Raw genomic sequence first — 576716 nt, forward strand, 5'->3', positions numbered from 1 at the left:
AGCCGACAAATCTGCAGCAACTGTGTGATGCTATCATGTCAATATGGACCAAAATCTCTGAGGAATGTTTCCAGCACCTTGTTGAATCTGTGCCACCAAGAATTAAGGCAGCTCTGACGGCAAAGGGAGTCCAACCTGGTACTAGCAAGGTGTACCTAATAAAGTGGCCAATGAGTGTATATTTCACATCCACATACTGATGATTATTTATCAAAAAGTTTTTATTTTCATAGAATCATATATAAAAACATGAAATGGTCCTTTAAAAACTATAAGATGGCATTTTGAAAGTCGTTTTCTAAATTGGACTGTGCTGCAGGACTCATTAACAAGATTCACACTATGTAGGTCTGAGTTACTGAATGGCACTGGCATGCTGAACAGTCACTCTTGGGTGACATCAAGTGGTGAACAGGAACAGTAACACTGTGTTGAGCTGCAGCAGAGCTCCTGCAGAACAAACAGTGGCTGCAACAACGACCGCACACATCAAAGTGATTGAGACAAAAGAGATTTTTATTATAATAGAGAATATAAAATAAATATACATGACTTTTTCTCATTTAACAGTCATTTGTACAGTGAGATTTGGACAAGTTTGCTAAAAGCAGCTAAATAAATCCTTTTTTTCTTTTTTTTCTTTTTTTGGATTTTTCTGCGCTTAGCTATTGCTGCCTTATCTATAAATGCTATGAAAAGACAATACATTTAGGCCATATGTATATTTCAAACCTGTGCGCGCACACACCCAGACTTTCACACACACACTCTCTCTCACACTCACTCACACGCGCGCGCACACACACATAATACAGAGAGCATGTAGAAGAGTGGACAGACGCCCCAACCTGCAAAGCATTCTGCTGATGCAGCTCACCGATTATTACAAAATGTTTTCTGTCAGACCACATCTTTGAATTTCTCTCACAATGAGGAACCGCTTATTAAAAGATGCTCTGATGGGAGAGAGGATTATTGCGACCACGTTTTGTGACACAAGCTCGACAGGGCTTGTTGTACGAACGGCACGACGGGCATTGAAGGCATCGCAGAAAATTTGCAGATGGAGTGTCTGTCTGTCTGTCTGTACAAACTGTTAAGAGAGGGCGACAATAAGTGCTTAACGTTCTCCATTGGAAAAAGACAGGCACATGCAATACTATCAAAAAGGAGGAAATGGGAGAGGAGAGCGGCCTAGAGGTGCACTAGATTTCATTTAGGCGTGTACTAATGTGTGTCTGTCTATATCTACACACACAGAGGAGCATTGTCTGCCCTATAACTTTCATAGCACTGCCAGAACTTTAGTGTCTAAAGCAAGACATTAAAAAAACATTAAATACTTTTATTTACCACTAAATATTTGAGCGACAACAGTGCATTAAAAGACAATTATTGTATCAATATCTCAATGAGAAATTCTTAAAATGTGTTTTTATGTACAGCATTTCAAAACATACTTATAACTGCGCTTCAATAATGTGTGAGGACAACATCTAGAAGAAGAGAAAACAATCCACCGTCGGGATCGTTTGCAGTCTTTAGAGGTGTGACAGAAATAAAACATAGATATTTAGCTGCTAGCTTCCACATTGTGTAAATAACAATATGCTACATAGTAATGAGGAAAAAATAAAAGAAGACATTGAGGACAATCGACCCAAAGAGCTGACAGAGGAGGCGTGGAAATACACACACAAAATTAAAAAAAATCCTGACAGAGTTCCCATGACATCTTCAGAAGATGAAGGACTTAAAAAAAAGGCACCATCCACACAAATAAAAACGTGGATCATTATCATTCCCGTAAAAAACAGCGACAGTGTGGAATATCCGCGCGACACGAGAAGCCGGTGAGTGATCCCAAACGACGGCGTCACCTTCATTCTACTGTACATTGAGGTGGCATTAACACATTCAGTAACTAGACTTGATTTCATGTGAGCATATAGAGAGGAAATGACTCTAAGATGACAAGAAACATGGTCTAGTGATGCCTGGTTCGACTGACAGAGGTCCCTTTCTATAGCTACTATAGTTAAGGCAGAGGAAAGTTAAAAAAAAAAAAAGTGTATTATTCATAGATGTATGGAAATAATAAATATGATTGTATACTATCCATATATATGCATTTCTTTACAATAGTTCATTTAGAGTACAATTTTTAAAATGCTGTGAAAAAAAGGACACAAGTGAGCGCCGACTACTGTACTCAATATTACACAAGGAATGAACACACATCAGCCATCGACACATAATAAAACCTGTCAACTGCAAAACCTAAGCAACCTAAGTGAAAGCTTTAGTCTGGGATTTTTTTGCATAGGAGTTGTTTGACAGTAATTTGGAGCCTCGCGCTCTGTAATACTTGTGACACCTCGCTTGTTGGAGAGAGAGAAAAAGAGATTTACAGCAAAGCGTCTGAACATATCCTCGCTGCTACTTCAAATACACACACTAAAGGGAGGAGAAAACCTTTGAATAGCTGCTGGTTTTGACCCCCATCACGTATGAGTGAACAGACTGAGTCCCCCCTGGATCTGCCTGCCTGCCTGTCAGAGTGGACAAGATGAATCAAACTACTAAAGCAACACACGCTTTACATTTTGAGTGGAAGTTCTTTACCTGAAGTTTGTCTTTAAAGCTGCACTTATCGATATTTTTAATTAACAATGGAACAAATGACAATTTCATGTGAAAGGGGTCGCTTAAAGTGATGAACCCACACAGGATTATCACTGGACTCCACAGATCCCCTCAGATCTACTGGCTGTTTTAGCCTCTTTTAGCTCTTTGTTTTGGTTTCCAAGCCCACAAACTCTGCTCCAAGCTACTCTCATACACTATCTGTATGTATACCTATGAAAGTAATGCACCAAAATTCATATATATCCCACATAATCATGAGCCAGAAATTTTTTTATAACCCAGTGATTTGGGAAGGCTGTAATAGCGTGGCCAATGCGCTAATGGGAGTAAAATAGGAAGTCGTCTGCATAAGGGGGCAGGTTGGGTGGTGGATGGCTCACAAAATACAGGACTTTCCGACACAAGACTTTCCCCCAGCAGACTGGTGTTGAGAACCGTGTGAACTTTGAGTGAATTTTTAAAGTACGTCATCACCATGTTTCTTTACCTAAACCTATGTAACTTTATGTTAAGGACGTAACTTCATTCGTGGGGTGCTAATTTGTTAGATATACAAACTGTTGTCTGTATTTTCACAAGACATCATACATTGTTTGAGAATACATTGCCTGCTCTTATCCACCTTACTTACAGCCACAGGAAGCTGCTTTCAGTGAGAAAAATAGCTGTCTAGCATAAGTCAGCAACTAGCTAGCGTAAGTAATGATATACCTAGCAGCTAAAGAGCAAGATGTTTATATTCAAAAGTTGGAGACCAAAGCAGAGCTAAAAGGGCAAAAAAGAGAGTAAATACTGGACAGAAACATGACTCTAAATTAACTGTCATGTTGCTCCATGACTACTAGTTGTGTTTTTGCTAATACATTAGTTGTATCAACCGTATAGAAAGCTGAAGTAAAACCAGAACTTGTGGGTTCTGTTACGTAGGTAGAAAAAGTTAATTTAAAATCAGACTGACATTTGTTATGATGCAAATGACTAAAAGTCTGGCCTTGAAATGTGTGTGGTTCACCAGCCTGTTCTCATCACCAGGGCATTGAATACAGCAGCTCGATCAGTGGTCATTGGCATCCGATGACACCCTTTAGCATCTGAGATGCACTGGGCTTTCAACTAACTCCAAAGCAAGCCCATCAGAGGCAGTGACACAGGATTATATGGTTATATATTAACCATAAAAATAATGCTTGATATGGTACTGTTTGGCTAGCTGTCAGATTGTGTCTGCGAATATGAATTGAGCAGCTAATTTTGCTCTGATTTACTCAAAAAATGCCACAGAGGAGCAGCATTTTCAGCTTATTTAGGACTATTCTGGCAGAATTTGGCATTATGACCAACTTAATTATTCCCCTGATATTGTTTGGTTACCATAGTCCCTAAATGTACATGGAAATGCATGAATAGGATTCAAACTAAAGTTAAGCCCTTGGGGTCACATGACATTTAACTTTAGTTATGTAAAAAATTTAGTTATTTTAACCCAACATGGTCTTTTTTTTCTAAACCTGACCAAGTAGTTTTGTTGTCTAAACCTGAAGTAGTTTTGGTGGCGAAACCTACATTTCCTGTGAACACAGAGCTAATTTTGAAAAATACATTGTGCATGTAACAATTGGAATTTGACACACCATCCCTGAGCATCCAAAAACTGATGCTACAGGGGTACCTGGAGCATCATAGTTGGAAACAGAGGACCACTTACAAAGCTGCCGTATCTGACGAGCTAGTGGTAAGAATGTGTTGGTTCATTGTATATTTTCAGTATACAGAGCTGTTATTTATGATGATGCTGTGGTGCTGGTACATTTTCAGTTGCTATTGTTTTTTTTATTATTTTTTTTTTTTTATAAAAAAATGAGTCTTTGTTTAACTTTAAGTTCACAAACAAATTTCTCTCAATATACAAGTAGTAAACAGCAGGAACACGCCACATGTTCTCAAAAAAAAAGAAATGGTGAATTAAAGACTCCATTGAGAAGCGAGTGGAAGAGAGGCGAGCCCAGTGGTAACATCAGGACTTCAGCACTTTATAAGTTGATAAAAGATAAATAATGCTTTTTCTGTCGAACACAAGTGGCCTGAACAAATCCATGAATGCAGCTTTAAATATGTGTAAAATACAGAAGATCCAGTCTGTCAACGTTTTTGTCAATCAAACAACTCCAGATCAAAGTGTCAACATTTGAAATCTTGCATGCTCTGGTGAGAATTGCTTCAACTTTTGCAACAACAAACATGTATCTACTTGTTTAACTGCAGTTTCAGGTCCAGTTCTCTTTTCAGCCACAGGGTGTCAGTGTTTCCTAAACCCACTGCAGGCCACACATCTGCCAAATACAGGCCCCCCCCATCATGCTGTCCACGTCTGTACTGGAGCAAACGCAGTTACAGTTACAGTCGAGTCATTGGGTGCGTTCTTTAATACAACCTGCACGCTGGCCAGTCATGTGACCGAGCAGGGCCAGTGAGGATGGAGCAAGTTGTGGGGAAACAAAAATGAGAAGAGGGATAGAAAGCGAGCCCCACTTTGAGGTTTGCCCTTGAAGATCTGTTTCAAGTGAGAGTGTCGTCTGTTCTATGTTCAGTAAACACATTGTTCACTAAAGTAAGAATACTACAACAATACAAAAACACTCTTTACAAGTAAAAGCTTTGCATAAAATCTTACTTAAGTATTTTCAGATTTAAATGTAAAAGTACTGAATGAATTGTTTGTAGCATTTTGCTATTTAAGGTGCAGCTTTTTTTTATATTTTTATATACTGTTGGCAGTTAATCTCTAAAAGTACAAAAGCTCCAGTCTTTAAAATACAATTCTCACTATAACTGGGTCCTAAAGACCTTGTTTTCTTAAAACAAGTTGAAAAAAATCTATGTGCAGTAAGAGTATTTCAACTGTTTTTTCATTTCACATAAACCTGTGTAAAGAACTGACCTTATCTTGAAAAAATAAGTACAAGGTGGGTCACTGCATTTAGAAAATACAGACTAATTTGCATTATAAAGAGGCTGGAATATTCTAACTCCACAAACAAAACTAATGTGTTAGGACTCAGTTATAGCCTTACACAGATTTTTGGAGGGACAAATTAATCATATTTTATGATGTTTTGTGAAAAAAAAAAATCATAATTTGTAATGTAATTAGTAACATGATCTCTTAGATAAATATAGTGGAGCGGAAGTTTTAAGTAGCATAAAATGGAAATAATTACGTAAAGCACCCGTACCTCAAATTTGTACCAGCAAACAGTCATTATAGCTTAGCTTAGCACAAAGGTAGAAAATAGGGGAAAACAGCTGGCTCTCTCTGTTTGAAGTGTTTATGCTAAGCTAAGCTAACCAGCTGAAGCTGTTTCGTTAGCATGCAGACACGAGAGTGGTGTCTCTTGGCAAAAAGGAGAATTAGCCTACTTCCCAAAACATAAAGGTATTCCTTTGAAGGGACAGTTCACCCCAAATTCAGAAATAAAAAACATATTTTTTCCTATAGTGCTATTTAACAGTCTAGATTGTTTTGGTGTGAGTTGCAGAGTGTTGGAGATATCAGCTGTAGAGATGTCATGTGGGAGCTATTTTCTTACTACAGAACTACACCTGCCAACCGTATCACTGTGCAAAAGGAAGGGTGCATGTACTCATGGACGTGAGGCTCGTGCTTGCTACAGTGCGAGATGTAAACATTAATGGCGTCCTGGCTCCTTAGCTGAGCTGTAATGTTAGCTAGCTCAGTGGTGCTAGGTGAGCTAGCAGTAGATGCACACTTCCTTCTGTGCGGTGATACAGCTGGCAAGTGGTGTTCGGGAGAAACTGCACACATGAAACTGCTCACAACAAGGTCTGTGGATTATCTTGAGTAACCAGGTCATGATTTCTGGAAAGAGACATTGCTGTTGAGATGTTCCACTGTATTTTTTGGGCAGTTTGAGCACCACAAGCTGAGTGCCATCTAGTTCCATTATATTGGAGAGAAGGCAGACATCCCTATGGCTGATATCTCTAACAGTGTGTTCACACCGGGTGCAAGGTGAATTTTTCGCGCGATAAGATTACATACAAAGTCAACGTAAAGACGCGAAGCTCACCGGAGAGAGATGGATATTTATTTTGGTGCTAATATTCAATGCAGGCTCCACTTCACCGACGGCAACTGGGATGCTTGCCCTCACTGTCAGTGTCTGGGTTATGGAGAACGCAGGTAGCCTTCACACACTTCTCTGCCACATCTGGATGGACCTCAATGGTCAACAACTGCCCCGCGTTGTTCCGAAAATGGAGGACAAGCTAATAATAGCTGTTTGAGGCCACCCTGAGCTTTATGACATTAATTTTACGTCCCCAAATTATAAGCTTCAGACCAAGAAAGACCTGGTGTGGAGGAAAGTGAGTGAGGAGGTCGGTCTGCCTGGTAAGTTTTGAAAATTGATTCCAACTATCGGCTGTACGTTTCTATCAACAAAATTAGCACTAGCATTAGCCCCAGTTAGCACAACCGATGTAGCTCGATTTCTGGCCAGCATACTTGTCTGATTTACTACTGTTACTCGCGCGAATGACTCGCGTGAATGTTGCGAGTAAAAACAAATATTCCAGCAGTCAAACTCGCACGAGTAGAGCGAGGCGAATATTTTACTCGCGCCTGGTGTGAACACACTGTAACACTGCAACTTACACCAAAACAATCTAGACTGATAAACAGCACTACAGGTAAGAGCAAAAATATGGGTTTTTGTTCTTGGGGTGGACTGTCCCTTTAAGTGCAGTACTTGAGTAAGTGTACACACCACCACTGATTGAATTGTTAATTAAAAAAATAAAACAGACACATGGGGATGTGATTATACGGTGTGTAAAATAATAGAAAAGAATACTTGTCGTGGTGGCACTGAGGATTTACGCTGCACATTAACATTAATACTTGATTACTGTTGCTCCTGTCTCCTTGGCATGTATTAGAGAACGCACCTCTTGTCTTTGAACGTGTCCCAGTCTCTACCAAATGTCTGCTCGGCGCTTGGCCACAGGGTTGACAAGCGCTCAACAAAACTCACTCCACATTTGTTCCAGCTCTTTGCAGATCGGTTCAGCGGTCAGTGCAGTTCTAGCAAGTAAAAGGATAAAACACCATGCATAAAAACATACTGTACACACACACACACACACACACACACACACACTCACAGGAAAACAATAAGATTAAAACATTAAAAAACAAAAACAATGTGACATCAGGCAGTAACAGTCTCAAAAAGCATATTGGGGGGGGGGGGGGGGCGTACTGTTAGCTGCCCTGTACGTTTATGCGCACGTTCATGTTCAGAAATCTTGAAAGTCTTGAGGGTCCTCAATAAGGTGTGTGTCAGAGCGAAGTGTCCACCGGCAGCTCCTGAGCAAGGAACCAGTCCAGAGCTGCTGGCCACAAACGAGAGGCGTCCAGCCCGCTGAAAAGGCTGTCGTCTGTCAAATGTTTCTTATGTAGGTAGTGGAGTGAATCCGAATATACAGAACTTAGAGCTGTAAAAAGACGTCTACTTTTCTTACTTTCCAAATCCAAATCTAGATAAAGAGAGGTCTAAATATAGAAACCCTATAACAAGAAGATTAAGTTAAATTGCGCATTTAATATTTCCCTGCAATTGCATCAGCTAAAGTGCTGATTCTTTCTGTGTAGAAACATGTGACTGTGGGTTTTTTTTTCTTAAAAGGACAGGGTTAGCTCAAACTTTTCTTTTGATTATCCAAGGTAAGATTACACTACAGATGACAGTAAAGGGCTTTTCCTCCTGCTTTTCATCCAATCACTCTCATATACATATATTTACAATGACATCAACTATCAAGGTAAACTTGAAAACTCTAGCAAATAAGTGAGAAAAAAAATCAAATAGAAAAAGGTGCTATATATAATGTACATATATGAACACAGCTGCAATTCTTCCTGGTGAGGACCGTTGTGTTTGTAAGTGCCATGAGTCTGTGTGTGTGACGCCTTCACATCTATCTTACATTATTCTCAGTTCACCAGCCCGACGAGGCAGAACTTCTCGTTACATCTTTTTGGTTCCTATGTTCGTTTGCCTTCATGTTACAGTGAAGGCTGTCAGGAGAGAGGTCAAAGGTGAGGGAGGGTTGAAAAGGAGGGTGAGTTGAGTTGGAATGATGTAATGCACGGAGGGAGGTCCTGACCAGGATGTGGGAGCGGCGCCCTGGAAGGAGATGGGGGAGTACGGTGACGGAGGTGGACGTGGAGGAGGAGATGACTCCTCTGCTGGTTCGGGAGGGACTGGGAGCCTCAGTAACGGTGGGTCTGGTGGGAGTACTGGGAGCTCTGCTGGGATGATGACGTGTATCCCATGGTGCTCTGGGGCTGAGTGGAACCTTGGACGTTGCTTTGGTAACCAAGGCGGGAGCTGGAGTGCTGAGGAAGAGAGGGACAGTAGTGAGCAGCAAGTTTTTTCTTTGGTGTACAGGTGCATCATAGTAAACACAGAAAAATGTTTCAAGAAATCAAGAAACATTATTAATTATTAACATTATTAAAAAAATATTAAAAATATGTACAACATATCTGCTTTCAATGAAATAGATGAACAGTTTTAAGAGAGCATGTTGTTACTAAACACGCAAACTCTGTATATGTGCAGGTATATCTTGGGTTTAACAGGACTGACACCGAGTTAAAGTAGGACTGCAATTCATTATCTGATTTCCCTCTCAATGGATCTACAGCAACTTTTAAGGTGAAACGTTCACATGTAATGTTACTCAATGCATGAGGTGACAACATGAATCCATCAACACACCTTAAATAATCCATATGACAACTTTGACCTGAAGGGTTACTTTTGGTTCCAAAGGTACCATACTTAAAGAGTCACTGTACGTTCAAACCAACAGTGACCAGAGCTTTCAAAACGGCGGAAGTCATTAATTTTCAATGAGAGCCCGGCGACTTGGGCGACCAAATCAACTGGAGCGGGTCCGGAGGGGAGTTAAAACTAGTTTTACTTTATGGTTATGAGCTCTGACGCGGTTCAGAGACAACCAGTCTGAATGCTGACGTGTTTCGATGAAGGGGGTCCCAGAGAACAAGCCATGTAACTTTGGTTCCTACAGCACACTTGCTCCGACAATGGATATCAAGAAGTTGATTACTCGGGTTCGCGCCCACTCAGTCCTTTATAATGTGTCGCTGTTTGGTTAGAGACCAAAATAAAAAGAATGAGGCCAGTAGTCCTCTTTGCGGCTCCTTTAAATTGACAAGCACGATTGAACGTTTGAATGATTCACGTGATGAGCGACTAGAGCGACCAAAGCTGCCACAAATATTTTTGTGCATCCGCGAGAGACTTTGCCTCGTTGGAAGCTTCTGGTTTGAACGTACAGTTAGAGTGTTAGGTAGAAAAGGGGCTATAAATAGCACTACAGGTGAAAAATATGAATTTTTGATTTTGGGGTGAACTGTCCCTTTACACATCAGTCATGAGAAGTGACTCAAACAGTTCCTAACAAATGAACAGAAAGTGTGTGCTTACCTGGCAGGATCTCACATAAAGAAGAGAAATGTAAGATCCACTGTTTCTGAAACTTGAGCTACACTAGGAACCAAAAGTTAGGATTTCTTGACTTCTGCTCATTAAATTTTCAGATTTTGTTGAAAGAACAAAACATGTCTTCTTACCCCTTAACTTAAGGGAGGTGAAAAACCACTGTAAATGGCTAGAATATGTATTTAAATGATAAAAACTTATCACGAGCAAAGAGAAAAAGGTGGAAAAGTAATTAAGTGAAAAGCTAGGCTTCCCAACTTGCTGCCGTAATTAGTTGAGTCAGTGGATGACATGTCAGTGAAGAGCGGGACCTCAGCTGAACTCATTACATGACTACACTACTCCGTCCAGGTCACATGTGCAACGCTGCATCTATTTAAGAGAATGAGTGGCGAGCAGTGCATGGTGGGATGTCCTGTGGTAGAGGAATCAATGAAGGGGAAAGTAGGACGATGTCACACAGCTAGCCAAACTCCTGGTATGTCAGCCCACTCCATTGGTTTATTTATACATGTGCTGAGGCCTGACAGTCACCAGCTGTCTCACATGCAGCCTCAGCCTCTGCTATATATATACATATATATATATATATATATCTGTCTGTGATATACATATACTTACGGCTGATAGCGACGCCCTCGTGTGGCCTCACCAGCACAGCACACTCACTCAGAAGCAGGAGAGGTCATAACAGTCACCTCTGTCACACTGTGTTCTGGGCAGTATACTCATCGACACATGCTCTCCCTGTCCCGGCCTCGTTTCATCACACTCTCTCCACCACTCACAAATCTCTTTCTCTTTTGCCCTATGATAAGAGCCGAAGATACAATAGACGCCAGAGTAGGAAACAGAAGCTAGCAGGCACCACAGTGATTAGCTATCAGCTCTGTCAGCAGGACAGTGTGGAGCATACGGTCCTTATCTGTTGGCCAACAGGCTGTTGTGGTCTGGGTGCATTTGTGTGTATGCCTTCTCCATAGCTGCCAAACACACATTATCACACACACATAGATTACACTGGTGGCCTTCTCCAACATCTGTACACATCTGAAGAAATGTTCACCATCTGCAGCATTGGCAGGCTACAGCGCAGCCACAGGAGATGAAAGTCTGAGCTGAAACATTAATATCTATAACCTGACTAATCAGCATTTCATTATCGGTTCATCAGTCAGTTACTTTCTGATTTATCATGTGCTGCATGTGTTTGTATCATAGACTGTGTATAAAGATGGGCAGCATAGCAACTCCCTAGAAGTGAAACCAAAACATCTCGGTCGCCCCCTGGTGGCTGGCTGTAGTATAGCTCATTAACCCCGTCCCCTACATGTTTGTGGATGGGACATGAGCCAAACTAAAAAATTAAAGCACATGTCAAATAAAATCTTTCCCAAAGATCATAGTTCTTATCAAATTGATGAATACTGGTGTTAATTTATCTGATCATTTTGTTTTTAATTAGTTATGTGATGCTATAAAAAGAGGGGTGACATCATGATTGACAGCTGTGTGCGCCAGTTGGAGTGCTCTCAGTCAATGGCACTGCTACCAATTGGTCAAAAGAGTGTATCGGTTATTGGTGTACAGTTATTGGTTTGTATGTAAACATGTATGTGTTGAGTCTATAATATGTCAGAAAATGCCATGCACAGTGCTTGTTTTGTCTGACATTTAATCTACAAGGACATGTAACAGAGTTAAGTAGGAAAGCCTCACGTGTGAGGAGCTGGAACCACAGGCTAGTGTTTTGGTGATAAATGACTAAAATCTTTTATATTCAAAATTGTTGATTATTTTTTAACCAAAACTAAAATTATGACTCTCAATGACGGTTGAATTTCTCAACAAAGGTTCCAACCCTATCCATCAATAATATTGATTGTGTCTCCATTCAATCAGTTGATAATTAGAAATACTGGGAATTTTGTTGAGCAAAAATCTAAATTCTACACATCATATTTATGATCTCACAAAGAAATTAAAATTCACACTGGGCTTTCTGTACAGGCTGAAATACTGTTTTTTACACGGCATTGAGAAAACGCTATTTCTGACTCAGACTGATTTTAATGATACTATTCACAAGTTTGCCTCAACATCCAAACTTGACCCATCTTTTCACTCTGCCCTGAGATATATTACTAATTCTAGCTCCCAAACTCATCATTGGACCTTATACAGCAAGGCAGGATGGTCATCCCTCACTTTGTATTGGTTACAACACCAGAACATTGTAGTCTGAGATCATCATCTTACCTCAACCACAAGTTTTTATCTTTGCAAAGCAGTAATAATCTATTACGTAATGTATTTTGACACACCTATTATCACTGCTCTGATTTCTTGTTTGTGTTGGATGCTGCTCTTTGAGGCTGTCTTGGCTAGGTCTCGCTCGCAAAGGAGGTTTTTAATTTCAGTGTGATTTCCTAGTTAAATAAAGGTTATGATGAACTAAAGGCCTTTTCAGACACAACAAGATTTGAGCTGCACTTGCCATTGGATACAGGACACAGGCACAAGCCATTAGAAGTAATAGGCTGGCATTATAAACAGTAGGGTGGTAATTGCAGTGAAATATATTACAGTATAGACGTACATATCATTTGATACATTACATATGATTCTATATTCTTATATTGGTACATATAATATAGTATTCTATCTGTAAATACATTTTAAACTATACTTCAGGTGGGAATGTCCAGTCGACAACATACTAGAAAAGTCAAAGTTTGTCATCACATTAACAGTTCTCTAAGTCATAAAGGGCATAAAGGGTCTCACAGTGTATCATATCATATCACCCAGCCATACTTGTTTCAAAACAAACAATGTGACAGTGACTTTGACCTGTTGGTTCCTGCTGAACACAGTGAATTTAGGGACTATTTTCAGCAGTGGATTAATCCACATTTGGTGGCCTGGTGAGTATTTGTGGCAGCAGGATGGTGTATGTCGGATTGGGTCAAAATAAACTACAGTGTGTGTGTGTTCATGGTAATAAAGGAACAAAGGAACATGTCACCCAGTTCAACAATGGAGCTTTGTGGCACAGAGGAAGAAGATACATCAGGCTTTGATACATACACAGCACTTGTTAGTAGATACATCCCACCAACCTGGTACTCTGACTGGAGCACCCCAGTGCCTGAGGAGGCCCCAGAGGGCCCGATCCGAGGTTTCTTGTTGGGGGGCCCCTGGTCTTGGCCGTGTTGTAGACCCCCGCCAGCGGTGGCCCCCGTGGCTCCGGCAGTGCCGTTGGTTTGGGCCGAGCTCTGCTGGGAGGGGGCCTGCTGGGCTGCCGTCTGCTGCTGGTTCTGGGCCTGAGTCTGGCCTGTCGTCTGCTGGTGCTGCTGAGTCTGGTTCTGCAGACGGACACACAGGGCAACCGAGACAAGCTTAGCAAAAGTGATTACGAGTCTGGCTGTAAGGAGTGGGGGAAGTGTGTGTGAAATCAGTTGGTTACTTGTTGTTCCACCTTCTGTCTGCCTCAGTTTTATGTGTTGGATTTTCTTCTCTGCTTTGTCACTTGAGATGACTGAAATGCAAACTAACTTGGCGAAACATCGTTATTTAAAGGAATATCCAAATCAACAAAAGCTTCCAAACACAAGGAATGATCTGACAAAATAAGAAGCATTTGGTAACTTGCTTGTGTATTCAGACTGGCTCATATTGTCTGTTTATGAGTGTGTTGTGATATTCAGACACCAACTATCACACAAACATTTTCAGAATTCTCAAAAGAGGCCAGCTGAGGGTTCACACTGCAGAATCTATCGCCCAGAGCTGTTTTTCAGGAATCTGTGCATCTTTCCATGTGACTGAACCAGGAGAGGACAACAGACTGTCACTCTGACTCAATCTATCTCACTTGTCTGAAATCGTGAGCTGGTTCTACTGCTGCAGTAACTAAAGCTTTAAAAGAAATGTAGTGGAGTAAAGGTATAGGCTCATATCATAAAATGGTACCTCAAAGCTGTATGTGCAGTATTTGAGTAAATGTATGTAGTTACATTCCACCACTGAAAATCAGGTTTCAATGTACAGTACTTCACTGGTTTATGTATGGTTATTGTGAAGGAAGTGCCATCTTATGGTGACACCCTGCAAGTAAATGAATGGGTGTGTTTAGAAGGAGGGGGGAGTACTCCCACTGGCTGGGAACTGACTGGTCCTCAGTTGGGAGGGGAAATTCTAGTTGGCTGTATCTGGTCTATCTTGGCAAACACAGGTGCGCTTACTGACAATCCAAAATAAGACGATATATTTTTTATCATAATAAAAGAATCCATTTAAGAGTAGGACATGTTGAATCAAAAAAATAACACTACAGTATTAGTGTTTAGTATTTAATGGCATGTTTATAAATGCCTTAACAGGCAGAAACCCTTACTTTTTTCAGGTGTACTAGAGACCAGCATAGGAACAATACTAGCCATAGACACACATCAGTTAGATTCATAGATCTGGTTGGTTTGGCCCTACAGCTTTTCAATGTGTGACGTTTGGAGCAGCTCATCAGATGTAGTGAGATACTGAAAATATATTACGGGCTTTAAAAACAGATGTAAAAATATTTTGTTCACATAGACTGTATAAAAGTAGTGGCAGTAGCCACCACTGCATCACCCACTGTTTGTGGACTGCCGATTTACAGCCACAAATTTGGCATTTTTGCCATCACCATCTTGGATTTTGGACGAGAGGGTGGAGCTGTGGTGGGGTGAGGGATGGATCTGACTCATGGACTGTAACAACACCTTGTGGACAGCCTGCCACTAAAAGGGGCCCGCCCTTGATTTTGCATAACCTTTAGCTTTAATAAAATGTAAACTAGTGAGCTATATAAAAAAATAAACCCCTGTACAGTTGTCATGAATGTTAAAATTGCTAAAAAAAAAAAAGCTGTAGACACATAAACCATTTATGTACCAGGCTGTAAACAGCTGGCTATTTTAACATGAGGGTCTATGGGGATTGACTCGCTTTTGGAACCAGCCTCAAGTGGCCATTAGAGGAACTGCAGTTTTTGGCACTTCCACCACTTTCCATATAAAATAATACTATTCCAATGATAAGTATTATTGACTGTAACGTAACAGAGGCTCAGCAGTCTATGTTGTTATCATGGTATGGGGCAGCCAGACACACAAGGAAACAAGTCCTGTTCAACTTCAGTCTTTTTATTGTGTCGAGCTTCACTTTTATGAATAATGCAAGAAATAACTAACTTCCAGGTAACACACTAAAATGTTCTCACACAGAGGGGAGTTTCAATTTTTGAGGAAAGTATAGTTTTGAAAAACACTGTGTTCGTATTACTATGAAGAGTAAATGTATTGTGATTTTTGGGGTAAATTTGTGGAATAATGTAGAACTCAATTTTGCGATGTACAACACAACATTTTTAAGAGGTATAGGGAAAAGGAAGGGTTGGTAAGATAAACATGAGGTGATTGTTAAATTGTTTAAGTTATAGCTGATTAACAAAGGGTGGATATTTGGGTTGTACATTTTTTTGCGAGATGTATATATGTTAAACAAGTAAAGTAAGTAGTAAATTTTTTGACTTATGGAAAAGGGGTACTATTATATAAGTGTATGCTTCCTCCTACTCCTGGGACGTGTTAATATTTAATATTGCTTATTTATGTTGCTGATGGGAATTTGTATATTGAGAGTTTGCTTTATGTTTTTTTTGTTTCATGTTCGAAAAACATAAATCAAATACAAAAAAACAGGATTTGTTTCATTTGTTTTTGCATGTTCATGTTTCACCTTGGACCAAATTAGTGTGAATATCATGTGTTACGTGTCAGTTGTTTATGACACAATCAATCAAACCCAAGACTCTGGTGTGAAGCAACCTGCTCAGATCAGCTGATGCTTTTGAGACAAGTTGGTAATGTGATGCAGGAGGGGAACTGGGGATTCTCAGAAACATCTCTCTCCATCTCAGTGTCACTTTATATTCAAAATGCACAACAGCTTTTGAAAACCGCAAAGCTAAAACATGTAGCTGCTTTGGGAAAAGGCTTTCTCTACCATGCAACTGCTCATCTCTCATAACGCAATGATGAGACTCAATGGGCCCAACAGCGGTGGAAGAAGTATTCAGATCCTCTACTTCAAAGTACCAGTACAACGATGTAAAAATAATCCATCACAGGTAAAAGCCCTGCACTAGAAATCCTATTAAAGTAAAAGTACATACGTATTTTAAGCTAAATTTACTATAAGTATCAAACGTAACAGGACTTAAGAAGAAGAAAATCTGCTCATGTGACTGACATATAATAAATACTGTTCATAGTGATGCATCAATGTAGGACCAACATGTTACTGTCGTAGCTGCTCGAGGTGGAGCTACTTTTATCTACTGTACAGCTAATTTGATCCAGCACTCTCCAAACTGAGGGTCACCAGATAAATCTGTGGGTTTGTCAGGTGATTAATGAGAGGGGAGAAGAAACACAGTTCTGCTACATGTCTTTCTCTGACCTTTGCTTTTTTTTGTAAAATATTGGAGAGTTTTACCAGTTTGGGCCTCAAACAGTTAATTAAACTGTAATTATTTGGACAAGTTTAGAGGGGAAATGAGTCTTTGGCAGAACTGCTAACAACTATAGACATCTGAAACATGACAAGGAGCCCAAACTCTTCAGCTATGTGATGTGTTCTAAGATACTATGTTTTTTTTTTTAATTGTAAAATTTTAATATAAAAGTAACGAGAGTCTAAAGCTGTCAAATAAATGTAGCGCAGTAAAAAGGGTACTTTTTTTAAGTGTAGAAGAGTAGAAGTATAAAGTAACATACAATGGAAATATTCAAGTAAAGGGGAAGTAACTCAAAAATGCACATTAGTACAGTACTTGTTCCAGTCCTGCTGCCCTTTGTGTCAAACAGTGATTCACTGTAATAAGAGCTGTAAGGACAGGGCAGAGACAGTGATGACTGAAATGTTACAGTAGTCTTATTGTAACATTATTTTAACAAATGTAACAACTGTTATGGGTCGAACAGAAAACATTGTACTTCTTTAAATGTTCATCCTACGCTGCTTCAAAGCTGCTAAACTGTAATTTACTCTGACAGTCCAAAAACATTCCACAATACAAGCACACACAGGCCTTTAGGGGAATATTTCAACTTTTCAGCACAGCTGCTGGGATTAAACCACCCACTCCTGGATTTTTTCAAAATGTAGAATTTTAAAACAGCTACAAATACATTGGTATGACTTTTTGCCAGAAGTGATATTCCTCATCCAAGTTTAAAAAATGATAGTGGTGACAGTTTGCCACAATGGACAACATTAAAGAATGTGTGGTGCGTTGAAAGCTTAATGACGGTTTGCCTGGATGTGTCAAAATATGTCACTGCCTGGTTGGAGTTTCTCCACTGTGATGATTTGCTGCTTTGCTCTGTTTTATAAAATTACAAACTATAAATATTTGGCTCTTCATCAAACAAAAAACTTTTGCTCTGACAAATTATTTTTCACTCAATTTTCATAGATAGAATGGATAGATAATCAATAACAAAAACAGTCATTAGTTGCAGTGCTAATAGTAACGTGAAAATAAGCCTAACATCAATAATATAATGTACATTTCATTTATCTGTTCATTCGAATACTAAATAATGTTTGTTCTTCATTGAATATTCATGACTGTGCCTGCTTTAATGAGCCTTTTACTTCTGTGTGATGACACACTTGTCACCTCACATAAAACATAAGAGGTGCTTACATAAACTCTTTTGTTTTGGAGTGCTGAGTCCTTCTGATTGTTCTTTATTAAAATGCATATTTAGGGGCGCCACGGTAGCCTCTGAGTGGATCCTTGTATGTCATTCACCCTCCCCTCTTTCCCTGTTTTCTCCCAACTGTCACTGTCCAACACAGGCATTAAGTACCCCCCAAAAATATTATTTAAACGCATTACATTATTTTAGTATCCATTGGCGTTGTAAGAAAATATCAATACACTTGATTATCGTAATATATTTCGTGATACTGTATCAATTCTCAAAAACGCTGTGACTGTTTTAGTTCTTTACAGGTTTTTAAAATTTCTTAAAAGGAAACATGCAAGCCATTTTTTGTTTTTGTTTTTAATTGATAAAGCCAAATGGTAATTCCTCTGTTCAGATTCGACAAAAAGTAGTGCTATGATGTTGGATGTTGCAGTGACTATGATAAATACAAATACACATCCAACTGTTCTGATTGCATAAAACAAGTAAACTGTCTCCTTCCTGTCAGAGCCTTTTAACATGGAAATCAGATTGCCCTCTCTCCTCGTCAAAATGGTTCTCTGAAATGAAGAAATGTATACTTTTGGAGAAAAAAAACATGTTCTGAGCAGCAGATATGATCAGTTCATCAAGCTATGGCAACCCTATATGGATTATATGGACTCTCTCAATTTGCCATTGATTGACCCAGACCTCATGCAGAATGTCCTAGCCAGAATGTCCTATGGGAATTCACCCATGTAAAGGCTCCCATGTTATGTATTGTTTTATCTGTTTGAACTTGTTAACATTATTGGCAAAGAGAATTTGTATGAGGGCTGGGAAGAATGGATCACTACCTTGTCTAGTTCTCTATTGTTATTGTGTTTAAACTTGAAAATAAAAAGAAATAATTTGAAAATCAAACTTTTTATTCATATGGTGGTGTGTTTTTTAAACTAAGACAGTTTTCCTAAAATTAGGTTTTTAAATAAATTGCACAACATCACCTTGCTTGCAGTATCCCAATACCAAAAGATAAGCTTTTATAAGTCCCACAGCAAAGAAATATGCAACATCACAATATATTGAATTGTAACCTCTGTATTGTGATTGGTATCCCATTGCCAGATTGTCTTTTAGATTGTCGTTCAGAGCAATTACTAGAATTACTGCCCCGTGGTTGTTTGCCTCTGTGTACCAGTCAAATTTCTCCAAGCACGTCTTCCCCCCGTCAGCTCAGACGATCTATACAATCACCGCAGTTTTAATTCTTGAGTTATGGCCAAAAACATGTTTTGTGTGGTCACAGTGACCTTGACCTTTGACCACCAAATTTTATTCAGTTCATTTTTGAGTCTGTCTGTGCCAAAATTAAGGAAATTCCCTCAAGGCCCTCTTAAAAAATTGTGAGAATGACATGGACGCAGGGTCATAATGACCTTGACCTTTTTATTCTAATCAGTTTATCCTTCAGCCAAAAAGCACACTTTTGCCAAACTTGAAGACATTCCCTCAGGACAAGGTATCATGTGCATGGGAATGGGACAGATGCAAGGCCACAGTGACTCTGACCTTTGACCTATGACCACCAAAATCTAATCAGTTCATCACTGAATCCAATGGGATGTTTGTGCCAAATTTATCACCAGCACGGAGGCATAAAAACATAACATTAACAATGTGTTGGCAGGCAGTCAGAAACACCAACGTGACATCATAGAGTGTTGTCCTTACAAAAACACCATATGGCTGGACATGGAGTCTCCACTCTGCTAATATTAAACACTGCAGTGAGAAATGACCAGATACTTGTAAAGCTAACCAAATGCTATGCACTACCACGAAAGCAGCAAGCCAGTAAACAGTAAATATTTTGGAGAGTGTGGATGTGTCAGTGTCACGTGACTGCCGCTCTGCTTAGAGGCCTCAATCAGCTGCTTGCATGGTGTGTTAAAGGGTAGAAAGTGTCAGTGAGTACTAGACTATTTCAGTACTGGTAGGTCATGTGTTCTATTGTTATGATGGAGGTTCCCACCAAGACCCTGACAATATTTTAAAGATAACCTACAATACGATGTGCATGTATTTAAAATAATGTTATTTTTTACTAACCAAACGGGTTGGAATTAATGAACTGTGATGTCAGAGCCGTGTGGGTATCTGAAAGTAACGCACATCCTCCAGTCATCAGAATAAAATATTCTCTATGGCCATGGTACACTTCAAACACACAAATACAGTGTGTGTCTTGGATGCCAAAGCTGAAAGTAATGAGATGGAATTGGCGGAGTGGCTATTTGACAAACTGATTTTCATGTTTGTTTTGAGCTGAGCTGGATAATTACCTTTTCTGTTTTCTCCTCTGGCTCGTCTTCATTTAGAAACTCTCGTTTTGGGTACGGGATCTGACACCCAGCAAACACACTAGAGGCATTCACAGGGAGAAATCAGTGATTTCAGTGTTTCTGCATAAGATAATGTAGCACTCTGATTCCAGAGCACCAACCAAAGCACAGAATAAAAACAACAGGAGGGCAGGTTCAAAGTTAAAGAGCAGATTCCTCATAGTAAATCACTGCGAGCCTGTTTTTCTTTTGCTGAATCAAGACAAGGGAAAGCCTCTGGCAAAATTTTACTAAGGCTCACTCAGTGGTTGGTAACGGCTCCTCCAGGAAGTACGGGTCCTGCAGTGCCTGCTCTGATGTGATTCTCTTGGTGGGGTCCATGGTGAGGAGTTTCTGGAGCTAAAGGCAGAGAACAATGACACAGTGTTAGTCATGTTTTCACAGTCCAGTGTCTGCAGGACTCTTGGATATAAAGTGTAGTCAGAAAGTATTAGGACATGTTCTGCATTGTGTTGGCTCTCCAGTACACTGGAACTCAGAGTGAGCAATGACTATGAGTTTACAGCGCTGACTTAAGTGATTTCAAGGGGTTAGCAAGACAACATGCCTCATGCAAGAGCCGCCCATACAAACACATTCATTCTTAACTGTCAAGTATGACTGACCGAAAACAATCTGTGACATTCACTAATTCTCTCATACTTCAATTTTTTTTCTTTGGTGTGAACGTGATTCACATATGGTCCAAACCTGTTGTTCCACTCATGTCAGGTCGTCTGTCTTTGTCCATGGTGAACTAAATATTCCTTTGACGTTAGAGTCACGACACCTGAAGGGATTTTAGTTTTAATATGATACAACTAAAATAAACATGTAGATAAATGACGGCAAAATGTATAGTTACATACATTAATATCAATATACTGAGCTTTACCTGATTTTATGATCTTTATTGGCATATTTTTGTACTGGATCTTGTAGTTTAGGAGTTGCTGAAAAGTTCTCACATCCTGACAGCTGCCTCAGGGCCTTTGTTGAACTTAAAGCTGCCTTCACATGATAAGACATTTGCTCTTTCCTAATCACAAGGTGGGGCGTAGGTCATGCAGGTGCAAGTTGCAGTGCAGGTATATGTCTTTTAGGCAACAACAAGAGTTGCAGTCACAGGCGGTTTTGTGTGGGTTTAACCTCTAAGAAGAAGACTGACTCATGTATGATGCATTTGAGTGTATTTTTAAAGGCAATTGCCACTTAGACCAGACAGGATTCCAACACTTTTTTAGAGACAAATTTCAAAACATTTCCATGACTTTTCAAGGACAAATAATTTTTTTTCATATCAGATTCAACCTCTATTCAAAAACAGTAGCATACATGAAGGGAGAGATGGAATGTGGGGAGAAAACACAAGACACAAAACACTAGCCCCTTTTACACTGCCAGATTTTCTGCAAATGTTGGACTGTTTCGCAGGCAAGCTGCAAGCATTTAGACACACAGAGCCGGATTGGCGAGTTGATCCGAGGTGCCCAATTTTCCGCCTCATAGAGTAGACATATTGGCGGAACCCTCTTAGTTTAAACAGAACGAGGCACCCTTCCACAACGGGAGGGGCTGTTGATGACTCGTGGGAGGAGCTGTTGATGATGCAGCCACTGGCGGTGGATAAACAGGAAACAGCTGACAGCAGGAATTAGCGAGCAGCTAGTAGCAAGAGGGAAACACAAACCTGACAGACACTGTAAAGATGAGCAACTGGGGAGACAAGGAATTGTGCGCCCTCGTAAACAAAGAGGCCATTAACCGTCAGATGACAGGAACGGTGAAGAATGGGCCGACTTACGAGAGAATCGCCAACGTGACCTCCCACGTCACTGTTTACGTCACACGCTGAGCTACACGTTTTGTTACTTGCTCACACCCCCCATTGCCCCGAAAAAGGTGCATTCTGTATGAACAAAAGTAGGCAGGCGGCATTTTGCCGCACTCCCCAATTTTGTTTTTATACTGCCAATGCCGAAAAAAGACTGATTGGGCTTTCCTGCAAATTTGCACAATTCCTGTTTAAAAAGAGCTACTGTCACACATTGACACATATTAGGGCAACGTTTCGTCAACAGCTACAGAAAATAAATTTACTGTTATGTTACATTACATAGAAGGTAATCCATGGAAGACTACTGTAACAATTTCATTACACAAAACAAAATTCCATGACTTTTCAAAAAACAGCAAGTTTTTACTAATTCAATATCTTCTCCAGGCCTGGACAATGTGATTACAAAATTCCATGACTTTTCCAGGTTTTTTCTGATTGTGGTAACCCTGACCAGATATTTGTGATAGAAAGCATAGCCCCTGTCACTATGCTGCCTGACATAGCTAACGTACATAAACAGCCAAGCTAACTTTAGCATTTGATTTAGCTAGGTTCAAAAACTATATGCCCATTCACAAACTTGGTACAGTCCTTGGTGTTTTTCCTATTTTGGTATGTTACAACCTGCAATTTAAATGCTTTTCTTCATGGACCTACACGAAATAGGCAAAATTCAAAGTTTTAAAAGAATCTGAAAAATAAAAAACTGAAAAGTGGTGCGTGCATATATATTTACCTCCTTTGCTAAGAGGTGCCTAAATAAGACCCTGATGCCACATTTAATAAAGTCCACCTGTGTAAAATCTTAGTGTCACATGCTCTCAGGATATAAACACCTGCCCTGAAAGGCCCCACAGTCTGCGGCACAACTAAGCATGGGGCATCACCAAGCTCGTGGCAATGGGAAGCTGAAAGAGCTCACCAAACAGGTCAAGTACAATGTTCTGGAGAGTCATAGATCAGGGCTGGATTCCAAAAAAATATCTGAAACTTTGAACATCCAACTGAGCACCATTAAACCCGTTACTACCAAATGGAAAAAATATGGCACATATGGCACCACAACAAACCTGCCAAGACAGAGGGCCGCCGCCAAAAACGCCATAGCTCCACAGCAGGTATTGGAGTATCTGTTCATATCTGTTTACTTTTTAGTCTTATATGACCAGAGCATGTTCTTCCATACCTTCTGTATTGGCGAGTGTCCCACATGCCTTTTGGCAAACTCCCATGAATACTTCACAGTAGCCTCATCTGACTGCTGACATTTTGCCATGCGTTACCTTCCCTCGTGGTATGTTTTTAATGTTGTGTTTCAGAGTTTAGGGGAGAGGATGAGTTTTTCTTCCATCACTCTCTACCTCCCCTACTTGCATGTGTTGCCTTCGCTTCTGGCTACGTCTCATACACTTGTTATCTCATTGGTTGAAAGGTCAGCGGCAAACAAGGTCAAGAAAAACTCTGAGTGCAGCACTCAGTGGTAATTTAGAGCAGAGTGCCATGCAAAGGGTAGCGCTTCCTCCTATTTGGGCGCCAACACTCTCTCATGGGAAAACAATGGCACAGCCAGAGCAGAGCAGTTTTACTGATAATGTGTGGGTGGTTTAACAGTGTAACATCACCTATTGTGTGTCTGTCACAGTACGGCTCTGCTATACCATTAATCATTTCTACTGTTTCGTTAAACTCATTCTATTCTTGTCTGCTGATTTCTGAGGACCTGAAGTATGAAATTCTTCTTCTATGAATTTAACACATTCTTACATGGCACTTCTAGAGGCATTGATTATGCTAATGTATAGTTGAACTGTATTATTAAAATGGAACCTTTCTTCATCATGTTCTTCATGTTTGTTGCAAAATAATAATATAATAAATTTGACGAACTAATAAAATATACTATATGCATACTTAAGGATCTGTTGTTGTAATGTTTGGACCACCCAATGAAAAAAGAGAATGTGCGACTGATCAAGGCTGCTGTGAAACTGGGTTAAAGTTTGTCCTTACACAGCAAACATTTTACCAATCAAGCCAGCGTGTCATTTAAGCAAAGTTTAACACGGTTGCCACATGTTTACTCTGTAAACTATGACATATCCCTCTCACATACACCTCAGGGTTGTTAGTCATGATGCAGGTAAACACTATTTGCAAACTTCCAAAAGACAACACAAGTTTGTGTTTCCTTTGAAAATCAAAAGAACAGATTTTGTCCATTTCAACATTTCCAGATGTGTCTGTACGTACCAAGAGAAAAACTTTGCTGTCTGGTTTGACTTTATGCTTCTCCATGTATTTGATTAAGCTGCTGTTTGCATACCTGTTAGAGGAGAAAACACAATAATACACTTAAAAAAAAGCAATTTGACTGTATCTCATATTTTGCTTATTGCTCTATGAGTTTCTGATCATGGTCAGATCATCACAGCATCCACTCACGTTGTCCTCCTGAAGTCTTTCTGCAGTGTCGGGTACTCTGGCATCTTTCTAATGTCTTCCCAGTCCTTATCTGTGGAATATAAAGGTAAACAACCAACCTCAGAGATCCACAAGCATAAAACAAGTTTTATCAAGTATATGTATAAGACTTTATACTTTAAAAGGCCATCTCCACTTTTGGTAGTGGAGATGGCCTTTTAAAGCCATTGTAGATAAAAAAAATAATTATGACCTTAGAATTCTGTGTTTTGTTTTTTTTTTAAAGATATTTTTTTGGGCATTTTTAAGCCTTTAATTGATAGGACAAACAAGTGTGAAAGGGGGAGAGAGAGAGGGAGTGACATGCAGCAAAGGGCCACAGGCTGGATTCGAACCTGGGCCGCTGCGGCAACAGCCTTGTACATGGGGCTCCTGCTCTACCACTAAGCCACCGACGCCCCAGAATTCTGTGTTTTTTGTCAGAATATTTATTGTTTAATATCATTTATTGCTTCATACTTTACTTTCGTTAAAGGTACATTGTGGAGTTTTTTACTACTATGACGCTTTGAGGGAATATTTGCAGATGCTTTGCAAGTGTTTTAAAAGTAAATGTACTCAACATGTTTGTTACAACTGTAGGATATGTGCTAATATATACACAGTGAATGTAAACAGAACTGTTTGTTTTCAAGAATCTCCACAGGGTACCTTTATGTAATCTCTTGGGGGCATTATGAAGCTTTGGCTGTAATCCACATCTTTACTTTTATGAAAATAAAATCACATTGGTTTGAAAAGTGGTGAGATGACAACACAAACCTCTGGTCATCAAGCTAACACAGGCTGTGACCTTGTCAGTGTGTAGTTGTGTGTATTGTGTGCAGACCTGCAGGAAACCCCATGACGCTGAATATCCTGTCCAACTGGTCATGATGGAAAGGGTTACTGGTCTTGATGTCTTCCTGGCGACAGTGAAAGATGGGCTCGGACGTTAGCAGCTCCGCAAAGATGCAGCCAATTGCCCAAATATCTGGTACATGAATACAAACACACACACACAGATGTCACTTAGTCTGATTGATCTTAAGGTTGCTCCAGCGCATAGTTCCTGTAATAAATGAAAGATAGATTTTCTTTTGGAAGGGTTTTATGTGAGAGGTTTATAATTACCTACGCTTTTCTACAGGTGTTAGTGTTTGTGTGTGTGTGTGTGCAAGGTGTGTGTGTCATGGTCTCAGCCATCCTAACAGAGCTGGGTAAATCTGCCACCCCCTTTCACACCCTACAAGCTTGGCATGAGCTGCAAGGCGAACTTCACTCAGAGTCTCTACTCTCTCTTCACATGTTCATTTATTTTCATTTTAAATAATGTTATTGCTTTTAACAAGAGCCATTATTTGCCATTATTCTTTTTAGCCCCGATTCCTTTATATTTTATGTCTGCTACTGTGTTTAGGTATGTTTTTTTGCAATATTATCTGTCCCTGTTTTGCTGCCCATCTCGACCAGGACACTCCCTGGCAAAAGAGGCAGACTCAAGTCACAAATTTGATGACTCGACAAATTAAATAAAGATATGCAACTCAACTTAGACTTTAATAATGACTCATGATTTGGTCTTGAGTCTTCTGACATGAAAGTACTAGATACTTTACCCCAAGCTCCAAGATTATAAAGTGATTTTTGTAAATTTTATGTATTATCATTCTGTTGTTAAAATGGCATTACATTTGGTGAGGAGCGCATTATGACTTGTTTAGGATTTAGGACTTTCAGGATTTAGGGAATTTTCAGTCTTGACTTTGGACTTGACTTGTGACTTAAATGCAATGACTTGAGAATTACCTGTGACTTGCAAAACAATGACTTGGTCCCACCTCTATCAGCTAATCACCCTGTGTTTTGTTGAATTTGTTAGGAAAACTTGCTTTTTCTCATTCGCCTCCATGGTAAACGAAGAATCCAAAAATTATAAACTTGTAAACTGATATTTTCATACAGTTTTGCCCCCCCCCCCCCCCCAACTCCTATTCATTCTCCATTTTTGGATTCTCCGCTCACTGTGGAGAAAACCCAAGTTTTTTTCATAAAGTCAGCATAACACAGGGTCAGTAACTGATATACAAATGATCATTTTGTGGGTAAAGTAATCCTTTAATCAAATGATAAATAAACAATGAAAGTGCAATAATACAAAGAGTGACATCTTATTTTCTCTATTTCATCTCCTAACATTTAAGGGAATCAGCTTGTTATAAAACAGGTAGGTTGAGATTATTTGAAATTAAATGATAAACTGGAAGTGGATTAGACATCTAGACTAATCTGAACCAGGAAAGTTAGGGAATATCTAAAGCACAAGTTAGTAATTTGAGGAAATAACCTTGTATGTTTTCTTGCAGAGAGTTAGAGAAGAGTGTGTTGAGAAGATTGGTGCCACTCTCATATAAGTGGTATTAGTCTGCTCATCTAACACAAGAGAGCGAATAATTGTGTTTCTTTCAATGTCGGACAAGTCCTTCAAACACCAGGACAGTTTTTATACCTGACCTTTCTCTATCACACCTTTAGGGATCAAAGTTCTGAGTTAGTGCAGGGTATGTTTGCACACATACGGACACATGGTGGTTTGCGTTGTACATGTGACCCCAGACTCACCAATAGCTTTGGTGTAGTGCCGGGCCCCCAGCAGCAACTCAGGGGCCCTGTACCAGAAGGTCACTACCACAGGGTCGAGGTCCGCCAGCGGCTTAAGGGGAGAGTTGAAGAGTCTGGCGAAACCCATGTCAGCTACAGGAGGCATGTAGAGAAGACAGAGGAAGAAAGTAAAACAAAGATACTATCAGAGGGACGTATGAATGGAGCGCAGGCTGGCCCTACGCTCAGGGCTGCAGATTCCTAACATTTCAGAGAGCACTTGACACATGCTAATCTGTCAAAGATCCGGACTGAAGATAATGACCGTGTCAGGGGCTGGAGTGCAAACACCACACCTAAACCTGAAAGGCAGGAAACACGTGCAGCTGTCAAAGCTGGAAAAAAAAAAAACAAAAAAAAAAACCCCAGCTCAAATCAACTGAGACGAGCATCATATCTCACTGAGATACTACAACATCCCTCTGTTTGCAAAATGACATTAAAGGCTTATCAAACTTTTACTGAGCACACTTCAGGGGCCTCTGAAGCAGTGGTTTTCAACCTTTTCATATCAAGGTCCCCTATTTAAGATCCTGGACGTCCATTCGATAACACTTTGTTTCAGGGACCTCTATCTGAAAAGATTTGGGCCGTTAGATATGATTAGGAAAAGGCTTCAAAAGCTAGTTGCCACCTACATTTGAGGAGATGAACGTGGAGGAAGTGAAACCTCTGATTAGAAGAGTCACTCTTATGACTCTTGCTCATATTGGGCTCACTTGTAACTGTAACTGTAACTAAATTGTAACAATTACTTCCTAGGCAGCGCACAAACACAATCTTTTTCACTTACGACTAAGCCAAAGGAAACGCCAGACAAATTCTGAATTCAGTGAATGCACCAATTCTTGTTAATGACACAATAATTCATTTTAATTAATTTATAAACTCCCAGGCCTGGTTGTTGAAAAAATTTGATCTGGATCAGAATGATCCAGATTTGTGACCCCTTGTTGAACTACCCAGGCTCAGCTAATCCATCTTACTTCTGTGTCAGTTTTTCAAAGCAACATTGGAAACACATACTGACATTTGATCCACATCAAAACCATGAAACGATGTAAAGACTTTGTTAAAGATACTGATCAGTGCATGCAGGGTTCTAGGTCATTTTGAGTGCGGAAATTTAGGAGAGATTTTTTTATGCTTATCATGTTTTTCTGTATTTACTTTAGATTGTATGCTTCCTTAATGTGCAAATAAACCTTTCTTGGGCCGTTCTTATTTGCCTGTTAACATTTCTTGGTGCGAGCTAGTGTGCCGAACATTTTTAACAAATTATGTTTTCTGCCATTTCAAAAAGCCCTCTCTACTTCAAATAAATAAATTAAATAGTGAAAATTAACTATTCCCCATTCTTCTGGGGATCCCCTGGAATTCCTTTTAGATGGTGGTTGAGAACCACACCTCTACACAAGCTCTCACGTAAAAGTGGAGAATCACATATTTACAGAGCGACTCACTCCTTTTTACCGTGAAGTGTAAAGCAATCATTAAGATCAGCTTTCGACTGATGTTTCCCTACATCTACCAGATTCTTTGAAACGAATAACTGCCTTTCACTCTGTGTTAATAGTCTTCAATATCAAGGCATTTAAATATAGTAATAAGAGACATTTCATAAACAGCTTTTATTCTTAAGTTTGTTAGTGTTTTACTTTGATCATTAACTTGAGTCCAGAACTTCACTTGCAGCCGTTTGGTAAATACAGGCGTTGGTTTTAAGGAATGTGCATTTCTCTGCCAGGAAGTAACAGCTCAGAACTTCAGCATGAAATCGAAAACTGAGTCATCCAGAGAAAGCTAGGCTCTTCCCTCCTTCCTTTATATGAAGTGGTCAGAACAGTTTGAATATGAGTCCTCAGATCATGAGCATGAGTATCTAAATAAAAGATAATAAAGCCAGCATTCCGGTGATAAAAATATATTAAAGATTTACTATAACAATAACAGTTTTGTTGCTTTATGGAGTGCTGTTTGATGAGCTACATATCTCTTGAACTTGAGTTGCTGGAGCACCTCTGTGTATTAAGTCACTCGGTGACAGCTGGGAAATACTCACCAGCACCAGATGAACAACTTCTTTTAATGTCATGATCAACAATCACAATGAAAATAGGTATGAAGAAAAATCACTTCGGTGGAATAAAATCTAATTGGAATATAAGACATAAAATATAGGAATAACATAAAATATAAAACAAATTATAATACTCTGTTAACCTAGTGGGTGAAAGTAGAAGATCTAGTTACACTGAAACAATAACTTAGTACTATGACTGTGTGCACAGGGTTTATAAATAGACTCAAGCATTGCAGCATTACCCTTCAACAGTCCCCTGGCCAGCTGGCTTATGCAACAGCCCTGATCAGAGCTCCCTGTCACTCCCTCAGCCAGAAGGTTAAACACTGCAGCTCCAGGACAAACAAGTCAAAGGCCCCATTGATCCATTGTCATTATGACAGTCTATAATCTGTATAATTTACAAATCTGAATCACAGAGAGATTCCTCACCGATTTTAACTCTTCCTCGTTCAGGACCTTCCCCCATCACCAGGATGTTGGCTGGTTTCTGCAGGAGACAGAGAAATGTTAGATTCTGTGATACAAGCCATTAACACTTCCAGTATAACACTGACATGGGACAATAGTTTTAAAAACAAGTCCAATAAGTAACAACAGGGAAATGTTGAGCATGTACATGTTCAGTTGCCTGTAGTTGTTGCTCTGTTCGTTACTGAACCACATGAGCATGTCAATCAGCCATTTTGTGAGACTGCCACTTAAAACTCTAATGGCATCTGGTCACAAGCCCACACAGGAATGGGGTCACACACACACAAGCACCTTGCCATGTACATATGGTTTTGGGTGGGGAATTTACAACAAACAAAAAGATGCTTGTGGAAGTAAAAGCTGAGCGAGTCCACTGACCGACATGAAAGGGAGACGGTCGTGTTAAAGAAAGGTCTGACGAAACACAGCATGTACAATCGTATATGTTCTGTTTAAAGGGACAGTTCAGCTCAAATCACAAATACATATTTTTCCTCTTACCTGTAGAGCTATCAGTTTAGATTGTTTTGGTGTGAGTTGCAGAGTGTTGGAGATATTGGTCGTAGAGATGTCTGCCTTCTCTCCAATATAATGGAACTAGATGGCACTCAGCTTGTGGTGCTCAAAGCACCAAAATAATACATTTGAAAAACTCAACAGCAATGTTTCTTTCCAAGATAATCCACAGACCTTGTGGTGAGCAATTTAATGTAACAACTATTTTCTTTCTACCCAATTACAGCAGCCAACCGCATCACTGCACAGAAGGCAAGGTGCATCTAGTTCCATTATATTGGAGAGAAGGCAGACATCTCTATGGCCGATATCTCCAACACTCTGCAACTCACATCAAAACAATTTAGACTGAACAATACAACAAGTAAGAGGAAAAATAGGTATTTTTGATTTGGGGGTGAACTTTATTAAAAAGATTAAAGTTGCAGCTACATTTTCTTCAGGTAGCAGAACAAACAGCAATATTGACATATCTTATAGAGTGCTTTTAGGAAAAGTCCTTAAACGTATTTACACATCTTAAAGCAACATTAGCACAGTTTCTGTGGATTTGACTGCAGTAAGTCCAATATTTGTTGTTGTTTGTTGTTTCTTTTAACTCCGGTTTGCTTTCCGCCAATGCCTGAGGATAATATCTGCTCTTTTACTGCTAACATAGTTCATTGTGTTCACCAGCTAGTCTCCAAGTCTGTTTGTTTGAATGCAGTTAGGTGCTAGGCAGGTAGAACACATTGGGTTTATCAAAACTTGTTGGCTTAAAACTTTGGCTGCAGGAAAAGAGGATGATGAGAGAGGGGGACAGGTGCTAGGTTGGACGAGCTTGGCAAAAAGAAACATGGCAAGGCTGGTTCCATTTGGCTGGATGCCGCAGTGTTTATGGATAGTCTGTGGACATCAGGCAATTAAACTTGAAGAAGCTGACAAACAAGAACTACAGTATGTGATGAAAGGATATTCATGATGGGATGCTAGACATTCGTGTATATACAAAAAATAAAAACAAAATTTACTCTGGGGCGACATGTAGCCTTACAGAGATAATACAAACAAAGGAACGTTAGCCTTGTTCTGGTTAACGTCATATCAAAAATATATCAGCAACCAAAATATCTGTTCTTTTCCAGTTCTCTTAAACATTACCACAGGTGAACGTTGATGATCTGACATTAGGCTACCTCCTCTTCAGTGCTGTAGTGGAGGGTGTACACAGATACATGGCGTATACCTGCTTTTTTCTGACCGTTTACAGAATATCTCCAGATCAGCCAAAAAGCCATTGGAATATATAGGAGAGTATACCCACTACCTCCTTGGTAACCTACCCATCTACCTAGTAGTACACCCACTTCATCAATTACCACTGCCATTACACCACTGGTCCTCTCGATGTAGCTAGTTAGCTGGCGCTTTGCAAACGTTAGCTAACTTAAGATGTGACTATATAAAGCATAATCTGTCTGTGAAGACGGTGACACCAACCTAATGTGTCGAGTTTTGCCTTTACAGGTCCCTAAGCCACACCTTTTAACCATCTTCAAAATTCAGTTTAATTTTCAACATAGACAAGCCTAGCATGTAGCATATCTACGGAAGCTGACCAGGGTTCTGTAGCTTACCAGTCTTACTCAGCTGTGAGAGAGTACTGCAGGAATGAGTTCTAAAACGAGTTAGCATTTTAGCACTCTTGGTTCCCTCATCTCAAGGTCAATGGGTTTTTGATTAGATGCCTGAAAATAAGTCACTGATAAACACAAGCTTAAGAGGTTTTCAGGCTTTATTCTATGTCATAAAATACGTCAGTTAATCCCCTACTTGTGAATTCTGAAGCATTTATGTGTCTTTAAAAAAAAAACGGTTGCTAACAAGTGGCTAAATGAGACAACAGAACATCATCACACTGAACACAGCTTTACAACCTCGTTATGGTGGCGATGCTGAAGTCATGTGACTTTTATATAGGCCTAGATGTTTATAGTCTAATGTTAGCTTTTTACTTCCGGTGATTGCATTTATGCTCCAAAAATTATAAATGTAGTGTTCATTTATGAAGATTATCTTGCTCACGAAAACATGTATCATAAACTTGTGTTTATCACAGATCATATTTTCTGCAACAATGCAAAATCCAATGGAAAAATCCCATAGAGTATTTGTCAAGGTAAGCAGGGGGGTGCTAACTAATACCTGCAACACTCTATTGGAGCACAGAGCAAAAAGGGGTAGGACTGAGGAAGGGTCAGTGGCTTGCATTAATCACATTAATGACCCTTCCTACGTATAACTATGGGTTGTTAGACCTGTGTTATTCACTTCTCAGATTTACCAAATAAACAGGCACACTGCTGCACATCTGAGGGAAATGTTTTTTTAACTTTACAGTTGCCTTCTCATGCAGCAGGATGCAGAATCTGCTTGTCGACAAACAGTCTGTTGATTCTCCCTGGGTATCTGTGTGAGTGTGAACCCTCTGGCTCGGCGGACTCAGATCTGCCTGGCAAACACGTCTCGTTGCTATAGAAACAGCGCTAATAATGAGGTCTATTATTCACGCCCACAACACGACACGCCGTGAACGGCAAACACAAAGACAAACGTCTCCTAAAAGGCCAGAGGAGTTCAGCCTCACCAGCTCCTCTTTCAAATTCTAAACAGGCTTAACTGAATTAATATGCCCGGTCTGAACTTATTCATATTGGCTGTTTGAAAAACAGTTATTAGCTCTTGACTGTTCTGTGAGAGACCTGAGTGAGTGTCAGTGTCTCTTCAAAGTGCTAAATGAGCATGAAACATAACAGCTGAGGAGCTGTTTGTTACAGATTAAAAGAAAATTATAAATGGGACTAAACAAGTGAAACAGCTTATCAGAGTGGAAAACAGTGACAATAAATATGTTTAAATATTGCTGATGTTATGGTGAAATACACTCAGTGTTTCAGATGTGACCTCATGTTATTTTTAAATATGCACCAAATTGGGACTTCCTTTTGAATTCATCCAGTGAAATCAATCAGTTACAGTTGGTTAGTTTCGTAAATGGATCAGGAGCCGAGGGAAAATAAACAGCCTCCATCCCACTGAGGACTGGTAAGTCAATCCTCAGGGACATGCCCCCCTTTTAAAAACCATCTACATCTTTGTCTCAAAAAAAACTGGGCCAGTTCAGGAGCCAGAGGGGCACTTATACAACCGTTTGGGCAAGTTGATAAACAGGCTGTCCTATAGCCAAAAGGCCACCACCAGCAGGGCCATTAACAACCTATGCACTTTAAAGCAGTTGTGCACTTGAAAAACTCAGTTTTGAATTGGTACAGTCAAAATTAAAAACACATCTGCTCTTATGTGCAGGTCTGCAGGCTGAGCTAGAGATTCGACTACTTGACTTTCTAAACCTTGTCTAAAAGATCGCGCTGACACGTGTTGTGGCGAAGCATCTGCACGTCTTTTCTAGAGCATTGCTTTTGTTTACATCTACTAAAGCAATCAAATCATCCGTTTACAAACTCTCACACAACACAACAGTCTTGCATGCTACTTAAATTTATGTGGAGGTGTTTTAAATTGTAAGTTTTTAGGAAAAAAAAGGTGATTTACAGGTGGTATTTTGTCGCACCTGACCTGTTAAGTTTGATTCAGACTAACTCTGGTGTTTTTGCCTCTGGTTCAGAGCCCATGTAGACCAGTGTGAAAGCTGTAGTTTGAACTGGACTGGGTTTAAAAATCAAATCCTGACCAGTTCAAATGAAGGGTCTTGGTTCAGCTCCCCCTGAACTCTGGCGCTGTTTAATGACTTAAGTTGTTCTTTTATCTCAGACATGTGTTAGGATGTTACATTCCTTGACATGATTTGGCGGAAACTTACGCCTTCCTCAGAAGTGTCACTTGGTGGTGGTTGTGATGCGTCTTTATCAGCTGATCTGTCAATCAGCCGATATTAGGGAGGCTTGACGGTCACGCCACTTGCTGTCTGTCCGCCGCCTCTCCTCGTCCCTGTTCAATGTCCCTGGGCCCCGCTTCCTTATTTCAATGGCCTCCCTGATCCAGCGTTGTCCTTGGTGTGTATGACTCTGGCCTTGAGTGGCGTGACCATCTCGTAATATGGCTGATTGACAGATCAGCTGATAAAGACGTGTCACAACCACCACCAAGTGACACTTCTGAGGAAGACCAGGTTTCTGCCGAAACATGTCAAGGTATGTAACATCCTGACACATGTTTGAGATAAAAGAACAACTAAAGTCATTATCAGAAACTAAAGACATAATGAACACCACTGAAACTTCTGGTGTTGTTTGTTCTTGGAACAATCATAGCATTGTGTGATTGTAGACGTGATTTCAGAATGAATTCAGAAGCTAAACTACTATTACATTCACACAATCCATTTGCTGATCACGAACTGTCTAAGAATAATCTGTATGAGTGACACAAGTATGTTTTGCAGATCCTCATTAAAAACTGAATAAAAAGTAACAACCACACAGTACCTCCCCTGTATTATGACAATACAACAAGCTCCTTTTCATAGTACTTCTAACTGTCTGTCATTATTTATGAAAAGTGAGATCCATCTGCCATTTGATAAATAACAAATGATATCTTAGTGAGCTCTTTGTGACACCACAGAAGATAAATACCCATTTAAGTATTAGTAAAGAGCTGCATGACCTGGTGTCAGTCATGAATTTGATTCTCCTCTATGGGTCCATGTAGCACTGATAATGCAGGAATTATCAAAACTGCCCAATAAATGAGTTACAAGCAGTCTATCTGGCTCCATTACGTTCTCTTGAACAGAACTGAAAGACATCAGAGGATACAGATAACTTCAGTTTCTTACAATAATTTCTTACAATATTACAATTACAATTACAATGCAGGTAATGTGTCACGACATACCATTACAAATGAAGCACTGTGGTGTATCAGAGATGCCCCAGCTGACAAATTTTCTGCTGACATTATCAGTCACTTCACACAAAAACATGCCTGTCTGGTACAGACTCCCGTCACCATCATTTTTTCAGTGAAAAAGAAATGCAAAGTTACCATTCCCACTAAAACTGCAATTCATATTCTGATCACACTATCATTAAAATAATCACAATATGATTGTTTTTTTTGTTTTCACTGGTCTTGATGTTAGACATAAATCCTTTGATGACCTCAGTTTTGTTACATATCTTGTCTAAGGAAGGACAAACAGGCACAAACACCCTTCTCCTTGGGATGATGTTAGGGACCACTCACATGCTGGGTTTTTTGCAACATCCAGAGCTTTACAATCTGTCCTAGGAACAATAATTTAGGCCCCAATACACACTTACAAAAACAATACTTGGAAAAAGATGAGCACCAAACTTGGGATTTCTATAGTAAACTTCATAGTAAACTATGAAACAATGCTGATTATGGACGCTTAGTAACATTAGATGCAACCTGCCTCTGCGCCCTTGAAAGTTATCACAGAATAGGCAGAAGACAAGAGTATCACCCAGTACCTGACCTTGTGCTTTCCAGGTGATAAAAGACATGTGTCGCCATAGCCTGTCATTGTTGGCATAAAATTGTGTATTCATACTAATTAAATCAAAAATAATAATAATGATGTAAAGCCCAATAATTGTTTATTATAACTGTTGTCATATTCCATGCACATAATGAGAAGGTGATGCTCATCAGCATCAGCATTTGTTCTGTGCTGCTGCAGTCTGACTATATGGGACAGCCAGGCACACTGTACTGTACACAAGCAGTACAGTACATATACGTTAGTCTGGATTTACTGCTACAACCGATCACCTTCAGTAATGCCCCCCCCCCCCGCTGAGATGCTTTTTGCTTTGGCCTGCAGAGCTGCTAAGTCAGCATCTTGACTCAGCTAGCCATGCAGGGCGGTGGGCTTGGCTCTGGCTAGAGGTTGTTACATAAGCCTTGCGGGGGCTTGGGGGTGGGAGGGAGGCACGCCAAGCACCTCTGGTGTGGGGGTGGGTAGTGGTGGGTGGGACAGGGAGAAAGGAGCAAAGGAATGGCAGGACAAGTGGGGGGATGGGAGCTATATGCAGTGGTGCAATGCAAAGCACATGCTTGGTACCTGCGGTGCTGAGACACAGAGCATGCTACACACCAGCGCAAACACACAGTTATGTAACATCATATGTAGTGGGACCATGAAAGATGTGCTGGTGGGGGCGCCTTTCAACACAGCTGAACAGACAGCTGCAGATCTGTCTACATGCTCCTCCTCTCACATGTATGAACAGCACAACATGGCTATACTCATAGCTTTCATATAAACTATGAAAGGAATAAGAGGCCTTGCAGGCGTTTTCTGCAAAGCAGCAACATGCTTACTATAAACATTATTTTGATTTATTATCACTCACATGTACAAAGACTTGACAAAGAGCCAAGCACCTGCACACAAATGATAATCTGACCAACAACAAGGACCAAAAAGGAGCAGTTATAGAGGAGAGAATTTAGGGAGCTCGTCAGCTACAATGGCAGGAAGCCCTGGCAGTGAGACAGCAAAATAACAGCACTAACTGCAATACATCAGTGCAGAGTCAGATACAGTCTGACAATGGAGAATTCCATCCGGCTGCAATGAAAATAGTTATAAAGGGCCGGAAGAGTTGGTGCGCAGATAAGCGTGGTGTGACCTTCAGGGAGCAAAACAAGCACACGGGCCCTGTGGGAGATTTTCTGTTGTTGTGAAGAAGACGGGGCTTCCCGCTCCTTTTATTTCTTTTTTTTATCCAAATGTAGAACAAATTACAATATGAACAAATTTACAAAGAGCCTGTGTTCAATAGTGCTGTACAAAGTGTAGAATGTAATCCCCTGATACAGTAAAACATAGTACAGCATTACATTACATTTATTTTGAAGGCCTTTCTCACAGGAGACATTTTGATGTAATGGCAAGAAAATGGCACTTTAATTGGAGTATGCAGGGCTGCATGTAAATGGGAATATCAGTAGAATATTTATTTTCACTTGACAAGTAAACAACTTAGTCGGAATCTTGTCTATTTTGGTGTAGGACCAAAAACGGAATATTTTGTGCGTGTAAACGTGGTCAGCGTCATGACCTGCTGGGACACTTGTAGAGAACAGATCCATCGTTGATGTCATGCACTTGATATGATACAGGTGGGTATAACTGCATCAAGCTGAGCCATGAGCAACTGTGCCCATTCAAACCACGCCAGCATGATGCAAATGTTCCACAGCACAGAGGAGCAAGGCAAAAACAAGCTGTTTAATTTGATGATGTGTCAGAGGTGTGCTGGTTCACACATAAACCACAGGAGAGCCTGTCAGCCACTGCTCTCCACTCACAGCTCACTGTGGTTAATTCTGCTATACCTCTCTGCACCATCTAAAACTGATCCGCTAATCACATAGCACCTAATTTGTCCATATCTTATAGCACAGAACCTGTTTCTATCGAAGAACAGCATCGCTAACTCTGTAACAGCTACAATGCACACATGCATTTCATGTGCCTGGTCTCATGCTGGACTCAAACCACCTGGTTGACCCCAACTGAATTTCTGGGCTTTCCCCTCTACTGGAATCATGCACCGGTGAATGATGTCAGTGGATTGTCTACAGTAAAAACAGAGACAGGAACCATGACCTGATATAAGGCCACAGAGTGTAATCCTCATAATTCATTACTGTGGCATTTAATCACTGGTAAATAGAAATGTGTTACATTCTTAACATCCAAATACTGATGCATCATCATACAGCAGTACTGTAACAAGTCTGGCATGGGCACTCATTTACAGTATTTCCCCCCGGGCCTAATCCTTATAGGTCAGCAGCTCCAACATCTGTCCTGTGTTGCTGCAGTCTGACTGTGTGGGACAGCTAGGCATACATTAATGGAGTACAGTACCAGGCCACACAGCTGAAACACCTTGTGACGTGGTTAATGTTGTGAAATGGTCGTGGCTAGGTTTAGGAAACAGAACTACTTGGTAAGGTTTTGAAAAAGGTCATGTTTTGTGTTTAAATAAGAAAGTTTGCTACCTAAGGTAACATGACGTCTTGTCTCAAAGGTGATGTCGGTGCACAAGGACCATACGTAAATTCCGTAACATTACGTTAAAACAACACTGTCTTTTGGTTTCACACTGGACACAAACTGCAGTCTCCTGAATGAAAGTCCTGTGTTTGTTTGACCTACCTACCTCACTCTTTATATTACATTGGTTGCCCTCAGTGTCAGGTATTATGATGGAAGGCTTTACATTGAAATTAGTTGAAAGCCTGGAATATATTCTGGCCTTTGAGTAAATTGTTGGTGTGACAGAACAAGCCAATAAACAAATTATTTGCAGCTGCTCAAGCAATACAAACATGAGTCTGGAAAACTGAATAAACCAGGGGAGTAATTTGAGATTAACTTGTGCAACAGGAATACAAAGTGTCTGGCTCTAGCAATGCTGGGTATACCTTTAAGGTATTGACCAAAAAACCCAGTACCAAGTATCCAAACTTCTCCAGTTATAAGATACTTGGATTCAATGTTTTTCGCACCAGGGGTCTGATCCCGGACCATCCCAGCTCCGGAGACAGCAGCAAACTTTCTGTTGCTGCCGTCACTAGAGCCACTCCTCTCCCAGTGAACAGTCAGTTTGACATCTACTGGGTTAGAATGAGCTTACACAACAGCAGCTAACATCCAACACCAAGCAGCTAAACAGTCATAACAAACTTAAACCAACACCGAAATGGCTTGACTTTGTCGTTAAATGTGTTAATAACGATTAGCTGAGTCATGCTAACAGGTAGCCCTATCACAATGTTTGTATGGGTGGACTCTCACCAACTGTTCCCACCATAGAGCTCCCACAGCAGCAGCACCTGCATCCTACATCCATCTGTTGTGCAGTGAAATGACAGAGTTGACAGTTCAATGTGCCATGATGCCACTAAAAGGTCAGTATGGCTGTACTACACAGAACTCCATTCGAGTATCGAATTAAGTACTGTATTTTAATCAGTATCATTTTAAGGGTTCTAGTACTGGTATTATATTTTTTTAAACAATACCCAGCCCCAGCCCCTCGTCATTTACTGGACTTACTTTCTGATGTCAAGTTCTCGGAATGTCTTGCTTAACTCAACATCTGAAGCTGGCTGAATCTCTCAAAGCAGAGTCAACACATTTTTAATCAACATGTTGTCATTTCAGATCAACAACAACATTCTTGCCGCTGCTACACAGCAGCTGCAAAGGAGTAAAAAAAAAGGCACAGAGATCACTGATTGATAAACTGAACATTTATTTCCTGCAGAGATGCCCCGCAGATAGCAAAAGAGGGACAGCGTGAAAGCTCGCTCCCTGATCCCTGCAGGTTTACATAATGTGATGTCCAGCCACCACATGACCGCTGAGGATTGCCAGGGGATTACATAAGCGTGGACAACTTTGTAGATGGATAGACGGCTGAACTGTGTGACTGCTCAGCCCTCTGACTTCTGAACCCGACTTATCCACTTAGAGGTGCATTTGCAGAAATCAACCGACAGCTGATCTACATTTCAGTCATACTGTATAATCTCAGCCTTTCATTCTCTCTGAGTGATATCTAGAAATAGCCTCCCCCTGGATCCTCTGTCATCAAAGCACTGATGGTGGTAATCAAATTAAAGTTTTGTCACACAATCTGATGTGTTTGGTTAATGATACTTTTTCCTCTACAAGCAAAGGCACAAATGTTCCTCACTAAGGAGTGACAGATGCAGGGAGAGATAAGAGTGAGAGAGCCACATACAGATGGGCTGTGGGAGTTTACAGCACACGCTCAGATATCAGAGAAACAAATTTGTTCCAATTCTGTTTGTTTTTTTTATCTCACATGACAAATCTGATGTTTTCCATTGCCTCATTTCCACTGCATGATTTGTCTCTACTTGACACACTTTGTGTACCAGGTCCTCTCCTCTACTTTGTTTTATGCTGCAGCTTGTACCCCCTCAGTTTAGGCAGATTCTCCACCAATTGCCTTCAACATCATCTTCAATGTGACACCTGTTGAATCGTATCATCGGCAACCAAACTAAGGAACTTCTGCACTTTGCAAATTACGCAGCGTTGTGTATGTAATGGACAGTGTAGATTTGCAGGCCGCCGTTTTTTTTAAAACCTGGGTCAACTGAATAGAAAACTTTGGTCACTATTGACGGTGGCTTAGCTATTTAAAAACAGCGTGTTTGTCCTGGCTGTCTCATGTCGTGTAAGTAATGATTTCAGTGAAAGTCCTCTCTGACCAATCGGTATTCTGCAGAGTCTTAACGGGCTCAATTTGCTTGGAGCCTCAACGGAGGTGATACCACAAAAAGTAGCAGCTGTGCCATATCATGTAGTGGAAATGAGGCACAAGAAGCTGCATTGAGTCACACTGACCCCCCTTACACTTTGCATTAAAAAGCATCTTGTATCCAGATTGTATTATTTAACCTGATTACATTTACACCTGGTCTCCAGTGGCCACACTGAGATTCAACAGAGATCCGATCCCTCTGTCCAGCTCAGACAACCTAACAGCTGCAGCCATTGCTTCATAAATCGGTAAATCCTCCAGTTGCAATATGAATTGCCAAGTTTTGCTTGTTTGTTGTACCAAAAGCAGACACTTCACCTAAGGAAGAGCTAATAGTCTCATCTTGTCTCCATCCACGAGTGTCTTTAATATCCATAAGCTATCTTTCTACTTTCTTGCTAGCAACTTGGCTCTCCAACTGGCTGAATGCAGCTAAACTGCCGGTTTGGAACAGTCCCGGACGATTACATATCTCCATACATTCAAAACACAATTTGTCTGTGCTGTAATAAAACTAAGTTCATTAAGTGGTTCAGCTAATACAGTTGTCTTTATTTTAATAAGCAAAAGCTTCACCGGGAATCACAAAACAATATAAAGTAAATAAATAGCAGTGGGTCAAAAGCTAGATGCACTGGTCCAGCTGGTCTGTGAGGGTAGGTATGAATCTACTCAAGCATTATCACATTACATTCGTGTGACTCAGATAACCTGAGCCTGATATTTCTATCAGTTCTTACAAACAGTCCAAGGGTGTGTCACTGTCTAAATCTGCCCATATGCAGTGTTAGGGAGTAGCTACGCTGCAATTAGCAATTCCACTATTTTAACTGCATTACCTAGTAGTGTTTGGGTAGTGTAGCTATTTTTAACAATGACGACACAAACATTTCTAGAAGCAAGATATTTTTCCACTTAGTGGAGGAGTAGCAATTGGTCATGCTACTTTGCCAACCAAGACTATTGTGATCAAAGATAATGCAACACTTCGTTCAGTGGTTAAACTGACTCAGTTTTCCCATGAACGTGCAACCATTCTGATTTAATTCCTGCCAATCTTCCATCTTAACCGATATTTCAAGACACACAATGAGGAGCCCTGTGTTCTGGCTCCAGCCTGACTCTCAGCTGCACAGAATGAAATGTCCCTTGAACCAAAGCACTGTGGGAAAACTAAGGTGGAGAGAATCTCACAGGAACCATCAGAGTGCTGCAGCCAGGTTAAAGGGTAGACAAGAGTCAGACAACATTCAGAGTTCAGGACGTTCTGTTCTTCAGGTTTTACAATCAAACTCCTCCAGACAATCAAACTCATAATAATAATACACCCCACTCAGACATAACAGCCCCTGCACTGAAATAACACAGCTCTGCTGTTGGGAGAGTTCACTGTGGTAGAGAGACAAGGTGCACCGTAACAGAATAATCTCTGTTTGGACTGTCAAGGTGAAAGATATCAACAGAATTCAAACACAGTGTTTTCATTTTTAATTCTGTTTAGAGAATGTGGGCTAATTATTTATTTTGTTTGCTTACCATCACTTTTTTATATAAATGCCTGATTTGCACACATACTTAAAGAAGCTAACATTAGCATAAGTAGCAGCTAGGAGAGAAGCTGACCAGCTTTGTGTTAAATTATTATAATGTTATCATTAATCAGCTTTATTTAACAACTGAACACCAAGGCAACTTAACTATGGCAGTACAAATCCTTAGAATACTTCTAAGTATGTGAAGATTCCAAAATAAAAAAATTTTTTACATCTTTTTTGCTAAATGAGCGTACTAGCTAACTTGTGAGCTAGCTCTTGAGAGCAGTTAAAGTTGATATTAGGACAAGCAAGGGACAAGTTTCTGAAGGTAGGTTTTTGTGTTTAGACACAGGTTTCATGTAGAAAAATCTACTGACAGTTTCAATTGCAGTTAAATTTACAAAAATCTTGAAACTTCTACCTTTTAAATCTTAAAGTAATACCTTACCCCCAAATGTCTATTTGTACATCAATTACTCACACTATGTTCCCTTGTATTTATGAAGAAAATTTGCCTCTGGTGAAGTAAAACTCTCAGTAAAAACTGAGAAAATTCCTGATGAATTGAAGTCATAAGGGTCCGCGTCGTTTTAAACCAGAAAAACTATATCAAAACATCTGTTTACAAACTCTGCCACAACTTTTGCAGTGTAATTCAGTCTCAATGACCCAGTCATATGCTTAGTACTTGCTCAACACATGGATTTTTGCTTTAAATATCTAAAACTAAACTGAAAGTGAAACTTATCTGTGCTCTCTTCAAAGCCAGACTCCATTAACAAAAACAGCAGTTTTACCTCTCTGAACACAGGAGCTGCTCGTCTACCGCTGCCTCAATCAGTTAGTTAGTTTGAATTATTGTCTGACTTTGGTGAATCTGAGCTGATCCTTTAGAAGATCATAGTCACACAATAACAAAAACAGTCTACCATTAGAGGCAGAGGTAGACCAGCAGCTCCCCTGTTTAGTGAGGTAAAATGACTATTTTTGTCAATGGAGTCTGGCTTTAAAGAGAGCATAGATTAGTTTCACTTTCAGTTCAGTTCCCCATCAGAAAAGGCTGTTTTAGAAGTACTGAGCATACGACTGGATAAATGAGACTTGGATTATACTGCATGAGTTTGCAAATGAATGTTTGGATATAGTTTTGCTGTTGTTACACATGGACCCCTATGACTTCAAGAATCAAGAATTTTCTCTTTTTGTAGATTCATCATTCACTCTGGACACATACAAATGAAAAAAGTCTTCTTCATGAATTCAACATAACATGGGGTGAGTAACTGATATACAAATTGTCATTGGAAGGAAGAACTATTCCTTTAAAATTGTTACACCAAAAAATGTAATTACTTCCCCAGAGCTCTGTTATTTTTTAGGTTTCCTTTTCAATGCCTGATTGTTGTATTTTTAGTTCTTTTTATCTCCATTTATCTGTCCGTTGCCTGAACATGTGTCACGACAGCGCACATGGCTGCTAGGGGGAAACTTCTGCCTCTCCTGGGTAACAGTGTTTCTGTGACGTTATTAGCGGTGTCCCTTTTGGAAACCGCTCCAGGATAAAGTGTGTGCTGAAGCTGGCAGGTCTGTAAAGGGAAACTGGAGCAGAGAAGCTAATATAGCGGCTCACCAGATCCCTGTGGAGCACCCAGTTGGCATGGAGGTAATGGATCCCATCCAGAATCTGATACAGGAGAGACTTCACCATCCCTCGGGGCAGCTGCATGGGCTTCTTGTTGGCCTTAGAGGCACGGTGGAACTTGATGATGTGCTACGAGGCAGAGAAAAGGTTTCACCTCAGCTGTGTCTTGTCAGTTCTAACCGTGTAGCTACAACATTCACTAGAAAACAGCTTCTCCACAACTTGTTGATGCCTTGTAAAGAAGGCAAACTATAATGCTGTGATTTATGCATGTTGTAAATTTATTGTGCAACCTTATTGGCAGCTAGTGGTACAGAAAAGGTTTCCTGAGTATACAGTATACCAGGGTGGAAAATCAACACTAGCAGACACTTTGGCAGGCCAACATTTTTCGATAAAACAGCATTTCCATGTCCTGGCTGGTGTGTTTGGTAAATTTGACACATTTAGTATGACAGATGGCAAAAATATAGATGATGGCTGATGTTGCCTGGCCAACATGGTATACTGTAAAGAAAATATTTCTATTATCAAGGAATACATGATAAAGTCAAACCAGCGAAAATTCATTTATCTTCATGGATATTCAATAATATGGAAAAGGTTCTAATCTTGCTCTTTTCTCATGTTACATTGAACACATTTAGAAATGTCTTTGTTTCACATTTGAGCCTGCAGTTAGGCAATTTCAGGAAGCCATCGGCTATTAGTCTGACAATGATTTAACCCTCTGGGGACAATGACCAATATTTTGGATGTTCCGACGTAGCCAGTGAGTATTTGGGCCAAGACTTCCTCTTCTGGGCACTGCTCGTTATTTACAGTTTGATTAGTAACTTGAGACAGGTCCAGACCAAATTTCGGATAATCTCAATCATCAGCTATCTGTATATGAATGCAGATAAATTAGAAAAAAAGATCATAAAAAGCTAAATTGTCATCATATGATAGGCAGTGTGCTCTGATACTGCATTTCAGCTCATGCATTCTACCTCTTTTGTTCTCCACATAGACTATTTACTTGCAGGCACCCAAAGCCCCCTCAAAAGTGATTGGTCAATAATACTTGGACTACAAATGACATCCGTTGCCTACAGATTCTGCATTCATATGCAGATATGCGTTTATAGAGATTAACAGTTAGATAGATCACCTGAAAGTACAGCACATACTATGTTTGCATGCTAAGGCCCAATCCCATTTCATATTCTTACCCATACCCCTCATTCTCAAGGGCCACCTTGCCCCTTGGAACAGAGTTACAAGAGGTAGTGGTTGAAAACTTCCTCTACGAAATGGGACAACCCTTCAAGAACCTGATACCTCACAGGTATGCTGGCATTTAGACATGACAAGTGTTACCGGACATTGCAAAATGCCGTCTTCAGCTATATATATATTAGCAGGCCACTAGTCATGCTCTGTAGGCTAATGTTAGCAACCTGTGGTCCTTCCCTGCCAGTCTGCACTTATATTACAGGAGCAGTAACAGGCACAGCAACTTGCTGCTGGACTTAAGTTCGATTTCATGTGTCATATGCCATCAAACGTGAATCAGAGCGATATGGAAATATATCAAAATATGGAACCGTCGTGCATAAATCAGCATTAAGAATGTAAAAGTCAGAAGATAGCTACTTAGCTAGCTAGCAAGACTTTGGCATACTAGCATTTTTTTGTCATGCTTGTTATAAAGGAAAGGACCATAATACATTGAAACAACTTTATGCGAAGATAATATGGAGGTTATTGTCATTTTTAAATCTTAATTAGCAAAGAAAAAACATTTCTGTCATTGCTTGTACAGTCATCTTGCTGTCGATTTTTTATTCATGTAGCCCTAACACTTCGCCCAACACCTCTATCTCAACGAGACTCAGGGTATCCTACCCCAAGATGTGAATGCGCAAAACGGAGGGGCTAAGTTGTAGGGGCAAGAGGTGTAATAGGATGGAGCCTAGGTTTAAATAAACTGCACAACCAGTGCCGACAATATACAAGTAAATAAAAGGTAAATGTGTGTCAGCCACATAAAATGATATTGCCAAATAAGTCATCTGAACATCAGGAAACCTAATCTGTGAAAGAGCCATTAAGTTTGCTGTCAGTTATAGTGAGAGAGAAACATGTGACACAGTAAATTTACACATGTATTTTGGTAATATCACGTTACATCATGTACACACGTTGTTGCATGTAGCAACAGTCCATGTGGCACATAGAGACTCACCCAGAGGTCATGTTCGGCATAGTCGAAGAGGAGCCAAACCTTTCTGTCACTGTGGGACAGGAACACTTTCTGCAGGGCAATCACATTCGGGTGTTTCAGTTCTCGTAACAGCTGAAAGACACGACAAAAATGAATAAATAATTGAAAAACAAGACATGTGACAAATTCATTTAATGCCCGCTTTGTGAGAAAGCTTAGCACAACATGTTTTCTTGAAATATGTCCTCATGTGACACTGATGTCATAAAAACCCAGACTGGCACAACATAAATAGATCAGTATTCTTTTAACTGCCAGAAAACAGGACAAAGTGCAAATTCCTTTGGTGTGGTGGCTTGTAAAAAGCAGCTCAAGTAAGGTTTAATGTCAAATTTACAGAATAATAAATGTACAAACTTTACCCCAAGGCTTTCCGATACAAACAAGTTTAAAAACTTTGCTGCACATGAGCACAAGCCATGTCTACTGTTCTCAAACACAAATGTATTCAGATTAGTCAAGCACATTCCCTCGAAAGTAATCCTGTGTTGCAGCCAGAAATGACAAAGAATAATGAGATGGTTAATGAAAAGCATGCCAATTGGAGGCTCTTCTGCAAAACCCCTTAGAGTATTCTCAAGGACTTCATTTACAGCATGGGTACATGTTACACATGAAAGACAGAGAGTAATTAATATCTAAAATGAGACATCTAACAGCTGATAAATGTCTCATTTAATATGCCAGTATTTCCGGTATGTTAGTAGCCTGGAAATCCAGACTCAAATCAAGACAGATCTGCAGAGCAAATTCGAATTTGCTAGGGGCGGGGCATCTGGATTTCCAGGTTAGGATGTTAGTACTTTGCATATATACATATATATATATGTGTGTGTGTGTGTGTGTGTGTGTGTGTGTGTGTGTGTGTATGTGCATATGTATATCACTGTAAACAATTCAAACATGTTGCTTAAGACATCCTGAATGAAAACTGATGAAACTGATTAATTTAATTTCAACAGGAACAGAGGTGTTGCTGTCCCAAGAGGGGCGTGCCTCACAGTTTGAAGACCTCCAGCATCACAAACAGAATTTAAGGCCCTGTCTTCAGAGTACACAGATATTTTTGAGAACGTATGGTTTTTCCCTACGACAAAAAAAAAAAAAAAAATCTATTATAAAAATCATTTTACAAAATATATCTTTCCACGGTAGAATGCAAAAATGATCCCAAATGACAGCTGGTTCAGTGAGTATTGTCAACAACATGTTAAATACTAGAGAAGAAGATTCGTCTGGGACTGATCCAAAACTGTCGTTTCTGGTGAACTTCAAACAGTGGACACAGAAGTGGAGCAAATAAAATTGGGTGCATCAGAAGCCTCTGTTTGTCCTTTTGAAAAATCTGCACCTCAAAAGGTGTTTTCAAAGATCTCAATGTTAGTGGCCTAAAACTCTACTTGTAGACAGGGCCCAAAAATTTGCATTCAACACAATATCTTAATGACTAACAACAGAATCCCTGTCAGCTGTACTTAATGCTTTGCCTGGGTCCAGACCTTGGGATCTACCCACTCCAAAGCACTGACGGAGGCCATGTTTACATGAAAATGATCCACTGAAAGCAGAATCATTTCTCATTTTCGTTTTGAAAAAAGTTGCGCGTTTAGACGACAATGTTTTGGTAACAATCACCGTGCACATGAATCTGCAAAAATGACCAAAAACGCTGCAGTATACATGCCAGGCCAGTAGTTGGCAGTGTGACGCTTACGCTTCCTTCTACAGAGCTGCGATGTATAAACAAACAAAATGGCAACCGCACGAACGTTTGTCTGGATGGATGACGAGGTGGAGTTGCTACAGTAAATCTACACTACGATGGGGAAGAATTGATAAATTCAGCAGGGTGAGCAGCACAAACAGAGCTCGGGAGTCCGCCATTGTTGTTGTGATGGTCGACTTTCTCGCGCATGCCTAGTGACTAGAAGCGTAATGCGCATGTGCGAAAAGTCTCTGTTTTCAGAGGAACTGCATATTGCAAGTTTACATGACAACGGAGACGGTGCCATTTCCAAAAAATTGCACTCTGGAAACCGTTTTCAAAACGCTGCGTTTTCAGGTACCCAAAACGCCGCTGTTGTGTAAACGATTGGCCAAAACGCGACTAAAGTTTACCGTTTTCAGTTGAAATCATTGTCGTATAAACGGGACCTGATTCGTCTGGCATGAAACAGCGGTTTCTTTGATGAAATTAAAAACAGGAATGAGTGCCGCAAAGGACTAATGATTAGCCAATCAGCACCACGGGCGGGATGAACACCATCGTCAAGCGCTGTCAAACCCTGCACCGGAACCAATGAGGAGGAATGACAGCAATGTCAAGTGCCGTAGACAAGACAGACTCAGCTATCAAGGCTATGCTGAATCGATAAGTCTTCTCAACATCACCCAAGATTGTTTTTTGGCCTACCAAAACAAGTAGGATGGCATGGCTATACATCACTGTGGATTTAAAATGATGTTAGCTTCAGGAAGATACATTGGTCTCTGGTAATTGGCTGGAGGAAAAAAAATATCCCCCTCCCCAACGGAAATTGGTTAGAGTGGACGCAATGTCAGACTGAAGATAGAAACAGAGTGTAATGAGTTTATATATCAGGCAGCTTAATGCTAACAAATCTAATATGGCTAATATGGTACACTAACACTAACGCTATACTATGAAATGCTAAGAAATTAAGGAATTAGATCAAATACAACACTGATTTACATTTCATATACATGTTCTTACCAACTTACTTACAATGCACACAATGCAAGACTTCAAGCTTTAATTGTAAAGTAGCATTTCATATTGATTGGTTATTATATAATGCCAATGAACACCATATGTAGGGGAAACAATACAATGTGATTCCAATGCAACTATCCCAGTCACATAAATGCAGCAAATATGTGTCCTAATTCAAAATGATTTTAATCCATTGTATCAGCTTCAAGGGAGCAGTATGGAAACTTGTACTGTTGTCTTTTCATTTATCAGTGTGTCCCTGGCTTTAGCAGCAGCTGAAGGCCAAATGGAGGTTAGCAATGAGACAGCTGCATAATGGAGGACTTTCCATCCTGGCTAATGCTGCACACTGTTCTGCATCATTCAAGCAGAGCCTCTTTCTCTGTCTTTGTAACTGGTTCATTAGTTTCACCCACTGCCATTCACACAGTGCCATTTGCTGACCCACCACAGACTATCCATAATCAATCATGCCCTTTAGACAGGCCTCCATGTCTGCAGGATGTTTCAGTCGGGAGCAACACAGAGCTGAAACAATCTACTGTGAATCCCCCCGCTGATGAATTATTTACTTATACAGGCTGTCATGACTCTTACTGTACGTCACCTACAGTGAGATGCACCATCCATTGAGACTCCCATGTGGTTGTTCCCCTTTCTGCAGTCACATTTGGTGTCTGATTTCAGTTTCTTTGTGAAACAGTAACACTGATGGAAAACTGACTGACAAAAGGGACCGCAGTGAAACACAACAACACAAGCCTGCCAGAAGTGGTTTTGGCAACAAATATCAATATGAACCTGCAGCTTGATGATGCTTATACACTCAAAGAGTAACTAAAGCTATTTAATTATCTTAAGGTCTTGAAACCAGGTCAGAAACTCAAAGCAAAAGGCTCTAATTTCAGAGAATCCACTGACACAAATCTTAAGCAACATGTGGGAGCTGCTCTCTTACTCACACACAGGGCTCTAAAGCATAATTGTTTAATCTAGTAATGTTTTATATAATTTTATCCAACTCCCGCTGAGACTTCAAAACAAATGGTTCAAGTAAATGGTGATACTAATCATAATAAAGTTCTGGGCTACATTCAGAAAGACAAAGCTAATCCGATATACCTGTATGAAGAAACTAGCCACCAGTCAGGGGATCAGTTGGATTGCCAGAACTTGGCTGAACTTCAATCTACAGTGCAGATCCACACACCCACAATGCCATGTAAGGATAAAATATGGGAATCACATGTTGTCCTAAATAATATGGTCACTAATGGCACCTTACAGAGGAGAATATGTTCAAAAGCGGACTTTTTTCCTGGTGTGGACTTGAGTGGACTCAGTGGTTTTAAGGTTTCTCAATGTTTTTGCGTCAATGTACCTACTTTACCTTTACAGCTGTCGCTGAAATGCTTTCTTTGTGCCATGACACATTTGACATTAAAATCAAAAGGTTGAGGTATCCTGAGCAAAAATTGACATCAGTCTGGAACAAATCCCCAAAGTTAATTTGTCACTTTAGTTAGTAACTTGGCTGATGATAACCCCAGACTAACTGGGAGTGACGCAAATATGCTGCAGAGAGAGGAAACATTTGTCCAGAGGAATCCTGCTTGAGCACACTAGTTGGGTTTCATCCAAATGTCACTGAAATTTTAACCAAATTTTTCAGATAACTGACAAAAGAAAATGCCAAATGACGTGGTTTCCCATCCACTACTGTTACGCAATATTGGCAGTTGGTTCATCCAGGCAAGAAGACGGTGGTGCTAATTTTTCAGTCAGCTGCCAAAATACTTTCGCAGAAGAAAATGGTGCAATGAAATAACGTAATTTTAAGTCAAACCTCAAATGAAGGAAAACAATGGATGCATAATAACAGAGATCACAATGGACAATAGAGAGTTTTGAACAACTAACATTACAGCTAGTTGCTCTTGGAAGAGAACAGCCCACTCTGCATAACTGAGTGTGTTAAAAGCCATTTAGAGACGATGAAGAGAGCTTGCAGTGGCCTATGCAATTATGGTGATGTTACAACATGATTTATACTGTTAATCTGTTTCTATTGCACTTAGTGGCATTTACCTTTTATCGATATGCCAACTTCTCCATCTCCCCCAAGCGTAAAAATTTTTTGCAATATTTTGAGTTTTTTCACATCTTTGGCATTTCCACTCAGGCTTTTTTATGCACAAATTAAAACATTAAAAAGAGGTGGATGGAAATGCACCTATTGTCTGACATCTGAAACAACAGAAAATCTTTTATTCTATCAAATTGTAGTAACTCTACTGACATGGCTCTAAGGACACAACAGTCTACTTTTTCTTGCTAGATTCGAGACTAACCTTTCACCTATCAGCAAACAGGAACCCAAATGCCTTGAGAGTTATGCCAATGACTGAGACAGTCACTGTGTATAACCCTTTTAGTTTTGCTTTCATCAAAGTTGATAGCATTTCCTGAAAGACCAAATATTGACAGTGTCTTATCAGTGCAATCAGTGAAAAACTGTGTTGGTTTTACTAACTTCTACCCAGGATGCAGAATCTTAATGTGGAAAGAACCTTTAGATTACATCATTTTAAACAGACCCAAGCGCCAAGACCCAGAGCACTCTGATGATCTAATAAAGATGAGCATAGTGCACTACATCAATTGCAATAACTGGGTCAATTGTGCAGCAAAAGCACTATAATTCTGTAATGCTGCGGCCACAAGGCAGCCTCAGCATGGGAAGTGACAGGGCGAGGGACAAACTGAGGGGAATAATGCAGGAATTGAACGTGGGCTGATTTGGCCTCTGGATGGGAAATGAGGTTTGTGTTTCATCACAACCTTAATCCACGGGCTATAATGGAGCATTGTGGTAATGAGCCCTGGGCTTAGGGCTTGTACACACCCAGCGCTATGGCACCATTTTCAACCCTGAGGGCTGTCCGCTGGATGAGACTGACCTGCTGAGACCTCATCTGACCACTAACTCTATGTGGCACTAATGCTATTTTCACAAACAAACACAGCGTTTGATACATCAACATGTGTTTAACCTTATTATACTAGTGCTTGAACTGTAATTGGTTAATTGCTAGTCTGCCACAGAGGTACCAATCACTGCTATTATTCCAAAGCTAGTTTATTTGCTTAAACAATTACCTGACTTAGTCTACAGTTCTGTTCAGTTATCTCTTACACTGAGGAGTGTCAGTCACTGTCAACTAGTAAGTAAGATCCTAAACTACCATTGTATTCTGTCAAAACTCAAAACTGAATCGTAATAATATTGTTTACAGAACAAGTCTGATGATAGTCTCTAGTTTTTATTGTCACCAATTCCAATGAAAAGACCCAAAGCCGGCAGTGTATTGTGTTTGTATCAAAGGCTGATATATCTGCTTCCTCTGTGCCACAGAGCTCCATTGTTGTTAAAATCACATTATGAGCCACACTGTTACACTGGGGAACATGTTCCTTCATTGCCATGAACAAGGGCTGCAACTAACCATTCACTTCATTATTCATTCACCTGCTGATTTTTTTCTCAATTGATTGATTAATCAATCAGTTTGTCAATAAAATGTCAGGAAACTGAAGAAAAGTCCATCACAGTTTCTCAGAGCCCAAGGTGACAACTTCAAATGTTGTGTTTTGTCAGTCAACAGTCCATAACCCAAATGTATTCAGTTTACAATCATATATGATGAAGAGAAACAGAAAATCCTCACACTGTAAAAACTGGAAGCAAAGAATATTTGGCCTTTTTACTTATAAAATGACCAAAAAAAAACGTAAAAGATTATCAGAATTGTTACTGATTACTTTTCTGTTGATCGACTAATAAATTACCTTACCTTACCTTACTTTTTCAGCTCTATCATAAATACCCACTGTATTTGTAATATTTGTGTGTCTACCATAAGAAGTTATTAGGTTAAGTAGTTACATGGTTGATTTTTTGTCTTTTTTAATGTTTTATTGTTGATATTTCCTTCTTAGTTGAGCTGTGGGGAAAAAAAAGTCCAGTCACGAATGACAAAACACATTGTGTCTCTACTTACATTTACTTATATTTATAGGGTGTTTATTTGAGAAATTGACTGGATACTGCTGCTCCACTTCCTGCCTGGCTTGATTTACTCTGTGCAACGCGGCGCAATTTTTATTTTTGGTGGAGAAGAGCACAGAGCAGCTACTGGGATACTTCTGAAATTCTGAAATGCACTGCTGCACGTCTAGTGGAATCACGAGCAATGTCTAAAGTGGCTGCCCGGTGGGGTCCAGGGGTAAGAGAAAACCTTGCTGCTCTTCCTGACCACAAGCCTCAGCCACAATAACTAGGAACAGGCAAGAATCTGCATGGTAGAATAGTTGTGAAGACACCTTTTCTATGACGAACCCAAGAAACGCAACAGCAAACTCAGAGTACAAAAAGTAAGCAAACAACACAAGCCGTGCTAACGTCTAAGAAAAACATGAAAAACCTGCTCTCAACAAGTTTGTTAGGTCTCAAGGCCATTTACTGACCAACACTAAGCGTACAAAGAAACTTTGTTTGTACACAAGAAGCTGCCACAGGGTCACCTTGAAGAAAGACCAACAAAAAGGGAAGAGGCATAGAGAGGTTTTTATTGTGTTCACACAGCCTCCAGCCTAACAGTCCAACTGAGAAAGGTCAGACATGGGCTATTATTATTGGCATGGGTACATGTGGGTGACAAATCACAATTGTTCTGCTCATCTAGGTATGTTGCTGTAAAGAGTAAGCAAGCGGCTGATAATGTAAACAATACCAGCTCAAACACCATGGCAGTGATTCAATGACAAAGCTGTTTCCCCGTGTTGTTAATACTGACACACCACTTCACTGCCTGGAGACACATAATAGCGGCCAAGCAGCATGATTATCTGAAGCCATGACGCATTACTGCGCACAAAACATATACTTATCTCAGCTGTTAATAAATACATTTTTACAGGGTCTTACATTGTTAATTTTGATGTTTGCAAGCTGCTGGTATAATAACATAAAACAATAAAACCAAGTCCTGGGAAAATGCTACTATGAGCCATAATCACACATCTGTAATCCAGCCTTAGCCACAGAAAGCCCCATGTCCTGTGGGAAAATGTTCCATGTACAGAAAATGTTCTGACTCACTTTTTGGGGGCTATTAGTTAAAGGCCATTTGGGCCATTCTTCAATATGTGCAGACTGGTGAGAGTCGTCATCATATTGGACTGTTGCAAAAAGATCATCAAAGAGGTAAAACACTGAGGATCCAAAACTGTACACCACTTACTACAGCATCAATATGTTTAAATCTGCTGTAAATGAGACAGAAGAGAGGAACACAAGCATGGCAGGAATAAAAGAAAGGGCTGTTTGTCCCTCTTCTGAGTAAAATAGGTCACGTTTTTGTAAAGGCCTCAGAGAGAAAGCACTCACTGGACAGGATCCAAATACTCACAGCTAAGCCAGATTCTGGCCAGACCAGCCAGTCCACCTTTAAAGAGCCTTCTCAAGACCCAAATGTGTTTTCAGGTCACTGACCTTCACATCACACTTGCAGGCAATTCCTGGAATTCAAACTGCGGCTGGGATCGGAAAGAAGGCATCTAGCAAAAATGGTTTTGAATCTCTGGTTAAAGTTGACTGTCGACTTAATAGCAGAGGCCACAATTCAAGCATGTCACCATTTACACAACTTCTTCACTTCACTCCCAGAATGCTTTTGTCACATTTCTTTTCCCAAAAAACAATTTTCTAATGATTATTATGACAAGAAGACTGAGACAAAATGAAAAGTAACCTTTGAAAACGAAAGCTGTAATGAAATGTAGAGTCTGGGGCGGGGCTGTTCAGCATGGAGGTAGCTGAGCCAACAGCTAGCAGCTAACGCTAGGGCCACACCGCCCGCGGAAGCGCCGCGAATAGCCTCGAAGCGCCGAGAAGAGAAGGCAGTTTCCTTTCGGTGCCCATGTTAACCGACTGTGTCGTCCACACTGGCCGTGCCGCGCCGGGAAGCTCCGCGGCAGGCTCACGATTTGCAGCGATCAGTTCGGCGTCTGGTCTATTTTCTGCGCGAGCCGCGAGCGAATCTGACAAGCCAGGCAGTGAAAAACAAGAGCTGGGAGCAGAATTGCTTGTCGACGGCGTGGAGAAATGCGCGTCTGATGTGAACGGAGGTGCTCCGGCGCGCGCAAGAATTTCGGTGCGCTGCGCTTCCGCGGGCAGTGTGGCCCTGGCGTAACGGTGATACAGTAACTCCATAAACAGCTAACAGTGTTAACCAGGAGGGAATTGGAGTTAAAACTGTATCATTGATCTGCAAAAACCTCTCTTATCTCAAAGCTGATCTAGCTGCTTGTCCTCTTGCATTCATAAGCAGCATCTTGTATTTTATGTATCTACAATAATGTGAGATTTATGAACTTAATGCAATCACAATCCACAAAAGCATAAACAAACTACAGATGTAACGTCAAGATAACTCTCGGCAGCAATGTGTCATGATTACAGGTTATCAGACGGAATAAATGAAGGTGCCCAATGGCTCTGAACTCTCTAAATCTGCCTCTAGATGTTCATTAAAGGAAGATTATTAGATAAATGTTATCCTTCATACATCCTTAGTTGCCAAAATAAAATGTCCACCAATATTTTACATTTGTATGTTTCATACATTTGACAACAAAACTGGATATTTTCAACCAGAGTTCAGGCATTTCCAGCTGTGTTTGTAGTGACAAAACCGGCTATTTTTAACAAGAGTTCAGGCATTTCCAGCTGTGTTTGTAGCGGCAAAACTGGATAATTTCAACCAGAGTTCAGGCATTTCCAGCTGTGTTTGTAGCAACAAAACTGGATAATTTCAACCAGAGTTCAGGCATTTCCAGCTGTATTTGTAGCAACAAAACTGGATATTTTCAACCGGAGTTCAGGTATTTCCAGCTGTGTTTGTAGCAACAAAACCAGTTATTTTTAACAAGAGTTCAGGCATTTCCAGCTGTGTTTGTAGCAACAAAACCGGATATTTTTAACCAGAGTTCAGGCATTTCCAGCTGTGTTTGTAGCAACAAAACCGGTTATTTTTAACAAGAGTTCAGGCATTTCCAGCTGTGTTTGTAGCAACAAAACCGGTTATTTTTAACAAGAGTTCAGGCATTTCCAGCTGTGTTTGTAGCGACAAAATTGGGAATATTTTTAACCTGAGTTCAGGCATTTCCAGCTGTGTTTGTAGCAACAAAATTGGGAATATTTTTAACCAGAGTTCAGGCATTTCCAGCTGTGTTTGTAGCAACAAAACTGGATATTTTCAACCAGAGTTCAGGCATTTCCAGCTGTGTTTGTAGCAACAAAACCGGATATTTTCAACCAGAGTTCAGGCATTTCCAGCTGTGTTTGTAGCAACAAAACTGGATATTTTCAACCAGAGTTCAGGCATTTCCAGCTGTGTTTGTAGCAACAAAACCGGATATTTTCAACCAGAGTTCAGGCATTTCCAGCTGTGTTTGTAGCAACAAAACCGGTTATTTTTAACAAGAGTTCAGGCATTTCCAGCTGTGTTTGTAGCAACAAAACCGGGTATTTTTAACCAGAGTTCAGGCATTTCCAGCTGTGTTTGTAGCAACAAAACCGGATATTTTCAACCAGAGTTCAGGCATTTCCAGCTGTGTTTGTAGTGACAAAATTAGGAATATTTTTAACCAGAGTTCAGGCATTTCCAGCTGTGTTTGTAGCAACAAAACCGGATATTTTCAACCAGAGTTCAGGCATTTCCAGCTGTGTTTGTAGCAACAAAACCGGTTATTTTTAACAAGAGTTCAGGCATTTCCAGCTGTGTTTGTAGCAACAAAACTGGATATTTTTTAACCAGAGTTCAGGCATTTCCAGCTGTGTTTGTAGCAACAAAACCGGATATTTTCAACCAGAGTTCAGGCACTTCCAGCTGTGTTTGTAGCAACAAAACCGGATATTTTCAACCAGAGTTCAGGCATTTCCAGCTGTGTTTGTAGTGACAAAATTGGGAATATTTTCAACCAGAGTTCAGGCATTTCCAGCTGTGTTTGTAGTAACAAAACCGGTTATTTTTAACCAGAGTTCAGGCATTTCCAGCTGTGTTTGTAGCAACAAAACCGGTTATTTTTAACAAGAGTTCAGGCATTTCCAGCTGTGTTTGTAGCGACAAAATTGGGAATATTTTTAACCTGAGTTCAGGCATTTCCAGCTGTGTTTGTAGCAACAAAATTGGGAATATTTTTAACCAGAGTTCAGGCATTTCCAGCTGTGTTTGTAGCAACAAAACTGGATATTTTTAACAAGAGTTCAGGCATTTCCAGCTGTGTTTGTAGCAACAAAACCGGTTATTTTTAACAAGAGTTCAGGCATTTCCAGCTGTGTTTGTAGCAACAAAACCGGGTATTTTCAACCAGAGTTCAGGCATTTCCAGCTGTGTTTGTAGCAACAAAACCAGTTATTTTTAACAAGAGTTCAGGCATTTCCAGCTGTGTCTGTAGCAACAACAACGGTTATCTTTTGACCAGAGTTCAGGACATTCCTATCCATGACTGTAGGGACCAAATTGTGCATTGTAAGCCAAGATACATTTTTTTTTTGTACCTAAACCTAACTACATATTAACCACAGCTGTCACAATATATAACTGAAAACTAAAATGTTACAACATATCTGCTACATACGCAATGAATAAATGTAACACATCCGTGGTTTGCAGAAATGTACAATGTCAACATTTATTCTGGTAATGTGGTTGTTTTAGCTACTAGTTGCTCGTCTCATCTCCAACAAAGAAGGTGAACAGTATTTTAGTGAACGAGTGGGCGAATACAGCTTCTTGATGATCACGCTATGTTGCAATGGAGAGCACAGGTAGCTGCAATGATGCCAAGTGAGCAAGAACAACAAAGAGCGAGTCACCATATTCAAACACCCAAAATCTGCAATTGACAACGGTGCCACCTTGCAACAGTTCTGAGCTGCACAGACATTCAAACATAGAGAGAAACACAGGACACAGGGTGAAGTTCAAAAAGGCAAAATCTTAACTTGAGAGCCAGGCAGTCACACAGATAGCCAACCCAACCAGAACAAACAAGACCAGACAGAGACCAGGCAAAATCAAAAAACCAAGGAACCAAGCAAAGTCCAAAAACCATAGAAACAAACACTGGGAATTGCTGGAAAGCAATAAACACACAGAATGGAACAAAGACAATCTGGCAGAGGAAAAGAAAATTTAGAAAGAATATAAATGGGATGGGACAATGGCAAACTCAGGGGTAGGTGATAAATGACGGCAGGTGGAAACACACAAGGGTAAGTACTGAAACAACAGGAGATGTTAGTGTTAAAAAGAAACGCTAATACTAAACTAAACCTAAATCAGGGACCACAAATTTGTTTGGAGGGCTCTGAAAAACAACACTGAATAACCTGTGTAGGTTACATCTCTGGGTTTAGAGTCATCTTAACAACACATCAGACTAGCAGAGGGATGAGGTTTATGGGGAAAGAAAACCCAAAAGAAAAACAGCGCTGCCCAGGATCATCCTGCTCCTCAGGACTGATTAATGGCCTCCCTCTTATGTGGCTGGCGAGCAGCAAGTCGACAAACCCACTGCAGGCTGCTCTGTGCAGGGCTCTGCCTGCCACTGTAGCTCTGTCTGCGAGGGGGAACATGCACGCCAAGCCTTATCTCTCCTGAATGCACAAAGTGACGGCCACTGGCATAGCGAGACATCAGCGCAGTAGCAGCAGCAGCCATTTGGTGTTATTTACACATAGATACAGCTGACTAGGCTGTCTTTGATGGACTGCGTGCTGCAGCTTCACGGCTGACAAGGTTTAGTGCAGTATTCATCAGAATGAATACAATGTTGCATCAGATCGAAGGCACATTGTAGTTACATTTATTTTACTGCAACAACAGCTGTAGCAGGTTCACTACTGTATCATTCCCTGGATTTATATTTTGTTAGAAGCATCTCAATCAAAAAATGGCAATGGTCACCGAGACATCAGCAATAATTTGATGCCTTGCTACCATGTTTTCAAACTGTTCAACCTACAGCCTCGACAAATGCAACTAAAACATGTTGCTGTTTGCACAGTGATCAGCACGGAGGGGAAGACAGGCAGACAGGAAACACAGGCTGCCGTATGGAGACTGAGGCAGAAAATATGAGGCAGGACTGTAATTTCATGTTTCTACCTTTGAGGTGAAAGGACCATTCAGCCAATTTATTACTGTGTAATTTTCTTGCAGCAGATCATTATTACTGAGGGAGTGATTGCACACTTCTCTTCACGAGGAAAAAGGCTATAATAACAAAATAATGCTTCATACTGTATCTGCCCACATGTGCTGCTATGGCAGAGGAGAAGAAAGGGAATATTTATGAGGTTGGAACATTTAGCTAAACAAAAGCCATTGTGACCGACGGGGAAAGCAAGACTCAGTTCATGGGAATCATAAAATTTGTAAACAATGTTTCGATTCACGAAGGTCAAACTTGATGGGGCGAACAGATGTTAAACAGGAGCAGGTGGGTGAATGGCGTTCCACAATAATAATTAAACCACTGGAGAATTTCTGGGCCCCTTGATGAAAAGGGGAGACGTGAATTAAGACAATTTCATATTTATGTCTTTCAACAGAAATGTATTGTGTAGACACAATGTTATCTAGTAATTCAATGTTGATTCCAGTTTTAAATAGGGTTTTATTTTTATAGTTTCGCCATCATTGCTACAGAGGCACGACCCAATTATAACAAACTGACATAAAACACAAACTATGGTACAGCATCTTATTTGTCAAGAGAATCACTATCTGCTGATCCTGAGATAATTCCTTAAAATGAATGTTCATGATAACAATATGCCCATATCACTAAGCCCTACCCTGAATTAATCATTTTTTACAAGTAGTTGCCAGTTTATTAGGAACACCTACCTAAAAGCTAATGCGGTTGTATACTACTAGTCTAATACTTTACTCATTACGGTTGATTGCTGAGATGTAGGAACACGTTGACATTGTTAAAAAGAGGTATGAGACAAACCCTTGAGGTTAACTTAACTTATTTGGAAGAAAAAACAAAGGCAAATGGTAAACTTATTATCCAAACCGCAAACATTCATCACAGTGTAAAGGAAACTTTTAGGAGGCCACTAAGACCTGCAAGGCCAAGGTTAAGCAACATGACGCAACACTGCTGCTAGCAAGCTAATCTGCCAGCATCTTTAGTCCCAGCTACAACTACTTTTCTTTTATACTTTTATTGTATATCACGCTGGGTTTTCATTTAGAGAAATGCACATTTAAGTTGAAAATGATCATTGAAATTGATTTGTAATGTCTTTTTACTATAGCCTAGTAGCATTTAAACAGAAATTAACTGGGTGCCAGACCTTGGCATGACATGAGCATACCAAAACCATATTTTCGCCAAGCTAGCAGCACTGCTAGCGACCTGATCTGCGAGCATGTTTATTGCTCGCTGACCACTAGGCCTGTTTGCTAAAGTCCCATTTTTTATTCTTCATTTTTTTTCTCTCATAATTTTTGTCATGTTCTCAAAAGTCACTGTGATGATGTTATCCTAACCCGTAACGATGATGGCTCAAAATATGAAGATATGGTCCAGTTGTGATGAGCTGGCATTATCCAATGAGCAAATACAAACTAAAGTTAGTATCTTATTTCTCATGAGTCAGAAGATGTCATTATCTGCCGATGCTGAAATTACTTCTTAAAACTAATGTTCATGATAATAATTTGTCCGAATCACCAGCCATAGCCTGAATCAATAATTTTTTACATATAGTTGCCACTTTATTAGGCACACCTACCTACAGCTAACACAGTCTTACATGACTAGTCTAATATTGTACTCACTAGGGTTAACTGCTGAGATCTAAGAACACATTGACACTGCTAAAAAGACGTACGAGAACTCAAACAGGTTTAAAACAAACCCCCAAAGTTAAACAAACTTATTTGGAAAAGAAAGAAAGAAAACAGTAAAATTATTATCCAAACATCCATCACAGTGTAAAGAAGACTTTCAGGAGGTCACTAAGACCTGCAAGGTAAAGGTTAGGCTACATGAAGTGGGTGGACAAATTAGCACGGCTGCTAGCAAGCTAATCTGCCAGCATGTTTAGATCCAGCAATGACTAGCCTTCTTCTCTTAAATACTTTTTTTATATAGCTGCCATGCTGGGTTTTTATTTTAAAAAAAATGTAACATAGGGTATAGTTGTACAAGATAATTAAAAACTATCTTTTTGTTTTTTTATTACAGCCTAATAGTGTCATCTGGACAGAAATTAGCATGCCGACATAAGCCTACTGGCCTACATATTATAAAAGAATTGAAGGGAAAGTTCAGTGATAATTAACCAAGAAATTGGAAAGTCAATCCTTTTGAGGGGATCCTTTAATGTGGCTTTCACAAAGCCATACATTAACAAAGTCATATTTTAGCCAAGCTAGCAGCACGGCTGCAACCTAATCTGTTAACATGTTTATTGCTAGCTGACAACTATACCCTAATGTCATTTTTTTTTTTTGAAAATTCTTTATTCTGTCTCTCTCATAACAACTGTTTTTACAGTTACTGCAGTCAATTACAAGCACAGTTGTGTTGTGTGCTTCTCTTTCGTTTCTAAGACTGCAAGCAGACAAGCTAGCAAGGCTACCTTAATGTAGCCCACTGACATCTTTGGCAAATCATATAGACCCAATCACTATGACATCGCGCTTACAACAAGTTGACAATCACTTTTGGGTAGACAATTGGCAGTTGATTATAACTGTCATGGAACAAAGTCGAAAGGTGAAAGTCTCTTAAGCTTGTGTTCACAACACCTTATTTCAGGCATCTACTCAAAAACCCATTCAAAAAGCCCATCAATTTCAAAAAGAGGGAACTGGGAGTGCTGACATGCTAACTCATTTCCAAGATTAAGGACAAGCACTCTACTGGCCCTTCGAGACTCTCACCACAGTTTGAAGACCATTTTCTGGTTCAACTTTGACCTAACATATTGACTGTAGTTGTTTCCCTGTGCAATCAGGATTATTACAGACATTAAGGTGCACTTTTAATTTTTTTGACATTGAAAACAGTGGTTAGATTATTAGATTGTTGGCTTGTTTACAACATTAGTGATCCTCTTTCCACTTGTGTTCTTTGGTTCTTTTGACTTGATTTTGGTAACGTCTCTGTGTTCCCAGATGTGACCCATAGAAGTTATGGCCCAAAATATGAAGGCATGACCCAGTTATGATGATCCAGCCTTATCCATTAAGCAAAGAATCATTGTCCCCTGATTTTGAAATAACTCAAATGTTCAAGAAAATAATTTGTCCATATCACCAGCCCTAATCTTAATCAATAATTATTCACAAATAGTTGCCAGCTTATTAGATCCACCTAGCTCAAACTAATGAAGCCTAACAGTCTTGCAGTATGTCCTCTTCATGCAGGTTTAATTGTTAATTTTGTGTAAACTGTTTCAAAGAGGTGTTGATACTGAACTTTATAACCTTCAAGGAGGCATTATTTTTGCATGGCTTCTGTATAACACTGTATTATTTTGCAGCTAGGTGGACCTAAAATCCTAAAAAGTGCTGGTGATATAATTATTGCAGCTAGGTGGACCTAAAATCCTAAAAAGTGCTGGTATAATTTTTGCAGCTAGGTGGACCTAAAATCCTAAAAAGTGCTGGTGATATAATTATTGCAGCTAGGTGGACCTAAAATCCTAAAAAGTGCTGGTGATATAATTATACGACAAAAAGTATACAGATATTGTTTTTCTATGTGTATAAACCACGGTTGCAGTAATACTGCCTCATAACACTGGTGTTCTATTTAGAAGGATTCCAAACCAAAATCCAGACCACCCTATCACTTGTTAAACTTTTGTCTTCTCATGCACACAGTCTTAACAAACACAAAGAAACTCATCACTACTGCCAGCAACCTGGAGCTCTTTTTCCGATCCCCAAAACAAACAAGTTCCTGTTTTTCACCCTACCTGGACTCCCTCCATCAATAAGCCCCAACCTGATGGACTCTACCTACACAGGCTGGCTCACCTCCTACAACCGGCTAGCAGAGGATTTACCCAAGTTGTCCAAGCATTATCTAAACAAAGAAGGCTTCTGTTGCAGAGGTTTAAAGGCTGTGAAACTTCAGTGGGCCGTGTTATGCAACCTGATGCCCGTGTTGAGAATGCAGCAGGGCTGCGACTGCCTGGATAGTTTAGAAAAGAAACTGGGCAGTGTGACGAACAGGAAAAAGAAAAAACATATTCAAGGTGCCAACACCCTGATGAGCTTCTTCTGACCTGACCTGAGCAAAAAGTTAAATATCATCAGGTGTATCAGTGAAGTGCTGCGAGGATTATCTTTTTGGTGTTCCTCAGCTCAACCTGCCTTGTTTACTCCTACTTCAGATATTGATTTCCTATTTTCTCTCTTTCTGAGACCTGAAGTTATGCCTGTTTTTGATACTCATCTGAGCTCAACACCCAAAAATAGGAACAGAAAGTACACTATCCACTCGTCTCAGAGGCTGTGGAGGCACTTGAAAGTGTGGTAACAACAAAGTACCAAATTTGGGATGTTCATTTAATGGATCCAGATAGAAAATGAACCCTTGTTTTGGTGCAGAGACAACACTGCAACCATTTCTAACACCTGTCATCATCACTTACTAGTTTTTCCCATTTCATTTAATGCTGCTCTCACTCAGCCTGCATTCACACCGCACCTCGTGTAATTTGAAAAGCATGCATGACTGCATAATACACTTCCTGATGTCTGATTAAATCAATCAGAACAACAAACCTGGTTTATAAATGTCGCCTGCCTTGATTTTCTTTATTGTTCATGCCTTCTATTTCTCCAATCTTATAAGGGGCAACATAGACATGGAAAAATCATGACAGACCCTGGTCATTTCATGCTGCAAACCAAAACCAAAAACACATGGCAGCCAAACCAACCTCTCTCCACCCTTCCCGCCTCAACTCGCCTGCATGTGGCATGCCAGTTGCTGAACTGTACAGTTTGCTAAACGAAGCGAGGTGGTGCTTTGGGAGGCACAAAGGGTCCTTTGTTCTGCTGGGCAAGTCTAGAAGATTTTTTAAGCAAAACCCATTTCTGGTGGTTGCAATGTTGAAGAGACAAGCAAAATGAGGCGTGCTCTGCTGGGAAATAATGTTGTATTCCTCAGCTTACAGGTACATGGAGTTGTAGGTCCCGTACTCAGCTTTGGTGGTATTTATAGTAAAGTCCTACTGTGTTATGACACTTTAATTGACAAAGAGGGAAAAACAATTCTCTCACAAATGAACATCTGCTGCCACTTTGCTTCTGAGACAAGGTCAGCATTCTGTCATCTTGATATACAACAAGAAAATGAGATGCCGTGTCTAAAGCAGAATTGAAAACAAATAGAACATGCTTTTATCACCACTAAGACAGACTACTGCAATTGTCCTTTTCTAAGTTTACCCAATAAAACTGACTAGTATTAGTCCTCATTCATTACATTGAGACTGTGTTGGCACAGTGTGTGTGCCAGTTCAGGGGGTTCCAGTGAAAACCTGCAGGGGTTTCAGGAAAAACTTAGACCTGGCTTAACTTTTGCTGCAATGTAATGCTACGTCATTCAGGAACACACTGTGCGGGCCAATCAAATACGTGTAAGCTCACACTCCTGGTGCTTTGTAACGTGAGCTCTGTATTTCCACAAGAGCTGCAACTGTGTAAGATTTTCACAGTATGATAACCCTCTCAGAAAATACTGTGGTTTCACAGTATTACCGTATTACAGAATTATTATTATTATTATTATTATTATTATTATTATCAGGCAGAATTACCCTCAAGGAAATGAAAACAGAAGGGTTATTTTTGGTTGAAGAAATGTTTTATTACTATAATTGAAACTTGAAACCATTTTTATTGGAAGTATGTGTATAAAGTCTCCCTTTTGAGGAAAGATTCTCCATCCAGTTGCATTACTTTTATTAATATCATAGTTAAGTAAAAGTACACAGTATGATAACCATCAATTTTCATATCACAGTATACCTTGAAACCAGTATACTGCTGCAACCCTAATTTCCATTGTTTAACTCATGATTTTGGCAACAGTGGATCAAATGTGTGATGTTATGTTCATACAGAATCAGGCAGACAGTAGACGGCAAACTGTATATCATTTTAGTTGGCACAGAATACCAGCAACGGCATTGTCGTAAAAAACCTTTTGCCGTCCTTCTAGCGTCTTTCCACAAGGAGAAAACATGGGTGATTTGGACGATTACTGGACATTACTACAATATTTACAAATCAAACACAACAATAACCTTATTCAATATATTGCAACAGATCATCAAGCATGCTTCGTTTTACCGTCCTGCAATGTCATCTGACTGTTCATTTGTTTCCCTGTGATATCCAGAAGATGTTCATCTGCTGCCTACCATCTGCCTGATCCTATGTAACGCAGCATAACGCTGGGATAACTTTCCAGGGAGTTATTCCTCCAGCTACAGTGTTTAAGCATCTAGTAAGCCTTCAGCCTCATGGATTTATATAAAGGGATGTACGGATGCAATCCTTTGGATCAGTGCCGGCACAGATCCTGACCTTATTAAGCTGACTGAGTGTCAGCTAACAGTCAACAATCTACATCAAATACAGCTTTATGTTCATTTACAGGAGTGAGATAATGTGCGGAAAGCGGCCGCTGATAGTATTGTATGCGTGTGCTTCACAATACATGAATTTTAATGTTGAAGGCAGTGACAAACCTTTACTGTGAAACCTGAAGAACTACATGTTTTTCCAAAAGGAAAATAGACCTTTTGTGCACTTTAGTAGGGAGATGGTTGTGAAACTTTGCAAAGTTGTAATACATTTTATTCTATGTAACAGTTAAAGGTGAACAGTTAAAGGTGAACAGCACAAGAAACTGGCTTAAGACTCAAGGACTGACACTGTGGTTCTGCTTTCTGAATGCCCAATGAAAAGATTCCACTGCCTCGTAGAACACTTTGTACCAGGTCATCTGTGCTTTGCCCTTGAACTGAATTTCACACAACAAAGACTACACAGCCTTTGCAAAGCACAATTCGGAATGAAACACCCACACACACACACACACACACACACACACACACACACACACACACACACACAAACGTTTTAAGTACACTAAATGGTCTTGATGCATGCAACCAAAGTCCACTCCCCTTTTCGAGCCAGTGTTCTACAAGGCTCAACCAAACAATTTCCTTATCTCATGGCAGGTTTCTCCAGTCCAACTTTCTAAAAAGCTGAAACATGACACCAGAGCTTTTCTGTCTACTTACTGTATAGGGTAACAATAGATATCAGAACATAGTGATTATCTGTTAGCATTCACTGTTTGAAAAAAAGAAGAAGCAAAAAACGCCCTAGCAATGTTTCCGCCTGCTCGCCCCTGGACAGACTGTCATGGTCTGATTTGATTATTCAGGAAAGGAATGCTACTAATGCCTTGGCAAAAAGCATCTCATCTTATTTTCTGTTTCCCTGCAGAGCATATACCAAAAACAAGCCAACTTTCCCCACCATCAGAAGCTTAAGAAAAGGCCGATTGTTCTTTCAAAGCTTAAAACACAAAGCAAAACAACAGTCTTGAGTTCTCTGCTTGTGCTAGTAACACGACACTGAGGAGCTTTGTTAATGCTGCCAGCCTTTCCTGGAGGTGAATCAAAGTCACAGCTGAATCCATGAAAAAACCTGTACTGACTTAATGTACGCAAAAATATGTGTTAGATTCTTTAGCCTGACAGGTATTACTTATTGTCTGTCAAGTAATGACAAAGTAGGGCTTTGCCACAAATATCTCCAGGAGATCCTCTAAAACCTGTTATGCTGAAACAAGAGATTATTTTGCAATGGTATCACTCCAGCTGTGATATACTGAGTCATGGCTAAAAACAAATGTGGGCAAAGGGAGTAACGTGAAAAGGCCGTTGGTCCCTTCCCTACTGCCTACCCTCATATTTCCAGCCCTCTTCTCTGCCTTTATATTTATCTCGACTATAAACCTGTAAAGTTCTATAACTGAATCTTGCAAGGTGGACAGATAGACAGACAGACATATAGAGTGCCCCAGAAATAAGTCTAGCATTTTACCACTCACAGTTCCCTCGTCTCAAAGTCAATGGATTTTTCAGATTGATTTTTGGTGAGATACCTGAAATGAGGTCTGTGGTTACCACAAGATTACGAGACTTTCAAGTTTTGTTCTACAACATAAAATACGTAAACACCCCCCCTCTGTACCTTAAAAAAGGTGGTCGCTAACAAGTTGCTAAATGAGACTACACTGAGCCATGCCGAACACAGCTTTACAGTCTTGTTACAATAGCGATGTTAGTGATGCGACTGTGGCATAGTTTGTTTATAACCTAACGTTTTCAATTCTAGCAATGGCATTTAGGCTTCAGTAATCATGAAAACGAAGCTCATTTGTTAGGATTATCTTACTGAGCAAAACGTGTAAGCATCAGTTTGCCACAGACATTATTTTCAGCAATAATCCTATATCCAATGGAAAAATATTGGCCTTTTAACAAGCGAACCAGTGCGATGCTAACTTCTGCGTTTGCCTACTGCCTTTAGCTGCAGTATGAGATGCATGGTGGGAGAAAGTGCTCATCAGGCGGGCTGGACAGGAGGTGGATGGGTCGAACAAACTCCAGACTGCCACCCAAGAGACCACTCTTTGTTTCCCATGTAAAACCAGAAGTCAATCGAGTTTTTTTAATAACAGCCTAGTATATTTTGTTGGTAACAAACTTTGGCTTATTTTAAGCCAAAGCATGTTTTCTTCACTTAAAGGGGAACACCACCTAAATTAAGAAAGTTTCTATGGCCTAGGAAAGTACAATCAATATTTGTGAACCTGAGCTACTCTCTGTCAAAGACAGAAACCAGAGAAAAAAGTCTCAAATTTGTGATGTCATAGGGAGTATAGTCTGGGGCTGCTCATTGGACAATGAAAAGGAGTTTGATTTTGTGGACCTAAATAATGTTTGTTTTCTTCTTTATACCCAGATGAGCTTTATTCTATTGTAGTGTTCTCAGTTCTGACACAGAAAATGTACCCATATACTCAGATCATACTCCTGGGTGCTCTCTGAGTCATCTAGAACATCTTTCTCAGTTCACTGTCAATGAAGTAGCTCCAGACTTGTGACATCACAAATTTAAAGTTTTAGCACTTTAGCTTTTGGATTTGGGAGAGAGTTATTTATTTTTTTACTAATATTTTTGGACCATCTCAGACCATAGGAATAACATGTATGAAATTTGACATGGGCATAGTTCCCCTTTAACCACATACTTTTGTTGCCTAAACCTAAGAACAAAGAAGTTTTTTTTTACCTAAGCTTTAAGTTTATTCTGAATAGAGACTGTATGCATTCAATGAGCCGAGAATGTGCATTTCCTGTAAAATGAAAGTTTACTTTGAAAAGACACAATGCATGTAATGAGCATAAATTAACATGCTGTCCTTGAGTGTCCAAAACTGATGCTGGAAGGTTACCGACGGCATCACAGTCTGAGATGTAATGCCACTGACCAATATCAGTATTGGTGGAAGTGAGAAAGTGTTGGTTGTGTTGTTGCTGCAGCTGATAAATATTAGGGGTGTAACGATACATCAATCCACATCAATACATCGATTCATTGATTAACGATCCAATTACATCGATGCAAAATGAAAACATCCATCCATATCGTCATCGTAAAGATACACCTTTATTTTGAAATTCACATAGGACATCTGTGTCACCATTTTAGTGAACAGGTCTATTTTTATTATTTTTTGTTACAGAAGAATACTGTTTTTCATTTAAATGCCTGATACCTGGAAGAGCTCAGAAATAAAATGGTCAAATCATATTCTAGATGTTTTTGTGAGTTGATGTAAATGATTGGCAAACATTGTATCGTCATCCAAACAAATCGATAAAATATCGTATCGTGATGAAGCTGGTGATTTACACCCCTATATCGTCACTAAAATACCACTGAAATAAAGATTATAATCTAATGTAACTCTTGACTCTTGAAGCAGTTTGAAAGTCATACCCCATTTAGACCAACACAGTGGCAGAAATCAGCCATCAGTAGTGCCAAAGTTGTACATTTTACAATCCTATACAAAGTGGATTTTTTGCTTTGCATTTTGGCAGTGAGAGAGAGACAGGAAAGTTAGGGGAGACCGAGGGTATGACATGCAGCAAAGGGCCCAGGCTGGACTCAAAGCTGCTGCAGTAAGGGCTCAGCTCTAATAGTACATGCTATAACTGGGGCAGCCCCTACAAAGTGGATTTAACCCAGTTACTTTTCACATGGAAGTGAAAACTGAAGTGAAGTAAACACACCTGATATGTCTGTGATAATGGTCCATTTTAATGTCAGAAGAGCACTGCAGCATATCTGCAGGATCTAATGGATGTTTAGGTGTGAGAAGTTGAGTTATAACTAAACGGTTGCCTTTGTCCATTAGCTGTAGACTGAGAAAACCGGTCTGGTCACTCCTGTGTGTTTGCATTGCAGATTATTAAAAAACTCCTTGAAAGCAAAATGAAAGCCCCGCGTTTCCAGTGTGCATCATTTAACTGGTGACCTTTCCAAATTCTGCGGAAGTGGTTTTTCATACACAAAATGAATAAATGACAGCAAGCAGCTTCCTGTGTGGGGGAAAAACATGAGCCCTGGAGTGTTTTTGCATGCATGCTATGTGTGTCAACACACTGCCGGCACACAAAGAGGTACAGTATGGAGAGTGAGCACTGCTGTCACTTTTTCACACATCACACCTCACCATCACCATATGAGTGACAAAACAAACCATCTGACGGCTGCTGCAAATCCAGGGGAGTCAACTTGCAGAAAGCAAAGCCTGCAAGAATGTAGACACCCGTTTCACAACAGGATTAGTCAGTCTGATGAGAACATCAAAAGATATCGGATTGTGACGACAGATTTGTGTAAATATTTCATTCAGAAAACTGTGTGCTTGGTTAGTCAACATTACAGCTCTTTAGACAGTATAGCTTCATGTTTCCTTTCTTGATCCTGAAAGTCTTTTCTAAAATGTCACTGTATCAGATCAAGTTCAGCATGGCAAAATGCAGGTTACCCATCAGCATCGGTGGCCATTTTGGATGTAGAGGCCAGCCAGAGGCAGTAACAGAGCTGTGGCAAAACCTTTTATAGGTGAAATTGGGTAGAAAATATCAGACCATAGTTACTGAATGGATTTAATCTTAAGTGTGTTTCCATCCATGTATTTCTATGTGCATTTTCAATTTGTTCACAAAAATATAATGGAAACACCAAAGAATTTTCAATATCGCAAAAGAAGCTTTTTACGCTTGGCTAAGAAAAAAGTTGACCAGTAAAAGCAAATGTGACAAGTGCAATAGAAACAGACAGAGCAATTAAATGATGCCATACATGAGCAATGTTCTCTGAAGCTTGCACTCCAATAGAGAGATGACAAATAGCGGCAGATGAAAACGATGAAGAGACTGTCACCTTCCATTAGTATAGACTTGAAATAAACAAAAACTCAGATTTTTCTACATGGGTTTCCATTCTTCGAGGTTTGACTGGGGTTCTTTTATTGACGGCAAATTCATGGCACCTTTACTGGCACCTGACCAACTGGAGAATTAACTGGCCACCAACTATTTATCTTGATAAACTTAGAGGAGGTCCTGGTATCGTGTGTGCTGGCTTGCTAGAACACCTCACTGAGACACTAACAGTGTCATTGTTAATGTTATAAATTACACCTGTGCTTCTCCTATTATGACACATCAAGTATGTCTGATGTGGAAAAGGTTTATTCTGACCTTGATTATGGTTCTCAGTATAAATCAGCTGCAGGAAACATTAAGTTGGCATTAAACCCACACCAGCAGAAGCATTTTCTGATAATGCTCCATTGTAGTGAAACAAGTTGCCATAGCTGATTAGATAGGCAGGTCAATGGTGTTTACAGAGCTATCTTTTATCACTTTACTTTAAAGGCCTTTACACACTGGGGGCGGGGTTTTTGTGTGTGTAATTAAGTCTCACATCAATATATTTTTCAAACTCTACACAGAATCAGAATGTATATGTGACAAAAAGTGACCTATTTTTTCTTCCAGAACAAGGTTGATTTTTCTGAGCTTCTACACCATGAATAAAGGCATCACCAATAAATTTGCACCAATACCTTGAGGAGTACAAACAGTAGCGCTTTTTAAACAGGAATTGTGCAAATTTGCAGGAAAGCCCAATCAGTCTTTTTTCAGCATTGGCAGTATAAAAACAAAATCGGGGAGTGCGGCAAAATGCCGCCTGCCTACTTTTGTTTATACAGAATGTGCCTTTTACGGGGCAATGGGGGGCGTGTGCAAGTAACAAAACGTGTAGCTCAGCATGTGACGTAAACAGTGACGTGGGAGGGAAGCCGTGGCTAGTCGATCCTTTGGCAATTCTCTTGTAAGTCGGTCCGTTCTTCACCATTCCTGTCATCTGACAGTTAATGGCCTCTTCGTTTGCGAGGGCAATGAGGGCGCACAATTCCTTGTTTCCCCAGTTGCTCATCTTTACAGTGTCTGTCAGGTTTGCGTTTCCCTCTTGCTACTAGCTGCTCGCTAATTCCTTCTATGAGCTGTTTCCTGTTTATCCATCATCGGTGGGTCACATGTGCGGTGTCATCAACAGCTCCTCCCGTGGCGGAAGGCCACCTCAGTCTTTTTAAACTAAAAGGGTTCCGCCAATATGACTACACTACGAGGCGGAAAATTGGGCACCCCGGATCACCTCGCCAATCCAGCTCTGTGCGTCTCAATGCTCGCAGCTTGCCAGCAAAATGGCCCAACACTTACGGAAAATCTGGCAGTGTAAAAGGGTAATGCCGAGGCTCCATAGTTTGAACCAAGACGGCAAACTTTATGACTCCTTTCAGCCTTCAGCGCATACCAGATGCACATGGAAGAAGTTTGCATGCACAAATCTATTCATTTTAACCCAAACCACCATTTTTTTCCCTCAACCAAGAAATCATTTCCTGGCAGAAAGCCCTCTATAGGCAGACTTCTCTCGAAAGCATACCACATCCACACCTTCCATTCTTATCTTTCACAGTAAAAGCCCTAGACATAAACACTGTGTAAACGTTTACCAGAGGGAACTCAAATTTACTCAGAGCATTTTACTTAAAGGAAACTATAAAATAGTTTACGGGAGTTTAAGCAATTTTACAGCAGTTTGCAGCAACTTACCTCAGACTGACCACCAGACACCACTAAGGGTCAATAATTTGCATTGCTGCCGAGGAATCTACTTGCATCAAAACCTTTGTTTGAACAGATGTCGCAAATTCGCAATGCAGCCAATATGAATAATTTCCATGAAAATGAGTTTTGGGCATTTTCATGTAATTTATTAATCACGCCCTCAGCACGTAAAGGCCTTAAGTGTGCTGTTCTCTATAAAGTGTATTGAGGCCTACGGGATGGCACGATGAATAAAGGCAAATACTTTACAAGCAGGTGTCTGCACCCTCATCTGCTCACTGATAACTCTAACTCTGCTTTGATGGACACAAAAAGACTTTTAAAACCCACCTTATTACTTTGACTTTGAGTCTGCGCCTTGCCACAAGATTCTTGTGTGACAGTACCTCTGCTTTTATCTGCTGAACTATTTTTACATTAAAAGTCTTCACAATCACATCACAAATGAACTGCGTGTGTTCATCTGATACTGTTGTCAGACAAGTAGAAAAAGGAAAGTACAAAGTACCTGATCTGTTTTGCCACTGAATCTTGAGCAGAGATGCTCGTTCTATTGAGAGAGTACTTTAAAACACAGTGAGGTGACATCTGTACTCGCTACATGTTGCCTGATGTGTGTTCAGCGCTCTCCAGTAGTTATGTTGTGACTGACCTTTGTCCCCTTTTTCCACTGGTTGGCTGTAATGCAAGTGATTCAGGAATTTGCCTTTGCATACCTAAGCCCATGCACTGCAAATGTTGTATACTTTACAAAACTACCAATCATTTCCAAGACATACCGGGGTTTTTGGGGGAATTTTGGAATGTGTTTCTCAGAGAGTGTCACTGTTTTACTCTGGAGGAAATATGCGTGCAGTCTTGGGACTTAAAACGAAACAGGCTTGAACGTGCAAACACTGGTTTGTTCTTTTAGATCATTCCACCATCACTGTGGAGCAGAAGGTTTCAATCTCTTACTGTCATTCACTTTTTCTTTTCTTATTACAGTGCTTTTCTCTGTGGAAAATATCGAGCAAAGAAACCTCCCTGCCGCTACTGCCACCCACTACATCTACACACACTTTGGTTAAATGATGACTTGAGTTAAAGAGCTGTGGCTAAAAGAGGAACTGTGAATATGTGACTTCTTGTCAGCTGTTGAATGTACAACAAATGTTAATGCACATCTCGAATTCATATAAGTATAACTGCAGAAAGTGTAACTGCAGAAAGTTTGCTCAGTAATACTGAGAGTGTTTGCACAGTGTCACTGCCAGTGTTTGCACCATATGGCCCATATTCTCTCTCCAGGTGAACATGTTACACTGGAAACCAGAGACTCTTACATAACGGCCAAGCAGCCTGTCAGAGGGGCCACATTCTTTCTTTGGCAGTCATCTCCGAGGACTGGCTGAGTGGCATGCTGACTTGCCCTCAGGCTGCACCAACCCCCACCACAAATACTATAGACCTGGACTCCACTGCTGGCTGGAAACCATGTCTTTCAGACAAGGTCATATTTACCGTAAATGTTGTCTTTTTTCAGAAATGACAGTTATGGAAAGGGCTGCAATGCTCATGCAGTATTTGACCCCAGTGCCAGCAGTATCCAGCAGTAAATTGAAAAAGTTATGATATGAAGTAAAAAGACAGTTTTCTGTTTCACGTTGGCTTATGTCCTGAATGGATTCTAAAACTTGCTTTGCCGCTGAAGCGTTAATGGCCATGGCTGTACTGAGAGACCCCTCCTCATGTAAACTCCTCTAATACAAATGTCTGAATGGGAGGCATGGAGGGAGAGATGAGAGGCAAAGATACTGTGTATGGTAAAAGAGACAGGTGTACTGCAGTATTTTCTTTACGTCAATCAAACATTATACGGACTTTGTATTACGGAGCTAGTAGGGTAAAGTCCGTTTAATGCCAGGTCCAAATGATTCGGACATTTGCATTCATGTACACCTCTTCGGGGTAATGTCAATTGACCACAGTATCACACTTAAAAACATCTGTCCTGAGATTTGCTCATCTATTTCAGCTAGGTAGACGGGGAAAAGTGCACAAGTAGAGAATGACAAAACGTTAAATTAGAGCTTGGCAATATATCAATATTATATTAATAGCATGATATGAGACTAGATAACATCTTAGATTTTGGATATCGTAACACTGCAAGTGTTGTCTTTTTCTTGGTTTTAAAGGCTTTATCACAGTAAAGTGATGTAATTTTCTGAACTTACCAGACTGTTCTATTATTCGCCTTTAACCACTTAGTCATTATATTATTAAAGATGATTATTTATCAAAAATCTCAACATAAATATTTTGTGAAAGCACCAATAGTCAACCCTACAATGTCATTTTAATGTCCATATCGAGGTATTTGGTCTAAATTTGTGTGACATTTAATTTTCTCTGTATTGCCCAACCCTTTGTTAAAGATGCCCTGTGGAGTCTTTAGTAAACTAACAAAGTTTTGTTTATATGTAGCGTTAGTCATAATGCCTTGTTTGTATCCTTGAGGCCTGACAAACATGCCATTAGTGTATTTTAACTTTAGTTGCTTCTGCAGCCTTTACATCGTGTTGACTTGTCACACGCCAACATGTGTTACCGACGTAAGACCTAGTAAGATCGCTTACTTAGATTGTGGCTTTTTACATAGAAGTGACTCAGGTGGTTAGTCAGATATGAAATTGACATGAAACAAATCATGAATCAAATTTACATCACAAGGTATATGTCTGAAAGAGGTACTCGCTGCATGAAGGCGGCAGAGGCTCTGTTCAGACTTAAGTGGCTTCCAGGTAAATCCTGATGTGTCTAAATCTGAAGAAAGATATTTTCCACCTTATACTGGCATCAGAATGCATAGATAAGTGTCCAAATATATAGCATTTCATTTTTTTTAAGCAAATCGTGCCTAAATGGGATGAAAAATCATAATGATAATGATAAAGAGTTCCTTGTCATCATGTGTTCTTCTTTTATGTACGTATGTTTTAATACTTAAAGCTGCATCTCCACATTACAAGCACGGTACTGAGAGTGGTACACTTAGAGGATAATTAAGAGTAAAGCTATAGCTGTCTCTTTCTTTATTCACCAGCATAATGCTTAATTCAATTACTGCACAGAGCATCCTGAGCTACACATCCGCCATGGGCAAACAGTCAACAGAGCGTAGAGCTCTTAAGATTCCTTAATACAAGACTGGATATTAGATCAATATAAATAAAATAAATACTAGGTCCAGGAGTCCCATTAAAAGATAATAGTCCAAGGAAGCCCAAAATTGGCTCAACTGCCAATTGAGCCAGTTTTGTTTAGTTTTATCTTAACACTTTCTGAGAGTGAGATGAAAAGATAGATAGTATATCACTCTGTACATTGAGTATGAAGCTTGCATTAGGGTGTTGTTAGCCTAGTTTAGCATACAGACTGGATGCAGGGGGAACAGGTAGCCTGGCTCTGTCCAAAGTTGTTTAACACACCTGCAAACAACTGTAAAATGGTCTTATTTGTACAGTTTCTCTTGTTAAACCCATGCACAAACAGAAATGTAAAAACAACTGACAACTTGACTAACAGACAAATAACAAAACTGCAAATTTTTTTTTACATTTCTGTAAATGAGCTTCAACATGGTAAATAGTGAGCTTTAGTCACATGTTTTTATATTGGACTGGAGCTGGCCAGCTGTTTCACTTGTTTCCAGTCTTTACACTGAGCTGGGCTGACCATGACTTGACTCGAGCTCTAGAGTCAACGCCATAGATTGTATAAAAATAATGCACGTAGCCATCATGAGGTCACCCACTGGTTGTGGACCTCCGTTGGGAAGCCTCAAGTTTGGCATTTTGGCCTCCTCCATCTTAGATTTTTGAAGCCATATTTGAACGAGAGGATGATTCTTACCCTAACACTAGATGTTAGCTTAGTTAGCATGGTGTATTTACAGTCTGCAGTTACCTGTGATAATGCTAATTTTCTTAAGCGAACAACAGGCTCAAAACCATTCATACAAAATCTACTTACTGGAAAAACTGAACATCCAACTACTCAGAGGGGCTTTTAGTACAAACAAATGCTAAACAATACTTTTTTTATGTGACCAAAATGTTACAGTTAACTTGAATGAACTGAAAGACACTGACACCTTGTTTCAGCACAGTTTAGTTTTGTGTCTGTATTTCTCTATAGCATACGGATTACGCACCTAGTGTTCAATGCAAACAAATCCATGTCTTTAAAGATCGAGATAACGCCACAGATAACGTCAAATCTTGTGGAATATACACGAGGTAGCACAGAGACAAAAACGGGACCAATAATGCATGGCAACAAATAAGTGAGGAGGTTGACCTATCAGGTGTGTAGCCAGTTTTGTGAAATATTTTGTTAAAAAGATGTATGGTTCACTATGTATGCACTCCGTAGCCAATGTCACACAGCAAGCATGCTGCCAATGTCAGTTAGCTAAACAAGCCTTTGAAATTTTCATTTAGAAAAAAATGTATAAACAGATTCATCAGTCTGTTAGCTAATTCGTTTTTATGTTAACTTCCTGTGGCACAGTTCACGTGGTCTGTCCAAAATCTGCCGCAGAAGTTCAGTTTTTCAGCGAGGCCAATTCCAGACCAATAACACATAAAATCAAAGAGGTTTTCATTGGAAAGACTTGACTTCTGATTGATTCTCATATGTGGACAGAGCTATGTAGAAAGAAGGCGTGAAATAGCGATAGCTACAGCTACGCCTTTTAATTTGTGAATCTGGGGTCACGCCATGGTTACATTACCTAACTAATGTTGCCACTGTAGTAGTGACTTGTCAACAGACAGCACCCACCTGTACCTCTAAGCAGCAATGCCCTTAATTATGCATGACTTTAAACCTTAATAACATTTGAATGGATGAGTCACATAAAAATTCACGCTCCCTACAGTTGTCATAAATGTTGAAAACCATTTTTGTACCAGGCTATTAACATGTTTATGTCTGCATTAAAGTTGGGCATTTTAACATGGGGGTATATAAGAACTGACATACTTTTGGAGCCAGCCTCACTGGCTTCATTTTTCAGCCCTGGATGTTGCCACTTGGTCAGTGCACCAACATTTAATAATTATCTATGTGCTCCTCTGAATCCCAGAAAAAAGCAGTGCAGTGTTGATCTTTTCCTTTAAATTGAACAGTGATCTAAGTGAATAGAAACAAACACACTAATAAAAAAAAAGTTGTAACTTACAGCAATCTCCCTACAGGCAGACATCGATATTCCAGTGCCTTCTATTTGTTTCAGTGCATACTCCTTCTCATCTTTCCTGTAGAGACGAAAAGAGAAAATGGGGGAAACATTACTAGATAGCACAGATATTCTTATCAGCAGCCTTTTTAACATCAACCTCAAGTGCTCTGTTGTCACAGCTCCCGCAGGGCCTGGATCACTGCCCTGCATGAATTTCACCCTTCATGCAAAGACAGATGCTCAGGATTCAATCTTAAAAAAAAAAAAACAGCTTCACTGCAGCTTTTTGCTAGGGTTGGTCTTTCTTTTTACTTTCTGGCATTTGCAGGACATGCATTTGCCCTTGTGAAGCCCATTTGTGCATGAAAACCAGTTACTAAGTGAAATATGAGATGGCAGGGTGGAGCATGTTCAGCAGACAGATATTGATTATTTGAGATAAGCAGTGTTCCGGCATATGAAATGCAACCTAAGCAGAGTGCAGTGGAGAAATGAAGGCTAAAAGGAAACAATATCTATTTAAAATAGTGCAAAGAGACATGATTAAAATATAAACACAATCTGTGGAAAGCATCCAATAACAACTTCATTCAGTGAGCAGCCCGCACAGATCAAACAGGTCCCGGTGGTGTTAAAATCAAACCCACTTCAGCCTAATTTGCACTGGAGATGGTCATGGATTAACTGGAGCTCTCAGGCACACATCTCTAATACTAATTGAGCTGCACAGATGCTCAAAAGAGCTCACAACATTCAATCCTTTGGTCTGTAAACAAAATTGCCTCATATGAATTTAGTCAGATTCACATAATGAAATAGTTTATCCATTAATCTGCTGTGCAAAAGCAGAGGAAAAAAATTGTAAGTAAACCTGCTCCTCCACATAATCCGCCAGGTATTTCAAACAGCATTTTTCAGTTTGCAACAGGTTTGAGCCTGCTCCATTAGGGCCTCACACAGGAAGCCAATTTCAAACTAGAATTCCCACCTAATAGATGTATGCCTCCACCAACCACTCAAGTTGCAGTTTACTTTCATGTCTATATGTAATCATGACAGTACACAATGCTTCAGAAATGGATGTTGTTAAAATGTGGACACTTTACACACCGTGTGTAGTGTCACCAATTCAGTATCTCACCAAATGTCTCCCCTTCTCTTCCTGAGTTATGGGGTTGAATAATGACCAGAAAAGTCTTTTTGCAGAACCATATGATGTCACAGTGAAGCTGACCTTTTGAATATTAAATGTCATCACTTCATCATTGGATCCTATTTGTGTGAAATTTTGTGTGAAGTAGTGTATGAATTCTTGAGCTGTGGCCAAAAACATATCATGTGGTAAAAATTATCTTGGCCTTTGACCACTTAAATCTAATCAGTTGACTCTTGAGTCCAAGTGGACCTGTGTGCCAAATTTGAAGACATTCTCTCAAGGTCCTCTTGAGATAGTGAGATATCACAAGAATGGAACATAATGCCTCCAGCCACAGCTGTCCCTGACTCGGAGGCATCAAAACTCTGCAAGCTGCGCCACCTTACGTCTTCTGTCAAAAGTTGATTTCAAATTAATCTGTCTTTCAACAGTCAGAAAATACTGAAAAACACCAATCATAATTTCTCAAAGCCAAAGAAAGCATCTTGAAAATTCTTCTTCTGTCAAACCAACAGTAAAAAAAATCCAAATGGAATTTTGTTTTGTATAATATAGAACACAACAAAAACAGCATATCCTCACACTATAATGTATCCTCATACAACCATTCATATGATATCTGATGAATTAGCACCCAATGAATTAGCACTCCTACCACTTAGGGTAGGTTTAGGAGAAGAACTGTGGTTGGGTGTCATCATGTAATGTATCTGAGGTGAAGATACGTAGGTTAGCTTTAGAAAAGTAAAATTAAATAAGTTGGGTTGAGGAGGGTAAACTCACGTAGGTTAGGTTTAGGAAAGTAAAATTACGTAGGTTAGATTTGGTAAAGTTATGTAGGTTAGTTTTAGGAAAGTAAAATTTTTTAGGATAGGTTTAGGAAAGTAAAATTTTGTAGGTTAGGTTTAGGAATGTAAAGTCACATAGGTTGGGTTTAGGAATGTAAAATTATGTTTAGGGTTAGGTTGGGGGTTAGGGAGGTAAAGTTATGTAGGTCAGGTTCAGGAAAGAAACGTTACGCAGGTTAGGTTTAGGAATGTAAAGTTACATAGGTTAGGTTTAGGAAAGTAAAGTTATGGACGTTGGGTTTAGGCATGTAAAGTTTTCGTTAGAGTTAGGTTGGGGTTGGGTTAGGGTTAGGAATGTAAAGTTACGCAAGCTAGGTTTAGGTTAAAAATCACGGTTGAGCGTTGTCATGTTGCAAACATAATGTTAAATGACGAACTTAACATGACAACGAACCTTTAAAATAACTCCAGGTTCACTTAGTTCACATGGGACATGAATATCGCTTTCCTGGGGGAAAGCGATATTCATGTCTTCATTCCCCTAAGCAATTTGGTCATGTGATCACAGCCTTCACAATTACATGAGTTATATATGAATCACTGGCTATGATTACATGGGTTATACAAATTCTAGTGCATTATTTTTTGTAGGTATACAACAGTGCATGAGAACAGCATGCATATTTGAGAGGCTGGAGTCAGAGAATATTTGACATTTAAGCTTGAAAAATGTTCTAAAACTGTTAATTATCAAAATAGTTGCCCATTAATTTGCTGTCAACTAATCATTCAATTAATTAATTAATTGTTCCAGCTCTTCAACACATCTGAAAGACAACATCCAACGCACAGGAGGTGACTGGTCACTAGTCTTGTACTCAATAGAACGTCATAAAGAAAGAAAACAAACCATTTTCATGTCATTGTGTATCTGATTAATCTCTTACCATATGTTCAGAATCATGCTTCATATGGCACTGTAAAGTTTTGTGTTCCCCGATTCTCAAGGCAAAACAGCCAATGAGGGAATTCTCTGCGACTGACTCCCTCTGATGCTGATTCAACATGCTGCAACAGCTTCTAAGAGATCCATAAGTGAGGGACGTGTCACAAGATCTACAGCCGATGGTCAGCCACACACAGCCAAACAACACCCGACAAGTAACTGCCGGCGTGGTTGGTCAGGGCCCTTCAATCCATACCTCTTTTGCTGGTTAGTGTGCGCCAGAAACACCGGCACAGGCCTCTGCAGTGACGTCACTGCGGTTTGTATGTGGTCCATTCATGTCTCTCTCAAAATTTGGAACCCTGTGGTCTGCGGAAGCACTGGTGACTGGCTCTTGGTGAGCACTATGCAATGCCAGCACCATAAACCTATGCTTAAAAAACCACCAGAGACAAGCAGCACTGCAAACGTCTAAACAAAGTTTACTTTGGACCTGAACAGACAACCCAACGTTTTGTGCTTTATTATAGTACAGCCGTAGTAGACCTAATATAACACATGGATAGAAAAATTCAAACTGAATTGAGAGTGACTAAATTTGAAAATACTATTAAAGCAATTAAAGTGGTCGTACCCTGTAGAGTCAGCCATTCATTCTGCAGTGTGAGCGCTGCATTTCATAATTCAGGGTTATCAGTAAAATTATTCTTAAATGCCCCTTGCTAAATTCAAATAATAACACTATGAGCAAACAGATGTGATTTGATGTATTAACCCCAAGTGTTGGTATCATCTCCAATTAATGCATTTATCAAGACCCACTGAGAGACTGCTTGGAATGCATTTGGACCATATTTGCTGTGTTTTCAACACTTACAAAAAGACGAAATAGCATTTCGCCATCTTTTTTTATTCAGATGAAGACAAGTCTCCTGATGAAGTTGTAACAAGGTAGTATACTTTACTAGTTGAATTTAGAACACTTGTGTCTGCAGCAAAGAGATACACTGGCCAGGCTGTTCTCATGCAAAACAAAAAAAGTAATGAAATGACAGTTGTAATCCAGGAGGATGTGATCACGTGACCTATGCACTGTCCTCCTTCATATGACGGAAGCAAAAGGAGAAGTAAGGTGACGTAGAGAGGGACAAAGTCGCAAACAATCACAAACACAGGACTTTGACCCAGGAGACCGGTGTTTGTTTCCCATGTGAAACGAAATGTCAACCATGAGTTATTTGAAGTCACGTACGTCAAGTTACATCTTGTTTCATTAAGCACGTAACGTGACGATGCCCAACCATGATTCTATTCCTAATCTTAAACTAAGTGCCAAATCATGTTTTTCCATGTACAGGTGCCTGCAAGGGTACCGCTTTGATCCACATGACGTAAATGTCGACATCCACCCATGTCCGCATGCAGCCCATTTTTTGTGACCACGCAGACTGTACATGTTCCAATATCTTGTTCGACACTCCAGTCCACTCCAAAACACTACGGTAAAGCCAGCCCCAGCTGCCTCATCACAGTTGTTGGATGTTTGACAGACATTCACTCCAGACCCAGCAGCATCTTCTTGGTTTCCCTTTCACCTAATGTCAGCAGCAGACCCTCAAATGTGCTATCAACAGAGCCAAGTGTGCATCTGCGTGACTACGGCTGTCTAGGGATGTTCAACACTGAAAGTATGTCCGAGCCTTACCCAGTTGGGGCCCTAATGCCAAAGATGTCATACAAACTACTGAATAAGTTGCACTGGTGCTTCGTCCTCACTTATACATATATATATATATCTATACTTGTTACTTTAAGGTGTCAAACAAAATAACTCAAAGCCAAGTTGAATCCAAACTTCTCCAGCCAAACGATACCTGTATTTGATCCTTTTTGTACACTAGTCTGTGGTCTGGTGAAATCAAGTGCAGTATATTTGATGGAACTGGCAGTTCAGCGCCACCAATATGTTCAAATGTATGACCGTACAACACGCCTATGGTATCTAGAGGTATTTTATGCAACTGAATGCTTGTCTTTACATAATGGGTATCGAATAAAGTAAGAAAAAGGTATCATATCAGTATCACTGTAAGGGAACTGGTAACAGTACTGGTATCGTGATTTTTAAACAATACCCAGCCCTACTACAGAGACACAATACCAGACTGCATGCATATGGAGAAACTCCATCTTCTTCTTCAACAAACTGACAATACATCTTCACACCTTGTCAAGGGCACACTTCTCCTTTTCCTGCCAGCTGGGACAAACTGGCAAAAGCTGCATATTCCTTCAGCCGTAGGTGTGAAGCCAGCAAACATTAAAAAACATGCATGTGTGATAATTCATTTCCATAACTTTATACACTAGGGACAGAAAGTGGTTTGCTGCCTTACAGTTTTCACTTAAATAAGCCTTACAGGTTACGTTTAGTGGGAATATGCAATGCCCTCCATCCCCAGGGCCTCGCCTACAGCTCTACAGAGAATACAATCCAGGCTGAAGCGCAGGCCGATGGCAGCAGCTCTCCATATTCCACTTATAGTTGTATAGTTTATCTTTCCAAAGACAGAAAAACCCCACAGTATTACATTTTACAAGCTGTAGTATTGTATCATGGTATTTAGGTGAAGCAATGTAGTTGTCAAGGCTACTGCTTTTCAAAACAAAAAATAAAATCTTATCCCTGCAGTCAAAGTGAGGTTTTTATTTCTGGAGTCAATCCTGTGTTCCTTTTCAAACTGCGCACAGTGCTTACTGATGAACTACAGTCACTTTAAATTGAACAAGTTGATCTCTCGATGGCTTTTATGTATAAAATATCAACTCTGTTAGTGACGACCTTTTTCACAGCAGACATTTTGACCTGTCGCGGCAGGAAAAGCACAGGTGTGGTAAATAAATTGATGGCTGCACTCCATTATCAACCTGTACTTTATCTGCTTCGATAACACATCATAAGACTCCGTATTACCATCAATGCACTGGGCTATTCCGAACAAATGAATACCTGCAGTGTCCTGCATTTAAATGCACAGAGGTTTCACAACACCTGCATGAAACAGCCATATTTCTTCTTTAATTTGTTCCATATAGTTTTAAGGAAGTGCCTCCACACACTACATGCCTGAATCCCCACAATGGAATCTCTAATACCCCTGCAGGATGTCATTACCTCACAGCATTAAACAAGCTCTCAGGTATTAGTGCCTATGACCTGCCTGTGTTCACCTCCTGACCTCACATCCAACTCTCTATTATCCGATGGTGTAGAGGCGACTACGATAAGACACCGCCTGCAGCCTTGACTCAGCTTTACAACCCGATGAGTCAATGATGAACAGAGGAAGGGCTTATCAGAGAAAGAGTCATGCTGGTTACTGTAGAACGCCAACGATATGAAATGCAAATTACAAATTTATGGCTGAACCAATCCCACGTTTTCTCTCCTGGTACAAAAAGTTAAACACAGGTTTTTGACTAATACTGAGTGCTGAATTCAGGGTTGGAAACTAGCACTAGCCACTAGCCAAAGGCTGGTGCTAGATTTTCTTTATTCACCTGCCCAAAAAACAATGGTAATCTAATGAGTGTCTGGTCGATTAAAGTTTATTCCAACCCCGGTGCTTTTCTTTTTCTCTTTTATGTTACCTTACACACTATCCTATGTATAAGGCATCATGAGGCTGTAACTATGTGTAACTTCCTTAATCACATTAGGTCAACAGTCATATCTGGCCAATACCCAGTCCCTGTCAAAATTGTATTGACAATTTTTTAACAACATTTTATAGTTACATTTTTATAACAGTGACAAAGACTGGATGTGGATTGGTCGCATCTGGCCACTACCTGATCCCTGTAAAAAGGTCACATTAGGCACCAAAACCAATCTAGAATGTGGGATCAGTGCATCACAACAGACTTCTTACTTTGTTTGACCAGCAACCAAAAAACCTTAGATATACATTTTAAAATGAGAAAGGAATAAAATTAAGCACCTCCTCATGCACGGTGGTGCCAACTTGCAGTGCTGCCATGGTGCCAGCACTGCTTGCATTCAATTTACTCCAATCAGACAGGCCAGAGTGATTAACCTTACTTTTAGGCAAATGTCAGTATTAAACACATTTCTATTATAATAAAACTTCACTGTCAAGTATTATCGTCGACTGGGAATTTGCCAGTTGGCTACTGTAGCAACAAATATTGACACTGCTGGCATAGTAGAAGAGAAATGTGAGAGCATATCTGTCCATCTTCCTGTTGCTGGTATATACATTGCATTCACACGTGCATTGCACCGTCACATGCCTGACAGTGTCAGTGTAAAGAAATAAAGCAGAATAGCAATCAGATTACATACAAGTGTGGAGTCTAAAAAAAGTTTGGCAGTGCACACACGGTGTTACAAATGGGGGGAGTAGCTTGGCCGCGAAGAGACGTTGAAATGTCACTACCGCGCTGAATGACGGTACCAGTGCGTTTAGATACATTAAGGGCAGGCTGTCTTCACCATAAAGACGACACTTGTCAAAATAAAATAAACAGCACCGCTGCTTTGCTGTGTTGTTTTGGGGGGGTGGGGAAGAGGAGGAGGAGGTGGGAGAGGGGAGGGGGGGAAGGGGGGGACCGTTGGTGAGTGAGTGAGTGCGTTACATGAAAACAAAAACACAGAGACACGGGTTATCGCTTCGGGGAGGTTCAAATCTAACGCCCCGTTTAACACACGACCAAGGTGTCTAGAGAAAATGCAGCCCACAGTCAGCTTCATGTCAGTATAAACAATAACGTTCACGGTTATCTTACCCGTCTTTGCGCTTAGCTTTATAAACGTGCCCGTAGGTGCCTCGACCCACTTTGCAACCTTCATATTCGAACAGATCTTCTACTCTCTCTCTCTCGGCCGCCAGCTTTGTTTTGAAGTCGTAATCCATTTTAACCCATAAATACGTCTTAATTTACAATAAAATAAAATATTAATTATTACATGCATTAATTAAATAATCTGGTCGTTTTATTCCCCCACCATTTCCTTGTTTGGGATTTTGGTCTGCTCCGCTTAATGTTCACTGGCTCGTTGACGTTTCTAATTGGCGCGCGGGGCTCGCTGGGTAAGGTAGTTCTTTGGAGCAGGCGCCGCGGCTCTCTGGCTCATGAGCGGAGATGTGGGAAACTACAACCCGCGTTTCTCGCTGCGGTTTGTTGCACTTTGCGTACTCATGAACGCTATGAACAGTGGTTTGTATATTTTCATAGTGCACAAGCAAGGCTGTTGGTCGGAAGTATGTGTTTGATAGTTTTTTATAGATATCTAAAAATATTTGCATGACCCCTGAACTGTTAATGACATTAATTTCATAGCATATGTACACATTATTATAAAGGTAATACAACAAATACATGTGGAAAAATATAAATAAAAGTTCCTCTGAAAATACTGTTTTGTTTTATTGTCAAATAAGGTTGAAATTAACACACGAAAATTGCTACTACCCCTTTGACTCCTTCATTTAATTATTTTTATAACAACGAATGGTAATTGCCAAAGCAAGATCTAACACAAATATTTGCCATGTCCTTTAAAAAAAAAGCTTGCTATATGGAGTAACTTTTAGAGGTATGCAGTTACAATAGCTAGTACAATGTAATGCTAAAAATATCACAAATTCACATTATAAATTTTCTCAACTGCAATCGGAATAACATGTTTAGTTTACAAATAGATATTTCCATTCCACGTGTGGTAATATTATTTATTTTGTAATTTTAATTCGGAGTCAAATTTGTGTGTTTATGTCAACACGGAGTAAAAATAAATAAATTAATACACGGTCATGCAACGATACAGACGTGACAGGAATAAATATCCTGGCGTGTAATCCATGCTTACAAGCAAACATATGTCAGAGAAGCACTTAGTATACATAGAAATCTGCCTAAGCATATTGAAGCTCTAAAATATATTTGTGCAATTAATAAGTAAAATAGTCCCACGTTTTCAAATAGGGATTTAAATGAACACCACCTACGGTCAAATATATATATAATATAAATCTTAAATGTAATTTAGGCTGCTGTGTTCTCATGTTAGTACAGAGCCAAGGCATGCTCTGTGCAGTCTGTAAAAAAAAAATATAACGTCACGTGAGGAAACCCTGTTTTTACAAAGAGTGATAAGGCTCTGAACCAATCACACAACAGAAGCCAGAGGGCTGTGATCTGATTGGCTCGACGCAAAACTGACGTAAGGGCTGCTTGCACATAAAGTCACCGCGCCATCTCCATACAGTGCTCTACACAGTATGGCCGGCGATATTAGCTAGCACTCGCTAACGGTATTCTCTGCTAAAGGGAAGACGGTAACTCAAGAAAATCAACACCAGGATTGCTTAAAGGACTGTACCTCAATAAATTATAACTGCTCGAAGAAGGATTAATTAAGTTGTAAACGTTACAACCGAAATTTAATATTTTTTTTGTTGGGAGTCTGTTGTCTCATGATGGAAGATAACGGTGCACATTTCTTCGAGGGGACCGAGAAGCTGTTGGAGGTGTGGTTCTCTCGACAGGATGAGACCAAAGGAACCGGGGACCTCCGTACCATCCCAAGGTTTGTGTCCTCTGAAATGTCTCGGGTGGCGTGTCAGTTCTCGGCAGCGTGTGGAAGCGTCGCCTCAAACGCCGGCCACATGCTTGGCTTCGTTTCCGCTATTCATTCCTGACATGTAACCAGCTTATATACGGTGAAATCTAGTTTTCCAGAGCTAATTTCCTCGCTGTTATAAACAGTTCAAACTCAGTTAGCAAGCTAGGTTGGGAAGCAAATTCTGACACAAGAGCCTACCACCAGGGAGCTAGCTAACACCGTGACTCGAAAATGACCACCTCCCCCTTTCCAACAGTGGCACTTCCAAGCTGAGTCATTCATTCTCCAGCGAGAAAATACATGGCAATTAACATTTTAGCATTATAGCTCAGGCGCTATGATAAGCGGTTGATGAATGGGTTATTATTTTAAGGCCGTCTATACAGCAAGTTGTCAGCCTGTTTGTAGCTAACAGCTTGCTAACTAGCTAGTTCACGGGACATAATTACGTTACACAAATATTCAACCGCCTTCTGTTTTCGTGCTCGTATGGCTGTATAATTCAAACGAGTCTTCAACTTACTTTCATTATTTGTCTGTTCACTTTGGGGCCGACATTAGGCGGGCTGAATCTTTTTTTCCTCCCCTATGGTGCGCACGCGTTTTATTTCCACCGCATTGGTGTTGGGACGTCGTTTGATTACATTACTTCAAAATGCTAACACATACTACGCTACTTGTTTTACATAGTTCAACGGGGTTTGACAAAAATGTGTTGTGTGTTTGTTTTGCTGCAAATGGGGAGGTTATTTCTTTCTGCGTCATTCAACAAGGATGGGGGCCTCACTGAAGATGTTAAGCATGTGGTCGCCCGTCGTCACCGCGTGTTGCAGCGACACTGGCAACCGACAGGACGCCCATAAAAGTCACTCACGCTACTTTATAGTCTACCGGGTGGCATTTGTTTTGCAATAAAACGAAAGGTAGTTGCAGGGAAGACTAGATCTCAAATGCTCCCTATCACAAATTCCAGCACTATGATTATACACTCTGAGTCACCAGGGACTATTATGGGTTATGATCCCATGACTGATGGGAATGTGATGATTTTAATGTTCAGCCCTCTCTGCAGACAGTCATTCACTTCCTGGCAGCCCCAAGACATGCTGTAGGTGCCACTGAAAATAACGTGTAGTCCAGGTTATGGTCACGTTCCCAGCCATGTAGCCACTCTCCTCCCAGCTCCTGTGATTGGTTAGAGGATCTTTCGAGTGTGATTTGCTTGGAGGCACTTGGTTGCATTCAAAGAAAAGGGTGTCTGGGCGATGGGACATTCCAAGAAATGGATGTGAATGGTTGGAAAAGGCTGTTGACCTTTTGTTGAGCACTATAAAATCCATTGTGCTTCACTGAGGAGCTTGTGCCAAGTAGAGCAAAGTCAGGATATATTAAATGGAGTTAGGTGGTTTGGCCAGGACTGGTGTTCATTCTTAAGTGTGAGCAACTGGATGTGTGTCAGTAGTGCTCACTGAATAATTTCCGATGACAACAGGTGATTAGAAATCATCACCCTAGATCCTGTTTCACCTACATTATCTGTTTAGTTCAGCAGATAAGTTTTTTTTTTTTTTTTTTTTTAGGGTTTATCCTTATTTGAAGATGCTTGACACTACATGTTATCGCAGTACTAAGTGAATGGCCCGTGGCAAGGTTCAAGGCTCAATCTGCTGGCGATATGAGTGACTTTTGTGGTCGTTAACCAGACCACAGAGGTCGGTTTAAGAAAAGTGTGTGTGGCCGGTTGGGTGAATGAGGACTGGCATTAATTTACAGCCAGAGGGCAGATTAACGGCTCAGAGGGACACTGTCAGTGGATCAGGCTCGCTGGACGTCAGCCAATGTCCAAATAAGTCCACAAGGGCATCTGATTCACAAATGTGGAGCTCGCTCACATTACCACCCCTGTCCTTCCTCAGGGCTCTACGACAGATTACAGTCTGCTTCTAGTGATTGTCAAGCAGCTACTCCTGAAGGCCAGATAAAGTTATCACTTCTGCTCACTTCAGAATGTGGCCTTCGCCATCCTCATGGCTCTGCAGCCAAGTGTTTGTCAAGGCATCTTGAATTTATCTAATGATATTTATTTTATGTTACCAGCCCTCTCTTTTGCTGTCCAATCTTTGGATTGTTTTGTTTTTGTTTATCGACCAAAGTAGCCAGTATTACAAGAATCTGTCACAGTGGTAAGACATGTCCGTCAGGTATGGATGGAAACTGTGGTAGTATCTTAATGCGGTCCATTTCCTAGAGACCGCTCTTTCTTTGAGGAAAATCTGATCCTGCTGAGCGACCAGAAATAGCCCACGGTGTACATTTCACACTGAAACGGGAGCTGACCCAGGTCTTCAGTAACGTTGTCCCCTTGGTATGAGGCTGGGAGGCCGACATGTTGGAACAGCTCTGATGTCATCAAGTCAAAACGAACTGAATCATCAAATTGTCTAACTGTCCTACCAGTGGGGTTTGTCCTTTGTTTTACCGGCTAAAAGGGCAGCCTGTTAAGTTGATTAAAACTCATAATAAACACACGATAAGGGCAAGACAAATTATACGAATTCTCTGTACTAGGTTTAAGTGTGGTACATTTTCCCTGGCAAATTTGTTCCACATAATCATAGTTTGACCCATAGAGGTCAAACACTCGAGAGGTCTGTAATTCTTCTCAGCCTGGCACAGTATTGGGCTTAATTCTACATAAGCTAATTGTAAGTTGAAAAAGCAAAGAGGCTATATGGTTTACTGTTGTCACAAACAGCAGCAGATGGTAAACATGTGCCAAGTCACAATTCACTATCAGATAACCCCTCTGGTTCTTATCCTGTACTGTAGTTTTAATGGCAGTGTGCTAAGATATCTGCACAATAATAAAAACAAGACATATCCTAATTGCACAGTGTATGGGCTGTGATGAATTGGGCAAAGTGTTGAGCAGTAGGCACACTGATCTGTCAGTGGTAGAGAAGGAAGATGGTTTAGGGCTGTGAAGTTAGCTTGTTGGCGTTTAGCCTGCTGCATGACCTGATTATTGCATCATGTTATTCTTTGTGGGGAGCAAATTAGATTTGGAGGCTCATAACATGCAGGCAGTGTAGCTGCTGGTGTTGTACAGTGTGTGGTTTATTCCTGGTATGAGACATTTTGTAGCACTGACACATTGTTTGTCTCTCAGTCATCTGTATGAACTCTTCCCAAAGCTTGGTGTGTGTGCTGCTTATCATGAGGTGTTTACGTGTCACTCAGCAGCTCAGGAGATGTCAGATGTTACAGTTGTGGTTTCATCCAAATGCTAGACAAGTTTTAAAGGTTCTGTATGCAACAATCAGAGCATTAAAATAGCATCAAACTACTGTTTGTTGTGTGAAGATAGTGGAGTAATGATGCCCTGAGTAGAGAGTGAGCCACCTCCATGTTGAGAACTGTGTGCAGACAACTCTGAATTTTGCATAGAGCCCCTTTAAGCAAGAGGCCGCTGGGTAAATGCATTTGCATGTCTGTCAGTGATTGTTATGCCGATATGCTCAAAGTGATATGGCAAGATTTTTTTAGTCTAATTTATCAAACAGCAGTAACATTTGATTTCACTGGTGCTTATATGTGTTATTCCCATGCAGTAATTGTTTTGGGTTGCTATGTGGATAAAGCAGGGCTGCCATGCAACATGGGTCACAAACCAGACTTGCAGAGGGGACTTGTAGTTATAGCGTGCTGTCCAGGTCAAAAAAAAATTACCTGGTCACTTGAATCCCCCAGAATTGTTGTATTTTTATTATTTTCTGCTAATATTTTGGTATTTCGGGTCAAGTAGAGGCTTGTAAGAGTAAGGCTTAATGTATTTGCTAAGTAGGGCTCGGCAATATATTGATGTTATGTTGATACTGTGAAATGAGACGAAATGGTGTCTTAGATTTTTGATGTCATATTATTGTAAGTGTCGCGTTTTCCTGGTTGTAAAGGCTGTATCATATTAAAGCAGGGATACTTAACTTGCTTCCTGGGTGCCACCTTTGCAAAATGACGGGAGTCTAGGGGCCAGTTTCTAGGAGCTGAGAACGCTGGGACTTAGCCTGGACCTGTGTCAGGGGTCCAGGGGATCCTGCCTTGCCACAATTCATTAACAAGCTCTTGTTTTTAAAGCTTTTTTATGCACTCTAGCTCCTTTTTATTCATTTTAAAGTACAGATAATAAATTCCAAGTGTGAGTAAACTGATTTTTATTGTGAATTCAGAAATGGGGGCACAATATCATAGCAGTAAAATAATGTACTTTTCTTAACTTGCAGACTCTTCTGGCTCTTCTATTTTTGCCGTTTACATAGTCATTATTTTACCATAACTGATGATTATTAATCAAAAACCTAACTGTCTAAGTACTTTGTGAAAGCACCAATAGTCAACACTACAATATCAACAGTGAGGTATTTGGCATAGAAAACTGTGATATTTGATTATCTCCATAGCAATGGTTGAAAACTATTTTGATATCTAGCTTTATTCCCCCCTCAGTTCTGTCATTCTGTTTTTTTAAAGGCAAGTTTAAAATGCATTAACAGCTTGATGAGAAGCTCTGTAATTTTACTAGTACTCAGCGGGTACATGACTAAATACTGTTCACACTTGCTTCCTGACCAGAGCTGTCACCACCTGTCAGAGGCTTGGTGCTGACTGTCTAGTTAGTCACTACTGAGGCACATTTCTAGTTCAGAGGTTTCCCCAGAAAAGATTCATGCAGCCCTGTCCATCTCTCAGGGGGTGAACTATGCAACATTGGCTGCTGGTAAATTCTCCATTGAGCGTTGTCGGCCTCTGTCCACCAGCCCATGCTGTGCTTTGCTTCCTACTGAAGGCTCTGAATGGGTCCAGGCCGCCCTTCCAAGGTTGTAATGAGAACGTGACGCAGCTGCATTTGCACTGCAGCTGTCTTTGAGTGGTGGTGGGAGTAGGAGGCGGTTCCTGTTGTCGTGGAGAGTGCTGGCCTGGCAGTGTCGCCTGCCACAGCCTATGATTTCAGTCTGAACTAGAGCCAACATCCGAGCAACCCAATTCCACAGTACCCTGCAGCTTTCCTGCACGTAGCCAGTGTTCTTATTCCTGTTAGTGTGAACCATTTCTTCTTTGGTGATTTCACACAGCAGGCTGTAATTGTAATAACCACCCTCCTTATGGACAGTGAATGAATCGAGTCAAATGAATAAATTTGCTGTATTTCAGTAGATAAACTACAGAGGGGTCTAGTCCAAATCTCTTTGAGATTGTTTGTTTGTTTCTTGATATTCCCCTGAATATCTGAATAAACTGACACTGAATCCCTCCCTCCCTGTTGTGACTTACCCTGCAGGGCATTGCTGTACACTGTATGCCTTCCTTTATAAAAACAGTCAAAACAACTCTGCTTCTTTTTCCCGTGTGTGGGGAAAATTCTAAATTTTCTTCACTGCCAAATTAAAAACAAATCAATTAAATATTTTTAATGTATGTCAGAGTGCTAATTGTTGCTTTTCATTCCTTTTTTTTCTAGGTTTGAGTGGGACAAACTTTTGGAGAATGTGCATTGTTTGATCGTGAGTGTGACAAAGTCTGACAAGCAGGAAGCTTATATACTCAGGTGAGTGCTGGGTCTTTATTTACAGTACGTCCTCTCTGTTTTACCACTGATTAGAAGGCAGGCAGGATTAGACAGCGGTCACCTGTAAGCCGCTTGCCATTGACAGCACAGTCTCTTGTTCAGGTGATGACATGCAGTCATGGGCACATGTATTACGTGCTGCACAGCCTTCACTGTATATGCTATAAGGACACCTTGCTTTAACACACTAAGGCTGATGGGCCTTCTGCTGTAGTAATGTTTAAGAATCAAACAAGTATAGCAAGTTAAAGAAATTGTCATGGCAACCAGGAAGTGTTTAACTCTTTGTTATCACGCTCAAAACCGCTGCAATCGTGTGATGAGATCTTGTTCCTCTCCTCCAGTTTAAACAGACTGCAATCAGTATACTACGAACTACATAAGCAGTGAAGTTGGAGTTGTGTTAATTTAAAGCAGCGTTGGAATCAGATGGGTGGGAATTCCCACATGGAGCCAAGTTATGCAACAACGCTTTTAAAATTGCTCAAGGGAACTGTGCTTGTAATTATGGGTGCCATGTGTTTCAAGTCTCTGAGACAAGTTGAAACAAACTTTACTAAGATCTTTGTTTACAAGTGATCTATCCATTTCCTGAAAATTCATGTTTTTACATGTGCATAAATGCTTAATGTTTGTAAGTGGGGATTTACCTCCTAATCTTGAAAATCTTGGCACCATGCATGACAAATTTAGCTGCACAGGAAAGGAAAAAAACAGTCCAACAACAAAACAAATGCTGGCAGTGTGTCCCTGTCTTGAATTAGGACTGTTACGTAAGCTTAGTGGTGATGAGTGCAGTATGAGTGGAAGGAGAATCACCAGTTAAAGGATGAGTTTGATATTTTCCAACTTGGACCCTATTTTATTTTTGTGTTAAGTAACTATTTTTGAAATCGGTCCAGTATTGAACAAGATGACGACAACAGCGAAACAAACTGCAATGTAAACACTTGGAGCATGCTCGCAACGTAAATGTACGACCATTAAAGTGCTTGTTTTTGCCACTGATGGGCTCAGATTATTATTACAAGTATCTGACAACAATATAGAAGGGATCTTTGTAGAGACAGACCTTTTTGTTAAAGAGCAAGATCCTTGTGTTTTGTTTTTTGTTTTTTTGTTTTTAACCAGAATCAGCCCTGAAGTCACCATCACCAAACCCACCAGACTCCATTCAAATAAAGAGTGATTTTATTATCTTAAAACGTACTTTATTGGAAGTTGATGGAAACAAACTCAAGACTCTCAAAAACCTACTTGGTTAGTCTTTTCACTGTTTCAACAATTACCAAGTCTGGTTTGGTTAGAATAAACCCTTAATTCACCCACTTGGATGCAGAAATATGCTGTCTGTATAAATGCTAAAATTAATGTTTTTTTAAATGGAGTCTGGTGGATTTGGCGATTGTGATTTCAGGGCTGTTTCAGGTTAAACAAAAAGGATATTACTCTTTAACAAAAAGGTTTATCTCTGTAGGGATCCTTTCCATGTCGTTATCTGAAACCCATAATAACAACCTGAGCCTGTCAATGGCAAAAACAAGCACTTATAGTGGCCCTATACTGACAGTGCAAACAGGCCCTGAATGGTAGTCTTGCAGCCTGTTTCGCCCCTGCCAGACCATTTTCAAAAAAATTTGTTCCCATTAGTCAGACACTCAAGCATGGGGAAATAGGTCCAGGGTGAAAAATACTAAACCTACTGTTTAATAATTACTTGCAGGGTTGGAAATTGGTACAAACCATCATCCTAATACTGCTAGATTTGTTTCACTCACCAGCTAAAAAATGTAAAAAGGCAATCTAAAAAGTTGATTTCCAACCCTGATCACTTGTATATGAAATTAAACAGCTGGAACAGATGTTTTACGCCTCTCTTGTACTTCTTTTTTCCCCTCAGTGAGAGTAGCATGTTTGTCTCCAAGAGACGTTTCATTTTGAAGACATGCGGAACCACCCTCTTACTGCAAGCACTGGTGCCTCTGCTGGAACTCGCCAGGGAGTACTGTGGTTTTGATGCCATCGAGGTAGGACACACACACAGCGTTTGAGTTCATGTAAAAACTGACATTCAGAAACTGAAAGTGAAAATTTTTGTAGCTTTTATCTGATGCCTGTGCCTCTTCATCTCTCACACTTTTTATATGCTTCTTTTTTGCAGAATTTCTTTTACTCCCGCAAGAACTTTATGAAGCCAACCCATCAAGAGTTCCCTCATCGAAACTTCCAGGAGGAAGTAGACTTTCTCAGCCAGATTTTCCCAAGTACGTAACACAGAATCTTAGCACTACCTGTCTTTGTTGTCTACCCTCTTTTTCCCACCTGAAAAAATGCTCTGAAAATAATGCGTTTTAGAGAAACCAAAATGGCACAGTGCCTCTAGCATATCTGTTGTTGTGTGACGAGGAGGGCAGAAGTTGCATCAGGCTCTAAAATTTGGGGGGGGGGGGGGGGGTGATGCATGCAATCCCATAGTTGGGATTGTGTCATGTGAATGGTAACCATAAGGGCAGCTAACAACAAAGCTCTTCCTTTTTGCTTCTTCCAGATGGTGCAGCCTACTGTATGGGACGTTTGAACTCCGACTGCTGGTAAGCATACCACTTTCCCATTCTTAACAATGTTGTTGACATCCATGGATCTTTTTGTAGTAGAAATTATTATGAATTATGCCCACTGATGTTATCCTTGAAATATGTTCTCATTTCTCTCTGCATAAAACACACCAAATAAATAATAATACTAGAAAATGAAAAGGCAGCCAAAGTCTGCAGCTGTTTGCCTTCTGTGTTGTAAAAACAGCAGGTCTGCTCTGTGGTTATTTCTGCTTGTGAGAACCTTCTCTGATGTTAAACTTAATAATGCTTTTTCCTGATTTTAATTAGAGCTTTAACAAAATGTTTGACTGCCGGTCACCCACAGGTACCTGTTTACCCTGGACTTACCAGAGTACTGGGAGAACAAGCATGCGGATCAGACGCTGGAAGTTTTGATGAGTGACCTCGATCCAGCCATTATGGACCAGTTCTACATGAAAGATGGTGTTTCTGCAAGTGAAGTCACTCGTGTAAGTCGAGGTTTCTTTATTTGTCTCAGCAGGCCTCTGCACACACACAGGCCCTCCAGTGTTGTTACAGGAACATGTTTAGACTTGTGCAGTGTTTGGTTAAGCCCGCAGTTAGACGTGTGCAGCCATGGAAGGTTAAAGCATTGTGTATGTTGATTTGCTGTTGACTGTTTCCTCTGTGTCTCGTTGCAGATGAGTGGAATTAGTGACCTGATACCAGGTTCTGTGATCGATGCCACAATGTTCAACCCTTGTGGATACTCAATGAATGGAATGAAGGCTGATGTGAGTGTCTCTTTTTTTCATCTGGGGCCTTTGTTGTGCCAGCCACTTAAAGGAATACTTTCAAAATGATAATTTGTATACCAATTACTCGCTATGTTGTCTCGTTGAATTTGAACATTCGTCGTGCATTGAGGTAATCGGGGTTCACATTTAACAGCAGCAAAACTGGATCAAACATCCATCCATTCTTCAGCCTAAAATGCCTGATTTTTATGGCAGCTTTTCTTTAAAAAAAATGCAATACACATTGATGTTTGTGTTTTGCAGTGAAATTGAGGGAGCAAAAGTGAAAATAGCAAAAATAGTTGCGATGTTCTGTGGGAAACACCGTAGGTTCTGAATCAGAGTCTATTTTTGATGGTGGTGGGGCAACAGCTGATCGCCACCAACGAGCTGTTGTTGCCGTTTGCAGCGCTGAAGGACCTTCTCTGTGAGCTGCTCTCTTACCGAGTTATTTAACAGTCCCATCAATCTCACACTGACACTGATACAGCTCCTCTCTGTCATTAAACCCATCAATAACTGTTGGGTTAGATGTGATGCTAACAGTTAGCCCTTAGCTCACACTCCTGCAGCAGTAGTGCAAACACAGCGAGAGGGCTCTACAGTGAAACAAGCTCTACAATGAAATGAGAATTTACCCACTGTTCACTGTGGAGGCATGCGAGAGAAAGTTTTGTTCATAAATGCAATGTGACACACAGCAAGTAACTGATTTTTCTGGCTGAAATCTTCCTCTAAACATTTCTGTAACGTGGCTCCACTTGTCGTCTTCTCCAGGGAACTTACTGGACCATCCACATCACCCCGGAGCCAGAGTTCTCCTACGTCAGCTTCGAAACCAACCTCTCCCAGACATCGTACGATGATCTGGTCAGTAAGGTGGTGGAGGTGTTCAAGCCAGGAAAATTTGTGACTACGCTTTTCGTCAATCAGGTGTGTTTTTAAAATCTAAGCTTGCTTTCATTCAGAAGGATTTTAATGAAGTGAAGTTGTCACTGAGTAAATTCTTTTTTTTTTTTTCTCCCTTTGTTTGCCCCCTCACAGAGCTCCAAATGTCGCAGTGTCTTTTCTCCTCCCCAGAAACTGGAGGGCTACAAGCGTCTTGACCGCCAGTTGGCTCAATTCAACGATTACAATTTTGTCTTCACAAGCTACGCCAAGAACCGCCAGCAGAACCAGCAGAGCTGAGGGTTGAGGATGAAGAAGAGGCGTAAAAAAGGCAGCCACTCGGGGCTCCCTCCCTGCAGCTGGCTTCAACCCGCAGTAGAAAGCTCATCCTTCACCTCCTCCGTCTTCCCTCCCCTCATCCTCCCCTTTTGCTGCTGTCGTTGTCCAGAATCCCCCGGTGCTGGCGCGGTTGCGAGCCCTACCTTAACCTCCAGTTTGAGTTGTTTGCATTGTTGTACCTGTGACTTAGATCTCTTGCATGAAAGCTCTTTTCTCTGTTTCGATATCCTAGCTCACTCTTGCTGTGATCTTGAAGTGCATGTAGAGGAATTAAACAAGCTCTGTTTGAGGCTGTCCACCTGTGCCCAGTACAACGGTCCCTTCCTGCAGGTCTCGCCCCTCATCCCTCACAGACAAGGCTTCCGCCCGCACTAGGCCAGGGCCCTGACATGCTCAGATCAGTCCGCCTCTTAATGATCATCATTCAGCTTGTCCGTTTTTAATTTAAACTTCAACCAAACCAGTCCATACTGAATTTGCTCTCTATTTTGATGATTGGTATTTATGAATCGCTACCAATTTTGAGTGCACTTTAAAACCCTGTGAAGTCATGGTACGAAAAGGCCAACCTTTTTGTCTAAAGTCATTGAATGTAGAAGTCGTTTTGGCCATTCTAATTGTTGTCGCAACGTCAGGACATGTTTCCTTTGAAAACAAACGCCATACTTGCTGTTTAATGTCGTGCTATCGGACAAAAGGTTTGCAGCTCATCGGTCAAGGTTAATGCACTTGAGCAAAAGGCGTCTGCTTTGCTGGGCTTCCGACTCCCACCAGCATTCATTCATCGGTCCTCCTCCACCTCGACAATCATGCAGTCCCCAAATAGACAGGCTTTTAAAGTTGTATGCCTGGAAAATATATGTGTATGAATCATTGAAGACATTGAACATGCGCACTTTGTTTCCCCCAAGCTTCTTCTTTTTTTTTTTTTTACAGCATGCTGTATCTATAGGAAGCCTCTGGGTCTTAAAATCCCCCCTAGTTATACTGAGCACTGCAGTTTCCACGTTCACCCGAAGTGGTTCAAACTGAATGTAGCACAGGCCGCGTAAAGCAGCCTCACGTCTTTCGAATGTATGCATCTCTAGAGAAAAGCCTGGACCGGGTTTGAGCTGAATGTATGACTCCAGCGGAGCACACAACGCCCCCACCCTCCTCTTCCCTCACACACACACACACACACGCAGAGAGCTCACAATGCCCTCTGCCGACCAGCCATTGTCCGGCTCGCAGCGGGTCTCCCCCTGCCAGAGTCAGACTGTCAGCTGGCCCCAGAACCGTGACATGACGAGAGGCGGCCCTCCTGGCTGCCGCGCTCTCTGAATGGGAAATAATGAATCAGACACTTTTGCTTAGTTGCCCAGCAAAGCATTTTTCTTTTTCCCGCATAATATCCATCCTCTCTCTGTCTCTTTCCGCCCCCATACAGAAATCTGTAAGCGCACAATAGAGGCCCACCAGTCTGAGCATGCCAGGGTGATCCCGGATCATTCCACATGTAACCGCTGCATAAAACTGCCATTTTATTAAATTTATTGTGCCCAGACATTTTTTGCAGTGAATTGGTCGAAAATGTGACTCCCCTAGCAGTTTTTCCCCCCTCCCTTTTTTTTTTTTTTTTTTTTTTTTTTTGTTTGGATCAATGCCCTTTGTTCATCGAGGGGCAAAATCCTGTGACACTATGGTGCATGTGACTACTAGTGCCGTGTTGCTTGACAGTGTAGTGTAGCGCCGTCTCTTCCTCCTTTTCGTTAGCGAGTCTGTGTGCTTCACTTTCCTCTTGTTTAACCAGCTGAAATTGTTTCCTGGTGTGTTTTGGATAGGTGGGGACTTTTTTTTTTTTCTTTTTAGGGGTCAGGTTAATTTGTATTAATCTCATTTCGAGTTGTGGGAAAGTGCTGAAAGCAGGTTGGGTTTCTTTATTTATTGCTTTGAGACTAATGTGGGTCTTCTCCGCCTGCCGTTCTGTTCAGTGGCGTTCACAAGCTTCTCCTGCCAGAGAATGCAGTTTCAGTTTTGAACTGGAGAAGACACAGCGGGAGTCCAACCTGCTTTCAGCCCTTTTGTGTATTTCAATTTGTTCTTTTGAAATATGTGCGGTGATTGCATCGACACCTCTAACGGCGCACTCATCACCTGAGGCTCTCTGTGAGCCATTTGGACCAGTAAATAAAGTTGGAAGAGTTAATGTAAGAACTAGTAGTGAAGTTGACACTTGGAATAGTTTCCCTCTAGTTTGTCCATCGTGGCTTTTGGAGTGGTTTAATTTTCTTTCCTGAGGACCAAACTCTGCTCTTACATGAACTGCTCCAACTCACTGTCAAATGTCCGAGGTGATCTGCCATGACTGTTACAGGTCCTTAATGCATTCACACAATTTAGGGATTTAAACTGCTCAAAAAATACTGTTGCAGTTTAACACTAACTGTTCTTGGATGAAGTACATTTTAGCCTTGTTGGTGTGGATCATTATGCTATTATTTTTTTTATACAGTGAACTCAAAATGCATTTTTGCAGTTGAATGGTGATAGGATTTTATACAAAATAACATTTTGTATTTTTGCTGCGGACCAATCTTTTTTTCTCTTCCCTTTTGTCCAAATGTTTGTTTTGTTGTGAAACCAGTTTGTTCTGAAGTTTATGGGATTACCTTTTCAAAGATGGTTTAAATTATGTTTTTGTTTTATTTTTCACTTTCCTTTCCTCTGTGAGTCTTTTCTCCAGAGGAAAGGAAAGTCTCCCCTGGGTCAGAGGGTGTGTTTGCAGGGTGTACTGAAGGAGAAACTTTGCTGTTCTAATTCTTTCTTTTGCTGTTCTTTGGATGGTCAAGATGTGCTAAATATATCTGTGCTACGAGCTTGATGCCTCAATAAAAAGATACTTATCTGTGCAGCTGCTGTGTTGTTTGTTTGTTTGAAGGCTTTGGATAAGATTGTTATCTAGAGGGAAGGATACACAATCAAAGGCCCAACTGGAAAAACATTAAAGGACCTCACATTGTAGACCATCAAAGACCATCAAACACTGTGGAAGCCATTATTGCAGTCACTCAGTAACCATTAAATAAAGGCAAAGAAAATACAGCTACTCTAAACGCCACTCTAATTTAAAGGTCGTCTCCATTCATTATCACCCTGAACAATAAGCCATTTGAGAAGACAGAGCCAGACATGCTAAGGTTTAGGAAGTTAAGAGATTATGCCAATAGTGAAGTGATCACCTCTTAAAGGGACAGTTCACCCCCAAATCAAAAATACATGTTTTCCTTTTACCTGTAGTGCTATTAATCAGTCTAGATTTTTTTCGGTGTGAGTTAACAAGCATCGAAGATATTGGTCATAAATATATCTGCCTTTTCTCTAATATAATGGAACTAGATGGTACGTGGCTTGTGGGGCTAAAAGCAGCAAAAAAAAGTGTGCATCTACTGCTAGCTCACCTAGCACCTAAGATACTAGATTACTACCGTCTTTGCTAGCACCACTGAGCTAGCTAACGTCACAGCTCAGCTGAGGAGGAGGACACTATTAGGCTAGTTTCATTACCATTCAGTTCAACTTTTTGACCTACAATAGGGAAATTTGCAGCAATCATGAGCCAAGTAGTCTACGACCACATAGCATAATAACAAAACATTCATTCATTCATTCATTCATTCATTTTCCATGACCGCTTATCCTCTTGAGGGTCGCAGGGGGGCTGGAGCCTATCCTAGCTGACATTGGGCAAGTAGCAGGGTACATCCTGGACAGGTTGCCAGACTAAAATATAACACAAGATCTCAATAAAAAATAATTTATCTTCAGTTCTAAAGTAAAGTTAAGTGCAGAAGTAACAATTATAAACCAGGTGACTGGACTCCAGTCACATGACTTGGACTCAAGTCAGACTCGAGTGAAAAATTTTGTGACTCTAGACTCAATAAAATTTTGAGACTTGCAATTCGACTTGAAGTGAAAATACTTGTTGCCTTCCCCTAAACGTAATGTAAAGTATATCCAGGTCGGTGACGTCAACACATCAGAGTGCTCTATTAATTACTTTTAGAATATCTCCACAAGGCTGCCATCCAAAAACGTACTTTATCTGCCTCTGCTTCATCACCATTGTGGCATGTTGACGAATCAGAGACTGTGTTGCACATGTGCGTAACAGAACAGATCCTAAAGGCTATGCTCAATGGAATAACATGACAGTCAGCACAACCTAGTGTAAGAAGATCTGTGCTGTTTGTGCAGCAACTGAAATAATGAGTAGAATATTGTGAGTGTGATAAATAATGTGTTGATTATTCTTTGTGCATTTGGATTGTATTGCCTTGTTTTTATGAACTTATTTTGATAAATAAATACAAATTTTTAAACTCAACTCAAAACTCAAAGTTTAGGACTTGGGACTTGAGTGCAAATACTTGAAACTTACTAGTGACTTGCAAGACAATGACTTAGTCCCACCTCTGATGATGATCTCTAGTACAGAGATCATTTGACTGAGTTCAGCAGAGCAGTGGCTATTGAAATGAAGAATGATTAAGTAGCCTAAAAGTGCAGAAGTATTCACAGCAAAATGTGCTGACAGTATCAAAAGTAAATGTACACACAGAGCCAGCAGAAAGACCCATGTCAGTGTGATAGTATATGATTGGATTATTATTACTACACTATGCACTATTGTGTACACAGCTAGCTGGTCAGAATTAAAGATGGAGTCAGCGATTTTGGAGAAACATTGTTGATATTTGATAATTGTTTTTTTGTTGCACGTAAAATATTTTATACCAAGTTGGCAAGATAATATCACCGTCTTATTTACTTTTCAGTATTATCATAGTGTAGCTCCATTCTTAGTGGATGACGGCGTGAAAGAAGGATGGTAGCCCGCATAGTGTTGTGTGTCTCTGTCTGAGCCACTTTATTTGTTTACCATTTACAAAGCCAGGGCTGTGTAAGGACACAGAGATTTTTTCAGCGTGCACACAGAATGGACAGCTAGCGTACCATGAGGAGATATTATTATAACAATTAATCCATAATGTATCATATTTTATAGCCTGGAAATGCATATATTTTGCATGTAAAGTCTTCATTTCCAAACTCGCAAGTGAGCTGTCAGATAAATGTAGAGGAGTTAAACTGCACAATATTTTCTGATGACATGTAGGGTAGTGGCAAAAGAAGTATGGAGTTACATAGAATGGAAGCAGAAGTACTTCAAATTTCAAACTTGATCAAATATACCCATTTCCTTTACACCACTGCCAACACTTACTGAAACAAATACATACACCTGTGCCTCCCCTGACCTAACTCAAAAAGAACTGGTAAAAAAAAGAAAGAAAAATAAAACACTAAAAAAATCATTAATGAATATGAAAATATCTTTGTTTTATCAATATGTGTAAAAACATTGACATTTTTGAGTAGGATGGAATTAAAATAAATAAGTTACGCTGACATAAATAAAATAATTTGACCACTAATGTTTAAGATATCGGATAAATATTAAATTGTTTCAACTTAATTACGTTTTTTAGGGTCAAAGCAAATCATGTTGGTTTTACTGAACTATTTGAGTTTGTCATATTATAAAAGACTCATGGGATTTACTCAATTATGCCAGAGTTATAAACTACTTAAAAAGATGCATGCAAATACTTGCATGCATCTTTTTCTCTTTTTTTTTTTTTTTTTTTTTTTAAGTTGAATCAGTTAGGTATTTTGTCGGAGTGGTACAAGTCAGTGCACTGTAGACTACTCTTTACATTTCTTGTACATGGAGAGAAAAATCCTTATCTACAGTGTTAGATAAGCTCCAACACTGCTGTTTTGGATCTGCCATTCAACAGTTGTCAGGTCATGACAGGTGAGGTCAGATTAGTTTGCATATACCTCACCTTCACCTTACTACTACATTGTCCCTGAGTTTCCTTCACAGCAGCTCTGTCCTAACATCCCTCCATGTACAAGCTGCCACCTGGTGGACAGAGAGTGTATTGATCTCTTGAGTCTCTAAGAGCAGCTGCTTTGAATGAAATTTGCAGCCTTGTTAAACAACACTAATGTGGCGGCCTGCAACAGTTTTCCTCAGACACACTGAAACAACAGGGGTCCAACAAAAGTGGTTTTCTTAGAAAGACAAAATAAAGCAATACAGCCTGAGAGAAATGACAAACACACAAATCCCACATGGCAACCACTGTTTCCACCTTATCCTTTCACTTAAACATTTATAAAAGAAATATCCATGATCTACTTGAGGGAACATTTTTGCTGCCCTGTTGCAAGTCCTGCTACATACATGCTTTCACTTACAGCAACCTTTCCTAACTCTGCACCAAACCTGAATAATGGGCTGATTCCAGTTCCTTATATTAATGCTATCCAAACACTACTGCTGTACGTATCCATCACTGACTGTGGACAAAGATATAATACCCTACATTCTTCTACTATATAAAGGAATACCACCTGCAAGCCTGTGACCTCTACAACCTAATATTGAATTATTATCCACAGTGCTTGTAAAGTACTACCCTTCCCAGCAGGCCACACAATATTTTAAACCAAGTTTTTCTAACATTCTGGAGGTCAGATAAGCATGAATTTGAATTAACTTTAAATTAATACAGTCAAATTCAAGTAATGACCATATTCCCCACTTAATCCTGGACCAACAGCAATGAGCTGAAACCTGCCATGTTGATGGTGCATTCTATTTCAAGTATAAAAAAAATGGGTAAATACATAAACACACACATTACAATTCTTGTGTTTTATAATTAACCTCCTTTGTTTTGTTGTGTCATACTCCAACCTACACATACCACTGTGGACATGAACAGACTGTGGCAGCATTGGCTAAAGTTCAGATCATAGACTATATAAATTATAATATTTACAATATTTACAATATTTATATATATATATATATATATATATATATATATATATATATATATATATATATATATATATATATATATATATAGGGAGAGAGAGAGAGAGAGAGAGAGAGAGAGAGAGAGAGTTTATGGTTCAGGTATATGGCAGCACTTCGAAGTCTGTGGATATTTTAGCCTGTAGCTCCCCTGGTGGACTGTTTGTACTGTGGAGCGTAGTTTTGAGGTTTTGACGATAGGTGGCGGTAATTCACTTGTAGCAGGAAGTCAACCGCTGTTGCACCAACGAAGAAGACTATCACCAATGTTGTCTTCCGCTGCTTTAATTCACGTGGAGGAACCGCAGCGTGAGTGTTCGTGTTTCTGGCAGGGACACGAAGAAAGACAGAAAAATGACGCAGTTAGACGGTGTAGTGTAAGTAAGACAATATATTTTAAAGAACTCACTGTGTTTAAACATCTCAGTGTGTCTTCTTGTCCGGTGCTCGTGAAAATAACTTTGTTAAGACCGCTAACATTATCTTAGCATGACGTTTGTCAGCTAGCATTAGCTTAATCTACTGACAGATAATCTTTTTATGTTGTTGAGTCGAATTTGACTAGGGTGTATTTTGTCACATATTGAATATTGGACAATTTTTTTTAGTCAATACTTAAATTGTTCGCTAGCCAGCAGTTGCATTCAGTTTAAACCCCCTAATGTCAAGTTAGTGTGTCAGTGTCAGTCACATCAGCATGTAACGTCCACTGGTATGAGAAACGTTAGAAAGCTCAGTTCACATGCATCGATAAGGAGAGGAAACTGATGTGTTGTTTATTTAGAGTTGGGTACTTTCACTCAAAACGATAGTTAGACTGAAGTACAAGGGGTGGATGGCTTAGGGATGGATATTATTTTGATTTATACTTAGAGTACTGTGATACTATCTTACTGTTACTGTCTACTGCTGTTTGTTTCTGCATGATGTCAGTGAAGTATTATAATCTGTGTTTAAAGTAAATTAGTAAATTAGTTACTTAATAGTAAGTACAATAGCTCACAGCAAAGTGTTCAAAGAATAATTGTTTTTAGATGATTTCCCAGAGACTACAACACAGACTATGGAAAGAGATGTCCTTACATGATATTATATCCTTATATGAAGAGTGACAGCAATCCTGCACTGTATAACCATAGACAGGCTAACCAGTGTGAGGTGGACTCTTGTGTTGGAGTGCTAGTTAACATTTTAGCATATCGTGGCAGTTTTTCCCCCTTTATTTGCTAACAAAGGGTATACATCTATTGTTATGTTAGATAAGAGAAAGAATGAACATCATGGGAATATTGTTTCCCTTTGTGATGCTCCTGTTAATCTAGATAAGTATGATATTCAAATTTAGGATGCATATTCCTCAAAATGGGCAACTTATAAGTAACCCAGTCCTTTCAAGAACAATGTCGTTTATCCTGAGCACAATAAACTCTTTTGAAGATCCAGATTATAGGATTTAGTGGCATCAAGTGGAGAAGTTTCAGAACTGAAATTTCTCCTGTGTGCCAAGCATGCAGGAAAACAACAGTGACCAGCGCAAAACTGCAAAGGGCTTTGCCTAGAGTCAGTGTTTGGTTTACCTGTTTCTGGGCACCTGTAGGAACAACATGGCAGGCTCCGTGGAAGAGGACCCGCTTCATATGTAGATAGAAATGGCCTAACAAAAACACAATCCTTATTTTCAGGTGCTCATTATAGATGAATGAAAACAGCTGTCCTTTAAACAGATTCGTGTGTGGTTTATCTGATTTAGTTTACTTAAGAAAATGATAGAAATCAATGGAGGATTAAAGGAGGATTAATGGTGTTTTTTTGCCTTTTCTTTCATCATATTAAAACTGATGAGATTGTCAATTTGTATAGTACATTGACCAGTAATCACCAGCAATATTACAGAGTAAACTTGTCATGCGTTGCTCTGTTTTTTTTTTAATTTTGTGTAGCAGTGAACAGCACTGTCAGTTTGTCATCTTCCTCCGTGCTTTTGTCTATCCGCAGAAAACCCAAGACAAAGCGCTCCAAGCGCTTCTTGGAGAGCAGAGCGCCCAAGCTGACTGAGGATGTTAAGACTGCCATGATTATGAAAGGAGGGAACACCAGTGAAACCATCACACAGGCCCTCAAGGACATCGTAAGTAACCTGATGATGTGCTCGATAAGAAAGACTTTCAAGGCATGACTTATTTCACAGAGATGCTATTGTTGTAAAGGTTAAGTTGCCCTCTTTATCAGTCACCAGATGTTAAGATAATCAACGTGACAACATCACACTGTGTTCTTTTACTTCACTGTGTGTTCTTTTAAATTCTTTTAGTGGCTCTTTTTAAACTCTTCTTTATTTAAAAAAAAATCCCTATGTGATTATGATAAGAAATTACCAAAATTACAAAAAACAATCCAAGCAAACGTGTAGATTAAAAACTCCATTCTTTATGCCTCTGCATTTTTACACGGAACCAAACAATGGTGGCATTATGCCTCTGTGGTGTGTGATTTTAGATCACATGCAGGCATCATGGAATCAAAAGAGGTGTGATGAGCGTGACATGTATTGTGATATAAAACATATGTATCTGCAGGGCTTTATAAACATTTACAATAGCATTAATATGGCAAAAACAATCATTTACCGCCCCTGTGTTGGATCTCATCCTCTGTTTGGAGGGTAAGGAGCTCCCGAATGTCATTGTTTCCCAATTTGCGGACATTTACAGCTACTGTTCTTTGTCTTTGAGTTAGCTGCTAACAGCTACTTTTTAAATCTCCCACAGTGGGTCACACACATAACACGTTGTCAAAACGTCACACCTGTGCTGCCCCTGATCCTGTCCTGTTAATACAGACAGGATTTTGGTGCTGTTACTACCTCCCGTGGCAGCCTAAAGGCCCCCTTTTCCACATGCACCTTATATACGACATGGCAAGGCAGTGCAGAAGAGGTTAAAGAGACAAGTGTAATAATTCAGCTATGTCTGTTGCAGATTATAAATACAGACACAGAGTCACATTGCATGTGACATACAAGAAATAAATGGATTATTAGGTATCAGAGAAAATGCTTTCAGAGTCTGTTTAAGTTAACAGTTGTTCATCCATATAGTTCCTCACATATGGGTTCAACGTATGCTTGTTTAAAGCAGCACCAGGCACTACCTGTCACTTCTGTCTTCTTACCAGCTGAGTGTCATTGTGTGAATATGGTTAGCAAAACCAAGAAGTCAAATATATCAAAAAGTCACAGAGACAGAAAGAACCTATTAAATACTTTCTCTGCCCCTTTTCTTGATGAAAAGACTTTTTTTGCAGCAATGACTCCTGTCCATAATATCTACAATGAAAGTGATTAATATTATGTTTGTTAAAATAGTGTCACGCTTATAAAGACTACACCAAAGAAACCCTAGTCGTGAAATAGAATTTGACTCTCCGAATGTTGATTAAGAGTCTAAGACAAGACACCTGTTCAGTTTTTCGATAGATTGTCATAGTAATTTAACCATATTTGTGATTGAGCTTTAATGAAAACAGCTGACACACGAGCAAAATTGTAAATTCAAACAAAAAATCTTTTTTTCTCCAGTATTCCCTTAAGAAGCCAAATGCTGTGCTGTACAAGAAGTAAGTGAAACTACTTTGTTTTTTTCCAAATTATTAATCAGTTGATTTGTAAACAACCATTTGAATGCTATTTTTCAGTACTAATTTTATATTTTTTGCCACTTAAGATTTAACTTCACTAGCTGAGAGTCAATATTTCATGTGCTGTTTTCCACTGAGAATGAAACACTCAGAATAGATAGACATCAAAATAAACAGTATTTATCTGAGCAAAAGGGAGAATTTCCTTAACTCCCTTCCCTTTCTGACCTCAGCAGGATGTCTGGTGTTTTCTTAAATCCTATTAAAGATGTAAACCAATAACAGTGTCTTGAATCCTGAAAAAGAATTTGATTATATTGTGACCTACAGCAGTGCACACCAATAAATCATGCATAAGCTGTAAATTAGATATCAAATCAAAGTTGGATTTGAATGGAAGTTAAATCCACTTAAGTGTCTTTAGAGTTAAGTCAAAACTGCTGAACTTAATGCAGTTAATTATCTATGAGTGTTAGATAACATGTTCAACTGACTGCTGTGTGTAACATCTGTATTTGCTTCTCAGGAAGAACATAGCGCGGCCGTTTGAGGACTCCACATCACTGGTAAGTGAACAAGAAATAGGGCACATCCCAAATGCTTTATTACAGTTACATCTCTTTAACATGTTTTATTGCTAATCATTTAAACTCTTCGTCAGGAATTTTTCTCCAAGAAGACAGACTGCTCTCTGTTTCTGTTTGGCTCCCACAACAAGAAACGTCCCAACAACCTTATATTTGGTAAATTCTCTTTTCTCTGTATCACTCACTCAGTTTTTAACTTGCATTAAGTGGTCAGTTAGTGTGTAATTTCCATACATATTCCTAATAGAATATAAAGAAGATTATTTTCAATAAAATATTTAATGTATGAAAAGGTTACATCAGGAAGAGAAAAACTCCTATCTGCTAATGAATGATGCTTTCTTTCCAAACGTACATGTTGGCGTGTGTTATTGTTTCCTTTGGTTTGTTTGCAGGTCGCCTTTTTGACTTCCATGTGCTGGATATGATTGAACTTGGAGTAGAGAAGTACGTCTCTCTGAGTGACATCAAGGTAATGGTTGCCGTTGTTTAGTTAACGTCTGTGTTTTCTGGAAAGGAAAATTCGATTTTCACTCTTTAGTCAAACTGGGGTTTAGTGTCAGCCCAAAATTTGTGTCATATATAAATTGCCATCCTTTTTTTAAAAATGTAGTCAGTTTAAGCAGCAAGAAGCATCTGTGTTGTTGCTATGGTTACCTGCAGTGTGATGTTGAGCACTGATATAAAGCGCTGGTTAAACTGTTAATTGTTGAATCATGGTTGAGGCGTCTTAGCATAAAGCTTCAGAAGATGCCTGCCAGCCAATCAGAAAGTGTTTTTCTACCCATTTTTCCCTTTGAAGGAACAGTGCGCTGTTTTGGGAAATACACTTATTTACCTGAGATTAATCATAGATATCTGCTTGTGTATGCAGAAGCTGTAGACAAGAGTTTGTTATCAGAAGCATCCTGGTTTCTGTTTGCAGTCTGATTAGTACTGACCAGTCACGTTATAGTGGCAGATAAACAGTTCAAGTGGAGAGCAAGAGAAGCAAAGAGCGTTAGCCAAAATGCAGTCTCGAAACCCATTGTCTATTGTCTTAAAGATTCAGCTTTTTATTAGCTCTTTTTCTTTTTAACTTACCTGCATTCATATGCACAGATCTGTTCATAGAAATCAGCCAAAATGAGCGACTCATAGAAGAGGAAGTCTCAGCCCAACTGTCTGCTGGCTACAGCAGAACCCCCAAAGTATTGGCTGTTGCTCCCAGAGGCTAAGCGCTGTCAGATCGATAACCTCCATGCTCACTAATTAACACAGAGCTCATTTGTTAAATCAGTACAACAAATACTATGTGGTTTTAGTGTGAGTTACGTGTTGGGACCTTGTGTGCAGTGTCTGTGGCTGTAAAGTGGATCGCTAGATGTTGACAGTGTGAATAGAGTTTGGTTTAAGGTTCTGTACAGTGGTCACACTCTGAGGCTCTGCTAAGATACTGACAAAACGTGAACTTGCAGTGTGTGTGACCGCAGGCTTCACTGTTTCTGTTCAGGCAGGAAATGCTTAAAGAAATCATCATTTTTACTCTTCAATGAGGCTGGGAAAATACATTGTGAAAAATCAAAGTCTGACTATTAAACTTTGTAAAGGGCCAACCTCCCAGTGATTTGATCTTTTTTAAAAGCATACTAGATGGATGTCAGAGGTAAGATCTGACAGAGTTGACATCTTACGAATTGACAAAATGTTATATATTTATTAATATTACACCAGTTGCTAAGAGTTCTCAATGTTAATTAACATATATTTTTTTTTTTTAACCATACTTCTTATTTAGTTTTGACTTGTAAGGGCTATGGAGCTGACCTGTTATGGTTGAGACACACCAGATAGCAATATTATTTAATGACTTCAAAAAGAAATAGAAAACTGACGAGCACTACAGCAGAAATCGTGCTTTTTGGAAACCAGGAAGTGAGACAGGACTCCTTAGGTTATAGCTGACTCCTTTTTATGCCTGATTAAATGATGTTTTTGTAGAAATCTGACAGTTGACAAAAATCTGGGCACACCAAAAAGGCCAACATTTTCAAACACACAAAAAAATTAAAACAAAGATGGTTATTAGCAGTACATTTTTACACCAACATTATCAATACAGTTAGTTTTACATTTGGAAACCTTTTACAATTTTGTAATTGTTCGGAGTTGTGAATTCTTGTCTGGGATAGGGCTGTTTTCTGCCACAGGACAAGTTTATTTATTTATTTGATTTATATTTTATAAATCATATTTATTTCATGAATATAAATCCTTTGAAAATAATGTTTCACCCCATAGAATTAGTGTGGTGATAAGTTATGGTAAAGGTTTTATTTTATTTTTTTGTAGAATATGTTTTGTTATCTTGATTTTCAAGAACGGTTATTTATTTGAATAGAATAGACCACACAAACACAGTTTATTTGAAACTAAAAACCTCAAGTTCAGATACAGTAAACAAACATGGCCAACTGAACTACAGTATTACCATGGCAACCAAACCAGTCTGACCAGATAAAACCACATTCATCCTTTGTGTAAATTTGTTTAAAATACTTTTTCACTGAGCAGTGTCTGTGGGGTGTGGCCTCAACGTACAGCTGTTTACCAGAAAACAAAGTATGACGGTGACTTTATTGATACTTTGTAAAGCAATGAACGTCAGTCTTTTCTTTTTGTTTTTGTACACTTGAGCAATATCATATTTCTGTCAGGTCTTCCAGTGATTGAGAGAAAGCTGGTTATATCACATAGGCTCCTAAAATCTAGTTTTGTGTTTTTCTGTTGCAGACCAGCAAATGTCCTGAGGGGACCAAACCAATGCTGGTGTTTGCAGGGGAGGCTTTTGATACGGACAACGAACACAAACGTCTGAAGAGTCTGCTCACAGGTATACACCAATCATACTCAGTGAATGTGTCTCGAGATTTCATTTAGGTGGAAATAGTGTATTTATTTATTTATTTATCTGTACTAATATTAGCCCTTGTCCATTTCTTTGATCCACCTTTCAGACTTCTTCAGAGGCCCCACAGTGTCTGCGGTGCGTCTGGCAGGTTTAGAACATGTTCTGCACTTCACAGCCCTGGATGGGAAAATCTACATACGCAGCTACAGGTACATGAGATTTGGTTAAGATTTGACCAGGAAAACTTTGCATCTGGTCAGAGTAACAAAGTTGTGTTTTGGGTGAAGAAGAAATCACAAATAACAGAGAATGTACCTGTCAGCTGAGCCATGACCAACTCATGTTTGATCCCTGCTTTTAGATCCTTTTGAAAGAATTCAAATTTTGCTGTACACCAACCACACATTACATCCCTCACAACACAGATATTCATGTGTCTTTGCAGGTGTCTGTTGAAGAAGTCTGGGTGCCGCACGCCACGGATAGAGCTTGAAGAGATCGGGCCGTCATTTGACTTGGTCCTAAGAAGAACACATCTGGCTTCAGATGACTTGTACAAGTTAGCTCACAGACAGCCCAAAGCTCTGAAGGTAAAAATCTCTTGGATAGAATTCCTGAACAACTTTTCTTAACTCTCCCTGCTTCTCTTTGATGGCAGGGCTCAACAATAAGGGTTGCCAAATTGTCCAGGGCAAGTAAAGTGTTATTTCATTCTAGTAAATGTAAATGTAGACATAAACTACTTCTCCAATCAGGCAAGTGGTAAAACATGTTTTTTTCTGGAGCCATCTTGCTTCCTTCTCATCTCTGTTGAGAGTTCCACATGCTCAGTACTGATCAGGCATTTGCGAGAAAATGGCAGCAGGTAAAGACAACGTTTATAAGGAGGAACACAAGCAAGTGTTTAAGTTATCCTGGAAACAGGAGTGCAGTTGGGTGGCGTTAGAGGACGTGGGCGAAACTCCAACAATGTGAGCACAGTTTGAGAGCAAGGTGGATAAAACTTTGTCTTTTTTAATGACAAATAACTTTAGTCTTTGGTGACCACTAATAGATAAAACATTGTATAGGGGTAAGTAATACATGACTTTGGATAAGGAGATCTCTGACCACTTGCCAGGTCTGAGAAATGGGAATGAAATAAAAATATGAAGTGGGAAAATGTTGCATACCTGATCTGAACAAGGGCTTTCTTTCTGCTATGGTAATTTATCTATGCATATGAACAAAGTCTTTTCTAGCTACATTATTTGCCCCATGAGACTGTGCAGCTCATTACACATAAAAAAGGACGGATGTATGAATATTGTACAGCACAATTAGCTGTTATTTGATGTTGGTCATCATTTAATGAAATTTCAAAGTTTGTCCTGAGGATGGCGCCAGAGTAAAGACCACATTGTTGCCTAAATGTAAAGGTTTTACCTCTGCAGTTACCATTTTTGAACATTTCACGCTCTGCATTGTTGGACTTGGTCCAACTGTAACCAGTATGAGCTCTATGCATTTAACCCCTTACACCCCCCTGAACCTCACTACACAGTCTGCTTTGCAGCCCAAGTGTTTAAACCACAGAACTTTTTTGTTTGTTTTCATTTTTTTTTTTTTTTTTTACTTATAGAAGATATCTGAAGCTTTACAGATATGTGCATATTTGAGTGTTGGTAAAATATTTTGGAAACAAAACCCAGAATATTTTCATTTATGTAAATATTGAATATAAGCTGTTGTTAACACCTGCACAGGAGCTGCAGTTAAAATTAGCCAGCATGGCTAAACTGGCACATTTACAGAAATTGTTCTTATTGTGCACTGTTTTACTAACTTTATACTTGATATGCTGATACAGTATATACTATCAGACAGTGTGCAATATGATAATCTGACCAACTGTTAAGCTATTTAAAAGTACACTGATGGGCCGACTGACTAATGAAATGACCATCATCGTCACTTACCGAGACACACAGCTAATATTGCTTTGGAAACATGAATCTAACAATATAAGAGAATGCCAGTCCCACACAAACCACTGCATCCAAAAACTAAAAATATGACAACCACTACCCAAAGGCTGCAATTATGTAGGGTATGATGGTGGGTGTTTTGGGGAGAGGTGCCAGTGTGGGAAAGTGTGACCTGTGGTACAGTTTGTTTATGAGTGGTACAAATTGACTGTTTCACAAACTTTTCTTTATTGCCGCTACAGCCCAAGAAGAAGAAGAACATCTCCCATGATGTCTTTGGCACCAAGTTCGGCCGTGTGCACATGCAGAAGCAGGATCTGTCCAAGCTGCAAACACGTAAGATGAAGGGCCTGAGGAAGAGGAAGGGAGAGGTGGTCGCTGAAGACCAGGACGGACAGGCACCCAAAGTGGCTAAAGTGGAGAGCTGAGGTCACTCTCACCAGCTGTACATACAGAAGAATGTCCTGTACCTGTCAGTGTCCATCACTGTGGTGCAGTCACTTTGTTTCAAAGACTGAGCATGTGCTCATCATCGCCACATTTTACTGCGAAGGCACAGATCTGTTATTCCTGCCTCTTTATTCTTGTCCACTTTTTAATGTGACTTCCGAATAGTCTTGAGCATCATGAGTGTGTTCCCTCAGTTCTCTGGTAAGAAGCATACAAGCATCTGAAACAAATGTCACCTGACGGCAGTTTGAGTGGGGGGAAGCCTGCCTGCAATTAGCTGAATTTCTTCTTCAAGTTGATGTGTGTAAAAATTGAATTTCACAAGCAGCACTCACTTTAAAGGAAATAAAACTGTCTCTGATCTATGTCTTGTGTTTGCTGTATCTGTTACCCGTCTGACTTATGGTTCGGGCTGGCCTGGTTACCATTTTACAGGCTTTGAAACTTCAGTCATATTTTTTCGTGAATATTTGAGTTTCTGTTGGATGTGACGGGGTCTAAAGGCTAATTAACCACACACACCCGAGCCAGCATTACCCCAGTGGGTAGTGGGACTTAGCACCACTGCATGTATGTGTGAGAGAGAATGAAAAAGAGGGGGAAGAGAAGGTGGAAGGTGGACTATTGCAAGCAATGTTTCTGTAAGCTATTAATTACGTTGAATGCCACAGGCCTTATCACTAGATGCAAAAGCAAGTGCTTCACTACAGTTGGCAGCGATGGATAACCGTCCACAATTTGTCTCACCTTCTCCTTTTTTTTGCCAGACTGCCAAGAATATTCTGTGCTAAGAATACTGGCCTTATTCGTGTCTGACACCTGCCACCTCCTTTCATTCAGTGGAGGTGTGGAGGTGATCAACAAAACCAAAATCAAAGTATTTGAATATGGATTTGGATCTCAATTACCACGGCAATGTTGAAGCTTCAAAGCATCCGGGTCAGGTCAGCCCTACTTTTGATTTTGCCTGTGTTCACGTCATAAAGTCAGACTTTCTTTGCCCTCATTTTTGTTTTGCCAAACAGCATGAAACCTACCAGTTTTGGTTAACAGTCACAGGTTTACTCACACATATCCAGTCAAACCAATTTTTCTCTACAATAAGCAGAATAAGACAAAAGATTCACTGTTTTGCATTAATAATGTGCAATAATTGTAGGTTGAAAAATCACTGCAAATAGTCCCTTTGATTCCACAGGGAAGAGATCAGATTACAGATAGGTGCTATTTTAGAAATAATTATTTTGTGGACTCAATCTGTTAAGAGCATTTTTGGGATTTGGGATTAGTAGAAAGGGGCCGTGCTCATCATGTCGAGGCTTAATAATTAAAAATCAGTGTAATTTCAGGAACACCACACTTGAACTTTAGGGAACTCTTAATTAAAGTCCAGTTTTGTGTCATAAAAATGATTTAAAAGAAATCATATAAATATCGCAACATGTCTGGGGACATAAAAGCTACCTACATCAAAAACAAAGTCGTCTTTTCCATCAGATCTCATTCATTACACTGTAACACCACAAGGGCTTGCTGTTTAACAGCTGAACACACAAGTAATCCTCAGTAGGGGATCTATTAGTTTATTGCTTTACCTGCAAAAAACTGCAACAACATTAGCAGCAGGATTACACAAATTTGGTAATGTCTTTTTTTTTCAGTTCAATCCAATTTACTGACTTTTATCTGAAGCAATATGAGTTGACCGTCTGGGTCATCACCTGTTCTTCATTCACAACAGAAATCCCATGCACTCCTCATTTGTACTGTCTAGGGTCAGGCTGTGTACTAGTTTGGATGTAGTGCGCTAGTTAGGACTATTTATTAAGCTATTAAAGAAAGCAACATAGTTTTACAAAATGATTTCCCCTTTAAAATCAGTTTGTGTCAATCTTTCTAGTTACTTAAAGTGATTATATTGTGATTATAAAATGTGTTTGTTTCAGGGGAGATCATACAGTTTTGTCACGTCCCTGCTCTCTTTGTCTTGTGATCTCAAACCACACCTCACTCACATCTACTTATTCTGTAATGTTCTGCTCCCTGCACACATCTTCCTGCATGTGCCCCATCTACTTGCCTTGCAGTGTGTCTATTTTTAGCAGTTGGAAAGGGGAAGCGAAAGCAGTGAGGGAGCTGCAGTGTAGGGGAAACGCCAGGCTCTCCATATATACGTTAGTTTTATGTTACAGGTCCTGCAAAACATCTGCACTGAAGCAATATTCCGTTTTGCATTTCAGTCCTTGGTCGTCATGGTTGAATGACGGTGTCCAATCAGCTGCAGGATTCCCCGGAGCCCCGCCCCTGCGCGCTGTCTATTTATAACACTGCAACAGCCGCTTTTTGACAGCTAATGTAGGAGCAGATGCTGCAGAGCCACCATCACTACAGCTTTATCAATGGATGCAACTTTACTTTAACCTGAAACACGTCACTGCACAGACACACTCTGAATTTTCATATTTCTAAGCCTAGTCTTTGAAGGCAGCACATACCCTCAGTTATTTTTAACAGCAGCTGTTTCTTTGCAACTTGACATTAAACAATGACAGAAGGGACCAACATGCCAGAGGGGGACACAGCCGGTAAGGATGAGGTGCCCACCGGGGTGCCAGCAGAGGAGAAGCGGCAGGAGGAGGCGGAGGAGGAGAAGAAGGAGAAGAACGGGGACAGCAAAGTGACCATACCGGGACAAACCGCGGAGGAGGTCGAGTTTGTGCACCCGGAGGGAGGCTGGGGCTGGCTGGTCATGCTGGCCGCCATGTGGTGTAACGGCTCCGTGTTTGGGATCCAGAACGCCTTCGGGATCCTCTTCCTCTCCCTCCTCAGGGAGTTCGGCTCCGAGCACGACGAGGACCTCCGCTTCAGGACAGGTGAGTGATGGCGGGGCTACACACCTCCACCTTAGGCCTAACATGACTGGAAGTTTCCCTTAAACTGCCTCAAAATTCAGTATGTAACGGAAATTATTTGAAATTCGTAAATGTAAACAGGTATTGTTTAAAAGAAAGGTGCGTGTCCTTCAGTGTGAGTCGGTGAATTGACGTTCGCGGTGTCTGCACATGGACACAAACAGTTGGTGGCAGGGAATTGAACTAGTGACTGGCATGTATGTGTAAAATAAATTCAGTTACCTTCTTTTATGCTGTTTATTTACAACAGAATTGCCGTTTCGCTAACTGTACTTTAACGTACGTTATGTGGACTAACGTCAGCTAGCAGTTAACATGATATGTCGTTTCCTGGTGAGAGGGGGAACCTCAAATTAAGGGACTGTTCTTTACTTGTCAGAGGAGAGGGGGGCTGGGGGTTGACTTTTTCTTTTTTGACCCTCTCTGAAGCGACAAATATTTTTTCCATGAGCTTTCCTGAGTGACTGGCAGAAAATGCATGAACCTCCCAAATAAGTCATTGGATTTTTAAAGCTTACCCTTTCGTATTTGAAAGTTAAAGACAAAATCCTGAACTTGACAAAATTCTTGCCTTTTCACTTGTTGTGCATGCTCTCTGGTGCAAATGGTTTATCTTTGGCCAAATCTGAGATGAGAAGTAAAAAAAAAAAAAAGATTTTAATTTCTCCCGATTGAAGCGTTCTTGGCACATGATGTGTCCAAGGACCATCGTAAATCTGAAAATATAACAATATTTTCTGTTTCTACAGTTTGTGGCTGCGATGATTATAAAGCAGCAGTCAATGATGTAAGAAGACGCAAAAAAAAAGAAAGAACTAAATTACAGTGCACAAGTGAAAGGAGCTAATCAAATAACATTTCACTGGAGTTGTACCTTGTATAATTTCCATGTGATGAATTTAGATTGCTTGGTAAATGGTGTAACTTTGGAGATTTTTTTAAGAAATCTGCAGTAAAATAAATACAAAATACAACCACTTAAATTTGTACCCTCTAAGCCAACGCATTCCCATGACCTTGTCACATATCGACGTTTCATCATGGATTTTCCACGTCCGGATACGACGTGCAAGGTACCCTGGGTGCATTTTACATTCTGGGACAGTGTGTTAAGTTCTGCCTGTTACATGCATTGTCTTCTTTCAAAATACACTGACGTTTTCACAGGAAAATTACCGTTAACATACAGTCTCTTTCAAAATAAATTGATGTTTTTTATCTTCAACAACAAAAGCACATGGTAAGGTTTTAGGAAAAAAAATAATAGGGTTTGGTTTTACAATTTTACGGGACACAAACACCCTCCTCCTGGGTGAAAGTCGGTATTTGTTGGACCCATCCAGTACCCCTCCCACCCACCACACTCAAACTTCAGATGGCTTAACTTTCATTCTTGTCCTGCTATGTTTCCCCCTGATGCCGCAGAGTGCCCTTTTACTATAATGGTGACTGGCCGCGTATCATGCCGTCATGGAAGGATGACTTTGTTCATCTCTGTCTGATGCTGCAAGTCACTGCCCAAGCGCTGGATTTCGATGACTTCAGAGTGAGACCGCATTGTCTAAGCCAAAATAAAAAATATAAGTCCCTCCCCAGTGCTTAAAAAAATATTTGACCTACCAATCCCCACACATAAGTAATGAACAGTCCCTGTGGTCAAAAGACACCACTGTGGGAATAGAGGTGGTATAAACCTCCTTGACAGCAGGCACCAATGTGGTGGCAATATTCTCTGTGGTTGTGCTGGTTTCTGCCCAGTGTGAAAGTTGATTTCAGTTTGCAGTTGCAGCATGCTCTCAGTAACCATAAACATGAGGAGAGAACTGTGGTGCGTCAATTATAAATGAAAGTTGCTCTGAAAAAGTAATTCATCCTTTAATTGAGCATACTGTTGAGTAAAGCATTTACAAGACATTATGTAATGCCTCTCGTGCAGTGGTGGATGAAGTATCTGAAGGCTTTACTTGAGTAAGTAATGACGATGCATACAGGGAATGAATTAGAGTAAAGATATACATTTTATTTAGGAAATGTAGTGAAGTAAAAGTGAAAGTTGGCAGGAGTATAAATACTCATGTAAAGTACGGGAATTCCCAAAAAATGCTGTAGTACTGTAATAAAGTATCACTACTTTGTTTGCTCCTGTGGCACAGTGCAGTCAATAATAGTCGTGTAGGCTGCATTCACTCCCATGGAAAGCTTTTTAAGACATGAGGAGGTTATTGACAGCACATTGGGGGATCAGAGTAAAGGAAAAGGTCACTTAGAAAAAATTCATGTGTGAGTGTGTGTTTGTGTGTGTGACCTGGTGGTGTTCTGCTGTGATTGTAACCACGTGTTGTTGGCGCCACTGTTCGGCAGTAAGACTCGGACTGTATGGAAACCGTTTTTGGTTGTCTACAATCTAAACAGTTCAAGGTCACACTGTGTGTTGCCTAAAAAGCTGCTTTCACATGCTTTCAGTGTTGGAGGTGGTTAGTGAGCAGATTCTACTTTTTCCATTGAGCTCAGATGAACATCTACATTTTCTTCATGCTGTTCTACCGGCCTGCCTGTCTGCTCGTTATGGCTGACATGAACCAGACATTCCCACTAGAACAACCAACAAACCTTTAAAGGAAACTTTAAGGGTCCGTTAGGAATCTGGTGACTACAGAAACTGCAGCAACACTGACAGAAGTTGCTCATTCATTCCCTTGATCTATGGTGGCCTGTAGTTTTAAGAGCAAAAGGTGTTGCAATTCGGAGAATATTGAAATTTCTGTTGGTGAGAACTTGAATTTCAAGACAGAGAAACTGCTGCAGGGTAAACCTCCCTGGACCTCATACTCTTACATTACACTAAATGTATGGATACTTTGTGCTATGAAGCAGTAAAAATGTATCTCATTGCCAACTTTGTTCAGTCCACATCTAACAAAACATTCCATACAAATCCACTTAAACACATTCGATGACTTTGTCTTTTAATAACTGCAACTATTTTAATATTGCTGCTGTTATAGCTCTGTGTGACAACATTATACTCTTTGCACTTCAACCCAGTGTACACACACCACCACCGCCCTCTTGCACTGACCAGAGTTCACTGGCGCTCTGTCTCGATGAGTGATGTCTTCCCCTAAGTGAGTCTGAGACAACTGGACGATGGGAATGTGAGCAGGAGGAGGGGACGACAGCTGGACTTCAGGCTCGCTTATGCAACTCCTGCCTCCCTTTTTCTGTTTCACAAGACTGATAACAGAACTCTTGAGTGAGACAAAGTTTGATATTTAGGGAATTTTATCTGGCTATTTCTTATGCAATATCAGAAGCCATCAGTTAACGGTCTGATGACCATAAGCCTCTGGAGGCAAAGGCTACCATTTTGGGCTGATTATGGGTGTATTAAGAGAGCTGGATACAACGTTGGAGGCAGACCTCTTTCATTCCTATTAAAGTTGTTCAGAGGTGCATAAATCCAAATAAGTTCAACTTCCTGGATCTAAAATTACCTGGATCTTCTGCTTCGTTGGGCCTGTAGAGCAAGCACAATATAGACTTTCACAAGCTGAGCAGTTAAATTATGGTTTAGCCCAGCGCTAACCTGTGTAGGAATAGAAGTTATTCAGTTGTGTGGCTCTTCTAGACTTTAGAAATGTTCTCGGACTAAATGGATTAAGAAACGAGTCATATTGTGGGGGTTGTGACTCTTATCCACTGTTTTAAGAATATCTCTTTCACAATGTAAGTCTATGGAGAAAAGTGTTTTGGTCCTAATGGCATCATGTGATGAACCCAGAAGTTGTAATTCCATCCTTTGGCCACTAGGAAAATTGGCTTCAAAGCCTGGTGCATTTCCTTGAGGTCTGTGATTGATCTGCTGTAGCCAGTGGATATCTAAGCCTAGATCTCCTTTTTTCATGCGCCGGTCATTTTACTGTAGATAACCTCTATAAGCAGATATGAAGCGGATACATTTTTTAAAAAGCTAATATATAGCTAACTGGTTGTCAGACGATAGTCAGTGGGTTCTGAGATTGCATCTTGGCCAATGCGTTCCACCTCTCCACACGGACTGTGTCCTTGCCGTTCAAACGCAAGTGGTCAATACTACTCCAGTCATATACAGATATTTGTTTATTGAGTATATTTCTTATGCCTTAATAGGACTGTTTTAATTGCATGAACCCAGAATGATCATAGTGATCATAATTGAAATCAACAGAAATGAGACAGACAAGAAAATTAAGCAAAAACAGTTCGTGTATTGTTTTTTTTTTTTTTTCAAACATTACACATACGAAGTGGGTACGTTGGTCTCTACAGTGTGTTGTCAGAGATGTAGAGTGGTGGTTTTACTATTAAGTAGAACACACTGTGCCTTTTGGTGTTGGTTCAAATTCAACCTGTTATGTAATTACTGAGGTCCCTCCAAACCTTTGAACCTAGTTTCTCTGGAATTGATTTGATCTCGACAAATGTGGGCTTGATGACAGCCGTTTCAAGTTTTTTTGCCAGAATTTGTCGAGACATTCTTCATGAGTGCCAGTGGGCCCAAAGATTAAGCCCAGTCGGGTTTGAGTCCAGAACAGGCTGGTTAAAAAGATGAATCCCTCATCTTAATGGTCACTTTGCGCTGTTGGTTTGCAGGTTCTGTGTTTCTTTTCCTTGAAATCTCTGACACATCACACAAATTGATGCAAGTCACTTGACTGTGAGTGGTTTCATTCTATCAAAAGTCATTATTTATGGGTGTTTTACTGGTGTGTTTTCTAGGGCTGAATTATGTATTCATGTAGTATCCCGCTGTGATGTTCCATTCGTATTGGATGATTCTGTATCGCACGATTTACACCCTGAACAATCCCAATGTTCAGTTTCAGTGCAGGAAGTAGTGTATATGTATATATGTATGTAGTGTATATAGTATATGTGGCGAGGCGAAAAGTAAGGGTGTGGAGGTTAGGGAAGTGGACGGGTATGTCGCCAGTGCAATGTTCATGTAGGAGACCAGAGTTTGTGCCCCGCCACAGACCTGCAATTCACATTTTTGATGAACTGTTACTATGACCTTTCACTAATCCTAAATTTAACCAAGGGTTTTTAGTTACTTAATTAAAAACCCAGTTGTTGTTTTTTTTCGTAACCACCATTTTTTCCCAACCTTGCTGTAGTTGCCATGCACAGATATCGTTGAAGTAAGTACATGCCTTTCAGTTTATCCAGGATTCAGCAGAATTGTCCAATATTGATGTTCTCGTCTGGTGATTGGATTGACATGTAGACCTCACCTGTATTTAACATAATTGATTTCACTACAGGAAGACTGCAAGTTTGTAAACATGGATGTAAACAATGCTGGATTTGAATTACTTCTAAAATTGGGTTTGAAAATGTTTTAGAAGGAAGGACTGAAGGACTCAAGGATACACAGTGTGTTTTGGTGAGGAACACTGAATGTAAATGTAACTTTTGTTTACAAGAAACTCCACTGAGGACTTTTAACAGTAAAAATTGAAATAACAAAGTTGAGAAAGGCTGAACTTTCAATCGAAAGTAATTTTTTATACCTCCACGTGGGGTGACAGCTGTGGCCAGTGGCATTACATTTTAGGGTCGTCTGACAATCCGTCTGTCCCATTCTTGTGAACATGATATCTCAAGAACGCCTTAAAGGAATTCCCTCAAATTTGGGACAAACATCCACTTGGACTCAGTGATTAACTGATCAGATTGTGGAGGTCAAAGGTCATTGTAACCTTGTGAAATTCCTACACTAATTATGACCAATATTCACACAAATGTCTCAAAGGATAAAACAATGACACGAAACGGTCAAAGGTCAACTTCACTGTGTCATTATTCACACATCTCTCAGGGACAGAAGGGACATTTGGTCAGCTACTCAGTTGGTGACACTAATGAAACTGTGCTGACTGTACAGATCTTCTGTGCTGCAAGATGTGGGTGAAGCATCAACATTTTAGCAACATCCATATTTCAAGCATTATCTACTGGTATGACTACAAACAAGTCTTTACTGACATGAATGTAAACTGCAGCTTGACTGGTTAACAGAGGCATACATCTGCAAGGTGGTGATTTTAGTTCTTACATATAAGGTTTTCTGCACATATATCTCATGCAAGACAAAATCTTGTTTTGTTCAAAGTCTCAATAAGTAGCAGTCCCAGTACTGATGTCATTAATTTAACCTCCACCATTTTGCTGGATTGTCTTTGCACCACACATTTAGGTTGCTTCACCTCTTATCCTGTCAGTGTGTGGAAATGTGGTTTCTCACCTCACCGACAATGTTTGAAGCAAACTTATTAGCTTTGTAAAAACAAGTCTGCTGCAGGAATACTATGTACTGCAGGTTTTCCTTTTTTTCCCTGCTCTTACTCTGTAATCCGATGTTAGATGTGCGTCATCGCCAGCTGTCATCCTGCATCCAATCCTCTCACAGCCCCACTGTCAGTGCTTCATTTAGTCACAAATGGTTTTTATCAAGTCTGACTGCCAAGGATTTCTAGTCAATGGAGTTGTAGTATCACAGTTTTCCTGATTGTTGTACTTGCTGCGTCATGGTGCATGTTACACGTACTGCATACCTTTGAAAGGTCTGTTGGGCTTTGTTTTCCTTAGACATACCAACAGAAGATAAAAAGCTTTCTGCTCTGAAGGATGAAATGGCCATTCTTGTATAAATCTTCTTCAGTTGTCAATTGTGCACTAAAATGCCGACACCTGACACTGAAGATGTAACATTAAGATTTAATGATGTAGTTTTAAATTTGGTCTATGTTCTGCTGTCTTGCTATTCTGATGACAATAACAGTGCATTTCCTGCTAAGCCCTGTTTTTCCTGCACTAGTCTACCTCCTGACGTGAGCACACATTCATTTGTGTGTTCCTCCAGAACCTGTTTGTCTGTTCCCAGAAAGAGCATGAAGTGCTGCTTCAACCAAGACGACCATGCTCTACAGCAGGTCTTCCTGTCCTGAGAGGAGTGGTGACACGCATTAATCAGTTTGTGAGTGGTTTTGGAGTTGGTCAGTGGTGTAGAGGAAGTGCAGAGGATGGCAGGAGGTGGTTGGAGGGGCCCGTCCCCTCAACAGGCAGGATGAGAGGCCAGAAAGACTTGATAAACATCACTAATCATTCAAATGTGATCTCTTTCCTCCCGGCATTTGTATTTTTGCCTCAGTACTATCAGGAGAAAAACAGATTTAAATTGACAGAACTGAATGAGATTATAAGGATCTCCACTGGATATTTGCAGCAACAGCGCCGTAATGACTGTTAGCAAACAGAGTGATTTAATTACCTTTGTGAACTCTGTTGGTGATGTTGCGGGATGACTTATAGCTGGACAAATAATTAGATCTCAGTGTTTATCATCTCTCATAATCATGTTCACATGATTGAGTTGGATTTATATTGAGCTACTGCAGTAGAAAATTCTGTTGTTTAAGTTAGTCTTGAAATAGAAAGTGGTTACTACAACTCAGCTGATGATGAACAGTTGTATAATGCTTTCTGTGGTTCCAACCCAGTTGCTAGATTAAATGTTGGCATTGTATGTTTCTGCACATGTGGTTAACATGTCGTTATATTGAGGCACCAAAACCTCTTGGTTATGGTTGGGAAAAGTTAATGTTATGCCTTAAAATACTGGTTTTGGTTGCACAATAACGGCTGGAAAAGCAGCTATCTTTCGCTAAAAAACACAGAGTTTGGGCGGTCAAGGCTGGTAAAGGCCACCGATGTCTCATTAAATAACATCTGCTTTTGTTGGAACAATCACAGCCGGTAGAGGCTCTCCTGTCTAACTAAAAACACATTTTATGGCACAATCATGGCTGGAAAAGCCGCTGATATCTAGCTACAGAATACACAATTTGGGTGGCACAACCACAGATGGAAGTGTTGCCAATGTCTCGCTAAAACACCGGTTTTTGGTGGCACAATCAAGACTGGAAAAGTGCTGATGTCTCGCTAAAAACACCCGTTTCTGGTGGCACAATCGCAGCTTGAAAAACCGCTGATGTCTTGCTGAAAGATGTCCAGTTTTGGTGGCACAATCACAGCTGGAAATGCCACTGATGTCTTGCTAAAAAACACTCACACAATATTGGTCTGCAGTGGTCTGAAGCTTGGAGGCCATCTTGCCAAGGTATCATACAATTCACCTTCCTCTGGGCTGGCGGTTCTGGAGGAGCTTTGTCAAGTCTGACAAAATAACCCCTGATGATGTCATCAAGGTTATCTCAAATTGGGGATTAAATGTTTGTGATACACTAGTGGTGTGGAGTTCAAAGACACGGGTAATTACCAGGCAGTGTCAGATGAAAGATGCTATCAGGTTACATAATGGGATCCAATGTTTTTGGAGCAGGACTTATACAAGGGACATAAAGTCTCTTTGTTTTTGTCCCCAACTTTTGGTTTCAGCTTCCTAAATGTGAGGATTTGTTTCCTTTCTCTGTTTGATATTTTTGTCAAGTAGTTGTCTCAAGGGTTTGGACTGTTGGTTGGATGAAAAAAGCTCATCGCCCTGAGCTTTGATGGATATTTTCTCTGTCTTTTGTCACTTTATAGACTAAACTTACTGAAAAAAAGAGATGGATCCATTAATAATGAAGGTATTGTTTAGCTGCAGCCCTAATGATTTTAATATTTGAATGTTAAGCATATAATAGCAGATTAACTTGAAAATTTTAGATCCACTCATCCAGTGTTTAACATGTGTCTTCCCCCCCAGTCAGTGACGTCACACACCGTTTTGAAGGAGGGACAACCCACCATATCTTGGCTGAGGACATGACCTCATCTATCTGCATGCTCACTCGCACACTTATCTTAAGACTGCAGTTTCCCCTCTGTCCCCATTTACACTGCAGCTATCTGGTGCCTGCACATATGGCTCTATAGGGTGAATATAGCATGTACTGCTTTTCATGACACATACAGTTTTTACTCAGGCAGACGTTTAAGCAAGTTTATAATTACATAGTACAAAAGTAGGGCATGACTTTGTTATGAAGTTGTTTTTGGCACACGTGGAACTTGATCTCAGACATGTAAGGGGCCACTTGCACTTGAGATATGACACAACTTTTGTCTTAACTAGTGATATATTAAAGAACAAAGTGGCTGTGATGTTGTCATGTTATGACTGAGTGTGTTTTGGAGACAGCTCTGTCTGGTTTGATTTGGCTTTATTTGAACCACATGGGTTCAGTTTGAATGGATTTTAAAAAGTGCAATGGTGGGTAATATAATAGCTGTCTTCTTTTTGGAGACTTTATGCTCACTGTAGAAACCAGTACAAGCAATACTGTATGTTCCTCAGAGTTCATGTCTGTCTGTGGGACTGTAATACAGGCAGTTAGACTATACACTGAAAACCCATCTGAGCTCCCTGTGTTGTGAGACCCAACAGAGGACATACCACTGCACATGTTGAAACACGCTTCTACTCCTTATACTCAAACTTAAATGCTGTGGAGTCAGCATATGCTCAGAAACCTCCACACGAAAACACTTTTTTCTGTTATGAAGTGTTATTTTGTACAACAGTGCATTTATTAATGCCACCAAACATTTTTAAATGATTAAATTATAGTTTATGTTTGGGGATTTGGTCTATTTTACCTACTTTTCCAGGATCAGACCAACTTTTAGATTCCTTTTTATGCCTTTTATACATTTGTGAGCAGCTATCTTAGCTCAATTGCAGGAAAACTTTGGGAAAAGTTGTATTAAAGTTATTGTATCTTATCAGTGAAGATGTTGGTTTCGTGTCCTATAAACTGAAATGTGCCACAGAATATCACTTATTTTGGTCATGGTGAGTCTTTTGGATTCAAACATAGTGTTAATTTCCTGGTGATTGGTGTCAGTGTATGTTAAAGGGATGGTTGAGATTAGGGGTTGTATGAGGTACTTATTCATAGGCAGTGTGTTACCCTCAGTAGGTGGCAGTTGGCACAACCCCAGTTTAGAGGAGCAGCCCTTTCTGCGGGGAGCTAAAGCCATTATTTCCATCTAGTCTCTCTTCAAAGCCACCAGACTTCTTTGTCAAAAACAGTCATTTTACCTTGCAGAGTATGGGGTTATTGGTCTATCACTGCCTTGAGCAGTTAGTTTGTTTGTGTTATTGAGTGACTTTGGTGTTGAAAAGGGTTAGTTTGGATTCACTAAAATAATACAATGGCATGAACAAACCAACTGACTGAGGCAGTGGTAGACCAGCAGCTCCTGTGCTCTGTAAGATAAAATTACTGTTTTTGTCAATGGAGTTTTGTGGCTTTGAAGAGAGCATAGATAACAGCTTCAGTTTCCCATCAAAAACAGCTTTCTGACAGCAAGGTACAGCAGTGAGAATGCAGCATACACTTAAGCTCATATTGATGTTTTTAGGTTGCTAAGATGAGTTTTGCTGCTGCTTCTGTCCTCAGCAGTACATTGCTTAGCCTCCATGCTGGTACTCCTGCCTACTTCTCCAAACTAGGGGTGGGCCTACTGCTGTTTACACTGACTGTGGTTAAGTACCTTATACAACGCCACTCAAGAAAATCTGAACTATCTCTTTAAGGAGAAGAATCCATCTGTTCCAGCGTGTTAGTTTGTGGTGGCTTTTGAAATTCCTTCAGAAATGAAAATCTCCCTTGAGTCCTGTTTTAATCAAATTAGTATGGCCCATGTGTGTCCTTTTATTTTGGGGGCCACAACTTAGCTGTTGTTAGAGGACTCTCACTGGAAACATGATGAAAAACTACTGATGCTTGTCCAGCTTGCCTGTCGAGGAAAAATAGTTTTATTATGACCCTGGATTACTTTATGATCTAATGCCTGTATAGCTAGGACACTGTCAGAAAGGACCTCAGTTTGTACCAGCAGTTTGATGCCTTTTAGTAAAAGGGGACCTATTATGCTAATACACAGGTTCACACTTGTATTTTTGGGTTTCTACTAGAACATGTTTATATGCTTAAATGTTCAAAAAAACTGACACATAATGTCTGTGTCGGAACATCTGTATTCACCCTCTGTCTGAAATGTCAGTTTTCTATCATAACAAATTACCAATAAAAGTTTCTAAACCAAAATCTTTACAACTGTACATGTTCCAGCAGGAATATAATCCAAAATCAGGAAGATCAAAAACATCGACAACCAAGATTACAGGTTTCCCTGACGTTAGCATGAAGCTACATGTAGCAGTGTAGGCATAACACTTACAGTAATGTGTCTGGAGCAGATGACCATATAAAGAAATCTGTCACGAGCTGAAGTTAGCTTGTCTCGAAAGAAAAAACAACGTTGGAAACAGAGTATTCAGAACAGTCTGAAGGTTTTTGCCCACAGGGATTACTTTTACATAAATTTACATCATAATTTGAAACTGTGACCACATTTAATGGCAACATCTGACACTGTAATGTTGTAGAAATGATAGTAAATAAGGTAAAGCATGATAAGTCCTCTTTAACCAACATGGCACTGACTGCATTTCAGCTCACAAGTTGCTTAACTGAGGTCACACAGACTGCTGCATTTATTGTTTTAATAATTCCCGTTAATTAGTGTCTGAAGTTTATAAGGTTTAATCTTAGTCCTCTGTTCTGATAATAAAGCAGGAAATTACTTCTTTACAGCCCCACAGAGCTCACTGTTATTTAATTAACTAACACTTAGCTGGTCGAGGCTGTAGAAGAGTTCTTTATGATTAACTTAAAGGAGATTTAAAAACAATGCATACCTGTGCTGTAAGGCACATTTTTGTCTCAGCAGGATTCTCTACAGTGTTAGCTGCACTTTCAATTGAAGTGGCTGGTCAGAACTTCTTTATCTGGGATCACATCAAAGACACACCCTGTTTTTTACAGCATCTTGGACTGTTCTGTTACATTATCAACACGAAAGAAAACAATTATTAAGCTTCTTGCAATAAAATTTAGCTTAGAAGCACAATGAACATGTTGTCTCAGAAAAGACTAAGAGACAAAATGTCAGTTGTACTTTTATGGTCTTGTGAAAACATTTGACAGGACCAACTGGGACATGACAGGCTGATTGACGTCCTCAGCTGTCACATGGCAGCTGTTGTACTTTCTAGTGCCAAAGATAATGTGGACAAAACTGGGAAATTGGAAATCGTAATCAACCAATCACAGTGCGTGATGCTGGGGCGGGGAGGTCCTGCCCATAGACAGGCTTGATGTGTGAGGTCAGTGGCCTTCACATCTGCGTTACAGGCTCTGGTTCCCTCACTATGGGAATGCCAGATGGGGTTATTGCTGGGCCTCGTGCCATAAAAGCCACTTGCCTGTCGTCTAATGTGAGAGCAGCCAAAGACCTCTGGACCAAACATAAAGTTTAGAGTCCTTGATTGTGCTGTGTTCATGAATCTTAAGTAACCTGAACTCATGTGATTGACTGACGTTCATGTCAAAAACAAGAAGTCATCTGACCGTATTTTGGCTGAATATTATTTTCACTCGGTGTGAAAGTAAAACAGAGAGGAGAAGGGCAGATGAAACTGGTATTTTGTCCCTGGATGTGAAACTGACACACTGACTGTATGGTTAAGTCGAAAATATTGTTTCACTATCACAGTGTGTGAGGGCATGTCATGCTGAGAATAAGGTAGCCGGAATACGTGTTTTCTGATCAATTACACACACAGCAACAACAGCTAGGCAGCTGATGTACCAGTAAGTGGTTGGAGTTTGACCTGCCTCTGCCAGCATTAGGTTAGATATAGTTAAGTCGGTAGCTGTAAATCTACCAACAAGAAATATGACCCTGACCCAGGTCGGTTTGTGCAACATAGATAGGAACTGGAATATATATTATCAAGAGGGAACACGTTTCCCACGGTGCAGCTGGTACTAAGGCTGGCACGATATCAGATTTTCAACTGCACTTTAACTTTTTTTATTCTGTTGGTTTTTATGGTAAATGAATTACACTCGAGTGTAGGGAAGTGGAGAGAAAGTAAGTCTGTAATCATAAATGTACAAAATCATACAAAAACAACAATTATACATAATGGATAGTACAAAAAGGACCCAGATGGCATTGGTGGAGGAAGACAACGAGAGAACTGAAAGAAACAAATTATTTAAGAGGCGCTGGATTACTCACAACATCATCATATGATTATAATTAACATAATATTATTATATTTTTTAGATATAACGGTAATTGTCAATGCTGATATAATGTGATCCCCCCTATCTGGTACACCCTTTTTCCTGCCATAGGAGGAACATAAATCACATTTTGTGATAATGCAACAACCCCATTCAGTCTTTGTCCCCAGCCTGTCTTATAGCTGTTGTCACACGTTTGAAAATAGACCTGATGTTGCGTCAGTCACGTTTGCTAGGGCTGACCATAATGCTTTGAAGCTTCAGTTGTTGCAGTGGTAATCAGTATCCAATCAATGTTGCTTCAATTATTGCTCTGTTTTTTTTTTAACCACTAAAATGGTTGAGGAAAATGAAAAGGTGGTGCTAAGTGTCAGACACGAATGAGGCCAGCGTTCTCATGGCAGTCATCGACCCCTGCTTCAAGCATTAAGTTGGCAGTCTGATGAGGAAAAGGAACAAGTGAGAGGAATTGTGGATGGTTATCTGCGGCTGCCAACTGTAGTGAAGCAATTTATTTGCATCTAGTGATGAGCCCCAACATGCAGCGTTCAGAGTCATCAATAATTTACAGTAACATTGCTTGCAATAGTCCACCTTCCACCTTCTCTTCCTTTTCTCTGTCACTCTCTCTGTCACACACACATCCAGCCATGCTAAGTCCTGTTAAAGTTACTGATTAGTTGATTAGTGGATATGAATCTGACTGATTACAATTAGCCCTCCACCCCAGGTCCTATCACGTCCTGAAGCTTTTAATATTGGTTGGTAATTGTCTCAGAAGCTTCGCAGCCTCTAAAACAGTACTGGAGACAGCCCAAGTGCTTACACACTGACTCCAAAACTTTTGTCCGTCACTTAAGTTTTTGGAGCAGGTCGATTCCTTGTGGGGGTTTTTTTCACATCCGTTTGAAGGGTTTGGAGAGTTGTTTGACCAAGAAGACGTGAAGAAAATAGGGTGTGACCTACGTACACATACATCTGCAACAAGTGAGAAAGGAATTAGACAGGGGGCCAGCAAGAAAAATAAGTGGAAATATATGGAAGCAATTCCCTTTTGAAATCTTCCACATCAAAAAGCAGAGTGAAATTTAATAGCCACGTAGTATCATTTCATATCACAGGTAGCAGCAATGCCAGTTGCAAGACACGGGTAGAAAGTGCTGACAGCCAGGGAGTTTCATTTCAACTCTTTGTTTTAAAAAAGCTTTTGAACTGTCGTCAGCCTTTAAGTAGAATCCCACCTAGGAACTGTCCCACCCTGTTTTTTAACCAGTTGTTCATGTATGTCTCTTATTAAATTATGGATACTGTCATTGGATTAAAATGTAATATGCCTGTTTCTGTTTATCCTAAAGACTTGGAATGGTTGGAGTCAGGAGCTCTAAACAGCTGGCCTGCATGGGCAATTCAAGTTTAAAAAACCCCCCAAAAAAACAGGACATGGATCGAATCGCTCTAAAAAAACCTTGGAGTTTCAAGCATACACAGGTTAATATTTGACAGGCCGTTTGATCTCAGGCATGTTTAGAGTTTAGGTGAAGGTTGTTAGGAGATAAAGCCAGGAGCAGGTAAACATGCTGGAAGCAGAGCAACACTTCAGCACTTCAGCGGCAGCACGAGGACCAATTGTTTGGTCTCCTGCACATGACATACATTATCAGGCCACAGCCTGAGGGGCTGGAGAAGACACCAGCAAATGGCTGTGAGGGCCTCAGGCACCGTGTTAGTAAGACACAGTCTGTAAACAACAGTGGGACCCATAGAAAACAATATTCCTATTATTATTGCTCTATATTAGCATTTTATTATACATCCACTTTTATTATATTATTTTTCTTGTGTTAGTGAGTATGGGTGTGCTAGTTTACTTCACTTTTATATTTAACTTCAGTTGTTGATGGTAGATGTCAGATTTTGTTAAGGTGTAATATAAAGGGGGGAAAGTGGTTCTTTGTACATGTGCAATGTTTTTTTAAGGTGCTCTAATACTTTATAGTAACACAGTATCAAATGACCATTCAATAGAAAAGATGCTATATCTCTGAAGCTCCCCTCCCATGAGAAGTGTTTTATAGTGTTTTAGGTCATTGTTTTGGTTCAACACACTAACTAAAGTGTTTTTAAAGCAAGGAATTAAGTGTCTACTTGCAGGGAATAGCATTAATGTTTGTTGATTCAGGAGATGAATTGATTCCTGGCTCACTTTTTAAATACCACACGTTTTGTGCCACCACGCTGGCAATAGCTTTGGCTGGAGGCCTTTTTTCCAAATTTGGCACAAACATCCACTTTGAGTCAAGGGTGAATTGATTAGAATTTGGTGGTCAAAGTCAAAGGTCAAGATTACCATGCCCTTGCATCCATCTCATTCTCGTGAATGTGAAATGTTAGGAACACCTTGAGGGAATATCTTCAAGTTTGTCAATTTGGAGTCAACGATGAACTGATTAGCATTTGGAGGTCAAAGGTCAAGGTCACTTTTGGTCATTGTGACATCACAAAACCTGTTTTTGGCCATAACTTAGGAATTCATATGCTTATTATGACAACATTTCACACAAATGTCTCATGGAATAAAATGATAAAATTGTGAAATTTTAAATTCAAAAGATCAAAGGTCAAGGCCAAAGTGACGTCACAATTTTTTTCTCACCATTACTCAGCATCATATCTCAGGAACAGAAGGGGAGACATTTGGTCAGATATTGAATTGCTGACATTAATCTTGGGTGTCCACCTTGAAACTTTGCTGATTAGAGATACATGTATGTTCTGTGCTGCCGGGTTGAAGTTGTGTGTAAAGTATCCATGTTTTTGCAGACATAGGTGCAAAATGTAACTGCATCGTCGAGTTTGAGGAGGCATACAACCGCAAAGTGGTAATTCTAGTTTATCTTTTGTCGTGGGGGAAGGGATCAAGTATTTTCAAGTCAAAAGGCTCAAGTCCAAGTGAAGTCAGGAGTCATTGGTGTTAAAGTCCAAGTTGAGTTGCAAGTCTTCTTTGAATTTTTCAAGTTGGGTCTTAGATGATCAAACTTGTGACTCTAGTCTGACTCAATTGAGGCAAGCAATTCTGTAGATATTACGAAAAGACAAGAGGCACATTTCCATACCGTGGCCTGGAGCCAGCTCTATACTGTGCACTTAAAAAGGGGGGTGGACGAAAAGCTCCCCCAATCAACAGCCAGCCCTGACACACCACCCCTTTTCCCTTTCCCTTTCCTTCGACACGGACCACAACTCCCATTTAACATTTTTCATATGGACCTGTTGTATCCTCTGCAGAGAGAAGTAATTCCAAAGATGCACGTGATGTGTTTTCTCTCTGTTATCCACAGCCATAAATTACTCTGTGGCTGCTCCCCGACTTTGGTGCTGTGTCATCAGGCATAGAGTTTCACTTCCTGTGCTGTGGGGCCAGAAAACACATGAAGGGCATGAGTTGGAACTCAGGATGCAAGCACACAAAAATTGGCATTTCTCACTGCCTCTCCCCCTCTCAGAGCCTCCAATGAGGTGGCCCATTATAAATGGCTTCCAGCTGCTTTAGTCAGAAAATGGAGTAATGGCTGTGATTCTATATGTTCCACTCATGTCCAGATGTGTATCTGCAGCACCCTGAGGCCCTGATTAGGGTTATGACTAGGGCCTTTGTGATCGAACAGCAGCAGCTGTAAGTTGTACTTTAAAAGTGCTATATGTAACTTTGGATAAAGATAGCTAATTGTTGAGTCGGATCAAACCAAACCACTAACCCAAATAATCTGTATTGGACAACATTCTACTGTCATTCTCCAGAGTTACATACAGCCCCTTTAACAGGACTGGTTGCTGTACAGTAAGGCCACATTGAGTCCACAGTTTGTAAAGCGGCTGAAGCTGCTTCTGAGAATAGTACCAAACATTTCCTGAAGTGCTTCCATGCTGAGAAAAAGTCAGGCTTCACCTGCAGGAATCTTAGTTGTATAACATCCACTCAGGCTGCCACCGGTTTTTCCTTCACCTACTTATTTCAGCTGAAATTATTGCAGTCAGAGATGCCTAAATCTAATCAGACCTGACAGACGTGGATGGGACTGAGACCGTGGAAGTGTGCCAGTAACGGTTATACCACCCTACACTGTAAAAATGTCTTTTGAACTTGAATCAGTCTCAAAGGGACACTCCACCAATTTTATACATGGACATAACTAAAATAGTCAAGAGGAGTCAGCCAGGGGATACTGTTACATAATGTCTTGTGTGACTCTGGGGGGCTCTTTCTTTTTTTACTATGGAGTACCTCAATGAAACATTTTGTGTTGATTTTTTCTGTGAAGAATACTTCCAGTGCAGTCTGAGAATTCCTTTAGTTCCTAAACCTTTGTCACTATCTCCAAACAAAGAAGACCATTCCTCTAACTCTAATTCTAATCTATATCTAATTCATAATAGCTTTTAGCAGCATTTAGCAGCAGAAAGCTATGGCTTCTGTTATCCATGTCATCACATCATGGCCTTACCTAACCTTACATGCCATAAAGACGTGGTATTTACGGTGATTATGTCAGTATTTCCCCGTTGTTTCCATCGATCTAAAATAAAAACCATAATAGCTGGAACATTCATTCTTTTTGTGGCAGTAAGCCGAGGCTTCCGTTGTCTGTGTCATTATGTTGTATGCTGGTAATGAAAGTTGCGTGTGTTGCAAAGCTGTGTGTTTTCACGCAGATTCGCAGCACATGCAACGTGGCACCAGAGGAACAAGGAGTTAAAAGTTAAAATAACTTATGGAGTTTTAGGAAATATTTTGTTAATGTGTCTACATTTGAAAATGTTTTGGATCAATATGTTTTATGTTTTTATTTTGTGAAAATCTAAATAAAAACATGGTCATTTTTTGTGTTTCATATATTTTTATGAAACATTTTAAATACTTTAATAATGATAATGATTGATTGACTTTATTGACATTATCTCAGGTTGTACAGATTTTAGGGACATGGAGCATTTAAAGATACTCCAAGAAATGACATTGCAATAAGCAAAAACACCAAGGTAAGCACTGGCTGACCATTTCTATTGCAGAATTCAAAGGGTTAAATGGTTTGATGTCTTTTCAGTAAAAAGAAATTTTAAGAGTCAAATCTGGATTAATTTACTTGAGTTGGATTTTTTGGCAGTGCACCTCCTGTTGAGTTAATCCCATCCAAAAAGGGATTAATTATTAATCATAATTGGTTCTTTTTCTAGATCTGTGGTAAATGAATAACTGGGGCTCTCCTACTTAAGACTTGACTGGATCAGTGTAATACCAAGGTCCACAGGCTTATATTTGCTCAGAAGTTGCTCTGTGCTTTGTCTCATAGTAGTGCTTCACATTGCTGCTTTTAATATTCACTACAAACTCTGAACATATAATGAGTCATATCGGTCAACTGCCCCTGGGACGAAAGAACATGACTGTGTCTGTCCGTTCTTTATAGAAGGCTCTGAACATGCTATGAGAAATTGCGTTTCTCTGACTCTTTTATTTCTCCAACTGTTGTCTCTTGTCTTGTCACCTGTATGTATCTCACTCAGTAGAGTCATAATGCACAGATTTGATTGGCTGAGTAGTGAGATGATTTAATGTAAGTGATTGATCTGAGGTTCCTGGTCACTAAGCCAGTGCTACAAATGGTGCACTGGTTAAAATAGAAATATATGTTCTGTCAAAATGTAATGATTCTTAATAATCTATTGATCATAATGTGGGTGTAAACAGGGTGGCATCTAGGTTCAGACCCAGGGGATGCAGAGTTTAAGTTTAAGTTTAAGTTTATTTACTTTATTAATCCCCCTGAGGGGAAATTCAATGTTTTCACTCTTGCTTGTCAATTACACACAGGTCTGAAAGACACACACATGCACAAACAGGACCTATATATGCACAAAGTGGAGAGATGTCAGAGTGAGGGGGAAGTCCCTATGGACTGAGCTACTGCCGGGATTGCGGGTTAATAAGGGGGATGCATTTTGGTCATTTTGCTAACAAGAGGAATGGCGTCCCCTCTCGTCCGCGCTCAAATCACCCACTGGTTATGTGGATATAATGGTTAAGTGGTGGTAAAGGCAAATAAAAAAACAGATATAGCAGTCTGTATCATCACTTTACGGTAATAGAGCCTTTAAAACCAGTAAAAGACCAAACCTAGGATATTACAATATTGAAAATCTAAGACTGTATCTAGTCTCATATCACAATATCAGTATACAGATTTATTGCCCATCCCTAAGTTAACCTTTAGCATGCTTTTTTCCTAAGCTTTTCCAAGGCATCCCTTTCCTTCAGAAAGCCCTACAGGCAAATTTCTTCCACTAGCCACTCTCTGACTCACCAGTCATTAATAAGAGAGTTGTTGCCCTGGCAAATCGTGCATCGACTTGCAATTTAGTGCATCAGCATTAGCGCATCTTTGGCTTTTGAAAAGATTGCCCTTTAGTGCAATTCAAATCCAAACTGTAGATTTCCAGAGAACACATCGATGATCTACTTTGGCAAGTAATGCAGATTTCAGGGCAGACAAAAGACGGTTGTGGAGACGTTACAATGTTTGTGGCAGTTCTTCTAATACTCATGGTTCCCACGGTCATGAAATTCCTATAAAAGTTTTGAAATTAGAGAAACTGTTTTCCAGGCCTGGAAATGGTTAAATTAACTGAATGCTTTTGAAAAGATATACCGGTATATTAGATATACAGTGTCTTGACTTTCGTTAAAGATATGTTTACAATACATGTTCATACCCACTAACTCAAAATCTAGTGCTGCACTGTGCGACCGTTGAAACGTCACTAGAATGACATGATTCACACAGACCAGACCGATCTGTCGCTGCATTTGATTCAAATATACGTATTTCATTGAAACACCAGATATCATGATCCAGACATCTATATGTGTTCGGATAACAGCATTATGGCCAGGACGTTGGGTCATAGATCCTCTTGGACGGCATACTATTAAAGGGGCATGACGGTGATAAACCTTAGATTTTGTAAAGTATTGTGAAGGCTCAGGTTCAGACAAGTTTGCAAAACAATTATTAGACATGACCATAAAATAAACGTTTGTTTAACAATAAATTAATACATACAAACTTGTCAAAATTATGATCTAAACGCACATCAAATTACACTGACAGCCACAGGATCTTCAGTTTTCTGTCCCCCCCAAAAAGTGCTGTGGTCTTGATGTTTTGTAAAGTACCTATGTCTGCTGGTCTGGCCTGTTGGCATATGCAGTTAGTTGGCAGTGGGGAATGTCTAACAAGCGAGAAAAGTTAGCATGTGCTAGCAGTTTGCTTATGTGGAAATGCCTGGGAAGTGGACGTTTAATAAAGTATAGATATATCGCTATAAAGGCCATCTTAAGCTTCTTAAATAAAGTTATGAAAATAGGGTAAAACATTATAAAAATGATATGGAAAAGTTTTTAAAATTCACTGGTAAAAATGTGTGGGAACCCTGAATTCTGCACCTCCCTCAGAATGGACATGTGGGCGGAAGCTCATCGTAGAGGTCACATGCTGAGTGCTCGTCACTCCACCAGTTACCTCGGGGAAGGTCTGAGACAAGAGCCAGTCGTTACCCTTGCAGGGTATCACCTGATGCGGGTGAGAGAGTGAACAGAAAACATGGGCCGCTGTGTGCAGTCGTAGCAGGAGAAACCAACTGGTGCAGCTTCTCAGCGCCATACAGTGGATGTGACGCTCACTGGCTTGGAATCGCTCGTGGCTGATGGATGAGTGCAATGCGTGAGGTGGAGCACTGCTCCAGAACCCAATTCAGACTACTCTCTCCCCACATTTTTTTGGTGGGGCGGCAGTGGCTCAGTCCATAGGGACTTGGGTTGGGAACCAGAGGGTCGCCTGTTCGAGTCCCCGTCCCGAACAAATATGGAGCGTGGACTGGTGGCTGGAGAGGTGCCAGTTCACCTCCTGGGCACTGCCGAGGTGCCCTTGAGCAAGGCACCGAACCCCCCAACCGCTCGGGGCGCCTCACCAAGGGCAGCCCCCTCACTCTGACATCTCTCCAATTTATACATGTATAGGTCCTGTTTGTGCATGTGTGTGTCTTTCAGACCTGTGTGTAATTGACAAGCAAAAGTGAAAACATTGAATTTCCCCTCAGGGGGATTAATAAAGTAAATAAACTAAACTAAACTAAACATTAGCCTAACATGGGCCACAGGCAAATTTCCCCCACTAGTCACTCTTTGACTCACCAGTTCAAGTCCAAACTGTAGATTTCCAGAGAACACATCAATGATTGGCAAGTAATGCAAATATCAGGGCAGACAAAAGACAGTTGTGGAGACGCTACAGAGCTTGTGGCTGTTCTCCTAATACTCAGAATTCCCACGGTCATGAAATTCCCAGAGACGTTTTGAAATCAGACAAACTGTTTTCCAAGCCTGGCAATGGTTTGGAATTGACAGAATGTTTTGGAAAAGTTTTAGATATTCATTGTTTTTGCTGTTTTTAGGAAAAACCCCCCACACACATTTCACAAAATAAATGTGAAGTAATAAGATAAGTAATAAGATATTCTTTGTATGACTAATTTAAAATCTAGGGCTGTGCTGTGTGACCATAAAAAGGTCACTAGAATCACGATATACACAGACCAGACCGATCTGTCGCTGCATTTGATTCTATCAGATATACCCATTTCATTGAATCTATACATTTTCGGATAACAGCCTTATGGCCAGGACGTTGGGTCATAGATCCACTTGGATAGCATAGTACTAAAGGGACATGACGGTGATAAACCTTGATTTTTAAAGGCTCAGGTTCAGTTTGCAGAACAGTGTCCATAAAACAAACATTTGCTTAACAAGAAATGAATACATACAGACTTGTCAAAATTATGATCTAAACACATCAAATTACACTGACAGCTACAGGATCTCCAGTTTAATAACTGAGTGATTAATAAAGTATGGATATGTTGCTTTATAGGCCATTTTAAACAACTTGAATAAAGTAATGAAAATAGGGTAAAATATTAAAGAAAAGTTATGGAAAAGTTTTGAAAATTTATCTGTAAAAATGTGTGGGAGCCCTGAATACTGCATCTACCTCAGAATGGACATTAGTAGTGAGTGTCGGCTATGTGCCAAACATGCTCAGCCTAATATCAGCCACAGCTTGTAAACCCATTAACCCTGCTGCTTGCTCTGCTTACTTTTTCTAGAAGGAGAGTGGGTTTCCCATTTTTTCTAATGAGGCAGGCATTTGGAAACAAAGCTCTGTAAGGATGTAATCCAAGGTCAGCCAGGAAACACACCTGACTCTAAATTAGACACTTGTACTTTTCTTTACTTACTTCTTCTTTCTTCCTTCTTTCCTTTGTCTCACTGTCTTCACCAGAAAAAAAAAATTCTCCGCCTTGTGTGAGTCAACAGTGAGTTCAGTTCAGTACAGTACGGTCCACTTCCTGACCCCAGGTCAGTGGGTCTAAAACTCTGATTGTAATGTGAGCTGGCTGGGTGAGGCTGCAAAGTGGAGGCTCTACTGTAGCAGCAGTTCCGCCCAGTGTGCTGCTCCATCCGTTACTGCCTCTGCCTGTGGAGATCCAGTGAACTTGGATCATGCCAGGGTATGAATGTGTTTCCACCCAGCACAGGACAGGCCAGAGGTGTGCATTTGCCCCTCAGGTAACACTGGATCTTGACAGGAGGCTCTTGAGATGCTGTAACACACTGAGATGTCACTGACAGCTGTGTCTTTATAGCTGCTCTCTCACAGTACATCACCATAAAAGGGTAATTCCACTGCTGTTTGGATTTATTCAAGGGATTTATAATGTTGTAGCATTTATTGCTGTTGAGGCTATTTGGAAAGTCGAGCTGGACACGTAGAGTAACTGTCCTGTCTAAATGATGTGTAGTTTATAATTGCAAAAGCTGCAGTATGAGATAAATGGAGGACCTGAATAGTTACCATTTGCAGTGTTGCAACATATAAAGAAACTCACATTGCAACAGGAAATCCCAAACTACACTACTAAAATAATGTAAAACAAAAACAAATGGTAATTTCAGTATTTTACAATTCCTCTACTTATCAAAACAGATTATTAGAAATCCTTCTTACAAGTATTTATCAGATCATTTTTATAAAAATATTTTCATGACGTGCTTAGATTTAGCTTTAATGGCCTTATATGTAATGATTGAGTCTCTCTATGTATTTGCTTTTACAATGGGTTTCGGATGAAGTCTGATAAAAATAAAAAACCTTAGGGCAAAGTAAGATCACTGTAAGGTAGTTAGAGGGAGAAACTTTCTAACTTCTAAAAGAAAAAACAAAAAAATGCTTTAGCTTAAGGTTCATATTTTCAATTTGAAAAAAAACAGAAGGAAGACGAGAAAGCGATACAGATATAGCATGCCTATTAGTGGTGTGAAAGTGGACCCACAACCTGCGGGTTCGGGTGGGTGGGTCAAGTGACAAAACAGCATTCCAAACTGGTTATTTATAACTTACAGAAACATTACTTGCAATAGTCCACGTTCGACTTGCACGCTCTTTCTCAAACACACACATGCAAGTAGCTTTATCATCAGCGCCACTGTGCTCGGTGTCTCTCTATGTCCTTGTCAGTTCTTACTCTTGACAATTGTGCTACTGTAATGCATAAAGCTGGTGGTTTGCAAGTCAGATTCTGGTGTTTGATATACACATAAGTTTGCCAGTTGGGTGCGTGTGCATAAGGGATCGGGTTGCTTTGGGTGTGAAAATAACTCTGACCTGCTTATCACTAATGCCTATGCTACTACATCTTTGTCTTCCTGTTTGGTAGTCTCTTTGTTAAGTTAACACTGGTCTCTTATGTAACTTGAATTTGCTGACATTTAAATCAATATGTCTGTGTGGTAAATGCTTAGGCAGTGAAAATTTGACATTCTAGTTACAATAAATATTATCTAGCTAAATTAAGACATCAGATAGACAGAACCACGTGTTCTTCAGGATACTTTCATGGCTGCCAACTTCTTTAGAATGTATAATTATGTATAAACAATATTTTGGGGGGAAAAAAAACGAGTTTGTTGGGTTTACATTTGTTAACTAAAACACTTGATTGTGGTTAGGCAAAGATCATCAGTATGGTTAAAAACTTTAGAAAGCACTTAATGACCACTCAATGGTTGGGACAATGGAGTATTATTTCATTGTGTGTGCTCGAACCGTTAATTGTGTGGTACTACTTGTAAAAAGAGACAAACTCTAAAACCCTCTGTGAAAATTGGCATGTCAGTGTGCTCAGTTTTTTTCATCTTTGAAGGTACTGAGATGCAATCTTATGAATATACTTTACAGTGTATGGCAAAGCATTGACATGAACTACAACAGGCTAAAGCCATATTTCACCAGTACTTACGAAGCAGACTTCATTCATTCTTCAGAGAGAAATGTTAAGCTCTGTAATGCATTATTTCATGTCCATGTGGTGATACAGTGGGGCATCTGGTCCTCTTTCTGCTTTGTTGGCAGTGAGAGCAGTTGATTTATTAACTTTGTGTTTAATCTAGTGCAACAGCATGAGACAGCCAGAGATTTAAGTGGTCTCTGGTGTTAAATGAAGCCTGTCTTCATTCTCAATGTTGGAACAAGATTTTAGCCCGTGCATCTTTAGTCAACTGATTCCTAGAATATGCGACGGGGACAAGCTGTTTATTTGACCAAGCCAGGGAAATGGGCTGTCATGCCACTGCAATATGAGCCAAGTATGCCTGTCCATTATTTGTTTCCATTAACTGTGGTTAATAGATAACTCAACCAGCTGCCTATATTCACAAATTGATCATCAGCGATCCATGAGGACCATTCTGTGCTTTACACACTTGGTCCTATTTGATGTTCTTTGCCAGAGATTGCCAACCATAGTTGGTTTAAAGCAATGGATAAACTAATAGTTTAAAGTAATGAATAGACTGATGAATTAGTTACCTCAAAGAATTCAATAGACATTTGAAACAGTTAGCTCACAGTAATAGGTTAACAGTTGAAAGGGCTGTTGGGATAAGTCAGACAAAAAAAAGTTTGAACCACTATTCTAGGCAGTACAAGAGGGTCAAACAGCATGATTACAGCTGATCAGACTTGTTTATTCACACCTTGACACCTTTAAAACCAACAAGCATTTAAGTTCAGAGTTTGCAGTTCATGAACTCTCACAGGTGTTACCTCATTTTGTCTGGTTTACAAGAGGCAGAGTTTTACGCCGTTTTCATGGCTGTAGGTTCAGTCATTATGGGGTGAGCGGGTTCAGAGCAGAGGGTTTCCAGCAAAGAGTCTTTAACAAAGCAGACAGAGGACTTAGGGCAACTCTTCCTCGTCTGTCAGTGTCCAAGCGGGGCCCGCGGCTAATGGTGGATGTCACTGGGACAGAGAGAATCCTGATATTACATTTTTCAATCTGGAATTCCTTTTTGTCTGAAGCGTAAATGCTTTTAAATCGAGAGAGCCAGCAGATGAAACCACAGCAGCAATTTCCTGTTGTCCTTGAGGGATTCTTTGCCTTTCTTGTTCACTGCCATTTATTACATTATGTAGCTTAAAGCAGGCCGATATCCCCACAAATATGAGACCAGGCAAAGTGAACCCCATTGAATTTGGGGCATTTTTTCTGTCTGCAGTGTCTGGAATAGATCCCTAAGAACCTTTGACTGTGCATTGACTCACACAGGGAAACCAGAGAAGGGCGTTGAGCAAGAGGAGGATAACTAAATATAGGTTACATGTCAGTATTTATATTTGGAAATATGAATATGTGCAGCTTTTGACTAAGGGATATTACTAATCTGTTTCCAGTCAACATCTGTCACTTCAATGCCCTTATCCAACCCCCAAGAACCGACCTGCATGATCTTTGGCTGCCTTTATACTACCATGTCTTGATGCCCAATTCCGATTTGTTGCCTATATCCGATTTTTCCTGACTGCTGTTGACATGTTCTGTTCACCTTATTTTTCACGGAGGCAAAACAGAATGCAGCCAGCTTCCGTTTTTTTGTGCAACACTTCCGGTCCAGCACTCTTGACCACTGTGTAAATGTCCCACAGTATTTGCTACAGTGACATTACTGCGCACATGGAAATGTTTACATTACTGAAAGCAATTTTAATGATTAACTTTAAATATTTAAAGTTAATCATTAAAGAATAAATCAACTGGAAAGCTGGCGCTGCTCCACATAATTTAAAAGGTAACTTAGCCTACACAGAGCGGTGGAAATGTCCGTGCAGCTGCAGACGGGTGCGGCTGGATGATTGATAGGTACATGCTGATTCGGGTGCTATCAGAGCCGATCCGCGCATCACTATGGCTTAATAATCAACTCAGTCAATAAAAACAACCTGTCCTGTGTTAGGAGTGTATGTTGCTGACAGAAAAAGATGAAAAAAAAGAAAGAAGATAAAAAAAAGATAGAAAAGCAGCGTACACCTCACATATTTATTTCTCACAGTTGCACACACGTTTGGCTGGCATGCAGAAGCACCGTCTGTGTGTCGAGGGTGCGAGCCGCAGCTTCAGCTGCTCAGGTGGAGAGGCTGTGTAGCCCGGTGTGTTTTTTCGCTGATTCGGTTCTGCAGGTTCTCTGCTGGTACACTGGAGACGGGGATCAAGCAGTTTGTCTCACTCAGGATAGATTGTGCTTTTTTTGTTTCATAGTTTTTGATTGACGTGCGATTTATTCGTCTTTCCTTCCTTTCCCTCGCTCATGAGCACGTCATCAAACTGTGCTGTCGGCACATTATTCATGACGTACGATGTGGATTGCCAGGAAATATCTGATCTGTCTGTTTAGATTACAGACCCATTGGCAGATATCTGATTCATATCCGATATATTTCCACATATGAAGGAGGCCTGAATCTGATCTGACAATATCCGATATCATGCGTTTTTTTCCTGTTTACACATTCATGTTACAGATCCGATCTGTGCCACTTGAGAGGAAAAAATCGGAATTGGGTCACTTGAATCATGTAGTGTCCACTTGAATCATGTAGTGTAAAGTAGGTCTTTGTTTTGTCACTGGTTGGTTATCCATGGGTACCTGACACGATGACGGACTCTGACGTTAGCTAATGTTAGCTATTAACTTAAATGGTGACCACGATAAAGATTTTCTTCTAAAAATCATCATGTTTATATTGCCATCGTGAGCATATTACCTAGCCTACTACTGATGCACAATGTTGGATTTTCTGCCGATATCGGATATGTCGATATATAACAACTTATTTATCCGCACTTTGGCCGATTCCGATATTTCATTTTAAAGCCAATATTGGTCGATACCAATGATGTGCCGATATTATCGTGCATCCCTAGAGCCTACATTTCTTGCATTTTCTTCACCAAGACAGCTTGGGAAAGAAAAAAACAAATTATGAGCCTCAACTTTTATCAACGTTAAAGTTTAGTTTTCCTAACAACTACCATTACAGCCCAACAGAGCTGCTGGCCTGGTTAAAGATGCTTAGCACACTAAAGTAAAGGTGTTTATCAGAGAGAAGCTGCTCACAGTACAGTTATGATTATTCCTGTAAGGGTAGCAGGGTGTTTTTATTCCATGCCTATGTACTGCTTCATAACCTTTATCTTATGGAACAACCTGAGCTTGTATGATACTGTGACAGCATGGGGTGAGATGAGGATTCAAGGAGAATAAAGACACAGCAGTGACGCAGCTAATAAACCTGAAACGTGACACAGGGGTCTCCCGTTACTCAACGTCAAAAACAGACAACAAAAACACAGTCAAACTCCTGCTGCTCTACATTTTCCCACAAGTTTCCTCTGACCTTGCGTCACAATTGAGAAAAACAACTTCTGTGTCACACGTGCTCACATTCAACCCTACCTATGCTTATACAGTATCTAGTGTAGGATGTGTTATTCTATCGGAGAACTAAAAGTGCCCCAGGCAGTCACTCCTGCCAAAACATGTCACTCACTCCTGGTTTCCCCGTCCTTTTTGTGGTCAAAAGGCACTGCACGAGGTGGTTTGCATAATTTGTGTACTCGTGTTTTGTCAGCATTGCTACTTGTTTTTCCACTTCCCATCTTCATGTTTGCTTCTTTTCCTTGGATAATGATAAAAGTCAATACAAAACAATACAATACAGTATCTCAAAGCTTGCTGTTTAAGAAGCATTTCTAGTGCAACATCTGTTTTTCCCAGCGTACCTCAGCACATACATGCTCACCCATATGTCATTAAGTAAATAAAACTTGTGATAAGACCTAAGAGATATAAGTTCTCTGAGTCTACCTATCTACAAACACTATTTTGCTCTACTATTCTTTGATAGATCCCACAATGGTCAAACCCTCCAACACCCTTTAAATTCCAGAATTGCTGATCTGCTTTGACATAAATGTGTCTACATATCTTAACATGTATTAGAGGTCTGCTGCAGCATGTGACAGTGGTATTTAACCTCAGACTCACAGAAGACTGCTGACCAAGCATTGACCAACCACTGCGGATGTTTCCTGTGGTCAGAGTTTTAGTCCTGCTGACATTTCTTGGAGACAAAAAGAATCACTTTGCTTTTTTTTGCTCTGGTAGCATTAGACTGAAAACTAGAACATACTAAAGGGAAGGAATAAGAGACAGAATTTGAAGCACAGTGCTTTGCCTAGGGTTTGGCAATATGACAACATTAAAGGGGTAGCCTAGTGATTTAGCATTAACATATTCATATATCCTGAATTTTAGTCCCTAGACTACACTACGTCAAGCTCCAGAAACACTGGATCCCACATTTCCCATAATGCAACCAACTGCATCTTTTTGTTAGGCTCTCTGTGCTAGGTAAACACACGTCTTTCAAAATCCACACCCTAATTTGTGAATTACACTTTCTGTTATAAATGTCTGATCTCCAAACTAAGGCTGAGATAACCCTAATGCCAGGGTTATTTTTTTTTAAACTTGAAAATGCATTTTCAGAGCCGCAGAAGACATAATTAACATGACATGATTAAGGACTTTGGTTTGTCACTGTTTTTGGAATTTGACCAGCAGCACTGTTGGATGTTTGCTGCCTGGAAAATTCTTAGTCATGTCTGAGTTTTCTGAGAAAGTTTAGCAATGTATCTTCATACAGCAATTCATATTATTAGTCATATTAGTCATATGACATGTAGCCTTCAAAAACACATGGCTATACACTAATAACTGGCTCATAACTACCTGGGATATGTACGAATTTTGATGCATTGCTTTTCCTAGGAAAACGTTCTAACAGTGCACGAGAACAGCCTGTGTTAAGTGAGACGTAAATGTATGTCCTACCCAAGAGGTAGATGACAGCTCTGTGGTATCTATGTACTAAGTGTTGAGATCACACCTAAGTGTTTTCCTGGTCACTCTTTCCCTTCCACTCAATGTTTATTCCTACTGTTGCTCGTCTTTGTTATTGTACGCTTTGTCTTCCTAAGGCAGTTAGTGTCTCTGTGTAGCTTTTCCCAAACATGTTTGCTTCAAGGTCACAAAGAAAAGTGGATGTAGATACAAACAAGGTACAGTATGATTAATGAACAGGATCTAAAAAAGGAAACCTGCGACTTGGAAGACATTTGGAGACTGGATGTCTGAGCAAACTGACAATACAGTGCGTGTGTTTGTGTGTGTGTGTGTGTGTGTGTGTGTGTGTGTGCGCCACTAAGTAAATGTGTACATAGATACAAGATCAACAGTGTCCTATAATAGCATCGCCAGGCTTTGTTTTGTAGTCAGCATCTGTAGCATGAGTATTAAGCAGAAGTGTCTTCCTGGAGACAGTTTTGTTTGTGTCTTAAATAGTTTTCCGTTTCGTTGTGAAACGATAATCGCTCTGACTTACAGCTTGTTGTGTGAGGATTTTCTCATACACTCATTCTGTCTTGCTTTGTCTCCCTGTGTCTCTGCAGCATGGGTGGGCTCTCTCTCCATGGGGATGATCTTCTTCTGCTCTCCCATCGTCAGCGTCTTCACCGACATCCTCGGATGCAGAGTCACCGCAGTGGGCGGCGCTGCTGTTGGCCTGGTTGGCCTACTGGCCAGCTCCTTTGTCACGTAAGGAAGAAAATAAGCTTTTCAGTTCAAAAGGACGTCATGTGATCAATGCATACAGAATACATGTCACCTACTCCTACAAGGTCGTTGTGGTAGCAAGTAGGGGTGAAAATCACAAGTTTCATCACATAACAGTATCATATACATTTTTGGGACAACATTACGATATTTGCTGATATCCTGACACAATTTTGATTTGATTCAATTCAGGGCCTTGTGATTGATATGAGACGATATTAGTAAATATCTTCATTGTCTTTTTTTTTGGCTGTTTGCCACTGTCTGTCTGGCGCTACACCGCTAGCACTGTATGAATGTTAAGGAAGGAGGTACACTTGGATGGAAGTGGTGACACAGATGCTCCATTAGAATTTTAGAATATAGACGTATCTTAAAGACAGTGACAAGTATCGTTGTAATTGTTGATAATTAAATCAATATATCGATCTGTATCAATGTACCATGAACACCCCAAGTAGTGAGTAACTTCAGTCCTCAGTTAAGAGTATCAGTAAGCCAACAGATTCATGTAACCCTTTATGGTCTCGATATATTGAATGATCAGTATAGCTTGACTTGGGGAGCTTGTTCAACACCAGATCAAAAATACATATTTTTCCTCTTCCCTGTAGTGCTCTTTATCAATCTAGAATGTTTTGGTGTGAGTTGACAAGTGCTGAAGATATCGGTCGTAGAGATGTCTGCCTCCGAACTACACCCGCAAACTGTATTTCTGCAAAGAAGAAAGCATACATCGTTACGTTAGCACCAGGTTACAGCTCAACTGATGAGGACGCCATTAATGTTTACATCTCGCGCTGTCACAAGCACAAGCCTCTCGTCCATGAGTAGATGCATACTTCCTTTATATGGTTTGGCATTTGAGAGCCACAAGCTGAGTGCCATCTAGTTCCATTATATTGAAGAGAAGGCAGACATCTCTGCGGCCAATATCTCTAACACTCTGCAACTCACACCAAAACAATCAATACTGATAAATAGCACTACAGGTAAGAGGAAAAATATGTATTTTTGATTTGGTGTGGAATCATCCCTTTAAACCTGCAATAACTATTCTTGGGCAGTGAAAACAAATTGTTAACATAATGTTAACATATAATCACCTTGGCCAGCTTGTTAGTAGTCACTTATTTAAACATCGAGCAACATGATTAGCAACTCATTTGGAGTGTGGTTTGCATCCACCTGATGAATGTAAGTCCAATTTTCACTCTGTTTTAGTTCTGTTTTGGTCTCTGCCAAATCCCAAGGGAAATACCTGTCTCTTTAGCTGCTAAATGCTCCATTATGTTCACCAGCAGTTGCTGACTGTGCCTGTCTGCTGTTTGTTGCTGAGTAGCTAGTGCACATATGCCCTTTTAGCTTTTATCAAGACTCTGTGGGCAAGAGGCTCTGCACTTAGCACTGCATTGTTAATAATTTCCTGGAACCATATACATCTACACGTGAGGAAACACTGGTACCACCACACAAACATTTTTATCCAAACAAAGCAGCAAAGGTTCAACCCTTAGTCACTTTCAAGTGCAATGAATACATAATAAAACAGCTGAATTACAGCTTATCAAGTGGCAGTCAAAAAGCATTTCACAAAAAATGGGTTGACAGCCGATTTTTGCAGCAGACAGTGCAAGGTGCAAAATATCTTGGTCATGTGATATCTGTTAAGATTTATTTACCTCAAACAGGACTTTGAAACCACTTGGAGCCACCGTCCTGTATTTATTTGGACCTTGACTGCTAGACTTAAATTATGTTACCTAGATGTATAAGCATGTGTTTGACAGAAGTCAAACACATGCCAAAATATTGTACCTGGTAAGAGTTCATTAATTCATTCTTTCACTTTTATTTATTCTGATGTCATGCCTTTGGCCCATTCCACACACCATCTTTTTTTTCCAACCATCCTCTAGTCGTTTTATAAACTAGAAAAAACTAAAACTAAACTAAAAATACAAACAAGCAACAAAATATTAGTAATAAAGATTTTTCTATTTCTCTAGAGAGCTTCAGCAGCATATGGACTGATCTGAGTGTTTTTAAAGCTGTGTTTATTTATTTATCTCACTGAGATCAAGATCTCTTACAACTAATTAATTGTGATTAATAACAAATCAACAAAACAATTTAATCATACTGGGCCGTCAGACACACTGATAAAAAACGTCCACAAATACCATTAAATATCAGTAGAATCCAATTTGAATCAATGTTTTCTGAGTGAGGCGTTCAACATGAGTTTTCTCAGACAATCTACTATCTAACCAAATTGCTCAGTACTTATAATGCTGCTCTGTATTAATAAGATTTACATTAAGACCATTTATCTGTGGAGAAAGTCTGACGTAGAACTGATGGCATGAAGGTCAGCATAAAATTGTAGTGAAGTGCTCAGCTGGGAAAAACATTTTATTTTTGCACAGTAAATAGCAGAAGACCGAATATTGATCCTTGAGGAACACCTTTATCAACCACTTTAGGACTTGAACTTTAGACCCCAAAAAGACATGGTGTTTGACTACTTTCACTAGCCCAACACCTATTAACCTTGCTGGTTTATTTTCATGAAAAAAAGCAAAATGTCGTGAAATACAAGAGGCCTTTTCTTCTAGGCCAGCACTCCATTGACTCGGTGAGCTTTAGTGCCACATTTTAAGGTGCTATCTATTTAGAGGTGGTGAAGTTTAAGTGTTTTCTCTAAATGTCTTGCCCTTTGCTTTATTTTCTGTTGGCTTTGTTGTGAGACAACCAGGTAGCCGTGTTAACATACAGAAACATAGTCTCCATCTTTTGGTCTCCACTGGTTAGCTAACGTTAGCCCTTGCCACTCTGCGCTGCTCCCACCCAACCAGGTCGTGTCCACTGTTTGGTGGGGGCGGTGTTACTAGCAGTTGTTGCCAAATGAGCAGTGCTGCTAGCAACCTCCACCAGACAGGGATGGTGCGCAGTGCAGTAAACTGAAGAGTAGCAAAATTAATAGACCAACATACATAATTGGTCAATATTCTTCGCAGTTAACCGATTAACAGTTAACCGCTGACATTCCTAATTTGAATCGGCTGTCAGCAGAATCATCAAACCTTAATAAAGCGACTAATATAACAAAATGTTGTGACCAGTGGGATTAAAAAACAGTTAGACACAATGTTAGACATTCACAAAATGCCAAGAAAACCATAATCCTCTGCAGCTGGCAACTGAACCACTTCAGTAGGTAGCATAATTATACTTTTTCACTGTTGGATTAATTATACAACTTTTGAATGTGCAGATAATAAGAAAAGCTGAGGACAACCCATAATTAAACATTTACTTGCTCAATCTTGTTGATGGATCTTCCATGGAGCAAATATTAATGTCAGCAGTGAGCCATAAGGCTGTATCCTTATGCATCTTGTTGTTTTGCCCTGTCACAGGTCCCTGGGCCCCCTGTATTTCACCTATGGCATTGTATTTGCCTGTGGCTGCTCTTTCGCCTACCAGCCCAGCTTGGTCATCTTGGGCCACTACTTCAAGAAGCGCCTGGGTCTGGTCAATGGCATTGTGACGGCCGGCAGCAGCATCTTCACCATCACCTTGCCCTTTGTGCTGTCGGGCTTGCTGGAAAAAGTGGGCCTCCAGAACACCATGCGCGTTCTGTGCATCCTTATGTTCATACTGATGCTGGCTGGCTTCACCTACAAGCCCCTGATGCCAGTCAAACCCAGCAACACCCGCACAGGAAGCAAGTGCCCGCCCTTGGGTGAGATCTTCAACATCAATATCTGGAGGTCTTTGGGATATCGCATTTGGGCTTTCGGAATCCCTGCAGCCCTCTATGGCTACTTTGTGCCTTATGTTCACCTGGTAAGTTTGTGTTTTCTGCTATTTCTCAATCAAATTTGATTTCACTGACCATCACACCTATTGTGTACTCATGTTGTTTGTGTTGCTGGACATCATCACCCCACTCTCTGAGCCAAAGGTCAGTCTGATGACGAATAACAGTATGTAAATGCCAACAGAGGGATTCCATGGTGTGATTTCCCAGTATCCTAATCTCTTGTTTTGGAGGATGTGTTTATTGGCAAGAGGCAGGAGTAAGGGTGAGGTTAACTAGAGAGCTTCAACAACACAGATATCAAAACACGTACTAGCAACGTGAGATTTATTGATGTGAAAGGTAAGGAGGGGAAGTCTGATTCCCAGCCAGGGTCTTCCAGGCATACAGCGTCGGTACAGGGTTACCATGAGATGATTTATGACTCTTAAGGTGTACTTCAGCATTTAGGAGCATAGAATATGTAAGGTTGTCTCTGTCAGTTAAGAGGGTCTATTTAAGCAAAGGCCCTCTAAAAATCAATAGATACAATAGGAGTTGTATGTTGTTTGTAGTTTTGTAATTTGGGTCAATCAAGTTTTCATTTTAAAGATGTAGCCAATGGAACATGGTCCAGCCGGAAGCAGAGACTCTGTTGCGAGTCAGGACTTCCTCTTCCATGCACCGGTCATTTCAGCTTATCTCTATAAACAGATATCTGTATATGAATGTGGATAATTAAATGTTAAAAAAGCTAGATCGTCTTGTTCCAAATAGCATTTCAGCAACTACTTTCCACCTCTGCACACAGATTGTATACCTGCTGCTCAAACATGATTGGTCAATACTACTTGGACTACAAATGAAAATCAGGATGCTTTTGATACCAAAATCTTGTCCTGTTTACTACAGCCTAACTAACTGGGCTACATCCTACAAAGTGCATGTCACAGCAGTTTCCCAATTCCCTCACAGCAGCATGTGTCCACATGTGACACTTAAGCTGTGTGGTCCTGATGAAAGTAACTAAATATGTCAGGAAGGCTCAATCTCTAGCTCTCATTTCAGTCAGGACACAGTTCTGTAAACAGGTGTCACATTCCCTGAATCTCCCTTTATTTAAACTTTATGATGGAAAAATATGATATTGGAGAAAACACCTTCTTGGGAGGGCTGGAGAGCAGAGACTGGATGTGTTGGAGTGACTCAGGAGGTGACTGTTTATTTGGACACGATGACACTGTTGTTGGAGGGAGATCAGCCTGTCCCAGGGATGTGTTTTCCCAACACTTCTCCTGTGTCTGCTACTCAGACTGCGACACTGCAGGGGCCTGGCTGCAGCCTCAGCGCCACCCCTGGCCTCAGAGCCCCAGCACTCGTCCTTTACTACACAGAGCCCCTTCCTCCCTGCATTTAAGGCCAAGTCCCGGCCTTCTGACACTGCACCGGAAGAAGGAGGGGAAAAACGGGTCAAACTGCATATTGTTCAGCTTTTCAGGAAGCAAGTCCTATCAGTCCCTTAAAACCTCTCAACACTTTTCTTTCCCTGGAGCATATGTGCATGAGTGTGTGTCCTTTTAGAGCCCCACTGCCACAGTTCCATGTGTGTTTTTCCTCAGTCCAAATCAAGCTATACATATCTGAAGACAATAAAAGTCCAATGGAGGTAATCTAACACACACACACACACACACACACACACACACACACACACACACACTTGCACACACTTGTACACACTTGCACACACTTTTCCAAGTATTACTGATTACAGATAAGATGCTGGCCTTCAGTTATGGCGATGTTTGCTCAATTCGTGGGCTGATAAAAGGCGTGGTAGCTTCTCTCTGCTGACTTTGCAAAAATAACAAATTGAAGAACAGCACATGAGAAAGTTTGGTCATGTCAGCCAGACAAGTAATACTTATCCTCTTTTTTTAACAGATTCACATTAGCAGCATACAGAATGGTATTGTTTCATAGAAAGATGTCTCTACTTAAAAAGTAAGCTTGTTTCAGTGTGTTTAATGAGGGGCACCTGCAGTGCTGCGGCGTGTGGGCTGGAAGAGGGCTAGATGTTTAATGACCATAAAACAGTCGAGGAGAGTGAGCAGAGAAAATATGGGTTGGTGCACAGTGGGGCTCTGAAAGGGAAAATTCACCCCAAAACACACTGTTAAATCAACTTTAAAGAGTGTGTAGTTGATGTGCCATTTTCTACTTTAGATTTTCTTTTTTGTGTGTTTAACTAAGTGTTGATATCATGTTGATGCCAGCAACTATAGATATTTTTCCAAGCAGACAGACTTCACAAGAGAAGCACAGGTGTTACTAATAAGTTACTGGTTGCTCCGCTCCATTTCGTCACATCTAAATGGAAGGCAGTCATCATTAATGTTATTAACTACTCCTGTGTTTGACTGCTGTGAGAAAGCTCTACTTTAGAGTTTATGAGTCTAGTCCCCAATCCCTTAAAAAATCAAATCAACATTGTATACATCTTACTGACAAAATACTGTTAGGTTAGTTCAGGTATGTTCAACAGACTGAATCACTGTGATGTCTTGCTAACAACAATAGTCACTTCAAGGTAGAAAACTGTATGTGTAGTCGGCAAACTTGCTAATTTCTGTTGTCATTTTCAGCTATAACTGTAACATTTTAAGATATGTGGTTAAACATAGTTGTCTGAACTATATGACGTATCTGCTGTGCTTATTTTATGTACTGCATTGCTTTGTTAGCATCTTTGATAAACTAGATCCCCTGGCATGGAAGCCAAACAATGCACTGCTTTGGACGAGGTCGCAGCAAAATGTATTTAGCCACCTAAGAAATCAGTATCAGTTTAAGTGTACACTATATTTTGAATATTTTCACTGCTTTACCTTACACGAAAACTGATAGAGGCAGTGATAGACCCGTAACTCTGCCGCAAGTAAAATGGTTGGTTCATCAGCCATTTTCCAAGAGAACAGCTGTCAATCATGTCAGTCGCTCCTTGTGAACTGTGCTCAAACTGTCAAACTAGGCAGCACTGATCAAACATGAATCAAGATTCTGTTACTGCATTGCCTATTTCTCACATCAAATGTTTTTAGTGTATTGTTTAGCTGTAAAATGAGAACGTTAGGGCGGCACGGTGGTGTGGTGGTTAGCACTCTCGCCTCACAGCAAGAGGGTTGCCGGTTCGATCCCGGGCGTGGGAGCCCTTCTGTGCGGAGTTTGCATGTTCTCCCCGTGTCAGCGTGGGTTCTCTCCAGGCACTCCGGCTTCCTCCCACAGTCTAAAGACATGCAGGTTGGGGACTAGGTTAATTGATAACTCTAAATTGTCCGTAGGTGTGAATGTGAGCGTGAATGGTTGTTTGTCTCTATGTGTCAGCCCTGCGATAGTCTGGCGACCTGTCCAGGGTGTACCCTGCCTCTCGCCCGATGTCAGCTGGGATAGGCTCCAGCCCCCCCGCGACCCTCAAGAGGATGAAGCGGTTAGAAGATGAATGAATGAATGAGAACGTTAGCAGTTAGCCAAAACCAAGCACCATCCACCGGCCATAGCAAGTCAGACTGTTTGGGGTTCAGGCATGTCTTTCAGTTTATTTGCCAGATTTGGTATATCTCCAACATCAAATCTAAGGTTGGGGATATACTTGCTTGTAAGTACACGTTCGCGTGCACATGATGGTAACCTCATGTTCATCTGGAGAGTTGGTTGTGGACATCCTCAGAAATGAATGATGATGATCATTGGTCATCATGGTGAATGGTGATGCTTACGCAAAGATGCAATACACATAAAAGGCGGGGTCAGTGTTTGTAGAATGAGAGGAACATACTCACCATTGTAACATGTTTGACACATATTATGTATAATGGCACCACTGTCGCTTTTTCTGCCATGATCTGCGGTGATCTCAGAATTGACAATATCGTAATCTCCCTAAGTGTTGCCCTGTTATTGTGTACATCATGCAAATCTGGAAACTGTATACGGTTTGAGTTCTCTCAGGCTCTCTCTGGTGGAATCTTCCAGTAACATGCGTTGTTCATGGGCAAGGATCTGAACAATTCTGCTCAGTTTGGTCATCTATGTGAACATGAGGTTAAAAAGCAAGTATGTCTCTGGCCTAAGAAAAAGAAGCAGAGCTAAAAAATAGTTAGAGGTTAAACCACTGTGTCTGCATTGAACGCGTGTGTGTGTTTGTGTTTCTGTATTTATTCTGTAGGGTTATGATGTTCTACACCACAAGGCCAACTGCCAGGCTCTGAGTTGCATCACATCAAAGTGAGCTTGTGTTCCTGAAAACGTGATCGAAGATACACGCGCACACACACGCACGCGCGTGCACACACACACACACACACACACACACACACACACACACACTCACTCTTAAAACAAACAGTCAAATTACATCCTGCTGAATTTTTTGGTGCACTTCTATGTTGCTCTGTTAAGCAGCAGTGCTCAATCAGTCACTCAAGTAGAATCACCTTTTTACCAGTCACTCACGGGATAAGTGGAAAAGTTGCCACATGTACTTTTTTTTCCCCAGTGTACAGTAATCTGGGAGTGCACTGGTGTTTGGAGGCCGGAAATCACTGATTGTTGTCAAGCACTGATAAGCTTATGTTTAAATGCCAAAGCTCCATGATAGATGGTAGCATGACACAGCTGTAACAGGGGTGATGTAAGATAACCTCTGCTGAATCTATGGGTCCATCTAATCTGTTTAAAGACAGAGGAAAAGCAAAGTTACACTCTGTTTTGTTCCTGCTTTTTTATCTGTAATGAGTAAACACGTGACACAGCACCATCCTGCAACCTCGCAGGAAGCCTCCAATACATAACAGACATTATTGATGCAGTGTGTGAATGAGTCACAGGGTTCAATGGGTAATATCTTCCTGTAGCGTTTAGCCGGTCACTATGTCTTCCTATGGTTCCTCATGTCTGTCCATTAATCTAACAGTGTGACGTCACAGCACAGGAACTGCTTGTCTCCATCATACGTATGACTGACCAGATAAATCTTATCAAGGTGTAGTGGGCTTTTACTTGTGTGTGTGTGTGTTTTCCTTGTTTGCTCGTTACTCAGACCTCTCTTGTGTTATCTTGCGTGATCCACCTGAGTTGATCATGGTTTGTTGTGGCTGACTGATGCAGAGTTATATTTAGGGCTTTATTATTTTCATTATAGATTAATCTGCCCATTATTTTCTCGATTGATCCATTTGTTAATTTGTTAATCAAAATGACGGACAAATTGCGGAAAACCCTGTTTAATTGTCATCTTTACATTTTATGTTTTATATTGCCAACACATGGCACCACAGTGGATTCCTACCATAGACTGTATAAACATAATGGACGTAGCCATTATGATGCTATATGTTTATGGACTCCCATTTTGAAGCCTTGAGCCTGGCATGTTTGACCATTGACATTTTAGATTTTTGAGCCAGATGACCATATTTGGACATGAGGGTTGAGCAAACCCTAACACTAGCAGCTAGTTTGGTTAGCACAGTGCATTACAGTCCATTGTTAACTGTGATTATGCCTAGGCTTAACATGTGGTTTAGAGGGATTGACTTGCACTTGGACCCAGTCTCAAGTGGCCATTTGAGGAACTGAAAAAACAAAATTCTTTATTCATCTATTATTTCCTATGACTGAAAAGATATCTGAAGACATTCATTGCTTCTGTAATAGTAACGACAAGCTAAGAGGGAGAATGCCAGTCACATCTGGCATCTCTCTTAAAAGTCTCCTCCCCGGGGTCATCCTTGAATGGGTGTGTAAATCATCAGTTTTTCTGATGATGCATGTGTGTGCATACACGCACGCTGAGCCTTTAGTTGTTTTGCCTGCAGCATTGCTTCTTGGATGCAGGAATCCCTTCTGAGCAGGACACTCTTGAACACAGAGCATGCTGTTGTGACGTATTGACAAAGATGATAAGTCATCCAGAGGTCTTTGCAGATGGATGTCTGACCTGCAGGGGGGCAGGAGGGGGGTGGGGGGTTGTAGAGGCAGCAGACAGACAGGCTTTTGAGCGGGACTGCTGCTGCTGCTGCCCCCCTAGAGGTACAAGTAGCTGGCAGGGCTCCACACAGCAAGCCCTTTTTTTCTCACTGGCTCACAACTTCTGGGCCTCACAGATTGGTGCTTTGGGGTAAGAGGGACGCATGCAGCCAGTAATCTGGAAAAAAGAACATCTGGGCTGCTTTTTTCATAGTCTGAAGTGGAAACTAACATTCAGGGACAGCAAAAATGGAAGATAAAAGAGGAATGTTGAAATATGGATGGGTTGGATAAGAATTCTGATGAGTAGGCTGTGACAGGGAAGCAACAACAAACTCCCAACTGAAAAATGCTTGATACACTACAGTACTACAGAGCAGTGGAGTCACTAAGTTGGCCCCAACACTGTGAAGCACTTTAAATCCTTACATATATACATACATATACAACCAGTTTAAGGCAAAAAGAATGCAAAACACTGAATATACCCATGCAAGTGAAGTGTCATGTCATCAGCATGGAAAAAAATTGTGATGTAATGTAAAACAGTGTGCCCCTACAGGAAATCATGTCCTGCTTATAAAACTGCTGTTGTGGATATCATCATGAACTCACTTGGTAAAAAGCAGCATTGTGCTGCACTCCTTGTAAAGCTCTTCAAGACTTTTGATTCTGTCAATTGCAACATTTTGTTAAATACGTGTCTTTCCACTGGTTTAGTGACTCTGCTTACAGCGGGTTGAAATCATGTTTGAATTTAGACTGTTGATACGGATGGTTTCAAATCAAGTGCCCAGATGACTAATGAAGGTGTCCCTCAAGGATCAATATAAGGTCCCCTGCTATTTGCTCTCGACATTATTATAAACTCTCCAACTGAGCACTGCTTTGTCCATTTTTATGCTGACAATACCATCTTGTACCCTCTGCTCTACCTCAAACCTTCCTGACCTGTGTTAAAGGCCCTGTGATTTGTGACATTGGGATTTCTCAAAAGCATGAAGCTTTGATGTTTCTATTGTGATCCATGCTCTCAGTGCACAGCTAATCAATACAGAACAGCAGTGTAAATACTGTAATTTGGTTAGATAGCATGTTATCCTACAAAACGTATTTTGAACACCTTGCTATAACACCACAAAATTTTAATTGGATTCTTTTACAGGAACAGAGCTTGTATCTTGAACATTTTGGTGGCATCTTGGCATGCTGAACTGCCAACTTCATAAACACATTGCACTCAACTTCACAACATTCCAGACTGTATGGGCTGTAGTTGGTGTGGTAATTGGCCAATCACATGTTGCATTGAACCCCTGAAAGTTCACACTTTAACGTGTGATTTGCTGTAAACAAAACCATACAAATAATCATTTTTTTATAGATGTAGGTACAAAAAAGATCAAATGCAGGTATCATTTGACTGAAGAAGTTTTAATGCTACTTCATACTGGGTTCTTTCAGTCGATACCTAAAAGGTTTTAAGTACCGATACCCAGCCCTTGATTTGTGTCTCTCTTGTAAAAGGGATCTCAATCTCAGTCAGGCTTCTTGAATATATGAAGCTGAACTTATCTTAACCCCTGCAGCTGGATTTCCTCTTCTGCATTTTTAACTTTTTTTTCCCCGGGTGTTGCAGTGGATTAAAGCCATGAGACAGCTGTGTTCATTTGTTTCTTGAATTGTCCCCAGATGAAGCATGTGGAAGAGCGTTTTGGAGAAGACACCAATAAAGAAGTTCTGCTCATGTGCATCGGCATCACGTCTGGCGTGGGCCGTCTCATCTTCGGCAGGGTGGCAGACTATGTTAATGGAGTCAACAAGGTCTACCTGCAGGTGAGTGCGGGGCCTCAAAGTTCAAAGAAACAGACTTGATGTGGTTGTTACCTCTGTACCTGGTTCAAACAGTATGGCATGACCATGCTTGTGAGGCCTTTTTTTTAATATTAAAAAAAGTCATCAAGTCATCAATGCATGCTAATGTTTAAAATCTGTCCAGTTTAAATAAATAGGATTTTCACACTGACATTATTTTACACTGCAAAAAGCAATGAATGTGCTTTCAGTTGGACTCTACTTCATCTGATTACATGAAAAATATATGAAATAGCATTTAGATGATCATATGAAGAACACGTGGTACTGAAATCCAAACTAACTTGAACTTGAAACCCTATCAAGGAAACTTAAGGGAAAAATGACTACATAAAGATTATCAAACCATCAAATGAAGGAGTCAGAATTTGAATACACCCCTCTCTCCTGTCCTTCTAGGTGGCTTCCTTCTTGGTCATCGGCCTCATGTCCATGATGATCCCTCTGTGTAACATCTTCGGAGGGCTGATCGCCGTGTGCCTGCTGATGGGGCTGTTTGATGGCTGCTTCATCTGCATTATGGCCCCTATCGCTTTTGAGCTGGTCGGAGCCAAAGATGTGTCTCAGGCCATCGGCTTCCTGCTGGGCCTGATGTCTGTGCCCATGACTGTGGGGCCCCCCATTGCAGGTAATGCAGGAACAGTCTGTGTTAATACTGTGTTAATGCTCTTGATAAGCCACTGAATATTAGGGGTATATATTACTAGTTTATCAAGATATGATATTATATCAAATCTTTGGACAACGATATTTGTCAATATATCAAAGTCTGCCGCAATACGATTTTAACTCAGATTTGAACTTTGATCGATATGAGAAGATATCATAACCCTTATTAACACAGTCGGTTACAAAAGAAGCTGCTACTCCTTTCTTTTTGCTTTTGGCCATAGAAACATAAATAATTGTAACCTGTTAAGTGAAGTAAAGTTTACTGTGAACGGACTCAACTAACACGTTTAAAACATGACTTAACAACAAGAACATTTAACAAAAGTGTAACATTTGGCTAAATAATAACTGTCAAGGTTTATAGACAAAACAGTTGTAGCTTAACACTTTTACACTGCAGGATTTAACCTAGCAAAATGCATTCCTGCAGCTTTCTATTGACCTCTTAGTCTCTGTCCTGAGATAAAGAAGAATGTCACACTGACTTTCACAGACCTTTTGCACCACCTAGTGTTTATTTTAGCACCTTATAGTTGCTGAATTTGTTGTTGCAAATCAAAGGCACATACTGTATGCTAACAGTTGGGAAATGCATGACCTCAGTGAATGCAACTAACTGAACCTGCTCTGTGTTGGTTCCCATGATATACATCAGTAACATGACTGTTTATCAGCTCATGTGAGCTTCATGTGCAAAGGGCTTGAACCGCCTGATAGACAAGGCATTCATTTTCCTGAGGTGCAGAGATGCAGTATGTGACTTTCCCTGTCAGAAAGGTCAGAGGTCAGGCTCAGCTGCAGATTCAGTGTAGCTCCAGGAAACTTTACCAACGTAAATTCTTGCAGACACAGGGCCTGAACTTCCCTCAAGCGAAACAAGTGACTCTTTCTCTCATTAACAAGAGAAACCACGTTACTGAGAGAAATTAAGTTACAGTGGAAATAAGCAACATGTCAACCTACATTGTAGTAACTTAATTACTGTTAAATCCATGTTTACAGGCAGCAGGTCAGTAATCAACTGTGTCTGCCACAGAAATTCAGTTATATGTTTGTCTTTACTCTCAGCATCAGGGTCTCCTGCTCGACATTATCATCATGACTGTAGTCCAAGAAGCCAAAAATAAGTTGAAGCATACAGACAAGTATTCCTCCAGATAATCCTGTTTATTATTGACCCTCACAGGCTCTGGTAAGGCCACTGTAGCAATTGTGGACCTTGTGCAGCATAATCCAAGTCTTATTTATCCAGTTGTATGTATGCATGACAATGTTTCTGTGAAAGTGTTAAGGTTTTGCGGAAATGCATGTATTTTGGAAGTTCTGAGCATACCACTGGATAAATGACGCTTTGATTTTGCTGCACGAGTTGTGTGAGAGTTTATAAACGGATGTTTTGATATAATTTTGGTGTTGTTAAACCTGGTCCCCCTTTACTTTACCTTAGCATAAGAATTTTCCAAACATTTTTGGATTCTTCGTTTACCAGAGGCATGCAAAAAAAAAAATTAAGTTTTCCTTGTGAATTCAACATAACAAGAGATAATTGATTTATATAAAATGTCTTCTTCTCCCTGTCCCTGCTCACAGGTTTCCTGAGAGACAGACTGGGTAGCTACGACGTGGCCTTCTACCTGGCAGGCATCCCTCCGATCTTTGGAGGAGCCGTGCTATGTCTGATACCGTGGGTGGAGGCCAGGCGCAAGAGAAGGGAGAAGGAGGAGGCCCTGAACAAAGAGCAGGACGTCACCCAGAAGATGATCGAGCACGAGAAAGCTCAGGAAGACACACGAAGCAAAACAGGGGAGTCTGTCCTCTAAGTGCCTCGCTGAACAGACTGAGAGAGACACACACAGGGTCAGACTGAGACCACCGAGGACTGAGATACAGTATCTGTGTTTTTAGCCGATTGTAATGACTGCTTTGAGTAGGAGAAAATGCCAAAGTGATGAAACATATCAGATAGAGTTATAGGTTGAAGTTGAACATGAATGTGATCCTGCAGAACTATGCATTAGATAGTTAGATGAATCTTACAACACACAAACTTGAGGTTTGGAATTGAAACTGAGAAAACAGCACATTTAATATCAGTCACAAGGGAACGAATACATGCAATGAATGCAGTGTGAAAGCTGCTGACTTACATCTTTAGCCAGTGTCTTTACCAAAAACACTTTCAGAAGGGAAAGCTGGATTTACACCATTCTTTACAATTAGTTTTCAACAGTACTGTATGGTTTTAGATGTAGAAATATGGCATAAAAAGAACACGTATTGGATTACACAAGACAGCAACCCAGTCATGTGGGGGAACATAACTTGATTTAGCTTCAGTCAGTATCATTATTATCATATCATTGATTAGCATCAGTGCAAAGCAAACTGGTCTGCTAAAGATTTCTCCTTAAACCTGCCATCTTTATCGTCTCCAGTGTCCCGTCAGACAGGATCCTTCTGTTAACAACATCTTAAAGCATGCCAAAAATTGTAAACAGGGGTAATCTGTTCATAGTATTTCAAAGAGACATACAAAAGAGTGTTCTGAGAGATTCAGAGGTCATTATTAGTGTCAGCCATGAGACTCTGGGGCTGTAAAGGTGCTTGGACACTTCAAGGGACGCTGCTTGAAGCACAAAGATTTTCCATCCCGTCTGAAACACGGACACACAGCTCTGTCCCCCAGGCTGGATCCAGGAAATCTCATCTTTAATACAACAGACTGCACTCAAGACTGGATTACCAACTGAGCAAGTCATGGCCCCAGACCCTTGGGGTCCCAAAGGCTCCATGTTCACTATGTTGCAATTAGCTTGTGGTAAGTAATTGCACTTTAGTTTGGTATGTATGCACCACTAAATCAGAGTATAATCTGCAGTGATAAGGAACGTAAAGGGACAGTTCACCGCCAAATCAAAAACACATATTTTTCCTCTTACCTGTAGCGCTGTTTATCAGTCTATACTTTTGAGATACAAGCTGCTGAGATATCAGTCAGAGATGTCTGCCTTCTTTCCAATGTAATGGAACTAGATGGCGCCTGGCTTGCTGTGTTCAAAGCGCCAAAAAAATACATTTGAAACCTCAACAGCAATGTTTCTTTCCAGAAATCATGACCTGGTTACTGAAGATAATCCACAGACCTTGTTGTGAGCAGTTTCATGTAAGAACTATTTTTTCTGTTTACCCAATTACAGCAGCCAACCATTATCACTGCACAGAAGGAAGAGTGCATCTACTCATGGACCCAGTGATATGTTTGGTGGGTGTAATTGGGTAAACAGAAAATAGTTCCTACATGAAACTGTTCACAACAAGGTCTGTGGATTATCTTCAGTAACCAGGTCATGATGTCTGGAAAGAGACATTGCTGTTGAGATTTTCAAATGTATTGTTTTTGGCACTTTGAGCACCACAAGCTGGGTGCCATCTAGTTCCATTATATTGGAGAGCAGGCAGACATCTCCATGGCTGATATCTCCAACACTCTGCAGCTCACACCAAAATAATCTAGATTGATAAACAGCACTACATGTTAGAGGAAAATATATATTTTTGACCAAGGGGTTAACTGTCACTCTAATTTTATATGGAATTACCACAAACTAATGATTCATTATTACTAATTCAGACACAATACAAAGGAATAGGGGAGTCAATCGAGGCTCTGAGGCCCCATGAAGGGTTAATCAAGCCCTGACTGTACTGTGACTGACTCGTGTTAAGGGGTTGCTTGTTATAGAACCGTGTGCCTGAGAAACCTCGTCAGTGTTTAACGTTCATATCTTTAAAAGAACGATTTAACATTTTGGGAAATACGCTTATTTGCTTTCTTTCCAACAGTTCATGAGAAATCGATACCACCTCCACCACCATATCTGTCTATTAAACATATGAAGTTTTCAGTTTATCTTAGCTTAGCTTAGCTCAGTTTAGCACCAACACTGGAAACAGACTTCCAGCACCTATAAAGCTAGCTTATTATGTTTGATCTCATTTGTATAATCTACAAGACAATGAGGTAAAAAGATGTGTCTTGATGTTATGAGAGGGTTATATGCTGGACTGTTTCTTGATGAGACTTCTTGGAGTCTCGTAAGCGTATTACCCAAAATGTCAAATTATTCCGTCAACAAAACTGTCAGCCAGCACAAGTACACCAGCTTTCAGTTGTGAACCTGAATATTGATTCATAAGGAACATAGTGACATTGTGTTTGTGTATATGTCTATTAATTGACCATAGTGTTGACATTAGGCAGTATTTCTTTAAAAAAAAAACTGTGGTGAGACTTGTTTTTAAAGTTGTTTTTTTTTCTCTGTAGTTTGGTCCAATATTTTCAGTTTACACTTTCATTGTGTGACATAATGTGACAGTGCTGTGCCTCTGGTTAAAGTGGAAAAAAAAATCTCACATAAGCTGGTATATGAAAGAAAATGAAGTTTGCCCAGTAGCTGACGCGGTCCAGGTCATAAAACAACCGTGTCAACAGCAGAGCATCTGCTTGGACCAAAGGACCAAAGGAAAAAGAAATACTGGTGCATATGTAGTTCCTCACCACTTTATTAAGAGGCTTTTACACTTTTATCCCCAGTATCTTATCATTTTAGAGACTAACTTTCCACTATTTGAAATGGAAGTGAGGACAGGAGTTTGACTTATCATGGACTACGTGACCATTAGTCAGTGAAGTCAAGTTAATCATTAACTCTGTGCCCAGATCATTAACCTTCAATAGAAAGGTGCTTGTTTTATGTTTTCATGTGGTATTTATTTTTTAAGTTGTCGTGGAGAATGTCATGCTGTAATTGACGGGCATTTGCCTTAAGCCTTGATTTCATTCACTGAAGACCAAAAATGTACTGAAATGAAAATGGGTGAAAGTGTGTTAATCCTGTTTGCTTGCCGTCATGTGTCTCCCTAAAGTCTACAGGTAGTGTTAGCGAACCATCTGAACATGTTAGGAAGTCACTCAGCGGTCAGTCACTGTTGACAGTGAGGGATTGCTTTTGGAAAACTCAGAGACCTTTTGGAAATCAGTGCAGCCAACATACAGTGGCACCCCCAAGGAGGGGGCCAGAGGGGGCGAGGGGGGGCTATGACCCCTGATACAATTCCCTTTGAAAACAATTGGAGGCGGACATTACTGTCTTTAAGAGACTGTAGCATGTTCATTTTTAAGCTAGCATGAAGGAAGTGGTATCGTGTGTAACTAGGCAACCCAAGGCATCCATTGGTACCAACCATGTCCATTAAACATATAAAGCCAGCAGCTTTTCTTGGCTTAGCTTAGCTTAGCTTACTTTAGCATAGTTTAGCTTGGCTTAGCTTTGCCCCTGAACTGGAAACAGGGAAAACAGCCATGCTAGTTTTGTCAGAAGGTAACTTCCAGCACCTCTAAATCTAACTAATTAATATGTTTGATCTCATTTGTACAGTATGTCCAAAAAATGGGAGTAAATTATAAATGTAAGGCATCCATTGGCACCAGCCACGTTGGCATAGCTTGTTGGGAAAGGGGCTAAATAATGCTCCAAATTTAGGCTCCATTTTAGGCTTTTGTTGAGGGAACAACTGGCATGGCCATTTTTAAGGGGTCCCTTGAACTCTCATCTTTTGATATCTAAATGAAAATGAGTTCAATGGGTACCCATGATTTTCCTCTAGACATGAGAAGGCTTGTTCCCAGTAAATGTTTTGTTCCATACAATCAATGTACTCCTTCAAATTAAAGCTGTATATGTGTCTTCGTAAGGAAAAGGACAACCAGCCTATATGAAGAACACTGAACTGGCTTACATGTGCGGATACATGACACATTAAAACAGGATTCCTGTGTAACTTTAAATGTTAACTGTAGCCTACTGGTATTAGTCTATGTACATTAGGTAATCAGTAATATTGACAGTCCATATTAACATAGTTTTTAGCTAGCATAGATGCTTTAACAGCATAATAGTATTCCTGAAATCCAGTTCTGGCTTTTATTTTTTGTGTGCCACCCAAATATTTTCAGCGCCCCCATCTGGCCATCTCTATATAAAGAATGTCTAGGGTTGCCACTGCCAGCACTGACTTTCTGTGGGTCGATGATGTTTCCCTGTGCAGACCTGTGACACTCTCTACCTCAGATGTTGTAAATGTGCAAAGCTCTCCTGCCATCCCTGTCGCTCCATCCGAGGCAGTCGGACAGAGCAGTGTTCATGTTTGAGTGTGAGTGGAGAAACGCAAATAAACTACACAGTCTTAGAAAAACCATCTAGCTGTCCAAAGTTTTGCTCTTTAATGCTGCTCAGAACCAGAAATGCCTTTTTTTAAAGTATGAGAAACAACAGCGTTTACATCTTTTCTCCTCTCTAGATATATATTTTTATTATGATTAAATCACATCCGTTGCCTTTAAATTCAGTCTTTTTTTAATGATGCATGACTGTTTATAGCAGACTTGTTTATTTTCAGACTGTTTTTTTTTCCGTCATAGTACTACCCAAAAGTTTATTGCATTTTGTTGTGAATTTGCTGTAATTTCTAATCAAACCACTGGCTTTATTCAGTTTATCTGTGTATGTGAATGCATTTTGTTTTTGCAGCAAGTACAGATAAAGATTCACCTCTGTAAAGCTTTGCTGCAAGAAATGCATCTTTGCTTCTTTCATTTTATTTTAGCATAGTTTTGTTTTAATTTCTGTTCACACATTGCTGACTTTTGTTTTATGCTTATCTCTCATGAGTTACCCAAAATGTTTTCTACCAAAATATTATTCTTCCTGTCTTTCCTTTCTGCCGCCAGATGTGTGGTGAACAACAGTATATGCAATGTAATGTTATGTAAACCAATCAGATTTCAGCATTTTTATGTCAGTAAAAAAAAAGCTGTTTACATTTTCTGTGACTTTCTCCTAATTTATGACTATGTCTGGTACAGTGTGTTATTAGTTCACACACAAGCACTGAAGAACATCCAATCAACTCCTGTGGCTATCTATGCAAAGCACAGCTAAACATTAACACACTTCAGTGATATTCAGGATATTGCTGTCACCGTGGTGTCAGGGAAGGCCAAGTGCAGTCAAACTGAATCTGATAAACAGATATTTTACAACCTCAAACATGTGAAACATTTAACTTCCTCCTCCTCATAGTCTCTCACCAATGAATGAACTGCTTCTTTATGATCTCTTGGCCCATATTTCTGTGATTAACAGACTTCTGTTCCCAGAGCAGGCTTGCTTAGGAATCCTCTCCATGCTGTAAACCCAGTTCTCTTTATGCTCAGTCATGGTCGCCCATACTTCTAAAGGAAGCTGGATTTGTAAGCAGTCTGACAGGAAGAACTGCCCAAGGGGCTTAACTGAGGGAACAAATATTCTCAATGTATATGGCGGCCGGGGAGGTAAAGAATGCCCCACACGTGGATAACCAAGGGTCCTTGAAGGGGGCCTCTAAAAGGATGCCACCAAAATATTAAGTTTTCATATTGTTTATTACATTACATCCATATGAATAAGAGCTCTTTATATTGCCCATTTCCTTCAATACTCATGATAGTAGTAGTAAATCAAGTGTAACAGCACAAACCAAAATTGCTGGGACACAAAAATCCCAATTTTCATCTGGAATAAACAAATAAAACGCAACTTTATGTCCACAAAATTATTTTTCTATTAATATTCTACATTTCAGAGGGAAATGTGGTACTTTGTATTCATATACTTCTAGCAGACATTAAGTGTTATGAGCTACAACAGATTTTATCTTATTTCTTATATCATTATACATAAAATATATGATGATTGTTTTTACTATGTTGCTCCATCTTAACATGCATATGCATGAATGCACCAATTCCAGTGATATAATCATAATAATCCTCTATAATGTGGCAGTGACAGGGCTCATTCTCCATAGTGAGTACATAACTAAAATCATAAATGAAGTACTTAATGTATAATAGTAGAGTATTTTTACTTTATAATATTATTATTAGCAAGCACGTAATTGTATACCTTTATTAAGTATTACATATTTAATATTAACATGTAGCCTACCAATATATGTTAAGCACTTGTTCCACAACATGGCCTCATATCTTCATGATATGAAGGTTTTTATGAGGTACAAACACGTATCCAATTGCGTGATGGCGTACAGTCTCACTGACATCTGTGGTTGTCTTGCCTCCACCTCCCTACATCAGGATATGGTAGTGACATTCCTATGCTATATTGTTTTCCCGACACAAGAGGCCGCTGTTTCTTCTTAATCCTGACCTGGTGGCTAACACTTCCTGCAGCCCGTGAACGCGTCAGCTCAATCAGAGAGGAAAACAGCAGAAGGAGGTCTTACTCTGCTCGAATTACCAGATACTAAAAACATTATCTACCATCCGAACTGGCTGTTTGTGTGGTGTGTAAGCCTGTGTGGTCTGTAGCCTCTTGTAAATAATGTTCTGCATGGTTAGGATAATACTGAATATGGTGAGTAATATTTTATTTCATTAGACAGGTTATTATGAATTATGCATGAATATGTTGTGGTTCTGTTGAGGAAACTATCTAAACAGAGAAACGAGACATTTCTATGGGTTGCCATATCATGACATTTTATTAGACTTTTTATGGAACATTGTAAAAGGATATGTTTCATAATTTTTTATGTCTATACTATTATTTTTTATGGTATTGTGTACTTGGGCCTTTTTAAAGATATTTCTATGGTATAGTATGATGATTTTATGGCATACTGTGCTATTAATTTTTTATGGGATTACTGTATTGTGACTTTTTTATGCAATACAATACTATGACTTTTCTAATGATATTTAAAATGCATACTACAATATAATTTTTATGTCACACCATGATAAAAAAAATGTAAAAAAAAAAAATAATAAAGCATGAATACAATGATATTTCTATGGCAAACTATATAATGATTTTTTGTTGTTGTTGGGTTTTTTTTGCCATGCCATGTAATGACTTATATGGCATGCTGTACTATGATATTTTCATTGCATACAATACTATAACTTTTTATGGCATACTATACAATTACTTTTTTTATGGCATAGTATGTTATGATATTTATTTGACATACTATACTATGATATTTTTATGGCATACTATACTATGAGCTTTTTATGGTATACTATACCATGATATTTCTATGACATACTATACTGTGATAATTTTATGACATACCATACTATGACCTTTTTTATAACATACTATACTATGACCATTTTTATGGCATACTAAACTATGACCTTTTTTATGACATACTATCCTATGACTTTTTTATGGCATACTATACTATGACCTTTTTTACGACATACTATACTATGTCCATTTTTATGGCATACTATACTATGACCATTTTTATGACATAATATACTATGACCTTTTTTATGACATACTATACTATGATATTTTTATGACATACTATACTATGACCATTTTTATGATATACTATACTATGACGTTTTTATGACATACTATACTATGATATTTTTATGACATACTATACTTTGACCATTTTTATTATATACTATGCTATGACCTTTTTTATGACATACTATACTATGATATTTTTATGACATAATATACTCTGACCTTTTTTATGACATAATATACTATGACCTTTTTATGATATACTATACTATGATATTTTTATGACATACTATACTATGACCATTTTTATTACACACTATACTATGACGTTTTTATGACATAATATACTATGATCTTTTTTATGACATAATATACTATGATATTTTTATGACATACTATACTGTGATCATTTTTATGACATAATATACTATGATATTTTTATGACACACTATACTATGACCTTTTTTATGACATAATATACTATGACCTTTTTATGACATAGTATACTACGATATTTTTATGACATACTATACTATGATATTTTTTTATGACATATCATGCTACGATATTTTTATGACATACTATACTATGACCATTTTTATGATATACTATACTATGATATTTTTTATGACATACTATACTATGATATTTTTATGATATAATATACTATGACCTTTTTTATGGCATACTATACTATGACCTATTTTATGGCATACTATACTATGATATTTCTATGACATACTATACTATGATGTTATGGCGTACTATACTTTGACCATTTTTATGACATAATATACTATGACCATTTTTATGGCGTACTATACTTTGACCATTTTTATGACATAATATACTATGACCATTTTTATGGCGTACTATACTTTGACCATTTTTATGACATAATATACTATGACCATTTTTATAGCATACTATACTACGATATTTTTATGACATACTATACTATGATATTTTTATGGCATACTATATTTTGTGACGTATTATACTATGATATTTTTATGACATACTATACTATGACCTTTACATGACATACAGTAGCTATCTACTCAGCCAAAGTTATTATGACCTTTTTCATGACATATCATGCTACGATATTTTTATGACATACTATAGTATGACTTTTTTATGACACAATATACTATGATATATTCATGGCATACAATACCATGATATTTCCATGGTATTTGGCATATGTCAATTGTTTTTTGCCATCGAGGACCTCGTCATACGGAAGTAGGCGTGGTTACTCCTAAAGTAGGTTGGAAAACGCTTCTGAAGGTGCGTCACTGGTACACCGATTGAGCCTCTAAATCATCAGACGATCTTTGCAAACATCCAGCAGCCATACATTAGCCGCTGGCATATGGAGGGATCCCGCGGCTGCGGCAGTGGTACCCACTGTCATTCTCTGAACCGTGAAGCGGTCTCAAAGATGACTGACTTCATTTAAAGGAATCAGCCTGGAAAAACCTACAAATAGGAAGCGCAAAACCGCAAGAAGCTAATCAGACCGCTATCAGGTGTTTATCGCTGTTTACTCGCCCTTTAACGGCGCCCTGACAGCGCAACATCACCGCCAGCAGTCGCAGTCATAAACTGACAGGTATGTCTTCGTCCGCCGCGCGAGACACCGTCGTTAAAAAGAAGCACGTTCGCTTCGCCAGCATGGAGGACGACGACGACAACGACGACCAGGAGGAGGACACTCTGTTTGACAAGCGGAAGGACACGGGGAGAGGGCTGAAGAGTGCGCTGAAGGCGGTCAAGAGGACGGCGAAACCGGTGTGCGACGACCGGGTGGAAGTGGTCGGCGGAAGGAGGAGCGGATATGGAGCGTGCGGGCGCTGGATGGTCACCCTCGCGCTCTGTGCATCTTTCCTGGGCTTGGTACAGTATGGAGGGAATGAGGGAACATTAGCTTAAACCTGTGTGATAATATACAGAAATGTTCTGTTAAATATATCTGTGAGTTTCCTCTGGCCTTTTACCAGACTGTGTTTAGGTCATGGGTGTATTATTAGATCATATCCAGTTCTAATACAGCCACGGTTTAGATATTAATATTGCAACTAGGGGTGGGAATCACCGGAGGCCCCACGATATGGTATTATGACGATACATACGTCATGATAATACATTATTGCTTTTTAAAACTTGTTGTTAATATGTATTGCTATTTATTATCTTTTTAAACTGCAAATTATGTCCTCAAAGGAAAACTTTTAACATCTGTATTATCTAATATGATAGAGGTTATAGTCTGTTCGTCTCAAGTCAGCCATTTTATTACAGAAAATGTGTCTAGTAAACTGAAGAAGCAATTGATTATACTCATCTAGTAGGCTACAATAAGTTTAATTTGTATTTGTAATATTAGTAATTTATACAATAAAAATGTATTATTGTAGCCCATGTAACAATACGATATTGCCTCACAAAAATATTGGGATACAATGCTGTTCAATGCACCAATGCATCCCTAATGGCAGCCAGATAGCTAACTTTAGCTATCTACTCAGCCAAAGTTATTCTAATTAATGCTATCAGGTAGCATAGCCAACACCTGTTAAAGGAATCAGTTTATAACCCGAGTAAATGAAGATAGTACACAGTAAATGACAAGTTATCGTCAGACATTCTTTATTGGCATAACCAGCGTCTGCAACCCTTCGTTATTTTATTGTACACCACAAGTAGGAGCGTCAAGTTAGTTCTCATGACCCATGTGGATCACCTGCATCCACTGTTTCACTCGTTGATACAAAGGCACAGCAAAAAAAAAAGACATAAATGCAAAAACTGCTCAGTGAAACATGTATGAATGACCTGAGCTTACTATTCCCTGAGAGACAAGCTATCAGTCAGCAAAAGGCCAGTTGTAATGTGCAGGAAGTGCATGCCAGAGTATCCTGCACAGACAGGATTTACATAGTTGCAAAACTTGTTCGTCAGCCACTTTTACTTGATTACTGAAATCCATCAGCATACACCTGAGTGTCTCTATTTACTCCTGTAACGTTTATCTCCTCCATTTACACAAGGAAAAGTAAAACACACAATGGCTTTGTTATTTCAGCAACACCCCGGTTCGTTTTCAACTCAGTTGTGAACCTGGAAACAAAGAAGCTGGCTTATAAGTGTGGTCTTTTAGGAAACAATAGGATAGTTGTTAGAGAAACAGTTCCACCTTAAAACACATTATCATAGATATGGAAATCTGTCACTGTAGTTCTTGTTCTGCGTACGTAGTCAAAGGTGATAACAGTGGAGTTTAACAGACATTTCCAGCAGTTTAAAACATTAATATCAAAGCTTTTTTTGTGTGTACAAGAAGACATCCATCAAAGAAGAGGCAGGGTTTTAAACATCTCTCTCAGCAGTTGCCTGAATTGACCTGAATGCACTGCGCCCAGAGGTCATGTTGCGTATAGCATGCATTTTAAGATGTGAAATCATTTCCAGGGGTAGATCTGTCTTTATCACATGCAGTAACTTTATTTTCTCGCTGTAACTCCTGCTGATCTCTTGTTTTTCCAGGGGATGAGTATCTCTGTTCTTGGCCCCACGTTCGAGGACCTGGCTGTGAATGTGAATAAGAACATCAGCAACATTTCTTACATCTTTGTCGGCCGCTCTGCGGGCTACATCGGCGGATCCCTCTTAGGAGGCATTCTCTTTGACTGCATGAACCCACATCTCCTGCTAGGTAACCTTCGTCCACATGTAGCTGTTGTAGGTGTTGCACTGTAGCTGCAAGTAGGTCCCACTTTAAAACTTTACCAACTCAGTTTTGTGACAAAGATGTCATCAAGGCTGTGGTTGGGCGGGGTAATCAAAGGATCTGTCTCTTATTGTCAGTCCACCAACACGGTGGTGTGTGTCTTGTAACTTGTGATAACTGCCCTTTTTTCTGAACATCCACTTGGTTTACATCACAGTTTATTTTGACTCATTAAACATGTTCTTCCAAGATGACACATTTTCTCTCTAATTATCTTGCCCTCCAGGGTTTTCTATGCTGGTCACATCAGTTGGAATGTGTGCTATCCCTTTCTGTACGCACGCTCTGCTCCTCACTGGGCTCATGTCCAGCATTGGGATGTCTATGGGTATTCTGGATACAGGTAAGACAACACTTAAAGGGAAACTTTGATATTTTTTAATCTGGATCCTATTTTCCCATGTTTTTGTCTCCAGCTGACTAATATGAACAACAGTTTCTGAAATTGGACCAGTACTGAGCAACAGCGCTCCAGTCGGCAGTGGCAAAGCAGGCTGCAATGTAACCACTCCGGGCAATTATGCACAGTCAGTTTATGCCCACGAAAAGTGCTTGTTTTTGCCACTGACAGGCTCAGATTATTATTATAAGTGTCTGTCAACATTATGAATAGGATCCCTACAGTGATAGACCTCTTTGTTGTTTCTTTAAAAGTATTTTTCTTACTTTATTAAAATGGACTCTGGACTTTGGTGATAGGAATTTCAGGGGCTGTGTTTTGGTTAAACAAAAAGGTCTATCTCTGTAGGGATCCTTTCCATAATGTTGTCAGACACTTGAAATAGCAATCTGATCCTGTCAGTGGCAAAAAACAAGCACTTTTAGTGGACCTGCATTGACAGTGCATAATTGCCCAGAGTGTTTACATCGCAGCCTTTTCCCACAATACTGGACCAGTTTCAAAATTTGTAGTCCCCATTAGTCACCTAGACACAAAAAAATGAAAATAGGGTCCAGGTTGGAAAATACAGAAGGTACCTTTAAAACATGAGGTTGATTAAGGTTTGATTTTGCTTTGAAAACATATAACTAGTGGTACAGAATTAGACTATTTAATAAAGATCTATGTATGGAGTCACACAGGTATCAAAGGCATTAATAATGTATTCCCTTAATCCACTTAAAGATCCTCACACACACAATACATCATCACAGGCTTTTGTTTTGACATTTGGCTGACTGGTTTTAATCAAAGTAATCTAAACTTTCCTGTTAGCTTTGCTGAACTAGTCAGGGCGGGACATCTTGTTGCTGTATGATTTTCAATAGAACATTTTCACAGACATTTTGACTTGTCATAGCAGGAAAACCACTGGTGTCACTGATAACATTCTCGCTCACTGTCATGGCTTACTGTGACACTTGATAAAACTGAGCCATTGTTAATGTTTCAAGTCCAAATATCTGCAGTGAAGAAGGTATATTAAAGGATATGGAGTTTGGTGACATCAGCAAACTTTCCTGTAACGAGGTCTAATTAGTCATAAGGAATGAAAACACATGTTCTGTCCTGCAGGGCCTTAAATTAGCTCTCTCAAATTACTGAATTATAGCCACAAATGACTTGAGTCACTTCCTCAGTTTAATAGTGTGAAGTCATTGTAGCAGTAGGAGCTGATGCAGCAGGTTATTGTGGTCGGTCTGGTTATGTAGGGAGGAGCAGCAGGCTAGCACCTCGTACCTAAGCTCAATTCACCTTTGACTTATCATACAGGAAAGGCAGGGATGTAAATGATATCACTAATGGTGGCAGCATTCTGTGTAGGAGTTCCCTGCTAATATGCACACTGCCTCACTGACATGGCGTACTGGAACACAGCCATCGTTAATGTTATTAATAACACCTGTGCATTTCCTTCTGTGGCAGTCCTAAATGCCTGCTGTTGAAAGGGTCTGTGACTATATTGATATATATTTTAGTCTTTATTTGGCTGGCTGGTAGAGGGCAGGACCTACCAAGGATTAACTCAGAGCCCAGGTGTGTTAATAGCTGATGCTTTACAGCTTTGGTGGGACATTTGTTTAGCTGCTGTTGGCCTGAGCTGGGGAGCCTGCATTGATTATCTGCTTTCTGTCTTCTCTACACTGTTGAGAATTAAAACAACCATTTTACCTCCAGATTGTTTTGAACCCAGATTAATTCATTCTTTTTGGCCACTTGGGGGCAGCACAGTATACTGTAAACTCAACACTATCATATTATTACTTTCTAAAGTTGGTGAAGTTGGTACCTGATGACTGTAAGTCCGATATGCATTACTTTTAGCTGTTTTGGTCTCCATCAACTTCCTAGGGAAAAAAAGGCCTCTTTAGCTGCTAAATGTTCCACAATGTTCACTAGCTAGTCTCTGCGTCGGTCTGCTGTTTAGTAGGTTACGTACAGGTGGTCTATCAGAGCTTTTTCGCTGAGTACAGCTGCTGCTGGAAATGAGGTTGATGGGACTTACTGATTTGTCACTACAAGTGTCACACCCTTTAAATTACAGTTATTTAACTCATTGTTAATATAAAATGTTGCTCAGAGCAGCTTCAACAACTAACCATTTAAAGGGACAGTTCACCCCAAATACAAAAACACATATTTTACCTCTTAACTGTAGTGCTGTTAATGAGTCTAGATTGTTTTGGTGTGAGTTGCACAGTGCTGGAGATATCTGCCTCCTCTCCAAAATAATGGAACTAGATGGCACTCAGCTTGTGGTGTACTGAAAAAAGTGCTAAAAAATACATCTGATAAAACTCAACAGGAATGTCTCTTTCCATAAATCATGACCTGGTTCTTCAAGATAATCCACAGACCTTGTTGTGAACATGTAGGAACTATTTTCTTTCTACCAATCTACACCCACGCTGAAGGAAGCATGCATCTACTCATTGATGAGAGGTTCATGCTGCTGACAGAGCGAGATGCAAATATTAATGGCATCTTCACTGGCTGAATTTTAAGGTTAGCTAGCTGAGTGGTGCTAGGTGAGCTAGCAGTAGATGCATGCTTCCTTATGCACAGTGATACAGGTGGTGGGTGTAGCTTGGTAGAAAGAAAATAGTCCCTACATGAAACTGCTCACAGCAAGGTCTGTGGATTATCTTGAGTAACCAAGTCATGATTTCTGGAAAGAGACATTGCTGTTGAGTTTTTCACATTTATTTTTTTGGCACTTTAAGCACCACAAGCTGAGTGCCATCTCGTTCCATTATATTGGAGAGAAGACAGATGATATCTCAACCATGTGTCAACTTACACCAAAACAATCTAGACTAATAAACAGTACTAGGGAAACAGAATCCATTCTCACCTCTAACATTTCATCCTGGTGCAACTCTCTCAGCACCAAACACAAAACAAAACTCTCCCACATATCTAATCAGGCCAACCAAATAATCAGCTCACCCCAAACTCCTCTATCTGAACTGTATAACCATTCAGTGATCAGGAAAGCCATCCTGATCTTCCTCTGTAATAACCACCCTGAACAATCTAAAATAGACACTGTACTTCAACCAAGTTTGTAAATGAGTCGTGTGTATTGTTGCGCCTTGTCAAAAGAGTTTTTCTGTCACTGTTGGGACAAAGGTTATGCATTAATCTATCAATAAGACGAAAGAGATGTAGCCGATTTTGTTGTGAACTGTCCCTTTAACTCGAGGCACAGCATTTAGGCTAGCCACCTGCTGAGACTCTGTTAACACTAACTGCCAACTTGAAGTAAGCTTAAAATAACGCAGTGCCAGCTAACATCCTCTCCTGGGTTCAGTATAGTTTGTATTAGATTTGAGACTTTGACAGAGATTTATGGCTGTAATTAGGGTTTTCTAACACTACACATTGTGTTGTCTTTGCTGCTCCTCAAACACATTTTATGAGATAACAAGTTGTGTCCACATTATTACTTTGAGGGCTTTGCTTATTAATTTACGTGCACATTATTAAAAACTTGACCTCTGATACCTGCAGAGCTTTGTGTTTTTACACTGTAGTGAATACCTGAAGAAGTTTTCCTTAGTGGATGTTTTGCACAGTGTGTGTCCATCAAAGTATGAGAAAGAAAAAGCACTTTACATGAGTAAATGTGATGTCACTGCAGAACACCATGTTGATGATGGTTTATGCTTTATTAATGTTTTTCTCCTCTGTCCGTCAGGTGGTAACGTCCTCATCCTGAACACATGGGGCGAGCAGGCGGGCCCTCACATGCAGGCTCTGCACTTCAGCTTCGCAGCCGGGGCCTTTGTGTCTCCCATCATAGCCAAGCTGCTGTTTGGGACTGACGTCATCAACAGCACATTGACCAACTCTTCACTTCCTGTCAACACAGAGCCGGTCCCCAAAGCCCCTGACGCACACACGTTCATCCGCTACATCCACAGCAGGAGCAGCACCCTTAAATCCATGTGGGCCTACATCGTCATCGGTTCCTTTGTCTTTCTCGTCTCCTTCCTCTTCTTCATCCTCTACTCCCGCAGGGGCTCTTCGCGTGACAAAGCCCGCACGTCATCGGGAAAGCCCCTGGTGGCCAAACATCACATAGCTCTCACTGTCCTGCTCTTCTTCTTCTTCTTTGCCTACGTAGGTGCGGAGGTAGCATACGGCTCCTTCATCTTCACCTTCGCCAAGGACTATGCCCACATGCCTCAGTCCCAGTCAGCTGGGCTGAACTCGTTGTTTTGGGGGACGTTTGCGGCGTGCAGGGGGCTGGCCATCTTCTTTGCGGCGTGCATATACCCAGGCACCATGATCCTGCTCAGCCTGGTGGGCTCCACGGTGTCCTCTCTGCTTCTCTGCCTCTTCAGCAAGGAGAGAGTGGCTCTGTGGCTTTGCACCGGTCTGTATGGCGCCTCCATGGCCACCACCTTCCCCAGCGGCATCTCCTGGGCGGAGCAGTACACCACAGTGACAGCCCACATGGCGGCAACCTTCGTGGTGGGGGCGGCACTGGGCGAGATGGTGCTTCCCGCTCTTGTTGGCTTCCTGCTGGGGAAGTTCCACGACCAGCCTCTGCTCATGTACCTGTCGCTCATCACTGCCACCTTCACCTCCATCCTCTTCCCGGTCATGTACAAGCTGGCCTCGGCCCCCAGCAGCCAGAGCAGGAAACCCCGCGTCAGGGGCCGGCCTGATGCCGACGACAGCGAGTACCGTCAGGCGCTGCTGGACTCAGGAGCCAACGACGAGGAGGAGGAAGAGGAGGAGCAGGACAACGAGGCTGATCAGTGGAACGACGCAGACTTTGAGGTGATTGAAATGGATGACACGGCAAGTCTCATCAGCTCACCCAGCAAGGCCTCCTCTCCTCCTGACGTCACCGGTCTGACAGGGAGCTCTGCTGCCTCTAACCACCTGGTGACAGAGCCCACGAGTGGAGCTTCTTTCTCAGACACCATCTCCCTGGTAGGAGACTCCCCTAGACGCAAACTGCTGCTCTCTCTGGACAGAGAGAAGAGAGACTGAACCCTCCACCTGTGACTCCTAAGTGCTGTTGATCTCTCACTGAACACTAGAAGAGCCATGCCTTCACACGTCTGTGCTCATTTGTCGTCCAGAAGCTTAAAAACTCAGATATTTATGAACAGCTGATTTACTGTGCAGTGAATGCAACACTACTGACTGAAACCTGTACAGCTTATAAACTATCCATAGTGTGGTGACTCAGAGACTCAGAGTTTGGGGTTTTGCACAGTCATCAGTGTCTTTGGAAGCTTTTGGACCTCTCCTGGATGATGAAGGGTACCGCCATGCTTCAAACAGTTTTAAATAGTACATCATTGGTCCCTGGGCTGGTAGGATTCAGTGCCTTGCTCGAGGACACATGAGCAGAGTAGATGAGACGAACCAGGGACGGTCACACTCTTCATCAGGCCGCCCTGCTGCCAAAAACATGTTTAAAAAATGTCTATTAATTTTGCACTATTGCAGTGACTTTATCAACGGCAGGAAATGTGTGATAAGTTATACGATTTGAATGAAGTTTTTGTTGCACTTTTGTAAAGAAGAGATTTGATTTGTTGTTTCTGTCATGTACTGTGATGTGTCGTGGCTCGTGGATCTCTCAATCACACGTGTTGTCACTGTGATTCATTTGAATCTTTTTTTTAAAACATAATCATCGACAGAAGGCATTTTAATACATTGACTTTTTATTATATCAATCTCAAACCTCCACCCACAGCAATGTCCATTAAAAAGAAACAAAAAAACACCTCCTTCATTATTATTTTATACATTTATACAAATACACAGATCCTGTGTACGGCTGGATGGGGAATTGAAGATTGGATCTTGACGTGGTTTGATGACAGAGTTTGTTTTTTTTGCACAGTACACAAAACCATATATGCACAAGGAAACAATAGACTCTTCATGACATAAATTATCAAAATACAGTATTGCAACAGTCCCAGATTTTTAGAAAAACTGAAAAGAGTTTCCAGTTGCCGCACTCTGTAGAGTGTGAAGTGTCAAATCTGTCAAAATGAACATCGATACAATCAAGGTTAAAAGAAACACGAAAAATGGCATCCTTTAACAGAATGCATAAAAACAGATTTGATTGCATTCATGGCCGGAGCTTTAGTTTTTTTTTTAATGCTAATGCACAGTGAGATTATAGATGGAGCTATACAGGAACTATTTACACAACGACTGCAGCCGATTATAAAAATGAAGAAAAGTCAATTAGTGGTTTGAATGTAGTTTGTCTTGAGTTTTTGGAAGGAGCTCCTTAAAAACCAATGACTTCAAACTGCTACAGCGCATACGTGATACAACAACTCATCCTTGATTGGACTGCTCTCAGTTCCATGACAGGCAGTCTGTCGCTGTGTCGCCAAAGACACCAGCTTCACTCGGCCCATAGCAGCTAATGGAGATGGCAGCAAACAAGCATGAGGACACACACGAGCCCCACAGGAGGCTCCAACCAGACAGTCTGCACACGCAGAGAAATACTTGGAGAACGAAGAACAGTTACAAGACAGGATGAAAACCCGACGGGGTTCAATCGAAGCACCATTTAAACTATTACAACTGAGTGGACAATCAAACACTGAGATGAGGGTGGGGGTTGAGGGGCAGCGATTAGCACCAAATCAGCGGGCGAGCTCCTTGGTTTCGGGAGCCAATCAGAACTGCTCCAGCAGCTGTCGGAGGTAGGGGGCCTTGGAGAGCTGTCTGTTGACCCGGGACAGCTTGTAGAGGACGGGACAGTCCAGAGACACACAGGGCACCTGCCGCTCTGCACAGCCGCTACAGTTCCTACAGATCTGGACACAAACACACACACATACACTCTTGAGGCAAGTCTTTTTTAAATTTAGACTGTAGAAAGGCTGTAAGACATGAAAGGTATTTGATTATCTCTGACCTTACCTGCCCTGCCAGCTCAGAGTCAGATCACAGTTGTAGCAGTGCTTTATCTATGACTATAAAAACAACCCGTGGAGACGGGGCCAAAGGCTGCTACGAACAAAGACTCGTAAAAATGTTTTGTGTGTTCCTGTTATCTCAAACGGTGACTGACTGTGTCTCACAGTGTGGCCTCTGACAGACAGGAAGAAGGTTCTCTCTCCTTCTTATAGATATGCTTGTAAGACATGGTGCTTACTGTCTGATACAAGACAGAGAGTGGAGAGTCTGATGCACCTAAATCTTGATTATATTGTGTTCACACAACTCTGTAAATGCATTAATACTTTTGTCTGATGTAATGGTAGTCTGTTAATCTGGGGTAATAGTCTGAAAAAAAAAATTCAACTTCAATTTACATGATACAAGTCATGTATTTACAAGAAAAAAACCCTGCAACTTTATGAGAAAAAACTTATTATAATAATATTCTATAATATTCTCTTAAATTCTAAATACATAAATTGATATCTGTGGGAGCCACAGTACTCTATCCAAACTGTCTCTAATCTTACATGGGAAACGTTTGCCTTCAGGGCTTTTTGCCATAAAGTCATGTGACGTAGTACAAAGAGCAACACAATCCACACAGAGTCATGCTGGAGGCTGAGGTGGGCGTGAGTCATTATTACTTTCAGTTTTAAGAATGTATATTTTGTGGCATTTTGTTGGGGCCGAACACAGCCAAGGTAACGTCTCGGACATCAGGATAGCATTTATTTTGGAACAATTTTTGAACCATAATGGGACATGTTTTTTTCCTACATTCCTACACTGGCCCTTATACACTTACTGTATGTAGAAGAAGATGCCAGTTTAAAAATGTTAAAACATGTCTGGAGCTAGAATCCAAACTATAATCTGCCGAGTGTCTCACCTTCAGCAGCTTGTCTTGCTGACTCTCCCACTGTCTCATGTCCTGGTAGAGCGTGACTGCGACTCGCTGGGGCTCGGCGCGGCACCGCGAGCACACACCCAGCTGGGTCAGGTCGTCGCACACGGGGCAGTGAAGCGTGGTGAAGTACTGGGAAATGGTTCCCTTCCTCCCCACTTCCTCTCCGCCCACCGCCGAGGAGCAGGACGCCTTCTGGATCTGTGTGCAGAGACAGGGGAGTTAAAAGAAGGATCACATTGTGAAACTGTTGCATCTAATCAGTGGCCATTCACACGACCACACACAGCGGTGTAAGGTCATTCATCACTCTGATTGGCTCTGCTCTCAGCTCCACCAGCAGATGGCATGTGTGCTCTGTCATAGAGGAAGCTGACTTTAGTATTGACACAAAGACTGAGGCAGCAGCAGCAGCGCTGCAGTTTGATGAGTCTCATTCCATCCTCAGCAGGAAGCACACGAGAGATTTTCTCTTCATCCTTTGTTCTCTCTCCACTAAACACACTGAAGGAAAAGACCTTCTCAGAGTCTGCTTTTATTGTGACAGGAGGGGACGCAACACAACAGTGCTCTAATACAATTCATTTTCTAAACTCCAACCCATTCAGGTTTTTCTGTCACGTTGAAGCGCTCCTTATGCTTTCTGCATTTACACTGAAGGTTTTCATGTGGGTTATATATGTTAATTATCACCATTCATCTGCACTGCTTCTTAATTGCAGAGTGATAAAAATCATAATGGTTGCTCATTTCCTAACTCCTCTCCATCTTACCCTGGGGAGCTCCTGGTACCAGCTGAACACGTCCACTCCGATCAGCTGGAACATGCGAGCCAGCGGCGGCAGGATCTGCTTGGTGATGTAGTAAGTGGCGTTGAGGCGGAGGCTGGGATCCTGCAGCACCTCCATTGGCCGGCGCACCAGCTGGATGAGGGGCACGCCAGGCATCCCGTACACAATCACGTAGGGCACCCGCTCGCCCACGCGGGGCTCCAGGCGACGGTCGTACGCCATCATACGCCTGAGACAAAGGAAAGCACAAAAATTGACAACTGTCATCAAAACTGTTGAACCTCAGAGATCTAACGCCGCTCTGCTGCCATCAAATATTTTCCACAATCAAACTTAATTAATTCAGCAACATCAGGAATCAAGCCGCCCGATAAATACATGAGATAAACTATACTGGTGCTCATGAATGAGGCAGAACGTTTCCCTCTCACCCATGCCTCTGAAATCAGATTTTTTTTTTTTCACCCATTAAGAGCTGGGTTGCCTAGCAACAGACTCAGGTACTGTACATGCAGGCTAGTGCAGCCAGACAATGAGCACTGTGGGGAAGGAGTAATTGGATTCACACTGACTACTGTAACTGTAGTTGACAGCAAGCTCTCCTGCTCTCTGCTGCGCGACGACCCGAGTGAAACTAAGGACTTTCTCTGTCTTTCTGTGTGGTGTTTGTCTGCATGTGGCTTTCTGCAAATGGCCACTGACACTGTACTGTACTGTCTCACACACACACACACACACACACACACACACACACACACACACACACACACACACCTGGTGAGCTCCAGGGCGGGCACGCAGGCCCCTGGTCGGTACGAGCCGCTGCCCCGATACTCCTTGGCGAAGGTAAGGTCCTGCATGCTGGCCCGGCCGTCCAGGACCTTCACGCACTGATGCTGCACAAACTGCTTCACCTGGCTGATGTCCCGAGTCTCAAACAGTAGCTTAATGGAACGCTCCAGAATCTGGACAACACACGTTAATGACAAGACAGAAGAGAGGAGAATAAAGAGTGAATGAAGAAAAAGATCTAACACAGAGATAAAGTGGTTCAAATCAAGAAAGATTCATATAAAATATAACCAAAGCACAAACACAAGCGTGACCTGCTGTGTCATCCCGTGATATTTAAATATGATTCCAGATTAACAAAGAAACAAATCATGTCTCTGAGCAGGCAGGGCTCTTTTGCCTGATTGACACATGTGAAGCAGTCCGAGTAAACGAGAGCGGGAAGAAAACTGGCATGGCTGTGATTGGTGTAGAGCAGAGTGAAATGAGGGGTTTGCCTGTTACCTTGGAAACAGCGGGGCAGCCGTCGCGCCGCACTGTCTCGATCCCTTTGGCGTCAAACACGGGCTCCTTTTGGTCAAGGCTCTCGTACATGTAGCCCACGTAGCGCTTCTTTGTCTGCAATACGCAGGGCAGATATACCTGGGAACACACACACACAAACATACACACACAGATCAATAATTACCTCTGAGTGTGTCCACATGTGCCGATTAAGAGTGAAAATCTGGACTGACAAATCAAAATCAAAGTGCAGGCAGTACAGAGAGGCTGCTGCCTGTGTGTGTGTGTGTGTGTGTGTGTGTGTGTGTGTGTGTGTGTGTGTGTGAGAGAGAGAAGCACTACCTTCTCAAACTTGAGCTTGACCGGTTTGGGGTTGGTTGCAGTCACCGCCTCGGCGATCTCGTTGCCGATCTTGAAGGCCTGCTCTTTGGTGGCTCCCTTCAGCAAAACAAACATGCTGCGAAACACACAGAGACACAAACAGCGGCTCTCAGTTCGACAGTCCATCTGTTCTGTACGTCACCATCCCTTCACTCAGTTCCAGTCAGTGCTCAAGAAGTTCAGCAGCTGGGATGACCTGCTGACCTTAAGGTTAGAGCTGACTGTGAACCATGACATCCACAGCTGGAACTGAGTTCATTCTCTGTCTCTCTGCTCCCTCATTTACTATCATCTCTGTTCTGTTGGCTGTCAAATAAAGGCATAAAAACAGTCCCAAAACATATCTCTAAATGTTAATTAGCAGAGGAAAGTCAGTTAACCTCTTGTGCAAGGTCTGTTTTTAATCAAGCACCTTATTTGGAACTGGATTGCAAGTTCAACTAAACATTCCTGCCTCAGTGCAGGACTTAAATGTCAAGCTGATTGGTGGGAAATTAATTCAAGTGCTAATTATCTGAGTTGCTGTGACAACAATCAAAAAGTGATTTGTTGCTGCCAAAACTGTAAATAGTGCCAGATCCAAATCATCACTGTGGCACAGGTGAGGACTCCTGTGGAGTTCTCCGACTGAAGATAAGAGTCAGTCCCTGAGTAATGGAAGTTGATTAAATGTTTTCACTCTTAATCCCCTGACACAAGTCGACGCCCGCCGTCAGTCCATGTTGGGCCGTCTGTGAGCATCTGTTGCTCTAGTCAGTGAGGTGTGTCCCACACCCTTGGCCCTCATCGGCCCCCATTGGCTGTTTATTGGCTGATGATCATTACAATTTTTGATGGCGGAGCCCACTGGTGAATAAAAAACACTCAGCTCAGCGCACAAGACGAGAAACAGAAGTGAGGAAGGTAAACAAACAGCTAAAGTCAAGAGGGAGTGAGACCAAAACAAACTTGTTACATGAGATGAGATTATTTTTGTTAAGACTCTAAACTCATCAGCTTGGTGGTTTGTGCTATTGTTCACTGGCACGCAATAAATATGCTCTGTTGTTTCAACATTGGATTGCGTTGTTAATGTGCTACCTGGCTAACCAGCAACAAGATGGTCTTTCGGTTTCACTTTTTGAATGTCGAATACAGCCTTTCGTGGTCTGCTGATGTGGAGAGTTATTTCCTCTCACATAAGTGCAGCATGCACATGCTGGTTGGCCATTGGTTGAAGCCTCTGCAGTGTGTTCATGTTCAACTTTTTGGCTGAGACACTTCGACGCCAGGTAACACAGCAGAGGGCTTTTGTCACTGCTAGTTCTCTGGAGTCAGTATGGTGTGTCTGCCATTTAGTAGTCTAAAACAGTAAGTGGGATTATTTAGTATGTTAATAAACTTCATATGAAACTAATAGTACAAAAAAGTGGGTGGTGTTTCCACTGAAACATCACGGAATGCCAACACTGGACACTATGCTCGCATAAATGTCCCACAATGCAATGTGGCAGACAACATATCAGACAGCAGACAGCGACAAAGACAGCTCTGTAAGAATCAATGTCAAAAAGTAAAAATTACCTCCAGAGGTGATACCTTTGGTCACGAGTCTGCTGCCTGATGTGCGATTTAGGAAACACTATATGACGTTCTGCGGTAGGGACACCACAACAGATGGATGACATATTACAAGGTTACTGAGCTTTGTTACAGGTACAACATATGAGTTTGGGCTTTTTGTTAGCCACGCTAATGACATGTCTCCAGGGATGTCAGTTGGTCACACTGCCACTTTGATCCAGACAGAAACTCAAGCCAAGGTCAACACAGGTTACAATGGTTACAGTACGCGTCTCCAACCAGCAAGCAGGCTCTCTCCAAGTGATGTGGTGATTACAGCTCAGCTCAGTGATTAGAGCTCAAGATACATACTACTGTTTATGTTCACAAAAGTATGTTGAACAATAGTACACAAACTGGGTATGTAGTTCATGGTACACAATTTTGGACGCAACATGACTTGACAGAGTGGGAGGAATTTCTGTTGTGTTTTTCATCCATACACTTTCATACCTCCTACACAGGCACTGTAAGGACGAGTGCTGCAACTGCACTTAATATGCATGGTAGCAGAGTGAAGCCTGCCAGTCTGACCAACTAAGTGTCACTGAGAATTATTGATTATTTCCTCCTGTGATGCTTGTTAAACACAGACCCAGATCTCCTTTTTGGTTTCCCAAATCAAGTAATTTAGTTTAATTAGCAAAGTGTAGAAGAGTTGAGAAGTGGATTCCTGCAGTTTAAAACTTCACAAACCCTGCAGGAACAAAAAGTCTGCAAATCACTGCTTGGAGAAGAGAACAGTTGCCTCCTTTTCGATACTTAAAATTAATTAGTGCCTTGAAGCTAGTTGTCAAAACAATAAAAAAATCTGACTGTTCAAAGTGTTGGAGCTCCATGAGAACACAGTACAGGTGCCATCAGAGAGCAGTGACACATCAGCACAGTGTTAACTCACGATGAGAGACAGCTAACAGGAACTATTACAGTGTGTCAGTTGTGGCTGTAGACTCACATCAGTTTGTATCAGTCGCCATGTTTTACTTGTATTCCTGCTGATCTGATGATGGAGCAGTGACTGGATTTGTTAAAGTGGGACGTTTACCTGTCTGTGTCTCCATACACAACACGCGCTCCCCATTTCTTGGTGTCATTGACCAGCTTGATGGCTCTCTCCAGGGTCTCTCTGGCTTTGTGGACGATACTGTCTCCAATCTAGAGAGGGCAGGTGAGACGTGAACATATACTGCAGCACAGGATTAATGAAATGTTCTGCAGAAATGTCTATTTCACACAGATTAAGTTTGCATTTTCTTCCAGGAAACCATGGTCCAGATCATTAGAGGTTTGCAAGAACAGTAGAAACGGAATTTCATGAAAATATGTCGTGTTATATCCACTCCACCTCTCCAGAGCAGCCACAGATGGCTTTAAATATGGTGATATTTGGAATATTAAAAAAAAAAAAAGCTGCTTTCCTTGTCATAACTTTTCCCACTGAAGTTTGGGAGAATTTCATAAATCCAAATTGGCAGAATTTGGTGGGACAGTGTGCACAGTGCAGACAGCTGACAGTAACCTTTGATGAGCTTACCTCCACGCTGGGCATGCGTCCAGAGTAGTTGGCGGCGGTGTAGCCAAAGGTGACGTTGGCGATGAGCTTGAGTCCGAGCTGCCGGGCGTCCAGCAGCTTCATCAGGGCCTTGTCCTGCTTGTAGGTTTTCATTGACTGCTTCACCATGATCCTCGTGTTCAGGATTTCCTCCAGCATGCTGGGCAGGACACCTTTACGCACAGACGACTGGACACAAACAACAGAGAGGGTGAACACTGGTGCAGTGATGAAGAGAGTGTCTCCACTCTAATTTGTTCCTGTCACAGATGAAACACATCTCATGTTTGGGATACAGTCTTCAATACCAACAAGACTGTTTTTGCACTGTATTAAGCAGAGTCATGGGCACTGTTGAGAATGCTGATCCATAACGTAACCAATAGGAGTGTATATACAGAACTTGATGTGACATCTATTGTCGCTGCTTCACTAAACACTCAAGAACTTTTTCAAGGCAATTTATTTTTTGTTGCTGACTGAAAATTGTAGTTGGTTTAAAGTCACATTTCTGTCTTTCTGGGTTTGATTTAGCCAGCGGAGGTCAGTCACTTTCATGATACTGTCATGGATTTTGCCGGAGAATATCTTTCTCCTGGCTGTAAAAAGTCTGATTAGAAGTAAGAACACTGAACAGAACTGTGTGTTTTAAGATGACTGCAAGTCATCTAGGCTGAGAATTTGTTACTGACTTAGCATATTTCTTTCATGTCGTATAAAAATAAATATTATGTGTATCAACACTACCTAATTATACTGACATAACTGAGGTCTGCTGCTAAATTCAGCATCATGTTTCACTCACTAGAACTCCCATTTAATAAATCAGCAGTTATAAAAAGGGTTAAACTACAGACGAGCTTAGCATAGCTGGTAAACATAATGTTTACTCACTTTATAGGGAGCTAATGTTAGTCCTGAATTATCTTAAATGTTTGTTGAATGTGTTAACGAGTTGTAAGAAATCAGAAACCATCTTTTAGAAGGAGTTTATGTTTACCATAATCTCAGCTCTGTATCTTTTGAAATGAGATGTTCTTTTCACATTCGAACCTAAACAGATCTATCTTTATCGAATAAATCAAGCACTCATAAACTCATGAACTGTGTCCCAATTTTGGAAAAATAAATGCAAAAACTGCTTTTGGACTTGAGGGTGTTGTTGTTGACAATATCCAATGACCAGCACTGCAATGCGCAAAGGAAATAGATGCTACTCACAGCTGCAAAAACATTAAAACAAATTGCAGAGGTGAAGTGAAACAACTCCAGGGAGAGTTAGAGTAACAAAATAAGTATTAAATCTTTTTAAAATCTGGCAGCAGCAGCGCTCTAAAATCAGCTTGATTAACGACCAGCGTTTTAGGTAATGTATCCAAACAGTTAAGTACGTTGATTGCTCTTACAGTGTTCTATTACAATGAATAATAATACATAGTGTGTGCAGTTAGTGTGCAGTGTAGATTTAGGACACAGCAACAGAGTAGTCCACAAACAAGTCCACTGATGGCCAGTCTAAACAACATCAGGATTGTTTTTTGCCAAATCTCCAGCGATAGAGAAACAAAATCAGATCCAGAGCAAACCTGATTTCCTTCTGTGCCTTTAAATAACCTCAGCACACATGGTCAGTGTTCACTGTACTGTGTGTGTTACGTAATAAGACTGCAGGACCAGAGCCAGGAAGTGTGGAGCACTGAGTGAATGAATGAAAACAATGAATGGAGGGACGTAGAGCATGAAGTGGGCTTTCTGTAGATGTGCTTGGCTTCCGCAGCAGCTAATGACCCTTAATAAACCTGCACTGCTGAAGGACTCAGAGATGACTCATACTCGGGCCAAGTGTTTTTCCGGGACAGCGTTAAGTGTTAGATAAAATCTTCTCCGAGTGGAGAGTAGAGGGTGCTGTACCTTGACGAAGGCGATGCCGTTGGGAGACACGGTGATGTCATTGCGGAGCTGGTAGAGGAGCTCTGGAGGAACACGCAGGGAGGTGCAGCCAAACTTAAACTCATCAGGCCTGAAACAGAGACATAGGTGGATGAATGTCATTCGAGAGAGAGAGAATTCTCATCCTGTGTCAGTAATCAGTTGTTACTGTGCTGCGGGCAGCACTGCAGCATCGACGCTATCGCTCCATCACCTGAGTACGACTAAGACTGATGTCTGGTGTGACATGGTGTTGATGAGTTTGCAGGTTTTTCCTCTTACAGGCTGCAGCCTCACTGTGGCAGAAAGGTGTGACCACTCACTACCGGTCGAAGCTCAAAGCCAAACAGTCAAACCCCTGCTACTGAAACTCTGGCTGCTGATCATTACCACTACCTGTTTATTAAGTACAAGGCTGCAACTAATGACTCCTGGGATTAGAAAGAAGGAAAAACATTGTTCTGCTACTCAAAATTATTTTCTTTTTTCTGACTTATCTTTACATTTTTGTGAATCACTAGACAGTTTTACTTTTATGAAGTCCTCTGACAGCTATTCCAAGGAAACAATGGGACACATTTTGATGGGAGTAATCTCATAATGGCATGGGTGGATAACTGAATGGGCCCACTGGGAACAGGCCCAGTCAGGAGTCCCCCTGGCCTTCACCTGTAAAATGCTACTCAAACAAACATGCACCAACCCAGAAGAGACTCAAAAAGACCAGACAGAGATGCAAAGGAACTGCAATCAGACACAAAACCCACAAGATGCAGAATGACTACAATGAGATGCAAAACAACAAAAATAAAAGCAGAACCACCAAAGTCTGCATGTCTTGCTCCTTTGTAGGAGAGGTGGTGGGGCCTTTTGTATGCCTGTGTCTAGAGGTCCATTGTCTCATAATTCCCCCATGCTATGTGGTGAATTGTTGCAGCCTCTGCCCTGCCTCCTCTCACAAGCAGACCATGTTTTATTTTACAGGGTCTATAAAATGCCTTAAGAGTCAAAGGTCTTCATCTGTCTTATTTTATCCAACTAACAATCCAAAACTTATAGATGTTCAGTTTACATGACGTAAACAAAGACGAGCATCATATTCTCACATTGCTGGAATCAGCAAATGTATGGCATTTTTGTTCTATTAACGATAAAAATATCAAGCAAAAACTTTGTTCTTGAAGAAAGAGTGCCCACTAAAAACACCCAGCAGCCCTTTGGCGTAAAATAATTTGTCATGTTTTCTTTAATTTGTTGAACATGATAGATGCAATACAAGACTTTCTGTGTTTTGTACTCTTTATGTTTGCAACTTTAAGAGATATCTGTGATCTGTTGTTGTTCATGATGTGACTGTGGTGCACTGACAATGGCAACTCCCACGCTATATGTATTTCCCTTTTGTCCTCTGCCATCTAAAACTAAAGAGTTCATTGTTAAGCCCAAGTGAACATTTGTGCCAAATCTGAAGAAACTCCTTTGAGGTGTTCTTGAGATATCATGTTCGAAAGGATGGGACAGATGGATGTACAGCCATCCAAACAGACAACCAGAAAACATAAAGCCTCTGGCCACAGCTATCGCCAGCACGAGTTGCGATATACCTGTATTGATAAAAACCGTGATATTCAAAAATAAAATACATATCATGATGATAATACACTTATAATAGTACTGTGTAAATAATACAGCACCTCTGAAATAAATGGATCAGTATCACCATGAAGTCCCTTTGAGAATTCAGTCTCAGAAATAAAAAGCTGAGATTTTCATTTAAATTCATACTCATTATATTAAGAAGACATTAGGCTGTTAGAAATATGTGTTGCTCAAGCTCCAGCATTTTTCATAAATTCACTTTGAGTAGACAATATACAAGCAAAGTGCATAGTATGATGTCACGACCTAGCTCATAGGCCATGGCAAAGATGACAGACACACACGTCACTACAGCCACAGATGCTTTCGGCCGAAGTCGCCAGTTAACGGGGTCACAGGTAAATCCGAGACAGCGGCCCTGTTAAAGCCTCTCGCTTTCAATTGTCCTGAAAACTGTAGGAAAACCTTCGTGTTTCTGAGCGTCTTGGACAGTTTCCGGTTGACGTTTTCCTCGCACCGTCTCTGGAGAAGTGAACTTATTTCGTCATCAGACCAAACGTCCACCAGTCCTGCTGTCGTTACCTGCCGATATATTGCTGTTTTGTGTGTGTATGTGTGTGTGTGTGTGTGTGTGTGTGTGTGTGTGTGTGTGTGTGTGTGTGTTTTTTAAGCGTCCCGCTGACGCAGCGTGTGGTCTGTGTACAACGAGGCTGGAGGGCTAAAATACAGTGGCAAAAGGCAAAATGGCGACATAGGGCTTTGGGTTTACAATGCGCAAGTTAAACGAACAGCACTCAGACCACCTCCGGCTCGCATAGAGGGGTTCGCACATGCGCAAAACAGACCGCTGAGTCTGAGTGGACCTTATAATTCCAAAGTGACATCATGACAAGGTAGCCAAGAGGGGGCGGGGCTAATCTACCAATTTGTTCTGTGATGTCACAAAGGCACAGCACATCAAAGGCTCAAAAGTTAGTAAACAGGACCCAATATCCAGAATATTTTGTGATCAAACTGCGTGTTAGTTCACATCTTCTCCACACCGGCGCACAGATACCCGAGCGACATTTCATCCTGACTAACTTGCTATAATAACTTTTTAGGTTAAAAGTAGCAATCAAAATGGAGAGGGCTTTAGCTGTTGCTGAAGTGGAGAAAAAACTATCCATTGAAAAGACCCTCAGAGAGCAGAAGGAGAAGGAACTGAGAAGGTTTCGAAATATTGAGTCAGTCAACAAGAAACTGACTTCGGAGGTGCAGGTGTTGCAGTGTGAGATAACAGTGTTGACAGGAAAAAACAATTCTACCTCCAAGAGACTAGAGCAGCAGAAACAACAGCTGAAAAACAAGGACGCAGAACAGGAGAAGCTGACGGAGCAGTTAAAAAAAACTAAAAACTGAATCCCAGTATTTCAAAGAGGAGGTAGAGAAACTGGTCCTCGAGAAAGACTGCGTCGTTAAAGTCAAACAAAAATCGGCGGAACTGAGGAAGAAAGTTGAAAAACAAATGAACCACAATAAAATTCACCAGGACAGTATCAGTTGCTTTAAAAGGCAAATTATAAACCTGGAAAGTGACAAAAGGGATCTTAAATTGTCACAAAGAGAAATGAGCCAGATGGATAAAATGAGAAAAGATATGGATGCACTAAAATTAGAAATTGAGATGCAAAAAGATGAAGCTTTTAAACAGAGCAGTTTAATAGCAAAGCTTTGAAGTGACATGCTCATCAAGAGAAAACTGGAAAAGAATGCTGATGACACAATGCAGCGCATTAAAGACCAGGACCGGATAATAAATGATCTCAAAACAGAGATTAAAAATAACAAGGATGAGCCGACAGAGATGAAAATCCAGACTACCGTTCTCAAGAGAGACCTCACCCTTGAGAACCTGTCCAAGGCTCAGAGGGAAATTTGTCTGCTGAATACAATGATCGAAAAACAGCAGCAGGAGATCCAAACCAGGACTTAGGATCAGAACAAAGTGGGCACAGAGCTGGACCAGGTCAAGAAGGATTATGACTCTGCGCGCAACCGGCTGATAGAGGTCAGTAAGAAACTGGAGCAAACACAGGTGTTGCAGAACAGGTATAAAGACAACGTGAAACAAGACGTAAAGCTGGAGGAGAAGAGATACATGGTGATCCTGACGGAGAGGAGGAATTAGAAAGAGAGCTGCAGCGCTCTGTGCATCAGGCATCACAGCAGCATCACAGCATTACTGTCCAGAAGGCTGCCAAAGACACATCAGAGCAGACAGTAAAAACACTCAGGCAGGAAGTCGAGTCCCTCACGCTGCAGAACAGGGAGCTTAGGACTGAGAACAACAGACTGACAGTGACATCCAAGAAGCATCTGAGGCAGAAACCTGTATTTGTCCCAGATAGTAAAAAGCGATTTGACTCCACCCATCTGCTGTATAAACACAGGCAGCATTTCCAGCTAGAGAACCATGTGCAGCGCCAAGCAGCACTCGCGGAAACGCAGCGCGAGGAGATCGACGAGCTAAAGCTCGCCGTGGCATGGCGTCCCCTTTTTCAAGGGGAAAAAACAGCGTATGAGGCGAGTTATCAGCGTGTAATGGAGGAAAACAGGAAGCTGTCAGAAGCCCTGAGTGAATGAAGGTTGAGGCTTTTCACAAATGCAAAGCAGAGTCCCAGCGTGAGCCTCAGCAGCCATTGAGGCACACACGCTTCCCACTCTCTGCTGACAGGACCCCGTCTCAGGCTGAAGACAGGTCTAGTGGCATGCCAGTCTCTGCTGACGGGACTCCGTCTCAAGCTGAAGACAAGTCTAGTGATGTGCCAGTCTTCAGCCCCCTCACCAGAAGGGCCCAGCTGGGTGTGGGGAAATTCATGCCACGTCCACCTCCACGCTCAACTCCACAGCGTACACCTAACCTGAGGTTGCCTGAGCTTGTGGTCAGAAGACCTCTGCCCTCTCGAGCAACACCTGTGCGTAAGTGATTGAATTCGGCAGAATTTATAATGAATATTTGAATATTATAATATAAAATGTGATGGCACAACAGTCTCCTTCAGTACATTATTCTATGCTTTATTTTGATTTTCACATTGGCTAGTCATCCTGTTTAATTTGTCTTCTGATTAATTCGGAACCGTTGAAACAAGTTGTAGGAAGCCTCTACAAGAAATTGGTTGCTGGCAGACACTCTGTGCTGCAATAAAATGGTTAATCAGCAGTGCCGTGCACTGTAGAGCCGAATAGAATATAAAGTCAATAGCCTTACTGTTGTGTACAGCCTCATAGACTGAGCTGAGTAGTGACGCGCGGGTCGACCCGTAACCCGCAGGACCCGCAAATGGACCTGCGGGTCGGGCAGCAGTGATCATCTGTTAAATCGGTCTGTAAATTATATTTTGACATTATTATTATAATCTATTAATCTATAATCTATTACTGTCATGGCATCCGAAGGTACTGATGCGTTGAGCAGGTGACAGTCCGCGGTCGTTTTCGAAACACACTTGTGTCATGCACTCCAAAAGAAAAGTGTTGAAACTTTAAACAATAATTTATTGTACAAAACGGGGGAAACAAACGTTGACAAAAAAGGTTCCATAATTCATATTAAATTCAAAAGATAACGAAATACAGCTACAAGTTAGAGGGAATAGTGATAAAGTGGTAAACCTTGGCATTGATCCACAGCCTCAGACGGATTAAGCTCAGTTATAGGCAATACTATATCTTCACATTTTTAACAATGCAATTTAAAAGTTTTGATTTTTATTGATGACCTACATTTATCAACAACAAAAAGACTACATTTAGCACCAAAAAAATATGTTAAAAAAAAGTAAATAAAAAAACGAATATCGAAAACCAAATTTTCATAACGAATACCAACCCATAGAAACGAATATTCGAATATCCAAATATTTGGGTACAGCCCTAGTCCTCTCTGACTCAGACCAGGACACAGTGATGTTGGAACGTCCGTCTGTAAAAAGCTTTAAATTGATCATTGTGCTCAAGTCCTTTCTTTTCTCTTGATGTTCTCTCTCCTTAAGCTGAGAGGCACTTGATTCAGCCGCATGTTGTTGGAAGATGTGCAGAGAGCCCTGTTTCAGTCCCAATGTAGCTTGTATCTGTTTTAGCATCATTTCAGGTTATCTATTTGAATGTAGGAAACAGCTGATGAAATGTATAATAATTATATGCAACACAACTAACTGTGTTGTATAAAATGGTTATGTTACTTTTAAAAAATCCAGCACATTTCCTGCTTCCACTTCCTGATTTGGATATTGTGAAATTTCCAACTACCCCTGCAGCTAATTTGCCACTTTATGTCTGCTGAGAATGAGGAGCATGAAGCCAGTTTCTGTCTGCCAGGCATGACTCTTTTTTCTTTTACCTTGGAGTAGTAGACATATGCATGTTGGAAAAAAAAGTGTTCATGGCTCCTGCTGTTGCTATGCAACTACAGTAATCCTGGTGAAAAAACTGAAATGTATCCTAACTTGCAGCGCTCTCTGCTCTGAGCTGTGAACATCATGCAGAGCTCTCAGCGTGTCTGTTCCATTAAAAATAATGAGGGAAGGAAGGCAGCACTGGAAGGAGACTTTCCTGGCAGACATGCAACCTAAGCAAGTTGGAGCGCACGCTGTGGGTGTGTGGGTCTGTCATGTTCTTACGTTCCCAGGCTGTCCACGTGGCCGAGGCAGGTGGAGAAGCAGTAGTTGTAGGCGATGACAATGGAGGGATAAAGCGACTGGAAGTCCAGTACGACCACTGAGTTGCTGTAGAAGCGTGACTCGGGCTCCATCACCAGGGGAATGCACTGTGGTGCCCTCTGCTGGGCTCGCTGCTGGATGCTGGGTGTAACAGGGATGTAGTTCAAGGGCTTGGCCACACGCAGCATCATGGACTCAACGCGGTACTGTAGGAGAGACAGGAAGAACACGACACATACATAGTTACTACTTGGATCCTTTAAACTCTCACTGATCAACATTACCAGTACATGGGCCAGGGTCACCAGTGTAACCATTAATAACCCTCTGATAGCTTTAAGGCTACAGCACAGACTGCTGTAGACCAGTCAGAGGGTGTGAAATATGTGATGTGTGTGTTGGTACCTGCGATCCTCTAGTCAGAACGTGAAAGAACTGAATCCCAAACAGTCTGGCCAGCTCGCTGGTTCTGCCTATGATGTCATTCTGCTGAAGAAGCTGCATGGTGCCGCGCACACGGCTCACGTAGTGGTCCACCATCTTCCACCTAACACACACACACACACACACACACACACACACACCATAGCATTATCATTAAAATACAATGTTTTTAATTGACCACAGCTTCACAAAGTGCTTCACAAAGAAACAGTAAAGCATACAAACTTAATGAGTTAATGCTCGGGCATCGACGGACAGCTGCGGTCATGCAGACGTGCACATGATTTTATTCAGTGTACCACTGAGGGTCTGCGTAAGCCCCCAGCAGTAAACAAGAGGGCTGTGAGGTGAGCTTACTGTCCTCCTACTGCTGACATCGGGTGAAAGTGAAACTACTAAGATGCTGCAGGGAGTGCAGTTAATGTGTGTTGAATATCTGACTAACTTCACTGTGGTGAAGCGGCTGTGGCTGACTGGACCACAGTGTTTTGGACTGGGGTGTGGAACAGGAGATCGCAGCATGCTCAGTCGGCATGATTGTTATGCATACAGTCCACGTGGGCACAAAAAATGGGCTACACGTGGATGCGGAAACTATGAATTGGCCATAGCAGGCACTCAACATTCTATTCAAAGTACTGATCAAGTCACAGGTCGTTCTTATTCAAATACAAATCGAAAGACAATGAGCTGTGTGGTTTTGCAAACATCAAAATGTCAAAATAAAACACCTTAAATTAGTCAGTGTTCACATTTCTGATGAAGTGTGTTTTGTTTCGGCACAAACCTGTAGAGGTTGGTGTTGTGGTCAAACCAGTCAGACAGTGTTCGGGGGCTGTACAGGGGGAAGCGCTGGTGCAGGACATGGAAGGCCACGTTCTCAAAAGTGTAGTTGTTCAACGCCGCCTGGAGGGAAAAATAAAAACATGATCTTAGACCACTTCTTTGACTTTTATTTATTGATCGTTATCAAGCCAGTCACACTTTAAAAACCTGATTTGCTGATTCGCTTTTTCATCATGCCAAAACAAAGGTCTAAACAAACTGGCACCCAGGTATGCTGCTGGAGGGAACGTGGAGACGTCACATTTTGATTTTGTTGATGTTTCAATCAAATTAAAAGGCTCTGAAGGGGTGAACACACTGAAAAGCCATTTAATACAATAATGTGTGACAGCAGGTGGTATAGTTGTACAAGGCGTACAAGTTACCTTGTGCAAACCGTAACACTGAATCTTTTATGACAGTGGCTCCTGTGTTTTTTTTTTTCAGCTTGCGACCCTTTACTAAAGTGTGTCCTTGTGACCACAAATCACAGGTTATGGCCTTTGTATAGACAGGAGTTGTGAACAGTTCGACCTTCTTGGACTTTCATTTGAAGAATTTTTAGACACCTGAGGGGGCCACAGTATCCAGTATTAAAAAAATAAACAAAAACTTAGTTTGGTGTAACAGAAATATGAAGTGTATTTATTTCCTCATATCCCTTATTACTTTTTAAGACTCTTTGAGGGGCCCAAAACCCCAGCTGATGACTCCTCACGGGGCCAGGAATTGATGAAAGATAATGGCTCTTAAGTTTCATGAAGAGTCTGTGAAATTAGGTGAAATTCCCCCAAATTGAACTTATAGGGGAGCTATACCCGTTTTCAAAATTCTTACATGTTACTTCTATGATCTAAGACAGTCCAAAGATATCAGTAAACATGATCAACTCTCCCAAATCCTAAAACTAGAGTCCTAAACTCAAATTTGTGATGCCATCAAGTATAAAGTCTGGAGCTGCTCCATGGACAGCGAAGTAGGAAAGATGTTCTAGATGACACACAGAGCTCCCAGGGAAATGATTTGAGCATATGGGTACATTTTCAGCCACTACAATAGCTCATCTGGGTATAAAACAGAAACGAAACATTCTGTGGGTCCACAAAATCAGGCTCCCATTCATTGTCTATAGAGCAGCACCAGACTTTATACTTGATGACATCACAAGTTTGAGACTTACTTCTGTGGTTTCTGGTTTTGGGAAAGAGGAGCTCATGTTCACAAATATAGATTAAACTTTCCAGGCCCATGGAAATAACATAGTGGAACTCTTAATTTAGGCAGTGTTCCCCTTTAACTACTGGTGCCGTAGCATGTGACCACGGGATACTTTGTGTGTTCTGAGTGAGAATAAATGGCATTTCTGATCAGAAAGCAACTGAACTCACAGCCTGCATCATGCAGACATCAGTGGAGAATGACAACCAGGGTGATCCACAGGGTAAACAAAAATACACGCAAAAAACTAACTGAATATGTGGAGGATGAGAAAACGTACAAGAAATGAAAACTAATGTTAATAATACATGTTGGGTATTCTTTTGCCAATATGTAAAATATATTTTATAGTTCATAGTTCAATAAAAGGACTAAATAAAACTCGATTTTAAAGGATCAAGTGGCACAAGTGCCCTCTGGAGCAGGAATAAATGGTGAGCGTCCTGCCTGAAAGGAAAGAGGAGAAAAAGAGAAAAAGAAGGTCACAAGCTAAAACATTAAGCGCGTGTGGGAGGGGCTGGAGGTCATGCCGGGACACCTGCCTCAGTCTTCATCACCCTCCACAAGTTGAGGGTGATGCGTCCGATGATGTTGATCTCAGTCATGGTGTCGGCTCCGTACTCATCCCTGTCTGCAGCGAAGCGGTTCTCTTTGGAGTCACCTGAGGACACGCACAGAGTCAGACAGACAGCCAATTACAGAGGAGGAGGGGAGCTGCCAGAGGCTCTCCACTCAGCTACTACTACACACACACACACACACACACACACTCTTCCTCTCTCTCACACACACAGGGAAACACCCAAACACCTCAGATTTACACACACGAACACAGGTGCTTCACCCGTACATCTGTGCTCTCGTGCACATTTACACACACACACACACAAGCCACACGTGTTTGTACTTCCAGTACCTACAGTGTGTACATGCACACACACACGCACACACACACACACACTTTCTCTTGACCTGAATTTAATGACTTCCTTCAGACTGTAATAAGGGATTGCTAAAAACAAACGCTTGCCAGAGAAGAAAATAAAAGTGCACTCACACACCTTCACTCTTAGAGGACTTCCTGACTTTCAGCAGCCACACTCAAACTGTCACATTTAATAACTGACTAATAATTACTCGTGCAAAATCCTGTGTGCCATTATCAATTTATGGATTTGCCTAGATGTGGCAAAGCCTCCTTTAAAGAGAGGAACTTAGTCAACCACCAGATGGGATGTGGTGTGGGACAGTGAGCTCATACATAACCCAGCGAAGAACTTCTTCTTTCTCAAAGAAAACTATTGGATATACATAAGTAGTCACACATATGCAGTTATCTGGTACTCTTTAACAAACATCTGTGCAATTACATTCAATCTGGAAGCTATTTGACACTCCTTTGCCACACATCCCTGCTTTCTTCAACGCCCCAGTAAGTATGGAGGTGTTTTCACAGGAGTGCTCAGTTTAATTATTCTGTTGCATGATGTTCAGAAAGAAAATAACTCAGCAGCTTGTGTTAAAACAACATAAGCTGGTGAGTTTGTGTGGGGCAAGTTGCTTCAGGTACCACAGACATGAAGTCTAGTTTGAGTAACAGATGTTCAAGGTTTACTAGGTTTTACAAGGTTATACTATCACTGAATAAAGTATTAGACATATTTACAACACTGGAGAATTATAACAGCAACAAATAATTTACCTCCTTCCTGATAATTACAAGTAAAGAGAGGTAAAAGGTAAATTGATGCTGTTTACTTTACTAATTCCATCTATCAGGAATGTGCACATGTGATTAGACCGCGCAGTGCAGTGTAGAATGGTGTTCTGTTGCTTTGTGTTGTGGCAAAAGTTAAACCAAGTTCCACCTTTTTAGGGACCAACGTGTTTTTCTGCAGAAGACGACTGTGAAGTGAAATAAATGAGGGGGCTGTGCCTTTTCATCCACTTCAATGCTCATTTACTGTCATTCTGCAACACCAGGATGCACAATGAAATGCAATTATAGCGCCTGAAAGTACCCCCAAATCCTCAACTGTCCCCACTGCTCAATATTTTTTAACTCAACACAATTCACAAATGAGTTTCTGAACATCAGAGAGTGGCATTGAAATGTCAAAATGTATCTTTAGAAAAGATTAAATTCATTTTTCAACCAAAAAACTGTCTATCCAGACGAGTCAATATCTGTCCCTACAAAAGATCTGCTTTGAACTCTGATTGCTTTCCTACACTTGCACATTAACTATTAGAGGAATAACATCTCAGCTGTGGTGACTCAGCCCTACCTGGCATTCGTGACAACTGTTGACACAAGTCCACTCCGAGCGCCGCGGCCCGTTGGAGGAGGTAGCCCCAGGAATGCATCTGCACCTCGTACCCCAGCAGGATGTCTGGGTCAAACCTGACAGAGCACAGCCATGTTGGAGCCAGGGATAGTGTTTCATACTAAAAATAATGCTTTAAAAATCAATATTGTTTTCCTTCTTTGCCTCTAGTTATGAGCATAGACTGTTTGATAAATTTAAGAAGGAAGAAAGTAAATTGAACTCAAAATTCTGCCTCAGAGAGTGACGCTCTATCACCACAACTGCATATTTGCTGTTAATAAAATAGTATATGAAGGAGCTGTGCTAAACTTCCTGCTTGGCCACACATACACACCTCCTCATGATGGTGATCAGCTCCTGAAACAGCGCCTTCTCATCAGTGGCATATGTCACCTGCAGCCCAGAGACGCCCGATCTGACCAGCAGGGGCGCTGTTCCTCTGTGACCTGCTGAAGGCATTTAAACAGATTCATCAGCCTGCACATCTTGGCACTGATCGTGTGACGATCACTTGAATAATGCTACACATGGAAACATCTTAGTACAAATATCCTCCTTTTCAGCAGCGCAATAATAAAGTGAGTTTTCACCTTGGTCACTACCTCGATGGTCTTTGTCCACCACAATGGCACCCGTCAGCTGGGTGCTGTCTACGTCCGGCATGGGAGCATCAGAATTGAGGCAGTAGAATAAGGCACATATGGGGTCGAACTCGGGGTCAGGCTCAAGGTCACGACGGGTTCTTGCATGGAGCTCCATGCCCATCAGTGTTAGGTACTGGACCTGAGGGGGAAGACAGAAAGCAATGTTGTGTCAAAATGAAAAATCAATCTGAAGCCACAATCTTTAGACATTTGACCTGTGGGAACAGTGTTAAGGCTGAAAACTCAACTCATCTTTAGAAGCACATCATGCTCACGTTTTTGTTTTTTTCCCTCTGCAGTTCTCTTTTCTGATATTTTTAGTTGCAGGAGGATTACCAGAGTACTGTAGCCTTCAATATTTCACCCTTTGCTAATGACTGCTTACTATTTTGGTGACAGACTAATTGGAGCATATTTTCCTGATGCATTCACTCCAAGTCTCTTTGGATAAGAGCATCCATTAAATGGCAGGAATAAATCCTAATAGACTGTACAGGCTCCATGGAGGACGGGATTCAGTGGTAAAACTCAGCCACTTAAATATCAGTTTGCATTTCAAGAGATACTCGAGCCCTGGATCCTGCCAAAATCTCTCTCCAGTGTTTTCCCATATTCTCTGACGAGTTCTCAGCTTTCCCTCCGATGTAAAACAAAAAAACAGGTGCAGCTTAGCACCACCACGGGTCCCACAGGTCAACACCAGACAGTTCAGCTTCACAATAATTCTAAACAGAAAGGGATGCCTGGGATTTAATTTCTCATATGGCTATGGTTTGCTGCTAATTGCCTCTAACATTTTGGATTATGTTCCCAGTTGGCACAATATTTGCTCTGAAGCTAATACATCAAACCTTTCATCTTCCCTTGTCATTGTCTTTTATCAGAAAGCATCCCTGTAGAAAACATTCAGGTAGCAGACTTTTAATATTTGGTCATCACTGGCAGTTGTGTCATGATTTAAAATGCTGAACAAAATGATTGTATCAGCTGTCGCTAGTAAATGGTAATTCTGTAACAATCACGGCCTTACACCAAGCAAGTTTTTGTGGACACAGAAAGAATTGTTCAAAGTGCCATATATTTCTTAAAGGGAGTTTGGCGTAATATTTTCCAGAGGGAGCAAGACGGGAAAATCAAGTTACAGTCTTGCAAAGAGTGACCCTGCAAGATCCCCAGTCTTTTAAAATCTTATAGCCTGTAACTTAAAACTCACGGTCTTAAGATATAAGACGGTGTCACACTTTAGTCTTTTTGTGCATGCTAAACATACAACTGAAGTTTTGACTGTTGTCAGGTTATTGTGCTCTTCAACGATCAGCCAAAGATCATTTGAATAATACTCTAAGGTATTCTGATTGAATAAGTGCATTTAATGAAATGCTATCCCACTCCAAGACTAAATATTGGACTGATATAACCTGTCTTCCACCCTAAAGGAGCAAAAACAGACAGAGTGTGAGAAAAGGCTGCGGCAGCCTCACCTCATGCAGAGCTTTGGCATCCTGCAGGTTTTGCATGCTGATTTTGAAGCCGTAAGAGTTGGCTATGCTGGGCCCTTCTATCTGAGAGTCTTCTTTCTTTGGCACATTCAAAGCAGCAAACTGGTTCTGTGGAAGACAAAGATCACATGAGAGACATCTCAATGAACAAGACAACACAGGCACATCAAATCAACAACAACAGGCATGAAGGCAAAATTCAAACAGCTGAAGTGAAAGAGGGATTGACTTGATTCAGGCCAACAAGCTGGAAGCATAATATCAGGTACATGAGACATTCTCCATGCACAGCTCTTTACTGGGATTAAAGCCCTAGTATTGAAGCTCTTTGATGTGGTGAGAGGTTTGAAAAATCAAAACTTGCGGTCTGACCTTCATCTGTGTGGTCAGTAACACTCTTCTCAGTGGGTCCGCCTGGCTTCTCCTCCTCTGCTGGAGTCTCTGAGAAATGGGATCCTCTGCAGCAGGAATAAGACCAGGAAGAGCAGAGTAACAATGAATATTTATTACAGATTTGCCCAAATTAGACTTAATTCAAAGAATTAAATCAGCCATGATCAATTCCTGGCACACATGTCAATTACAGATGACCGAAACAGATTACAGACAGAATGAAACAGCTGCTTTCTTACCCTCAGATATGGGCGTGCTGCACACTGGCTCCACATCCTCCTTGCTTCTCCGCCTTCTCCTTAAAAAGGGGGTGCTGTGAAGGAGTTTGGGACTAGTCCTCCCTTCTTCCCTGTTTCCAACATCCAGTTGCAAAGGACTAAGATTCTGCCCTAGTCTCTCCAGGGAGTTGGAGAGCCTAGGTGACAGTGGTTCTGGAGAACTTTCAATTTGTCTGTTTTCACTGAGCCGGTCGGGCCCTGAGGGGCTGGGCTGACAGGACTGCTGCCAAGGAGGCAGCTCTGGGGACTCTGGAGAGGTGGCTTCATCATCATCATCATCATGTTTTTCTCCACCCTCCTGCTCAAAATCTACACCACCTTCATCTGAAACTGGACTCACCTCTGTGGATTTACACTGAGAGGCTGTATTCTTCAGGGGAGGTATGATTAAGGACAGGTTGCATTTCTTTCTCCTTTGGGTCCTGACACTGGAGAGTCTCTCACACAGCTCAAACTTCACTGCAGGACAGCTAGAAGCAGCTGATGGCTCAGTTCTTTCTGAGTCCCCCTCTACATACTGTCCAGGCCTCCCCTTCTTCAGCAGCCCTTTTTGTAAACTTTCGTACTGTTTCCTGGCTTCTAGCCACAGCTGTACACGCTCTCTGCTTGGTGGGTTTTTGCAGGGCAGAAGGATGACCTTTTTGTCACTGGCTGAGGACGGGTCAAGCTTGGCCTGCTCTTTACTTGCCTCTGAGGCCTCAGCTCCCTCGGCTTGGGAAGATGAGGTAATAGTGTTGGCGGGGTGCGTCATGGCTGAGAAGGCCGTCTTCCAGAAATGAAGGCCCTCCAAAGACAGGTCTCCATTGAACTCTGCTAGCTCCTTAGCCAGCCTTGTATGAACAGTTAACTTGCGGCCGCCAACCTCCCTAGAGAGAAACCAGGGGAATTTGATTAAATGACTTATTAATATTTCATTAATTATTGCCATTCATTACAGTCTCATAAATGGAGCACTATGCAAAAAGTGATTTATTAAATAAAGCCCTGTGGATAGTATTAATTAGTGCCCAACTGGTACTCGATTTTTGAGGCTGACATTGATATTGATATTTGAGAGTTGTAAAAAAAATCTGATAGAGGTATCGATTTCCATTTTGACATTTTAATATTTTATACTAGATACCCCTAAATCTGGTTATTTTAGAACTGTAACCAGATATATATTGAGCAATACATGTTGCAGTATAAATATAAACTTGTCAGTACCCACTAGCGGACAAACTATGTGAAAGCAATACTACTAAAACACATGTCCAGCGTTTTCCTTATACAATTTCCTCAAAAGTTCTGTTTACATTCAGCATGTCGTGTGTTTCTCTGAGGCTTGCAGTCTTCTCCTTCACTACTTTTGTTTTTACAAGGGATGTCAATATAAATGCATGTGCATCCTTATCTACGCCAAAAGCAAAATGGAGACCCACTTGTCGAGACATAGCTCCATAACACTACAAGTGGTCTAAAATCCTCAAGGTACCTTTATGTATGATGCTATAATCGACCAATAATGTCAGCCATGCTGATGTATCGCTAAGGCTCCATTTTTTACACAAAAGGCTTTTCAGACACATTTTCATCTATGTACACTTAGTCCAAACACAGTTTGTTCATATGCAAGATAACTAAAAAGTAATTATTTCATCAGTTTGCGCCATTGGTGTATAGTCTTACATTGCTTTCCCTGGTGCATCAGAGGGGTTGCTGCAGAAGGGCTCCTGGAAGGTGGCCTCCGACATCTCCAGGTCCAGCAGAGTGCTGAGGATCTCCTCCCGGCTTGGAGGGGACATGAGGGGCTTGAGAACGTGAGCTCCGCCTCCTGCTCCCCGCAGCAGCTGGCTTGCCCTCACCTGGGATAGTGAGCTGATGGAACGTGGAGAGCTACTAGGTGTGGTGGACGTTAGTCCATCAATGCCCTCGAGAAGCTCCCCTGTCGGGGAGCCCCCATGTTCAACGAATGACGCAGAGCTTAAAGGCAAAGGTTGGACAGGGTCGAAGACTGAAAAGAGCAACTCTTTTCTCTCACAGTGAAAGTCTTGAAAGGGGCTGAGTGTATGGGCTTTACCTACAGAGAAGTCCCATTCTCTGCTCTTTATTTTCTCTGAGTCGAGGAATGTGAGGTGATTTGTTACAGACTCACCGTTCTCAGTTCTATCAAAGAGGTCAGGGCTGACAGGTCTTACTTTTTGCACCCTTTGAAGCTCTTCCCCAGAATCCAATAGCCTATCAGGTTTCTTCTCAAAGCTCAGTGCCTGAGCAGATACAGCTTCCTGGCTGACATCACTCAGAAACTTAAGTGGTAAATTCTTATCAGTCAGGACAAACTGACTGCCGCTGTATGGGCTTGAGAACTCTGTCTGATCAATGGCATTTATATCAAAGGTATAGTTGTGTGGGAGTTCAGGTGACAAGCTATCCTCTATAAAGGTGCAGCTGTCCAGGCCTGGGTCTGACAGAAAGATGGGGCAGTCATCTGACATGCAGTCCTCTTGCTTCACTGATAGATCTGGCTGAGTGCTGTTTGCCTTGCCTTTCTTGATTCTGGGCTTTTTATCCTTGGGAGTGGTAGATTTTGGGGTCCTGGGTTTTCTTTGAGTAGTGGAGGGAGCTCTTCTGGATTTAGCTGGTTTAGTTGTGGGATCTAGTAGTGCTGTGGCCTGAGTTATGGCAGTGGAGTGGCTGTCTGTACCAACCACTTGTAGAGGAAGGGCCTGTCCCTGCTGCCTCTTCTGGAGAAGCTGCTTGAGGACAGCCAAGCCAGAGGGGGTCTCAGAGAGAGTGGGGATCTCTCCGTTTTTAGGGCCTAAGTGAGGGGAGGCTGCTGCTCGCTGGGAGTCTTCTGGTAAGGGTCTACCAGCCAGAGGAGGTGGAGGAGCCATGCACTCCTCTTGTGAAGCCTCTGCCTTTACTACAGTGGTCTGGCAATCTTGCTGCTTCATCTGAGCCAGTGCTGAAAAGCTTTGGTTGACTTCCATGATGGAAGTCTCACAGTCTTCAACCTTTGGTTCAATAGACTGGGCTACTGAGTTAGAGTCTGATTTAGATGCTGGCTGGGAACTGCCCTGGCTGTTGCCATCTGTGCTCACAGGCTGCTGAAATGGAGGAACATCTTGAGAGGAACTCTCAGAAGGAGGTAGCTCATCTTCTGGAAAAAGGAGCTGAGAGCTGTTTTTACTTGAGTCATGGCTTTTGGGTTCCTCCGTCTTCTTCTTGCGAGACTTTCTAGGTCTTGTGGTGGTTGCAGAACTGCTGGTGGTGCCTTCAGCTGTATCTTTAGCTTTCTTCTTTTGCTTTGTTGCAGCATCACTCTTTTGCCTTGATTTCTGTTTCTTAGGTTCCTCTTCCCTCTGAGGGTTAGTGACAGACTTGCTTACTTTCTTTTTAGTCTCTGTGGATTTCTTAGGTTTGGCAGTTTGACACTTACTTCGTGCTCCTTTGGCTGAAGACACTGTGCGTGGCGTGTGAAAAGCGGAACTAAGACATGGGTCACTGAGTGGATTTATCAGCTGTTCTGAACTCCTGGTGTCCATAAAAGGGTCACTTGGGGACCAACAACGAGGGGGTGTGGAGTTTGTGGGGCTTGGGGATCTATCAGAAAGGTAGCCCAGCTCTACCATGACATCAGTATACTCAATGTCATGGTCATCTACTAGCTCACAGTAACATGGCCGAGGTGGTGGCAGAGAGGGTAGAATTGGGCCCCTCTGACAACCTTTAGTCCTTTTGACCCTTTCACCCTGTCTAACCCGAGGTTTGGAGGAGTTGCTGACTGTTTTCTTGTTTGTGGAGTTGACCTTCGCCTTTCTTTTGGGGTGCTTTTTGGCCTTTGGTTCAGTGACGGGAAACTTGACAGCAGTGGATTCTGGCACCTTGGGCCAGAAATCCTTAAGAGGGGCTAGTTTATTGTACTGCTCTAGCTTGTCTGGTGTCAGCAAGACCATCTGCTCCTCTGCATTCACTTTCGACATCTTCACCAGCATGTTCTTCTGTCCTTTGAACCTGTTGATAATAATGTACTTGATGATGATAGGGGGTTCTTTCTTGCGCCGTTTCTGGCACTTTACTTCCTGCCCACTGGTGACATTGGTGTCCTTGAGCCGTTCTTTGACAGAGGCTGAGTTTTTAGACCGAGTGGCACCTGAGTATTCTCCATCCTCACTATCATAGATCATCTTCCTTTTGGCCCTCAGGGTGTATTTACTACCAGGCAGTGCTGAAGATTTAGTACAGGTGACTTTAGCAGACAAGTCGTCGTGTAACGGGCTTAACCGATCCACCACTGAGTCTTTAGCTTCTTCAGAAAAACTGGAAACTGTGATGACAGAGGGCTCTAAAACTGGTTCTGTCTGTTCATTTAAAGACATCGCCTCACTTTCTGGCTCCTCCTTTGCGATTGGCTCTGTCTTAATGACTGGCTCATCTTTAATTGGCTCAGCCTCTTTTACCGACTTATCCTCCACAACTGGCATCTCTGCGTCTGAAGTAACTGGACAAGCAGGTGTGGTTGAGGTGAGGCCAGTGCTGTCCTGGCTGTCAGAGGTAGAGCTTTCAATTATGTTTAATTTGTTCCTCTGTCCTGCCATTCCCAACCTCTTTTTATACACTTTTAGCCTCGATCTGCGAGGCTGCACCTGTTCAAGCTTGCTGCAGGGATCAGCCAGCTTTTTGCTCCCAGCTTTCTTCCTACTGAGGCAGTTGGAGAGGATAACACTAGGAAAGAACTTGTAGTGTGCTTCCTGCTGGGCAACTATAGTCCTCTCAGTCTTATTTTCCTGATAGTCTTCGTACCTGATTTTGAGTTCACCAACATCTCCTTCCTCACTGTCCTGGTCCATTTCTTCCCCCTGAGGATCAAGAAACTCGTCCTCCACCAAGGGTGACTGGGCTGAGGAGATGTTTCTCAGGATGGGGCTTTTACTGTCCTTCTGGCTGAGCTCCAGCTCTGTCTTAGCCGAGCAGTTTCTCAGCTCAGAGTAACAGAGAGAGAAGGTCCTGTGGTTCTTAAGAATGGACAGACAGTTCGTTTCTACATTCTTTATGCTGCCGTACTTTTTCCCATTTTTGGTGACCTTTCCGTGACCAAATGGGAAACCGTCTAGGTCTGTCTTATCCAAAGCTCTGGAGGTTTTCTTGTCATAGGTGTACAGGGGTCGTATGTCCTGCTTGTCTACGCAGATGGGAGACACCTCAGGGTGACTGGGTAACTTACAGGGGATGGGATGTTTGACTGGTGGGATGTAGGGGATCTCTTTATTAAACTTGAACCCTGTTGAACATTCACTGCTGCTGTCCTGGCTGCTCTTGGATTGAAAGTGCTTGTCAAGTGGTTGCTCCGTGTCCAGCACATGAACTGGTCTGTGCTCAGGGTGCTTGCACTCAAGAAGGATCTTAGCTGAGGAGGGTGGCTCCAGATGAACCGTCTCCCCAGAGAAGGGATTCCTTTTCCCGAGCATCTTCTCTGTGACTATGACAGAAGACTGGGACCTGGAGCCACTGTCTGTTAACGATGAATCTAGGGACACAAAAGAAGAGGCACATGAATAGGAGTAAAAAATAGTGCAGATCTTTAATTTTCAAACGTCTACTCGTTTCTTTTCAAATAACGTTAAATACGGTCTTGTAAAAACTCTTTTAAAGGACCTGGGGCCATATTCACAAATCATCCTTACGCAAAAAGTAGTTCCACGTAGGGGTGTAACAATCTGGATCAACATATTAATTCAATGATCAACACTCCAATATCATCAGTGCCAACCGAAATATCGATAAATATCATCACCTTTATTTTGAAATTCCCATGGCACATCTGTGTCACCATTTCAGTCCAAGAACACCTCCTTCCTAAACATTCAAACAGTGCAAGCGGCCTAGCGCCAAGCAGATAATGGTAAGCAACCATGTGAAAGACAATGAGGACATTTACTGATACCATATAATATTGATCACAGACCACTGAATTGAAGATGCATCATGACAGACTTTGTGATACCAGCAAATATCGTATCGTAGTACAACAAAAGGATATAACATCGTATTGTAATGAAATTTGTGGTTTAAACCCCCAGCTCCTAACTGGCTCAGTTAGAAAATACTCATACAAATAAGGGCTGTCAGACAGTCCTTCCATTAAGCCTCCTGGGTTTTTGGTTTAAGAGCTATTAACGAAGCATTTTAGCATTAAAAGTAGCTCCTCAGTATAAATGTTTAACATATACAAGACTCCTTAGTCACTAAAACCGACCCACACTAATGTGTCGCAGATAATGTGCCACATTGCGTCAATGAATTAAACTTTTAAAACCACACTTTGACAGCAGCCATTAAATAAGGATTCAATTAGCTCACTAACAAATCAAACTAATATTCTAACACTGGAGGTGATTGCTTGCAGTTATATGCTATTTGGACACTAAAAAAAAAATACAGTTTGCAGCGCTGATGATCTCAGTCTCACAATTACTCATCAAACCAAAAATGCTCTTTAGACCCCAATTTGTTTGACAGTTCTTCGTGTGCACGTTAATTAATAATTTCTGACTACAATTAATACATAAATAAATGTGATTTTTTTATGGCCATCACGTGATTGCCCAGTAAAATCTGTGCTATATGTAGCATTACCACATCAAAGTATCATGATTTCTTTTGTTTCAGCTGGAAAAATGTCACATGCTTATGGTATTTGATGTCAGGTACAGTATAATTGACACATCAATATTTTCCTTTGTTTCATTTATGAGATCTGTAACACAATTTATAAAAAATCTCATATATATTTTATGAAAGCTCTTTATCTGTCTCATCCATGAATTTATCCACCACACTACTGTATATTGATGAATATTTTACATCACATTCACTGACACTGACCAACATAGAATGGGTTCCTCTATGAAGCATTTTGTTATCCGTAGCAACAGGGTCAACCCTTTGCTGAGGTTTTAGTGCTTTACTTTAGCTTTGAGGGGGACTCCTCATGGTGAGATAAGATCCTTTGTGAAGACAGCTTCTGAAAATCTGTTCTAATTAGAAACTGGCTCCAGTGGTTCTAATTAGACTGCAAACCTTTGTTATGACAATCCCCTCTGTCTGTTCCCAGGTCTGACATTTAAAACACAGGATATTCTTGTCCTTTATCTCTCTCACATGAAGTGTTAGGAGACAGGTTGTACCTCATTGACTGCTCTTCAAAGACAGCGCTTCTTGTATTGATGATGTGGCTGTCACACCGTCAGTTCAGGTGAGCTAATGATATCTATCATCTGACATTGGAACATGTAAAACTTGGCTACAGAACTGATAGGAAATAGAAATACTATAAGAACAGTACAACAGAAGGTCAAAATGTATGCAAATGTATACACTTACAGTGCTGCATACTAATTTGTGAATATTCCTTTATGCTCTCCAGTGTTTCCCTTATAATTGTGAGGGCCTAGCAGGCTGCAAGCCAGTGCAAATCCCCACCAGACCAAAATAAAATCTTTTTTTTTTTTAAACCAAAAATAAAGCTACATATCCGTTCTTGTGTTTCCCTATATTTATCTTGCAGCGGTGCACCGCTGTGAACTAAAAAATAGCCTTTTAAATGCTACATTGCTTGTCAGCAACTGGTCCAATGATTACTTTGGAGGCAATTTGGCCTTGTGTGGTCTGATTAATTTGGCATGCAGTTAACACACCAGTCATAATTTTGTTTTAATTAAAATTTAACTCCTGGCATCTGCTCCTGATGTTCTTCATAAGTGTTATAGAAGAAGGAAATAGCGGAAGTTGCAGGCAAACCAACTTCAAAAGTGACATATTTTCTTATCTAACAGAAGCTGTGGGGTGGATCTAATGTATGCTGATGTAAAGATCCACCAGGCCAAAGCAGTCAGCCTAGGGGAAACACTGTCTCCATATATCTGCATAACATGTCAGCTGAGGTGCATAGATGTAGTGTTCTAGCAAGAGCTACAAAGACAGCTGATCACAAAACCAGGGACTGAATGGCACGCTGGTTCCATGTGCCATGCTATGGATTTGCCGACACTGTTTGTTTCTGTATACGTAGATTGAGTTTTGAGATGCAACATGATAATCAGCTTACTCACTGCCTTTGAATGTGCAAACATTTGTACATCTGAGTGCTGAGAAGAGGTGGGGGGAAGATGTGTAGACAGATAGTGCTGCAGAAGCAGGACCACACAAAGAAACTGTTTTGAAAAGAAAGGCACACCATCCATAGATTGGATATGGTGAAGTCTATACATGTGAACAGTTGTTGCCCGAAGTGGTAACACAAGCAAACTCACATCACCCTAATATGAAACACATCTGAGTTGGAGGACTGATGGAGAATGTGCTGCTGCTCTGACACAGCAGCTCTAGCAGTATTATAAAAAGACAATCTCATTAAAAATAAAAGCCTGATGCCGTTATAAATAACTAGAGCAAATGGCATGAATACACAGGTGCACCCATGACGCCAGCTGAGTAGTAATAATAACAAACTCTGCCTTCACAGCTACTATAAAGTTTATTAAGAGTTAATTGATAATAACTTGAACTCCAGGGAATCAATTACAATCCCAGAGTCTTGCACTATATTAAATCACAGCTCCCTCATAATGAAATTAGATCGAACAGCCGAAACCTGGTGTCAACCAAGATCGTTATTGTGCAGCTGCTGTCAGATCTGTCTTTTGATATCCATGATGGAACATCAGCAGGGGGTGGAAGATAAGCGTCGAAGCAAACTGACATTTAAGTGCCGTCTCAGCGTGAGATGACTCACCGCTGCTCTCGTCTGCGGCCCCGTCGAGCTGGGGGATGGACAGGTTGGCGAACAGAGAGTTATTCCCACTCCATTCCATGTCTTCGTCAGAGGACTCCTGCTGCTCGTCACTGAGGCAGTCCTCCGGCTCCTTCACACTGGGCCTGTACACACGCAGGAATGACAGGAACACTGATTAAACAATGCACAGGCGCAGCTTGCTGTGGACGACCTTCATTTGACTGCTTATTGTCTGCTGTCTCACGCTCGTACTGAAGCAGCAGCACACAGAAAATGAGGACTTTTTTCTAATTCATCTTGCTCGTATTGCTTGTTTCTTATATTACGCTTTCTTGAGCAGGGCAGAGACTTTACAGACTGAACCCAACTTTAACCCCACATAATCACCTCAACCTATTAAGTATAAAAATCAGGCCACATGTCTACCACATCAGGAGTTGTTTGACATGGCTTTTGACATGACAGGTTGTGAAGGCTGGTTACCAGCCCTTAGGTCCATATTTTGTGTGGTTTGTGTTAAAAGTTTTGTGAAAAATGCATTATGTATGATAATGTTTTTGAAAAATCACTTTTATTTTTAAATCTACCAAAAGAAACCAAATCATACAAGAATATTATCCAAAATAAAAAAAATACTGTAGATTCCAGACATTTATTGGCAGCTTTCAGTCTTGACAAGTGTGCTACAAAAACATTTCTGTTTCTACTGTTTCTGAACCAACATGTCACTAACCTATGGGAGCAGACACGGACCTTCTCTGTTCCTAAAGGCAGCAGCCCCAAACCTTTTAATGACTTCAGGCGGCTCGCCCTTGCTTCTCTCATCATGAAAATCTTTGAAATGCCTGTGAAGACTGAGCTTGTAAAGGACCCTGAGCATGCACTCGACCCTATGCAATTTGTCTATAGGTCACACAGAGGAGTTGAGGATGCTACTTAACCTTTTGTTTAAACACCTAGAGGGGAATAAAACCCATGCTAGATTGCTATTTATTGATTTTTTGCCTTCAACCTTTAATACTGCAACCCCACATAGTAGCCGTGAAGCTGACAGAGCACTTTGAGTAAAGTCACAAGCACGTGGGTTGGATAATGTATTTTTTGAAAAGCAGAACACTAGGCATAGGATGACATACAAATTTCATGTCATGATTATGCCAGCCAAAAGTTCACAATCTTATCCTGATAATATCAAAATATGCATAAAGCTCTTAAAATGGCACTAAGACTACTGCAATTTTTTTTTTTTACTCAAATACAACAAACAAACAAACAAACAAACAAACATCAAACTTGCCTTGGTGCAGGTGAGTTCTCAGCAGGCTCGCTGTCCCACCGCTGTGACATTATCATGCTCAGCTCGGCCTCCACTTTGTCCAGCTCGGGCCCTTCCTCCTCCTCGTCACTGTTGCAGTGGTAGCTTCTGGCACCAGGAAGTGACTGGGACTGGGAATTCTGCCTGACGGGGGTCGCGCAGAAACCATCGCTCTCCAGCCCTGCCAGCAAATCAATGATGGCTTGGTCTTGGCTGCTGTCTGCACAGACAACAAAAGCAAAGCATTTAAGAGACATTACATCAGTTGGCCGTAAGCAACAACTTAAATCATGGCCCCTAATGAATCAATTAAAATCAAAGCTCTTAATTGGCTTAACCTTTTGAACCCTAGACTCTGTTTTTTTTTTTTTGGTTTTTTTTTTGCTGCGCCCTTTCTTTACAGCCACTGTTCACAACAAGGTCCGTGCATTTTCTTGAGTAATGAGGTCATGTTTTCTGTAAAGTAAGGTGTACAAGGTGCAGAACCTGAGGCTACAAAGCAAATTCTAACAATACACTGTTATTGACTGATTCTATTGCTCTTAATAACTGAAATCGCATTTGGTTCACTTCACTTTATTGCATTTACAACATGAAGGAGAAAACCTATTTAGGAGGGCTTCACATAAATGTAAGTTTTAAATATATATTTTTAAAGATGAAGAAGGAAAGGAGAGTGAGCAGACTGGAGCTGTGTGGATACCATACCTAACAGTGGTGAGTGGCTGGATGTCTGCGAGAGCGGGAGGAAGGTCTGACTGTTCTCCAGGAGACTCAAGATGGCCTCCTCATCAATGACAGCCTCCTCTGGGATTTTACCACTGCTCCTCACAGAGTCTAGAACGGGAGGGCAGTGAGACAAGAGTGCCGTGAGCCTTGGTGGAGAGAGTGCAGATTAGGCTAATGCTAATCACAAAGTGGGCCATGGCAGCTACTGAGATGCTACTTTTAATAATGCTGAGGCAATAGTCTCTTATTCAGTAGTGAGAAAAGGCGTTCACTGGTCACTGCTTTATAAAGTGAATGGCTGTAAACAAAATTACTTTTATTGCTGGTATGTTTGAGATTTTTATGGTAAATTCTCCTCCACAGAGACAGATATAACTTCATCATTTCACCATGGGATTTTATGCATCCCCTGTAGTAGGTTTCCCTCACCTGGCAGTGGGTTCCTGTGCGTCTCTACAGCATTAGCAGGGGTACACTGCAGTCCCTCAGGGGTCAGGGAGACTGGATGGAGGGTCAGTGCACCAAGAAGATCCTCTTGGTCCTCCCCATCACCAATGGATGAACTTTGTGTCCTGAAAAGAGAAAGAGAGAAATCAAAACTAATTCTGCATGATGATAATTCTTGAGTTCTTTAAGGAGGTCCAAAGATTCAAGGATTCTGGGGATAAACAAAGCAATGCAGAAAACACAAACTTTGATTCACTGATAAAAAGCCTATAAATCATACTAGTGCCTGAGCAGTGATTGAGCCAAGATGACCAGTTTAAAGGAAGACTGCACTCACAAAATGATCATTTGTGTATCAGTTACTCACCCCGTGTTACATTAAATTCATGGAGAAACTAATTTTTTTTTGGATGCCTCCACAGTGAAGAAAGAATCCAAAAACAGAGATAACTCTTGATGAATTGATGTCAATGGGGGCCGCATTCAACAACAGCAAAACTATATCAAAACAATTATTTACAAACTCTCACACAACTCCTGCAGTATAATCCAAACCTCATTAATCCAGTCGTATGCTCTGTCCTCCCCTACGCGTGCATTTTCATGACAACCTTACTATTTATAACACCCCAGTATGAACAGCCTCACGCACGGATGAGTAGTGCGCCTGAGCTAGTGTGTGCGTTTGAAATTTGTTTGTGCATTGCACTGAAATCCCACCTCCCAGCCTGCTCACTCGCCAAGAGTTCTGCTGTCAGTCACACACACCTGTTGCTTCCTGGCAGTTTTTGATTCTTTGTTTACTGTGGAGCCATATGACAAATACAAAGTGTTCTTTACGAATTAAATGTAACACGGGCGAGTAACTGATATACAAATGATCATTGTGGGGGTGAAGTATTCCTTTCAGACACATATATGCTCAAACCAAGCACACAGATTGAACACATGCAAAACATGAGCATCAGCATTGCTGTCAGCTTGGCTGTTACCTGAATCACAAAGCAGGGGACCTTCTGGGATCTGCCCCCGTGCAGTCATGTTTTATTAGCATCTCTGTACTGAGGGTCTTAATCAGGGGAAGTGCTCTGTTTACTCTGTGTGTATGTGTACACAGAGGTGGTGTAACGGCTGTGTGTGTGTGTGTGTGTGTGTGTGTGTGTGTGTGTGTGTGGGTGGGTGGCTGCAAATGTGTGTAAAGTGTCTCTTGTCTGGTAAGTGTGTGTATGTGTGTGAGCGTATAAGAGTGTGTGCAGCTAAGTGGTGTGTGTCTGTGTGCTGGAGAGGGAATATGAATGGAAAATGGGCAGGCAGCCAACTCGGGGCTCTGTATCCCTCCAGATCGCTCTCAGCTACAAGCTGCCTATCACGCTCCCTTACCCATGCTGCCCTACTGCATCGCCTAGCAACTCACCACTTAGTGACTCTGAAATATTGAAATGTAGACCAGGCAGGCGGCCGCCGCTCACAAGTGGAACAAATTTCACAGGAACAGTCATTAAAAAAAGGGAAAATGGGTTCCATTTTAGGTGCTACTTCTGAACTAATCTAAACCTTGTGTGGAAGAACTTTTTCACATCTGATTAAAACAGCAGAGTCTTAAAGATTAGAGTCTTGTGCCCAAGAGGTTACAGGTTTAAATCCCACAATGAGCAAAAGAAACTGAATATGAAATACCCTAAAATGCCCTCAAGCTACTGATTCAACACCCTGTTGCTCCAGTGACTGCAGGCGTGCACGGTCAACTTTTGCAGGATAAATTCAAGCTTTGAAACATATTCTGACAAACACACTAAGAACTGTGAGGCGAGGTGAACCTGCACAACGCAATGTCTGAGCCCAGGAGCAGCCCAGGGGAATAAAATAAAAGAGCACAGACGGAGGAAAAGCACTGAACTGCATTTACTGAGAAGTCACAGCCACATGGCCACCTTTCACTTCCTTTAAATGATGGATGAGCTCAAAACTTGGTGCTCTAAATGATAAATCCAATGTGGTAGCGAGCCTGTTGAATGATGAATAATTTACAGAAGTGATGAATGATGAAAACATGGCTGTAAACATCTGAAATCAATAATTTTTTTTTTTTTTGCATTTTTATCAGATGACATCTTGCAGCTACATGTACTCCAGAGTCTGAGGTTAGTGTGACAGCCAGAGAGATTTTACTGCAGTCTCATTGTCATTCAGAGACTTGGTTCTGCCGGGCCGTATGAGGAAAGGGCTCCAGAGAGTCAGCGCGCACGTGCCTCTGTCTGGCTGTCTCTTAATTAGTCTGCTAGCTAACGACTTTAGAGGCGACAAGGGAGGGAGCCTGGCAGGCGTCGGGAGATTACCGCAGCGATTAACACATTTCACTACTAGGCCACGCCCCCCTCAATGCCATCACTGGCTCTGCTTTGATTTGAAAGTTTGAAGGATGAATGTGAGAAGGGAGAAATACAGGAGGAAGGAAAGAAAAGAAAGGAAAAAGGGAAAGAACGTTTCTGATGAGTGAATGAGGAGCTGTAAGTGGTATAATGTTGCATCACATACGAAAGTAATGCTCTCATTTGACTATTTATAACATTTACTGTAAATTAAGACTTTCGTAATTTTCCTTTTGTTCTCTCCATTCAAGATTAACATGTCATGTCAGTTTTATTTAAGGTATATAATCCAACATCAAAATTCCCCTCAAAGGGCTCTACGTTCCACATATGACCCTTGATTCAGATATGAAAACACTCCATGAAATACCCTCTGACAGGGAAAATTAGAGGAATGTGCAGTTAGGCTTCTTTTTGGGACAATCCCATGCTGAATGATGGAGATGTACTGTCATAAAAATGATGACCCTGGTCAATGTTTTTCTTATCTACAGAAATTCACTGACGTAATGGACACAGGTACATTCAACGATCTATAGCAGCTGTCCTCAGCCTGGGGGACTAGACCTTCTCAGACTTTCACTGAAAGTTTAAATTTTTCCACTCCAAGCCCATAAAAGTAAAGAATTTTCACTGTTTTGGTTTAACTGGTCACAACTAATAGACTGCAGAGATGCAACCAGTGATGAGGGGTTGTAAGTCCACATTACTTTGTTTTAAGGGCTCACAAGTAGGAGTGCACCAATCCGACTTTTTAAGTCCAGATACTGTTACCTTTACCTGGGCTTTGGCTACTGACCGATACAGAGTACTAATCCAATACATGTTTAGATAATAAGCTGTATGCCTCACAGTGTGGAAGTGACCTCATTCTTTTCAGCTGTTAAACTTAAAAGTGACATTGGGCACGTATCTCTTAATAAGCTCATAGCTGGTACATTTTTAAACTTTTCTGGTAAGTGTTTGCAGATTGTCTTGTAAATTTCAGGTTTAGTGGTCTCAGAAATATATTTCCATGATGGCAAACTGTACTGTGGTTCAAAGTGGTCAATCAGTTGGCCAAATCCCTAATTTTCAACTGCAGTCAGGGGTTGTTCATCCAGATCAATGCATTCAAGAATGGTTTCTGTTATTTTTGTCACTTTCACACTATAATTGGGAAGTTTCTCACATCTTTACATTGCATTCAACAAAGTTATCCACTAACTTCCAATCGTCCTTTGTTTTTGATTGGTTGAACTAGTCCAATTCTTTGGCATGATGCCTATGGAGATGCTTAATTAAGGTGGTGCTGTTATATTTTGTGGTGCTACTGCCACCCCTTGAAACATTGACTTTGCAGATATTGGAAGTAATTATAGAACTTGTTGGTGCAGCATGCATGATATACCTCCAAACACTGACATGACATGATATGAGTTGTTTTTCATATCATACCGGACTAATTGTCACCGATCCAGCTACTAGAGTCCATATTGGCCCAATATCCAATATCAGTATCAGATAGGAGAATCCCTAGGCACAAGTATATCCCAACTGGAAAGATTGTGACCAAGATACTTATCAAGGACATTTTACAGTGTAAAATTCAACAAGCCAGTGCTTTCCGGTGGGCAAACAATGGAACAGTGATACTGTAATGCAATTTCTTGCTACTTATCACCAGTAATATGGCAATCTACCATTCTGGCTCACTCATTAATTGGTCTGGCTGCAGTCACAGGCCAAAATGGTAGGAAACCACTGCCATTAATCACTAATGGGTCAAAAGAAACAATTGGTTTGGGTCTTTTCCCTCTGATACAAAGGACACTGAGCTTGAGGGCAGTGACAGGGAGGGAGAATGGATCCACCAATCAGGTTTTAGAGGCAGTTCTGCCCTTCTTTAAGACCAACAGACACCACACTGTCTTGGTCTTTATAGAATAATTTTTTTTTTTTTGAAACCAAGAATGGTGCATATTTACCACAACATTTTGTGAAGGGCAGGGTGGAAGTAAGGAATATATAAAAGACCATATATGTGTGTTCAAATACAAATTTTATAGCTCATACGTTGCTTGTTGTCGCAGAATAACGTTTCTTCCAAAGTCCGATTTTTTTCTTCTGGCTCTTTTACAGCCATATGGCACATTGTTGCAACAAAAACATATCTGGGTTGGTGGTAAAGTCTGTCAATTTTAGTATTTCTTTTTTTGTTTTATATACATTATCAACACACCTCAATCTTCAAAAAACTAGGTTAAAATATTTTTCTCTCATAAACACATCATCCGTGCATGCAGTAGAGGGTTAAGAGAATAAGAGTGATTAGAAATGGCACTTAAAATGTGACAGAGGGTTGGACTGAAAACATGAAAGATGAAAAACTAAAAAAAAAATCCAGCACAGCCTGCAGTGCTAGGTGAGACCTTGAGAATAGAGCAGCAGCAACAGCCATGCATAATAGAGTAAGTATGGGAAAGCCAACAGAGAGAAGTGACAGGCTGTGTGTGTGAGTATTAACAGAGAGAGTGACTGAGACAGTCAGGCAGTGGGAGAGTCAAGAGCCGCCAGCGAGCTCTCCGTGAGTGTATGTGTGTGTGTGTGTGTTCTAATCACTCAAGCTCCGCTCTACGCTGAAATCCCACACTGCTCCCACACTGCACTGGTTTCCTCCTCTCCCCTGTTCCTGTCTGATATCAGAGGTTAGTGAATAGAAGCCATCTGGATCTGATGCAGAGGCACGCACGGTCACTGAGCCAACTGTACTTTTATTTACAACAGGAAATACTTTGCCTGTACATTGTGGGAGTGGGAGTGGGAGGGAAGGGTGTGTAACCTTGTCTACATCACTTGGCTCTCTCCTTCCCCCTTTCTAAGCGCTACAACCCCTTGGTCTCCACTCCCTTGATACATCTGTTCTGACTTCACTTTCTCCATCCCTGCCGTCACTCCCTCCCTCCCTTCCCTCCCTTCCCTCCCTTCCTTCCCGCTCTGCCCTGAGAGAAAAGGAGGCGGAGGCTGAGAGGCACAGGGAAACTGAGGACAAGCAGCAGCTTCATTACACTTCAATACAAAGAATCAAAGATGAGAGAAACTTGTGATGGATGCGGTTTTGAGACTGTGGGTCACCAATGTGACTGGAAGCATCTTGTGTTTATTTTCAAACACTGTTTCTCTCCTCCATAACTCTTGGCTCCTTGCCAGCAACTCTGGTTTTCCTCAGGAATACAGGACAACAGTCAGACAATGACTTTCACACAGAATTTGTCCTAAAACATCTGGTGAGCTCATCAGTCACCAGCCCGACTGTCAACCACCGTGACAACAGGATTGGAAAGCGGATGAGGAACTTACACATCAAAATTGTTCTCCTTCAGAATCTCCTTGAATCTCTTCATGAAGATTTTCTCGCTCTCTGTTGAAGTGACAAACCCACGATCTGGAAAACATCAGACAAACTGTTTCAATAATGCGCTCATCATTCCTGGAAACTGTCTGTAAAGAGTTTTTCCAGACCTCAAATTCTTAGCTAAAACATTGTGGTAATTGCCGTTAAGTATGCCAGTAGTGGTTGCTGTCAGTGGAGTTATATCATTTAATCAAAACAATTTAAGGGGACTGGATGTAATTCTACATACCATGACTGAAAAACAAAATCTATCCAATCTTTCTGTAGGAATTATAATCCTTGTGACACATGCACATTTCCTCTCTACACTTTTTCAGACCTGGGAGCCGCGTGTACCTGGATGCAGGACTGCACATTCATGCGTTTTGTGATTTATCGCCCTGTTTCCAGGGCAACTACATATGTGTGTGTGTGTGTGTGGGGGGCTCACAGTTTGGCAAGATTAAAGTTCTTGTTTGTGGTTCAAGGACACAGTTGTGTCACTAATCACACGCACAGTTCTAACAATGATGATACTCTGACGTGTGTGGGTAATGGAAAACTCAAACGCTGCCCTCCACTGGAAAAGGGCTCAGCAACAGAACAAAGACACACATTACTGCCCAACAGGGAGCTAAACATGATGAAACAATACAGTTAGCCACAAAAGAATTTGTATTGCCTCAAAACACTGTCATAACTCATAGAAAACAGAAAGGCTGGCACCACTGTAATGAGACCGTCTCAGTGTAGCTTTGAACATTTCGAAAAAGTTTTTTCTTCTTCAATTATTTAAGCATGTTACAGAACATCCATTCTTTTTTGGTTTTCCAACCCATAAGATAATTAGAATTTCTTACAACTTAGGTCTTATTTTCATCATCTTGACCATTATTTCTAACAGTTATGATAACATTTTGCTCACCAAAGTAATTGCTGAGATCTGAGAGCACGGAGACATTGCTTCAATCAAGTTTAGTGGGGCAAGTGGTAAGAGAGGTCAAAGTTAAGACAGGACATCACGTTGTACATTTAAGAAATTCAACAGCAATGTGTCTTAACAGACATCATGACCTGATTACTCAAGATACTCAAGATCCACAGATCTCTTTGTGTGCACTTTCATGAGGGAACTATTTTCTTTCTCCTGAACTACACCCGCTTACTGTATCAATAGGCGTAGTGATACTCTCTGCAACTCAAACCAAAACAATCCAGACTGATAAATAGCACTACAGGTAAGAGGAAAGCAATGTGTTTTTGATTTGGGGGTGAACTGTCCCTTTAAGATACTACTGTGTATACACTGTAGTGAGCCGCAGGTTAGGTGGAGTGGTGTTGCGGACGTGCTTTGTTGGCAACACCACAATTAATCTGACTCAATCCCACTTACACTGTGCTGCTTCTCTTAACACTCACTAGAGCACCAAATGTGGATTAATCCACCACTCAAAATAGTCCCCAATCACTGCACTATTTCCTCTTAAATGAATAAATCTAGTTAAACAATTCAGTAACGACCTTTCTGGGGTAACAGTGTGGCAATCAGTAAAAATGAAACTATATTTGTGACCCAAGATTTACGTCTTTATTAGGAACTGAAAGGCTTGTGGGTGAAGTCAATTGTGTAGGTTGCTGGCACCTTTACAATCTGATGACAACATGTCTGTCAGCAGCCTTTGAGAGAAGTCCAGCCCCAAATTACCAAGACACAAAGTAAAAGCTTCCCTGTGCCACAAGACATGATCAGAGAGTTTCCACTGAGGCTCTGCTCACCTTGTGACTCAGGAGTTTCTATCTGGGATGCCTGGTTCTTCTCTCTCCTCCTCTGCTTCTCGTCCTCCCAGATGGCCTGCAGACCGGGATTCCTGCCGATCTGATCTGGACAGAGAGGAGAGTCACAGCACAATGTGTCAGCTAACAATGCCATCATATTTTATTGCTGTCTATATGAGTTTTTAACCTGAGACAGGGTTTTATGTCGAGCAGAACTCACAAATCAAAGGGACGACAGACTTAACCATAAAATCCAACCCGTGCATACTGTAGCTATATTTTCATCAGCGCAGTTTTAATACACTGTTAACGGAGCAGATGGAAAAGTATGAGTCAGAACACGAGCTCTGCCTGCCCTGGAGTGGCCTCTCCTTTCCATTCCCCACTCTTAAGACAGATGCTTGTTGTGGTTTATGATTCTGTGTCCAGCCTGATGTAAATCAGAAGGGCTCGCTGCATACTTACAGCCTCCGTTCAAGTTAATGCACAAACAAAACATTCAGCAGAACTGGCTCTCCCAGGGTGACCTCGGGATTTCATCCCGTCCTTTTAAAGCTGCACAGACAAAATCTGCACTCCTGTGGTTTCAAATACCAGCGAGAATTCACCCGCTGGAGAAATGTTTGACTTTAATACCAAGAAAACATGTTTGTTTTTTTTTTATTTTAAACCATGCCAAGCTTTTAGCTTTGTTGTCATTATGTGGTGACTCCTCTTCCTCTTCTGATCCACGTGTTTTTTTTTCCACCATGGCAAGTACAAGGATGGGCTTTCTTTTTCACTCACAGTCTGAAATAAAATAAATCCAGATGTACAAAACCTTCAAATACTGAGAAATGTAACAAAAAGGCCAAAGACAAAATGACTAAACCCTGAGATTTAGGCACATTCTACATCACCAAACAGAAGCAATGGTTGCATCTATTGTGGGTGTGCATGGCTTTTTCACATAAAACCGTCTGCTTTATGGGTATTGTTCAGTTCAGTAAAAAATATCCCTCCATCCTGGATTCCCTCATCTCTGTTAATCTCTCCCCCTCTCTGCTCCCCTGTGACGTGGTGTCAGGTCAGCTCCGCGGTGTTTATGCTTAGGGCTGCTAATGGATTTGATGTGTGGAGACGGTCAGAGGGAAGCACTCTGAGCAGCTGTGCTCTCTCAGTCGTCTCAGCCAAACGTGCAGCACCTTCAGCACTGATGATGATTTAGCGAATAACCTTTCACCTCTCCGTTTTCTGTCTTATTCCTGCAACTGAGTCAGAGAGCTCTAAAATACTGGCAAGGACTGGTAGAGGGATGCAGCAGGTGTGATGTTGTTCTGAGTGAGCTTACTTTCGATTTCCAAGCGGTTGAGGACGTCTACAGCCACAGCATCAACCTCCAGCTCGCAGGTGCTCTGCTTCTCCACTTCATCCAGGACGAGTGAGCTGCAGGGAAACACAAACAACAGGACATTCATAAACAAGCACTACTAAGATGCTTCAAGAGGCCAAACAGTATATTCGGTTGTACTACTGGTTGGTAATGTATTTTGATGTATAAAGATGATAGAAAGCTTTTTGTCGGGCACTATTTTATTTTAGAGGAATTTATGGCATAAAAGGTATGGGAAGCTAAATGTTTATGGGAAAATAAAATAAAAGAAATGCTTCTCTGTTTTTAGTGTTTTTGTTTTAAATTTTGATTATTGTTATTTTTTGTGTTTTTGTGTGCACTGTTATGGCGGTTTATGATGTCTTTTCTCTCTCTTTGCACTGGAACTGAGCTACTGTGCTTTGCAAAAAAAATTACCGCTAACTATGTTGCGTGGCAATAATAATAAAGTATCAAGTATCAACTTTAAATGAGTTATGTGTGCTAGCATTCCAGTAAGACCTCAGCCGTTTGACAAAGAGAAAGATGAGTCAGAGACAAACTATGGAAGAAAACTGTCTCTTGCAGAAAGAGGGACGTTTTACTGCTTGACCACAACCAACTGAATAGAGTGTGGATCAAGAAAAGTGCGTGCTTGGAACACCAGACCGACACGAACCCTAACTTGTAGTAAGAATGTAACTGTGTGTGTGTCCATGTGACCTGCACAAGTCCTCAGCTCTCCGTGGAAAGTATGTCCAATTCTCAAAGAGCTAATGTAGCAGAGGCTGAGCAGGTGGGACTCACCAGGGTATAGCGTTCTCCTCCCAGCGCACAAACGTGCCCCCCAGGGTGCTGTCGTTGAGCTTGGAGGTGCAGGGACTCTTCCAGGGGCTGATGCTGGGGCGGCCGGGAGTTTGCCTGTCTGGGACCGCTGCTGCATCTTCTAGAAAACACACACACAGGCACACAATACAGTTCATGGTACAGCTCTGAGAGGAGCTGTCAGCCAGTCGAAACAAGATCTCTGGTCTGGTGACAAGAGGGGAGGCACGATCATCATTTGCTCATGTGGGTAAATACTGAACATATACTGTGTGTTTTTGTTGCAAATATTAGTGTAAATATAAGTGTGATTAGTTCATCATCTGCATCGATGAATGAGACCATCATATCAAAAATGAGAGTCAAAGACTACTCTTGAAAGCTCTAGAAAACTCGTACAAATGAGGACCTTAAGATTTCTCTGTCAACTACTGTTCCAAGGTCAGAATGAACCTTCATCATCAACTACTCGGAGGTTGTGGATATGTTCCCCTAAAATCAGTGAGATACCATAGAACTGTTTCGGCATTGCTTGCTGATCTAAACTGCCATCGAGAAGTAATTCAAGTTTATCACAACATGGGTCTGGGTAGTTTTGTAGACATTATTTTGTAGAGATCTGAGACCATGGTGACATAGCTTCAGTAAAGTCTGTCAGGGAGAGAAACACAACCAGACAAACAGACAGGTGGTGCACAGGACAACAGGTTAGCCAGATTATCTAAACCACTTTTATCAGTAGAAAACCCAAACCTATGGCAAGTAGAGTGGGTCAAAGCTGAACCAGAAGATTGGCCTGTAAACTGTGGTTGGAGTTTACAACTGACAGCTTGGGTTATAACTTTACTGTTTGCCTTTGTGTTTTCTTCTAAATTAGTTTGGCTAACCTGGGCTTTCGTCTAAAAATCAGCTGACTCACCTGACTGCTCATGTTTCCTGTCCAGTTGGGCTTTTAAAAAAAATCTTTTTACTTGTACAATGCTATTATTAATGGTACTATTGGCCAGTGCTACAAGAAATAAGATAATAGTCCTTAAAACTGCAGTACACTAGGCTGGTGTAAGTGTGTAGTGTGAGACACCCTTGTTACCATTGTTTAATGAGTCATTTCAAGGACACAACTGACTTGCAGTTTTGACCCTTGTCCTGTTTTGGGTGTTCAAGCTGTGTACTGGACTTCAAAACACATTAAGTCTTCTATTCATCTTAAACCTGCCCATTTTATCAGCCCAGTCCCTTTTATCATTCCTCCACTTTATCCCAGATTAAGAATTTGCTTTCAAGTTTCAGCTTGAGGGGAGCAGAAAATGTAAACAGGTGTACCTATTATTGGGGTATTTTAGTTTCTTTGTTGTACGGGGCACTGGAGCCCTCTTTCCATTGATTGCATCAGTGTAGAGGTGGATCAAACATGGGAACCCTGCTTTAGTTGGAGGGAAGTCAAGCGTGAGGATTTTTAAAAAAAGAACTTTATTAAAGTCAAGTGTGGAATTTCCTGTCCTGAATCATTAATGCGCTCACATGTGAAGGCGGCCCTGCCAGGGTGGATGCTCTCTGGGAGCGTGGGGGGAGAGGTCTGATCAGCAATGATGAGCGGGGGTACTGGTCTGAGATTAGGACTAAGCTGTGATCAAACAGAGGTGGCAATCAGGGGTTTAGTCACCATCAGGAGGAAGTAGAGTCGGGCCTGTGAAAGTCAGGTTCATACAAAATCTGAGGAGGAACCCCTCAGTCTGCCACTCCCACTATGAGACTCAGCAACTGTTGGTTTCACTGCCTGAAGAACAGACGCTGGGCCCACTTTTCAAGAAGAGTCAGTACATGCTTGAAACATATAAACACACAGACATCAAATGAGTGTGGCTCTGCTGCTGCTGGTGGTAAATGGCATTTCTGTGCAATACTAAAGCAGAGTAGCACAGAGCAGGTCAGCTCACAAAATACAGTCACTAGCCTGTTGAAGAGACATCAGGAAGAAGAGAATCTTCATTAGCCATGGCTCTGTGTTCTTTAAACTGGTGGGAATGGTGCTTACCCAACAATATCCATCTATGTATAGTTTGCTAACTTAAGCCAACATTAGCCACGATAAGCGTCACAGTGATGCAGTGTGCATGTTCTCCCGTGTCAGCATGGGATTTCTCCGGGTACTCCGGCTTCCTCCCACAGTCCAAAGACATGCAGGTTAATTTGTGACTCTAAATTGTCCGTAGGTGTGAATGTGAGTGTGAATGGTTGTCTCTATTTGGCAGCCCTGCCATAGTCTGGCAACCTGTCCAGGGTGTACCCTGCCTCTCTTGCTAGAGCTGCCCTCTAGCTGGGATAGGCTTCAGCCCCCCCGCAACCCCCAACAGGATGAGTGGTTACTGAAAATGAATGAATGAATGAATGAATGAATAGCCAGTATAAGCTTCTGGTTACACCAGATCAAGTAAGGCTGTAGCAGTAAACCCCCTGAGTGTATTAAACTGAGACACAGTGTGTTTCTTTATTTATGATTTAAACTTTTCATTTGTAGGAGAAAGATATAAGTTATATATTCTTGATTTAAAGCTACTATAATCAATATTTTTAAATGATCCAAGGATCAGTTATTATGTGTAATATATGAAAGCCCATTTCCAGCAAAGTAATGGGGAAAAAAAATCTGTAAGTTGTTATTAGAATCTTTTTTTTTTAAATAAGAAGTTAGTATTTTAAAGTTATAAGTTAGTGTCTAAAAGTAATGAAAAACTTTCTCAAAATAATGACTTCATATCTCAAAATAATGACAAAAATGAGTTAGCAAACTAACTCACCTTTTGAGAAAGCTTCTCATATTTTTTTTAAATCAATGTTTTGACATAACTCATTATTTTGAGACAGGGTATTTTTTTTTGTCATCACTCTGGCGGACATGGTCCACAATTTCTCAGGTGTCTTTGACCCCACACTCTCCTTCCTGCCTCGTGTCACCCAAATCACCAAAACAGCATCTATCACCTCCATAACATTGCAACTTCAGTACGTACAGTACTCTGCTGCTTGCCTACTTACCAGAACCTCGTCACTTGACCACATCACCCCAGTCCACCACAACCTCCACTGGATCCCAGTCAAACACAGAATATACTTCAAGATTCTACTTATCACCTACAAGGCCCTTAACAATCTATCTCCTCCATATCTCTCTGACCTCCATCAGCAGTCCCCCTCCTGTTGTCTCCACTCTGCTGATGCCAACCTCATTCAAATACTCAGCACCAAGCCTGGGGTGACAAGGTGTTTTCAGTCACTAACCCCTCACAAAAATGCCCACACAGTATCAGCATTCAAAAAGGCCCTAAAAACCCACCTTTTCAGACATGCCAACCCTACTTAGTTTTTCATTTAATTGTCTTCAATAAAGAAATTACTGTGTTTCTTTGTTTTTATCCTACTCTACGTTAAGCACCTGAGGACTCTAAAAGGCGCTATATAAGTGCGATGTGTTATTATCATTATCTAAGAGTAATGTAAAAGAGGTTGCATGTAGTGATTACACCCACAGATAATTATCACCTCACTCTGCAGTTCCCCTCAGCTCAGTGAGTATTTCAGCTTTTTGCTCACTGTTTTGGTTTAATGATTTGCAACTTTAATATTTTAGTCAACTGTCTGTGCTTTCAGTAAAGTAATTTCTAGCAACAACAAGCTGCTGTTTTTAGCGAAAAGGCTCTGATAAATAAACTGTGCACTACATGCCCACCACCAGCAAAGGGCAGGCAGACTGATCTGATGGCAAGCTAGTCCACATGGACCTTTTAGAGTCAGATATTTGCCCTAGGGGAGCTGATGGAAACCAAGACTGAGTTCACTAAGAGTGAATAACACAATTCCAAATTAATTCTAATGCTGATCTGTGTCGTCTGAACCTATAACGTCAACTGCATGCTAACTAGTAATGGAAACAGTAGCCAGGAACATACCATTACAGTTTGTTGTGATTCTACAGAGGGGATGAAAATGTAGTTCAGTACAGAGTTGCTAAAATTAGACAAAACAAAATCAGCCTGACAATCATTCCCATTACTTTGTTTACATGTCACAAAGTGGCACATGCAGCTTCTGCCCGGTATCAGCATTATGAATGGGAGTGTTTGAAGCCAAACCCTGGAGAAGACACAATTCTTATGTATCTCTGTATTGTCACTCTGCACGGCTGACAGAGCTCCAAATGACACACACAGGAGAGAGAAAGCCTTGAGACTGCAAAGTGCCTGCTACCAACACACAATATCCACTTGTTGTTCTTGTTCTGTCCTCACACCTTTTGATTCAGTTTTTCGAACAATCTCATGTTTCTGAAGAAGCTCCCTGAATGATTTTCAGGAGGCAGTGGGCTTCCACTAGACTTTACTTTTGCCTCCTTGGTGAGAACAACGAAAAGAAAGCTGCCACAAAATGGCTAAAATGGACCAGAGAGAGAGAGAGAGAGAGAGAGAGAGAGAGAGAGAGAGAGAGAGACGGGGTATCCAAAGAGGTGCAGGTAAACAGAGAGAGAGAAAAAAAAAGTAAAGACCACAAGACAAAACATGTGGAAAGAAGCGAGGGGGCAACAACAGGGATGAAAACAGAGAGGGCTCTCAAAAGACGACAGAGGCATCCTGAGGCTGAGGTGAGATCAGGAATAATTCGATATGACACGAGGCATAGCAGCCTTCCCCTGGTCTGCTCTCCATCCCCGCTGAGCCAGGGGGGAACAATGCAGTGAGTGGGACGACGCTTGGCTTTGCCCACACTGTCCAGCAGAGACAAAAAACAGCACTGTGGGTCCTGAGAGACAGAAGAAGTAGGCCACTTGCTCAGCAGTACAGAAGAAGACAATTTCCCTAAGTGCTGCCCCAAAGAGAGAGGAGGTAGGGGTGAGGGCAGATGTCACATTTAATTAATAGTTTTAACACCTGTCACAAAGGAAAAACAACAATCGTTGGGATGACTTGAGTCTTTCTTACCTTTGTTCTGGCCCCTGCGGAACTTGACAGCTGCCAAGTTAACCAGGTTCATGCCGTACAGATTGTAGTCTATGAAGAGCTGCAGCAGGTAGGGGATGTGGCCCTCGTGGGGCTGGTAACTCTTGTTCATCACTGCTCCGCTTTGTAACAGCTCACACACCCTATGACAAACAGAGGTTTTTCCATAAGAACAGATATCTGCCAAAATGACACGCTTATTTATTTATAAGAGACAATTACACAAATATCAGTCATTTTAACCTCATCTGAACATTAACAGGTTGTTTCTAGTGTAGCGGAGATGAAATCAAGGGGTCTTGACTGCAACAACTTTGGCTGCTTGTCTGTGCTACGTGCATGACAACAACCTGACGATATCCAGTCTTGCTGGGCTTTGTTCCGTTCTGATGTAATTGAGTATAAAACTTAAGTGATCAGTGCAAACATGCCCACAAGCATCTAACTCTTGGGTGGCAAGAGAAAGCCTGAGAGGGCTGCATTTATTTACACAGCACTGTTGTCTGTCTAAACACGACCTAACACTGTGTTCAGGCAACTGGTGACAAAGCAAGAGGCTACAAGTCTTTGTCAATGGAAGCTGGTAACATGACGCTATAAACTAACGCCTGACACTTGTCGCTGCTTGATGTGCGCGACACACTACAAATCAAAGTTAAGCTGGTCTCAACTTTTTTCAGCACTCCAACAGCCAATCATATGTCTTTGATTTTCATGTGCAGTTCCCTTTTCTCTCCCAGAATTCCCATCCCTGTCACGCTGTATTGTCGCTCGTAGTGTAAGCAGACCATAAGGATGCATTCAGTACGTTCATCTCTAGTGAATGGTTAGGGAAACTAAATCTGCTCCCGAATGGAAATCGCTTAAAGTGGACGCCATGTCAAAAAAAGCTCAACACAGCTGAACTTTTGCTGCAAATCAGTGTGTTGTTACTTAAGATGTTATAAAAGATGACCCTGTAAAACACATTAATCTGTTACTCCAGCTGGACTTCCTGATATTTCCTACCATGAACAACATGTCCCCACCAACACAGAGTAGCTTCCATTAAGCCTAAGCAGAGATAATCAAGAGTCACTCTCATCAGTAATGTTCTGTGGAGTGCCTCTTCAAACATATAAAGGTAATCCTTCCATTTAAATCCATGTTGAATGTCCACACAGAAAAAGGACAACTTGTTTTCCAGAAGCGTCCTTAACCAGAGAAACCCCGGCATTTACTGTTACTTGCTTGGTGAATAAAGAGCAGTGTGAATGTTTGAGCTCTGTCCTGGAGTCATGTTCCCTTTAAAGGTCAGAGCTCTGCGCTGACTGATGACGAGGGGCCTGCCACTCTCATCTCCTTCGTCATCTTTTTACTCTCTGCTTCTCCCTTGCCTCCCTCTTTTGTCGTCCTCTCTCCCGCTTTCCCTAAATCTCACCTTTCTTTCCTCTCTGTCAGGTATTCTCTGTACCCTGGTCCCTTGTTCTTTCTCTTCATCAGTCTGTATTTTAGTCTGCCCTTTCTCTTTCTCATCTCTCTCTTTCCAATCTCATCGTCACGTTACGTCCTCTCCTCAAGCCTCTTCCTGTCACTTTGCCTCTGTCTCTCTCTTTCTGTGAATCACTCGCTCGCTGCCAAGTACCAATTCAGCTGCACAGCTCCTCTCACCTTGTCACCACTAATGCTGCTCGCTCTGGCAAATAATTCACAGTCTTCCTGTGTGCTTTCACACACAGACACACACGCGCACACACACTTAGCCAATCAATTTGTACAACTGAATACACAGCGATCGATTTCAGTTTAGTGAGCTGGCGGAGTCATGCGCACACAGTCTGGCCTTCAGTAACATCAAACAAGCTCGGGATGATCCATATTCACATTAAACTGCATCGACCCGCAGTAACCTTACCTTTTGACCATCTGAGGATTGTACAGATAGATCTTCATAAAGTGCTTCTCCTTAGCGTGGTAGCCATAGAAAGGCCTGTAAGACAAGAAAAAGATCACATTAACATACTGCATATAAACCTGGATCTTTCCCCCCACTGTTATTTAATGAATGTTAAACAGTTCTGCAGTCATGTTTCACACTCAGCTCAGCTGTGTTAGGACTACAAACCATAAGTCACTCACATGCCAGAGACCAGCACCACCTTGAAGACGTGCTGGACGCTGGAGGCGGGGTTTCCCATGGCAACGTTGAGGGCCCTGTCGATGCTGAAGGCCACTTGCCGCAGGTAACGCTCTGGCTGTTGGCCGTAGCCATCGTATGGCACGTAGATGTAGGGGAACACGCCATGGAGGTGGAGACATGTTTTTTGACCTGCAACACAACAACAAAATCTGTTGAACATAAGGCCACATCATATACAGTAATATTCTCACTGGTCACACGCATTAGATAAAAATTCTTTTCTTGATAAATCCAGCCTTTAAATTGACTGAAGTGACATCATCACAAGCCCAGTACCTGACCTCAGTAAAGCCCCTTTTCCATTGGACAAAAACCCATCAACACCCGCTAACATCTGGCTTTTTTATTTAGCAGGAAAGGTTACGATCGACATTCATTTGGGAGTCAAATGACCCGGCTCCATGCTGTTTGTCGCTCTTTTTGTAGTGCTATGCAGTGATGCACTGCCACAAAATAACATCCATCTCCATTCAGGCAGCGCTCAAGCAACCTTCACAATTAGTCTGCACAAAGTTTGAAAAAGAGACTGAATCAGTAAGAGAAGTAAAAAATAAGTAACCACTGTAACAATTTCACTGACCTCAATGCTGCTTTCTGTGTTTTACTAACCCTGTTTTCCAGTGCTTACATGACTTCAAACATGTCACACCAAGAAAAAAAGAAGACTGACAATTGGAAAGCACTTTATCACCCAATTTTGCCATATATATGTGCTAATTTGGGTGGGAAAAAGGTCTAAGTGTGACCTGACAACACCAACTGAAATAAACATCTCACTTTAATGCACTGATTGACAGTATGATCTTACACTGTCCAATACAGAGATCGAACGATTTATCATCCGGCTGATATTTGTTTTTTTTAAAGGCATCGGCATCGGCCAACACCCGGGAGCATTCGCCATAAAAAAAAAATCCATATCAGTCGACCTCTAGTCCAATATGACACTGTGGTCCCTTCTTAGCTTCCCCCATATTACACTTGTACAATGCCACATTAAGGCTGTCTCCCTCTGCTTCAATTTCCTGAGACCTGGTAGCAACCAGGTGTGACTTCACAGAGTCAAAGTTCTAAAACATCTGTGTATTCTCATGCAATAATTAGTTAACACAACGGACACATATTTCTAACACAAGTGCATCTAAACAATTGAGCAAAACTGCAATAAAAGAAAGTTCTCAAAAGAAATTAGCTGATAGAGACTGAAGTAAAACACTACCAAAATCTGTCTCTAACTAGATGCTGGTTTTCGGACACATTTTGGTCCATTACAAAAATGTATTAAGTTTTAAAAAACAGCCCAAGTGACTACAAAAGTGATATTTATTTTTACCATGTCCAAACTTTGCTCTCAGAAAAGTAATTGCATAAAAAGAGAAAAATGCTTCAAAAAACCAAGGCAGTAAGTCAACCTTTTAATCCAGATGCACATCACACTACAAGCCAACACTTCAGCAACAATTTGATTTCGTTTTGTCACCAAATACGCGCCAGTATTACAGGGCGATATGAATCAACCCTTTGTACTGTTCTTTCCCCAGCATACGGTGACAGTTTTTGAACACACACATAAACTGAGCAGCTGGAGCCTTAGACGTGACTTCTTCTACAGAAACTATTAAATCTACTGACAGCGTGCAAGTGAGATGGATGGAGTGTGCTGAGGGTCCAGTAAACTGTTTTTGTCCCCCCTGTGCACTTTCTGACCAATCACTGCAAGGCAACACAGATGGATGAGTGCGACAACAAGCCTGTAATATCGTGATTCATGACAGACATGTACACTGTGTTAAAACAGGCCATTAGCTAAATAACTAAACAGAAACAGAGAGGGAGAGTGTCTCTGGGATTGTGGGTGGAGCAGAGTGGAGAGGATTGAGGTCTTGAGTGATGTGAAGTGAGGTCAGCCTGTGCCAAGAGAGGGAGATACAGTATTTATAACCAGGGCGATGTGACATCATCACTCCCAGACAGACACGCACACTGCCTGGGAGTCAACTGAGGTGAACTGTGCTGCAGACGCCACGCTCCGATTCATTCCCTTTCTGCCATCACTGGCCTGGGCCAGTGCTTTTATCTGCAGTCTGCTGCAGGAGCCTGTACTGTGTTTAATCAGGTTACATAAGGGATAATAACAGCAGGGTAAAAATGAAGACAACAAAGGATGAGGCTCACAGAAATCTGAGCTTCTGACTCTGTCCGCTTATGTTGCACCAGTGACGGCCTGGCAGCTGGACAGGGGGAGGCAGTATTGAGCAGGAGCTTGACTCTTGCCTGGACGTGTCTGCACATGCCCAGAGACATGCCTGCCTCCCCAACACTCAGCACTGGTAGCAGGGCTTCAGGAGCTGAAAGGGAAGGAGGGTCCTGGCACTGTCCCTTCACCCCAAACACACACACATATATATCCACAGCTTGCTAATTCTCCATCCTCATGTTATGGTATGACAGACGACGCCTGCGATACCGCAGTCCCCTGGGCACGATTGTTGAGATTGTTGGAACCAGAGTGGAGCTTCCAAAAGAGGAAGAAATATTCCCAGCATCTCTCTGCACAACGATACATATGACTGCCTCCAAACGGGAGGGGAGGGTGATGCAAGATGAGATGTGGTGCTGAAAGACAATGAGCTTCTCAGAAGAGGCCTGGTGCTAGAGTGAAGCAGACATCAGGCGTATAAGAGCAGGGAGCAGCGTATGCTGGAGCTCACAGGCGGAGCTCCCTGTGGAGGACTGTGGTATTGAGACAGGTTTGTGTGTGAGGCAAACACACACACCAGACCGTCATTATGAGATAAAGCGGAACATTTTCAATTGTTAGACTGTCCTTGGAGATGAAATATTATTCGCTTGAATGCCATGTTTGGCTAAATGAGGGCTGCATTATAAAATATTAAACACGTGAAAAACTGTATCTCCAAATTATGAAGCACACAATCTCTGAAGTCCAGAGTGATCAACTGACCAAAGAGGCTCTATTACATATTGATATCTGATTGACAGTTATCAACACTTGCTGTTTTCAGGTTCTCAAAGAAGGTTTGTAGTTTTCCTCCATCATAGTAAACTGAATACTGAGTATCTTTGAGTTTTGGTTCATTAAGGGCCGTCCACACCATGAGCAACGACTCAAGTGAGTGGCGGAGTCCCCTCTGCAACTAAAACGACAAAAACAGTAGCAAATGATATAATTAGGATCATTTTCAGAGCAATTTACTGATTGATAGAAACACTGACAAATAAAATCCATCTGTATTTACAGGGTGGCACAGCTACACTGTCAGCACTATTGCCTGATAAAAATGTTTGCATTGTACGTTTCTGCAGACCTGTTACATTTGCACATTTCATAGGTATCATTTGACATCAGGAGGTGGAGGGGATGGCTGATGGTGGATGGATTGACACCTATGCCAATCTGCAGACCACTGCTCCAAACCGACAAACTACCCAGGTGTTTTTGGCGACCCATCCCAGCATTTCCACCAGTGTTTGTGGCACTAAACCTGGGTGGTTTTTCTATACTGCACATGGGTGTCTTTGGCGACACATCACAGGGTTTCCTAACGGCTTCTGTGGCACCAAACCTGGGTGTTTTTTACTAAGACATCGCAGCATTTCCCACTGGCATTTGAGCAACCAAACCTGGGTGTTTTTCACCAGCCTGCCCCTGCTTTTCAAGCAGCTTTTGTGCCACCAAACACAGGGGTTTAAATCCAACTCATGATCTTGTCCTGACCATAGTCAAGTGTTTTTTGTGTCAAAACCTGACCACATCTTCACCACAGCGTTGTTGAGAAACGTTAAGTTTCAGTGTATCCACTGTAAAATAATGTACAAAATGTCACTCATCCATGGATGCAAAAACATACTATGCAAACATTTTTTTTCTGGCCATTGGGTTGGAAGCGCACAGCACTTGCTTGGTACCACCGTTTACAGAACATTTATTAGTGTCGATGCTCATATCATTATCATTAAATCTGTTGTTATAGCTATTGCTCTTGATGTGGATGACACTTGGGTTAAACAAAACGGACAATATGAATACATAACCTTGGGATATGGCAAATTTTGACCATTTTTCACCAGGTCATCATTCTTCAACCCTAGTCTGGCGTTAATGAGCAGAAAGAGCTATCATGCTTGGTTGTAACCTCCTTGCACGTTGTTATGGTGACTCAAGCCTGTAATTTGTTATTGTGCTTTTGAAATCAATTCACACTAGATGTTTTATTCAGACCCGAAGAAGCCAGGAAGGTTTGACTTTGGTGAAATCGGACGTTAAATAAATTTCAAGGTTTGATCTTTGACTTTCTACATTTTTGACATAAGTATTTATTGGTTATTGGGCTGTTATACATCCATCACTTCTGTCAGGGTCACAAAAAACCTGATGGAATTTACTGATCAGCTGGATTACTGTTCGGTATTGAGGGTGCACCTACATTTTACATACATATAATTCATTATAGATCATGAATGCAACTATTCACTTAAAATATTTCATCAATTTCAATCAGCTGTGGTTATTCTGAAGTCTATTATTATCTTTAAAAACATTTTGAGAGTATGAGTGTAGGACAAAAATGTAGTTCTAAGCCTGGAAATCAAAGGATCATGTCTTAACTACTAATTGAAAAACATCAAGAGATTATGCTGCCGGGTAGCTGCAGAGGGACAGTGGGATCAGTAGCTCTCTGTCAAGTCAGCGTTGTGTATGTGTGCGTCTTAAATGTACAAGGCCAAGGTGTGTGTAGTGACACTGCGAGCCACACAAAGGCTGGCAGCCACTCCGGCGGTGAAGGAGCTGTGGGAGAGCGGTGAGGATGGCACGCGTCTGTCTGTGTCTCTGCCGTGTCAACATGGAATCTCTCACACACACACCACAAGCAGCGAATGTCGGCTTCTGCTGCAGTTGCTAGGCAACGGCAAAGCAAAAGCCCCTGACGGACAGCGGGAGAGATAAACAAGTGATTCTTTCCACCCAGCTGGTCAGGCCACAGAAAGAGAGACGAAGGGAGAAAGTGTGCGTCTGAGAGAGCACGAGAGAGTCAAAGACAGAGAGGAAGAGCAGACAGAGAGGAAAATTATAATGAGAAAGAAAAGTGTGCGTGTCTGCACGAGAAAGGAAACAGGGAGGGGTGAAAAGACAGAATAAACAATCGCGGCATGAGAGTAAGAAAGCCAGAGTGGGTATATGATTGTATGTGTGAGAGAGGAAGATGATAGCACATATGAAAGTAAGCAAGAGAAGCAGAACCTGAAGGCGTGTGGACTGAACAGGATTTCATGTTTCAGATACAAAGAACATCTGCTGCCTCAGTCTGATGGCTCATTACTGTGATGCAGTCAAACTTAAGACTGCGCAGTTAACCAAGAACTTTCTGAAACTGGCATCATGAATCTATAAGTGATCTTACTGCTGAGTGAATTCCTCCAAACATGTTGTCATTTGCAATGTCCCTTTAATGCACCACAAAGTGAAACAAGGAATCACACCTGACCCAGACGATCCACTCAATCACTGTCAGAAAGTGTGTGCTTGCATTTTGTTTTGTGGGTTCCTAACAGTAGCTGGAATTTCTATTCGTGACCAGGGCATGTTTCAAACATAGCAGTCTGGTAACGCCACCTAAAGCAATTGTTAGTTGGGATTCACTGATCCAACTATTTCTTTCCTTCTCTTCATCAGTTCTACACATTCATATACCTTAACTCAGGGCGTGACCCAGCATGCATAAATGAAGCCATGTTGCTTACAGTACCAGAAGGAATTTACTTTGCACTCAAAATTTAGTCAACCCTTAACTGACTGGTATTGTCACACACAGTGAAAATACTGAATATCATGATGACACTGGTCATTTATTTAATATGGATCAGTCATATCTGGCCAATGCCGAACCCCCTTATTAAAATTTGTATTAGGACTGAAACCAATTCGGTGGATCTTAAAGGACACCCCTCCAGTGACCATTTATATATCAATTATTCACGCTGTGTTACGTTGGAATTGTGAAGAAACCTCCACAGTGAACGAAGAAGCCAAGAATGGAGAATATTCTTCATGAATTGGAGAAAAAGGGATCCATGTTTAACCACAGCTTAATTTTTTCAAAATTACTGTTCACAAACTCTCGGACAACTCGTGCAGTATAATCTAAGTCTCACTGATCCACTGGTATGCTTAGTTCTTCCCAAACAGACTGCCCTTTCGACAGAGAACTGAACTTAAACTGAAACTTGTCTACCCTCTCATCAAAACCAGACTCCATTTACAAAGACACTGATTTTACTTTACTGAACATGGGAGTTGCAGGTCTACCACTGTTTTGATCGGTTACTTTTCGTAACTTAGAGAGGTAAAATTGGATGGAGCCTGGCTTTTAAGAGAGAACAGGTAAGTTTCACTTTTATTTCAGTTCAGTGTCAAAGGGCTGACTGTTTGGGAGGTGCTGAGCCTATGACTGGACAAATGAGACTTGGATTTTACTGTATGAGTTCTGTAAGAGTTTGTTGAAGGGTGTTTTAATATAGTTTTGCTGTTGTTAAACACAGACCCCCGTGACTTCAATTTTTTTGTTCCAGGGAGGCATGTGAGAAAAACACATTTTTCCTTCCGAATTCAGTGTAACACAGGGTGAGTAGGTGATATACAAATGGTCATTTGACAGTGCAGTATTCCTTTAACTGAATATTGTAAGTAAATGTTAGGCAAAGATTTTCAGTTTGTTGTTCAGTTCAAAGAATTAATATGGAGGTCAACCTCGATGACAACGAATCTTTGACACAAGTGCATTTACAAAGATATGACACTGATTGTTGCAGTTTGTTCATTGTCCTCCTGATAAACACAACAGCTGGATGCCTCATATCTTCCAATAAAATATGGAAGTGTCTCTGTTAGGCTGCGTGGAGGAAGGTGCCATCTTTTCATTAAATGCCAATTTTAAATAGCACATCAGTATTTGATTGTTCAGGTGAAGAATTCTGGGAGACTAGCAAAAATAAAATTCTTGCCCTGAAGAAAAATGACAAGAAATACTGAAAAATGTCATTTCCATTTTTCTTTTTCAATTCATCAGTTGTTTAGTTGGAATAATCCTCAAATAGGAAAAGCCAGAACCTGAGAATGTTTAACAGCTCAATAAATGACTTAAAACAATGAATCTTTTGTCAAAACTGCTGCTGATAAATATTCTGTCAATGACTAATTAATGCTCGTTTTCAGCACATGTATGAGGTGGCTACTGCATGTTATGTGCTCCTGTACACTTCCATCTTATTATCCCACTATTCCCCTGCCACATGTGCAGCCCATTTCCTGTCTCCCTTCCTACTGGAGGATTTGTGAATGAGGGAGGGAGGAGCAGTGCCTGCTTCAGAGCCTTATCTCCATGGGGGAGGAGCACTGAGGTAGAGGAGGTCCAGTCTGCCAAGTGCCTCCCTCAGTGTCCTCTCCTCCCACTTCCCACTCCCTCGTAGTAATCTGTAGGGCAGCTCCATGACTCAGCACCCAGGGTAACAGCAGCCCCACACCACTACTGGGTCAGTAAGGCAGTCAGCCAGCAGCTTAGTCATACAACCAGTCAGTGAGTGAGTCTGTCAGACAGCGTTTCAGACATGTTAACCTGATGTTAGCCACACTGTAAGACTGACAGATAATGAGATCTGTCCATTTTAAATAAGACACACCTTCCTGTTTACTTCTTAATGGGTAACTTCAGTATTTTCCTATGTTTCTGTGTCTAATGGGAACATGAACATGCTTGTTTTTGCCACTGACAGGCTGGTTTTTATTTTAAGTGTATGTCAACATTATATAAAGCATCCCTACAGAGATAGACCTAGTTGTTTAAGAGTATATTTTTTCTTTAAGCAGAAACAGCCCTGAAATCGCCATAGCCAAACCCATCTGACTCCATTTAAATAGACAGTAATTATGGCATGACCTCCTCTCAGCACTTTGTGGGCATGTAGAGATTGGCCAAGATTGACAATTCCCTCTCTTGCCTGTTAGCTATGCTGCATCCAACTAAAGTACAAATTACACTTACATTATTCATGGATGTACACAGAGTTTAGTGACCTCACGTAATCTCTGCATACCTCCATCCACCTTCGACTGAAGCAGACGTCTCATTGGTAAGAGTGCCCACATTTTTACCAAAGACTTTCGATAAAGAACCTGAGCCAGTACCTATTTGTGACCCATACAGTGATCCCTCTGTTTGACGTTTCACCACAGACAGTGCTTTTAAATGGTGGGGTGTTGTTACTCACCACTCTATCCAACACTCACTGTATTTCCTCGAAACCCATGATGCAGAGGAACGTCTGGACCTTGTAGATTGTCAGCAGAATGTGGTTGCATGTCGACATTTTCAGATCAAAAAAGAACAGGCTGGAGAGTGTAGAGTATTCCAATAGATGGGATAATCAGAAATAGCATATTGAGTCCTTGTCATGCAAGATTGGAGATATCCTCTTGATCAATCAATGGACTGCCGTGTTTCTAGATCCACCTTTTAGTATCAATTCAGTGTGTTTGGTACCTCAACAGAGGGGTGACGAAAAGCAGATGGTAAAGCAACAGTTCGGTTGATACCATCCACAACTTTTGACAATGGAAATCCAAAAAACCTGTTTATGTGTAACAAACTGAACTAAACCAGACTGCTTGGTGGAGACAAGGCTTAAGTGACCTGTGTGGCTATGCAGGGCCTTTAAAGGGGTTTGAGGTGGCACACTGGAGTCATGTAGATGCGACACACTGCTCTGAGGAAGCGGGGTTTCTTCTGGATGAGAGAGATGAGTTATGCTGGTAACTTTTTCCTTGGCAGTCAAGTCTGTTTACCCTGTCAGCCACTCTGCCTGGTAACCAGCCATCCTTTAAAACTTCAATACAGTTTGAGAGTCCTGCTTATTATGGGAAAAACAGGCAAATGTCCTGGCAAATCTTAAAATCTGTCAATGATGGTGCTGAAGGACAAAAAGGTCGCTCTCTGCTTAACTTGTTGATTTTGTTGAAGCAGCAAATCCTCGTTCCTGTTACAAGCATTACTTCTCTGAGCTCAGAATACATGAATGCCTACTGGAACACAGAGGTAGAAAGAAGAGACCTTTATTTGTCCAAGGTAGGTTCGCTGAGTACAAATGCTCTTTTCCAGGAACACTCTGCTGTGCACACTCACACACCTGAAAGCTTCCAACAAAGCCACAGTCTCCTCTGACATGTACAAGCCGTAACTATGTTCAGAGTGTGGCATTTGGTGAGGCCAATTATCCTCATGCTCACACTGTACTGTGCTGAAAAGAGCAAGCACACATTTCTCACCGTGTGCTCTACATATGAGTGGAGTGCACCAAGTTCTTTTTTTTCTCCCTCCTTTACTTTCAGCAGTTTGGAGGAGCAGTCAGATTCTCTCTGTAATCAGACAGACAGCTGCCACAGGGAGGAGTGAGATAAGATGTTAATAAAACCAGTGTTGGTATTAATTAAAAAGGCCCAGGGAGAGCTGTGTGAAATCTAGGCCTAAGCACTCCCACTGGCTGGAGAGGGAACATCAGAACGGCAGAATATATGTGCTCACTATGCACATCCGTGATGATGGTGGTGAAAGTGAGAAAAAGTGTGCCTCCCAAGAACTTTCATCAGGGTGCACTCATGCAGAGATTTTAAGCTGAGCTCAAACCTGATAGGTCCTTTAACTACGTGCCAAAATATTAAAGGGGACCTATTGCTCTCATTTTTAGGTTCATATTTGTATTTTGGGCTCCGACTAAAACATGTTTACAAGATTAAATGTTCAAATCACTATTTTCCTCATGCTGTCTGTCCTGCAACACCTGTGATCACCCTCTGTCTGAGACACTGCCTGTCTCCCCAAAATGATTGTATAATTATATAAATGACAGAAAATAAGGAAAAGCATAATAGGTCACCTTTAATGCAACACTGAGTCCTTACTCTGCCACTAACATCTGACAGGTGGCTGACTCAAGACTAAATCAATGGTAATAGCATCTTTTTGTAGACACTAGTAAACACTACAGTAAATGGTTAAAACAATATTTGGTTAGAAAGATATGAGGTCAGACTTTAATTTTACACCATTAAATTAACAGAAATTTCTACACGATCATTTATATTAGTAGTTACAGAGAAAACTTGGCAGACGAGTGGCTGGGTCAGGAGACAGTGAGGTTAAATGTATAGAATGAGGGGATGTGAGGGCACAGAGGCGAGCAAAATTGAAAAATACACAACACATACTCTCAGTTTAGAGAAGTGATAGCATTAAGGCCAGTAATCTGACATTCACACAAACTGGGGCTGATGAGATGGAGCAGGAGGAGCTCTGGAGGAGGAAGAGGCAGAGGGATGCTGACAGGGATGGCAAAGTAACGTTCTGGTACAAAGTATCTCAAGCTAAATTTAAGATTATTTCATAAGGACCTGCTGAGGATCACACATAGACATTTAGGGAAAGAAGTTTGTTCGATCTCATCATAAGACAGATATTTTAAAATTTCAAGACTATATGGCCCAGTTTACACTTGTGATTTCGACTGTCTCATATCCAGGGAAAATCTGCATCACTCTCTCTGAATTAGGAGGTATTTGTGGGTTCGTGAATGCAGTGCAGGTAAAACTCTGAGCTTTACTTTTTTCCCCAGCAGCAGAATATTGAGTTTAAGACTCAAGCATTCCTTTTGATCAGTCTGTGGTCAGATGGATCAGACCTGATTAGATCAGATTGATGGATTAGAGGAGCGGCTGCTGCAGAAGCGAGTGAAAGCAAACTTTCTTTTGCTGATTAGACCCAGCACTGGACGGTGGGGTGCAGCTCCAAAAAAAATGTAAATGTGGCAGCTAATGCCTAAATTGTTGCGGTGTGCCACAAATGAATGAAATGTTCAGTAAACCTTGATCTTGGTCACAACATAAATAAAAAACAAATCTAAGGGATGCATATCAAGTTTATGTTTTGCAGGGATGTTAAAAAATATATACTATCGGAGATTATTGCAAACAAACCATTGTTTGTCAGACTATACACCTATCCATAAATTAACAGAATCACATGACAAAAGTTTTGATTGTCTTCATGGGCTCTTATCTCTCAATGGTTGCACTGATCAGGGATCAGATAAACAGTACAGTAGTATATTGGAGGCTCTCTCTCCGACAAGGAGACAGATGGTTGATTTGAGTGTCACTTTAGCTGCAGTTATCACAGAGGCAAAATGCTGGGAGTGGCTGCTTCAGAAGATCGCTTACCGATATCGTCACACTTGGAGGGAGTAAAGATTACATGTGCGTCTTCAAGAGGTTGATGTATTTACACCTTTGAAACTAACTAAACAAACTCTACAGGTGTTTTAACAATCAGATTTCAATCCATCTCTTTTTCATGGCTATCAGCACAAACACATGTTTTGCAAAATATACAACCTGTATGCATGGTTTTAAGAATGGACATGCCAGTAAGCAACTGAAAACGTGCACTAATGAATATTACTATAATGTTTAAGTAAGAACAAGGGGGAAAGGGAGAGCTGGAGGAGGATTTTACACGAAGGTCCCCCGTCCATGGTGGTAAACGTCCTACCACTGTGGGTCGGGACTGCATTCAGTGGTAGCCCCGGGGGTTAGCACAACCAAAAACACAGCGACAACCCACAAGCTAGTAGCTGTTAGGTCCTGCATGCTGTTTGGTAAGAATTTATAGTAATCATGGGTCAAAACAATTCTAGAAAGCATTTCATTTGATGTAAAATCAGTATATGCCTCAGAGTGCAGGATGAGTCATCAACTTGTTTTTCCCGTCGCCAGGAAATGAAAAACTACCATTAAGAATAGCTACAAAACAACTTTTCTGTCAATGTTGGGCCAGAAACTGGCATATGGGGGACAATCAGTGAAAGATGTATGTTATTTAAAAAACTAAAAAAAAATCTTTTTTGATTCCCCGATTTGTAAATAGAAACTGAAAATACTGGGATAAAGAAAGAATTATAGCAATAAAGGTCCACAATCAGAGTCGAAAGGAAGACACTGTGGTCACATGGTATGTGTATTAACCACTAAGTCCCAGGAAGCCCACACATCTATTATTATATCTACAGTCAGTTATTCCAAGTAAGGATGTGCCTCAATTCACTACTTCTCTTTGTGCTGGTTATTAGCGCTGCAGTGACTGATGTACCTCAGTTACATTTAGAGAAAACACACTCCTAACCCCAATATGCTCTTCTCAGAACAATTCTTTCCCAGATACTGGCCGTGGTCTAGAAAACACATGCCTACGCAGAAAAACACAAACAACCCCTTCCAACGCAAAATCCTTAGGCCTATGAGTTCTTTCAAATTGGAAGTGCTTGTGTGTTTTTGTGCGTTATTCGGCAAATATATAAATACAGTTAATTCCATGCAGAAATAGCTAACTAATCTGCATGACAAGAGCAGCCAGTCAATACCTCCTCTGCCAGGGTAGCAACACTGGCACCATCCTTCATGTTAGCTGCCACTGTTCTAATGAGTTAATTGTTGGCCGTGTGTGTGGTGATGTCCTTCCATGATGTTGGGTCATTCCAAATGTTAATGTTTGTGAAGTACAGCTCCTGTATTAAAATGCATTTTGGACTAAGCTTCTACAAAAACTCACTGAGGAACAGCAGAACAAATACTTAAAAGTCAGAAACGTAGGGACATACACATTCACACAGTGTTCTAGGGTGTGTGTGTGTGTGTGTGTGTGTGTCTGAGGGGGAGAACAAAATGACTGCAATAAGGAGGGGGAGTGAACAGAGGAGGGTGACAACCCTCTAAATCACACTCTTTCTAATGGATTCTCTCCCATCATCTTCTCCTTAAATTAACTGCTGGAGAGGAGAGAGGGGATGGAATATACAGATGAGCAGTCAGCGTATGAATAAGAGCCAAAGAGGACTTTATGCTCCCTTCTTTATAAACTAATTACACAGGGCTGCATTGTGCTCTCCTATCTTAGCGGAGGAGTCCGGCTGTGGTGGGGGAGCTGACATGTTGCCAAACTGAACCACTATTTCAAGGGGGGCCTTTTAGTGTTTTCTGGAACATGTCGGGAAAGTGAATGAAGATAACTGTCCAGAGCAAAGATGGGCACTGAAGACTTCAAGTGCTTCATTAATGGACTTTTGGAAAAGGCTGTACAATAAGGCCTGCTCCACTGTTCTTGGGCTAGGCTTCAAAATCTCACGCACACACATAAACAAACCTCTGCAGTTACATAACATCAGCTGGCGCACAGGCTCAGCACATGCCTCTAAAATCTAAAACATCACAGCCTGCTGTTGCACTGAATGCTCAGAGCATCTTGTTGATGATTAGCTAATTGGTCCGTGGTTTTCCCCGGCCAATCACTTCCTCTGCTGCCTGCTTCCAATCAGATAGCCAGGGTATTTCTAAAGAAAGGAAGGATGAGAAAAGCAAGCAGAAAACAACACACGTGCTATACAATGGCTGCTACTGTATAGGTTTTAACTATGATGATATCCTCAGTGCTCACTACAGTATGGAAGAACTATGGCAATTCAAACAAACAATTACTATTAAAAGTGCTTTAATAGTATGCACACAATAATTGCTGCAGACAGGAGATGATGCACAGGTCAGTGCACAGACCATGCTGAACCCTACATACTGTTAGATCCAAGGATACATGTACTTATTTCCCACATGCTTCATGCACTAAGAAGAGTTTAACCACAAATACATGTCTGTTGATCAGAGTTGGGTCCATATTTGGTTGTGCCAGTCCAGTCCGGTGAACAAGCTGAAACCGGTTTCATTTTTGCAAATTGGCTGAACTGGCATTTGTCATTGGGACACATTCTGGCAAATGAAAAACTAGTCTGCATCATCAACCTGGGCTGACGGCATCCAACTTGTTTTGCATTAGTTATCAACACTTTGACAACATGATGAACATAATATTATGTTCGTTTATGAACCAGTGTCTGGCAACATGAAGGAGATCAAACTTCAGTAGAGGTGGGAGGGGCAGAGCTGTGCATGTTGTGTTTGTTCACTAGAAAGTTCATGTGTTTTTTGGGGTGACGAGAGGAGACTCAAAATAACTAAAACTGCACCAATGTGGCAACATTTTAGATTTGAAGAGGGGTCCTTACTGGCTGCAGGTGACATGGTGCGCCATTTAGAGCTGGACTTTTGTTGGGCAGCCAGTTTCTATTTATAGGGTAATGTCACTCACTTTGGAAGTGAGTAGAGTTGACAAGAAACAGCTGATTCATGAAGCTGAATTGAGGAATTATCTGTATGATACCTCCGTATTCCACAGCAAAAAACAACGGAGGCAGGCTGGAGACAGATTGCCAGAGAGCTGCAGGGTTCATGACCATCGCTAATAATAAGCTAGGCCATCTTTTAAATGGTTACATATTCAGTATGAGCTCAAGCACACAACTCATAGGCCTAAGTGGCTTGTTTACATGACGTGACAGAGGTGCATATTAAAAAGGGAATTTCACCCTTTTCATAATTCATACATTTTATTCCTATGGTCCTGGACAGTCCACAATATTAGTAAAAATGAACAACTCTCTCCAAATTAAAAAAAAAAAAAACTAAAGTGCTACAACTCAAATTTGTGATGTCACAGGGTATAAACCGGGAGCTGCTCCATAGACAGTAAACTGGGAAGGATGTTCTAGATGACACTGTGAGCATTCACTTCTACTAGTACTACTTCTCTGGTTTCTGGCTTTGGAAAAGAGTAGCTCATGTTCACAAATATTGATCCTTCTTCCCGTGGCCATGGAAATACCATGTTGGAATGATTCATTTAGGTGGTGCTTCCCTTTAATGTATTCAGTGTGGACAGAGAAGTTACACGATGCAATGTGGTAATTGTCAGATGCTCGTATGTTGTTAGGACAAGGTGTCCTTATGTTCCATTTGAAGGCAGCTACTGAAGCTCATAAAATTCGGTATACTGGTCCAGTCCGGTCTGGATCTTAATACCAAACCAGTCTAAAACATTTTACGTTGGCCCAACCCTAGTTGTAGGGGGGCAATTCTGGGACTAACCAGTTGTGACACTCCCTCTCTAAAAAGACAAATTCAGGTACCCGGTGTGTGGCAAATCAAATATTTTAATTTAAGTGGTCAGGAGAACACTTTGGGTGGGCTAAAGTGGAAACCACTCTGATTTGGGTGGTAATAATGGTTGCGACATTGCTGCAGTGAGAGCGAACAGCATCATGTAGCTCAGAGGCAATTCCTGCTTAACTGTAGGGAAAAAAAAGAGGTAAATGATGCACCTTATTGTCAGGAATCTGTCAGTCTATCTGCTGCCATGGCAAATCAGTCTAGTCCAGATTGCTGCCTCTTAATTTGGCTGCTCCTTCAAGTCGTCTAATGTGCACACGATTGGTCATGTGATACATAAAAAATTAAACCTTAATAGGAAGGAGGTATTTTTTGCCTTTATTTAGAGGTTAATATTTCTCACAGGAAATGATGGGAAGGAGAGGGGGAAAGACATGCAACAAAGGTCCTCAGCCAGAACCAACCAGCGATCACATTATGCACCTCAGGTATTAGCCACATCAGTGCTGGAGGTCTGTTTCTTAATGAATGTCAGGAGAAGGCCGCTCTGCCATAAGAGACAAGGCACAGCAACCTCCTTCACTCCTCTCTACACATACAACTCTCCACCTTTACATGAAACACATGACAGAGACCATTCGCCTGTTCTCCAACACACAACATTAACTGCAAATCTGGAATCTGTCCACTCTGCTCTAAACAGCAGTCCCTCATCCTTTGCACTCCATCACTTCCATAAACAGAGCAGCTCTGGTGCATTTAAACAAGCCCTATTAATGATTCAGCTGGCCAGACTTCACATAAACCCTGATAAAACACCAGCGATTGCATCTCACATGCACTGTGCTCTCTACTCACTGGACCACAGAAATACTGCATTTTGCATAATGCATAGACATAAGAGTGTGCCAGATCACCACTCCTAACCACCACACAACAACCAATCCCCATCAGCACTTCCTGTTACTGTCCCATGTTAAAAGCTGCCCACCAGAATGCTTTATATCAGGAAGTTACAGAGGGAGCAGCCTCAGGTCGGAAATGTTAACTATGGTGCTACATCACATGAAAACAAAGAAACAGACCATTTTCAGCACCCTCAATAATCTCACCTAAAGGTTGGCTGAGTAGGTGTTCTGGAGCTTCTCACTGAGTCACACAGCATTTGCCCAATTCTCCTGGGACTGTACATGTTCACAAACTCAAGACATATTTTCAGTGTTGAATGTCTGCAAACAGTGAATGTGTACAGCTCATGCAAACACAAACAGTTCCATTCATACTTCAATTAAGGGTCCGTGTCTGTCTAGCTTTTAACACTTGCTCTTTTCCCGATCCACACTCTGTTCGAGTTGGTGGCAGTAATGCACTGTAACATTGTTTGCCAACTGATATAAAAATCAAGAAGAAGAAAAGGGGCAACACCAACCTCATAACAGCAGTAAAACTCCTGTTTTCTCAATGTCATTTGGCTGTCTGTCTATGTATTACTTTAAAGAGTAATGATACATATGTGGGTAATGAGGGATCTCCTCTTTTCGAAACAAGCATCCACTTGGTTACTTTTTTTCTTGGCAAACCAGCTCAATTTGCATACACCACCAACTGGACAGGATTGTTTCACAGTCCAGTAGAACTGGAGCATACACAGTCAATGTGCTTACTATGTGAACAGTCTGTGCGGTCACAAAAAACTGGTCGCAAGTGGACATCTACAGTGGGGTCCACGTGGACCCTTGAGGACTTGGGTGACGACATTTATGTCATGTGGAGCAAAGCGAACTCTCACAGACACAGAAAGTATAAAATGGGCTTAAATTTCCATTTTTCTTAGCACTTAAAGGATTTCTTGTCCAAGTCAGACTAAAAGTGACCTTGGAAACAGCAGTTGACAAAACAATCTCACTTCAAGGTCAATTTAGAAGTCCTGGAGCTCTCATGACAATCTTACTCAGCACAATGAGTTTGATAAGTAGTCAGAGGATGCTTTAAATATTGCAAGGAAGGCGAGGTACAGTAAGAAGCAGCCACAGTGATCTGAATAGATGAAGAGCTCCAGGCAGAAAGTGTTTATTGCAGTGTGGGCTAACCTTTGACACATCACAGTCCGTCGTTATGGCTGCTGTGTGCAGTATGCCACAGCAGGTCCAATATCTGGTGGAATGCATGAATGAAAAAGTATTCCCAACAGTTTCAAATATCTAATTGTTAACGCAAAGCAAGCAGTGTTCTGAATTCTACTTCTACCTTATAACAACAACTATTACTGACCACTAATAATTCCTTCCTCTGCCCAGGAAGGAAACTGTGAGCTCAGACATGACATGCAACATATTTCAGTTTCAGTATAAAGTCCAATTTACTCACAACACACTAACAAAGCCTGTCTCAAAAACACTTGCCAAATTCATGGTGTAGTAGGGCGAGCTGCTGGGATGGTGTCCAAGCCTGACACTGACTGGGTGAGTCTCACTCTGACTGTGTCTGGGCTTTGTTCACTGGACAAATAGGTGGGCTCTCCCTCCTGCTTCATGGCCAGGCCTGTCCTGGCTGGTTGCCTGAGCAACAAGCCAAGGGCTGAGGAGAGATGACGTCCCAGCCTGGTTATATCTACACGAGCTGGAGGACTTCCTACATTGCTGGTGTGCACAGTGCTCAAGGCCTACTTAATAACACCTGAGGCCAGGTAATGATGCATTTTCTTAAACAGTTTTGTCCCCAGTCTTGACTTCAACAAGGCATTCTGTACACCAGTAGTGATCCAGCCCACATCCGGCTCAATCTATGACAAACACATCACTATGGTTTGATCTGAGAGTGCCCAACAAACCATAGTCAAATCAGTGTAATTTTAACAATGAAGCACCAGAGCATCATTTCATCCAAATTCTGTCACCTGGGTCTAAGATAATAAGCATATAAGCAATCAGGTGAATGGTGACCAATCCATTGTCCCACTGTCCCAGTTTCATGACAGGGAACAGAATCGGCTCCCCATTTTTCCTTAATGACCACTTTGTAGCCAGCATGTCCCCGTCGCTCAAGCTGAGCCTGCTGGAGGACAGGCATGGATGTGTCTCGTTGCCAGCTATCCCTCGACGTCTCCTTGGCCGAGGAGACAGACGGCACAGTAGCGCCAGTCATCTGAGCAGACAGGATGAGGCTGACCAGATGGTGACTTGGAAGGTGCTTCGTGCCAGACCTTCGTTAAGCAGACAAAGTAAGAATACATCAATCTTCATGAATGCGAACACCGAAATCGAGGTTGGCTGCAGTGTGATGTCGGCCAGCCAAAGCTGTGATTGTGCGGGCCGGTCATCCTGTCGTTCCCCCTTGTTAAGATTCCTGTACGTCTGCCTGGCTGGTCAGAATGGAGCGCAGATGGAGATAGCAGACTCAGACAGATCTGGACTGGGTCAGGGATGAATCAAAAGCAGGATGGACACTTATGGGATGTGATTAGGACAACACAAAAGGAAAGAAAATAACAGGTAGAACATCAGCCCTTTTCTACTGGCAATAAATCGGAGTTAATCACGGGCAACTGGAAAAAAAAAAATCGCACTTTGGCAATTGGCTGAGTACGTTGTCTGTTATTTATTTTTTGGCCAATTTTTGTCATTTTATTTTGCAAATTTAATGGTCTCTCTCCAAAGAATGAGCGAGAGCTGCTGCTCAGGGGGCAGCAAGCACAGTGCTCAGACGAAGTGTGGCAATAGGTCTGGCTATGCAAGACTATTCAGCGACCGACTCTCATTCAGCAAGCTAACCCAGTAGCAGAGATGGCAGAGAGCAGCAGCCCAGTCATAAGCAGAAAATGTCAACATTGTACATTTCTGCAAACCACAAATATGTTACATTGGTACGTTTCATACATATCATATCAAAGTCTCTAAAGTGACGTAGTACATCTGCTGACATTGTCATCAGAAGATGGACAAGATGGTGGATGGTGCTTCATCTGGGTGAGACGCCTGCCAAGCTGTAGACCACTGTAAAGACCACTGTATTTAGCAAGTCATTGCTGTGTTTCCAGCAGGGATAGTGCCTCCAAAAGCAGGTACTTTAGGCCAAACATGATCTTTGTCTAACCATAACCAAGTGGTTTCGTGCCTAAACATAACAACGTTCACTACAGCCTTGTTTGAACATAAAGAAATTATAGTTTCAATGTGTTTGCCCCATTATAAAATACAAATGTAACATATCCATGGTTTGCACAAACATACAGTTTCACTGTCACATATGACATGCTTGTTCTCTCTCAAACAGTGAACACTGTTCTTGAGTCTCTTGGCAAAGGTGAAATCTCTTTAGCCGATTGCTCTCTTTTCTCTGTGCTTTTTGTCCACCCATTTCTCACCTGCTATATCTGTCACCTGAAAAAATGTGGGTGTTAATGGAGGTGGCTGGTCTAAGCCTTGCCCTGTGCAGCTGTAAGTCCACAGCTTGCCTTAGGGCCTCTGGTAAATGTCACCCCTCTCTTGGTCTTTTCCTAACGTTTCCTATCCACCCCAAACGTTCAATAAAGGAAAAATAATAATAAAATATGTACAAATAAAACATAGAAAACAATATGGGACATAGTGACACTCTCAGATATATGTGGATATCATCTATGGTTTCTGGAAATGCATCAGTATTGAAAATTTCCCAGTGAAACCTTTAACCTCAAGATCTGTTGTGTTTAATCCTCTCATTATGTCTCAGCAAAGTGAAATTAATGACTGCTGCATCTACATAGTTTCTATTTCAAAAGGGCAAATCTTTTTCACACAGGGATTGGATTTGATTCCCAGCAGCCGCGGCATTCCCACTCTCTCCCTCCCCTCATTGACAGGAAATGCATTCTTATCTGAAAGAGGCAAAAACTGCAAAATTACAACACATATTTCTTTAGGTTTTGGGGGCTGGTCCCAGATTTCTGAACCATGTCTACAATTTTTTCCAGCAATTCAAATAGGCCTGGTGTTATTCTAGCCGACACCCGTTTCCTGGTTGGACAAACAACAAAGTCAATCAGAGCTTTGTAGTTAGGACAGATGTTCTTGTGTTAGAGTCATGAAAATTGCAATTTAAAAATGGAAGCAAACGTGGATGAGACGTCAATGTCAATATAGTCTGAGTGGGCGGAAGTTCGCTGCAGAGATCAGCCTCTCATTGGGCAGAACGAGCCACCCGCTGAAGTCCCGCCCTACCACCTCCGGTTGTGTAGCAGTTTTCAACCGTTTTCAACACGTCTTTTACTAACTTTTGCGGTGTTTGATCTTGCGGGGATGTAGCCATTTTTCTGCCATGGTTCGCGTCCTGTAGGTGATATTTTTTCCTGTTTCCCCCCCCGGCAATATTTTTGCAAGTGCACCGTTGCTGTGGCACTGCCCAGAACGATTGTGATTGGTTGAAAGAAGTACAAGCAGCCGGGGCGTTTTTTTCTCCAATCTCAAAGTGAGAGTCGGCCCAGCCAGACCTTTCTTGAGAAAGGTCTGGTGAACGAGACTAATGTCCATATAACTTAACACTGTTTGGAACTGCACTGGAGACTACATTGGAAACATTCAAGCTCTGTGTTGGAATAAGTTGAATAAGTTGCTGAATGTTAAGTGTTAGTAGTAAAATGTTACTTATTTATCAAAAGTTAAAAAAAAATAATAATAATAATGGCGAGGAAGAATAGAACTTGGTTTCATTGGCAGGTAAAAGGCCCATGTCTCCAAGGATAAAAGGTGGAAGGAATTAGGATAAAAGGTAGGACTGATGGAAGGGAGAAGGAATGTGGAGAGAAAGAGTAAGTGTGTGTGTGTGTGTTTACAAGTACTAAATGGAAAAAGAAGTAAAAGCAGATCTTTCTGAGAGATCTGTCTTGCTGCATTATTAGAATTTGAACACACCTGTCTTGAAATGACAGCTTTAAAATTAAACCCTGGTGACTTGTAATTTAAGGCTAGCCACTAGGGGTGTAACGGTACACAAAAATCACAGTTCGGTACGTACCTCGGTACACAAGTCACGGTTCGGGTTTTTTTGGTACAGTAATGAAAAAAATAGACAACTATTAAATATCTTTTACTTATTGGTAACCTTATTAAAACGTACCACCACAGCAGTTAACTCTTTTTACACAATTTTTGAATGAAACAAATACATATAAAATCCTGCTTTTCACGTTGTTTGAATGAAAATAGAACTATAAAAGTGAAAAATAAAATCCTGCTGTTTTTTTAACACATTTTTTGAATGAAAAATATAAATATAAATTTCTGCTTAAACAATTTTACTCAAATAAAATAAAAAGTATAGTGCAGCTGGTCAGCTTTAAAGCCTGCTCAGATTCAGTTTTACTAGGAACTTACTTAGCTTTCCCACTTTGTTAAAGCGCAGTAAACAAAACATGCTTATATCTAAAGTGCAGCATAAACAATTTTACTCAACTCCAGTGGCGTTGGTTATTTCTTTAGCGCGATCAGAATGGTCAGGGAAACGCTCTTTCTTTTTAAACGACGACGATATCGTAGTATGCACTAGATTGCTCTTTCTAGTCGTGCCGGTTAATGTTCAAACTCGGGTGGTGTCGCTTTAGATGCGTTAGCATGTTAGACGTGTTTCCAAGTACATACCCGACCGCTGTTCTGCAGTGTCGGCACACTGCTTTTGTCTTGTCAACTTGTTTATTTCCATCTTCGTATTTCACCCTGAAACCAAAGTGTTCCCGAACGGAGGACTTAAGGTTTGCGGGTGGGTCTTCAGGTTCGTCAGGCTCACTTGCCATGTTGTCAAAATGTGAGAATGTGCTGCACAGTGAAGGCGAAGATTTACGGTCGGACTCGGTCCGTCACTCAATTATGTCCGTCAGGGAACTAGATATTTTAAATGGTTCGGCTCGCAAAAACGGAATTAAAATAAAACAAAATAAAATAAAATAATATCCTGCGCCCAGTAATTCGGTACAGGGTCGTGCCAAACCGAAAGTTGCGTACCGAACGGTTCGACACAAAAACACGTACCGTTACGGCCCTACTAGCCACCATTTTGTAGGAGAAGTCGCATCTTTTAAACCAGCTCAGAATCAAACACTTTACCTCAACACAGCAGATTTAATGTGTCATCTCTTTGGACAGACAGGCTCAGTGCTGTGCTGCTGGGGAAGATGTGAGACAAGGACTTTGGATCTAAAAGAGTTTTGTGAAACAAACGCTTGTACATTGTGTCCAATCCAACCAAGAAACTGTCATCTGTCTGAGGATTGAGAGTCTGCTAAGAGATGTGAAGCAACAGGAACATTGTCCAAGCTGAGCTGGTAGCAACCCAGATCCACTGTTACCAGGGCTACTATTCATCCTGTGTGAGTCAGATGTTCTCCACCTAAGGGAGGTCAGCTCACACACAACTGCACACTGGAGGGAGGCAGTAACAGACAAATGGAAATCTGGGAGGCTGTCAACGATCTCCCACAGAATAAAAAACCCCGTCTCCACGCACAGAACTGCATCAGTCACATTAATCACAATGCACAGAGTGAGAGTGTGTGTGTGTGTGTGTGTGTGTGTGTGTGTGGAGAGTGAGACATGACCTGCATGAGTAGCAGAGAGCTTTCTCACAAAGGAGGCACACTGATATCAGAGCACTTCAAGCTTTGCAGCTCACACTAACAATGGCTGCCAGCTAGACAAGGATGCTGGTCCAAAACTCGGGATTAGGATAAGTGAATCCGTCACTCACAGTATGGGCTTTCGCATTTTTATGTAACCTCTGTGACACTTGGGAAAAATGAAACAGCACAAAAATGGAGGATGAATAAAGAAGTTTACTTACAGTCTAAAAACATATGAAATGCCACAAAGAAGATTTTAACCAGGAGCACTGCATTACTTTCAAACAGTGCTACAAATAAACACTTGTATATAAATAGTGGTGCAATCTCAAGCTCAAAGCCCATCTTTATGATAATTGCAGTTTATTACGTCTTGGGTCTTATCTTCATCTTTTTAGCCAGCATTCATAAAGTGCAGCCTGTGTGCTAAATCAGGCGACTCAACTCTACTGCTATTTTCACTGCAATATATACAGTATCCAAGCTCACAGTGTAGGCTGTTATTAAGGTGAGCAGTGCTGCACCAACAGCAGAACAAGGTGGACAAAACACAGCAGAGTACGGTAAATAAAGGACCTGTTTCTGATTGGCTTCATTTCAGCTGGTAACAATCCATCAAAATATGCTCTGATACAATCCTTAAGATCAGGTCTTCATTGTCACCTCATAGCCCTGACACACCAAGCTGATGGTCGGCCATCGGTCATTATCAGCACATTAGTGAGCGTCTGTTGCCCTACTTTGGCAATGAGTCTTGCATTGTGGGCTCTAGTTGGCCCATGTCAGCCCTTATTAGCTGTTTTTCAGCTGATTTAGGATGTTGAATCGACATCGGTGATGGCGATGAGTGATATCACTCTGATAAGTAGTTCAGCTCAGAGCACAAGAAGAGAAGTGGTAGCGAGGAAAGTGAACAAATGACAAAAGCCAAGAAGGTGTGAGATTAAAACGAACTTGTTATATTAGGTAAGTTCATTTTTTAGCCACTGACCCCTTTAGCAGAAACAGTTCATAATTTTTTGTGTTTTTGTTAGTTAATCATCTGATGTTGAACTATGGGTTGTGTTGTTAATGTGCTAATTAGCTAACAAGCATCTTGAATCCGCCTCATCAGTCTTCTGGTTTCTCTTTGTGAATGACAGATACTGACTACCATCGCTAGCTGGAATGGAGAGTTATTTCCTCTCATGCAGGAGCAGTGCATACTAGGGCTGCTCAATTATGGAAAAAATCATAATCACGATTATTTTGGTCAAAATTGAAACGATTATTGAAACACGATTATGCAAACGATTATGCGGCGCATGTGATGAGTTATATTATTTACACGATGGCATTTCATTTCTGTCTCTACTTGGTCGCATGTTTACAATTCTCCTCTGCTCTCTGTATCGCGCATGGCAGAGTTAGGCCCCACTGCGCGCGCACACACACACACACACACACACACACACACACACGCACAGACCAAACTCTCTTGCTCTCCCTCCATTTTCACGCTGTTTTTTGAAATCTTCCGTGATCAACTGCCCCTCGCATTATTCGTAGTTCACCTATTTGACTGGCTCGTGGAGAATAGAAGAGAGCAGGGGAGGGGCGGTATTGCGCATGCACGGCTTCCATAGAAGACAAAATCACATCTCCAGGCGTCTGCATTGTTGAGCAAGCTACTTGGAAAGTGTAGTGAGCTAAGCTACTAGTTACTCTGATATTAAATGAAGCTTCACTACATCAAAGCTATCACCCTCAGAAATGCAGCAAGCTAAGCTACAGCAAAATGAAAGTAACTAGTGTAACTACATCCAAGCTTTTTACTAAATTGAACCAACTTCGTGCCAAGTCAGTGTTACCTTACTGATCAATAAAACTGTCACTCAAACAGATAGGCAGGTAAAAAAGTAAAGTCCAATTGTTTACTGAACAGTGAGCTGCACTAACTCCCAACACGACTCAGACCACAACAGCAAGAATGAAGACCTGCTTCAAACAGTCACAACATGGTCAAAAACGTACATGCGTGTATGTATGTGTATGTACACTGCAAAAACTCAAAATCTTACCAAGAATATTCATTTCTGTCAAAACAAATCTCATTACAATTGAAATAAGACTCATCACCTAAAAAGTAACTTGTTTATAGACAACTTTCACTTGTTTCAGGAAAATTTCTCATGGAGCAAGTTTTTTTTTCTTATTGCAAGCAAAAAAAACCCAACTTGCTCCATGGGCAGATTTTCAGAGAAATGTAGTTAAACTACAAACGTCCGCTACTGTAGTGACGCTACTGCCCAACACTGGGCGTCTGTGACCAAAAATCGTTTACCCTCGATTTCATTAATTTTGAAATCGTTTAACCTCAAAATCGAAATCGCGATCACCAGACGATTAATTGCATAGCCTTAGTGCATACATGCTGGTTGGCCGTTGGCTGGCGTCTTTGCGGTGTGTTCAAGTGCAACTTTTTGGCCGAGACACAGGTGATGCAACGGTTGCTTCATTGCTGCTAATTCTTTGATGACAGTTTGGTGTGTCTGGGGCCTTTAAGGCCTTTAAAAATCTTTAAAATAAAACTATCAGAGACAAAAATCACTCTCTTGGCTAAATAGTTCTGTTAAAAAATCAACAGGCTACCCAGATGACCTATAACCCTAACAGGAAAACAACAGTAGGTCAATAGCCAAAAATATAAAAAATAATAACCAGGTTGTAATAAGCTGGCATAATCTTTTATACCATGCAATGTTTTTACAGTTGTTTTTGAGTGGTTTATTCTCTCCACGACAGCATGGGAAGAATGTTTTCCATTCACAGCCCTCGAGCAAGGCACTTCAGTCTCGTTCCAGCAGAGCTGGCCGGCGGCCAACAGGACAAGCTTTTGGCTGCGCAACTCTTAGGCTTGAATGAGGGAGAGCAAAATGAGCAAAGCAGGTCAGTACTCAGACAGAGCATACATGCTAAGTCAACTTTCCTGGGATAAGAAGAAGAGGCTGGAAAAATCAGATCACGTCAAAGAGATCAAAGCCTGCAGTCACCTGAGCAGGAGTCATAGGAAGGGCAGACGAGATATGAATCATTCACAGTCAACGCAGAGCAGGAAAGAGCGGGGTGAGCAAGAGGTAAAGAGACAAATACTGTGAATCAAACTCTGAAAAACAACCCTCTGCCATCTGGAAAAGAATGAAGGTAAGGTGGCACTCAGGTAAAACCTATTCAGCCACACGTCCATCAACTCCTCCACCTGTTATTTGGCGGCCTCTCCCTCCTCCTCTCATCTCTGCTGGTGTGAAACCAGACTTAATTAGTAGACTTAGTAGAATAAGTGTGGCCGGAAAGAGAGGAGTGGAGAAAGGAAAGGGCAAAAGACAAATGTCTCTGTCCCCTATTCCATACTCTTTTTAAATGTGCACATAAAAAAATTCAGTAGAGACTTTTTTATAATAAAGGCTGGCGTATCTATAACAAAAAGATGCAATGAAGGCAGTTGCTGTTGATACTAGGGCATACTTCAAGTACTATTGAATTGTATCAGTTGTACTGAGAGGTGTTTCTATAATTTTATCCTCCCTGTTTCTATCAGTGAGGGTATACCACTCTATAGCACTACAAGCTCCATCCTCTACAATAATCATACAGCAGCTATGCTCAGAGGTGTAGACTCGACCTGACACAAATCAAAAAGGACTTGCAACTTAACTTGGACAATGTGAGTTTGCTTGGACTTAAGTGTTTGGCTTGAAAATACTTGATACCTTAATCCTAGCCCAAAGATTAAAAAAGCATAAAAGTGTGCAAATAATCAATTCAATCAGAAAAAATGATGCCAAAGATATCAGCATGTCATTGGTATCGGCTGATATTGGCTTAAAAATGAAATAATACAATCGCGCCAACATGAATTTCTTACTTTGCAGAATGAATGAATATTACTTACAATGGAAAGTATTCTGTCTCATGTCTCCATCTGCTGGCGGGCCATCACGAAAAGAGTATGCATGCATAATATGATGATAATTCTACTGCAGAAAGAGACTCGATGATAACTGAAATTAGGTGGGAAAGAAGTGGATATGTAGATATCGGTATCAGTTATCAGCCAAAGGAGTTGTAATATATCGGCATATCGGACATCGGCAAAAAATCTAATATCGTGCATCCCTAGTAATTTTGTTTGTATACAACAACTATAAGGTGGGCAACAAAAAAATTGCAGTATGCAAAACGCATTCTTGTTTTAATAGAATATATTAATACGTTGTTGTTGTTATTGTTGAAACAGCATTACATTTAGCAAAGAGCACATTATGACTTGTTTAGGACTTGAAGCTCAAAGTTGAGGACTTGGGATTTGACTCTGGACTAGCCTGTCTTGACTTGGGACTTGAGACTTACTTGTGACTTGCAAAACTATGACTTGGTTCCTCCTCTGGCTCTGCTACCATTTTAGCTGTTGTGTTGCGCTACCTTTAAAGGGTTAGTAGTACTGAGTTATGGTTAGCCCTGCTGGCTGCAATAACACATAGATATTAGCTTTTGTGTCAGCAGCTGGTGAGAATCAGTATATCTGCCATCTTCTTCTTTTTTTTTTTTAACACACTAAAACTCACCTTGTAAACAGCATTAATTACAGTTACTGTGAGTTCTTTGTTAATATGATATCAAATCAGTTCTTATTGTCTGACTTCTCCTTCACCAAGATTTGGTACACATGTGATAAAAACTATAAAATGAAATATCTGGAGAAGAGTTCAGGAAATATACTTGGAGTTGTAGAAAAATTCCATGGTGTAAATCTTTGCTAATGTGTTGGCTGACCATGAATGTTGTTGTCAGCACTTCTAGTTTCACAGTGAAAGCCTACCTCTGCTTTCACACTAAACTGCATTTACAGTAAAGAACATGCTAAAAGTGATGGCACAGAATCAGCTCAACGCCATCAGTTCACTCTGCTGAGACTGAAAAACAACGGTACAATGATTCATTCATCATTCATCATAACAATCACGGTGTCATATTGGGTGGGAAGCAGCCATGAAAAGCCCTGATGTGCCAGATATCAAGTTACTGGTTATGTAATCTTGCCCTGTCCTGCATTTTATTTTGCCAGCTTTTGTGAAATCTGCTTAAAACTTGAGCAATATTTGAATGGAAACAGCTGGAGAGCAAAGACACAGGATGCAACAGGCCTGGAGAGAAAGACAGAACGTTGGCTTTTACCAAAGTGTGGACAGAAACAGACGAGAGACAAATAGAAACAGAGAGGACAGAAGTGAGAAGAGTCGAACAGAGAGTCTGGGTGAGAGAGAGTTTTGCTGAAAAGAGCAGTCCATCCAGTGAGAGTGTAATTAGCCGGCTGAGAGTTTACAGGAAGAACCCTGTGAACTAGGACACTTTATTCCCACATAACCTCAGCTGAACTCCTCCTCAGAGCAGACACAGAGAGGGAGGGGAAAGACGCAGGTCTGTTTGGCCCACACTGTGCATGAATATAGGGAGCATCAGCGTAGGCCATGTAGGCCAAGCACAGCCCGAGGCAGGAGCAGGGCAGGGCCAGGAGAGGAGGCGCACACACTGGTCCTGCAGTGAAGCACAAGGGGGGGGGGGGGGGGCAAGACGGGTGAGGAGAAGAGAGGAGTGCAGATGCAGTAGGGTATAGTGGAAGAGCTGGAAGAATGAGGCGGAGTCGAGCTTAATGCAATTAGGCTGCATCAACATGCAAGGGGGGGAAAAAATGAAAACCCCTTTGTATGCAAGAGAGGAGTGAAATCCAATTTAGCTCTAACATGCAAAAACTGTAGGTTCGCTGCACACATAATACGTATGGACTTGCCTGTTTCAGTTATCTAATTTAGCGTACTGCCAGTCACACCAGCCACTGTTGAAAGGAAAGTGTGTGGTCATGTTAAAGCCCTGATTTCCCATCACAAACCTCACTAACAAATCAACACACATTATCACTTATTAATGAAGGTGAGTAGATTCATGCTTTTTAAAATCAGGGTTGAAGGCCCTTCAACATATGGAGATAACCTACACACATTATAACATCAGTAAGGGTTAAATTAGGGTTCTCACTGTGACAGCACCAAAGGCTGTTCTGACATGTGATGCCTCAGACAGGTATCTAATCAGTGCTCAGTATCGGCAGTACCCCTGAGTTTAGACTCACAATCAATATCAGGTAAGAAAGACAGATTAGTGCATCCGCAGTACTGACTACAGGTCCTCAGAGGAGCCGACTGTGTTGGTTGACCCTTCATGAACTTCAATAGAGGAAGAACGTTTTATTTCCTGATGAGAATCATTTAGTTCAGAGGATTAAATTAATGTGTTTGGTCCATCTGAGAGGGGTCAAACAACTCAAAAAGCCATGCATCATTGATGGGCCCTCCTGTAGCCCTCTTCCATACCCATGTGCTGGCTTGGCCTGACTCGGTTTGACTTGGCACATTAGCCCAATGCAGCAGGGATTTGCATCTCCATACAACAGGGCTACAAGCTTTTAAGGTGTTTCTTGAACTGATGAGGTGTTTCTCTTGAGTTGGTGACATTTAAAAGCAAAGCCCTCTTTAGGACCGATTCATATTGTATTGTGCAACAGTTGTTGATAGCCAACTTCTTATCATCATGGCTTTACAGGCCATTGATAAAATTTTACTTGGCGTCCACTGCTTATTGCTTGAAAAAGAGGCAGGAAGACGAAATGGATCTAGAATCATCACTGAATATTAACGCCGAATCATCCCTACATTATGACATAGCCCATCTGTCATCACCGCAACCTGCTTTCATGCGGTCGAGCACAATTTGACCCAACTCCGGATGTGGTCCATCTTGGGCGCAACTTGGCACAACTTGGTGCATTTAAAATGGTAATAGAAACACACATCACCACAGCATAGTTTGACTCAGTGCAGAAAAAGGTGCCAATGGTAAGACCCTCCTGGTGGCTTAAGGTGCCTGTATACTCCATCAGAAGTGCTTGTAGGCTGTTTAAATAGTTTCAGGAACCCACCAATATTTGATTAGAGGGGGTCTATGTCCGACCATTTCTGTACCTTTCTAAAATGGACAACATTCACAGCCACGTAAAACCCTGGTTCCTCATTCTTTACAGGACATCGTACAAACTAGCTCTCTTCCCACAACTTCCTTGATGCGACTGCCACCAAGGACCTTTGCTGCATGTCACATCCCTTGTCCTCTTCCTCCTTGTTTCCTGTATCGAACTCCACTGTGGACCTTCTAACAAAGTCAAAAAACGTACATATAAAAAACAAGCGGACAGCTCAAACAGACCACACATCAAACTCTATATTTTTTCCAGCACTCAGGAAGGCTGACAAAAATTAAACCCCTGGACTGCCCCAACCACACAAAGGACCTGTCCATTCTACTTGCACCCCCACCCAACCCCTATTTGCCCTCACTAATGACTGCCACCATGTTAATGTTCAGGCATGCGAGTGTGTGTGGGTCTACAAGATAAGAAGAGGTGGGCGTGGAGGGCAGAGAGGGATTCAAAGGGTGTGTTTAGCTTTGAGTTGAGGAGGACAGCAAGGAGGAGTAGGGGGGGTTGACAGGGTGAGGGCAAAGACCAAACTAGCTCCGGTTGTAAACATTCCGTCTCTGTGCGCTATGCGGCAGCTCTCCCGTGGAGGCAGTCCAGGACAATCTGAGGGCAGGGGAGAGTGAGGGGGAGGAGGAGAAAGAGGAGGGAATGGCTGAGAGAGATGAAAGGAAATGCTGATGTGATTCACGGAGAGAAAGTGAAAACCCTCGAAACTGGAACGGCATGTCGAGGAAAACAAAGGAATGTGGAGGACAGGAGGAGAGGGGGGAGGATGAGTACAGCAGAGAGGGAGACAGAGGCAATAGAGAGAGGCATAGACTGTGACCAGCAGAGGGGAAATCCTCGGGGTGCCTGCAGCGACACACACACACATGCATGCAGGGGTATTCTCATTCACACACACAACACACACACACTCATGCACAAAACAGTACACTCAAAACACATTGTGGCCACAACATATTCTGTCGTGATGCTGATCACGAATACATGCAGGCTGCAGTGACTGTTTGTTGCTATCCAAAACTGCCTTAAAGGAGTAATTCACCATTTTCAAAATGCACTTATTCGCTTTCTTTGAAGCTATTTGTTCAACATTTTCAGTTATGGACAATGAGATAAAGTCTTGGTGTGTGTCTCTGAACAGGCATGATGCTGACAAACATGGCATTTTGTTTTGTTTTTTTGAGTTTCTTTTATCTATATGAAACACATGAGACATAAGGTGTTAATTAGTGAGCTTTAGAGGTGTGTGTAGTCTAGTTAGCTGCTTTCTCACTTCCAGTCGTTATGATAAATGCTAAAATACGCTTAACCCATTCAGTACTTACAGCCGCTTAAAACTTTATGACATCCATGACTTAATGAGAAGCAAACAATGTAAAAATGTTTGGTGTAATTTATCAGTTTAACTTATAATAAGAGTTAGTATTATTGTTCCATATTATAGTACACTTGGGTCATCATCTATTCGACATATGTTTATGTTGTCGCTACAGTGCAGAAGAGAGGGCCAATGGCAAGATCCCAAGCCTGTAAAATGGAGTCGACCTCATGCCTACTATGGTATATATTTTGAAGACAATGTCTAGAATGAATGTCTCTTTTGCCTTCCTACTTTATCACCCATGGCTATACAGAGGATGAGATTGGTGGATGGTGTGCAAATGTGCAAGTTTTGGGGGAGACCAGCTGCGCTGAGAAACACTTTTGCAATTCTACAGCAACTGCTATTTGTGTTAAGCAGCAGTCCACTTCTGTGTTTTGGTACAGCTGGTTTTCACACCTGATGCGAGACCACCTTTTTAAGCGGACCACTGATCGACACACCATGCCCAGATATGGACCGTGCACAGCGTTCCCACTAAACAAACAAGCTGGACTTTGAAGTTTACTCTGATCTGGACCCAGGTCTCAAAGTCTCCTCAGGGGCAGTGTAGGGTCTAGGCCTGTTACGATAACAAATTTTGCTGGGCTATTAATTGCGTCAGAAATTATTGCGACAAGAGATAATATTGCATAATACTGTACTTTTAAGACCATTTATATTGTTATAATTTTGCTGTTTTTAGACCATTTTTTAAACTTATATAATGATAATAAAGGCATAATGATGCAAGTACACCCTTTTAAAGAGAAATAAACATTTATTTAACAAGAATATTTAGGAATGCAAAAAAAGAAAATTTAAAAATCCAAAACAACACGTAAAAATACCAAAATAAATAAATAAAGACCTTATAAATACAAAAAAATAGACTCTCAGTCCCCATTAATAAAAAGTGCACTGTAATAGAAAAAAAAAAATCAAACAACCACTCTGGACTCTCAGTCTCTTCAAAAATTGCACTTGAAAAAAAAAAAAAACAATATATAAATAGACTTTGTCTCGATTAAGAAATTTTTTTTTCAAAAACTCTTTTTTTTTTTACTCTGCCTCATCTCCCCCTCACAAAGATCGCACCGTGTGCATGTGTGTGTAGCCCATAGCCCCGCCTTCCCCACAGACACAAAGACACTCGATGACAAGAGTTTTCCTCCGTTCATTCCGCTAATGAACCAACTCACTTGGCTGCCAGACGATGCACGGCAGTGAACACTCTTGTCGTCCAGTCTCTTTGGTGGAGAGAGACGAGGAAAACAAACACGCATGAATATGGCAATTAATCGCGGCCGGAAAAGTTACCGTCTCCTTTTAAATTTACCGTGCAATTAACCGACTTATCGCATATCGCGACAGGCCTAGCAGGGTCAGCCATAGTACATACATACAAACATAGGTTTGGTGCCTTGCTCAAGGGCACCTCTGCACCTTAACACTCCATATTTGATCTTTATAGAGACAGTTCCCAAGCCAAGTCCCAATGGGCTGAGTTACTGCCCCCAAATGAGTCCCAGAGAAATTAATTACAGAAATCATTAATGGAGAATAACCCAAACTATTTTACTTTGGCAAATATACTGTGTTTGTGTGGGATTCCAACACTAATGGGAAGAAGCTAATTGATAAAATAAGTTTTCAGGGCCTGCGGTATCGGGCCTCTCATCTCACTCTCAAAAAGACAGCAAATAAACAAACTTCCAAAAACTATTCCTTTAAACTTGGAGTTCCACCAAACTCATTGACTGTCTAGCCAGAGTCTAAATAAATACACCATGAAAGCAGAAGGCTAGCTTAATAACAGGAGGCGAGTGCTGAAGATGCTGTGCTCCCTTATGTAATGCATTATGTAAAACTCCTCTCCTCTCATTATGGGAGAAATTAGAGTAATAATGTGTGCCCCCATTTTAAGCAGCCTCAATGAATGCAGATCCTCAGTGACCGGATGATGGGAAAACAGGAGTCAATACGAAACAAGGAATATAAGGATATAATGACACAAATAAAGATATTCATTTAATAGAAACGGGAACAAATAGAGCAAAGATAGAAATCTTATGGCCTGAAAAATCCTGGCATAACGGCAGGAACTGCCAAGAGAGAGATGCTACAGATTTCATAATGAGTGTGAGGAGCCCTGGTTGGAGCTGAGTGGTTGCCACGGTGCTAAAGGATGCTGTGTGTGTGTGTGTGTGTGTGTGTGTACGGACTTGCTCTCTGATCAGGGGCCGCAATGTCTCGCCAGACAACAGGAGAGATTTCCAAGCTCTGCCTGCCCTCCTTTTCTCAGCTCCGACGAAATTTGATATTCACGGCGTGTCTCGCTCTCCGCCACACATCACAAGAAGTAGGGACGGCAGCTCGGCTGGTGCATTGGGCGAGCGAGACTCACACACATGCTCGCTCTCTCCCTTCTTCTCAGCTCCCTACCCTCCCTTTTACCACCCCTCCACTCTCAATCTAACACAGGGACAGCCATAAAGACACAAAGAAACACACTAAATTGCGGCTGAGATATTGCTGTGACTGGAGCAGATTAGGGCGGAAGAAGAGCGGATGCAAAAAAGGACTGAGCAGGTCTAGACAGAATAAAAAGGTTTTCAGTTCTGACGTCAAACGTGGTAAATGTCTCCCAAAAATAAAAACCGGTCCACAGAAGACAACTGGAGACGCTCATCAGACGGTTAAGCAGCAGCAAGCCATCACTACAAACACACAAGCTTGGTTCCATTAAAACACACACACAAATACAAATACACACACATGCTGTGCTATTTTTAGAGCTGGGCTTCCAGAATATCCCTCCCCCCTCCCCTTTTTAATAAGCCTGCCCTCAAACTGACTGTACACTGCTATGGAATTAAAAATTGATCAAAAAAGACCCTTTGGTTCCCACTGCAGTCACAGATTTGAAAAACACAGCCACAGACAGACTGATGTGTGTTGGTCTCCAGCTTTATAAAGGACATGTGGACTTTGCACAGGTAAAGGAATGTATCGCTAAATACATGCAGAAAGATTTAGTAAATTCTGGAGCATATTTGTAGTATTGCATTATGATTTGTGTTGAGATTACTGTTCGCAGTATTGCCTAATGACTAATTGGTCCTGCAACCCAAAAAGAAAATGAAATAACTAACAGAGTAAAATGAAAGACCTTGATGATACACTTTAGGGGCTAATAGTGTCTCAAATACCACAACTGACTTTTTCTAAGTACCGCCCCTTTTTGCTCTGTGATCCAATAACAGTGGAGCATGCTTGGTACTAGGTAGAACCTCTGTCAACATTCTCCTTTGGTTATGCTTCGATATGCTATGTGCTAAGTGTGTTTATGCTGAACAGAAATTTTGAAGACGATTAAATGATGTAGCTGGAGGACTGTCACAACCCTCACAGACACATTATATTACATATAGTCACATCTTAAGTTAGCTAATGTTAGCTAACAAGCTAGCTAACATATAGATACATCAAGAGGAGTTAGCCTAATGTCAGATCAGCAATGTAAACGTCACTTTGGATCAGTTAATTACATCCAAGCTCAGTGTGTTTTGAAACGTTTAATTCAACTGATTAAGTTAGTTGAGTTCGAGGACATTACTGGGTGATACAAATGTACCTTTATTGAACAATTATTCAACTTGGTGCACACTAGAACATGTCCCCGACATGTATCTAAAAACCACTCACCTGCAGGATCATTATAAAATCCTGCGGCTCCTCTGCTGTGTGAGGGTCACGGAACTGGCATTGCCCTTCCAGACAGCTGAACCTTGTCACAGATGCGATGGTCATTATCAAACATGGCTGATGTTTAGATCAGCTGTCCCTTAATGTGAGCAATCAAACAAGCTGAGCTGTCATTCTGCTCAGTGTCACAAAGAAATGTTATGGTTAAGTAATAAAAGGGGGCGATAAGACACAAAGCACATTTCAGAGGCAGGGACAGTGTAATGCAAAGATGGAAGTGAATGAAGTCTGACGGAATTCACTCCAGGCAATGGGACATAAGGTGAAGAAGATGTGCCCACGCATGGGGAAAGAAAATATTCTAACTTCAGCCCACCCTAACACAACACTGTGCGCACACTTAAGGCCATGTCCACTAAAGTGTTATTTTGCCAGGTGAAAATTCCAGGCGCTCCTCAGGAAAGGCCCAGCTGTGAACGCTTAAGAGTGCTTTTGAGGCGCAGCTTTTTCTCTGAAGGGATGCTCTGGTTACGTCTGGTTGCTATGATACTGAATATCCATAGAAGTAAAAATGCTAGTACAAGGGAAAGAGGAAGGACCTGGCAGTCTATGCGGGCTCATGGGAGAAAATATATATGAACATATATATGCAGGACATTAACATATTTCTCCTCCACTGTTCAGCTATGTGATGGTTGGTCTTCGTGGTGTTTGTCCCACCACTCCCCCACTGTGATTGGACAGCTGGACAAAAAAGTGAGGGGCACTGCGTTTTACTCAAAGTTGAACATTTTTTAACTCTCGGGGCTCCGCGCAGAGTAGACCTTCAGTGCTTTGCCACTCCACTGACATTTGTAGCAAAGTGTAACTATGCGGCACTCCCATTGCAAAGAATTTTAAAAACACTACGCTCAGGTCAGGGCTCGACAGTGCAAGTGTTTCACTCGCATTTGCGACTAAAAATAGGTGTGTGCGAACTGTAAAAAATATTTAGGGGCACATGTGCACATAAAAAAAAATCAGCCAAAGCAGCCTATATTTTTATTGATAAAAAAATATGATAATCTAACCACAAATGTTGGAGGAACTCCAGCCACCTTCCCTCGTCCCTCTTCCCCGTGTGACACGGTTATGGGCGGTTTTCCAAGCCACTGTTGGCACAATGAATATAAGTCCCACTGTCGGCTGGGTGGAAATAAGTCAAAGTGTGGCGGAGGCAGGGACAGTTTTTGCTATGGGCAATGTGGGCGAAAAAGGGAAAAAAAAAAACAAAAAACTTGCCAGTTTTCTAGACTACCGCTCATTTCCACGTCAAGTTATCATGTTTCAACCAGCAGCAGAAAGGAAAGGCGAATCCTGGCGGTTGTGGATTGAACGGGGGTCACAGACAGAATACGGCGGAGGCTCATAGTGCTCTGCGGCACAAGATAACGGCTTACCGGCGACAGAGAAGTCCGACTCCAGGTCCAGTAATTTCCTCTTTCGTTGGCATCATGACTGCCCAGTAGTACCTGGACAACCGAGCCGTGGCGGGAAACACAGGTATGTGGCGTGTCAGAGGAGAAACGAGCAAATTTCTGTCTTTGTGGCAGGTAACGGTCCACAAACCTCAGCGCACTTTAGGGACTGTTCTTTACTTATGGAGGGACTGTTCTTTACTTGTCAGGGGAGGAGGGTGGCTGGTTGATTTTTATTTTATTTATTTATTTTAATTTGATCCCCCCTATGTTAATCACTTATTGATGCAGTTAGGGACTGTTCTCCACGGCCAGGCTGTCAGCTGGGTGGAAATAAGTGTGGCGGGGAAGAGGGACCGGGAAGAGCGGCGGACCTCTGGGGAAGCCTGCTCCGTTCTCCCCGCAGTTAGGGACTGTTCTCCACGGCCAGGCTGTCAGCTGGGTGGAAATAAGTGTGGCGGAGAAGAGGGACCGGGAAGAGCGACGGACCTCCGGGGAAGCCTGCTCCGTTCACCCCGCAGTTAGGGACCGTTCCCCATGGTACTGCTGCTGGGCAGGGCGGAAATAAGTCCTGCAGAGTTTCAGAGGACCTGGAGAATGTTTTAGGATAGTAATAACATTATATATGATAATCATATTGCAAAGATAATATATATAAGATAATAACATAAAAGACAAAATTAAATTGCAATACTTTTTCAAAACTTGATGATTTTACCTTTCTGTACATTTTGTATACAAATTCATTAAATAATAATAATAATAATAATAATAATACTTTTTCAACTTAGGAGCACATGTGCTCCTTGGGAAAAAAGTTGGCGTCGAGCCCTGCAGGTGGACACAGCCCTTAATGTGCACATTCCTAGCTAGCTACAACTAACATCTGCACTGTTGGTACATTGTGGCAAATGAACATAGACTGCACATTCCAGCAGTCATCATTTGTACAGGCACAACTTCACTTTCCAATCAATCTCAATGTGGCACATGAGGTACTCCATTGTCATGTAATGTATTAATCACCAGTACACTCCTATCATTGTATGTTTGTGCACGTTTGTCGACACATATGATTCACGTGTTCAATTACGAGTATAACTTGAGCTAGTACTTCCCCTCAGCATGGACTGAGAGTAAAAAAAACTCTTGTTGCCATTGCTTTGCAACTTCTGTAGTTTTAAGTCCATCATCATGTTTTATCAGGTCTGATAGGACTTTAAAATAGTCAAGCAAAGAAGCCTGGTTTCATGTCAAAAACAAAAAAGCAATACTTTAAACTTGGAGGCGAAACTCTTATGAGTACTACTACTGCACAACAATACATTAATCAGAAAGCCCATGTGCTGAAGCACTGGTGCATTCCTATAATAACAGGAGGCAGTGCTACTCCACCCTAATTTGCAGATATACCCAGTGCTATAGATGAAAACTTAATCGCTTTGTTTGTCTTTGTGTGTATGCAAGCACGCGTGTACGCACAACACACACACACACACACACACACACACACACACACACACACACACACACACACACACGCCTCATTAACATCCATGCTGAATGGCACAGCATGGCAGGTTCAAAGCGTTCTCCCCCTCCAGCAGCGATTCAAGCTTTCCTCGGCCTGCCAAATTCTTTCATTCTTTTTAAACAAGGTCTTAATCTGCCTTGAAACACTGCAGAGTTCTCCTGCAGCACTGCCAGTGGCCCTGGGGGAACGCAGAGTGGGAAGTCTCCCTCTCTCACCAGCTCAGTGGACAAAAGTGGGGCCCCTCCTCTTTCTCTCTGTGGGGACAATGGTGCAGGAGGAGAGAGGAAGAGCCCGACACTGAGCGGAGGACCTGGAATGACCCAACACCACGTGCCAACATGGGCCTCTCTCTGCAGACCACACAGAACCATATTACAGGAACCTGCTTTGGAAAAGAAGAGGCACTGCCAGAATGGAGGACTTTACAAAGCTCCGGTCAACAGCGGTACTCAGCAGGCCACTGCACTGGCAGGCACTTCACATCAAACACTGTTTTTTCATACAGCTGCATCAAAAGACGAAATACTTCCTGTCATCCCCCACTCCCTCCTCATCCATCTATCCATCTCACCATGGAGATGAACGAAAATCACACTACCTCATTGACAAAGCCACCTGGTATGCAGCTCTCCGAGAGAAACTGCAACTCCAAGGCTCCAACTCTTCGGGGCCCTACTCTGTCACAACCTGAATGCCATGGTGGCTTAAAATACACACAGAGCAGGTGCTGCATTTTAAATTAGATTTAAAGACAAGCTCGATCAACAGACACTGTCAGCCTGGTGGCTCTGGGACACCTGTACAGTCAGGAAATGTCAAGTGACATGGATGATGATGACAAGACGAACAGCATCTGAACTTCTGAAAAAACTAAAACAATGTGTTTAACATGGTTAACCCTTTATCAGATTAAAATGGCAGGACAAATTGACAAAATAACTCAGAGTGACTTTTTTTTTTACACTGAACCAAATGACAGCAGCATCATTCCGCTCCAGCGTGTGATTATAGATTGCATGCAGGCATCACAGAATCAAAAGAGGCATGTAACACAATTGCATTGGCCTCTAGTGTGATATAAAACATGTGTGTCAACAGTGTTTTCTAAACCGTAACAATGGAAAAACATGGCAATAACAATCATTTACCATCTCTGTCATATGGAAGCTGATCTCATCCTCTGCCCGGAGGGTAAGGAGCTCCGAAACCTCATTGTTTTCTCAATTTGTGGACACTGTCGACAGTTGTTCTTCTTTGAGTTAGCCACTAACTGCTAACAATTACTTTTTAAATCTTCAGCAGTGGGTCGCTTGCATAACACATTGTCAAAAAAAAAAAATCACACTGGTCCTTGCCCATGGTCCCATCCTGCCAGCTATCATGTAAACAGACACCATTTCAGCGCTGTTACTACCTTCGGTGGTAGCTTAAAGGTGAGACCACTCTGTCCCACCATTCTGTGATCACACCTTATATGCAGCACAACAAGGCTGCACAATATTCCCACCTTGAACAGGCAGTGTAAAAGGGGCTAATGTTTCTCACAGAATTAATATCTGTGCGGCTGTAGCTGACAATGTGGTCATTCTGTGTCCCCACTCTCAATTCCAATTTATATATATAAATGGTTATAAACGGTGACGTTTCACTTTCACTGAGCCTGGCGTTCTGCTGCTCTGTCTGTGCCAGGACAAAGAGTGTGGTGCATATTCCAACAGTGTACCGAATAGCTCCACAAATAGAAAATGAATATGCAGTGGCAAATATATATATCGCGGCAGGCCGCCACAAATAATTGAATGTGGGGGAAATCCTGAAATACCTGATGGTCAAGAGGACTGTCCAGGACAAGTGACATGTGTGTGTGTCCTTTCAACATGTTTATGTGTTTCCTGCCGGGGGTGCTGGGTTACAGGTTAACTAGGAGAATGAGGGGGGGCAGGGCAATCGACCACCTACCCCCCCTTGTTTGCATCACACTGATGCAACAAGAGAGAGGGCACACTCTGGAATGAAAAATATGTCAGCTGGAAAACAGATCTATCCTGACTGTGTGTATGTAAGTGTGTGTGTGTGTGTGTGTGTGTGTGTGTGTGTGTGCTTATCAAGCTGGTAACAATGCCACTGTCTGACATCCAACAGTCTAGCCAACATTCCTCCACATCGAGCCTTTCTTTTGCAAAGCCAAGAATTTTAAGTTTCTTTAAAAAAAAATATCAGTGGGTGGTGTGGTGCATGAGTAGTTACCACTGTTACCTCAAAGCTGAATGCTCAATATGTTCATGGGTTCAAATGTGATTGTCTGTTTATATGGGTTAACCCTTTGATACAGTGCCAACCTGTACGGTGGTATTTATAATCTCCGCCTGATTAACATTGTGCAGTCCCTCAACCTCAAGAGCTTGGGCTGCTGAAAGGAAAGCTGCTTCATAAGAGAGGATGCAGTCTGTGTAGATTGGACAGATAGGTGCTTTCTGTTTGTACCACTGCTGTAGTGTCCTTGGGCAAGACACTATATTAAAGTAGCAGCTGAGCAGGTGCTTTAAACTCTCTGTGGAGGACTGTAGATGAGGAGGAAACTTCCTTAAGGGGTGTCGATGCAGCATCACTAAAAGAACATTAAGGTTCGAGCCTGCAAGGTAATGAACTGGCTTCCAATAGTGGAATAAAACATCCAACAGCTACAGATATTAATGTAAAGTCACCTTTCCCACTTGACTCAATGCGGATCGAGGTGACAGAAATTGCACTGGGGACGAGGACTGCTGCAGTGTTAGGCCAGTGAGGCCTTTGGGTACCCACTGAGGAGCCGGAGGGAGCTATTATAGCCATCAATCAGACTGACTGGGCCGCAGCGGCAGCAGCAGCAGCAGCAAGGACACTGAGGTAGCTGCTGCACAGCTCCTTCAAGACAAAAGGAAATCACCGCCAGCTAGCAGGTAGGCAGTGCTGGCTGTAACTGGTTAGTTCAGCTACTGTGATGCCAGCTGCTTTAGTGGGTAGTTTGCTCTGTTAAACTGCAGAATGTGGCTGTAAAGTTTAAGATGCATTAGACATAGTGGCATTGCCAAACAGTTTTGTACACAAAGGGCACAACAGAGAAACAGTAAGACAGAGATACAGAGAGACTGAATAAGAAGACAGACCCAATGCATCAGGACAGGGAAAAATCAAGATTATACACCTCACCGACCTGCTAATCAGTAAAGGTTAAAATTAACTGCAAATAAGATGTGCTGACTTGTTTATGAGGGCAAATTTGCCACTGCTGCAGTTGGTACTTAAGCTGGATCAACACCGCCATGTGGTTTAAGGCATACCTAAACCAAGGGTCACCAACCTGTCATTTGCGATCAACCTCCTGATCTTTGTGGCATCCAAGTCCATCAAAAAGCATTTCAATCATAAGTGAATTTGACTCATCAGAATTGAATACCTCCCAGCAGCAGCACAAGGACTGTGTAATGTTCCTGCTAATTCAAATGCTTACTGCTACTGTGGTTTCACATTAAAAGCTTTCCAAGAGAAAATCACATGGAGGGTTTTTTAGGGGAAGACCGAAGCCGTTTTTACACAGAAGTCACATTGTAGGGCTGCCACCTCTGCAGTTTCACACAAAACCAAAAAATGGCGGTATCATGCCGCTCCAGTGTGCGATTATAGACAGCATGCCCTCATTGAGGAAATAAAAGACGCTTGAAGGGCGTGGCATGTAACACAACACTGTCAGCCTCTAGGGCGACATGTCTGCAGCGTGTATTATTATCTGTTATTATCTGTTATTGGTATTTGGTTGCTGATCCTGTCCTCTGTTCAGAGGGTATGAAACTCACAGAACTCATTGTTTCCTAATTTGCTGAAATTTCCAGCCGCCCTTCTTCTTATTTGAGTTAGCTGCTAACTGCTATCAACTACTAAAATCTCCCGCGGTGGGTTGCACGTGGAATTCATTGTCAAACTGTCACACCTGTGCCACACATGATCCCGTCCTGCTGGCTGTCCCTTTTCTAAAGACAGGCGTTTCGTCGATGCCGCCTTAAAGGCCAGAAGACTCTGTCCCCCGATTCCATGACTATACCTTTTAGAACAGCGAGGCAGTATGAAATTACCGCCTTAAAGAGGCAGTGTAAAAGGGGCTAGACAGGAAACAAAGGAAGATTAAGAGGTAAGACATGCAACAGAGGTCCTTTGCTGGTATCAAACCAGATACATTGTATACATGCCTTAAACACTAAGATATGGATAACTTCCTGTACACCACAAGAAAATTAACACTTTGAGTGTTTTAACCCAATGGAAGACTCTGAGGTGCACAAAGTATTATAGTAATTGCTTGTAGCGCTGCATTCAATGGCAAAGTGACAACATGCCAAATTTGATCTAAATTCCCAGGAAAGTTCTAATTGTAGAGATGTCAGTTACTTTTTAAACACCTTTTTGTTTTCAGATAATTGATCTCCTGGTTGAGCGACTTTAGATAAATCAGCATTGTGATCCAATACATGACCTTTGACTGGATTTTACTCAAGCTATTCAGCCTCTGTGACTGTAATCCACCACAAAGACCACCTGTGGTATCAAGGTATTCACAGAGTCAAGAGCTCCCTCCCACATTTATATACATGATTCACATTGGCCCCTGTGAAGGAGAGGGGAGGGGAGCCTGTTTACTTATTAAAGCTCTTCACTGAGGCTGCCCTGCCTGTGTCTGGACAAGCCTCTCTGTAACCGGATAGCATACTGGAAATGCACTGGATGTTGGAATGTCCCTGCAACAGAGACATGACGGAGACGGTACTGTTACCAGGGCACGACAGCACCGGAGGGGTGTGATTGCCTGCTGCTCAGCACTGCATTGGCTGCCGTCCGACTGACTGGGACACCTCTAGAGTCAACTGACCAACTCACAGCAGAAACTAATCCAGGATATACTGTAGCTAATAATATGAGTGGGTGACAGCCATGTAGTAAGAAGGTGATTGTCTACAAGGCCAAATTAAGTCCTCTTCTGTAGCTTTCAACACCAGCTCTCACTCACACAGAATTCATATATGATAAATAATATGACACAATCTGATGACTGACGAAGAAACATCATCGCCTTAACTTGAATCATTTAATAAGAATATAATCAAGCAAGTGCATCAGATATGGTCTACCTCTATTATGCACGCAAACCAGGGTCACTGTGATCCATGGCCGGTGCCCCAACCCTCAGACCACCTGTGTGTCCCAGCTTTCTCTAATTTGGACTCTCTGGCTCTGCATTCCCTAGAAGGTCAGCATTGTCAAAATACTTCACAGTTAGGCATAGGAAAATCTGCATGTCATATACACTAAAGTTGAACTTTGTGCAAATATGTTTTGCCTCTGTGTATATATCCTGTGATTAAGACAATTCTATTGATTTATTAATCAATTTCAGTTAAAAAACTTTGCTGTTACCAATGCTAGTGTGATCAGGTTCTGCCAAAGTTATAACCTAACAGTAAAACTGCCTACAGCAGTGAAAAAACCCTCCACCTGTGTCCTTTGTCTTTATTTCATTCAGCAACCTAAGTGAATCTCTTATGAACAGAAGCTCTGAGTACCCAAAGCCAAAATCCTGTCAACCATTCCTTCCTCTGATTCAACTTCTAAAAAGCCCCGACAAGAAGCTGAGCCTCAATCTGTGGGCAAAAACATCACAGGATGAGGATTAGTGTGGAGCAGCGTTCAGTCTCTCTTTGTGACGCTCCACTGTCACCAACGCGGCTCCACTTCCCTCTGGTAGTTATCACATGGAGCACATGTCGGACCAAACCAAACACTCACCCCTGAAACAAAACTGGAAAATTGCAAGGACAAAAGAATTAAAGCAAAAACAGAGCCATCGCATCAACAAATAGGCATTTCCCTCGATCATAAAGTAATTAGACGCAACTGGAGCAGCAGTTAGAGGATGATAATTGAACCTGAGTAACTGTCAGGGAGAGAGGAAAGTAAACAGTTAAGGGGACAATGACCTTCTGCCTAATGAGCCACCGAGTCCTTCTGAATCCGCCTATTATCCTATTAATGGATCCGGGAGGAATTCCTTCAGATGGCATTAAGGGTTCCCCTGGAGAGAGCTAAACCTGGGGGGAGAGGAGGGAGAGGGGAGGAAGAGGCCCTCCGTTTTATTCCCCCACGCACTTCATGCTTGGCCCCCCTCATTCAGGTCAATTGGTCATGCACTTCCTCCCTCTCTGCTCTTACACACACCCAATAAACACTCAAGTGCACATGTCCGAACAAGGAACCAAAACAGTGTGCCTCCTGCTGTCGTGGGGCCCAGGGCCTGTCAGTGCATCTGGGCCGAGCCTGTCGGCAACAAGGGTTGAGATCAATGCTGCCAAACCTCAAAAGGTCACCGCCGCCTCAACAACAACTCTTAACAGTGTGAGAAGAGGCTCGCTGTTTACCTCCCTGAGAGATTTTCATCCACGAGCACGCTGACGAATTAATAAGCATAGTGCAATACTGATTACAGGTTCAATTTTCACAACAAAGGCATTCCTTTTCCCCTTCTCTCTGTGAGCTATTCCAGAGATGGATGCATGTACAGTATGTGTGCAAAACAGGCTGTCCGGCCACTGAATGCTAACAAAGAGAGGGAAGAAAAAAAGCAGGAAGCGTGGCATTGAATTACACAGGGCTGATTGGTGGGAGTGTGCATGGCTTAGGTCAGGAAAGGACAGGGAATACGAGGCCTGGGGTTGTAGCCAGAGCCACATGGTGCAGATGCACCGCTGACCGCTTACACCAGGGTAAACACGCTGATGAGATAAAAGCCGACACACATTAAACAAACCTGCTCATGAATACCTCCCTTCAGGCCAGACAATAGAAATCACCATGAAGACAACAGGAACACATAACAAAGTTACTCCTTTTGGGTGGGCGTGGCCAGTTTTGGAGCTACGGAGAAACAGATCCCTCTCCGCTTCAATGTGTTCCAGATGGTGATGTAATTTTATTTCTGGAAACGCAGAGCTAACTCTGACTCCTGCTCACCACAAGTGATACATAAACTGAGCAAGAGCGGAGTCAAACTGTGCAAATCTGCAGAGCACCTACCACAGCACACACACACACACTACAGACACACTACTTTGTCATTACTGCAACTTAAGGCAGCCCAGAATCTGATTTAAACCACACTTTTAACAGAGAACAATACCAACTACTGTGTTTGTGTATGTACTTGTGTCAGGACTCAATCAGTGAAAGCTTTTAAAGCCATGCTAAGGAATGCTAACCAATCAGACACAGCCAGAGGAGTAGGCATTTAGACAAACAAGAGTGTGTGCCAACACACATGGGTCAAACATTACCACAAAATCAAAGAAAAGCAATTGTTATGGCAATCATCACACCTTTCTCAGTTCATGTCAGTTTCCTCTGTAGTCGTCTTCTTACAAGCCTTTTTCACAGCAGACTTTTCACAAGTCATTGTAGGAAATGCACAGGTGTAATTAAAACCTTTAACACTGGTTGCATTCCATGATCCTGATATTGTGAATGCTGACTCCCTTGGATGGCTTGCTAGGACACACAAAGTGGAACCAAGTCATCATCATTAATGTTGTTAATTACACCTGTGCATTTCCTGTTAAGTGAGGTCAGGATCTGCTGTGGAAAAGGTCTATTTTTAAACTGAATGCTGTGTAATATAACAATGTTTTTTGCGTCTTCAAGACTCCTCACCTTCTCTGTAAAAATGTGCTTAAATCAAACATAAAAAATATTGATGATGTGACATTTTAGGTGATTTCAGCAGAGATTTGCACACAAGAAAATTCAGGTTAAGACATAGTTATTAAAGAAATGTTGCACTCGCCACATCTCTTATAGAGACACAAGTTTGCCACACAAACAGCTTGAGCCTCCTACAGCTTTCCAAATAACTTTTGTTGTACATTAATCATTTCAAACGCTTGTCTTTGAGTCCAGTCGAAAGTAAACACAGAGAGTAGCCCCTTGGATTAGCCGTTGTAACTGCTAAGTGATCTGCTTACAGGGCAACCAGCCAGCTAAGTGTAAGGTCACCAGTCAAAGAGACGACAATTAGGAGAAGACATTGACTGGAAAAATACCAGAATGTTCCTTAAATGTAGACAAAGGCTGAAATGATTGGCTGATGTCAATCAGTTATTTGAGGGACAGACAAGTTAATCACCAGTAATGTTTATTGTCACATGTATTATCATTGTAAATCGTATATCTTTGGGTTTTAGTCTATGATGGCAATCATAATTTCCTCAAGGCCAGGGTGACATTGTCAAAAAACGTTTGTACTGTTGTCTGCACTCAATTTATTAACACATAAAGACAAAGAAAGACATAAAATCTTCACATTTCAGATGGTAAAACCAGCAAATCTTTGGCATTTGTGCTTGAAAATGACTTGCATGATTCAGACGATCAACTACAGTTTATTTTAATTTATTACGATACAACTACTATTCAACTTATTGACCTAATAGATCAAACACAGATTTTATTCATTTGGTCAAGCTCAGAAAATTGTGACACTCAACAATAATGCAGCCATTAATACCACACCAGAAAAGGGGATAATATTATGTCACGATAAATGCAATATACATCAAATTATGGCCAAAATCCAAGACGCCAATCTGGTATCATAAAACTAATCTCATATCAGTATACAGTGCACTGTCTCTCCAAACTATAGAGCCTGAATGCAATGCTGTGCTTATTGGGTTTATTGTGCTTGAATCAGTGTTGATAAATTGCCCCTCAACGTTCATTCAATGAAGAGATACCTCGGCTGCATCTGCTGCAGTGTGTGTGTGTGTGTGTGTGTGTGTGCAGCCCCCTCATATCAGCGCCACCGCATGCGAACGTGCAGGTTTATGACAGAACCAAATCAGACCTGACACCCTAACTCTGACCCACAGTCCTTCATTCCCCTGCTCCAAATCCTTTAATCCTGACTAAAGGTACATCCTGTTGGACGCTGCTCCGGGTCATCCTACGGAGGAGCACTGCCACAGCCTGGGGGACAAGTTTGACTCCCATTTTCGCCACTGGGGACAAACCCTGCTAAAATATACACAGTCACTGTACTGCAATGGTGTTTTCACCTGACAAATAGGGTTGAAGAGAGGGCACAGCACTCGCAGGAGGATTTGGCTGGGGTGATTATGCTGTGCCATTGTGCAGGGAATGATTCTATTGTTTTGCAGCAGGGGGATTAAGGTACCAAAAGTGCTCAGCTGTAATGTGTTTATTAGAGAGCAGGGCATGTGCCAAATCTCAAAGAAAACACAAATCTACTCTAAATCTCAGCCCCTCCTTTGCAGTGTATTTTTTTTACATCTGCAATGTGCAAGGCATTTCCTTCTTATATAGGTGTTGTCTAGGCTTGCAGTGTCACAATGTACTGCACATTCATTTTCACACGAGTCTGTTTTCATTCATCATGTCTGCTTCATTGTTCCTGCATATTAATGTGCTGTCATGATGGCTCCTGCCTTTGCAGACTGCACTGCCTTCTATAGCGCACAACTGACACCAGAGTGCCTTTACAGAAACCCAAAATGTATACTAACATCTGCTGATCTTATGTAGCCCCCCCCCCCCCCGGTTTCACAGTAAGGATTAACAAAGTTTCATTTCCTTTCATATGCTGCTGTCGTTTTACTTGTAGCACACTGGAAAAAATCAGAAAAGCTCAGAGGAGGAGACATCATGTTGTGGCCCAGCCTGTCCACACTCCACAGGTTGCTGTAAACACAATAAAAGAACCATAAAAAAGGAATATATAGGCTGACCCTGAATGCCACATGTGGCATGCAGAGGCACAAGTCGAGCCCTTGAGCCAGAGCTGTCCGCCGCCACCATACCATGATGGAGCAGGGGAGCGAAAACAAAGCAGAGCCGTATGAGGAGGGGGAAGGCAGAGGACTCCCACCGCTGCAGGCAGCTCCGTATGCAAAGCGACAGCGGTGAAAGCCGCTGTTGGTACAATGTGTCAACACCCTGCATCATCTTCCTGTTGACATTTTTGCATAGCAACCACGTTAGATTTCCTCTGAACAATACCGTGCGGACGTGTTTGTGTGCGCGCGCGTGTCCAAACAGCAGCCACCAACATGCCGCGTGGTGCGCTGCAAGAAGGCACAGCCACCATTAGCTTTACTGATAAAGAAAAACACACAGAAAATAAATAAAAGAGTTGACTAACCTGCAGGTGTTGCTCCAAATATCCGCACCACTGGCACTTTCTTCACGCCGCTCTCCCTGAATTCAGAATAGCACACGTCCAGGTCTTTAATGGGACTTGCCAGATAGAAGTCTGCGGTGACGATACGCACGGCAAACATGACTGCCGCGTCCGCCTGAGAGGCACCGACCGTCAGAAAAGCCAAAAAACTACTGTTAGGAGTCCATAAGATACAAGCGCCTCACTGGCCAGTCGATACCAACCGAGGAGGATGCTGTCACGGCGGTGAAACAACGACAAAGCGGAGGGGAAGCCCGGTTGTGTCCCATGAAAAAAAACGCGAACAAAGATTCCCGTGGCTCCAGCGCGCCCCGAGGTGCCGCCGCTGAGGTTCAGCTGTAGCCGGGGAGAGCTAAACTCGACGGCGGCGAGTAATTACCGGACGCTTCGCAGCTGTCAGGTCCATGTTGTACTTGTATTTATGTCTGTCTCGTGATTTTAGCTCTCTCTATGGTGTTTTTGTTTTCAGCCAGGAAGACGTTTCCCAGGCTTCCGGTATGTAGCGTTATCTTTCCAAATCACGCCTCAGAACTAGTCCCAGCCAGTCCCGTTTTATCAGACAGCCCCTCAGTGGAGCTCCTTCTTCTTCCATAACAGGCTAGCACACGTTAGCTAACATATAAGGGGCGGGAAGCGCGTTAGAATTCACGAGCATACTACTTCCGGTTACATTTTTCACAATAAAGTGATCTTGAGGAGTCACCAGTGCAGTCACACAAAACGTCACAGCGGTTTATTTTGGAAGCCCAACATCTGGCGCATTTTTTAATGCCCAGCAGAGTCGCCGCTTTCATGGACTGCCCTGCCGGCTCACCACGGCAATACGCTCAAGTTTATTTTGCTAGCAGACGACAGTTTATATTCGTCTTGGACATCTTCTTTCGACATATTTTCTAACAGTGTGCGGCCAATAAATCAACTGGTTTTGGTGTTATTCTCTTCAAGCACCCGTGTCTGCTACAAACAGTGCAAATTAAAATGTACATGAAGTAACCAGCAGTATCTGCAAACATCCTGTCTGGTATTTCGAAATAAAAGCATCCAACTCTGAACTGAGTTGTAGGTTTTTACAAGCGGGATTTACCTCAGTATTTTGGTGCATAAAGGTTACAGTAAGCATACAGAAGAGCTAGTATTACTATTTTTTACTTTTACTTTGTGTGCTTGTATAAATGGATGCCTGCTGCTATGTACTATCTTATCATTTGTCTTTTTCTCTTTCCTATCTTTGTAATATTTTTATTTACTACCAATGAATTAACACTGGAGAGTGACTTGATCAAGCCCCCTTCTAGGATTTTTTGTCGATCACATTCCTGTTGCTCATGTAGAATGCTAATACATGTTTTTTATTGATTTATTTTTTGCAAATGTGTAAAGGAATAAACCAAACCAAAGATAAAGCAAATACCACAAGCTAAGTATAAAGTAGGAATTCTCAATAAATGAATAAAAATGGGCAGCATTGTTGCCTCACAGCAAAAGGGTTCCTGGTTCAATCCCGAGTGTGGGAGCCCAGTCTGCATGTTCTCCCCGTGTCAGCGTGGGTTCTCTCCGGGCACTCCGGCTTCCTCCCGCAGTCCAAAGACATGCAGATTGGGGACAGGTTAAGTGGTAACTCTAAATTGCCCGTAGGTGTGAATGTGAGTGTGAATGGTTGTTTGTCTCTATGTGTCAGCCCTGCGATAGTCTGGCGACCTGTCCAGGGTGTACCTTGGGTGTACCCCCCAGCATCCCTCAAGAGGATAAGGTTAGAAAATGGATGGATGGATGGTTTTTAATGAAAAAAAAGAATCTGCAAAATATTGACCACGGATTATCCAAATGTTGACAGCATAAAGAATATAAAGATGCAATAAATATTAGTGTTAATGTAATGCATAGTGTCCATGGGATGGATGAGAGTCCGTGTCAGTAGAGGTCCCCTGCCTTGTCGATGAGGACAGCTGCAAGAAGGCGTGTATAAAAGTATAATTGCTGATCCTATCAGCACCACAAACCAACCATGATGCATACCATTGTATATCATTACTGTGTTTTATGGACATGAGTAATAACTGCACACTGGTGATTTAGAAGGTAAAGTAATGAATGTCCTCTGTGTGAGTGTAACGCATGGTTAGCAGGGTGAGAGGTGTCTTGGATTCACCCTTAATAATCCCTGTAGAATGATAGTGTAAAATGTGTGCATGGATTGAAAATATAATAGTTAAACTCAGTAGAGGCAGCTGATGCTCCTAAATAGTTCAGGCCTCATTTGTCCCTCTTCAGGTAAGGATCAGAAACTTCTTGAAGCCAAGGTCAGGGTCCTTTCCAACTATAACGCTCCAAGAGTGCATATTAGACATGTGGCCATCCTCTCTGTTCTAAGTGCTTGGAAATGCAAGAATTGTAGACTGCTGACACAGAGGAAAGCTACGGAACATTTTAAGGGAAAAAAACATTAGAGAGCAATTTGCCAAAGCTACAAGCCTCCAAAATAAATTAATATCAGGATATTGTGTGTCTCAGTAAAGGACAAATGACCAACCCTAACATGTTCATGCCAACTGTATTGGAGTGTAAAAACATGACATGTTAAAATATGAAAACAAACAACACACAACTCCTGCATGTACATGAGCTGGTGTCTAAACTAATACCATAATCAGACATCTTGTCAATGCAGGTCAGATACTCCCCTCAGTGTCAGACATGTCCATTAAACCACACTGAAAGCCTAGTTATTGATCTGTTTGTTATATAAATGTAGACCAGCACAGGAAGCTTAGGCTCATGTCTAACTCACAATTTGTGTAATATATCTTACTTGGATTGCACTACAAGCCTGATGGCAAAGTACCTTTAGAAAAAAGGGAAGAAATAACATGTTATACTGTGTCTTTAGTCCTCTGCATATGTCTGATTTTTAATAATTATAAAGTTCAAACAATTAAATGAACATTCAGCAATGCTGCAGCAAGCCCTGCCCACAGAATCAAACTAGAACTTTTATTTTGTAACTAAATGCATTTTAACATAGAAACAGGAAACGCGTTGTGGACTTTCACACACAGCTTGGCGACATTTCACCTTATTTGCCACTGCAGCATCAAAACAAGCATCAGCACCAGATCAAAGAGCTGGAAAGCATCACTTTTCCCATTGGTAAGGAGCATGTTTCTTATTGGCTGATGTGTTTCCTGTGAAAAAATGTATCCTAGAATACATCTAACAAAAAGGGTATCACACAAGGACACATCAGATCCACAAAGAAATGAGACAAGAATATTTAAGGCCTATTAAAAAATTCCACCAGGAGCAAGTGGGTAACTTTGGCATCACAGTGAGCTTATAGAGGGATATTACATCGATACAAATGGATGAAATTACCATAAAATACAGTGAGATGAGTATGAGGGCACCGCAGACTGACATATTGTAACTTCTGAAATATTCATACTATTTATATTTGATATTGACGGGAGCTACAGTGATTTTTCATGAAGGCAGCTTTTATGGAGCGTAAGCACAAGCATTAATACTGCATCTCCTCCTCGGGGTTGTAGCTACAGTGAGGACACCATGTGCATGTCACTGTATTGTCTCTGAGATTTTTTGAGGGGGACTTTGTATTTTACAATCACAAATAAATTCTGGTTTTTGCCTCAACAAATATTCCTTTTTTAGCCCCCCCAAAATTAAATTAATTTAAATTAAATTAAATTAAATTAAATTAAATTAGGCATTGAAGTTACATTACAGCATTGTAGTGAAATTAAAGTGAAATTAAATTACAAGAAAATATAATTTCACAGTTAAAAAATATTTTTAAAATGTTTAAAACCAGGGGAAAAAGGAAAGAAATATACCAATATATTTGGTTGAAAATTAAAATCTCTTAGAGGGTGGCATTAGAGGCATTACAACTTATGACCTCTGCATTTGTAAAATCCTGGGTATGGACCTGCTCCCTGAACATTTGGCATGACTTTAAAGAAGAAAAGATCAAATGCTAAATTGAGTTTCAGAAATACAATTTATCAAATAGATAAATCTATAAATATACCTGTTTTGATGCTGAATCTGAACTGAATCCAGTTAATTCAAATCAAATGTTTCTCCTAAATGTTATCACACTCAGGAAAAAATAAAACATTGCATTGTTACTGCAGCAATTCCACCTTATAGGCAGTCCTAATATTAAAGTCACACATCAAAGTTAAGGTTTTACCAGTCATAACTTTTGAATCTTTTAGACCCTTCAAAGCACAATTTTCTTGTGATTCCACAAGACCACCTATAGGTGCTTCACTGGCAGTATGTGTGATGCCTTCTTGCCTCCCACACATCTTGGAGCTGCTCAGTATTCCACTCAGATTCCTATAATGGCCCATACATGGCAGGCAGCAGTGGCAGATGTGCTGAGCTCACTGCTTTCTCCTCTCCGCTGAAAGAGCCATAACCCTCTCTAAACAGCTGGTTCGGTCCGGTTCATGCCGGGGACATTGCAGTCAAGGATGAAAAATGTTTCATTAGCATTTTCATCTCGATGGAGAGGGAACCACTGTCTGCTGGAGTGTGTGCTGACCTTGAGTGAGAGCCTGACCCTCTTAATGAACCAATCAGCAGGCGTCTGCTTACGTTTGCCAGCAGCACGCCTGAGGTGTATGAGCACATATGAGGGACACATTTAACATTAAACAAATCCAGAAATATTAAATATGCCATATTTAATGCAGAGTTTAGTGGGGGCTTTTATCTAAAGTGCTTTACAGTATACTAAGTGCATACATTTCTAGTCTGTAGGATCAGAGCCTTGAACTGTGATGGTGGAAGTGCCATATTCTACTTACCTCCATCATGAAAACCCATCTGCTTTTAAGAGTGTGTTCTCTTGGTGATAGAAACAGAGGCAAATTAAAGGGACGGTTCACCCCATAATCAAAAATACATATTTTTCCTCTTCCTTGTAGTGCTATTTATTAAGCTAAATTATTTTGGTGTGAGTTGCAGAGTGTTGGAGATATCAGCCGTAAAGATCTGCCTTCTCTTTAATATAATGGAACTAGATGGCACTCCGCTTGTGGTGCTCAAAGTCTCAAAAAATACATTTGAAAAACTCAACAGCAATGTCTCTTTCCAGAAATCATGACCTGGTTACTCAAGATAATTTACAGAGCTAGTTGTGAGCAGCTTCATGTAGGAACTATTTTCTTTCTGCCGAATTACACCTGCCAACCGTATCACCACGCAGAAGGAAGCGTGCATTTAATGCTAGCCCCACTAAGCTAGCTAACATTACAACTCAACCAGGAGAAGGACACTAATGTTAACATCTCACACTGTCATGAGCTCAAGCCCCTCGTCCATGAGTAGATGCACTCTTCCTCCTGCGCAGTGATTCAGTTGGCAGGTGTAATTTGGTAAAAAGAAAATCCTACATGAGTTTATGTAGTTGCCACAGGAATGGCTCAGCTGTCATCGCATGATTAAAATGTGGACATTGTATGAACCACTGTGGTCATTTGACAGGGGGAAACAGTAACCTGTCTCTGTTCAAATGTGTGGCGCCATGCACTGACTCATGGTCAATGACCTTTGACCTCTTCTCTGTAGATGCCGTGATCTGTTTGGGTCTGGTGTTGACAGACAGTTGATTTGTGGGGGGGGGATAAATATCAGCACTGTGGTGACAGAGGCAGGCTGACCTGATTTGTTTGACTGACCATTGTTGTACTGACACATCTAAGGTTCAACCACACACTGCTTGTGTCAGTGTTAACATCCACCCTGGAATTAGAATTGGAAATAAAAAAAACAGGAGATACAAGGACAAGAGCATTTCTCATTTTCTCCATCAAGTAGGTAATGGTTTGGCCTGTTTGTCTGTGTGTCAGCAAGATTACGGAAAAACTGTTGGCCCGATTTTCATGAAACTTGGTGTAAGGGTGTTGTGTGGGCCAAGGAAAAACCCATTACATCTTGGAGCATATCCGAATCATGGGGCGGATACACAAATCATCTTTCACTTTCGATAACATTGTGAGATAATTTGGCCTTGGCAGAGGTCTGCTCTCTCGAGTGCCCTTCTAGTTAGACATGATTTAAGGTTGTTGTTGATCTCCAAAGGCCACTTCAGCTATACTGATGCTTGTTGTCATGGATATACTGTAGATGTACAAAAGAAAATCCGAAACGAGCCAGTGTTGGGAGTGTATTTCACAAGCAGCAGGGTGGATGGATAGGGGATCCAGGCCTTTGTGGGGGTAAATATCTGTGTCTGGTTGCTTTGGACCTGCCAGATAAGGCAGAGTCGAGTGGCACGCAAGTCCTGGAACAATAACAAACAGTGGATTTATTGGTACTGGCAGCACTCGTGTTTACAGACAGCACCCTCTTGCAGGAGCTGATAAAAGCCTGGACATCACCAGAGTTCCCCCTCACACACTCTGATGTGAGCAAATAATTCATTTTGTCATGTTCTGTAAACAGGCTGACAGAACTGAACTGGTCTGTGCACACTGACAGGGCACAAACGATGAAGTTCAGGGTGAAAGCTGGCTTATCAGGGATGTAGTGCTCAACATATGGACAGGATGTTACTGTTGTAGGACTTATTGTGCCCTGTCTACAGGTCCTTAATCACAATGTGCTGTCATGACCTTTGTGAACTCTTTCTTTGATATATAACCACTGTCAAAATTAAAACTGCCTGACAGATATCCTGGTTAGTAAAAAACAGTAGAATTTATTCCACAGTAATATAAAAGAATAATATCAATAGAATAAACTAACATTGACTGGAGATTATTGACATTAAGATGAGTCATTATTTGGGACATGCTGCCACCTTCTGGTTAATCAGAGGCTCTACCAAGAAATACAAAAATGGTGCACTGGAGAGCCTAGTATGCCACTGGAATAATTATAGGCTTTTACAGTGTTTATTATGATCTATTAATACATTGCTCAATTAAAAAATCTATGACAAAGTGATTAATATACATTCACATTATACATTAATAAGCTCAAATTAAGTGATAAAACATTAAGATAATTAAATCTTTCTGTAAACATGATTAAAAATGACATTTTAAAGTGTAATAGATTACAAAAGGTTTATTTTTTAAAATCCCATTGACTAATGTGTCTGCCTATCATATTCCATTTCACAACACATTTATGTTCTGCCTTAACATTTTAGTTTTAATTCATGATTGCTGCAATTAAAGATGGCTCTCTTTACAACAGTTTCAGTGTTTTCACATCATCAGCTCCATGTAGCCCCACGTTTTGGTTTATCAGCCCACAATCACTGCTTTGGTTCACTCTCAGCATTCTTATGAACGCTAGCAGCTGTTTTCACGATAAAGGACTGATAACCAGTCGCTACCTGCTCAGCACCGAAAAACAGATAGAAGTTAGTGAGCGACAGTGCTGCAGATGGCTGCAGTAGAACGGGCTGTAATGTGATCACCCAAAGCATGTTCGCACTGTCAATTTAGGTCCACTAAAAGTGCTTGTTTTTACCACTAACGGACTCAGATTATTATTTTAAGTGTCTGACAACATTATGGAAGGATCCCTACAGAGATAGACCTTTTTGTTAAAGATTAAGATCATTTTTGTTTAACCAGAAACAGCCCTGAAATCATTAAAGCCACTCCCACCAGACTCCATTTGAATAAACAGTCATTTTTTCCTTGCTAAACACACTTCATTCAAAGTTGACAGAAACAAAATAGAACACACAAAAACCATCTTGGTATGTTCTTCCACTGTTCAAACATTCACCAACTGTGGTTTGGGTAAAATTAACCCTTAATTCACCCAGTTAGATGTGACAATATGCTCGCTCTATACACACTAAAATTTCTGTTTATTCTAATGGAGTCTGGTGGGTTTGGTGATGTTGATTTCAGGGCTGTTTCTGGTTAAACAAAAATGATCTTACTCTTCATCTAAAAGGTTTATCTCTGTAGGGATCTTTTCCATGGGTTGTCAGACACTTGTAATAATACTCAGATCCTGTCAGTAGCAAAAACAAGCACTTTAAGTGGACGTAAACTGACAGTGCAAACAGGCCCCTAATAGTTACACAGCAGCCTGTTTCGCCCCTGCCAGCTGCAGCCCTCTCGCTCAATACTGGACCAATGTAAAAAAGCGTTGTTCTTATTTGTCAGGTACGCACACAAAACATAGGAAAAAGAGTCCGGTTGAAAAACTTGGTCTCACTGCCTCAATCAAATAACGCAACTAATTTTTCTTTCTCATTTAAAATGCAATCATCGAGAAATAAGACTGAATGGTATGGAGTATGTAATGGAATTAGAAATACTGTTAAAATGAATTATAAACCAGAGCTGTATCTGAAAACAAGTGATGAAAGGAAAACACTTCACTTGCTGCAGTATTAACAGTCCTCCTCAAGACATATGAAACAGAGTCCTACCCACAGCATGTTGAGGTTTTGACAGAATGAACCATCTCTTTTATTCTGGCCAATTTCCACATGTGTCTGTCCTTTTCAGTGTTTCTCAGAGGGGACGAACAGTGAGGGTGAGGTCAGTCCCTCGTTGTGGGATGATGTAGCGCTCCTCCCTAAGCAGGCGCAGCAGCAGGTCCTGGGTGTGCTGGGGCCACTGGTAGATTCTGGTGTTCTGGAGCCAGCTGGGGACATGTCTCTGTAACACAGACAGACAGCACTGTGCGTCACTGGGGAGAGCTAAAGTTGAAAGGGTGTGCACCAATGTACTGAAGTCAAATTTGAGCAGCTTGTCATTTTAACCAAGGTACAACAAAGGTTATGAGCATCCAAATACATCTTCATCTCCTGTAAGTCTTATCCATAGTGACTATATGATATCAAAGCCTGGGAAAAGGCTTTTTTATGTAGGAAGATACAAGGTAACCCATCTAAGAAAATCAATATCAGTTTACGTGTGAGGTATATTCAGAAGATTTTCACTGCTTCACCTCACTATCAGACAGCCCTTTCTGATGAGGAACTGAAGCTGTTATCTCTAAGCCATCAGACTATGGTATTTTTTACTGAGGAGCATTGGATGAGGAAGTATTCAGTTCCTTTACTCAAATAAAAGTACTGATAGTTTCAACTGTACTTGTAGATTTTCATATTGTTTGTGTGCAAAAATCGTAATTTATGAAATAACAAGTGACTAAATCCATTCATCCATCCATCCATCCATCCATCATTTTCCACTGCTTTTCCAATGCCAGGTTGCAGAGGCAGCAGGCCGATCAAAGCACCCCAGATGTCCATCTCCCCAGCAACGCTTTCCAGCTCCTCCTGAGGCGCCCCAAGGCGTTCCCAGGCCAGATGAGATATGAAATCCCTTCACCGTGTTCTAGGTCTGCCTCGGGTCTCCTACCAGTGGGACGTGCCTGGAACACCTCTAACGGGAGGCACCCAGGAGGCATCCTGATCAGATTCCCGAATCACCTCAACTGACCCCTTTTGACATAAAGGAGCAGCGGCTCTACTCCGAGCTCCCTCTGGATGTCTGAGCTTCTTACCCTATCTCTAAGGCTGAGCCCAGCTACCCTACTGAGGAAACTCATTTTGGCAGTTACTAAATTTTAGTAACTACAGTTATTATATAATTGTAATGGAGTAAAAAGCGCAATATTTTCTGAAGTGCAGTGGACTAGAGGTTGAAAGCGGCATGACATTAAAATAATCATGTTAAAGTACCTCAAATTTGTACTTAAGTACAGTACTTGAGTAAATGTACTTGGTTACATTCCATCACTGTTGAGAACAATACCACAGTTGCTGGTCTACCACTACCTTGACAGGTATAAGGTGTGAGGTAAGGCGGAGAAAATATTCTAAATACAGCATACACTTAAACGGACACTAATTTTTTGGGGGTCATCCCTATGTTTCCAGGGTTCTATGTTTCCCAGGTTCTATGTTCCCCACTTAACCCTGCAAAAAAGGTTCTATGTTCCCCGCTTACACAGAAAGGGTTATATGTTTCCCACTTGGTTGAGCGGGCAACATAGAACCTGGGAAACATAGAACCTTTTTTGTGTAAGAGGGGAACATAGAACCTTTTTTGCAGGGTTAAGTGGGGAACATAGAACCCTGGAAACATAGATACACTCCCATTTTTTTCAGTGGCTACAATACATTTTGCTGTGGCCCCATCCACAGCAGTATATTGCTTAGCTTCCGTGCTGGTAGATTTAGTTTAGTGGCAAAGCAACAGAGAACATAAATTAAATACAGCAGAAATGTCAGATAGGTCAGACCACCATGTCTGGCTGTATATGTTTAAACATTACAGTTATGGCTGACAATGATGACAGAAAATACCAAGTTTGCCAATTTCACGTCTTCGCAATTAAAATCAATTGCCATAATGTATCTGGAAGTGATTGGTGTTGTTAGTGTATCAGTCTATAATGTTTCCAATCAGTAACTGACAATTCCTGCACAGTATACCTTTAAAGGTCCAGTTCACCAAAATCACAAAAACGTCCTTCAGTTACCTCATGTGGTCCCCATACGGAACAGGAGGCTTAGTAAAGAGTGTGAGGTGCGATTGAAAGCTCTAAAAGCTGAGTCAAAGAACTGAGTCAAAAATGCCTGAAAGGGCTGAACCAACCCCTCAGTGTGTTTGCTGTTAATGGCTTGTCCTTACCTTGGTTGCATTAGGAAACAACACAGGGACCAGTCTGAAGTTCAGGCAGCCTTGTTGGATGAACTCATTTTGGATCTGTACCAACAGGAACACACGATAATCAGTGCTGATAGTTCTCCATAAACCTACATGTCTAATTTACTTAAAGGTAAAGTCCAGCCCAAAATCAAAAAATAGATATTGCCCCCCCTTACCTGTAGTGCTATTAATCATATAGATTGTTTTGGTGTGAGTTGCAGAGTGTTGGAGATATCGGCCACAGAGATGTCTGCCTGCTCTCCAATATACTACATGGAACTACAAAACCCAAAACCAGTGAAGTTGGCATGTTATGTAAATCGTAGATAAAAACAGAATACAATGATTTGCAAATCCTTTTCAACTTATATTCAATTGAATACACTGCAAAGACAAGATGCTTAATGTTCAAACTGAGAAACTTTATTTTTTTTTTTTGCAAATAATTATTAACTTAGAATTTAAAGGCAGCAACACAGTGCACAGGGGCCTTTTTACCACCGTGTTACATCGCCTTTCCTTTTAACGACACTCAGTAAATGTTTGGGAACTGAGGAGACCAATTTTTGAAGCTTTTCAGGTGGAACTTTTTCCCATTCTTGCTTGATGTACAGCTTAAGTTGTTCAACAGTCTGGGGTCTCCGTTGTCGTATTTTACGCTTCATAATGCGCCACACATTTTCAATGGGAGACAGGTCTGGATTACAGGCAGGCCAGTCTAGTACCCGCACTCTTTTACTATGGAGCCATGCTGTTGTAACACGTGCAGAATGTGGCTTGGCATTGTCTTGCTGAAATAAGCAGGGGCGTCCATGAAAAAGACGTTGCTTGGATGGCAACATATGTTGCTCCAAAACCTGTATGTACCTTTCAGCATTAATGGTGCCTTCACATATGTGTAAGTTGCCCATGCCTTGGGCACTAATACACCCCCATACCATCACAGATGCTGGCTTTTGAACTTTGCGCCTATAACAGTCCGGATGGTTCTTTTCCTCTTTGGTCCGGAGGACACGACGTCCACAGTTTCCAAAAACAATTTGAAATGTGGACTCGTCAGACCACAGAACACTTTTCCACTTTGCATCAGTCCATCTTAGATGAGCTCGGGCCCAGCGAAGCCGGCGGCGTTTCTGGGTGCTGTTGATGAATGGCTTTCACTTTGCATTGTAGAGTTTTAACTTGCACTTGCAGATGTAGCGACGAACTGTAGTTACTGACAGTGGTTTTCTGAAGTGTTCCTGAGCCCATGTGGTGATGTCCTTTACACACTGATGTCGGTTTTTGATGCAGTACCGCCTGAGGATAAGGTCACGGGCATTCAATGTTGGTTTTCGGCCTTGTAAACTACGTGCAGTGATTTCTCCAGATTCTCTGAACCTTTTGACGATATTACGGACCGTAGATGATAAAATCCCTAAATTTCTTGCAATAGCTCGTTGAGGAATGTTGTTCTTAAACTGTTCGACAATCAGCTCACGCATTTGTTCACTAAGTGGTGACCCTCGCCCCATCCTTGTTTGTGAATGACTGAGCATTTCAGGGAAGCTGCTTTTATACCCAATCATGGCACCCACCTGTTCCCAATTAGCCCGTTCACCTGTGGGATGTTCCAGATAAGTGTTTGATGAGCATTCCTCAACTTTCTCAGTCTTTTTTGCCACTTGTGCCAGCTTTTTTGAAACATGTTGCAGGCATCAAATTCCAAATGAGCTAATATTTGCAAAAAATTACAAAGTTTACCTGTTCGAACATTAAGTAACTTGTCTTTGCAGTGTATTCAATTGAATATAGGTTGAAAAGGATTTGCAAATCATTGTATTCTGTTTTTATTTACGGTTTACACAACGTGCCAACTTCACTGGTTTTGGGTTTTGTACATAGCACTCGGCGTGCGGTGCTCAAAGTGCCCATAAAATACATTTGAAAAACTCAGCAACGTGTCTTTCAGGAAATCATGACCTGTTTACTCAGATAATCCTCAGACTTTTTCAGGAACTTTTTTCTTTCTACCAAACTTCACCTCACAACCATATCACAACACAGATGGAAGCATGTATCTACTCATGGAATGAATACTGGAGAGACACAAAGGTGAAACTGAAGTTACATGATCATGATCAGGCTTTACAGAGAGTTACAGTAAGCCTCATTGAGCTGTGACAGCCTTCCAGGCCCACAGCCAGGTTGCTTCAGCACCTGTACCACACTGACACTGTGGGTGTATGGGTGTGTGGGGACAATGGGTGGAGCTGGCAGCCCCAGTGGGCATTTCCTCATTCTCCTGTCCATACTGGCATGTGTGAAGGAGGACGCTTAATGATGTAAGCTTTCCACCAGAGGGGGACATTACACACAGACCTCAGTTGTTGACAGCTGTCTGGATAGCTGTGTGAGTTCCCACCTGGTTGTGAATGTACTTGGTGTGCAGGCCGTGCTCGTCGTCTCCATCTCCCTCCACGTCCTCCTTGTACTTGGGGCTGATGACCACGATGATGAGCACTGATTTCTGTAAAATGGCATCTCACTGTCAGCTTTTTGAAATGGGATTCATTTTCTGCTTAGACTGAATAGTTGGACTTACGTCATTCAAAAATCTGTCCATCCATTTGGTGATCCCCATTCTGCGGACTGGATTATCAAAGATGTCAATCTGTTGAGACACAGGCAGAGCGTGAGTGTTTGTACGGAAAGCTGCTGAGAATCAAAGGTGATGGAGACATGGCGTGACTTACTGCTGGGTCGAACCCTTGATCAGTCAGAAATTTGACGAAAGGAATGATTTGTTCGGCCGTGTCCACTGAATATGTGATGAAAAGGTTCCCTGTCAACAAAAAGTCAGTAAAACATTCTTATCTGTACATTCTTTAAGATTAGGAAAACAATGTTATACACACATGATCATGCAGGGGGCACTGATGTGACTTACTACACTCCTCAGGTAGGCTGATGGTCCTCCTGATCTCTCTTGTGGCTGGCCCTGGACCAGCCTGGAGGGAGAGACCCACACTGACCTCGTGCATCACATCTCTAGGAGGGGCCACACAAAGAGGCACAGATCCACGAGGGGGATTTGGAGCATCTTTATTAAGTTGCAGCCTATTATTTGGGAGATTCCTGTGAAGGGAAACAGTCAGAAACACTCTGAACATCATGCGTGACATCTGTGAAGAATTACATGAATCAATGTGGGAAGTATAAGATCATAATGACAAACAGGGCAGGTCGTTCTCATACCATGACTGTTGGTGGTGTTGAGGCTCCTTGCATGGATCCACTGGGTATTCATGCTTGTGATGATAATTATTATTTTTGTGACGGGGCAGATTTGCCGGAGGACAGCAAGGACACTGCCTGAGACGACTGTCCTGCGCTGGATTGGGGCCTGCAGAGAGATATGGAGGAGCAGACATTAACTTCCTAGTTTGGACAGTTTCCAGCTCAGCAGTAATGATGTCATGCAGACTCAACAGAAACACCATGAGCAGCAGCCAAATGATACCTAACAGGGCTGGGGAGGCAACTTTTAAAACTAAATCTATCACAGATGGAGTGATTACTGCATCCGTGCAGAATTAATCCAAATGATTCAACTGTGGTTTGTAGTTGTATCATTTTATCCCACTTTTGGAACACAGTCATTCAAATATAAGATGTAGGTTTGTGAAGGGCAAAATAATTCAATAATATTCAATATCTGTGAAACACATTGTTATGATCATCCAGAATGACTAACTATAACATACTCCCTATGACACTAGCTAATATGCAAACCATGAGACACTGAAACCCACACACATTAAGTTTTTTGAAATTATTATTGTACATACAATGTTGATTAATAAAGGTATCCCTTTTTTACCATTGTATACACTGATGCCCCCCACTGCCCCCACCCATATACAAGTACAGTCTATCCAACTGAATAGAAAACGGGCTTGTCTACAGTACCCAAATGATGCAACAGTTGCCTGCTTTTGGTTGCTTCCAACCCAGGCAAAACTCTTCTTTGCTGGGGCCTGTTCGTCACCACAAGTTCCTTTGTTCTGAGGAAAAAACTCCCTGTGTTGGTCCACTGTCTCTGAATGTTTAGTCGTCTGATGTTGTTCCAGTTTGCAGGGTTTCATACTTTGACTTTCTCACTGCAAATGTAACAATCACTTCTAATTTTGTCCATTACCCATGTAAAGCCAAACTCAACGTAACTGTCCTGGTAAATCCTTTTTTTTGTTTCTTATTAAGAAATTCAGCATTCTCTTTTTCCTGACACTTTGTAATTTTTCCATCAGTGCTTTGTTTTTACCTCTTTTAAGTACTTTTGTAATAAAAGAATAGGGAATTTAGCCGGCTTGCTCTGCTAGCTAAGCTCTGTTTATACTGCTGGTGTTCATGTCTAGATGTGCCATTAGGCCCCAACCACACAGAAAATGTTTAAGCAGCTGGAGGCAGCTTTTTGTAATTGTTTTTATTGAGAATGAGGCTTTTTGCTTGCTGTTTTTGTGTTGCAACCCATCTCACATTTCTGTGCTTTAGGCACCTGGCTTTTTTAGCCAGAGCACTCTGAATTCTGAGTTGAAAAAACTTCAACTCAGAGTGGAAAAACACCCTATGTCAAGTCTTTTTTCATCATCTTTTTTTTTCCCATTGTCCAGTTGGATGATTTGAGTGGCGGGCCCTCTGTGGTGGTCATGACAACAAGTTTACAGCTGGTAAACAATGGAGGAGAAACTGGTGGTAGTGGTTGCTGGATACCCAGAGCCCGACAACAGACAGCAGGCTGTCAAACTGCCTCTGAGTCATCCAAAAATATGCCTGGAAACGGCCATCATCAAGGCGAAGCTCCTGGACCAACTGGTGTGGTACTCGCTGCGATCCACCTTCTTTTTTATGGTCTCATGTACCCACACAGATCTCTGTTTATCTGTGCCCAACTAACTTTTTACTGACAGCCTCTCAACCTCAACCAGAGCTAAAGCAAGTACCCTCCGCCTCACATTTTACAACCTGCAAAATGCTTTCTGTGTGATCGGGGCCCTATCCTTGCAAGATTTTTTTTTTCCGCATAAATCTTTATTTATTTTTTCTGAATAAATTAAAATTAATTTTTAAGTCCGTCACATGATATCATATAGATCTATACTGGGAAGACACGCCAGTGAATCAATGATTTTTTTTTTATTTTTTTGAGCATCACAACCCCTGCAAAATGACTTGTTTTATTATCAGAATCTGGTCCATTCTGTCCAAAATATTTCTTAAGTCTAGAGGAGCCACACTATTGAATCCTTTTATCCCCCTTCAAGACAGCGGAGGCCTAAACTGGAATTTAGCTGTTAGTCCAGCGGAAGTCTCTAGTGTGCTTGCTCTATGGGCCAAACGATGATCAGAGTAATTTTACACCCAGGAAGTGGACTTTTTGGCTTCATGTGCCTTTAAACAGCCCTTGTTGGTTCATCCTAATTACAGAAAGACACATTCCCTCACTTCCTCCTTGAGCCACGCAGATCATTTTGGTTTTAGTTTATCAGGTTTTTAGATATCTGTCTCTGATTTCTGTCTCCTTAGCAGCACAATGGAAGAGGAATAAATAAATCATGGAATGTTTTTTTCTTTCCCATTCACCTTAACTGGGTTGGAGAAGGAGGCAGAAATCTTAGAGAAAGATATTTCAAAACCTAGAATATCAAATGTGAAGTACCATGTCATCCACCAACAAAGCAGTCAAACCTTCTAAACCTTCTATATAGATATCATTTATCAGCTGTGTTTCAGGGTAACAATAAAACCCAAATTATCAAATGTAAGAATGAACACATGTTCCCACTGACAGTAACACCAAACACCTATAAATGTTAATAATCCAACAGTGACACTAACCATGCACACGTGCTGCAGGGTATCGTGATGGGACATAGTGGGTGCAGTTATCGTTAGACTTCAGTGACTGAGGAGGCTCCAAGAATTCTTCTTCCTCCACAGAGTGATCCTGAGGCCAGTTTGAAGGTCCGGCAAAGTCATATAACGACATCTGCTGCTGTCTGAGACCACGAAGCCAAACACCTGCAGGGTCCAGGGGGTCCATCTGTCCTAAGTGTGAAGGGAGGAGGAAACGAGGTTGGGGGACAGCATGATGGGCTGTTCTAGGTTCGAGCGGGTGTTGGTGCTGGCTCTGAGGGAGTCTCCACTGGCCGGCACTGTGTGCTGACCCCCTAACTTGCTCATAGCCATGTTCCTGCGGCCTTTTACTGGTCTCTGTATGTCCACTGCACTGATTGCAAGGGGGAGGCCAGGCTAAGTCCAGACTGGAGGATGTCATTCTCTCGTCTGTCTCAACAGGAACGCTCTGATGAGGGCAAGGCCCTGTCAGGAAGAGAAAACAGAAAAACAGGTTCGCTTCATTTGCTTCACGCAGAAACAAACTTTAAAAGGCGAGACAGATTTATGACTGCTGCAAGCCTGATGAAGGTTTGTTCCCCACCTTGAAAAGAGTCCATTTTGTCCCTCACAAAAGGTGTCTTTTGCCTCTGGTGAAGTAGAAATGAAAACAATGTTACAGGAATTTAACAGAGCATGATGACTTAAAGAGACATGTACAGTACAGAATACCTCACATTTGCACAGCTGGCAAGAAAACAAGTGTAGTTCCAACTGAGATTCAAAGTCCGTTTTGAACAACAAAGTCACCACCAAGAAGTAAAAAGTATCACCATGACATAAAATACACATCTTATAGAGTAAACAGCATCTTAAAAAGTATTAAAATGAACATGATCAAATACAAACTGTTCTAAGGAGTGGTATGTACACACTCTCGTTTCTCCCTCACTGAATAGGTGTGAGCGGGTTTGAGTGTTACGCATCAGCACAATCGAGGCAAACTAGTACAAAGGTCAAAATCACAGATCTAAAGATATGCCAGGTATGCCTTCTTAAAAGACAAATAAAAACTATCTCAAAAGTTTCCAGTATGGTTTTTCCATATAAATCTATATACAGAAAATAAAGAAGAACTTAGCAGTACTCCCACACCTACCTTTGCTTAGATCTGCCTATCCCTCAGCCACGGCACAAACCTGTTCTGAAGCAAACAGGAAATATTCCCACTATGCAAAGCAGGGAAGTCCCGTGACCTATTTATGCAAATAATGCTGGGCATTGAGACTGCCGCTGCCTGGTTTCTTCTTCAGCAAGGTAGACACTCTGTGGCCAGTCGAGTTTGACTGTTTGTGTTTCGAAAAGAGGAACTGAAATCTGAAAAGCAATTATTAAAACCAATCAAAAAGTGTACAATTAACTTGACACATACATAAATAGCAGTACAGTGCTGCTCAGGTGTATTCAAATTTTTTTCAGAACAAATCATCATACTACTGAATGATATGTGCAGTTTTGGATGACCGAACATTTTCAAGGCTATAAAGCAGGTCCAGTTGTTCTCCTTTAAAACGACACACACCCTGGATGACTCAGCAGCTACAATTACATTCCAGACAATAACTTGATATGGTCTTTCAGACTTTCACTTTTACATTCATTGTTAGAAGAGTTCATCCACATTAGTAGTTCAGGAGCATGTCTATGTTCCCTTTGCCCTATGTCCCCTCAGATCAGTACTTCTGCCAGTGAGGTAATGGTTTCTTCTCTGTCTGTCTGTCTGTTATGATATTGTTAGTGCGACATCTCAAAAAAGTATACACTGATTTTAACACAGGCAACACTAACCCCGAACCCAGTAATAGAAGGGCCAGCTCTGATGCTGAGGGAACATGGGAAGGAGGGATAGTGATGTGCAGATTGACCCACAACCTGCAGATCCAGCTGGTTGACTTGTGCGTCAGATGGTTACAGTGTTCAGTACAGTGTACAGTGTTCTGAGTAAGTTTTTAATAACTTACAGAAACATCATGCAATGTGCAATAGTCCACCTTCCACCCTCCCTTACCCTCTCTTTGAATCTCACAAATACACACAGCAAGCAGCTTTATCATCAGCGCTGCTCCACTCAGGGTTTCCATCATCCAGTTTTTGACCAGAAAAATCTATCGAAGCCTGACATATTTAAAAGTGCTCATCTTCACAAACCAAGTAGGATATCATCTGTGCGCTTGAGATCATACTTAAGACATAACCACTTAAAAGATATGTTAGTACTTGCTGTGTTCCTATATTTGTACTTTTTAAACAGGAAACACACGTCTTATATTGTAATATTTACTGGAAATGACATAAAATATAGCCAACAGCAAGTACTCTAGGCTGTTAGACATGGTCATTACCAGCGGATTGGGCTCAGATCGGTGAATAACACATATCTTTGTGGGTCAGGGGATGCAGATTGGCTCTCATAATGGTGCAAGTTTTAAAAACTTTAACCTGTGCATCACTACATAGGGAACACAGGACTGAACCCCATTTTGTAATAAACATTAAACACAAAGTTTAGCTGAGGGTGATGGGAATGTCATTAGTTTAGCATGTATACCAATGAAATCTTGTCCTGATGGTGGCGCTAGAGGCAGACCTAAGGGATAACCAAAGTCATACAGATATATCATCAGGGAACCATGAATGGCTGTAGCAAAATTTGTGCCACTATATGTTTAGATATTTTACTGGATAAGTGAAAACTTTGATGTTGGATATTGTGCCACATGACTGAGCACCAGCTAGACTCCAGCTGGAACACCATTACTATCATTATTAGGATTCATCCTCTGGGGGCCATGAATGTGTATAATTTCTTGGAAACACATTCGAAAAGGTTGTGAGATATTTCAGTCCACATCAAATCAATGGATTGACCAACTTTGCCATCCCTCGAGCCACCCAGCTAGGTGGCTGAAGACAAAAACACAAAAACTAAAATAAAGTATAATTCAACAAAAGCTTGTTTGTCACCATGTGACCTAAGTATGTATCCATTGTTGATGACAATAAAAATTAAAGGGCCCTAAAAAAGCAGTCGGTGGGCATTTAGTTATGATTATTTTGTCAAACTATGATTTCCAAGGTCAAGAACGTTTATGCGTAAAGGGTGTTTATTTTAAATGTCAGATTTTTGTCCATTCTTCCAGATCCTTTTTACTCTGTCAGTTTTGAGATTGGTGAGCACCACAGTCACAGGGTTGCTGGATGGCGAGGACTTATGATGTATCACTGAGAACACTTTCATAGTGGTGTGGGTGAGGACAGAGCCAAGCTCAAGTGCCTTCGCCTTACAAGTCACCACCTGGATCAGCTCCTGCCGGAAGCGCCGGCTGACCATGCAGTAGAGCAGGAAGTTGGTGGTGGAGTTAAGGTTCTGCAGCATGTTGGCCAAGTCTCCGGCCACGTTGATGGGGATGCTGTAGTCATCCCTATTGAAGTTCTTGTTGTTGTACTGGGTCCTCAGGATGCAATATGTGACAAAGCGGGGCAGGCTGAGGACAACAAACGTCACTGAGACGGTGCCCAGCAGCAGGATGGTCCTTCTCAACATGCCCCTGGTGCTCCTCCCATGCATGACGCGACGTTCTTCCTTGGTGAAGAGTTTGCTGGCTCGGCACAGATGGTACCCAATGAGGTAGTTGAAGATGATGACCAGCACGATGGGGATCCCCCCTGAGAGGAAGGTGGTTATCCACACTATAACAGTAGAGTAGGTCTCATCGCGGTAATGACACCTGGGCAGCGTCATATTCTCCCTGCCTACTGTTAAGTTGACATGCGAAACAATGTTGATCCAGCTCACTGGCACAGAGACAAGATGGGACACCAGGACAATAGCCACGCAGGTCAGTTTAGTAACCCAGGCCTGAGAGAAGTGCTGCTTGGCCACTGTGCTGCGAAGAACGAGGTAGCGCTCGATGGTGAACACCACCACAATCCAGGAGGAGCTGTAGAGCGATCCATACTGCAGGAATCCCAGGAGGCCACACCAGGGATTGGAGTGCCAGAAGGGCTGCAGTAGCCAAAAGTTGAGGGTCAGGTCAAGAAGTATAACCCACACCAGGTAGAAGGTGTCCACGATGGCCAGACAGCTCAGGTAAATGATGGCCGTGTTGGACATCCCGCATTTATGGAAGCAGATCATGTAGAATGTGAAAAGGTTGGCTGGAAGACAGGAACACAAAGGTTCAGATAGTTACATTTGCCTGTCTGGTCATACTTTTAGTTATTATTACCAGAGGTGAGACCAAGTAATTGTTTTGCAAGTCACAAGTAAGTCACAAATCTTTGCACTTTGAGTTTCCAGTCCTAGACAACTCATAATGCACTCTTCACCAAATAATAATATACCAATTTTAAATGTACAAAAACACAAGTGCTTTATAAAACTTGCATTTATTTATTGTTAAAAGTTACTTACCTGTTAAGCTAACATTAGGTAAGCATCAGCTTGCTAACTACAGTGTTAACTATTTGCCTTGACTTACTATCATCTGTGCTACTTCAAATGTCGAACAAAGTTGGAATTGTAGTTTTAGAGCCCCATGTTTTGTATACTGCAATTCGGTTTTCCTTGACCACCATGTAGTTTTTGTATGTGAATAAAGCTATTTTTGGTCTCTCCTGCAACTTGACTGCATGCTGTCGGAGTGGTTCAGACAAAGTGGAACTAGGGAATTACGAGTCGAAATCTTGTAAATGAATAGTGTTATGTTAGCTGATTCAGGAAATGAAGGGAAATAAATTGATCTGTGGGCACACATTTGAAAAAATGAGGAAAGCTATTAAGTATTGTCAAGTCAAAAGGTTCAAGTCCAAGTGAAGCCACAAGTCACTGGTGTTGAAGCCCAAGTCGAGTTGCAAGTCTTTTTTGATTTTGTCAAGTCAAGTTTAACATCTCATCACTTTACATTTCATGGCAGATAAGTTTATCAGTTGCTTATTCAAACATCCAGCACAGGGCAATGAGAGCATTCATTAGCAGTTGTGTTTTTTTGCCACCGAATCTCCTGTTAGGTCTGGGTTAGTAAAAACAGTACGTTCACTTGCTAACATTAGATGCTAGCTATGTTCACCAGCTATCTTTGGCTGCTGTTTGTTGCCGAGCAGTCGTGTACAGTGGGTTTTGTTTATTTTTTTGCCAAAAACAGTTTTTGGAAACAAAGTTTATGAAAGTCTTATTTATGAACCTAAAAACCAAAACAATAAGCTAGAAGATGCTAAAACAGCATGTAAAACTGAGGGAAACTGCAGAGTTGGGCGCTAACTTACTGCAGGTTTGTTATGATTCACTGCTTTCACATAGACATTTATTTCTTTGTTAATAAACACAATATTGACAAGTGTCAAAGTATTTTAATGCTTGATAAATCATATATTAATAATAAAGTAATAATCAGTTTCAATGGATAAATAAAATAAATTACAAACATTTTGGGGTTTGACAGAATGTTTAGCCTAGCTTAACGCAGACACTAGAAGCAGAAGGAAACTACCCACCATGCTCTATCAAAAATAAAAAAGTCTTCCAAAAACTCCACAGATGTGTATGTTTTTTTTTTTTTAGCTAACTACTACACACACAAATAACTCACATTTTGTCACAACAGTTTGCAAACCTGTCACTGTGTGGCCTACATCACTGTTCCAGCGCTAACTCTTTCTGAACCCATAAGGTCACATTGATACATTTAGTACAGTTTTACATGTTGAATAAAGCACGACATACAATGTGTGACTGAGACAGCTTTTTCTTCTGGAAATGTATTTTTAACTAGTTAGAGCTAGGCTAACAGTTTTCTCAGGGGTCATCCTTATGTTCCCAGCATCAAATGTTCTTTTTGGACAGGGACGCCATCTTGTTGGGATCGCACCGTTACCTCTGCCTGCTAGTGGCAACTGATGGAGGTAGCGGTAAACCAGCAGCTCCTGTGTTCATCACGCAAAACATTTGTTTTTGTCAATGGAGTCTGGTGTCTTTGAAGAGAGCATAGATGGACAAGTGAAGCCGTTAACAGCTTCCCCATTGGAACAGGCTGTCTGGCAGAAAGGTAGAGCAGTGAAAATAATCTCAATACAGCATACACTTAATCTGTTATAGATTTATTTAGGTGGCTAAAATATGTTTTGCTGCTGCCCCCTATCCGCAGTACTACATTGGTTAGCTTCCGTTTCGGCATTTCTGCTGTTTCCCCAGACTGATGGTGTACTGACAGACATTTACTGTAATACACCAACTATGGATAAGTACCTCATACAGCACACCTTAAAACATCTGAAGTATCCCTTTAACCTATAAAAAGTGACTGTCCTGACAAAACTTACGCAAGCATGGACAGCCAAAGACCAAACATGATGACAAGATACAAACCTGGAATACCCATGACGCAAAGGAGAGGATAGTAGATCTTCTGAACAGTGACGAAGATGGTGACACTGGCTTCCTCCATGGTTCATTCACCACCAGGCAATCAGCTCACATGCTAATACCTGCAATAAAGCCATTAGGGAGGTGGAGGAGAAGAAGAGTACAGTGGACAAATACTGGTGAGGAGCTACGTCGCACATTAGAGCTTTTTACTCTTTAGAGCTTTGGAGCTTTTATTATTTGTAGCTACTTGGAGATATTTAGGTGAAATTGACATGATTTAAAATGACTTTTTAACTGTTGCATTTTAGGGTTGTGTGAATACAATCATCACCTTTGTGAAAAAAATGTAACGTGAAGTAAGGGGAAAAAAATAGATATACTAAACCATACACATTAGAAACATCAATTAAGCTTTGCATGTTTAATTTGTATTTTGTTCACTTCTAGTTGTAAATCAGAGGCCATTTTACCCATCGCTTTGATTCTTTTCTTTTTGGTTTGTTTGAACCTGTCTGCAGAGATCAGACAGGTCCTTAGTTGGTGCAGTTAAACTGAGCCATTCAGCTGATGACTCACAATAATGAAAGCTGATCTGGCTGCTTTGGGTGGATCTCACCTGGGAGTCACTGAGGAGAAGGAAGTAGTAGAGGTCTGTGTTTTTCACGCTCAGATCTCTGTAGCTCTGTCTAAATAGGCCCTGACCATATTGTTTTCATATTCACACTAAATGTAGGTATTGGAGCTAATGCAAAGAGTAAACAGCACGGAGGGAGTGAGAGTTATCACCTAAACAAACAGCTAATTTCTTGAGCAAAATGAAAATTCTCTTTACAAATTGCATCATCATCAGACAACCTGTGTGTGCACTTCAGCAGAATATGGTTGCATGACAGCCACCCATCCCGCCACACAAAACTAACATCTGTGTAATGACAATTTGCCAGCACCAGCCTGGCGGAATAATATCAATAACTGGGCATGGCATACATCATTAGGTATTAAAAATTACCCTTTGATGTGTAAAAGTTAAAAGTTGAAAACAAAATCCTGGACTTGAATAAAGTGTTGGTTTTCACTGTTGTCACATACACGGAAGTTCAGAATTTAATGTTTTTTTTCTTACAGGATATAAGTTACTGCAAACTGTTTAATTTTGGCAAAATTCTAGATACAACGTGTCTAATAAAGTGATTTGATAAAATATCACTATTTCAAGCTTAGATTTGATTATGTCAAGTTTTGTTCAAGATCTGTCAGAAATTTACAAGTTTCCAATTTACAGTTTCTGGCTATGATTTGTCCTGTGATAGTCTGGTGACCTGTCCAGGGTGTACCCTGCCTCTCGCCCGATGTCAGCTGGGATAGGCTCCAGCACCCCCGTGACCCTCAAGAGGATGAAGCGGTTAGAAGATAAATGAATGAATGAATGAATGGCTATGATTTGTTCAGTTTTTAAAGGAAAAAATACTTTTCAATCCCACCTGCAGGTTCTGGGGTTCAGATAGTATTTAAAATATGTACAAAACACAACCATTTATAGACTAAATAAAAAACATAAGTCCCTCTCCAGTATTTAAAAAGTTATTAGACATGCCTCTCCTGTTCTGTACCACCCTCACAAACCTCATAAATACAGTCCCTTTACAAGAACTTTCCTGAAATTAAGAGAAGCTTAAACTACTTCCTGAATTCATTTCTCCTTCCACTGCACATTAGCAATAATCTGAATCTATATGTTTACTATCTTCATCTTGGTGAAAATATAAGTGGTCAATATTACAATAGATAAAATCAGACATACCTGTTGTCTGTAGATGCTGCGCTGTGTGAATGAAGGTGTCATACAAGCTGGTTATGTCACCACAAAGATAAGACTCTCAGTGATGTGAGGAGGGATGGATGAGACCGCTCCAGCTGCTGGTCCTATAAAGCTTCAGGAGGAGGGAGTCACATCACCTGACCTGCAGCTGATATGAAGGCTCAGTTGCTCCTACATGACATCCTTACTGATACAAATAAACAGATGCTCATTATAAGCTATTTGGATTTTCTGTATTTCTGCAAACAGAAGTTATAGCAATGATTAATGTCCCAAAGTTCAAAGTCATCAGTTTGAATAGCGTTGGCTAGGAAGCTAGCTGTCACTTTATTGATCTGAGAATCAATTCTCTCCAAAGCATAATTGCATTTACACTGACAAGTGTGGCAAAATGCAGCGTGCTATGAGTACTTGGATGGTGTACTCATAATGGCCAAAAAGTCAAGTGTAGATGCTGGATGCTTCTCACCCTCAATGGTCGCCATCTTGGCTATGTAGTGAAAGAGGAGGGGCCAACAAACTTGTGAAAATGGCTGCCAAGGAAGCAGCAGTGATTGTGTTTGCTCCGATGAACAGGCAAACAAGCAGGTGGATATTTTGGTGAGCGACAGTCGTGGTCAAATGCTTGAATGCTCCATTTGGTTGCAAGTGCCATCAAAAGAGAAGTGGTTAAATGTTAAGCCTTAACCCCAACCAATCTTAACCCTCTTGCCTAAACGTAACCAATCCACCCAACGAAAGCAACGATCACTAGCCAATCAGAGGCAGAGGAGGGCAGGTCATTTCTTCGCTATCCTAGGAAACACAAATTTGCGTGGAGGAGAGGGGTCTCAGTGGCCCAGGGGCTAATTTGTAGCATTCACCTAGCAGCTGGTTAATCAACCCATGATACCAACAAAATGCCAAAACAAAATGAACAACCACTTTTCAAGATTTGATTTGATTTGTTTCAAACTGTGTGGCAATTCATCCAACAGTTGTTCAGATATTTCAGTCTAAGCCAAAGTGGTGCATTGACTGACAAATGACCAGAATGGTGTAAACAGACTGTAAAATACAAATTTTAGGTACTCACATGGATTGTGAGGTTAGAAAATAAGTGATGAAACATGCATGAACACATAATAGCCTTCACATGTGTTTATCAGAGTATAACAACTGACAGGAGGTCAATACAGGTGGTACAGTTACAGAGCCTTAAGAAATATTCCTGTCCTGAAATCCAGTGATGAAAGTGCTTGGAAAGATGTTAAAGACAGAGTCAACAGCGGGAAGATGGTGGAGGAAGTGATTTGCCAAAGGGGAGAGAGAGAGAGGAACATGCGTCTCTTGAACCAATCAGTATTGACGTCATGAAGAAAAAAAAGTCAGGGCGTGGTTGTTGTGCTGCAGAGCTGCAGGGGAAACTTTGACCTGGGTAAACCTTGTTTAGTGGGCTATTATCACACACTTTACACCCCCATCAGTACTGATCCAGAAATCAAACAGTAGAGGACAAACACAGACTGCAATAGGCTGTATTGATTTGTCAAACAAAGGTGGAAAAACATAAATAAGGGCTGCATTCCATCTAGGTATACCAGTGTCCTGCTCTTGTCCACAGTGGCTCACTGGTTTGGTTTAGGCTACTGGGACACAGAGATGAAACATAAGCCATCATAAATGTTTAAGTTAGTTTCACCTGTGCTTTGTGTCGTCAGAGAAGTCTGTTAGTCCAACAATGCACCTTAAGAGGAAATACACACCAGAGGTCCTCAGTGTGGGTATTGTTGTGTTGCCATGCATGAAAGTGTCACACGTGAAGTTTAGGGAAAAATAATGTAAATTGATCCCCTTTTTTGTTGCATGTCAACTGGAGATTCATCATGGATCTGTGAGTAGTAGGGCTGAAACTAGGATTATTTTGTTGGCAATTTATGTCTCAATTGTTTTCTCGATTAGTTCCTTGGTCGATAAAATGCCAGAAAATGGTGAAAAATGTCAATCTGTGTTTCCCAAAGCCCAAGGTGACATCCACCAATGTCTTGTTTTGTCCACAACTCAAAGATATTCATCTTACTGTCGCAGAGGAGTAAAGAAACCAGAACATATTCCCATACAGAAGCAGGAATCTAAGAATTATAGTTTTTAAATTTACATAATAGCACAAACAGACTAAACGATTGAGTTGAGGGTAGACCAGCAACTCCCATGTGCTGTGAGGTAAAATTACTGTTTCTGTAAATGGAGTAAAGAGGGCAATATAACGACTTAGTTCCCCTTCAGAAGGGGCTGGTAAGCAAGGTAAAGCGATAAAGTATTCGTAATGTACCAGACACATACACTGATATTTAGGTTGAGGTGGAATTTTGACAGTTTTTTTCTTAGAAAGTACTCAAAATGATTGATCGGTTATCAAATCAGTTGGCAAGAATTCAATAGCTGACAAATAAATCGCTGCAGCTCTAAGTAGCAGTATCTCCAGTTTGGTTGTGTGTTTCAATAACACAGTTGGCTGTGTGGGAAGCCTGTGAGGGATCATGTTAGAAGTGACAAGGACCACAGGTGCATAAATAATTACACATTATAATGTGGGATAAACAGCTGCAAAACCTGCAAAAATAAAGAAAGTAAAAAGAACAACAGTTGCCTGCTATTGTTTCTCCTGCTCCAGACTTTATTATGACCGTGGTGTTCAGCACTGTGTCTGCCTGGCTCCTGTTCTCTGTCTCTCTGCAGGTGTGTCACCTCACCTGTAGCAGGCACTTCACACCTCCAGACTATTTAGCTTGTAGTGCTGCAGGACACACTGATAACCAGCCAGGCTTGTTGGCACAGAGGAATGTATGAGATGTCAGAAGACTCAGGTGTATTTCATAACATTAATAATGGCTGAATTCCATTTAGCTGCCTCAGTTTTAGGGTTTGGTTTTATGCCTGCTGGCTCAATAACTGGAATGCTTTAATATAACCATCATTACTGTTATTAGTCACATCTGTGACTTTCATGGTGTGGCATGACATGTCAGCCAAAAGTCAAAGTGTGAGACAGGCCTATGATAGAGTGTGACTGAGTGAATTTTAAATAAAAGGTCATTGGAGGATCCCTCTGTAAATCTACTCTGAATAAATGGATACAAAGAGATCTATCACAGTTGAACTGGTATTGTTAATGTGGGGTTGCGTTTGAGTCTGTTTTTAGCGCTCATTTTCGATTTTTGGCATTTTTAATTTTTAGATATGGCAGTGAAACCATCACGTTACACAAAACTGTCCACTGCATTTATACAGTTACAAAAGAACATACAATTAGAGATCTGATATTACACTTCAGTTTTTACATCAGTCTGATCACAATCTTCATGCAAAAAAAAAAAATACTGTATCCATCACTAAAGGGGCACTCTACCAGTTTAACACTCAGGTTCACTACTCCTCATGAGGAGCATGTCTAAAACTGTGAAAACAGTTAAAAAACATTTTCTGATAAGTGTTGGGACCAGACAAATTTGCAAGCAAGATGTTTTATTTGCTCCGTCAGATTCCTCTGGCTCCTCTCCCATTCAGACAGGTTTCTCGCCTGCCTCAGATGGGTTGGGTTGAGCACAACTGCTTATGTAAGATAAGGTGTGTTTCAGGTGATGACTGACAACTTGTGAAACCTTAAGACTATCACAGGGCTCACGCATAGAGACAGACGACTGACATCTACAAGCAAAAAGTCACCATTTAAACTTACCTGCATGTCTTTGGACTGTGGGAGAAGTTCACAGACATGTTGATGTTACACCATCACAGCTCATCTCGGCACGCTGTAGTCTCTTTACATTTGTCTGTCCCTTAGAGCTACATAACATTTCATGGCTGTGACTAGTTGTAGATCTATTCAATTGCATCCAGAGGCATTTTAGTCTACGGACATCGATAACGCCCTCTGTAAATCTAAAACCAGAGGTTCCAGAGTACCACCGCATTTGCTACTCTGGTGTGGTGCTATCAGACTCTGGGGGTGCTTCCTGGAGACTGAAAAAAGATGGCAAACACTGGCATAAGGAAAAGGAAGTGTCTTGGAAAGAGTGTAAAATGTTTATTGTTCTTTTTTGAATTTCAAACGCCAAATCACTGAATTAACAAAAACAAGTTATGTTAAAAAATGGAAATGAAAAGATATAAAGGAGGGACGTTAGCGACACTTAAAACCATTTAGCTGTACAACTGAAAAAATGGAAGGGGCTTCCATTGGCCACGAAACCGTCTGCATTAAGACCAGAAGGAGGCTGGGTTCAATTCATTTTCAATTCAGCGAGTTTCTTTGTGAATTCAAACCTTAAAATCTGCAGTTTCTGTTCTGAATCGCAACATGAACTGGCCCCAAGCCTCCTCTGAACATACAGTACAACTGAGTCTGAAAGGATCACTTAAAAGGGTTAAATAAAAACATACTCTGTAAAAACCAAAGACTCAAATACTGAGAGAATATAACCTTGTCAGTAAAACATAAAAGAAGAAATAACTCCGGAGGTGAGGTGGTCCAGGTTCAGCTGCAGGTCCGCGCTCTGCAGGCTCAAGTGGACGTGCAGGACATGAGGAAAACGCCACCGACCACACCGACTTCCCCGAAAATAATTGTGCTGACTAGGAGCGGCCTCGGAATGACAGCTCAAATAAGACATACATACTCTCTTCTTAAATTAACTCAACCTCTCTTTCCTCCAGCCAAACAAAAACAACACTCGTGGTAGAAAGACAGAAATATTTTCCACCCAAAACTTCTCAAAAATCATAAGCAAGGAGGGATATGTTCAAAACCCTTACACGCTCAGCTGTAATTTAAAAAAATGTGACATATATCATTTGTAAAAGAACCTTGTTCCGTACAGCAGCCTAACAACGAGCGCTCTGAGGAAGCTTTGGGGGGAAGGGGGGTGCAGGAAAATAAAAAAACAGCTGATGGAGGACTGCGTCATGCTCATCTGAAGAAGCCTCTGCAATACTACCAACTGAAAAGTTAGGAATAAAGCAATAATCTGGGGCAGAACTTTTTTTTACACATTATGAAAAATGAGAAAAATATATATGGAGGCTTTCAGTTGACCCTTTGCTAAGCCCCTCCGCACAATGGCCACTGTTCAGACCTACGTTAACCTAACCGTAGCTAGGCATGGGAGGCCTGTCAAGCTTTCAGAGCAAGGGAAGAGACATAGGGCATCTGCGAGTCCAACAGCAGATATCCTTAAAGTTAAGAGGGAGGTATTTTATTTTTCACTTTTCCGAAGCCAAAAACACAAGAGGAGAGATGTCAAATTTGGATTAAACAGTGTGGAAGACGTCACTCACAGCTGAATTCAATGAAGCTCGACAAAAACTCCTATATGTGCTCCATGGTAAGACACAAGCTAACGTTAGCTAGCTTAACATGTTAGCACCTTGACTGGACCTGAATACTGGACTATTTGGACATTTGTGGGTAGGTATGCGGTTTTAAATTTTGAGATTTGGATTTTTTTTTTTTGTTTGTTTTTGTTTTCAAATCTTAAATTTGCTAAAGCTAGCATGCTGTTCCTGTGCTTTGTGAGATGTTGCCTCAGATTTAGCGCTGATTACTTAAGAGCATTCTGGACGCCCAAACTCCCCCCCGGGATCAGCAGACTTTCTGTTACTATCATTACATGGGTTAGCAGAATGCTGAGAGACTGTCTCAATGCAACATGTGCCCAGTTAGCACAAGCTAACACAGCAACAGCGGCTAACATCTGACACTAAACCATTAAAAGGTCCCAACAAACTTACATACTCACCGACATGGCTCGACTTTGTTGTTAAACCCGTTAACAACCACATGACAGGGTTCAAGAAAGTTTGGCTTTCCTTTACCCAACAATAACCATAAATATACTGAGTCATTTTCACCTCGACCACGTTTCCCTGGCTAACTGATGAACAACATGTTCCCACTTGCTGTCTTTTCTTTAGTTTGGGACCCCACTCCCCAACAAGCAAGAGGTTACGTGCTTTCTAAACTCAAGCACACCACCGAGCACCTCGATTTCTGCGTCAGGAATATTCGTTTTCTTGGTTTTCCTCTCACTCGTTGCCATGATCCACCATAAAGAACCATTGATCAGCTGGCTCATGCATGTGCATCAACATTAACGAGGTGCTGTGCGCTGACCATTTATGGTTGAGCGTGGGCATGGCGAGGGCGGGATATGAGGCTGGTCCACATGCGGACTATTCCAAGTTAATTTGGGATTTATAAAAGAAGGTTGCGTACTGGCAGGTGTACGCACTCTTTCACAAATCTGAATATTTTTTGGTTTACGTACATTTACTCATTTATACGTATGCAAACATTTAGTGCAGATTCTCCACAGAGTTTTATAAATGAGGCCCCAGGTCCGTCACGTTATGCAATGGGACCCAGAAAGACGTTTTCCCATAGACTTAATTTTGAAAAAGACGTCTGTAAAACAGCAAAATGAAGTTGACATGTGTGTGTGAATGCTTGACAAGCTTGACAACAGTAGGCGGGGGGCGGGACTTAGTGAAGGGTCAATTCCATCTCTAGAAAATAATACAGGAGCAACAGTATAATACACTTACAGATTAACTGTGCCTGCTCAGGTGCTCGTCTGAAATGGTTCTCTTCCTTTATCATTTTTATCATTATTATTATTATTTTGTGCAGGAGAAAATAAAATCTTAAAGCAAACAAATAAACTAAAACAAGCCTTTCTTATTTACACTGAATACATTGCATTATCACAACCCCAGTTCACTCCGTCCATCCTCCATCCCACCTCCTCAACTTCCCTACTTATCGCGTTTGCAGAGTTCAGACACTGGGGGGGTGTGTCGGAGACCGAGGGTTGTGTTTTGGGGGTTGGTGTTGGAACTGAAATGCTCGGGTTGAGCTGAGGAAGCTGTACAGATCCCTAAAATAAAGGGCAGGCTGGGAAGGCTCCAGAGTTTTGTAACAGCACTGATTCAGCCAGTCCTGCCCCAGCCCCGAGCCGACCCCGAGCGTTAGGGGGGGGGGTCTAGAGGTTGTCCCCAGGCTGGTACTGAGGCTCGGTGGCTGTGAAGTAGTCCTCCAAGAAGGCTTGCAGGTACTCGAAGGTGGGCCGCTCCTCGGCGTCCTTCTTCCAGCACTGCAGCATCAGCTCGTGCAGCGAGATGGGGCAGTCCTGGGGGCACGGCATCCTGTAGCCTCGCTCCACCTGCTCCAGCACCTCACGGTTGTTCATGCCTGAAGATGAAACACACACAGAAGGTGAGTAAGTGCAGCAACAGATCAATATGACAGCTCCGTGGAGACCAACTGCTTTGATTTAGCCTCTGTAACCTTCAACACAAACAGAGTCCCACTGGTACCAGCCGTTTCTTGACATTTTGAAACTGCAAAGGCCTTTTAAGTGAGATGAGTAGCTATTTTTTTAGTCTAAAACAAAAACCCTGAATCATTAAGAACCAGAGGAGATACATTTACTCCATTACATGTACATAAGTATCTTTTCGTACTTGTTGGAGTAGTTTTAATGTGGTTTTTTACTCTTACTCCAGTATAATTAAGGAGAAAATGAATATTTTTACTGTGTAACATTTGCATACACTCCTTGCACTACTTTTATTTATTTGTTATCTCCCATTAGGGCTCAATAAAGTGTAGCCTAACTTTTAAAATAACATACACCAAAACACTTTTACTGCATAATTTAGTGTATGTCTCCTTCTTTCTCAGCACATAAGCTACGACTAAAAGAAATCCAACAATGACTGCTGCAAGATTTTATTTTTCATGACAGTTCAAATATGAGAAACTATGAAAACTATGATGCAAACCTCTGAAGAAAAACAATTTCATTAAAGGGAAATTTCGTTTAATTTCAACCCGTCTCCTATCATCCTAAATTTGTTTCAAGTGACTAGTGACTTACAGATAATAGTTAGCATGTTAGCCGTTAGCCTAGATACAGCCGTAGCGTCAGACCTGTTAAAACGTAAGTGAACGGGCATCCCTTCAAGTGCAAAGTTAGTCCACTAAACAAGCTTTTTTTCCACAGACCACCTCATATCGTTAGGATAAATGTCAGAGAACATATAGAAAACGACATGTAAACGTGTTGTCTTACCTTACCGGTGTGCTGCCATGTTTGTTTACAATTTAGCTCTGCTTTCCAAAGCGTGGCCGAAATATAGCGAGAACAAGCAGCAATCTCATAGCGTGCCTGAACAAGCAGCAACAGCTAGGAGGCAGAACCGGACGGTTGCCTGAACGGAGGAGGAGGAGGAGAGAGAGAGAGAGGCGCAACAGGTAACGTTAGAGGACGAGAGAGGAGGAATGACTGCCACAAGGCTGCGTAGCTCTGGAGACTGGTGGTGTACCTGTGAATGCTGTGCCCCAGTGCCCACAGAAGAGGAATGCCTCTGTTGCAAGGAATGGGACCGGTTGCAGCCTTATTTTCATGGTCTGGACGTGACCGAGGACGAGACACCTCCACCTGGAGTAACGTTAGTATCCAGCTGGGCTTTATCTAGAGCTGGCGAGATATATTTCGGCTGTGCTTTGGAAAACAGAGCTAGAGGGATAAACAAACATGGCAGCACACCGGTAAGGTAAGACAACACGTTTACATGTCGTTTTCTATATGTTCTTTGACATTTATCCTAACGATATGAGGCGGTCTTTGTGGAGAAAAAGCTTGTTTAGTGGACTAACTTTGCACTTGAAGGGATGCCCGTTCACTTACGTTTTAACAGGTCTGATGCTACGGCTGTATCTAGGCTAACGGCTAACATGCTAACTATTATCTGTATGTCACTAGTCACTTGAACCAAATTTAGGACGATAGGAGACAGGTTGAAATAAAATGAAATTTCCCTTTAAATATGAGAGTTAAATATGTGTTACAATATCGCTTGACCTGACTCATAGGAACGTTTTCAGCAGAAATCCACTGACCTTAAGCAAACCTAAAATGGAAACAGTTTTTATCATATTGGGACTTCCCTGGTGACGTCATACATTAAGCAAGACTTATTAAATTTACAATGTGTAATAAATAATTGCTGAAATGCAAGTCTTTCATCATCCTTTTTGGCAGCTCCAAGCAGTAGTATCGTAACAGCACAAATAGACACACAAAATCCAAGCAGCAGCTGGCCTCAGTGTGTTACGCTGCTGCTGATGCACTGTGCTGCTGTCTTGTCTGTACATGTCCTGTCAGTGTCCTTGTTTCACGCCACAACATTATCAGTTATAAATTTGTTTTTCCCTGCATGAGGAAATGGATGTGTGGCGTGAGAGCGTGTGAAAAGTGCCAACTGCATGAGTCTAATGGTCAAAGTGTGAGAGTTGGCAGCTCTACACAACATACTTTCCGTACCATGTTACGAGCACCGACGCATGTAGAGCTGATAGTGCTGTTAAAAATATCAATTAATCAATACATATTGATTCTGAACATTTGTAATGGTTTTACTGCTTATTTTCTGCAGTATCCATAGTAACAGCAGTACAAGCTGTGTTTTCTGACTCTCTCTTATTGTTGACGTTTACTACAGTCATTCTGCAGTTCTCTACCACTAACCAATAAAACATACATTGTTGTCATCCTAATACATTTTTTAACTTGAACGCCCTCAATGTCAGTTTCACCACATGGTATTGAAAATTGTATTGAAAATTGATATTTTTCAAGGTATTGTATCAAAGTTAGAAATTCTCTTATTATAACAAAACTACCCTCTGCATATGCATGTGGTATTTTAAGCCCCGTTTATCCATACTGTATTTAGTGTACAACCTGTTATTTCCTTCTCAGACATTAAAAAGACTGGTGTTCTGCTGATCCCAGGTCTGCAGGTGCTCTCTAATGGCTCTGTTCACAGCTGTAGAATAATGGATGAAGCTAATTCAGGTAAGACAAAACACCCTTAGTTTTCTCTTTTATTTATTTTTTCACTGTTGGAATATTGCTTTTGAAACAACACAGCTCAAACTATAGTAAGCTCCAGATGTGAACGCTGGTCTGAGGTCAGTAGTGCGGCTGACACCGAGCGGACAGAGCGTCGACCACATCTGTTTACACCGCCTTTACGCCAATGCGGTCAACACTAAATATATGCAGTATATAAGCCTTTAAATTACAACTGCACCTAAAGTACACATCCATATTGCTACCAATGAGGTACAACATTGAGTTTTATTAGACGTCCACAAAAACAGGAGGACAGGCTTGGATACAGGTTGGAATCAAAAAGAATTTATTATCATACATTAGAGGCACAGTGTCAGAGATCTTTTGTTTATTTTATTTTTGTTTATTCATTTTTACTTTATATATCTGTGTATAGGGTGGCACAGTGGTGTGGTGGTTAGCACTCTCGCCTCACAGCAAGAGGGTTGCTGGTTCGATCCCGGGCGTGGGAGACCTTCTGTGCGGAGTTTGCATGTTCTCCCCGTGTCAGCGTGGGTTCTCTCCGGGCACTCCGGCTTCCTCCCACAGTCCAAAGACATGCAGATTGGGGACTAGGTTAATTGGTAACTCTAAATTGTCTGTAGGTGTGAATGTGAGTGTGAATGGTTGTTTGTCTCTATGTGTCAGCCCTGTGATAGTCTGGTGACCTGTCCAGGGTGTACCCTGCCTCTTGCCCGATGTAGCTGGAGTAGGCTCCAGCCCCCCCGCGACCCTCAAGAGGATGAAGCGGTTAGAAGATGAATGAATGGATGAATATCTGTGTATAAAGATCTATATATATATATTTAATTTATTTACTTTTTCATTTTTCAGTCGTGTAGTTTTTTATGGGGTTGTTTTTGGGTTGGGTGGGAGAAAGGAGGAGGGGCAAATAAGACCCCTGAGTTGTGTTGTGTTGTGTTGTGTTGTGTGAGTTTATGAATGTCATAACATACATCCAGTATTACAGTGTATGTAGAGGTTGATGATTTGTTGTTATACTCACCTCCAGTATTGGAAAATAAAAATTTCATCACACAAAAAAGTAGTTATTTTGACTACTTATACCTCAGTAAAGACACAGTTGAGTACATCAGCAGGGGTGTCTGCTACCCACTCCTGTCAGGGACCCAGATACGGCCTCCGAAGGCTGCTAACACATCTGTTAGCATGCTGCTGCTCCCTCAGCTCATTGCGTGCTAACCTTCCTCACCTTCTCCCTGCAGCACAAGCAGCCCACCAGCCCCATCTGGACAAACATGTGTTCCCCTCCCCGTGTGGAGCTGCACTCTGAGTACACTGTGTGCCCCGGCCAGGCCCCCCCCCACCCTCGCTTTCTGTTTTAGTTTCTGTCTGAAATTCAAGTTGTCCCACAGGCGAGCGGCGGTAATTAAGGGTTATCTCACATTCTGGCAGGGAAAGGAAGGTCACCCAAGCATTAAAGGACCTTTTACTTCCATAAACAGCATGAGGAGCCTGTTGTCATAGAGGAAGCTGTGTGTGCTTTGGTAACGATTCAGTGTCTCATGGAGGAGAGGTTTCCTCTTATCAGGCCACTTTATCGACGTGTCCCAAATGGCTCGAGGTGAAAGCTGAGCCAAGGTGAGCATCTGCTGTCTGTTTAACCCTTCCCCCTCCTCACCTGGGTAAGGCACCCGACCCTTGGTGACCAGCTCTGTCAGCAGGATGCCAAACGACCACACGTCTGACTTGATGGTGAACTTCCCGTACAGCGCAGCCTCAGGGGCGGTCCACTTGATGGGGAACTTTGCACCTGAAGAGATGACATAAGCATCAAGAAGCAGCAAAATCAGTTTACTTTGTCATGAAGAAAGAAAACAGGTGCATAACATCTTCTGTGCATGTGACAAAGAAACAACACAAAAATTTGCAGTCAAACTTGTCCCTTCAAAAGCATTTATATCTACACTGACACAAATGTATGGCAGTATCCCCTGAAATTTCAACAAAGTTTCACACCAAGAAAGGACAAGACAAGCCCTGCATTTGAGGAGAGCCTCTCTGATATCAGCTGTGCCCATTATACGGACACAGAGTGGAGCTTTTAATCATAAACAGTCAGTAGTAATTAATTGTAAAGAATTAAACTTGTTGCTGTCACAGGCTGTAGACTGTGTGTGCACCTGTGCCAGCACCTTTTTGGATTGTCAGCACCTCTTCCTAAAAACACATGTTCTTGTTTTAGTGCTAACTGGGCCTAAGTGATAATATGGTGTGTTTTTATGGACTTAAGCAAAGAGTGGCAACTGCAGCCACATGTTTACAATAAAAAAGACGCACCATTCTCGCTACTGTATGTTGTCATCTGTGATGTCACTTGTTGTGATTGGCTGAGCTTATTGCAGTCAGAGTCAGGGATGTGTACATACTGTTTGATTCAATTATATGTTTTATTTGCCTTTTTTATATGAAAGGACAGATATAGAGTGAAGGGTGAAGAGAGAGTGGCGCTGACATGCAGCAAATGGCCGTGGGTTGAACTCAAACCCACAGCCGCTGCAACAAGGACACAGCCTTTGTACACAGGGCACCTGCTCTACTAGGTGACTTAATGGGCACTCCACATTCAATTATATGTTTTTGAATTTGCAAATAAAAAACTGCCAGAAAAAAGCTCTATGTAAATGGCCCATATGTGAAAGATTTCTAATAATAAATAACTCTGGTGATGTTAGTAGGGTTAATGTATCTCTGTTTTGGAAACTACCAACATTAAACCTGTGTTACAAACTGGGAGAGACGAGTTAAAAGGAATACTTAAGCCTCAAACTGACCATTTGTCTAACAGTTACTCACCCTATGTTACCCTGATTTCATGAAGACATCTTTGTTTTTCTAGCATGGCTCCACGGTGAATGAAGAATCCAAAAACGGAGATAATTCTCGATAAATTGAAGTCATTGGGGTCCACGATTAACAACAGCAAAACTATATCAAAATCAAAATAATATCTTTTTACAAACTCACACTCATGGAGTATAATTTAAGTCTTTGACAAGTGTGTGTTTGAACTCTGCTGGTGCAGTCGAGTTCAAATGCATGAGTTTCCTGATGCATGCTACTCGTATGTGCGAGTGCTATATAGCCTCATTTGGAGTGCGTTTGACTACTTCAGAGTGCCACAGGTAGTTGTTAACTTAGTGAAAGCATACTTTCAGGATATTAGGTTGTGTCTAAGTACAGCAGGTTTCACAACAGGTTGGCAGAGGCTAGAAATAGGCATCATGGCAGGGTGTACAATTTCTCCGTTAGCATTTACTATGGCAATGGAAGTAATCATCAGGGCTTCTAAGTGGGTGGTAGGTGGGGAGAGATGGCAGAATGGGTTGCATCTTCCACCAGTTAGGGCTTACATGGATGACATGACACTGGTGACCACAACAATGCCATGTACAAAGAGGCTACTAGAGAAGGTAAATAAGAACCTCAAGTGGGCCAGCATGAAAATCAAGCCTAGTAAATCTAGAAGCATCTCGATATGTAGAGGGAAATTAAGTGATAGGAAGTTTGTCATAGATGACGAGGACATCCCAACAATTAGGGAAAAGTCAGTAAAGAGCTTAGGTAGGTTGTACAACGTGGAGTTGAATGATAAGGAACAGGTGGTGAAATTTAGAAAAGATGTGGCTGAAGGATTGGATAGAATAGATAAATCAGAACTTCCAGGAAAGTTGAAGTTGTGGTGTTTGCAATTTGGGCTATATCCTAGGTTAATATGGCCACTGTCAATTTATGAAATTCCAATAACTGTTGTGGAGAGAATTGAAAGGTTGGTTAGCTCCTACATTAGGAAGTGGTTGGGCGCTCCTAGATGCCTAAATAGTGTTGCATTGTATGGAAAAGGGATACTTCAGCTGCCAGTAACTAGTTTAACAGAGGAATTTAAATGTACCAAGGTCAGGACAGAGCTCTTGTTAGCTGGGAGTAAGGATGTGGTAGTTAGGAGTGTGGTTCCAAATCCAACCAAGGAGGAAGTGGAACCCAAGATCGGCAGTTCAGGAGGCAGAGGCAGCTCTTACACATGCAGAGATTGTAGGTAATGTTCAGTTTGGCCGGGGAGGCCTGGGGCTTGGCTCAGGTAAACCGGTATGGAATACAGCAGGCCTCAAAGATAAAAGAAAGCTGGTTGTAGAACAGATACACAGACAGGAAGAGATAGTAAGGGGTGCAAAGGTAGTGGCCCAGGCTAAACAGGGACAGTGGTTGAATTGGGAAAGTGTAGAGAAGAGGAAGCTTAGTTGGAGGGACCTGTGGAGTATGGAGGAGAATCGTATTAGATTCCTGATAGGGGCTACATACGATGTCTTACCAACCCCCCAGAACCTAAAACTGTGGGTAAATGAGGACCCGTCATGCCCATTGTGTTCACGCATACCGCAACTTTAAAGCATATTTTGTCAGGTTGCAAAGTTAGCTTGTCACAAGGCCGATATACATGGCGACATAATCAGGTGTTGAAATGTTTAGCTGCAGGCATTGAAGGGAAACGAAGACAGGTGAATTCAGAAGGTGTTAAGGATAGGAGTTTAGTAATTCAGTTTGTCCGTGAGGGAGAGAAATACAGAAGGGATAAGTTAGTGAGGAGGCAAAGGTGTGGCCGCCTAGAAGGTGCTTGTGATTGGGAAATGCAAGTAGATTTAGGGGGAAAGCTTGTTGTTCCTCAGGAAATAGTCTGTACCAGGCAGAGGCCTGACTTAGTGTTGTGGTCAGTGAGTCAACAGATAGTTTATTTCATCGAGCTGACAGTTCCTTGGGAAGACTCAGTGGAAGAAGCATATGAAAGAAAAAAGCTTAGATATGCAGACTTAGGAGCAGAAGCTGAGCAGCGAGGATGGAAGACTAGGATTTGTCCAGTGGAAGTGGGGTGTAGGGGATTCATAGCAAGATCAACTGTCTCACTCCTGGGGGAACTCGGAGTGCGGGACAGAGTTTGAGGAAGACAGTTATGGTAATTTCAGATGAAGCAATTAAATGCAGTCAGTTTATCTATTACAGAAGAATTAATGTCAGCTGGGGGCCAGCAGGGGGAACTACTAAGCAGGGCACATAACTCCTTGAGATCAGGTGGAGAGATCCACTTCCTGTCAGGAGAAATCCAGGAAGAGGAAGTATTTAAGTGTGGGAGTGGCCTATTGGAATCCATTTTGTTTGAGGCCATGCGGCAAGGTGAGTGTGCTTGCTGATCCTGTAAGTCCAGTTAGCTCCTTTAACTTTAGCTTATATTGTAGTTATGCTATGTAGTGTGTGAAATAGAGTATGGTGAATGTGACAGGAAAGCTAGTATCAGCATTGCTTCTGCCTGGAGCTCGCATGTATGGAGCCTGGGTTTGGTTGAAGATGGCAGTGCTGTTTGGGCTGAGAAAGCCATGTGTATGTAAGGAGGAAATCCAGGAAGAGGAAGGTTATTTAAGTGTGGGAGTGGCCTATCTGAATCCATTTTGTTTGAGACCATGCTGCAAAGTGAGTGTGTTTGCTGATCCTGTGAGTTCATTTATCTCCTTTAACTTTAGCTTACATTGTAGTTATGCTATGTAGCGTGTGAAATAGAGTATGGTGAATGTGCTAGTAAAGGTAGTATCAGCATTGCTTCTGCCTGGAGCTCGCATAAACGGAGCCTGGGTTTGGTTGAAGGTGGCAGTGCTGTTCTGTTTGGGCTGAGATCACTGTCTAGCCTCCTGGAGGTGTCATTGTTGTGAGGGCTCGTCTTGGGGAGGTAGACTGTACAGCCTAACCCGGCGGGGGAGTGTGATAGCCTAACAAGGCTTCCCTCCCTGGGTCTACCTCCTCTGTGGTAATATAGGTAAGGTAAAGGAGGTTGTTCGGTTAGTGTGGGGAGCAGTGAGACCTGGCATTAGGGGAGTGTCTCTGGGACGCCAGAGATCACTGTCTAGCCTCCTGGAGGTGTCGTGGGACCAACTAGACGAAACACCGGTGAAAGGAGGTTCCCACCCGATGACCCCAAAGACATGTTAGTTATCACTGCTCATTGGTCTGTATAGTTAAGCCTTGCCATAATAGTTTGTCGTAGGGCTTAGGAGGTTATTCACTGAGTGCTGATCCCTTCTTATTTATTTATTTATTTACTTATTTATTTATTTATTTTTTTTTTAGAGCACAAACTTCTTGTGTTTATTTGAATGAATATAATAACATTTTAGCGAAAGTGCTAGCAAAAAGGGAAAAAGAATTATACCGCACAAGCAGTGTGAGAATTTGTTAATGTTTGCTATAGTGCTGCTGTTGTTAAACACAAACCCCTATGACTTAAATTCATCAGGTATATTTGTTGTTTTTGGATTTTTCATTCATCATGGAGGTATGCGAGAAAAACAAAGTTTTTTTCATGAATCCAACGTAATATGGGTGAATAACTGATAAACAAATATTCATTCTATAGGTGCAGTATTCCTTTAAGACATGTTTTAAATGTGTCTCTTGGTAGTCCCTCAACTTTTTGGAAGTAGGCTACAATACTAAATCACTGTAGTGCACCTTTTAGATCTGAATTTATGTACAAGGGAAGTGTTGCACGTGCTGCCTGAGTAGTAGTTCCTTTTCATTCTTCTAACGAAGTACCTATTCACTTTAAAACCTGAGGATGTGCAGCCATGTCTGCTTTGCAAAACAGATGCATTGATTCCATTATGTCATTTTCCATGATATCGTACTGTCTGATGATCTTGGTTCTATACGGTGCTTTGTTGACATGACTGATGTGTTTGTTGACACAAAAAATTAACCTCACAAAATTAAAAGTCACATTAGAGCATCAGCAACACGGTCTGGTGCAACATAATTACAGGGTGGAGTTATTAAGTCATGTATACAGTGATATTATCTCTTCAGCTGGTGGGTCACAGATATACATGTCATTGTCTAAACTCTAAAGCTACTTAATGGAAAAGTTAAGGAGAAATTCAAAGTTCAGGAGGTTGACCACAATTATAACCACTGCTATACAGTTGGGTCATGTTAGGCTGAATGCCAACGTTCAGCATCTGTGAGCTATATTAAAGGTTTCACTTTTCAAAGCAAAGCTTAAAAAACACGTGCGTAGCAGAATGAGTTCATTTGTCGAGGGGAAAGGAGAATTCTCAAAATTGATGACAGCATTTTCTGAGCACAGACAAACGGCATCAACAGGAACAGCTGTTGTGAGCTCAAACTAACCAACAGGGAGATGATGGACATTTAGTTAACCTAATATGACCTACTTTTGTGGTATTAGGATGTTACGTTCTTTACATATTAAGTAAAGGCTGTTTTAATATATATTTTTGCGTCATGGATGGACATATCAGTCAAATCCTACAACACAGTAAACAGCCGCACTGTGGACAGCTTCAGTGGTCAACACTAGAATACCATTCATTTCTATTATACATGCCTTGTAAAGTCTTTGTGTCTCTGGAGCAGGGAGTGTCTGCTCTCTGTGTCAGTGTTAACAGAGAACAAATATTTGGAACTGACTCTGATCGTGGCTTCACAGCTAACTATTTGCTGATCAATTTGATGTGGGCGTGTTGCAAATTTGCGGTGCTCCCGCTGAGAGAATTTCCTCCATGACCTAATGCAGTCATACAGCGTGTGAATGTGTGTGAGTGAGTGCATTAAGTATGTGCATTCAACATTGTCTGTGTGTATGTGTGTGTGTGTGTGTGTGTGTGTGTGTGTGTGTGTGTGTGTTAGCGTAGAGGGATGCCCCACCTTGCCGAGCGGTGTATTCATTGTCTTCGATGAGCCTGGCAAGGCCGAAGTCGGCGATCTTGCACACCAGGTTGTCTCCCACCAGGATGTTGGCGGAGCGCAGGTCTCTGTGGATGTAGTTCATCCTCTCGATGTAGGCCATGCCTGCCGCCACCTGGAGCACAGCACAGTGAGCACGGCTGCATTAACACTCACTGAAAACATCCGCTTGGGATTGTTTCTGCTGAACACTGCAACTGTGTTGTTTCAGGAAACACGTAGAGAGAGTTCTTCCTAAATAAGAACCACTTTTAACTGTCAGCGTATTAAAAATATGGATAAATAATGTCTGGCAGAGGAAATATGTCAATCCAATCCTCTGAAAAAGATCTGTAGGCAAGTGATTCTGCAGAAGAAGAGCTTGTTTAGGAAGGAGTCTGAAGCAGAACAGAGAGCATCCTGTATCCCCTTGGCCTTTAGAAATGCCAATAGCTGATGGCAGCCATAACTCATACAGACACAGTTCCATTAACATGCAGCTCTAACAAATACCTCTGTGCTACCTGCTGAAAACAGAAAATCAGGTTAAGGGAAGTTTCATTGCAAAGGTATCCTATTACAGGTGATTTATTACCTGCTAAAATTGTGGGACAAAAGCGAATACTCTGCTATGGACTGAATATGTTAGTTACAAAGAAGTGAGTGTTTATTCTGGGTTTTCTTCAAAATATATTTCAAATTAAAAGTCTACCAGCCAATTTGGGTTTGAGGCCCACTGAGCTGCCAGAAGGCGTTAAATGCAAAATATCCATCGAGAAGCACAGATGCAGCTTGAGTTCAGCTCACTTGCCCCCTAGTGGCCACAGCCAAAAATGTATTGCATTTTTGATAATAAATAAACTGGTGAATGAATTATCATCTACCTCGTTGTGTCTTCTTAATAACAGAATAGGAAACAAGATACCTTTTATTTACTTACAACAATAAATTAAGTCCTTGCGTTGGGACAGTCTGCCCCTGCCTCCCTTGGTCGGCGGGCAGCCATAGTCTGAACACCCTTTCTAATGTACACACAGCATTTAAAACTTTGGTCAAGCTGCCACCTGGAGATCCCAATACACTACAGACCTCTATGTGTTTTAACATATATGCTAAGGTTCATATTATAGACACCATGGGGTAGTTGTGTCAGTGAGCCTGCGGGGCTCATCATTGGAGAAACGCTAATAGCTGGGATCTGTATCTGGTTTACTGTTGAGTTACGTGGTTTGTGGTCATTCTCTCTCATTGGGCAGATTAGTCGAGATATGAAAATACACCTGCTAGTATCCTGATTGTCAGTTTTTGTATATATGAAGCCTCTGTTAGACATGTTACATTTCCACCAGGGTTTTTTTTTTTTTTGTAAAAGGGGAACTACGCCCATTTTCAAAATTCATCCATATTATTCCAATGGCCTAGGATTATCCAGTGAACAAGGACAACTCTGTCTTAACTGAATAAACTAAAATGCTAAAACTCCAAAGACAATGAATTGTGAAAGATGTTCCAGACGACACTGGGAGCACTTGGGAATGTTCTGAGTACATGGGTACATTCTCTGTGACATTACGGAGAACAGTTTTAGAATTCCTTTTCTGGTTTCTGGCTTTGAGAGAGAGTTGCATATGTTCATAAATACTAACTGAACTTTCCTTGGCCATAGAAATAAGATACTGGAGTTCTTAATTTTGGGGGTTCCCCTCAACCCCCAACCTTAAAGTTCAAACTGCTCCTATGGCAGGAAGTGTTGTCTTTGACTGACGGTAACTTAAAAGTGATTGAAAAACAAGAAAAGAAGAAACAATTCTTCTGCAGTTCAGCATTTCTGTTGTAGAAGAGACACTGAGTTACAGTTATAGTACTAATCATTCGTTGGTTTCATCTTCTGAAAATGGAGCATTTTTTCTTTGTCGTTTATGATTTTATAATGAATTTTTTTGGACCTTGGACTGTTAGCCAAAATACAAATAAGTCACCTGGGATTTTAGGAAATTAAAGGGATATTTTCACTATTTTCCAACATGGACCAATCACTTAATAGAGATAATAATCTGCACATTTATAAAACCAGTCAAAGTAATTGTTAGTTGTAGCCCTACCAGCAGGAACTTCTTTCTACCTAATTACAGCTGCCTACTGAATCACCGCACGGAAGGAAGTGTGCATCTACTCATGAATGAGAGGCTCATGCTGGCACGATATGTAAACATTAATGGCGTCCTCTTCAGCTGTGCTGTAATGTTAGCTGGCTCAGTGGTGCTATGAGTAGTAGACGCATGCCTCCTTTTGCACTGTGATACAGTTGGCAGTTGTAGTTTGGCAGAAAGAAAATAGTTCCTACATGAAACTGCTCACAACAAGGTCTGTGGATTATCTTGAGTAATGAGGTCATGGTTTCTGGAAAGAGACACTGCTGTTGAGTTTTTCAAATTTATTTTTTGGGCATTTTGAGCACCACAAGCCAGGTGCCATCCAGTTCCATTATATTGGAAAGAAGGCAGACATTTCTAAGGCTGATAACTCCAACCCTTGACAATTCACAGCAAATCCATCTCGATTGATAAATAGCATGACATCTAAGAGAAAAGGTATGTATTTTTTATTTTTATGTGGACTGTCCCTTTAAGACTTTTTCCAGAGTTTCTGAAATCTTTTCTGTTGTTTTCAGGAAAGCAGAAACAAGTCCACTACTCATGTTACTTTCATATAACAGAAACAGACCAGTGACCTCAACACACAAAAGTAGTTTTTCGATCAAGGTTTACCTGTGCTGCCATGTCCACCAGGTTCGGCAGCTTCAACCCTCGTCCCTCTCCGTCCTTCAAGAAGTCCAGCAGGCTTCCTGCAGCACATGTCTGATGTCAGTCCAAGTACACATACACACACTGACGACACAAACTGCTAGTCTTCGATCCACCAGCGAATCAGTGGTGCCCTACTGCTCCCACCCTCCACAGGAACTGTTTTTAATTCAGCAATTACCAACCACAAGCAATAATCTGACAGCTGAATGGTCCGGAGACATGAGGTTTGTAATTTGTCTATTCACTTCTACTTTATATCATCAACAGTAATGACAGTTAGAGGATAAATACAGGATTGTGGGATTTGATGACTACCACAAATACTTTGACATTCATAAAATTTCACACTGGGTCTTGCCTTTTGAAAACACATTCTCCTCTCCAACTTAATGGGCTGACCTAGATGTGGCAGCAGCCTCTGCATGCAACAGACACAGTGATGCACATCAAAGTTTCCATTCTTGTGTTTTCTGGTGTTTAATGTGCGTCCATAGCTCTTTCTTGTGGGGTTTCTAAATTCCAGTGTTTTTGGAGGATTGTTCTGAAGACCTTAATCATCTTCAGTCTCTCTGAAACCGAGGGTTTACCAGAACTGTTCTTATTATTCTGACTGAAATGGAACAAAAACACTCCTGCTTAAATGAAAAACATTGTTTGCAAAGCCGGCATGCTTGGCACATAATATATGGAGTACAATGCTTCTGATCTAAACCTTTTTGTACATTTTACTGTGCTATTGTTATGTTTTTTGCTATTGTGACAACTCAGATCAAACAAAGCAAAGAAGTTGAGACTAATCCCATTCATTTATTTTATCCCACAAGCAGTAGGGCTGTCCATTAACATGTCAGTCCATCTACAAACACTACATTTACTGTGGGTATCACGGGTGTCACCTTTCCTTTGGATCCAAGATTTGAATCCAAAATAGTACATTTGTATTATTCATGTAGATCCACTGAGTTTTGGAAATGGGGTGAGAAAGAAAGGGAAAGAATCTGTGACATGATCTCCATGGAGTCTACTGTTCCACTTGTTCCACTTGCATAACGTTCCTGATGTTAGCGCTCTGAGCAGGGTCCAGAATTACCATTTGACAAATATTGAGTAAAAATATGAATTGGTAAATAAGAGAAATTATGTCAGCTGCCATTGGCGGGTTGCTGAAATAAGCCTACTTCACTAGAAAAGTCTCATCACTTCAACACATAAGTTGATTGACCATATTTGGCTTTACATCAGCTCTGCACACTGGTAACAGAATGAAACGTATGAGTGTCAGTAATTGTATTGCAATTCTTTGACTGACCCTCACTGTCCACTGTCTCTATGGTTACTTAGAAGAAAGAGGATGAAAAGATGTAGTGGAGTAGAAGTATAAATTAGCATAGAATGGAAATACACAAGTAAAGTACAAGTGCCTCAAATTTCTACTTAAGTCAACAATGGTACTTGAGCAAATGTAGTTATATTCTGCCACTGCAAACAGGATCTTATCATGTGTTTATGTTAAAATGTATTTTATGCAGTTAACCTAATGTGCAGATTGCATTTTTTGATAAATTTACAAAAAATATTCATGCTTCCAGGAGGATGAACCCTTTCCTTTTCAGCATACAAGCTTTGCCTTTTTTTTTTTTTTTTTTTTTTTTTTTGCTTCCCAAAAGGATAAACCCCTTAAGGCCTCAACACACTACGCTGATGGTCGCCCATTTGTGTTCGCCTGTGTCCCGCACCGTCGCCCCTCATTGGCCGCTGTCTGTTTTTTTCCAGCCAATTCAGCATGTTTAATCAGCGTCAGCAAGGGCAGAGCCCCTTGGTGAATGAAATCACCATCATTGGCAGGTCTGCTCACTGCATGAAAAGAGAAACTAAAGTGAGGAAAGTAAACAAATTGCTAAAATCAAGAAGTGAGACCAAAACAAACTTTTCTATTAAGTAAGATTATTTTTCTTAAGCCACTGAGATCTTTAGCACAAACATTTTGTTATGGTTTGTGTTATTGTTCAGTGGTGCATGGTAAATATGCTTTGTTCTTTCAACATTGGGTTGTGTTGTTAATGTGCTAACTGGCTAACTAGAAACAAGAAAGTTGTCTGGTTTCCCTTTTTGAATGACACATACAGACTGCCACAGTCTGCTGGTGTGGAGAGTTATTTCCTCTCATGCAGGTGCAAAATGTACGTGCTGGTTGGCTGTAGTCTTTCTGGTGTGTTCCGTGCAACTTTTTGGCCAAGACACAGGTGACGTGAGGATATGCAACAGTCTGCTTTGGTGGCTGTTAGTTCTTTGAAGTCAGTTTGGTGTGTCTGGGACTTTAGATTTTAATGAATAATATCTCCTCTCTCACAGCCCTACTGTGCTAACACTGTGCAGCACGTCTTGTGAAGCATTTCTTACACTGACTTTATGGTTGAGCACCTCCTGAAAAATGTAAATAGACTTCGGGGCTACAGCAGCTATGGAGATATTATGTGGGAACCACAAGAGCTGTGGTCACCAAGATGGCAGGAGAGATTGTTGATAGTAAGGACAACATAAAGGAGGTTGGACTCAGATATCTGTTGCCTTTGAGTAACACAAATCTAACAAAGACATCTCCACTGCGAACCTGCTGCTCACTTTGATCACTGCTCTCTTTCACAGAGAATGAAACAATGCAAACACGACTCTAGTATTCTTATATTCCAGTGGTTCCCGAAGTGGGTACAAAAGATGGACCAAATCATTGTAAATCTATTGTGTGTTCTTAAAACATTTCACCAAATGGTGAAAAAATGGTGTCACTGCATTAACAATGTTTAGTATGCAGTTATGTTGCAGCTAACGACACTGCAACTCACGGTCACCAGTAGTCATAGTAACACAACATGCCGGCTCTGGAGTTTTTCAGGTTCACAGCAGACAGAAAAATATTTTTTGATATTTAAAGCAAAATCATCAGCATGTTGTACACTCTCTCCCTAACCCCTACATAATGGGTTCTGACACAATAATGGCTTTGGAAATGGATTTGTGCCATTTTGTTGCATAAAGCTTCAGGTTGGGTCAGCTTAGGGTTTTGTTATTTTTAAATATAATTCAGTAAGAAATGCCTCACTTCCTCTCTCGGACTGTGCCATAATTTGTCTGTGTCCATGTGTGTCATGCACTGTAAGAAGGTATACAATGCTCTGGGAAATATATGGAAAGAGACAGAGACAAAGTGTTGCATTAGCCTGGCGAGCTAACCATCAGTAATGGATGACATATAGTAAAAATATAGCTTCAGGTCCCAAGTCAGGTATTACGGAGTGTTGTGAACACTGCAGCCTCAAAGGGCTGCTCGTTAGTCATTACACTTTGGGTCTTGAATCCACTTTGTACAGTTCTGTTTTATGTATGGAAGCTATTTTTTACTGTACTGAATAACTGCATAACTAAATGTGCGAAAAGTCATTGGGACTGAATGCTGTATCCATTCCAGTTGTGTGAATGCACATTTGTGTTCCTCTACCTTTGCCCATGTACTCCGTGACAATGTAGATGGGCTCCTCAGACACCACGGCGTACAGCTGCACCAGCTTGTCATGGCGGAGTTTCTTCATGATCTGAGCCTCCTCCAGGAAGGACTCGGGGGACATGGTGCCAGGCTTCAGAGTCTTCACTGCCACCTTGGTGGTGCCGTTCCACGTTCCTGGCGCACGCACACACATGCTGACATCAGCACAGCGGGCACATCGATTCATATTCAAATCACATCCTTTCAAAGTCAGACTTGCCAACCCCGCTGTCTAACCTGAGGAGATGATTGGCAGCTGAGTCGACTGTAGTCATAAAACAGGGGGAAAAGTCTTGCTTTGAAATGACAATGAGGTAAACATGCAACACAGAATGAGATCAGGAGACAGTATGAGAATCTGTTTGTCTGTAATTCTCATGCACAGAAGTCTGCTGAAGGATAATTAAATGGGTACGAGATTTAGAGTGGACCTTGATTTGAAATGGCTTTTAAAAGCCAGGAGAGGGATCCAGCAGGGCTCTGAGAGCCACAATACACCAACGCGGAGCAGATAATCCTTTGTAGGATGATTAACAAAGGCAAGCCTGTAAGCTCCTCACTGGTTTCATGCCAGTTACTGTAACACAGCATGACTATACCACCAATGTGCTCCGCCTCTGGCTACTACGCATAATAAGATATGGATCACTGTAATCACTTCAACAAAGTAGTGCTCCATTTATCTCATTCTGTGACAGTAATGGGTGCAGGGATATTAGTAGTGACCCAAAGGGAAGACAGCCCATCAGCTAACATTTGGTCTACTCTACATGTGTTTGGGGGTTTAATTTCAGAGTAAGTCCATAAATCAGAGTAGGCTTTTTTAGTGATGCAGCTGTGGACACATTTGGGGAGTCAGGACTGAGTGGGTGATGGTCACCTGCTGGGTTGTGAGGCAATAGGATCCCAGAGGCTGGGTGTCATTTGGGAGAAGCCCTGTCCTCAGTATCTGTCCCGATGGAATTGCTACGATAAGAATGCACACCCTCATATTCTGCAGTATGGAAGTCCAAAATGGCCAAAACTAAACATTAATACATTTTTTAAATAAGGAGAGTAAAACATATGTATGAAAATGTGCAAATAAACAGTAAAATTACGCAACAAATCACTGAAACGTTTGCAAGCAATTAACGTTACTGGGAAAAATTTATTTAGTGTTTATTTAAGTGTTTGCAGATAAATATTTCTCTAGTGTGCGCACCTCTAAGATGACCTGTGTATGTGGTCAACTGAAAGGAGCGCAGCGACACAATGTTGATAAACTAGCACTAGCAACTTTAGCTTACAAGCTAGTGACTGTTTTTTTTTTTTTTTTTTTAGCTTAACAAGGCTACAGATGCTTGCTAGCTAGCTAACTAGCCAGTTATACTCAGCATCAAATTTAAGGGCAAATGTTAACAACAGCAGCTAGCCAGCAAATTATTATTTTTTTCTTCTTTTGAGAAAGCACTCTGTGAAATGACAAACACAGTCTTCTTCTTTTTGTGTTTTGCTTTGCTTTACACATTTATCTTTATCCATTTCCTGTAATATTGACCCTTTTGGAGTTCCATACTGCACTCAATGCTGTATTCAATTAATTACTGGAAATAACAGCAAAGCAGAAATTTGTATTTATAAATAAGAACTGATTTTTTAAAGGCTTTTTTATGGATTATGTTTAACAAACACAAAAATCCTTCAGGAATGCTGGAGAGGGATAAGAAAGCAGTTGCTTTCATCTCCAATTAGCAGACAAAATTGCAAACAGTTTCTTGGTATACTTAAGAATGCCAGGGAAAGGATAAATAAAAATATTCACATTCATTTCCAGGGTGGCCCAAGGTAAACAACAAGGGTACTTTTTGGGGGGGATTTCCTTACCGTAAAACACATCAGCAAAACATCCTGTGCCCAGCTTTACTTCCAAATCAAGTGCGTCTCTGCTGATCTCCCAGGCATCATGACTCAAGCCCACAGTGTCAGGGATGTAGTTCACACACACGCCCGTTAAATTAAAGCACAAACCATCTGCACTCTCTACATGGGGAGGGAAGGCAAGGCACACAGGGTTAACTACAGGGGAGAGGAACATGCAGTGAGGGACATGGAAGGGAGCCATCTTTAGACTGTGGGAGCAGAGTCTCCTGACACTCTGGATGTTTTTCCAGATGATTTTGGTCGGGAGGGGTCAGAAACCAGAAGCATTTCCCTGGCAAAAGTCCCAAACTGAGAATTATCAAAATTTCCTGCCCCATTTTCTCATTTGATCCCCTCCCTTCCCAGGCCAGATTATTTGCTTGTGTTTTGGAGTCGGTCTGGTGTCTCTGCTGACTCAGTGTGGCCCCTTCCATGCGGCCTCTTCTTCTGGAGGCGACTGGATCCGTACCCATCCAGACCTCCCCAAACTGCCCATTCCCAAGACGCTTGATGAGCTGCAGCGACTCCCGCGGGATCTCCCACACGTCTTTGGTTTTAACAGACAGGTCGGCGAGGCGTGGCATCCCTTTGTGACAGGGAACCACCAGGCGACAGCAGAGCCCGGCGGCTCGGTCTGCACGCGCCACACAGTGTTGCACAAATAAGAGCAGAGACAGAGATGCACAGAGAGTTAGCAGAGCATTCTGCAGCAGAGGGGAAAGTCCCAAAGCAACACAAGAACTAGAATGACAAAGAGCAGCATAAACATGAAAATCAGGCTGCATCCAGGTCAGGGGATCCAGTAGTAATCGGTCTAATGTGGTCTCGGTGTTCCTAACTGATCATCAAATCAACCAGAGAGCTCACTCTTTATTCCTCTCCATTTATCAGCTGATATATAACTTTAACTTCGGTAGAGCACATCATTATTCTGGGCTGAGAGATGCAGCTACAAAATTTTCTCTTCCTGACTTGCACTTTATTATCATCAGGGACAACTGGCAGTAACATATACACTCAGTTGCCAGTTTATTAGGTACACCAAGCAAAAACAAATGCTATGTAAAACAACAGTGACCAAATGTTTCCCCTTCTGTTCCTGACACTGAATAATGGCAGATCATCATGGTGTCAGGATGAGGTTGACCTTTGAGACATAAAATGTCATCACTTCATCATTTTAGTCTATTAGACATTTGTGTAAAATGTTGTCAGAATTGACATATACATTACATCCAAAAACATGTCTTGTGAGGTCACAGTGACCTTGACCTTTGACCAACAAATTCTAACCACTTCATCCTTGACCCAAAGTAAAAGTAAAAATTTGAAAAACTTGCTTCAAGGTGTTCTTGAGATATTCCGTTCATGGGAATGAGAAGGTCACAGTGACCTTGACCTTTGACCACCAAAATCAAATCAGTTCAGTTCAGCATTGAGTCCAAGTGAACGTTTGTGCCATGTTTGGTGGTTGCTTTACATTTTCCTTTCATGTAATGCACCCGGAAAATATTATGTTGAGGACACTGTCATACTTTGTTGTGCGATGTGATTGGATTGTCATGGTGAGCCTATCTGGCATGTGTACTTGAATTTTGTGTGTACTGGCATGAGCAGCATAGGGTTGGCTCAGGCTTGCCAGATTATCAAATCTGAAAATACTGAAAGCACATCTCCTTGTCCATGTCCCGCATTTGTTGGACCAAACACATTCACCTATAGTTCCCTTGTCCCCCTGTCTTCTCAGCAGAAGTAAGTTTAAAATCTCTTGTTGTTGTCTAGCATGTTGTAAGGCCATACAGAGTGGACACTATTTGTTGCGGGACATTTAAATAAACCTGTATAGCTAGATGTAGCTTTGGAGTTGTTTTAGGGATACCTGGTGCTAGGATGTTATTTAGGACATAATTTTCTCCACAGTATCTTGAGGTCTTTTTGCAGTGGCCCAATCTTGCTGAATGAATAAACAGTAAAAATATCTCATCCTGCAGTTGAAGCTGGAGAAAAACAAGTGTGGGTGCAGGTTATAGGAAAAATAAGGCTCAATGTTATGGCCCACTTTGGCTAATGGCATCTCCGACTCGCATATACTTTACGATGATGACAGTAATTTATGTAAAGAGATAGCTCCGGCTGTCAGTCACTCATCTGGGAAATGTACATCTACAGTTGTGGTTAAACATAAAGATGGAACGCTGGGACTTTACGCACCATGAGAAGCATTAAGGACCATGCTTGTTTAGGCAACTGAGTGGTGCTCCAGCTGCTTCCATTTCGATCTTCTCTGGCTGATGACACTGTGTCGTCTGTGTCATGAAATCAAACATCTCTTGCTTTTACTCTGGAGGAAGCTCTCATGTTTGCTCGTGATTGATTAGGGCAGGTTAGGGCAGAGTTTCCGTTTGTACCTCCATGCTGATATCTAGTGAAACCCCCTTCTTACACAGCAGGGACAAAGTGACCCCCCTTCCTCCCCCTGCCGCCAGTGATAAGGCCCCAGGTTGTTTGCATGAGGCAGTAAAGACGAGATAAAGGCCTTGTGTCTCACCCATGGGAGTGTTCAACCTGCAACTCGGCCATCAAAGCCCATCTGGGCTGCCTGTCTGCTGCCTCAGCTGTTCCGCTCAGACATCAATACGCCTTTATGTTCACTCTGCTGGTTGTCATAAAACCTGTCAATATGTGGACTGTATCCATGCACCATGCATCAAAACAGCCAGTGTTTCCTAGAAAGGCGTGACAGCTTCAACTGATGAACTTTGTGCTCTGATAAGTTCATCACTCCCTGATTAAAGCACATTACATTTTAAAGGACTTATCTCTTAGATCTTCATCTTTGTGACAGAGCAATTATTCAACCTGCTACTAAGATTACATCATCATTTAATTTCAAACTTTCTAACTGGCAGCCGTGAGAGGCATTTTAAAACAGGCACTGATCCAACCTGGGCAAAATGAATTAATGGACACAGACTGCACCAGTTTTCACCAGGATTGTCTCGTTCGGACAAACAAAACCTTCAGAAGAATGTGAAAGATGCTATAGTCACATACAGATTTCACACACAGTGCCTTCAAATTGTGACTATGCAACTTTTGCTGAACCACAGGTCGCGATTAGAGGATATTGGCTCACTAAATTTTCCTTCACTTCCTCAGATCCTTGAGTCAGTTCATTTTTAGGCAACATGGGTGTGAGTGAGCGGGAGCAGTAAACAACAAATATGTTTACTGATAAGGTACTGTGCATTTACATTTTATATTATCCAGTGGTTTTACTGCTCTTGGAATGACACCATTGTAATGTTTATCAGTGACATGTTAAAATCGTAAAATGCTAAAAATCAAAACACTTACAGTGAGCCAAATTATGAGAAACTAAATCTAAATTATGAGATAGTAGGTCAAAAACATTGACTTGCTAACTCTTAAAGAGACAGTTCACCCCCAAATCAAAAATACATATTTTTCCTTTTACCTGTAGTGCTATTTATCAGTCTAGATTGTTTTGGTGTGAGTTGCAGAGTGTTGGAGATATCAGCTGTAGAGATGTCTGCCTGCTCTCCAATATAATGGAACTAGATGACACTCAGCTTGTGGTGCTCAAAGTGCTAAAATATGACATTTGAAAAACTCAACAGCAATGTCTCTTTCCAGAACTCATTACCTGGTTACTCAACACTTGATTTGAGTTGAAATATGATCGGGTCCAACAAAAAAAATAAAAATAAAAAATGAGGCCGGCCCCTACATGAAGCGGCATAGCTTCTGTCCAAGTGCAATCCATGCCTGATTTATGGTAGCAGTTTTGGCCTGGAGCCTGAGTATTTTTAGAAAAATATTTAAAAAACATTTATTACCAGCTAAAAACAGCTATCGTTTATCCCACCCAATTCAAGCCCGGGGTAATTTCGAGAAGTAAGAGCTCGGCCTGGCCTGAAGCCTGTCGGTTGAGTTGGGTCCAGTCGGTTTCAGGCAGAGAATCAACACTCTACTTGTGAGTGGTTTATTTATCACAGAAGGAAGCGTGTATCTACTCATGGACGAGAGGCTCGTGCTTGTGACAGAACAAGAAGTAAACATTATTGCCGTCCTCCTCGGCTGAGCTGTAATGTTAGCTAGCTCAGTGGTGCTAGGTGAGCCAGTGGTAGATGCAAGCCTCCTTCTGCACGGTGATATATAGTTTTTGGCGCTTTAAACACCACAAACCGAGGGGCCATTTAGTGCCATAATACCGGAGAGAAGGCCGACATCTCTCTGGCCGATATCTCAGACCCCATAAGAATTCACACCAAAACAATCTAGATTGACTAATAGCACTGGAGGTGAGCAGAAAAATGTGTATTTTTGATTTAGGGTCAACTATCCATTTAACTTTTTGACTAACTATCTCAAAAGTAAGTCAGAATTTTGATTCACTACTTTATTAAGTCAACATTGGTGGATTTATGAGAGATTATGTAAACATTCTGATATCAAATTGCTATCTGAAAAAGTATTTTGACTTGGTACGTTACAATAATGAGATGGTAAACTGACATGTTGACTCAATTTGGTCTGATTTTGACTGACCATTTTTCATCATTCATTCATCTTTTCATCTATTTTTTTTTCTTTTATTGGTGGGAATGGGGTTTCCCACATTGTGTTGACTTCAGCAAGGCTGCTATATTGCTTTTGAATTATTTTTTTTATTTGAAAGAGGAAGAATGGGATGTTTATTCTGCCAGACATTACATAATCTTGCTTTTGATGCGATCTGCATTCAGATTTGCAGTGTTGCTGTTTCTCAAGGCCACCTGTGTTGTTCCTTTCTCATCTCTTCAAATGCATCTGAAGAAAAGCTGCTACAGTAAATGATGCCAGATATGCTCTTTAGCTCTTTCAAGAATGAGAACAACGGAAAGCAGAAAGCAATAAAAGCACAAGCCCTGAAAAGAGTCAAGGTTATTTGCAAAGATGCGTCGTCAGCTCCGTCTGTCATCTGGAATTGTGATGAATAAATGGTGATAATGTAGAGGGATGGTTAATGTGCCATGACACAAACACACAGAAAATCTATGGTGTTGATTTTAGGACTTTAACATCAATATGTCAATGTGGCAATTAGAGCGTAACAGGAAAAATATCCTTTTCACAGAGGATGAGAGTGATAAAACACAACAAATGTAAGATGACATTTGAGAACACAGACTGAGACATACATCATTGTTACTCCTAATAGAGTGCGAGAAACAAATGTGAACCAACTGAAGAGCGAGTAAAACACAGCACATGTGAGTATTACACAGGACAGGAATAATCACTGTCTCGTCCTGTAAATCTGATTATCAAATATGTGTGTCAGCAGCACAGATGCAGCGGTCATCTCCTGACAGCGCCCACAGCCAGGAGGAACAAGCTCAACACACATACAAACACACATCTGGGTGATGCAAACTATAACTCACACACTAACTCCCTGTCTCCCTTTGCTTGAGAGGAGTGCTAAAAAAGTGTCTTTCCTCTCTAACGACTGTCGTGTGTCTCGTTCGCTGCTCAGTAGTGCTGCATTATAAACAGACTGTGAATCTAAATAAAGGCGCATGTAAGGCAGCAAATGGAGCTAATTTGACATATAGCAGCTCTCCATTTCTTTGTGCTTTGCGCCTCATGGTAAGTGCCACCTTTTATTCCTGTATGTGAAAATGTGCAGATGCAATTATAGTGTAACAGTGTCTGCTTAATGCATTCTAGATCAATTCAAGGAAATGGACACCGGACAGAAGAGAAGACTGTGACGTTGCTATTTTGGCTTCTGCAAAATGGGGCCACAGTGTCAACGCTCTGTCTCCATTATATCACACAGCATCTCGCTATGGCAACATCTGTCTATTTCCCTTTTTAATGAGAGAGTGGGCAATGCAATGCATGAGCCATACTGCAGCCAGACCACTGAGGGGCAGCTTCAGTGGTTTATTTTTTTCAGGCTAATTCACATACCATATTCTTTCAGTGCTATAGCTGCACTGGGCAATAGCTTTATGTAAATCACAAATGTAGATCACATGTTTTGAGGCTTTGTGTCAGTGATACAGCTTCTCAACTTCGCAGATTGCAGACATGATGTCTACATTTAGTTGTCCTTTAGGTCTGTATTTGCTGCAGTTTTTCACTGCTTCAGTCCAGGACACAGAATAAAGGGTTTGGTATTTTTCAACCTGGACTCTTTTTTCCTACATTTCTTTGTCAAAGTGACTTAATGAAAAAATATTAGTATTTTATTATGCAGTACTGCGAAGTCAGAAGTCAACCAGAACGTAACCTAAAGTACACATCTAGATATAAAGGCAGTATAAATGTCATTAAGAGCGTAGCACTTATACCTGAGTAGTGCTGAACCAGCTGCTGCAGTGTGTCAAACTGAGCCCTGGTGGTGATGTAGTAGCCGCCACTGTCCAGCTTGCGGATCTTATAATGTTTGACATGATCACCTTTCACATCGTCCCAGTCCCGTATGGACAAGGAGAAGGCACCTGGGGACACACACCGTTCAAGGGTTTAGTCACTAAGCATCAAAAGCTTGTCCATCAGGATATATCTAATCACAGAATAATCAAACAAGACTGAGAATCTAAGTCAGAAGCAGTCAGCGCTCACTTCCTGTCAGTACCTGACACTTAAAAAAGTTGCTGCTGTGGAATCAATTTGGTTGTCACTCAAAAAACATTGAGGTTGTAGACTTGGCTGTAGCTAACACACTGTTGCAGTTCGCAAAAGGCTTGTAGGAAATGTCAATAAAATGTTCTTTTTTTCCCACAGAGGTAGTGAATCCATCATGACATGAACACACACACACAGGTTGATAGATAGTATAAGTGTGTCTGTGCTTTTACCCTTTGTGGTTTCACTCTCCCGGATGAGATACGTTCCTCGAGGATTTCCAGTGGACAGCAGTTGCCTCTCTGCATCCTTACGGCCCAGTTTCCCAAAGTACCAGCTGCAATTACAGGAGGAAACATGTTAACCCAAAAACCACAACTCCGTATACATAAAATTATACATAAATTAAACAAAACGGAGGTCATTCTGAGACCAATCCCGTACACTTGCAGTCTCTTGTAGTCACTGTGTCCAGTAGTTTTTGACCCCACAGCCCTGTCATTAGGACCTAAGAGTGTGCAAGAACTTTGTTGCTGTTCCTCGAAATTCCAGAGAAAGACAGAGCTTGTGATCAGTGCATTCTGAGGAAAGCTGCTCAACTCTGTGCAGATGTTGGAAAAGTTTTTCCTGCTCCCAACTTCCCCCATAACACATGTACATAAGTGTTTTCCCCTGACTGAGCCAGGTTGACTGTCCGTACAAAAAGTGATTGTTCAATTGTGACTATTCTAAGACTCCTTTTGTCTTTGTTTTGTAATGAATGAGTATTAAAAAATCGTGTTGGTATGTGGTATCGTGTTACCTGCAGTTCTGACTGTGGCAACTATGCCAGAACGCTGCATATTGTCCAGGCCCTGAAGATAAATCCTAATATTGACCTCCTGACTTTTCCTACAGTAGTCTTCTGAGGCCACAATTTCCTCTTGGCAAGAAATACATGTACAAACAAAGACACAAGACATAATAAAGGGTTTTTTACACCTCTAATTTGTTTGCTCTGGTACGAATTAATGTTGCATATTACCTCGGGTTTGGCTTGTGTTCACATGGAAGTATTTACAAGTGGACAAAACTTGTGATGAGCGAGGAAACTGCTCTAATTGGTCAGAATTTCCATTCAGGAAAACTCCTAGAAGTAAACAAATACTAAAAGAAGAGCTGACTCCTCTGTCCCAGAAATGGATTAATGCGCCACTTTCCAATGTCATAATGGAGGGCCAAATATGCTGGTTCATCTCAGCCCTGGTCATCATTTGTTACATTTTTGCATTTATCACTTTTGGCAAACAATACAGTTTGAAAATGAGGCGCAGCTGCGGCTGGAAAATAATGTGTTGATGCTCTGGTGTGGGGCATATTAATCTTCCTGAACTGTGACACGCTCATCAGCTGAAAATATTTTGGAAGATCCGACAGGTATACCCATGGTCATCAACACAGCCAACACATGCTCATTACTGATGTGAGTAGAGAGGGCAGGCATAGTGCAGCTGGCTACAGGAGCTGGTTTAATCCAAAAAGACACAATCAGGGTGCCCATATATTTTCATGGACAAAATTTCAACATTTTTTAATGACTTTTAAGGACCTACAATGTTTTTTTTCTCACCCAACTTGCCTGGCATTTTCAAAGATAGCAGATTCAAACTCTATTTAAACATACTTTCAGATAGCTGGCATACATGAAAGGACAGACGGAACATGGAGTGTAAATCTAGAAACGTGCAAGATGATAAACAAAACGCTGCCACACCTCAACTCATATTAGTGCTATATAACGTTGGCATCTACAAAAAATAAATATGCCGTTATACACTACATGGAAGGTTATCCATGGAAGATTACTGTAACTCTTTACACACAAGAAAATTCCATGACTTTCCAAAAACTTCCAATGATTTTTTACTGATTCCATGACTTTTCCAGGCCTGAAAAATGTGATTGTAAAATTACATAACTTTTCCAGGTTAACCATTACTGTCGGAACCCTGCACAATCCTTACTCCATTTGGTTCGGACTGAGGTTGGATCATGTTCTTACCATAAACCGTACCAGAGTTTGTCTCTGCCCAAAACATCTCTTGTTTTATTTTGCACCCTAGTGCGATCGCTGTGTTCACACATGGCTAAACAAAGCACACCAAATTGGTAAGCGCTCCAGGGTTTGATAAAACAGAACCAAATGTGTGAAAACATCCTAAACTGCATAAGACAGACTGCTGTGACCTTTACTGAGAACATTCATACTTCCCAGACGATTTTGTGGACTCTCATTTCTCCATGTCTTCAGTGCCACCCTCAGGACACGATACATTTTTAGCCCTGTGATGGGTAAGGTGCTACAGCTAGCCTCTCAGTAGGATGTTAATCGGGTTTAACACTTAGATAATGTGGGACATAAGTGGCATTCCAGCCACTAGGGACCGCTTGTGGGGTTTACACTATTCGTTTGATTGTAAATAAGTCAGGTCCTTTGGTTTGTAAGCACTCTGACTCTAACCCAACAGCTAGCCTGTCATAAGGACTGTGACTAATCAAGGCATGCTGCCTTCATCCCTGCAGATTTGTGCATCAGTGACAAACCTCCAATTATGATTATTATCGAATACAGTATATTTCTCACTAAACTGCAACTAAAAGCAATGGTCAACACGCAGGAACACAGAAGTAAAGGTGAAACTTTTCTCACCTAACTTTTCAAAGAGCACTGCGCTTTCAAACTACACGGAGAGAAGCAAACTAACGCAGGAAATGTGAGCAGTGTGACACCAAAGTGCGTATTTCACAGAGGTAGATCTGTGTTGATAAGCTGAGCTGCACCCACACCTCCTCTGTTTTAATCCCAGCATGCTCCACTGGGCTCATAATAAGATTTTACCTCACAGTGAACTGAATAAATCTTTATTCAGAAACCTTATTCTGACGCAGGGCTGGAAGCAGGTGGGTGGAAGAGGGGGGGGTTCAGGTTTGTGGCAGCAGTCGATACCACACGCACACAAAACCACATACAGATGGAGAAGATTAAAATATCCTTCCTCATAATCATATGTCATAGTGAAACTGAATGATCATATTCATGCTATGAATAAATGCACTAAATAACTGTTGGAAAAAAAAAAAAAAATCCCCACAAGCTCGGATATATGGACCTCTCACCACAGTCTGGCTGGCATTTCAAATACCCAACCCATCTCTTTATAGTGTCACATAAATGCCATTTTATCAGGCCAGTAGGAACGTGCGCCAGAGGGGAAAGTAGAAAGTGTAGGATGACGACGCCTTTTTTCTCCTGAATTTTGTTCCTCTGAAGGTTAGGTCTGCACATATGCAGATGTCAGTCTGCGGTCTTGCCTTCACTAATCTCGAGTTACCTCAGAGCACATTCTAGATGAAAGTCACTAGTCCTGGACCCAGTGTACTGTGGGCCTCTGAGGAGCATTCACACACACACATACACACACAGACGACTTACTCCTCAGCCTGGATGGAGTCCACTGGAGCCACGTAATTACTGGGAATGTAGCCACTGCCACCGGTGGTGAGCGAGCGAGCATCCCACCAGTCCCCTTCACTGGAAAAGATAAAGAGGATTGGGAGAAAGGGAAAAGGGAACAGAGGACAGAAGAAGCACATTAATACACTTCATTTCATTGAACACATCAAAGTACAGCTTTAGTTTGACTTGCTTTTGAGTGCTGTCCATGTGGTTAACATATAGGATCAAGTAGTAAGTAGTGTGGAGGGCAACATGTGGCTGTAGAAAGGCAGTCTGGGGTCTGTTTATTCAATAGAAACACATGTTAACACTGAGAGTAATCAAGGGCCAGCCAAAGGGTAACGCTGACAATGTAAGTTGTCAAATGACATAGACACAATGGTCTTGATAAACTTAGAACTACCTTTCGCTACAAAATCTGAACAAACAGCAAAACAAACACAAACACAACCAGCAGCAGTGCTAATAGTCCACGAAACATAAATATCTCTCTTTGAGTTCATATTGTGCCATTATTTGATCTCTATACATTTTCTTTATTTGAGTAACAGTTGAACATTTCAAATCATACAAAAAATGACTGTGTGAGCAAAGCAGAGCCACAGTCTGGACATGGTTAGCCTAGCTTAGCATAAAGACTAGAAGCAGGGGGAAACTGCTAGCTTGGCTCTGTCCAAAGTTTACAAGTTGTTTCATGTTTGTTTAACATGTACAGACAGTAATGTGAAAGGGAAAAGTTCTAGAAGAAGTTAGGAGCTGCAGGCTAACTGTTGCTTACCTAATAACAGTGGTACAGTGTTGCTGTTCAACAAGAAATCCATTAGCCCTACCATGTAGCTCCCTCTAAGATATAAACCTCTTTTTATATTTCTTTTCCTATATGGTTTAAAGAAGGTATAACGTCAGAAATAATCAGAGGTGTCGGTAGACATATTTATTCACTCTGGAAGGAGCCAAGCTAGCTGTTAACATCCAGCTTCCAGTCTTAAATGCTATGCTAGGCTAAACACATCCTGACTCCAGCTCTGTAGGGGAAACCTGGGTTGGTTGGCACACCTTACACTCTGTGTTGCACTCCTCTGGCTTAATTTATGTTAGAATATTCTAACCAGCGGCAAATGACAGATTAAGGTCTCAGCTATGGATAAAGATATCTGAATGTACACAAATAAATAAGTGATTTGTGATTAAAATCATGTTGTGGTTTTGTGCCAAACAGGCCCATCATGGTGCTAGTTATGGAGATGGCTGCAGCCATCCTTCCAAAAAAAAAAAAAAAAGAAAAAAAAAAAGAAGAAGCAACCAATAGATGTGATATAATAAAAATAAACATTGTTTTTGGACTTTCAAAATACTTTTAATCTCTCAAAATACAGTTACAGTTGCAACTCTTAATTTTACAATTTGGCACATGTGCCAGCCAACTCCAACATCAGTGTGCCAACAAACCCTGCTCACATTTAAACCAACTTATTGACTAAATTATGTTGAGCTACCATTGTCCATTTGAGACTTTCAAATTTGATATCGAAATGTAGCTATTTCCAGTATTTAATAGCCAAAAGTAATGCATTAGTAGATGAGTGCACTCCGAGACAGCAAGCATTTTGATGCTACATGTCAGTTTCTGTGACCTTCAAAAGACCAGGAAATAGCTGTGTGCCAACCAACCCTGGTCTCCCCCACAGTACTTTAGTAACACAGACATGTGACTGACATCAATCTTCTCTCACACAGTTGGAGTCAAATTATAGAATTCAGTGGGAATTGGTTTAAAAGGTTAAAGAGATAAAATGGTTGGACAATAAGTGTGACATCTATGTTTAGTGGACTGTAATTGGCTGGTGTAAGTACTGACTAGTTATACCTATGCCTTCTTTTATTTATTTTTTTTTTATACTTTGGACGGAGGTTAGCTGTTTTCCTGTTAGTTAGATAGGCTAACCACATCCTGACTCCAATATTACACGACAAGACAAATAAAGCTTCACTGTCATCTTCCACATTCTTGATACGGTTTCAGACTCTGCACTGAGTCGCTGATGTGCAACATTTGGGATACATAAACTGAAGTTTAGCTACTTTAAAAAAAGCGTCTGCTAAATATCTACAAGGTGAAAGAGTGGAAGAGGAGATGGAAGGAGAGGCTCTTTAAAGACCTCTCAGCCTGGACACCCACACAGCCATTAGTGTCTCTCTCTGAAGTCCTCTGTGCATCTCTTACTCACTAACCACCAGCTCTCTCTGGGCTCATCCGTCCCTCACTGCGCCTCAGACATTCACTCAGCTATTCATCTTTCTCCCTACCTCACATTTTTCACATTTCATATTTTCCTCCTTTCATATTCCCACACTGAGTTCAAATAGTCCATCACACCTCCTCCTTCTTCATATCTTTACATTTTAAAAGCTGAGATTCACTTTCTTTCTCCACATTCATTTGAGGCACATTAGCATGAGAAACTGAACTTTCTCAGTGTTAAAAAGCATGGAGATGCCTTCATTACCTGCCACAACATTGATAACTGACAGATTTAAAAGATACCATTCCTAACTTCCTGTATGGAAGTAGGTGCATTTGTTATGTTTCATTTATTTATTTAGATTTTCCCTTTAATTTGTCACCCATCTGTGGTTTGAGAGCAGAACAGGTTTTGGTGTCAGTCTCCCCTCTTGGGATGCTATTTGGTACCTATGTTCAACAATCGTACAGGTAGAGATCCACTGCAGAAGAGGCAAATAGATCAATTTGTACACCCACAGAGGGTCCTAATAGACCATGATGCACTGCAGTGTCATGGTCTACAGAGGCTGGTGAGGCATGTCACTGAGTGAAGCAGCTTTTGCCTGTATATACAGCCAGTTTACTGCACTTCTATGATCACTGTGTTGTGGGAAGTAACTAGAGGAAATAAAGAATAATAAAGTTTATATTCTTGTTTTTTCATGAATTTTCAGATTTGTTAAAACCTACAATGGCATGATGTTATAGGAAATTACATTTATATGTTTTGAAAATGAAACTATATATTCCTGACATTTTTTTAAGGAGTAACATCTTCAAAAGCAACTTCAGGCTTTGGTTGGAGAGCCACAGACATGGTAGGGAAATAAAAAAGTAAAAAAGAATGCATGGGATTTGTTGACAAGTAGAAAAATATAGATAATTAAAGTATCTGTGATCTAAAGTAGGAGTGGATAAGACAGTAGATAAGCTGGGGGTGGAGTTTTCTATGTTCAATCCATTTATCTTTTATCACAGTCCTATAAAACACTCTCAACTCATTCATCTGTACTTCTCCTCCATGTCCCTTCCTCTCTTCTTCTCGCCTCCTCTCTTCATTCCTCCGCTCTCTTCCTCACACACACAAGTATCTGGCTGCCTTAAGGGACAGCTAACAGTCGTGGTTTACCATCATTACCAACGCTTACACATGAATGCACAATCACTCATGTACATTTCCGTCCCCCATCCCCCCTGCTTTGACAATGTCTCTCTGACACACTGTGCCACCCCGTGCTTGTTTCTATCACATCCCTTAGGCACCAGGAGGGAATGTCTTTGGGTGTGTGAAAGGGATGCTAAAGAGACAGAGAGAGAGAGAAGGGAGTGGAGGAAGGGGGAGGAGAGGCGTTGCTGGTCCTTCATTTATGCTGAATAAAGCCATGATGGGGGATCGCCTGGGGATGACATCCCAGGCAGAAACAGGCCTGCTTCCCTTTGTTCATGGAGAATCCCTCAGGAGGGAGGGGAGGAGGGAAAGATGGAGTCTCAACAATCGGCCTTCTGAGAGAGAGAGAAAGAGAGAGAGAGAGAGAGAGAGAGAGAGAAAGAAAAGTATGCAGGAGCAAGATGTGCATGATGTGTCGGTATGTGTGTTTGCGCGGAGCCGGAGAGACGTAAACAGACGGGGCGGGGTGGGCCCCAGTCTGTCCCGCTGCCTCTTTTGTCTCCAGAAACAAACCTTAAACCAACTCTGCTTCGCCACAAAAAGACAGAAAGCAACAACAAGAGTAAACAAAGCACCTCCCTCCTGTCTCCAAATGGATTCAAATCCTCTCTCCCCACAGTGACTGCTGATGAGAGAATAATTAAACACAGGACTGTGTTGACTGAGAGGAGTCTTCCAGTACAGGCAGCCATTCACAACATTACAGTGTGTTTATTCATGGCCTGGAGTAGAATCAGAACAATTGTAATTTAATTTACTAATAACGTAGACTTGTAGCATTCAGTAAAAACAGGAGCTATTTCCTGATTATGTCTGATGAAGCTTCACAATAACACGCTCACAGCAGGTTATAAAAAGCCCGAGCCGAATGCAGCGCCTTATAAACATTCAGGGATGGAGGCCCGTTTCCTGGAGGATGCCATCACCAAACAAAATGGGACGACGGTGCCTTCTGTCAGCTGACACGGAGGTGCTGGGATCTCTGGTGGCCCTGCTTCACGTGAGCCCCGCCTGCTTGGGGCATCTGTCAGTCACTTCCTGCCAGCTCTGACGAGCTGAGGAATTTAGCCTTTTACCGCCTTTGTCCAGCAGGGGTCAGTGTGGCCGGCTGGAAGAAGCCCAGTCAATATTTGAGGCTGGTGGAAGCAGTGAGGCGTGGGCGGACGAAGGAGGAGAGAGGGGAGAAGGGGTGAAGATGCAGCTCTGTCTGGCCCCTGCTGAGAAGGAGGAGGAGGAGGAGGAGGAGAGAGAGGAGGAAGAGGCGGGAGTCTGGGCTATAGTGACAGTGTCTTCCTGCTCTGGCTCAGAGCCAGCAGGGGCCGAGGTGCGTAGTGGAATGTGCAAGACGCTGGCTGGGACAGGATGCTAACTGGGTGTGGTGAGGAGGAAGACTGACCTTGCTGGGCCACAGGGTGAGGTGATAAGGCAGCCGTGTACAGTAGAGTACAGTATGGCTCATCTGGCATAAGCATTAGTGTTTATATTTGAGATACTTTGTGTTTGTGTGAGACCACAGTTTGTGCTTTATTAGAGGAAAACATCAATAAATCCACTAATATCAACACTTGTGCTGCATTAAAGCTGCAGTAGGTAACTTTTATAAATATAACTTTTTGTCATATTTAATGAAACTGTTACTATATTCAGACAGTAGTACATGAGACAGATTATCTGTGAAAAGATTATATTCCTCTGCCTCCTCATGGTGCTTCTAATGGCATTTGCAAGAATCCACCACACCTGAACAAAAACAGCCAATCAGAGACAAGGAGTCTCTAACACAGCTGTCAATCATATTAATCTCTGCTCATGGTCAGACTGTCAAACTAGGCAGTGCTGATCAAATATGAATCAAGATTCTGTTACTGCATCACCCGTTTCTTACCTCAAATGTTGTCAGAAACATATTTTAATGTACTGTTTACCTGTAAACAAGAATGTTTATGATGTGGCTGCCATGGTGAACAGCATAGAGCAAAAATGAAGCACCGCCCATCAACCAGACCGACGTTCTCATTTTACAGCTAAACAGTACACGAAAATATATTTCTAAAAACATTTGAGGAGAGAAATAGGCAATGCGGCAACAGACTATTGATTCATAATTGATCAGCGGTGCTTAGTTTGACCGCAGTTCACAAGCTGTGATTGACATGATTGACAGCAGTGTTAGAGAGTCCTCAGCTCTGATTGGCTGTTTTTGCTCAGGTGCGGTGGATTCTTACAAATGCTGTTACAAGCAATATGAGAAGGATGAGCAACAGGATTTTTTTCAAAGGTCATCTGAAATGGGATATAGTGACAGTATAGGATGTAACTCCTCCCAGGTTGCTAAACCCCCCCAAATTCCCAGACCTCGCCCCATTCCGCTGATTGGCTGCTGTGGCTGTATTCGGCCTGAGAGATATGCAGATACTACTGTACTTGAGGCTGAAAAATAACTTTACAACCTCCACACTTTGGGGAAATAAGTGATTTAATTTATATTCTAACTTACAGTTGTCAATATGTAACTATAACAGTCTCCTTAAAGGATGCGAGAATTGAAACATTATCTATCATCAAGTAACAGGCTTGTACCAGTGAAACTAATTAGGACCAGTCTGATTCATTGTGATGTCTAGCTGAACCCACTCTAATTTTTTTTTTTAAATTCCGAGATCAATCTAAGCATTTGCGCCTTTTCTCAGTGAAGAGCTGCGTACACTGTGTTTACTTGCTATTCACAGTGCAGCTTTATTTTCTACAGCTGGTTATTTTAGTGCATTTCATAACATGGATAGGTTTACAGTTTAGCCTATAATCTGCGCTTGAGGCAATTTTATATACAAAAGAAAACAGCAGTGTTGCGAATATGGGGAATAAAGAGAAATACATGTTCACAGTTTAAATTCTAAAAGTCATATTTATGCAATATTACCATTTGCCTGATTCAACAGAATCTTAAAGGGCTATTTCAGTGGTTTTTAACTTTTTAGCCCATTTAGTACATCGCAGGTTGTCCTTCTGCAAAGCATGCTGCTGTGTTTAAGAAATGCTAACATTCACTATTTAAGTCAGCCACTAGTTACCACTGATTTTCTTAGGCCACTGAAATATATAAGTGGGCTCTTAGAACTTGCTCTACTTGTGTGTTTGTGTCTATCACAGTAAACATTAAATGAACACTTCACCCCCCAGATGATGATTTGTACAGTATGTCAATTACTCACCCCGTGTTACGTTGAATTCGGGAAGAAAACTTGGATTTTCCCCACATGCCAGCACAAGCACATTACTCATCTGTGCGTGGCTATTTTTGTGGAAGTGTTTGAAAGTATTATGGTTTTACCAAAATGCATGTGTTTGTGAATTTCTGAGCATATGACTGGATAAATGAGACTTGGATTATACTTTACGAGTTGTATGAGAGTTTATAAATGGATGTTTTGATGCAATTTTGCTGCTGTTGAATGCAGACCCCCTTCACTCCAATTCATCAAATTTTTCTCTGACATACAAATGATCATATAGGGGGGTGAAATGTTCCTTTAAGTCTACATTAAGGGTGTTCAAATCAGTCTGCACCTAAACTGAAGGGCTGCTTATTGATTCTCATACAGTACAGCAACGCAAATACATTTAAAAAAACAGTTAAGAATGCATCTGAAAATGGTCAGCAAAAGTATAAAGTACATGACCAAAGTCTGCAATACAGTGGTATGGTCCAAATCAGGGGATCAGTGCCAACATCCAGCTATAATAACATCATTATGGAAAATATAATGACTAATTCTGTGTAAGTTTCTGTAACACTCCCATTTTAAATTTGCTCCAGTTTTGTTTTTACTTGAAAAACACCATTGCCACTGTGAAACTAAAACATTGGCTCTACACTAAGTTTTCCAGAATCCATGGTACAGTGTCCCTCCACTGACCGTGTTTGTCTTTCTGTACAGAAATAATAATAAAATCTATTGCTTTTTCAGTCCACTTTGCTGCAATTAAAATGACTGAAGTGAGATGAACAGACTTAAAACTTTATCTTATTACGGTAAAACGAACGTTAAAGGTTGCTCTTTGGGTCATAATTTACAGTTGAAAAAAGGTAATATGTCGTAGTCATCATAAAACATTTAAAATCGCAATAATATTGTATTGTGACTTAAGTATAGGGATAATATTGTATCGTGGGGCCTCTGTTGATTCCCATCCCTACAACATGCAGGTTATGAGCAATTAAAAACCAATGGAGTCACAGTAAACCTGCCGTCCCTCTGCAGTACCGCTCAGTACATGCACTGAGCAGCATAATTACCACAAAATCTAAAGGAGAATAGGGTCAGAGCAGAGACCCAGCAGTGCACCCGCCTCCTCAAATGTCACTGCAGCACTGCCGAAACCCAAACAAAACTGACAGGCGGCTGACTGAGGGTCACTCCAGCCGGCTGAGACACAGCCTCACGTAGACAGAGAGAACAACCATCTGTAAGCTGAGGCCAGGATGGTTAAGGAGCTGTCAGATGATCATGCCTCTCCTCCCTTCCACACATAGTCACACACACACACACACACACACACACACACACATACAGTCTGCACTTCTGCTGACTGGAAGAAAGATTAGCCAACATCACTGTGGGTGTAACAGGGCACTTCCTGTCCAAGCTCAGAGTGAAGTCTTCGAGGAACACCACACTTGCAGTGCCTCAGTGGTTGGAGCTCCTGCTCCACCCTGTGTAAACCTTAAATAAACTGTGTTTACTGCAGATTGTCTTACTGCATGTTTAAGCCACCACTTTGGCCTCATTTAAAATGCTTTGCACCCTTTAATAAAGTAACCAGTGTAAAGCTGCTGCCAGTCCTGTTTTTCTTAACAATTCTTTATTGGAGTTAAGCCTTTTTTTTCCCACGTGTAAATTAATTTCGGTGTCAGTGTTGGGGCTCCCAGGTTGGTTGATTTTTTTATAATTTGTACTTCAACAAACAGAAGTAAAGCTGATTAATTTGGGGCTATATCTTGCTTCAGATTATGAGAGCAAAACACTTTTTTCCCCACGTACAGGCTGCCACATCTACCTCAGCTGAAATGCGACGCCCTGTCCTGTCTGCTCTCCTCTCAGCAGCTCCACCCCCCCTTTTTTAAAGACAGTAATAAAATGGGAAACTCGCATTCCTCCCGAGTGCAGGCAGTCTGATAAGCAGCTGTGGCGACTTACGTGCTGTTGATAATCTGGAACCTTTCTCCTTTCCTGAAGCTGAGGTCGTCTTCTGTCCGCGCCTCGTAGTCATAAAGTGCCACAAAGAGGGTGACTCCTGCAGGAGGGATAGAAACACAGTGTCAGCGCTCGGCACATTAGCAAGAGAAAATGAGGCACTGAATCACGGTTAAGTGACGACCCACAGGCAGCTGCAGCTCACTGGGTAAATAAGGATCAATCTCAAGTTTGCATGTACGTCAGTCATGTTGACTGTAATGGGAACTCATCAAATTTCACAGGTGATGACTGATGATTAAATTGACTGGAAACCGGTCACCCAGGAACAGTTTCCCAATAATGACATTTTAGTACAGTAAATTTCCACAGGTCATGTTTCTGCATGAGACACTCCGGCATTAATTTTAGCCACATTAGCGGGGGGCTCTTGGGATAACAATGTTGGCCACTCTACTAATTTGGTTTGGATTGAAATACCTCAACTACTATTGGATGAATTACAATGACATTTAGCATTTTTCCCATGGTCCTGACATGATAAATCATAATTTGGTAATCGCCCAGCTTTTTTTCTGGTGCCCCCAGCATGTCAAACTTTTCAATCATCCATCTCAATATCTACCTGATGGATTGGCACCCAATTCACTGCATTAAGCCTTAAGAATTCCTGGAGAGAGATCAGGGTATCAGTGAGATGCAGCCAGGTGGAGGCTAGTACAGCAGGCATTAAGCCTGACCTTTTAGTGTGGTCGTTAGGTACATCTATCAACACTTCAGTTATTGGTTGGGTTTCCACCCAAATGTAGCACAAATTTTAACTGAATTTTCAGAAAACTGGCAAAAAGAAAATGGCAATTTTTGCACTTTTTCATCCACCAGGTGGGAGTTAGGTGGCGCTTATTCTGCAGTCATTATACCTTTACAAAAAATGAGCGCACAAGGAGATGATGTAATTAAAAAAGCACCAACAAGTAGGTTAAGAAATGCAGAAGTAAGAGCATCATATTGCCTCATATCACTGGGCTTCAACACGTCTAGTAAGTCTTGTCTACATTTGCCAAATGGCTCAGTAGCTAGTGCACTATCACAGACAGGAGGATGATTGATTTGTTTAACTGAGGCATTGGCAGTTGGTGTCTGCAATTATTTAAAGGTAGGTTCTTAATAAAAGAACATAAACAATTGCTTTCTACTGTCTATTGCCCTGTCGTGTATTAGCAACCATTCATTTGAGTGGACCCAAAAACTCAAATGAATGGAGGCTAAAAAGAGTGTACCTACTATTTCTAGCACTGTCTGCTGTAACCATCTGACATTGCAGCTCCAGTTACATTGTGCATGTGTCATACCGGGAGCTGCCCACTAAAATCAGCCGCAGACTCCGTAAAGTCAAGCAGTCATTTTTGCCAGTCAGTGTACTCCTGGGATGTTTTGGTCCCTAAATTTAGCCTCAGAGTGAGCATCCTGACTTACTCCTATACAGGCAGCTGCAGATGCAGACTCAGGGTGAATCTGAGTGAGACAGAGGCAGCTGCTTGGAGAGGCTTTGCCCGGTCAGGATCCAAGATAATATTATCTTTAGCTTTTTGCTTAAAAATAGTGAAATGTACAGCTCACAGTAACTTAATATGAAACAGTCTCTGGCTTTTGTTTGAGATCTAGTGTTCATCATTAGTGCAGTTAACGCGCATTAGCTTGGGCGGCTAACTTGGCTTGTTTATTATATCACGTGAACGTTGCTGTCACCTTGAAACTCCTGCTGAACTCTGTTTAAACTCTCAAACTTTATATGGAAAAAGAGGAATGAATATTCTGATATGTATTTGAGAAGCCAAATCAAATCAGACTGGCATAATTCTGAGTCGGGTACAACGCTTTTTATACCTCATAGCTCATAGGATCAAATAGCGTGTCCCAGCCTTCATTTAATAGACCTGCTCAAACAAAGGAAAACAATAGATGTTTCATAATGAAGAGCACACCTGACAATGGAAATAGAGCAACTAATATTACAGCTCTGTGCTATTGGAAGAGTTCTGGGAACAGCCTCTAGAGAGGATGAAGAGAGCTTGCAGTGGCCAATGCCACGGTGGTACGTCAAGACTGTGCGCCAGGTGGAAAACAGGTGGATGAAGACATACCCATTGTCAGAAAAACACATCTTATTAACAAATGAGTTTCAAGCGTACTAAACTCCTTTGTCTTGTAGTATTGTTAACCTTTGCTCTCTGTTAATTCTTTGCCACTTCAGCTTTCCTCTGGTAGAACTTGCTTCACAATGACAGAAAAATCTTTGCAGAATCAAAACTCTTCTCACAGAGTACCTCAAGTAACCTCCTCTCTGCCAAGTCTTATCTCCTCTCCCGCATCTCACTCCACTAATCCTACTAATTTTGCCCTCATCACACAAGTATAAAAGAATAGCAGCTCTCATTTGAATATCACCCAGTAGCACTTCTCTAGCAGGAGTGTTTTCTCAGCCCTACACTGCTGCCTTTTTGCTTGCATGGGGCAAACATGATGAAGGAGTTTAGGCTCATTATAGGACTTGTTAGCAGATCGCAGCAAGAGGTTAACAACACAAGTGAAATTGTGAGGTGAAGAAAAACTCAAACTGTTCAGCTACCCTTTTAGGTGTGCTGGGCACAACACACATATAACAAATAGAAAGAAGAACAAAAACATTTAGTGCAGAAATAAAGGCCAAACTCAACCAAACTGCTTCAGACTTTGAATGGTCCAGTGACAGAAACTGGGATCTGGGGTGCCTCAGCCCAGTTTGACTCCTATCAGGCGAGCTAAAAACCTCTCTAGATAAAGACCAGTGACCTGAAAATCCTTTTCAGTCATTCCAGCATTATCTCACCCACAACCAACCCTACTGACCTACAAGACTGGGAGCATCCCAGTGGCTGAAACAGAACAGAATTAACTTGCAGAAGGGTACCAAACAGTGTTTTTATATCGTTTTCACACCCAAAATCCTCGGTTTAACTTAAGGTTTTTGCACAATTTCCATAAAGCTGACATCCACAACTTCCCTCACGCTGTTGGCTTCTCCAGCGATAAGAGAAAATGATTTTCACACTACAGCAAGAGAGTTGTGGAAAGTTGTAATCTGCCAGAATAAAACTAGCAAAGTGTGAAACTACAGCACTGAGGTTATGTAATTCAACTGAATGTACTAAATACAGTTCTGCTGACTGAGGCTTCAGTGAAAAGAAGTGATGTCCACCCCGTATGCTGGTTCTATTTTCTTTGCACTAAATTAGTAATGTCATTTAGGACAAATATAAATTCCCAAAAAATCCCTTCCTACTGGCAGAATATGGAGGACAGCCCCTTAAAACACTTTTCATCAGCTGTTTTTTTAACTGTACACTGATGAGCATTCCAGTGCGGACGTGACAACCGTGCGCGGAGCCCTTTGACCCTCTAGTGAAGTGGTCACTGGTCAGCTGGAGATGCATGACAGACACAAATGTAAACAGCAATGTGTCTCAACTGTCCACTTGTGTTTGGATCAACAAAATGCTTTTTAAGACCAGCTGTAAACAGGGTCAAAATAACCAAGTCAACACACCGACAATTTTATCCCTTATAGCCCCAAAAAGCCTATAGCCCCAAAAAGGATAACGTCCATAACTGCTATCACAGAGACTATCAGAATAAATAAATTTAGCCATTAAGTCCATGATGTCATCAAGAAATCATGTACTGACTTTGTATTTTCCAACTGATTTCAGTAGCACTCAAATTTGAAATGATTAATAAAGAATGAATCAAATCTGCCATGTGTGACACATGCTAGCTTTAACAAACGGTCTGTAAAGTGACGACAGTGACATACATTGCCATCAGCCTCAAACCTGTAAATAACATTGCAAATAAGGTAGCAGGTTATAGTTTGAGAGTACATTGAGTTTTTTCCTGACAATTTCTTGGTGGATTATACAATGTTCTTCAAATATTTTCAAGATATTGGTCATTTGCCTTGTATAACAAATTTATAAACACTGGTTAAAAGAAACTACAGCATGGAGGTGTGGGGATATTAAAGAATAGTATCAGTGTACTTCATCAGTAGATGAGGGCCACACACAGCCTATTACATATGGTTAAAGCTCTGGAAAAAGCAAGTAAGTAGACCTTGAGTGAGTCGATTATTTTTGCCAAACTGACATTTTACAGATATTCCACCAACCCACTTTATTTGGAACGTTTGTAAAATTGAAAGTGAGTGCATGCCAAGTGCAAACAAACCCCCACAGCCCCAGAGAAATGTGTGTGCGCGGATATTTCTGTAAACTTTTATCGTTTACTTTGTTTTCACATGAAGTTTGACTTAACTGTGTTTGTTTCCAACCAGTCTGATCATCTGACTCATCTTTCTCGCACCATTACACTTCGTTTTAGCGATGCAATTCCAGATCTTAACAATTGAATTGGTGAGCTTGATGTTATTATTATCAACAGGAAAGATGGCTAAAACTATAAAAAATGGAATGAATTGGAATTACCCTTGAAGGGTTTTGTATTTCTATCTGACTCACTAAGTTTGATTTGTCTTGTCTCATCACAGAACACATGAGTGTGGAGATAAGACACTCAAAGTGTTTTGTTGAGGTCTGAGGTGACTGCAGCTGTTAAGCTGTTTTATGCCTCTGAGTGTTTGACAAATGGAAGTTGAGTGGGCACTTCTTCAAAGTCCACTTAAACTCTCTTGATCGCTTTTTTTTCCAAGTCATTTCACTTCAGACACTCTCACCCGACTGAGGCTTTCTGGGAAACAGTGCTGATATTAAGAGAGCATGTGAGGCTGTTGCTGATAGGACTGCAGATAGAGAGGACCTGCTGCTATTCATGTGATAACAAACGGAGAGAGTGGAGAGCAGGCTGTTCAAAAGACTGTCTGATTGAAACACTTTCTAACCGTCGCAACATAACAAGATCCTAAATGCATCACAGCTGCGGTGGGCGCTGCTCGAATGTTCTATTAGGTCAGCAGAGGTGGGCGTTAGGTATAAACTGGTTTATTGATTCATCTCAGAGTTGTCTGCTGGGATCCTACTCAATTAGTTATGTAAGGTTATAGAACTAGCTGTGAATTTCCATTTGGGGACATGACATCAGCAAAAGATCAACTGATAATCAATAATTGTCCGGATGCCAAATGCAATTTGGGTTCCTGTGCAGTGCGACTGAGGGGGGGTGATTGTGGCAAACAAGCTAGGCAGCTGTGTTATAACAGAGGTTGAGAGGGTAGGGCGGCTTATGTCCAAATTTCCCCACCAGGAGAAAATTAAAAAGCTAAACCCCTCTCTGCTCCTCTGCCACTGAGTGGATTTGGATTATACAGCGCAAAAAATAATCCACACTTTGAGGGAGAGGAGTCCTGCTAAGTTGAGTGGAAATGCTGAGTTCCTCTGCAGAGCAGCCTGGGCTCAGTCAAACATAAAGGATATCCTGAGTAGGAATATTCCCTACATAAACAATGATCCCCACACACAAAGCCCCGCACTAATGCCAGCCGGACGTTCCCGACAGGGCCGGGCTGGGGTCGGCAGTTGAGCTGTAAAAGGGTCTGTGAGGTGAGGACTGTCAGGATTTTAGGATGCCATAGGAAGTCTTTAACCGTGCAAAGAATCTCTAAGAGTTTGTGCTTTTGCATACGGAGGTGTATGTGCGTTGGTGGCTGCGAACAAGTCTACCACTGGGTGCTTAAAATGTTGTAATTGTGTGGGAATTAAGTAAAAACAAATGACCTTCACACTTCTCACGTTAGCTGTTCTGACACTTTCCCTGTTCTGAAAAAAACAATAAAGACACCCTTCAAAGAGGAACCCTTCAAATGAAGTATTTCCTCCTTTGGTGTTCTTTACATAATACTATTTGTCTCTCCAAGCTTTGATTAAGCGTTTTCAGACCGGGGAACTTTTTCATAGTTCAAAGAAGATAGTTTGAAGAACCCTCCTTCTATTGTGTTCCCACTGCAAGAACTAGGACCGATCACAGTTCTTACAATGCCATTTTGAGGGACCTTTTTTTAGCTCCTGTTTTAGAGTAGGAGCCCTTTCAGTGCAGCACCGCCATAAACCCATTTGCCATGTAAACAACAGACAACACGAAATACAAACAGCTTGTAAGAGAAAAAATGGAAGAAAACACTAACGAATTGGCCTTGAGCTCACCTGGTAGTGTGCACCTCATATACACCGAATCTTACATGTTGCCCTTTGCTTCGAATTATTCCCCCTCTCTCTGTCACCATTCCTGTCAACCTTTGGCTATACCATCAATAAAAGGCAGATTTTGACTTGTCAAAGAACAATATTAGAATCTTCACTTGCCAGCTTATGTTAATGTTACTACTGTTGGTGAGAATGCAAACAGACACAAAGCCCTTAAAGGTATGCAGTTCTACGGTGCAGGGACTGAACCAGCAACTAACATCCAACCATTTTGCAACTTTCTGAAACAATTTGAACTTCTTTCTCAAACTCTCTTTTTTATCTCCTCACATTCCTCCTCATAGCTTCACTATCATGTCACAATGAACACCAACACCAGTTTGAAAGTGTGCTCCATATTGACAGTACAAAGACTGGCACAAGACAGAATTCTCTTCTAGTCGTGTTATTGGCACCTAACTGCAACCTGAATCATATTCTTATTCAGGTCTATTTTCTTCTGTTTTTATACATGAAACAACAATGATTGTGAGTTGTAATGTGGGTGACCTACACTCTAATACTACACCTAAAAGACTATCCTGTGTAGACACAGACAGAGGACTGAAGCTGCTGTACTAAGTGTGTTGCTATCACTGAGCTGCCTGTGTAGACATTGTGTGAGGGCCTCTACACTGGACCACTGGAAGAATTTGTTTTCCTATTGAAAGAGTGAAGATCCCAAATGTTGAGGTAACATTACTTTGGGTGTTACACTCTGCTTAGGTTTTATGTCTCACTGCGGTGCTCAAAGTTCAATTAGTGTAAACTTTGGTGCTGACCTTTCATTGTGCAACTAATGAGATCACAGCTGTCCAAGACAAAACCCGAGAACAACCTGTGATAGATGAAAAGCGTATTCCCTTTGTGTCTGAGTTCACAGAGCTCCACAAAAGACGACCATTACATCCTTCCTGAACATAGATGTAGAGTCTGGGGAGGACGCAGGGGACACGTCCACCTCAATATTTTCAACGTGTGCAACATGTGCAAATACTTTTATCTCAACAAAACTGAGGACATTTACACCAAAAACATGATGCAGAAAAGGCACAAATTCACCAGAATTCAGGAGATGAAGTGTTTGATGTTGAAAAAAATCCCCTCTTTCATGTGTCAACTCCAATGTTGAAAAGTAACAGACGCCCTTGTCTTGATATTGGCAGAAAGACTACCACATGTAATAGCAGTACTGTCAACAGAGACTGTCCCCATCAAGAAAACACATTATCAGTTGAGTAAAGTGACAGAAGCCATCTCACAGTAATCATGCTTCTTTACTATTAGCCAATAAGTCGGCGAAGGGACAAGGTTGGGGAGGATATATGGGTTTACCAAATGTAGGACTTTATCATAGAGACTTGGGTTGGGTGACTGGACGAATATATCGACTATCGGCGATTGGCAGAATACATTGGCGGTTGGTTTTCCTGGGTGGTTTTCGCCATAGTGGGCCACACACACACACGAACATATTGGCAATTGGTGGTTGTTGGGCTGATGGTGGCCGGTTGGAAAATATAATATTTCGCCCAACCTTAATGGAGACCAAAGTTTGTTTCCTGTTTCACACCAACAGTCAGCACTAGTTTTACACAGTCATTTCTGGACCTTAAATTAGCGGTTATTGTTGCGACAATGACGATCAAGGTCACCCAACCATGACAAAGTAGTCAGTTCAACCCAAACCACAAAACCATACAGGTTGTTTTTGTGGCTAATTGTAACCAAATGCCAACTGTAGTGTTGTCATCATACACAGCACATTAAAGAGCAAGTAAATGTACCTACAAATGTCCCTTAGGTCTGGTAAGATACCGGGATGGTGCTTACTCTTTAAATTCACTGTTAACAACAGTCTGCCCTCAACATGTAGCTATAGCACAAGTTTATTTCATTTCCCCAAATACCTATTTTTTTCCTTTTAATAATGCAGAACTAATAACAACACATTTATAAACACATTGACAGTACAACATTTTTAATGCAAGACGGGATGACTAATGTGATTTTAGATGACAGAAATCATATTTTAAATAACAGTGGTTCTCTAACTGACACTGAGCATGCCTTACCTGTCCCACCACGAGTCCTCAGGGTTCCAGTGTGAGAGGAAGTGCTGACCCCACCGAAGACGGTCATCCCCTGTCCGACAGGGGCGTGGAAGTTGTTGTAGTTGGGGATGGCGGTGACCCCGAAGCTGGGGTAGTGCTGTGGCGTGGGGTCGGCCCCATAGCGGTAGCCCGCTCCCTGGGAGATGCTGGTGTCTCTGTCGTCTGTGAGTTTGGTTGCTTCCTTATCCTTGCATTGCACACAGCCCATTATCTATAGTCTGTGGATGACAACAGAGAGAAAGGACATTAGGTTGGTTTAGATTAAACTGGTTGACTTGAGTGATTAATCACAGAAATGGTTAGAAAAATGTAAACACACTACATAAAAACAGAATGACTGTGTAGATAAACCCCCTTTAAAGGTGTGAATAGACCTATCTGGATCATAACTCTTAACTGATCATGACAGTGGAAGATTACATGTGATAATGGGCAGGAGAAATAAAAACCCAAACAGGCTAAAAGAGCCTTAATGCTGGCACTGAATTCATCTATAAGCTGGACTGGTGGATCGATGAGATGAAACATGCTGTCTGGCCGCACAGCACACCAAAATGAACTATATTCATCACTCTGTTCAAGGTTCGCCCCTCACACTGCTTTCTCTACAGATGACATCCTTCCACTGATTAGCACTCTGGTCTGGGAGGCAGCGACCTTTTGTTTATAGCCTGACACACAGCTTGGTCTCTGGATGACTCACACAAACAGTGTGTCTCTTTCTTGGTCAGGAGGAATAACGGCTCCTATAACACTGATGTCAGGGAGGCCGGCCGGAGAGAAGGGGAGACGTGGAGGCACGGCGCTGTGCTGTCACCATCACCCTGTTGATCTTAATGGAGAGTGGTGGGAGGACAGAGTGTTGGCGGCGAAGAATCACTCAGCCTGAGCAGACTGAAGTGAGAATCTTTGCCTCGCTTCCACATGTTGGACGCCATCAAAGCATTCAACCTTTCTCTTTACTGTGCAGTCTACCTATAAATCATCCCTCATAAGCCTCTTTATGAAAAAAGGTCTACAGTGTTGCACGGTATGCTGCAAGATCTGACTTTCTACTTTAAAAGCAGGAATTCTATCTGGCAAATACAGCCACAGCAACACACACTGAACGGGACAAAGTGGGTCAAAGTAGAACCGAAACTTCCAGGTTGTGTTTCAGAAGTAAGAGAAAACATATTTAACTACACTAATAACAAAAAATAATGGAAGCTGTAGTTATTTTTGTACTCTTAAAGGAATCATGCTAAAATCACAAGGGTTGGAGTGGAGCTGATTTGTCTGATAATATGGAAAGTAAACAACAGGAAAACACTTGATTTTTTTCAGGAAGGCTGATGAAAGAGTTGCAGAATGAGACACTGCATTAAGAGGCTAGAGGATAGCTCAGATGTAACATCATGACTTTGGCTCTCTGTAGACTGCATAAAAAACATGGACGCAAAATTGTTGAGGCATCCATGTTACTTGAAAGGTTGTCTCGTGTAGCCAGACCTTTGTCCACAGCTCTGTGTGAGCGCTAGAGAAAGGTCTTCAATCACAGATTATCTTACTGTTTAAGGGATAAAAAATGCTCTGGCTTGTTTTTGTTCCTTTAAACCGATCACAACTGTCCTGGGTGGCACTCGGCACAGGATGCAGCGACGGTGGTCTCGCAAAATAGTGTTGGGAGGGAACTTGTTTTGATGGAACATTTGCATGTATGGAGGCGAGCACTGTCATCAAAATGGCCATAAAAAACAAAACGAACTGAAAGTCATATGTCATTGTGTGACTCAATTTTTATCGATAAAAATGACTAACATGATAATCGGTGTCCTAGAGGTGAAGCCTGCCTACACTGAAGCTCTGGAGGGCATCACTGGACCTGTTTAAACCCCAGAAGATTTGCTGGCTGTATGTCACTCTGGCAGAACATTACTATGACGATATCACAGGAGCTTGTGTGAAGTGGAACGGATCGATGCAATAGTGAGATGCATTAGTGAGAAAAGATGTGACAAATCAACTCAGACTGGCCATGTCAGAAAACAGATCAACATTGGGCACAAGAGTCCTGTGAGTGTGGGCTTGTCTGAGGTGCGTTCACAAGTTGTTTTATCCATTGTGGATCTTCACAACAATTCACCGAAAAATGACACAGCCTTATTGCACGATTTAAAACGTGCAAGTCATTCACTCCAAGGTTGGTGTTGTTTCTCGCAGCAAAGTGAATTTGGAAACTGCTACATGCAAACAGTAGAAGGAAGGGAGAATGCCAGCCAAAATCAGACAAATTAGAGAAATCAGAGGCCCAGTAGCAGGCTTATAGCCACAGTTGACATCTGATTAATCAGACTACTTTAAAGGTCCCCACTATATGTTAAGATCCTGCATTTCCCATAATGCAACCCAACAGCATCTTTGTATTGGTCACCTTCTGCCTGGTATATGCTCACATCTTGCAAACTCCACACCTCCAGCTCAACCTGAAAGTTCATTCTTTTATGAACCTCATTATTATTCATCACAACTCTGTTTTTCATTTACCATTCATATTTGAATTGAGATGAGTATTTAATAAAACTCAGGGAGCTTTATATTTCAATACTACTCCCCATGACTAGTAAACTGATCTTTATGCATAAAATCAGTGGAGTTCCCCTTAAAAGGAAAGGTTTTTTTTTTAAGTTTTGAAGCTTGGATTTGGGGGCAGAATCACAAGAATCCTAATTAAGTCAAAGAGGAGTGAGCCTGGAGGAGGAGGTGGAGCTGCAACTGCATTAGTAAGCTAGAGGTACTGCCGTTGAGACAGCTGTCAATCAGGCAAACATATTTCTCTTATCCTAAAAATCTCCTTTGTAAAACAACCATTCAATCACAATCACAAATCCATGTTGCCTCTAAAGCAGGGTATACGCTGTACAATGTTAGAAATGTTGTTTATTTCCAACTACTGCTGTGCAATTAAACTGTCTGCGATGTAAAGCCAAGGCTCACAATTTATGTGCTCACACTGTACAGTCCGATGTCCAAGCCACATCCTGAGTGCTCACACTGTACATGTATAAGAGAAAATAAAATAGCCCATCAGCCCCTGCAGACTGTTCTGGCAACTGACAATTGTCAATAAAGATTTGTTTAACAGCTCCAAGGCAGGTCAAAGTTTAATTGTTGACGGAGGTCTGTAACATTTCACCGCTACGGCTCACAATACTTTATTCACATTGGTCGTGATAGAAGGAGGACGAGACATTAAAAACCCACGTATACTGTTGCCAAAGCCTGACCAACCTGTCCTCAATATTTTGCGTCATGGCGCCATGATGATACGTTGCGTCGCAATGGCACTTTCCGATGCTCTGTTTGCTACTTTGTTCAAAATAGACATTGGGGAATTGACTCATGGTTCTGCTTCAACAGTGCGAGAGTCTGACAACGGCCAGTTGGGAGCAGTTGATTGGGCCATGATCAGTCGTTGCTCCCCTCTGTACACTGCACAGCAAACCCAACAAAGCTGAAATTCAATGCGACTCTGAAAGGACTTGTGTGGCTCAAAAACTGGGTCAGAAGTGGACTCCAATCGTTTAGCCTATACTCAGCTTAAGGCATACATAAAGGGATGTGAAATTAGCTGTTCAGGTCCAAACCTGATTTTGAGAAGTTCAGAACTTTTGAAAAACCTTATTACAATGTGTGATTTTTTTTTTTTTTTTTGGAGCCTGACCCCGGTGGCAATCAGTGGTGCTGCATCTACAGAGGCACTCAAACAATTTGACGTGACAAAGTCAATGTACTTGTCATAAAGAGGATGACTCAGCCTGTGAAAACACTTGTATAATGTGTTATGTGGCTCAGTGGGAGCTTCGTCAAGTCGGTGACATTACTTCAACTACATCGCCGGCCGTGTCAGCTTGGTTTGGAGATGCAGTTGCATTATGAGAATTGAAGGATCCAGTGTTGGATATCTCAGCCTCTGTTGATTTGATTTTGACCAATTTTTTTTTTTTTTTTTTTTTTTAAATTGGTCTTTTCCAAGCTCCCCCACTTTATGAAAGTGAAAACTACTGATAAGGTTGTTCTGACTTTGCTTCTGTAATAAGCTGAAACTACTGGGTTGTAGTGAACCAGGAATATATCCACTGTAGACAGCTTTATGTCACAGAGACAAAAGAATGCTTCTCTTGTACACATGTGCCTGCAGGGCGTTATGTAGATACAGCTCCACCAGACTCTCGAAACATCTTGAAATACTTTCTCAATAGTTTATTTATGACTAAGCGAGGACGGTCTTTCTTCCTCAGCGAAATTACATGCTAAGATTTGAAAAATGACATGAGCCACACCACAGCGGAGCACAAGATTACCCTCTGACAATTTGATGTACTCCCAGAGGAATTAATGCTACCTAATTGTTTCTCTGCAAAACAAGGATGGAAATACCAATGTCGACGATGTATATCAGCACAGACACAACGGGCAATAAATCTAGACTCTCCTTGGAAGACAAAGTGCCGGTCTGGCCTTCAGCTCCAGTCTGTCCTCAAATGTGTCACTTGAGAATATATTTCACTCCCTCCTTGTTCTTTCTCTCTATCTTCTGGCACAGTCGCCTCATCTGACTGCAGTGAGAAGCAGGAAATGTATTCACTTGTGACACACTGTGAGGACAGAGAGAAGAATAATGAAGGAGGAGTGTGGGCTTCCACTTCTTAGCAGTAGCAATAAACAAGTGGAGGATCAAAGAAAGGAACCTCACTCTTCTACCAATTGACAGTGTCACTGACAAACAACAAGCGCTCTGAATTGAGATAATCACACACCGATCTACTGACAAGCTGCCGGAGACAAGAGGCTGGAAAGATTAAAGACAATAAGTAACCAAACAGAAACACAATGGCACAATATCCATCTAATGATAATATCACAGTAAATATGATGTTGCTGTGGATATTTATGCTCCCCAGAGGAAGGATCATAATAGTTTCCATGACCGCCATGGTCTAGTGCCACCATCGAGCCAAAATTCAAACGGCATGCAAGAAATGACCTAAACTTATCTAACATAATCCATTGGCCAGGATGAAATGAAATGTACCGAGTACAATCATGCTACTCAGAGGATGAACCCTTTCTGTCTTAGATACTACATGACCCTTGCTGTAGTGCCTCCCTTTACATTAAATAAAGATCCCACTAGGGACATGACATTTACATGAAAGATGGAGAAACGTTGTTACTGATCTTGCTGTATACATCAGTTAAACATTATCAAGTATTTTTCCTTACACCTAACAAAAATGCAACTGTTCACAATGTTAACCACGTGTTTTAAACTGTGACACTTATTTAACATATTTGACTTTCTGTGGTGCCAGCACCTAATTTTAAGTCATTACATGGCACTGCCACATAGCGCGGTCTTAAAAGGTCATGGTCATTTATCAAATTTTAATGGGATAAGGTTGTAATTCGTCTTGAGGTCACATCTATGCACAGGTAATCCGAAATTTGTATGAGATGTTGACATGCCATGGTGCAAAGTGACAATGTGTATTTTGTCAAGAACAAACTGGAGTACTTGTACTTTACTTCAGTACTTCCATTTCAGCCATATATATATATTTTTTTAACTTTTCTCCACTTAATTTTGGAGACAAATTTGGCACGTCTTTACAAATTGAGATTTTTCCTAGATAACAATATAAGCTTGTAAAATGTGTCTGGTGCTGAATAAACTTCAGCACCCAACAGTAAATAAACTACTTAAAATTAGCTTGAACTCATACAACTTGATTTAGAAATAAGAATCCAAAAATATCATGTAATATAAAAATATAATATAATGTACTTTAACTTTTGATACTGAAATTACATTTTGCTGTTCCAATACTTTTACTTAGGTAACATTTTCCAGCCAGGACTTTTACTTGTGATGAAGTAATTTTAGACTTTAGATTTTTTACTTTAGCAAAGGATCTGAATATTTCTTCCATCAGTGACAAAATATAACATGAATACACCAAAAACCAGGATACTTGTGTACATGTAAATGTTTCAGTTTTTTCACTACAGCCCCTTTTGCACACTGCCTGTTCAAGGCGGGAATATCATGCTGTTATGCTGCCTCACTGTGCTGTATATAAGGTATAATCACAGAATGAGGGGACAGAGTGGTCTCGCCCTTAATCTGCCACATATTGACGATGTATCATGCTTGTGACCTACCACAGGAGATTTAAAAAGTAGCTGTTAGCAATTAGCGGCTAACTCAGTGGCCATAAATGTCCGCAAATTTGGAAAACAATAAGGTCCGGGAGCTCCTTGACCTCCAACAGAGGACAAATCAGCCGCCATATAACAAGGATAGTAAATGATTGTTTTTAACATGTTAATGCCATTGTTGTTGCTTATGAAGTGCTGCAGATGGGTATGTCATACGCTGCACCCGTCACGCCTCTTCTGATTCCACAGAGCCACGGTGCAGGACATAATCACACACTAGAGTGGCATAATGCTGCTGTCATTTGGTTATGTGTAAAAATGCAAAGAAGGCATGAAGAAGGGACTTCACAGTGGCTCTGTAGCGTGATCTTTCTGTAAAATGGGCTTATAACAGTACTTGTAGCATCTAACACTTTCCATCTAATACAACTTCTACGTCCAACCAACATGTCTTTAACCTTGTAGTCTTGTTGATGTTCAGTGCAGCTTTTAGTGTCAAGATTACAACATTTACAAAATTAATGAGGGCTATCCTTGTTTAAGCTTTGGTCTTTGTTGATGCCAGTGCAGCCACTGAGAGAAACCTTCTCTCCTCTACCAATTAGGAGAGCAGCCTCACACTGACTGACACACTGTGACCACTCTCTTTCAACATAATTACAGACTGATCCCTCAGATGGCATGCTGGTGTGCACAGAGGTCGAAATGCCCGTCAGCACAATCAGAGGTTGTCACAGGAAGTAGGGGTGTTGGAAGGAGAGAAATCTCACCGTATTATTTGTGTTGTTTTTTTTTAAACCAAACAAGAAAACAAGTCTTTGCCAAGGACGAGCCTTTCAGACTGAATGCCTTGTCCTCACTCTTGGTGAAATCTTATGTTCATTCCGTGTCTTAGTTTTTAATGTTAGTAAAAACAAAATTTTCTTCAATAATTCAACATAACAGGGGGTGAGTAATTGGTACACAAATGATCATTGGTGAGTGAAGTGTTCCCTTAAACTGATATGGTTGATTAAATGTGGATTGTGTTGAATTATAAGAGTATAAAAAGCGATTCCACTTTGTTTTGCAAATTAATGCCAGTGCTTGTCCTTTAGCAGTTTGCACAGTTAACCATTACACATCACACATAAGGTGCCTTTTGGATTTGGACACAACCTCTGTGCTGACAGCCGCATTAGCAAAGAGGATCAGAATGAGTGCGATATCACCTTCTTGCTCCTTGCAATTGACTTGGTTTGACCCGTGTCAACAACCTGGCATTAAAGTCGCGGGCAGAGCGGAGTGGGCGGCTCACACATGAAGCAGTGGTGTTGCAGCACACGCCACTACGGCTCTGTCAGTGGGTGCTGTAATCCTGTGTGACAGGACGTGGGGCAGGCAGGGGGCCAGGCAACAACAGCAAGCAATGCCACGCTCAGTGCAAGACTGCAGAGCATCTCTAATCGTATATGCTCACAGCAGACGCCAGCACCGACTGAGACCACAAACTGCTCTGCATCCTGACTCTTTACATAACCCGTGACTGGCAGAGGCAGACTGAATCGGCTTTTGGAAGGGAAACAAATGTATTGATCCCTCTGAGCCGGATGGACAGCTGTTCCTGTGCAGTTGTTAAATGATAATCTTTGGCGGAAGAGGAGTGTGTTTTCACGGAGAGATATGGCTTAGCATCACAGCTGGTCATATGGAGCTGGATGTAGGTGGTTTTGATGGATGTTTGATTCTGATTAGGGGCAGATCATGATGACAGCGGCAAAACCAATACAGCAACACACCACTGCAATATGTAAAGCAGTGTGGAGGCACTGCTGTCACCCAGAGTGACATTATACATCAAGCAGTCAGTAATGACTGGATCTGCTGCTACCAGAGGCCCAGTTGGGGTATTATTATTCCACTCTGCTATTCTAGTATTCTCCGCTGACAGAGACAGACGCAGCCCCAAGAGCCAGAAACAAGTAAACAGGGAGGTTACTTTCAAAACTTAGATATTACCTCAGGTAACATTGCAGGCCTAATTCAGGGAATGACACTTTATACTAACTTGCAATAACTAAAATCATTAAGTTTAAATTCACAGATTCTTATTCTAGACCTCTGAACATCGCCCACATCTAAAGATTCAAAAGATCTCGTGCTGTGTTCATTGATGGTGGCCAAGCAGCTTTGTAGGTGGGACACAACAGGATGTTATTCTCTCAGTTGGTGTTCTGATCGTGGCTAGTCTTAAATTAGTTAATGAAAACTATGACTAACTATGTTCGTCAACTGCTATTTTTTCCATGACTAAGATGAGACGATGATGAGGTGGCACAGACGTCATTAAGTGGATGTCACTGGTATGGCTTGTATATCCCTTTCCTTTTACTACTTTATAATGTATTGTATTGGTTTTACTGTGTAACATAGTTTATTTTTTAAATGAAACTGATTATGTTGATTGTGCTGCCAACTTGACCAGGACTCCCTAGAAGAAGAGATTTTGTATCTCAATGGGACCTTCCTAGCTAAACAAAAGATAAATAAATATATAATTAAATAAAATGAACAATAACTGTGAAAATACCAACATGGAATACTGTTGATGACAAAACTAAACTAAAATGGAGTTTAAAAACAAAAACTTCACTAAAATCTCTTCAATAAAAAAGAGGAGACAAAACATTATAGAGTGTTTTATCTTTCTCCAATACAGGACTGTTTCCTGAGCTGTGAGCGCCACATCAGGAGTACACCAGCAGCATTCAATTAACACGGCGAGGAAACCCAGAGTAACTTACTTAAGTTAAAGTTAAAGCTATAGTTGGTAACTTTTTTAGCAAATATACCAAAAAATTATTATATCTTGGCATTTTACATGAGGGAGATAATCTGTGAAAGAGTTCATGCTCCTCTGCCCATAGTGCTCCTAATGGCATTTGCAAGAATCAAGACAACAGCGAATCAGAGTTGAGGAGTCGCTAATGCAGCTGTCAATCACGTCAATCACGGTTTGTGAACTGCGGTCAAACTGTCAAAGTAGGCAGCGCCGATCAAATACTAATCAAGATTCTGTTACTGCATTGCCTATTTCTCACCTCAAATGTTTTCAGAAACATATTTCAGTGTACTGTTTACCTGTAAAATGAGAACATTTGTTTTGTTTTGGCTTGACTGTTTTTAACATGGCTGCTAAGTCACAAACTTTCCCCTTTTACAGCTAAACAATGTACTAAAATATGTTTCTGAAAACATTGTAAGGGAGGAAATAGGCAATGCAGCAACAGAATCTTGATTAATATTTGACTAGACTCACAAGTCAGTCTTAAGACGCTTTGCTTAACTAAAAACTGATGACTTTCTCCCTGATTTTGTGTTTAGATGGGCGGATACAATTTCAGAGTTTAAAAAAACTGCCTACGTTGCAGAACCAATAGTAAATCCGCAGGGCGGTCCTTCGGTGGCTCGCTGAACTCTTGTGCTCGTAAACATAGTCCGACTAGAAACACGTGTAGCGGTACAAAATGGCTCAAGTCGCTGTAAGTCCTTCATTTTCACAATCTTGTGGACTGAGCACACGTTTGATATAACGTAGTTAAATCTCTTGGCATCCATTTTCAAGCTCTCTGTGTGTTTGTTGCCTTGCGGACGAGAAAAGGGTGAGCGCACATTTCCGGGAGGGCGTGTTCTTTTCAAAAATACAAGAGCCGTTGCTTTGCTGCCGGACGTTTTCGCCGGTGTGTTAAACACACTTTAGAAAGGAGTGTCCCCAGACTATCAGAAGGCGGAGAGCTCTGATTGTCTGGTGGCGAGACTAATATTTGACTGACATGAGAGACAGCTGCTCTCTCTGAAAACAGCCTGTGATTGGCCAAAGTCCCAACCAGAGGTGCAATTGATAGGCCGTTTACACGTACACGGTGATTTTGATAAACGGAGACATCTTCCTTCGTTTGTGCCCTTCGTTTACACGCAAACAGAGATTTCTCCTCTGAAAACGAGTCTTTCAAAAAACTCCGGCCAGAGTGGAGATTTTGGAAAACTCCGGTTGCGCGTTTGCATGTAAACTGAGATAAACGGAGATAAACGGAGTTATAGGCAGCCGACATCACAGTATGCACCGTAACTTGTGCCTGTGTCAAAAGTGCGACCAATGTTGCTATGGTGACAATGGATACATGGAAGGCTTGAGCTTCTCGTTACACTGCCACCTACAGGTTTGGCGTGCTCTTGTGTATATATACACGGGTAAGTGTAAATGAAGATCTTTTTGAAAACGGAGACGGTGAAATGTCCGTTTATGAAAATAGCCGGCAACGTGTAAACGGCCTCTTAGTGTTCTCTCAGCTTGAATTACAATATTGTCAGTTTATTATGGAATTTGCGCAATGACGCAGAGATTTAACCACAAAACAATACAGCTTGAGAGAAAAAAAAGAGGTTTAAACCTGTTTCTGTTACAGTGAGGCTGAGAGAAAAAAAATGCACTACTTTATCAGAGGGGAAGTAATGTGGTCATGAAATATCTAGTGAGAATACCACAGACCTGAAGTGACACATTTGGTGTATGTTTTTTTAATTAGATAATGATAAGATAAAACCTTATGTGAAATAAGTTTGACTAAAATGACAATATTATCATTTTCGGATTGACTGGAATGTTAATCTGCTGACCAACACAGACTAAAATGTCAACAGCTTTAATTGACTAAAAAAATTAAGATGAAACTAAAATGGCCAGACTATACGTCAACTAAAACTTGACTAAAAAAACAGGATGAGGTTGACTAAATATGATAAGAAACAACAAGGACATTTGACACAGGACTAAGACTATGAGGTAACAAGATAAATACTAGTGATGGTGATGGAGAGCACTGTCTAACTTTCCCAAATCTCCCCAAATCAATGACAAGCATTAAATCCATGTTTATGTTTGAAATATCCTCACGTAAATCCTTTCTTCCCCGACAATAATCCAACAAACACAACACTCTGTTATTCAATTACTGTGTTTTTCTAACCAGCTCTAATCAATCAGAACAATCGTTTGAGCAATCAGATTAGTGGATTCATGTTAGATGCAATCTGCTGCAGTCCAAAGACAGCCGTGACAGTTCTGAGCCCTGTTTGTCCGACTCCTTCCTCCACAGCCCTCTGCAGGCCCAGTGAGGGCCGAGCTCATCGCTGATTGCTCCCTTTGAACTGAAGGCTCTTTCATCCCTTTTATTTCCCTCTTCCTTCCCTCCTTTTCACACAGCCCTCTCTGCTGATTAATTATTCCTCCTTCGCAGAAAAAGCCGCCACCTGCTTGCCGTAGGGGCTGTTTTGCTGTTTACTCCCCCAGTCTCTCACTCCTCGGGAAACAGCTCCAGAGGCGACTGAAGCGACGACCAGAACTGAGGTGTTTGTCACAGTGTTTTCACTAAAATGAACCGTTGCAAAGTGTTTCTGGAATGCATACACGTTTACATAAAGAAAACATGCATTATTCTCCTTCTGTTGGCTTACATACAGCTTACAGTATCCTGTCAGAAAGCACATCCTCCCATGTTTCAGCCTCTTTCAACATGAAATCAATGAACCCTCGGGGAAAATCCAATTACAGAGCAGGACATGACCAGTAGTGCAGTCAGATCTATAATTAGTTAACACAACAGGCTATTCATATAACACTGGATGGACAAAAGTCATTAGCTTCTTTAATTGCAGCCGAAGACCTAAAGCATCTGAACATATAAAGAGTGTGATTTATGGAATAAATGGGATGAAAATCAATTAACTCAACATGAATTAAGGTGGCATCCACCTGTGCTCCATGTCTAAGAAAAGACAGGGATAAAGAGAAGTGCTTGGGGGTACAGGGGCACAGCCACGTACATGTGCTGCTCTGGGTGAATAATTAATGTGGCGGGTGTGCAGAGCTGAAGGTATGCCATGGCGTTCGGGGGGAGAAGACGCTGCATTTATATTTGATGGGGAGGTGATGGGGCGGGGTCATTAGATGCAGAAGCCGAGGGAGGGGGGTCTGGGTGGTTGGTGAAGGAGATGGAGGGCATGCTGTCTCATATTAACCCCCCTAGGGAAGACTTTTTCCATCCCTTTGGTCACTGGAGGTCTGAAGTGAAGTCCCGCGGGATTGTGTCTGTCTGAGTGAAAACACCTCCGGCTCCAGCAGAGTGGAAACAGGTTGGGTGGAGGCTGCAGAGGTGGACTACTAATTTGTTTCACACAGATTGGGTCATACATGTGGGAGCATATATCATCGTCAAGGACACGTAATACACTACAACTCTACAGTTTTAAACTGTGCCACTGGAAACTAGGGTTGGGCAATTAGACAAAAATGTCAGTGATTTGCTGAGTACATCAGTGGTTATCTTTGGGGGGCAATTTTTTCCTCATTTTATTTTGCTTAAACAAAGGGTTAAGATTGGTAAGCCTTACAAGACTACTCAGCTACAGACTCTAGGCCAGCAATGGCAGACAGCGTAGAAAAACAGTGTGTAGAGCCACATCTAATTCTGTGAATAAAGGATTTATTTGTTGGGCTGACAGTGGACAGTTGGAAAATTTTAACATATCGCCCAACCCTACTGGAAGCAGACCCCCTTTACACCTGGCAAGTGCAATAAATGCACAGATAATTGTCTTGAATGGTAAGAAAGATTTACAATCTAAGAGTAGCCGTAACTGTTGAAGAAGCAGTATCTGGACCATTACCGATTCTACAGAGCCTACGTGTAAAATATGTGTAACCTGGTATCCCTATTCACAGTGAGATCAGAGATTAGTTACATACTTAACTCAAGAAATTCAAATATTTACTTGCACTCTTTTAAAGGAAAAGTTGAACATTTTGGGATGTGCACTCATTTGCTTTCTTTCCGAGAGTGAGATGAAAAGTTTTACACCACACATGTTGATGTGCTAAAGGTGGAGTGTGTAGGATTTAGGGACATCTATTAGCAGAAATGCAATATAATATTCATAATCATGTTTTTTGTAGGTGTATAATTATCTGTTGAATTTTTATCACCCTAGAGTGAGCCGCTTATATCTACATACCAAGCTAGTCCTCTTCCATTGAGTCCATCATGTTGTTTCTACAGTAGCCCAGAATGGACAAACCAAATACTGGCTCTAAATGGGGCCTTTCCCTTTTTTGCATTACCTAAAGGCCACTGTAAACACTTGGAAAGGGAAGGGTGAACGTAAGGCTCTTCAGTTGGTTGCAATCTTCACTAGATTCTTACCACTAGGTGCCACTAAATCCTACGCACTGCTCTTTCAAGTAGAGCGCTTGAGCCAGAGGGTGATTAGCCTAGCTTAGCATAAAGACTGGAGGCAGGGAAAAGGTGGCCTGGCTGTGTAAAACAATATGCCTACCAGCACTTTTAAATCTGACAAAAAGGTCAAACTGTTCCTGATATATATCCACCTGGCTATGCAATTGGATACATGTTACTGAGGACAGTGAATTTGGAGGTCTACATTGGCTGCACAATCAAGCAGAACGTAAGGGCATGGCTACAGTCTCTACTTTCTATATACTGACACTGGTATGATGACAAATATGCACATAATCAATAACATACACAGTATACAGTAAGAGGGAGAAAAAGTACTTTAAAGCAAGTAAATCACCACTGAAATGACTGCAATGAGGAATCATATCAGTCATCTACAGTATATATGGGTATTGTATATCTAGTTTAAAGCACAATTAATATTAATGCTTTCTGAACATCACATACAATACATAAATGATAAATTATTACCAATAATCACTCTGTTTTAGCTCTGTTTTGGTCTCTACCAACTCCTGGGGGAAGTGTCTGGCTAAATGCTCCACTATGTTCCCCAGCTAGTCACTAACTTTGAGAGCAGTAGGTTTATCAGAGCTATAGCTGTCTGCTGTGGCTGAATTAAAGCAATGAAACTGAACCAAAACAGCAAAGTTACACTACAGCTGAAAGACGCTAAAACGCTCCACAGTGGTGACTTGACTAATAGTTTTCTGATGGTTCATCGCTATGAATGCTATCTTTCACACAGTTACATGACCCCTGCTCAAATAAAAATATTATTGCTCTTGACATATTCAATTTTGCAGCAAAGATGAGTTGCTTAGTTGTCTCGTGTGCCAGACATTTTTCATACCGGACAGCTGGAATTTAACTTAGTATGATGCAATGTAATAGTTAGAGTTGGAGCCTTTTTCCATGAACCGCTAACATTCATTTGTCTGCCTCTGTTCATAAATATCAGTTTAAGTTCATACCGTTGACAAATTGTGAACTGTCACCCAACATTGCTGACCTTTAAGGAAGCAGAGAGAACCAGAGTCCAAAATGGAGGAGGCCATTAAGCTGGCTGTATGGCACCACCCACAAGTGATCAGAAAGTCACAACACAAAGCTTCCGACACCACCTATTTCTACAACTCACCCTGCTGTAGTACAGACAACACACCATGAAAGAATTATTCACTTTACGCTGTCCTCCTGCTGTGCCCTTCATCAGGAGGAAGACCAAAATAGACAGACAGACAGAGAGGGAGGGAGGTCTGCGTGGAGTAATAATGAGGTAGAAAAAGATTACAGGGGCAAAAACGGAGGGCACAGAGCAGAGAAAGAAGAACAGTGGCTGATAAAGAAGAGGAGGAGGAGGAGGAGGGGGGAGAGCGAGGTGGCACTGAAGTGAAGGAGAGAGTCAACAGGGGGCGGGTGATGGAGTGGATAGACAGGAAGATAGGGAGGGGAGGAGTGAGCACCCTGACACTTGACAAAGGGAGCAGGCTAATGATGGGCTCTGGGTGTCACATCTTCTCTGCCAGGGGAAAGCCTCATCTCTGCACTCCCAGCATGCCGTCCTGCCTGTGTCATGCAGCATCCCGCCGAGGGAGGAGGCCCGTGCCAAGCAAGGTTACCATTCACATACACACACACCAACACGCAGACAGATGGAGGGGTGTATCCACACAAGCATCACATGCCCCACACAAACACATCCTTTCTCTATTGCTTCCTCTTTCATTGATTCATATGCAGTCAAGCTATAAGCATGAGTGCATGCAGCCAGCACCCTACTCCACTGTCACCGCAGCTGCAAGTCACTGTGCATCAGATCAGGCATAAACATGGCAGGAGCACCCTGACAGAAAGCTGGGTCACTACAGTCGACCCATCAGTTCAACAGTAATATTTATTCAGCCCGAGTGTCCAATCTCTGAGCTGAACTGTATCCTCTGCTCCCTCACCTCTCGTCACATCTAGAGCCGGCTGCGAAGGTACATCATTAATCATTCTTCACTGATAACGAGACAGTGTGTGGGAGACAGATGAGGAGCTACGGAGGGGCAGAATGAAGGAAAATATAAATCAGAATCTATGGATATCAGGCCAAATTTCATTTTCAGGGAGTTTCAGGTAATAGTTACTAAGGAAGGCGTGGTGATGGGTTAATTAAATGTAATGAATTAATTTCAACTGTACCAATGGAACACTGGTAGGGCTGGGTATTGTTTAAAGATACCAGACCCTTAAAGTGATACTGATAGAAACTTCAATTCATTTGACACCCATCATATGAATGAAAGCATTAAGTTGTGTAAAATGTCACCAGACACAACAGGTGTGTAGTTAACAATACTTTCAAACATTTTGGTGACATCTTGGCACGTTGAACTGCCAACTCCGTCAAGCTCCATCACCACAGACTGTATGGGTTATAGCTGCTGCGGCAATGAGTCAGTCACACATCACATTAAACTCAAGAATATGAGGCTGAGTCCTCTGCAGCAGCCTGGGTTTGTTTCCCACTCACAGCCCTTTGCTGCCTGTCATCCTCCATCCCTTGCACCTTCTCTGTCTTTCTACCACTGTCCTGTCATTAAAGGCAAAAAAATGCCCTAAAAAAGTGAAAAATGTTTGGAGCGATTGGTTGCAAGCAAAACTATACATATAGCCCATTTTTTCAAGGTCTGGGTTAAAGAAGGAAGGAATGCAGGTATCATTTGACTGAAGAAGTTCTGATATAGTGTTGTTTTTGGCGGCCTGTTTTAATTTTAGTTTTAGTCTAGTCTTTGTGTTAAACTGTCATTTTAGTTTTTATTAGTTTTAGTCACGTTCATACTCTTTTTTGTCTAGTCAAGTTTCAGTCAACTAAAATAACTCCAGACAGGGGAATAGAACCCCGACGCGCACCCTGCCCTGCCAGCAATGGCTGAATCTCCTTGTCAGGGCAGCGTCCCTAGCAACGCTGGGCTACATAGCAACGGTCATTACACAGTAATATCAGACCTCTGAATGCTGTGACTGACCAATCAGAATACAGCATTTACTAGAGCCGTGTAATAAATATAAATACAGCCGTTAATTAACCAACTGTCACACTCGCTACATTGACACAAACTGACACTACAGCGTTACACCAAGAAGATGGATATTTTCCCCAAAATTACATTTGAATTAAATTATGAGAGGTCGTCAGGAGAGGACGAGGAAAAGGAAAGCCAGGACTCTTCTGTGCAGGCCTCCAGGTGTGTTTGTGTAACATCAGCCGACCTTGACAAACTGGAGAGGACCAAAAATTAAGCGATAACGGTCAGGAATTATCAGTGATCATCTGATGAGGTACTGATGAGGATGAGGGAGAGTGGAAGCTGAATCCAGCCGTGCCAACATCCAGGTTTGCCAACGTTTCATCAGCCGAACTGGACGAAGTTACACAGCTGCAGATCAATGTAAATACAAAGTAGCTTGTGAGTTCCTGGCGTGTGTGCTGCGTTGCCTGGCAACAGACTGGGGGATCGCGGAACTACACAACATACTTTTATTTCATTACCTTTTGTTAACATTTCCTTACTCAGCATTGCTGTTTAAGCTGTTGTTGAACTGTTGTATAAAAGCAATATCACATGAGAGCGAGTGATGTTGTACTGTATATCGTCACGGCTGTAATTCGTCTGCGCAGTGTGACGCACAGCCTAGGAAACAGAAATACTACAAAATAATAATAATAACGCGACTAAACATTATAATGTAATTTCATCTCGTCTCGTTTTGGTCAACGAAAATGAAGAGACATTTTAGCTGAGGTTTTATTTTGTAAACCACTTTTAGTCTCGTTTTTATTCGTCAACAATATTGCATTATATATTTAATTATAGTTATCGTCACATGACCACCATCTACGTTGCGTCTCGTCTCATTTTCGTCACGTGATAAAGGTTCGTTGACGACGATATTTAGTCATACTTTTCGTTGACGAAAGCAACGCTATTTTGATACTACTTGGTACTGGGTTATTTCAGTTGATACCTTAAAAGGTATCAAGTACGGATACCCAGTCCTAAACACTTAGAAACTTTAAAAAAAAGGAACGTTTCACAATTATTTGTGTGTTCAAATATTATTTCCTGAACTGTTGCTCACCGAAATCCACCAATCTTTCACCCATTTCCAGTCATATACAGCTTCCTATCTATTGCATGTTGTGAGGCAGACACATCCTCAACACCACATGCAAAATGTTTTGCTTTAGTATGCACGTCAAACATGCAGAAATGAAAAACAGAACGCCATTCAGGTCACAATTTTTGTCAAACATACTGCACATGATGAGAGACTGCATTCAAAAATATGTGTATGAGTCAATTATGTTGGAAACATTGTACAGTTACTGCTTTGGATATAAACACTTTGCATTTTGTCTTACATGATTGTTAACACTTATATATTCTGTATATTTCACTGTATATCATCCTACAGTAATGATGTATGACTAAAGATGTTAATACAACACATGGGGTGGCAGTAGCTCAGTCTGGCTTAGGAACCTGAGGGCTGCTGGTTCAAGTCCCCATATGGACTGACTATGGAGTGTGGAATGACGGCTGGAGAGGTGCCAGTTCACCCCTGGGCAGTGCTGAGGTGCCCTTAAGCAAGACACTGAGTCCCCAAACTGCTTCAATGGTGCCATAATACTGTGGCTGACCCTGCAATAGCCCCTCTGCCATGACTGCATGTGTGTGTTGTGTGTAATGAGAGGGATATGCAAAAGTCACAAATCAACAGCCAACTGCCTTGTGTGGGTTTACAAATTAAGAAATTAAACTCATTGTGCATTTTACAACACGTATAATTCAGTTTTTGGGGGGCATTGACTAAAAGGCCCGTCTGTTCAGACCAATGTTCTGGCGCAGACCTTCTGAGGGCGGCCCTCGTTCAGTCAGGCCTGGCTCCGTGCCGCAGGATCACTGAGGTCACCTGGCACATCACGGAGGAAATGCTGCCGACACAACACTGCTGCTGCCTCAGCTGTGATCCCTGCCTCCTCAAAACACTCCCGCTGCCTCCATCGGGCCAGCATCACCACAATGAGACAAAGCAGCCTCCCTTTTCCAGGGAACTATGCTTTGCTGTGGTGAGCCAGAGGGAAGTACACACAGCTGACCAGAGACACTTACTAAGAAACAGCCGGCTGGGATCGAAAAGGAAAACATGGAACGTGGCTATTTATAGTTGGCCTAAAAAGTGACAACAGCTCCGTTACAACAGTAGGAAATGATTTACGATGAGAGACAATGTCAGTAAAGGAGGGAATGTTAAAATGAGTAAAAATTATTTAGGAAGACTGTTTTTAAATGCCCTGCAAAAACACTGCAAGACTTCAAAAAGGTGGACCTCGCCAGACATGAGTAGCTGCTAGTGGCCTTAAGTAAGCATTCCTGCGATTCAAAGGCTAGCTGCAGCACTGGCAGGTTTGAGTTTATTTCAAAGGGCCTGGGTGGAGTGGAGTCTATAAAGCCAAGGAGCTGGGCTAGATTATCTTGTTTTCACAGCTCTCTCTCTCGTTTTTTTTTTTTTTTTACAGCACGGGTCCCCACAGGAGGCCTGTCTGAGGATGCTCCAGCCCCCTTCATTAAAAATCACACACTCTGTCCCGCTTTTATCCCTCTCAGTGTGAGCTCCTCAGAGTGTACAGGTCATCTCCCAGTGTGGGGACGATAAAGGCCTGTGCGCGCCACCTCAGCCAGTAAACAGCCATAAAGCACAAATAAGATGGGAGGCAGTCAGTTTCGAGCATTAATGTATCTCCAGTCTTTTTTATGGTTCCTCTCCGGTCGGGATTGTGAGCTGCAAGCTGTCAAAACTGGAACAACCCTTCCTCCCGCGAGCTGCCCGGCTCGTCTGTGGTTCCGCTGGGGGAAGCAGAGAGGCCACGTGCTTGTCTCCATCTCTTCCTGCTGGCTGAGCGTGGATCACAACAACACAGGCCTCAAACATTTCTGCTCCCATGATCCTCTCCTCCCTCACGCTCACCTCTCTCCATACTGCGTGGAAGAGAACTAGCCTCTGCTCTCCCTGCTTCTGTCAGTCACATTCAAGCTGGGCGGGACCAGCGGTGACACCATTGTGTCAGGGCAGCTCAGTGTCAGCAGCAGCAACAACAACAGCCGCAGTACTGGTGAAGGAGGATGGCGGTGGACACCTAATGATCCTCCTAGGTGGAGATAGAGAAGGCACACTGCGACGTAGCACTGCAACTGTTGAAGCCAGAGTCCTTGACCTTCGTGAGTCCAGACTATGAACAGGTCTGCTCTTAGTAGGGCTGAAGCCAAATATTTGACTATTTGGATATTCGTTCATTTAGTAGGTATCCTGTTTCCAATTTTGGGGTTTTGTTTGTTTTTTAATGACAATACAAAAATTATAAATTCAGTAATTTATTTATGGTAGCCTCCTAAAATATCAGCACTGACGACATATTGATTTTCTTCTTTTTCTTTTACAATTTAAAGGAGTAGTGTGCAGGATTTAGTGGCATCTTTTAGTGAGGACTGTAGATTGCAACCAGCTGAAACTTCTCCCATGTTTCAAGTGTGAACTTCCAGTTGGGATTCCTTGGGTGTTCATTGTTGAGGAGTAGGGCTGCCACGATTAGTCGACTAATCGATGAGTAATCGACTATTAAAATAATCGGTGACTATTTTAGTAGTCGACTAATCGGTTTGAGTCATTTTTCATAGAAAAGTACTATAAAAGTCCCCAAAATACTCTTATTGCAGCTTCTTACGTTCAGATATTGGCAGCTTTACACACTCTCCCATGACGGTGAACTAAAACCCTTTGGCGTGAGTATGAAACAAGACATTAGATGACGTAATTTTGGGGTTTGGGCGAGACAGACCGACATTTTTCAACATTTTAACACATTTTTCGATGAAATGATTAGTCGACTAATCGAAGAAATAATCGACAGATTAGTCGACAATGAAAATAATCGTTAGTGGCAGCCCTATTGAGGAGGTTTTTACCAGGTGTCGAATTATCCACCAAGGTCTCCTCCTCTCAAACACAAATGGACCCAGTCATTTAAACTGGTAAAAACACTGAATGACGCACATTAACATTAACAATCAGTGTTTTTCTGACGCTGTTTGGCTCGCACGGAGGGGCTGCTAACCACGCTGGCCGACATGATAATGTGATTGGCCCTGTTTGGAGCCAATGATTTGTCCGTTCTGGGCTCCTGCAGAAACATGGTGGTGCAACATGGTGGAATCCGTGGGTGAAGACCTGCTCCCTATGTAAATATAAATGGCTCAATCTAATTTAATAAAAACACAACCATTATTTTTCAGATGATTATGCACTTAAAGAAAACATACTTTTTATATTATGTTCCATTATTATGTTTCATATAACACACTGAACTTTTAGAATAGTTAAATCTTATTTATTGTGGAGCTGTGCATAGCCCTGTTCTCGTTCTGTTTATCATGAGAGCACCAATCCACTACGGGGATAGTTGATGAGAGTACGCTCGCACAAGCACAATGACAAGGCTAACTGTTAGCATCACACAGCTAATGTTGTAATAGGTATTAATGGGTGTAACAACTGAGTCCAGCTGTTTTGTTGTTGGTGTGAGTTTATTCAGACCTTTAAATGGATCAGTGTCAGATTTTAACCACTGCTGCTCTGGTAATCATGAATATATGAAGAGAACTGGAAACAGTGTTGGAGGTGGGGCCCCTGTTCATCCTATGAAAGTTGTTCAGTGGGACATGAAGCCAAAAAAGTTCAACTGCCAGGTATAGCATTTCTCAGATGATCTGCACTACTTTTGCACAGCTTGGCCATAGACCAGACACATTAGAGACCTCCACCCGCTGAGCTGGCTACTTCCGGTTTAGTGCGTTGCTATATTGAACGGGGATAAAAATTCATTCATGTGGCTCTTCTGGACTTTTGAAATGTTATTGGACCAAATAGATCAAATCATGGCAGGAGGAGAGCAGCTCGAAGTTTCAGCTCTGTTTTTAATTATGATGAGCCCAAAACATAAAGTTATTGATGCTACAATGACCAGTTGAACAGTTGACAACAACAACAAAAAAAAATAAATGATGGCAATTTTTTAAGTATTTGTTTTAAATATTTGGACAAACATTTTCTTCATTTTCACATTTTAATTATATTTGTAGATTTAGTGTAAATTATTCCTGTCCCTGCTTTATAGATTTTTTTTAAGTCGATATGTGCAGACTCTCATCCAGTATATATGTTTTTATGGCAAGGTAATAAACTTTGCTCCAGATGCTCTGTGCGTTATGTGCTCCTTGTGGTCTGGCTCGGTTTTATTGGAACACGAAAAAAAAGCATGGAAGCTAGAACAGAGGGCTCATGAACCTTCATTAAATGGCCTACAAGGTTACAAACACGTCAGCCACAGGCGCAAAATTGAGTGTGCTGCTTGATGTGAGCCCTGCAGACGTGTGCTGACAGCTGACCTTCTGTTAATAATGCAGCTGTGTCCAGGACTTGACCTGGCAGCCCCCACGCTCGTTCCTTCCCCTGGGCTCTGGATGAATCAACACCAACACAAGATGCTGCCTCCGCTCGCCTCATTGAAATATTCATCTGCTGCTCGGAGGAAACCATCAATTATCTTTTGATTTCATTCAAGTGCTTTTCTTCCTCGGTACAAGGCAGGAAACATCACACTTTAAATTCAGTTTCGTCTGCAGTTTCACATTTATCACTCATGTGATTTAATCCTTTACAGTAAATGCTCTGACTACGCAAATGACAAGCATTCTCTGACAGCTGGATAATAACATTTGGTACTCAAGTATATTATATGTATGTGTCTTCATTGTGTGCACACGCCATTCATTTCACCTGCTGTCAGGCAGTGATCAGTGTGTGTACAACAGTCCGGCAGCACCACTGGGCTTTGGCTCAGGAACAAAGTAGCACAGAATAGAGGAGAAACCTTCACAGTCACTTTATAAGCACCCTTAGAGGGACAGCTTGACATTTTCAGGTGCTTATTTGTCTTCACAAGACACACTGGGAGAACAGTGTGTCCTTCAGATTTGCTGATAATGGTATGAGACTTTCTGAAACTTAAGTCCACAGTGTGATGAGTCAAAGCTTTCATAGTACAAAAATGGTGAAGTACCTTTTCAGTTCAGATCATCTCATCATCTAATCACGTGAACACAGTCAGACCTGTGGCTGATGATGTCTAAGTTAACACAATGAACAAAATAATGTTCTTTTCTAAATAAACCCTGGCATGGTGATACAGGACCCCAACAGAAGCTCACTCTACATTGTCCCTTTACATATCAATTAACTGATACAGATTTTGGTAGTCGGTAACCATGTCAGGACATGAAACCAGTGTCATCATCAGAACAGACACCATTAAAATAGACCCATGTCACATGATGGGCTACCTTGTTTGTTTTTTTTTTGTCTAAGGAGAATTTTATAAAGTCTATCCATCCATCCATCCATTGTCATACACTTATCCGGGGCTGGGTCGCAGGGTCAGCAGGCCGAGCAAAGCACCCCAGATGTCCCTCTCCCCAGCAAAGCCTTCCAGCTCCTCCTAAGGGACCCCAATGCGTTCCCAGAACAGATGAGATATGTAATCCCTCCAGTGTGTTCTGGGTCTGCCATGGGGCCTCCTACCAGTGGGACGTGCCCGAAACACTTTCAGTGGAGGCGTGCAGGAGGCATCCTGATCAGACGCCCGAACCATCTCAACTGACCCCTTTCGACAGGAAGGAGCAGTGGCTCTACCCTCCGAATGTCTGAGCTCCTTACCCTATCTCTAAGGCTGAGCCCAGCCACCCCATGGAGAAAAACTCTTTTCAGCTGCTTGTAACCATAATCTCATTCTTTCGGTCATTACCCAGAGCTCATGACCATAGGTGAGGGTTGGGACGTAGGTGAACCAGTAAATCGAAAGCGTCGCCTTCTGGCTCAGCTCCCTCCTCACTACCACGGACTGCCGCAGTGCTTGCATCACTGCAGTGAGATGCTGCCTCTGATAACGTTATAGGATTGTAAAAAGCCGGCTAGCAACAGGGAAAGACAACATATGTTTTACATGTCAGTCAATGAATTAAGGGTTTACTTCGACCTAACCAGAGTCAGTGATTGTTGGAACAATGGAAAGACTGAGACTCTTTGGTGAGTTCTGTTTTGTTTTTGGTGAGTTTGAATAAAGTCTGTTTTATGATGACTTAACAAGGAAATTAATCTAGTCTTAGGCTGCTGAGAGAAAAACACTTGAATTCAAAGGGTGTGTGGTTGTATTTTTCTGTTTGATAAAAAAATTGAAAAGTCATGAAAAGTCCCATGAAAAGTCAAAAAAGTATTAAGACATGAAAAAAAATATACCACCAAAGCCTAGCGTATCGTTAGAAAAACTCAATTTGAAAGCAATGTTTGATGAAGTTAGCAGTACTATATAGCAGTTGGGGCAACAGTTGGAACGGCATTTTTTACAGAAATTTCAAGTTACATGCCCCAAGAATTCCTAACACTGTCACCTGCTCACATTCAAATAAGAATAGTACAAAGTTTTAAACCAAAATTCATTCTTTGTTAGGGACAATTGATTCCCATGTGAATGAAGAAATTAGTGTTCCATGCAGTGAGCCAGAGAAAGAGAAATGCTACACTGAAGAGCATTGTAAGAACGCACTGCTGCACAATTTCTCCACTTCCACAGCCTTCAGGTCAGCGAGACAAAGGACAGTGGTGTAAGGGTCACACACTGTATTCAGATGACATATCAAAAATAAGGCTGTGCAGACAATAATGAGTGTGTTCATGCTCACGCTTTCGCTGAGCAAGGAATATGTGTAGAGGTTTGCTTCTTACTGTTGACAGGCCACACGTTTACAATTATAATGCTAAAGGGGCCAAATGCCAGGTCAAAAGCGATGAACAACAAAAGCTGTACGAACTGTGCCTTTCAGCTTGTGGTGGGTGCTGCGTCTTCCTGTAAATGTGCAGATGTGAAGAAGGTGCAACACCCCTGCTGAACTCCGGTGGCAGGGAGTGAACACACATTGAGAACTATCTCAGCGTCATCAGTACATGACTGCCAGGATGTGGTTAAAAGCCTCAAATACACCTTGAAGGGTGTTAATTTCCATTCACCTCACTGAGAACAAGAGCTTTGTGATAATATGGCTCTGCCCCAAAACGCTGAAAATAGCTGCTCACTTCTTCCATTCGGAGGAAAGCAGTTTTGCTGATGAAGTGCCTTCTGCCAACTCAACCAGTCAGTCTATAAATAGGCCAAGGAGGCCTCTGTGTCCCGTTCCAACTCTCTGCATTTCATCTTCATAGTTTCACTCCAACAAACGGGCCGACCTGAAGTCGAACTGGGCTACGGCACGTGTCACGGGTTTGACTCTGGCTCATGTCATTCTCCCTGCTCCGCCCTTTCTGTAACAGCTTCCAACAGCAGAAGAAAAACACAGAGCTTACTTTGAACTACACTGCCGTCCACAAATTAAGCCATTATGCCTTTCCACTAACAGCAGATGCATGTTTTATTACCCAGCATCCAAGTTTTCTTCATGGCCTACACAGACAGAATGAATGAGTTTGAAGCCGTACTGCCTGGCGCTGTAGTAACTTCCTCTACCCTGGAGATGAAAAGAAAGAGCTAGACCAGGCACAGCTCTGCACCCTGTTACCACAGAGGCAGTATCTTTTACATTTAACCTTTCTACTCTGGTGTCTGTTTCACATAATGTCACTCCTGGGAGCAAAACCTTTAAATTGTTCTAATTTCTGAACGTGAATCTGATTTTTAGTGCAGTAACCATTAATTTCTTCTCAATGGGGTTTCATAAGACCATGTCGTCAGTCAACAGAAGTCAACTGAGCTGTATTTATATCTACGTTTTAAACCTTCTTCTTAAAACATTCATAGACTTGTTTTCTGAATGTGATTTTTTTTTACAACATGTCAACTTACATTCTGTGGTTATATGGATATATCGTGAATCTGTCCTGCACATTTTCATTATCTTATAGATATAAAATACTAATACAAAAATTCTGTTAATCTTTTACCGTACCTTTAATATAATAAAAAGGCTCAGTAAGTTCCTCGCGAATGCTAATCAAACAGGAACAAATAGTAAGTTTGTTGGGCGCTATTTTCAGCAGCGGATAAATCCACATTTGGTGTCCTAGTATTTGGGGCAGCAGAATGATGTATATGGGACATAGTAAAAATATTCTACAGCATGAGTGTTCATGGTAGTGAAGGAACATGTTACCCAGTGACACACTAAGCGTGGCTCACTAATGTGTTTTTAATAGTTTCTGGAGCTCAATGGCACAGAGGGATGAGATACTGTAGCTCGAGCTTTGATACTCACGCAATACTTGTTAAAGAAGTCTTTCACTCCTGGAAAGATGGTCTATTCATAAAACTGGGCTGTCTATGCAGTAGAAAGATGCAAATGCTTTTAAAATTGGTGCTACATTACCAGAGAAACCTGACAACAACAACTACCACAATGCACTGCACTACACCAGACCAATAAATGCTACAGCTGAAGGGTGTAATTTCATTACAGTTAACTGATATTGATCTCAATTTTTTCAGCCTCTGTTTTTACAATACAAGAAACAGTATTGTGCCAACTTCCTGTTAACAAAAAGTCCAGTAGTATTACAAGAACGTCAACAGTTAACTGTTAATTGGTTAAATACTGAGAATTTCTTTGACCAGTTACACATGTCAGTCTATAGATACATTTTCAGTTTACTGCACAATACGCCATTTGGGTTTTTTGGGAGCTAGCTATTGTTAGCAGTGCTGCTCATTTGACCTCATTTGCTTGCTCACCGAGACGACATGGGGGATACCGCTAGCTAACTAATGTAAGCCCTCTCCCAAACTGGGTAGTGTGCAGTGCAGAGCGGCTAAGAAACCAGTGGAGACCGGAAATTGGGCAGTGGAAATGTTTCTACATGTTAACGCAACCGTCCGGCTGTCAGCAAAACCAACAGAAAATAAAATTAAAACATAAAAATTTTCCCACCTAATTGGATAGTGTAAAATGTGGTTTATATTTGATCATCACCGCCTAGTTTAACCACTTGATTAAGTTTGGTTTAAGTTTGACAGAGAGAGAGAGAAAGAGGCGGGCCTCTCTTTTGATCCGCTTCTACACTCTTTGTGTCTGTGATGGCAGGCAAACAAATATTCAGAAATACAATCCCGAGTTCAAACAACAGCCCTGGAGCCAGTAAAAATCAGTCATCCAGAGCTGCTTAAAATCAGCAGAGTATCCTTTTAATAGATACATTCATTATTGTTGTTGTTGTTGTTTTATATTGGATTTTTGATTGGAGTTATATTGTCTCTGGCAACTGTGACAGCAGAGATGGAGAAAACAAGCATGGAAAGAGAGGCATATGACATAAAGCAAGTGTCCACAGCTGGAATCACACCAGGGATATAAGGTATCCATCTTACCCACCATACTACCAGGATGTCCCAACCAACCCTGCTCTTAACCTTTCAAACTATGCTTTAATGTTCTGTATATGTGTTTATTAAGATGATGACCAAAATATACTGAAAAGCTGGGAAATTGTGTCATTTGAGGGAACAAGTATGTGCATATCAAGGCAAAAATACTCAGGTGAAAGACAAAAATACTTCTGCTACTGCACAAAGGAGGTCTGCACACTGTCCGGCTTCAGACCTCTTCATGCCCCCCAAGTTGTGTCAGTTCAACCTGATGATGACCTGATGTCTGTTTTTTAAGGTCTGCTTCCATGAAGTAAACAAAGAGTAGTAATGCACATGAAAGCATGTACATTCAAGTATGTGGGCAACTGATGACACCCCAGGGTGACATCACAGAAGCAAGATTTACCTCGAAGCAGACGAGGCACGGTCACCTATCATCGACCCAACGCAGTGATCTGTCTCTCCATCCCCGTTGCTAGGTTACCACATTCCTGAGCACAGTGAGTACTATGGGTCCTCGCTCTGCTGGCAGAGCCAGGCTGGCAGAGTCTGGGGAGTGTAAATGACGCAGTAGCCATGATGATTTAAGATCCTGTGAGTGATGGAGGATGAACTGGGGGCGAGGGGACACAAGCAACATCACTCCACCTTTGATAGCACTGCCTCAAATATGTCTCTGGAACGCAAACTACACATCCCTGTTTCTGTGAGTGTGTGTATGTGTCTTGTGACTGGGTGACTTCAGACATGAGAATGTGCTGTGCCTCCGAGGAGGAGACAGTGTGAATCAGCTGTGGCTCCTTGCGCCAGCGTGTGCAGCTGCCTGGCTCAGTACAGCACGTTCCTGCTGCACACAGAGCTGCAGCGTCTAGACAGCACCCAGACTCAGAAACGCCCCCACTGCTCACCACCTCCAGAGAGGATTGTGTTCCGGCTTGGGATAATCTTTAAGGCTCATCATTCTTTGTCTTAACAAGGCTTATAGGTATGAGTACACCCGCGCACATGCACCAGCAGAGATGCAAAGTGAACAGTAAGAATATCAATTTTACAAACTGACAACTAAAATGTCAAAAATACAAAGATATTATTCAATATTTCTAATCAGCCCAGTTCCCAGAAGAAAATGTTGACATTGTATATTTCTTCAAACCTTGGATACATTACATTTGTACGTTTCATACACATCATATCAATGTTTTTAAAGTGACGTGATTAAATGTAGATGAGCTGACGTTGTCATTGACAGGTGGAGGGGATGGTGAATGCCAGATTGTAGAACACTGCAAACCACTGTTCCAGATCACCAAGTAACACAACCAGGTGTTTGTTAACAAGACGTTGATGGCATTTAAAGCTGTGATTTGTGTCACAAAAAGCAAGTGTCCTTTAGCAAGACATCAGTGACATTTCCAGTGGTAACTGTGTCACCAAAAGCATTTTTCTGTGAGATATTAGTGACATTACCACCAAAAGCATGTGCTTTTTTAAGAGACATCAATAGCATCTACAGCGGTAATTAGGCCACAAAAAGTGGGTGCTCTTTAACAAGACATCAGTGGCATTTCAAGTGGCAATTGTGCCACCAAAAGCTTTTTTTTTTTTTAATGAGATGTCAGTGACAGCTCCAGCCACCACTGTGGCATCAAAAGCAGGTGCTTTTTTAAGAGAGATATTGACAGCATTTACAGTGGCGATATGCCACAAAAAGCAGGTGTTTTTTTTAGCAAGATATTGGTGGCATTTCCAGCCAAGATTGTGTAACTAAAAGCGCTTTTTTTTTTTTTTTAGCAAGACATTGACAGCATTTACAGCTGCGACTGTGCCACAAAAAGCGGGTGTTCTTTAATGAGACATCAGCAGCATTTCAAGCGGCAATTGTGTCACCAAAAGCATTTTTTTTTTTTTTTTTTGAGATATCAGTGACATTTCCAGCCACGACTGTGCCTCCAAAAGCAGGGACTTCTATAGAGAGACATGGACAGCATTTCAAGCAGCAATTGTGCCACCAAAAGCGTTTTTTTTTTTTTTTTTTAATGAGACATTGGTGGCATTTCCAGCGGCAACTGTTTCACCAAAAATGGGTGTGCTTTAGTGAGACACTGGCTGCATTTCCAGAGGCGACTATGTCATCAAAAACGGGTGTTTTTTAGTGAGACATTGGCAGTATTAACAGTGGTGACTGTGCCACCAAGAAGGGTGTTTTTTTTAACGAGACTTTGGGTGCATTTCCAGCAGTGATCTTTAAAAAATTGTATGTATATACTTTTTGCCTAAATATAGTCAAAATTCTTATGCTTAAAAAAAAAAATAGCAGAACCACCTTTAAGAAGTCCAACATGTGTGATATGAGTGTAATTGTAGAATTGAGCTCCGCCTTGTGTTGTTAAACTGTCTCCTAAATTCACAGAAATGCCACAGGGGATACGACCTCGGCGATCCAAGTTTAGCTGTGGCTCTGCTGCAGAGATGTTGTGATTATATGGTGTGTGTCATAATTACTACATGGCAGCCATGCACATACACACTTACAATAATAAAATGATGTATATATAAAATATACTCAGTCATAATCCTCTACTGCGTCCCATTTTCTCATCATGCTGTGCGTCTCCAACAACAACAAGTTGTCCTGTGTTACACATACTGCTTCCAAAATCACTGGTTTCCCAACTTCTCTGATCTCAGTAACAGAGCCATCACCAACATGGCACTCTCCACAGCACATAAGCCTGGGCACCCCCCCCACAACTCATGTGTTACTCTCCTCCCATCTAAAGTTTTGATTCTCTGCTATAGAGGTGCATCTTTAAACCTTGTCATGGGCATTTTGCTGGTCAATGGAAGGGTCTGTAGACCACATACTTTCAAGAAGGACTGTACATTTGTGAGAATCTGGCAAAACGATACTTTCTTACAATCTTTTCGTGTTAACTATTAATTAAAAAATGATTCAGTATGTCTGAGAACTGAAACAGTATCACAAAACATATCATGATACTCTAGTGTATCGATATTTTCAGGAGAGAGGACTGACAAGAGAAGCTCTTCAGCTGGGTCTGAGGATGGGCTGAATGACGGGCCAGTGGGCTTCCTGAGTGACTGACTGACCATCAATCATGGTTCAATCATGTGAAGCCATGTGGAAACAAGCACAGCCTATCAATCTTGTTATAGCAGAGCTCTGTCCTCTGTCCTCAGGTAGAGCGGCTTCAAGCACAGCCGATCAGTACATTTAGAAAGATATATATGAAACATACATTTATCGTCACTATGACAATTTGGAACTAGGTTTTGTCTCCAGGCCTTCAAAGTTTATCTTCAGAATCAATGCACCCTGTCTGATTGGTGCATTCGTCCTCGACAACCACAGACGCTGAAGCTGTTATTGCATATTTTACACCTCTCAGACTTGATTAAGAACGAGGCAGACTTTCGGTCACCACAGTAATATCACATGAGAGATGCAGGCTTGATGTAATTTGCCCCCCGTTGTCTTTCCTTGGTTTGTGTTGAGGCTACAGCACAACACAGCGGGTGGGCTCCATTAAGATCAATCAGCAGAAAATGTTTGAAGAGGGCTGTGATGCTGAAGTAGCAGTGATGACATGACAGATTGGTAGGAGCGCTCGCATAGTCCAGCTCAAATCAGACACTTCAGATTCATACAATAAACACATGTAAAAATCAGAAATGATGTGAAATGAGGAGTATGAAAGATTACAGCGACACACTGATGTTCTCATTTACTGTGTGTATGAGTGCTTCAGATACTCAGCATCAAACACTGTCCCACATCCTGCTTCCTGTGTTTCCTTCATGTTTTCTGCACATTCATAACTGTGTCATGGTTTTATGCTGCGCTGCACCCAGGTTTCCCATTTGTGCAAAGTCTTGAAATGAAGTGTTTCTTAAATCCATGGCAGATTAGAAAGCCATTCAGCGCAGCCACTATAATATCTTCATCTTCTTCTTCTTCTGCAGTACAATGTAGGACTTAAGCACTAGAAGCACTTATATATCTTGGGCCCTTAGTAGGCAAATCACATGGTATTATGAGGCCCCTGGCATGTGGCTCAGAATGCAAGTGAAACATGAGGTGATATTGAGCTTTATAAAGTGGAATAGATTTCATGGCGCAAAAGCTTGTGGATATAGCTTTAATCTTTTTTCTTTACAGCAAAGTTGAAATCTATTATTTGAGCAGCTGATGACAGCACAGCCCAAAAAGCCGTCCGTCAAACTTAATTCAGTTGAAAAGTTTGAGGTTTTTTTATATTACAACATTTATTTATTTATTTATTTTTTTAATGGCATTTAATTTTCTGGCATGGAAAAGTTATATCTTAGCAAAAGTGCTTAAAAAGTCTAATTGTTTATTTACTGTACATTACAACAACTGCTTGTCTGTAAACTCTGGCTCCTATTCTTAAATTTAAAAATATGTTTTTTAGAAAAACATGTTAATATTTCTCAAACTATGGGATCAAAAACAGTAGAGTTTTGTTATCAGTGCTTAATACCTGCTATTGTATTGGTACTAGTATTGAACAATTTCTGACGATTCCCAGCCTTGGAAGATTTAAGCTTCCTTCTTAATGGCTCTCAGGTGGAGAAAAGTGCTGTGTAAAAGCTCTATCCTGAAACAGTTAAGGAAGAACTCCACATGTTAGGATAAGGGTCCCAGCCTTTTTAGCGGCTCCTTCTCTTCCCCCCGTCAGTGGCTGTAAATCAGCTGAGCAGCGGGCTTCTCGGTGCAGTCAAAACACTGAGGTTAAAGTAGCACTAATTCCTGCGGGGCTGCTCATTAAGCCTCTGGCTTAGTCCCTGGGGACCCGAGACCGGCATATGGCCACAGCCCAACGGCCGCCCTCACCCCACCCTCATCCGCCCCCCCCCATGATAATTAAAACCACGTCACAGCTAAACCTCCAACATGTGGAGCGCTGATGGAAACTGCTGCCGATTATTGACGTGCCAGACTGCCCCGAGCAGAGGAAGCTGGTGCAACATCAAAAGTGCTCTCTTCTTAGCGCTGGTGGTGGCACCATTTAACAGCACTGAACCACTTGACAACCTTCAGTCTGTAAACTGGTTAATAAGGCATAATCACAAGCTGAGCAGGAACACTGGCTATATTTACATGCACAGTAATATTCCACTATAATTCCAAATATGATCAAAGTCTGAACTTGATAAAGGTCATGTAAACTAGGGCCCGGCCGATATGGATTTTTTAGGGCTGATGCCGATTCCGATATTATGGAATAAAAAAAATCTGATAATTGATATATTGGCCAATTAAATTTTTACGTTTTTCAATATAAAAGAACCCGGAACACCTGCTTTTGATGGCTTAAATATAGTTCAAACAGTCGTTACAAAGATATAAATTGAAGGAAGAACATTTTACTATTTTCAAATACTTTTATTATCAGAAATTGTGTGGAACAAGCAGCATATGAACAATTTTAACACAAAATAAATCAAAAATATGATGTGCAAAAAGGCAGTAAACCTCTGGGAAATAAAATAATCATGCAAAGACTATATTTAACAGAGGTAGGTTATAGTGCAAAAAGTAACACAAGGACATCATTTCTAAGTAAAACACCATATTTCCTGCATTTTATTAGTGAGGGAAAATATAAGCGTTAACATCATATTGATGATTATTCTCGAATGGCAATAATTGGCCGATTCGATCGGGCCCTAATGTAAACAGCATATTTTATTTGGATATTCCAAATAAGGCCTTATTCCAAATGTACCATTATACAATGCATTTGGAATATGCATCTCAAGTAGGATTTTTTTTTTTTTTTTTTTACAGTTGATTCGGTGCATTGTGCGTTGAACGTGAATGAAATACAAGAAGCCTTTCCTTTAAGTCTGGGGAGCCATTGACTCAGTGAGCTTTAGCGCCATATTTCAAAGCGATATCTATTTCAAGGTGGTGAAATTTTAACGTTTTGTGCTGTAAATGTCTTACCTTTTATTTTAGTTTCTGTTGGCTTTGCTGACAGACTGCGGGTAATCTTGTTAACACTTACTCTCACTATTCACCACCCTGGTGAGATGGGAGCTAGCTAGCAGCGCCACTCATTCAGCGATCACTGTTAGTAATGCCATGGTGGCAACCTGCCGGTCTCCTCCTAGGTTGCCCCAGTGAGCAGGTGCTAATGGTGCTAACAGAGCTAACAGTAGTTAACAATGCTGAGGGGAGTTTGTGGCTCAAAACTGTGCCACTTACTCCAGGTGTGACTTGGGAGAAGACCGAAGGTTGGGCAGGATGGTGTTACAAGCAGTAATGGCCAATAAGCAGCTACCCTAGCTTATGTTAGCTACAACCAGACCCAAGTGGTGCGCAGTACAGTACACAGAAGAGTAACAAAATTAACCTATAGCTCAACATGTATGACCAGCCAAAACTACTGTGTGGATAACCACTTATCGATTAACCACTGACATCCTTAGAGAAAATATTGCAACGCCACCCTTTTCAAGAAGGTGGTTGAAGGGATGAAAGACAAAGGTTGCGTTCGCAAGGTCCAACAAATCGCCAACAGTGGAAAAAATGTGTGAAAAAAATCCTTTTTTGACACAAAGAAATATGACAAGCTGCTCCCACTGTTTCACTTTTCCATATTTTGACATTAAAGACATGTTCAGACGCATCAACTGGAGTAGGCACGGCTGTATGTAAAGGGGAATATTCATTTTCAACTGTAAACAGCTTAGTGGGCATATTGTCTTTTTTGGAATAAGAGTAAACACTGGAATAGTTTGTGCATGTAAACATAGTAAATGAAAGCTTTAAGGAATCAAAGTACAGCCCATATGGTGAATTAAGATAACTGAAACTCTGTGTTGTGAACTCTAAACCCCATGGGATTAATGGTGTTTCTGCCCCAGAGGTTTTTCTTTGTGGGATCGATGGTCATCTTGCCTGGGCGGGTAAAGATTAGGCTCATTTGCAAACCAGAAATGTTTCTGTGCAAGATTTTCAGCCCTGCCACGGCCAAGTGAAAGACTCCATTGTGTATCCGTGTCCATAATAAGCTCATCCGAGTGTGAAGCCATTAGAAGACCTGGTACACCCAAAGCCTCTCGCAGCTCCGGTGACAATATACCTGTCACAGCTCTCAGCGGGCTGGGCAGTAAGTCTAAAGCTTGTCAATGAGGAGCTACAGCTGCTGTTGTTCCTGCCGCCATCTGATTCCACACCCCTGCTTTTTCAAACCAGCCAATAAAAATCTGTTCATTCTCTTCTCCCCGGCCATATGGCGGCTCGACACTTGATCTGCATGCATATAGACACGGAGTCTCTTATTTTTATAAACATGCATTTCTACCATGTTACAAAAACACATCAGAGACTAGCAGGAAATTTAAGAGGGTGCAGTGACATATGACCACCTAAAATACTTTCACACCTTCAACCTCACAAGTAGATGGACTCACTTGGAGGACTAGAGGAGAAATTTCGAAGACATAAATCACTGATGAGATCCAAAGTGTGTCATTAGTATGCTGCAGCAGATGTGTTGATGGTGGGCTCTTTAGCAAGTTGGCGAGTCAGTAAAACAGGATGAGGTTATGGTGCTGTAACATTTGCACAGTAGGCTCTCTCGCTCACACACACAACCACATGCGCACACACACACTTGCATCCTGTGAGTAGCAGAACAGCACGCTGCAGCCAGCAGCCAGCTGTCGGCGCTGAACAGAGACAATTCATAAACTTTAAACCATGTTACTCCCCTAGTCAAACAAACAAGACAAATCAGCATAAACAGACAACACGCTCCATAAATATCACACTCCTCTCTGAGCCAAACGTCAGCCTTCTGCACGTAGCCTACACCCATCCAGCCAACCTTTATTACAGGCAACGTTAGACAGATGAGGTGGTTAAACGAGAGATCATTAAAATGCAGTGGTTGAACCCCTCCATCCCCTGATTTTCCTACGCCCATCCTGGCCTCTTTTATCTGAAGTAAGACGGAGGAAAGAGGGATGGAAGAGCGGACGAAACATCAAAAGAACTTTCTGTAGAGGTGTAGATTAAAACCACTCAAAGCAGGTGGTCAATCATCCCACCTCTCCTTGCTCTTTGTCATCACCACCTCCTCAAGATTTGTAACTGGGTATGTGCTACGTTTAAAAGAAACATTAAAAGGGTGAGTGGAGCAAGAGCGGGGCTACGCAAAGAACACAAACTCAAACCTCAATGCATAATTCTTGCTGTGCAAGCCAGACCTGACTGCTAAGAAAAAATAAACTCTAAAAAAAGCAGCTATTGGCAAACAAACCTGCATTTTTGGGCCCATTTTTCTGTTTGGGTGTGTATTTTTATCTTGTGATATTTCTAGCACATTGTTCTACAATCATACATAGGAAAAATATGATATGAAGAAAACAAACATTTTTCACAGACAGTAACATCGAAAGAAAATAAAAGGCAGCCACAAGGTCAAAATCTTTTTCATTATCTTTCTTTACCTACATACTGTATACAACCAACTGAATGTAACAGGTCCTTGTATTCTCTTGAACTTAAACTATGGACGGGTGACAAACTAAAGACAGGAATTACCACCCTGAGCACCAGTAAAGTTTCTCTTAGCTTCACACTGATTTTCCCCTGACAGCACAGAAGATCAATACAATCACAGTGGGCACCAAAGGTTACTGTCACCAATTCAGTATCTGATCAAACGTCTCCCCTTCTGTTTCTGAGATCTGACGTTGAATAATGGCCTGAAAATAGTTTTATGCAGAACATTATGATGTCACAGTGAAGCTGACCTTTAACCTTTTGGATATAAAATGTCATCACTTCATTATTTTATCCTATTAAGATGTCTGTACTAAGTTTGGTTATAATTAGCATATGAATTCTTGAGTTATGGCTAAAATCATATGTTGAGAGGTCACACTGACTTTGACTTTCAACCTCAAAATTTTATCAGTTTATTTCTCACTCCAAGTGGATATTTGTGTCAAATTTGAAGAAATTCCTTTGATGTGTTCTTAGGATATTGTGTTCCTGAGAATGAGACTGATGCAAGGTTACACTGACCTCTGACCACTGAAATCCAATCAGTTCAGTGTTGAGTTCAAGTAAACATATGTTCCGAATTTAAACGGGATCCCCTCAAAGTGTTCATGAGATATCACATTCACAAAAATGAGACAAAGTCACAGTGACCTTGATCTTTGACCACCAAAATCTAATCAGATCATCACTGAGTCCAAGTGAACGTTTGTGCCAAATTTAAGAAATTCCCTCAACATATTCTTGAGATATCATGTTCACAAGAATGAGATGAAAAGGTTACAGTGACCTTGACCTTTGAACATTTACCACCAAAATCAAATCAGTTCACTGTTAAACCCAAGTGGATATTTGGGCCAAATCTGATGAAATTCCCTTGAGATATCATATTCACAAGGATGGGACATACAGACGGACAATCTGAAAACATAATGCCTCCAGCAATGGTTATCGCTGGTGTGGAGGCATAAAAAAACCATTAAAACCTAAACAACGAATGCAGATGCTTTTTTACAAGTATCAATGGCTCACTGAATGGTTTATTATTTATAATTTTTATTAACAATTATCCAGACTGTTTTCTCAATTGATTAATTGTTAGCTCTATGAAATGAAAGTGATGCAAAATTCCCATTATAGTTTAAAGGAGCTGTGTACAACATTCTGGGCCAGCATTGCCTGCACACATCTCTCAACTCTGATGGCACAAGCAAACACAGAGGTGGCTAACAGTGCTAACGGCACCAACAGTGTTGACAATGGCAACAGTGCTGACTGAACCTACAGTGTTAAGCATGTGAACTGGAGGCTGTCCTGCCACTGTGGATCAGGAAAGCGTCATCAATGGTACATGAGCGCAGTGCAGAGCAATTAGCTAGAGGGAATCACATTCACTCACATGCATGCACAGTCTGTTTGGCAACCCTATCATAATACACACAGAGGGAGTGTGACTTCATTTTTGCTCTGGATGCCATTACCCCACTATATCTTTACATAGCAAAAAGGTGTTTGCTGCTATTATTTTTGAAAATCTCCTCTAAAGAGCCCAAGGTAACAGTTCTAAGCCCAAAATATTCACATTTGGAACCAGAGTAAAAAACAAAAAACAGTGATTTTTGCTTTAAAAAAATTGTTTCACGATTATCCTAATGACTACTGATTAATTTTCTGTGGATTTACCAATTACATAACCAACACTTGATGTATCATTTATGTTACCCATCTGCACACCAGGAAAAAAAAGAGTGAAATTATTCCTAAACACATCAATAATAAACCATTTAATCAGTGGGTGTTTCCTTTACATGTGTATCTCCATGATGAAAAATAATGATATCAACATTGACAAACACACTGCCATACATGTCACTGATGGATATGGTTTCTGCCTCCCGGAGCAGTGCTGCTGTCAGTGCTAGCAGGCACAGAGTGATATCTCAGTGTGCAGTGTTGACTGAGGGTGCAGAGCACCACAGCGGCACTTTGATGATTCCCGTAGCTGACGTCTCTCTGTGGGGCCGAGCACCACCGCTGCTGCTGCTGCTGCTGCTAATTCACTCCTCCACTGTGCAGTGATGGTAAAGATGGAAGAAAGTGCTCTGATGTGAGCGAAGCTGATGGTCAAGACAGCTCTTTCCATGAAGCAGGACACTTAACAGCCATCAAATGGCCACAGGAAGACTGGGGGGGGGGGGTTGCTCTGTGATCAGAACCTGCTGGTGATGGCTGACGATGTGTCACGCTAACTTTTCAAGAGGCCTCGGTAACAAGCACAGAGAGCCGACAACACACAGTGCAGTACATCCTGTGTGAGGTATGGTGGGTACACTTGAGTTTGCAGCCCAGATCCTATACAGATCACTTAATTAGGTGGAGGACGGAAAGCATGCAGAAGAAAAATGCCACCAGATGTGTCAATATAATGGAGTGGAGCTTAACTAGGTTCATTACCGGCACCACTTCTGCCCACTGACTGCCTCTCCTTACCATCAGGCTGAGGACTCAAGAACCACAATGGAGCCACAGTCTGAGGGCAACGCTGACATTTCAGTGAATAGTTGCACAGCCCACACTGGCACAGTCATTATCGTGGAGGTACGGGCTGCGAGGAGGAGAGGGTGAACAGTCGGCTTTGGAGCTGTGGGGAGGCAAGAGGCGAACACAAGTATGTGTTTGTCTCATGGCTGCGAATGATTCTAGCAATGAATATCAATGTCTAGGATATAATGTGAGGATAATTACCACTGTGCTGTTTAGCTCTTCTTCCTGCACAACGCAGAAACTCTCAGAGAGGCAGAGTGAAGTGTTAGCATGAAAACATGATTGGAATCGGTGACTCATTTTCTGTTTCTCACCAGCCTACAATACCACCCACCCAGCGAGAGCGCTGAAGCACACACACTGACACACACGCATGCATACATCTGCTCCACGTTCCCACAGCGAGGCTGCTCTTGATGTGCTACCATTGCAGCTCTGCAGAGCTTCTTCTGACGCTTGCTGTGTACTGTGGCATGTCTTCTCTGTCACCGAAAAAAAAAAAAAATAGCTAAGTCACACGCAAAACTGTGATACCGAGCCGCCCGCTCCGCTCGCCCCATCTCCGAGCAGTATGCAGGAGCACCATAGGAAACTGGAGCACACATAATAAAGGAGCTATTAGCGCAGCGATGACTGAGCCTGCATAATGAATACACTTGCTATGAATGTTGGATACTCAGCTGACTCTGGTTTCCTGTAAGACTCCCTTGTTCAGCTTGTTTCCACCAACCCATTGATGAGTTCTACCAAAAAAATCCTCCTCACCATTTATAGCTGTTTGTCGGTTGCGCAGCTTGTTTTTTTGTTTTGTTTTTTACAATGTGCCTTCTTTGTCAGCAGGCTGGGTTTGGATGGTTGGAGGCTCCGCTCACACTCAAGAAGAGGAAGCTACAGAGTGAAATGCCTCTGACTAGGCCAGACATGGACATCTCTTTGGCTTCAAAATAACTCTCGGAACAAGCGAAGCTCATAAATGGATGCTGTGTAGAACGGAAGGTTCTTGACTTGTGCTGACCTTCACAGTGTGATGAGGCCTGGCTGCTGGCTGTTTGTACAGATGGGTGACAACTGAAAGAAGCAGCATTAACTGCCTTAGTCAGTGAGTCGCAGTCTTTTTTCAGCGATATGTATTGTGTCACTGAGGTTAGAGACCTTTACAGGAATAAACTTTCACGAATAAATGACATGTGGAATACTCGCCTGTGAATTTTTCATATCAAAACTATTCATGGAAGCATTGCGAATTTGTGACAGTTGTGACACTAACTAGTAGGGCTGGGAACGATTAACCGATACGACCAGATATCCGGTTTGACAAGCAAGAGATACAGCTACGTCGGTAGCAGCCTCCTCAATCGATACGAATCAGCCATGAATCCTTAGATGAATCGATTGTAGAGTCATGGATCGGGTACTCCTCATATGTCTAAGGCTTTTATTGTGAAAGGTAAAAACGTAATAAAAGGATCTGATATGAGTCGCCTTTGTCAAGGTTGAAAGGAGTAATAAAGTCTGGCGTCTTTGTTCGGACTACAGAGCCTCAGTGCTGTTGTCATTCCACACAATGTGATTGGTTGACGCCTTTATTTCCGGGGTTCAGAAAGTTCAGAAAGTTCAACCTTGTTCCAAAAAATGATGATGCTTTTTCACTGCGTAATATTTATGTTCAGTGTCTAAGTACTTGTGACAAAAATAACAGTTTGTGTCTAAGTGTCTAAGCCTTACGAGTGAACCTTCACGCTTATGTCTTAGTAAGGTGTCAGGCCATTATGAGCTTCCAAAACACCTTCGATACTCTTCGTCATAGATACTTCCAGTCTCTGATCCTCTACTAAAGGGATGAATGGCATTCTTCCAAAAACCATTACCTAATTTGCCGTTTGATGATGGTGGTGGAGAGTGCTGTCTAACATGTTGCTTCAAAATCTCACACAGGTTGAGATCTCACTTGGGTTGAGATCCGGTGACAGATAAGGTCATGGTAAATGATATACATAATTTTTATCAAACCATTTAGGGAGCCTTGCATAAAAGCGTCTGCATTTGTTGTGCTGAATTGCTGTCTTACAGTTTCAGGCCATCTTTCTCTCTCATCTGGTGACCCATCAGACTGATCTTAGGAACAAGCGGACATTTGGTACAATACACAACATCCTTCAGTTCAGTGCCTCCCTACTATGAACCAGATAATTACAGCCGTATTAGCTTCATAATGTCTGATCAGGTCTACATCTTTGCACATGAAGGAAAATAACTTCTTATATGAGAGATCCACCCAAACAGCTTTGGGACGATCGAGGTCTGCTAGCTAAACCACGCTAGTCGGGTTAGCCCCTGAATTAACAAGCAAACACTAATGAGAAACCAGAGCCGGAAATGTCATTTAAATCTATTATTTGGAACCATTCATAGTTTCCTAGCAAGTTTCAGCCACTCAACTGTGTTAAATACGCTATTCAACTATGCTTTATATTTCATTTTTTAGGGTTGGAGTATTTTGTAATGATGAAGCAATACTGAAATACTGACCTGAATTATTGACCAACTAAACCCAAGGTAATTAAGACAACTAAACTTTCAGATCAGTTCATAGTTAAATCAAAGGTTCTACTAAAAATGTGAACCTGCTGGCATGATTTGAGGACTAAACTCAGATCAGAGGAAGAATTAAAAGTACATTATCCCCGACATCACATGATGTATGCTCACCTCTCTCCACTTTCATTTTAATCCCAATCTCCTGCCTATTTGTCAGACATGCTTGTCACGGTGACAAAGTGCACATCTGTTAATGCAACACTGGGCTCATTTTACAAAATTACAAAATTCTGACAAACTGTCCTTGGACTCAGGTACTTGTGAACAGTCCAGCTGTGGTTCTGAGTTGAGGAGGCAGAACAGACGCTGCTGCTAGTTGCTGATGACTAATCTGACATCAGTGCCGTCATGTTCCACTCCAGCCTAGCAGGGACCCGGCACGCTCACACTCGGATTAGGAAATAACCAACAAATTCGGGAATGTGTTGCATGGGATTGGGATAAGAAAAACAAAACAAAACAAAACAAAAAAAAACGTGTGTGGGTGTGTTCTTGTGTGTTTTGAGGTTGGGGGTGGGGTGGCTGAGTTGCAGCATTCTTGTCCTCACATTACCCCCAATGGTGTGTATGAGCTGACCTTACTGGTTGCACTGCGGATTAAAAATGGCTGCAGCAGAAATAGTCTGATGGGTCAGATCAACTGTATAAAGATATAAAGGAATACAACAGTTTAGCTTTGAGCTGGATGCATCTGCTGCTCTGTAGGTCAACTTGAAACATCAACAATGTACTGCTCCAGTGAGAGGGACCTGCGCACGTGCTGCCCAGTATAGAATATACAGTCCACGCTAATGCACCACAGGTACTTGGGACAGCAGGCTGGCCTCTGGCAAACAATCTCAGCTAGTGGAGGCCAGCTGGTATCTGCGTGTGGTTTAATGCATGAGTGTGTGTGCTTGCTCTGCTACTGTACATGCACTTAGAGACAAGGAAAATCCTCCAGAATGAGCAGTCCATCTGCTGCCAGCATGTACATGAGGTTATTGTCACACGGCGATGTACGTGCGTGCAAGCAAACACGCCTGAATACATCTGTAAAGGTGTTTGTGTGAGGTTACAGATGAGTGTTAAAAGTCCAGTGGAGTGTGAAGAGTCATACCTCTGGTTTTCAGCGTATCAGGATTTTCTTTATTTCCTCCACATTGCTTTGTGCGCCGCCAAAACAGAGGCCCTGCAGGGACACAGAGACGCTCAATTATTCATCGTCCCATTCAATAAAACATGAATATCAACAGCATGTGCCAGCCACCGTCATTCACGCTTCTTTGCGAAAATGGGTCCTGAAAATGTTTCCCAGAATGCTTTGGGATGACGCCAAGGGACTGACAGCCTCAACTTGTATTAGCACAGCTTTTCTGACCTATTATCATGGTGATGAAACATGAGGCAGTGTGATAAAAGACGGAGTGAAGGAGGCTGATGAGCACAGATTTGTCCAGCTGGAATAAATGACCTCAATCCACTTAAAAGAACAAAAAAAATCTCACCTGACTGACACAGAAACACATCCCCATTGTGAGCGTAATATTTTAATTAGTAAACAACAGGTTGCTGCAAAGAATACATGAGCTGCCAGCTTGAATCAAAAGCCTGTGTGATGGCCTCGTCTCACCGCTCTGTATTTTTTTTCCCCTCCCTCTCCAGCAGACAGGTAGATTTTAGAAATCCATTCATTCACTTTTCCAGGTGTGAATGAGGAGATGCTTTAAAATGTAGGGCATCACAAGCAGGCTTGAAAAAAAAAAAAAAACACTCGATGCCATCTGGCAGCGGACTTAACAAAATAATCTTTTCATTTCATGTTCAAAATCGTTATAAAACGCATGTTGTGTGCTTTACAGGCAGGAAGAAAAGAGTGCAATATATCCATGCTGGCAAAACAAACCCATTCAGTAAAATAAAAAAGGCAGTAAAAGGTTATCAGACATGTCAAAAGTATTAGGAAATATAGATGAATACCGTTTCAGGCTCCAAACTCTCTGAGAGCCTTCAATAACTCCTACATCACAATAAGTGCTTTTTAAGTCTCAGCACTGTGAGGGAGAGAAAGTGCGGCAACTGAAGAGCAGAAATAAAACAGAAACAGTGGTGGGAGACGCACTTAAAGTAAAAGAACTAAGAAAAATATGTAAAAACACAGACAGCAGACTGAAAAAATATGCAGAGGACGAAAGACAAAACGTAATCCCAGAGGTGAGGATGCGGCTGATTGATAGCAACGGGGCAGTTTGGATACGTGAACAGATGATTGCTGCAAAACTGGTTACCGACTTCGCATTACATCAATAACAAGTAGGAGCCGACTGAGCGAGTGCACTGTACATCTGAACGGGATAGCAGGATACACTACGCCAAACGACGTAACGGCAAAACCAGGATGTCTGCAAGTATACACAAGTTAATTTCAAAACTTTTTAAGACCTTTGTAATACCACTTCAACTGAAATTCAAGACCAAACTTATGATGGAAATACACATCAAAAGTGAAAATATACTCTTTCAAAGTAAACACATTGATGTCAGTTCAGAATGTACAGTCAGGTAAAATGACACTGATACTCTCTGTGGATACTCTCTTCGTTTAACAATGTGGACTCATTGTGTGAGGGGCAAAAACAGGGGCACTGGGTGCATACAGGCGTTATGTCACAGTCTGTTCCCCCGCTGAACAGTTTCCCTTCTGTTAAAATCACGTTTCCTGTAGTATCACCACTTGAAGATCTTGCAATGACATGACTAAAAGACATTTAAGAACCATCTGAATGAAAGACAATTCAATACTTTATAGACCTTTTGCTAGACATTTTAAGACTTTTTAAGGACCCGTGGTTACCCTGAAAACAATGTGTTTAATCACAGGGTGAGTTTGCGGGATCGGATCTGGTACTGAGCATTATGGGTGCAGGAGGGTGTGAGTTTGCAGGCCTGGATCCGTGTAGGACTCCACTTTACATACAGTTTACAGCATACAGTTAGTTTAGTCCTGTGGGGTCGGGCCCCTCCAAAGAAGAACTTTTTCCAATCTTTGCTTTTTGTGAAATCACAGAATAATTCAACCTCCTTAGTTATCAAACAGGTGTTTAAATAAAACCACGGGGGAGGCTAGAGGGGGAAACTTCCTGGAACAGCTCACATCAAGTCATACGTCATAAGTCAAGTCATAAGTCATACGTCAAGTTGCCATCCAAAATTAAATGTGAATTTCCATCCACTACTGTTTATTAAGAGTAGGGCACATAGTGATAAACAGTTGCCATCTGGCTACTCTGCATGTCTTCAGCTGGGTGCCATTACACCAAAGCAGAAGCAGATCAAGATGACATAAGAAAAAAAGAGTGCAAATCAAACCTCAAATGGAGGAAAAGTATGACACCTATCTTTGTTTGTCCACCTCTTCATCAGATTGGAACCTATCTTCAGTGGACATTTGAGTCACATCCTTCATGTGAGTCATGGTTTATGCAATGTTTCAACTGTACTTTATCGCATTTTTTTTCTACTTCTTTACAAGAATTTCTGGTGTTTCCACTCAGGTTTTTCATACACAAACTAAAAATGAACATAAATAGTGGTGGGATAAAAACACACATCTGCAATATGATAGGGGTCCCAAATACACTGCTTCTTTGTAAAGGATCACAAGCCAAACACTGGTTTAATCTACACTGATGTATTTATTGTATTTCATAAACTTATCACATTTTATTCTAAATGCCACCACCGCCTCCTCTCCTGGTTGTTTGTTTTTTCACACAAACCCTGTCATATACCACGTACCTCCGTGAAATGTCAGAAAGGTATGAAATAATAGATACTGCCCAAACCTAAGCGACAACAGTCTACTTGGTAATTTTAGCATTCATCTGACGCTGTCATTGCGAGTCTTCACTGACTCCTATAGCACAATAAGTGCTTTGTAAATCCCACAACTGTGAGGGAAAAAAGTGCAGGGAACCAAACCATAAAGGACGTATCTGACACACTACAAGGCAACTTTTATTTACAAGATAAATCTCCACCAGGCGTGGATACACTTTACAGAGGCTGCCAGCTCTTTGACTGACAGTAGAATGACACAATGGAGTCATTGTGTGGCAGGAGGGCCGGGGTTAACTGCATGGCGCGCCTCCTAACTGCCCTTTATTTACAAAAGACGCGCTGTCACCACTGCCAAATGTGTTAGAACCCATTAGCTGCTGATTTGACTTTAAAGCTCAGCCCCGCTAATCTAATTTAATCTGTCTCTCTGTGGCTTCGCTGATTGCCGGAGCACAGCGGCGGCGGGGCTGCAAGTGCATGCAGGCCTCGGCAACCTGATGCAACTATTTGCTCTGCAGCAGCAGCAGACACCCACGTGGAAAGCTGCTGCTGACAGTGGTTGTATGTGGGGGGCTATTACACATCATTTCCTGTTATTGGTTGAATTAGACCTCCACAGACTAAACAGTTAGCCTGATGAAACTGAACTGATTTCATAATCACAAAATCAATACATATGAAGCAGGGCACAATGGGAAACAACCTGAAAACTATATATTAGTTTGTGTGCAGCTTGTTATTTGGCATTGCAAAAGAATATGCTTTCACGGAACTGTCGCTGCGGATATTACGAGCCAGTGTCATGGTACAGCAGCTGCCTTCTTGACCACACACACACAAACACACTCTCACCACCTGCTATTTTTAAAAACTCTACTTTCTAATTTAAATCCCCCAGCGTAACAGCTGAATGGCGAGACGCGGATGTAGATAGTGAGGTGGTGAACTGTGTGAGGTTCTGAAAATGAAGCAAAGTGCTGACGGCGTTGGCCTCTCTGTCTCTCGAAAGATAACACAGGACAAACAGAGACAAAGAAGAAGAAGAGATAAAGGAAATGAGAAAGAGACCAAAAACAAAGATAATGAGGACAACAGGATGAGACACTCTTCCTTTCCAGTTAAGTCTGTGGTGTTACTGTATCACCTAAATGACATCATACACCTTTGTGCACTCATTTTGAAAATTCAATTCAGCAGGTCAGAAAGTGCCTTTAAAAACAACTGTTACTATAGTATTCAAATATTCAGCCGAAAACAAAACTGCTTTTTCACTCACAGGTCTATTTTGGGGATCTGTGCATAAGTGCCGTGAGGGTATCCCAAAATATTCAAGCTGACCTCAGTGTGTGAGTAAAACATGTGATTTAAGTCTTCTTTACCAGTAGAAAATTGCCATTTGGCTACTCTGCATGTCTGCGTCCGCTCTGTGGCCTCCTTCCTCTCCTCCGCTTCCCCCCCACCCCGTTGCCCGATGCAGTCATGGCGACGGGCTCCCAGCAGGCTTTGCAGTGAGTCGCTGGAGCCCCTGGCCCCGGAGGGATAGCTGACTCTCTCTTTTCATCTGCAGCCCCCTCCAATAAAACATAATGGCACCGAGGCTGCAGGGGGAAAGTCATTCAGCTACACGGAGCTGTCACATGACCGGCTGAGGCACAACGGGCTCAGTCATTCTGCCGCTGCTGCTCGGCTACTGGGACAGATGAGTGGGCCACTGAACAGGCCAGACACACAGCAGGATCTATAGAGAAGACACCGGTCTCAATGTGTTGAGCTGCCACAGAGGGACAGTGGGCAGGAAGGCAGGCACTGCATGTACTGTGCTTTACAGCCAGAGTTCAAGCAGAAAAATCAGGCTTTGTGCTCATTGTTTATTTCACTTTGCCCTATTTGCCTCCAAGTATAGTCACTGCCAACTGTATTTATGTGTCTATTAGAGCTCTTGTCACTGTCAACCCCACTCTGATTGGCCTGGAGAAACTGACACACTGTCTGTGTTCTCTGGTACTCGTACCATACATTCTATCATCCTTTAAATCCTTTTCTTCCCCTCTCCTGGTGACCCAAACACACAGGAAGTTACTCCTATAATATTATTGGACTCATGATGGACAGTTCAAAAGTGATGCCACAGAACCAGAGATCTTCTTCTTCTACCTTATCAAAACCTGTCGCCCATGTTACACACAATGCAACTCTGACGGCTGACAGTGAGGTTCAGAGATTTTGATGTATTTTCTAGTATCATAGCGACTAATTTTAAGCCTCTCACCTGGAGGTGTTATTCCTCCCCAACCACCTCTACACTTGACGCGTTGACATAGCGAGTACAAGCCAATCGCAGCACAGTAGGGAGGGACTACGTGAAATCTTTGGAAATTCCCACGAGTCTTTTACACCTACAGATTGTTCTAATTTTTAAACTTGCAGTCTTCAGACCCAATGGAGGCTGACCCAGGTGACATCACTTCACACAGGTCCCTCTGGAGACAATGAAGGCTTTAAAAGACTAATCAAAACCCAAGCATCAGAGGCTTAAATCTTTTGATTTAAACTCGACATGATGGGAAAAGCTCCAAAAACGCTGGATCCCACATTTCCCACAATGCAACTAACAGCATCTTTTCATGAGACTGTCTATGCCTGGTGAACGCTCATGTCTGTCAAACTCCAGTTTCCAGTTCGCAACTCAAGTTTTTTATGAAATCTTCTTCTTAAAGCACACACCGAGATCAGCTTAGAACCCTGATGACATCATCACAGGTGATTTTCTTATAACTATTGCCTCATACAGCTCAACTCAACTCGACTCACTTTTGGTACCAGGTCACTTTCTCTATTTTGTTTTCCACTGAGTATAGTACCCCCTCAGTGAAGGTGGGATTCTCAGCTGATCACAGTAGCAATGCAGCATAAAACTACCTTGACACAGTCTTCAATGTGACACTTGCTGAGTCCTTTCATCGGCAACCAAACAGAGGAACGTCTGCACTTGGTCAATTGTACGGTGTATGTAGTGTATGTAGTTTATGGTGTAGTTTTGCGGGCTGACATTTTTTAAAAGTCTGAGTTGATTCATTGAAAAATTGCTATCACTGTTGATGGTAGCGTGGCAATTTCAAAATGGCTTGTTTGTGTGGGGCTGTCCGGTGTAGCGCCAGTGAAGATCCTCTTTGACCGATCAGTGGTCTGCAGTGTTTTAGCTCCATCATCTAGTAACGGTTCAGCTTGGCTGCAACCTCGACCAATGTAATAGCAAAAAAAGTACCAGGCAACAAGTACTAACCCCAACTTTTGCTAATGGAAAACCTAAAAAAGCGAGTTGAGTATAGTCATGCCATACCATGCAATCTTTACATGCAATCTACATACTTTTCTGCTTCTTATGTTTAACAACAATGATCTTTGCTCTACCTTCAGTGGCTTTGGAGCCACTGTAAATGCTGTGAATCCTGGCTCCAGAAAGGAGCAATCTAAACACTCCAAAAGCCACATTTCAAGCCTATGGGGGTATCTAGTACAGAAAAGTAGAGCTGTAATCAATCAACAAAAGACTAATCAACATTTTTAACTATCAATTTATCTTTGAAGTACTAGTACCAGCAAAAGTGTCAAACATTCTCTGCTTCCAGAATTCTGATGTGAGGACATACAGTTTTTCTCTGTTTCATGTCACTGTAAATAATAAACACCTTTAAACAGATTAATCTGTTAATTGAATGAAATCATTACATTATTAAAAAACAAGAAAATAACTGTTAGTTCCAACCCTACTCAAAAACATAGAGACTTCTAATGGAGTATTGTTTAAAGGATAAATATTCACACTGATAATACCCTCGCTGTAAAGTGGAAGGAGCTTCACATAGATTTTTCCACTTAAGGAAACGGAGTTTTGTACATAAAACGAGGTTACTAGGGCAAGTATGTTGTGTGGCTTACTTCAAGTGTCTTGATAACAATGGCAGTTTTATGCCCATGCTTCTCTCCAGGTATCTTAAAATGCGTATATAAAAGAGCACTTGAGTCATCTAATTGTGTGAAAGTGTGAAGGGGGCATGTATTCATTCAAGCTACTTCCTGGTAGGAGACAAGTGGTAGTACAGCAAGAAAGGAAATAAGCAGGAAGCCTTGCTAAACAGGTCTGCAGAATATTTCAACAACAAGAACATGCTCCCTTGTTGTGTCTCCCAACAGCCACTCATAATTTTCGGGGGCCTGGGCCAAGCCGGAGATGCCCCTGCTGGGAAATGAACCCAAGTCTCTGGTGGTGGGCGACTGCTTTCCCTCTGCGCCGCTCAGACGCGCCATGCCTTGTACAGTTTAACATAAAACTCGCCGTCAGCCACCCACTTCTGGTTCATTTCAGGGCTAGTCTCTAAAGGGTAAGTAGGGCACTTTGCCATTTCAATAATAGCTGCATTTGCAAAGCTTACAGCTGCAGGCTACAGCCTTTACATGGATTTAGAACAACCTTGCAGACGGTGGGGTAGTTCAGTAGTGATAATGTATTCTGCTGTCTGTGGTTTTTCTCAAACATTGTCATGGAGTTCATGGTAAAGATATGACATGCTAGCACACCAATTATATCCAGAATGTTTCATCCCCATTCCCGTGAGCCCTGACGGATTCAATGTGATTGACGGGTCAGGACTGCCAGTGGGCTGCGAGCCCTCAATGAGTCGCTGACTGACAGACACTGCTGAGGAGTGGATTAAAATGGACAATTATCCTCACAGCACATTAGGCCTCCTGTACTCTATCTGCACTGGTTGTCTGCATCTGCACTGCATGAGAGAGGGATTTGCCAGGTGATTAAAGCATTATAGAGGAAGCAAATATGTGTGTGTGTTTTTCCTTCAGTTCAAGAATTAAAACTTCAGTGTGTGTTCATGGGAAGACAGAATTAACAGCTGAGCTCAGCAGCCACCCTGAACAACACTAAGATAGGGAAACTCCCAAATGACTGACAGCGGAAGAGGGTGATGTCAATACAGTGTATTACTGTCTATGCATTTTTACATTGTAGTACTATTGACTAACATGCGTGGTATCTTTTATGGAACATCAAATAAAAAAGTGTTAATGGATAAAATAACCAAAAAGGAATGTCTGTGTTTGGCTGATCCAGTGAATTCAAAACTTGACAAATCAAGGTACTTCACCACACTGATACAAAAACCATAAAAAGCCATAAAAAGCGCTGCCAAAGGAATCACTTCATACCCATTATGGGTACCAAGTTTCATGGAAATGACAAAGTAGTTTTTCCCGTACTCAGACAAACTGAACCCAGAACATATCCTTCTTAGCAGAGGTAACAATCTCAGAAGAGAACATCACTTTTTGTTCGAACTTGCAACTCATACACAAATGCAACCTGTGACAAGACGGAGGGATCACAAGTAGACATGGTTTGCATAAAGAGGTTATATCTCACCGTCCCTAGTTGGCAGGTATTGAACACTATTGTTACTGCACCTTAAAACAACAAGGAGAACTCTGGACAGACAATCCTCAAGTTATACCATTTCCACCAGAATCAGGATGTGTATGTGGGGTTTTTAAACATGGGAAAAACAGTAAAAGTAGGTGACAAATTGCTTTCCCATTGCCAGTAGAGCAGATGTAGATGGACAACAGCAGAGTCATTTGAACCAGGAGTGAATGCTAATTGTTACCTTTCCTGATAAATATACAAAAGTCAAATTTTAGTGGGTTTTTTATTCAGTAGGAAAGGGGCTTTATAACTACTATAACTGCTAAAATGGAACCCTGATCTGATTTAGCTTGTAGCTACATACATTTTTAGAATTGCAATCTGCTTTTAGTCCATCACTGGAAATGTCTGTCTTGCAAAAGATGTAGGGGATTATGGGCCATGCCTGCGGTTTAAGCAATACTAAAATGGAAAATGAGACTTTATGTTGTCATTTTTTCAAATGCTTAACACAGGAAATACCTTGAAAAAAAAATCAAATTCTCTTTGTGCTTTAATGTTTCCCTTAATAAAAATAAGGATTTTAAAAAATCTATTTGCAGAATTAGCACCTAAGATCCTTATTTCTGGTGAAAGATAAATCTTTTGCAGCTTAACCAAACTTATCTCATTACAAATGATCATACATCACAGGGAATCTGGGAAATGATAAAAATGATATCAGATTCTGGACAACTGTAGGATATGCACTCTCCATCCATTCATAATAGACATAGTAGGAATAGTGACAGAGCATCCTGAACATAAGCCCCTGTGACGGTGAAGGCCCGGGTCTGGCGTACCAGCGTGACGCCACTGCCAGAATGAGCAATCATCTCCTTTGTCAGCATCTCACAGCTGCATCAGCAATGCAGAGAAATGAATGACGCTGCACAGTCAAACAGAGAGCGGAGCGTAACACTGAGGGCAGACAGGCAGCGGAGTTCAGGAGACACTGCAGTGGAAATGGGCCATAATAGAACCTCTTGGCGAGGACTCTGACACATAGTAACTATCTGAGAGGAGATAAAAGCTCAGAAGCCAGAGCTCTACATATAAGCAGCCACTCTTCCACTGTGCTCTGCGTGGAAATCAGAAACAGCATAAGTTCACATTGAAATTCATAGAAACCATAAAACATAATAGCTTCTTTGCAATGCAGATCTCCTAACAGCATCATCCACACGCACCACAGGGAGGCTTTGTTGGGGCAGAATACAGCCTTTGTCACTCACACATGACATTAGACACAGCTGGAAAACTCACAGCAAGTTAATTATGTATGAAAATTCTCAGGGCCATTACCATACGTACAGAAAGCACTTTTGTTTCCCCCTCAAAATACAAACACTTGTCATCCGTCTGCCTGCCACCATGGTAAACATATCATTAATAAATAATAAAGCATAGCAAGATGTATTGTCCGCCTCGCGCGTCATTTCAGCCCGGAGAACGACACCCACATGATTGCTACTTGTGTCTGGCAGGCGGCCTTAAGATGCTCAAATGTTCACCGGAGAGCCTCCGTGCTTTTTAAAATACAGGCTACACACATCAACACTGAGCCATTCCATCACCACATCACAAATATCACATTTTACCGAGCACTTATCCTTTCATCAGATATATAGAGATCAGAAGGCCATTCAAAAATTAAAGGGATAGTTCACCCCATAATCAAAAATACATATTTTTCCTCTTCCCTGTAGTGCTCTTTATCAGTCTAGATTGTTTTGGTGTGAGTTGCCGAATGTCAGAGATATCGGCCTAGAGATTTTTGCCTTCTCTCAAATATAATGGAACTAGATGGCACTCAGCTTGTGGTGCTCAAAGTGCCAAATAAATACATTTGAAAAACTCAACAGCAATGTCTCTTTCCAGAAATCATGACCTGGTTACTCAAGATAATCCACAGACCTTGTTGTGAGCAGTTTCATGTAGGAACTATTTTCTTTCTGCTGAACTACACTTGACAACCGAATCACTGCACAGAAGGACGTGTGCATCTACTGCTAGCTCACTTAGCACTACTGAGCTAGCTAATGCTACAGCTCAGCTGAGGAGGACAGCATTTACGTTTACATCTCGCGCTGTAAAAGCACGAGCCTTGCATCCATGAGTAGATACATGAAAGATATTTTATGATTAAACTATATGATTTATGTATTTGATACTCAATTTCCATAAGTTTTCTTGTAACAGAGATTTTTTGCATTTACCATAACAAGGGCTGGGTATCAAACCTTAATAGTTTTTTTTGGCAGTGACCGAAATATGTCTGTAATTTCACCAGTTAGCCTAGTTCCTGATTAAATTAAAAGAAATTGACAATTTTAGACTGCTTTTCGAGCAAATTTTTCATACATTCCCTTAAGTTGGACAACGTTTAATATTTGAGAACTTTGTCTTCTTTTTATAACTGAAAAACCACTTTGTAGTAAAACATGTTTATATGTCTTTCAGTAAGGTATAAAAATGATATATGTTTTTTTGTATCAGCATCAACACTTGAAGCAATAGATCAGATCTAAAATTAAAACATTTCAAATGATACCCTGCCCTAAAACCTGCTCTCTTCGTCAACGTAAGTTCAGGAACAGAAAGCAACACCAGCAGTGAGAGACACCAAATACTGTCATGTGCTTTGCAATATTCTTCAAACACAAAAAAGCCACTGAGGGGGAGCTTTGCTTTTCACACATTATCAGTCATACATCTGAAAACCTGCAAGCTGTGGCTACACTGCATGCTGTTCTACTGAAGCTACTATCGGTGGGGTACATCTGCCTCCATGAATATTACTGTTGAAAGCCAATGTAAAGTAAGTCTCGAAAGAACATATGACTTATAGACTTTAAGGAGCTCAGACCAAAAGTCCATGTTTACCACTGATGTTTTTCCATTGTCAAATTCCACCACTCCATTTCCAGTGCAGTATATCAGCATGAACAACCTATACATTACAACATACACACCTGCATTTCCACACATTACTATTAGCCATTTTCCAAAGCATGCTAGTGCATTTTCCTCTTCTATAAAGGCAACAGCTATCTTTAAGGAATTTGGTTTGTCGCAACCAAACCCGGTCATTTTTAAGAAGCCTGAGACATGTCAAGCAGTGTTTGTAGCACCAAAAGCAGGTATTTTTTTAACAATAGTTTGGGACATGCCCAGCGATGTTCTTAACGACCAAACCAGATATATTAAGCCTAAACATAATGTTTTTCTAACCCTACTAGGTTATTTTTGTGTTCTTTTGTGCCACTGTCACAACATGACATTGAAAATTAAAACTTAAAGAAATGCTAGGTTTCAACATATCTGTTAAATATTAATTCAATCACTTCCATAACCACTTATCCTTTTGGGCGATGCAGGGTGGGTGGAGCCCATCCCAGCTGGCACTGGGTAAGAGGCAGGGTACACCCTGGACAGGTCACCAGATTATCACAGGGCTGACACATAAGCCCTTTTTAAACAGGAATTGTGCAAATTTGCAGGAAAGCCTAATCAGTCTTCTTTCAGCAGTGGCAGTATAAAAACAAAATCAGGGAGTGCAGCAAAATGCCGCCTGCCTACTTTTGTCCATACAGAATGCGCCTTTTTCGGGGCAATGGGGGGTGTGAGCAAGTAACAAAACGTGTAGCTCAGCGTGTGACGTAAACAGCCTTGCTCCGAGGGAAGCCGCGGCTGGTCAGTCTTTCGGCGATTCTCTCGTAAGTTGGCCTATCCTTCACCGTTCCTGTCGTCTGATGGTTAATGGCCTCTACGTTTGCGAGGACAAGGAGGGTGCGCAACTCCTTGTCTCCCCAGTTGCTCATCTTTACAGTGTCTTTAAGGTTTGCGTTTCCCTCTTGCTACTAGCTGCTCATTCGTGCTATCAGCTGTTTCCTGTTTATCCACCGCCAGTGGGTCGCACGTGTGGCAACAGCTCCACTCCCAAGTCATCAACAGCCCCTCCTGTGGCGGCAGGGCGCCTCGTTCTTTTTAAACCAAAAAGGTTCCGCCAATATGTCTACCCTACGAGGTGGAAAATTAGACACCTCGGATCAACTCGCCAATCCGTTTCTGTGTGTCTAAGTGCTCGCAGCTTGCCTGCGAAATATTCGCCAAAAATCTGGCAGTGTAAAAGGGGCTATAGAGACAGACAACTATTCACGCTCACATTAACCCTTATGGCCAATTTAGTGTCACCAGTAGGCCTGTGACAATAACCGCATCACCACAATACCGCGGTCACATGATGCCTACCGCGGTGAAGAGGTCATCACCGCACAAAAAAAAAAAAAAAAAGCTGATTCATCATGGCGGTGGATCTGGTTCCCAAGCCAAATGTTAAAAGAATACTCCAACGATTTGGGAGTTATGCCCTTTCGCTATCATTTTCATATTGAGACAACATGATCGATATCTTTTTTGTGTCTGTACATCCAGTGGCTGGGTCTCAGCGTTTGGCATTGGGGTCAGTACGTCCGGCGCTGTGATCCGCGGAGGGATACACTGATGAGCAGGCACAGGCAGAGACGTAGCCTGTAAACAAAACTCAGCTGTTTATTTAGCCTAGCGATATCTCTGGACTATAGTAGCTGCAATGGACAACTTTGAACGTGATTTTGAAAAGTTTCTTGTAGTGGACACAGACCCAGAGCCATACCTGTGTACGTCACTCTGTCACCGCTGTGAGAAAAAATGCATGTCGTCACAGCCCTAGTCACCAATTAATCTGCATGTGTTTTTGGACTGTGGGAGGAAGCTGGAATACCCAGAGAAAACCCACACAGCTGACACGAGGTAACATGCAAACAGAAGGGCTTCCCCACCCCTGGGTTTGAAGCAGGAACCCTCTTGTTGTGAGGCAACAATGCTACATATAAAACATAAGAATGTAACCTATCTGCGCTTTGCAAAAATGCACAATGCCAACATTTATTCTGGCACCTGGGTTGCTGGTTTCAGCACTTCCAATCTGAGAATGTGCTGCTTCTCTTTGTTGAGAACACTGTAATTTAGACATCCATCGAATTTAGAGAACAATGTGAAGACATCATTGTGGGCTGGGAATTTTTCAAAAATTTCTGGTATTTCATACACTTACTCAAAAGATGGAACAGCTGTAAAATCTCAACCACAACAGCATGCTTTGTAAAAGTGTTAGCAGTGGGGCGGCTGTGGTTCAGGAAGAAGGGCGGGTTGTCCACAAGTGGGAAAATCAGTGGTTCGATCCCAGACTCCTCTAACCCTCATGTCAAAGTGTCCTTGAGCAAGATACTGATCCCCAAATTGCTCCTAAAGGCTGGGCCATCGTTTTGTGAGTGACTTTAACTGAGCAGCAGGCGGCACGTGGCCTTGTATCGAAATCTCGGCCACCAGTGCATGAATGTGTGTGTAAATAAGTGAATGGTAGTGAATGTTACTCTGTAGTGTTAAAGCATGTTGAGTGGTCAGAAGACTAGAAAGCTATACAAGTGCAAGTCCATTAACCAACCAGCTGCAAAGTCTTGAATACACGATGCCTTGAATCTCATGCTAGCTGCTCAGACACCCGCATCTGGAGGAAACCTGTTACAGGAACCTACCACTGCCATTCCACTGCTTGAACAGCAGAATAAACTTTCGGGTTGGGTGGTGGCTGGCAGAATTAAAAGATTTTTTGCTCGATTTATTCAGTGGTAAGGTTTTAAATATAGACCGAGGTGCTCCAGTGCACTATTGAACTCCTGAATAAAGGCTAAATGGACTTGAGAGCTAAATGGAATTGGAGAGATTAAGAAAAAAACGTGGAAGATTAAAAATGGAACATTTTGAGCAGGATATGAGAGAAAGCCACGCTTCCTGGTGCTCTCATGCCTCGCCTGTGCTCCAGATGTAAATGAGCAACTCTGATTCTCTTCAGAGGAAATGAAGCCACACTTGACGACCAGTCACTGACTTTGCACATTTCAAGCCAACGCACGCATAGGCAAACACAAAGAGGAGCTGTGGCAGGTGGAAGTGGCGGGCTGATAAGGGACTGTGCGTGATGCTATCAGCTTGATAGGATCTGTGTAACTCCTGCTCCTTGAAGCAAGACAAACAACTCCTGCTAATTGAATTCCTTTGAAGAAACACCCCTAAGACGGACATCTCCATGGGCCCCGTTTTGACAAGCTTTCATGCAAGTGTATCGCTTTCACACATCATTTCCTCCCTTGATATCCCGACAACAATGACCCAGAGGCATATGCCCGGCTCGCAAACATTTCTACTTTTTTAATGAAGCTGATGGGTCGTATAAAAAGCTAAAAGACGCGACAGTGAAACCTCCGGGTTTTTAATTAGCAGAGTGAAAAGAAAACTAGCAGCTGAGATATGGAGACGCTGGAGGGATTGCAGGCGTTCTGGGGTGATCATATGATCTGCATGATCATATGATCTCACACGTAACTCTCCAAAGCCTCTGTCATAGCTTGCATTCATCCGTGGTTCAACATTTACTCATGTGTAACAATAACTTCATTTGAGCCTGCGAGTACGTCACGACTCAGCCGTGGGGGTGGGGGGGTGGGGGGGCGGTGGGGGCGAGGGAGGGGTTGTACAAGCAGACAGAGAAAAGAGACACATTTCATCCCTCTCCACTGGAAGCATGACACAAAGGACGACACTGTTGTGATGTCTTTCTGACCTCTGAGGTTGTGGCGTGACGCTGAGAGCACAAGAGCAGCTGACTGTACTCCCAGTCTCAAACGTATGAGCCAGGGCCATCTGACCCACCGCAAGCTCCAAGTGATGTCATAAACTGCTGGATTGGACTCTCCCGCAGAGGAGAGGGCTTTATTTTCCGAACTTAACTTTAACTAATGAGATGGGGCGGGGGCGACATTTAATCATTCATGTGAAAACATTGAAATCTGCTGGGTTCAGTTTAATAAGCGGCACATTTTTTAAATTGAAAGACTGAGCTTTCCATACAGAGAAAACTTGAACCTGAACATACTGTATTGTAACATGTTGGTTTTCACAGTATTCTGGTGGCAGAGCATGCATTTACATATCGTATATCCTCAACTGTACATCTAAAAAAGCCCACAACAACTGCACATATACTCTATCCATGGAGACGTGCACACTATTTACCTCTGCAGCACTCTTTGCACTGCACACTCTTGCACTGCTCGTACAGCACAGTAACAACCAGTTTTCAGTACTTGCACATAAATGCTCTACTGTTGTTGTCTACCATACTTCTTTCCTGGACATAACAGCAAAAAAAAGTTTGTTTCTAATCTTTGACAAGAAAAATCTTAATAGAATACTTCACTCTCCAGGTGTGAAAATTTCTAACCCCGCTCTGTTGAATGTGGGAAGAAAACTTTGTTTTCCTCGCATGCCTCTGGTAAATGAAGAATCCAAGAAGAAACTGCCTTAAACAACAGCAAAACCATATCACAACATCTGTTTACAAACTCTCACACAACTCAGGCATGTTACGTTGAATTCTCAAAGTTAACTCTGTTTTTCTCACATGCCTTCACGGTGAACAAAGAATCCAAAAAGAGAGAAAATTCTTGATGAATTGAAGTCGTAAGGGTCCACGTTTAACAGCAGCAAAACTATATCAAAACATCTGTTTACACAGTCCAACGCAACTCTTGTAATATAATCCAAGTCTTACTTATACAGTCGTATGCTCAGTACTTCCCAGACACATACACTGATGGAGGCAGAGGTAGATCAGCAGCTCCTGTGTTCAACAAACTAAAATTACTATTTTTGTTAATGGAGTTTGTCTTTAAAGAGAGCATAGGTAAGTTTCACTCCCAGTTCAGTTTTAAATACTAAGGTTTTAGTGAAAATGCATATGTTTGGGAAATGCTAAGCACAAGACTGGATAAATGAGACTTGGATTATACTGCGATAATTGTGTGAGAATATGTTAATGGATATTCTGATATAGTTATGAGGACCCCTATGACTTCACTCATCAAGAATTGTATCCGTTTTTGGATTCTTCGTTCACTGTGGAGGCATGCAGGAACAAACAACAAACAAAGATTTCTTTGAGAATTCAACGTAACACTAGCTGAATGATAAATATACAAATAGTCATTTGGGGGGGTGAAGTGTTCCTTTAAAACAAGGTCCACTTACTAGCTTTTGCTGGAGCTTTCAGTCGCATCTTAGAATCTTAATCAACAGAAGAAGTTTACTCAGTTGACCTTAAGATAGCTCACTTGTTATTAAGTAATTAAATAATAAACTCTGAACGATTATCTGTTCTTATGTCGCTTAAATTCCAGCTCCATGACAATTGAGCAAATTCCACCAGATGATGAAGACCATATGATGTGGTTGAAAGTTCTGGGGAAAAAAAACGTATTTTGGTCAAACAGCAATATGTTTGTCTGCTGATGTTTGTTAGCAGTGTTTAGACTAGTTGTATTTTTGTATCTTACTGTACGTGTGTTGTTCTAACTGTGTTCAGGTCAGATTCTTTGACTGAAAAAATTTGCATCCACATAATCCTTAATAGTGGTAAGTTGATTATTGGGTTGTTGTTATTTTTTTATCATCTTGATTTTTCTTGATTAATAAATTCATTATTTGACCTATTGCAGAAGAACTGGTGAATGCCTACCATAATGTCCCTGTACCCAAGTGGACGTACTCATATTCCTTGTCGAGTCCAACCAACAGTGTAAAAATTATTTCACGTATCATGATATTCACTTCAGTTCATAGAAGACTAAGATATCCAGCTAATGTTCATATTTTGAGTTGCCAATAAATTTGTTATTTTGGCATAAAAACTGCTACCATGATTTATCATTTTTAAAAAATGTCAACAAATTGTTTCACTCCAAATTGATTTGTCAATCAAAAGAAATTATCTGACAGCAACAATTTTACCATTCACTAAAGAAGACTTTGAGATGTGACTGAAAGCTCAGAAAAGCCACTTAGGTGGACCTTTGACCTTGGACTGTTTTGCTCCAAATTTTGTTCCCAAAGGTTAAAAATAAACTCACAAACAACAAGCCATTCATCATTCAAGTCATTTACTAAGCAAACGTGCCAAATATTTGCTGGTTCCTGCTTCCTAAATGTGAGGATTCACTACATTTCTCAGTTTTATATCTTTAGAAATTGAACATTTGGGGGTTTGGGCTGCTTTGTCGACAAGACAACCAATTACAACGATTATTGCAGAGTTAGAGCTGAATTCAAATGTGATCTACGTCAAACCCTCTTGTATCTCTTTGAAGTCAGCAACCAAACAAAATGCTCCCAGAATGCCTTTTTCCTGTCGGGAGAGTGTGTAATTCTTAAGAAACAGAGATTAGAGGTTACATAAAGTTGCAAAATGATGAGGATTAGGGCTTCACCATGGGTGCTGCCAGCTCTCTGCGCTGGCTACAAGACAGGGATCAAGTCCAAATGTCCAAAATGGCTCCTGTCACAGAGCGCACGGTGACAGTAACCAAAGTGACTTTAGGAATGACAGAGTCACTTCCCACCTGCTCTTCCCAGTAATAATATCCTCCTTTCTCAGATGGCCACACAGAGCACAACAGGATCACAATACAGTGCTACAGTACATCATAAGTAGACAGGGCAGTACACCAACCCAGCATGAATCAAAGCCACACAAAACAGATAATGGGGGTCACACTTACTGAGTCTGAGCAAATTCCAAGAGCAGGTGTTATCGTCTGAGCCGAGATCTATAGAAATGATACATAGAAAAGTCTATAGAAATGTTTGAAAATGAAACAATCTGGGTAGAGAAAATCACACTAATGTGTCCACACTGAGGACATAACCTGTAATGAATGCTCACTGACATTGTCTCATTTTGATAGCTAACAAGCAACAATGGTGTGTGCTAAGAAACAAACAGACATTCCCTCCTTAGCATCACCCACAGAAAAGAAAAGCTCTAGTTAGGACGGACGCTGACAACAGTGAACAGTACAGTACGTACATGTCCTTCTGCCTGGAGGGTCTCTGTGCTTTCTTCTTCAACATCCAACTAAAGAAAGTGAAAGATTTTGTATCATCATCTTATAAAGGCTTGAAGAGCATTACATAGTGCTGGGGTGAGAATAAACCAAATTGGAGCAGGTGGAGAAGTGAGAAGTGCGAGACAGGTTGGGAACACTTGAGTTAAGTACAAAACCAGCAGCAAAAGGGGGCATCTGGGCAGAGCCCCAGAGCTCCAGGGGTCTCATTTATGAAGCAATGCATATAAGTTCCATACTAAAAATGTAGGAACGGACAAAAGCCCAAAATGGCATGCCCCAAAAATATTCAACATTTTCTACATTCAAGCTTCCACCTCATCATCTGCGTCACCAGTTTCCTGTCTTCAAAACACACGTAAGCAAATTTCTCCCATCAAGTCTGTTTTTATAGGTCACAACTTTTTCATGGGAGGTGGCGTGCACCTCTTTCAGTTTTTGTGCTTACGCAGTGTTTACAAATGAGACCCCAGGAGGCCTGAGAACTCCAACCACACTTCAGTTTGGGTCAGCTAGTTAGTGCTCATTTAATTAAAATTTTGTTTGACAACATGCACCATCAAACTACAGTATCAGCTGACCCAGGACCCAGGACAACATCTTAAAGAGTAATTTGGATATTTTCCTACTTGGACCCTATCATCCAACATTTTTGTGTCTAAATGAAACAACATCTTTTTGAAACTGGTCCATTATTAAAAAAAGAATGCTGCAGTCCTCAGCGCCCAAACAGGCTGCAATAGAACCACTCAGGACAAGTTTGCACTGTCAATATAAGTCCACTAAAATGCTTGTTTTTACCACTGACAGGCTCAGATAGTTATAAAGTGTGTGGCTATTAAGGGAAGGATCCCTACAGAGATAGACCTTTTTTTTTTTATTGAAGAGAAAGATCCTTCTCCTTTAGGCAGACACAAAAAGCCTCATCACCAAACCCACCAGACTCCATTTAAATAAACAGTAATTTTAGTGTGTATAGAGCCAGCATATTTTCACATAACTGGATGAATTAATTATATATTTCAAACAAACCAGAGTTGGTTATTGTTGGGACATTTTACCGCTGTGGACTTTGAATGATATATGTTTTATGATGTTAAAATGACTGTTTGCGTGAATGGAGTCTTGTGTGTTTGGCGGATTTCGGGGCTGTTTGGGGTTAAACATGAAAGGATCTTACTCTTTAACAAAAAAGGTCTATCTCCGTAGGGATCCTTTCTATAATTTTTTTTTAGAAACTTCAAAAAATCTGAGCCTGTTGGTGACAAAAACAAACACTTGTAGTGGACATACACTGATGGTGCTAACATGCCCTGAGTGGTTACAATGCAGCGTGTTGCACAGTGACCAGCTGTAGTAATGTTGCTCAATACTGGATCAATTTCAAAAAATGTTGTTCCCATTAGTAACTTAGACACAAAAATATGGGGAAATGGTGCCCAGGTTGGAAAATACCAGACTTAGTCTTTAAGGTGAGTCCTGCTCTATTTCACAATCCTGACATACTATAATGAAATAAAGGGTCGTTGTGTCCAAATCTAGTTACAAGATTATTATTACAGTTATGTTTATACATGTTGTTTACTCATACACTAGTTTGTGTCCACATTACCACATGGCAAACTTGAGGCCAGATAGTATTTCACATTGCATGGAGAGTTTTATGAATGAGGGTCTAACGGGGAGCCTCCTGCTTGTCCTGATTATTCTAGCATAATGTAGTAATCCAGTAATGAAACCACAACCAAAAGTCCATGACATCAATAAAAAAGATTGCAGACTAAAGTTTCCTAAGTTTACACATCTACTACTGCATTAGATTTCCTGTGCTCTGATGTCCTAACTTCCTCACCTCTGTGTGGTAACCGGCCCCATTAGGTCGCTCCTTTTAACACAAAAGGATCCACGTGTCAGTCAGTGACGGGGTGAACTGTGATTAGGAACACAGTACTTTGGCAGCGTTTCACCACAGTGTAAGAGGATGAGAGGCTGTTTAAAGCTGTCTGTCAAACGGGGCCTACATGCTAAACTCAGGGGACTTTCATCAGTGATGCCAAGCATGCTTCATCTTATTGTACAGCAGCGGGAATAAAAAGAAGCAGCCCTTAACTCATAACTGATCCAGACAAGAGTTTTTTGTCTGCAATAAGCCACGCGTCAAACAGATGGGATATCTGCAACACAGAAGCGAATTTAACACAATCATGGATGTAAAGATTTTTTATTTGCCATCTGTAATTTTCCACTTTGGTATGATGAATGCTGACTTCCAACAGACATCAAATCATTAGGATTAGCCAAACCCAGATCTTCAGACCTTGAGAACATGATGTGCAATCGCACTTCTACAGAAAAAAAAAAAAAAAATTCCATAAAGTACACTGGTTCCTGTGCTCGGTTTCCAAGACTACTACCTCTCGACAGAGATTAACCCGGCAGCCTGAGGACAGAACATACTGCTTCCACATACTGCACCTGCAGCACCTGGACCCAGCAGGCCACAACATCACATGGCTGTAAAACAAGCAGCTTTGTCTTCTTGGTGCAGAAATCTTACACTTAGTGGAGTAAGCGAGCTGTCTCCTGACTGCTGGCACTGCTCAGAACCCAAGAAAATAGGGATGACAGTACTACTACAGCAAAAGAACGCAGACTCCCCACTTCATCGTATCACTTCCAGTTTTTGCAGTTTTTCCTTGCGAGCCACCCAAGAGTGCCATGTCTAGCTGTCTGTCGCATGTTGTAAATAGAGGCTGCTTCATTAAGAAACACCTCGTAAGGTGGAGGAATGCTGATGTAAGAAAGAAACTGCAGGGCCTCTAATGGCAGCAGCCGACAATATAATCAATTACACTAATTTTGCAGGCACAATGCGCGGAACAAATGGCTGCGGTTCAGACTTGGCCAGGTTTTATGGGCCGAGGCAATGGATGAAGGGACGCCCGTCATTGTTTTAAAGGGTGACAGAGGTGACGAGTGCAATTAACCCCAATTAACAAAGGAAAGGAGGGACAAACTTCCCTTAACATGAGGAGGAAGAGGGCGGTCATCACAGGAAGGCATTCATATCCTCAGCACAGTGCAATATATCTGACTGCTTTAGAAGAGTACAAAGTGGATACAAGAGTCAGTTGTAAACTTCCTGTTTCGTGGCAAGACAGAGAAAGTTTATACCACGGCCACACCGCTCAACAAAAACTAAAGCTTTTAAGAACTTTTTATCTCGAAGGTTCTTAGATAACAGAATAAATGTGAAGTAGATAAGATTAAATCTCTAAGAGAAAGGGGTTTTTAACTTGTTCCAAGCCTGAATGCATTTACTGTACATGCCACTATTGATTTACAGTCAGAGCGCCACCTACTGGCAACAGGAAATGTGATTTTTCATACTTCGATGTACTTCTCCTCGCTAGTTGGCCACAACAACCTCAAATTTGGGCAAAAAAGCTCTAAGATCTTGACGATACCTTAGAGTGAAGATTGTGACTTTTCACTGAGTGGCTTTACTGTGGTGGCGCAGCGTGTTTCCATGTTTCAACATGAAAAATAAACTACTGTCACTAGACTCCACACATTCCCAGTCCCAGCCTCAAGACATCTACAGAACTTCTCCTAACAACCTGACCAGATCCAGCTCGGGATTGTGTCTAAAACCTTAAGAACTTGATGATGCTTAATTGTGAAAACTGTGAGTTTTCGTTGCCAAGGTAGCGCTGAGATTTCAGTGTTTTGACATGACACAGGAAGCTTTTTTAACTAAACTCTACATAGTCCAATCAACCCAACATTTTCCATGTTAGATCACCATGTCAGCCTCCAGAAATCACATCCAAACATCAGGGAAAATACAACAGCTTGAGCAGATAGTCTAAAAGTGATACAGCACACTTCACCTGCATCACACAGTCTTGTGTAGAGGAATGCAACCTGCTCTTCATACTTAACTGAGCACTATGGTTTCCCAACTGCATGCACAGGAGCCTAAATGCATCCCAGATAAGAGAGCCCCTGTCAATCATGTGAGGTTATGTCCTTCATCTGACTCAACTAGGCATCAATTGGAGATGCTAATGATGATGATGTTGTTGATGATGATGATGATGATGGGAGAAAGTGATGATGGGAGGGGGGCATGGTAAACAACCGAGCAGAGGTTGCGTCAAGATGCTTTCAGGAGCTAAACGCCTCCCGTGTGATAACAAACAGCGTATTCCTTCAGTTTTGCCATTGACCGCGGATAACCTACTTGTCTAACGGTAATTAGCTCCGTGTGCTGGTTCTTCACTCCACTCACACAGGCTAAATATGTGCCAGTGGGTATATTTCATGAATACACACCGGGTATCGCATTCAAAACAGCCGACGCGTCACCCAGACAGCCTTTTTCTCCACATAGAGGAGGTAGAGAAAGGTTTAGCTAGCTAACAGGCTAAGCACCTTTACGTCCAAGAAACGTCAATAATAATAAAAAAAAAAATACCTGGAAAAATCAAAGTAAGTCATTCCGCTTTGGACACACAAGCGAGCTGAATGATGGGTAAAAATGATAAACAGTGTGTCTCACCTGTTTAAACGCGTCTAATAATCCGCAGCTGTGTATTCCATCCCCGTTATGATGAAACGGTTTGACAGTGATAAAGACTGCGCTGCTGTGGTGGCCCTGATGTCGCCGTGCTGCTCGTCGTAGCCGCTGCGTGTGATGGCGTTAGCTCTGCAGGGCCACAATGAAACTACTGCTGCCTTCACGAGCTGTCGGAAATGTCAGCGTGAGGCAGGGGCACACAATTTAAACGGACAAACAAAAGGTTGTGGGTTACGTAGAGGGTGTATCTGAGCAAACAGAACAAGTGGGGCCCGTATTGTTTTTAACAGAGCTGTTAAATGTGATGTTCGAATTAAAAAGTCGGCAAAAGTCATGATAAATTATAGTTGATAACGCAGCAGCCCACATTAATAATAGTTCCTGCGACACAAATTAGTCTTCTTAAATATCCCCTTTTGTATGTGTTTTCAAAAATCAAACAACTGCCGCTATTACAGATGAACTTTGTTACTTTTGTTTGGTAATATGTTGCTTTTATTGCCACACTTGATTGTTCGGACGACTCAGAATCCGGAGCTTTTCAGAAGCAAGTGAAGATAACATAACGGGCCCGGTCCTTTGACTGGCAGGACACCTATCCAATCAGAAGACAGAGAGGGGTGAAGGTGGGTGGGACATGGATGGAAGTGCTAAGTGTGGATGTGTATAAACAGATTTCTTTGATTAGGATGTCTAGTAAATCTGTGACAATACAGAGAGATTTTATACACATATTACATCAAAATTAATAGATCCGATACTTTATTAGCTCGGTAAAATAACTTAGAGGCAAAAAACACAAAGTATGTCAAGGTCTTATTATAAATATGGTAACATAGAAGCTACCAACAATCTAGTTCTGTTGTGATATTTTGACAGTTTCATTTCTAAAAGGTCTAAATGTAGGATAGTTTTCGTAACAGTTGGTAAATGAGCTGCTATATTTCTGACTGAGGAAGGGATAAACAGCTGTATGAGCTGCAGTGTGTGTTTTGTTTTTTACTTGACGTTAGAGCGCCATCTCCTGTTTACATGCAAAGCTGCACTTTAATGAGAGACAGCAGCAGGCCGCCTCAGGACACAGCTGATTTTTTATAAACATATGTATCCATTTTCCTTCAGCTGTTGTTATTGTTGCTGGATGTATAATGTGGTTTGTGAACTGTAATGAGCTGAACGTTGTGTATGCGGTGATGTGTCTATTTGCTAAGATAATGGGGCATCTACTTTGAGGAGGTTCTTCCCTGGTCATAGCAACATGAAATAGTATGAATGGAAATTGAGGGGTTTTACACATTTGATTACTGTTTGTAGTTTGTTCGTGTTAAATTATTATGTCATAATGGCTTAAAGAGCTGCTGATCTTGTACACACGTCTGGGTTTCAGTGTTGGTGTAACTGATGTTTCAGGGGCACTTCTTAGAACAAAATTTTGCTGCACACAATCCTGACTTGCTGAATATAGCAGAGGTGTGGACCTTAGTTACATGTCTTGGACTGGAGTCCAAGTCACAAATTTAATGACTCTAGACTCGACTTCACAAAATCAAAAAAGACTTGCAACTCAACTTGGCGTTTAACACCAGTGACTTGTGATTTCACTTGAACTTGAGCCTTTTGACTTAAAAGTACTTGATACCTTCCCTCAAACCCAAAAAAAAAGTGAGCCACGAATCAGCTCATTTCCTTAAACAACTAACATTAATGCTAGTCCGAGCAAGTTAAAAATTGAGCATAGTGTTAGTTCAGGTAGGACAGATGTCAGGCTCTCAAACAGCCCAATCAACTGATGGATTAGCCGACTGATGAAAGGGAGTCAGCTGATAGATCACCTGATTCCGTCCTGCGCAACCAATTGGCGAATCTCGTTCAGGGCGCCCTATTTAAACTGCTCTGGCCTGCCTACTGTTGCTGCTTCCTCTGCAGGCCACTTTGCAACCTGCCTCCACCCCAGCTCCTCCTTTTCATGTTGTGTCTGACTTGTAAAGGTCATTTCATTTGTCATTGAAGTTCGCTCTGTTACCTTGGGTTTTTCACGCAGGCGTATGGAAGAGGTTTTCTGTGTAGGCCCGAGGAAAGGCAGAGAGGCCCCAGAACAGAGCCATACCGCAAAATATCATACTGCAAATGGAAATAAAGTTTTCTTTGACTAAAGAGGTCCTGACTGAACCTAACTTTGTTTAAACCAATTTGATGGCATCCAATCAAGCTACGGGAGACAACCATGGAGAACTAACGTTACATTAAGGAGCACTAGGGTGAAATAATGATGGCAAAGATACACACATATACACACATATGGTGTGGGTGAGGTTGGAGCTTTCAAGGCGCCTGGAGTTCATGCAGCAGACTTTTTGCCCCTTTTGCTGCTGGCCTTGCACTTCACTTAGTTGTTCCAAACCTGTCCCGCAGTCTTAGGATCCCTTTTTCTCCACCTTTTGTAAACACAGTGGTCAACAAAAAACACTAATTGCAGAACGCTGAAAATTACAGACTGAGACAAGACAAATTCAAGATAGATAGATAGATAGATAGATAGATAGACATGATAGTATGATAGTGACAGTCCGGCTGCCACTGAGCATACACCTCTGCATAGAGGTACATATTTTTTAAAAGAATTTATGATTTTTGTAAATTTGATATTCTATTACTCTGTTATTAAAATGACATTATGACTTGTTTAGGACTTGAAACTCAAAGTTTGGGCCTTGGGACTTGACTTGCGAAATGACAGTCTTGACTTTGGATTTGAGTGTAAAGACTTGAGACTTACTTTTGGCTTGAAAAACAGTGACTTGGTTCCACCTCTGCTGTATACTACTGTCTCTTAGAGCTGTCAGACAGTATACGATGAGTCTGCAACCACCAACATGGAGCCACAGGTCTTTTCCATAACAGGCATTTTCACGTCATAGCAGGGCTGTGTTCCATTTAGATGAACCAGCTTTATGTGTTTGGTATTGTGTATGCTGCTCACTGCAAAGACTGACTGGAAATGATTAATATAACTGAGCCATCGTTAATGTTATTCATTACCTGTGCGTCTCCTGCTGTGAAGAGTTTGAGGCCTATAATAAGGGCTACGTAATGTCTCAACAGTGTAAATGAAATCTTGTTGATCTGTTTCCATTTTAGTTATTATCGCTGTTGATATTACAGTATGCTTTATGACGTGATGCCATACAGGGTGAGACTCTTATTTACTGACTGAATTATGACCTATCTCACAATCCTCCCATGACTCAGTAAATAAGACAGGTCATCTTGGCTTAAACAGCCACTAAACATACTTTATTTGTCTAGTCAGGGTCTTTATGTCTTATTGTCATCTTAAATGCTGTTTCAAAGGGTTTTTACCTTCATCAAAATTACATTTTCTTTTAAATTCTCTGTGAAAAATTAATGACACAACTCGTAAACACTGGCACATTATCTATCAGCAGCCTCAGTACAAAGCCACTATCAGCACAAGACTTGGAATCTTCATATCAGTCAAACCATATCATTTTATGTTTGTGCTATAAATAACGTCTGTACTTGTGATCTTTGAATCCTGCCTGCCACAAGTTCAATACAGCAGCAGTGACCTAGCGTGACCGCAGAGGGAGAACGGTGGTGTGGTGGTAAAGCATTTGTGCACCCAGAACCTCTGCTAATAGAAGTAGCAGTTGCTGTCTGATGTCTGCAGGCCGCTCAGTCAGTGCTGACAGCACACGCTGCCCTCTGCCAGCTTCCCACAGATCATAACCTACAGCTGCTGCTGTTTGGCTGGATGGAGTCGTGCACTGACCATCACTCACACAGAAATAATGAAACTCAGCAACATCATCACATTACATGTTGACATGGTATGGTGAGATAGAATGGAATAGGGTTATCAATATACTATGTCTGCATTATTGTCACTATAATGATAAGATTCTGAGTATTTGGAAATCAGCATTGAGTTATAATGTATAATAATATATCTCGTTATAATAGCATTTTACTTTTACTTTCACTGTTATACCTTATTACTGTACATTATTGGGCATTTATTACATTTTAGATGAGTCAAAGGAGACACTTTCGACTCAAATGAAAAAAAGAACCTTTTTATGGAGATTGAATTTGCCTTCATCACTCACTTGTGTTATGTTATGTTTGCCATCTTCTGCAGCTTTGCTCATCTTCTGATGGTGTCGAAACTAAGATCTACTCTAATGCTTTGCACATTGACCAGTCAGTTTGGGTATAGACGGGATCATTCCCTGTTGATAGGGATTTTAGTTTAATACATCTTTGCCTGATAACAGTGTACTTGACATCTGTTGTATGGTGACTACTGGTAAAGTGGGACAGTTAAGCTTCAACATTTTTATCTTTACGTGTATACACTTCCATCACCACAAATCAAGTAAGTGATGAATAACATATAGGTTTTGTGGCTATGACATCACTTCCAGTGCCATGGCACACCATATTCAACAACCTTGCTGTAAACCATGATGTAAAGCAAAATGACATCGTATTCTGAGGTGAATATCAAAGTTAGGGACTGTTCCTTACTTACGAGGGGGGTGGGTGGTGCAAAAAGGGGGAGGCATGTCAGAGGCATGAAGAATTTTTTTAAGCACTGAAGAGGGACTGTTTTGGCTCAAGGTCGGAGCATACAGATTTAAATGGCTGTATTTTGTATTCATTTTACTGCAGAACCACCATAACTATTCCATTCATCACAGCCAGTAAGTGTAAAAACTGAAATGATTGTTACACTTTCAAATGCAACGGCCCTTGGACACATCATGTGCGATAAACGCTTCTGTCAGAAACAGAACATAACCAAATCTGAGCTTAGAATAGTGGTGTTTTCATGGCCAAAAATAAACCATTTGCACACTCTAACCAGCATGAATGACAGAAGTGAAAAACCAAGGGTTTTTTTAACTCCAGGATTTCATCTTCACCTTTTAACTTTCAAACACTGAAGGCTAAGTTTTAAAATTCCAATAACTAATTTATGGTGGAGGGAAAGTCATGTATTTTCCACCAGTCACTTAAGGAGGCTCAAGGAAAAATATTTAGCTCGGGGGATGGTAAAAACAAAACAAAAAAAACAAACAAAAAAAGTCACAAATGAGGTTTTGGGTCAATGTGTGTTTGAGGAAGAGACATTGATCCTGTCTTAACCCTTTTTTTCTTCTGTGTATTATTGTAGGGCTCTTAAGCTATTTATTTAAGAAATTAGAAATTTCAAATTTTACATAGAGATAATTATATTTCTAAACATGACACTAGTGTCAAATGTTAGCCAACATGTTACTAATAGTGTCATGCACACTTTACACTTCAGAGAAAGAAAGCAAACTTTTTTGAAGAATAAAAAATAAATTTACATTTTTACATCTGTCAAAATGATTTCCTTATAGATTTTATTTAAAGAGATCCACCTGAAAGGGTTAACATTATCAGTATTGTTAAAACATTACCAGTCAAGACATTTTATTACTTAAAGGAATACCTCACTCACAAAATGACCATTTGTAAATCAGTCATGTTGTGTTACCTTGAACTGGTGAAGAAAACTTTGCATTTCCTGAATGTCTCCACATAAAACAGTGAACATATTGACTGATTGACTGACTGGGGACCAAGTTGGACACCAGCAAAACCACATCAAAACATCTGTTTACAAACTCTCATACAACTTGTGCAGTATAATCCACATCTCTTTTATCCTAAACACGCATTTTCATAAAAAAAAAAAGAGCAATTCAGTTTAGTTTTAAATAGTAAGATTTTAGTGAAAATGCATGTGTTTGGGGAGTACTGAGCATATGACTGGACAAATGAGACTTGGATTATACTGCATTAATTGTGTGAGAATATGTTAATGGATATTCTGATATACGTAGTTAGGAGGACCCCTATGACTTCACTCATCAAGATTTTTTTGGATTCTTCATTGTTGTGTGAGAGTTTGTCTACGGATCTTTTGATTTTGTTTTGCTATTGTTAAACATGGCCCCCATTTACTTCAACCCATCAAGAATTTTCTCAGTTTTTGGATTCTTCGTTCACAAATCTTCACAAATCCAACATGATGTACAGATGGTCATTTTTCAAGGGAATTCTTAAATTACTGGGCGTCAGATAAACTCAGTCTCATGAAGTGTTGTAGTGATGTTTTCCGTTTCAGCTGTGTTGAACAATTTAAAAAGTCCACTTAATTTTTCCCTTAAACTCCCTCTGGTCATGTCCCCCATTTTGGGAAGAACAGCAGTATACCAACAAGCAAATGTTGGAAATTGTAGAGGGAAATTATTTATAAAGCAACTACAACAGGTTAGATTAATTTTTGCATCCACGTTACTGCCATCTATTTTCATAAAATCAATAATTTCAAAACATTGCTATGTGACATGTACTAATGTTGTCATCCAGGAAAACCCAACCTTATTTTATAGTCTCATCTAACAACATTTTAAATTAAACACATTAGCTAATAAGACGTACTTCCTGCTGGCAGTTTCTAATACTTAATTTGTGCTTCTTCCCACAACCCATTGCTTGTGTAACCTAAAAGAAGAGCACCACATAAACTCTGCTAACAAATCTTTACTGTACAAATAAAGCCTAGAAAACATTCACAGCAACAAGCTGAGTCACACACTTTGGTTCTGGAAATCTCTGTATATAAATGTAAAAGTATATAGATGTATTGATACAATCATGACAAAATACAAAAATTCAAAAAATAATACACATTAGAGCCAAGTCAAACATGTAAGTGTTTTAACTTCAGTCAGTACTTCTGGTTGTTGTTGATGAGCTGTCAGAAAAGATTTTAATACTCACACCATTTTTTAGAGACAGCTCCTGCTGTTGGATATTACTATAAATATGCTGCTTGATAATACTGCTACTGGGATGATGAGTTTAATGGGCTTTCACTGGCTGCACTGACAGAGGACATATGATAGCCACTTTATCACTGCAGGATTACCAGTTTTTTTTAACATGTATTGTAGATTCAAAGCTACAGACGGATGTGAGAACCAAACCAAACCTTTACAATCTGGGGTCAGCACAGTTTGGCCAGTATGGGACAGGATTTATGTTTAGAGACATTACATGACAATAGCACCCCACGGCAGGCCAGACTGTATGGTCGGTGCTTTTGAACAAACATCCTGATGGGGACGTGTTTTCTTTAGGAGTGTATCATCTCAAACTAAGCCCCAAGTCAGGTGTGGAGGAGTGTGTTTGCAGAAGAGATAAGGAGTTACTTACTGCCCGCAGAGGGATTTAAAACACAAACAAGCTGAGTTTGAGAAAAGAAACTATTCCACAACAATGGCCATTAGTCTGCTGCAGTAACAGCCTATGCTGCTCTGGTTTGAGACTTCCCACCAGATGTTAGACCTGGCTTACATCCGCCATTAACACAAACTCAGAATAAATGCTAATGTTGCTCTGTGTCTGCTTGATGTGACTGTTTGCTGACATGCTGAGATAGCTTTATATGGTGATAATATGTCAATGATGTGTTTACAGTTTACTTTGTTGTCCCCAAGTGACCAAAAAATAATGAATGAATGCAGCTTTAAGGCCTGAAGCCAAGCAACAGCCTTTGAGACTACAAAACAAAGCCAACATGAAGTGCCAAAAACTGCAGTTCCGCTTATTACCACTTGAGGTTGGCTTCAATCCCCATAGATCTCCACGTTAAAATGCCCAACAGAAATAAACACATTTACAGCCTGGTACAAAAAAACGTTTTTGGTCTCTATAGCTAATTTCCCCAGCCTGGAAATCCAGACCCAAATCTACAAAGATTTAGGGTCTGGCTATGAGTAATGAAAATGGCCCAACTTAAGGGGCGGCACCAAGCATGCATTTGAAAATATCACTGCACACAATTGGATAACACTACGACCAGTCAGAACAATACACAGGGTGACGTATTCAGAGCGCTACCAGTGGAGCTAACTGGTAGATTAGACTCTTGCCGTATCCGGTCGGCAAAACAGCAAAAACGTCCTTCTTGCAAAGGAATGATTCAAGCACCGTCTTCTGTTCCTCTTTTAGAGAAAAAGCCAAGTCTAACTCGTTCATTGTAGCGGCCAGAGCCGTTTCAAACAACTGGTGTTCATCCATAGCCATCTTGCAATGTTTACTGACTGATTCCGGACTTCGTCGTCGCAGCGCTGTCGTCATCTGTTTAGCTCGCCTCTGGCCCGCCTATATCAGATACACCGATGTGATTGGTGCAGCTCGGTTTCATGGGCATAGGTAATGAGCATCATTACTGACTGCCAGAGTGACTCGCTGAGCAAATTCAAATTGTGCTCTCGCGAGAACTCTGGATTTCCAGGGAATAATTTCCCCATGCATGACAACTGTATGGCGGGGGATGGTTTTATTACAACTCATCAACTTAAATGTTACTAAGGCCTAAAGTTGTGCATATGTAAGGGCGTGGCCACTTTGAGTGACAGGTGGGTGCTGTCGGCAACTGCACTGGTTAGGTGATGTATCCATGGCGTACCCCGATTCACAAAATATAGATGTAGCCGTTGTTGTGTAAAACAACCCTTGGCTGATTGAAAGTGTGATGGAATGTATTAATCAACATACATATCCACATACCTAGTAAATACGTACTAATGCACTCATCCACATATCTAGTCATGTATTGAATATGTGTCGCATCTGATCTGGTAACATTATTAGGAATACTGTGATTGAGTATTTTGAAAAAATAGAGTAGGTTTAGGCATGAACATTTTGGAGGGACAAGTTAGACCATGACTGTGCATGTCCAGACTTGCCCAAGACATTACACCATTATGAAGTCATATCCACACATGCCTGGGCAATACACCATTATGTTCTGGCTGTAGTTGGAAGGATTAAGAAAAATAGGTGGAGACTCATTAGAATGAGTTCGGACATTGTTTTTTTTTACCTCTTCACCGTACCTGTCACTATTACTGGGGATTCCCACCAAAAACTTCATGGTTGCCTGCGGGCGCTCTGGTCGCTCTGACATTGCTCACACTGCCAGCTCTAGCAGGTGCTTGCAGCGGCCAAAGGGGCGGGGCCAGGTGCTGCAGATGTGTCCATCAAGGCTGACCGGCTATGCACTTTACAAGGATGAACAAATATACTATCATTTATGTCTTCACTATGTATTCTTTATGACTTTCATTACACGATTAAACGAATGCCAAGAAACACAGTCGTATAGCCTTTATGAGTCTTTTATTAGCGGGAGCTTAACTGGAGGGAAATAAGCGTAGCCTATATGTATAGCATGCACATCTTTGGTTTCCTCTTTCACCATGGATCGCACTTTCGGAAGCCTCCCTTGTATTGCATCGCCATAATTGCTGAGGAAATGCAGGACCTGGAGCCGTCAGTCTGTCTGAATCCACAGAGTCATGCAAACCCGGTCTGCAATTGGCTGCTGCTTTGGCGGCGGTGCTGCTCATTTGCATAAAGTTCAGCTTCTCTCAACTTCTACTTGACGCTCTGGTCACTGGCATTGCGCGGCTCACTGCAGCCGACGCCCCTGACACCCTTTGTTGCCAGTGTGCACTGAAAATGAATGGCTGCCGGCTGCTTATGACGCTCATGAAGCTTTTGGTGGGAATCCATAGTTACAGTGTGTTTTTAGGTCATGAAAGTTAATTGTAACGTTTAATGTGGCCTAACAAGTCTTGCTCAGTGTTTGGTTGTACTAAAAGACTCTTTACAGAGTCGAGTACTCAGTTTTTCCGCTAAGTACATTTTGTTTTCAAGCCTGTGTTTTGCTCAAGAAAATTAGCATTAGCATTACTATGATCACAGAACCATAGCTGTAAACACACCATGCTAACTAAGCTAGCAATGGAATGGAATGGAATATCGCCACCGTCTTGTCCTAATATTGTCACTCCTGGCTCCCTAAAAATCTAAGATGGCGATGGCCAAAGGGCAAAGCTTCAAAACAAGATTCCACAAACCAATGGGTGATATCATGGTGGCTACGTCCATTATTTCATACAGTCTATACCTGCAACATACCCTTGTAAACTATACTTCAATTATAAGCATTGTGTATAAAAACACCTTACCTGGAATTCTTGTGGTGCTATGACAGCTGAAAGAGGAGGAAGCTCTCTCTTTAGATTAGTGTTTTTATCAGGTCTTATACATCTGTAATGGCACCAGTTTGTAGCTAAAATGGCTCCTTGAGGACTTGAGTTTTACCTGCACATGGATAGAAGATTTTACTTTGAGACTGTACAACCGTGCCTGGGTGTGTAATGCATAAATACCACCTTGTCATTTGCATATCTATACACGCAAAGGTATAAATTGGGCAATATTTGATTCTGTGCCGCTTCCTGCTTCTTTCATCATGTTGATGATGCTTTGTGGCTGAAACACGTGTTTCTGTTCCTTATCCCCACATTAAATAAGTACATTTATCTGTGAGAGCTGGTGTGCCTGTTTGTTTTGGATCCTTCCCACAATGGTGCACCCCATACGTTGTTCAAGACTATGGAGTTAATTTTCTCTGTACATTTTATTCTTAATATTACAATTTTAATTGTATTAATATTAGTTGTTCCATTCCACTTACAAAAAATATAAGATGATGATATTTAACATGCAAATACAAAGACAACATATAAAAACAAACTTATACAAAATATAGTGAAAAAGAGTAAGAACACTTCAACACAAACTGCTCTAGTGTTCAGAATCTGAAAAACAAAGTCCCATGTTAACTTCCCCTGGAAGCATAGATGTTTGCCTTTGGAAAAGGCCTGAAAAGTAGTGACTGTCTCATGAGATGTAGCAGCTCATCTCAGCAGTCAATCCTGGTGCTGCCGACGACGTCCTTCTCAAAGACGACTTGCTTCAGACCGCCGTTCTCACTAAAAAAGAAAAGATGGAAACATAGGAAATAAATCAGCTTTGAGCCTCAGTAACAACTGCATAGTTTGAGTTTTTTTCCGTTGCCAAGTTATGAATCTTGGAAGTGTCTGACCCACCCAGCCAAGCAACAAAATTATTCACACTTACTACACACCACAATCCATCAGTTAATATTCTACCTGTAGATCTCTTATTCAGGATATTAGTCTTTGAAGTGACAAGGCTGTGTGTTGTGCTAGATTAGTAGTTGCAAGAAAAGATATGAGGGGTTTGCAGGTTTTATTAAATTGTTGAAGTCTATCTTTCAGGGCACATCTTATCCTCTCTAGATGGAGGGTATTAGTTAAGTCCTCTAGCCACATCTTGGAGGTAGGGACAGTTGTGTTCTTCAATGGGATGAGAATTAGTTTCTTTGCCATTATGAGGCAATAAAAACAATTGTTTTAAAGTAGTGGTGTTAAACCTGAGGTCGGATCCCTCTACGTCTTCGATGGTGTCAGGCAGGGGCTTGTTGGCTGTCTCAGGTAGCAGCAGGGTGAGGACAGAGCCCAGCAGAGGGCAGAGGCCACACAGCACCATGGGAGCGTGCGGACTTATGCTCCTCAGAAGGTACAGCATGGGAGCCAGGACTCCTCCGATCCGAGCGCACATGGAGCCAATACCGATCCCATTCTGTCTGTGAGTGACAGATGAAGGAGAGTCAGAACCTGAAAGCAAATCATTACTGCTGATTCGCTTCTTCTGCTGCAGAGAAATCTTTGACCTGTATTGATCATGACCAGCAACAGGACGGATAGAACACGTACCCTGCCTTTGTGTGGTGTTGAACTGTAACTGAGAATAGAATTTAAAATTTGTGATTTAGCACGAACGCAAGGGTGGAGGGGGCACCCTGAATCTATGCCTGTCAGTGCTAAGTCTATTATGTACAGCTACTGAGGTGCTGCTGAGCCAGAGATACCAGCACAGCGACCCAAGTGTACACAGATGGTAAATGAACTTAAAGTCTGGTTGGTTAAAGAACTTATCTGGCTCACACAATGCCATTCCCTAAAGAAGTCTAACATAATTGAGTATATGGTCTTGTGTTCGTCAGAGTCTTGAAGACTCATTTACATGGACCCTAGTAATTCATTAATAATCAGAATAATAGCCAAATCAAATTAAAAATGTCTCATAAAACCACCCCAGTCAGAAGACTTGGCCTGATCCAGCCTGATCAAAGGGAATTTACAGGTTGAGAGGGGTGTTGTAAAACTTTGATAATCTATCCAATCGGAAAATAACCGTATAACCGTATAACCGTAATAACCGTGTAAATGCTTTATCTGATTGTGGTAACAGCCAGTGATGACACCAGTGCATGCGCTACACACAACATGCCACATTGGCTGCTTTTATGTCCCTCCCTCTGCTGATTTTGTCCATGGATGTATGAAGAGAGCTAAATGCAGCACTGGAGACAGGGCCCCAAATGTTTTAAGACAGTTGCTCAGTGGCATGTGAAGCCAAAAAAGTCTGACATCTGGGTATAAAATTACCCCTTTCTTCTGTATTGTGTGGCACACTGCGTGAGCATGCCAGAGACTCTGACAGCCAAGCAGTTAACCTCCTGTTTAGCCCACCACTAACTTGAATTTGGAAACAATCATTTGGTTGTGTGGCCCCTCTACACTTTCGAGATGTTGTTCCCCACACAAAATTATGTATCCACTGATTTACAGACGTCTTTTTTACAGTGTAGGTCTATGGGAAAAAGTATTTTTGGGCCCGATGGCATCAAGTGATGGAGCCAACTGTTGTAATTCCACTTTTGGGCCACTATGTGAAATTGGCTTCAAAGCTTGGCGCTGTTCCTGGAGGCTCCATACAAGGAGCATGGAACCAGACTCCCCTAGGTTTGGGCTAAAGGCCCTGACACACCAAGCCAACGGTCAAAGTCAGGCCGTCGGTCAGCGTCTGTTGCCCTAGTTTTTGCGGTGTGTCCCGCGCCGTCAGCACTTTGACGTCGGTGGCTTTTTGGCCGATTGAGCATGTTAAATCAGAGGCGGAGCTTGTCAGTGAGAGAGAGCATTCCATGGACTTCCGGTTTCCCTTTTTGCATTATTTCCTCTCACGCAGGCACAGAACGTACATGCTACTTGGCTGTCGGATGTAGTCTTTGTAGTGTGTTCAAACACAACTGACACAGGGCGACGTGAGGCGACGTAGACGATGCAGCAGTAGGCTTTCGTCACTGCTAGTTCTTTGATGTCAGTTCGGTGTGTCTGCACCTTAAGTCTTACCAACATAAGATAGGGACTCCTTGGAAAGCTGCATAATAAATGGATGGTGTTGTAAAATCACTTAAGAGACATGCTGCCAAAACGTTATCTATGTTCCATTAAGTCCTTCATACACCAGACAATATGTACAGACGGAGTCAAATGGCTTTTATGGCATCACACCTCAACTACAACATAATCACAGCTCAATATAAAGATCAGACAGGGTCATAAACCACTGAGCATCATACAGCCTGATCCAGGTCATTAAGTCCAGGCTGTTTTCATTCACTGTTAATGCACTGCACTTTAATTTGGACATAACCCGCGAAATTGTGACCAAGGGGGCTGTGAACATGTGACCTAAGTGCTGCAGGCTTTCAGGAGCAAAGACGGAATACAGGTCACACAGGATATAGACAAATAAAGTTTGTTTAGAGGGTGGTCAGGGTGATGGACATGTCAAACAACCACAAGACTTTCACCAAGGAGGCCGCTGTTTGTGTCCCATGTAAAACCAAATGTCAATGTGAGGTATTTTAATTGACACACTACATCACATCAAGTCACATCACGACACGTCGTCACGTCACGTCACGTCACGTCACGTCACGTCACGTCACGTCACGTCAAGGCCAACCATGCTTCCACTTGTTGGCAACCGCCTTTTTAAGACACAGAAAAGCCTCAAAATTCATGAGTGGGGTATTTACAGATGAATTTTATGTCGTAGAACAACATTTGAACATTCTCTTAGGCTTGTGTTAACCACAGACCTTATTTCAAGCATCCAACCAAAAAGCCATTGACTCTGAGACGAGGTAACTGTGAGTGGTAAAATGCTAACTAATTTCCAGATTTTAGGACTCTGTTGGTTCCAAACACACCTAAATGACACTTAAAACAAGGCTTAATAACGACAAAATAAAACACAACTACACAAATCAGCTGCATTATATATATATATATATATATATATATATATATATATATATAAATTTTAACTGCAGAGTGACACAGACACATTACTGCAGTTTCAGTGAAGGCTGATAAGTCACTATGAGTGCTCTGTGTTCAGGAATCTTGTTAGGAAGCTATCTTAGTCAAGAACACACTCACCTGATAATAGTGGGGAACACCTCCGCTGAGTACACGTAAATAATGGAAAGAGAGGCTGTGATCCCAAACTTCCCAATCATGGCCAGCACGGTTTTAATGACAGACAGGTCTGGAGGAGAAGTCAAGGAAGAGTGAGGGAAACGCTTCGAGATTTGTTTTATACAATATATGAAAAGGTCTACAAGATGCAGCTGAGTTGTAAATCAGCATGTGTGTCCACACCACTGGGGATGAAGATGGTGAGCAGGCAGGCTGTGCCACCCACAGCCAGGAAGGCCAGCTGGGAGATCTTGCGGGAGCGGTTGAGGGTGAACAGGGTGATGGTGCGTGCAGGCATCTCCACCAGGCCAAAGATCATGTGGGTCAGATAGATGTTCATTCCAAAGTCAGAAATGTTGAGAGACAGGCCGTAGTACACAAGCACATTGGCAAACCTGAGACAGATGAAAAAAAAGAAGTATAGTTTTGTGATCTCGTTCTTAATCATTTCGCCAACACACTGTCCCTGTATTTAGCAAGACAGATTAGACTACATGTAAACACTGAAACACTGTCTGAAAATTTGTATGTGTGGATTGTTTTCCAGTGGTCTTCTAAATGATGGTTTACATTTCAGTTTGTAAAAAATGAAAAAGATCAGGCATGAAAAAATGAAACACATATTCCCAAGAATGAAACAACTCCACAGTGGCATTCTTGGTGCTACCACTAGATGGCACTCAAGTAGGAAAGTCTAATCTAAAATTTTAGATGTTTTTTGTATGTAATACTGATTTATGTGAAAAATCATTCAAACTCTGAAAACAAGTCAATTATTTATGTTGTGCTCCCTATTCATTGTGTTTTTTTAGGTCAGTCAGTGTGTTGTGAGTGAGTATGTTGAGTATGAGTATTGTTGCCTGTGTTATAGTTCAATGAGCTTATTTTGAAACATGTTTTGGTAGTGTGAGGAAGTTTCGGAGGTGAGATGATCTGTTTGGCCAAGGCGCATGTTGGTAATACAGACTGCATGACGAGATCCGGAAAAAGTGGCTTCAGAAACGACGGATGCTGGTTATAGGGGTAAAAAAAAACTGCAAGATAAGTTAAGGGAGACTTTACTGTCACCCATCTGTATACAGTGCAGTGAGTACATAAAGAACCCGAACTACGTTTCTTCTGGTCACCGGTGTACAACAAAAAGAAAGAGTGATATAACATTTAGAAAACTACTTGAACTCTTAGACCAACTACCTCAGACCTCAGATTTTTATTTTGTATATTTTTCTGTGAACTAGTTTTAGATTTGCTATATCTTGTATTTTGTGTCCTATATGTGCTATCCATTTGCTTTTTATAGTTTGTCACTTTAGTCCTTGTATATTGCACACCTTATATCTGCTCTCCACTATCTTTGTATTGCAACTGGTGCAACTTCCCTCAGGATGAATAAAGTTACTTAACTTATCTTATCTTACACATGAGGTACAAACAAAAAGGAACAAAAACAGGGACAAACATTGAGTGTCATAACAAACATGAGGGATAAGCTGTCTGAGGGTCCCTGAGGAAATGTTGTGAGGTGTAAGTAGTCACTTGGGAGGCTGTGCAGTGTTTAGTGTAAATATCAGAGGAAGGTCTCAGTGAGTGTGTTTACAAGGTCTTTAGTATCCCGGTTTTGATTGGGCTTTTTAAGTAACCCATTTTTGTGTTGTGCATGTAAACACCATATCCTGAATTCAGAAACCGGGTTATGCCCTTTTCCCGGTTTCAAGAAACCCAGTTTTGCCACCTGGAGTACTCTGATAGAAGCTGGGATACTGGAGCATGTATACGCCTTATCCCGGTCTCTGACGGCTGCCCGCCGTTTGCACAAGCGGCAGAGTGATGCACCAGATATACAAGCAACATGGCGGCAACGAGAGCTTCCCATTTTTGGAGCGATGAAGAGACTGAATTTTGCCTCAAAATGATGAAATAACTCAACATAACTACGTGTTTAGACGGCAGAAGACACAGAAATGCTGACCTATTCAAGTCTGTTGCGGACAAGCTACGTGACGCTGGTTTTCCACCTCGCACTGTTGAACAAGTTCGGTTGCGGTGGAAAATGTTGAAGAAGCACTACCACTTAGCCAAGCGTCAGAACCAGCAACCAGCTCTGATCCAGCAACCTTCAAATTTTTCAAAACACTGGACGAGATGTTAGGTCACCGTCCTCTGGCAACAGCTGCCAGCAGTGGTGTTGACATCGGCTTATAATATGATAAAATAATAATAAATATATCACATTTCCCGCTCAGTCTGTTGTAAACAAAAGGTGTAAAAGACGTAACATATGCCTGCGCAGATAGGATGCAGTGATCAGAAAACGGGTTACTGGTATTTATCACATATACAGGGATATGAATAACCGGGTTTGTCTGTGTTCCATGTAAACGTCATATCCCGGATAAGCCTCAAAACCGCGATACTAAAGACCTTGTAAACACAGTCGGTGATGGTCTGAGCTGATGCAGTTCCCATACCAGACAATCCACCAGGGTCGTGTTGACTGTGACTATGATAACATGATTGGAGTCATAATTGGCGGAGCAGTCTTAGGTCATTGGTGTGAAAAGCCAGAGACTCTTGAGAGTCATAGGCATGTGCTCTTGTGGTCAAGTGATGTCCTGCGAGCCCTGTATAGTCCTCAAGGGCAGTAACAGTCTCATAGGCAGCAGCCTCCTTGAATGTTCCAGTCTGGGCAGTGGGAACAGTCTGGGAAGGCTCCAGCTGGCCACTCTCTGATCTGCCACAGAACCAGTTTAACCCGTTTATCAACTGGTCTGCACAAAGGAGAGTATCAGAGTTGTGGTCTGAGTAGCCAAGGTGGGGCTGCCATGGCAGAGACCATTTCTTTTACAGTAGACTAGAGCTTGAGGAATGAATAAAGACCTTCAACAGCAACACTTTGGATGCTTTCACACCCAACCTGTTTGGTACGGTTATAATGAACTCAGGTTTGTTTGGGCTGGTGTGAAAACAGTCAATCAAATCCCCATGAACACAGTTTTACGGGCTGCCATTTTTTTTAAAAAATTTGGGTCCAGTGAATAAAAACAACTACAGTTGCTTCTGATGGTAGCATGGCTTGTTAAAAACAGCGGGTTTGTGCAGGATGTTCCCTGTTGCACTAGTGACAGTTCTCTCTGACCAATCAGGGATCTGAAGTATTTTAATTCTGCCTTCTAGTAACCGCTCAGCTCACTTAGAACTTTGACTGAGGTCATACCAAAGAAAGTACCAGAACTATCCCCAACTTCTGCCAATGGAAAACCAAAAAAGCAAGAGCTGAGTTGAGTAGAGTCATGTTGTTCTATGCAGTGGAAATGTGGCAAAGGGCCCTGACACACCAAGCCGATGGTCGGCCGTTGGTCATCATCTGGCTGCTAGTGAGCATCTGTCATCCTGGTTGTTGCGGTGTGTCCTGCACTGTTGGCTCTTGTCAGCTGTTTTTCGGCCAATTAAGCATGTTGAATTGGCACTGAAGATCTTTGTTATTCGCTGGAGCACAATAAAAATCCTTTGTTGTTTCAACATAGGTTCTGTTGTTATTGTGCTAACTGGATTTATCCTGTCTGTCCTCCAGTTTCCCTTTTTGAATAACTAATACAGATTACCGCCGCCTGCTGGTGTGGAGAGTTACTTCCTCTCATGCAGGCGCAGATGGTGTGTGCTGGTTGGCTGTCGGCTGTAATCTTTGCCATGTGTTCATGTGCATCCTTTTAGCTGAGACACAGGCGAAGGGAGGCTGCGCAATAGTTGGCCTTGGTTGCCAGAAGTTCTTTGATGTCGGTTTGGGGTGTCTGGTCTCCCAGGTTCCCTGAACTACACAGTGTTGCCAACTTGAACACTTTAAAACACAACTTCAAAAAAGAGCCTAGAGTCAAGTCAAGCAACTTTTGGGGCAGACGTTTAATCCTTCCCGCTGAAAGAATTCGGTCACCAGTGCAGCTGTGTGACTCTGCTCTGTGTTCAAAGAGCTTATGTGTATTCTAGAGCTCCTAACGACTTGTCAGTAATCCCCATTGTAGCCCTGCGAACCCATCTGTTTTTGATTTTTAACTGCTGATTCTATTTGTTCACTTATTTGCTGTCACAATAGCTGTAGCTTTCATCCTCATGACAGAGAACCAGCAGCCAGTGTACATACAGGAAAACATATACATGCAGTTGTCTGTTATAAATCAGCAAATACGTAAAGCATAATAAAGAAATAAAATAAATAAACCAAAATACGAGGGCACTGGTTTAGTCAGAGATTCCGGCTGTCTATAGATATTAGTGCAAATACAATGTTTTGATTATGTTTCATGTAGAAAATGAAATGAGGTAAAGTTAGACAGCTTTTTACAAAACTATCACTTTAAGCTTCCTCTCTTTATGTTTAAGCCTGTATATATTCTGCCGTATTTTTGTCTGAATCCACAAAAGTGTTGTGTATAGTTGTATATGTGCAGTGACTGAGGGATTTGGACGTGAAAAGGAAAGTTGGTCTGTAGCATAACCTGCAATTTATGGTCGCTGCATTCTTTCTGCTCTTATTCTTTTTCCTTTCTTCTTCTTCTCTTTTTTTCTTTAGTTGTTTTGTAACAATCTTTGCAAGTATAAAAAAAATGTTGAAAAGGGGGAGTGAACTTGAGTGCAGTTTTGAGAGGAGATTGCAAAGAGGAGCACATTGGAAAAGCAATACTCCAGACTGTTAGGAATGTGGAGGGCAACAAAACTACAAGTGCCTGTGTAGTTTTACAGGGGCTGAGAAGTTGTGCCGTTTGGGTGTGCCATTGTAAACCAACAGATGTTGGCTTAGCTTGGAAATAAGGCCAATAAATGGTTGAGAAAGACGAGAAGACATTTTCAGATACAGATCTAAACACTGATATAAAGAGAAAGGGAACGTTCTGCTCGTACTCACCACAGATAGAAAACAATCAGAGAATGCTTCCTCATTCTGGGGGTTCGAACAAGGTCAATGAATGAGTATTTTTTCTTCTCCTCACTTTTCTCCTCAATTTTATAAACCTGTTGAAACAGTGAGTGAGAAACTTAGGGTTAGAGTGACAAAACACAGTCCTGTTAAAGCAGTTTGCATGTCTAAATGATAATGACTGATGGAAACATTTATGCAAAGTAACAATGGTTGCCTCAGAGTGAGCCAGAGCTGTCTGTTTGGAGTACCTATATTAAACAGTTTGTACATTCTCTATGCAGTATTGTCGGTTATTGTTTGTTTTTTTAGCAAATCTCTGAACTGCTGAACAGCTGCTTGCATTGTGCTGCTCTGTCTTGTCCCTTCATGTCCTGTCAGTGTTCTCTTTCAGCCCAGTCACCAGAAGAAACTGTCGGCACTGCATGTTTCATCACATTTGTACATTTCATATGGATCATATCAACAATTGCAAAGTGATGTAGTTCTAATAACGTGTATGAACTGACTTTGCCTTAGGGAGTTGAGAGGATGGTGGAAAGTGAGACACCTCGGCAAGACAGCTGCCAACTTACAGGCCTATAAACAAGACCAGCAAATAACAAAACCAGGCGTTCTTCCTAACCGCAACCAAGTGTTTTACTAGCCCAGATATAACCACAGGTTATCCACAGTGTTCCACTACAAAATAAAGAACACAACTTTCATACAGTATCTACGGTTTGCAGAAAGGTACAATGCCAACATTACTTTTAGCACTGTGATGTGATGAATTCATAAACTGGCTTTTCAGTGAGCAGAAATGGACGCATGGAGTAAAAGCGTGTGAAAAGGGTCAGTCGTGTGAGTCTTATGGTCAATGCCTGAGAGTTGGCAGCCCTGTATCCACTGTATAGAAGTCCTGGATGGTATTACAACTGTGGCTAATATTAGCAGCTCTGTTTTGCATTTTAGGGAAGACTCAAGGAAGTTCACACTTGCAAAACACATTGCTTACTCCTTGCCTTAAAAGCCTTTACTCTTTCAGCATTAAAAATAAAAACATACTGACTAGCTCTACACTGCAATAAAGAACTATGCTGTTTCTTTATTTCCATGTATTTTGCTTCATAAACTGGACCCATTTCACAGGATTCTTGTTTTTTAACTTGTAAGCTGGAAACATTAACTAAAACAATGTTATCTACCAACTCATAGGAGCTAATGTTAATTTAATTGGCTAGCTAGCTAAAGCTGAAAATAGCTCGCGACATCTGCTAGAGACAGTTGTCATTTTAGCCGCCAAAGTCAGTGGTTGCCAGCTATAAATAAGATGCTGCTGTTGTCCACCTCTGTGTGAAATCAATTTTTTCTTAATGTATTGCAGTGGTAACAATTTGTTGTTATTGCTAAAACTAATTAAATGAACAGTGAAGACAAAAAAATATCTATGGAACAGTTAAGAATAAAAAAAGTTGCATCTCTACCTGACAGATCTCTAATTGTTTGGTGAGGGGCTTTCCATTCATCTGCGCTGCTTTCTGGATCAGTTCCCATGCTTCCTCTTGTCTGTCATTGGCCATTAACCAGCGGGCTGACTTTGGCAACACCCTAGAAATGTAAAGACAATTGATCAGGTGACCTACTAACAAACACCCACTGTGCTGCAGGGGGCACTCTGACAGATCCTTCACACTGAGGATTAATTGATTTGTTATAGCAAGAAGAGGGGCATCAGCACTGGGACACTTAAATGGAATGCAGCAAGTACAAATGCGTGTCATACATGAGATGTATAGTTTGAGGCACACAGAGAGCTACTCCACAAAGTAGGTCAGTGCGTACACAGTGTGTTTTTAATGTGTTTCAGAAATAACCTTCATCCATACTAACACGCCAGCATATCATGAGACCATTCACGTACAGTTGGCCTGTGTGTGTCAGTGTTAATGGGAAGCAGATTGTGTACTCTGAAGCTGGTTGCTTAGTTGCAGAAAATCCTACAGAGGAAGAACAGCAATCGTGAAAAGTAAGCCCAGAGACGTCTTTTACTGTCAGTGACAGTTTCACCTTGTTGCTGGTCAGAACAAATATCAGTATGAGGCCCTCCAGGTGGGGAGAAATATAGACTGCAAGTTATTGCAAAGTAGATAGAGCACGACTGCTATGATCCAGTCGGGAAGCAAACATGAGTATCTATGTGGTCGTCTTGAAAAGTCTCTGTTTCTGCGCATCCAGACTGTAACGGGATCAGCAGTGTTTTAAAAGGACTTCATTTTGGGGGTTCAAATATGCTGTAGTAGCGTGGACGCTAGGTGTAAACATAACAATAGAGGTGTTTTAAAACAAAAACGATGTGGTACGATCCGTGACCATACTCACATATTTTGGGACTGCCCAAAAACAGACATTCTGAAAATATGTTAAAGGAGAAATGGAGAGAATCCTGGAATTGGACATTCCACTGGCCCCGCTGTTATTTTTATCTGATGTGCTGCCCGATCAGGTTTACCACAAATGCGTGTTATATATTGCATACTTTGCTGACGACTGCAAGGAAACCAATTACTATTGATCAGATGAAACTTAACCCTCCTAGAACTGTTCAATGGCTGTAAAAAGTCAGACAAGTTTACATGATGGAGCTCATGACAGCTCAGCTACAACTAAAACTCCCCATTTTTAAAAAGAGAGGTACCAGTCATTGATTACCTTGATTAGAAAAAATGTTTTTGATATTTTGAGATTTAATTATTTTGTGGATTCATGTGTATATATCTGTACTTGTATGTATGCGTATAATTATGTGCATGGAGGGTGTACACGTGTAGCTGTGTGTCTTCTAAAGCTGTATGATGAATCTTCATCCACATGTGCATTTATGTCAGGTAAAACACACTCCTGTGGCAGTCTTGTTATGCAGTATTAATTCCCTGTATATTGCTGTTAAAGGCAATAAAACAAGTACATTTGTTAGGGGGTGATGGTTAGAGATACTTTAATGTGACGTTAATACATCACAAGAAGGAGGTAATCAAATGATGCCCACAGGAAGGTAAGGTAACATTTCCTTAAAACAACATTGAGTTACGGTTTCACCGAGAATTTCTGTATGTAAGTTACATAATGATATACAAAATGATGTTGACTATGGTTTCACACAGGTCATGAACAGCGGTCTCCTGGTCCTGTGATTGTTTGACCCATCAACCACCCCTCCCTTCCACCCTGCGCTGACCTCCTTGCTTTTTATACTTCATCAGTTGCTGTCAGCAGGGCTGACAATCTAGCAATGAGAGTGGACTGGCATGCACTCCACACTTTGTTTACAATCACAAGGAATGAAAAAGATTTCCTTTATCTTAGACTTCAACAATCTCAACACAGCCCAGACAGTCTGTTATTGATTTTCTAAAGTTACTGCTGAACATTACGTACTGCATCAAATATGGGTCACACTGCAGCCAACTCACCAGATGTAAAAGATGAAGAGGAAGCCAGGCGCTGAGATAGCCAGCTGCAGTTTACGCCAGTCTCTTATGAGGTACGCCACCCCGGCAAGCAGAATGTAGCCAACGCCGAAAAAGTAGTCGGTGATTATACCAGCCAACATCCGCTGCTTAGATCCTGTCCATTCTGTGCCTGTATGAGTCACATAAATCACACATCAAACTGTACGTACATACAATAAAAGTGTATCCATAGAAATAAATGTATCAGCCCAGTCTATGCTATAAGCCATCATCAGGAGATTTTCTCAGAAAGTAACCCTGATTTTTTTGTGGGTTTTTTTGTGTAAAATCACTGGACTGTACCATTATGTTTTTTTAACAATTCATTCATCTCTATGATCAAAATAGTGTTACAGTATTTAAACATTTTAAACTGACAGATCACTGCCTTTTTAAAAACTGTTCACAGTGAGGTCAGTGGATTATTATCTGTACTGGTGACATTCTCTCTGGAGAAACACATTTCCACTGAGTTTTACAAAACAGACAGACAACAATCACAGATCTCTTTAGCACTTTAAGACACTGACCTAGGACAAAGGCATTCATGATGACACCAGAGATGGATGTTCCAATCATAAAGCGAAGGGCAATGTAGACGTAGAAATTAGGGGCGAAAGCAGCACCAACCCCAAAGATGACCTGGATAGCCAGGTTCAAGAGAATGACTATCCTGCGACCGTACCTGGAACAAGACATTTTTAACTTGGTCATTTCATGCAAACAACACTTGAAAATTAAATTGATGCATAGCTCTACGACAGGTACAGAAGCCCTGAGAGGCAAGTGAGAAAAAAAACTTGGGTGAGCCAACTTTAAGTCTGATGTAAATTATCTTCTCTCCCCAGTGTTTATGAATTGAGATCAGGTGAAAAAAGGACTGGGCTTATAACTTCAAGTGTCCCTGTAACCATGACTAACGTCACAGTAATATATTATGTATACCTAACCTAGGTTGTAGCTGTTGATCAGCCATGAACAATGTTTTTTTTTTTTAATCGCATGCTAGTTGGCTAACTGCTAACGTCAGTATAGCTAATGCTAACAGCAGATTAGCATGATTAAAATACATATCTAGCCAAAAGAAAGACTGTAATGGCAGTAATGCTACATAACTTGCCAGCACTCAATATATGTACTCTTTAGAACATGGGCTGGCAGCACACTTCAACATCTTGTGGCCAAAATGAGTATTACAACAACACACTTCTTGAAGTTGTAAGGAGTTATGTCGGCTTATCAATAGTTCTCTGAAGGTAGATGGATCTTATCTTACTTATCAGCTAAGCTCCCAAAGACAACAGCTCCAACTAGGAGGCCAAGCATGTATATGGAGGAGCCCACGTTGTTCAGGCTGGCGCTGTCACAAACCAGGTCCCACTGCAAGAAGAAGACGAGTGTTTCATTGAAAACATTGTTTAGCTTTTAATTTTTTACCTGCTTAGTCTGAGAATTAAATCCTTTTGGAAAATTTTGGGTCAAGAGTGATGTGACCTTTGTCCATATAATTATGTCCCCCTGAGGGTGACTCATCATCTTCCTGACCCCTGACCTTTCTTTTAGTGCCAGGTGTGGTCCAAATTTCTCTATGCAAAAACAAGTCAGCGCACATCAAAGCATCTCAAAAAAACACTCAATGGAATAAGCAGTGAACATTCATGTTCCCCAGAGGATGAATCACCAATCATAAGGCTATAATTTCTGATTCATTTTCCATAAGAATGGGGGCAAATTACTGACCACATTCATGTTAACACTTGATGTGAGATATCTCTTGACCTAAGAGAGCACATTCACGCTCCACAGGGAATAAACCATTTTGGTTTTAATGACCTCATAGACTGTCCTCTAGCAGCCACCTTGGACAGAGTTTAGCCATGTTGGATAATTTCTAAAAAGTTCTTGTCCCACTTATCACTTGGTTGTAGGACTCCTGAGCTTTCCGAGTTTTAGTTTTGTTTTGATAAACTGATGTCATGGCTAGATTTCAATTACAGCCTTTGTTTTTGAGGCTGTATATAAGACACTTGCTGAGCACCAGGCATCTGCGAATCAAGGGCCACAGTGGATGACTGGCCACCTTTTTAGAGACTTCTACATCAGCTGCTTTGTCCAGTTGCATCATTTGTCATGTTACTGTTACTGCTGCTCAACTTTCAGGTTCATGAGTTACAAAACATGGTGAGGCATGGGGGGAGGGCCAGAAGACGCCTCCACTGCGGGAGTCCGTCTCACAAACCTCACTCTGTTTAACCCCATTACCAGAGCCCACTCCAATAAAACAGCTAAGCCCCTCTGCATTCCTCACCTGCATGGAGTCCTCATGTTAAACACATCAGGTAAAAATTTACTTATTCAATAAATTCCAAATCCTGACTTGAGAGGCTGCCAAACAGGCTATTGGTTTTTCACTCACCTCAGTTACTATGGTGCTTTGGAAGGTCTCTTTGCTGTATTCCCAGCCTCCCTGGCAGCTCCCAGTAGGGTGTCCACTGTCAAGAGCCACAGCAATGCTGTGGTTCAATGGAACAGAGCAGGACAGGTCAGGCTGACCACCAGGGGCAGATAAATGGCTGAAGTTGAAGTTTGAAGAGGCTGGAGCACCCGCTGAGGGCCACGAGGAGCGGCATAAATGTGGAGGAACAGCTCCAGTGAAGACAGAGACCAGCATGTGGAACGCTAGAAAGATCTGAGGTAGACAGATCCATACGTACAAGATCTTCTGGAACTTCCCAAAGCCTCCAATAAGACTGAGAATTTCATCAAAATTCATCTTTCTAGCTTTTTGTCAATGCACACTAAAAAATGTGCTGCTCTGTAACCGGTCTGAATCAGAAAGTCCAAAAGTGCTCCTAAAGTGGAGCTGCCAAAGATGCACAGTATAAGTCAAGTATAAGTCAAATGTCTGAGGTAAAGACTGAAACTGATGTCTGTACCGCGCTGGTGATTAACAGGTCAGATGCAGTCACACCTGTGTTGTGCACCAGTGTGAGGGCAACCAGGGTCTATCGGCAGAGAAGTGTGCAGCTCTCTGAGAGTAGTTGAACCTTAGTGTGATGGGAGTGAACTAAAGCAGGAGGGAGGTGTTTGCTCTCTTTGGGAGGAGCTGTTGTGTGATGATGGCTCTCTCCCCTCCTTCTCTGGCTCAGTAAGTTCCACAACAATGGGTTTATCTCATAAAACCTCCATTGACTTTATACCAAGAGTTTGAGTTATCTCTTGTTTGAGACAAACTTCACTGGCTTCACTACTTCACTCACTAATGAACTGAAGTAGAAAAGGAGTGTAAAAACACTTTAAGACTGTCATGAACTTCTCATGTGTACTCTGCTTTTGGAGAAAGAGCAAAGGCATCATATGGCCTTTGTGTCTCAGCTGTCAAACTTGTTCAATTGTTCTCGACGGGACATAAACACTGGCTGAAAGACATGCACATTCCAAATGGTATTCAGTCATTCATTTGACATGAGATGCCATGTGGGGGTTAGGGGGTTAGTGGGAGTTTCTATGCTGGTGACACAAAAGAAGTAGATAAATACAGCAGGGAGGAATTAAAGGCTTGGACATACTTTCCGCTTTCCATGTAGAGCTGCGGACTTGTACCAGTGCCACAGACGCGCTGGAAGTTCTATACATAATACAAGTGAGGGTCCTCGTCAGTCTGGTGTTTCACGCATGTCTACCCCTTTCCCCTTATCATATCTAACTCGCAAGTGCTGTATTTCCACTTTGCACGGCATGCTTTTTCATCTCTCCTAAGCACAATTTCTCAGGACTTCTATGTGTTCCAGGAGATGGCCATTAAGCTGTTTTCGTATTCCTTTGAAGACAAATTATATAAATGTGTCTAATGGCTGATCTCCTTACACAACGTCTCTTCAAAACAAGCATCCTTTGTATTATTATCTTCTCTTTCTTCTTCTTGGCAAACCAGCTAGAGGTGCACACGCAGTCACATATTTTGGGATGCACACGGAAGTCCACAGACAGGTCCATGGCGAGTGACGACATTTACTTCACGCAGACTAAAGCGGACCCTCAGAGATGCGAAAAGTACAAACTGGCCTTGAGCCTGTTCTTTTTACTCACTGCTATCATCACTAGCTCCCATTTCTCTGCCCCATCAGGTCATTTCCTGACATAAGCTACTGTCACATACTATGAACATGGGAGTGATTCTTACAGCAGGATAGTGAGCCTCACACTATCATGTGGCTCAAGGCAGACATCAGTTAAAACCATTCAAAAAACTGTAACAGAGCTCCTGGGGTGTAATCTGAGAAGACGTTTGGCATTGTTTGATAAGTTGTGGGGCCCCGTTGTTCAAATTTCATTCTGCAAAGAGTCAATGCATGAAATTCTATTCAAGGGTTTATATTTCGGAGGCAAAAACATGTTGGAAAAGAGTCGTAGTTGAAAAGTAATTTCAGATACGTTCAACCTAGTGCAGAGGCAACTCGCCACATATTGACATCATAGGCCTTGACTGAAATACATTCAAACACTAGGTCAGACTAGAATGTCTCTAGAATGTCTCTAAGATATCTGCATCTTATTTACCTTTGAACAAATTTCCAACTCTTTCATGAGAACGCACAATGTGCCACTGTTTTAAAAACATGGATTTGATTTTGCCTGACAAAGGTGAAAAACTAGAATTGAAGACACACGAATGACATACACCAATGCTAGGGGTGTGCGTGATTAGTTGACTAAATGTTGTTTCCCTTGCGATTCAGCACCAAAAATACTAGTCATTTAAATGTATTATTAAGATACCCAGAGGGAAAAAGAAGAACTTTGGATAAGCATGCCAGGCTGAATGAGAGCAGGGATGAATCTTGTCATTAGTTGACTGTTTTCTTTCGTCTTTCTGATTTTTAGACTAGTGTTACAGTTGCTGGAAATTATTTAATCTTCAAGTACACTTTTGCTGCTAGGGAAATTATTTCTGAGTCTAGACTAGCCCAAAAGACCACATCACTGAGCAAGGGCTATGTGATTATTTAGAGAAAATTTAGGTGTTTTGCTAAGATTCTGCTCATCTGCTAATCAAATCATCTGTTTCAATTAAGGTACTTCCCATTTCCCCCCAGCAATCTGTGCCTCTGTTTTCAAACTGAGAAGCTTGCACCCTGATAAAGGAAATGTGGAAACAAAGCTGGAATGCTGGACTAACAGACATAACTGTGCAAGATCCAACAAAGAGCATAATTGTGGACTAAAGTCTGGACAATTGCCCTCAAGCACCATTGCCAAGGGAGGGGGCTTGTAACCAAGACAGGTTAGGAATAATTTAACATTTTGGGAGATATGCTTATTTAAGTGATTCAGTACACTCTATAGATAACTAATGATAAATGACTGAGGAGTCTGTGCATCAGCTGCAGACGTGGTGTCCCACAAATCTGCATTAAAATCAATAAAAGCGATAACAAAGATTAACAACAAAAAAAGATGCGTATTGGCATTGTTAGGACTTGTCATGGGGCATTCTTTAAATTCCATGCTGATTTAATGAGGTTTTGTTTGGTGAGTGGTTTAGGTACCTGAGAGTCTGCTGGGTTCTTCAAAGAGAAAGAATTACTGGTGATTTCCTCATACCCATAAAATCTTTTTCTGGGGGGTTGTTTCCTACAGGTAGTACAAATTGTGCTCCTAATCCAGACCACACTGCACCTCTGACACAAATCCCAGGCCAAGACTGTTACAACAAGCTAAAAGTACTGCTAAGCTCTTTAATGCATTTGTGTTTGTTTATGGGTAGTGAGAATCCCCCCATGACTTTTACAACTGTGGATATCTTCACACTTGACTGCCTGTCTTAGGTTCTTAATCTTCTCTGCTCCGCAGCAGTCTCACCTTCTTTATGAAGATGTAGAAGAAATCTGATAAAAGAAAGTTATGTTTCCCAAGAATACTACTTTACGTCATCAGTAGAAGTATTCAAACATCTAGCTAACCTCAGACACAGTTAATAAATGCCTTTTCATTTCAGACAGATACATGTCTCCAAGTTTAAACAACCCTGCAGCAAAAGTGCCATCTTGCATGCCCCTATGCTAGATAATGTGATGATGTGCCCCCTAGGGTGCATTTCCAGTGGAGAAAATCTGATTAAGTGCCCTCCAGGGGGTCCTTAAATGGAGAAAACATGATAAAGTGCCCTCTAGGGTGGCCTTCCAGCAAACAAAATGTAATGACGTGCCCTCTTGGGTGACCTAAATGGAGAAAACATGATGAAGTGCCTTTAAGGATGTCCTTCCAGTGAAGAAAACATGATGAAGTGCCTTCTAAGGTACCCGTCCAGTGGAGAAAACACAATGAAGTGTCTTCTAGGATGCCCTTTCAGTGGAGAAAACATGATGAAGTGCCCTCTAAGGTGCCTATCAGTGGAGAAAACTTAATGAAGTGCCTTTTAGGGCGCCCTTCCAGTGGAGAAAACTTGATGAAGTGCCTTCTAAGGTGTCATTCCAGTGGAGACAACATGGAAAGGTGCCATCCAGGGCACCTCTCCAGTGAAGAAAACACATGTAAGATACCCTCCAGGATGGCCTTCACTGAGGTTAACATGATGAAGTACCCTCTGTGCTGCCCTTCCAGTGAAGGAAATGTTATGTAGTGCCCTGACACAGATAGACATAATTAAGTGCCCTTCCAGTAAAAAAAAATGTGATGATGTGCCCCTAAGGTGGCCTTAAAATGAAGAAAATGTGATTAAGTGCCAAAGATGTGAACCCCCTTGTAGAGTCTGGGAGCATACCCCATCAAAAAGAAACTTCTTTAAAGATCAGCTTCAAAATATGGATTTCCAGTCAATAACAGCATGAGGATCTAGGTAAAAACTCACCCTAGAATCAATACAATTTAGTTGCTACAAAGTAATGTAAGGGAGATACCAGTTAAGGACACTTAAAAATATATAATATAATACAGCCAAAAGTGCAGAGCCTGAAACACATGTGGCTTTGCTTTTCACAGCTATTACAAATGCTGTACAGTCAGTCCAAAGACATGGCATAGATATGACATTTATGAATTGATTTCACAACCACTATGTCTGCCTGTTGATCTGATTTGTTCAACTAGTTTCCGTAATTGTCACAGGTGAATTCAACTTCCTAAGCTACATTTCTCCTAGAGAAATCCAATTGCTCGGTCGTGTGTACAGTATGTGTAACAGAAGTACTGAAGCGCTTTTTACATGTATGTATGAGCAAGTCAGAGACTTCAGACAAAATATGACTGTGACAGCAGAGAGGCTGGGTGACACAAAGATTACAAATAGGCTGACAACAACTAACACAACAGAGCCTCTATAAGTCAAAACAGGTCATTTTCAAAAGATGAATATTTGATCATTTATCAAAATCAGACACATTTGTGCTGTAAGCAAAAGCTATGCTCTCGCTACCTTGTCCTCTAACAATGAAACAGCTTCTTGTATCACTACTGCAATTAAAATAACTAAATAATGCTTCAAAATCAGGTCAGGTTGGGGGATACCACCCGTTGTCTAATCTGATTTTACACGTAGGGGCCAGTATGCTTCATCAGAACTACTTGTCTCATGGTTGAACAGCTTTGGAAACACTTTTGTTAATGTAATAAAATATCAGCCAAGGCAGGTATCAGTGTGTCAGCAGATTAATAAAAAGAAATTGCAGTTTACAGATTCCAAGGCATGTTTAAGGTCATTTACAAACCACCAAAGAGCACTCATAAGTTGACTTTTAGACTGTAAAAAGTTCCACTGGGTACATATCCCGATCACAATTCTTTAATAACCAAATTTATGGGATCCTTATCAAAAACATGTGGTTATTATATGTGTTTGTTAAAGATAGACTATGAAGTATCTCATACAGAAGTAATCCCTCTCAGTCATCACTTATGACCTGTAAGAAATATGTGGTGGTCTGTTTTTTTCCGTAGAGACTGCTTTTAATTTTCTGTGTTCAGGAAGTTATTGGGCGTGTACCCCCACAGTGCTTAGGTGAGAATAGGGCTTTATAAAAAGGTAGCGACCCGGTGCAAGACCACAAGCAGCAGAAATCCAAAAGACAGTGCCGAAAAAACCCATATTGAGGCAAAATGTCAAATGGAGTGAATCTGAGGTGGCTTTAACTTTTCACCGGTGACAAAAAGTAACCCACAGTCTTGCATGGTGTACATTCATCAGGACTAACAGTCTTGCCAAAGGGTCTGTAAAGCTGTGCTAAGCGACAGCAGTGCTTTGGGTTAACCGCTATGCATCACATCACACCTCAGAAGTCAGAGCTGGGCATGACATCACACTCTAGTTGACTGCGTTCAAGTCTGAAAACCAAGATGTAATTTGCATTACTAGTTTTGGCTAGGTTAGCAATACCAGTTGACATGAATGCATTTTGCTGTATTCTATGCATACAAACACCGTAGCTACATGTCCACAGATTGACAGGACTGTGTGTTTGACTTTTTTCACGTTACACAAATAAGACAGAAGTATACAGTCACAGTATAGTACTACAATTTTCACGACTGTTGATGCGCGAAGCAGCAATCACAGATTTTGAGATCGGTTTTGGTGAGGCTCCTTTTACCTTCCAAGTCAGATATCCAACTTCAGGGGGCGTTCTGACTGAGAACTTGTAAATTTCGACTCCCAGTGTAAATACGATGCATCATCAGCACTGGTGTCCCCCAGGGATGAGTGCTCTCCCCACTGCTGCTCTCTCTCTACACCAACAGCTGCACCTTGGGAAACCCATCTGTTAAACTCCTGAAACTTGTAGACGACACACAATGGTCACTGGCCTCCAGGACGGTGACCAGTCTGCATAGCCCCAAGATAGCCTTGCTTTTGACAATGCATTTGTGTGTGGACATGAAGGTTGCCACGCGTATCCTGCGTCCGTTTGGAGCGTTGGTTGTGCACATCCTCAGAAATGAATGGGATGTAATATGCACCTGAATAGTTGTTTACTGAACTACAGAAACTAAACTGCCATATTATTATTATTATTTCCATTTGCAGTAATATATTTGGCGATATGGCTCTGTTCTGAGGCCTCTCTGCCTTTCCTCAAGCCTACGCAGAAAGCCTCTTCCACATGCATATGTGGAAAGCTTAAGGCGGGAAGAGCACACCTGTTGGTCCTTCCAAGGGCCTACGTGGAAAGCCTAAGGTGGAGACAGCACACCTCTCCGCCCTTCCACACGCCTATGAGAAAAGCCTTAAGGCAGAGAGAGCAAACCATCTTGCCTTTCCATGTAGAGTGTGGCTACCCGACCCGAGTAGACAGGTCGAGCCAGGTTTCGGATAACATATCAGAAATTTTGCTCAGGTTCTATTCGGGTTTGGCCCACTTGACATGCTGCTGTGTTGTGCTATGGCCTATTCAAGTGCTGGAATTTGTTATTTATCTGACAACACCTGAATGCAACACAGGCAAATAGTTACATTTCAGGCGTAAAAACTGTCCATGTGTGATCAGGGTAAACAGACAGGCTGCAACCATGATAACAATAACTATGTCAGGTAACAAACAGCGTTGGGCTTGAATCAGGTTAAGACTTAAATTAGGGCTGGGCGGTATGACCTAAAATTCATATCACGGTATAAATCGAATTCCTTCACAGTAACTGTGTATATCGCGGTATAAATTTAAGTGTAAAAATCATAATGGAAGTGTTTCTGAATGGGTTTTGTAGTCCCCTAGCAAAGCTAAATTGATAAAAACAACAACAACAACAACAAAAAAAAGCAAAGATATAATGTAATTTTTAGAGCATTTATTGTGCAGAATGCAGATCTCAAAACTCAAAATTCAAACGCACTCTATGGTGCAAAATAGTGCAAACAAACACAAATAACATTGCCAATATTTTAAATAAGAATAGTACCTCAGAAGTACAAAAAGATGTTTTCTATATTGCAAAATAATTTCAACAAAAAACAAAACAAAAACAAAAACAATTTCTCAATTCTTCAATAATACAAAAATAAAGTGGATATTGTAAACAGTACTTCAAGTAAGACAGGTTTTCTATAAGGCAAATGACAAAAACAGTGAAAAGGTTCTGTAATCTAAAATAGTGCAAAAGTTACCAAACACTAAATTTTCCACATTTTAAAGAACACAAAAATAAAATAGATATTCTAAATAACACTACTTCAAGTACACAGAACAGGCTTTTATTCTGTAGTGCAAAAGTGTCACTGAACACTTGATTTCTCAAGTTGCAGCTGCAGATATTTTTTTAAGAGGAACACTTACAGTACACTTAGCATGTTTTCAGTAAAAACAACAAAAAGCAGTATATTTCAAATTAAAATCAAGCTGCACACATAAACATTGAACTTTGGTTGCCAACAATAAGGTTTTTTTCTGTAATCCAAAATAGTGCAAAAGTTACCAAACAAATTTTCCACATCTTAAAGAACACAAAAATAAAATAGATATTCTTAATAACACTACTTCAAGTACACAGAACAGGCTTTTGTTCTGTAGTGCAAAAGTGTCACTGAACAATATATTTTTTAAGAGAGAAACACTTACAGTACACTTAGCATCTTTTCAGTAAAAAAACAAAGCAGCATATTTAAATTAAAATCAAGCTGCAAACACAAACACTGAACTTTAGTGTTTACTCCAGTTCATTTGCTTTCCAAGTTCCCATCCTCTTTTATAGGTTGTTAGCCAGGAACACAAGCTTGTCCAAAGTCTTTGGCTTTAATGCAGACCGGTGGCATGTGACAATGTTGCCTCCAGTGCTAAATGCCCTCTCTGATGGGGCACTGGTGGCAGGGATGCAAAGATATTTCTTTGCGAAGTTTGCCACCCTTGGGAAATTAGCCTGGTGCAGCCTCCACCACTCTAGTGGGTTAGCTTCTCCGCCAACCTCCAGTGACTGCAGGTAGCTTTTTATCTCCACTTCAGTGGCATGTCTGTCAGAGAGAGCAGCTGGGCCAGGCTGAGTGGATGCATTTTTTGAAACAACTACCCGGACTTTGTTTCACCTTCTTAGCCTCTCTATCCACAGCTCCACCAGCAGCTGCAGTGCTTGTTCGTGGGGGTGACTCTGTGGCAGGTACAGCTTCAGCTTGCATCTCAAGCAGTGCTTGAGTTTCCACTGCTGCTCTGGTCTTGATGTAGTCCTTTCTGTCATCAGCTATGTATGAGTCTTTGAAGCGTGGATCAGCAAAGGAGGCCATATCCAGCAGGTCCTTGGTAGCAGGGTCAGAGTACTTATCATTAAGATACTAGAGGATAGCCGTCTTCATGTGTTTTGTATGGTCTGTGTCATCATCAGAGTGAGGAAGAACTGTATTGTTCAGCAGATGAAGCACGGGTCTGAGGTATGACACACTGACGTACTCCTCCCCAGACAGTGCATCGGTGAACTCCGTTAGAGGGCCGAGGGTCTTGTTCACAGATTCCCAAACATCAATGTCCTGCCAAGTAGGTACAGGTACCCAGATGTCTGGTCTTTTTATCTGCTTTCAGGACCTGTGATATGGCCTTCTCCTGTTCAAGAACCCGCTCTATCATTTGTTGCCGTGACCCCACCTTGTTGGTGAGCCTGTGAGGAGGCAGGTGTAGGTCAGTCTGGGCAGCGGCCAATTCTCTCTTCCTTTTCCACGTGTATGAAAAGGCACTCACGATCCTTTTACACACAGCAATTGGTCACTCCATGCGAGGATCTTTCACACTTCTCTGTTAACAAAGATAAAAGTTATTACTTTAGTTTCATCCACAGAGCATCAGACATGTCTTCCAACAAAACATAAAAATACTATACAGTTACCTGATAACAGATTAAATAAATGAATCAGAATAATTTTACACCATGGAGGTGTGAAACTAAAACTAAACTAAAAGCAGGTACAAAAAATAGTCCTGTAATTAAGTAATGTGAATCACCCTAGGAGGCTGATGAGCACATACACACACATACAGATACACATACAGGCACACACACACACACACACACACACACACACACACACACACACACACACACACAGATACACATACAGGCACACACACACACACACACACACACACACACACACACACACACGTGTTTTGGAAATGCAGATTATAGTTTATAATGTTACACTTTTAACCTACCAATGGCCGAAGCACTGCAGTCTTCTCCAGTCATTCAGTGTCACTGCCTTCACCACATTTGCGCCGTTGTCGGTGGTAATACACACTTGGGATTCTTCCCTGAGGCCCCATGACTCCAGCGCATCCTTTAATCCTTCTGCTATTGCCTCACCCGTATGGTCATCAGGGAAATACGAAGTCTGCAAGCACCTGCTGGCCAGTTTCCACTCATCAGTAATGCAATGAATCGTAAGGCTGATATAAGGCTCCATGGTGCGACTCGACCACAAGTCCGTAGTAGTTGTGTAGTATTTTAACTCATGGAAGTCTTTCTCAACTTTCTCTCGGAGCTCGCCATACAGTTTGGGCATTTCTGTCTCGTTAAAATACTTGTGGCTCGGAGGTTCGTATCGCGGATCAAGAGTTTTAATCATGTCTTTAAACCTGCTGCGCTCCACTGTTTGGAAAGGGACCATGTCTTTGCACAAGTGCGTTGTGATGGCTCTTGTTATGTCATTCCATCGCTTGCTCTTTCTGTCATAAGGAGTAATCTTGGAAAAAGCTTGCGCAATGGAGGTCTGCTGTTGGGGACTTTTTTCTTTCCTCCCATGTTGGTAGACTGAGCAGGTGTTTGAGCCGAGTGCAGCCTCTGGCTCTCCGCATACTCGAGCACATGCTTTGTCTCGAGATGGTAAAATAAATTGCTTGTGTTACCTTTGTTTGCTGTGACTGTCACTTGACACATCTTGCAAATGATGTTTTTCTGCTCACTATCCAACCGTTTAAAGCCGAACCAAGTCCAAATCACGGACGTAGCACCATTTTTTTAACCAGGTCCTTTTGCTCGCAGGTGCGATGACGTCATTGACGATAGGACGGTAGAGCGTAAATCTCTACCGTGGGCCAAATTTATATCATTTCCACCGTCTACCGCATATACCGCGCAGCCCTAACTTAAATATCAAAAAGTCTGTTGAGGTCGGGCCAGGCTCAGTTACAACTGTCTCAGACTTGGGTTGGGTTTGGTCAGGAAAATACAGCCCGAGCCTACATGGAAAGTCTACGGCAGGGAGAGCAGCAGCAGAGACCTCCCAGAAACAGAACAGAGCAGCATCAGTGACAAACAGAAATTACATTAACATGAAAAGGAGGAGCTGGGGTGGAGGCAGGTTGCAAAGCGGCTTGCAGAGGAAGCAGCAACAGTAGGCAGGACAGAGCCGTATAAATAGGGCGCCCTGAATGAGATTCTCCAATTGGTTGTATAGAGAGGAATCATGTGATCTATCAGCTGACTCCCTTCCACCAATCAGCTGCTCCATCAGTTGATTGGGCTCTTTGATGTAGCTGGGATGTGAGCTAAGCCTGACATGGTGTCCAGCCTGAACTAATGCTATGCTCAATTTTTGGTCAGGTTTTTGTTGGTAGTACAAGCAGTTACAATAGTAGCTGTAGCTGTATTGAGAACATTACAAATAAGCGGGTTTTATTCTGGTCTGAAAAATTCCTGAGGGGGTGTTGGTTTTACATGGATGGAGGTGGAGGGCTGGCTCTGAGAGGGACCTCTTTACTCAGTGTAAATAATAATGGAATGTGAATGTCAGTCCACATTAGTGGGACCATACAGCTTAGGCACCACGTTAAACAAACAACATACAGTGAGTGCATTTACAAACCAGAATTCTACTCATGAATTCAGTTTTTGTCCTTTAAAGAATTAACTTGGAAGTATTTACTGAAATATACTTCACTGAGTGCTACATAGCAGCCTGTCACACATGGTTTACAGATTTTACTGTTAGTTGCACCCAGATAAATGTGAGCGAGGTCCTCAGACTAAGAATAAACAAGTGGGCAGTACTTGAAGGCCCTGGAGTGGCCCAGCAGTTATGAAGACAAATATTTCCCCTCTGGATCAGTAAGGCGGGGTAAGGTGTGTTTGGAGAGGAGACAGAGGGGCGCTTTGTCCCCTTCTCCGACAGGTCAGCTCTCCCAATCTCTTCCCCCCTCGGTCCTCTCTCCCTCTCCCTCTGCCAGTCTTCCTCCCTAAATCCCACCTTCCAGCTCCCTCGTCCCCCTGCGCCCTCCTGGAGCTCACACAAACCTTCTCGCTAAAGAGATGCTATCGCTTCTCTGCCGTTCCCTCCTGCTCATCCTTGCTCAACAGGTAAGAAGAGCATTATCTTTTTCTATTCTAACACTACAGACAGACCTGGGTTTCTGATTGGCCAACACATGAAGGCACCGAACACCTGCCATATCTGGAGCAACAGGAAAACACACATGCTCCAGTTTTCTCAGTAGCAGAGCACCAGAATTTTTCTGAACTGCCTTTTCATTATTAGACTCTTGGACTATTTGAGTATTGCTCGGTTTTCAGTGGTGTTATTTCTAATTTTATTGGGCTCAGAGTTAGTCTTTCTTTCAGGAGTACAAACTTGCAAAAGGGGAGCAAAGTCTGAGGTCTTTGCATTTAAAGCTGCTCTGGACCCATTTTCACACCATGAAATGAGCTCATTCAGTAAACCTGGCAGACAGGCTTCAGATTTTTGGCATAACCCTCAGTGACCCTTGGAAGCAATGAGCAGTCAGGGGAATTGGAGCACAAGTGCCACCACACATTGATTGCATCATAGCAAATACTCAGGAAAGCAAGGCAAACATATTAGCTTTATGGGGCTGTTGGGCTGTCACCACTCAGAACTATCCGCAGTTATAACCTTAACATTGACTTCAATCTTTTTCCTTACTCTTTGTGCAGTTAAGCTGAAGGTTTAAAACATGGCTACGCAGACAGAACAGATACAGTGCTTAACTTACAAACCACACAAGAACATATCATCTGCGGTGGGTGAAAGAAAGAAGTTCAAACTCTAGTTGATTGGGTTGAAAATTTCTGTTTGCATTTTAAGGTATCTTTAAGGGTTTTTTTTTTTTAGCTTTGTAAGTTCTTGCAACAGACAGTAGAGAGCTAAAACAAATATTAGGCGAGCTAGATATATCCCAAGAATTCCCATAATGGCCAGTGTTACATTTTCTATATGTGGAAATTTCAATTTATTGCTCACTATAGCGTAAACTGTGTGTATTATTTAGGGAGTAGGGAATGGGTGAATAGGGAGGGATGACTAACTAGGGAGAGATCTTACTAACCATTCATGGCAGCTGGGTATGTGCTGTGGAGACCAAAATGGAGGTAAACAGAGAGTTAATTCTGAGCTTGCCTTCATCAGGTGGCCAGAAATACAACTCTATTGACTTGTAACACTGATTTGTATTTGCTGGATGTGTAAATAAGCAGTTGTTTGCTTACAAGTTAGATATATCAACTCTATAAGCTGATAATGATAATGTAATGATTACAGTGATCTCCCACTGCCCTAAGTGGCCAAAAAATGTGTAAATGTTGGTTTAAAGGATAAGGATGTTATACATTTTTTTCCGACAAATTCTCCGATCCATATGACTTTACAACAAACTATTACAACAAACAGTAATGTTTCCTAAATTAGTGCCCCTACTGGTGGAGGGGGATCAACACGTCCTATACCTAAACAACAACAGGTCATATATTACTGACAGTCACAGTTTAAAACACATCGTTTACATTTCAGGTTAAGGCAACAAAGCTACTTGTTTAGGTTCAGTAAAAAAATTATGGTTTGGGTTACAACAAAAACATTTTTATGTAAGCTAAGTTAGGCATATATATTAATGGACTTATGTAAAGTGATGGTATATAGTTAAAGCCTCTGGAAACCCAAATCCACAATAATAATAAATCCTTCTAACTATGTAATTTAGGGTCTTATGTACATAATATTAAACATGTACAAACAATGAGAAATCAGTTTCCATCCAAATTCGAAATATCTGTCTTTTAAGTTTTTGTACATTCTTGAAATTGGGTTTGATTTGGTTGTGGTTATCTCTGAGATTTATTACGCAATAAATTCCAAACCAATCATAAATCATCAGTCAGTTGTCTCATCCAGCCCCCCAGTGGCAGCACAACAAAACCTTTCTGCTCCAGCTAAATCTGCCTCTTTGAGTCTGAGCCAACAAACAGCTTTCTAGTCTGATGTTTAGAAAATACAGATTGTGAACTGGCTGAACCGCTTGGCTGCGACCCAGCGGAGGCTCTGCCTCCGGCGGGCTCCCTGCAGCACTCGAATCAGGTTGACCGGCTCCAGAGCCCGGACAATCCGAGCCTTTGCAGTTCGTGGAGCTGCAGGAAGAGGCGGCTTGTGAGCAGCCGGGCTTGCCCCCCGGGCCCAGTGCCGGTGTCGGCTCGCGGGGAGGGGACGTAATGTGCACCCTTCCTCACCCCTAACCCCAACCCCAAGCAGTTAGCTTTGCTACGCATAAACATATCTCCAATCACGGAGGTGATGCTGCGGGAAACAACACAGTTTTAGCCGGAGGAGGAACATTATTCGAGGCGGGCAAATACTTCTATTACTACTATTAACACTGGATGTGTTTGAATGAAAAAGGCTATTATCAGAAAAACGGAGCAGATTTATGTTTTCAATGAAAACGTATCTCAATGAAGAAAGGCAAAGCGCTAGCCTTCCGCTGTCATTCATCTCAGCTATGTAAAAGTTATGCTAACTATTCTACGAAGTAACATTAATATGAATCACAAAACATTTTGAAACTTACCAATCAGTGACCACCTGAAAGGAATCATTTTCTGGCAGGGCTTCTGCTTCGTCCTCTGAATCATCAGAGGGCTCAAAAATGTACAGCTGGATTAAATTTGTGGCAGCCATTGCTGGGCCAGGGAGATGTCAATCAAAACGAGGGAGCTGTCAATCAGAGCGTTATCTGCCACGCCCACTCTGTCCTAGCAAGTGGTCTAAACAGCAAAATGAGCTGTTTTTAAACCAGGTTTTCTAATAGTTATGAATGGTTATTTTCATTCAGACTTTTGTGGATGATTAATGAGACATTCGACTTTGATATAATATGTGCATTTTTACTATTTCAAGCTGTGTTTCCAAAGGATTTAAAGTAACTCAACGCTGACTTTTGGTTTCATATGGGACATGAACAGCGGTTTCCTGGGTGAAAGTCCTGCGCTAGTTTGACCCATCCACCCACTCCTGATGCAGACTTTGCAGCTCTTTATACTACATCACCTGACTTTCTCCTTAGCTACCGTCACAATTACTATGGCCACTGGAGTTTGTCGGCTAACACCTAAGTATAGGTCATAATAAGCTGTTGTATAAGATGTGGTCATACTTTTGAAAATAGTCTCCATTTTTGTTTCTGTTATTAAATTGCACTAAAAGACCAAAACTAACAATGTTTTGGTCCGTTGCTCGATACTTTCCCACTTCCTTTCCCTGTCCTCTGTCTCCCTGATTCCCACTTTTAAGCCCACTGGTTCCTACGAAAATACACAAATCTTTAAAAACTGGTCACAAATTTGTAAGTTAAAAAAGGTTCAGTAATTCCTCAAACAGCTGGTCAATGTAGTTTCAGCACGCATTATTTAAACATGAAGAAATGGTGCATTTGTTGAGGACTATTTTCAGTGGCGTATTAATCTACATTTGGTGCTCTAGCGAATATTAAGAGCAGCAGGACTGTGAATGTGGGATTATGTCAAAATAAAGTACAGTGTGTGTGTTTAAGGTGATTAAGGAAAGTGTCATACAGTGCAACAGTGGCTCACTGATGTGTTTTAATATTTTTTGGACAACAGTGGAGCTCTAAGGCACAGAGGAAGAAGGTATATCAGGCTTTGACAAACACACATATCTTTTTAGTGGATGCATTCACTGTTGATTTTGAGCCCTGAAGCAGGGAACAAAGGGACTGTGTACGCTCAAATTCTTGCTCATTTCTTGGAAGTTTCCTGAGGCAGCTACAACACAAAATAGAAATTTGGCAATCTATCTTTATACCTTCCAACCAATATGCTTAAATTTAGTCAGAGAAATTCTGGAAATGCAATATTAGATTGCATTTTGGCAACAATTACACTGAGTTAAGGATATAAGTGGTCTTTTCCTCACTCACTTCTTGTACTTTGAGCTGGTTTTAAAAGTCTCGATTGACATTATTGATTATTTGACACAAAATATCAACTTTGGCTGGCAAGTAGCATTTCAGTGAGGTGCAAAACTAATGCTGCTTTTACAAAACTCAGAACTTGCAAATTTCTAAAATACTAGTAACAGTACAATGGAATGGCATTTAAAGTTGGACTTTCTACTTGTTAACTCGGGGAAAATCCATCTATTCCAACTGCTCAAAGAAGCAGTTGTCGAAAGTCCCATCATGATAGCAGCACCTGTGGAAGCACGTACTGTAAATGGTAAACCATACATACTATCATAATTTAATACATACTATCATACGTTTCCAAAAACGAAAGTGCAGTGAAATAAAATATATAATGGCATCTGTTACCCTATGCAGTTTTCCTCCTCTGCGTCATTTATACACACAAGGAGGCTACACTGCTAAGAGTTCAACTGTGTGTACACTTGCTGAATAAACATCAGTCGTCACAGTCAGCCATGTTTTTTGCTTATGTTTGTGTTTATGTTTTATGCTTATGTTTGGCGTTGTGCGCTTAGAGGTCGGAATTTGGAGGTTTCAACTGGGGAATTGCGAACTCTGACTTTGACTGGAACACAGCATGAGAATGAGATGGCATTTCATTTTCCTGTGGTGCCCCATTAAAGATTCTGCTATTTGAATTAACTACGTCACACTTGGCACGCATATTTGGTAGTTGTACGTGAATGTAAAACAAGAAGCTGTCCATCAGACAGAGGGACGGGATATAAGTGGGAAGTACTCAGCCATTTTTAAAAGGAAAAGGTAAAGTCATGGGGTCATTAAAATCTGCAGTGTTTATCCCCTTGGGAGCATCAATGTGCATCCAATTTCTTACCAGTCCATCTATTAGATTATGCGATATCTCATGTGCAAATTTGAGATTTTGCACTGCAGGAAATAAGTCTTTGAGATACCCTGTCTTATACCCAAGGCTAGGTCTGGGGAGATGCAGACCTCAAAGAGAACGAATTACATGAAATACGTGGGCAAAGGCGTAACTACTCATTATTGAACATTTTCTGGAGGTGTGGGTGTGCCCAGCAACCCTTTCCAAGCAAAACATACAGAAGTACAAGTGTGGATCCTGTTTATCTATAACTAAGTTGGTGTATGATGAGCAGATTAAAATTCAATACAGAAACAGCTGCTGTGTCAAGAATCAACAGAGTTTGTACATGAAACCCTGACTATTTTAATTTTTTTTATTTTATCTAAGCAAGCCTAGCCAAAGGGTGGGAAAAGTGGTCCGGAGTTCAGAATGTCACTTTTAGCACATTTGATAGATTTTAAAAATTATCAGACATCTTTGTCTAATCAAAGGCTGAATGCTTTACCTCACATTCCAATCTACTAGAAGAGTGGTGGAAAAAACTTTCTCAACTAAGCAAAAATGAATTGCATTCAGGGCATTCAAAATTAATCTCTATCCTTCTCCTTACCCAGTGCTTCAGCAGGGCTCAGAACAATGAGCAGCTAGCTGCTAGAGATGGGCGGGCTGCTGCTGAGAGGCGGCAGTTCTGCCAGTGGCCCTGCAAGTGTCCGCAAAGACCCTTTTGTGCCCCGGGAGTGAGCTCTGTCCTGGATGGGTGTGGCTGCTGCAAGAGCTGTGCCAGGCAAATCGGAGAGCCATGCAACGAGAGGGACATCTGTGACCCACACAAGGGAATGTACTGTGACTTTTCAGCTGACAGGCCCAGGTTCGAGGTTGGAGTGTGTGCATGTGAGTGGCTGTTTCAAACTGCACTGAGAAAAAAAAAAAACCCTCCTGTTTTTGCTACCCTTTTCATGAGTTGAAATAAAAGATTGAAGAAGATCTGAGATAATCCATCCACCTGACAGGTGTGGCAAATGACAAGATGCTGATTAAACATCATCATTACAACACAGGTGCGCCTTGGGATGGTCACAGTACGAGGACACTCTAAAATGTGTAGTTTTATCACACAACACAATGCCACAGATGTTGTAAGTTTGACACATGATATTGGCATGTCGTTTCCAAGAATTTGGCAGTACATCCAATCACCCTTACAACTGAAGATCACCTGTAACCACACCAACTAAGGACCTCTATATCCAGCATCTTCACCTGTGAGACCAGCTGAGACCAGCCAACCACACTGCTGATGCAGCAGTTGGCTCACAAAACCAAAGATTTTCTGCACAAATTGGCGGGAACCATTTCAAGGAAGCTCATTTGCATGCTCCTCATTCTCAGCAAGATCTTGATTGACAGCAGTGTGTTGTTGTAACTGACATGAGATGGAAAAATGCTTACCTATGATGGCATCTGGCACTTTGGAGAAGTGTTTTCCTCAGGAATGAATCCCATGTGAGGGTCAGAGTGCCTAATACATTTTTTTAAGCTTAATCTGAACATTTTAGAGTGGCCTTTTATTGTGACAATACTAGGGCACACCTGTGTAGTAATGATGTTGTTTAATCATTGTCTTGATTTGCCACAACTGTCAGGTGGATGGATTATCTTGGAAAAAGATAAGTGCTCACTACCATGGATTCTAACATATATGTTACCACAATTTGAGAGAAATCTACCTTTTGTGTTATAGAAAAGGTCTTTTATAATTTTGTTCAGTACACATCCCTTTGTTCCTTAGATCTTGGTCAGTGTGATGCATACTTTTATCAGGTGTCCAGACTGTTGTGGGTGTGTTGCAACAGGAACCAGTGAGAAAATATATCAAATAGACCTAACAGGATGTCCCAGTCAAGTGCTTTAATACTGGGTATCTGCCAATGCCGAGTCTGATCCAATACATCTGCCTTAGTGTTGACTTAATATGTATCTGATACATTTGAGTTTTAGACCTTTAATAGCTGTGGAGCTGTTTTTCTACGTTTTATCTTGTGCTGTGAGGTGATTTTTGCCTAGTGGCCACACACTGGAATCATTGCATGAAGCACACTGGTCCAAAAGCTTTTTTTTTAAAATTACAATCACTGGAAAAAAAGCAGCAGTAAAAGGATTTGATACATGTTTTTGACCGTCACGACCCCCTGAAATGACTCTTTGTATTATTTGAGTCACACGAATAAAATAATTTTGTTCCATTCAAGCGTGTTGGTGCAAACAAGATGTCTGTCGGCTCAGCCAGCAGAAGTCTGATGCACATAATCTCCACAAAGACTCAAAAACAGAAAAATAAAAGCTTTTTAAGCACTCACTGAGCAGCTTTTATAGGACTGGATCCGGTGCCATCTTTGAACGCGGTATCTGGTTCACCTTGATACATTCATGGTCTAGACCAGATGCATCTTTTTAAGTCCACCATTTCACAAGCATCTGACAGAATGGATACTTAAATTCTTACCAATAAACCGGCCTACAACAGCTAACGTTCCACTCGCACTTTAAGTATGTACCTGCTACCTAAAGCATTTTTTAAATTTCCTTTTTACAATGTACTGTGTTAAACAACAGCTCTAAAAAATATGTCATATGTATATTACATAACATTAATGTTTACACATTGCCAAACTGAATTTTTAATATTCTGTCAAAATAAGAAAATCACAATGACAAGATATCTTGATAATACTTTCAAGCTCCTTTCTGTTTCCTCTGTGTGCCTGTGGAAATAACTGTGTGACACAAAACGACTTTATTTATGTAGAAGTCTTATGCAGTTCTTAAGATTCTTAATCACATCATCAAGAGATGTGCTTTGCCTGCATCAGTGAGCACCAGAGCCCTGACATGTTTGCCTCCCTCTTCCAGACATGATGGCAGTAGGCTGTGACCTGAATGGGGCCCACTATGAGAACGGAGAAGGTTTCCAGCCCAGCCCCCTCTATAAGTGCACATGTATTGCTGGAGCCATCGGCTGCACCCCTGTTTTTTTCCAGAAGCCTGCCGGCCTCTTAGGTCCCGCCCCGCTGATGGGCAACATGCCAGCTGGCCTTCGCAGCGGCCAGAGCCCAAAGAAGCATCAGCAGGATACTACCTACATGACAGGTGTGTGTTTGTAGAATAAGACTGTGGAGAAGGGCCAGCCTGACTGGACTGGAATGCTAACTGCTGTCCAAGTTAGCTGGTTGGGAAGGGGAGTGGGCCTTTCATTACGGTGGCAGTGTGAGCGGAGGGAGGAGGTGTGACCCACTGTGGTTTCACTGCTTCACAGAGGAAAACAGAAAGATGGATGGTTCCAGTTATAAACAGGAGGAGGGTCGACTCACTTTTTATTAAAAGCGCCATAGAATCCACTTTGATATACAAGTGAAGTTTGTTTTGCTTGGCCGTAAACTCTGCAGAAACACATCTATATCATGGACAGACAGGGAAACACTGATTTCATTTGTCAGTGTGGAAAAACAGCACATTGTTTAGATCTAAAATTAAAGAGCTGACATCCACCCAAGGACACTGAAACCTTTTGGGATGTCTAAAAGATCATTTCAGTTCAGCTGAATGCCTGTTTCTTTACTCATTCCACATTACTCATGTAAGTACAGCTCAAAGGAGACATTTAGAATTTTTGGGAGCAGAGAGTTAATTCCCTTGTGGCAGGTAAGACCAGGTATTTGGGGTCTGTGCTCTGCTAAGCAGTGCGGTGGCACACAGACTAGTTCTTTGTGTAGGGTTTTGTTGACACAGTGCCCTTTAACTGTAATACTGAAAGCTTACAGGGATCCTCCTTTAGCCTGGAAAAGGAACTGTCTAATCCAGACCACCCCCTGGAGCCCCTGTTCCAAAACCTGCGGCTTGGGCATCTCTGTGCGTGTCAGCAACGACAACGGCAAATGTGAGATGAGGAAGGACCGACGCCTGTGTCTGCTGCGGCCATGTGAGAAGAGTGTGATGAAGACTGTTAAGGTGACAAGTTAGTCAAATTCTATTGAGGTATGGACATAGATTTATATAAAATCAAAAATAAAATCATTGTTTTCCTCCCGTAGGTGCCAAAGGGAAAGACATGCCGGCCTAAATTCCAGGCAAAGAAAGCAGAGAAGCTGACACTCTCAGGCTGTACCAGTACCAAGAAGTTTAAGCCCACATACTGCGGTGTCTGTACAGACAAGCGCTGCTGTGTCCCCAACAAGTCCCGGATGATCAAGGTCAACTTCACGTGCAAGGGAGGCTCCAACACACAGTGGAAGATGCAGTGGATAACATCCTGCGTGTGCCAGAAGAAGTGCAATGATCCAGGCGACATGTTTTCTGACCTGCGGTTACTCTAACGGATCCATCAACGAAGTCCAGAGACACAGACGCAGGATCAAGCCCTGCTGTGGCAGACTAAGGACTGAAACGTATGCATACTTCGGTCATTAAGTTCTCCTCAGCGGTGGTGATGTGCCTCAAGAAATCTCAAAAAACACAAAATGAAACTACAAAACCTCATTTCATAAGGAAGAATGGCTGGGATCAATAAATAAATGAAGAAATATGTTGTAGTTACGATAAAAGCTTCCTTGAACTCTGTCTTCAGGAAATGTGTGTGCAATAACAACAAGGAATATGGCCAGTGGAGCTGCTGCAACAGCAGATGTGGACACATCAACAGTACCTCATAATTCTACAGTCAGGGAGCCTTGAAATGGCAAATCAGGTCACACTACAGATTGAGTTTAACTCTTTTTTCATGTTGTTCCTGCTTATTTTTCAGACAGAGAACATTTTAATCAGGTAAAAAATTAGACAATATTGTATAACTTATAAAGGTATATACAGAAGATCTGGTTGTGTCAAGTCCTTATTGAGAAATAATCATTACTATACAAGCAGACAGACAAAGATCTACAACAGAGCGGACCTTCATCTGGCGATGCAGAGTCTGGGTGCGTCAGGCATGAGTCTCCCCTTGGTGGCGTCTAGTTGGTGGTACTCTTCAATCAGTGAGCTGAGGGAGCTGATGGCCTCTGAGAAGAAGCTCTGCTCCATCCCTTCTACATGCAGGTAGTGGTGTAAATGAGCCTTCAAAAAACATAGAGGGAGCACAGTTTACTGTGAGTTAATAAAGAGGACCAATTATACTTTTTCTTATTCGCTATCATATTTATATAATGTTATAATGTTGGATGTGTATATTAAGCAAAAACATCAGGCTTCAGACCGTTCTGAGGACTCTGTTTCCAATCTTTTTCTACTTTGGCTACATGCTAATGTCAGCTCATGACGGATTTCTTTACACATGCCATGTTTTTTGCGCCCTAAAATTAATTGTTTTCAATGTAGTTGCGCGGCAGGTGGGCTCAAACGCCAGAGCAACACCATTGCGGCATGTACGCGTTCCACAGTGCCTACTTTTTAGGCTGCTACGGCTGCGCCCTGAAATAAACGGGAGTTCAACTTTTGGAACGCAGCAGTGAGCACTGCATGTTATGTGATGAGGAACAACACATCACAGCCAGCAGATATCTTTCCCTTCTTCCGTAAATATCAATGTGTGCTAAAAATGGAGGAGAAATTAATCATTTCAGTGCAGGGCTACCCAGAACTTTACCTCTGTGCCATGGATATTTTTTGCCTAAAATATACTTACAAAACAACACCTTGAAGAAGATCAGCTCTGCACTCAGAATTTCTGGTAAGTGGGCTATGATACAGTGCTGGTTATAGTCGCTTAGCAACATCAGATGCTACCTGCCTCCACGCCCTTAAAAGTTGGCACACAGTAGGCACAAAAGTAGCAGATAGCGCCCAAACTTGCAATTACAAGGTGGTTATAGACACAGCATGTGTACAGCCCCTTACATGGTCATCTGCTCCAGGCATGCTACTGCAAGGGTTTACATCACATAGCCTACACTGCTACATGTAGCTACATGGTAACATTAGAGAGGCATATAATCCTGATCGCCTATGTTGTTTCTCCACAGTTCGGATCATATTCCTCCTGAAACATCTGGCTGTGAAGATTTTGGTTTAGAAGTTTTAATTGGTGATCTTTCACAGTGGCAAGAGCTCCTACACTCTGTTACAGTCATTCCACTGGCTGCGATGACAGTGCAGAGCATGGATGTATAATGAGAACTGGATACAGCGTTGGAGGCGGGGCCACATTTATTCCAATGAAAGTTGCTCAGTGGCACATGAGTCAAAAACGTTCAACAACTGCGTATAAAAATACCCAGATGATCAGTGCTACTTTCACATCACTGGGCCCATAGAACAGGCACACTAGAGACTTCCCATGGCTGAGCCAGCTACCTCCAATTAAGTGCTCTGCTAACTTGAATGGGTATAAAATGAATCAGTTGTTTTTTATACTTTCCAAATATTGGACCAAATGGATCAAAATCTTTTTTTCTTTTTTTTTAAAGATATTTTTGGGGCATTTTTAGCCTTTGATGGATAGGACAGACAAGTGTGAGGGGGGTAGAGAGAGGGAGTGACATGCAGCAGGGGGCCACAGGCTGGGGTTGAACCTGGGCTGCTGTGGCACTGATGCTGCGTTGTACACGGGGCGCCTGCTCTACCACTAAGCCACCGACGCCCCCAAATGGATCAAAATCTGACAGTAAAACTAGTCATGTCACAGTGGTTGCAACAGCAAAAAAAAGAAAATGCATCCACTAATTTGGTGTGGAAAAAATATTTTTGCGTCAAATGGCATCATTTGACCTGAAGTTGTAATTCCACCGTTTGGCCACTAAAAATGGATGAGATATGGAAGACCCAGAAATGCTGACCTGTCAGAGCAAACTGGGCTTTTCGGGAGGGGGGTTAAAGAGACAGGCACTAAAACTGAATGATTTAGACAGACAGTATCAGGTAAATTAAGTGTTTTTTGAACATTAAAGCATGTAAACATCTTCTAGTAGAAACCCAAATACAAGTATGAACCTGTAAATGAGCATAATATGTCCCCTTTGAGTCTGCATATACAAACGTATTTCAATCTGACTTTGAGTGTGGAAAACAAATGACAAATGTCCACCACAAGTTACCAGAACAGAGAGCTACAGTATGTCTGCTGTCTAATCAACTGTCAAAAAACCTCAAATATAATCTACGATAAGTAGTCAAGATAAAATAGTAATGCTCCCATTTGACAAGCTGGCCAATGGAAATATTTGATGTTTTGACTTGATAAATGCTACATTCTTTTGCTGTATCTTCTAATGGTCTAAAAACAGAGAATAATTTGCACCTTCTTCCTGTAGAGCTTGGTAAAGCGCTCTCTCAGCTCCATGAACGTGGGCTTCACACACGTGTTGTTGGCCAGGGCTAACAGGGAGTGGGAGTGACCCACAGGAGGCACTGAACACAGGCCAGTCTTCCAGCCTTCCTGGTTCCATGAGACAAAGGGCAGCGAAGGCTTCAGTCTAGAACAGGGAGAAAATTACATGTCAAATGCAAGAAGTGTTGCTTAAAATTGAAAGGATTTCAGGGTTCATGGGGCCCCTGAGAGGACATTTTACATTTCACTGATGAAAAAAATCTACGAGCGTCTTCGTTACACTTAATACAGTGCAGCAGCACTGTTTTTATTATCATTTACTATCCTGTGATGGGGGAAGTTATGGCCTTCAACAAATAAATAGTTTAATTGTTGATTTATTTGTTGATTATTTTTCCATTTAACCAATTAATTAAGTTGATAAAATGTCAGAAATGTCCATCAAAGTTTCCCAGATTCCAAGGTGAGGTTGAAAGACATTCACTTTACAAAGATATAAAACAGAGAAATGAAGCAAATCTTTACATTTTAACAGCTGGAAACAACCACGTTTGGCATTTTTGCTTCATAAATGGCAAACAATTTGTCTGTCAAAACATTTGTTACTGTTTAATTTTTTTGTCCACACTTCAAAAGTTGATAGGGAAAAGCATCCTAAGTTAAGTTTTTATTTGTTTTATGAAAAATAGCCGGCATACCCAACAGCAAAATATGCTGAAATACATGTCCGGTGGTTATGAGTGCCCTTGGTGGGCAATATTTATGTACTTTTCCTCCTCCTCCCTTCCTTCACTCCTCTTTTACACCATGGTCATGCATGAATATGTGCTCTCACAGCGGCTTCTGTTTCAGTTTCTCTTCACAACATGCCACATGAAAACAAGGTCTGCAGGGAGAGCAGTGAGGGGAGAGGTGTGTGCTGAATGGACCAGTCATGAATCATTGCTGTCGGTGCTGAATGGGGGCACTATTTGGGGGAGTGAGTGTGAAGGTCATCTATGGGCCTATCAGGGTGGGTGTACTGACTTGTGGGCTGTTTTGGTGCACAAGGAGACGGAGCGGGAGGATGGTGCTCTGACCTCTCGATGTTCCTGCGGAGGTCAGACACCTGCACGTTGCCCCTGACCATGAGGGCGCAGGCCAGGTAGAGGCTGTGCTTCGGGTCGGCTCGGATTAACTGGTGGTCTTTACTGAAGGCGTCACTGAACATCTGATCCAGTCTAGAGGAGACAGGGAAGTAAAAAAATAAAAGACACGTAACAATATTTCCAGATATCACATTTACATTTGCATCCTGACAAATAACAGCCTGTGTTGTTTGCTTGCTCAGCACATAATGCCTCTATTTACTGGCTCTAGAAACTGCAGTGGCCTTTCAGGGATTTTAGGTACAGTCTGGGGGCCAAGGGGGGCAATGATTGAGAAAGAAGAATTTTTGTACCTCATTTTTCCAGGCAAGTTCTGCTGAGCAGGCAAGATATTTTTAAGCAACACCCTGCTCTGCATTCATACAGTCACATATATTCACCTCAACCACAACCACCAGTCTTTTTTGACCAATGAGCTGCTCCTCTGGAGCACATGAGGTCTGTTTGGCTCACACAAGGCCACTTTCATGGCAGCTGTTGTTGGGGAGAAGGTGGGCGGGTAGGTGGGTGGATCGAATGGTGTTTTTTCTGTCACAGTAAACTGGAAATTGCAACCATCCTTCTTGATAAAATGAAAGCTGGCTTTGTGGTGTTATGTTATTGTTTTACAAAGTTCGATTGGCTAAATAAATGATTCTAAAACAAAGAAACGTACAAAATTATTTACTGAAGTGTTAAGTGGTTTGCCTGATTAAATGCATTTGGTAATTATATTACTTCAATACATTTGTCATAACATATCGATGTTGGAAAAAAAAGTTTTCATTTGTACCAGCACTATCAGTAATACCATACCATACCATACCATACCGTTTTAGTTGATGTTATTTACCCTTTACTTAGTTACAATTGAGATACAAGATACATACAATACATTAAGCAACACAAGGAAAAAAATATGTTATTTACCAGAATTAGCCCTGAAGTTTCCATCACCAAACCCACCAGACTCCATTTAAAAAACTGTAATTTTAGGGTGTATAGAGCCAACATATTTTTACACCTATCTGGATGAATTAAGGGTTTATTTCAATCAAACCAGAGCTGGTGATTGTTTGAACAGTGAAAAGACAAACCAAGAGGGCTTTTTGGTGAATTTCATTTTGTTCTGTTGATTCTGAATTATTTTACTATGATAAAATGACTGATAATTTAAGTGGAGTTCTGGTTAAACAAAAAGCACTCTCTCTCTGTAGAGATCCGGTCCATAATGTTATAAGAGACTTACAATAATATCCTGAAAACAAGCACATTTAGTGGATGTAAATTAAAGGTGTGTCATTACCGCAAATATTACACTGCAGCCTGTTTTGCTGCTGACAGGTGCAGCCCTGATGGAGTTCAGAACGACAGTGAGGTAAAAGACAAAACAAAAATAACAGGCAGAGAACAGACCTTCTGGTGGGGATGCTGACGTCTGCCAGTGTGTAGAGAGGAGTGAGGCTGGGCACCAGGTAGTGTAAACGAGGGAAGGGGACCAGGTTCATGGCAACCTCATTCAGATCCATGTTGAGAGATCCCTCAAAACGAGCTGAGCTAAAAAAAAAAAACAAAAAAAAAAAAACAAAAGAAGGAAGGGTAAGATGACACATAGGCAACATTTAAGGCATGGACAGTTTTACTGCTACTTTAGTTTGAGCTTTTTGAATAAATACATATTTAAGCCACACAAGATAAATGTGGATTGAAAAGGTGATCGACTAACGCAGGTACTTAATTAGCTCTTGATGAAGCAAGAGTCTGAATTTGCCTTGGGACTGGGAGCACTCACTGGTATATTAAGTAGTATTATAAATATTGTTATATTTTGCTGACCCTAGCACAAGAAAAACAACAGTGCCAAAACCACGGGAGCTTGTCTAGTGGAAAATACTGCAGGACAGACCCCTTGCCCTGTGCAGACAGGGGTCTACTGTATGTGGGCAAACTGAAATACTACACCTGGTAATATTGAGCAACAGGTTAGCCACAATATTATTCATGGCATCAAAGGGCTTCTCTGCCCCACTGAGGCCGCCCTGCCCAGAGATGACGGTGCTGTCTCTCTTGATCACAGACCCTGGTTTTCCACCATGAGACATCTGTTTAATCTTATTCACAATGTCGACCAGTGACTGCAGGAGGAGAAGTGAGGGAGAACATTTACTCTTTAATGTAAATACTGCAGAGTTTTTTGCAGAGAGGGGGGAAATGAAACATTTACAAATGCACAAACCTGGTTTTCAACAGGCAGGACACAGTCAGCGTGCTCGGTGAGCTCCCTCATGGCCAGGACACTGTTGTAGGGAGAGGTGATGACATCATCCTCCGCGGACGGATAGATGGAGGTGACAATTCGACACACCTCAGGAAACTCCTCCTCCAGCAGGCTCAGCACTCTGGTCCCCAGCCCAGAGCCCGTACCTCAAAATCATAACCAATGTGTTTACTTTCTTCTCTGACCAGATTCCTTCAATGTAAACTTAAAACCTGGTTTCTATATTTAGTGTAGAAGATTGTAGGAACCTCCAGCTCAATTTCCCATCTCTACATATAACTAGGTATTTTTAAAATGGAGACATATTCATGCTATGAAGACAAAGGGTCAATCCAAATGTTTCATGTACTCAAACACAAAAGACATTTACAGTCTCACTAACAGGCTCAACACCAACGTCTTAAGATCAATGACTACAAAAAAAGGCTTGCTGGAGCTGAGGTTCAAGCATCCACACACTCCAATCTGTGCATTAGCCATTTATACAGGCAAACCTTCAGCAAGCATCAATGCTTCGATGCATGTATGGGGTCAAACTGTCCTCATTCCTTACCTCCTCCCATGGAATGAATGAGAAAAAAGCACTGCAGACAGTCACAGTGTTCTGCTGCCTTCCTCAGCTTATCCACTATCTGCTCCCTGTAGGCTGAGCCATACGTCATGTGTCCAACTGCCCTGGAGAAGAAGCAGCATGTTAATAAAGGGCAAAGCTGTAAAACAATGACTTGATTTTTTTGTGTCAAAATGGGCTACAGGTTTGAGTTAGTGTGGTATGTGCACAATTTTCCACAGGCATTAACTGCAAAGGATACGATATTTCAAAGCTGCATTATAATGAATGCTTAAGAAAAAATGACTTTTAATTGAGTATCAGTTTGTGAGGGCTCACAAACATCACACATGGCACATCAGACAAAATAAATGTCTGCATGTTTTGCGACAGAAGATACAACCAATTATTTTAAGAATTTAAAGTCGGCTTTTTACGCATAAAAACTTCGGAATAAGAGGCTGATCAAGGGCTTTGTTGTGGGGGAAATGGATTAACTGCGATTATCACAGCTCTAACTTCATTCAGCCACAACAAGTCTGTCTGTCTCATGAAAACTGCTCTTTGAAATGGAAACAACAACTTTTCAACCCCCGTCCCCCAGCGTTTTCCAAATATTGGTGCTGCTGTTGCAAAGACAACCAGATAGCTTTCTGTTTTACTCAGAGCCTAGCAAATAACCACACTAACAGCTGGGTTTAAATTATAAATATCAGCACTTGGCTGACACACTTCCTTTGTGCCATAAATCCATCCTTCATTTTCCCAGGAGACTGTACCCAGTGGTGGACAGAGTTTCAGAGGGAAAGCAAGCAATCTAAATGCAGATCGAGTCATTATTCTATAGCAATAACGTTGTACAATCAACATTTATTTTATAATGATAAGTTAAAGCAAAAAAAAAGTTTATTTTCACTATAATATGATGAAAATCCACTGCCAGTGCTTGACAAGCAAGTTACTGCAAAGAGACTTTTATGACAGTGGCTGTCAGGTCAAAACCTACAGAGGGAATATTTACACTAGACCTGTCAAGACGCACTACTGACCTTTTCCCCAGATTACACTACGTAGACTTGAGAAAGGGGAAAGTGGAATAAAACAAATCAATCAATTGGTGAAACAACTAAGCTACTAGTTATCTTTTGTTTCTTTTCTCTGTCATATTGTTGGGGATTTGAAATGTGGTGGCTGTATAAAAAAAAGCAGGTTTTAATGCTTCCAGACAAGGAGAGAAATATTTAGAACTTTCAGAAACTAACTCTGGCAATCCAAATTGTTGACTCAATCCTTAAACACCACACCTTTACAACTCTGCGTGATGTAACTGCACGTGTAAATGACTGCAAACCAGTTATGTTATGAATTACAGTTTGCAACATGTGCTACCAGTTATGTGAGCTTGTGAGCAGACGTCCCGTGGCTAGTCTGTCTCTCACCAGTTGTTGCCTGAACCTGACACGTCTGTGAGAAGCTGAGTGCTGTCAAACACTTCTCTCAGTGGCCCCTGCAGGATCTCATTGACCACTCCCTCCTCCATGTCCACCAGCACCGCCTGTGGATTCAAATATGCGGGTATGAGGACAGCACACATATTTCATTGCTCTTATATGCTGAGCACATGGCTTTGACCCCCTGCTATCATTCCATAACTCCTCTTTGTAACCTAAACCACTGGATGCCAAACCTTTCATTATGCTGATCCAACCCTGGCCTTGACCCTGACTCTAAAATAGGCTGTTACTCCTGTGAAACCAGCAGATAAAAAATGTTCTCTCAAGCTGTTTTGCAGTAATGAGCAGAACTTACCCTGGCCTTCAGATGTTGGATTCTCCCACCAACAACGCAGGCACCCCCATCACTTTTCCTGGAAAGACAAGCCAATTATAACAGGACTACATTTGGACCACTGTCAGGAGGCACATACTGCATCTCACCCCATGCTGGATTAAAGCAGGTGTGATTACCTTGAGTCCACATTTCGGAAAAAGCTACTGAGGGCCTCGTCATACAATCCTTTCTGAGTAGGGGAAGAACACAGGACATTAGGGATGTCTTTACAAGCCATGGTAAACAATTAATATGTGTTTTTTTTATAAAATGAGTTAAGGCACAAAAACAATGGGCTTCCCTTAAAGGATAATTTCTGTTTATTTCAACAGGTTTTATTTTCATGGTTATGACCATTAATTCTATCAGGCAGCGTAGCTGTGTTCCCAGTCTTCAGCAAGTGTTTTGGTTGAGTACAATGTTATCATAACTGTTAGGAACAAAGGCCAAAAAACCCTGTAATTATCTGTTAAATCATGCATGCTACGGGTTAAACTGATTGGGTCAACAACAATTTAGATGACTCAATTTCCGATTTGTTAGTACATGATTCAGCTTTTAATTTGTAGATTGATTTGATAGATAACTGGTCTATACAATTTCAGAAAACTGCTCATCATAATTTCCCAGAGGCCTAAGCTGAAATCTTGAAATATCATTTTCTCACAATCAAAATACAAAGATATTACATTTACCATAATATAAAAAAAGACAAAGAGCAAATGCTCACATTTGAAAAGCTGGAGCCAGCATAAACATTTGTGTTTGATAACTGAAATGATTAATCACTTATCAAAATCAGTGTTTTTTCATTTTATGCCAGTCCCATAAGGTGATAAAAACACAGTACATGATGTTTCAAATATTTCCCGTGTTATGATTCGGAATATGACGTATAGTTAAGGTGTACTGAGTAAAAAAACAAACAACTCAAAACTGTGACTTGAAAAATAAGTATATATCTTTAAGTCTTCTATTGTCTACTACAGTATATTGGATATATAGTGGTCACAGTAGCATATTCATTTTCTGGCAGAAAAGGGGATGTGTGGGAGTAAATGTGAGGGAGAACAGCTGAGGAGAGGGGCTGGTGAGGATGTGGATCTCACACACATAAACATGTTACCTTATTATACAATTGTGTGAACTGTGTGAAGGTAATATACTATATATACAAGAGTCCCAATAAAATAAATAAATAAATGCATAATAACTCATCGATTATTATTATTATTATTATTAATCACTCCTATGCCTTTCTTGATATGTCATGTCAAAATGTCTGAAGTGAAAATAGCCTATTGTTGTGGTCCTTATGAAATACATCTTAAGCAAATGTAATGTAGATGACAGTAACGTGAGTTACTCAGCTTGCAGTGCCCTTGCCGTACTATGTGTGTTTTAGCACTTACTTTATTGACATGTGCATGTTCTCGCAAAGCAAGATCCCAAAACCTGCAGCCAACCTGGTTGCCACACTGACCAACTGAGGAACACGAATTAAAAGTTTAAGTTAGTTATCATAGGTTAAAGAAATGTTTCCATGTGTCAGCCCTGCGTTAAATCAGATCTAAACCAAACCAACAAGCCTACAGGTCCTATATTCAGTTATAAAGTTCACCTAACAGCAGGGCTAAGTTACCTACAGTAGCACAACACAGCAAATGACAGCTAAGCTAGCTGTTAGCTCGCCTCTGGATGCTAACGTTAACTCCGTCTGCTCAATGAGTTGCACTCGAGTTTGAACTCACCTTGGACGACAACTGACTGCGTCATGACAGCAGCAATACGCAGAGCTCTTTATAACGCTGAGTTACGTCATAATTAATGATAACATTTGTCCATAACTGGCCATTAAAACGAAAAGACTTTTGAACGCTTTGTAGCCTCGCGCCTCGACTGTGTTTGGTCGAGTGCTGATGACGTATTGCCATGGAAACGACGCATGTTGCTATGGAGGACGTAAGCTGCTACACCAGGAGCTACAGTATTTCATCTCATCTCTTTAGCTCTCCAAATAAATTTAAAGTTTGTCATTGGTTTAAAACAAAAAAGGTCTTCTGAAAGTTATATTTTTGTAGAGTGTGCCAATTTAAATGTATATGGGAAGAAACACCACTCTAACTTTGACTGTTTTGTGATGGTTAGCCTTTTTATGACATAATACATTAATACATTATGTTCATTTTGACTAGAGATCCTTTCTATAAGACCAAAGTATCACATTCCACGTTTCTCAGCTTCTTGCAGTTGTTTTCCTTCATCCTCTTGTGCCTATTTGGTTGAGAAAGTCCACTTAATACACAGTAGAGGGCAGTGTTTCCATATTTATTACAAGTGGCAACAGACACAAAGATGAACAAATAAAAGAACAGACATAGATCTTCGAAATCCTCGAAAACGAGATGATGCATCTCAAGGGGTTTATCCTTAATAAACTTTGATTAATAATAATAATAATCTTGAAACAGGAATAAAATGGACCACCTGAATAAGTAGTTTTCAAGTATGTCCATCTTTTAAATAATATAGCTCACTATAATAGTTATAGATGATGGATGGTTAGTTTCTTCATATTGCAGCTCTGTTTAGGTGTAATTTATATAACAACAATCTAACCAACATCCCAAATCCACACTAAAACCACAGATACATTTTCTTATTAGTTGATATTGTGAAGATAAACAAGAAAAAAGCAAAGCTTACATGGATGTAAAATATGTTTTATTCATCAGAAATTGAACAGTACAAAAAGGAAAGTTTTGAGCAGGTGCTTATACAAAAAATGTGCCATTGTGATTGTTTTGTGGGATGGTGAAATATAAAATGTATTAAGATCAATGTGTCTTTGATATTATGCACAGACGAAATCTAATCATAGGTACACTGTAGGTTCCTCAGAATGGTTCTGAATTGTAAATCTGGACATTTTCTCTCATACATCATGGGCTTCTTTTCTGATTATTTGTAAATTTGGGTGATTTGGTCGTATTCTTGGCATGTTTCTCATGCAAAACAGTAAACAAGAAATGACAAATTACAGTAAAAGAAAGAAGTAAAGACGAACATCTGACAGACAGTGAAAATAACAGTGGCAATACTTCTCTTCATGGTTACGCTGAACACAGAGTTTTTAATGTGTTTGGTCAGTGCTGTATTGGGGATAGTGATGGTATGGACAGAGGTGTTATGCTGCGGGACAGGTTCCAACGCTGACAGCTCCACTGACCAGAACAGCTTTGCTGAAGCTCACTTGGCTGTTATTGATGGTCAGGTTCCTCATACAGCCCACGTAGGCTTCCTTGGTGGGAATGCTCTCTGGGAGGAAAAGATCTGAGAGGAGGAAGAGTGCATCACATGATTAGAAAGGTGTAATTTTAGTATAAGAAAAAGAAAATCAGAAATGTGCTCCTGGTTCACCTGGAGCTCCACCAATGAACACAGGCTTCTTGGTATCTGTGGAGCTGGGGTTCACAGGTCCCACCACATGGTTGACCTCAGAGTCCACGTCCAGCTGGACAACGTTGGCATCCCGGATCACTGAGATCAAGCAGGACAGAATGCATCAGTGTAGCCAACACAAACAAAAAAAACCAACTTTACCTAACTTAAGAAAAAAGCAATACCACACTGTAGAACTACTTAATTACAAGTAAAAGTCTTGTATTTAAAGTTTATTTAAAATAAAACATGTTATCACAATAATATACTCAAGTGCCAAAAGTAAAAGCACTCACTGAGCAGAATGAACCATTTCAGTAATGTAATATTTATATTACATTACGGGATTATTAATGTTGGTGAATGAACACGTACGCAGAATTTTAAAGGGGCACTTCACCTATTTTACACATTAACATTACTTCCTTAAAGAAAAAGGTCCCCGTTGGTGCTTCTCAGCCTTTGAAAACAGCTGCAAATTTCTTCTATGGCTCTGGAGTGAGCTTTAAAAGCCCTGATGATATCACTATGACATCATCAATGTTATCTTTACTTTCACTTGGGGACTGCAAATTTGTGGCACAAAGCCTGTGTTTCAAACTATGAGCATGGATTTTGAAAGACACTGGCTTTAAGCCTCAATGGAATATCAAGTTTCATGTCAAATGGGCACTACTGAGTTGCATTATGGGAAGTGTAGGACCTTTTTGGAGCTTGACCCATATTAGGCACTCAACTCAAGACATTTTAGCCTTTTCTGCTTCCAGTTTGACCTGTCAAATTTCAATCTGTCTCTTATAGTTCCCAAATTTTATGGACTAGAGTACCACTTTAATATTGTAGCTGGTGGAGGTGAATCTAATTTCAGTACCATTCTTATACCACAGTATTCACTATATACCAAAAAATAGGCTATAAACTACCTAGCAGTATATATCTACAGTATACTATATACTGTAGATATATAATGCTAGGTAGTTTATATTTTCTCAATTGATAATACAATATGTTGTGATTGAAATAAAACAAATTTTAATCATTTTAACCAATTAATGACAATATTTATTTATTTAAAATAAATACAATTCCCTTGAAACTGCACTTAACTACAGAATTTGGGTAAATGTTCTTAGTCCACCACTTCACACTTCAAAATCTAAATTTAAATCTGTATATGTAGCTTAGATCTGTTTTAATTACAGTGTGAACACAAACTGAATTAATATTTCATGTGATATTTGGCTTGCAGCATGGCAAAAACAGACACATCAAAGCAGACTCATCCAACAGTAAAACTGAATAAAAACAGGTATCACTTAGAAAGAAAGAAACCTGTAGAAACAGGTTGTACTGATTTGTGGCAATGCAAATAAATGCAAAGCAAATTCTGTCACTCCAGCACGACATTTGTGATGACTTCATGTTGGTGCTTGAGAAAAGAAGATGGACAGCTGCTATGGAAGTGCTCAGTTATGGGACAGTGAGCTACCCGACTAAATAATGGTTTGAATCTTTGCCTAAAGGTCCAGTGTGGAAGACTTTGGGGCATCTATTTGCAGAAATTGTACATAACATATATAATTATGTTTAAATTAATTTAGAATCTCCTGACAATGAGAATACATTTATAGCTACATATTGAGAGGGTCCTCTCCCACGGAGTCCACCATGTTTTACAGTAGCCCAGAACAGACAAACCAAACACTGGTTCTAGACAGGGCCATTTGCATTTACGCAACCTCACTGCTAGATGACGCTAAATCCTACACTGGGCCTTTAACAGTCACAAAACTTTAAGTGACATAAATGGTGTGCAAGATTGAGTTGTCCTAGAGAGGGCTGAGTGGGGCCACTTAACTTACAAGTTAAGAGCCGTAAAAGAACACCAGCAAAGCTGTGCAATGACAGCATTTCATGCTTTTGACAGATTGCTGTTGCAAAGCTTCTGACTGGAGCATATAAGAGCTTTCATGTGACAGCAATCTGGATTTCTTTACAATGGCTGTCCTGACATCTACTGCACCTCATGACCAGCATGCTTAGTTACCTCTAGGTGCTATATAGATAGATTTTTACATATCTTTTACATTAACATCACAAATGTGACACATGTAGGATAATTATTGTGGATGTGCAGGTCCTTTCAGTAGTGGCATCAAATATTGACCACATTTAAAGATGTATTGTAACAAAGACATCAGAGTAATGAATAAATAAGTGTTCTTCAATTTCATTATTTCTTTTAAGTTTTTTGAGTGTTAATTAAATTCTCACCAGTGATTCTGTGCCAGTTGCCAGCACACAGACCCTGTCTCGGGGACACCTTTGTGAAGAACTCGTGGGACCCGTCATTCACAACAACCACCACCTGGAAACACAAATCAATATTGTCTCCATACTTTTGAACAGAACAAACATGTTTGATTAACTTGATTGTAAATGTGTAAAGTTAACTGCACCAATGACTTACCGCCCCTTGATGAATGTACATAGTGAAATAGCCCTCTGCTGAGCGCACATGCAGTAGTACCCCAGATGCCACACGGGGGCGCACCTCCATCACCAGCTCAAACCTGAGCCCTAGGTTAAATGTTTCATCTGAGGGAGAGAAGCAGAGACAGCAAGATGAAGTGAGTTCTGGGTACCTTATCCACTCTGGGCCTCACCTTTTCCCTGCATTAACCAGCCATGTTTCTCTGTGGTGCAGACATGTGTGAAATTGCTCTACTCATACAACAGCTGCAGCTCAGTTCACAAGTTCCTTGGGGCACTCCACTTTCCCCCCATCCTCTGCTCTCCCCCCTCTGCAGAGACACAATTTCACCACAGTTGCACTGAGGGTATCACGTTCCCTCACCCGACCAAACTCTCTATGTGCACACGGGATGGTGAGAGACCAGGGGGGCTTGGGAGTTTTCCAAAAGGAAATCTAATGAGCCATGTAATATAACAGATGTTCACTTAGCAAACAGTTGCCGATCCAGCCAGATGTACGCGGTGTTAAATTTGGAAGATAGATAGCGCAAAATCAACACTGTGTAAGCCTTACATTTATACAACATGTGGAATTCCATTTGTCTTCACTTAAAAAAACAAACTACTAGAAATGTACCTAGCACAACATATCCTCCTTTCTCTGCGAAATATGTTCCAGCCTCAGAGAGTCCCTCGAAGCATGGAGTGACCCCAAAGGTCTCTGCCACAGAGGACAGCCACTGCCCATCCAGCTGAAGGTTCTTTAAACAACCGGTAAAGCTGTATGCAGAGTTTCTCTAAAGGGACACACAAGGAGAGGCATATCATTAGGTTAAATAAACATTATTCTTAAAAAAATAACAGCTTGATGTGATGTCAAAGTTGGAAGAAGAAATAAGTCCAGTCAATTCCTTTTACAAATATAAAGTTGAGCTCAGTCCAGTAAACTCAGGGAGTTTTCTGCCGCTAACTCTTATTCTAGTATGACCAGTAAGCTAGCTTGCGGTGGCTAATGTTAGCTAAACTTAGCTAACTTTGGATAGGTATGGGTATTAATAGGTAGGTATAATTAGCAATACTCAGTCAGGCTGTATGACTCTCCTTTACTGAAGCTACCGTTATGCTACATTTTAGCACTTGCCAGTAATTGCTAATAGTGTCACGGTGGCTACTATTTCACATAAGTAACATAAGCTAGCTTTAAAGTTGCAATATTCAATATTTTTATATCAACAATGTGTGATGTGAAAGGGGCCATTACCAACTCTGCAGTTTCCTTCAGCTCAAATTCAACGTTTTACCATCTTTCAGCTCATTGTTTTGGTTTTATAGCCGCTAACTTGTTTCGGGTCACTCTCATAGACCTCTGTTACAATTGACTACCCTAGGAATGACTCCTAAAATCCAGATATGAGTTAGCATTTTGCCACTCCCAGTGCATTTGTCTCAATGTCAATGGTTTCTTTGAATGGGTATTTGGATAGGCGCCTGAAATATGGTTTGTAGTTAACACTAATGTAGGCCTCAACGTTTTGTTCTGTGACATAAAAAATATCAGTAAATACCCCCTTGTGCATTTCTATGCCTTTAGACTACAGAATGTCATCATACTGAGCATGGCTTTACGGCCGTGCTGTGGCGGTGATGTTAAGTCACGTGACAGTGGTGTAGTTTGTTTATAGCCTAATGTTAGCTTTTTACTTCTGGCGATTGCATTGGGTCCATGTCATTGGTTCGACAGCCCATTGGTTCGACATCCCATTAGTCCGACTGTCCGCGGTGCTGAACGGCTCGCGGCGGGTGTATGGTGCGCCGCGACCAGCTTGAGGCGGAGCAGGCTCATGGCTTATGTGTTTGTCACTTTCTTTTTCATTTTAACCCACACCATGATCTTTTCCTGACCCTAACCAAGTGGTTTTTGTGCCTAAACCTAACCAGACCTTAACCACAGGGCATCATGATGATTTCGGAACGGACTTCGGAACAATGGGTTTAATATGGTCGGAACAATGGGATGTCGAACCAATGGGCAGTTCCCATTGCATTAATGCTTTAAAAATCATAAAAGTTGCTGAACAAAACATGTCAGTATCATAAACTTTGGTTTGCCACAGAGCACATTTTCTGCAATAATCCAAAATCCAATGGAAAAGTCTCATTGGCTTTTTGTCAGGGAGGACCAGGGTGACGCTAACTTACGCATACAGAGGAACGCCATCCATCTAGCACTCTATAGGCAGCTGTTTAATTGTTTAAAAAAAAAAAAACTTGAATAATGACCTGTACCTGTCCAGCATCAACACATAGACAAAGTTAGCAATTAGCTGGTGAACATATTGGAATATTTGGCTAGATTTAATTTAGCAGCTCAGGAGCAAAAGCTTTTCCTCAGGTATTGGCAGGGACCAACATAGAGAAAAAAGGGAAGTGAAAATTAGAATTACATTCATTAGGTGTGCAGAAACATAAATGCTAAAGTTGCTCTGTGTCTGCTGGATGAGTTTATAGGCAACTGTTTGCTAACACATTAACTAGAACAACTTTACATTGACTGTAATGCAATGTCTTGTGTACACATTTACAGTTTTTTTGTCAAGAGTGCAAAAAATCTATTAATACTGCTTTAAAAAATGAGGATGACCTCCTGTTGGCTTCTAAGGGGGAGAGGGTCACAATGGTGGTTTCCTGCTGTCTGTGGGAACAGCAGTTTCAGCTGAGCAGAGGTGGATTTCTGCTGGTATGAATATTTATGTTCAAGAAGACACCAAATGGTCATAAATTACAGAGCTTTGTAAGAGGTTACTCTGTTATTCAGAGCTGCAGACCTTGATAGAATATTCATGTGTTTCAAATGACCCCTGCTGTGACTGTTTTTATTGTTAAATCTCTTCCATGTAAACTTAAATACATACCTGAATATTCTTTTGGGCTCTCCCTGGAGGAACTCCTCCAACATAAAGTGGACTGCTGACATGCCAGGAGACGTTGCTTCCCTGAGCTCTGTCTTCCAGCACTGTGAGCCCATCAATTATTAACCGCCCCATACTCCCATCACGGATAAAAATAACCTTCAGCAGGAGAAGAGAGGAGGTTGTCACTGTAGAAATTGTTGACACATAACCAAACATGCATCCATCCATGCATACACTCGGTATTGACAGATGGAATAAGAACTTACATTGTGCCATGCACCATCATTGTATTTATCCTCACTCCTGATTTTGACTCTGTGGTCTGCTACATTGAAGGTGTATACAAGCTTCCCGTGGGCCAGGAAGAGAGCCATGAAGTTGTCCTCTTGGACATCAGATACATAAAAGATGAGGCCAAAGGATGAGTGCGTCTTCAGGGACAAGGAGAAGTGGGACCTGGGAGGTGGTAGGTGCATTAAGTCATGCGTGCAAACACAGAAAAACCCTTGAAAGAGTGCATGTGAATGTTCAGATGAGCTTTTGAGCAAACTTGACCTTGGGGTTACTTGTTAAGAGTTCTCCGCTTGACGTACCTCTCAGAGAAGGAGTCTGGGAGGTCTATGTAGTGCTGTCTGCTGTTGGCGATGCCGCCATAGTGGAACGCTTGGCGGGTCGCTCTGGGACTTGAGGAGAGGTAGCAGGGCTCGATGCTCAGCTCTGATGGCTCCTCATCATCACTCCTCAGTTCCATCAGGCCTAGAGGTTGGCTGGATTTGTCCCTGCTAGCCTATAAGAGTGTTTATTAAATGTCAGGAAATTATTTTGACCAAATTAAAAGCCAGTGTCCCAGCTCTCTTTTTTGCTCTACCTTGTGTGATTGGCTCTGTTTGGCTCTAGAAGCATGCTCCCTGCTCCTTGACAGCAGAGCAGCAGGGGGACGCTGGACTGGACACTCCTGCAGGGAGGTCTGGACCTTCTCTGTGTATCGCTGGAAGTCCTCGGGCTCAATGTCCCGGTCCTGTCTACAGAGATACAGGGAGAAGGAGTGACAGAGAGGGAGTGCAAGAGTGCTAAACATGCTGCAGAGACACTCTCAACACACTAGCATGTCTCCATGGCAACAAACTCCATATCCTTAGCTACTCAGCTCACAGCTTTATTTGTGAGTCTCTTCCTCACAGAGGGAGCCTCCACACTGAGGAGCAACTAGAGCAAAATCCTCAATTATAAAGCTCTGTGTCGCAGTCTGGAGAGATATGAAGTGGGCAATTTGGCCCAGTGTAACCTGCAGGATAAATTAGTCTTATTCTAGGCTGTAGTGATGATTTACCTGTTGATGTAGGCATAGCTGATGCAGCCTGTGAAGTTCCTGAAGCTACTGCTTGGAGTCCCTCCGTAATAGAAGGTCTTCATAGCAGAACCTGATGAGGACCTTGTGGCAGATGATGGACGTTTCTTCTCCTGCTTGTCTTTGTCATCCACCAACAGTGAATACCTAAGGTGAACAGTTCCACCAGTCAGCCATTTAACTGTGACAGTGTTTTCTTGAGCCGCCAGTGCACCTTCTTTTCTAACTGCCTACTTACTTTGGGTCTGGGGCAATGAAAATGAATGCTCTGAAACACCAAATATTTCCACTAGATTGAATAGGTGCATCCGTGGTTATCAGCCTCACAGATATGGGTTAGAGGGGGCCTGATACACCTTATAGTAGGTTCAAACACAGTTATCAGCCCATTAAAGGGCAGAGTTTATTGTGAGGCAGCACCCTCTAGTGGTCGTACTTGTTATGAAGGGAGCAAGGAAAGACGTCAGGTGTCGTAACGTAAGTATAAAGAGCGAGAAAATCGAATTGTTTGGAGGAGATCAGAGTGGTGGATGGGTCAAACAAACAGGACTTTCACCAGGAGACAGTTTCATGTCCCATATGAAACCAACAGACAACATTGACTTATTTTAAGTGAGGAGTGCAGGTTTGTTGCATCATGTTATCCAACAAATGTACTTATTTTAAGTCAAACCATGATGTTTTTGTCTAAAACTAACCATTTAGTATTGATGCCTAAACTTAACAAAAGTAAGTGAAACTTAATGAAATTGTTCCTAACTGATCACGACCATTTAATGGACTGATAATGGCGTTCTGAACCTATCCCTTCTAACCCATAACTGTAGCCCCTTTTACACTGCCAGATTTGTTTTGCGGCTGTTTTGCCGGTAAGCTGCAAGCGTTAGACGCACAGAGCCAGATTGACGAGTTGATCTGAGGTGCCCAATTTTCCACCTCACAGGGTAGTCATATTGACGGAACCCTTTAGTTTAAAAAGATGGCCTTCCACATTGGGAGGGGCTGTTGAAGACTTGTGGGAGGAGCTGTTGATGACGCTGCATGTGCGACCCACTGGTGATGGATAAACAGGAAACAGCTGATAGAAGGAATTAGCAAGCAGCTCGTAGCAAGAGGGAAACGCAAACCTGACAGACGCTGTAAAGATGAACAACTGGGGAGACAAGGAATTGCGCGCCCTCCTTGTCCTCGCAAACGAAGAGGCCAATGCTGAAAAAAGACAGACTGGGCTTTCCTGCAAATTTGCACAGTTCCTGTTTTAAAAGGGCTTATGAGGCTGATAATCACTAATAACTCAACTTAAGTAGGCTAACATTGAAAATGGGTGGCTGAAAGCAACAATAGTCTACGTTCATTTTCACTGGGAGCCTCTAATTTTCCTATCAACAAGTAATATGCAAGTAGACCAAAGTGAAACATTCTATAATCAAAAATAATTCTTTACACAGATGCTTATATAGGTTAATCAATCAAACAATCTTTGAATTTAATTAATGGAGATAGAGAACTGAGTTCTGCATTGTCAACGTGTCTAAATTTAAGTCTAATGTCATACAGTTGAGAGGAAACAGGATGTTAAGATGACTACACTCAAAACCCAACACAGTTGTGCATAACAGACAGTTATGAAGTTGGGTACTTACTTCTGATTGTTTATGGAGGCCAATAAGAAGTGCGTCCTTCCGTCATTGTATTGCTTCTTGTGTGATTTAACTCGTGTGCCTCTGGAGTTCAGCACCAGGGCTCCATTCTCCATAGAGATGCTGAACTCATCAGACTGAAGTGGGAGAAAATAAGGTAATAGCACAGTTACAAATTTGTACAAAAAAGTCCAGGGTAAATTCTTGATTTGTCTTCTTTATGGCAAAATGATACTTGCAATTAACCCAAAATCAAGCTATTGAAACTGCAAAACTAATTTGCCCACCCAACCATTTCAAATTTTCAATTCCATATTTTGCATTCTATATATATTTTTTCATACATTTAAAAACAAAGGTAAGTGTATACCCCTTCACTCAGGTAGAACAGGAGTCCGCTGGGCTGTAGTGTTCTGAAGTTGAGTCCTCCCTCAAAGTTGTCAAAGGGTGAAATCTTTGCTGTGGATCCTAGGTAGCCCTCTCCACTGAAATAGGCTTTACGGGACATCTGTCACAATAATAACACATCTCACTTTCAGCACCTATTAGCTCTCACTATCTGTTCAGCTTACAGTTCAGTGATCCCCAATGGGAATATCGATTGACTCACATGAACGTTGAAACAGCCAATTATTTTCTCTCAGCTGAGATTGACGATTTGTGTGCAGATGTGTGTTTTACTGATGGTGAGACTACTCTTCATCCATATATGTATTTGGCATTGATGCTAGAGGGACATATGCAGTGCATTATCACTGACAGTGTGTGAAGTGTTGAAGGGAGCACTTACAAAGGACTCCTCAGGGCAGCCGCTGCTGATGCCAATGGTGCCAGGCTCCTCCAGCAAGTTGAAGTCTTTTTTCTGGAACTGGAAACCTTTCACGCAGCCTTTCAGGCCTACGACAGCAGACAGCTCAGGCCTGTGGGGAGACATATACTGTCACCATCTTATAGTGAAATTCTTTGCTGCATTAGACAAGGTGTCCACTGTATAAAAAAGACATTTTTCTCATGCTGCCATATTGCAAAGAGGGCTGACACATATTTAGACTGGAAGTCACCTATTTGTGTCAAATTTGGGTGTCGTTACCACAAAGAAGTCTCTTCACAAACATGAAATGTCATTTGCTGAAACTCATTTATTCTCCATTAGTGCTTATCTTGTTAAGGGTCACAGAGGGGCTGGAGCCTATCCCAGCTGACACTGGGCAAGAGGCGGGGTACACCCAGACTATCACAGGTCTGACACAAAGAGACAGACAACCATTCATGCATGCATTCACACCGAATTTAGAGTCACCAGTTAACCTAATCTGCATGTCTTTGGACTGTGGCAGGAAGCCAGAGAACCCAGAGAAAACAGGACACGAGGAGAACATGCAAACTCCACATTGAAAGGGCACCAAGGGGCCAATGGGTCCGAACCAGGAACCTCTTATTGTGAGATGAAGGTGCTTACTACTACACCAATGTGCTGAAACTCTTAAGTTAAATCCAAACTTTCTCTCTAAGGTTGTATTAATACACTTTTTGGCCACTGGGAGGCAGAAGAAGTCCACGACAAGCCCAAAAAACACACCTTTGACAATAATAGGCCAATACCATATAAAATAGCTATGGCTAACATGTTGGCAAATAGTTTTGTGATTTACTACATCCTGCAGGCATGGAGCAACATTCCTTTGGAGTCATTTCTGGCCACCTGTCAACTGTAACTCTAGTGATATCTCCCCTTAGTGCTGTTTGCACTTTGCCCTGAGAAAATATTTGGTGTTTAGCTGCTAGATGTTCTGCTTCTGATTAGCGAGCTAGTTGCCAACTATGTGTATCTGCTGTTTGATGCTGGGCATGTAGTGTACACTGGGCAGCAGCAGTGATCAGTGTCTTCAGTGAAAAGGCTAGGGAAATAGGGGAACATTTAACAACCAAAGAGCAGACATCTTTCTCAGGTTTGGTTCAGACCCATAAAAGTTAAAGTAAGAGTAAATATTGGACTCAAATTTGTCAGGTGGCCAGAGACAAAATGAATATTAACGTTGAAGTGTGCCTGCTGGATGTGTAAATGACATCTGTTTGCTCTTATATTGCCATATTGGTTTTATGAGGTGATATACTGTATGTCAGTACGTGTTTACAGCATGTTTCCTGGCCCACAAGTGGAGGAAAAATCAGTTAATGCAGCATTAATGTCAGCAAGCAACTGTGTCATCCAGAGAAGTTGAATTTTTTCGAAAATGAAACAGCCAAGACTGCTCTCAGCCAAGACATGAGGATTCCAAAAGGTGATATCCAGTTCAACTTTGAGTGTTTTGGTCTAGAAATGCAGTGCAACAGAAAACAGATGTCTGTTCTGTTGAGTGAAATATGTTTGTTCACAAGCATTTTCAACTCACCTGGATTTGAGAATGCTCGAGGGAGCCCCACCTATATAGATATCTGTGAAAGGCAGTGTGGTTTTTGGATTCTCCATGGATTTTACATGGCTCTTGTCCACCAGTAGGATAACCTTCTTTGACTGATGGTAAATCACTGACACCTGTGCAAGCGGCCCAACACGACAGTTACAGCAACTTATTCACAAGTTTAAGTTTAAAATATCTAATCAGCTAAATAAAAAGAAGGAATCTACCTCGTGGTATCTTGCATCATTTATTTGCAGCTTTGGTAAGTTATTCTCCAAAAGTTGTGGCCCTTTGCTGAAGCCAAAGTCGTACATTAGGCGCAGGAAGCCATTCTTTAACTCTAAAAGGAAGAATTTATCCTGAAAAAAAGAGGTTAAAATACATGAGGGTTTGCCTGTGACATTTTAGCTGCATTGAACAATGAAAACTAAATATGTTTTGCGTCTAGAAAGAAGAAAATGTGATACACCATGATAAAATACACTGTTTAATGTACAGCATGTGAAATTGTTTCATCCATTGATACTCAGCCTCTCGGGCCTGAGTTACTATATTTACCAAATAGTAAGTTTTCTTTAGACTTACCTCATTGACCATGAGGAAGAGGACACCATTGTTTGCAATAGTTCGCACTGCAATATCAAATCTTGTGACAACACCAAATTTGCCCCTCCTCTCAATATTATTGATGAGTGCGTAGCCTGTTCCATCGAACAGATAGCTGGCAATACGACTCTGGGAAAATGCCAACTTGTACCTGAAAATAAAAGAGGAAATGTTATTTGATACTTTTTACATTTTTAAACAGTCCACGTGATAAATTCATAATGCAGAATGTGTCAGTATCTTCCCCAAAAAGGGAAAATGGGCAACAGCTATGGGGGGCAAAAAGTGCCAGGTTTACTGAATACCAATTGGTTTTGTTAATTGAAGTGATAGCTAATTTGTTACGGAAACTGCACCACTAGAATACAGTATCAACTAAGCACCAAAATCTAATTTTGAAAGCTTAATCATTTTAATACATACTGTGCTCACATTGGGCCTACTTCATTCATATGTGCATAGAAATACTTTGTGCACAAAATAAGCAAGCATCCAAAATTAACGTTACATTAATGTTAAGTTTTGGTCCTACTGCCATGCATATACTAATGAGTCGGAGTCATTCTAAACTGACAGGCGCATGACCGCTATTTGCAATCAGTGTACTACCACACCCCATTTCTCTATAGATGGAAATACTTTTGCGGATACTCCTTTTTCACCAACATAAAATAGGTCTGTTCTGGTTCGTGCACCTAATTATGAAACATTCGGAAAACATTTAGACCAAAAATAAATTAGTTCAGGACCTGAGAAGTTGGTTCCCAGCTAGAACCAAAAACTAGCAGGTTTGCCTTTGCCTGCCATGTGAACTGTGACATGACGTCACATTCTACAGGTTGGAAGGAGAGAGTGGAGGCAACAATGGGAGGTCAAGTGAAATAGCGTCTTCTTATCCGCAAAAAACAAATGTCTGTGACAACAGAACAAAAGCTTGTAGGTAATCAACGTGCACACTCCGTTGTGCATTTTGCATCTGTGATTACAATGGTTCCACTCAAAACTCATGGAAATGTGACTGTTTCACTAGGTAGGTTCCAAGAATCCTGATCGAAACAAGTTCAAGGGGGTGGTACTAGAGGCATGTCATGGAGAAAGCAGTGTTGTTGTCACTCTGCGGCTTCCTGTCTTAGCTGTGGTGTCACGCTGTGATAGAAGCTAATTCATGGCCATCATTGCAGATGCCATCATCACCACAGCAAATGTTGCAGTGCTCGTACGCATGATTTTAGCACAGATTTGTGAACGAGGCCCAGTGTTCATACACATAAATAAAGTGTGTTTAATCCTGTCACCACAAACTAATTCTATAGTCTGGAATTTGAGGTGGTAGGGCACATACATACTGCAAAGTGAGTGGTAGTTGGAGATGAGGGGGTCAGTAGGGGCCTAGCAGTAAATTTTGACCCTGCGCCCTATAAGGTTAATCCATGCAAATGGATACTGTACCTGGGGCATGGTGTTGATGTAGTAACATCTATCTTGTGAGTCTCTTTGAAATTGTACAGACTGATCACGTCGTTGTTCAGTGAACTCAGCTCGATGCAGCCCACAAAAGGAGCAAGACTCAGAGGAGGTGGAAGCTGGTTAAATAAAAAAAAAAAAAAAAAAAAAAAAAACACACATCATCATTTTGGAAAAAAAAAGATGATTAAATAAGGATTTACTTGTATTTAGGAATGTTTGTAAAAGGCATTACCCTGACATCTGGTGGGACACCACCAACAAAGAACACCATGTCCTTGGGGTCAATGTCAAACAGTGAGTCAGTGCCTGGAGCTTCTCCTTTCTGGATGAACTTCTGCTCGTCTGTGGAGCTCTGGCTGGGAATGGTCAGGAAGACTTTTCCGTGTCTGCCCAGCCTGCAAGCAAAGAGCACAAAGGAGCATGGGTAATCACAGTCATGTTGACAATGTCTGCAAAATATTAACACAGTAAGCACAATGCAAAGGTGGACTGCATGGTACAGACTTGGGATCTTGCGAGTGGCGCTCTCAAGCGGCAACATGAAAAATGTCCCATAGATGATGACACAAGTGTACTATGATAAGGCAGTCATACTTGAACACAATACAAATCGATCATACTATATGGATATGAAACATCCTTAGTCTCTTGTATGTGTTACTTGAATGAGTTTGTACCAGTGATTCATGTATAAAGCCCAATGTTTACACCAGAAGTTCACCAATGGATATTACCTCTCTACTTTGATGTAGTTGAAGACTGCAGGCCATTGGCTGACAGGCTTTGAACCCAATGGGATCTCAACATCTTCACCCCCGAGGTTGTAGACGTACACCAGGTTGTCATTCTTGATAGCCAATCCCATGTAGTCTTTCCTACCCTGTGAGCAAAAACAGCAGAAAAGCCTCATGCTGAGTTCATACCCTGTTCATTTTCCCATCACAGCCTTTGTTTTGTCATCTTACCACCGCAGCTTGAGTTTCCAACAGGGACATGAGAATATCTGATGCTATTTAACCTTGAAGTAAAGTGGTTTCAAAAACATAAACATCCTTCATTTGAGACTGCCTTTAGTGCTCATGCTGAGGCTATTATTAACACTGAAAAGCCGTAGACAAACAGCACTGCATAGATTACAGTGGCAGTGAAATCACCAAGGTGAAGTTTGGTTAAAGAGAACAGAGCGGCCTCACATTGGATAGCTGCACAGTTTCTGTGCCCCGGCGGACGGGGGCTAACGGTTTTTATGTAAATGAACTCCGACTTTGAAGGCACACATGCACTATTGTCATGGGCGTCTCTTAGAGACCTTTTGAAAGGGGCAACTGTGCACTTTCAAAGCCTGTCATTCCTGCCTCCACGATCACAACAAACTATTCATGTCCACAAGCTGCTCTCTGCCTTTTATCTTTGCCCTGGGCCTCTGGGTGCAAGTTTGTCAAGTTTCAGCAGCAGATCTGGGCCACATACCCACCCTAAAAACTCCTTGCTAACTAGCATCTATTCCACACATACAACAGGGAACAATGACTGCACTATTTTTAGAGTTGTGAGCTAAATGTACATGCCTAGTTGTTCCCCACAAGTGCTTTTACTTATGGCTCCCATCTGTGCCCTCTTAGCATTCCTCCTGGTAAGCATTTGTTTTATAGTATCTGAATACCCCATATGGCAAAGCAAAGGCATTTGTTTTCTCTGGATTCCTTACATTTTTGTCTCCCAGATATAAGATGAAGCGGTCCTCTATGGGGTCCTGGTCAGGGTCCACTCTCATGAACAAGCTGATAGTTGTCACTGTCTTCAGGTCCTCCAGGTTGCTGGGAGGATGAACCTCCACTGAGGACTGACCATTGAACTTCATGGACACTTGGACCTGGGGAAGAAAAATCAGAATGACTCAGAGCTTATATTGAGATCAGCACGAGGAGCTGTTTCTGTGCCATACATTTTAATGCAAAGGTACGGTGGTCAAACTGTTGAATATTCAAAGAAGGAAAAGTCCCTGTAAGCTACAGTATTAGCATTTCACTGTGTGGTCAGAGCCCTGAATATTTGTAGTGGTTAAGGTTGACTGTCAACAGAAGGTGTGCAGTAAAAAAACAGGATATGGGCATTTTCAGCAAGTTGCTACCTTTAGAAATAGTGACAATGTCTATATATAAGCTTTCATGAGGCTGTGATAATGTGGTCTTTGCATGCTTTCTTGATGGAAAGTAAATAGGACACAGGTCTAAAACTGACTGTCCTGAATCGACCATATTGTAAGCATGTTCAAAATGATGAACTAACTTTCTTGGCCACACTCCTGGCCTGGGCTATGAGCTCTCTGATCCTTATGATGTTGGTGGTCACATTGTTGACAGGTTTCTTCTCCTCGACCACCTTCAGCTTGTCCAGCAGCTCAGGAACAAGTACGTTCAGGTTCTCCACTATGAGGTACATTGAAAAAGACGAAAACAAGAATTCAAAATATACAAAGAAACTCAGGAAAGTACTAACAGGGTTAATACGTTTTGGTGTGACTTCCATATGGTATGAAGAAATTGTAATTTTCCACAGATGATCTTTAAAATATCCAAGATATGTATGTGCTGCCGTGACAGCCAGTTCAGCTGTTATCAGGCCATTAAATGCCTTTTATCTGTGCCATAGATATGATTTATAAGGGGCCTGCCACACCTACTAGTAGGTTCAGAGGGCCATTATTAGGCAATGAAATGACTATTTATGATAATTGCTAGGCAGCAACCTAAAAGCAGGAAGTCAGATGAAGTAGTATCAAGAGCAAAAAAGTCTGTGGTAGGCGGGACGGACGGTTGGTGGATGAGTCAAACAAACACAGGACTGTCACTCAGGAGAGTGGGGTTTATGCCCCATGTGCAACCAAAAGTCAACACTGACTGAATTGAACTACCATGGTATGTTTTTTAAACTTAGACACGCAGTTTTTGCACCTAAACCTAATGGAAGTGAATGTGAAACCGAACAAAACTGTGGCTGTTTCACAATGTTGGATATTTAAATGTCCGTTAAATGGGCTGATAATGGGCTTTGAAGCTAGCAGTAGCTGTGGCAGGCCCCTTCAAGCACCATATCTGTGGAGGCACAGATAACAGCCATTTAATTGGCTGATAACATCCAAATGGGGTGGCCATGAACACTGCTGCTGTTATGATACCTGCTTCCCCAGCAGACACTACAGCCTCTTCATAAGCAGTTGTAGAGTATTCATTGTTTCTCATGTTGTTGGCCCACTCCTCCACCTTGGTGCTAATTGGGGTGATGGTTTGAAGGACCTCTGCTGAGCGGTTGAGTGTCCCCTCAGCCACTTCCAGGGTAAACTCCAGTCGCTGTGGTGTTCTGTCTGAAATGGATACAGAGGGCGACAAAGAGCAAATTCTGACATGTCAAGATCTAAAGTACTGAGCTGATGGCAAAAAGGGGACAGGTGTAGGAAAAGTAGCCTGCTGTCATTAAATCCCAGTGCTTAAAATGACCAAAAACAGACACATGGCATACCTTACAACCTGAGCAAACAAAACCACATCTGTCTGCAAAGCTAGATACAACTAGATACATGAGAAATTCTGATTTTCTCTTTTTTTTTTTTTTTTAAATGAGCAATCTGACAGTGGCTATACTTGTTGACAAGAAAAATTGCTGGGAAGCTCTGTCTAGCTAACGATTTCCCTCTGCCTCCAGTGTTTGTGCTAAGCCAGCCCAAACACACCTTAGACTTTTCTCTGTAGTAAATTCATAGCTATCAAATTAGATTTTCTCAACTGTCTGTCAGAAAAACATCAGTGTTACTTTAAAATAACAAAGTATTGTCTTACCTGTTTGAATTCCATTGATATCCTCAACTAGTTCTGCAAGTTTTTTGGTGTTTTTATCCATGGTCTCTTTGGTCTCCTCGATGTATTTCAGCTTGTCAATCACCTCCGCTTCCACCTCTGTTACAGGGAGACAAAGTTAATGTCAAAGGGACATTGGATAGTTGAAACATTACAGTGAAATAACTTATAACTTATTCTGTGATAGCTCCATACCATTTTGTTCTGAATGTAATGAAACAGACTCCTTGAAAACATTGTCGCTCTGCGTCACCAGGTACCCGAGCTGCATGTTGATCCCGGCAATGGCCTAAAACACAGAACACATCACAAAGCTACAGAATGTCGACAGGCATTACACTGGATGTGTGCTGTGTATTTTTGTGATATAACATACATCTTCAGCTCTTTGGGATAAGTTGAGGGTGGTTAGAGAGGTGATATTGGCGTCGTCGACGTATTTCACAATGTTGTTGTAGACGTTGGCAGCACTGATGGCTTTCTGCACAAAGCCGTTGGCGTCACTCTCTCTCAGATCACTGGTGGAGACACAATTGTTAGAGTCGATGGTAATTTAACTGTTTCTATAAGAGCATCAAAAATCCCGAGTGCTAATGGAAATCATATTAAATTAAAGCTACACTAATCAATATTTTCAAACTGACAATGGATCAAATGACTTAGTATAATGTGAAAGGTGTTGTTTGTAGTGACAAACCCACACACATTTGGTCCCAATGCTCTCATTTACCTTGTAAATGAGAAGCATGCAGCAGTTTTCAGCAAAACAGCTCTGACTGTACACTACCTGCCCAGCACCAACTAAGAGACAATGTTAGCAACTAGCTCATGGAGTGTTTAGCATCTGAAGAGCTAATTTTTTTCTGGAAGAGACCAAAACTAGAGTCCCCCAGGGGTCATATGGTTTAAAACAAATTTTAAAGTGGAAATCCATGCAAACACATCAATAATCCATGGGAACAGATTGGTAAAAAGCTCTGATAAACCCACCTTACGGTAACCAGTCGGGAGTGATGGCCTCATGAAGCCTCATGAATCATTTTCTTTATTTTCTGAGCCCGCTAGATGGCACTTTTTGTTGAACAAAAGGTTGAAAGCACACTGAATTGCTCTTCTTTGAGCCTCTCTTTAAACCAAGGGTGCCATCTAGCAGGCTCAGAAAATAAAGAAAATGCTTCATGAGGTTTCATGAGGTCATCACTACCAATCTGTAAAGTTAGCAATTAACTAGTGTGGAAAGTATATTCATGCATCTTTAAGCTGTCTTTGAGTATTTGTGAATAAGATTTTTTTTTTCTTCAGAGTCAGGATGGCTTCACTGTCATGTAATCTTTAGATTCACCAATGAGTTAAATAAAAATGAAAATGGTAGAGGTAGCAAAAATAGTACATCACAAGACATCTTGGCATGAGACAGCCAGAAAGCACAGGCATAGATAATGCAATTAATGATGGCTGAATTCTATTTAGCTGCGTCAGTTTCAGGGTCCTGTAATCCTTTTTCATATACATGTCATACACACTGTCATGTGTTTTGAATTAATCCCATATGACATATATATATTTATAAATACTCACTAGTACACAAAATGTATTAATCCGCAGCTGAAAATAATACTTGACAAATGCACCATGTACAGTACTCATCTACAGTTTTCTAAAAACTACAGTGCCAAACTGTTTTAGAATTTTACTGAGCTTTGTTTTGGGTTTTTTTAAGGGAAAGAGGGTATGTTTCATTTTCAAAGGTTTATATTGTTCAGTGCATTGGACAGGGTAGAGAGGTATTGAGAGATGTACTAATGTATTATTGCTTTAGGTCTTTTCATTATAGTCTGATTATTTATAATCAACAAGCTTAATTTAGAAGGGTGTCTTACTCTTCCAACTGGTTGGCCTGTCTGTCCAACTCATTGGCGTGGTCATCTGCCCTCTGCACCAGATCTCTGTCAGCCAGTGAGAGACGCTCAGTCTTCTCCATCAACATTTGGCTGGCGCCATCGATCGCTGCATGGTACTCAGTTACATTCTGCACAGATGTAAAAGTGCAGACACATAGACACACAGACATTTCACTCACTATTTGCAAGGACATTTCACTGCTTTGTATTTAGGTCCCATCCCTAGAATCTCCAATATCCCCACATTTTTATTTCTTTTTATCTTGTGATTACTCAAAGTCAGCCCAAGGTATGTTAACCCACACACACATACACACACCACCAAGCTAACATTGTTACCTCAGGATGATTGTAATTCCCCTCAGTGTAACTCAATTGAGAGCTACTTGACTGAAAAGGGAGAGCTGTTTGAGAACACAGTTTATTCAATCTCTGGCAATCCACAAATTGCTTCCAAATCAAATTGGCCAGTTTTAGAATATGATACAGGCTCGACTCAGGAATCCATTTCACGAATAAATTCCATGTAAGCCCTGAGATATTGGAGCCCCACATCAAAGTCTATTAGATTAGGAGACATACTCCCTCATTCAGTGAGCCATAAAGAAATCCTGAGCATTACTGGACAATAGGGACCCATAGATTTTTCCATTCTCACCCTTAAACCCTATATATGAAACCACCATGGCTCCTCCTGACAATTATGGGTCTTCACAGTCATGTAGGCCTTACCTGCACCATACCATCCACCTCAGCCACAGTCATCTCTGTTTCAGAGATGGAGCCTGTGGCTATTTCCAGCGTATCATTGACGGCAGTGTGGTCCTCTGTCAGCCTCTGCTGCTTTGCCTGGGGTCACAAGAAAATAAACACAATAACATTTAGCCACAACTCAAGCCTCAGAAGTGGTTTACTGTAGAGATAAATATGAAATAAAAAGGGAGACCATCACATTGAAATAACATGTGTAGCATCCTAGGGCCTAGGCCTTGCCAAGAGTTAGATGAGAAGATACAGAGATATATGCAGTAGCTTTTAAAACAACTTCACTCTTCTACTGTATGGGAGAATAATTTTAGTCTGACTAGGTGTGCAGTGGATGGCAAACTTAACACAGTGGATGGTAGACTTAACACAGACTTAAAGGCGACCTATTATGCTCATTTTCAGGTTCGTGCTCATTTTGGCTTGTGGTAAAATGGGTCTAATATTTACTTCAGTGATTATGGGGTGAAGGACACGGTCATAATCTGTGCTCACGTTCACTTTTCCAATTGAAATGAATGGAGTCAGGACTGCTGCTAGTCTGCTAAAGGAGGGCCAGCATGAGAAGCACTACTGTGCATATTCAGTGGGCTGCATACCTCAGGAGTATACTCGAAAGCTAGAAACTTTTTTTGCCGTATGCACCAGGCAAGCAACTCCAAAGAATTGAGTAGGCGCCATCTTGCCCTCCCTTATGTTATTCAATCTTATTATTATGATACATCTATGTCAGTTACTCAGCATCTCTACACCGACATTGTAGCCTGTAACAGAGTATAGCAACAAAAAAATCACCAATAAAAGCTTGGAAACCCAAATATTTACAACTGTTAACATTCCAGCAGGAGTATGATTGGAAATTGAGGAGAAATTAACAGGAGCAACCAAGATTACATGTTTCCCTGATGTTAGCATTTAGCTACATGTAGCAGTGAACTTAGAAATGGGAAATAACTGTAACAAAGTATAGCAATACTTTCTACTCTGAAAAATCACCAATAAAAGTGTCTAAACCCAAATCTTCACAACTGGACATGTTCCAGCAGGAATATGATATGAAATCATGGAGAAATTAACAACATCTGAAACAAAGATTACATGTTTCCCTGATGTTAGCATGTAGCTACATGTAGCAGTTCAGTCAAGAGCTGACGTCAAATTGCCTCAAAAGTAGAAAAACCCCCCACAGGAAACAGAGTATTCATAGTGGTCTGGAACCTGAGGTTTTTTACTTACAGTCATTACTTCTACACATGTTTGCCTCATCATTTGAAACTTTGGCCCTGATTCATACGAGCATCTGACATTGTAACATTATATGTACATATGACCGAAAAAAAAGGAAAAGCAAAAGGGTACCCTTTATAAAAAGAAGAGAAACTTCTTTTCAGGCTGCTTTGCCATTCTTGACAGTTTTGTTATACTATACATTTCTACACTGTTAAATAAGTAGGCTCTTCTTATAGGAGGTGCAGTGTCTGTGTTGTTGGCTTACAGTGCCCACACCCCACCTTTAATTTGACTGCATGACTGAGTATGGCACAATGATGAGATCATTTGATTGGCCGTGGTAACCCAGCAGTGTGCACACTGCGGCTGCAGCTGGTGTCGACCGGTCTGTGCTGAGGCGAGGAAGAGCCCCAGATTAGGAGAGGCTCCATGTTTGGTTAGTGCACCATTCATGGCATTGATTTACAGCAGAGACCCTGATCATGGAGATCCCCACTCCTGATAACACACGCGCAACCAAAAATACACAAACACAGACACACACACACAAAGACACACACAGAGTTCAGTAGCAGCTGTTCTGCTGGACAGCAGACCCATAATGTCAACCAGGGCATGACGGTAAGGGCTGGATCACAACTTCCTCGATCCAAATTCCAACCACATATGATTTTACACAGTTGTAAATCTACAGATCCGGGGAAACGACACTAAAATACAGTAATAAACTCAAGGACTGGGAGGCCCAGACTACTGTTTTTGTATGTTTTAACCCATTTATTACAAATCATGGGAATAGATGTTATGGCAAACCATTTTCCAGTGTATGTGTTTAGATGTTTTTATGTGTTCTACCTGCCAGACAGCATCTGGTTTCTACATCTCACACTACAGTATGAACACAGGCTTGAAACTTGTCCCAGATACTGCAGGTCATCACAGTCAGCATCACATCTGACATATATTAGTTAGGTAATACACCAAAAGAGGATTAAACTATACTTATATTACTGTGGGAAAATATTTTTGACAATATTTTTACATTATATGTATTTTATTTTTAATAAAAAAAAAAACATGATGATTCCTATGATGGGTTACCTACATTAAAGGCCATTTTATGTCTCTTCATGTTGATTTTTTACCACATGGACATGAATAGAAACTAATGGCTACTTGGAAGCTCTTGAAAAGAGTCAGCAGTAATATATAGCATAAAAAATTATAACGTAAGGAAGAATATTTACAGTAGCCTATATATTCAGTCGATATGGCGCAACATTAACATTCATTGAAGTTGCATCCAAATAAATGTGAGTCTAATATTCCCTCTCTTTTAGTTTTATTTGTTTTATTTCCAACCAGTTCTTGAAAAAAAAAATATCCGTCTTTTCAGCTGCTAAAATGTTCTCTGTGTTCAACAGCTAGTATCTACTGTGTCTGTTTGCTGTTTGGTGCTGAGCAGATTGTGTAAAGTGGGTTTATTAAGGCTTTTAAGGTGGACGAAAGCAGAGAGACCAAACCAAAAAAGTAGCCTACATTTGCCAGCTGCAAAACAAAGCAAAAAAAAAGTGTGGTAATTACGTTTGTCAATATGAGCAACCCCTACTGTAGCATACTACTGTAGCTATCAAGCTAACTGCTTAAGTGCTTGGCAGTCTCAGTCATAGCCACATTAGCTTTCTGAGCCATCTAACTTGCTATCTGTTAGGTATTAAGGATGTTAACTTGGTTGCTGAGGGGACCAATAAGTTCTACCACTGGCTGATGTCTCATAACTAAAAAAAAACAAAAAAACCCACACCCCTTTGGTGGAGCAGTTTCTATTCCAGTAAAGCATCGTTAAAAAAAGTGGCTGGTGAGATACAGCTAATAAGCTACACTAGCTTTCTTTACAGCTCTCCATAGAGTGCCCCAGGGATGACATTTTTCTGGCCGACACAGAAGTTAGCATCGCACTTGAGCCTTTGCTAAAAAGCCTATGGGATTTTCCCATTGGATTCTGGATTATTGCTGAAAATAAGCTCTGTGGCAAACAAATGTTTCTGATACTCTATGATAGCTTCAAAGGTCATGAGTGGGGTATTTATTGATGTATTTTATGTTGTAGAACAAAACATGAATGCTTGTGTTAACCACAGACCTTATTTCAAGCATCCAACTAAAAATCGAATTAAAAAAAAAAAATCCATTGACTTCAAGACGAGGGAACCGGGAGTGCTAAAATCAAAATTCATTTCAAGGTTTTAAGACTCATTCCTAAGGCACTCCATTCCAGGCCCCCAGAAAATGCTCTAAGCATTGAAACCAAATTTCACAGTGGCCAAACAGTGGAATTACATCTGTCACATGAAGCTTTTGGGCCCCAAAAGACTTTTTTCCATAGACTTACATGGCTAAAGAGACATCTATAAATCAGTGGATACATTTTATTGACACGTTTCACTATCAGAATTTGATCCATGCGGTCCAACAACATTAGGAAAGTTTAGAAGAGCTGCACAATTGAACTGTTTTATTCCCATTCAAGTTAGCGGAGTGCTAAACCGGAAGTAGCCTGTAATTGTAATTGTATATGTGGGAGTCTGGCTTCTTCCCCCTTTGTGAAACTTTCATAGAGAATGAATGGGGCTCTGCTTCCAACACTGTATTGAGTTCTCTTATCATCTATGCTCCATTCCCCCAATGGTCGGCACTGGCAAGACATTTTGCAGTTGGTCAGCAGTGAGAATTTGTGTGTCAAAGTTCACCAAAGTTGAATTCCAGAGATTGCAGGGATTCCATTGAAATAAATGGATCATCCACAAACTTCAGCCATCTAAAATACTGGTGAGACTGGGCCTGCAGGGTGGGACTTCTTTTGACTGGGAGATTGTAAGACAGACACTAATAGCCTTCAGTATGGAGCTCTAGCTACATTAAAAGAAGATATATGGTAAATCCTCCTGCCCAGAGGTGGGATAAATGCTGTTTATCTGCGTATACGCACCACTGCATATATACTGGATCTATCTTATATACTGAGTAATGTTTGCTGGGCAGTCTAAATGCTCCTCAGTGTTTTTGTTTAAGATGAATCTCCCTTGTACAGTAATGATTCTGAGTGTTGGCTGTGGGCTGTATCATGGGAAATAAAGTTATTTTTCTGTGTGTAGGCTCTGGATATTATCATGGGAAAAAAATGTTGTATTGCAGCAATGCTGCTCCCCCTGTGCGGGCCTCCTCCTAATGTAACAGACCAAAGCTCCCACAGATGGTTTTGTGTTTCTGTTCTCAGCACTTAAATACCACCAGTAATAGACTTCTCTGACATGCCTGGCAAACAACAACCAGATTCCTCTCTCTCACAGCCTTTTGCATGTGCAGTGCATGCTAAGGATAGGCTCCTCTTGTGTCTTTTAGGGCCAGGTACCTCGGTGTAATTTAACAAAACTCAACATTGTTTGTATCATTAGGAGCTAAAGCAGACAGCACTTAGAGGACGAACTCCATGCCAGCACACTCCCTCACAGCAGGGAGGAAGGGCTGTGAGCTCTTTAACAGGGCTGTTTACTCATGTATCCATACTGACAAGCACAGAAAAAGAAGGGAGTGCTGGAGAAGAGATGAGAGAGGGAGGGAGTGGTACTCAGCATGAGTCTGGGGGGTCATGGGAAATCACCTCATTTCTCTGGAATTTGAGGATGCTGGCTCTGTTCCTGTTCTCCGTCTCCTGGACGGCGCTGGCTGCTTTCTGGAGAAATCGCTGAGCATCTGACAGCTTGGTGGAGAAGCGGGACAGGGTCTCCCTGACAGGTGGGAGGCGGCCGTCTGTGACCATCAACTTCTTCTCCAACTGACGGATACGCCTCAGCACTGGAAATACAATCAGAGACATTACATTATCATTAGTGTCACATTTGAGTGATTCAGGACTTGCTACTGTAAAAACTCAGACTGAGGCAATGCAGAGCAGTGGGCTTGGTATGTTTTACACATAAAAGTATCTAATTGTGGAAAATCAAAAATAATAATATACAGATATACAGTTGTTTTGTAAGTAGTTATTTTCAGGTCGCCCTCATTAACACTGTCAGCACTGTTGCTGTTGTTAGCACTGTTACTGAAGCTAACCACATTGTTCGACTGTTCATTACAGTTTCATGTCGAGCATGTTTCTGCCTGTGTGTGCTCTTTTAGTGCATTGTGAACAGTTGCGTGTCTCCTCACAGTCATGGGCTTCAGTCGACTCATCGGTGGCGATGGGCTCTCGTGGGGACAGATCAAGTGTCCTCATCCAGGTCACCATTCCTTGGGCCGCCTTCGTGTTCTGCCTGGCTACCTCTGGATCCACCTCCTGGTGAACACTGTACAGCTCCCAGTCATGGATCATCTCTGCACACATACATTAACACACAGAGATGAATTAGGGAACCTTATATTAACCACAATTGCAAGTGTAGACTTAGCGGTCAAACGGTAAGATGCTGTTCATTTAATGTGTTTTAAATGACTGTCCGCAGCCTGCAGAATCAACTCCCCAAAGCTAGTCAGTAGCATTTATTCTCTCTAGCAGGACAAGTTCATGATTGCAGGAAACACACAAGACACTGATAGGCCAAAAGAGTCAGTTGCACTTAACCAGAGCCGTTTGATACCTTCAATGCGTGTGTTGAGATCAGTGAGGTTTGTGCTGAGCTGCTCAGCCAGAGTGACGGTCTCCAGCGTGTCATTATCCAACTTGTCCCCCAGAGTCTTCACCACACTCTCCTGGAAAACCACCACAAAAACTAATCAATGACACATCAATCAGTGGGTGAAGTCACTTGCTTCTAAAGACCAAGCTGGAACTCTCAGATGTCTTTTACAAGGATTAGATTGAGTTCATGTAATTGGAACATGTCAGATTCAATTTTGTGAGCCACATTATGTTGTGTAAAGAATGTATAGGGTTTGACTGTCATACTGTATAGAAGCATAGTAGTTAATCTGACTGTCACAGTGATGCACATGGTAAGAGCTGGTGCATCATGTATTTCCAGGGGAAAAGAAACATTGGCCTGAACTTCTAAAGCCTTTAAAATTCCAGAGACTTTACTTTAATGGTTAATGCGCATTAAAGGAAAGATGATGGCTTAGCTAACCGATTCCCCCAGCTGTTTGATGTCCAACTCCACATCATCTGCAGCCTTCTCCAGCTCCTCAGTCTGCTCCTTCATCACAGAGGACTTGTTTCTCCAGCCTTGAAACTGAGTCTGGGAGCAAAGGAAATGAATTCATTTATTACACTAAGGAAAAGGAAACCTTCAGAAACAGTTACACTGTTAGACTGGATGGATCTGAATTATTGTGCATTGCTCCACTAGCTACCCTCTAACTTGTCTTAATGCATGTTGTCTTTCTATTTGTTGTTGCATTCACATCTGCATTTATTCTTTTATGTGTGTACGTACCTGCAGTCGATGAGCAGTGTAGTTGTAGTATTTGATCCTGTCGTTGGCAGCAGCACCAGTGGAGATGTTCAACACGCTGACTCTCAGCTGGTCCAGCGTTTTATTGGACAACCGCAAGTCCCCAATCAGATGCCAAATGCAGTCATCGCAGCCTAAAACCAAAGAGGATAAGTGGATTAGATAATTACAGCACAGTTGTATTGTGGAGTCTCTGCTACAGCTGTTAGGTCCACTCACTGATGTTGCACAGGTTGACTGTTGCAGCCTCTGGCAGGCACTCTCCTGTGTGCATATCACAGTGGCCGCTCTCACAGTCACACTCTGTAAAAAACAGATGCAGATGCACTTCATCACAGAGGGTATGACAGAAAGTTCTGCACACCAGCCTAAATTGTTGATCAGCTGTATACAGGTCAGAGCAGTTATCAAATATATATAAGACCCACAGATGGTATTTTGGCTTGAGGCCTGCACATCTGTCTTGTGGCCTCTCTTGTGTGGGACTGATGTTTTTAGCAGCTGCGTGTGTGTATAGATTCGGGCTGCGCAGTGATGTCATCCAGCTCTCAGCAGAGTCTCCGGCCACAGGGTCACATCTCTCAGCAGATGCTTCACTGACATCATGTGTACTACTGTAGGAGTGGGTGTGGGAACATGAGTACTCAACCCAGCCTTTTCCTCTGGGAAAGTGTTATCTGCATTGAATGTTTCAACAAATGGTCTGGGGGTGTTTTTTTTCAAGAGAGCAAGAGAACATTTGACATGTAGTATGACGGACAGATGACTTACTCAGGCAGCCGGAAGGACTGTAGTCCCAGTAGCCTGGGAGACAGCGCTCGCAGTAACGACCTCCGGCCCCCGGGCGGCACGGACAGCTGTGGGTGAGGGGATGGCAGGTGGTGCGGACGGAGGCTGGCCCGCATTCGCACCTCCGACAGCCCTGACAGCTGGAGAAACCTGAGTAGCCCTCCTATATTACATGAATAAAAAACATTGTTAGATCCCAGTATCTGGCTGCTCATGTTCATTATGAAATATATTGTTGTGCGCATCAGTTGAAGTAATACTTCACCCCCAAACGACCATTTGTACAGTACATCAATTACTCACCCTGTCTTACTTAACTTGTGAAGAAAAAACTAGTTTTTCTTGCATGAACTGGAAATGAACAATCCAAAAACCGAGAAATCATTGATGAATGTAAAGGGGCTGCATTTAACAACAACAGAACAATATCAAAACATCCATTTACAAACTCTCACACAACTCATGCAGTATAAGCCAAGTCTCGTTTTTCCAGTTTTATGTTCTGTACTTCCCTTTCCATCAGGTAACTGAACTAAAAGTAAAATGTATCCATGCTCTCTTCAAAGGCACCAGACTTTTGACAAACACAGTAATTTTACCTCGCTGAAGACGTGAACTTCCGGTTTACCGCTGCCTTGATCGCTAGTTTGTTAGTGTTATTGTGTGACTTTGGTGAATTAGAACAAAACTTTAAAACAACAAATTCACACAATAACACAAAAAAACTAAATGACTGAGGCAGCAGTAGACCAGCAGCTCCTGGTTTCAGCAAGGTAAAATTACTGTTTTTGTCAATAGAGTCTGGCTTTGAAGAGAGTTTCACGTTCAGTTCAGTTTTAAGTGGTGATGTTTTATTAAAAATTGCATGTGTTTGGGAATTGCTGAGTACAGGACTGGATAAATGAGACTTTGATTATACTGCACAAGTTGTGTGAGTTTGTAAACAGATGTTTTGATATAGTTTTTGCTTTACAACATGTGGTCACCTTTTCTCAGTTTTTGGATTCTTTGTTCAGCATAGGCGTGTGAGAAAGGTTTTCTTGAAAAAAAAAAAACCATAACATAAGGTCAGTAACTGACATACAAATAGTCATTTTGGCAGATGAAAGGATAAGGATAAGTCTTGGCTATTACAGTTGGGGTCTTAGTTTGGTAGTTTTGGCCATCATCACTATAGCAGCAACATCACACTCACTTAAGTCAATGCTGAGATCTATGAATACAGCTACATTGCTACAACAGTGTCAGGCAGTGCACGAAACACAAGCACTCTGACAATCAGACAGATTGTCACAAACCAACTGTTGGAGCCAATATGGGTGTTTTTGTTTGCTGCCACACCACAAGGGGGCAGTCAATATTTTTAGAATTGGTGATGGGTCACGTCAATCAATTAAGTACAAAAGAAACACAGGTGTGGGGATCAGTGTTTTTGGACCACAGGAGGTGTTACGTTTCTTACCGCAACACATAATGTTAAAACATAAGAAATGAATCTAGTAAATAAATAGGTTTCTGTCAACTACCACCACCGAAGAACCGAAGAATACATCGCAAGAAAACACAAAGGTATGCGCGTGCAAGAAAACACTTTAGTGGTTCATTCACTGCAGTGGAAACCAGCACTGGGCCAGTTTAGCCACTACACCAACAGTTCAACCAAATTATTGAAACTACCTTACTTGGACATAGAAATCAAGTTAGTGCTAGTTAGTGTTGATAATAGTCCCTCAGTGCACAGGAAAACTGGGTTAACACCTAACAGTGGTTAGCAAATTTGAGCCAGAATATAAGCCCGTAAACCCTGCTGGATGTTTACGACTACATTTTTTTAAAATAATTTTAGTTTTATTTCTTCCAAATAATGCTTTTCAGGTGACAGCTGCAGTTCAACTACTTTTAATGCATACACTACAAATTACATGCTGTGAGTGTTTGCATATCAGCTCTAGTACTGTTAGCTAATCTACAGTTCATCTGCGGAGCATGCCATTAATTTTTACATTGCACGTTGTCATGAGCATGAGTAGATGCACACTTCCTTCTGCGCAATGATACGGTTGGCGGGTGTGGTTTGGTAGAAAGAAAATAGTTCCTCATAACAAGGTGTATAGGGAAGAGAAAAAAAATCTATATCATTGATTTTGGGATGAACTGTCCGATTAAAGTGCAAACACTTCTAACAATTTAACTTGTTTTCGTAGTTTAAACACTCTGTTGACTCAACATGTTAAGCCCTTGAAACTACTTTAAATGTTTCAACTATACATTTTCAGCAGTGCAGTTCAGCAAATTTATTCGTTTCTACTTTTACAGCTTATCTGTTTTCTTTTCTAGATAATTTTGGGTAACCTGGGTCTGACTGATCATGTTCATACTCTTTTTAATGAACAATTATATATATATATATATTAGTTATTTTTACAGACGGGAATGACCAAAACCAAGGAAATAAGACTCACATCATAATAAACAGGAATTATCATTTAACCCTGCTTCACATGAGATTTCCTGTGTGTCCCAGAGGAAACACCAGTTGGACAACTGTAGGCGGAGTCACGTGGTTTCTCTCACCTCGCATTGGTCACAGAGTCGTCCGGTGACACCCGGCTTGCAGTGACACACTCCTGTCCTGTCGTCGCATGAAGAGGTGCCACATTCATTGCACTCGCACTCTGCAACAGACACACAGCACAGTCAATGATGAGAACATTAGAGGTCAAATGACATCACAAGCATGGTGGGAAGGGCTATTTTTGGACTTGCAGGGCCTCCAAAAGCATAAGGTAATCCTGGACCCGGAGTTTTCACGCTGTCTTGTTTTTCCACTGAACAGCTTTAGGAAAACATACACCCCACAACAAACATAACAGTGAAAAACTAACTCTATCTTTTGCTGCATATACGTATATTCATTCTGATATAACTAAAATACAAGTGAATATGTGGTAAAAACAAACCTGTAATTTGGAACTATTCATATGCCGACTCTAACACAGTGTGACATAATATCCCAGGTCATCTTGTGCCGTTCTACAGTGGCCTGAGAGAATGCTGAACTGCTGTCACTAGTGTATGACAATAATTTTCAAAAGTCAGCCAGAGCAGCTGTGTCAACAAACTAAATTAATTTTCTTGCCTTCATTATACATCCAGCTTCGTCGCTGGCACATGTAGAATTGTTCAGGTTTCACAGAACATTAAGCAACAACAATACCCTCACAGGCCCAGCCTTTGCACATGGAAGCTCCCCTTAAACATCATGAGTCTTTCAAGCATAGATCAAGCATATCTTGAATGTAGGAGTTCACTCATTGCCCCAACCTCTGCAGTCCTTGGCACTGATGGCGTCGCCGTAGAAACCTGGAGCACACCTCTCACAGTTGGCGCCGGAGGTGTTTCCCCAGCAGTGCTGGCAGTGGCCCGTCACGTTGTGGCACTCGTTGATGATCAGGTTGGGGTCGGAGTTGCCATTACAGTCGCATCTCTTACAGGAATTACCAATTGCCATTGGGTTGCCATAGTAACCTGGAGCACACCTGGAGGGGAAAGACTGCAGGTGACTGACAATACCACTGACTGTACTATGAACATATCAAGGAAAAAAATTCAGCTTTGGTTTTGGTGCACACCAGGAGTTATTTTATGATGAAGTCTTTCGATGGATTTTGTGTTTGGTTTTCCATAATGACTTTAAATTAGAGGTCTTTATGGGTCCAAAATCATGGATGCAAACTCAAATGGACCTGGGAAATTTGTTCAGAGATCTGAATAGACCTAAAACATTTTTTAAAATATCTATACCCAACCTGGTGCATGTTTAAGATTTCTACTCTATTTTATGGTCCTGACAAAGCCGGTAATTAAAATTGCTACAAAAAAAAAGTTGCTATAAATATCACATCGGACCATACTGTTCTAATCAATCTTACTGTATATAAAGACCCACAAAAATAGAAGGGGACCCAGACCCAATGACCATAATAAAATGTGGACCTGAACCCCTATGAAACCATACTGTGTCTCGGGTCTGAGGGTCCAGGCAGACCCTTACTTAAAATAATCTGCAGACAAGGGGCGACTAGTTGCTTTAGCTGTTTGTTACATGTCAAAGTGGCCACACAAAAATGTGATCATCTAGTGGCAGCAATGCATTCTGGGGGACTGAGGCTTCCAGTGGAGAGCAAATCACCATCTCTGTGTTCACACATATGGATTCTGACTTATACTGTTGTTGAACATTGATTGAACAGATACACAGCACAGTCAATGATGAGAACATTAGAGGTCAAATGACATCACAAGCATGGTGGGAAGGGCTATTTTTGGCTGAACTACAAATGTGATGTCAGCATACATGTGGTCAACCTGGACCCAAGTTATCATTGCTGTCTTGTCCACTGAACAGCTTTAGGAAAACAGTAGCAAAAACAAACATAAGCAATGAAAGACTAATTTCTATCTTTTGCTGCATATACTTGTATATTGCATTTTAATATAACATGTGTGTTATCAATACAGGTGGTGAATAAATGTGGTTTTATTTACTTGCAGCAAACAAATGCCTGTAATTTGGAACTATTCATATGCCGACTCTAGTGACATAATATCCCAGGTCATCTTGTGCGTTCTACACTGGCCTGAGAGAATGCTGAACTGCTGTCACTGGTGTATGACAATAATTTTCAAAAGTCAGCCAGAGCAGTCTTGTGTTTCTGCATCAAATTAGAAATGGACAATAATCAAAAGGACTTTGAATTGGTAATATACACAAAATAAAACTGCTAAATTAGGATAAGAAGGTGATGCAGAAATGAGGAAAATGTACTGGAAACTGTACAGAGAGGCCCGACACATGCAGATGTTGCTCAGCTGATCTGTGGCTCTGCACTCAAACCTGATGAAGTGCGTTGTCTGTTTTCAGTCAGTTCTGCTTTGAGCAATTTTTCTCACACTCACTCGTGATGTCCGTGGTTCAGATTCCAGTGATTCCAGACTCACACAATTTCAGTGGTTGCATAGCGATTGGACTGTAATCATAACCTAGAAAATCCATATCAGTTAGCGGAAACTGTTGATGTGTGTGGGTTGAAAAAGTTACAATTGCAATCTAAGTAGTGATGAAACACACAGTAAAAGTGGCTACATAGGTACATGTTGCAGTTATTCTATGGTGGCTTGTACTTTAGCCTACTGTAATAAATCTTGGACTGCTTGAATGCTTGTTACTCTGTCATGAAGTTTTCCCCACCTCAGTTAGTAAACTGTATTTTTAACTGAATGTGCACAGACGGCATTATTGCTACGTGCAATTTATACAACTCCTTGATTGGTTGCTTGAAGTCTCCTCGGCACTGACCTTTCACAGAAATGTCCAGCGTATCCCTCTTGGCACTTGCACCGCAGAATGGAACCTCCCTTGTCACAGCGCACTGCGAAGCTGGCCGGACACACAAGGGAAAGTATTTCAGAGATTACCCACAGCTTGCCAACATGGAGTCTTGTGGCTGCAGAAACACAAACAGGCTGGCTTACTTATTAGACTCAACAGAGAGGGGGCAGGCGCAGGGTCGGCAGGTGTGGTGCCCGTCAAGGCTGGGAGCCAGCATATAGCCATCTTCACACATTTCACAGAAATCACCCGTACTGTGGTCCCTGCAGTTCTGAAAGGAAGAATATTAGAAACAGATTTAAAAGATGTTTTAGTTATGGAAATGAAGTGAACTAAAGTGATCTGTTCACTTAGACAATTAAGGTAGAAATAAGCAATGTGGGGAAACTTACATAACAAACGCCAGTGATGTCTTCACAGTAGTCTGAATGGCCTCTGCAGTTACATGGCAAACATATGTTTTGCTCACTCATGAAAAATCCTTTTGCACACACCTGCAGTGGGGACAGGAATATAAAGTCTTACTTAAGTAAACTAGAATCACCAATTCTCAGTTGTATGTCTTCGCCAACCAGTCAAATTGCAGTTACAGTTTACAGCCATGTCCTGCAGGCTCATATGTAGTTGTAACAGCTGACGATGCTTTAAACATGGATGTTGCTGCAAAGAAGTTACAAAGAATAAAACATGGATTCTTCAAACACATCTTCAACCCAGCAGCACAGAAGATCTATACAACCAACACAGTTTCGAGGTGGACACCCAAGATTAGTGTCACCAATTCAATATCTGACCAAATGTTTCCCCTTCTGTGCCTGAGTTATGACATAAAATAATGACCAGAAAAGTGTTTCTGTAGAACATCATGATGTCACAGTGAAGTTGACTTCTAATCAGTTCATCCTTTAGTCTAAGTGGACATTTGTGCCAAATTTGAAGAAATTCACCCAAGGCCTTCTGAAGATATTGTGTTCGCCAAATGAGACAGACACAAGATTAGAGTGACCTTGACTTTTAACCTTCACTGAAATCTAGACAGCTCATTGTTGAGTCCAAGTGGACGTTTGTGCCAAATTTGAAGAAATTCAATCAAGGTGTTCTTGAGATATTGCTTTCATAAGAATGAGAAGGACAAGGTCACATGGCTTGACCTTTAACCATCAAAATCTAATCAGTTCATCATTGAGTCCAAGGGGATGTTGGTGCCAAATCTGAGGAAATTCACCCAAGGTGTTCTAGAGATACTGTATTCACAGGAGTGGGATATACATGAGGATGTACAATCTGAAAACATAATTCCTCTGGCCAAGGCTTTTGCTGGCTTGGAGGCATAAAAAGTAAAACAGCAGTATAAGCCCCTGACCATGGTGTGGTTTACTTTAAAGTCTTCAAAGCCGCACGAGCCCTGTTCACTGTAGGTAGATTTTGTCCTCCATCTTTCTCAGTAAATGTGCTAATGTTGAGTAGAGTGCCAATGCTCTTTTAGAAATAATGAACTAAAAATCTTTTAAACATTTTTGGCTTGTTCAATTCCATGCAAAGCTAATATTTTCTCCTAAGGGTGGCACGAGAATTATAACTCATGGGGAATACACATTTAAAAGGTTTATCATCTGGAGAGCATGACTGTGTTCAGTAAATGTCATAGCAATCTGTCTGTTAGAGCAGGATATTTCCATACAATGAGAGGAAGTTTTGGCCCAATACTGGCACTAGTGAAAAGGTCAGTGGGTTACCCAAATCTTTAGGAGACATCCTCTGCGAAACATCAACATCCACATGTGCAAACTTGGCTTTACTTTTTAAATGCTATTAATATCGAATAATATTGTGTACTTGGACAGGGTGTCAAAGACTGACCCACTGACTGACGAACATAACCATCATTCGGTCCCACTGGTAGCTGACAAAAATACTGCAGTGAGAGCTAGACCGTTCGGCTAAAAACCATGAAGTGGAGTTATCTCTCATCTGCAGACGTACTTCATCAGATACATCCTGTGTAAGTCTTGTTGCAGATGTAGACAGGGACCTCTTCCAATAGCAATGTTGCAAGCCTGGTCTCACAGAAATACATTCAATGACCATGACTGCTTAACACTGCATTATGCGATGGTAGCACAGAAACAATGGAAATGAAAAATCAATTAGGATCCTTTGTCATAGTGGACAAACGAATTCCCTGGTTTGATAACATCATGCAGTGGGCAGTGATTATTTTTACAACCCCATAGGTAGTATAAAGAGCAACAAAGTCTGTGTAAGGGGGTGGTCAGGGTGTTGGATTGGTCAACCAAAGATAGGACTTTCACCATGTAAACCGTTGCTCATGTCCCAAAAGTCAACCAAATTATTCAAGTCAAGTGTAGCCCAAAGTCACGTAGAGGAACGTCTCAGTGGGTTTTAAGTCAACTGTTCCTGAGTTAGCCTGAGCTCTGTAAGAAGGCAAGGAAATAATCATCTGAGCACATGAAGAAGAAAGGAAGAAACCTCATGGGAGAGGCAATGTAAAGATCCCTATATAGATCCCTTTTTCTCAAGCAGACGGGATGCAAAATTAAACGAAGTGCACACCATAGCATCTGTGATCAAAGTCAATATATGCAGAAAAGCTATGCAACAACTTATTTCCACTATTCCACAACTCTTTGTACTGCAAATCATACCCTCAGAACAAACAAAAAAAGCTCTGCAAGCACACAGTAGATATGTTACTGAAAAGCCCCACCAGACACAGGCTCTGGGGCCCGAAGGGTCAAGGCCCCCAAAGCCTCTGTAAAAATTGATTTGGCAGATGCACCAAGTGAGTTGTGAGGAAATTCTTCTGAATCACAGCAGCACCCTCCCATATACAGAAAGTCATTTTAAAACCTGTATCCTGTCTGATGTTTGTTCAGCACGGCTTCTCAGGATGGTGTGATGTCAGAGTTCAGAGGCGGGCCCCCCTCACCCACACCCACTCCCACACACACTGCCCTTTGAACATCTTTGAACATTTGAAGCAGCACCATTCAATGAAGCATACAATAGCACTTTGTTCGCAGCAGCCTGTAAGAACTCCATAGTTTGACCTCCACTCAGTTAACCGGACATTGATGCATCTAGAAAAGCCAGAAGATGGAACATTCCACAGACATACAGTACTGCATGCTTATTTATAATTCACATTTTCCTTTGATTTATTCACAGATGGGCTGTGAGACAAAGACATGCTTTTGTGGCCAGCTAATGTGAAACACGCCGTGAACAGCAGCACTGATTCTTCCTGCAGACCTTTTTCCTGTGGCTTTCCCTGACCCACAGTGCACATACACTGATACCAGACCCATCCATCATTACATAAAACAGTCTATCTGTCAACCTTCCATGTAACACAGCCTGAAAATGCAGCCAATGATTCAAATGAGTTTTAGTGTTCACAGGAAAAAAGATAAAAGTTTTGGCCCCAGATGGTAGTCCAAGCTATTAGGAGTAATGAACCACGGGTTTATGGGAAAACTACTGAGATCCTGAGTTACTTACCATTTGTAAAGCCACTTAAAAGTGTTTTGAGTTGGCTCAGACCTATTAGCTGTGTGACAGTGTGTGTGATGGGTCAAACAGCTGCAGTGTGTATACACAGGGGAGCACAGGGCAGGGGGTTAGAGGGTTAGAGGGAGATGCAGCAGATGGTCTTGAGGTAGGACATTTGGACTCTTTAGACTCCGCTAAAATGAGTGGAATGCATCTGAAGTAAACAATCAAGCAGCTTGTGAGAATAACATTTTTCTGCACATGTTTGGATGACTTTGTGGATTTATAATTTAAGCTTCAGACTTAAAAGGAACAGTTCAGCATTTTGGGAAATAGGGCTATCCTTAGCCTAGTTGCTTTCTTTTTGAGAGTGAGATGAGAAGACTGATATCAATCTCATGTCTGTTAGTAAGCTCGTAAGTTTGGGTTTCCGCCTAGCGTAGCATAGAGGCTAAAAGCATGGATAAACAGCTAGCCTGTCTCTAAAGAATACGCCCTCCAACTTATCTAAAATGCATCAATCAACATATCTAACTTATTTAACTTGAACATAAACAGAAATGTAAAATGGATAATTTTAGGGGTGTTGGAGCTACATTTTAATAAGCAATGGTTAATCCATCCAACTTATACTTTCCAGCTACATTGCTGGAAACAGCCCTGATATATCAGCCTGTTCTCATTCCAACCTTGTCTAACACCACCACTTGGTCAGTGATTTTGGCGACAGACACTGATGCCAGAAGTCACCTTTCGTGGCAGTATAATATGCTGCTGGGTGGTGTCAGTTTGGTACGCGGCTGGATGGATATGCTGCCTGTTGGCCGTATGGCACCTGTTGGGGCAGTATGATACGCTGCCGGCAACGATGTGATATAAGGAGCTAAAAAATCCCTATAGGACGGGTCGGAGGGGCGGTGGATGGGTCCAACAAACCCTGGACTTTTATCTGGGAACCTGGTGTTCCCTTCTGCATGAATGTAGAACCAGCTGTGATGTGTTTTTTTTTTAAACCATACCACATGCCTTTGTTGTCCAAAACTAACCACATGCTTGTGTTGCACAAGGGAATAAACGTAAATAAAAGGTGTTTTACTGACATTGTAAGTTTATTTTGAAAAGACTTATGTATCTAAGGAGCAGAAACTGTACATTTTCTGTGAAAATGGAAGCGTATTCAGTAAAGACATAATGCACTTAACAGGCGTAACTGATACACTGTCCCAGGATGTCAACAAATGCAGGAGGATATCTGGCACGCTATACATAGATGACAAAGCAGCAATATTTGATGAGTTGGGATGAGAACTCATTGGATGTACTCTCTGTACTGTACAGCAACAAAAAGCAGACAGACACAGCTAGAGACCAGCTGGTGAACAAAGTGGAGCATTTAGCAGCTAAAGAGAGACATTCTTCGGAGTTGGTGGAGACCAAAATAGAGCTATAACTAAATACTGACTTACATTCTTGGGTATTAAGATCCAGCTCTACTCTGTAGTGAACACACTGTGAGCTTGAATTGTTTGCTAACATGATAGCCATATAAACTATATAAGGTATTAATATATTGCCGTGTTTACAGCTTGGACTGTGTTGTGAAAATAAAAAGGGATGTCCAAGGGCCAAAGGGTTTTCTTAACAGAAGACACAAAGCTCTTACTAAGGTGAACTTCAGAGTAAAATGGCTATTATAATTTGGTTTTGGCTGACATGTTTGTATAATTAACATTACCCGTTTCTGTGTTTCCTCCATGTTAAAATGGGCTTTAGCCCACAAGTCATTTTTCTGTCCAAACAAATGTTGCTAACCCGACAATTGACACCAACTGTACCATCCATGACACAAGCTACCCTGCTAGCTAGAAATAACAAAGCTAAGATTTTACAGAAATATCAAAGTAAAGACAACAGAATGGTCATCTAAACTAGACAGACTTAAATTAGCAGACATTAAAGGTTAGGACAGTATGTGGAACATATTGTAGATGAAAGAAAAACTACTTTTACACCTCAAAAATCAGACTGAGCAGAAAAACTTTGACAAGTACGAGATACCACTTTGTCTTTTGTCAGGCTGAGAGGGACCATCAAAGACCATGTGCATATTGCATTTCATGGCTCTGTCTTATTTCTGACAGGTGCAATTCGAGATGTTGCAATTGCCCCCCATCTCCCCTACTTAAACTTTAGACAGAGCCAGCCTAGATGTTTCCTCCTAATTTTAAGCTAGGCTAACTGGCTGAGTACTAAACACAGAAACATAAGGTTGACATCAACCTTCTCATGTTACTCTCAAGACAACAACCCCCAATTTCACTTGGGGGTAGTCCTGTAATAAAGAATCTGAAAGTTTGAATAGGAATTTCAAACACAGTGGTTACTTTAATTCATCTGTAACTATCATGGAAATTAAAACAATTGCCATTTAGAGCCTTCTGCCAACTATGAGCACACTCAGTAATGTGAACTATTTCTGTGGCCCTCCCACTGTGCCCACTACAGTGGAGAACAAAGATGACATTCAACATGTTATATAGCCTCTCTGTGTTCATGTGAAGCTGCCTCTCCCCAGTATTTATCAGTGTATTTCCTGTGTGTTGACCGAATAGGATACACCATAAGGCTGCATCTCTGTGATAGAGAGCCAAACAAATGTAGCTGGTATCAAGCATGAAAACAGGATTTGGCTCTGCAGATGAGTGCTGTCCAAAGTCAACACTCTCTCTGATCATGTAGCTCCAAAACTGTGGCCATGCATGCCCTCTTTCTGCAGTGCGTGTGTGGAGGTGGGATGCCTCAATGACAGACAGTTCTCTAGAATGATGAGGTTTTTTTAAGATAACTTTTAAATGTAGTGTAGTTTGTGTGTTTTTATGTACATCTGCCTCCTGGCAGAGTTTTCCCAGAGTGGGAGAATTAGGTGGATTAAATGTTAAAGCTGGGAGGTTGTATCTAATTTCCGCTTTGCGTACCAACTGGAGCTGGCTGCTGTATTTATATTGACCTTGACGAGAGGTTCAGACACTGGATTTAGTCATGCTAACTCCTCCAAACATCCTCAGGACAGGACAGATCCAGGGTCATGAGAATCTCATCCTAACTCAATAACTTTGCACAGACAGTCTGGCTGCGGGGGGGGGGGCCTTGTCCCCTGGGACTCTCAACTCTGAAAACTCAGACTGAGAAATAAACATGTAAAATAGAAAATAAATGGGGAAGAAAAGTTTAAATTGCACTTGTTTCTCTTTCTACATTCTCTTTGACATTTCACAGGATGTTTCTTCATACTGATTAGTTTTGAGCAAAGTCACTGTATAGGCCTAGCCAAGAAACATGGCTTCCCAGTTGAGTTCTCTGGGGCCAAAGGATACAAATCAACCCTGAAATCTTCTTAAGCGGCCACATAATTACAGTCACAGTGCACTGAAACATTTCTGCAAAAGGATAATGTTGTAGTTTATCTGTGGCCTGACATTTTGTTCTACTTATTTGTGGCTTGCACATGTACATTATACAAGCTCGTGCAGCAGTGATGATTAAGATGACATCAAAACTTTACAAGAAAGTCCATCAACCAAGCAAACTTATTATAGATCAAGACATCAGGATATAATTTTGGGTTGGTTTTTAAAATTATGCATTGGCTCATTAGGATTTTGTTGCACATCACACAATCTGCCACGCATTTGCAATGGCTTTGCTCAAGGTGAGTTGATGATAACAACTCTATTGCAAGACAAGAGTGTCAATGTTGTTTGAAAATGCAAAACCACAGATCATGATTGAAAAAATAAAATAAAATCATGTCCACTGCTAGTGCTTTTAAAATTCTTACTTTCTGCAAACTCTTCTGCAAAGGTATGGTAAAGGTTAGAAAAGTCATGTGGTCATGGCAAATGAATTATGGTTATGGTAGTGTTATGCAACTAATACTTGTGGTTAAGGCTAGGAAAGTTATGGTTAACAAAGAACCAAACATCATAAGCAGTTGTGTGACAGGACATGAACTTCAGTTTCCTGCATGGAACATACCCTACACGCCCATCCACCACTGCAGCCTTCACACCCTTGTATCCGTTTATAGTGCAGACAAACAAATAGTAGGCTGTAGGATTCATCATGCAATCTTGCTTCAACAAGCATGAATTTGCAATAGTTGAGACCTTCAAGTCAAATTTAAGCCTCCTTGGGGCAAAAGTGTGGCCGCCAAAGGGTGGAAAAATTGATGACTGAATGACCAACCAACCAACCAACCAACACAACAAGCTGCAGACCTACTGGTTGCAGCAAATAAAAAAAGACAAAAGATAGCAGTTAACTGTCAGACAACACGATTTGTCTTCTGTATTAGGCACTATTTCTTCCTGTCCAGTACATGCATGCATCATTTTGCATCATTCAGTATTTTGTTCCTTGTGGGTACACACTTTGAATCATACAGGAAAAGCAGCCAGTCACATACTGCTATATGGGGAGGCATTTACAGAATGCAAATACATTGATTGCCAATTGTGGGGGGTAAAGAGGCCATAGATAGTGCCAGAGCAGATTAGATATAATGAAAATCTTCACAATCAGATAAGACAGTATCATTTTAATCCTTAAAGAAAATTGTCTGCCTAGCTGAAAGTTTGGCCTTTGAGTATATATCCTTAGGTGCACACTAAGCCAAGGAAACGTTGGCCACTAGTCTCTTATGGCTTCTCATGCCCTTACTGTCTATTGTGCTCCCTCTCTCTGTCTCTCTGGGGTGTTGCTCAACATTTGCCAGCTGGTTTCTATTAGGGAACTGCCAGGGAGGGGCGGGAGGGGCATGACAGTGGTGGAGACAGTAACTCAGAGCCCATCTGAGCTCTAGCCTTGGGGTACGTCTGCTGACACAAACACACACACATGCGTGAACACAAAGCAGGACCATTGTCAGTCCACACAGACACATCAGACAGCTCTCCAGACTGCCATAACTAACCAAAACACTCCCAAGCTGGCCTCATCTTTTACAGTTTTCACCTTTACATTTGTTTACAGTATCATCAGCCTGATTACATGCACATACAGTAGGTAGAAAAGGTCAGAGACTAAAAATAACTGTGCTAGCATGCAATGTTTGTTTGCCAAAAAGAGATAAAACTTACTGTCGGCACAGCCTGTTGCTGTTCCCCAAGCCTGGCGGCAGAAGCTGGATAGGCAATCCCTGATAGGATGCAGAGAAGGCAGAGGCAGGACAGAGATTTAGCAGCCATATTTGTGTGTTTGCCAGTAGAGCACTGATCCCCCCTCTCTGTCTGTATCTCCGTCAGTGTCTCCTGGCTGGAGGAAAGTCTCTGGGCAGCTCCTTTTGCTCGGCTGCTCCTGCTGGCTTTACTTTTCCACCGCTCCGACCTCCAGATGCAGCACTGTGCCTAGTCCCGGCCCGGCCAGAGTCCTGTAAAACAAACTTGTGTGGACTTCCTCTCTCTCTCTCACTCCCTCCCTGCCCTGATTCCTCTCCCCTAGCGGACTTGCCTCTCCCCTGAGCCTGTGCCTAAATCACATACAGATGGGAAGGCTGGAAACTGAGAGAAAGAGTGAGAGGGGGAGAGAGAAAGAGAGAAAGAACGACAGACAGAGAGGCAAATGAGCAACAGAGGGCTTCTGTCTCTAGAGTAGAAGGCAGGCTCAAGGCAGACAGTGCACCCATCCAAACTGCATATCTCCCCCCTGACTCAGAGTCAGATTGAGTGTTAGCTCTCCGTCTCCATTTGCAGGTCCAAGGCACCCTTTCACCTTGGGCTCAACAGGCAGCACCCCTCCCTCTGCACTCCCCCTACCCTTCCCCTCTGTTCGGCCAGGGTGGGCAGAGGGTCTAAAGCTTCAACACCCACTCTGCACTCCGCAGGCAGAAAAGCAACAGCTGCTCTGATATCCCGGCCCAGCTCCACCTCACAGCCCGTAGACATGAGCTTTCTGTTTGTTTTCCAAGGTCAGACCATCAAAGGTGCTAAATTTATAGATATTGTGTGAGGCTCTTAACAGGAAGAGCCAGAGCGTGACACTTCCAGCACAAAGAATGTATTGTCAGAGGCTAAAAACAGTAGTTCCCCAGGATCTGAATTGCTGGATACTGTAAAGGCCACATGCTTGAGATGAATGACTCTACCACTGATCCAAAGACAGTTGCGACTTCACTACAAAGACCATGTTGTAAGCAGTTCCAAATACGTCCCAAGTTATGTCGTGCTAGCCCATAGGCACACGTGGAAGTTATATGTCTCAAATGACTAATAAACAGGTTGTCACATTTCAGTTATGTATGGCAGAGATGTCACAGAAGAGCAAAACAAGGCCTCAGGCAGCTCTATATTTACTATTCTTAACAGAACCAGAGTTATAAAGAAGTGACATATGAATTCTCCTCACCTTTTGTGGAAGGTAACATCAAATAAAATGTGACTGCAGCTACTTTTCCAGTTTTCAAAGGAAGATAAGAACATTTCTGTATTGGTGGAAAAAGTATCTTAGCTTCAAGCCTCTGGGGCGGCGTTTCCCATGAAAGAGGTTTACTGACATCTGAGAGCTGGGGTTGACAGGAGATTTGCTATAAAGTGACTGGAGCACATCATAACCCAGTGTATCCTCTGAACATTTTCCACCTTTTGTCAACAAGCACACATAGACTTGGTTATCTACTCTTTATTTACAACACCCCGAATAGATCATTTTCCAATGACATCCAAAACAACATTTATTATCAACCCTAAAATGAAATTTATTACTGTCCTTATGGTCACAGGTTTAAAGACATCCTTAACGTAATGAAATGGTCGATATTACGCTATAAAACTTTGTGATTAAGTTTGGGCAACAAAACTAGACGGATAGGTTTAGAAAAAAACATTATGGTTTAGCTTTAAATAAGTACTGAGGTAACATACGTCAGTAGCGTAGTATGCTGCACTACGTTCCTATTAAAAAACGTCAGCGTTGACTTTGGGGTATTTACACCAGTCTCCTCGGTGAAAGTCCTGTGTTTGCTGGATTCTTACATTCTTCAACTGTAAAAATGCAAAGCCTACACACCAATTTAAAAAAATGTTTTTTAACACTTTGTCAACTAAAATGTGTGTCATATGTCTGTGGCCTTTTGATCTGAAAACATTACTAACAATGGCCAAAGTAGTCTTGGGTCTTCCTAGCTAGGCTACGTGTGGAATTCAAATCCAAAAAGGGAAAAGTCCCAGGGGTAAAAAGCAAATTTAATCGTGCGTGGACAAATTTGTTTGCTTTCATCAGCAACGCTACAAAATTAAAGTACCAAATAATCAAAAATAGCCAACTGCAGAATAGCAGAATGTGCTAAAACATATCAATGAATGCTCATTTAGATCCATTAGCAATGTTGATAGCCTAAATTCGACTTAAAAGGTTGTGTTACCTTTATTATGAGGCTCTGTCTGCAGCTCCAGACAGATTTTCTTTCTCTTTTTTGACCAAAAACGTCTCTTTTGATAGTAAAGGTTGCCAACCCCTGCACTAGACGTTTCTTTTTGTTCAAGGTATTTCAGCAGTCTGTAGTCAAGTTTCCATCCAAATGTGATGAAAATCTTAACTGAGTTTCCAGAAAACTGACAAAAGAAAATAAGAGTCCATCCATCCATACTTTTCTGTCAATATTGTTACTGTTATGTGAGTTGGGTGCGTTAAGTCAAACGACTGAGCTTATTCTCTAATTGGGTGCCATTTTCAACTATTGCAGAAGGAGAGAGCACAAAAAGATGGGGTTAATAAAAGAGCACCAGTCAATCTTCAAACTAGAACTTTGATTCTTTGCACGAACCAGATATTACCTGGAATTTCTCAACCATACTCTGCTCCTGTGTTTCTGTCTTGGGTTGGGCTTGGACAGAATCTAGTGGGTTTATGTAGCGTCTGACCTTATTTTTGGGCTCAATTGAAGTTCTACCTCAAACGTTGGAGAACCATGTAAAAAAAAAAAGAAAGATGGAAAGATGACATGACTGTAAATCTAATGTCCTAATGTGAAAAATGCTACAGTCTCCTTGTCAGTCCACACTGATCTGATGTTTTCGTCTGCCAAAATGTGTCACGTCTTCAGTGGAACAGATACTTTTGTGACGTTGAGTCAGATGCTTCATGTACATCACATATGCATGTTCATTTCCATCGCACTTTGCCAGCTACCAGTCCACACTCCATATTCGGTCTGGATGGTAAACCTCTAGTTCCCAACCCAAGTCCCTATGGACTGAGCTACTGTGGGCCCAAAATGTGCCTTAAAACAGGTGGAGGGAAGTGCACTTATTGGCAGCCCCTGCACACTCTGTATTTTTTTTTGTTTGTCCTATGTTATACAGTTGAAAGGAGAGGGTTAGTTTGCAGTAGGTGTCTTTCTTTTACTGGACAAGTTGTGATGGTGGCAACTCATAGTAACTGGTAGTCCCGTAACCTCAGTACTCTTTACCTTACCCTTGGATTTGAATGACATCCCAAACTAATGTAAGGAGTAGTAAAACCACAGAGGGCACCAAGTACCGGCTAGCACTGGTGACCCACAACTGGTTGACTGCCTGTCAGTCTGTACCAAATATTCATGCCCACTGGATGACCTATGTCTTCTTTCTTAGCTAAAATTAATTTTACCTTGATGCTCAACATCAAAAAAATAAAATGATCAAAGGAGGAACACAACAGATTTTTTCCCTCATAACTCAAAAAGTTACGATTTAAAGTTAACAGTTTCACCCTGCTTTTAGCCAATGAAAGCACTACCCTGTTTTGTTTTGTCTCTACCCTTATATTACCTGCCTACTATTTAAAACCACTGTGGAACCAAAACAGAGTTAATTGCTCTCTTGGGAGCAACTCTAGACTCTGCTTTATGTAACACTTTCATGCAAAGTAAATGACAAACAGGCGGCACTAACCACCAAAAAGCTGTTGTGAGGCTTTGCTGAGCCACAATCCGTTTACTTCACCAGCTCACTGAGACAGAGAGGACTTTTCCTTCTCCATGTTTGGCCCCACTGCACATTGGTATTCTCAGCACAAGCACAGTGTAAACACCAGGAATCACTCGCAGGCCAGGGTCGTATTCAGTGATCTAGGAGGTTTCACAGCTGCAGCACTGTATTCTTAACTTCTTAACTACAAAAGGGATGAGTTTGTCCCAGGTGGTCTTCTTTGCCAACCTACTCAGCTAAGGCCATTCATGTGATCAAAGGGCACTGCTAGGTTTGGCAACAGATTGATACACCAGGCATGGCGCAGTACAACACTGCCCTCTGAGCCAAAAGCAACAGGGAGGAATCCATCCGCAGCGCTGCAGTGTAAGTGTCACAAGATCTGACTCAATACAATACAACAAAGCTTTGCCACAATTACAGTGTATCAATGACATGTCATTTTCTGCTGTTTGCCTGCATATGAAAGGGTTCGCAGGGTAAAGGGATAGTTCTGCTTTTTTAAAGTCGGGTTGTATGAGGTCAGTGTATTATCTACAGTAGATGTAAGTCGGCACGCTCACAGTTTGGAGAAGCTGTTACGAGTATCAGCATGGAAGCTGAGCAATGTACTGCTGTGGACAGGGGCAGAAACAAAATGGATTTTAGCCACCTTTAAAAAATCCATATCAATTTAAGTGTATGCTTTATTTAGTTTATTTTCAGTGCTTTACCTCAGTGTCAGACAGCCCTTCCCAGTGGGGACCTGAAACTGTTACCTAAGCCACCAAAGTCCTTTGACAAAAACAGTAATTTTACCTCGCAAAACACAGGAGTTGCTTTTTTTTACCGCTGCTTTGATGAGTTAGTTTAAGTTATTGTGTTATTTTTGTGTTTTCAACAAAGTCACACAATAAGACAAACATACTATACATAATAATACACTGACTATGGATAAGTACCTTACAGCTCCACTTAAAAAAATCGGATCAATCCTTTTATTATATCCACTCATCAAATCATCAAAGTAATTGCTTAAGTTTAAGTACACACTGACATCCCTAAAAAAGTCAGATCTAAACAAATTTCCAGGTTAGCCAACTTATGTGGAGAGAAATCAGAGGTGAACGGTAAAACTGTCCATTATGAACATCAATCGCAGCTAACAGTCCAACTTCCAAGGAACCACTCTTACCCCCCATAGGAAAACGAGAAAATGAATCACATATTCAAACTTATTTTGAAAGCAGATGACTCCTAACTCATGCATACTTAGGTTCACCTCCAAATCAGAACAGCAGGGGAGAGACATGGCAGCCTCTCCTGAGAGGGCCAGGAGGTCAGAGAGTACAGCAGGTCACCCCTCTCCTCTTGGCCTGTGGTGTCTCCTTACACTGCCCACACATACCAGAGAAAACTATAACCTCCATCATAACAAACACCAAATCACTTTAAAGATTGTTCGAAAAGTTGCATTTCCAATAGCACAACTTTCAAAAGATAAATCAGATTGACATTAGATAGGAAGTATTATCTGTAGAAATGGAATGATTTGCAATAACATTTGCGCCTTAGAGCACACGCCCATCAGGATTGACGTGAATGAGAGCAAAAGTAAAGTGTGCTTCAATTCCTAGTATATCACTTAAGAAGTACAGGTCAGAGTTTAATGTCCTGCAAAACATAGGCTGTTCTCATTCACTGTTCATACTTATATCTATGAAAAGTAATGCACTATATATCATATATAAACTGCATAATTGTGAGCCAGGAGGCAGTCAGGCAACAAAGAGACAGGGTGGTGGTCAACATGGTGAATGGATCAAACAAACACAGGACTTTGACCCAGGAGACAGCTGTTTGTGTCTCTTGTGAAACCATAAGTCAAGGTTGAGTTATTTTAAGTTACGTATGTCCGTAACATCACGTCACAACGTATCCACATACAACAGTTGGTATGATATCTAATGAAGTAGTGCCCCATGAATAATGTTACATACTTCAATCAATCAATCAATCAATCAATCAAACTTTATTTATGTAGCGCCTTTCATACATCAAAAATGCAACCCCAAAGTGCTTTACAAACTAAAAACATACACTGGGGAGGGGAGGTGTCGCAGCACAGACACTGGGGGCCGCAGCCACATTTGGGCGCATCGCATCACCCTCCCATGCTACATTGCGACGAAGGGAGGGAGGGGGCCAAGAAGGCGTTGAGTTGGAGGGGGTGTGCGTGTTATATGTGTCTTCATGTGTGTGTATGTGTGTGTGTAAGTCCATGTACTTCATCTCCACTCAGTCCCAACCCATTGTCTCTGCCGTCTGATAAATGATGACGAAGACACGGCCGTTGCCGTGGAGACGACCTCACATACTTAACGTAAAATTACATTGGTTATGTTTAGGCAAGTAAAGTTACTTTGGTTAGGTTTAATAAAAGACACGTGGTGACGACATACTTTAAAACAACAAGTTCACTTGGTTTCACAGAGTTCCGAACACCGGTCTTCTATGGGAAAGTCCTTTGTTGTTTGACCCATCGTTCACCCCAACCCGCCTGCCTACACGGACCTTTGGTATTCATACTACTTTTTCTTTCACTCATGTTAGCACTTTGGTTACATGATAGCAGCCTTCCTGATCCTTCCTGAACGTGGTATATGTACGAATTGAGATGCATTACTTTTTGTAGGTTTACATATAAACCGTGCATGAGAACAGCCTGTATGTCATCATGTAACATCATGTAGTCAAGTTACGTCTCAACTTTAAGTTAACTCAAGTTAGCTACATGTAGCTACTTGCTAACGTCAGGAAAACACCCTGCTGATGTTGTTAATATTTCCCTGATTTATTCATATTTTTGCCTGATCATGTCTGCCTGTGAGAGTGAATACAGGCATATTCAGGCATACAGTATGAGAAAAAGAAAGTGTTTTTTGAGCATTAAAGCATTTAAATATGTTCAAGAAGAAAACGAAATTCAAGTATGAACCTGAAATTTAACATTATAGGTCCCCTTTAAGGCCTTTAACAGTGGTAAACAATGTTTTGAGATTGAAGTATCCTTTTCCTGTGGTACTAAATGTTTGAGATTTACAACTACATGATTAAAAGCAAATGTCAAATTCAGGTAAACATCCAGTGGAATAAACATTTAGATACACGTCCTGTGTAGCTTCCACTGTAATTCCTCAAATCGTTTTAACGACATGTACAACTGCCATGAGTGTTTTCTAGTTGCAGCTCTCCCGTTACTCTTACTATCCACTTTACACACTGTTTCACAATTTCTCTGTGTGTGTGAGCCGACTCTTCGGGGAGAAGTGTATCTCAGTCTTGGCAGTGAGCATTGATTAGAAACAGATGGAGGGAGGAGGGGGTGTGAGAGAGAGCGATTTGAAAAATGTAGAGCAGAGGTCTGACTCGGTGGGAAAATGGAATGATTCAATCACCGCTCATGTAAGCTGTCCATGCCGAAAACTGAAACTACCCGACAGATTAAAGTGCACAAATCACTTGCGTAGATGCTGGCAGTGCCTGCGTGATTCGCTGTGCATTTCCCCAAATGTAAGTTTATCCTATCATCTGCTCTGAGTCCAGGCTCTGCACGAGACAGCTGATGGAAAAACAGGAACCTGAGGCCAAATAATTAAATGGATGAACCTCAGATGGCTCGATTCCACAGATATCAAGGGAACAGATTAGTTGAAAATTAGAGCAAATTAAACTCTAATATTTAAATGGAATTTTAATTTTAGATTTAACGCCATCAGTCTGAGTGCCTGACCTACTGGCAAGCATTACTGAAACCCCCACGACTTTATTCTAAAAGTTTAGCAATTTCATCCCAAGTTTTTAAGATAGCACATATGTCAGACTGAATCTAGGATAAAGTAATTAAGCACAAACAGATGGAATACCAATGTAATGGTGCTGCCATAGAAACACATCTTGGCTAAATATATTCCTCAGTCAGAGCATCATATAACTTCAGTGGACTAATAGCAGCAAATGTGATTTTGTCACATGTTGTGGAAAATCATCTGAACTTTTTACCAACTATTAGCTTTTAGCTTTAGAATGACAATTAGCTTTATTGGCAATGGGCAAGCATGTTTACACGTAGCAATCTGACTCTGGATTCTAGTGGCACTTTAAGTGTTATTTACACCAAAAAGGCAACTTCTAGGGCTGAAAAAATGAAGCCAATGCACAAACTACAGTTCCTCTAATGGCCACTCAAGGCTTGCTCCAGAAGCAAGTCAATTCCCATAGACCCTCATGTTAAAGTGCCCAACTTTACAGCCGGAATAAACATGTTTACAGCCTGGTACAAAAAACTAATTTCATCTGTACAGCTAATTTCTCGTTCATCACAACTGTATGGGAGTGAATTATTAAATAATGCACCCATTTCAATTTTATTAAGGTTTAAAGTTGTGCATATTTAAGGGCGTGGCTGCCTTGAGTGACAGGATGTCTGCAAAGCTTCAACTCAGACTCCAAAGCAGGTCCAGCTCCTTGACAGCTCCACCCCTTAGATATGATAAATATTCACACTTTGGGCCACTTTTGGTTCCAAAAATTCAAGATGGTAAAGTTGAGGTTTCAAAACAGGACTTCACAAACCAATGAGAAACATCATGGTCACTATGACCAATATTTTTCACACAGTGTATGGTTAACATACACTTCCGTACTTGCCCTGTGGACATTTCTGGTGAACGAACAAGAATGTATTTCCATTTACTGTCTCTCAGCAAATGGCATTCTGCGTACTCTTGAGGTCTAATGACAAATGCATGTCCTTCTTCATCGTACATTTACAAAGCTGAACTTGTTACATGGTGGATTGGGTCACGTTTATGATGCCTCCGTTTTTTCAACCGGCTACTATTGCTTGACATATTACTATGGCAACCAGGTAACAGATACAGCAGATATAGGTATATGCTAACCAGTGTGAAATGTTTTTTTTTTCCAACTTTGTGGCAGATAAAAGAAGAAAACAGGGTGTTAAAGCGATTAAAGTAAGTGTCTTTAAAACGGATTTTATTTTCGAAGGGTTAAATTATACATTTCAAAACCAACCTGTTGAAATTACATTTATGATAGTATGTCATAGCCCAGCTGTTGATTCAGTGGTGAATGTGAACATTCATACAATATCTGCCGCCTACACAGGCTGAGTTACAGCAGCACACTGCTGTCTCTCTACACAATCTACTGTAGCTGTGATATACATTAAAGCCAAACGTCTAAATACAGCTGCTCTGGGACTCAGAGGACTCACTAACATCTTGTGCATTCAGTGACATAGATTAAGTGCAGCACATTTCACAGCTTGAATCAGAACGCCATCTGTTTTGGACCTGGACCCAGTTTTCTCATCATTTCCTACCATACTGATGAAAACCACCTTGTTCCAGTATAGCTTCATATGTTCGCTTGTGCAGTCCAGTAGGGCAGATGGGCTAATCCCCAATTCACCATCTATATTTATTATGGATGGTTTATCCATAACATGACAGATTTCATTTATTTATTTTGCACTGCTTAATGTGGTGGTACATGCAAATACACAAGTCAGCAAACACCAACTAAGAAAGTTAAGGTATAATTAAAACTGCCCAAGACAGACATAGCTTTCAGGGCCAGATAAGAGGGTTGGTGCTTGAGTGGTGCTTTTAGGGGTTGAGTTTTGGACTGTCCAGCAGCCCTACAAAACTGCACAGGAGAGCTGACATTGTGACTCGGCTGCGGCACTAGAGGAGAGGTCAGGGTGTCGCCAAAATCATCAGAAATGGTTCTCTATGGGACCATTCATGCCCTTCCCAACTTCTACTGGAAATTTGTTCTGTGAAAGTCCCTCTCCACACCTCATTTTACAGTATGTAAAAATACTTGGCTATGGTTAAGATTTTGTTTCACATGGTTTTCCCACATAAAGAGTAAAAAAACAAAACCCTGAGAAGGGGATGGAAGCATAACTACTCCTTTGTTTTTTCTTAAATTTTGGATCCGGCCTCCACCTCACCCACCACTGCTGCTTGTGCTAGGTTTTGCTTTACTTTCTGCTTTTTCCAGTATTGGCAGAGAGACAGGGAGAGGTCAATTTACAATAAAAAACTGGATTTTCTCAGAGATTCAAGTAGTAAATTTACAGGATAAAACTCTCAAATGTACCACCAGAAAGTCAGGTGAGGTAGTATAGAGGGACAAAATCCACATAGGGAGGAGTACCTCCTAAAAAATAAAAATAATAAATCAGTATAGGTGAAAGTGAAGTCAGTAAGTACTTCACTTTACTTAACACATACAATGATAGCTTATGATACTGCATGCAGTGTTATAACATTCTATGAGTCCTTACTACAGTTGATTGGTGTATAGGTGAGTTACATCATAAGCTCCATCAGTCAACCTGTAGTTTATAACTAGTTAAGAGCATCCATTATAAGTCCATCCATTATATTATAAATCATATCTATAATGTTTTATGACTGTTGATATAGTGCATCAGGAAGCATTATGCGTGTTCCTGAGTGTAGTCATAGAGCATTATAAATGCATTATAATTCACCATAAATGCCCTCAAAACGCATTATAGATGTGGCCTCATAGAAAGTGTTACCAAGTCACTCATAAGGCATCTTTGCCCTTAAGATAGGTGAAAAACTGTTCAGAGGACTTTTAAGAAGCTTAAAAGTTTTTCAAGGAGAAAATGGTAAAAAGACAAAGAGAAGAAATATTCTCCAAACACTAACTGGCATTGAGTTCATGAAACACTGCAGATTACATTGTGCAGAGGTAATGTTTGTGGGTGCTCTCATTAGAGATGTGCTCGCATCCACCACCCAATGCAATAATAATGAAAGCGATCACAACACTAAGATATTTGGAAACAGGAAAAACTGTGCAGCAGTAATGACTTGAGTCTGTCGCAACCTTTTATCAGCAGAGGTCACACAAACAATTACAGTGCTTTCACATTCTCATATCGTGAAGCAGTTCATTTTTCTTCCCGCAAGTTGCCGGCTCAACCTTTTAAAAGAATGTATCATACCTAGCAACAGGGTTGATAACACCTCCTCACTAGGGTAAAAGTTCCTGTTCCTTACTTGCTCAGAGTTGCCCTGAGAATTTTTCTGAATCTCTCCTCAGCTAGGACTGCTTGCTAGTAATGTTTAGGCTAAGACAAGAGCACTAGTGTTCTCAAATGTTTGTGAATACAGCCCCAGGGCAGCTGCTTTGTAGCTGACCCTGACCTTTGACCTCAGCTTTTTGTGTTTCTCAACTTATTATAATCTAAAGTAAATGTCAGAACATCTAACAGCTTCAGAGAACATTCACAACCTTTTTTTTTAGCAGTTCAGAAATCATCCCTTTAAGAAATTAATATTCAGTGTGTTATTGTATGTGTGACGTGTTAAAATGTTTTTATACAACAACCTCATCTACATTACAATTACACCAAGACTCCTGGCACTTAGGATAGGTATATTGAAGAATATATAACTGTTTTCCCTCGCTTATTTAGAAGTCATGACACAGATTTGTAATCTTATTTTTAAGTGTTTATTGATCAACTAATTGTTTGATTAGATTTTGCCGAATTAGATCAAATAGGATCAGATTAAGTGTCAATTTAGAGTCTCCAATTAACCTGCATGCTTTTTGGACTGTCAACCCCCCACAGGCGGCATTCAGGTGGTGCAGGCTGCACCAACATAACACCTGGGGGTAATGTCTCTGAAGAAGATCCACATGGCTGGACAGAGGTAACACCTGGTGGTGCTGAAGGTGTTCCAGGGCTTTCATTTGTGCTGTTAAATGGAGACAGGTGCATGTATTAATTATTCATTATTTTTTTAATTAAAAAAATAAATAACTTGCTAGATATCATAAACCCTTTTAATAGCACTGATGTGTGTAAAATTAAAAAAAAACCAAAAAACCCCACACAAGTATAAGGAGGGATTTAACAGTGTACTGGTAAAATTAGCATCCTTAGCTAGCTAGCATAATGCTAGTTTTACTGAAGGAGCAGCATACTATGAGCTGATTAAATTATTTTGCAGAGTTTCAGATTAGCAAAAGTTCCATTCAGAACTGACACATGCACTTTGTTTAAGCCTGTCCAGGAAGCCTCTATATGAGCATTTATAAATCCACTACATTAAAATGGGAGAGCGGTTGTTTGAAGAAATAAAGCGTTCTATTTCTGTATGAATTAACAAGCAGTGACGTTAAATTACTGTCACTGCACTTGCAACTCTGCTGCTCCGTTTCCTCAGAGTGCCCGCAGTACACTCTGCCTCTCTGAGAGTGTGGTGCTCTGAATAACTGAATGGTACAGTGCTCTTAAAACAGATAGTTTACTGTAGACAATAAGTTAGTTAGCCAGGCATGGTAACTTCATTGGCTTGTGTTAGAGCAGACAAACACTGTTTAATCTATTCTTAAAACTTTAACTTTTGTGTTTTGGAAAGGCAAAAAACACATTTAAAAATACTACTACACTGTGTATAAAGCCATGAAAAAGAAATCTCCCATTTCGGGGTGTCGGTGGCTTAGAGGATAGAGCAGGTGCCCCATGTACAAGGCTGTTGCCGCAGTGGCCCAGGTTCGACCCCAGCCCATGGCCCTTTGCTGCATGCCACTCCCTCTCTCTCTCCCCCTTTCACACTTGACTGTCCTGTCCATCAAAGGCAAAATGCCCCCAAAAATATCTTAAAAAAAAAAAAAAAAAAAATCTCCCATTTCAGTTCACTTGCAGACACTTACACTTACTCAAAGTTTTTGTGGAGGGTGCCCCTTGTAGTAAATGGATGGCTGAGGACTTGACTGAGGGTAATCCTCTCATTGGGATCGATCTGAAGCATTGTCTTCAGCAGGTCAATGCACTCCCTCTTCTCGTCAGGGCCCCCCATGTTCAGGTTCTCCAGGGGAAACTAATGAGGGAAACAAATGGAAAATCCAAAGTAAAATTTCTGATTCATAAAGAAAGAATTGATTAAAGTCCATCTTTACCAACTACAGCACAATCTACATGAACACCTACCATCTCCAAAACACAAAGACTGCTGAATGTCAAGGGCTGATATCTGCAGGGAGGTGTGGCACTTTGCCAATACTCCTTAGGTGTCTGAAAGAAGGTTAAGTGTATTTCCTCTTAATCACAGTAACTGATTAAATTGTAGAAAATGTTGTAAAGTATAATCTTAACTAGGGAAGAGAATGTTATGGATGAGATGAATCTTTGTTTGTTGTACCTTAAGTCTCCAGTGGCCTGAGGCTTCTTTTACAAAGTATTTTTTTTGACTTCGTCCCAGCCGTCAGTAGATGGTCTGGGGGTACACCCCGGAATGCCACTATCCATCGCATCTGGAGACAAAACACAGCGTCACAGATAATTATGCAACAATATGGTACTTATCTCTTTATGACTGGAAGCTTTCCCACAGTCCAAAAAATATTTATTATGAACTCTGTATGTTGCATAGCATCTTAAAAGTAGAAATTACATTAGGACAGATATGCTGCTACAACAGCAAGCCAAATGTTGCTCCATGCAATATCGTATTACCTAAAAGTTTAGGATTGGTTAGATTTTATGTCCACACCGACTAGCTGTACCCTGTGGAGCTTCAGCTGGGAATCAAACCTCAATATATTATGGTACCAACTGAAATGTGTATTTGTTTCCAGTAGGGTATTGCATATATTTCTGTGGCACCAAATCTGATGTTGTGTATCTATACTCGTATTAAAGGTTCAGTGTGTAGATTTATTGGCATGTTGCGGTGCGGTTGCAGAACTAAAACCTTTCCTGTGTGTCAAATGTGTAGGTAAACTATGGTGGTCGATGTGGAAATGTGAAAACATAAAAGGCCCTATTTAGAGCCAGTGTTTGATTTGTTCGTTCCGGCCTACTGTAGAAACAACATGCCTGACTCTGTGGAAAAGGGACCCACTCCTTTTGTAGATATAAACAGGTCATTCTAAGGTAACGATAACACGATGCTTGTTTTCAGGTAACATAAAACATAGTTGAAGGCATAGTTGAGATTTTATTATGTACTATTTCTGCCTATAGATGCCCCTAAATCCAACACACTGGACCTTTGAAACATTTCTAAGGATATTAAATCCTAGCTGAGCTATGAGCAATGTTTCTTTAGGGGGTCTCTGTTTTCTTTGCAAGATATGCGCATGACGCATAGTGACGCATTTCCGTTCATGGCATCACGCTATTTCATTTATCTACAGTTGGTGGCGGCAATAAGCCCAGAAAGGTAGCACATACCCAGCAAAAGGCAGGGAAGATGACTGCTTGTGAACAAACATGGACATAAACAATGCAGGATTCTAAGCATTCAAAAAAATCAGCTTTGTAAGTGTTTTCTGAAGAAGTCAACAAATTCAACATGTAACTATATTTGGCTGTGAGAAAACTCCACATGATACTTTTAAAGATCTAGAGCCAATTATTTTTTAAGATAACAAAGTTAAGAATACACCAGTGTAGCAGCATTAGATCTATTAGGAAGAGAGATAAAAGGAAGCAGTCAGTGACTTACTACATCATAATCACTAAAACCCACGAAGATCACAGCAGCAAGCATCATGATTGACATTACGACACCTTTGAACCACATGTCAATCGCCTCTGAAAATGGAAGTCCCAGGAACATTTCTGGAGCTCTGAATATGAAACAAAGACAGACACTGTATGAGGAACAATTTCATATTTGAGCAGAAATCTCCTACAAACTAGTAGAATCATGATTCCTGTATCTGTGTAGCTCACTTTAAGTGCATTGTTTGATGAGATTTGCCCTGCTCGTTCTCAGCCCTCCAGGTTTGTAGAGTCAGTCCGAAGTCAATCAGCTTTACCCTGAGGGGCTGTGCTTCTCGATCCACCAGCATTATGTTGTCGGCCTTTATATCTGTGTGGATCAGTCCAATGGTCTTCAGGGCGTCTAATGCGATTGCCAGCTGCAAGTACAAAGATCAGTGAGGACAGTTAGAGAATAGAACAACACTGACAGCTTTTTGACTTTAGTGTTGTGTCTGATGCTAATGTATACATACCTGCTGGACTACACTCCTGATATCCTGTAAATCCATAGGAGTGTAGCTTCTATGGACAGCAATGTAATCCATGAGAGTCACTTCCAGCATCTCGAAAACCAAAGCAACTCTGCTGTCCCTCAGTGTGAATGAGTCGATGAACTTGACAATGTTGGTTTGATGCGTAGTTGTGGGAACTGCCCATTGGTCTGACAGCCCATTGGTCTGACAGCCCATTGGTCCGACCATATTAAACCCATTGTTCCGAAGTCCTGTTGTTCCGAAATCATCATGATGCCCTGTGGTTAGGTCTGGTTAGGTTTAGGCACAAAAACCACTTGGTTAGGGTTAGGAAAAGATCATGGTGTGGGTTAAAATGAAAAAGAAAGTGACAAACACATAAGCCGTGAGCCTGCCTCGCCTCAAGCCTTTCCCAGCTGACCCAGAGCCGGTCGTGGCGCACCATCAAGGTAGAAATACGCCCACCGGGAGCCGACTAATGGGATGTTCGACCAATGGCCTGCCAGACCAATGACATGGACCCGTAGTTGTTGACACACAGCTGACACGTTATCAAGCACTAAAGGTAGGGAAGCCATTGTTGAAATTTAAATGAAAGCAAAAATAGCTGCTAATGAATTAAGGGACCTACTTCATTGTTGGTGCTGTAGCAGTATCTTTACTGCAACAGTCTCATTGGTGTCCGTCTTGAGACATTTCACCACCTGTCCAAAGCCTCCCTGTCCCAGACTTTGCAGCAGTTTGTAGTTGCTGGGGAGCAGGGTGCCACCAGATGGAGTGGATAATGAACCTGTATTCTGTTCCATAATTAACTGATTTCCTTAAAGAGAGAGGGAAGAACAGGTCATCATCTCATGTTGAACAGCTCAGTGTTAAGGATCATTTATGCTCAATGATAGATACCTATACGGACACAGACAGAGCTTTCTCTCTACTACTCAACTCTGCGTTTATTTCATCCATATTTGTGCACGTTTTTTGAAAGCTTATGGACACGGACAAAATGGATTAGTAACATCCGAAATCATGGGGCCAGTATAGCGTATTTCAAACAAGACACAACCATAGGACATGGCAAAGACATTTTAAAAATGGCAGAACTTAAAGAATTGGTAATATAGTAAAAGCTGTATTTTCTTTCCACATGTCACAATGTATTTAATGGCCTCACAGACCAACTCCATCTACAACGCTGCCTCTGTTAAAAGGCACATGACTACGATCTCTTCCACCATCGACAATTGAAATTAATGGAATTGTCTTCGTACATCAAAGTAGGGTAAATGAGCCCTACAGCCGTAGGTCTGTGATCTTTACATTTAGGCCAAACAAGTTAAATTTTTTATCAAAGGGTTAATATAACAAGGCTATAACATAACAATTACAACTTTCCTGTTCTTGTTTAGTAGCAGAGAACACCAGGATGACTGTGGTCTGTAATCATTCTGCGGTATATCGATACTGCAGAAAATGATATCTTTAATACACTAATTTGGATTTCGTGTAACTTCTGGCAAAGTGAAATCCCAGCTGGCCACCAACATTGTTTGACGCTGATATTTGGCTGAATTTGCGTTGTGACTTTGGGTGAGCAAAATTCAATGTCAGCATTACGTTCAGTGCCAACATCAATTTGGCACAGATTACTGACAACAGATGACATTGACTTCCTAACATCTCATGCAAACGCCATCTTGACATAGAATAACATTTAGTTGTAAGATACGGAAAACAAACCCAAAACGTCTGCAAATTATCACAATGTCCACACAGTGTGAAATTTTAAAGTCATTAGACATTAAACATATTGTCAACCCACTGTCATTTTAACCAAAATTGAATCTCTGTCCACTGTGAGAGTTCAGTGTCCTTACATGAGGGAGAAACAAACAATGACTTACCTGTAATGTTATCACCAAAAATTTGTTGAGTCAGTTTCATTTGTTGTCAGTCGAAGACTTGCTACGTCGAGAAGTTGATTTTGTAGTAGAAAGACCATCTATTTGGTATATTTCTGCTTTGTCTCAGTGGTTGCATAATGCACAAATGCCCTCAAAATCCCCAAGGAGTATGCTATATGATATAGCTAACTAGCTAGCAAACTGTTTTTCACCATTTCAAACAAGGCTGCTTGTAAGCTAACGTTAGCTACTGGAATATTAGCAACAGCCAACGAGCTAACCGTACATTTCAACTGAAGATTTCTTGCTTCAGTTAGACAATGTAATGTAAAAAGTCAACAAAATTTGCTGCAGCCCTCAAAATCCCCTGTAAGTATGCTATAGCTAGCAAGATAACCACCGTATGTGTTTGTACGTGTTTGCTGTTAGCGTACAAGCTAACCATAGGTTTTAACTAAAGGTTACTAGCTTAAAAAAATCACATCATGTAACCAATTATATGAGTGAAACTGAGATCTGAAAGTTACAGTTTGCTTGTAGGCTAATAGCAAACAGTAAAGTAGCTAACGTTATTTACAAGTAGGCTAACCTTGTTTGGGATGGGGACGGTGGTTAGCTAGTTAGCAAGCTATAGCATATCATGCTCCCAGGGGATGTTGAGGGCTGCGACAATGTCTGTCCACTCTTTTCTTTTTGAGGCTAACAATCTTGCAAATAGAGACCCTGCAAGATGCCCAGTCTTTGCAAAATCTTATTCTGTGACTAAAAAGTCTCTTACTAATGACACATTGTCTGAAAATGTGAGAGGGTCTAGTTTTTTAAAATTCTTTTCAAATTATTCTAGTGTAAGATCATTTAAGAAGTCTCATAGATTCTTTTAAATACATGAAAATGCAACGCATTTTACTTAACACCAACAATGAAACCCCCGATAAAGCATGCATTATTATAGGCTACATCTATATGTAGCCTACTTTACTTAACACATACAATGATAACTTACAATAGCGTACTATTTCTACAGCTGATTATCAAAGTGTGTATAAGTGAGTATGGGTATTCATAATGCATCATAAGCTCAATCAGTCAACCTTTAGTTTATAACTAGTCAAGAGCATCCAGAAGACACCTATAATTTATTATAGGTGACATTTATAATGCTTTATGACTGCTGATAGTGCATCAGGAAGCATTATGTGTGTTTACGAGTGTTGTCGTAGAACATTATAAATGCATAATTCACTATGAATGGCCTTGTAATGCATCATAGATGTGGTCTTCATAGAACGTGTTACCATTGCCATTGTAACTGTACTTGTTAATATGTCTGCTGGGAAAAAGGCCATATCATTGGCTTTCAAATACTGGCCTGTCATAAATAACGCTCTCTATTATGCAAAGCAAAACCTGAATATATCTGATGAATCATAAAAAAATACTGACCATAATTCTAATATAATGGGGAATCCCAACCCTTTCCCCAGCACATCATAAAGATTAGGGTTTAATGTCAGGAATTTAGATCCAAGGAGTTCCCAGGAATCCTTGCCAAAATCTGTTCCTCTTTCCTGAGAAAAATACTTTCCTGATCCCTGTTTTTCTGGCAAGTATGTTACGAAGAGTCACTGTGAATGCATGTTCGAATGCCTTTAATATGGTGATATGACTGAATCAACTTTTCAGTTGCAGTAGTTTGTTCTAATTACTTTACATGCTCAAATGTTAATATGATCACCTGACCCCCAGCCAACATTTCTATGTGGGGGCTAGTGGGTGCTTCCTTCCAGTGACTTTCAGACCCTGACCCAGCATTAAGTATTCCTACAAGGTCTGTATTCTAACAGGCCTACATAAACCCCATGTGCTTGGACACTAATATTAAAGCCCAGAATGAAATGACTCATAAGAACAGGATGTGGTGCACCGGCACAACTCTTAACAAACAGAGGTAAGAGAAGAAGTGTTTGGCCAGCTGAGTGTTCTGCTGCAGCCTCAGTGTGAAGAGTTACATGACAGATAGCGGTGTGGATACTGACCAGAGACATGTAATGCTGAGGGGAACAGGAAAAGCCCCTCCACAACTGTGTCCTGTTATCAGTCACACAGCCACACACTCATACAGACTGCCAGCACATGCAGACACACTGTAAAAACACTGGATTCACACAGTGGAAACACACAAGCATAATTTCAAATAAATCTGAATGATAACAGTTTCGTGTTTAACTATATGTGGAAATAGGACACTGTCAGTCCCAATGCTATAATCCAACTAAACTGTAAATATGTGGCACCCTACTGGTCAAAGAGTGAAAGGTAGCTCATTTTAAAGCAGCTTATTGGCTACATTTAAATATGTCTTAACATTGTGTGTGTAGCACTGTTAGCACCCTTACCAAGCTAGGGAGTAAATAAGTTGATTAGCCTTTGTTGTCAAGTATAATTTAAGACAAAATTAAATGTGATTCAGTGTTTATTTTATTTTGTTTGTGCGTAATTGGATCAGAATGTTAAAGAAATAGCAAAATAAAATGAAAAAAACATACCTTGAAAATTTTGTTCTCACTGTAAAAACTATGGCCACTTGAGTGTAGACAGATGCTGTTTCTGGGCACTTGCTGAAATCGGCCGTGTCCCCCCCAGCAATTTTTTATAGGGGTGACCTGATGGGGCCACTGAAACCTTTGGATGACACACCAAAACCAAAAGCCACAAGTTAATTTCAGAAGTTCTGTTACACTGTTATAGTATAGTTGAAATCTATGACAATATGAGATTAAGGAACTGCATATTGATAGACACTGGTTACAGTAACAGTTAATATTACTAATTGTCTGATATGCATAGACAACCTGGTCCCGCTCCCAACTCATCAAATATCAGTGCTTGGTCAGTGGCCCTTGGCGTCAGATACAGATGCACCGAGGCACCCTTTAGTGGCGGTATGAGGCACACTGGATGGTGGCATGTTTTGACATTCTGAGCAACTGGCATAGCATAAAGACCAAGGAAGTCTGGTGGTTGGGTCAAACAAACACTGGACTTTCATCCAGGAGATGGCTGTTGGTGTCCCATGTGCAACCAAAAGTCAATTAAGTTATCTTAATAGCAACACAGTGTGCTAGTACGGTTAGCATACTACACTTGTGATGTATATCACATGACATTACATCACGTTAGTAACAAGCATACTTGTTTTAGGCCAAACCATGATGTCCTCTTCTAAACCTAACAACAAACCTTTTTTGGCTGAGTTTATTTTCAATGAGTGGAAACTGCACACTTCCTGTGAAAATGGATGTTTTTGTTTGTTTTTATTGCAAAGGCAAACCCATCTTCATCATGTTTTTCTTTTTTTTTTTTTTTTAAATAGTCTGTCGTAATCTATAACAAAATAGGTTATAAAATATATGCTTACTCCACATAAACTATAAATTAACTATAAAAAAACATACCCTCCCTCGCAATTTGGGATTATAAGCACCTGACAAGTTTAAAAAAACTAAACATTGTCAACAATAATTAAGTTAAAATGTCCTCAAACGAGAAGATAATTTAGTCTCATTTGAGCTCAGTCCATAGGGACCCCGTCCAGACCAAAATATGGAGCGTGGACTGGTGGCTGGTGAGGTGCCAGTTCACGTCCTGGGCACTGCTGAGGTGCCCCTGAGCAAGGCACCGAACCCCCCAACCGCTCGGAGCGCCTGTCATGGGCAGCCCACTCTGACATTTCTCCACTTAGTGCATGTATAGGTCCAGTTTGTGCGTGTGTGTTCGGACCCGTGTGTAATTGACAGAGTGAAAAATTGAATTTCCCCTTGGGAATTAATAAAGTATATTAAAAAAAAAGAAAAAAGAATGTCCTTACATGAGACAATAATAAAGTCTGAATGTCCTCAAATGAGATCATAATAAATTCCCATTGTCTTCAAATGAGTACTTTCTAATTAACAGTGTCTTAGCTTGTCACTGTTGCTAAAAGTGGTCAAATTTGCCAGTTATAAATAATATAATTAAATAAACAAGTTCCAACACTAAAATTTGATGAGGTTTTGGACCTTGTCCACTTTGTTGTCAGGATCAGCTGCAGACTGACTTGGCAGAGATGGCTGCCTCTATTTGACCATGTGATGATAAGATTATATGGTAACTAGTTTAGGCATTACTACCTTATGCCTCTGTGACTGTGGCTCTGAAAAATACATTTAGATGATTAACAACATTATTTTCTGCTTGTGTATTATCATCTGAAGTGTTTCTCATGTTTTGTTTGTGCCAATCAAATGTAGTGAGTGTAACCAAACTGAGAGAGACAACAGAGACTCACAGCGTGAAAGAACGAGAATTAGATTAGAGGAGTTGTGTCATAAATCAATAGGATTTGGTCACAGCAGAGTGTGACTCACTAACACATCAGAGAGCCGTGGTCTCCAGAGGACTCTGTGTACCTGCTGTCCGTCCTCTCTGCTCTGCTGCTCCGAACACCAGACAATCTCTCAGAGCTCAGAGGAATCCGGGCGGCATCACACCCTGTCTGACAGACAAATCTCCCTGTGAGACAGCCTAAACTATCCATCACCCCATCCACCCACACATGCGCATCACTGGGAGGAAATAAAGGGCACAAATTACATTCATCACTTTTTCTAACTCTCTATTTCTGCCACAAGCTTCATCCATCCCCTCTATTATGTTACGAGACTGGCCTGTAGGAATTTTGGGCGACAAACGTACTTCACTAATTGGATGCGCTCTCAGTCCAGACGCTGTCAGTGTCCAGTCTGACATAAGTGGTAAATTGCTTTCCATATCTCTGAGGCAGGAAGGACAGTGAGTCTGCCAAATGAAAACACCTGCGCTCCAAGCTGAGTCCCTCTGACACCGTCTGGGTTCATTGTGTGTGTGAGGACGTCATTATCACACACTTCAAAAGGATTCGGTGGCTGAACATGCAGACTGGAGGACATTACAGAGACAAAGAGAGGACAAAATAACAAGCAGAATATAAATACATTCATTAAGGCTCCCCTTTTTCATCCTTCTTCAAACTGTGAATGTCGGGGTGATTCATTAAACAAATACAGTGGTTCAAAATTTTGTAAAATAGGTTAATTTGCTTTTTTCCTTCTGGAGTAGGATGGAAAGATTAACTGTCATTGTCATGTCTGCGGTACAGAGCTAGAGCCAGGATGTGCTTAGCCTAGTGTAGCATAAAGATAGCAAACAAGGGGAAAAGGCTAGTTTGGCTTTGCCAAAAGTGAAAAAACTCTAAAACACACTTACTAGCAGGTTGCAGGGGCGGAGCAGAGGGGTGGCTCCTGGGGCTCCAGAATTTTGTCAAAAGCTCCCAATCTATGTTATTCTCTCAAGAAATCTAATATAATTGGATAAATGTTCAATTCAGAGTATTGAAGACTACATGTACTTGGTAGGGTAGCTTAGATTATTATGGGATGGATTCAGATGTAACAGATCTGTCAGCAAATAGCTAAAAAAATATTAATGCTGTTCATGCCAATTCCAACACTACCCTATCCCAGCTGACATTGGGCGAGAGGCAGGGTACACCCTGGACAGTTTGCCAGACTATCACAGGGCTGACATGTAGAGACAGACAACCATTCACGCTCACATTAACACCTATGAACAATTTAGAGTCACTAATTAACCTGTCTCCAACCTGCATGTCTTTGGACTGTGGGAGGAAGTCGGAGTACCTGGAGAAAACCCACGCTGACACAGGGAGAACATGCAAACTCCGCACAGAAGGGCTCCCTCCTGGGATCGAACCAGGAACCTTCTTGCTGTGAGGCGACAGTGCAAACCACCACACCACCGTGCCACCCTACTACCCATGTTATGTCACTTAAAAATAGTAGCATCAGACAATTTTGCCTCTTTTTGGTAGTAAAAGTGAAAATTAGTCATCCTCAGCATTTGTTGTGTTACGGTTTCAGAATAATGAAGACAGTTGAAAAAACAATAAGATACAAAGTAGAATGTAGACTCTACTGGATTATTTTTTTCCTTGACAGCTATCATGTTTTTCCCAAATGAAGTACAGATTTTTAGGCCATCTATTTTCACAGTTTCACTATTTTTGTAAAATAGAGCATATAGCTGTTGTAAATGAGGGGGCAGCATGCCCCTGGACACCCCTACATTTGAGATGAGCCCAACGTCGGGCTCCACCACTGGCATGCTGTACCTTGTTTGTTTAGGCTAAACACCAACAGAAGTGTAAAAGCAAAGTTAGAACAAGCTCCTATCTTTAAACTAGGCTTACTCCAGCTCTGTAATTAAAAGCACAAACTGGAGAGTCGTAGTGATTTTCAAATCCCATTCTCCCGAAGAAGGAGAATATGAGCATGCGTATTAGCATTTATATATTATCGGTTTAGTTAAATGACAACACAAAAAACTCCTTGTTATCCTTGATCCTGAGCTGACTACATTGAACACTCCCTGATAAACATACAACAGCATTACCAGAACTGTAAGTAGTGCCCCTTCTACAATTTGACCGTTAAAATAACAGCTGACTGCTCTCCTACCGGTCTGAGGAGTGAGGAACATTAACTGCAAGCATGGTACATTGCACAGTAACCACCTTGCACTCTGTGCAGGCAACCTAGAGGGCCAATTTCTTTGTAAGAACAATGCTATATGAACATGTTAATAAAAGCGGTTTGAAGTAGAATGTGTCTGACATTCCATGGCCTGTTGTTAGTTACTGCTTAATTCTAGCATTGCTCTGAGTCTGCAAGATATGTCAGTAGGAAACATTTTGCCAACATGTTTGCAGCAACAACTTTGATGGTGTGTTTACAGCTTTCCAGCTGCTGCCAAGTGGCTAAAGCTCAATAAATGCAGCTTTAAAGCTGTAAATGTTTTTTTTAATGGCTCATTAATACCTTTCTATTGGAACTACACAATCTTTACGATTAAATATTCAACACCAAACTTCATGTTTTAATGGCTACAGCAATCCAATTAATGGAAATATGTAATAACATATAGTGTAAGTGCTTATTAAACTAGTTTAATGTTGATTAAGGATTATTATCTGGAGCAAAGCCTATTTTATTCAACTGTAGGTCACTGCTCTGAAGAATGGTTCACAAATACAAATGAGACCTGAATGGGTAAATACACAAAAACTATTACAAGAAATTATAGTAATGTCTGGAAGAACTGTGGACAGTGAGGATGGAGACGGACTGACAGATGACACAGAGGCAGTGAGAGAAGAGAACCACAGATGACGTTGGCTGGAAATGAGACGAGGCTCAAAACAAAGACAGACATCAATTAGAATGGCCAAATATTTGCTCGAGAGTATCACAGTTTACTTTGCATGGTTACAGTGTTTGGGGGATTGGATAGTTTCTTCCAGGCATGGGCAAACTCATTAGCTTGATTCATCTACATTCAGCACAGACTTGAGCTGATGAAGGCTGAGCTGAAACTACACAGAAACAGACAACTGAGATTTCTCAATAGTCCAAATGCCAGTCCCACAAAAATAGACTCTTTCATTCGTTTCCATGCAGTGGCTTTCACTGTATTTCTTTGTGTTTAGGAGGGAAAATGATTGATTAAATCACATTCTTTAACAGACCTGTTGCCCAGAAATATGAGTGATGTGGAATATGCACGCCAGAATGTTATTTGCTCTGTCTACTGTATGTTACCATGCAATAAATAAAGCAGCTGCAAGAAATCCATCTCAGTCTCATATGCAGCAAGCAAACAAGATGATTTCACTTATAATAAGATCATAAATTCAGATTCCTTCAGCAGAACCTCACCTACCTAAGAAATTATGAATTAGCCTCCAACCAAACCCTGTAATATCTTCTGAGTGTTTAAAAACTTTTTTTCTATCTATATTAAGACATTTAGTCTCATATACTGTATATCAGAATAAACCTTAAACATGTGTGTATCATGGGTTGTAAACTCATTCATGTGACTGAATTCCCACAGTTCATAGAAATACAATGCAGGATATGATCTCAGTGTCCTCAATGGTAACTATGGCACTGTTGGAATATCAGCACACATAAACTAATGCTTTGTATGCCTTTTAAACACTGAATTTAGCAGCTGAAGTTTGGACCATGGAATGATTTCACTGAGAGAGTAATTTTGGTGTCCTACTGGGTAAAGTAAAAAAAACCCCACAGTGCAGTTACCCATGAAATGAGAAACGAGGAGCTTTATAAGACAAAATCAAGAGCCACTAAACTTAAAAAAAAAATTGTGTTTCCCACTAAATAAAAATTCATGATTATCCATGCAGCTGTCATAATACAATCAGCTGCCATCCTTCTTTTTGTTCATCCCTTCTATAAAGTTGGATTGGTTTGATCACAAGCACATAAAAAGACAGTCTTATTCCTTAAAACAAGTGAAAAATATCTGGCGGTGAAGTCCTATCACAAACTTCTTTAAAGGAGTGCTTCACACCATGAATGACCATTTGCATATCAGTTAATCACACTGCGTCACGTAGAATTCTTGATGACAACTTTGATTTTCTCCCATGCCTCCACGGTGAACAAAGAATCCAAAAATGGAGAAAAGTCTTAATGAATTGAAGTCATAGGGGTCCATGTTTAACAACAGCAAAACTCTCCTATGACTCATAATTCAGGTCTCATTTATCCGGTTGTATGCTCAGTACTTCCCAAACACATGCATTTTCACAAGAACAGAGGTAGGCAACCTGTGGCTCCAGAGCCGCATGTGTGTGTTTAGCCCCTCTCTTGTGGCTCCATGTAGAACATTTTAATTTTCATTCATTGATGTAGGCCAAAAGTTATTCTAAAAATGCATAGCCTGTACACCCATTTGAAAAAAATGTTTTAACATTTCGTTAACTAAAATGTGCATCATACGTGTGGCCTGGGGCCTTTATCTCTAAAAACATCACTAGCAATGGCTGAGTCCTCCTGGCTAGGCTGGCTGTGGAACTGAAATCCAAAACGGGGAAAGTCTCAGGGGAAAATACAGAATTTAATAGTACATGGACAAATTTGTTTGCTTTCAGCGACAATGCTGCAAAGTTAAAAGACCAAATCATCAAAAACAGCCCACTGCAGAATAGCCACCTTGTGCTAAAACATGTTAATGAATGCTCATTTAGATCTCATGCTGATAGGCTAAATTCAAATTAAAAGGCTGTGCTACCTTAATTATGATGCTCAAATAATGTTTTTGGCTACAGACAGATTTTATTTTTTCTTTTGATAGTTAAGTTGTTGATCCCTCCACAAGACCTTACAACCTGAAACACCATCTCCTGCATTGACGGGGAGCACGCCTGGGCTGTTGATATGGAGGTGTTTTAACTTGTAAGGTTTTAGCAAAAATTCATGTGTTTGAGAGTCACGGAGCACATGAATGGATAAATAGAACCTGGATTATATTGTGTATATTTTAGTTCTGCTGTTGTTAAACATGGACCCCTATGAGTTCAATTCATCAAAAAAATCTAATATTAATAAATTCTTTGTTCAATGTGGAGGCATGCAAGATAAACAACATTTTCATCATAATTCAATGTTACACAGGGTGAGTAATTGATATACAAATTATCATTTTGTGGGTGAAGTATTCCTTTAATCTGACAGGCTCCAACCAACTAGCACTTACTTCTAAGATTCCTGAAAAGGACAGAAACTGCACTTTAAACAAGCAGAATTATTGGGATCCAAAATCAACTGCCTTGATTTCTTAAGAGTCTTTATAGTTTTCATGGATCTAGAATACTCATTAAGATCCTAAACCTGGAACAACCCTCTTCAGCCGTCCAGAGTCACCCATACAGTTAGTTTTGTTTTGAGGAAAGTAAATCTTAAAGGCTGAATCTGAGACTTCAGATCTTGTTAAGGCTGAAGTTTTTTGCTGTTTCTGAGACAAAAGGTAGAGGTTGTCAACAAGAGAACTGAATCAGCTTAATGAGTCCACTCTGTCACCCAGTCAGAAAACAAAAATCAGCTTGAGAGCTGAGATTGAAACCCTGAGCACGGTCTGAAATTATTTCATGGTATGTCATCATATCCTTAATTAACAATTAACATCACAATTCTGGGATCTCTTCTAATGAGCATTTCATCTGCACTTTAAATCCAAATGTATTTGCACTATGGACACTAACACATACCCACCCATCCACACACATAATGCACACATGCCCCCCAAACATGCAGACACAGACACAAAGACTCAGTTGCTGTTGCTTAGTCAACATCTGCATAGGAAAACAAAGCACTGAATCACACCCAGTGGGGATAAACAATCTGATTTGTCATCATCAGCAATCCCCAACACTGTCACCCCCCCGCCCACCACCACCACCACCACCACGGCAGCACACACCAGTCCAGTCGTCTGCCAGCCTCCCCACCCCCTCTCTGAAGCTGCAGCTACATCGACAGACACTCTAGAGGGCAGTGTTGCTCTCAGATTGAGGCGGAGGAACCAGCTGCAGTGTCTCCCCTGGGCCTCCTGGCAAGGAGGAAGGGGGCTCTCTTCCTCTTTTGTTTCCCGGTTGCTGCAGGACGGGACCCCTGCCAGCCTGCCTCTGAAATACTGAGGGAAGTAAAAACTGTGTGGCAGAGCCGACAGATCTGCAGATTTGTGATCTGGCACGGCTCCCTTATTGAGTGTTATGGCTGCAGCTATACACCAATTATGGCCCGGGCCAGTCAATAGAGAAGCATTTTATTTCCTCTCAGGGTGTCATAAGGGGTAAAGGCACACTAAGGTTAACTGCCATGTTACTGCTTTACAGAGAAATGAGAGATGAAGAAGAAGACCTGCTGTGTTAAGCTACAGGGAGGAAACCTTGAATGTATCCAGCCGGCCGGGTGTATTCAAATCATGAATTATGTATTGTGTATTCTTTGAGATGTCCTTTTCCCTGAGGTGACTGTTTTTATGAAAGCATCAGAATGGATAACCTTATCTGTAGCAGACTGTGTAGCCTGTACACACATCAAAATGGTAACCAAACACAGCTAATGTATTCCTCCACACATCCATATGGATTGTCTGTCCATTCTGGACCCTGGAGATCTGTGGAGGTGTTGTTCACAGGAAAACAAAAAAAAATTGGATGTGGAGGACGGCAGAGTTAATGGGGGACTATAATATGGGTGTTTTCTAGATTTTAAAATGCCTTCAAAGATGTATTTTGGATTAATTGAGATGGTAAAGATCATCGAGGCAGTTGAGGTGTACTGTATTTTTCTAGTCCTGAGAGATGTGTTGTTGATCCACATAAACCATAGGCATGTGTTTTGGATTCTCCAGTCCCCTTCAGTCAATTGATATCAGCTCACTTCTGGTACCAGGTGCTTCTCTATATTTTGTTTTCCACTGTGGATAGTAAAGATAAAGTAAAGTTCCACTGATTGTCACACACCTGAGTGTGTGAAATTTGTTCTCCGCATTTGACCCATCCCCTAAGGAAGCGGTGAGCAGCAGCGGTGCCGCGCTTGGGAATCATGTGGTGATCTAACCCCCCAATTCCAACCCCTGATGCTGAGTGCCAAGCAGGGAGGCAATGGGTCCCATTTTTATAGTCTTTGGTATGACCCGCCCGGGGATCGAACCCATGACCTCTCACTCTCAGGGACACTCTACCACTAGTCCACTGAGCTGGTACCCCCTCAGAGCAGGCAGGATTCTCAGGTGATTGCCACAGCATCAGTGCATGAAACTGCAGTGACATCATCAACACTTGCTTCATCTTTTCATCGGCAATCAAACAGAGGAACTTCGTAATTTGCAGGGCATAGTGTAGTGTACAATGTTCTTTTGCTGGCTGCCATTTTAAAAAATCTGGGTCGAGTGAATAAAAAAATTGTGGTTGCTATTGACGATAGCTTGGCTATTTAAAAAAATTTTTTGAATCTTGACAATTTGTAAACACGTGCTCTAAATTTGTTGAGACAACAAAGTAACGAAGATGCAGGATCCTTGACATTTATACATTTACCCTAGATTTTATGAACCAACAAAGAATTATGGATTCTGTATGAACATATACTTCACAAGAACCGTAAAGGTCCTTGATAAGAATTGGAGAAGATAATTCTGTATTCTTGGCAATGTATAAACACGTATTCCAGATTTTTCGAGATAATAAAGCAACAATGGTGTATTTTGAATTCATGAAGAATATGGAGCTGAATTTTGTTTCCTGTAAGATAGTTTAGGTGGATTTACTGTACCATGTTTGGATTTTGGAGAAACTGTAAAGGTGTATTCCAGACTTTGGGGGACTGTTAAGGTGTACTGTTTATCTACAACAGAGTGTGGGTTGGGCTGCATATTTCTGTCCAAACCTGACAAGAAGCCCAGGGAGTAACAGCGCCTGACCCGAACCCAACAAGTTTTGCTTTTTATGTCCGAACCAACCTGAGCCTGATGCAGTTAATGTAAGCTGAGATCATGCGTTGTCATGTAAATAACAAACCCTACCAACACACACAGTAGGTCCATCATTTTTATTATTTTTTACACTATATTCTTATTAAAAAGAACTTCAAAAACCATGTCAAGAAGGCTGAATGTGAATTGAATCATTTGAAAATATTTGTCTGAACCTGGCTGAGTGGGTCCTGACGGATTCCACTGGCTCTTGTCTGGCTTGGCACAGGTATCCATACTCTAAAATGTAATGACCATAAATCCGTAGTGTGGATCATGTAGGAAAGCCAGGGCATATAAATCTGTTTCTTGTAGGTGTAGTGCAGATTGTAGAGTAGCTTAGATTTTAGAACGCAGAGTGCTGTCAATTTGTAATTCTGAAGGGCTGTAAAGGTTGGTCTGGATTTTGGGGACTGCTTCATGCATACTCTGGTTCAGTTAGAACTGTAACATTGTCTGAAGTGTTAATGGGTAAGTATCAAGATTCCAAGAAACTGTAGAGTCCAATTTGATGTCCTGAAGGACTGTTAAGATATATTTTTTAAATGTTGGAGACCTCTACATGTGTAATCTGGATCCATTAGAACTCTGTAAAGGTTGTAGAGTAGTGAAGTGCATTGCGGATACTAGACCCCTGCATGCTGTTCTGTACTGCATATTTGCGTTAGTGTATTCATTGAATGCAGATAAATGCTGTTGGATGTGTAGGAGGGTTTGGCTGGGCAGGGCTATCTTCATGTGATGGGGCTGTAATTTATGTAATCAATCCTGTACGTGAGCCATCAAGCCTGTCACTCTCCACATTCCTGGAGGTGTAAATCAAGGTCCTCCAGGTCGTGGACCTCACACTCAACAAAATGTCCATCTCAAATATCCAAGCAAGTGATTTTATCCAGACCAAACTCTGATTTATGGAAAACCACAGAGAGAGCTCCCAGTGGTAATAAAAGTAGACATTTTCTGCAGTGTCGAACTCCCTCTGACGCCAATCTCTGACGTGTAATGACAAACACATCCTTCAATGTCACTCCTGTCTAATCTGTATTCTAGTACTTTGCAAGGAGAATGGGAAGAGGTCAAGGATGACTTGAAAGCAAGCGCTATATGAAATATCAACTGGGATCATAAAATATTCCAATTTTAAGCATCAGTCACGTTCAGCCAGATGTGTGGAAGACCACTGGTGCAAAAAACAACAAACATCAGCGAAAAGCATTGTAGGAATAATTGCTCGCTGCTCACGCCCATAACAAATCGACTGCTGTGTACATTTGTGCTTCCTGCGTCGGACATGTGAGAGGAGATTTAATCTTTTCCCTGAAGCGACCCCTCCCCTGTGACCACAGAGGTCATGGGTGCAAATCAGCCACGTTGATCATAGACACACAACCGCTGTCATCGTACTCCATATCCCTATGTGGCCCTTCACACACACACACACACACACACACACACACACACACACACACACACACACACACAGAAACCACGCAGTATGTCATCAAAATATAAAAAACATCAAAGTATAGTATGTCATCAAAATATCATATAAAAAACGTCATAGTATAGTATGTCATCAAAATGTCATTAAAAACATCATAGTGTAGTACTAGTGCAGTGGCCGTAGTAAGCATATATTTTGGTAAGGAGGCGTCAGTTGAAACATGAAAGGCTTTGTGTCTGTGATTGATATGGATACAGATTGAGGTGTATATGTTTAATCAGTAATCAAAATGTCTTGTATGAAAGGGTCTACTAATGGGTGGGGGGGCGGGGGATTTGTGGTAATGGAGGTTCAGTTTTGGGGCCTTTTGTTTTTCTTCCGCTTCTCAGGTTTTTGGTTTTTTTTGGATCCTTCAGGCTCCTGTTTGTTTGGCTCGTCCTCTCATCTGGCCCTTTTCCTTGGTGGACAACAATTGTCTTCTCTCTCAGCCGTTGAGGGACAGGTTGTTGAACATGGATGTCAGCCCCTCCATCTGTATCTGGAAAGAAGTCTGATCCGCCAGGGCATTTTGTTGGAGGATTTTCTTTTCTTTCTTTCTTTTCTGCCCTTGGTCTCGTTGACCTGGACAGCCATGTTACATGCATTGAGAGTATCAGGGTCAGCATATTTTTTGACCCTCTCTAACTCTCTTTTGGTCTTCTTTTCCCTCTTTATGTGGATCTTTTTCAGGGATATTTGCTTAACCAGTTGTTGTTTGGTGTCCTCTAACTCCTGGCTAAGTTGGTTTTTCTCATCGAAAAACTCCTGTCTCTGTCTATCCAACAGGTTGTGAAGTTCTTGGACCTGATTGTGAAGTCGATACAAGTGCAATGTACTTTCTGCAACCAACACAAAGCAATCGTTAAAGCAGGTGAAGTTAGCGGACAGTTAGGTTCGGATGACTAACGCTTAAAGCTTTAACGCAGGTTCCAGTGACTGATGGTATAATGCTATGCAAGTGAGGGCAAGGCTCAGCAAGTTCCGTAATGTGTTGGCCTGTGGTTAATGCGAGTTACCTGGCAATGTCGCGTATTCATGATCATGATCATTCAATTTTGCGTGGGTGTGCATATCCATGAGTGAGAATGTTCTTCCTCCTCTGCTGGTGAGAAGAGAGAACGTCACGCCCCGCGAAATTCTGCGAGAGGGTGACAGGAGGGGACACACACACACGCAAAAAACGAAACAAATAATTGGACAATAACTAACTCATTATGTTTTATAAACAGACAAATCAAGGCTGGTCAAGGTGACCAGCAGGTGTCATTATTGGCTGCCATTACACACACACACACACACACACACACACACACACACACACACACATAAAATGAATAGCATTACCAATCCTGCCTTACTGTCTAACATCAACCACATTTTTCAGATCTGTAAAAAAACACAATCCCCTGTCCTCACAGAGTTCAAGAGAAACGAAATATAAAGACAAGTAAACACGGCAGACTTGGGATCAGAAGTCGCCCCTGGAGCAGCACCATAATGCTGTCATATATTTGCTGTCATAATTGCCAGAGCAGGACTGTGTACCCTCACAAGGCGCAGTAATAACAGTCAATCAAAGGTCATCAAATAAGCAGTCTTGTTTGCCACGCACTGAACCTCACCCTCTGTTTTTGTTTGAACCCATCTGGAACATTTCCAGGTTACTCTATCTGCCAAGCTTATTTTTCAAAGACTGAGAAATGATTAATTTTTCTCTCCAGGACTGAGGCGTTTCCTCTGCAGCTGTGACTTTCTACCACAATGTATTTGTTACAGTGTTACACAACTGAAAGCTCTTGTTAATGTGATAATCTATACTGCTTAATTCCCTGACAGCATTACTTCAAGTAATAATATCAATATCATTTAAATAAATGTCTTTCAAGTCACTTTCAATCCCTGAATGAGGTAACACAATGGATTAGGTTTAGGCTAAGCACAAGTGGAAAGTGGACTATTGCACACAATATTTCTGCAAGTTATTAATAAATTACTTGGAATTTTTAACCTACCCACACAAACCTGTGATATTTTCCACTAAGCTTACCCAAACTTTCTCGACCCACAGGCTGTGGGTCAACCCATGGATCACACTCAGCCTGGTTTCAACCCTTTTTTTTGCACACACTGCTTATTGCCATAGGTGCCGCCAAAGAGAAAAACAAAAATGGAGATCTTCGAGATTGTAACTTTATGTCATGTACCGGTTATATTCAGGCAGCTAACAAACTTGGTTAAGGCTAGCAGAAGATCATGGTTTCATAACAAAGCACTTTAACTTCAAGTCTGTTATGGGACATGAACTCTCCTCTTCTACATTATGTAGACCTAAGCTTCATTACACACCCATCCACAGCCCCATCTTGGAGCCAGCCTCAAGTGGCCATTTGAGGAACTGCACTTTCATGTTGTATTCATTTTGAATCCCAGGAGGTTTGCGCTTGAGTATAACATGTAACAAATGTTCCCAGCTGTTATTTGGCATGCACTGTTACCATTTGGATACCACGGTGCTTCAGGCACACTACTTCTTCCATTGGTACCAAATATCGGAATTGGGTGTAAGTAGTAGGGTGCTAAATCATCCAAAATGGACATAATACGTAGGTACAACAATACTGATACTGTGGAAGTCATAGTGTTGTGCACTGACCTGATTTTCTGCCACATTTTGGTGCTGAATCTCAACCTCCACAGTGGGCTTCCAAAGGTGTCATCAGGAGGCAGAATTTACTATGCAGTCAATAGTACTGTGGAGAAAAATGGACAAGAAGTGAATTTTGAGCATCTCAGAATTCCCACAGTTACATAACTGTACCCTGTGCTTGGCTCTTGAGTGAAAAATGTCAAGTATGGCAGAAAATGTTAGAGGGGATGGAGATACCATCTTAGAAAAATCTGTGGTTTATATATTCCACCGTATGATTCCGATATTGTCCAAGTAGCCTCCCTTGTTGGCCGCTTTGTAGCAAGAATAAAGCTTACTCTTCATGCTCTCTACTGTGTATGGGCGGATTATCGACAGGGTCTGGCTCTAAAACCCCATATTCATTGTGTGTCAGCTGGTTTGTGGCAATTTGATTAAGTGAAAATTTGATTGAGAATATGCAACACTAAAGCACAAACTACCTCACACAGCATGTCAAGGGGTGCCTACAACTAACAGGTTAATCTAGACATGTATGAGATTTTACTGAAAAGTCATTAGTGGAAAACTTCACTAGTACTGGATTAAGTGGGAAATTTCTCTATAAAAGCATTATGTGGAGATGCATGTGTGTAATAGCCAAAGCCGAAGGAGGCCAGAAGACATGTCCCAAAACATTTTTAAAACTTGGCTAGCAGCCAACCCTCACATCCCCAGGTGTGGTCCTGAGGTCTCTGTCTCTCTCTGGGTTACTTGCTTCACTAAAACTAACATTGGTGAACCTGGCTAACTGATGTCATAACCTTAATCTGCATGTATGAATATGTCCTATGTAGCAAAAACAGACCCATGTTCACATATCCTTTCCAGGTCGTTTTGAGGGTTGAGGTCAAGTGTTTCTTTCCATTTACATTTTCTAAATACCAATACTTGCAGTTAGTGAGAAAAATCTGGAGGATTACACACATATTTTACGGTTTATTAATCAATGAAAAGTCAACATGAATGCTTAATCTATCAGTTACGTTTATTCTCTTTGTGCCAGTCAGGCAGTTTGTTTTGCCCCAATGTGCTGATCTCCAGAGAAGGCAGACTGTAAAATATTACTGGTGCAGTGTTGACATTATTACAGAATGCCCACGAAATAGGGATTTATGGAACCATTATTCAATTAAGTGTGTTTTGAAAGGAGGCCAGTTCCCTTCAACCTGCTGCGATGGGTCGACTTGCCTCTTGCTTCTCAGCCCTGCAGTTTGTGTAACACTGGCTTTGTACAAGAGCAGCACAAATTATATTACACTGTAAATCACTAGAGATGGGACACATTTTTCCATTCCCTCCCAGTCCAGATGGAAAATCCATTCACCTTAAACTCCTGTTCATGAAAAAATCTCTTTTTCAGACATGGTAATGTGCAATAAATTCTGGTCTGGGCTGACATTTGAATGACTGAATGTATTGAATACATCTCACACTCAAAGCCCTTTATCAATTTGAAACTTGGAGCTGGAAAAAAGCCTCAACAGTACAACTGCCCAATATCGAGACAAACTCGAGCTGAAGTGCTTTGATCATTTAACCTTGAACAGCAATAATTTCAACTCCCACACACAACGTGGGCAAGTTAGTAATTACAAACGATACGCTTCCTCCAAAATACTCTGAACGTTCTTGTCAATCCTCCCAATCGTTCACTCTTCCTGAAGAACATGGTACAGTACAGCCAGCTGTTATGTAGAATGACTGGAGGTCATTGCAGTTCTCTATACGCTGGGGCATGATCGACACATACACAGCTGTTTCTGGTTATAACCCCCCTCGTTCTCTGAACAAACATTAACTCAATTTTATGGCATGAAGAGTTTTGTTCCAAAATAAGATATCCTTCATTTGAACGTAGTACCACCTGCAGTTATACAGTAACAAGTTATGGCACACTGTGGCAGGAACTTACCCATTAATGTAAATGGATAGTTCAAAGTTTTGGAATACCCACTGTAACCTTGGGTGAAAACCATGTGGGCAATTGACATGAGGCTGTAATGGAACACTCACCTACATCCCATATCCCAGCCTACGTAGTTCCTGTGTAGTACCCACACACAACTCACTGATAAGGCCCATATAGGTCTTGCACATCTTGCCCAACTCTTGCCAAACCTAACAGCCAGTGTAATCCTGCATGACTCCCATATGGGCAATGGGCATGAGGTCAACATGGAAACTGTGAACAAACCGACTTACAACCGGTATTTCAGCCCATGTTTTAGGCTACCCACATAGAACTTAAAGTTGGGACCAAGATGGGTCTTGTGCACGTTGTCTAGTTGGGACACACCAAGTGTCATCCATGTGGGGAATTGACATAGGACCATTATGAAACCAATGGACAATCCAATATTGGGCCATTTTTCAGCTCATTTACTACCCAAATGGGTCCCATACACAAATGTTGACTGGATGCTTATTGAAGGAGAGTTAGATAAAAGATCCATACCACTCTTGTCTATTCATTAAATATGAACCTACTACCAGCAGCCAGTTAGCTTAGCTTGGAATAAAGTTTGGAAACAGCTAACCTGGCTCTGTCCAAAGGTCACAAAATCCATCTATATCGATGATCATAAGTGTTGTCTTTTCCTGGTTATAAAGGCTGCATTACAGTAAAGTCATGTCATTTTCAGAATTTACCAGACTGTTTAAATCTCAGTTAAAATATTTTGTGAAAGCACCAATAGTCAGCCCTAAAATATCGCCGCAATATAGATATGTGTTTGGTCAAAAACATTGCTGTATTTGACTTTCTCCGTATTGCCCAGCCCTACTATCGGCATCTATGAAGCTCAGTAATTGTTAGGACAGCATGTAGTTTTCTTGGGATGCTAATAACATAATAACATGGCTTTAGGGATGGCAATGCTGGTCTTTTGATAAGTCAGCCTGCTGCTTTTGTTCCATACTAAAATATCTCAACACCAATGGGACTGATTGCCATGAAATTTTGTACAGACATTCATGATCCTTAGAGGATGAATCTGTCTAACTTTAGTCAACCCTGACTTTTTGTCTTGTGCCACCAGCAGTTACATTTTCACTTCATAAATATAACAAATATCTCAACATCTAAAAAATGTATTGGCATACAGACATTCACGATTCCACGAAATGTATCCTACCCACTCTGGTGACCCCCAACTTTTCCTATAACACTATCATGTTTTATGGTTTTAAGTGAAATGTTGCAACTATTGGATGGATTGCTGTGAAATTTGACACAATCATGCCTTCATTTATGGTGATCCTCTAACTTTTCAGAGGCCACCAACAGATCAAAATTGTACTTTCTCCAGTACTTTGGTTTATGACTAAATACCTGCAAAACTGAAGACATTCCCACAATCCTCAACTGTGCTTTGCTTTCAGTGCTAATTAGCAAATATCAGCACATTATCATCCTAAACTAAGATGATGAACATGGCAAATATTATACCTGCTTAACATCAGCATGTTAGCATTGTCATTTTAGCATGTTAGCATGTTGACATTAGCATTTAACTAGGGCTGGGCGATAAATCGATTTTATCGATTAATTTGAATTTGTAGTTTAGGCCGATTTGTTTTAATGAAAATCGAGTTTCTATTTAAAATCCGCCACCGCCGCTCCACGCTGGGCTCCCATAGTTCAGAGTGGGCTCACCCATCCCCCCGCGCACTTGATACACAAACAACATGGCAGCGAGCGCTGAAGAACTCGTTCTCAAGAAAGGGAACGAGTTCTTCAGCGCTTTTGTGTGCACACCTGTGTCTGTGTCTGTGTGCTCATCAGGGCCGAACTCCACCGTGCGCGACACAGAGAGCAGAGGAGAATTTTAGACGCGCACCGTGTAGGGACATAAATGACATGCCGTCGTGTAAATAAGATAAATAACTGTTACCAATGCCAAGCTGGCTGACCCCCGAACCGTAGTAAAGGGACCTCCGAAGACCATTAGCCCCTTTAGCTTGTGTTAGCTCGTTGTGGCAACAACACATAAACAATGGGACTTCGTTTGCGTTAAAGAACGGCACTTTATTTTCAGCACTGCAGGGATGATGCACAGCCTCTCTCATCAGTGTCTGACTTTTACATAGAGGGAAATAACTCAAAAACAGCATGCAGAACTGTGTAGACTTCTTCACTGTGGCTGCTCGATGTAAACAACATAGCACATGCCTCACTTTTTTCCTGGGGTGCATCCGTCTGACGTCACACACCACATCCGGCACGCTAACGTCTCATACCTCCTACATCAACTACACACATACACAGCTCCCCAGACACACACACACACACAGACACAGACACACACACACACACACACACACACACACACACACACACACACAAAAGCCACACACATCAGGCTCAGCCTTGTTTAATAAAAGGACAAGGTATAGACCTGTTCTATAGGAAAGGTAACCTTAAATGACTTCTGCCGTGATCCAGTATGATGGTAGGGGAAACACTGCTGTATGATAAGAAAGGGGGCCGGTGGAAAGCGATCACAGATGCAGTCGCCATGTATATTGCAAGAGATATGGTGCCCATATATAGGCTACCGTGGAAAAGCTGGGGTTTATTCACATGCTGAAAGTTTTGGACATCAGGTATGTGCTACCAGGCCGCAAATATATATTTTTTTTAACTAGGAGTGGGAAAAAATCCATTTAAATCGTGAATCGGATTTGTTGTGAAAAAAATCTGAGATTTTTTTTTTAGGCCATATCGCCCAGCCCTACATTTAACTTAAAGCACATCCTCACAGGGACGCTGGCAGAGCTATCGATTCTTAGTCCTGTTACACTTTGTTATATGTACATATTAAACAGTCATGATATAGAATGTTAACTAGTGAGGCTTTAGGGGCACTTTGAGGCAAATTTTGTTAATGGCTAAATGTTTTGGTTACACCAGTACTAAAACCAGTACCCCTAAGGTGACACCAAGCGACAGCCTCCTGGTCTTGAAAATGAAGCCAACACAGAATTGCCAAAAACTGCAATTCTCACATATAATTAAGGGTGGGACTGCTTGAATGCTGTGCTGTCTGTGAGGCATTGCTACAGTCAATGAGTCAGCTCCACCCCTTGCTGCTCCACAGCTCCACCCCCTCATCCAAACATGGTCACTTCTGGCTCCAAAAAAAGAAGATGGCAATAACTGAAATGCTAAAATCAAGGCTTTGTGACGGCAGTCCACAAACCAATGGGTCAAGTCATGGTAACTAGGTCCATTAGTTTATACAGTTTATGGGTAAAAGAGATACCAATAGATTACTTCATTTTGTTTCTTCTTTGTTTCATACCCATCATGTAAATAGGAGCATTCAGTTGTGTAAAATGCCACCAGACACCACAGACATTTGGTATAGCGATACTTTGGAATGTTTGGTGGCATCCCGTGACCCTGAACTGTCAATTCCATTAAATACACCAGACTTGACTTCACGGACTAATCACATGTCGCATTAAACTTAAGCACACTTGTGGTGATTGGCTATGAGCAAAACCATACATTTACTGTTTATACATATATATTTATAAGATCTGGGTATGAAATGGATCAAATGCAGGCATTACTTGACTGGAGAAGTTTGGACACAACTTAGTTTAAGGCTATTTTGGTTGATACCTTAAAGGTATTGAGTACTGATACTCAGCCCTACGGTGGACAGAGCAAGGCGAGGTGTTTCTCCCTGTTTCAAGTCTTTATGCTAAGCTAAACCAACCCGCTTCTGAATGTGCTTCTGAAGTTACTAACTAGAGAGTGTTACTGTTCTCATCTAACTCTTAGCAAAACCAATACATCAAATTATTTAATTATATCTTTCTTTAAGCTTTAAGAATTCACAGGATTTATGATTTCAGTACAATACTGTATGAAGTTAAGGATTATTTCACCTTTCCCTGATTCTACGGATTTACCTTTTCCTGCCTTGTGTATCTCACTCTGAGTACATACTGCTGCAGCTTGTACAATCAACTGTGACTGTGCCACAACACCTGAATCAAATAATGCCATGGCTGACTGGAACTAAATAACATTACTGTGGCATCAGACATGGACAATCATCATCATGCTGCCCTTGACATTAGATGGTATGAAGAACTCCTGTGCAACCGATTCATGTGCTCAGTGGCCCTGTAATAAGATTATTTCACAAGTGTGCTCAGATAAACTGGATCCTCATATGACTCCTGGCAGGAAGTCTGACGTTATTATCCTGAGCTGAGGTTCAGAGAAGAGGGGGACAGTGGTGATTAGCTTAGATTTAACGCTATATCCTTAGTGTCCACATGTGAACACTAATCACCCCCACTGGGGGCAGAAAGGAAAGGGAAGACAAGCTGCTCAATGATTTGAGTGGGAGAGTATAGGAGGCAACAACTGTAATCAGTCAGGGCCCCTGTGGAATAGATGATGATGCAGCTGTGCGCGGTTGTGTAACGGGGACAATAAAGACATGTGGTCTATTTTAAAAATCCTTGGAATCACAGTCATTACAGTCATCTTCACGACACACCAGGCTCAGCACTAAAAGTACAGTATGAAACCCTGTTAGTGGCTACCAGAGGAAGCCATGTTCATTACACTCTATGAAAAAGTGGGTAAGGCCAACAACATACAGATTATTTAATTATTTTTAAAGCTGCACTATTAATAGTGCTCAGTGCTTTGGAGATTTTGGTGCATTTTAGATTCTATCCCAAACTGTTTCAAGCAGCAACTGTTCTCAGTGAAAATGCTCTGATAAAGCTCCTGTATACTACCTGCTCAGCAGCAAACAGCAGAAAGATGAAGTTAGCAACTAGCTGGTGAACATAGTGAAGCATTTCACAGCTGAAGAGACAGATTTTTTTTCTCAAGAGTTGGAGGAGACCAAACCAGAGCTAAAAGGAGAGTGACTATTGGATGTTAATTGTTGCTCTATGTCTTCTAGATGTGTAAACAGGTAACTGTTGCTACCACATTCAACATATCAAGGTTATAACGTGATGATATGTGATATGTAAATGTTTATAGCTTCTTTGTCTGCACCCATGCTGCCAAAAAAGGCAATTAGAAATGCTTTAAGTTGTGTTCAGTTTAAATGTGAAGTGAGATTTTCCCTGTTTTCCTGCTATCATATTTCCCAGGAAATAGGGCATAGTTTGGATGTGTATACCCAGGTATGAGACCCTAGTATGTAATTGCATCTAAAATCTCACTATGCTTTCAATCTGGATATACTTTCAGAACCTTAAGCACTAGAAATGTTAATACTGTCAGGAATGTGGCGCCTGAGAAAAGACCATGAGTGTCTAAAATACAAAAAGGATTCATCCTCTAGGAAGCATGAAGGTGCTCAGATACATTAACTGAAGTCTGTTTATCAGAATTCGATGTTACTTTTATACAAGTAGAATCTTTTTAGTGGTTTTATTGCATTGTAGAAATGACAAAGGGGTCACCAGTATTATTAGGTTACATACCGTATTTTTGGGATTGCAAATTTCCATAGAAAATTTAAAAGAAAAGAAGCCAACAGTTTTTTATGCTAGATTTATTGATTCATTCTCTGGAGACTGGGTAAATTCATACCTAATTTTATTACAATATGACTCATTTGCTGAACATTCTTGCTCTGGATGAAAGTGTTTGGTGCATGCATGGACCAACTGTCCAGCCTGGTCTCACATCCAGGTCCTCAAATACTGATGTTTTGTCACGCCCCTTAGCGTCTGATATCAAGTCACAAGTCACAAGTCTTTGGCAGAGATGCATTGGGCTTTCAACTGATTCCAATGTAAACATATATTTGGCAATATTAGATGTTCAGGTTAAATGACATAGAAAAAAAGAGCCAGAAAGGTAGCGTAGAGAGGTGGTCGGGGCAGATGAATGGGTCAAACAAACACAGAAATTCTAACTAGGAGACCACTGTTTGTGTCCTGTGTGAAACCAAAGGTCAACGCTCAGTTATTTTAAGGGTAACATTACATAAGTTACAAACGCATGTGACATACTTACATCATGTCACGTATTTACATCACATTGTGTCCACATTGTGTAACCCTGTAACAAATGTTCTTGTCTTAACTAAAACCATGATCTTCTAAACCTAACCAAGTAGTTTTGTTGCCTAAACCTAATTGTGACCATTTCCCAATGTTAACCATGTGTTCCAACGTGTTTCACCCAGGAGATAGTGGTGTGTCTCATAAAGAAGCTAAAGGGTGCCTTGTATGTCAATATAAAATGCAGAGGGGGCGTGACAATGCTTCACTATTTGACGATCTGGGAATGGGAACTGGCTGAAATGTCCAGCCAATATTGCCATCCATTGCACCTGCCTCTAGAAGGGCATTTGCAGCAACTTTCCAAACCAAGTTACATGACAAGAAGTGTATCCTTTGTGTTGCATCTGGAAAAAGCCCTCAGTGCATTCAGTGATACAGCATAATTACTTTTACAGTACAGTATCATGGCTGTCTTTCAGGATTCTTGGCAGGAAACCCTCCCATCCACCCTTGCCTTCTCCTTCGCCGTGTCCTTCCACAGACTTGATTGTACAGTAAGTGGCAGTTGGTGCAGCACCCTCAGCGCAGCAGTGTGCACGAGTGCTAATGCCAGGACCCCACATGAATAATGGGAACCCTGTGCAGCGGCCCAGCTGCTCCTGTCAGGCCCCAGCACAGCCAAAGCCAAACAGCAGGCCCCCTCACACTCTGCTCTCATAACACACTGTGTCATCATCCAGCCACACAGGAACGTGGCCAATCACAACTGACCACAGCATGTGGCGATATCTCAGACCCCTGCCCATCTGCTTCCTGGCCAGGCTGACCTTGGAGGTCACTCAAACAATGGATGTAAGGCCAAGGATGAGGCCAGTGGCTCTGAGTGGATAACCTTTGAGTTAATTATGGACCTCTGCTTTTGTAAAGAAATGCAAAACTTGCATTGGACACTTCAACTTTGTGGCTAAACTCTTAAATGTATTTACACTGCTACACATGAACTACACAAAGGCTCCAGATCATGCAGATACATATATACTCATATGTACACTATCTATATAATTAATCATTCATATTTTATAAAACTTTGTTGTGATATGGGGCTCTTCAAACTCTTGGTTTCAATTCCATTGCTCTTACAACCCCTGTCCTACTTCCTTACTTCCTCTTGTATGTCACTCTAAACAATCTGATGTTGACATCATGCAAGTAAAAACAAACACTTTATAAACCATCATGTATCACTATATATATGTCCAGTGATATTTATAGTAGCAAAGCCAGAGACACAACAAGCAGACAGATCATGTAGATAGTCAAATGGCAGCTATTGACCTACTGTGATAAAAGTGCCAGGAGCTGTCAGTGTGTGAACGGCACTGACTGACAGAAACTGTCTTTGCTTCATGACTCCAGGGCTATCGCAGCAGTGTGCGTAGACTACACATCAAAAAGCCATCAAGCTTCATTTCAAATTCACGTTGAGAGAAAATGACACAATATTGTCCATCATGCTACGGGTCAAGGCATGTGATGGAGCACTGTTTATCTGAACTCAGAGTCAGAGTTTGTTTAATGTGACGTTAAATTGATCCTTGCAGGGAAACCAGCTCATGTCAATCTGGATTCTGTGTTTCGCCCAAGAACACCTCAGCAGGGGGACTGTCATACAATTTCCTTGGAAAAAGAAATGATTGTACTGGCTGAGGTTAACACCACTAGCAGAGCCACACCCATAGTGTTACCCGTTAAGGCTGAAGCCCTGAAACATATATGCATGTAGTTATGTTGGAAGATGAAGCTACTACACTAAATCATTTCAGAATTTTGAAAATGCTTCAATAAAAATAGTTTATATAAATAATTATTTGTATGATTATAGTGCTTTTCACGTTGTTGTGATTTGCTGTTAAATTACTCTCACAGTTTAAGTTTTGTAGAAATCCCATTTAAAAGCTGGTACAGTTTATGAGCTGATACTACTTTGGTAACTTTGTTTCAAACTGAAATATCTCAAGTATTGGATGCATTAAGATGAAATCTTGCACAGACATTCATTGTCCCCATAAGATAAAACCTAATGACTTTAGTAATCCCTGACTTTTCATCTAACGCCACGGTTTACAGTTTCTGGGTTTTGGTGACATATCTTGGATGGACCAGTTGAACTTGTTACAAATATTCTTGGTGCACAAAGGATGAATCCTACTGACTTTGGCAATTCCCTGACTTTTCACTAGTGCCACGATGACGTTGACATTTGTGCCTTTGAGTAACATTTCTCCAAAGCTGCTGACAAGATGAAATTCAGCAAACACATTCATGTTCTAATACACAATAAAAAATTTAACTGATCCTCATCTGGGATTTTTTTTTGTATTTTGAAAGTATATGAGGTGCCAGAGTGTTATTTTGTTTTTTAAAAGAAGTGCCAGGGAAGGGTACCCACGACCATCAAACAGCGAAGCCCCATATGTCCTCAAATCCTAGAAACACCCCTGCATACACCAAAACTGCCCGGGGCTGCAAGTGGTTTATTATCTGGCCCCTGGCCTCTTTGCAAAAATGGCCCCCGGGCAAAGCAAGATGAGTATCCCTGCTGTGGGCTCTCAGTTTGACTCTTGTCTATTTATATTTTACTATTTAGGTTTTGCAGTAAATTGACTTGTGCTTCAAAATACTGTGGTTAAATAATGGCTCTGCAACTGAAGGTTAAGTCAAGAAATAAGATCCCTGAAACATGTCTGTATACTGTACTTTAAATGTTTACCTGGTTATTTGAATATAACAATATTTTGAATCTCCCTCATAAGAGATGCAAAGGGTGGAGGACTGGCATATGTACTGGTTATAAATGCACTGTGCTTGGTAAGATACACAGCTTTAATTCTTGCAGACACTTTAACACCAACTGTTGGGGAGACTATTCTTGAATTCCTGAACATATTGTCTCTAATTATTAGCAGCCTGTTTTATGGTCTCAGTCAGCAGGATGTGGGTGGGCATGGCGACTCATTTTCTCCAGAGGAATTCATTTTCAGTTAAAGTTGTTTGTGTTTAACCAGGATGGACATGTTACCATAACTGTGATAAAATTGTTTAATTTGCCTTAAATTAAAGCCTCAGCGACTTGAGCAATTACCCTTTCAACATGTCAGCTAAATCTTAATATGAAAACTTACAGACATTTTACAGTAAATGCATGTAATGTACTTTCTCTTTCCCAGTCAGTGGAACCCTCCAACACAGTATTGTGACAAGATATATGTTAATACAGTTTTTGGAGGTTTACAGGAATTTGTAGCAGCTCAAGGTTATATTCAGCCCCCTGCTGTATTATTAGCTGCTCTAACTCTGTGCTTAAACCACAACTATGTAACACGAGTAGGGCAGCAGCATTTCCTTATTCACCCCAAAATGTTAGCTGTTTCAACCTAACCATAACCTTGAAGCTGCTTTATTGTTTTGGGTTGGGGTTTTTTTACACTTGGGGAAGTGAAATTAGCTGAAAACACAACACTGACATATTATCACCTGTTACTATGGAGAATTTGTTAGCAAACAGTTGCCTGTTTACACATCCAGCAGACACATTTGGAGTTGCGTTCCTGTTCATGTGACAAATGTAAGGCTAAAGTTCACTTACTTCATAGTTCTCTTTTGGTGTTTCAACCACTGAACAAAATATTTCACTATTTAAATTCTTAATTATGTTTCCAAGCTAACTGCTAACTTTATCAAGATCAGGGGTTCATCAGTTTTGATGGCTAAATGCCAATATTGGGAGTCAGCACGATTGCAGGCTGCGCAGGAAAAGCTCACACATAAACAAAATAACTTTTTTATCTCACTTCCACACTAAACTGAGTTGTCCACTGAAATAGCCAACTTTAGCTTACAGTACTAGCCCTGATGACAATGTAATTCCTGCAATACTGCAAGGTGCTGTAGTTGCCATGCAGCCAGTAGTTTTCTACAAGTTGTCATTCTGAATGTGACAAATGCTTGGTGGGGGGCGCAGTGTGACACAGTAGCTGAGTAGCGTATTCAATTTAAACTATAAAGTGATGCAGAAATGAGTCCTAAAACCTGGGAATGAGTTAGCATTTTAGCACTTCTGGTTCCCTTGTCTCGAAGTCAATGGGTTTTTTTTAAATGGGTTTTTGGTTAGATGCTTGAAATAAGGTCTGTGGTTAACACCAGCTTGATAGACATTCACTTTTTTTTTCTGTGACAGAAATTGCATTTATAAGTACCCCACTTGTAAATTTTGAAGCCTTTACATTTCTTACAGAAGATGGTTGCTAAAAGAAAGTCATTAATCCGAACACAGCTTTAAAATCTCATTGTAGTGGTGACAATGAAGTCATGCAACTGTACTGTAGTTTGTTTTTAGCCTAATGTTGGGATTTCACTTGTGGTGATTGCATTTATGCCTAAAAAAATCATAAAAGTGGTGTTCATTTGCTGAATAAACATGCAAGTATTGTTTGTCGCAGAACTTATTTTCTACAACAGTCCAAAATCCATGAAAAAATTCCACTGGCTTTTCGTTGACGGAACTAGGGCGATATTAACTTCTGTGTTGGCCTAACCCATACAGTTGTCATGAAATGGAGGGAGTTAGCTATAGAGACCAAAAAAATTTTTTGTACCAAGCTGTATACATGTTTATTTATACTGTAAATTTGGGCATTTTTAACACTGAGGTCGGTGGGGCTTGACTGGCCTCTGGGGTCAGCCTCAAGTGGCCATTCAAGGAAGGAACTGCAGTTTTAGTCACTTCCATGTTGGCTTTATTTTTCAGCCCTGAAGGTTCCTGCTTGGTTGGCCTATAAATAAACATCATCACTGCAGCACTCAGTTGAAAGAAAAAGTATTGACATGGACTGTAGTTGATTAAACTATAATGCACGCATTTCCTATCACATTCAGGGACAACACAAAGTGTCTGTGAGGGCTGCCATTGGCCCGTGGGTCACACTTTGAGAAACTATGGTCCAGTCTGAAACCATGTTGATCACTAGTTTTAAAGTCAGAAAACCAAGAAAATCAGCTAAAAGAGGCTAAAAAACTGAGGGTAATGCAAAGTCAATTGAATTTTGAATTTTTTGTGTGTTTATCACTGCGAGTATCACATCCCATATTACACATACTCACTTGATCTATTGGTAATAGAAAAAAGCATTGCCAGCTTTGACCTTGTTTGTATTGGAGGAGCATAGCCAACATGTAACCATTAGATTGACTGGTTGTCCCTACAGTGAATACATTTGCTGGGAAAGTTTTCTGCTTCCATATATTGCTGATTGAAGTGGTCGTATTGGTTCTAACTACCGTACTGTATATTATACACATATTAAACTATATGTGGGCATAAGTGCATTTAAGGATGATGGGAAATGTACAGGGCAGGTTTGGGAACTCACTACAGAGAGCAGCCAGCTGAGGGGAGGGTGGCTGGGGGGTACCACTCTGCAGCTTTACTGACAGGAAGTGGGTCGGCTCTGTCCCCACATTCCTCCAACAGATGTTTCACAGAGAAAATATTTTCACAGCTGGAGCGGAAAGCGAGGGAAAATATATGTTTTATGATACATCACACTGGAGGTGGTGCAAACTGAGGGGAAAAAACACTCCACATGCATGATATTTTACTGTACATGGGCCTATGTGCTGTCCTCAAGGTTGGTCCTGGGAATTCAGGTTGGATGTTCAGTCACTGTCTCCTCCTCAAATCTTCCCATAACTCGTTGGGTTCATGTCCCTGTGTTGATGACAGGAAATGTATCCATTCATCATTGGCTCTTAGGAATGTGGGCTTGCCCGTCTAAGTAAGAAAATAGCACCTGGTCTCTATCAGTAACACACTGTTATAATGTGAAGTGAGGGGCGATGATGATGGTGTTGATGATCAGGCTACAGGAACCACAAAAGTGTATTTTCCAGAGATGCGTGCGATTGCTGAGTTAAGCACTTAAAAGCTGGAGTTGTATACATCTCTACTTTGACAACACAAAGCGCAAAGCACAAGTCCACACAGTGCAACAGCCTATATTGTTTTGTAGCACTGTGCCAAAAGTGTTGACAGAAGCAGAGCAGTTTCACATCTCTTTTCTGGCCAAGTCAGATGTTAAAAAGTGAGAAGTGGTCTCCATCAACTGACAGCACAGAGACTTCCAGCTGGAGTCGACTGTACGAGCCGCTGTCTCCCAGGAGAGGCACTTCCCGCCTGTCTGAGCTCTGAAACCAAAATCACCAGAGAGCAATTATTCTGTCCTCCCTGGGCTCGCGTCTTGAGCTGTTTGGACACAACCGAAACTGTTGAGATGACAATTTATCACTCCTCCGCAATCCTCCCCACTAACGCCAACCCACAAACAGTTCAACAAACAGCTTATGTAGCAGCAGCTATATTATCTACTCTATAAACTATGACAAGTATCATTTAATTGATTTGACATATTCTTAACCTTTAGTTATCCCTGACAAGATTGCAAAGAACGTGTGTGAAAGTGTGTAAACAAAAACCTGCTTTGCTGGTTCTGACAGCTAACCGTGACCTCTAGCGTTAAAGTTGAACACAGCCATCCATCCAGCCTCACTGTGACTTCTGTCCCATTGCTGTGATTAGACTGCCTGATGTTAGCCAGATAATAGCCTGAGTATACCATAGACTGGATAAATAAATGGACATGGTCTTCAGATCTGAAAAGTGAAGCCGATGAAGACTTACCTTAAGCCTTCATTCTTTCTAATGGCCAGCAGAGGGCGACTCCATTGGTTCCAAAAAGAAGCCTGATTGTATACAAGTCTATGAGAAAACAACCCTACTTCTCACTTTAATACAACAGTATACATTTTTTTAATGAGTTTATGGTCTAAATCACTAATTTCAAGTCTTCTTTAAAACAGTGCGATGTTCGTTTGGTAAATTATGGTCCCATTTAAGGGTAAAATAGATGATAAAGCAGGGTGTACTTTAGGGTATGGCTATCTTGTGATAGACAAGTTGCTGAAACAGCAACATGTCAATCAGGATAGAGGCATAGTAATGCAACCCTTCCCCAGCTCAAACCTCTTGTCCAACTATGGTCAACATGGCTCTAAATGAAACAAGATGGTGACAGTCAAAATGCTAGTCTCAAGGCTTCAAATCTGGAGTTCGTAACCAATGGGTGACGTCGCTATGGCTATGTCCACTTCTTCTTTACAGTCAATGGAAAAGACAGACAAGGAATTCAGAAACGAAAATGAGTACTAATTTTATTCCTTGTCTGTAAAACAACCAGGGCAGCATCTAGGGTTGGGGCTCCTTGTAGTGGATAGTAGAGGGCCGATGTTGGTGCTGACAGATGGAACATTGAAGCTGGTTCTGATCACTTGTATATGTCACACAAGTCATGAAAGACGCTAAACTATGACTAGTTGGGTCCAAAACATGGTCAGTTAAGACCACAAGAATTAAGAGAAAAATGCTAACATCCATTGTTTAGAGCTTTTTATCAAACAAGATGCTGCTGTTTTTTGGTAAGGACAGCATCATGTTGCTCAAAGTCACCGTGACATCAGCCCATACTGTCAGTTTCCCTCAATATGAACTCTCCTGAATCCCCTGTGTTGTGACAGCTGTGAGGTCTGTGTTTGAAGATCCTCTCAGTGGAAGGAAAACATGGCCTGAAGAGGATCAATATCCCTCCTGTTATTATTGCTGGTGTGGTGGGGATAGTTGTGGAGTCTAGCCAGGGCCAGCAGGTAGCTGTCAGTCACAGACCACCTGAGGAGGCCTCTGCCTCTGTCAGCAGGAGGTTGAGGCTTATAGGGAACCAGTCTTTAAAAACGCCAATGGTGTCATTATTCGAAAGCCATTACACTGTTCAATCAACATTTAGTTCATAATTATAAGTTAAAGCAAAAATACTTATTTTTTACATACTTATTTTTTCTTTAAGATTAAAGTAACTATAATATATAGTTATCATACAAGACTGCCATGTAAGCATCATTGTCCTACTCCTCATCACAGTCACTTCTGAAAACAGTCTAGCATTAATGTTTGTATCCTCAGTGCACTGAAGAGAAAAATCACCCTGAGACTGAACTCAAATCAAACAAGGATAAAAGTGATGACGGCAATAACTGAGACAGGTCACACCACTGATTCACCTGATAGCTTGCTCATTGTGAAAAACGTGCTGATGAGTGCATTCTGCTTTGCTAGAGCTCTCCGATTACAGCATCATTGCTTATACAGGTGCATGACCAATAACATCATCTGTCTGTGTCACTACGATGACTTTGAACTAAAGACTTGTCAGAGAACCAGAGAACTTTGCCCATTTTGGGCTTGATCCAAAACAGGCGAGAAACGATCTTCCTGTTGCAGCCAGCTGGCCTCGTTGTTTGGCTGGACTCCTGCTGCCCTGGCTGCTCTGGCTCGGCTCCCGCTCAGGCTGGCCAGACCGACTCCTGGAGTAGCACAGAGCTCTGACCCTGTGACCGCACAGCTCAGAGTGCAGGACAGAGTGCAGCGGGAAGCAGTGTGACTAAATGCTGATAGACTATAGCAAGTCAATGCTTAACACTTGGCCACGGTAAATGTTGTTTTAAAGCAGTTCCCAGGGACCAGATAAAACTCCTGCCGCAGTTTTACACAGACATATTCTTGGCATTAACAATAAGCAATATTTCTTCGCAGCTGATGATTTCACCCCAAAATTATACAGCTAGTTGGATGATCTGTATGTAAAACAAGTTGTGTTGTCATTTCTACCTGGTTACATGACCTCAATTAAAAGGTATATGGGGTAGGAATGTAAACGGTGAACTTTTATTTGGTTAACTGCCAAGAACATTTATGCCTGGTTACATATGTCTGTCTGCAGATCAGTTTTGCTACTCATCAGTTCATTGCACCGCTCAGTGCTAGTAACTCCATCCTGACCCAACAGCGTTGCTGTGGGAGCATTGTGCCCCTCCCCCCCCTTTGGTCTCACCACTGGTCACCCCCGTGAGTAGGTGGCCCTTTTAGGATTGTTGTTAGCTCTGTTAGCACCATGAGCAGTGTTGGCATGGCTAGTGATGCTAACATGGCTAAAAATACTAATGGGATTTTGCTGCTCAAAATGAAGCCACTTACGCATTAGGGCTACCTAATTGGAGACCAGAGGGTGGCTACAATGTTTCCAGAGCAACGCCGTCCCGTCAATAGGACAGCGTTACCAGCAGTAAGGTCATCTTTGAAGGAGCAGCACCACTAGCTTGCTCCGACTGGACCTGGGTGGTAAGCAGTGTATAGCAGCCATAGCTACATTAGCTAACTTGTGAAGACCAGAGATTGGGTGGTGAGCACTATTTTTCCCTGTACTAACGTGGCTAGCCAGCTGTCTGTTAGCAAAGCCAACAGAAAATCAAATAAAAGGTAAGACATATACAACAGAGAACATTAAAATGTCACCACCTCTAAATGGATAGTGCTTTGATATGTGGTGCTAATGCTCACTGAGTCAATAGAGTGCTGAACTAAAAGGAAAAGGCCTCTTGTAATTCACATCATTTTGCTTCTTTTTTTTTTTTTAATTTAACGGGTTAGTTACCGATGAATGGGTGTCAGGAAGCAATTTAACCAAAACAGACCTTCTTAATATGTAACATGATGCTTTGCATACTATCTGAGATGTTTGTGCTCAGTTAACTCTGTAAAATCTATTTTGAATTGGTATTAAATCTTGTTGACCAGGACTAAATGAACAGTGAACAGTGGTCAAATAGGAATGCAATTCCACAATTAAACATTTTTTAAACTGTTTTCTTTTTAAATGTGTAATTCATTGCAGTTAAACATACTGACTGTTGACCACCAGCAGTGATGTATTCTGCATGTCAAACAAATTAGACAGCATTTTCTGTTGGTCTTCCCTTCTGAGCGATCCCTGTGTATTTTCCTTCTTGCCAGGATACTGTCTAAAACAAACGCGGGGCACCCCACAGCCCTGCCTGCGCTTGTTTAACAATTTAGTTGTTTACACAAGTTTGTCGAGTTGGACTGGACTTGCAGACGGCTGGTACTGTGCTGTTGGGGAGAGAAGTTTATAATATACTTCCTGTTAACGTTCCAGTTACACTAACGACTTTACCACATGTACACATTTCATGAGGCTGAAAAACATCCCACACAAATGCACATGCCTGCACACGCAAGCTATAGTGTGTGAAACCACAAAATGTTTGTGTAACTTTCCCAAGTTTTTTTTAACTTGACACATCAATGTACCTGTTGAGCAAGATCCTGATCCAGTGTATTGTATTATTAAATTGGAGTATTAAAATAATCCTGATCCTGTGTATTGTGTTTTTTTTATTTGACAAATTATTGTAGTGGTTGAAGCAGATCCTGATCCTTTGTACTGTCTTGTGATGACACACGTGACTGAATATTGTCTGTACGCATGGACTGTGAAGTAGGAAGGTGATCGATCTTGTCTTTTGGCTCCAACTTTCAGATCAATATGTACTATGTAGCTTTAACTGTACATTGATAACTGTGAGTGATGCATTAGGAATACAAGCAGCAGCAGATCTCGTTATAACAGGATCTCAACCTGACCTGAGGCCTAACTGTCACTGTGCCAAGAAAATAGCTATTTTATAGTACATAATCTCTCTGGGGCGATGGGAAGAATCTGCTGTACAATACAGCTCAGGATGAGGGGATGAGATGAAATGGTAGTTCAGATTGGCTCAGATTCAAAAGAGAAGTGAAAGTAGAAGTCCTGGCAGAGGCTGACTAGAGTCCGGGAGACAGTTTCTTGCCAGCTAACTGTCAAACTCTTTCACTGCTCCACAGGCCCAGCCAGGACCACAGCCTCCCCATGAAAAGAGCAAGGATTAAGACAGTTAGAGATAAAGACAAAAGGGACACATCGGCTCTTTTCCCCTGAGAGCTCCCCCCAGCCGCACAATGATAACGAACAATAGGATGATGTGATCTTTTGGCCCATGCCGGATGTGTCATCTCGCGCTGCTGTGCAGAACTTCCCAGCATTGTGTGCGGGCCTCTGCCATTGTGGCTGGGCAATAGTAACACTCTGCAGATAATTCACAGTGGGTGAGTGCTTTCTTTCCGCCCAGGGAGCCTGGAGCTCCTGAGCTGCCAGGGTCAGGAAACAGGGAGGCCTGCAGAACTGCACCTAGGGGAGGAGGAAGGCAATGACCTGTGGTCTCTCTACCATGTTTGGAAACCTTCTTGAAGACCTTGTAAACACTCAGTTGCTCTCTGTCTAAGAAGCCCTTTCAGAGTCCACTCTAAACAGGTATCAGTCTGGGTTTAGGTCCAAACACTGTATTATCTCTACCGCTTCTTCTTTGATAAAAACCATCAGTTGTACCCTTATCATTATCATTTCTCATAACACTTCGGATTCCTTCAAGCCTCAACCTGGTCTCACGCTGAACTTTTCGAAATCCAGCGCTTGGGTAGTGGCTTCCGATGTCAGACACTGACGAAAAAAGCCGTCCTTTAATGTCTCCGCGATATGCCGCCAGTTGCCATTGTAGTTTAATGGCAGCCGGTGGCATCGTGGGGAAACGCAGCAGGAGAAGAATGAAAGATTATAACTCCAAACCCTGTTCTTTGTTCCTGAACCCAACCACGTGCTTTTGTTGCCTAAACCCAACCACGTGTTTGTTGTTGAAGGGAAAAAAAAGAGTCAATTTGCAGTGTTGTACAGGTGTAGTTCATTTTGAAAGAGACTGTATGTAAACGATAAATTTCCTGTGAAAATGGAAGTGTATTTTGAAAGAAGACAATGCATGTGTTAGGTTCCAGAACGTCAACAATCAACGTACCCAGGATACCTTGCATGTTGCATCTGGACATGGAAAGTCCATGAGGGTTGGAGTGAGAATGTCTTGTGAAGCTTGATGACAACACCTTGAAGCAAATGTCAACCAGGGGCAGAAAATGGGGGGAACAATGGCCTCTTTTCTACTTCCCAACCCCCTTTCTTGCAGCACCCTTGCTCAGAACTCACCCATCTTCGAATTTAGCCAACTTTGTGATCTCAACTACACACCTGTAACCTTTCATGAGCCACGGACGTAAAGTTAGGGGCTAGAAAAAGTACAATGTAACGCCACTTAAAGCTGAGTCCCTACACCTAAACTTGGGGCAAATCCATCCAACCTGACTTGTCTGGCATTACAATATTACATAATAGCAGCACACGGATGCACAAGGGTAAACCATCAATCAAAAGGCAATGTAAAATATATTTGCCTGTATTGCCTGCATGTAAAAAGTATGTAGTCAGTGCAGTTATTTGGGAAAACAACATCAACAAAAAAACATAAAGCCCCAAAAATTGTGTGTGTGATCCCTTACCGAAGGAAGAACCTCAGTTTTCTCACAGTCAGCTATGTTTTTTGTTTACATTTGACAACATGCACCTGGAACAACTGGAGATTGTAAATTGGAAATTTCAACTGGGAAATTCCAACCTCCAGCTTTGACTGAAATGCATCATTAGTCACAGATAGGCGTCATGGCAGTTTTCACCAAGTTGTTCCACGTGGAGCCATTTTAGGTACACTTCTATTGTGGTTATTATAAATAATATTTGCAGCTCTGTACAGTTTTGTACACTTTATTTCTATAATAATAATAATTAACTGTTATTTTCTACAGCAGCCTAAATTGTTTAAAATTTCACCCATGATGTCCAAGCCTTAAAAATATGAATCTTAAGAAAAATCTTAATGCAACCAAATCAAAGCCACATTTTAACCACATCTCCTGGTCTCCAAAAAACAGATGGTACAACATAAACAGACCTTGTGTTGAAAAATTCTTAGACAAGCTGCTGTTTTCAGGGGTAAGAATGAGTGTACAAGTTCAAAACAAAGAAAATCTTATTTCCTGGAAGCAAAAATCAGCACTTTGAAACACTGATTATAAAAATACACACACCTTGCTATTTGGATTGATGAAGAACTGTCATAGAAAACTTTTGGAAAGGAGCTGTCAGACCACATGTCAAATAGGGCATATTTTTCAACAATATAGTACAGTGGTCCTTGATTCTCTTTTTCAGACAACCTTTATGAAATGTTGGATGGCCTTTTCACAGGGACCACACTGAATGTTTATTTATAATGCTCCACTAAACAAGCCACCTTCTTGTTACAGGGGTGTAATCCTTGATTACACCTGAGGGATCGCAAAATAAAACTACTTTATATATTACAATGAAAAATACTACGGTATGTTAGGAGGCAATCACAGAATACTAACGGATTTCTGATAAAATAAAGGATGGGGTTTGATAGAATGAAATCTCAAAGCTGAACTAATAAAATTTTACCAAAGATGGAAAAATGTCAGTTGTAGTGATAACCCAGAGAATTATCATCCAACTCTGCAGTTCCTGTCAGCTCTATGCTGCACTGAACTCACTGTTCTGGTTTTACGGCCCACACCTTTACTGTTTTGGTTCAGCCTCATTAAGCCCATGTCCTGCAGCATCAGGCTGCTGTTTTCAGCAGAAAAGCTCTGATGAGCCCTCTGAGCACTACCTGCTCAGCAGCAACAAGACAGAGTTAGCAACTAGTTGGTGAACATGGTGGAGAATTTAGCAGCTTAAGGGCCAGATGGACAGACGGATTAAATGAAGACCAAATCAGAGCTAAAAAGAAAGTGAATGTCGGACTTAAGGCTCATTTATACTCCCTTGATCTTCGAAAATATTTGCAATGTTGTCAGCGTCACTGCCCTCATACTTCAATGTGTCCTCTATGTTGGCACAGATACAGCCAACAGATTGCATTGGCGGGCAAAATCAAAAGTTTCAAACAACAAAACACAAGGAGACTGTGGAAAAAGTTGTAATATTGTACATTTAAAGTGGGCAGCATTGTAGATGGTGGTGGTCTGTGTGGCCATATAACGTTACATCCTTAAATGTGGATAGAGCATTCTTTTCACTATGTTACTGGTTTGTTCCGTTCCGCCATTATTTTAATGTCCTTGTTATCTCTTGCCCCTATGTTCTCCGGTGATAGTGCTCTGTTTCATCTGTATCCATAAGCTTTCAGGAAATGCGCGCAAATATGGACGAAAATTAACGCAGACAACGGACTGAAGGCTCCATTCATCTCTGTCTCTGTATCTAAAGCTGAGTGTCAACGAGCCCTTAGAGTTGTCAGGTGGACACAGTCTCTCCTCAAAATGAATGCAAATGTTGTTCTGTGTGCAACAGGCAATCATTTGCAAACATGTTCACGCTAACTACGTTAAGGTAAGAGGTTGAGGTTGAGATTCTGAGGTCATATTAGAGTTACAAGTCCACACTTAGATTACATTAAGTCATTTTCTCAGAATACTTTTTTTTGCCGATTCCATCAACTAGTTTTAGGGTTTCCGCAGTTTTAATGCTGACTGGAAGCCTGAATGAGACTATGGGTGAGATGACCGGAAAAAGTGCATTTTGCAAATGTTACGGTCCAGCGCCCATCTTTAGTGCGCGCACTGAAAGAAGCCGAACTAGGAACTATGGATATGCAGATGTGATATTTGTCATGACCACTTAGTGCTGTCTGCTCAGACGAGACCAGAGAGGAAGCGAAAGGGTGGACAGAGGAACTGACTGTGTGAGAGCAGTCAAAAGGAACATTGCCCTTGGGCCGGTGAAAGCACATTTTTCTCTAATGTCATGGAGATTTCTTTTGCTAATGAGCTGAATCCACAGCTATCAAGCGAGGGTTGTTCCTTTGCCTAATTAAATCATGGTCAGTTTTGCAGCCCCAGTACTTGGGGTGTAAGCCTTTATGTAACTGTTAGTGTGAACATATATTTCTGAGCTTGGAGCTAAGTTCACACTACATGACTTTCAAAGTCCTCACATCGTTGTGCTGCTCAAACTACACAGCTTGAAATTGGGAGTCTTTAAGTTAATGTGGTTTTCACGATACATGACTGGCAACAGGGAGTCACACACTACAAGATGTTTTGCCAGGAGGTATCCCTGATGAATGGGTCATGTGATCTGTGGGTCCAACCCCAACCCAGGGTTGGGGGGTGCTTACTAGAAAACACCAAAGTCAAAGCAGCATTCCAAGAAAGTCATTAGGATAATAACTTACAGAGACAATGTGTACAATAGTCCACCTTCCACCTTATCTT

The 576716-nt window shown here is 41.3% G+C and overlaps 13 protein-coding genes and 1 long non-coding RNA gene across 24 annotated transcripts; 5 read left to right on the top strand and 9 right to left on the bottom strand.

Moving 5' to 3' along the window:
• Positions 1 to 482: 482 nt before the first annotated feature.
• cdk19 (cyclin-dependent kinase 19) lies at positions 483 to 85491 on the bottom strand. Its single transcript, XM_049589878.1, has 13 exons — positions 85234 to 85491; positions 77535 to 77610; positions 46119 to 46229; positions 43877 to 44017; positions 29811 to 29868; positions 27257 to 27388; positions 25485 to 25628; positions 24617 to 24686; positions 24425 to 24497; positions 20597 to 20694; positions 20296 to 20374; positions 13325 to 13570; positions 483 to 9070 (listed from the first exon to the last, which is right to left on the bottom strand). The coding sequence occupies exons 1-13, from the start codon at positions 85359 to 85361 to the stop codon at positions 8945 to 8947; spliced, it is 1482 nt and encodes a 493-aa protein (XP_049445835.1). The 5' UTR covers positions 85362 to 85491; the 3' UTR covers positions 483 to 8944.
• Positions 85492 to 86721: 1230 nt separating this feature from the next.
• On the top strand, positions 86722 to 100171 carry amd1 (adenosylmethionine decarboxylase 1). Its single transcript, XM_049590062.1, has 9 exons — positions 86722 to 87037; positions 92589 to 92675; positions 94597 to 94723; positions 94858 to 94960; positions 95245 to 95287; positions 95619 to 95763; positions 95956 to 96048; positions 96829 to 96984; positions 97096 to 100171. The coding sequence occupies exons 1-9, from the start codon at positions 86925 to 86927 to the stop codon at positions 97237 to 97239; spliced, it is 1011 nt and encodes a 336-aa protein (XP_049446019.1). The 5' UTR covers positions 86722 to 86924; the 3' UTR covers positions 97240 to 100171.
• A 4291-nt stretch (positions 100172 to 104462) lies between these two features.
• On the top strand, positions 104463 to 114110 carry rpf2 (ribosome production factor 2 homolog). The gene is made up of 10 exons (XM_049590793.1): positions 104463 to 104592; positions 106211 to 106343; positions 107793 to 107830; positions 108378 to 108417; positions 108513 to 108594; positions 108834 to 108910; positions 111211 to 111310; positions 111435 to 111537; positions 111774 to 111918; positions 113538 to 114110. Exons 1-10 carry the CDS (start codon positions 104570 to 104572, stop codon positions 113721 to 113723), a joined length of 927 nt encoding a protein of 308 aa, XP_049446750.1. The 5' UTR covers positions 104463 to 104569; the 3' UTR covers positions 113724 to 114110.
• Positions 114111 to 116074: 1964 nt separating this feature from the next.
• Positions 116075 to 164157, top strand: slc16a10 (solute carrier family 16 member 10). The gene is made up of 6 exons (XM_049590287.1): positions 116075 to 116618; positions 146771 to 146915; positions 150356 to 150785; positions 158458 to 158601; positions 159040 to 159268; positions 160903 to 164157. The coding sequence occupies exons 1-6, from the start codon at positions 116291 to 116293 to the stop codon at positions 161130 to 161132; spliced, it is 1506 nt and encodes a 501-aa protein (XP_049446244.1). The 5' UTR covers positions 116075 to 116290; the 3' UTR covers positions 161133 to 164157.
• A 5829-nt stretch (positions 164158 to 169986) lies between these two features.
• On the top strand, positions 169987 to 178274 carry mfsd4b (major facilitator superfamily domain containing 4B). The gene is made up of 4 exons (XM_049590281.1): positions 169987 to 170603; positions 172254 to 172422; positions 172724 to 172840; positions 176640 to 178274. Exons 1-4 carry the CDS (start codon positions 170322 to 170324, stop codon positions 177944 to 177946), a joined length of 1875 nt encoding a protein of 624 aa, XP_049446238.1. The 5' UTR covers positions 169987 to 170321; the 3' UTR covers positions 177947 to 178274.
• A 1326-nt stretch (positions 178275 to 179600) lies between these two features.
• On the bottom strand, positions 179601 to 279120 carry rev3l (REV3 like, DNA directed polymerase zeta catalytic subunit). 4 transcript variants are annotated; one of them, XM_049590280.1, is made up of 32 exons: positions 278478 to 279120; positions 230343 to 230532; positions 230119 to 230193; positions 228207 to 228367; positions 223216 to 223354; positions 222388 to 222482; positions 221058 to 221162; positions 219248 to 219332; positions 213522 to 213664; positions 213072 to 213200; positions 212346 to 212583; positions 211049 to 211191; positions 203944 to 207781; positions 202237 to 203141; positions 201977 to 202062; positions 201587 to 201712; positions 200064 to 200244; positions 199796 to 199907; positions 199420 to 199535; positions 197674 to 197792; positions 195876 to 195994; positions 195050 to 195191; positions 194606 to 194850; positions 188325 to 188433; positions 186396 to 186602; positions 185907 to 186016; positions 183221 to 183335; positions 182879 to 183016; positions 182357 to 182547; positions 181565 to 181811; positions 180777 to 180992; positions 179601 to 179757 (listed from the first exon to the last, which is right to left on the bottom strand). In XM_049590280.1, the coding sequence occupies exons 1-32, from the start codon at positions 278614 to 278616 to the stop codon at positions 179617 to 179619; spliced, it is 9105 nt and encodes a 3034-aa protein (XP_049446237.1). In that variant the 5' UTR covers positions 278617 to 279120; the 3' UTR covers positions 179601 to 179616. The 4 variants fall into 4 exon arrangements, with proteins under 4 accessions (XP_049446237.1, XP_049446235.1, XP_049446234.1 ...); XM_049590278.1 differs by having other exon boundaries at positions 199796 to 199910; XM_049590277.1 differs by having other exon boundaries at positions 200052 to 200244.
• A 6100-nt stretch (positions 279121 to 285220) lies between these two features.
• traf3ip2a (TRAF3 interacting protein 2a) lies at positions 285221 to 296289 on the bottom strand. Of its 2 annotated transcripts, none has more exons than XM_049590289.1 (10): positions 296220 to 296289; positions 295665 to 295710; positions 295064 to 295546; positions 292424 to 292571; positions 292116 to 292303; positions 291922 to 292010; positions 291771 to 291839; positions 291591 to 291695; positions 289169 to 289243; positions 285221 to 287182 (listed from the first exon to the last, which is right to left on the bottom strand). In XM_049590289.1, exons 2-10 carry the CDS (start codon positions 295678 to 295680, stop codon positions 287036 to 287038), a joined length of 1320 nt encoding a protein of 439 aa, XP_049446246.1. In that variant the 5' UTR covers positions 295681 to 295710; positions 296220 to 296289; the 3' UTR covers positions 285221 to 287035. The 2 variants fall into 2 exon arrangements, with proteins under 2 accessions (XP_049446246.1, XP_049446245.1); XM_049590288.1 differs by lacking the exon at positions 296220 to 296289 and adding an exon at positions 295798 to 295985.
• A 1940-nt stretch (positions 296290 to 298229) lies between these two features.
• LOC125897600 (probable G-protein coupled receptor 139) lies at positions 298230 to 299234 on the bottom strand. Its single transcript, XM_049590995.1, has one exon. It carries the CDS (start codon positions 299232 to 299234, stop codon positions 298230 to 298232), a length of 1005 nt encoding a protein of 334 aa, XP_049446952.1.
• Positions 299235 to 306673: 7439 nt separating this feature from the next.
• On the bottom strand, positions 306674 to 421101 carry fynb (FYN proto-oncogene, Src family tyrosine kinase b). 5 transcript variants are annotated; one of them, XM_049590283.1, is made up of 15 exons: positions 420935 to 421101; positions 416334 to 416381; positions 416026 to 416073; positions 398174 to 398245; positions 356331 to 356587; positions 348026 to 348122; positions 339352 to 339450; positions 336113 to 336216; positions 335603 to 335752; positions 329707 to 329871; positions 327291 to 327470; positions 323756 to 323832; positions 320970 to 321123; positions 314884 to 315015; positions 306681 to 310531 (listed from the first exon to the last, which is right to left on the bottom strand). In XM_049590283.1, exons 5-15 carry the CDS (start codon positions 356575 to 356577, stop codon positions 310323 to 310325), a joined length of 1614 nt encoding a protein of 537 aa, XP_049446240.1. In that variant the 5' UTR covers positions 356578 to 356587; positions 398174 to 398245; positions 416026 to 416073; positions 416334 to 416381; positions 420935 to 421101; the 3' UTR covers positions 306681 to 310322. The 5 variants fall into 5 exon arrangements, with proteins under 5 accessions (XP_049446243.1, XP_049446240.1, XP_049446241.1 ...); XM_049590286.1 differs by lacking the exons at positions 416026 to 416073; positions 416334 to 416381 and adding an exon at positions 329202 to 329357 and having other exon boundaries at positions 306674 to 310531; XM_049590284.1 differs by lacking the exon at positions 416334 to 416381.
• A 9180-nt stretch (positions 421102 to 430281) lies between these two features.
• On the bottom strand, positions 430282 to 448175 carry si:dkey-119m7.4 (uncharacterized protein LOC560629 homolog). Its single transcript, XM_049590258.1, has 10 exons — positions 446105 to 448175; positions 444965 to 445068; positions 444219 to 444373; positions 443650 to 443818; positions 441664 to 441787; positions 440186 to 440292; positions 435472 to 435683; positions 435250 to 435358; positions 432330 to 432542; positions 430282 to 431865 (listed from the first exon to the last, which is right to left on the bottom strand). Exons 1-10 carry the CDS (start codon positions 446459 to 446461, stop codon positions 431796 to 431798), a joined length of 1620 nt encoding a protein of 539 aa, XP_049446215.1. The 5' UTR covers positions 446462 to 448175; the 3' UTR covers positions 430282 to 431795.
• A 9316-nt stretch (positions 448176 to 457491) lies between these two features.
• Positions 457492 to 467560, top strand: ccn6 (cellular communication network factor 6). Of its 2 annotated transcripts, none has more exons than XM_049590261.1 (5): positions 457492 to 457950; positions 463308 to 463584; positions 465604 to 465840; positions 466505 to 466698; positions 466782 to 467560. In XM_049590261.1, exons 1-5 carry the CDS (start codon positions 457903 to 457905, stop codon positions 467061 to 467063), a joined length of 1038 nt encoding a protein of 345 aa, XP_049446218.1. In that variant the 5' UTR covers positions 457492 to 457902; the 3' UTR covers positions 467064 to 467560. The 2 variants fall into 2 exon arrangements, with proteins under 2 accessions (XP_049446218.1, XP_049446219.1); XM_049590262.1 differs by having other exon boundaries at positions 466526 to 466698.
• Positions 467388 to 477703, bottom strand: tube1 (tubulin, epsilon 1). Its single transcript, XM_049590259.1, has 12 exons — positions 477545 to 477703; positions 477206 to 477279; positions 475931 to 475983; positions 475773 to 475830; positions 475403 to 475518; positions 473967 to 474088; positions 473372 to 473559; positions 473098 to 473270; positions 472552 to 472692; positions 471088 to 471228; positions 469979 to 470153; positions 467388 to 467799 (listed from the first exon to the last, which is right to left on the bottom strand). Exons 1-12 carry the CDS (start codon positions 477567 to 477569, stop codon positions 467641 to 467643), a joined length of 1425 nt encoding a protein of 474 aa, XP_049446216.1. The 5' UTR covers positions 477570 to 477703; the 3' UTR covers positions 467388 to 467640.
• Positions 477704 to 478500: 797 nt separating this feature from the next.
• On the bottom strand, positions 478501 to 520754 carry lama4 (laminin, alpha 4). Its single transcript, XM_049589719.1, has 40 exons — positions 520117 to 520754; positions 511858 to 511959; positions 511609 to 511736; positions 511433 to 511513; positions 509398 to 509612; positions 508648 to 508748; positions 506056 to 506236; positions 505504 to 505587; positions 505267 to 505418; positions 504958 to 505068; positions 504472 to 504583; positions 504044 to 504208; positions 503496 to 503689; positions 498572 to 498688; positions 497819 to 497967; positions 496315 to 496456; positions 496134 to 496227; positions 495921 to 496037; positions 495263 to 495448; positions 494374 to 494513; positions 493793 to 493957; positions 492819 to 492964; positions 492317 to 492479; positions 492067 to 492200; positions 490597 to 490768; positions 490239 to 490370; positions 490003 to 490145; positions 488400 to 488529; positions 487980 to 488117; positions 487613 to 487746; positions 485952 to 486116; positions 485490 to 485643; positions 485215 to 485408; positions 484888 to 485077; positions 484622 to 484777; positions 482347 to 482506; positions 481705 to 481832; positions 481509 to 481602; positions 479214 to 479333; positions 478501 to 479126 (listed from the first exon to the last, which is right to left on the bottom strand). Exons 1-40 carry the CDS (start codon positions 520222 to 520224, stop codon positions 478981 to 478983), a joined length of 5643 nt encoding a protein of 1880 aa, XP_049445676.1. The 5' UTR covers positions 520225 to 520754; the 3' UTR covers positions 478501 to 478980.
• Positions 520755 to 531542: 10788 nt separating this feature from the next.
• LOC125897026 (uncharacterized) lies at positions 531543 to 537222 on the bottom strand. 2 transcript variants are annotated; one of them, XR_007450373.1, is made up of 8 exons: positions 536925 to 537222; positions 535024 to 535843; positions 534740 to 534927; positions 534510 to 534633; positions 533202 to 533313; positions 532991 to 533074; positions 532720 to 532880; positions 531543 to 531752 (listed from the first exon to the last, which is right to left on the bottom strand). It is a non-coding gene; the product is annotated as an uncharacterized LOC125897026 (long non-coding RNA). The 2 variants fall into 2 exon arrangements; XR_007450374.1 differs by having other exon boundaries at positions 532714 to 532880.
• Between the last annotated feature and the right edge of the window lie 39494 nt (positions 537223 to 576716).

Source organism: Epinephelus fuscoguttatus, linkage group LG11 (genome assembly GCF_011397635.1).
Source record: "Epinephelus fuscoguttatus linkage group LG11, E.fuscoguttatus.final_Chr_v1".
NCBI lineage: Eukaryota > Metazoa > Chordata > Actinopteri > Perciformes > Serranidae > Epinephelus > Epinephelus fuscoguttatus.

Bases quoted from the DNA above. Each gene is read 5' to 3' on its own strand.
- cdk19 (XM_049589878.1), bottom strand. From the start codon at position 85,361: ATGGATTACGACTTCAAAACAAAGCTGGCGGCCGAGAGAGAGAGAGTA. The intron at 27,389-29,810 runs GTGAGGAATCTC...TGCCTCCTGTAG, and splicing joins ACGAGGAAGAGTTAAAATCG to CTGACATGGGTTTCGCCAGA. The intron at 24,498-24,616 runs GTGAGTGGATGC...CTCCTCTAACAG, and splicing joins AAAGACTTCAGGAGGACAAC to GTATGCAAACAGCAGCTTAA.
- amd1 (XM_049590062.1), top strand. From the start codon at position 86,925: ATGATGGAAGATAACGGTGCACATTTCTTCGAGGGGACCGAGAAGCTG. The intron at 94,961-95,244 runs GTACGTAACACA...TGCTTCTTCCAG, and splicing joins TCTCAGCCAGATTTTCCCAA to ATGGTGCAGCCTACTGTATG. The intron at 95,764-95,955 runs GTAAGTCGAGGT...GTCTCGTTGCAG, and splicing joins CTGCAAGTGAAGTCACTCGT to ATGAGTGGAATTAGTGACCT.
- rpf2 (XM_049590793.1), top strand. From the start codon at position 104,570: ATGACGCAGTTAGACGGTGTAGT. The intron at 108,595-108,833 runs GTAAATTCTCTT...GTTTGTTTGCAG, and splicing joins TCCCAACAACCTTATATTTG to GTCGCCTTTTTGACTTCCAT. The intron at 111,311-111,434 runs GTATACACCAAT...TCCACCTTTCAG, and splicing joins TCTGAAGAGTCTGCTCACAG to ACTTCTTCAGAGGCCCCACA.
- slc16a10 (XM_049590287.1), top strand. From the start codon at position 116,291: ATGACAGAAGGGACCAACATGCCAGAGGGGGACACAGCCGGTAAGGAT. The intron at 116,619-146,770 runs GTGAGTGATGGC...GTGTCTCTGCAG, and splicing joins GGACCTCCGCTTCAGGACAG to CATGGGTGGGCTCTCTCTCC. The intron at 150,786-158,457 runs GTAAGTTTGTGT...AATTGTCCCCAG, and splicing joins TTGTGCCTTATGTTCACCTG to ATGAAGCATGTGGAAGAGCG.
- mfsd4b (XM_049590281.1), top strand. From the start codon at position 170,322: ATGTCTTCGTCCGCCGCGCGAGACACCGTCGTTAAAAAGAAGCACGTT. The intron at 170,604-172,253 runs GTACAGTATGGA...TTGTTTTTCCAG, and splicing joins GTGCATCTTTCCTGGGCTTG to GGGATGAGTATCTCTGTTCT. The intron at 172,423-172,723 runs GTAACCTTCGTC...CTTGCCCTCCAG, and splicing joins GAACCCACATCTCCTGCTAG to GGTTTTCTATGCTGGTCACA.
- rev3l (XM_049590276.1), bottom strand. From the start codon at position 278,616: ATGTTTGCCGTGCGTATCGTCACCGCAGACTTCTATCTGGCAAGTCCC. The intron at 228,368-230,118 runs GTAAGGTTACTG...TGTTTGTCATAG, and splicing joins AATCCTCAGATGGTCAAAAG to GGTGTGTGAGCTGTTACAAA. The intron at 183,017-183,220 runs GTAGTGCTTCTC...GTGTGTTCCCAG, and splicing joins TCAAGCTCAAGTTTGAGAAG to GTATATCTGCCCTGCGTATT.
- traf3ip2a (XM_049590289.1), bottom strand. The intron at 289,244-291,590 runs GTGGGAACTCAC...CTGTTGGTACAG, and splicing joins CCAAGTACATTCACAACCAG to ATCCAAAATGAGTTCATCCA. The intron at 287,183-289,168 runs GTAAGGACAAGC...TCTGTGTTACAG, and splicing joins TGTTTCCTAATGCAACCAAG to AGACATGTCCCCAGCTGGCT.
- LOC125897600 (XM_049590995.1), bottom strand. From the start codon at position 299,234: ATGTCCAACACGGCCATCATTTACCTGAGCTGTCTGGCCATCGTGGAC.
- fynb (XM_049590286.1), bottom strand. From the start codon at position 356,577: ATGGGCTGTGTGCAATGCAAGGATAAGGAAGCAACCAAACTCACAGAC. The intron at 329,872-335,602 runs GTATAAGTGCTA...TGGCGCGTGCAG, and splicing joins GCTGGTTCAGCACTACTCAG to ACCGAGCCGCCGGGCTCTGC. The intron at 321,124-323,755 runs GTAAACCTTGAT...GCTGTGCTCCAG, and splicing joins TGGTGGACATGGCAGCACAG to GTGGCGGCAGGCATGGCCTA.
- si:dkey-119m7.4 (XM_049590258.1), bottom strand. From the start codon at position 446,461: ATGAATTTTGATGAAATTCTCAGTCTTATTGGAGGCTTTGGGAAGTTC. The intron at 441,788-443,649 runs GTGAGTTGGCTG...TTACATTTCTAG, and splicing joins CTCTTCATCTTTTACATCTG to GGTGTTGCCAAAGTCAGCCC. The intron at 432,543-435,249 runs GTGAGTGTGTTC...TGTCACTCACAG, and splicing joins GTGTTCCCCACTATTATCAG to ACAGAATGGGATCGGTATTG.
- ccn6 (XM_049590261.1), top strand. From the start codon at position 457,903: ATGCTATCGCTTCTCTGCCGTTCCCTCCTGCTCATCCTTGCTCAACAG. The intron at 457,951-463,307 runs GTAAGAAGAGCA...CTCCTTACCCAG, and splicing joins TGCTCATCCTTGCTCAACAG to TGCTTCAGCAGGGCTCAGAA. The intron at 463,585-465,603 runs GTGAGTGGCTGT...TCCCTCTTCCAG, and splicing joins CGAGGTTGGAGTGTGTGCAT to ACATGATGGCAGTAGGCTGT.
- tube1 (XM_049590259.1), bottom strand. From the start codon at position 477,569: ATGACGCAGTCAGTTGTCGTCCAAG. The intron at 474,089-475,402 runs GTGAGAGACAGA...CTTCTTCTCCAG, and splicing joins TCAGGTTCAGGCAACAACTG to GGCAGTTGGACACATGACGT. The intron at 473,271-473,371 runs GTTTGTGCATTT...CTCCTCCTGCAG, and splicing joins TCCTGCCTGTTGAAAACCAG to TCACTGGTCGACATTGTGAA.
- lama4 (XM_049589719.1), bottom strand. From the start codon at position 520,224: ATGGCTGCTAAATCTCTGTCCTGCCTCTGCCTTCTCTGCATCCTATCA. The intron at 511,960-520,116 runs GTAAGTTTTATC...TCCCCACTGCAG, and splicing joins AGCAACAGGCTGTGCCGACA to GTGTGTGCAAAAGGATTTTT. The intron at 505,588-506,055 runs GTAAGTCATCTG...TGTTTTTTACAG, and splicing joins CAGTCCTTCCGGCTGCCTGA to AGTGTGACTGTGAGAGCGGC.